Source organism: Melozone crissalis, unplaced genomic scaffold (genome assembly GCF_028551555.1).
Source record: "Melozone crissalis strain CALT ecotype California unplaced genomic scaffold, PUWL_Pcris_2 ptg000063l_1, whole genome shotgun sequence".
NCBI lineage: Eukaryota > Metazoa > Chordata > Aves > Passeriformes > Passerellidae > Melozone > Melozone crissalis.
In genome coordinates, this window is record NW_026535841.1 from 5,462,844 (window position 1) to 6,015,388 (window position 552,545).

Sequence of the window (552,545 nt, forward strand, 5' to 3'; positions counted from 1 at the left end):
CAGCTGGGCTGGCACGGAGACAAAACCCCAGGGCCCAGGGCAGCCTGTGGCTCCCTGGCAAAACAGGCAACCAGTGGGCGCCCCTCCCGTCCCCCTGCACTGCTCCAGCCTCCCAGTAACAAACTGGGGCACCAGTGCATCCCGCTGCAGCCTGGCACTGGCCCTGCAGCTGCGCTGCTGATGCTGCCCCGGGGCAGCCAGAGGGGCTCAAGGAGGAATTCCAGGATTGCCTGGAATCCTGCTGTGTGTTTTAAGGAAGGGGAATTGGGGTCCCCTGGCTCTTGAAATGCCCTTTTAACCCTGTGTGTTCTGACTGTACCCCACAGCTGCAATCTCTGCACCTCCCTCCGGTCCCACCAGCAATGCATCCAAGGGCAATGCTCCCTGAAGAAGAGCCTAAACCCAACCTGTCTGAGGCTCCCTCCAAGAGGGAAACCCCACAGCTCCTGTCTCCCCTGCGTGGCCCAGCCCTCGGAGCACAGCACGGCACCACCTCCCCTCTGTCTTGTACCCCACCAGCCCCAGGCCTGCTTCAGACCTCAGCAGGTGGTTTGCAAGCAATTCAGTGCTGGGGGGATAAAACAATCCTGCAAAAGGTGCTGCTGCCTGGTAGGAAAGGGCAGAAGAAAGAGCAAACAGGCTTTTTTTTCCCCCCAGGAAGTACATTGGGAGGGATTTCTAGTCTTCTATTTATAGCAGGGACTGGCTGACTGGCAAAAAATAAATATTTTCTCTGCAGAGCGGGCAGCAGCTCTGGAGGAGAGACCCAAAGGACCTGGTATTTGCCTTGGTGGGGAGAACCATCCCCCCAGCCGTCACCGAAGTTTTCCAGCAGACTCCTCCCCAACTGGGTCTGTCTCTCCAGCAGAAGTGAATTTTTGTTGGTTCCTGGTATGTGAGAAGAGCAAGGAGCAGAGTTCTTTCCTTCGGACCGCTGGTAGTGCTTTGGAGAGCAGTAGCAATGGGGAGATGGGAGCATCGGGGAGGATGGAGCAGGTCTGAGCTGACAGACCGTCTCTAAAGCACCGACCCTTCTTCCAGCCTGGCCTGGGGAGCTGGGACGGAGCCACCCGCTCCGCGCTGGGGAGGAGGGGCTGCACCAGGCGCTCCAGGGCTCTTACTCCCGACCGGGGAAGGGGGACCCGGCAGTGCCACCGCGTCAGTATCGGGGATGATTGCTATCGATGGCCAGGTAGGTGGGAAGGAAGCGGAGAATGCCAGGAATGTGGCGGTGACGCCGGCACCCGGTGTCAGCCAGCAGTGGCACTCCCTAACGACGCAGGCTGTCGGAGCTGGCTCCTGAGTCATAGCTCCTGCTCCTGCTGCGGCTGCTCCTGGGGCCCGAGCTCCGGCTGCTGCTCCAGCTTCGGCTCCGGCTCGTCCGGTAGCTGGAGTAGCTGCGGCTGCGGCTCGGGGAGCGGCTGAAGCTGCTGTACCAGGAGGAATAGCTGCCGGCGCTGCTGGACGAGGAGGGGCTGGGACGGTAGTAGGGGATGGGGCGTTTGCGGGCACTGTGGGGACACAGAGATGCGGGTTACCAGCAGCACAAGGACACACTTACTGCCACAATCTCCAAAAAGCACTGTTCACTCTGGGCAATAATCCCAAAAATGTGATTGTGTTTGATTAAAAGGAAAAAGAGATCAGCTAGCTGACGGGCCTTGGGATTCAAACCACCCACCCCCACAGCCCTGGGGAAATCCCAGCCACTCAGTCTACTTGATGTTGTCCCAAAGAGCCCTCTGCATGAAGGGTAGAGTCAATAGTTGACTCTTTCCATTGTGGGACACCTACCACAGGGCAGGGTGAAATAAAAACCTGTGAGGGAATGCTCTTGGCACCTGAGTCCCTGCTCTTAATCTTACTTAATCTTCTTTTTTTCCCTTCAGCTATTGTAAATTGAGACCCTCTCCATCCTCCCTCTGCCTCCAGCTGGAAATGCCCAAGCTCTAGAGGAGGGGTGGAAGGGCCTGCTGATCAGGCTCAGGGAACCCGGTCTCCTGGAGAAACCTCCTCTGGCGAGGGCTGGGACCCAGGGACAGCCCTCATCCCCCCGGGGAGTGCCAGCTGAGCCCTGTCTCCGCGGGACGGGACAGCATCCCCTTGCCTTGTGATGCGCCGGGCTTCCAGGTGGCTGGGAGAGTCTCTCCGGCGTTTCCTCAGGGGGGAGTAGGAGCGGCGCCGCCGCTGCCGCTCCCGGTGCGACTCCTTCTCGCTGGAGCTGTACTTGTGCTCCCGCTCGCGGTCCCTGCGGAGGCACAGCAGGGGATTGTCACTGCAGGGGTTTCGGGGGGGTCAGGGATGGACAGACAATGACAATGGAGGCACAGAAGGGCAGAGGACGCTCAGCTCCAAAAGGGACAACTCTAAGTGCTGTGGTGGTGTCACCTCTGAGCGCTCACACAGCTGGACAAACAGACTGGTACCACTAATTGCATCCAGCAGTGTCTTCCAGTGGCTTTGCACTGCCACCCTAAGATGGCTTCCAGGGCCCTGTGTCAGTGGGTGCAGTGTGTATTTAGCTCCTGCTGGAGCTGGCAGGAGCAGCCCTGCCAGCAGGCCCCACGTGAGCTGAGGGCCTGGTAGCCCTGCAGGGCTCCGCAAGCCTCGCCAGAAGGAGTGCCGGTGTTGCTATGGTTTTCTCTTTTGTTAAATTCCCATACACGTCAGCGCAGGCCCTTCTGTGCAGTGTGGCTGGTTTCATACACCCTGCTCAGTGCCATCTGCAAAGCAACACGCTACAGGTCAAGGGCCTGCCTGATCCCTGCAAGCTGCAAGTGTTCTCCTCACCAGCATGGGGATTGTCAAAGCCTGCAAGAATCGACCCTGGCAATGTACGATCTTGAGGCTGCAAAATGTTCACAGCAGCACAGGTGCTACCGGGAAAACCTGCCAAAGGCATCACTAGGGTTGAACTGGGAGGCTGTTCCCTATGGTGTGTGGAGGGAGTAGAGGTGCTTGGACTGTGGCACCTCAGGGTATCTGGCATCTGCCCTCACAGCAGGGGCCCTTCCATGAGCCTGACAACTCTTTGTCAGAGCTGTGACTCTCAAAAGCAGAGTGTCTTTCCCTGCTGCAATCAGATCCATGTCTGACAGGGCTGCTGGCTGTGTGGGCAGACCCAGCTGGAGCCTCGGGCTCTGCCCACCACCCACAGCAGCACGACAGTGATGGAGGCAGGGAAAGTGTGAGGCAGCAGGTAGCACATGGGTGGACAGCAGATGCCACAGGCAGACAGCTGTACCTGCTACGGCTGTAGCGGGAGTAACTGGGGCTCCGGCGAGGCCTCGAACTTCTACTCCCAGGACTTTTTTTGCAGGATTTGGAGGAATAGCTGGGGGAACGTGAGGAAGACCTGGAGACAGGAAGGAAACATGAAAGAGTTAAAGATGCTGGAGGGTGAGGCTGTACCACACTACTCCAAATGATGAGCGGGTAAAGATGTCCCATTCCCCAGGGTCTCAGCCCAGCTCTGCATGGCCAGTTGTGGATCCCAAACTCTTACACCTCCCCCTGCCAGGAGCCTGCTAGCTGCCAAGAGCTAGCCACTGCCCCGGGTCACAGAGACACCGTTCCAGCTGGCCCTACCTCCTTGCCGAGGAGCAGGACCTGCTTCGGGAGGAGCTGGGCGAGGCCCGGCGGTGCGAGGAGCGGCTGGAGGCGGGGGAGGAGCGGCCCGTGCTGCTGCAGGAGGCGCTGCGGGAGCCGGGCCTGCGCGGAGAGCTGCGCGCCGCTGAGGGCAGCGGGATTCGCTTCTTGTCCTCTGAGGAGCCCAGACATGACGGTAGGCACGCTCTGTGAACAGACATTTGGGCACTTCTTGAAGCTGTGGCTGAACCCCCTGGCTGAGGGGAGCAGCATGCTCCAGCAAATAACATTCCCATCCTTCCATTCCCTAGCTGGTGGTGAAAGGGATCTCTCAGCTCCCCAGGCTGCTGTTGCAGAAGACCCCATGTGTGTGTGTTGGAATCCAAGAGCTCACCCTCCAGGCTCTGCCAGGGAGAAGAGATCTGGAAGAGCACTGTGGCAGCAGCTCATGTGCCCCATGCCCAGCACAGCAGAGGTGTCAGGCTGGCAGAGCCTGGTGGGGCCAGCGAGCAGTGCTGGTGCTGGGCAGGGAGTGAAGTCAAAAGTGCTGGAGCAGGGGAAAGGCAGAGCATGGCAGGGCAAGGGCTGTGCTCCAGCCTGGCTGGGGAGCAGCGTCAGTGGGCACTGAGCAGACCTGTCCTGTTGCCTTTGGACAGCTGCGTGAATTCCTCCTCTTCCTTCTGGAATGAACTGGGGTCAGAGCCCAGCAGCCAGGGCCAGCTGCAATCCCAGCTCCACCCATGTGAAGGCAGAGTTACCCCACTGGAGTCACCGTGTAAAAAGTACAGACAGACCTAAAATTTTACCCTCTGACTGAAAAATGAGGCTTATTCTTACTAAAACCCATTATCCTGGCTCCCACCTGTCACATTCAGTGCTCCAAACCATGTCCTGGCTCTAACTTTCAGCCTTTAGGACCCAAGGGCCTGAGCTGGAAGAACTCCCTACAACCACAGCCTGAGCACAGCCCTGGGTACCAGCTACCACGCTGCAGTGCCCTCATTCCCAACATGCCCTGGCAAAAACCCAGGAATGGGAGCCGGTCATGGAGGCTGGCAGCTACTCCCCTCTCCTGAAGATGACCTGTGGCACTGGGTGGTGGTTGGATGCCCTGTGGCCCCAGTGCAGAGCTGCTGCTGTGTTATCCTGCAGCCAGCCAAGTCCTTGCCCCTCCCTGTGCTCCCCACTGGCAGGAGATGCTATCTTGTCACCCTGGAGCTGTGCTGGATGAGCTGGGAAGAGGAAGGGGCACGCTGGGTTTGGCTCACTGGACAGGAGAAAGAACAGCCCATAATGACGTTAGTGGAAACAAGTCCCTCTTCCCTTCCCCACAGTAGGCAGAGAGGGAGAATTAGCATGGCAACCCCCAGATGCTCCTTTCACATTGTGCCCAGAAGGGCCAGAGACTTTTTTGACATGGCCGTGCCCAGGTGAGCAGGGACGTGCTGTGACCACAGCCTGACCCAGGCCCAAACTCTGCATGAGCCACAGCAATGCCAAAACACTGCCACAAGCAATGTCCAGGGATGTGATGGCTGGGTTTTATCTTCCTCCTCAGGCTACAGAACTGGTCCTTGCTGAGTTCTGGACTCCAGACTGGCAAGACCGTGGGTCTGGTTGGTACCTGCCTGCCTCCAGAGCACACAAAGCTCCCTGCCAGCTCACCACGGCAGCTGGAGCAGGCAGGAGACACAGAGCAACAACGTACCAGCAGCTACTGGTAATCACTGACCTTCGGTCTTGTCCCTGGGCATCTGGAGACAGATTTTCCAAAGCTGTTCCCTTGGTGTGGGAAAAGCAACTGGTGAAGGAATTTCCTGAATCAGAGCTGTTATCGCTGTTGGCCAGTTTGGGCTTCCCGGACGAGAAGGCATGGCCAAAGCCATCATGGACTAGACTTCTTTTCTCCTGGCTGTCCTTTGACCTGGATGAGCTCGTTTGAGTGGAGGGAGGGGAGGAAGTATCGTTTCCTGAGTCATATTCATGATACTCTCCATTCTGGCTGGCTAGGTTGCCAGGCGGGCTGTCTGTTTTGGTAAAGAGGTCAGCAGAAGACCCTGACTGAGAGATCTGAAAGCAAAAAAGCCATTTGGCATTGTTTGAATGGTTTTTGGGGGGGTTGTTTTTGGTTTTACTTTGCTTTTTTTTTTTTTTTTTTTCAAATAAACCCAGAAATTTTACCATCATGATGCACTGAAACAAAAGGAAAGGAAAGAAAAGAAACAAAGTAAGAAAGAAAGAAAAAAAGAAGAAAGGAGAAGAAAACAAAAGCACATATCCCTAAAAGAAATCCACAGTAAGAAGAAACTTATTTTCCCCCTGCTATAATAACGGGAAGATTTAGAGATCATGCAAAGAGTATCAGCATGCGGTTCATGTTAAACAAAAGAGTTCAACAAAGTAAGTGGGCAACCAAAGAATTAAAATAACTAACTAAATAAAAAATGTAACAGAGGACAAAGCCCTTATTTAACCTTAAAAAGGGGAGGAAAATAAAGGGGGTATATACATATAAAAACCCTACATAATCCTTGCAAAGAAAACAAAAATGAAACAAAAACTTAGATGAGTGAATTTTTTCCTTAATAAAGTGGCTGAACCAATGTCACTAAAATAAGCAACAAAAAACCAAATCAAATCAAATTAAGGGCTTCTGTAGAAAGCAAAAACTGGCAAATAAGCTTATCACTTTGAAATTAAAAAAAAAGAAAAAAAATAAAAAGAAAAAAGAGGGTGAGGGGAAAAAAGAAAAATCCCTTTGGAAATAAAAGGTATACAGATATTTCTTTGTGTGCTTTTTACCCCCTGAAGAAGATATAGCTAATGCGCTCAAGTGACCTCTAATAAATTCCCTGGTGTCTTGCGGATAGCATCCACTTACCCATCAAGAACTCCTCCTTTAGTAGGTAAGGTGTAAGAAAAAAGGAAGAGCGGGCAACATAAGTCCATCATTAGAGTCTCAAATTACATGAAAAAAACATAAACCCTCTCTTCAATCCACACTGCCAACTGTTTGCTGCCTCCTCTATGCAAATGTCATGACTGCTTTTTGTCTGCTCGACTGTCTCCCTTATTATTCATTTTTGTTTCCTTCTGCTTTAAATTAGCCTGTCCAGCCCGTTCCTGGAGGCTGATGGCTTGTGCTGAAAGCTGCAGCTTGCACTGAATCCCCCTGAGCTGTATAGAAATGACAAAGGGAACTCAGTGAGGGAAGAAGCAAAAGAATGGAGGAGGAAAAGTGTCCTCACTGTGGGGAAGGGGACAGCAGCCCTGCTCCTGCCAGCCTCTGCAAGGGGGTCCAGCCACACCCTGGCTGGGCTGCTGAGCACAACAAGGCAAGCAAGGACCCCAAACTCACACAGACTGACCTGGGCAGGGCTATTCTCTGGGACCCTGAGCACCACCAAGGGGATTTACATCACTCCAGTATTTTATAGTTCAGTTTTAACTGCACTGGCATTTACCTGAGCCAGCTCAGGCATGTGGCAGCACTGGGAGTGAGGCTGTGCTAGTGCTAACATCTACCCTTGCAATGGGGTGAGAATTAGGGCCCAATGCACACATCTGGACTCTCATGTGGCCTCCTCCTCTTTCACTCAGAGCCTCCACTCTCCTCAAACCCACTCGTGAGGTTTGGTGCAGGGTTCTTAGAGTGGGGACACACAGGTTTGGCTCCCCCCACTCAGGACAGTCCTCCAAACATGTTCCCAGCAAGCCGTGCTCCCTCAAACTCGTGCACATGCCCTCATGCCACACTCTGGGGCACACAATGCCCCGTCTATGCCATGCTCTCCACACCAGGGACCTGGGCCATGCCCTTACCAGTCTGGGACCTTCTGAGCCAAAAAACCACATTGCAATGTTGGTGCTATCTCAGGCAGCAGAGGAGACCTGGATCAGCTGTCACACAGCAGGCACAGGGCCAGTACTTTGGAAAGTTTAGCTCTGGATTGAATGACTTTTTCATCCTCAGAGGGGCTGCAGACTCAGCCTGTGTCATGTTTCACATGGATCTCCTTCATCCTATCAGATGGTGCCTTCATATCCACACTGCTGCCTGTGGCATTCAGTCTGTGTCCCCAGGGAGGGCTGCTCCCGACCCAGTTCAAGGTGCTAGCTGGGACAGGGACAGCTGACTGGGACACAGGTGCTGAACCAGCAGGGACTGAAACCAGAGCAGAGCTACCAACACCCACAGCAGCTCTCAGCACAGTCTGCACAAGGATGGCTGCCCACAACACTCTGCTGCTCTGAAAACACCTGGAGCTGGAGGATCTCCAAGTACTTTCTGTGTTGCCAGGGAGAGAAGCTTTACTGCTTCTGGGAAAAGGGATTGCTTCATCCCAGCATATCCATAATGGAGTTCCCCATCTCCACCCCACACTAGCTTCTAACTGATGCTCAGTCCCAGCTCAGAGGAATCAGAAGCCCCAGTAGCAAACATGGGAAATTAAGTGATCCTTCTTCATTAGCCAACTTGCACCTTCAATGCAGAAGCCCTGGACAGAGCAGAAACGTCTCCCAAACGCTCCCAGCTAGGAATGAGTGGAGACACACATTGCAAGTCCTCATTTCAGCATCTGGAACTGCTCCTTGCTTCTTCTCAGCTCTAGCAATACTCTACAGGTCCTTGCTTACTCCAGCAGAAACTGGAATGTCACAGGAGCCCAAGGGAGCCAAATAGCCAGCTCTGCTTTTCACCAGCTCTGGCTGAAACCCTGATGCCACATCCAGAGCCCCAAGAGATCTGACCTCTGTGCTATGGACCGCTGCCACTCTCCCCAGCCACATTTCAGAATATACAGGATTGCACTTTCAAATACATTACCAGGTATTTTTTCCTTAAAAGAAGGGTTTTGGTTTGCATTTAAGCTGAATCCTAACCCAGAGACAACCAGCTTTACATCACCTTTCACTTACAGGCATAAACAGCCTGTGAGGTACTCCCTGGCTGCAAGGGTAGGATGAGCATGGAGTGGGCACAGGGTTGTTCCAAGGGACACTGACCCCAGCATCACACACAGAAATACCTTCCTTCTGTTCCTTCCCAGTTTAAACTGAAAAGCTATTACTGCTGCCAAGAAATACAGCAGTTTCTTGGCATTTCTAAACCAGCTTTTCAGACTGACTGCAGGACCTGGCATCCTTGCTTCTGCTCCGCCTTGGCTGACATCTACCTTCAAAGCAGCAACTGTTGTCAGCATATCGTCAAATGAATGGGAGGATCAACAAGCTCCTCTGTAGTTCAACATCTGTGGCAGGAACACTCTGGGAAGAGGCAGTGTGGGTATCAGTGAAATATGGAGCTGACAGTCTGGGTGAGGGCTGGAGGGTCTGCGTGGGGCCAGGGAGGTGCCAGGGGGACACAGAGGGGACACAGCAGCTTCTCAGCCCCACCACCCTGGGGCACCAGGCTGTAACCAGTGGCTTCCTGCAGGCTCTGGGGGAGGTTCTGCCCTGCAGCAGGAGCCAGGACAAGTCTCAGGGTGCTCAGCTTGCCTGCCTGCTCAGACCAATTCCCCGTATTCCCCACTGGGTGATCTTGGCTTTGCTTGTGGTCCCATTTTACTGAACGTCTTGCCAGTCACCCAGGATGGAAACAGAGTGCCACATCTAAAAACACTTCACGGAGCTCAATTGAATCACACCATTCTGTGTGATTCTGAATTCTAATGGCTTTTTACTTTTCTAGGGTGGCTTAAAAGAGCCCGCTCTTTCACAAATCTAATTCTCTCTATGTGAACATTTGGATTTCCCCCCACACACAACACCTAATAGAGTAATCAAATAATCTCAGTGAACTTTGTTTCATCCAGCTTTCAGCAGGGAACATACTGCTGCCCTCAAGGGAACCCAGGATATGTATTTATTGGATTTTTTTTTGTTTCAAATCATTATTTAATCAAGATGAGGGGGGAGCAGAAATGAAGCACTCACTCATATTCCAGACTGTAATTCCAAGTGCAATCCCAGACCAAGAGGCAGCGCAGTCTAATAGGTTACAAAAATACAATCACTGCTCTTCTTCCAATTAAACTGCACAGCTCCATTTACTGTGCCACAAACAGCCCCGGGGCGAGAGATGACAATGTTCAAAGTTGTCTCAGCCATGCGGGGACAGCAGAGTGGCACAGCCTCACTCAGAGCTGCAGGATTTCATCCGTGGGCCTTTTTTCTCTTGTTTTGCAACTCACTTCAAAGCAGAGTTAATTTCTCTTTCAGAGGGGCATAACGCCTGCTTTTCTCTCTTTTTCCAGGCACTGTGCTAATGAAAGGAGTGAAACACTTGTGTCGGTGACCCCGGCCGGCATCTGCCAGCGCCGCCGGCGCGGGGCCAGCACCTGCTGGGGCTGCTGGGGCTCTGTGCCTGCCCTGGGGCTCCTCCACCTGCCAGGGCTGGGGGACACGGCCTCACCTCTGCTGAGAGCCTACCCCAGCTGGAAAGCCAACTTTGACTGAGTACAAAACCACAAGTTCTGTAGGAATTCAGTATTTTGGCACACTTACGAGTCCCTGACTCAAGGAGCACTGAGTGGGAAGATCCCCCTTTTTTTGGCTGGATGGAGAGTTCAGGGTGAGGCTTTCTGTACCACAGAGCGGGGAGGCAATGACACAGCTGTCCCTGCAAGCCCTGAGCGTTTGGGTTATTTGGGGCTGGATGGTGACACTGCTGAGCAGCCTGGCTCACCAATACACTGCTGGGGTAAACTCCAGAGAATGCCAAGCAAAAGGTTTGTTTCTTTTCAAGGATCTTTTAAGCCTGCTAGGGTGCTGGCATTGTATCCCCACCTCAGCTTGAGCCAGGCTGGCACTGCTTTGGAGCAAGGGTTTGTCTTCCACCACCTCTTTTTGGTACCTGGTGCACAGCCCAGCCCTTCAATGGATACAGGCAATGATCCTTTCCCTCCAGCTGCTGCTCCCAGCACTGAGCTGTGGATTTGTCACACAATAACCAGGGGTAACCTCAGTCCCCCAGCTGGGAGAGGAAAACAGGAAAAGGAAAAAAAGAGTACAACTTCTATATTTATGGAAGGTTTTGCCTTTCAGCTCTTGAAGGGCCCTGTCTGCTGTCAAAAATGTACTGCCTAGCACTCAAAATAATAGCTTTTCCTATATAAGCCAAAGCCCAGCCTAGAAAACAGCAGCAGCAAGCTGCCATAAGGTTTCCTCAGCCTTCCAGCACACTCTGTCCCAGTCCCTGCACAGCATTTCCCCAATCTACCTTCCTGCAGACACGAGCACAAAGACAAACAGCATCATTTGGGGCCAGCTGTACCCCACTGAGCTTCACTGGAAATCTGGCTCAAGCTTGTGATAATTTGTGGCATCACAAATGAGTTACAGTGAAAGCAAAGGAGCTGGCAAGGAAAGTGTATGCACGGTGCAGTTATCTTCATCAGCAACAACAAAGGCAATTAGATCTGTGCCCTGCAGGTATTTATATTGCACTGCTAAAGGAAAGCAGGGTGGCACAGTCATCCATCTGTGTCGGTATGGAATAAAGTGCCTGCAGCTGGGCAGGGGTATTCTGCACAGAAATAAATGCTGCACATTACCCACAGCCTCTCTGTGCCTGCTGAGGCACAGGCCCACAATCCTGCTCTCCACAGGTGCCTCTTGCTGCACGGGATTAAAGGAGGAGGAGAGGGAGAAGCTTGGAAATTCACTGCCATAAAGAAAAGTAGCAGGGAACTTCGAGGTGTTTCTGCATGTGTACATGCATGTGTGGGTGCATCAGCTTTTGCATAAAGAGGGAAGGAAGCAGCAAGGTAGATGCACAGGCAGGACATTGTTTTGTGTGCTTTATCCCCCAGCAGTTCCAGGCAGACCTAGTTAGAAATTGTGGCTGTTTCATTACAAAGGAATGAAGACAAATAGGGTGGGGAGGATAGCAGAATTTACCACAAAGCACTTCAAATTTTCAGAAGCAAAATAATGTAGAATGAAAAACATCTTGAAAAGCAAAACCTTTGTTTTGGAAGTGCTACAGCATTATCTCATATTTCCCTGTATCTCTGTGTATTTTCCCTGATCCTCCTTGGACAGCCCCTTTTCTATGGAGATATGACAGTGCATCTCCCTAGGTAAGGATGGTTTGGTTTGGAAGCCCATGCCAGATGGAAGGATAGGGAGTGTAACATACCAACTCTCACAGAGGACTGAAACATGGCATTTTTGAATCCTAATTCTGATTTTTTTCACAAAATCTTTTATTCTACAGCTTTTTCTTTTTTTTTTTTTTTTTTTTTTTTTAATGTATGATCAACATATTCTGCAAGAGCACATTTTCATTTCAGGCTGCTCTCAAAGTCTGACAGAACGAAGCTTATTCATAGAACAACCATTTAACTCATGAAAAGGAAAGGCTTCAAAGGGTTGTGTATAGTCATTAATAAATGAGACTAAAGGTTCCCATTCCATTTTTCTCTTGCCAGTTTTGAGTACATGATATTTAATGACCTTATTCAGCAAAATTTCAGGGGCAGCTCTTAACCAGGGGCTTCAATTTGAGCAAGTGCTTAAATGTGCTCTTGAATGGTGTCCCAAGAGAATGTACTTCTTCTGGGGACAGGAGGACAGTAGTGGCTTTCATAAGTCATTATGCCTTTTAGTCATTAAAATATTTGCCTAAGTTATTAACCCTTACTAGAAAGAATACAGGAGTATCCTGATGACTTTTACTTTGCATCCACCCCCTGCATCTGGAACTATCAAGCTCTTGCCTTTCCTTCCCTGCAGCTTTTCCATTTGCTTCACTCATTTACCTCGAGTGAAGCAAAATGGAAAAACAAGTGCAGGATGCTTGAGTTTAGCTCATTTTAAAGCTTTTAAAATTTTAAATGAGAGTTTACTCTTTCTCAGGAAACAGAACAGCTGGCAGTTGGCCTCACAGGACTTAGAAAGCCTGGCTTCCGAGAGAGGAAACCTAGCACTAATTAAAAACTAGGCTTAGGCTCAAAAGCATTTATGAAAAATACGCTGCTTGAACTCAACAACACCCTGGTGACATGATGCAGTCTTTGGCTCACTGTTTTTTTTGGGGAGGGGAGGAGCTCTGAGCTCAGCAACACCCCCAGTTCATGACAATGAGCTTCAATACCTTGTTTTTCTTCCTGTGCGTGTGCGTGCCCACACCAGCGTGTGGTGTGAGGTTCTGCTCTCCAGGCTGCCTTATAAGGCTTTACAAGCAGTGACTCACATGGCCCCACACGCTCTATAACGAGAGCAAATATGCATATCTATAATGTTGAGAGACAGCTTGTGCCTGTCTGTACCCACGTACAATCCCTGGGTATTTTGATCGGCACGCTGTCTGTGTGGGTGAGTGGGTAGAGTCTCTCCTCTTGCTGGCACCATCTCTCTCCTATCTGATGTAGCTCCTGCGTGTGGCTGAGCTATTTCCAACTGATGACTGGGCCTAAAGGAGAAAACAACTTTGGGGCTTGGAGGACTCTAGTCAAAACACCTCTAGCATTACACATCCACACGGTGTGACTATCAGATCCTGCACTACCTCCAGTCCTATGCAGCAATTTCTCTCTCCAGAGTGCCTATCTGATACCAACACCACAGTCAGGCATCACACCTCTGCTTTACTGCTGCCAGGAACAAAGGGGAAGCATGCCGCAGAAAAGGAAGACTGATATCAATCTCTATCTAATATTTCTCTCCATCTCTTGCTCCCTCAATTCATGTATTATATCATCTCTTTCTGTGTATATGGAAAAACATCCCAAGGCACTGAGCCTGATTTTACCCTCAGATGCACATGCAGTTCCCATTAGCATCAATGAGGGCTGCTCATAACTTCCAAATTTGGCCCCTGGGCTTGTCAGTCCAGAGAAACAGTGATCTTAGAAGGATCCTGATAGTCAGAAAACATCCCATGCCAATAATCACCAGCTCATTAAATGTAAATGTTCCTTCTGTATATGTTTGATACCCTTTTTCAGCCTGAAGGACTAAACTTTTGACTTTTGGACGTTAAGACCAGTGAAATAAGTTCACATCCAGCTGAGCAAAGACTGCATAACAAACTCTTCCCTTTAAAATATCGTTTCTGGAGGCCACTTTTTTTTTTTTTTTTTTTTTTTTTTTGTTAAATGTCCTCAATTCATTATTCATAGGCTAAAGACTTTTCAAGTTTTCCCCCTCTCCAGCCCCACCCTTGGTGTGAAAGTGCTGAAGGAAGGAATGACTTTACATACATTGGAAAACAGCACCATGAATTAATAATACAGTTTAACCAAGTTCGTCTAACATCACTATAATTGAGTTATAAAAATTTCATATCAGAGTTCTTGCCCAGATTCCTCTGGCTAGTTCAAGCAAAGAAGGACAGTGTGTAATACTTACTACTTCCTTAGAAGACAGGAAGCTGTAGAGTGGGAGGGTTTGGCTGGCTTTTTGACTGGCCTGAACCTCTGCAGAGGAGCTTCTCTTTGCTGTGATCTTTGAATGGTGCCAGGAGCGCCTTCGCCGTGTTTTACGCCCTTCCTCCCGAGACCTGGCTCTGTGCCTCCAGGAGACAGGGACACCAAAATGTTATTCCTTAGGATTGCACTAGTGCCCTTTCCCAGCTCCACACCAACCCTTTGCAGGTCTGTGCTAGGACTCTGTGTATGGGAGACTGTCCTTCCACATGACTGCTCTGTGGAGTCATGAGGGAGAGAAAAGGGATGTTTTGCTTTACTACTTTAAAAGAAAAATAATAATTTTGCATCCAGGCTTTGGACCTTAACCTCAAATTTCAGCTCCAATGCATGATTTTATGGTGGCTCGAGGCAAGCCATGACCTTCCTGCACCATAGAATGTTCCTATGGTGACACACCTCCAAGAGAAAACACACTCTGCTCTTGTATGAGCACCCCTCCAATTACTGATCGCATTCCTCCCCCCACTGATCTTCAGCTTTTCATAAGAAAATTCCCAGTACTTAGGAGGAGCGAAGTAGGAGAGTGGGGGTGGGCTGTTCAAGTGCTTTCAGAGAACATGAAAAATGAAATTATTATGTGTATAAATGACTTGCTATTGCAGCAATCCTGGGTCTAGCACCAGCATCCACTTAGCCGGCCCCAGGACGCATCTGTCATCCAGAGGAGAGATTTTAATCAGGTCAAAGACAATGACTACAGATTGCCATGGGCAAATATATTTCCATTGCTAAGACCATGTTTAAGGGTTTCCTGGGACATCAGCAGTACAAAACCCTTGGGCTGGGGAAGGGACACTAGACTGGAATCAGCTGTCATGGGCTGAGCATCAGCCGTGGGGATTAGAAGTGACTTTCAGATCAAAAAGCTGCAGCCACTGCTTCCTGAGGCAAAACCCTTCCATGGCCGAGACCACAAACAGCTCAGCCCCCAGCGTGGCACTGCTGCTGCCAGAATGGGAAGTGGCTGTGCACAGAGAGCCTGGGGGTCACACAGGCTGTGGCAGCCACATCCTTGAGCCCAGCAGGCAGTGCTGAGGACCCTGAGCTCGGGAGCAGTGCTGTTACCTGCTCCGGCAGCTGGGGGAGTGGGAGTCGGAGCTCTCTGAGCGAGAGTGGCAGCGCCGATGCCGATGGGATTTCCGGGTGCGCCCACGAGAGCTTTAAGAAGCAGAGAAAGAAAACCAGCATTAGGTTAGCAAGTGGCGGATGCAAGAGCCAGCAGCTGAAGGCTGAGGTCGATAATGTTCAAATCAGAAGGGAGGTATGCCTTTTAAACCGAAGAGATTGGTGTGTGAAACGCGGCACAGAACATCAAGGCACGAGAAATTCTCCATACCTTCATCGCTACAGTGACATCTTCCTGAGATCTCTGCTAGCATTTTACACACAAGCTATTAGAGGTTGGCTCTGTAGCATGCTGGGGGAAGATTTGTGGACAAGCATGTGGGAGTGCAGCAGCCAGCACCAAGACTTTAAAGAGCCATGTGCTTGTCTTTCATCCTGCAGTCTACCCTGTAACAGCCAGGCAGCTGCCCAAGCCCTTCCTGTTGCTGAGCCTTGGGGGAAGCACCATCTCTGTGTGCAGCCCATCACAAAGCTCCAGCCCTCTTCCTAGTCCTTGTTAAAATGCAGGTGCAGAAGGACAAGCTCCAAGTGATAGAGTTCACCCAGCAGCAGCCAGCCTTCCCCGCCCTCTCCAGGTGGGAGCATTTCACCAGTCCTGTGGGCAGTTCTTGTGGATGCTGCACAAAGTACAGCTCTCCTAAGTACAGCCTGCCTCGTGCACAGTTCCTGCTTGAGAGACAGGACCATTCTGACAGGTGCCCAGTCACTGCTGCTGCCTTTTCTGGCAGGGCCTGAGGACAGTCCTCAGCAAACTGTGTGCAGGGGACAGAGGGCTTGCTGCAGTTCCTTTGCACCACCAGGCTGTTCCTCATGGATTACCTGGCCCTGTTACCTAAGGGCTGTAGTTGTCCATGCCAACAGCTGAAGTCCTGGGTGCAGAGAGCAGGGTGACAGGCTAGCTGCCACCTTCTGTGCCCCATCCCTCACATCTTGGTTCACCACAGCAGTTAATTTAGGTCTGGAAGCGTTTCCATCTGCTCAGGCTGGCATGGCTGTGCCAGCAGGCAAAGCTAACTGTGGGTGAGCTGGTGGGAACAGACTGACTTCATGGCCACACTACACAGGCTCTGACAGCACAAATACAACCTGCTTGGACAGCATTTAGCAACTTGCTGGTAGAAAAACTCAGCAAATAATTGCTTGAGAACAGCATCTCCCTTAAGACAAAAGGGCAACCTCCAGGGCAATTCCTTCAACTCTGCTTGGCTGTTTTCTTTGATGCCTTTCACACCCAATGATTCTGTTTTTCTTAAACTTGGCATTTTGGGATCCTCCTTTCTTATCTCCATACAGCTAAAATCAGCAACACCGAACATCTTTCACTCATATGGTGGATTTGTGTGAAAATCCCTGTGTTTGCCCTTCACCCCCAGCACCAGTCCCTCCAATTTGTCTTCCCTTCCTGCAGAAAGGAAGGCTGGTCCTGTGTGTTTTAGATAACCAGTTGCTTGATGCAAAGATAAGTCAAAGCAGTGTGATTATAAAAAATCCTCATGGGATCCATCTGATCCACGCCTGGGAGCAAAAGATTTGCAGAAACTGGGAGTGGCTGAGCTCTGATTTGCCAGCAGAAAAATGAGGCTAAAATGCCTTGGGGCTGGTTTATCCCCCAAGAGCAATTCCAGCAGCTCTGGTTCCCTGAGGTCAGGACACACCAGCAGGACATGGATCTTAGCTTTAACTGCATGGTTAGGCTGGGGAGATGCCTCCTTTTACAGATAACCTAGGAAGCCTCTCTTTTACCTCTGAGGTTTCTAGGTGCAGGGCAGCCCAGCTTGAGGGGAAACTGAGCTGAAACTGTGCCGTTTAATGTGCAGAAGTCTTAGTGAAAAGGAGACTGGCTTTCTGCATGCAATGGAGATGGCCTGTGAGGCAGTATCCCGAGGCCCAGCAAAGCTAATCAGGGGGTCAGTGACCAAGGTTCAGCCCCAGGACTGTTACCTTGCTCTGAAAGCAGGTCAGAAGCCACAAATTGCAGTTCCCAGAAGACAGAGAATGAAGGGGAAAACAGAGGCAGCTTACAGTCCCGAGGAACGGTTCTTCCTTCCAGTCCTGAGGAACCCCATTTCGTACCGTGCCCCTCAATCATGTGCCCGACAGGATTGTGCTCTGCTAACACTCCAGGGCTGAACCTCAGCTCCAGATTTTTGCAACTCCATCCCTTCCAAGCAATCCCTTCTCCTCCCCTTGACCCCATTCAGATCCTTGGCTGTGTTGTACCTCATAGGTAGGTCCTAATGCAACCTCCTAGAGCAGCAAACCAGGAGTTGCTGAGGCCCTTCCCACAAGGGTGTGCCAGCCTGCCCTTTTGGCAGGTCAGTGTTCAGCCTCTCATGCTGCCCCCACCAGAAAAGCTGGAGCCTTTTCTCTGGACTGGGTGGACAAGACTCTGCACATCCGTGCAAGATACACAAAGTTCAGAAAGAAGTGTCACAAAAGAAAGGCAGAGGAAAGCTCTCCAGCCTCTACAAGCCCTTTTCCATTCCAGCAAAACCAGAATTGCTGGTTTTAGCTTCAAAATAATCGTGAGAAATCATTAGAGTTGTGCCACAGGTGTTAGCTCCAGGGGCCCCACCACATCAAGCACTTCCTAGCCCCACACTGTGCAGGCAGGGCAGAGAACTCCATGAACCACTACTTACTGTTTTTTGTGTTTTCTTTCTTCCTTTCTCTTACTTTTGGGGCTTGAAGAACTAAATAAGAAATGGCTAATTAATTCGGAGATTTCTGTTCCGATAAAAAGCTGCACAATCACACAATCAATGTTACAGCTCAGTTGCCCAAGAGCATGCAGTAAAAATGAAAGGGACTCATGGTTGTCACGGCACAGGGGGTCTGAGTGCCTGCTGACAAATCTGCTTCATGGGCTTGGCCAAAACCCTCAAAGGGATCAGCCAACTTGGTGACTTTGCCTTTTTCCATAGAGAAAATGAGTATTTCTTGATAATCCATACACAGATACTGGAATCAGAAGAACTCTTCCAGTCCACACCATGGGAGTCACCAGACCCACATGGAATGGGGGGACCCAAGGGGATTCCACAAAGAAACACAGAAGAAATGTCTTCTGCCTCCAATCAGTGAACATCAGCCTTGAGGAGACCATTAAACTCTTATTTCTAAGGGACCACCCACACTTGCTCAACTCTTACCTGTGCCTTCTCTTCTTTGATGATAACCTGCAAGACACAAATATGTACACTGAATACAGGGTCTCACAAAATTGGAAATTTGAGTCCAAGTCAATGTGTTTAGGCTCAGACTGTGCACTGAGAGAAGACCTCAGGCAGCACCTGGGCAGAATGGTCCTGCCTCTCCTTTAGGCAGCTGGTGAGGGAGCAGCTAAAAAATACTGGTTTGCAATATTTCCCTACAAGTAACTGAGAACATGGTCCTCAGGATAACAAGTCTTTAGAGAGATCAGATACATCCCCTGTCTCTGGTGGGTCTTTTTTCTCTGCTACTGCCTCCAGTTATGCACTGCATGTAGAGGTGGGTCCATTCCCTGGTTTTCTGTATGAAAGACCAAATAGCAGTCAAGGGAAAAATCCTCTCTGTGTAACTCCAGAGCAGCCTCACAGCCAAACCAGCATCATGGCTCTGTCTTGCCTCCTGGAGCACCATTGGGATGACATAGGACACACCTAAATGGCTACCAAGGGTTCAAAGCCAGAGTCTCTGACCCAGGACTTCTATCAGAAGATGGCATCCACAAAAGAGCATAAGAATTCCTCTTTGGGAAGAAAGTCTTTTAGAGAAGTTCCTATATCTTTGTCTCTCCTTCTCCCTTGCTCTTTGGAGATTCAAGCTCAACTTTTCACCCTGATATTCACTTTTGGTAGCTTCTCTCTTTCGTTCAATATATTATAAATACATGAACCTTCTTAGGGAGATGGAATCCACTGTTCTCGTCAAATATTGGTTTAACAGCTGAGAGAAAACAGTGAAATATTTGCAATTTTAAAATTTAATCATGCTCTTTGAATTAAAAATGGACTTCAGAGGGGAAGGTGGAAACAGTCACTGGGGCTGGGAGAGGAAATTGGGATGTGGGTGTGGGGAGTTGGTCTGTGCCGTTTTCTGGTCCTGACACTCTCTGCAGGCTGGGGAGGGCTGGGGACCAGCACAAGCCCTGAGCACTGATCTCACTGGCATTCCAGAGCATGGACACATGTGAATAGGACAGCAAGGACAGCAGGCTGAGGCTCCACAGACCTCTCAGTGATTTGGCTTGTCCACCTCTGTGTCCCCACACCCCAACAGTTGACATTTCTCTGTTTGCACTGGGTGGACACCCCATTCCATGCCCTCCTAGCCCAGAGGGACTCGGACTACGCCTCCTCTTGGCAGTGTTCAGAGACTCGTACCTCTCTGCCCACTGGGACCAACAGCTGCCCAGGCAGCAATGCCTTCCACCCCTTCTCCAAACCCCTAAAAGCCATTGCATCTTCAAAGAAAAAAATACCTGGTTTTTTTTCGCTTCTTGGAGCTTTTCTTCTTCTTCTTCTTCACAGGTGAAGGGCTGTAGGAGGGAGACCTGAGGGGGGACAGAGAGGCATTAGGGACCACAGGGCTACTCACAGCCATGCTGGCCACCCCAACACTCACCCCACCACCACTGGCATCTCCAGGGCAGAGAGTGGCTGGGGGTCCTGGTAGGAGCAGGATGGGCCGAGGGATGAGCCTCAACCCAGCTCTGCTGCCCTGAGGGGAGGGCAAGAAGATGGTGGCTCCTCCCTGGGCTGTGGAATCCCCAGGCCTCACTCCTCCATCTTACACTGACCCTTTTCCCTCATACCCAGCCAAGGGCTGCCCTTCCTGTCCCTCACACTGCCATGGCTCCCTCATACCCAGCCAAGAGCTGCCTTGCTTGGCCCCTCACACCACCATGGCTCCCTCATGATTCTCTTCCCTCACACCCAGCCAAGGGCTGCCCTGCCTGCCTCTCATGCCGCCATGGCTCCCTTGTGACCCTCCTCCTTCACACCCAGCCAAGGGCTGCCCTTCCTGTCCCCTACCACCACCATGGCTCCCTCATGACCCTCTCCCCTCACATCCAGCTAAGGGCTGCCCTGCCTGTCCCCTCACGCTGCCATGGCTCTCTCATGACCCTCTTCCCTCACATCCAGCCAATAGCTGGCCTGTGTGTCCCTCACGCCGCCATGGCTCCCTCATGCCACCATGGCTCCCTCACAGCCAGCCAAGGGCTGCCCTGTCTGTCCCCTCATACCATCATGGCTCCCTCATGATCCCCCTCTCTCACACCCAGCCAAGATCTGCCCTGTCTGTCCCCTCACATCGCCATGGCTCCCTCACACCCAGCCAAGGGCTGCCCTGTCTGTCCCCTCACACCGCCATGGCTCCCTCACCTCCTTCTCTTCTTGCGGCCAGATTTCTTTTTCTTCTTCTTCCCCCGAGCCGGCAGCGGCCGTTCCCCATCGCACGAAGGGCTGAGGATGGAGGACAAGACCCAATAAATATTAAAAATAATAAAAATAAACCCTGAATGGGCTCACACGGGACTCTCTGGCATCGCCACCTCAGGGACATGGGGCAGCAAGGTCAGTGTTCATGGTGGGTGTGGGTGTTGCCTCATTACCCTCTAACGAATTATTTAGTCACAGTTTAAACGAACTGTCTAATAGAGATATAACAAGACAGCTCCACCACAGCAATGCTGATTATCTAAAACATGTTTGCTGAGGTTAACGACTCTAAAACAGATTTATAGGTTTTGTTGCTCTTTGTAAATATGCTTTAAATAATTAATTGGCATTTAATTTGCATACAGTAATTATTGCAACCAGATGTATCTAACTATAATAAAGACTTGACATGTGTTAAGTAGCAATTGATTAGAAATATATATATATTTATTGAGACACTATGGTAATTGAAGGAGATACGCATCTCTTATACAGTTGTTAAACCTTGAAAATAAACCCTCCTGCAAATTAATTTCTTCTTTAAACATATGATGCTGAATCGTGTTATGTTTCAATGAAAAGCAAATACTGTGGTTAATTAATTCAGAGCATTGGGCTGAAAAAAATGACAGATACTCTGTGGCTACTCATTAACTAAAGCAAATGCTTGTAAAGACAGAGGCAGCTGGTGGCATCCCTAAATCAGCCCAAATCAGCCACGTGCATCTCCAAACAGATCCGCAGGTCCCTCTGAATCCCCAAAAGGATCCAGGACCAAGGTTTGTGGGGGCACAGTGAGATCCCCAGGGCCTCTGAAAAATCACTGAGGGTGCTGGGTTTGTGCCTCAGTTTCCCCACTTCTCATCCTGCCCCTGGGAATAGCCAGGAGCAAGGGATGGGTGGAAGCAGCCCCACAGCTGGAGAATGCTGTGAGATCTTCACTACAAAACAGGCTAGAAATTGAGCAGTTTTCTGCAGCAAGAACAAACATTATTGCTAATGAAAGTACTAATGCAGAGCAAACGACACTTTGGGGGGGGACAGTCAGACTCCACCACCCCCCAACACTTGATCATCCAGGGCTTGAATTACCACTGAAATTACATATCATAAAAACTCAATTGCTTAGTGCTTTTAATACACTTTGGGAAAAAAAAATAAAAGCTCTGCAAAATGAAACTGCAGGCTAATGCTTCAGTTGTGAGCTGTGAATAACGAGTGCTTCTGGTGCAGTAAATTCAGTGTGCAAGCATGGCATGGCCCCATGGAGCACCCACATCCTCCTCCTCACTGCTCCTCCCAAGGATTTCACGGATCAGCAGCAGGATGTGGCACACCTTGGTGGCCCTTCCACCTCAATGCAGACAGAAATCTGCATTTTCCAGGATGTCTCATTGTCACTGAGCTCAGACACCTGGCCAAAGACACCCAGGGACACGGCTGGGCACTGCCACAGCCACAGGAGAGCAACATCTGGCCATGCAGCCCCAGGCGCCTTCTGCAGAGCCCTTCTCCCTCTCCCCAGATAACGTCTTTTGTCTTTGATGTGGCAGCTTTCTCCCGTGCACTGATGTGACTTCAATTGTTCCTCCGTGATAATAATCAAAGTCTAATTAAAAGTGTGCTTTAGATTATTGTTCTGGTTGGCCTGAAATCTGAAGATATGAAATGTGCTTTCTTGCTCTTTCTTTCCAGCATCTTTAACTGAGCAGAGAGCCTTTAATCCCAGAGACGGTTGAGCAGGCAGGGCTCTGAGACCCCAGCTGCTTCATTTACAGCGTTTCATTCATTTTTCTCCTCTCAAGTGGTCAGGGACTAACGACAAGCTGATAACGAGGCTGTGTCCTAATGAAGGCAGTGCTGCTGAGCTGATCTAGCATGGGGAGAGGGGAATTGCTCAGGGTGATTCCCAGCAGACCTGGCAGGCAGAGGAGTGCTGGCAGGCCTTGAAAGACTCTGGAGGAGGCTGCAGGAGCAAGCCCTGGAGTGGAAACAAACTGCAGGTTTGTCCCTGCAAACTCACACAGGGATTTCATGCGATTGCACACATTTTCTGTGCACACACACTGAGCCATTGAAGCCACTCCCAGCTCTCACAGACCCCAGAGGGGCTGAGAAAACACCCAGAGACACCTCCCCTGCCACCCCCGCGTGTCCCAGGGTGGCCCTGCTGAAGGCCCTGGCTCCTACATGTGGTGGCCATGGTCCCGTCTGTCCCTCCCCTGCCACCCACCACGTCCCAGGGTGACCCTGCTGATGGCCCTGGCTTGTACCTGTCGTGGCTATGATCCCCTCTGTCCCTCCCCTGCCACCCCCCGTGTCCCAGGGTGGCCTTGCTGATGGCCCTGGCTCGTACCTGCGTGACCTGCGGTGGCCATGGTCCCGTCTGTCCCTCGCCTTGGCACAGCCATTGGTGCTGGCAGGCTCCCTGACCACGCAGCTGCTCAGCTTCTCGGGCCGTCTGTCCTCCGCAGGGTACGGCAGGCAGCTGAGCGTCCCACTGCCGGGGCAAGAGGTGACAAAGAGCCATCAGGAGCTGTGCCCTCAGCTGGGGTCACTCCCCACGTCCTGGGAATCTCCTTTTGCAGGCAGGAGTTGTGCAGCTGGGAAGGAGAGCTGCGGCTTGCTCTCAGCGCTCCCACAGGGCTCTGGAATGCCCCGTTCCCAAGCCAAGCTGCACCCCAGCCCAGGCACGCTGTGCTCATTCTCCAGGCAGAGATGCCATGAGCATCGTGCAGCTGGACAGCACAGGGCCAGATCCAATCCAATGGGAACAAAAACCAGGAGCCAGTCAGGACAGATTTGTCTTCACTGTGGAGTTTAGACCACCAGCTCTGCAGAGACAGCACAGAGTTTGCACTCCGATAGGAAAAAATCCAAAATCCTTTCCCATTTCAAATGTAGTTTTCTCAACCTGCTAATGCCTCAAAAACATCTTGCCACACATCCTCATCCTTGACTGGCAGCAAACTTCCTACAAATAAGGTGCTGGGCTTATGAACACACCTGGTCCTGCTGACAGCTCAACCTTGAGAACCTGGGACAGCCCAGCAGAGTTAAGGGGAACCACCTGGGCCAGGTCAGTGCCTTAAAGAGCCCTGGGAGCTGGCAAGGAGCAGAGCAAAGGCAGGGAAAGCTTGGAGGGAGTGGTTTCTAAGAAACATTGGGGTTTGTGCAAGCTGAAATGGAGAAAAGAAGCTGCTGAATGGAGAAAACAAACCCAAACAAGTCTGCGTGCAGACACTCAGGAGGAAAGTAAATAGGTTTCTAGGCCCCGCAGATATTTATTTCAAAGAATGAAAAGATTAATGAAAAGACATAAACCATCCCCAGCAGGGGTGCTGAAGACGCTGGGGTTTAGTGTCATCCAGAGCATTGTGGAATAGATAGAGCAAATGTGGGCATGTCCAGGCCCAGCCAGGCTGTGGGGTGATACCCAGGGGAGGCTGGGCTCAGCTGGCACTAAAAGTGTCCCCATTTCTTCCCTTTCCCATTTTAAAGCCAATCCCAGGACTGGGTGTGGGTGCCACTTTAGGGTCAGCTCTGAAAGTCCTGTGGCTGTGTCTGTCACCAGGCCTGCCTCCTCTCCTTGGAAAGCAGCACTCTGGAGCCCTCAGGCCATGTGGATCCCAGCAGAGCAGGGGGAGGCTGCTGGGATGTCCCCCTGCCACCCCTGAAGCCACAGTGAAAGATGCTTTGGCTGCAGAGACCACCACAGCCATCACACATGGGCTGTGGAGACAGCAACAAGGGCCAGGGCCAGGTGTGTGCTGCACATCTGGGTGTTAAGTGGGGACAAGAGAGTGGTTAAAGAGCAACGGCACATTAAAAAAGCCCCAGTTAGGCATGGCCAGAGCTTTGCATGCCCCAGGGAACATCCTGCTGCCTGCCTCAGCCATGGATAACGCTCCTTGGAGTTGAGTTGGCACCTGCAGAAGGGTCACCCCTCTCTTCCCACCTGTTTTTTGTCTCTCTACAAGCATCCACTTTCTCTAACAGCCAGCTCCTCCTTGAAGCTCATTTTGTAATGCCTTAACATTTAAGGATATGCACAGCCAAATAAAAGGGACAGGGATCAGTGGGGGAAAGCAGGGTGAAATGTTTCTGGCCCAGAACATGCAGGAGGTCAATAATCCCTCTTGCTTTAAAAAGTCTGTAATAAATCGCCCAGTTGCTTCCCAACATCTCCATTATTTTTAACCATCCATGAAGCTACATGGTTAATCATTTTCTGTGTGCCAGCTAATTGGCTTGTGGCCTTTCCCAAACCCCTTTTAAGAACAGCCTTCCGAGGCTCAATCATTAGGATCCATTAAAAACGTCCCCAAATTAATGACCTGTGCAAAGCCTGAGCTGGATGCACTCCAGCAGCAGAGGCAGGGGGAACCTCCCCAGGCTGGCAGCAGGCTGGAACACCAGTGCCAGGACCCGGGCACAGCAGGTGACATCCTTGTCACCCAGCCTCTAATGGGATTTCCAGGTCCTGGGGTCAAAACTTATTGGCCTCGAGGCAATCAAGGACTCCTGTCCTGCAACGTGCCAGGAGCCATTTCTTCTGGGCTTGGAAGTAATTATTGATGGAAATAATTATTCTCCAATTCCATCAAAGGCTGGCTTCCATTCAACCAAATGTTCTCCTCTGATGGATGCTGAGAGTCACTAATGCTTTAAACTGGCTGGTAATCCCCTGGCGTGGAGCTCCATAGACATTGATTGAAAAAATATATATATATATATAAAAAAAAAATTCTTTTCTTATTGTCTTTTGTGTCTTTCATGACTGATATAAAAGTCATGCAGTTTGGTGTGAATGATCTCTGTGGCCTCAAAGGAGGGATTATCACACCCTCCCTGCTGTTTGTGCCTGCAGCAGAAAAGAAGAAGCCTCTGTGGGTGTTTTTGCTGGAGCTGGCCCAGGGAGAGCAGCGGGGATGCTCGGCAGGATGCTGCTGGGAGCACAGGACTCACTCAGCCCAGGGGCTGTGCCAGGGGAGGCAGGAGGGTGCCCTGCTGGGGGGCAGCATGCTCCAGCACTCCTGGTGAGGCACACAGCCTCTCTCCCCGCTGTTTGGCTGCATGTTTGTCCCTAAGGATGCACTCACTCCTTACTCAGTCAGACCACGACAAGGCAGCTGTCCACCCATCCCACCTGCCCTCCAAGCTTCTCCATTTCCATTTGGCAATTTGATCACTTGGACTTGTTTTTCTCTTCCCTTTCTTTCTCCTGCGCAGAAACCCAGCGTGTCCATCAGACCTGTGCAGAAGCAGCACAGCTGCTCCTGATGGCAGACCCTCCCACAGCAGGGCACCTGTGTGCTGCCTGCCCCCCACTCAGTGCTGAACATGCCCTGTGCAGCCACCCACCACAGCTGGCTCATCCTGTCCCTTCCATCGCAGCAGTCTCTGGTCCAGGAGGGGTTTTTGGGCTCATGGCAAATTTTGCCAATGCTGCAGTGGCTGGAAGAGAAGCAGCAGGCACACGGTGCCCTCAGCACAAGCCTCTCCCAGCCTAGCTTGCCCGCCTCCACACTGTGGTGTCTGTCAGATTTGGGCTCTCACATGTATTCCCTCTCTGTGTTGGCAGCAGAGGGCCATGATCTACTGCCTACCCCAATACAAGTGATGCAGGAAAGGTCACTGCTGGGAAGGAACCCAACATCCCTTATTTGGAGGTGGATGAAACCACCATAAACCACTGTGGTCACATGGAGGAGAAGGGATGGATGGCTCTTTGCTGCTGGCAGTGCCCTGAGGCCAAGCCCACTCTGCCTCCCTTGCCTGGGGAAGGGATGACACCCCCAGTGTGTGGGGATGCCATGGAGAGCAGCTAATGCCTGCCCTTGCCCACGGACAGCTCCTGGCACTGCCCACAGAGGACGGGACAAAGGTACAAAGCATTTGCTGCCTCAGGGAGCAAACTCCCAAACCATGCCCATCCCTCCATCCTGGGCTGCCATGCTGCCTGCCACAGCCAAATGCCATCTCATCAGGCCATGGCATGTGGCACTTGGTGACGCAGGCTGCTCAGGGAGCTGAGCCCAGTGACACCCCCAGCCCGCAGTGACAGCACTCAGGGGGCTTTGCTGTGCACTTGACATTCCCTGGGTGCTGCCATCCGCTGCCCACAGGCTCCCGTGTCCCAGCCCAGCTCCCCAGGCCCTGCAGCTGCCTCCTGCCACAAGCCTTCCATCAATCAGCCTTTCCCCGCAGTAACTCATCTCAAGAGGAGACAAAAGCAGGAAAATTGTCTCCCTGTGACCTTTCAGCTGCCAAACTGTGGCACCAGACCATCTCCCCACTCATTGTGTTGTCCCTCACCTCCACAGGATGGACCCCAGCAGTTCCAGCTGTCAGTGGCCTTGTGCAGCCCCTGTGTCCTTCCCAGCTGCCCTGCAAGCAGGAGTGTAAGCAAACTGGGGCTGGACCATGCTAACCAAGCAGTTTTTGGGGATTTTTTTATCCTTTATTTTCCTTTGCACATGCAGCTGGGTTGGGTGCTGGATGCAGAAGCACTTCAGAGGCCCTGGGCACTGAGTGCACTTGGCAGACCTGCACTGGCAGCACTTCCAAGGTCACAGGATTTGGGATAGCCAATACAGAAACTTTACTACATTCCCTGCTTCAGCCCTGGATGGCTTCATGTTCCCATCATCTCTACACCCCTCAGTGAAAAGGCAGGAGCAGCTTCAGCCAACCAAACCCCCCAAACAAAAAAGGTTAAAACATCTCTGATGAGCCTAAAAGCTGTGAATGTTTCACTGGCATTAAATGATGAAGGATGGACACCTTGCCTGGAACTGGGAACATCAGGATATGGCATCCTGAGGGGAGGCTGGAGAAACTCCTGTGCCTGCAGCTACTTGCACCAGGTCCTGAGTAACATACAAAAAGTGCATGGACAGGTGACAGAATATCCCATCCTTCCTCTCCTTTCCTCACCTGGAGGTTTTGGCTGTGCAAGAGTGGGCAGTGGTGGGTCAGGATCCCTGCTCTCCCACATCCCTGCACTCTCTGCCACAGCCACATCACGTGCGCTCCTGCCCTGGGCTCTAGTGAGGGTGATCTGAGCTGCTCAAAGTGCTTCTAAAATCCACCCTTTGGGCTGAGAAGCTTTTTGGCACCGGCAAAATGAGCCTGTGATTTTCTCTCTCGCTCTCTGGCTTTGCTCATCTGATTGAAAAAGAAAATGCTCAGACCATTCCCTTGTCCCCCGAGAGGGAGGGGACAGAAAAGACTGTCATAAAGACATTTCCCAGCAAAAACTCCAGCAGATGTGTTTATGTAAAGCCCTTTGAAATAAGCACTAAAAATACCTCTTCAAAATTAGGAGATGGGGAATATTGTGAGTGCTTCCCACAAGCACACACACACACACACAAACACCCAAGGCAGGTTCTTTGCCCACCTCATTCAACCCGTTATTATTAGTGCAGCAGGAGCCCTGCAGTTTGTTATTGAAAATTATAATAGCAAATCACCGAGATATTTTCCTTGATTACACAGACTCCAAGCCAGTTCAATTTTAATCTTCTCCCTGCTATTTTTTTCCTGTGTGTCAGCAGAGGCACCAGCTGCAGAAAGACACGTGGGTTTCTTGAGGCAGTTCAAACGCACAAGAGAAACACAATTCTGTACTATACATTTTTCATAAGATTTTTGCCAGTTGTGACTCTCCTCCCCCTCCTGCTCCTGGGAGCCCTGTGTCCTGGTACAAGCCTGGATGCTGCTCCTTTTCCTTCTCGCACTCCAGAAAGGTTTAACGACGGCTCTCGGCGCATCCCGGGCCAAAAAAGCAGCTTGGCTCTTTCTTTTCCAGCAGCTGATTTACTATGCATGGCTGGATCGGAACAGAGGAGCTTCCCCGCTGGAGGAGGCCCCGCTGGCGGCGCAGGATCAGTGCCAGATGCTGCGGGGGATGCTGAGGGGTGGCAGCCCGCGGGGAGGGCTCTGTGCCGGGCACCAGCTGCCAGCGGCTCCTGGATGGACAATCCCTGCACAGGGAAAGCTCCACGGGGAAAGCCGTGTCTCTGTGAATCGCCTTCTTAGGCAGGCTCGGTGTGCACAGCCTCTCCCTGCTCCCCACGGCTCGGTCTCCTCCTCCCCAAGGAGCCCCATCCCTGTCCCCCTTCCTTGCAGGGCTCCGTGTCCCTTTCCCTCGCTGCCAGCGACCCGGGATGGCTCTGCTGACTGCCTGCCAGCGATAACAGCGAGGAACCTGAGGAATATGGCACATGGTCGCATTGTTTCTAAAGAAAACCTGGCCTGCTGCCCCATCTCGAAGGGTTTCTGCGGCATCCTGCGCCTCCCACGCTGCCGGCTCGGCTCGGGGTCCCTGCGGAGCTTCCTGCCCGTCTGCACCTGCACACTGCCCGGCTCTCGGGGGACAATCCTGTGCCTTTCCTGTCCTCAGAGCCTCCTCCTTACACAAACACCCTGCGGGCTCCCATGCCTGTACAGCAGCCAGTTTTCTCCTCCATCAGGAAGCACGACAAGAGCTTTGGTTGTTTCAGGTACCCACAAATGCAGATGGAAGTGTTTACGTGCTGCCCCATGGCACAGCGATCTGGCACATCACTGATCCGTGGCATAACCCAAATCCATGTTTTGGGGGACATTAGACTCCTAGGTGACCCAGAGGCCTGGGGCTGAGAGATTATGCTAAACCACATCATAACCCCACAGCCATTCTCCTCCCAGCTGGCCCCACACAGCACTCCCGGCTCCTTTCCTTGCCATCACCCCCAGGCAGCCTGCAGCAGAGGTGAGCTGACAGCCAGGCATGGGAGCAACCTGGAACAGCCCTTGCAAATCTTGGGATAAGGAAAAGTCTGGATCTGAGCTCGTTTCCCTTGAAACATTTGCCCACAAGCAGCACAAGGCAAAACCAAGCTGGGCAAAGGTCAGGACCAAGGGGCTGGGAGGGAGCCCAGAGGCTGTGGTTGGGCATTTCTCAACACAGCACAGGGAGCCAGAAGCTGAGGATGATGCTTAATGCTTTAGGAAGGGTTTAACAAAAAAAAAAAATGAACACATGGATGTCCTAGAAAATAAGGGCTTTGGCACTCCCTGCAATATGGTCAGGCTGGAGAGCATCTTCACACCCAAGGGGCTGCACAGTGCCAGCCTCTGCTCCTGGGACCATCAGATATGCCTGCATTGTCCAGACCCTGTGCTATTTGGCATGGCAAACAGCACTGAAATAGTGAATTTGCCAATAACAACTCGTTAAATTTTAATCAAATAGGGAATGGTAAGCACACAGTTACACACAACTCCTGGGAGCACTGAGATCACTTTAAAAATAAATTAGTAATTAGGCACTTAGAAAGCAGCAAGGAGATGGCTGGAGAAGATCCACTTGGAGCAGCAATGCTTTCTTTGCCACTCACATAAAGTTTTTCCTCCTCTCCCTTAATTTTCTTGCTTTGAGTTGTCACTGGAAAAGGGGAGAAGACACTGGAGGTCCCAACACTCAGGTAACTCCAAGAACACAACCTGTTCATGCAGCTGCATGAACATATTAAATCATGCTTTTTTATTAAACCTGCCTGTAGAGCTGCCCTGGAAATGCCTGGCTGAGTCTCTCTGCTGCCCCATCCATCCACCCAGGCTGGGGACAGGGACACCCAGGTCACCTCATGCTGTTCATAAACCCTGAGCCCCCCCATGTGCCACAACGCAGGCATGGTGCTCACTAGGGAACAGAGATTCCCAAGGGCTCAGCTTGAAATGACTCCAACGTTAAAAATTGCTCAAATCCCCCAGGACAGACTCAGGAGTGCAGCCAAATGGGTGTCCCCAATGTGGGTGCTAAAAGGGTGTCCCCAGCTTGGGTGCCACATGGGTGTCCCCAGCCAGGGCATCACCTGGGCAGGGTCTGGTGAGGACGGGTTCCTTGGCCACCCTTCTCTTTGGGACTTGTCTCTTGAACATGCAGCCCCCTGTGACGTACAGGGCTGCACTGCCAGGGCCACCCTGGGGCCAGCAGGGCTCCGTGACACCGTGAGGAGCAGATGTCCCCACACAGAGAGGCGTGGGCAGAAATTAGCTCCCGTGGAAAGGAATTAACCAACAGATTTCTGCTGCTGAGCAAGGAGCCTGCAACGATGCCAGCCCAGCAGGGGATGTGGAAAGTGGACTCTAAACTCCCACCCTCACTTACTCAAAGGGGTTTTTAATGGCCAAAAAGGGCCTTTTCCTCCCTGTGTGTGCAGGGACAGCTGAGCTGGGAAGCTCCTGAACTGCAGCTTCATGGGTGGGAGTGTTTGGTTTGACTCCAATCCTCTTTCCCTGTAACACCCCTTGGTCCTGTGGGAAACACCTCAGTGGTCAGGAAGGACTGGTGAGGAGGTTTTGAGTAAAGGAGAGTTGCTGGAAGGGAAGACAGGGCCTTTTCTCCTCTCACTGTGCTCCAGGATGGAAAAGGGTGGTATAGCTGTGCCATCCCTGCCACACACAGGGCTGTGGGGTGCTCAGTGCTGTGTGGGAATCAGAGCCAGAAAGAAACATCCTGTCTGCTCTCAGGTCCCCAACCATCCACACCACCCTGCAACTCTGGCCACTGTTTTAAATCATCCCAAAAAAGAAAAAAAGGGATATTTGTCCACTTGCTGCTTCCTAGGGGGATGATTTGGAAGAGGCAGGTGAGTCCCTGTGGCAGACCCTGCCAGGACAGGCTTCAGACAATCATTTCAGTTTCCATCCCATCCATCTTTAATTGGGTATAATAATAATTTTATTGCTCGCTGGGATTTGTGAGGCTGAACTAATATTTGTAAAATGCTTTGCTATCCTCAGCTGAAAGGCAATCTAGAGTGGCAAAGCCCTGGTGTTATTCACATTTGGATAATCCAGAATTATTCATAAACAAAATCAAGATTATGCAAATATATTCATTAGTTCTCAGAATACCTCCAGGAAAATAGGGGAATTAGTTTTGTTAACAATTATGTATTATGTAAGTGTGTGTCTAAGCACGCACAGCCCCGGTGCTGGGGCACGTTCACCTGGGACTCATCCTGGGATCCCAGAGGGCTGGAGAACAAAGGTTTGGCCTGTACAAAGCCACCACCTCAATTTTGGGATATCCTGGTGCAAATCACAGCACACAGCACAGAGCCCTGTGCCCTGCCAGGGTCCCCCACTGACACCCCAGTGTCCCCTCTGTGCCCTCACGTGTGAGCACCATCACCTTACCCCCAAACCAGCCTTCCCTACCAAATGAGGCCTTCCACAGTACATGCAGGGCCAAGGGGCTGTGGATTTGGGATCTGGGGCATCCCCCTCACCCAGGGCCTGCCCTTTGTGCCCTGACACAATGCCAGCTTGTGCCCAGCCTGGCTTTCCGCAGCGTGTCACCGTCTGTTTGGGATGTGCTGGGAAATGGGAGATAAAGGTGCAGTGAAAATACTGCATGGTTTAATTAATGCCACATGCCTTTCACTCTATAGGTTGTGTGCATGGTTAATTATTTTTATAAAGAAAATAATTAGTCCCAATCAAGGCAGAAGCTCTCCAGAATTACAGCTCATTAACCGCTCTCACATTTTTCTGTTCTATAAAAAGTCATGTGGTGCTGATGAAGATTATAGACCCTTGGAATCAGCATTAAATACAAATTCAGACAGTGTTACCATCCTATTACCATCAACTGCATCGACTGGGCTTCGGTAATTGCAGCTGGAAATGAAGGGCAGGGATTTCTGCTCCACACAATCTCTGCAAACAAGCACCCTGCCCATCAGTGTGCTGCAAACAATGTGACCCAAGCCCTGCCTTGGCTGAGTGCAGCCCTGAGGAGATGACAGACAGAGGGAAAAGCTTTGCTGGGCAGGTAAAGAGGAGGAGTGCTCAGGGTGGGTTCAGCTCCTGTTTGGGCACACAGCAGGAATCACCCTGAAGCTGCCCTTTGGCAAAGCCACCAGCCCAGTGGGTGCAAAGGCCAGGAGATGCAGAGGGGACAAGGAGCAACCTTGAGGCAGTGGGATTATCCTCATGGGACATGGGGAAAATAGGGCATGGGGGATGCTCCTGCCAGGGATGGGGGAGCATCTGCAAACAGCTCCCTCTGGGCTGTGCTAGTCCAGGCACGGGTCCAGTTCTATTGAACGTGGCACAGACCTCGCTCAAAGCCTAATTGAAAGAAATCACAGCACATTAAAGGGAGTTCAGGTCAAATCAATACCAAAGTGCTGGGGAGGGTGAGCAGGGGGAGCAGGGCAGTGCCAGCTCTGCAGGCAGGGCACAGGCTGTGTCCAGGGGCTCCATTGCCTGCTTTTCCACCATGGGCAGGCAAGGTGAGACCCCTGTTCCCTGCTCTGTGCAGGACAAACCTGGCAGCAACACAGGCTGAGGGCTGGCTGTGGCAGCCAGCAGTGGGGAGGGAGCCACAGGTCCCTAGGATCCTGCTTTTTAGTTTCCATTAATCAGGGATGGATGTGCCCTGGGTGGCATTCACAGCCCAGAGAGCAGGCAGCCAGCACTTTGGGCCGCTGCAAAATTAACCCACCCATCCCCATGGCACAGCTCCCGTGCCCAGAGCCCTTGGGGGGACGGGGAAATTGGGGCTCTGGGTGGAAAAAAGCACTTGTGGTGAACTCCTGAGGCAATGGGGGAGTAACTACTGCCACAAGGCAGCACAGGGCGGGAGCTAAACCTTCCACTGGCATGTGCTGCCAGCATTGTGCCTCTGGCTCTGGCCCTGCAGGTGCAGAGATGCTCCACACTCACAGGGAGGGCAGGGATAGAGACAGGGACCCTGGAATCACCGAAACATTCAAAACCCCTCCAAAAGGTAAAGGTGAGGGATAACCATGGAGGCTGTCCCACACACAGGGAAGGGCAGGTGACATGTGACAAGTTTTGTTGCTTTGGGGTTTTATTTTCTCTAAGTTGCCAGTCTTGGAATTCTCTGGAGAATAAAAACCCCATCCCTTCCAAGAAGTGCTGAAGGCAGTTGTCTTGCTTGTCCCCATCATAACAATCCTGACCAGGCTCTGATCGGAGCAGGGGGGTTTGAAGAGGGCAAATGCTTTATGGGAAATAAGTTCTCTAAGCATCAGCCTCAGGAGTAGATCTGCCCAAATCCCAGACTGCCTCCTGCACCCTCAGGGCCACAGCCACATCCATGCCCTGGCAGAGCAGGGTTCCTTGCTGGCTGCAGCTGATGGAGCAGTGGAGAATGACTTCTGTTATATTTACATGCTCTTACAGATGGGTGTTACACTTGCACAGCTTTGGTGGGCAGGGGATTGTAGGGCAGCTCCAGCTGACCCACAGATTAATGCAGCAGGAGCTCTTTAACTGTGAAATCTCTCTTAATGCAAAAATATTTCTCTTGCTGGGCAGTAGCTAATTCTTCATCCTGATGGCAATGTAGCTCAAATCCCAGCCTCCTGCCCCACTCTGCTCCAGTCACCCTCCAACACACGTGGGCACAGAGGTAAATCCAATACAACCAGCCCACTGCCAAAGTGCCACCAAGTTCCTGCTGGAATTTGATGTTAGTGGCAGTGCAAAGGCACAGAGTTGTGATGCCTGAAATGTGCTGGTGTTTGACGCAGGCTGATGGGTTTCATTTTGTCATTGTTGCCTGTGGGTCTCAGAGCATTTCAGCCACCCTGTGGGCTGTGAGATGGGCACCTGGAACCCAGGAGCAGAAAGCCCCCACAGCCCATTCCAGCAAGTGACAGGGAGAAGAGCAGCCCCACAGGCAGCAGGACCTTGCCCACACTGTCCCCTCTGCCCAGCCAGGGGTGAACAAGGAGATGCCTCAGCTGGGGCTGGGCAGCAGCTGGTTCTTCTCCCATTAATGACAATTCATAAATTAAACACGCAGAGCTTAACGGGTCATCAGTGGAGCGCCAGCCTCGCTGCCTCCAGACCAGAGACTCATTTCAGCCCGCCTCAAACACCAGCACAGTTTTTAACAGAGTTTATTTTGCCACTTGCATTATTTTTTGTCAGCCCTTCCTGCAGTCCCTGCTGCGTTGGCAGGGAGCGCGTTCCCGCCGCGTGCGAAAGAAACGGCTATTTTTAAACTGCCCGTGTTTGTCAGCGCTTCCAGCTCGAGTGCCTGCTGGAGAAGCCAGTTCTGCAGCACCCGGTGTCCCACTGAGGGCCGAGTGCCCTTTGCCAGGAGATGGTGGCACAGACGTGGGCACTGTGCCCAGCCACGCTGCCGGGGGTGATGGCCCAGCCTGCGCATCCCTGGCGCACACCAAAGCCCTGTTGGGGATGCTGTGCTGCTGGGACCCACCAGTGCCACCAGATTTCAGGCATCACAACCTCTGTGCCTTTGCAGACACCTCTGAAATCATCAAGCAAGGCTGCAAACACAAGCTGGCTCCCTTTCTCCCTGCCCTTTGCTGGGAACGCCAATCCAGGCATCAAACCCTGGCCTGTTTTCCAGCTGGTGGCACCACCAGGGATTTGGGCCCAAGGGAGTGGGAGCTGTGTGTGGGTCACAGGGAAGAGCTGTGGGTCACAGCAGACCCAGTCTCAGAGAGCCTCTGAGGGCTCATGCCAGAGCAGGGGCTGTGGCAAAAGCCCTGGCACCCTCTGCACTGAAACACTGGTGGGATTTTCTGGCCCGGGCCAGGCTTTGCAGTGATGAAGAAGTTTAGTGCCCACAGGTAGAAAATGAAAAAATAAATGAAAAAAAAAGGGAGAGAAAAGGAGAGGGTGGTCATGCATGAAATTATTTCATTTCAGTGACACAGGGGGTCCATTTGATAAGTCCAGCTTATAGAGAAATGGAGGTATGGAAAGGTACAGCCACCAGCCATGGAGATGCGGGAAGGGGTAGGAATGCCAGGGAAATCTCCCAAGCCCAGGGAGCCTGGTGAGAGAAGGGATCCCTGATCACACAGAAGCTCTTTCGGGGGTCAAGCTGCAGCAGCACAGGCTGTCCCAGATGATGGGGACAGGATGGTGACAGCAAGGAGACACGAGCAGCCACAGGACCTGGCTCTGGGCAGAAGCTCCTTAGCAATCCCTGTCATCAAGGTCATCACTGCTATTTATTATTTAGGGCCTCACAGCCCTAAATATTCATTAGCAGGACTTGGTGGGAGGGGTGTGAACACGTGCATGGGGTTCAAGTATCCTGCTCTCCTGCCTCTCCAGGGATGGGATAAAAGCAGGGATGGGGACTGGCTGGAGCTGGTGCTGCTACCTGAGCTAGGCAAGGATGAAATCCAGCCCTGCAAGACCCTAAACTGTCATACTTCACCCTGGTCTGGTTCTCCACACTCCATGAAACAGCCTCACATGAGTGCTGGGATGTTGCTGAGGCAGGGAGGGACCCCACGGTCAGCACAGACCCCACCAGTGCTCCCCTCACAGCATCTGCAGACAGGGAGCTGCCTGGCAGCCAGGCCAGTGTCTCCAGTGGGTTTGATCAAGGGTGAAATCAAATATTTCTACAAAACCATCCTCCAGCCAGCCAGTGGAATTGTCCTCCCTTTTGCTGCCTTCCACCTGATTTCATCCCACATCTAAAGAGATTGGATACGGTGCTTCCCTGGCACAGCGGGGACACCGCAGGGTCGCTTTTGGCCAGAGGTGGGGCAGCAGCAAATCCTGGATTTAGGGAGACCCTCATCCCGTGTTTCCTCAGCAGCTGCTGTGGCCCCTCACTCAGCAGCAGGGCCAGGTTGTGCCGGTGAGGTGGGAGCAGGACCCATGGTTTGGGCCCCAAGCAAAGCTCAGCAAAGCTCTCAAGTGGACTTTTACAGGTGAGAAATTACCTGTCCCCAAAATCTCAGCATTCCCCAGCAGGGTCACGGTGCCCAGCACCAGCGCAGAGCAGAGGCAGATGGAAAGGAGGAGGATGAGGATGAGGAAGGCTCTGCGAGCAGCAGGGAGTGGGTCCTGCGGGCATTCCCAGCTCTTCCCCTCGCTGAGCCGCCCGCAGCCCCCCGGCAGTTCCGAGCTGCCTAATTAGCTCTGCCTGCTCCCAGCGCCGTCCAGCTGGAGCCGGAGGGCAGGGGCACACAAAAGCCTCGCTATTGACAGCCCCTCCGAGGAAGGGGCTTTTCTTCTCCCCCTCGCTTTTCTTTTCAAGCCCCTCTCCCCCCTCCTTGGGCCGGGGCCACGGGCTCATTAGCACCGGGGCTCGCAGGATGGAGCAGCAGATGGCAGCCAGGCGGCCCCGCGGAACAGATGCCCGGCCAGCCAGGGGAGATTAGCGGGGCTGGGGGGCAGCGGCACGGCAGGGCTGCCAGCGGGGCTCCCTCCCCGCCAGCACACCCCGCATCCCTGCCGAGGATGGGGGGGCACGCTGGGGAATCGTGGCAGCCAAAGGCAGCCAGAGACTGGCATGGCCAAAAGTCGCGGCAGAGGCCACAGGAGATGCGCAGCTGCTTCGTGCAGCCTCGGAGGATACCGAGACCTCCGGCACTGCCGCGCCCTGGCTGCTCCTGCCGTGTCCCAATGCAGCGGGGAGGACACGGCACCCAGGACACGGCACCCCTGTCCCCGGCACCCTTGTCCCAGACTCCTCTCCAAGATCACCCGCGATGGCAAACTACGGCTTAATCGCACCTCAGCAGCACATCCCTCCCCCTCCGCGCACGGCGCATCCCGGGGGATTAAGGGTTAAAGCACAAATCTGCCCTGATGTGACCCACTTAGACCATCTGGCAGGGAGGGATGCAGGAGCCTCCTCTGTCTCAGCGGCTGCCCCGGGAGCTGACACCAGCACCCGCAGGCCCAAAAGTGGATTTTGGCTGAGTTTCTGGAGACAGGGCAGCTCATGCCAACAGTACGGTGGCTGGCAGTGAGGCAGCAGGGAACTAAACCACCCCCAGAATTATCCCACAAGCCCCCACACTCCCACCAGCTCCAGTTCCTGGGGTACCCTGGAGCATCTCCTGCCTGGATGTCCCCAGGTCCCGGCACTGGTGCTGATGGAATTCTCAGCAGTGCTGGAGAAGTCACTGTCCCACTTCCAGGTGGGACAGGGCTCCCAGCCCCGTGCTGTGCCCGAGGTCACGGCCAGGGAGGAGATGCAGACAAAAGCCCAGCCCAGAGGGAGGGAAGCTGATCCTGCTCTGGGGCTGGGGCCACAGCATGGTGTTCATACCCATCCCCAGAGGCCAGTGGCACCTTAACACAGAAGATTTTGAAAGCATTTTCAGTTCACCAGAGCCAAAGCCCCATCCTCATGGCCCAGTGAGAGAGACTGAGGGCACCCCGGTTTGGCAGAGGGGCTCAGGGCAGGGTAGGTGGTCCCTGTCCCAGACCCCATCCCTCCCCAGCACACTGGGCACAAAGCCCTCTCAAATCTCACTGGGATTTTGCACATGCTGGAGCAATTCCCCTGCTAAGGCAAGCTCTGGGTCAGCCCCAGCCTCCCCTCACCATGCAGCCCCTCACCCTCAGCTGCACAGCAAAGCCCCACCAGGCCCTGTGTGGGCAAAGGTTAATTGGAAAAGCCCCTTTCCCCATCACCTCGGTTTTCCCTTTCACTCTGCAAACTGGTCAATAATCCATTTACTTTGGCAGAGCTCTGCTCTGGGCACAAAGCTGTCTGGGGGGCTGGATTCCATGCCCCCCCAGCCCCAGCAGGAGGGAAGGTATTAATGCACTCTTTTGTTCCAGGATGAACCGTGGGTTTAGCAAAGCTTTAACCCTCCCAACCTCCAAGACAGCTAGATGGGAATTTAGATGGAAGATGCTTTACCTGCAGAAGCAGCAGGAAGGGAGTGGTGAGGGATGGAGTAGGGGGAAAAAGCATCACTTTCTGTCCAGGTAACCCCATTGTTGCCCCACAAGGATGCAGGATTGGGCCCTTAGCCATTCTCAGGGCACCCTGCAGGATGCTTTGTGCTATGGACACTGTGGAGGGAATCCCTGGCAGGACCCCCATGGAGCAGCTGAGCCCCTTGACACTCCACAAGGGCACAGGAAAACTGATGGGAGGTGGGCAGTGCTGGCCTAGAAACCATGGCAGCGTCTCCACTGCTGTGGGAAGCACGGGGCCGGATCCAGGGCAGGGTGTTTGCAGGGGACCAGCTGTCAAGTGTGGGAGAAAACAGCAATCCAGATGGTCATCTTAATATTTCATTTGGCTAACTGGTTTCCCCATCTCCTCTCTGGCACCACAGTCATTTGCTCTTAAATTAGTCGGGAGTATCGTCAGGGAAGGGAGGCTGGTCCAAGCAGTGGCGCAGCGAAACCTTCCGGAAAAACAAACCCAGAGTGGAGCCAGGCACAGAGACCACTACAAGAGGAGCTGCTGTGAGCCCTGGGTCTGTTCTCTCCATGGATGGGGAGCAGGAGCCTGGCTCTGGGTACTGCTGGACCAGGGGCCTAGGGCCGGCTTGGGGACATCACCGTGCAGCCAAAGGAGCCCCTGGGGGTGTGAGATGTGGCACTCAGAGGTGTGATCCTGCCCAGACGGCAGCTCCAGCTCCTGGCAGAGCCCCGTGAGATGCGAGCCGAGCCGGCAGCACCGATGAGAAGAGCTGGGAACTGCAGCATCTCTGTCCCCGCAGCTTTGGTGGCAGCCCCTGGAGCAGCACAGCCCCTCCGTGCCCGGGCAGGGCGAGCCCAGCGAGTGCCCCGCAGGGCTGGCCCGGCTCTGTGCGGCCGCCACACGGCAGGGAACAGCCCCGGGCCGGCAGGACACACGCCAGGGGACAAAAGGAGCCGGGCTGCACTGACCCGGCAGCGGAGCACAGCCCAGAGTGGGCACCTGGGTCTGCTGGTGCCCACCACAAACCACAGCAAAGCAGGGCTGGCTCTGCTCTGTGCCCAGAGCTCCTGCACTGTTTCACTGCCACCGGAGCTGTCACTACCAACAGCACGGAGCGGTGCTCACATTTGGGAACTTTTTAATGGATCTGCAAACACCCCGAGCCGCGGTGTTCAGCCCCACCACGATGTCTGTGCCATCCAAACTGCTGGCTAGATAGAGCCAGGCAACATTCCTGGCACCCAGGCTGGGTGTATTTCCACAAAATCTGAATTTGTTCCCTTATTACACCTCCAACTGCAAGATATTTAAGCTCACTCAGGTACCTCCAGGCAGGAGTGTGAGTGTGAGACAGCCCTCAGCCCTTCAGGTGCCGACCCTACCCGATTCATGGATGGAGAAAAACACAGAGGTTCCCCTCTGCCACAAAGGCTGAAGCCCTGCAAACACTGCCTGTGGAAACAAGAGTTGTTCTTCTCAACTAGAGGCTGAACCCATGCCTTTCCCATTTTCCTACCTAGATTAATGGAAATCAGAGAGGTTGGAAACATTCACGCTCAGCAGCTGAGCTGCAGGGGCAGAAGGGACCCCATCCCCACTGTGCTGTGGCTCACAGCCTCCACTGGCACGGGAAGCATCTGAAAAGGCTCATTTCAAAGGATCTCCCTCCTCCCTAGGACAGGCTGAGCCCCCAGCACCCAGTCTCCTGCAGACTGAGCCCCTCTCCCCTACAGACACAGCACCTCCACGAACTTTGGCTGGTTCCTCACAGCAGCTGGGCAGGACCCAGCAGAGGAAAAACAGAGCAAAGAGAGAGGAGAGCCAGCAAGAGAGTCCTTTGTTTATAAAAGCAGCACAAATAGGATATTATTAACAAATACTGAGACAATCAGCAAAATAAAGGTGGTCTAAATTAGAGTGTGCATGGCTGTGAGGAAGCCACACAGACCTTTGCCTGTGTGACAGCCTGACAGAGAGGTTCAAGGGGTACCTGCAGCCCCCTTGCCTCTTTTCACAGGTTTCCCTCTTGCTCAGCCTCTGTCAAACATGGGGGCATTGACTTTGCTGGAGCAGGAGGGCAGAACAGGTGCTGTGTGAGCAAAGTCAAGGCTGCTTGGCTGTGGGACGTGGGGGACACCATCCCCAGAGCTGTCCCTGTCTGTGGCAGTGACCAGGCTGCTTGCAGTGTGTGTCCCTGGGGGTCACCAGCCTCCCCTCGGTGACAAGGCAGGGTCAGCCCCAAGGGCTGTTTCCCTCCCCAGGCTTCACCTTCCCAAGGGTCCGAGGTGAAGGGCTGACACAGAGACAAGGCCACCAGCAGGACACACAGCCCAGGGCTCTGCACAGCGGGGATGGAGCTGGTCACACTTTCCAGCTAATGCCCCCCACCACTCTGTAGCCCAGCTAGAGCTTTGCAGACCCTCATCCTGCTCCCAGGCTCCAAAGTTTCCCAAGCCTGCTCAGCTCTGGAGCACAGCACCTGCCCAGGGAGGGGGCTCACCCAGCCAGCACCCCAGCCTCAGGCAAGGGGAGGTGCCCCGGCTCCTTCAGCCACGAACAGCTGCTGGTGGCGGGGAGACACGCTCAGGACTCTCCTTATGGTGGGAAGAGGACTAGAGATGGAGAAGGACGCAGGATCTCCCAGACCCCCTCCCCTGCCCCGGTAGCCCTTACCTGGGCAGCGGCTTGCGGGCGGTGATACTGGCCACGATGATGCTCTCGGGTCGCGGCGTGGCCACGGCTTTGAAGGTGCCTCTCCAGAACTTCTCGAAGAGCTGCTTCTCTCCTTGCTGCACGCCGGCCATGGCCCCGGACCCACGGGCAGCCCCGCCGCTGTCCGCGGTGCTGAGCGCTACATGGCCCGCAGCCCGGCCCGCTGCGGGGAGTGCGGCCCCGGCCGCCCCCGCCTCCCGTTTTGTGCCGGCGGGGCGGGCACAGGGGCCGGGCCCGCCGCCGTCCCCTCCCCGGCACCGCCCCCGCCGCGGCTGCGCCCGGAGCGGCGGAGCCCAGCGCGGGGAGGGAGGGGGCGGCTCCGGGGCACCCGCGACCCCCTCCGGCCGTGTCCGCTCCCCCGCCTGGGTGAATCCTGGGGGGGTTCCACCCCCTCGGGCCGTGTCCGCTCCCCGCGCACCGCTCACCTCGCCTGGGTGAATCCTGGGGGGTTTCCCACCCCCTCGCAGCCCCCAGGACCGTCCGTGCGCATCCCCCATCATTTCCTTCCCCAGCCGAGAGGCCGCTGCCAGCCCGCTGCGGGATCGCCGCTGCGCTTTGCCCTTTGCGGGGCACGGAGCCTCCCGGGCACAGCGAGTCCCCGGGCCCCGCACAGGCTCCCAGGAGCCTCCGTGTTTGCCCAGTCCCGACCAGACACAAGGAAAGAAGGGAAAGCCTGGAGCCACAGCTAAGGGAGAAAGCGGCAGGAGGCCGTAGAGACCGCTCTGTAACTCGTCCACACCGAGACCCATATGGGACAGAGAATTCGAAATACAACCGCTTTTCCACCCCTCTCCACCTCCCTTCCCATTTAACTGGGCAGGGGCTGGGATGGAGCATGCAGTTCCTCGGCTCCAGCCCAGTGCCAGGCTGGAAATCCCATAGTGGGGTCCCAACCAGCGCAGAAAACAATTCCTCAGCTTCCAGGAAGGATTTGACCCGCCAGGACCGGACGCGTGGGGAGGGAAGAAGAGCTGGGGCGGTGCAAGTGCAGCGCTGCGATTTCCCCCAGCCTCTGCGCGGAGTACAATAAAAACGTCTTTAGGAGAAAACGCTTCTTCTACCACATGCTTTGAAGCGCAAGTAAGAGCTGGTGACCTTGGATGAATGAGACTGTCTCTATTGTGCCTCAGAAACCCGCACGATGCGCTTATGTAAGCGGCGGGGGGATAATGGAGGCGGGAACAATAGGCGGTGGGAGCCGGAGAAGAAGGAAAATCATGGGGAAACTTAATCGCTTCTTACAACACCAGCAGAAGGCTCGTGGTTTGCCAGCTCCTGGTTGCCTGCCCCGTCCGTGCCGGGGTCAGCAGCGCTGTCCCCGCAGCATCACCGGCACACGCGGGCCGCGCTCTGTGCCGCGGCTGGACGGGGATGCTGGGGAAGGGCAGCAGCGAGAGCGGGCACGCATCCAGCAGGGCTTGGAGAAACACTGTCAGCGCTGCCAAACAATGCCTGAAAACCCCACGGGGAAGGACAGCGCTCAGGCACGGCGCAGAGATGCTCGCTGGGAGAGTGTTATCCCCCGGGAAGCCGCCCAAGGGAAAGGCCGGCTCGGAGCTGTGCTCCAGCACAGGGCACGCTGCGCAGGCCGGGGCAGGTGTCAGAGCGGGGATCCTCCAGGGACAGTCACAGCAAAGGGCAGAAGGAGCAGGGGAAAGGGTTTGGGAGGGCTAGAGGTGCCAGGCTGTGAAAGCACGGCTGGGGAGGGCACACACAGCAGCCCCAGCACAGCCACCAGGGGCCCAGCGCTCCTCTCCTGCAGCTGGGCACGGACAGGGACTCCCCACCCCAGCGAATCCAACCTCGGCTTTCCTCTGGCCCTGCCAGTCATTCCCACAGAACACAGGCTGCTCATTAGGGACCTGTTTCCCCTTCAGAGCACATTAAACTCCATAAATAGAGATCAGGTGTTAAGTACACACACTCCCCAGTCTTGCTCTGATTTGCTGGTGAGTGACACAAACGTGGGGTGAGGGTCAGGCAGGAGCCCCAGCGGCACTGCCAGCCCCAAGCCTCCTCTGGTGCCTCATTAACCACACACCCTGCCAGGCATCACCATCCCCTGGGCTTTGCAGGATGAGCCCAACCACCTCCAGCTGCACTCCGGGGCATTTCACCCCTTCCACCAGCGCTCTCTCCAATCACCCTGACATTGAATCCCAAATAAAAAGAATAATAAATGTTTGCACTATTAAATTAGCAGCACGGGTGGTGTGTGGGCAGGAGGAAGGCTGCCATCACTACAAGAGCCTCTCTCCTGGCGCACCTTGTGGAGACATCAGTGAGCCAATTAAGCAATTGGCTCGGTTAACGGAGGCTCCCAGGAACAGACTCCCCTGCTATAGAATAACTGCACAGTAATAAATTGTCTCATAAATAAACAGCCCGAGAAAGCATTACAAGATAGCCAGGAAAAGCACTATATCACAAGCAGAAGGGATGCTGTGTGCATCTGGTGTGTCTGTTAACCCATGGGACTGGGGCTGGTGTCCCTCTGGGGGCTGTGGGACTGCTCCCATGGGGTGGGCATGGCCACAGCGTCCCTGGAGCCCCTGCAGGTGCTGCCTGCCCTGTGGGAGCACCGTGTGCCAGCAGCACAGAGCCCTCAGTTAGTCACCCCTGGCAGTGCCATAAATGCCAGCCTGGGTTATTTACAGCTGCAGCAGTAGCGTGGGGCTCTGCCAGGTTCAAATGCTTGCTATAAACTGTAGCAGAGCGAGTGAGTCCTGGGATGGGAACAGGGAAACTGGGGCTTAAAGGATAATTTCACTTTTTCCTCTTAATCAGGACCTATTAATAAAATATAATATAAAAACTGTCTTCTTTAAAGAGCTCTTCTCTCATTATTTGGGTTTTTTTGAGTGACACAAAGGGCTTCCCTCATGTGCACGGGGTGCTGCAGACCCGGCTCTCCCCAAGGCTGCTGGCCCTCAGCCCTGCTTGCCACACCTGGCTCTGCAGCCCTACAACCCCCTGTACCCCACAATTAAACACCCAGAACCCTCCTGACCTCCCAAACCTCCCCTCAGCATCCAAACCCCCCTGGGAAATGTGAGAGGGACCCACCTGGCTCAGGGACAGAGGAACTCCAGCCATGCCTTTGCCTGTATTTCCCTCTTCCACATTTAAAAGGCCCTGGGTCCTCTTGTCCTCCCACACAGAAGCTTTGATTTTGAGGGTGTGGAGAGAAGAGGGGGGTCCCTGCTCTGGTGAACACCCACCGGGCTGCTGCTGAGGAGGACAAGCCCAAGGGAAGCAGTTTTCAGCAGGAAGAAGCTGTGTGTGTGCAGGAGGCACCCCAAGGGAGGGAAAGGAGAAAATGTGTTTAGCAAGGATTAAGTTTTAATCTGTTCCCCCTAGTAGGGAGAAGAAAGCTGGGCTTGTCCTGGAGCTACATAAATATTTTTCTATAAACGTTGAGTGTTGTTTTGGTTTGGTTTTTTTTCTTATTTGGCTTGTACCCAGTGGGAAGAGCCAGAACCTGGTTTTGCTCAATCCACCCCATTCCCACCTCCCCGTGCCATTGGCATGGCACCGCTCCAGCCATTCCCCAGACGGATTTACTGGGAGGGCAGAAAGTCAGTAATTATCTCTGGAAGTATTCATTACATCAAGAGTCAGTAAACAAAGGCTGTGAGTGCCCTCTGCCCATGGCACTCCAGAAGCACCTACCAATTATTCCCTTGGCTCTGCCCTGCTGCCAGGAGCGGGGTCCTGCAAGACACTGCCTGCTTTGGCCAGGGAGGGGGAGGAGGAGGGATCCAAGGTGGTTTTCCCAAGAAAAGAGTGAGTGAGGAGTGGCCTGCAGGGTGAAGAAGCAGCAACAGCCCCAGGACAATGTGCCCTGTGTGCCAAGCTGGGAACAACCCTCAGATGGTGGCAGGACGCTGCTGCTGGAGCACCTTTAGCCTGGTAAATGCATTTCACAGAATGAGACTGTTGCAAGAGGGAATTCACCACCTTTCAAGGGGTAAATACCTGGTTTATGGCCTTTTTCCCTGCAAAGCTGACCCCTCAGGGCAGAGCCCAGCACCCAGCTGTCCCACTCCCCCCATCCCTATATCCAGGTGCATCCAAGGTCAAGGTTCTCTCTCTCTCTTTTTTTTTTTAAAGCCATTTCCACCCACAGGAAACCCAGGAGAGCCCATGGCCCTGGGGCAGCTGCAAGCTGTGCTGGCCCCTTGGGCACAGGATGGTGGCAGTGACCACCCTGTCCCCTCCCTCCATCACCCTGCCCAAGTTTCTCCAGCTGCAGCTTTCCCTGCAGAGTGCCAAGGCTGTGGGTGCATCCACTGCTCACAAGGACCATCAGTGAGCAGCTCAGGAGCTTCAGGATGCTGGGCCTGGTGTGAGGGGGCTGCTGGGGCTGACGTTGGGGTGAAGACCCTTGTTTGGGTTGATAAAGGATGGGGATGCCCATGTGCCCTCCATCAGCACTGGCTCCACTGTGCCTGGCAGGGAAGAGGGAAACCTGTGGGGTCTGAATGTGAAAAACCACGATGGGAGCGGGACCAGCACAGGGTGGGATACCCCCAGCCAGCCCTGGATGTCAGGATACCTCTCCATCAGCTCCAGGTGGGCACTGGATGCCTCTCCATCATCTCCAGATGGACACTGGATGCCTCTCCATCATCTCCAGGGGGACATCAGGGACCTGCCAAGCCTGTGTCCCTGTCCCCAGGACCAGGTGTGTCCCCGTCTCCAGGACCAGTGTGTCCCACCCCTGCTTTCTGTGCTGGCCTCTGTGGAAGCACCTGGCTTCTCTGCGGGCAGGAGGGGGCTCTGCAGCTCACCTGCCCTCACATCTGCTCCAACAAAAGCCTTTTTCCCTCGCTGCTTACCCAGTGAAGCCGCCCAGCCCGGATGTTTAGGCAGAAGGAGAAAAAAGGGCGCAGGGACAGGAGCTGTGAGCAAAGCTGCCGGGAAGAGAGGAATGAAAGAGCAGGAGCAGAGGGAGGCAGGGAAGCCAAGCAGCCAGGCCATGTCCTTTTCTTCCCTGTGGCTCTAAAAAAGCTCCAGACTGGAAAAGGGGATGGAGGCTTGGAGCTGAAAATATGATTTTTCCCCTGTGAGCAGCAGTGGCCGCGGAGGCGAGCCGGCCCCAGGGACCCTGCGGCAAAGCTGCACAGCCGCTGCTCCCCGAGAGCCGCTGTGAGAGGTCAGACAGGGCTGGCACAGGGGGACAGAGGGGACAGAGCCCGCAGCCACGTGTGTCCGAGCAGAAGAGACAGGGCCTGGCTTGCCAAGTTCCTCGCTGGGCTGTGGGGGGCACAGAGAGCCCCCGAGTGCGGGCAGAGGGGGTCTGGGGCCCTGAGGATTCTCCCTGGAGCTGACGGGGCTACTCGGGCCTCTCTGCCCTCCCTGCTGGCAATTAGCAGCCTCCAATCACACGGACAGCACTGATGGATGTTGCAGGAATCACTGGCAGCTCGGCCGGGTCCAGCCTCAGCTCGGCTCTGGCTGCAGGGGGCAGGTTGGGGATGCTCGGCTCAAGTTGGGGATGCAGAGCGGGAAGGCAGCGGGCTTTGGCCTCCGGACTGGGAATGCTGGAAGGGGTCAGACAGAGGATGTGCATCCTCCTCCAAGCCAGCACTGAGATGTTTCCATTCCTGGCTCAGCCCAGCTCTTGCTTCCCTTCCTCCAGCACCTCCCTGCACTCAACAAAGTCAGGGGCAGGAGAAGGTCTGAATTCCCCACACTGCTCGAGCTCACTCTTCACCCTTCCTTGGCCACCCCTTGCACAAAAGTCCATCTCCCTGGGGAAAATGAGATCTGGGTAAGGTGGGAGAGAGACAAGGGGCAAAATCCCCACCCTGTCACTTGGGATTCAGATCTTAAAACTCATTTCATGAGCCCCCAGGAAGATGCTGCCCAAGACCAAAGGTATTTTAACCAAATCTGCCTGGGGAACACTGATGGGACAACCGGTTTGACCCCATGCAATCACCTCTCACTGAGCTTTTTCCCTGGATTTTTTCCCCCTCTGGATTATTGTGCTGGGGCAGGGGGAGCAATGGACAGAGGAGCCTCCTCAGCCCCTGCCACGCAGGGCTGCCCACACCACAGGGGGATGGAGCAGGAGGGAGCAAAGTGCTGCCTTTTGGCTTTTATAGACTATTACTGATAATGGAGAAGAACAAAAAGGCTTTAAAATAAAGCACTCGAGGGCGTCAGCCTAAGCGTTAAATAGGCTTCTGCTAAAATGCTGCTTCCACTGAAAAAGCTCCCTGATTTGGATTGCAGGCATTTCCCTGCTTGGGAGAAAGCTCTGATAAAACCAAGGGGACAGGCAGCCCCATCCTGGGAAAGGGGCTCTGGTGCTTCCCCTGAGGGTGGCATTGTTCCCAGCTGCCATTCAGGCTGCTCCTTGCTCAGATCACTGCCACCCATGCAGAGGTGCCTCAGGAGAACCCCAAATTTCAGGCTTCCCACCCGTGTGGGGAGCAGCACTGCCCCTGTAAAACACACAGAGCATTTTGCAGTGTTAATGGGCAGCACAACTGCTAATGTGTAAACTTTTACTGCTCTGGAGGGTAAACAGAGAGTTTGGGGAGCAGACACTTCCCATTAAGATGCACTAATGAAACGTGAAAATGTTTTAGCGTGCTGTAATTTTATATATTTTTTGAGAGCAGCTGCAGTGCTGTTCCATTTGTGGCTAATTTAAGCACAATTAAACCAGGCTAAATTACAGCCAAGTAACTGCAGGAACTGATGTGACAAGGGATGTGTCCAGGGGCCCCAAATCTTGCTGACCTTGCTGTCACCGTTCAGGCTGCTCTGCAGGCTGGTTCAAGAGCTGACAGCTCCTGGAGCTCGCCCAAAGGTCACAGCAGATCCCTGAGGACAGTGGGATCTTCAGCCAGGGTGGGAAGTCCTCCAGAGCTGTTGTGGGGCTATCTGGGTGTGCTTGGATCTTGGAAAGGTCCTCTTCCCTCTTGTTGGGAGCTTGGATGAGCCCAGGGCTGTAGCAAACCCTTCCTGCTTGGCCAGAGAGCCCCACTCCCCCTTGCAGCAGCCCTGATGTCCTTCCTGGGACATCTCCTCAGCCCCCAATTACCTGGGGGATGCTGAGGCTGCATCCCACACCTCACCCCAGCTGCCTCCTGGGGAGGCTGATTCACCTCAGAAAAAAAAAACCAAAAAAACCAAAAATCTGATTTTTCTGGAGAATGAAAAGAGCATTTCCTTTTGGGTAAAGAGAGGAATAGAATACCTAGAGGCTGTGTTGTGCCTGCTGGTGTCATCCTGAGGTGCTGGCTGCACTGCTGGCTGCACAGGCTCCCCTCAGCAGGGATGGAGTCCCACAGCCTCGGGTCCTGCATGCTTTAGGGTGCAGAGCCTGTTCCCAGCAGTCTGGGGGTGCTTTTTACTGCTCTGGGTAGCTGAGGGTGGCCCTGCCCAGTGAGGATCACTCCGAGGGTTTCAAAAGCACCAGGAGCCAGCTCAGGGCTCCTGCAGCCCCCGGCACAGGAACTGCTGCTCTCCCAAGGGCGTTTCCAGTTGATTTGGGCAATTGCTGTAAATCCCCTGTGGCCACTGCTTTCCAGCTGAGCCAGGTTAGACCCAATTCAGCTCAGGGAGAGCAGGGCTGACGTCCTCCCCCAGCCTTTAGGGATGCTCCTGGTGCCTAGGGGCAACATGTCCCTGCAGATCTGTCCCCCACCTCCTGTCCCCATGGCACATGGGCAGGCTTGGCACAGCAGCAGCACAGCAGGGCCCAGCACGGCCAGGATTGTCCTACCCAGCCTTGCTGCAGGACTCACACTCCCCTTTCATCTCCTCGGTGCCTCTCCCCAGCCCCTGGGTCAGAGGGAACACCACCCACTGCCCCTCACACAGCCGGGGCTGCTGGGGAAGGTGACTCTGTGCCCCCATGCCATAACACCCAGCCGGGGTGGTGACAGCAGAGCCACCCACAGCCCCCTCTGCTCTGCTGCTCTAACAAGCCCCGTTAAGCAGGCCACGCCTCATCAGCTCCAATTAGCGGGCAGGTCGTTCCTGGGCCTCAGGCAGCTCCATCACCCGCGGCCGGTGAGCCTGAGCATCCCCCGGTGCTGCTGGTCCAGCGCCCGGCAGGAACGGACCCCATAGATCCCATGGATCCCATGGATGGATCCCAAGATCCCATGGATGGATCCCATGGATGGATCCCAGAGATCCCATGGATGGATCCCAGAGATCTCATGGATGGATCCCATGGATCGATCCCACAGACCCCATGGATGGATCCCATGAATGGATCCCACAGATCCCATGGATGGATCCCAAGATCCCATGGATGGATCCCACAGATCTCATGGGTGGATCCCATGGGTGGATCCCACGGATCCCATGGAGAGATCCAATGGATGGATCCCAAGATCCCATGGATGGATCCCAAGATCCCAGCTCTGGAAGCTGCAGCCAGGCCAAACCTCCCCAGCACGGCCGCCAGCTCCGCTCTAATTAATCCAATTACAACACTGCATTGGCGGCGCAACCGGTGGATTAATTGCGGTTCGTTCCAGGTAGATGGAGGCGGAAACGCTCAAAGTGGCTTCTTGTTTGCTGTTAACTGTGCCAAGCCCGGCCTCCAAGAGCTGGGGAGGAAGGAGTCCTGGCACCAGCATCATCCTCGGTGGGACAGCGAGGAGCTGGGTGCCTGCAGAGCCCCTGCACTGATCCCACAAACAAATCCTTGCCTAAAAAAACAAAGATTAGGGGGTTGAAGGTGGGAGCAGGAGTGTGAAGTAAAAGGCTGCTTGCTCTCAGACCTGTGTGTATATATATATATATATATATATATATATATATATATATATGTATGTATGTATATTTAATGGAGTAAAAAGGAGATTATTGGAAACAACTGATTGTTCAGACTGTCAAAGAGATGAAAGTGTCAGGAGTAAACAGATGCCGGTCACGATTCAGCGCTCATTAAGGCAGGAGAAGGATTCATTTCATATGCATGATTAACTCCTGGCCACTGATGATTTACACAGCAGATGATCAAAGGAGAATTAATTATTGCACAAATCGGGCTGCTGCCAGCCCGGCCCCTGTCCCTGTCGGCGCTGCCGGTGGCACAGCCGTGGTCCCCAAACCCAGGACAGCCCTGGCCAGCGCTGCCCCAGGCCATGCCTGGCCCGGCCGGGAGCTGTTTGTCCCCACAGTTCTCAGCTCTCCCCCCCATTTCAGCACCCCGAGGATCCTGGGCTGCACCCCCAGGCACCGTGAGCATCACTGGGGATGTCCAGCTCACCAGCACGCAGCCCAACCATCCCCTCCCCGCTATCAGTAATTAACCCAGGGAAGGTGCCTCTCCACTTGACGCCTTTTCTTCCCTTTGTGACTGAGTCTCTCTCCGTTACAAACCCACTCTGTAATTAAAGGAAGGAACTCCACTCCGGTCACCTGATTTATTTTTTAACACCGTCCCCTTTGATCTCGTTCCTCCCTTAATTAAATTTCGAGCCGTGAATCAACACCACTACCAAAGCTGCTCTGCCTCACTCGCTTCCCTGCTCCGAGAAGAATCGCCAGGAGTGACAGGCGAACAGCAGCTCTGCTCATGCTGGGATTCCATGAGAGCGCAGCTGGGCTCACGGAGAGGAAACATGAACCGCGGGCCCAGGTGTGGAGCAGGAGCGATGCTGTGGGATGATTTCACTGCCAGTTTGGGCCCTGGCAGGTGATGGAGGACATGGGGCAGCTGGAGAGGCACCACCCTTCTGCCTGTGCCCGCTCTCAGGGATGGGAAACCTGCTGGAAGCAGCACCTGGGCCCTGCTGGGATGGTCCATCTTTGGGAACGGCGGGCTGTGAGCCCACAGAGGCCCTGCAGCCCCCACTGGCTCCGGGATCTCAGCATCCCTGGCAGGTGTGGTGCTAAGGATCCCTCGATCCCGCATCCTCCCGCACCACGGCATCCCCTGCCCTCCAGGCCTGCTCCCCGCATCTCCCCTCCCAGCTCTGCGGCCAGCACCAAGGGACACTCGGATGTCACCGCCTGACCCGGAGAGCCCCCCAGCACCCATCCCTGCGGCGCGGGAGGGCCGGCAATGCCGCGTGTCCCCGCACCGGGGTGGCACCGTGACCCCCTCCGTGCAGGCTGGGGGGTGACAGAGCTTTTAATGAGGGATAATGGTGGTCTGCACCTAAATGCACCGTGACTCATGACTGCAGCAGCACCGGGACAGCAGGGATAAATCAGAGAGGGCTCCCAGGGGCCTTAGCCCTGCGGACAGCCCAGAGGGAGGGCAGGGGAGGCGGCAGAGCCACCTCTGCCTCATCCCCTCATTGAGTGCAAATGAGCCTGATGCCAATTTAATGAACTGCTGATGACTATCGCCTTTATTTTTAAATCTGAATTCCCGCAGGAGTCACCTTCAGCAGGGAAGCAGCTCCTCCCCAGCGGCGGCAGCGGGGATTGATTGCCTGTAGCTGATTAGCAATTACACTGCAGGGTAAATAGCATCACCCTGGGCTGGGCATGGGGTGATGATGGCACATTCTGGGGTTCCTGCAGGGATGGGACCTTCGGGGGCCACAGGCAGCTCCCGGCTGGAGGGGACAGTCCCTCACATCATTTTCTTCCCAAAGATTGTGGAGGCTCTGTGTGATGGGCTGAGCTCGCCACCTTTCCCTCCCCCAGGATAAGTCTCTCCTGCTGCCGCCGAGCTGGTACTTAGAGGCATTTATGAATTGTGTCTTTAATACGGCGCTGGAATATTTGCCCCATAAATTCTTAAGATCAGATTTATGGATGAGCTATTGCTGACATCACAGACTATTAATAAATCGGTTAAACCTACAGAGAAGATTGTCTTCCCCCCCCTGGCACAATAAGCACTTAAAAAGGGCCGTGAGGCAGCACAGCAGCTGCGGGCGGTGCTGCCTGGCCAGGGGCACAGGGGCCATGTGCTGTGTCCCCAGGGCCACCTGCCCTGCCCGGGAGGCCACCAGCCATCGCTTCCCGTGGGCTGTGGGATGCCCGGGGCTGATCCCGCTCCTCAAAGGCAGGGATCCGGCACATCCCCGTTTCCCCAGGCAGAGGGGCCGCAGGGAATTGCAGTCAGAGCCGGGCACTCCGGAGGGTGGCAGGGACACAGAGGACGCCGCTCCGAGCGCGCTGCCTCCCTGCTCAGGAGAGGAGCTATTTGCAGAGCGAGCGCGCAGCTATTTCGGGGAGAGGCTTCATTGAGAAAAGCCATCTGGAGAGAGGCGGCAGCGGAGCCGCGGCGCGGGGAGCAGCTGGCCCCGCAGCTCCGGGATCCGCTGCGTTCCCAGGGCTCTGATGCACAGGGAAAATGCGGAGTCTTTCCTCATTCCCAGCCGCGTCAACTGGCTGGATATTGGGATGTTTTGTACCCAATTCAGAGCCAGAGAAACCTGGTGGTTTTATCCTCACTCCCACCCTTGGCAGGGCTGTTCCCACCCTGGGGAGATGCTCAACCTTCCCATGCGATCCCCAAGATTTAGGCAGACAAGCCCGGGAGACACGCTAAGATTGAATCCTGGAGCCATCACGGGTGATAGGAAATGTGGGATGGAGCCCCACACCAGCTCCTGGAATGGGGGTACCCTTCTCCTGAAGAGAAAGGGGCTGTGGAGGGCAGTGGCAGGAGGCAATCCCACTGCTGGGAGCAGGTGGCTGGCATTGACCCCACTGCAGTGGCCCCACATCCAGCCTGTGCCCCCGGTGCCACCAAGCACGACGAGCTCTCCACCAGAGCCAGGACATGGCCCCAGGAGCACAGGGGGAGATAAACAAACACAAATGCAATATTTTCTTCCGCCACCAAGTTTCCATCAGTGCTGGCTGGCTGGGTTTGATTAAACCTCTCATTTATTACATTTTTGCAATATAGTTTCACTACCAGATTAAACGCACATCAAACCCACGGGAAGGGTCCCAGCACACCCAGTCCCCAGAGCAGCGCAAGCCATGCCAGGCTGGGCTGACAGGGGGGACAGAGGGACACAGGCTGGTCCTCCAGCAGCTTTTGTGCAGCTGGGAGTGCAGCTCTGTGTGGGTGGATTCCCTGGGGATGGCAGGCAGGGGGATCTATGCGGCTGGGAAGGGGCCAGAGCAGCACTGCAGACCCTCCTACAGCAGTGGGCTCACCGAGACATGTCACCTGCTGAAGGGACACCCACGGGCCACTGAGCTGGACTGTCCCTGTGCAGCAGCTCTCCATGGGTGCCAGGGTGATGCAGTCCCATCCTGATCCAGCTCTGAGGAAGAGCTGCTGCAGTCCAGGGCCATCTCCACGGGGCAGTTTCACCATTCGGGCTCTCAGCTCTCTGCCTGCTGCCCTTGGAGGGGCTGGCTGCTCAAATCCCCTCCAGCACTGCAGCTGCCGGGCTGTGCAGCCTCTCCTGACACCAGCCCCGCTGCCGGGCACTTGAAAAGCCTCTGTGTAAAAGAAATTAATAGCAAAGTGAATTGCACTCGAATGCAGCTTCTGCAGAGATAAAGCAGTGGCAGGGGAGCGGTGGAGTGTGAGGGAGGAGTTTAACCTCCCCTCCCCACAAGCCCAGGCAGTGATGGATGATGACATTATCACAAAACCAGGTCAGATTAAGACCAAAACAAGCTGAGATCCACCAGGCTTCCTGCTGGGGTCCTCACCGGCGGGGCTGGGTGTCAGAAGGCTGACAGCAGATGTCAAATGATTGATTCCTGAGCAGGCTGGCTTTCCTTCCCAGCCCTGTGACTGGGAGCTGGGAGGGCTGGGGCTGCCTCCTGACACCGGTGGGGTTCTGGTGGGTCTCACCCAGCAGCCAGCGATCGATGCTCACCCCCGAGCCAGCTGCCTCCTGGCTGGGGGTGTTTGTTTGCTGTGTGATGGACAGATTCGGGAAAACTGCATCCTGAAAGCTCTATGGCCTCGTCTGGAGGCTGTGGGGTTTTCACCCCCAGCCTTTGCCAGATCAATGCAGCAGCAGATCAGCCCACCACGGAGCTGCCCTCGATCCTGACAAGCACGAAGAAGGGAAAAATGTATCGTAAAAAGATGCAGGTTTGCAAGGGCACAACTCACTGTGTGCCCCATGGGCAGGAATGAGAGGCTGGAACAGAGTAGGAACATCTTCCACAAGCTACAGCTCCAAGGGGGACACAGTTTTCCCCCAGTTTTCAGATTAAGTTTTCAGGGAGCAGCATTGGCAAAGCATCCCTGGCTCGGGAAGCAGCAGCAAACAGGACCTGAGTGCCACAGCTCCGTCAAACCATGCATCAGCGGTGATGAACGAGGCGTCTGAGCTGTCCTTCAGCACCAAGAGACAGCAGGGAAATGCCTGTGGGACAAGAAATGGGCTGGTAACCGAGAGGCTCCTGTTGGTGACTGACTCTTCGGATAGGGAGTGTCCCATCCCCAGGCAGTGTCACCCTGGCTGCCATCCCTCCCCAGGCACCTTTGTGCTCCCGATTCCCAAGGGGATTTGTCTTGCGGGGCCCCTGCAGGTGCTGGCAGGAGGGAGTCAGGAGCTGTTCCCACCTGTCAGGGCAGAGCAACTTAAATGTCATTCAGAGCTGGGATCTCACCTCCAAATCCCTCCTTCCTTGACAAGAGCAAAAACCATCCACTCAAATCTTCAAACAGCAGTTCAAAGCCTTTACATCGCTCTCGAGATTAATTAGCAGCTGAATAATAATCCAGGATAAGTCTTACCAAGGCGTAAGAACCACAAAATGGTCAGCAGTGATGTGCAGGATCCAAGGCAGGAGAAAGTTTCATGTTCCTGGTTAAATCCAACATCTCCCAGGAAAATGCAGCCTCTTCCCATAACAAACAGCTGTGCCAAGAGTCAATCCTCACCCAAGAAGCATTTCAAAGCAAACTCACCTGGGCCAGAGGGGCTGTTTGCCTCACCTGTGTTAACCCTGGGCAGGGCAGCAGCAGCGCTCTGGTCACTGAGGGCCACCCCAAATTCCCGCCAGTGGTTGAAGAACAGCTCCTGGTGGGTCAGAGCTGCTGCAGGGGCAGGAGGCTCAGCAGAGGCATGGCCATGGCCTGAGGATGGACATTAAATACAGGGACACTGCGTCAGCCCTGGGACATGCTCACATGCAAGCAGTGCCGAGAGGAGAAAGGACTGCCATTGCCTCATCCTGATGTGGGCACTGTGCCCAGCCCCTCTGCCACAGCTCAGAACGATGCTTTTCCTGCTCTGGACTCCCACCTGAGGCTCACATCCCACTCCAGAGGCCACCCCTGCAGGCTCCAGCCCAAACCACAACTGGAAACCCAATCCCCACCAGCCTGGGAGTGCCATTCCTTTCCTACCAAACCCCCTTTTTCCCAGGCACCTCTGAACTCTAGGAAGAATAACCAACTAACTGACTAACTAACTGACTAACTAACTAACTGACTAACTAACTAACTAACTAACTAAATAAATAAATAAATAAACAAATTCATACCCCTCTGCAGCGAGCTGGCTGCACCAGGACATTTCTTTCATAGAATGCATCATTTATTTTCAATTATCGCGGCGCTCTCCCCCCCTCCCTGCGCCTCTCGCTGGTGGAAAGTTTGCAGAGTTACAGAAGAGCCGTGGCAGGAGCGGCGGCTCTAGGGAAGGGACAGACGGGGACAGCAGTGGCACCTGTCCCGCGGGAGGAGGCTGGCAGCCCGGCCGGGGCAGGGAGGAGGGAGGGACACCCCGGCATGGGGTCAGGCGAGGAGAGGTGTCCCGGCTGTCAGCTCACCTCGGGATTAACGGGGAGGAGGTGACAGCAGCGAGCGGGGCAGAGGCGGTGACAGGGACACAAAGAGCGGCGAGAGCAGTGCTAGGGGCGTCTCCTCCCTCCAGTGCCACCCTCCCAGCCCCTTCTCTCCTTTCCCCGCTGCTCTCAGTGCCTGGGTGAGCCAGAGCTTGGGGTTGCAGCCAAGTCAAGCTTTGGGTGACAGGTGACCTCTGGGACACAGCTGGACACGGGCTGGAAACCCCCAGAACTCCAGGGGCTGCCCCTGAGGTGTTTGTGTGACACCCTGTGCCACGTCCCCTGCCCACAGGAGATGCTGAGCTGCCACCCAAGCACAGGATCCAGTGTTTTCACCCCACACTTGCACACCAAGCGGCTTTTTTATCCCCAGGTGTGCCTCAGCCAAAGCCATTTGAAGATCTCCCACACGTCATGAAGGATTTTCTAATGGGGCACAGCAGACTCTAAGATTTATATCAAAAAAGGCCCAATTTATTGAATTAATGCTGCAGAGCAAAGCCATGGCTGCTTAACAACTGGAGTATCAGTATTTTACAGCAACATAACTAATAAGGCCATTAATACAAAGTGGGCTCACTCCTGACATTTATATCACTGTAAATCTCGCTCTCAGCACCAGAATTATTTATGCCATCCCAGGCACTCGAGAAGCGCTGTCATCCTTTATCAGGCTGAAAGATTTGAGCCAAGAAACAACGAATATAAACACAAAAATATAAAAAAAAAGGAGCTGGAGCAGAGCTGGGATGGTCCCTGATGCAGAGGTGGGGCTGTCCCTTGCTTCCCTGCAGGGATGGGACCCAGGGGCAGCTGTGACCCAGCCGGGTCTCTGGGGACTGAGCCCTTCCAGAATATCTGGCTGCAGCTCCCCACATGCGCCAGGTGTGCCCTGAGCAAGGAAAACTCAGATGGTTTCCACAGAGTCGTAGGATGGGCTGGAAAGGACCTTAAGGATCAACCCAGCACGGGACTGCTTTTGCTTCAGGGTGCACTGGGTGGAGAGCACAGACACCAGTCCCACTGTCACAGATTTTAAATGGGGACTGTGGATGCAGCCAGCAAGACTGAAAACTGCACAGGGTGAGGAAGATCTAAACCCCTTCTGCCCCCCGAAAAAAGAACCCCAAACCAAAAGATCCCCAGCACTAACCAAGCACCAAACCCCAAACCAAAACATCCCCATCACTAACCCAGCACCTGGGAATCTGCAAATAGGAAGGAAGGTGAGGGCAGGGGGTGGCAGAGCTGAGGAGCCCGACAGAGCTCACTGAGTACTAATTATTCCCGGTATTATCTGCGCAGACAGATAAGGTTTTCATTAATAAACTTGAGGGAGGAGGGGGAGGCAGAGAGAGCAGCAGGCGCCGCTGAGAGCCAGGCAAGAGCCGTGCATGAGGCAGCAGCGGAACGCAGCCAGGACAGGCAGCAGTCAGGGCAGCAGCGGTGGCACTGCGGGGACACGGGGACAGTAATTAGCTGACGAGCCTGTTCCTGCTCGGCATTGCTGTGCAGGCTGTCTCCTAATTCACAGCTCGCTGGAAATGAAATCGTTAGAGGTCTTGCCTAGGCAGGGCCCTGTTAAACCCGCGGTCTGCAGAGGTAAACCCGGGCCGGTGTGGGAGAAGCATCCCCACCTCACAGCGTGCTGCACCAGCACCTCTCTGCCCTTCCCACACCCAGCCCTCTCCCTGTGGCTCACTGCCAGGGAAATGCCTGGAAATAGATCACTCTGAGCCTGGAAAGGTGAGATAAATCTCCCAGGGACTGGGTGTCCCAGAGGATCAGAGCTGTGACAGCGAGAGGCCAGCAGGGGTGGTCAGCACAGCCCCAGCCCAGCAATTCGTGTTTTAAATTCAGGTTACATCATGCAACCCTGAAAAAGAGAAGAAAAATATCCCATCCCTAACTTTCTAGCATCTACTTTCTCATACCTTATGTCCCAGCTTTTCTGTAAGCCAAATCCAACTTTTCCCCAGCTCTTCAAGGCAGCAGCAGCAATTTGCTCTGCTTGGCTGTAATTAGCCGCAAAACCACCTCAAAAATTGCCTGGTTGAAGAACATTTAAGGACTAAAAAAAAAAAAAAAAACCAAAAAAGAATGGAGCTGCAAGAAAGCAACAAAATCCATCATAGGTAATTATTTACTCTTGATTGTCAAAAAAAAAAAGAGATGGATTGATGAAAGGAGTTGGAAAGCAGGACGATTGTGGGAGTGTTGTTGAAGGCAAGCAATGCAGTGGGACCCAAAAGCAGGAATTTTCATAATCTATGGGCTCTTAATTATCTAAACTGAGGTCTCTTGGAGCTGCCTGAGTGAAAATTAATTAGTTTTCGAAATAATAGCTAAATTGATACTGGGAAGAAGTTTGGGTTCCAAAATAATGGCTGAAAATTAGCCAGCCTGTTTCTCCATTTCTCTCTGCCATGTTCAGGAGGACATTTGTCTCTGTTGCTTTTTCAGAAGAGGGCCATTAATCAAATCAGCAGATGGTTCTTCCCAAGCCTGGGGTGTTGCAGAAACACAAAAGGGAGGAGGAGGAAGCAATCACCAACAAGTGTTAGAGGAAAAAATCCTCCAGCCCAGTGATTAGTAACTCCAGAGTCCATTGCCCTTGAAAGAGCAGGAGCTGTTCAGCTGGAGTAACTCCTCTGGAGACAAGGAACGTCTCCCGTGACAGGCAGGCACCTCCAGGAAAGGGATTTGTCTGTCTTTAAAACAAATTACCTGCACTAATCCCAAATACAGGATTTATGTCTCCTGGCTGACCCAGGTTTGATGTCCAGCTTGTCAGTCTGCTCAGCCTCTCACCCACGAGTGGGCCACACACATCAGACTCATCCCCGCACGTCCTGGAGGTTTGTGTGCTGGCCTGTCCCCCTGCAGAGGTGTCACCCCAGCACGTCCCACAGGAACAGCTCCGTGCAGGAACATCTCCTGTCAGCACCAGTGACAGCTCTGCTGTCACACACGGCTGGGACCATCCGAGGGGCTCAGGGGCTATCAGATGAGCACACACGCTAAATCAACAGCAGCTCCTCAAAGAAAACCCCTCAGTGGTCCCTGCCTCCCTGGGATGGCGTCAGCCGCAAAGCACCCTCACAGAAGGTGCCCCCACAGGTGGCACACTGCTCCTGGAGGGTCTCTGCTGTCCCAGCTCACAGGGAAGCAGGTCCATGTTGCTGTACAGGAAGCTGAAGGCTGCCCCATCCATCAGCAGCCCTGCTGACAGAGCCCCTGGGCTCGGAGGAACATCTGCTCCATCACACACACACTAGTGACACGTGTGAAACCCTTCAGAGCGCTCACTGCTGCTCCTTGCCTCGGATTTATGGCACAATAAATAACAGGGCAGAGGCAGGCTCCCATCCCCTCTGCACTGTTCGTGCTGCTCCAACCCAGCCCTGCAGATCTCCTGGCAGGATGGCAGCACCCCACACGTGGCTGAGGGACAGGAGGTCCTGCTCACAAGGCTCCTTCCCTTTCCTGTTCAGCAGCACCAACAAACCCCATCCTTTGGAGCAGCTCATTATCTTCTCACAGCCAAAGGAGGGGTATGTACCTCCCTTAGGAGTGGTGCTGCTCCTGCAGCATCTCCCAGAGCCCAAGCTCAAAGCTCAGACCCTCTCTGTGAAGCTGGCAGCCACACCAGTGTCACTGTTTAGTAAGAAATGACAGAAAGACAATCAGAAGGCTGAGTGGCACAAGCACAAGTCTTTACTTTGAACCATTTCTTTTATTACACTGTTCCAATACATGTGGACTTGATTGGTCATTTAATCAATGCATTTCACCTGATGGGCTAATTAACAAGATGCCCATTTAGAAACAATGAGAATAACAAGAAAACAGACATTAGGAAAACAACACCTGCAGGTTGTTTTTAATAATCGGACATCATTGTTTATCTCCAACTCCCTAAATTCTCCCAGGCCAATTCTGGAAAAACTTACCTCATTTTCTCACTCTCTGACCAGGCTGTCATGTCTACAGCACAGGGGTGGCCTGAAGGCTCCTGGAGCCCATGGCCCTGCTTGGGACTACCCACACTCTGTCATCCCCACCTTACACTGCTGGGCAGCAGGACTGGCCCTCAGCAGGCCCAGCCCTCAGCCTCCTGCAATTAAGACTGGGAGGGCATAGGAGAGGGCTATGATGAGGTTGATTAAGGTTGATTAAGAGAGGTTAGTTAGTCATGGGAGATGATTTGAGTTAAGCTAGGGAGAGGATCTGAACCTCTGAGTTAAAGGACTTAAGCCTTTTGCATTTTCTGAGCTCTGCCATGCTAGCTGGTTCTTTTCTTGGACGTGGTGTGGTGTGGTAGCTTTTTGTAATTTAGTTGTTTTCATTACTAAAGGTGAAGGCTTGCTTGTGGTATTGGCCAGCAGGGCTGGCCCTCAGCAGGATAAGGGCCCTCAGCCCTCAGCTGGGCTGGCCCTCAGCAGGAGCAGGGCCCTCAGCCCTCAGCTGGACTGGCCCTCAGCAGGAGCAGGGCCCTCAGCCCTCGGCCCTCAGCAGGAGCAGGGCCCTCAGCCCTCAGCTGGGCTGGCCCTCAGCAGGAGCAGGGCCCTCAGCCCTCGGCCCTCAGCAGGAGCAGGGCCCTCAGCCCTCAGCTGGGCTGGCCCTCAGCAGGCTGTTTTGCCATGGAAGAGGAGGAGCAGCACTCACAGCAGAGCTCCTTTGGACAGGGTGGCACGGGGGCCATGCCTGCAGCAGGAGCAGCACTCGGTTTATCAGCGCGGCTCTCAGAGCCCCACCAGCCTGGGCAGCAGCACAAACAGCTCATTAGTCACGGGCAGGCTCCTGCTGCTCTGCCAGCCCGGCTGAGGGATCGCCACCGGCAGCGCATCAAAGGCAGGCAGGGACAGAGGAGAGCACACCTTGAGGCTGCTGGGCAGCATCAGCCTCAGCTCCGGGCTGGGTAACCTTGTGCTCACCCGCTGCAATGCCTTAACTGGATTTATTGCTCTGCCATGGGCAAGAGAAGGCAAGTGGATGCTGGATTCTTGGCCATTATTTTGATTTTTCATCCTTCACCTGCTGTGAATAAAAAAAAATGACAGTGAGAGCAGCAGCCCCCAGGCCAACACCCACTGGCATCCCCAGAGCAGGGCAGGAGCACCCATTGCTCACTGTGCCCTACACGGTCCAGCAAGCCACTGATTTATCCTGATTTATCCCCAGGGCCAGAAAGAAGGAAGATGGCCAGCAATCCTTAATCAAAATAGAGGTACAACTGCCTTGAGGAAGGGTCAGGTTCTGTGCAGGAACCAGAAGTAGTTTCCTGGCTTAGGTGTTGTTAGCCTTGCTTGGATTGCCCTTGTTGTCAGAAATGCACAAATTCAGCTGGGAAGATAATTGACTTGCCAAGTTTTGGGGTGTCTTTACCCAGAACAGAAGTGGAGCAGTGCCAGGCCCCAGGGAAGAGCTGTGTGTCAGGAGCTGTAATGGGGCTGGCTTGCAGAGGCTTGGGGGGCACAGCACCCACATCTCCTCCTCCAGCCAGGGCAGGCACGGCAGGCTGGGGAGCAGATCCAGCTGCTGGGCAGGTTGCTGGGGCTTGGCTCCTTGCAGGTATCTCCACATCTGGTGTTTCCAGCTCTCCTGTCCAGCCCCAGGCTCCCTGCTAGCCCACACCCGCTCCTCTGGGCTCTGCAGCCCTGCTCACAGGCTGGGGTGAGCTCACGGTCCCTCCTCCAGATTCCTCTCCAGCCACTTCCCAGCCCCAGGCACCGGGATGGTTTTTCATCTCCTTTTTTGCAAGGTTATTAAATGCTGCGCTTGTAAAACACTTCATTCTGGGAAACAAATTATGCAAAACACACTCAGTGGGATCTCACACAAATGGATACAGCCGGCAGTGGGGACTCTGCTCCCAGGATTTACTACTGGGGACTGTGAGAAGCTGCTGGCCAGGCTGCTCCAGCCTGGGAAAGGGTGTTCATCACAGAGCTGTGATCCATCTCAGCCCCCAGGGAGCTCCACACATGGCACAGGGACAGACTTGTTGGGAAGGATTGAAGTTTGACAGGAAAGTCTCACGGATATGTATGCTTGGCAGAAAGATCTCTGAATGTAGAACCTGAGAACAAAACAGAGATGGGAGCAAGTTTTTATATAGTTTTGATATATATTTGATATGTGTTAAATTGAGGACTACTCAGCCAGCCTTACTGGACAGCTAAGAAAGCCAAGGTTATGTCAAGTTGGAAAGAGATTTTGTGATTCAGAGCAAAGGATAAGCTGGCCACAAACAAAAAGATGTTTTTACCAAGCAGAAAGATACCACAGGCAAACAAGATGCATCGATGTGGCAAGTAGAAAAAAGGTCTAAGAATTTTCCACTGCAAGAAAACTGAAAAACAACTTAAAGTTTAAACTATACCATACTAACTCATGTGATTAGTAATGACCATAATATGGTAATGATAGTAGTTATGATAGGCTGTAGGTAATAGTAAAGGTATTGATTGGTTGTTATGCATTAAGATGCACAGCAAAGAAAATAATGCATTGTAACCAAAATTAAAGTGTCTTCAGGCTTGCCTGTAGCTGTAGCTCTGTCACACATAACCCTGGACTGCTGTAACATTTGGATACAATAAACTGCATTTGTAGAGCCCCCTGAAGTCCTGCATCTCTCATCTCAGGCTCTGACTCAGACAGGTCTGGAGGAGCTTGAGCATGGCCCAGAGCAGCTCTGGAGGCCCAGCACATCTGCATCTCCTGGTGTTCCTTGTTTTAACCCTCACATGGGTTTCTCAGAGCATTCAGCTGCTGCTGGCAGTGCTGCAGCACTGGTGCACCTGCTGGGATAAGAGCATCTGGGTGGATCTTCCCTCACTGTGTTTCCAAGCAGCTCCAGGGATGCTCTGCTTGCCCACAGCCTGGGCCAGAGCTTTGCCAGCACAAAAACTCACTGGCCAGGCAGAGCTTTCCACACCTTGGGCCACTGATGATGGGCAGGGAGGCTGCTGAGCTGCAGACAGGCCCTGGCCATGGCAGGGATCACAGGATGGAGCTCACTCTTCTGGGTGGCTCAGGGATGCTCCAGGGGAGAGCACTGCAGGCAGGCAGCGCGCTGGGTTAGGAACAAAACCCATCCAGTCTGGAGCCTACCTTGGGTAGGCATCATTGTTAAAAAGGCAAAAAGGAAGAAAAGAGAAATTAAGATTCCCTGCCCCCAAATTGCTGACTCACGGGTGACTCAGGGCTGAGTTTAGCTGTGCTCTCACAGTGGGGTGAGCCCTGCTGGCCTCTCCTGAACCTTCTGATCAGACCTTCTTAGTAAACCCTTCCCCAGCTCACGAGAGATCCCAGTCACGCTGCAAGGGGATTATGGAGCAGCTCTGCAGGCTGGGACGAGCACATGGACACCCTGAGGTGCCCACACAGCTCTGCTGGGCATGGGGGAGACAGCACCCAGAGCATCACACCTGGGGAGCCACCATGGCAACAGGGAATTCCACAGCAGGGAGGGGTAGGTCTGTCCCCCGAGGGGCCTGGGACAAGGGGCTGCTCTGGTGGCACTGCCTGACCCCAGTGGACAGACCCCAATGGTCCTGCAAGCCCTGCAGTGCTGTTCCAACAGCTCAGCCTGGCCTGGGGAGTGGGGACGGCCCCTGGGGAAGCACAGAGCTTCTCCCAGACCAATTTCCACAGCAGGGTGCCACGTTCAGGACTTTCTGATCAAAGAAAACTCCATTTCTAAGCCCTGATGGTATCAGCACCACAGCCTGACCCGGCTGGGAGCTGAGCTGGCTCCATCACACCCACTCCTGTCAGGTCAATCATTGCATAACCTCACATAAACCTCCATCGAGCTCTTCCCAGGAGCCCAGCCCCCAGAGCAGGGCTCAGGGCTCATCCAGAGAGCTGCTCCTCACTCCTTGCTCCTTTCCAGCCCCGGGCAGGAGCTGGGGGCCCTGCCTGCCCTGAGCCCCCACAATCCCAAACACTGCTGCCCTGGGCTGTGGCAGGAATGGGGACAGATTCCCACAGGTCACTGTCAAATGAGCTGAAGGCATCATCCCTTCTCCACAGAGAACAGCACACACTCAGTTTTTCCAAGTCCAACAGCAATGCTGAGAGCTTTTTTCTCTCCCCCTTTCATTTTTCATATGCTAAAAATCAATTCCTCCTCCTCACTGCTAGTAATTCCACTGAACTTTCCCATCCCATTGTTCCCTTCCCAATTGCTGCATTTTCCAGGCTCTGTAATAGATGAAGTGGTGCCCATTCCCTTTTTCTATCTATTTTTCCACATTTTTGGCTCATGGTGGCCACTCTGGCCAGGAGACATGCTCTGGCTCTCACTTCTCTGGTTTGGACATTCCCTTTTCTGCAGAGAGCTTCCAGGAAGCCCTGGGAGCCACAGAAACTGGGGCAGTGCTGTGTTCATGCCTTCCTTTGCCATCCATCCAATCTCCCCTTTTATTTAAGGGTAGAGAAGGGGCTGTGGGAGTGATTCAGCTGCTTCCTCCCAGTCTGGAGGGAGAGGAGGGCCCTGTACATCTGCAGAGGGCAGATAAGGGAATGGGGCACTTCCAGTGCCTGGGATCTTATTAAAGGAGAGCTGGCTGGAGATCCTGTCTCTGCCCTGAAATATCTGTGACTTCACCCTCCACCAAGTGAGCAGGGTGAGCAGGCTGGGCACTGTGTGGGGCAGGGAGCAAGGACAGGCTGCCCCTTCTCCAAGGGACCACGAGTCACCCTGTCCCCAGGGCTGGCCACAGTCACTGGTGGCAGATCAGACCCTGGCAGCTGCTCAAGCACTCAGCAGTGCCAGAGCTGGGGTTTGAACCTGCCAGCCCCTCACTCATCCAAGGACATGGGGGACAGGGACAGCTCCAGGACAGCCATGGCACCACATCCCAGCCCTGCAGCCCGGCTCAGTCAGCCCCAGCTCCCACTGCCAGCCCCGTGGGTGCAGCTGATGAGCCATTCCCAGCGTTTTCCCAGCCCAGAAGCGTTTTTCTTCCCCAGAAGAGCAGAGCTGATTTGCCAAGGTTTGTTCCCAGCTCTCTGCTCCATGGCAGAGGGAATTGGGCACCACAGCAGCTGATCAGCAGCTGTTAAGCAGCTCACTCCAGCAAAGCCCAGAATGAGTTCTGAGCTTCACCCGGGCAGGTGAAGCTCAGATTTCCAGATCCTTCACCTCTGCCCTGACTCCTGGGAGCCAGATTTGTCTCTGAACCATCATGTGCTGCTGTTCCTCTCAGGAACAAGCACGAGGCAGGCAGCAGTGCAGGGAGGGAGCCCTGCCAACAAACACCACCCGTGCTGGGCATGGCCAAGAGGAGCTGTGGGAAAGGACCCAGTGCCAGGGGCTCCTTTCTGCCAGGGCAAAGCTCACTTTGTCCCTGCAGCAGTTTGGCAAACGGCTTGTGGAAGGCAGCAAGAGCCTCGGTGATGCTTGTGGAGCACAGACAGGAGCAAACAGCAGCCAAACAACAGCAGTCTTCTTGTCAGACTAAACACCACAAAAGCCACATGAATAACCTCAATAAATTCTCCCCACCCTTCAGAAGGGAGGGCAGGAGCCTGCTCTGAGCCCTCCTGGGAAGGCAGAGGGGATGCAGCTCCTCCCCAGGACCACTGGAAAAGCCTCTGTGCACAGCTCATGGCAATCCCTGAGTCACAGGGACCCCGGTGCCACCTCCCAGCTCCTCCTCCCCTGCACAGCATGTGCCCTTCCCACTGCTCTGGGGAAGGGGGACAAGCACAGAGCCCCCACAGGCACAGGGCACGTGGGCAGAGTGTGACAGGGGGGCTCTGCTCCAGGGGAAGCTTCCCAGCCTGGGAACAAGCTGTGCTGGCCAGCAGAGCTAAGGGAGAGGATGGCTGAGCTGGGGACACCTGAGGGAGCAGAACAGGCCAAGCACAGCAGCAGGGAAGGCACATAAGCATCAGTGGAAGGAGTTCAGAGGAAGGAGCACTTCAGGGAGACAGAAACAGCTGCCAGGAGCTCACAGAAACACAGGATGGATTGGCTGGGAAGGGACTTTAGGGATCATCTGCTTCCAACCCCCCTGTCACAAGCAGGGACACCGCAAGGTAACCAAGAGCAGAAAGATTTGGGAAAGTGAGCAGGCCCAGGTGTGCCAAAGCAAAGGATGGGGAAAAGCTTCTGTCAGCTCCTCTCACCCTCTGTAAACACCACCCTGGGAGCTCCTTGTCTGGGATCACAGCCTGCCCAGCCACATGGAGGATAACACATTTCTGGAAAAGCACAACACATCCAGCCAGCCAGCAAAGTGTGTCAGCAGCTCGTGGCTCTGTGGGTGACAGCCCAAACACCACCAGGACATCCCCCAGACAAGGAGGCCAACCTACCCTGAGGAAGAGCCCTACAGCTGGAGAGAATTCCTTCTGCTTCTCTGTGGCATTCACATTCTCTGAAAAAAATCCCTTTGCCCAGGATTTTCTCCTGGGAAGCTGAGAAGCCTCAGAGAAAAGGAAAACAATTCTTATCTCATTAGCTTCTCCTGTGTTGTGCTCATGTGGAATGTGCTTGGAGATTGCTTACCCACAGGTGATTGTTTGATTAGATTCTGGTGTGAGTTGTTTTCATTCATTGGCCAATCATTGCCAAGCTGTGTTGGGACTCTGGAAATAGTAATGAGTTTTCATTACTATCTTTTTAGCATTCAGTGAGTATCCCTTCTGTATTTTTTAGTATAGTATAATATTCTTTAATATAATATAGTATAATAAAGTACTAAATTAGCCTTCTGAGAAGATGGAGTCAGATGATCACTCCTGCCTTCGTTGGGGCTTCCCTGCAAGTACAATATCTCTCAGCATTACAGAGCAATGTTATCTCTCCTGCTCCTTCTACACTCCCCAGTTCCTCACTCAGACACCTCTGCATGCCAAAGGAAGCCCCTTTGGGTGAAACAGAGACCTGGCCTGTTGCCATGGGCTCCCCTCTGCAGGCCCACAGCTGCTGCTGTCACATCCATGTTTTCTGAAAAAATCCCTTTGCCCAGGATTTTTATAGTGGGAAGCTGAGAAGCCTCAGAGAAAAAGGAAAACAATAATTATCTCATTTGCTTCTCCTGTGATTTGCTCCTTTGGAATGTGTTTGGAGATTGTTTACCCACAGGTGATTGTTTCGTTGGTTTCTGCTGTGAATTATTTTGACTAATTGGCCAAGCTGTGTTGAGACTCTGGAAAGAGTCAGGAGTTTTCATTGTTATCTTTTTAGCATTCAGTAATTATCCTTTATGTATTCTTTAGTATAGTATAGTTTAGTATTCTTTAATATAGTATAGTGTCATAAAATAATAAATTTGCCTTCTGAGAACATGGAGTGAGATCCATTATTCCTCCCTGCCAAGAGGGCACCCCACAAATACAATATGCCCCCACAGGCCAGCACATGCCACCAGAGGGGACCAGGGATGGTGGCAGGAGAGCACAGTCCTGGCTTGGTGCTGAGTTTTGCGCTGTGCTGCTCTCAGCCAGACTGAACGATCATTTCCACTGCTCTTTCCCAGCTAACAGAACAAATGGCACAGCTGGTGAGCAGCAGCAGAGAACCTCCTGGTGTGACAGCTCCAAGGGAAGGCAGACCCCTTTCCTCCAGCCCTGTGCTGTGACCCAGGGCAGTTCCCAGCCAGCCCAGCTGGGTGTTTGTCACCAGCAGCGGGATGAAGGGAACAGCCAGTGCCCTGACACAGCTCCGAGCTGCTTGTGGAAGGAACGTTCTATTTCAAGGAGTCAGAGCCTTTCTAACCTACCTTCCTTTGAAAGGAAAAAAGCCCACCTAAATATATCCTCCCAGAATTAGAGCTTTTAGCCTGCCTGCCTCCTGCAGCCCTTTGTCCGGAGCACCAAGAGCTGTTTCCCTGGAAATGGCAGTGCATGCTAATTGCTGTTTGAAGCCTTTCCTCCCACAGAGCAGAGCTCAGCCTGGAATGCCTTTCCCTTCCCTGACAGCTCTCTGGCAGAACAGGCTTCCCATCCTATTTCTCCCTGGACAAGGAAGATTTCATCAGAAGTGTTTCCCTGCAGAAGCCACCCAAGGGTGTGTGAGCAAAGAGGGAGCTGCTGGGGACACACCTGGGACTGACAGCTCCAGGAGACCCTCAGCAGTGGGATGGACCTGGAGCCTTCCCTACAGGGGAGTCAAGGCAAAGAAGAAATGTGAACAGGAGGAAAAGCACATCTGATGTATGTGTTTTTTTCACCTAAGCTCCTGAGAAGGGCAGGCTCAGAAGGCAGGACAGGCATTGCAGGGACAGCTTCTTATTTAATTGCTGCACCTCGGAAGAAAAAGAAAAACAAACTAAAAAAAAGCCTTCTCATGAGCTAAGATGATTTTCCCTCAAGAAATCCTCGAGGTGGGGTGTTTGCATTGAGCTCTGCAGAGGAGAGCGCAGTGAGCCCCTGGGGCTGGGAAGGCACTCGGTGGGGAGGGAGGATGCTGGGGAGGAATGTGGCCCAGCAGTGCCCTCTTTGGGCACAGCACCTGCAGGGTGTGCAGCCACAACTCTCCTTGATCGCCTGGGACACAGCAGGGCTGTGTTCCTTGTGCAGCAGAGCCGGGCTGGAGATGCTCACACACAGCAGGAGTTTGCTCTGGCAGCCTCAGCCAGGTGAGGAGCCAGACAGAGCCCCCCACCCACCTCCTGTGCCTGGAGCTCCTCTCACAAACCCTCACAGGGCAGAGATCAGGGTTTGGAGAAGATGAGGTGCTTGGATCCGTTGAGGAAGCACCTTGAGGGAGCTTTCAGGAGGCTTTGCCAGCTCAGGAAAGGGACCTGGAGCTGTGCAACATCCCTGCAAATTGTGTCAAACATCTGGATGGGCAGTGCCCCCACAGCCTTGCTTTGCACATCTGGCCAGGATTTCCAAGGGGAGACACCTGATGGAGGCAGTTCCTGGGCTCTTTGGTGGCACACAACAGCACTGTGAGCAATCAACTCTGAGGTTAATTAGATAAAGTTCTCCAAAAAGGTCTCTGGCAGAGCAGGAGTTCCTTTCCTCTGAGTTAAGCCCTTTTTTAACCCTCTGACAGCTCTCAACATCCATCACACTGCTGACCATAGCAGGATCTGCTGCAGGACATCAGGCTGAGCTGCAGAGAACCACGAGCAGCAGAAGGAGAAATAAAAGCTGAACAAGTTCAGAAACAGAGTCCCAGAGTGCCCAGAGTGCATGAACAGTACAGGGTATTGGAGCCACAGTAGCACCTCTGGCTGCAAGCCTGACACATTCCACAGGGTCTGGAGATGCCTCAGAGCTCTAAGAGGCACCACACAAGAGAAACAAAGGACAGTGTTCTCTGTGTAGCACAGCAGGACTATTTGCTTGCAAAAATCCCATGGTTTCTCCATTCCTGGTCTTGGAAACACCCAACCTGAAGGATTTCTTGAGGGAAAACCATCTTGGCTTATGATAAGGCATTTTAAAATTTTTTTCTTCTGAGGTATAGCAAATACATTAAATAAGAAGCTGTCACTGCAATGCCTGTCCTGCCTTTTGACAACCTGCTCTTCTTCAGGTGCTTGGTTACCAGCCTGAATGGGCTGAGGGCAATCCCAGCCCTGCAGGAAAACTGGGAGGACACAGCCTCCTTTATCTCCAGAGCAACCTGAGCTCCTGAGGGCCAGGGCTAATCTAGGCAGCCCCAAATGAAGCAGTCACTCTCTGCCAGCTGCAGCCTTGCCAGGGAGAAGTGCAGGACAAGGTCTGAATGGGATGATGCAGAGGAAAAAGAAATATCCAGGGTCATTTGTGCCTTGGATGCTCCATCTCATGGGTTTCTCCTGTGTGTGGCTTGAGCTGCTGAAGAGCACAATGGTCAGAGGCTGTAAAAGGCACCCCAACAGCACAGGCATGTTCCTGTAAAGTGCAGGTGAGCTGCAGAAGAGCTTTTTCATTAGTGACCCACATTTAAGGCTGAGCTCCAAACCACCAGAGCACAGAGCAGCAAAGCCATGCTCCATATTCAGCCCTTTGCCAGGAAACATCCCCTCACTGGAACAGGCAGCACAGCCCTCAGCCCCAGCCAGCAGCCAGCTCCTGGCTGAAGTTCCTCCTGCACAATTCCAGAGGATTCAGAGCCCAAAAGCAGCTCAGGGCTGGGAGATGCAGCAGGGACTGAGGTCAGGACAAAGCTGGGCTGAAGGCTGTGGGATCAGGAGAGGCTGGGACAGTGCAGCCCTGCAGGGCAGGGGTGATGGGCAGGGGGTGCTGGTACATCCCTGCCCAAGGGACAGTACAGACCTTACCCAGACACCTCCAAGGCTCTCTGAAAAAATCCCTGGAGCATGGGAACACGGGCATTTTCCCCTGTAACCCCCTGGGAGCATCCCCCTTCATCAGCCCCCACTGCCACCCTTCTCAGAGACCGTGCCCTGCACTGGTCAGGCACACAGAAAACAACTCAAACCAGGCAGGAGAGGGAGGAGGAGGAGGAGAACACTCTGCTCTCCAGCCCTGTGCAGACCCTGTCCATCCTGATCTCCTCACCAACCCATCTGCATGCACAGCCTCTGCTCCTCAGCTCCCTGCACACTCCAGGAGCCAGCAGAGAGCCAAGATCCCAGCTCCAGAACATCAACCTGGCTCCAGGACATTAACCTGATTCCTTGTGAGTGGGTAACCCCTCCTCAGCCCACTCCAGCCTCCCCCAGGGCTGCAGGGCTGTGCTGCTGCACAACTCCACAGTGCCACAGCTCCAGGAAGCTCGGGGTGCTCCCTCGTCTTCTCTGAAAAATGCATAATAGGATCTGAGCAGGAGCTGAGGAAATTGCCTTCCTTTATCCTGCCAGGACCTTGCCCAGGCTAGCTGGGGAAGGGGAACAGAGCCCAGCAGTGAAGGAGTCAGCAGCCCCTTTGCCCCTCAGATTTCCATTTCATTTGCATTTTAAGTTTGGGGACTGCTGAACTCGAGCCCTACAAAGGGCAGGGGATGCTCCAGGGCCAGATTCCTGCTCTGCAGGTCAGCCATGGAGAGAGAGGAGAGGCTCCCTGCTACACATCATGGGGCATCACCAAGTGCTAGAGGAAAAGGATCAAGAAACAAACCCAGGAACCCTCTGGCAGCATCCTGGCATGCTCAGCCTAGGAAGAAGCAGGTCACATTTCTCCATGGATACTTGGACAGGGATATTAAAGAGGATCATCCCAGCAGCAGGCAGTGGTCCAATCTCACTGGTTTCAGGCATTTCGGAAGCCAGGACTTGCCTGCACGAGCTCCCAGAAATTATCCCAACAGCACAGAGCTCGCTGCTGCACCAGAGGCTCTTCCTGCAAGATCCTCCGTACCAAATGGCCCAGCAGCATTCCAGATGGCCAATCCATCCAGGCTCCCATCCCTACCCCCTCCTGGGAGCCTGAACACTTCCTGTGCCCACAAACAGGAACTGTGGATCGACTGGAGATGGTGGCTTGGTACAACTGCTTCCTTGGCAGGCTCAGCAGGGCTGAGGAGGAGCCTCCTGAGAGGCCACAAGATAAAACCAGAATATTTTGCAGTCATTTGTCAAAGTCTGCAGGAAACACTGGAGTTTTGGCAGTGCCTCTGGAGCCTGACCAAAACTAGGACCCCTCACAGTCCTACACAATCACACCCACCCCCAGCAGATCCCATCCCATGGGAGGGAAAGGGGAGCAGCTCTATTCCCCTATTTTCCAGGGGTCCTTGGGAAGCACAAGAGGGTGAAGGCAGTGGTTTGGCACTTTGATGAACCTCCAGTAATTTCCTTAAAGAGCCATCAGGGAGACTCCTGAAGGGGTTGCTGGTGTAGATGGCAAGACAACCCAGTGGCTGGAGCAGGGAGAGCTTCTCCACCCCCAAACCAAAGGGGGCTGCTCCCTTCTCTCAGCCCAACCCCAGCTGGAGATTAAATGGAGACAAAATTGGATGAAAAGTCCTCCAGCTCATCCTGGAGGAGCCAGTGTCCCAGGAAAACAGCTCAGCCAGCCCTAGAGGAATTGGTCACACATAGCAGAGCTTGGGTTCAGCACCTCTGCAGCTCTGAGCAGCAGGCTGTGCCAGGGAGAGAAGGGGAAGGCACAGCCTGGAGCCATCACACTGCACAGATCCATCCCTGCTTCTGGCAGCCCAAAGGATGAGTGTATGGGGCCTCATCTGCTTTGGCCTCACTGATTTCCCTCAGCTCTGCCCTCACACCCACAGTCAGGTGCCTTGTCCAGCCTTGCAGGAGCTCTGGAGCAGGATGAGGACACCCATATCCTTCCAGGACAAATGAAAAGGAACTAAGACAGCAAAGGCACTGCCATGAGGAGAGGATGGCACTGCTGCCCCTGGCCTGTCCCCGTGCCCCAGGACAGGGCTGCCTTCAGCAAAAGCTGCACTGTGTTGGTGAGAATCAGCCCCTTGTATCCCATCAAAAAAGTTTTTTCCATTCAAGAGAGAGGAAGAAATGTGGGAAATGAATTTATAGAGAATTCTCAAAGCCTGACAGAAACCTCACATACTGTGCATCTGTATGCAAACTTTGAGATAAGAAATGCTGACTTAGAAATGCCATGGAATAGGACAGACATTGTTGAGAGAAAAATGGAGCTAGAAACAAGTTTCAAAGGATGGCAAATGAGACTAGCTACTTTAGAGAACTAGAACTGTGAAAATTGCATTGTAGTAGGACCCACGAGGGGTAATTTTAGATGATTAGCTTTAAGGCATTTACAGCATGGTGTGGCTAAAGCTGATAGGCCAAGAAACACTTATAGTGTATTGTAATTAGGAAATAGTTGGATCTGATTGTGATGGTGTGGATTCTAACATCTGTATTGTCCCACCCTTCTCATGAGACTGAAAATGGAATAAAAATTTTTAAAACACCTCTCAGCTGCCCCATCTCTGGGTCAGAAAAGGCCAAAATCCAACATCCCTGGGAGGCAGGGTGCACCCAGAGCCAGCCCTGGCTGTCACACTCAGGCTTCCCAAGGCTCTCAGCTCCCAGCCTGGAAAGCAAACTGCAGCAATTACCTGCTCTCACTGCTGCAAACGGCAGCACTCTGTAAATAAATTACAGCTCGGAAATTAATAAGTGCTGCCTAATTGGGGTTTAGCATCTTAAATTCCTGAAAATCCTTGTAAGATGACAGAAAAGGAAGAAGGGAAGATATTTACTTGGCTGGAGAGCCCTAATCCAGCCCCAGCAGTAGGCAGGACACCCAAGGAGCCTCAGCCCTGCCTGTCAGGGGTTGCTGCGCCCCAGCACCAGGATGTGTCTGTACATCCCAGGTCACACCAGTTTTACTCCTGGCAGCAGAGCAGCAGTGCTGCAAATGGCTCTAAAACACCAAGCTAGAGCTTCCAAAGCAGAGCATAGGGATGAAGAGAGACCAAACCAGAGAGCAGCTGCCAGGCTGGGCCTGGGTACATGAGGCAGAGAACCCTCTGGCACTCAGCACTGGAGGAAGCTCAGTGCTCCTCTCCTCCTCCTGCCAGCTCTTTGGTGCATCCCACCATCACCATGGTGAGAGCTGGATGAGCTTGGGTTACCTGGGAGCACTCAGAGCCTCTGGTGCTGCGTGGGGAAATCGTTCTGCAGCCAAAATCCTGCACAGATTCCCACCAGACGATTCCCCTGGCGCCAGGCTGGCAGCTTCCTTCAGGCTGCCACCTGTGCCATGCCCAGTCTGCTCCACCAGCCTCTGAGCAGTCTGTCCCTGTGCAGGGAGCAATGTGCTGTCCAGATCTGTCCCTTGCTGCAGCACGTGTGCACTTGTGCCTGATGAGAGCAAGTCAGAGCCACAATTCTGTGTGGTGCTGATGGTTTTGCTTTCCTTTGAATTTCTCCCAGCTGCCTCCCAGACACCCCAGGGTTCCCAAGGGGCTCCATGTCCCAGCCTATTGCTGGGAGATCAGGAGAGAACAGAGACAAGAGTGTTTTCCAGAGCTCCAGCTCTCTGGGGCTGAGCCCTGAGGATCCCCCAGTGCCTGCTGATGGGCACACAGAACAGGCACTGCTGGGCAGCCACTGCCCCCCTCCCCACACACACACAGAGCTGTCCTGAACGCTAAAGCCCTGATCCCCTTCCTGCTGCCCCCATCATTGACACATGCAGGTGAGCAGCAAACACAGCCCCTGCACTCAGCACTGGTTTTCCTCTCCACCAGCCTCTGGGGCCCTGGCACAGGAAAACCTTAATGGATCCGACACAACTCCCAGCACAGAGCAGCTCCTCTGTTTGATGCAAAGTTTAATTTGATTTCTCACTTGAATAGCTGAGACATCATTGATGCACATCCTTCAGCTCCTTCCAGATAAATCTGCTGCATACAATTAGCACCAGGAGTCACCTGCATTTCACCAGCCCCCAGCAGCACCTCCCAGGCTGCAGAGCAACCCCACTCCCACATTTGGAAGAGATTTTCCATGGGATTTGCCCTCCTCTGGCAAGGGGGAAGATGGGGTTAAACACCTTTACTACATCTCTGTAATCCAGGAGAGCTGCTGGAGGAGCAGAGGCCAAGGCAGGAGCTGCTGCAGCTGTCCCAGCTCAGTCTCCAGCTGCAATTCCTGCAGCACTCCCTGCTGCCCCAAGCCACTCTGCTCCTCCCCAGAAGCAGCTGCATTTCAGCAGGGCTTGGGGCAGCTGTGCAGCCCTGGAGAGCTCTGGGAACAGCTCTGGGAACAGTGAGCAAACGCTGTGACTGCCAAGAAAATGTGGGAAGCACAGGTGGGAACATGGTGTTCCTTTTTAATATCTTATAAAAGTCTGGAGGTTTTTCTGGCATCTGTTTTCAGGACACCCTGAAACTTCAGCCTACAATCCCCAAAGCCTGGGGAGCACAGAGCTGCTGAGCCAGGGTCACTGTTGGGGCAGGAGGGAGACCCAGAGCTTTCCAAAGAGAGAAAAGCTGAACAAGGAGAGCAATGTTGGCCTGTACCAACCACAGTGATGCACAGGCAAAGGTCTCACCTGAGACTGGAGAGCCCCCACAGCCTCTGGCTGTTTTCTGTCTGGTTCAGAGCTCACTGGTGAGCCAACTCGACTGAATCCATTCTCTTCCCAGAGCTCTGAAGCACAACAGTTGATTTAAAAACCTTACAGCAAACTGTTGGGGAGTGAAAAATGGATTTTCAGGCATTAAAGCACAGACCGAGGAGCAAACAGACACCTTTGATTGAGAAATCAATGCTGGGGTTTTACAGCACTTCACACTAAGCAGCAGCAGAGCCCAGCGTGTGCCTCATCCCTGCAGGGCAGGGGGGGACAAACCAGCAGAAAGCAGAGAAATTAAACACTCTGAGGCTTCCCATGGCCTTCCCAAAGCCAAATATGCCATGTTTCCAAAAGAGACCCTTCAGATCATGAACTGACAGGGAAAGGGTCCATGCCAGACCTTTCAGGGGGCTTCACCTGGCTGCTCCCAAGGCTGAGGGCTGCTCTCTCCTCACCCCTGCTAACCAAGACCCTGATCCAGTGGCTGACATTGCTGCCCATGCCAGGGGCTTGGAGCTAAATGGCCTTTAAGGATCCTTCCAACCCCAACCATTCTGTGATTCTCTGATCTATTCCAGCCCAGGGATCACCCAGGAGCTCCTGCTGCTCTGTCAACCAGCCTTGGATGCAAAATAGGAAAGAAAAAAAAAACCTGAAAAATATTAAAACAGAGCCTGGGATTGATGAAGGTGCCAGAGGGAAGGAGCAAGTCACAAAGGGAAGAGGAGGAACAATCCCTGCCCCCAACAGGGATGTTACAAGTGAGAGAGACAAGCTGACAAATTAAAACAGACCACGAGAACCCCTGATATGTTTTAAAGTCTTCTCTTAGCTTTCTTCTTCTCTTTTGCATGTTGAAAATTCATCTTCAATTGCAATCTCAATGCCCCCAGAGGGAAAAGCAGCCTGGCATAAGGCAGACTTCCCTCTAGGCAATGTGAGTCTGTATTACCAAAGCAAAAAGCCTTTCATCTCAAAATCGTTCCCTTCCAGAGCACTTGACCCAAAAGGAAGTCTCCTTTATTTCTCTAAAAGTCACTTTCTCTCCCACATCCCGTGGCCTCAGAAGGGAGCAGGGAGGAGCTCTCTGCCTTCCCCAGAGCCTGGCAGTGCCTGCCCTGTGTCCCTCCAGCACCCATTCATGCCAGGGCCCTGCTGGGCAGGGACAGCCCCTCCCTGCAGCACCCAGCGCCAGGAGGCTGGGGACACCCCTGCTCCCCAGAGAGCCCTGCCAGGCTCCACAAGCCCCTTCTGCCCACAGAGAGGGACAAAGGGGGACCTTCTCCAAGTGTTTCCACCCCTCAGCCAGCGCCAGCACAGCAGGTGAAGCCATGACTGACTTGTGAACACCTGAACTGTTTCTCCTCAGATGCTCCGAGCCAGGAGTGCTCCCTTTGCCAGCCAAGGCTGCATCCACAGCACCTGGGTGGTTCTGGACAGCTCAGGGGAGCCACCAGGCACAGCAGATAGAAACCTGGGAGCTGCTGGTACCCTGGGAGCTGTCGGGACTCCACGAGGAGCCAGCTGTGATCCCACCTCCAGCAGCTCCCAGTCCCTGAGAAAGCTGAAATGGAGGGGACAAGGGGCACCAGCAGCTCAGCAGGAGGGAGGGGAACGGTTGTTTGCCCCTGCCAGCAGGCAGCCAGAAGCTGGCATGGGTGAGACAAGGGCTCCTGGCTCCCACAGCCATCTGAGATGCAGGGACATTGCCACCATGGACAAGGATCTGTGTGCCAAGGCTGCCAGCCCAGCCTCACCCTGTGCCAGGAGCCCTGTGCAGCTCTGCCCTGCAGGACACCAAACCCCAGACACCTCCCACGTGGGGCACAGCTCAGAAAGCAACCCCGGGTCAGAAAGCCCAAGCCCAGCCCAACTCCATGCTGAGTTTTGCCACGAATTTGCAGTGTGATGTCAGGAAGGACCGCAGGACCCACAGAATTACAGCACATTTCTGCCCCTCCAAGCGGAGAACCACCTGAATCCCAATGTGCTGGAAAAACCCAGGGACTGCTTGTGCAGAGCTCTGCAAATTCCGTGTTTTTAAAGCAGCCCTTGGGGTTGTTTGAAGCTCCTGCTGTTGGGATCCCAGCAAGCAGCTCCTGAGCACGAGCTTTGCTTTCTCCTGAACGCACACACACAGGTCTGGGCTACTCACTGGGCTCAGCCATCCTGGAGGGAGCAGGCTTATCAGGCAGGACTGGCAATAAAGATAACAGTGGTGGTGATGGTTCCTGGAGCTGAATTGCTCTCAGTGCACCGAGGGAGTGACATGCAGTGCAAGATACCCACAGAGTTCTATAGAATAAACACAGCCTGCTTCAGTTCACACAAACCAGCCCCACAGAAACATTAAAATTCAACAGCAGGGCCATCAGCTGGTTCAGCTTGGGCTGATTTCTGCATGCCTTTGGTAGCATTTTTAGGGAGGCTTTTTCTGAGGCTCTTTTCTCCAGGTGACAACTCCCTCAGCCCCTCTTTTTCTGAGCACTCCAAGGAAAGTGAAATCCTTGAAGGAAAAAAATTTCCAAACCTCTTAGAGATAAAAAAGTCCTATTAGACTAATTTTTAGGATGCAGAGAGGAGAAAGCTTAAGCTAAACAAACTCGTAGAAAAAAATGATTTATTAAAGTAGTTGGATGCTATCAGGGAAGCAAGCAATTTCCTGCAAGCACCATTCCACTGGAACAGATCTGTCTCACCTTCCTGGCAGTGTTCCCTCTGCCTGCCCTGCTCCCAGAGCAGCTCCAATGCTCTCATCCCCTTCAGTGACCCATTAGCAGCCACGGCACATTTGCCATTGTGTAAGTGGCAGCAGCAGCAAACACAACACTCTAAATAAATTTTTGGCAGCTACAGAGTGGTGTAATTAATCACAGGGTGTTTTACAGGCAGCAGGAGGCAGGGGAATGCTCAGGGCTGTGGGAAAAGGGACATCAGGGCTCCCTTCTGCTGCCTGTCCCCACCCTGCCCTGCCAGAGGCACACAGGAGCTGATGGCTGAGGCCGGGCAGCAGCTGGAGCTGGGGTGGAGGTCAAGCTGTGTTTCACAGCTCCTCCCAGCTTGTGGGCTCCAGCAAGTGACTGTGTCCCCTGCCAGCTTCCTTTGGGCTCATCCTTGATCAGCAGTTAAACAGCCCTGGCTGTCAGTGCCTGCAGAGGTGGAGAGTTAACTCTGCTCCATGCCCACTCCCTGCATCTTCCCCTTCCCACATCCCTGAGCATCAAGACCTGCTGACACAGAGAAACGAGGATGCAACAGCTTTAAACACCCTGAGCTGGATCCCTCCAGCTCCTCCCTCAGCACAAAACAGCCCTCAGCCCTCACAGAATTCACAGAACCACCAGGCTGGAAGAGACCTTCAAGATCCAACTGAGCCCCAATACCTCAGCTGAACCATGGCACATCCAGGCTTTGTTAAACACACCCAGGGATGGTGCCTCCACCACCTCCCTGGGCAGAACATTCCGGAACTTTATCACCCTTTCTGTAAAAAACTATTTCCTGATATCCAACCTGTATTTCCCTTAGTGCAGCTTGAGACTCTGTCCTCTGGTTCTGTCAGTGCTGCCTGGAGAGAGAACCCAGCCCCACCTGGACAGAATTCACAGAATTCTGGGTTGGAAGAGCATCGAGTTCAACCCAACCCTCTCCCTCCCTGCAGCCTCCACCTGCAGTCCTGTGAAGGCTCCTGTGGGATGCTGCTGGCTCCTGCTGCCCACCCAGCAGCTGGGATTGCTGGAGAGCCTCCCAATCTCCTGAGAGCAGGACACAGCATGAGCTGCCAGCGTGCCTTGCCCAGATCCCAAGGGCATCAGCAGAAGCAAATGGAATAGTTCGGCCCTGGAGAAACCTCACATAAACCTCACAACACCACCGCCACTTCAGACACCTGTCAGGGACCCTTGAACTCACCAGTCTGCTACAAATGGCAAGCTGGGAGCCTGCAGGATGTTCTCCAGGGATGCCTGGGCCCTCTTCTCCTCCCATCCTCCCTCATCCAAGGACAGTGGCACACGTGGAGGTGTCCTCCTGCTTCAGAGGGCACTGCCCTCGCCTGTAGAGACAAAGACAAAAAAACAGGTTTTGTTTCCTGATACTGAGCAGGAAACTGAAGTCCTGAAGGCTGTGGTGGAATTGAAGTGTCAGCATTCACCCTGAGCTCTGAAATCAACCCACCTGAGACAATCCTCCTCTTTCTCCCTTGCTTCAGCCCCACTCCCTGCTCTCTTCTGAAGTCTGGCATCCCTCCTGCTCTGACTGGCTGCTGTCTCTGAGCAACACCAAAGCAGTGCTGAGCAGAAGGGAAAAAAAGATTATATATATATATATATACAGCAGCCTTTAAGCCATGCTTTTAATATTTCATCTTTCTTTTTCTGCCAGAAGAAAGGAAATTCCTTCTGCTGGCTGGGCTGCAACCTCACCACCACAGCCCCGAGCCTCAGACAGCCCTGGCTGCCAACCCCTCCAGGCAGACAGGGAGTGCCAGGCTCATCTCCCACCCACCCAGACCTTTCTGCTCCAACATTCCCTGGTGCCACTCAGGAGGTGGCACTGAGGGGGCAGGGAGGGCTGGGAGCTGCCTCAGAGCTACAGAATTTAAGATAGGGCAGAGAATCCCTGCACTGAGCTCCACAGGCCCCTCAGAGGCCTCCATGGACCAATTCTGGTGGAAATTATCCAGAAAAGGTGACAGGTCTGGGTCACCCTGAGGGACACCTGCCAATCCCTGCCACCACGCTCCGTGTCACAGCCAACTGCCATCCCACCCTCACACCAGCTATCCATCAAGCATCCTGTGTGTCAAGCCAGCTTTTATTTTTAAATTTAATGTCTGTAAAGTATTTTGGCTTTAAATTATTCCGCAGCCTCCCTCGGTTTGGCGGCGCTTCCCCGTCTAGACAGAACAATCTTGTTGTCAGTGAAACAGATTCGCCCTGACATCCCTGCCGAGATGTTGCTGCTGTTTTGTGGAAAGGAAAAAGGCTAAAAAGCTCATTCTTTACAGTTTGGAGATGTGATTCCTGTCCATTCAACTTCAAACAAACACCTCAATAAATAATCCCGCTGTCTCGGGTTTGATCTCTCTGTGTTAGGCAGCGCAGGATGGCTCAGCAGCAGTGGGGTCCCCCCTCTCCCACTGCAGCCAGGGATTTCCACCTCTGCTGTCCTTCCAAACCCGCCTGTTTGGCTGCAGTGTGGAGATCCCTGTGGCAGCACAGTCCTGCTCCCCAGCACTCACCTGGATCCTCTTGGCTGCAGGACAAGTCGTGGATGGCTGCATGGGAGATGCAGGAGAGACATTAAACCAAGTCAAAATACACCTTGCACACCAGATTTATTGCCAAGGCTCTGCCAGCATGAAAGGCTACAAATACTTTCTTTAAAATTAAATAATGCTTTTCCCCCTTGCTCACCAAGGCAAAGATAAACCAGATTGAGCGTTCAGCAGCACCTCGTGTCAGCCTGTGGAACTTGGAGAGAGAAAACAGCCTGATCCAGCCAAAAATAACCTTGTTCCCCTTTTGCTGTGCCGGTGACACATCCGTGCTGCCTGCAGTCAGGAGTGACAAGTACCAGCTGGGCACCTTTCCATGCCCTCTCCTGGTGAGACAGCCACCCACGTGGCACCAGGGAGGTGATCTCCACCTTGTGTGGGACATTCCCTGCCCAGGCATCACCAGGGGAAAGGCTCAGCCCCAGAACTCAGCCCCTGAGCAGCTGCACACACACAGAGTCACACAGGAACTGAGGGGCAAGATCTCAGCCCCAGGGATGCTTCTCAAGGGTGCCTGTGGCCAGGGGGGCTGGAGAAGAGCTGAACTCTGATAGTTTCTGAGACTATCATCATTGGAAGGAAGGAATGATGAATTTGACTCCATGTTTTTAGAAGGCTAATTTATTATTTCATTATATTATATTAAAGAATGCTATACTAAAACTATAATAAAGAATAGAGAGAGGATCCTTACAGAAGGCTAAAAGATGCTAAAGGAAAACTCATGACTCCTTCCAGAGTCCCAACACAGCCTGACTGTGATTGGTCATTAAGTCAAAACAATTCACATGTTGGATAAACAATCTCCAACCACATTCCAAAGCAGCAAAACACAGGAGAAGCAAATGAGATAATACTGTTTTGCTTTTTCTCTGAGGTTTCTCAGCTTCCTAGGAGAAAATCCTGGGCAAAAAGAAAATGTGACCATGACACTGAACATAACACCACACACACCTATAGGGTGGCAGAGAGTTCCATTAGCTGATTTAATTCCTGAAATGCCTCTGGAGCTCCAGGAGGTGCCCAGCTCAGAGCAGACTGGATCAGCCTCCTGCTTAACATTTAATTCCACACAGTAAATCAGGTGCAAAAGCACCGTGCACAGGAGGAGACACTTGCCTCTAAATAGCCAAGCAGAAAAAATGTCTCTGAATATTCAAATGGGAGAAATGCAGTCATGAAGCAAGAAGGGCTCTCCGTGCTTTTTGCCCAGGCACCCACATCCAGCAATGCAGTGCGAAGAGCTACAGCAGGAAAAGCTCCACACCTGCTTCCCACCCTTTGTGTGATGTACAACCTCGTGAATTCATCCCTGTCCTGGCCTCCATGGAGACACAGAAGTTTCCTTCCCCCAGCTCTGCCTCTGTCCCACAGGGAGCAGCAATCCTGGCAGCCCCCAGCACACCCACCCCAGGCAGAGCAGATGGCCCCAGGATGCAGAGAGGCAAAGCAGAGCGGGGGAAGATCCCAAACATCCCAGAGACGCCGTGCAGAGCCACCCCAAGGACTGACTGTACCAGGGAAACAGTGCCAGGAAGGAATGGGAACAGCAGATGGATGTGGCCTTTCCTGGGAGCATGGAGACCATTCCACACAGCACAGGGCCCAGGCAGGGCTGAGAGCAGCCTGCTGCACACAGCCCAGGTGTCACTGTCACATTTTCTGAAAAATCCTCTATGCCCAGGATTCTTCTCCTGGGAAGCTGAGAAGCCTCAGAGAGAAATGAAAACAACAATTATCTGATTGCTTCTCCTGTGTTTGCTGCTTTGGAATGTGGTCTGGAGGTTGTTTATCAACTGGTCATTGTTTGATTGGTTTCATGTGAATTGTTTTAACTTAATGACCAATCACATCCAGCTGTGTCACTCTGGAAGAGGGAATCACGAGTTTGCATCATTATTCTTGTTAAGCCTTCTGTCTGTATCCTTTCTCTATTCTTGAGGAATGGAATGGAATGGAATGGAATATGCCTTCTGAGAACATGGAGTAAGATTAATCTCTTCCCTCGTCCTGGGGACCCCAACAAAGACCACACCCAGGCATGGCTGAGAGCACTTGTGGTGTTTGTGAGGTCCCCAGGGCGAGGTGAGAGATGAGAATCTGACTCCATGTTCTCAGAAGGCTGATTTATTATCATATCAAATCAAATCATATCATGGTCTACTAAACTATACTAAAGAAAGAGGATACAGACAGAAGGCTTAACAGGAATGACAATGAAAAACTCATGACTGACTCCTCAGAGTCCAACACAGCTGATGGTGATTGGTCTTTAATTAAAAACAATTCACATGTTTGGATAAACAATCTCCAGACCACATTCCAGAGCAGCAAAACATGGAGAAGCTGAGGCCTCTCATTTTCTCAGGAGAAGAAATCCTGATGAAGGGATTTTTCAGAAAATATGGCAGTGACAGGCACCCTGCAGCCCAGAGCCCAGGCATGGCTGAGAGCACCCTGCGGCAGCCCTTTCTGTCTGTCCCTTCACCCACAGCAGCATTGCACCAGCTCATTCATTCTGTGAGGTTTTGCCCCAGATCCGAGGCACCAGCAATTGCTCCTCTGAGGTGCCTTGAGTGCCGGCTCTCTGTGTTGATGGAGGGCTGAGAGAAGTCCTCTCCTCAGCCCCTGCAGCAGCCCTGCTGATGCCCAGATCCGTGATAAATGGAGTTACAGCTCCAGCGGAGTGTTTGCTGTCCTCCGGGATGGAGGTGTTAATGCACGGGCAGAGCTGGCGGAGTGCAGTGCTGGAAACGATGGAGGAAGCTGATTAGCACATCCTTAATAGCCCTGAAATTGCTGCGAGGGCCTCTGGCAGCTCTCCTCCCCTGGGTCGGGGTGAGCCAGTGTCGGGGCACCTCCACCCCGGGCATTCCCAAGGGGAACAGGTTGGCTCGGCTCAGCACATCTGATCCAAATCCAATGGCTCTGGCATCAGGCAACCGGATTTCACTGCTGCTACTGCCCTCGTGAGGAGAGGCACACTGTGCCTCAGTTTCCCTGCCTGTGTGGAAGAGCTGAGACACCTTTACCCACTCTAGTGAGTATCTCCTGCTCTTAATTCTTGTTCTGCCCTCACGGAGCTTCTGTGATACACTTGAGGGGATTTTCAGGCAGTTCAGAGGTGCTGCCTGAATTCCCAAGGTCATCCAAGCACATCAACACAGAATCCCAGAACTGTTTGGGTAGGGAGGGGCCTTAAAGCTCCTGTCCTTGCAGAGACACCTTCCACCACAGCAGAATGCTCCAAGCCCACCCAGCCTGGTGGATGGGTGACACCCCCTGGGTGTCCTGGTGCTCCTTCCAGGGGGAGATGGATGCGGACACTGCTCCAGGCAGGTCTGGTCCAGCACACCCTGAACCAGCTTAAGTGCTCAAGGCTGGCTCAAAGGAACAATTCTGGTTTCCAGAGCTGGGCAAAGCCTTCTCTCTGAATTAACAAGCTCGTCTAACACCACTCCTAGCCAAGAAGGGGGCATGGAGCAGCTCCCCTGTCCCACCTTTAGGTGCTGCAGCACAGTTCCACTTTTCATGGCACCTGCACTGAAGGGATTCGATGACTCCTGGGAAATGCCAAGCCAAGAAGCTTTTAACAACTCCTAAACTGCCTTTTTAAGAGGCAGGGCACATGTGCAACTAATCCAGTCTTAAAACTAATGATTTAATTTACCTTTGGAGAAGCAAACCAGCATAAATTAATATCTCCCAGTAGTATAACATAAGCATGTTTTATCTAGAGATTATGTTGATTAAATCATCAAGTGCCATAATCTTCCCTTCGTACCTCAATAAGTTGGAGGGGGAAAAAATCCCTAAAAATGTAGATACAGCTTTCTAAGCCTCAGGAGGGAAGTGCATGCTCAACTCCAAGCAGTTTCTGGCTCAGCAGAGCGTGCACAGGAGACTCCCCACCCTGGAAGGAGCTGCTCCAGCTGATGTGGTACCAAGAGGTAAAATTAAAAAATAAAAATGATAATAAGAAGAATAAAAAAATAAAAGCTCTGTGTTCCTCGTGGAAGAGGTGCCAGGAGATGGAGGAGCTCTGAGGCAGCACAGGAGCTGCACTTCTGGGGTTTCACTCAGCAAATGGACCCGAGCAGGTCAGGTCTGGCTCCTCCAGGCCATGTATCTGCTTTCAGGATAGAAGACACCAGGGCCACTAAGTCATGCAAGCTGGAAATTGCAGTGCCTCGGCAGAGGGGGAAAGCACAGAATCCTCTTTAAACCACCTCCGTGATCTCATTTGTGCTTGTTCCCACTCACCTTGGCTGAAGGACTAAACCACCCACCCTGATGAATCAACAAGACCTACCTGGACTTTCCCCACCTGCCGCGGGTGGTTTTTCAGACAAAGCCGGTTCCTGCAGGACTCAGCTGCAAGCTGTCTCCAGGTAATCATGGCCAGGCACTCGAGCTTTAATGGCTTTGTGTGCTGGCTGTTTGGATTGCTGGAGAGCCCTTGGGCCGGGCACTTCAGACGCACAACACCTTTCATTCAGAGCCAATGCAGAACCTCAGGCGGGTTTCAAGGCTTCCCTGGAGAAGGAGCTTGTTAAGAGGAGGTGTCCAAGCCCAAAACAACATCTCCCACAACAGAAAGTCCCTCCTGTGAAACAGCAAACTCTAAACACTGCTTGTACCCCTGACAGCAGCAGCAGGTCTCCAGCAAACCTGGATTTACAAGGTCAAACCTCAATGTGAGCAATGCAGACTCACCCTCCCAGTTCTCCCCCCAGAGCTTATGAAATTAGTGGGTTTTGCAAAGAAAGGGCAAGTAACAGGTGTTGTTTTATTTTTTTATTATTTGCAAGTTGGGGCAAACAGCAAAAAGCTGCCAGCAGTGCAGGCACCACAGCTCTGTGCCTGTTCCTCACAAACAGGGTAATTTCTCCACTTTTGTAAGAGCTCGAGAGCCTTCAGAAGAGAAAGGGCGTTATTTCAAAAAGCATTTTAAAGCCAACATGAAGTTGTCAAGAGGAACACTCTGCTCAGTGTATGAGAAAACACAGCTCCATCCAAACACTCTGTCCCTGGTAGGAAAAATACACATTGTAAAGGATCCATTTTCAGGCTCTGAAAGGAGGCACTTTCTGAACACAGGTTTCTCCTCAGAGAGGAGACACTGTGAGCTGACTTTGAGCATTACAGATGTGGAAGCTGCAAGAAGTTTCCTGACTTTTTTTTTTGTCTCTTTTTTTTTTTTTTTGTAATAATTACTCATTCCTTCGGTCCTGCAAACCTGCCTGATGATTCAGAGAGCAGAAGGGGGTTGTGTTTCTTTCCATGAGCACCATTAAACTAAAATTCAGCCCCAAGCCCTTTTTTGCCCTAGAAGCAAACTTCCAAGTCTTACTGACTTCCCTAAAATGATCCAGGCCAAGGAGTGTAATTTAGGAACAATTCTTCACCTCCTTCTGATGCTGTTTTACAGTAGAAATAACCTGACCCTCTCCCTCTGAGAGTGTCTCTGCCTGTCCAGCATTTCCCTTCTAGGCTTTATAACCTCTTCAGTTCAATTATAGGGGCCCCCAAAAGCCTGGGGACTCCATTACTCCTAAATGAAACATCTTCAAAGACATTAATGCCACTTGTCTTCTGCAGGACCCTCATTCCAGGCAAGCCTGACATTTTGACAGATCCTCACACTCTTTTTCACCGAGGATATGCACCGTTACACAAGGTTAATTTTTTCAGGATTGATAGAAAATCTCTTCCTCTAGGTAAACATAAGACAAACATCTACACAGTGTGTGGAATTACATGTCAAGCCACTCGGTAGAACCAGCTTATCTGCCAGGAACAAGCCTGACAAATCCTTGGTACAGATGTCTTTCTTTCCCCACTTTAAATTGCACACAGAGGCCTCAGAGTTCAGAGGGAGGGAGGGGGTTCCCCTCATTGATCATCCCCATCCTGCCTGTGCTGTGCTCCCACCTCCCTGCTGAGCCAGCTGCCTTTGGCCGGGAGGATTTGGAGAAGAGGTCCAGAGGAAAGCCTGACACAAAACAAAACAAAGCAAAACAAACACGACAGGGAGGTTGCCTGCCCTCTCCCCTCCTTCCTGCCTGCTGGGAGAGCGATGCTGTCTGCAAATGGCACCTGTGCCCTGTGTCCCCCTGGCAGAGCCCATGGCAGAGCGTGCTCAGCTGCCCCGTGACAGTGGCCAGCAGAGCTGTGTCACTCTGCTGCTGCTCATTCCCCAGGAGGAAATTCAATTGAGGGTGTTGCTCCTTACAGACCCGACCTGCAAGCTTTTGCTTTTTGGTTTTGAATATATTCCCCTCTCCCCCCCAGCTGAGGGGAGAAATCTTCCACAGTAGATCAAAGCCCACAGATGTCAGGCAGTTTCTCTTCCTCTCCTTTTGCAATCCTTTAGCTGCCTGATGCCCTGGGGGAGCCAAAGGTGGCAGGGAGAAAGCCCAGGATCCCTTCAGGGTGGATTTTATTGTCTTTACCTAATGAGTTGCACCTTGGAGAGGGGGATCCTCCTTTCCAAGGGCCACAGGTCCTCTCCGAGCTTCCCCTAGAATCTGTATGGACATTGCCATTCCACACTCAACATCCTGGACAAACAAATGATTAATTATCCCCAGGGAGCTGCCATCTGCCAGCCGCTCACTCTCGGGTGGATGTGATTAACAGAACATCCCCTGATCTCCACCAACTGCCAAGGAAAACGTGCTCTCTTCCAATGCTTTGTACAACCAGCTTCTCACACTCAAGTACCAAATGTAGCTGGTGATCCAGAAATCAGGCAGTGACCTGCTCCAGAGGGAGCCATGGCCTGGCCAGCTGCATGGAGAAGGGCCAAGAGTGTGACACCCAAGAGATGATGCACTCAGAGGTGTGGGTGAAGCTCTGACATAGCCAAAACCCTACTCAAAGCCTTAAGGAAGGTTAAGTTGCCCTCAAGCCCAGAGTAAAAGCTAAATTGAGGAAGGAGAATGTAATTTCCAGCTGAGATCCAGAGCCAGCTCTCAGCCCTTGGCTGATAACTGCTCTCCTGTGCCTCAGCCTCGCCGAATGAGTCATTGTGTTTGTTCTCATTTACTTCTCTCTGTAGAAACCTTTGAGATTCGTATTTCAAAACCACTATGGGGGTAAAATCAGCGGCGAGACAGGCAGCAGAGCCCCAGCAGGAAAGGAGGATGGATGCTCGGCTGGCTCCTCCCGCCCGCCCTGCTCGGCAGCGCCGATTGCCACAGCAACAGAAAGAGGAGAAAAGTGTTCCTATAGAAGGGATTCGGTTGCTTTTAAGTGGATGAACAGGGGAGAGTTTGTTTATAAACGTCAAGAGCAGGTCGGTATGAAACTGGAAACATGGGAGGAGTTTGGCTTGGAGATGGAGGATGGAACACCTGAGGGGATGGAACATCTGAGGGGATGGAACATCTGAGGGGATGGGACACCCGAGGGGATGAGGGGATGGGACATCTGAGGGGATGGAACACCTGAAGGGATGAGGGGATAGGACACCCGAGTGGATGAGGGGATGGGAACACTTGAGGGGATGGGAACACCTGAGGGGATGGAGCACCCGAGGGGATGAGGGGATGGAACACCTGAGCCAGGTGTGGATCCGGAGCCCTGCAGGGTCTCAGCACTCAGGGAACCTTCTCACTAATGCACACAGAGCTGTGCCTGCTCACCCCCTCTGTCCCCAAAGGCCACCTCAGGGCTGAGCTATGGTAATCTGCTGTCCCAAAATGAGACCCCAGTGCTGGAGTCCCACCCCACCATCAGCTGAGCCGTGTGAGCAGAGGGGAACAGGGGCAGAAGGTCAAGCAGGAGCCTGTGCTCCTCTCCAAAGCCATTTGAGAGGCTCATCAAGCCAGTTAATGGCTGCCAAATTTAGCTTTGGCTGGGGCACTGAGGGACACCTCAGCCAGGTCGTGCCAGGGGTGAGATTCCAAAAACACAGACGGTAAAAATCCCAATATTCAATGGACAGTGAGGCTCTCCATGTGCTCTGATGGTGGTGATGATGGCTGGGTTAAACCCCCAGACAGCAAAGCTCACCCTCTCGGCCTTGCCTTCCAGCAGGCCCTCATGACATGTCTGCTCCCAAAGGAGACAAGGGGGGAAGCAGGGTGAGAGCCAAAGCAGCCTCTTGAACAGTCCCATTTTTGAGATTGTCCCTGCAGCACAGCTCGCTGAGCGAACAAGTGACGAGCAGGGAGGGCTGGGACACCTCTGAGTCAGTGACAGGCCACGTACCCAGAGCCTGCCTGGCCCTGCAGCACATTCCCCTTCATCTGAGGTACCACTTCCACCCAGCCAGGTACTTGGCAATAAAAGGCTGCAGAAGCAGCAAAAAGGTTCACCATGAGACATTAATTAAACATAGCAATACCTCAGAATTTATGTAAAACTGCAGCACCACCATGGAGCAGGGTGTGTAACACGGCACGGTTGGGTGGCTGAAGGAGAGGCCTGGTGCCTCTGCTCGGCTGGCTGGCTGGCTGCAGCCATTAATTACAGCCCCATTAGGCAGGCAGGAAACGCTCCCACCAGCAGCACCTTCCTGCTCTGTCATCCAGGCCAGGAACATGACAGATGGAGCAGAGCTGAGGCGTAATCGAGATGGAGCACCTGCCAGGCAGGATGGATGGGGAGGAACCCCTCTGCTCAGAGGCTGCGTGGGTTATTGATACCTTTGCTTGGATGACAAGATAAAGAGGCACTGCAGGCCTCAGGAAGGCCGCAGCCAGTGTTTGAGGCTGTTCACATCCATTTCAAGGCACACGGATGAGATTTCCCCCCAGGGAATCAGCACTGGGGGAGCCAGCACATCCTACTGCATCCCTCATGGGATTTCAGAGCACACAAAACCTTCAAACTTCTCTGAGAAAGCCAGATTAGCACTGAGAGGTGCCCAGCCCTGCTCACTGCTCCAGACACTCCTCACTGCACTGCTGAGGCCCTGGCACAGATTCCCATGGAAGCCCTGGCAGTGTCCAAGGCCAGGTGGGACATTGGGGCTTACTGGAAAGTATCCTTGCCCATGGCAGGGGTTGGAAGATGATTTTTAAGGTCCCTTCCAATCCAAACCATTCTGCAATTCCATGATTCCCTCCAAGGGCAGTCCAGGATCTGCCTCCCACACTCCACTTCCCTTGCCCAGACCACACAAGCAGCCCAGGTATGAGAGCACAAAAACCGCAGCTTTGCAGCCCAAAATATCTGTAAATACTCCCCTTCATGGTACGCAAGAACCTGTGTCTCCTCAGATGGATGAAATCCTCCAGGAGCAAAGCTCTGTTGTGGCAGAGCCACTCACTGGATTGCCACCAATTGTCCCTTCCTTGGAACAGAGAAGGGTTTATCATCTTCAGGGGACAGAAACTGCATTTCTGTATTTCATCCAGACTTTCAAAGCTCTTCCCAGAACTGTTATTTCAATGGAAGAGGAAACAAACCTATGGTTTGGAATTCTCTCAGGGGAGGACAAGACCAAGAGGCTGAGGCAGGGCTGGTAACAACCCTGCCATGTTTTATTTCCCTTTCCTGGACTGCAAAACTCCAGGCTTGGTCCAAAATGAGACCTAATCAATATTCTAATGCTGAGATCCCATTACAGACTGAGCATCCCATGTTCCAGGTCAAACTCTCCTTTATTTCTCAGTTTTCCACACAGCCTTGAACCAATTGTTTTAACAATTCCCAGTCTCAATGGATGAGACTTTTTTACCACCCCAGAAATCCTTCCCAGCAGAATCTTTGCCTCCTGCTTTTCCACTCATTTTGTGCAACTGCTTTACATGATTTAGCATCATCAGTATTCAGAGCCTTCCCCATTCCGTGATGCCTCATGATGTGTGAGGTTTGGAATGTTTCTTCTCTAATCACATCAGAAAAAAGATATTCCTGTGGCCATTAGGCAGTGTTGCTAAATTTTAGATCAGGGCAAAAGGCTGTTTCTTCTCCAGAATGAGTAATTTTTCAGTGTTAACAGGAACTTGACATGATCAGCAGCTGCCTTCAACTGTGTGACAGAAATCAATCATTTATCAAACAACCTGGAAAAAAAAAAGGTAAAAGCCCAAAACAAACAAAAAACTTGACTTACCTCCTCATTTAATGATGGCAGCAGACATCCATGTGTCCTGAGCCTGTCCTCCAAACCTGTGTGAGCCAGTGGCACCAGACTGTTCACTTAAAAACCCTTCAGTCACCAATTCCAAACAGGATTGAAACCACCAAGCAGAAACCTTGACTGAAGATACCAATTTCCCCCCTGGATTTGCATTTGTAGTTATTTTTTGTTAAAGCTTGTTAGCTCTCATGACCTGGGCTGGCCATTAAACCTGCAGAGATCTGCAGGCAGTGACCACCCTCCAAAGAATCCTGAATTCAATAAAAATGAGGAACCTTAATAAAGTGAAATGAAAAATGTACATTTTATCATTACTCTGCCTTTTCTCCCCCCCCCCCCTCTCAGGATTCAGGGCAGAACATGGGGATGCAAATTAGAACTAAATGAAAAATGACAAAGCTACCTGAGGCATCCAGAGAACTGATAGCTTTCAAATGTGAGATTGATGGAATAAATCAGCAGCTGCTTCCCGTGGGTTACAGCTCTCGGTTCCAAAGCCCTACAAATGCCTGGCTTTGCTCAGAGCATTGCTATTTTAGAACCAAAGGCTTAAGTAACTCTTCCTGTGCTGCTGTTCAGCATTTTAATTATGTGAGGGGAGGTGAGACACCCATCCTGTTTAGATATACACCATGGAGAATATTTAGCACTTCTGTTGTCACCTAAATGTTATTTTAATGTTGGTCCCAAGGCTTCTTTGAGCCACTCTCCCCCTTCTGCTTATTTATTAACATCACATTGGAGGGAAAAAAATCCCCAAATATTTTGGGGAGGTTTTGGTTTTCATAAACCCAAGCTGTTTTTCATGCCTATTTAAAAATTGAAATCAATATTTTACAGAAAGGCAGTCTTGCTTAAAAAGGAGGAATCTAAATAAACAGAATTACTCCACTGTAAAGTGATAGGCACTTAAGTATTACAAGATGTTTTGGCATCCCCAAAGTTTCAGCTGATGTTAAATATTAAAGGAGTTTACCACATTCAGCAAAACATTACAATAGTGGAATTCTTTAACTGTATGAAATTTGAGGTTTCAGTGATGACAGGTTTTCAATAAATCATAGACAAATAGAAATATGCATTCTTGTGTTTTCTAAATACCTCACTGTGTATTAAATTCTTACCTTTAGAATTGGACAAACTAAAAATAGTAACAGCACACCTTAGACACCCATTGAGAATTTCTGAATATTTCAGTGTTTGCTTCTGTGGAACAAGAACACAAATGCTGCTTTTCCTTTTTTCTGACGGAGGAAGAATCTCAGTTATCCACAAAGCTATTCTTTGCTCTTTTAGCCTTTATTTTCTTTAAGTTCCCCAGAAATTTACAAAAAACAAGGCAAACAATTAAAGTTTCTGTCATTAAATCCCTTTGTCTCTTTACAAAATTCCAGGCAGAGCACATAAACTAAAAAAGCCAATTTTGTATATTACCATTTGTCCTTGGAAAAAGCCTTTTTGAAAACTTTTCTGTTGAGAATGATGTCACAAAACCCCTGGAAGTTGGCTCCCTGATCTGGCCTCCTTCCATTGGAACATCTAATGGCTGGGGGGGAATGTCTTTTTTATTTTGCACATATCAACATCACAGTCCATTTCTCAAGGCAATAAAAAACAGAAAAGCTTAATATGACTCAGCCAACTGCAATTTAACCCTCAATAAAAGTCTATTTTTGGCAGAAGGTTCACCTTTCTTTAAAATTACTGTAATGACGAGTTAAAGCCATTTCCTGAATTTGCTTTGAATGCTGTTCATAATGAGGATTAAATTGTTTCATACCTGCAGCAAAGCTGTTTCTGTTCAGAGGGTTGGGATCCTTCAAGACTGATGATAAGCAGGCAAAGAGCAGACAGAAAAGCCAATTTTCTCCTAGAATTCAAGCAAGACCTTGTCCATCTCCTTGAGTAACTTGTCTCTCTTTTTCCAACCCGTGGCAGGAAATCTTCAGTTCTACAGCTGATGCCTCCACTCTGATCTCCACATGCCTCATCCTCACCACAGAACTACTTGTGCATCCTTTAAGGATTAAAAAAAAGAAAAAAAAAATGCACTTGCTTCCCTGAGTGCACAGCAAGGCACTGCACTTTATCACTTCAGCCTCACAAATGGCTCAGGCCATTACAGAACAGCCTGCCAGGATAAAAAATCCAGGATACAATATTCACGTACTCTGTGAGACACATCCACTCTTTATGGTGATCAACAGAGGCAAGGCAGACTTTCATTTCATTAAGAAACTGAGGATGAAGCAGCCTATAAACAAAATTCCTTCAGTGTAGCAGTTAAGTTTGAGCCATTTGCAGCAGCACAACCCCTGAGGGCTGCCAGAAGCAGAAATTACCAGTTCAAAGGCTGACCCATGGGCACTGGGAAAACTGGCAAGGAATTCTGATAGGAGGAAGTTGTACAAACCTCTCACATCCCTCCTGGAGGCATAAGATTGGTGTGGAAGAGTTTGAGATTGGGGTTTGCCCTGATTGACCACAGGTTCATGGAGCCCCTCTCCTGTCCCACACACACTGACATCCCACACTTCTGTTAACTCCCAAAATTCCCCCAGAACAGGGAACACCACAGCAGCAGATGGCTGCTGCTGGCAAAGCACCTCCCCAACACTGAGCACAAGTCACCAGCAATTCCCACAAATATATGTATTGATAAAGTGATAGAGAGAGGAAATAAACCCTGCTACTTCCTCAGCACTTTTTATTATTAGAACGATGTTCATTTAAAGACTCAGTGACAAATCCTGCCTGGTACATCATCACCTTATCAAAAACCTGTGACATGTGCAGAGAATGTTAAGTTATATTAAGTAAGCTGTTAACTTGACAAAATCCAGCCTGCTGCATTTGGCTGCCTAAGCTGCAGCAGGGATGGCACATTGTCAAGGGTGGGAAACACCCTCTCCTGCCTTGCCAGAGCTCCAGATCCTCAAAACTCAGCAAAAATCAAGTCAGGTGTCTCAGTCACATCAGGAGCTCAGCCATCACACTCCACTCCAGACCCACGTAGAGGCAGCAGTTTTTGGGATGTGACTGCCACCCAACTGCAGGAAAGGATGGGCACAGCCCTTGCAACTCCTTTCCCTGGACTGCACTGATCCACACACCAAAGAAAGGCAGGGCTGGATGGGTGTTAACAGGAAGGCAGCTCAAAAGCAAAACCTCAAAAGATGCTTCAAAGTAAGAGAGATTGAGAAAGGCAGGAATTACAACTTTTTGACTAGTAATCAAAAGGAGCACTGAGTTGTTCTGCACAGAAGGTGGAGATGTGACAGCACTGCCAGGGCACCATGTGGCTCCTGCCAAGGCAGTCACACATGGCATTGGTGCTTCCAGCCATCAGCAAAGGACTGGGAATAATAAAGGAATGCCAGAGGCAGATCTTTAATCACCTAGGGAGCACCTTAATGTCATTATTTGGGCATTTTCACTTGTGCTGCAGGAGGGCAAGTGTAGAAACCCAGTGTTACCTCCAGCAATTAAAACAGCCCTCAAGAGAAGCTCTTTGAAGAACATCTCAGGAAATGAAGGCTCCAGCTAACAGCATGACAAGGCCGCTTCCTACTCTGTGCCAGGATCCTTGGGAGGATATTACAGATCTCCTGTCAGCAGGATCCCACCATAACCTGTGATTCTGAGCATCAGTGGAAAAAGTGAAATTGATCGTTTGCCTCTTTACATCTCTGAGTGGTTACAGACACACACAGAGTTCATACAGCCTTGCTATCTGCAAAATCCAGGTAATTAGTCCTTTAATTTAGTCATCCACCTATCCCAGCTAATTAGATCAGCAAACAGACATACTCTGCTTGTTCATTGAAGGAGTTTTTAATGTGAAGAGAAACGGAAGCTTCTGACTAACCACGCGTGACTCTGAGCTACATTAAAATCATTGTATTTCAGCAGCTTCTGAGCTGTTCCCACCATCCTAAAAAAGTCTCCAGTCTTTCAACAGTCCATCCAATAAAGCTGATGTTGTACACCAGATATTCTGGAGGCATCTCTCAGCTGCAGCTGAAACCTGGCAGGATTCATCTTTTGCCCAAAATCCTGAGCCTTGCAGGAAAACAAGGCCAAAAAAGCACAAATAACCTCAGGCCTCGACAAGCAAAGCTTCTTCCACTGGTCTGACTCCCAACAGAAACATGATGATGATGTTTTTGACACAAGAGTCCCATCTGTGCACCACAAAACAACAACAAAAAGGAGGATGATGCCAAGTCTTCTCAAACAGTCACCCAAAATACAAAGAGAGAGCGTACAGAAGCTTGATGCAAAATCCAGAAATAGTCCAGGGCAGTGCTTGGGCATCACTAAAGGTTTAAGGACTACTGGGGATCATGTGGCCAGCCACAAAGTGTCTTGTCAGAGGTCAGGACTGTTCCCTGCTGCAGGGAGGAGTGAGCAGCCTGTGAGCCCCTGGCAGAGGTTTGGTGATGTGACAGAAACCAGGACAGGGCAGAGCAGGGTCAGGTGGCCGAGCGCCGGCGGATCACGAACACGCCCCGCTGCAGCTGCCCCAGGTAGATCCTCATCTTGGTGCTGTCGCTGGTTTTCCTCACCCAGATCTGCAGGAGAGCAAGGGCAGAAACAAAGGGGCAGGGAGATGAATCAGGGGAGAAAAAGGGAAAACTCACAGCAAGCAGCACACAGACAAATTAACTCGGTGTCTTAGTGTCGGAGTTGAGCCCCTCAGGGGGCACAGATCAATGAGGTTAATCCCCTCTCCCTCCCCAGGTGAGGCATTTGCAACCTGAGTAGAAAATGAAACAAGGTGTCTAAATTCACCTCCTTAACTTCCTGCTCAAAACAGTCCTCGAGAAAAATGACTCTTTCAAGCACCATCAGGAAAGCAGGTTCCTCCTGCCACAGCTCACAACAGAGCCGTGGCACTGAGCTTTGCCTAATCAAGACTAAGTCTCTCTAGATCCACAGATGATAAAATTATCTATCCTGGGATTTACCCAGACAAGTAACTATTAGTCAAATGAAAAGCTTATTCTGATTCTGTTCCACGAAGCATTTCCCACCATGTAGCACAGAAATTGTGTCTGGAGATAAAAGGGCCTCTCCTTTAAGCACCTGCATGGAAGGATTCACACCACGTGCCACGAGACAAATTGCTGCCACCAAGGCAGCCACTCCAGAGAGTTTTTGAAATCACCTTCAAGGTGTTTAGATCTAAAAACCTGTACTTTAAAAATCAAGTCTGAGCAATTTCCTCTGCATTATATCCTCCTAATGCATTTCAACATATTTAAATAAATACACTGAGTAAGAATTATCCACTCCTTAGTACTGCAGTATTTTAGGAGGGAAGTCCAATATTACCAAATGCAATGGATTATAAAGTTATGCTGGCCTGTGATTTACCCTGAACTTTTTTTTCTTCATATATTAGTTACAGGCCTAGCAGGTAAATTGATTTAACTCTATTATTTTAGTTATAAATTGACTTTATAAACAGGACCCCTTAGCATAAAATGAATTTAGTATTTGCCTGGATTTCTACTTCAATTATTTCTCCAGAGAAATTAAAATCAACATTCATTGATAATCATCTCCCAACTGCAACATTTCCAAGGATTTGGCATGTTTTGCTTGCCAAAATAATTCAAAAATCCATAAAGTTTGAGCAACTGTAGCAAACAAACATGTACAATTTTATATTCTACCACAGTAGGATGGAAGGATACATTAGTTTTGCTAAATTACAATAATAACTTTTAACAAATTTTAGTGCACCCATAAGCACACTACCACTGCTTTTATCTGAACAACAGAGTGCCACAACTGCCACTGCAAGGGAACAGCTGTGACACAAACAGGTCTCACATGCAACTCATTCTGGGGAAAATAAAGTGTTTTCCCTTAGCTGCCACAACAAATTAAAGTTCCTTTATTGGCTGATTAAGGAGAAGTGCACTCAAATCTATTATTTCTTTCCCTGAAGTGTCTGGAATCTGCAAGCAAAAACCAAAGTGCTCCCTTTGCCCAACTGCTGCAGGAGCTTGCAAAACACTGAATTATCCTTCAGAAACAAACCCAGTCTCTTCCCAGCTCAAAAAGAGATTTCTCAAGTCAGTTTTATCTTAGCTTCAGCTTTCTTTACAGCCCAGACAGGTATCTATCTTCAGCCCTTACTAAACCCCTGTCTCTCCCCCCTCTGCTGACAAATAAAAGCAGCCACAACCTCGTTGGCTCCCACAGAACTGATCACACAGCTGATCTTTGTGTTCTCTTTCGACTCCAGGTAAATAGCTTGGCTCTTGTGATACCTGCAAAAGGGAAAACAAAAAAAGGAAATGCATGAATCCACTATTGATAAAGCTGGACAGAGTAAATTTGAAGTCTGCCTTTTTTTCCCACACCACCTTCTCTATTTTTGCAAGATAGTGGTGATCTGATCACACACACACATCCTACATTAAGGATATTTGAAATGCAGGAGTTAAGGATATTTGAAATGCAGGAGAGTCTTAACTCACATTCAACTCTGCACTGAAGGGTACTAAAAACAGATTTCACAACTGCAAGGGGAGAGGCAGAGCCACAGGCCAGGGGAACAGTGACTGACAACACACCCAGCCTTCAAGGGTTAATCCAAGCACCTTTCCCATTCCAGACTCAGGATGGATTTCAGAAGGCAACTCCTTATTTTGCCTGACAAAATATAACAGAGCAAATCACAGATACTCAAGCTGTTCCCCAATACAGAATTACCAGAGCACCACCACCACCAAAAGTGAATTACCCTCAATCAGTGCAGTCTGTGCATTGTTTAATGAGACCTCAATTTTCTAATGCTGTCCTATTGTGTGAAAATACCCAAAATGGTAACTAATGGGTAACTGACTCTGTAATGAGCTGTAAATATCTGCCATAAGGAGTCCATGACTAAACATATCCATTTCAGATCATATTTTAAGCTCTATATTGTTCTTAATGCGTTGTGTATAAAACAAAGACTTTGAAATTCCTAACTCTGAATTTGATTCTGTGGACTCCCCTATTTACAGCTCACATTTCTCCAAGTGCTGCAGTGTGCCAGCCCCAAACCTCCACTTTCTGTTCATTCTGCCTCATTCTCTTCCATAGGCAGAACTAATTACATTGGAACAGGTGATTTGTAAGTAAATCATCTTAATCAAGCAAGCACCAAAATACTTTACAGCTATAAAAGCATGACTGTATTTCCACCTTTCTCCTAATCATGATTTTATCTGGGCAATCCAAGCTGCAGATTCCCTGCACAGATATTCCCTCAGTGGCCACCCAGTGGAACCTCCTGCAGCCTGACTGCCATTTGCAAAATGCATGGATTTATTGAAACTTTACAGTTATTTCTACAATAACCACATTGTACATGTGGAAGTCTTCCAATGGTTTATTCCACAATCTCTTCCTACTGGAAAATTCTGCACTCAGAATTTTCACAGTGCTTGCCAGCAGCTGGAATGAGTGTCAGCTTTGAGCCTTCCAAACACACTCATTACCCATGGAGGGGTGAGGGAAGGAAAAATCCCCAAATCCTGCAACCTTTAAAACAATGGCTGGACACAGGTGTCCTTCTCCCTCATTTTGACAGAAACAATGTCAGTGGGTTCCAGGGCAATGGAAAGCAACAATGATCTGAGCCAAAAAAAAAAAAAATCTCAGTTTAGCAAGTGCAGATGTCATTAAATGATACAGAGGAACTCAATAAGCTGCTGCAAACCCAGGCCTCACTAAGATGAGACAAGAATCTCAGTCCAGCAGTGCCCTACCATGCCATGCTGGGAGTAGTTAAGCAAGAGTTTTGATCTTGATACAATCAGCAGAAGTGCAGGAGAAGCCAGGGCAAACAACAGCTCTCAAGTGTTGGCTGTGCCCACACAGACAAGGAAATATTTCCCCCACTTGCAATTTCTGATTAGCAGTGAATTCCAAAGCTGATAACACACATGTCAGAGGCTTCATTCAGCCCTTGGATTTCACACCATGAAAGACTCTGCATCAATAAATTAATGCTAATTGTGCCCAGAAAAGGCAGAGAGCCAAGTCAGCAGTGTTTCACTGAAGAGCTGTCTCACCTGTCTCACACTCACAGAGACAGGGCAGCTGGAGGCACACTCTGGTGCATCAGTTCCCTGGTCATGTCCTGTCACAGACATCTTTTATGAAAAATCCTTTCCTTAGGATTTTTCCTCCTGAGAAGCTGAGAGGCCTCAGGAACAAAATGTAAACAATGATTATCTGCTGCTGTGGAATGCAACAGGTGCATCTGTGATTGGTCTGATGTGGTTGTTTCTAATTAATGGCCAATCACAGTCAGCTGGCTTGGACTCTGTCCAAGACACAAACTTTTGTTATCATTCTTTTTTTTTTTCTATTCTTAGCCAGCTTTCTGATGAAGCCTTTTCTTCTATTCTTTTAGTATAGTTTTAATATAATATATACCAAAAAATAATAAATCAAGCCTTCTGAAACATGGAGTCAGATCCTCATCCTAAGACCCCTGTGAACACGGTCACAATGTCCCACCCTTTTGCCAAATTTATATATCCACAGAGGGACAGGACTGAGGAAATTACCTCAGATGAAAAATGCAATAGGGTTTTAAGTTGGCTTTCAAGAAAGCAGAGCCAAACAACTCTCACTGTTGCAGTAGGTAAAACACCAAGTGAGGCAAGCAGAAAGAATTCCATTTCCTGCTATAAAGTATTTTACTGAAGGCCAAGATTTCCAACTGCAACTTCATCAGAAGATTGAAGGAAATCCCTCAGCATTATTGTATGCAGCAAATATGGCTGCTTTACAGTGAACTGTGGTTTAGGATTTGATGGGGGAGCACAGAGCTCTGAGCATTAAAAAACTGAGCCTAATTCCACATTCACCTGAAACACTCCACTCTGGAGATGTCTGAAATGTCTCTGCAAGACTTCAGGGGGTTCATTACTGGCATTAAACATTCCCTGTTTTCAGGTAATTGTCATGCAGGGCTGCATCAAGAAACAGAGAAAGTCATTCCTGGGCTGTCAGGTTTAGGATTTCTGTGCATGCCAGCATCCTTTATGCACCTTAAGAAGAATTACCCTCCCACTACCAACTCAGTTACTTCATTATTTTAAAACAGCAGCTACTTTGCACAAGTACTATTACTTGTTATCAATCAAAAATATCTAAGCAGGATTATTTCAACCAAAAAATCTAAGATACTGATCTAAAAACAGCATAAGAACAAGGCAGCCAGAAAAAACAACAGCTGGAATTCCTGACAGCAAGACCCCTATGACAGGTGAATTCAGCAAGGTGAAAATATCTGTTTAGTGCTTCATGCCACAGCCAGATACCCTTCAGAGAGAGCTGGTGCTTTGCTGAGGCTCTGGGCTCACTGAAGCTCTTCCAGGTTTAAATTTAATGAGAAGTTTTGAGCTTTACTGACAGATAACTTCAGATGTCTTTTTTTTCCCCTTTCTTTTTTTACTCATGAACACTTTTCAAGTACTCCATATGCTTCAAAATTCTAAGAAGAGTATCTTCATCCAAATATATCCTGGGGACAGTCACTTTACACACACAAAAAATTATAAAACCAAAAAAAAACCTCTAAAAACCTTGATGAATCTGTGGAATAAGTAGCCTGTTCAATTCCTATCTGCTTTACTCTTCATGAATGTTTAAACTGAGGGAGCAGCTTTTATGAGAGCTGTGTACACTGAACTCTCAATTAAACTTCAGGCAGAAAGAAAAACTGACCAGCTGGCCAAGGGGATTGCTGTATAAAAAAACCAGCTTCACACCTACTTCTGTGATAAAATTACAGCCTCATCACTTGTTTTGAGCCACCAGAACACTGAAGTAGGCTACAAATAAGCAGATGACTTTTTGAGAGTAAATTGTTTTCTGCTCAAGTTCAAGATTGCCCTCTTGATTATCCAGGTTTGCAAGTCTCATGGATTAAGTGTAAGATCTAAGTTTCCTCTGCAGAAATTTAATATTTTCCTTGTGTTTTGTGAGGCTTGTACAGCTGTATGGCCATAAAACTCAACAGAGATAAATCCAATCAGCAATTCTGAAGTTGCCTCTCCCAGGTGGGTTTGATCTTTAAAGGTTATTTGGATTTATTAGAAGCATCTTTCATCCTGAGCAGCTGCTGGATGACATTTCTTCTGCCACCTTGTGGAGTGCTGGGCACAAATCTGAAGCTCAGAAATGGGAGTGTTGCTGACAGCAAATCATGGAGTGTCTGTGTCCAAACTGGGCAGCTTCAGTCACATCCCACTGTGGCTGCTGCTGCCTCTCCTACTCTTATTAGGTTTGACTTCCTAAGTGCCACAGTGGGCCATGGACAAGATTCCAGTCCCCTTTTATTGGAGACAGCAGTTATCTCTGAAAGCCTGCAGGGTGTGAACATTCCATCATCCCCTCTGCTTTGCTGGGCCCATGATGAGATTGTGGAGGGAACAGCAAACCTCTGCCCTAAAGCACTTTGTCCACCTATTCTTTGCTCAAAGCCATTTCTCCCTGCAGCCTCTGCCTCCTCACAACACAACACAAACTGATGGAAACAAAACCTCCCCAGGCCTCACCATCTCTTGTCATAGTAGAGCTTGCCGTCTTCTATCCGAGCTTCAAACCTCTGTGCTGGAGACTCTGCTGGTGTTGCTGGGAGGTGCTCAGGAGAGGAGGGGGAGGCTGGGGACAGCACAGACACTCTGGTTAAAGATCAGCACATGCCCATCTCACAGGAGCACATCTGACTGCAAAACTGCAGTTAATAAGGTTGTGTGTGCAGAAATAGCAAGCAGAGAAAGCTGCAAATTCAAATATCCATCAGGAAAATATTATATATTGTGATGAGTAACTTGACCTCTGCCTTGAATTATAATATTCACTGAAATACAGCATTTATGTGAAAAAACATTCATGGGTAAGTGATGGACAGTATGCCCTTGATTTTGTTTTAGTTATAATCCACATTGAATTAGTTAAATATGGTTAAAGTTACTGAGGCAAGTTAGTCCCACTCTGTCTTGAAATAAAGTGTATAGGCACATCTAGAGAGCTGAAGGCAAAACATTGACCTTATGTTAAGGCACCTTAACATAAGGTCAATCCCTCAATGGAGCTGACAAACAGACAAGGTGCCCAGATGCACCTGAATATAATGGAAAATTTCTTTTTTCCAGCTGTTCCAGCCACCAAAGATGCTCATACCCCCCTCCCATCCCTGACAAACACCAGCACCACACAAAGAGCAGCAATTATTGCACAGCCAAACATCTGCAGTGCCATTCTCTGCTCAGAGCAGCCCCCCATGAACCAGTTCCACTGCATCTGTAACTCACCTGGTCTCTTGGGTGATTTAAGCTACATGGGAAGAGAAGAAAGCAGTGTTAGAGATCTGACAGGAGCCACAGAAGCTGCACTGATAACTTCAGATATCTTACTTTCCACACTCTGTGTATTTCTATTTTAAATGCTTTGTTAAGTGGCATAACACAGAACCAGTGTGCTCTAAACAGCCAAAGGTGCAGATAATCAGAATAATGATCCAAAAGGCCAAAAAAACAACTTGAGAGCATTCAGCCAACCCAGTCCAATGAGTCAAACCCATCTATTTTTGAATGTGATACAACATTTCTCAGGGTACACAAAATACAGGAGCTAAATCATTAGAGAAACCTCAACAGCTGGCACAAAACCAATGTTCCACTACCATCCTCAAAATGCCTTAATGAGCAGCTTATATTCTAAGAAATTAGATAAGTCTTCAAGTGTTCAGCAAGAAAACAATATGTTAATCAAACCCAGAAAAAATTATAAGCATGCACACTGCCCCCTATCCAGCTTGCTGAAATCTTTTTTGACAGCAGGGAGAAAAAAATTAATGAAAAAAAATCCTACCCCACACTAAGGCTTAAACCAAAGGCAGCCTGTGATCTCCCAAAAAACACACTGACATCTGCTCAGCCATGAGGAAGAAACTCCTTAACACAGCTCATCCCTTGGTTCCCACAAAAGGTAACATTTTTAGGTGACAGTCATTTAAATTAGGTTAATTAAACCTCAGTAATAAAGAGGAGATACCATCTTGCTCAATCTTTTCTTGTGCTACTTCAGAAAGCCTACAGGGATGAAATAGTGCCATATCTCAAAAATGAACATTAAAGAGAGCTCTGTTCCCTTCAGGAGAAAGCATTTACCTTCTCTTGAAAATGAAGAAATACAGTCAAGCAACAATCCCTACCTTATTCAGCGTTCTTAGGTCCTCCATTATTTGCTCATCAGTCAACAAATAATTTAGCTGAGGTATCCAGAATTAAGGTTTCCATCACTCTTGACAAGCAAGGCTAAAAATTAAAGGTCAGTGACATTTCACTTGAGTAAATGTAAGCCAAAAGGTTTCCAGGATTTTAATAAATGTCTTACTTGAGCTGGTTTTTTTGTCAGAGGAATTAATACAAGTCCATCCCCACCATCTTAGCAGCAGAGTGCAAAATCATTTTAACTTATTCAGACACAACCACCAATGAAAAACCTTTAGTGCACTGACATTTACTTCATGGAAGCATCAAGCACCAGCATTTTCAGTGGTTTTCATCTTTTATTTCTATGGAGAAGAATCTGTGAGCTGAAACAAGACTCACTCCAGGTTTCCTATAATGAAGCTAAATCCCACCTAAACCTAGTTAAATAAAACTTTGTGTGATTGGAGATCAATAAGAGCCTACAATGCACCTGAAAACAAACCCAAAACCTCTGAAAATAGAAATTAGTGTATTACAGTCTTATTAGAGCTTTGCTGTACTTTTGTTTCTTCATAAAAAGTATTTAGCCAAAAGTATTACACTAAAGTTAACAATTGCTGGGCTGCATTTCAAGGATTTTGGTTTTGATGGACTTTAATCCTCTCCCAGTGAGCAAAGGCAGAGATTTTCACTGTGTGGTTGCTGTATCATGCTCAATTAGCAGGTCATGTTCACTATGAAACTCATTTATTTTGGATGAGATAGGGGCACTAATAAATGACTTTTTTTTTTCCTGAAAGAGTGAACAGAATCTCCAACCAGGAGGAGGTTAATTGAAACTGGAGATGCTCATGACCATCCTGCATGAACTCCAAAAGTTCAAGGTTTGATATTCCCTTCAGAAAATGAGAGTCACTCAGATAAGTTTTTTTTAATCTAAGAAATACAGGTTTAGAATCTAATAAGAAACCCCTGCAAAGCAAATATCCTTGCCTTCCTCTCCAGGTGAATTTAATACACAAATAGAAAAAGTGCCTATCATCACAGAGGAGCTAAAAACATATTTCCAGAAGCCAAGGAACATTTTAATTTTGAGACATGCAGCAAGGCAGATCCTAAGGATTACACAGACATGTTTTTCTGTCTCTTGTGATCATGAAAACAAGATCAATCTTCATCTTTTCTTATTCAAAGAACAAATCTAGCATCTTTGCTTTTGCTATGCATCTCTGGATTAGAGATCTGAAGCTTTTATCAGAAATGGAAAAACTATTTGGATATGACAAATATGATCTTTCTGGTAAATGCCTTGTCACGTCTTGAAATGAGAAAAGCTCTGGCTCATGTAAAAAGCCATTTACTATCTATGGAATCAATTATCTCAGCATATATATATATATATATATATATATATATATATAATGTTCTTTTAAAGTTTTTCTTTTGTGAAATAAATTGCCTGTAGAATTCAACTTTTTTTTGTCAGTGAGAACAGTTTATCTCATGATACTGTAAGGATTAAATTAGGATACCAAAGGATCTCTAACATATATATATATATATTGAATTGTATAACTGCTGGTATTGCTTTAGCACACATTACACATGACAATTGTATTTATTTCCCAGGTTAAAATCTGATCCTGGCATTTCATTTCCCTTTCCTTGCTGTACAAAACAACCAAGGTGTGGGTAGCACAGGGGCTGCAAAGCCAGCAGTGACTCCACGAAAGGATATCAGGGGCAGGTTTCCTCCTCTTGTCTGGGATGGGAACTGGATCATTTGGTCTCCGTCTCAGTTTCCTCGTCATGATGGGCTTCACTTCCATTGAATCTGCAGAGAAATGAAGTTGGAGAGCTGATAAGACCAGAGAGAAAGGAGTAAGAAGCAGCAGCTTTCCATACAAAGCACAGGGAAAATAATCTTCCCTCTTTCATTCAGCAAATTGGAATTTTTTTTTTTTTTTTTTGGTGTGTGTGTGTGCATGGAAGTGCTGACAGTGAATCCAAGTTCTCTCCCATCAGGTCACTGCACTGCCATGGTTACAGTTGCTCCAGGTACTGATAAGCAGCACAATGATGCTACAAGGATTCAAGGCAAGTCCCTTTCATGCTCACCATATCTGCTTGGGAACAGATTTAAAAGGCCAAGCTCATGGAGTTCTTTCCCAGCCCAACTCAGATCATTAATAGCATGTAAAACATCAGCTACAAATCAATTGCTCTCTCATCTTCAAGGCAGAAAAACAGCTTTGTCAAAAGATTAGAGGAAATTTCTGCATTGAAGACTGATACAAGTCTGCTGGAGTGATTTCAAACAAACAGTATTTAAATTCAGATTACCTAAGAATGATTAATGAAATGAGCCTCATTAATAACACACAGAGCAGCAGTTGACAGGAAGTAAACTGCAGCATATGCACTGGGGAAAAAGAAAGTCTGTTAAAAACCTAAACACCAGTCTCATCACCAAGTAATTATCTGAACTTATTTTGTCCAAATGCCTACAGATAACCTTTACTGAACAACTGCACTAAACTCTCACAACTCATTCCTTAATTCATCAAGATATGTTGAACTGGCAGCCAAGAGATCACACCATAAATGCCAAATTATCATCCCACCTCCCTTTCTCTGTGCTGAGATTTACTGGCTCATCTCTAAGCACCCCTGGATCACCCCCTGGGAAGCACTTCCATCTGGGGAGCTCCTTTGGATCCCACTAGACACAAAAACCTTGAGCAGCTCTGCCTGTGCCAAATACACCAAATTCCTTCTCTCCTTATCTCAAGGGTGAACAAGGATGTCCATGAGACCAGATTTCATAAATAAATAAAAGTTACCAGGGAAACAGCATAACTCAAGATGCTTTCCAGTCCACATCAGCCCTAAGAGTTTATATTAAGCCAAGAACACCATTTAATACACCAAAGCAGGGTTTAATTCTCATTTCTGAGTATTAACTACATTATTAGTTAATATAAAGCCTGTAAATACTATGCAAGGAATATATGAAGGGTGTAACTCATGGACAGGCCTCAGCAACAAAATCACACTACCAGTCCATAAAGTGAGGGAGCTGCTCCCAAAGAACATCAAATCAGACTTTTGGTTCAGCACCACAGGAACAGAATTTTGCAGGAATAATTAACCCCTGACTTAGCTCCACCACCACAGAGCAGTGCAAGGCAACAGGGCTGTAGGGGGATAAAAGATGACAAAGGATAGTGTAGAAAGTAATCTTAGCCCTAAGGAGCTGCAGCTGTGGCAATTATCAAAGATTAGGAACAGGCCAGACTTTACCAGGCCACAGCTGTAAGCAATGAGAAGAAGAGTGCTATAAAAGAGAGGGGTGGCTGGTTAAGAAGGGAACTGGAGTCAGGTGGCTGCTTTGTGAAGAAGAGTCAGTGTTCTGAGGAGCTGCCCACAATAAACACCAAGGAGGTTTGGAACTTTCGTGATAAGGAGACAACAGTATGGAACCCCTGCAACAAGATGACAACACAGGGATACCAACTGTCTCAAAAAAATATGTCCATTTAATATAAATTTTCTAGAGCCTGGACACAAATGTAACCCATAAATCTTTGTTTTCTGGCTTTAAGCAGCAGATTTATACCTTTATTTTTTTGCTTTCTTCAACTGCTTGACCGCCCACTCCTGCAGCAGGGAAAGGACACAGCTTTACAAGCTGCCATCACTGGTTCAGTCAGTATTATGAGATATCTCAACAGTTTTATTGCTGCATCAGGGAACCAAAGCAGCCTCTCTCCCTGCATGTAAGCAAGGCCATCATCCCCTCTGCTGCTCCACTGGCACTGCTTGATTCCCCTGTTAACAATTCGCTGAATTTGGAGCTGCTGTCTCCATTCAAAGGCCATCAATTCGTGCTCTGCCCCCCTTGGCATTTCCCACCAGCTGTGCAAACCAGCACTGACATCTTCACAGCTCTTTTCCTAAGCAGGAGCAGAGTGGATAACACAAATGACAGGTGCTTATCTTCTTTACCTCCTGTTAATTCCATGGTTAGCTTTTCATTCTCAATCATCTTCTTCTTCTCTTCCAACTCTGCTATCAGATTTTCCTTAAGCTCAATTTTCTTATCTTCAAACTCCTTTGCTGCTGCTTTCTTTTCCTTCACATAATTTTTCTCCACCTGGTCTGTCTAATGCAAAACCCAAGGAGCAAGAGGGTTAATTAAGGACTCAAGTTAATGATATCACAACAGCTTTTGAAATGCTTTATTGATCAGCTTTTCAGTTCACAACTGGCCCAAGTTCTAAAGATTATCAATATTCACAATCTACAGAAAAACATCCAAATACCATTTAGTGCTATTATATTGGCAAAAAAATGAGTTGTAAAAAGACATTTTAATGTTGCACAACAAATCCAGTCCCTAGCAGAGAGCTCTGCTGATTTATAAACAGCACTCATCAATTTAAACACCCCTTTTTGACCAGCCCAATGCACAGCCAGGTACAAGAGCCCAACAGCAAATATTGAATTCTATTTTAAAAACAAAGTGCAGAAGTTACTTGAGGTAATACCAGCAGTAAGCTCTACTGCATCTCAAGTGCAACAAGGCAGCCAGAGGAAGAAAATTTCTTTAAACTTTCTGGGAAAACAAGCCCAAATACTGGCTGGTGAAACAAGGTTTACGCCTCTTCCATCTAATTAATGCATATTTTTGATAAATTAAGAGTACTTACTTCCAGCTGCAGGAACAGTTCTGAAACACAAGAAAGACTCTATTACCTTCAAAGATACACAAAATTACTTCCCTAACATTTTAAGCCATTGAATATTGCAGCCAAGACAGGCAGTGAAGCAAATAATTCATGTACCTATCCAATCTCTACTCTGACTTCACAGCTTTATGCTGAAAATAAAGTGACTATGAAAAAGTTCCACAAAAATACACTGTTACTAGAGGTTTTTTACAGATTGTCACCCCAAAAAGCTTCCACTATTCCACACTATTCAGTTCAGGCTGTAGTAGCAACACTCTACTACTCCATTATTTAAAAAAAAAATTAAGAACAGTAATAGATATACACCAAATATAAGAATGCTGTAATAAAAATCAAGTTTTCTGTAATAAAAAACAAACTTTCTACTTGCAAAGCATGAAAGCAGCATTATGTAGATAATCAAATGCAGGTAAATGGAAACTGCTGGTTTAACAAACCTCAGCTTGGCAAGAACAAACATAAAAGAGCTTTATTCCTGTAGTACAAGGCAGCTGGATTTTTTACTTATAAAATTCCAAGTGATCATCACCTGCCCTCCTGTGGAAGAACTCTGCTGCTGCAGCACTGCTCGTGGCCAGCCAGAAATACCAGTTTGCACTGGGGCTTAATTGTATCAGAACAGCCCAGGCTTGTCAGGATGCAGCCCTAGTGCATATGAAAGGTCTTTCTGGAGGTGTTTTCCACCCTAAATCATTAGTGAAATTCATCTCAGCAGACAGGTTCCTGTCAACAAGAAGTTGTTCAAATCACTTCAGCTCCTCAAGTAAATCCTTTCCCTTTCCCAGGCACTTTCAGAAATACAGAACTGTTTGTTTTTGCTAAAGGAGGAGCAGCTGTATTTCCTATATCCACACAATGCCTTCTGTAAAAGGCCCTGATTCAATATTCAAGGTGAGCACTACTGGAAAAGGAAGAAAAAAGAGGGCAAGCAGCTGGATCTGATTCCCAAGCCATTCCTCTGCAGCAACATAACAAAACCACCCAGAAGGACAAGCACTGGGCACTTGAAAAATTAACTTTGCTCCTTGAAACAGAGCGGTGCCCAAAGCCCAAGAAGCCCATTCCATGCAAAAGAACAGTTCCAGCAGCAAATGCTCTGTGCTCATTGTTCACAGACAGATCCTGGGGAAAGCCTGTGCTCCTAATTCCCACTCCTGCAAACTGAAGGAGACTGGGAAGCCAAAGGCTTCAGCTGGGGCCACCAAACAACAAAGCAAAGTGGGACACTGTGGGTTAGATAAAAATGGAATCATCTTTCTACTTGTGCTGCTTCACACAAATGAAGGCTAAAACTGCTTATCAGTCAGCAGACAATGCTGATCAAGGGAAGAAAATCATCAAGGCAGAGCCTGTCATGCTTCATGGACTCTGAGAGCTCCAGCAAGTTCCTTTTCTTTAAAGGACAGAATTACCTCTTTTTTACTTCAGTGTTATACAAAACACACATTTAAGTTATTTGCAGTGTCTTAGAGAGAAATTCCACTCACCTGCATTTCTTATCCTTTCTTTGTACTGCTGGTCCAACTTCTTCATCCTTTTCTGATATTCCTGAAGAGTACCTAGTGGAAATAAATTGTAGATTCCCATTGTATTTTTTTTCCCAAGTATTAAATATCCTCAAGGAGTTAGGCACCACATTCTCTGCTTTTGCAAAAAGTGGATTACTCTTTTTAAGGAGTGTTTTAGCAGAGAGGCTTAACTAAAAGTGGAGTTAAGATGCAGAAAAGATGGGAAGCAGGTGACATTTTTAACTCTGCACCACAGCTGAAAACCAACATGCAGTGAAAGATGCTGCTCCCATCTTCCAGAACCCCCATCCTTCTATGACATTTGAAAAGTGCTGAAAATAAAAACCAAAGCCACTTTTCGAAGCTTACCTTCCTGCAGCTGCTGTAACTGCCTCTTCAGAGATGCCAGTTTGTCCTGATACATCCTGCAAGCACAGCAGGAAACTTTAAACACCAAGCACTCATTGTTTACTGCACCATCTCTTGAGGTTACATGTTTACACAGAATCAAAAACTTCTCAGAACTTCAGGAAACAAGTGAGCCGCAAACTTAAAGAATTTTATTCCAATGAAAGGTTTTCATTCTGTCTTAAAAATGGGTTTAAAATTTGGGATAAAATAGGATTTTTTTGTTGCTGTTGTAAACTAAAATGATATTTAGATCTACAAACATCAGAAACTTTACAGCAGAATCATTCTTGCACTATGACAAGTTTTATTAGTTGTGTACCAGCTCCCCACATTATTTTAGAAAACCATCAAAGTCTATTCCTGCACTTCTTCTACCACACATCTGTGGTTTAACACTGGCCAAGTTGTCCTGACCTGTATAAAAACAGGTCTCTGCCAGTAACCAAGAACTCAAAATACTGCAAATGCTCCTACACACCAAGGGCAGACTGTTTCAAGTCTCCCAAAAGTCCATTTCTGGTTCAGGACTAGAATTCAATTGTTTAAGGCATTTGGAAAGGCATTTTACTTTTCTTTAGCTTATCTAAAGCAGAACCTTTATTTTATTTGAAGGATTTATCTGCAGCAGGATCCATTTGCAGCAGATCCCAGAACTCATAATTATTTCTTTGCCTAAAACAGCAGCAGCCCTTAATTTCTTGAATTTATATAGAACAGAGAAAGTAACTGGGGAGAACAGAAATAAAAGTGTATGGACTCATGAGCTGTTCCACTGGGGTAAGGACTTAAAACTCCCAATCTTGGCACAAAACTTTGCCAAATTTTAGGCAATAAACATCCCTAAACCCACAAATAGATAGAACATCACCTTATTTGTATTTGGAATGGGTTACTTACTGCTCTTTCATTTCTACAAAGTCCTCCTCCTCGTGCTTTGCCAGGTCTGTTTCACTGGCGTCCTCAGTGTCTAAAGAAGGCAAAAAACAACTTGCTTAAATTGAAAAAGTATTTAGAAAAGAAAAACCAAACTCAGTAGTAAATTATTTAAAAACAAGGAAACAGGCACACAAAAAAGAAATCCCCAAACCTCAGGCAATTTAGCATCAAAGACAACCTGAGAGATGAATTCAGGAGGGAAATGAAACATCTCATGTTCCTACAACTGTGAGTTTTGCATGAACAGCTTCAACCTCAGCCTGGGAATTTCTTCTCATTTAAGATGAGGGGCTCTACATTAATTCTCACACACAGGTGAGACACAAACAGCCTGAAGACTCTGAAAGACATTTCACAAACCTGTTACTGGAGTTCCACCCACTCAGGGCTGCTCAGGCTGACCACAAAGCTCTCACCAAAGGGAGCAGTTACTGCCTGGGACCTGAACTTCTCACCTGTACTTCACTTGGTACTGCAGCATTCAGATACCAGCACTGCCATAAAGATAGCTGCACTTTATAAACAATATAAACTGTAAATAAAGTAAATCACTGTGGGATTGCCAGTTTGCTGCTAAGACTTTTCAGGCTTTTATTTGTAACACCTGGGGAGCCAAGAATCCATTGTCTTGCCAACAAGGGGCAAGTGCTTCCAGACTTTACAAGGTACAGCTGAGAAACCTAAACCACAGCTAATTCCCTACACATGGCAGGGGAGCCCAGCCCTTTAAATCCAACCTTTCTCTGCTTTTTCTTAAACTACAAATAGTTTAAACTTAAAATAAAATTTAAAGCGCCAAAGATAAACCAAGAAGTTTTTTAACTGCAAGAAATGTACTTCAATGTCTGGGCCAGCACAAAGGATTTCCACACTCTGCTGGGAGAGCCCTCACTGACCCTGTCTTCCTCTGCATGTTTAATATTATCCCATCTATAACCAGAGGGGATGGAGGGCTCGGCTGCCAGTAACAGGCACCGTCCAAGAGTCCTCCCACATTCCCCTTATCTGTCTTTTTATGTCCTCTGCACTCTTGGCTACTTAATTTTTACTTAATTTCCTCTTCTCCGTCGCTCCCTGGTTCTTGCGCTGTCACATCCTCCTGCCCTGCTACACTTCTGTCCTTCCCCGTTCACACCACGGAGTCAGAACCCATACCCCGCATGTCTCCGCTGTTTTCCCTCTGCTGTCGCACCCAGTCCCTGCCCAGCCCTCCCCCGTGTCCCACTGTCCCCTGCTCACCCGTGAAGCCACAGCTCCGCCTGTCCAGCGGCTTCTCTGCTTCACTGTTCCGCGGGGATCCGCTGCCCCCTGACAGCTCCGTGTTTCCCTCGGCTGCTCTCGCCGCCCGAACCCCTGAAGCCTCCAGCCCTTCCCCAAACACCGTGCGGAACGGAGCGCTCCCCTCACACCCCCCGGGAGAGCCCCCGCTCCATCTCCCCGTCCCCGAGCACCGGCCCGCCCCCTCCCCACACACCCTCGTCGGAGTCGCGGGCCCGGGCGCTCCGCTCGCCGTCCTCCTCCTCGGCGCTCTCCAGCTCCTCCTCCTCGTAGTAGTCGGGCGCGGGGGCCATGGCGGGGGCGGGCGGCCCCGGCGGGGCTGCGGGCGGCGCGGACACGAGCCCGGCCGCGCTCATGGCCGCGGGCGGGACGGGACGGAGCGGCCGCCGCTCGGCAACCGCGGCGGGAACCGCGGCCGCGCTTCCGCTTCCGGGCAGCGCCGGGGCCGCCGCGCCCCCGCCCGGCCAGCGCGGGCCCTGCGGCTCCGAGGGTTCAGGGTTCGAGTCCCGGTCCCGCCCGGTGCGTGGCACGGGGCTGGGCTGTGCTGGCGGTGGCGTTTAACTCCTCAGCGGCTTGCAGCCACCTGGGCTCCGCTCAGAGGTGCCAAGAGATAGGACAAGAGCAACGGGCAGAAACGTGCACAAGAAGTTCCACCTAGAGATGAGGAAGAGCTTCTTCACTGTGCAGTGACCGAGCAGCAGAACACAGACCAAAGAGAGTGTGGAGTGTCCCTCTCTGGGGATATTCCAATCCTGTGCCTCGTGCTCTGGGATGACCCTGCTAGAGCAATGATCCCACTGTGATCCCTTCCAACCTGGCCCGTTCTGTGATACAGACACACAGCAGGACTTGCCTCAGTGGCAATGGACTCATTAGGACACTCGTACTCTTTTGAATTTATTTATTATATTTTAATAGAGAAATTACTTCCGTGTTCCTCCCGGCAGAGCCGCGCCACAGAGAGCCCTGTGATCTCACCCAGGTGATTCAGGTGCCTCGTACCGGTGAACAGCACCTTTGGTAGGACACGTGCCTCACATCTGCCAGGTACTGCTTATTCTCCTTACTGGGCACGGCCACAAAATTAAAGGTCAAGACACATGTCCTGTGGTGAGAGTCCTATGCAGGATCCCACTCCCATCTGAAAATGCCTCACAGTGGTATTTCAGAGTAAATATCTCATGTATCTTATTTCTGCAGCTCTAATTCGCCTGGGAACGACTAATTAATCTCATCACCTGCAGCACAGCCACACTAATCGCTCACCTTCAGCTGCGAGGTGCATTCCTCACATGCACAGCTTATTGACTCACTGAGGCACTACAAACACCTCAGCGAGGGGAAGGAAATGGGTTTGATCTGAAGCTCCGAGCTCCAGAACCTGCAGCGCCTCTCCCAACCCGCCGAGCCCGTGCTCGGCGCCCAGAGCAGCAGCAGCTCGGTCACAGCGTGTTCTCAAAGGGGCAGCGATAACGCAGCGCAGCCACTCGGCTTTCTTGCCGAACACCCCAAAGGTCTGTTTGCCCAGACTGACAATTTTTAACTCGGAACACCCATGCCAAGCATGCTCCGTGCCTTTCCTTAAGTCAATATTGCCTCTAACAGGGGACGAGGCACGGCCAAAAGTCGGCACCACCCCCGAGCAGCTCCCAGAACTTCTGGGAGCGTTTTTGTCCCGGGAGAGAGACCCCACCAGAGCTGCCCACCACCGCTCCTTTCCCAAGGCATGCTGTGGGTTATCAGCATGTTGGAAACCCCTCCTTTTCCCTTCTCCCCACTCAGGCAGGGCGGCTGGCACGGCTGCCCGCGGCCCCGGGGTGAACAGGAAAGGGCGTGGTGGCGGTGCCACATCGCATGAGCTCCTGGTGCCCAGGGGTTTGTGCTCTCCCCACGCTCACACCTGCCTGGAGCTCCTAAAGCACTCCCTCCCAAAGCCATCCAGACACTCTGCTAAAAATAGAAACGGGACTGCAGGACTCAAGAACTAACCAGAGCCCCCTCGGAGCTTTACAAACACCAGCGTTTCCCCTTTCTCCCCCATTTCCTGCCTGTATCTGTTCCATCTGTCCGCGCACTCGGCTCACAGGCTCCCCTGCCAGCCGGGTTTGTGCTGCTGGGGACACCAAACCAGTTCTGAGTGTGCCTGAGCCTCAGCAGCCCTCCCCAGGATGGTCAGTGCTGCCTCAGCACGCCCTGCTCGGAGCTGAGTGCCCTCCCAGCACAGCCCTTCCACATCGGGCAGGTGCCGGCACCAGCACAGGGCACAGGAACCCCCTGAGCAGGAGCCAGTGGGTAAAAAAACCTGCAAAACTTTAGCTCGTTCTGTGGTCAAAACCGGGATATCAAAGCTGCGGCTCCCTGCGTGCTAATGCCTCCTGTTTAATAGGAGCCTGCTGGAGACACCCTCTGCTGTCATCTCTCAGGCATTCAGTGGGAACCCGAGGGAGGAGGCTCAGCTTTAAGGAATGCCATGTTTCCCTTACAAACGCAGAAACTTAACTGTCTCCGCCCCAAGGAGCTGTCAGGGAAAGTGTAAAGTTCCCTGTCGAGCTGTTGTTGTTGGCTCCTGCTTCTATCGGAGCTGTTGTTCTCCTCACAACTCGCTCAGTGCTTTGTTCTCGCTCAGTTTGGGGAGAGATCGCTGCCTCCTGCTTGCTCAGCACCAGCTTTTCACAGGGCTGCTGACAGATGAGCCGTGCTCACTCTGCTCTTCTTTCCACTCGTAAGAAAGAGGGGGGAGAAAAGGGTTCTGGAGCTCAGCTTATAAACAGGAAACTCATTGTGTGAAATTACTCAACTACATTGAGAAGAGCTGTATTGTACCTTGGCCTCTGAGCACAGGACACACCAACACCCCTCATCGGGGACTCCGGGTTCTCAGGTTTCTGTACCTGTGGTTTCACACAGCTGAGGATGATTCTAGAAGCCCAAGAAGGGGAACAGCTGTCAGGAGCGAGTTGGCAGAATGAGGCTGCATGAAGTATTGGCAGATAAAGCTCTGCTCCTTCAGTTTTATTTAGAAAAATGAAGTAATTAACCCTGCCTGTCAAATAAGTCTCTACAACCAAGAAGTGTTAAGGTTCAGAGGCCACCAAGTGTGGCAGAAACAGCATGAACTCACCTTACCCTGCCTCTGCTCTGAGCAATTCCTAACACAGCTCTCAACCCCTGCTACAGCTCCTTTTCCTTTGGGGCTTTGCTGCCAAATCCCAGCTGCTCCTTTTGGGTAGAGGGTCCTCTTCCACCCACAGGACACACAGTCCTGTCAGGGCTCCCCCAACACTTCCAGCACGGACTGAAGACCCAGAGCTGCCTTTTTACTGGGCTGCTGTTCCAGGAGGTGGTTGTGAGCCCCAACACCGCCCACACCTGAGAGCACTACAGACCCTTACATTGCAGACAAACACTTTTGAACTAATTATGGGCCCTGACACCCCTCCACATGCACACCTGACATCCGTTCACCATACTGAGACCACTGCAGACCGCAGCATGCCGGCACACACCTGAGGTTTCCATAGCCCCTGAAACCACTATGGGTCCATAAGCCCTCACACACACACCTGCTATGGGCCAACCAGCCCCGCACACACCTGAGACCACTATAGGTCCTAAGACCCCTCACACACAGCTGAGCCCCGGCACGAACAGCCACAGCCCCAGCTCCCTCCGTGCCCCTCACGGCGCTCGCGCCATTGCCCTCCCTCGGAGCCCGCTCCCTCCGCGGCACCGCGCAGGCGCTTCAATCGAGCGCCGATGGCTCGGTGAGGCGGCGCCGCTCAGCGGCCCGGCCCGAGCTGCCAGGCGGCGCAGCCGAGCGCCGAGCGGGGCCAGGCAGGAAGCGGCGGTGACGGGCACGGCCCGGCGGACACGCTCCGTCCCCTTCTCCTCCTTCTCCTCCTCCTCCTCCTCGTTGCTCCCCGCCCGGGCCCCGCGGACGTGGCCCGCTGCCGCCGGCCGGCACCAGGTGAGGCACCGGCAGAGGGAGCGGCGCCGCTGACAGGCGGGTCGCGGCGGGGCGCGGAGGGCAGCGGGCAGCGCTGGGGCTGGCAGCGCGGTCGGGGCTGATACCGGCGCTTCTCGGCGTTCGGGGCTGGTTAAGGCACTTTGCGGGGCTCGGTGTCCCGGGTGTCTCTCGGCAGGGGCTGCTCGGGGCCGGGGCAGCTCCCGTGGGGCTCTGAGTGCGGGCTGTGGGGTCTGAGAGAGCCAGGACGGGGCAACAGCCCCGCACCCGTGCTGGGGCACCGCGAACAGCCGCTCCTCCCTTCCCTTCTCCCTTCGCTTCCCTTCTCCCTCCGTGCCTTCCCTCGCTGCCGTGTGCCGGGAGCTGTCCCCGGGCGCTCTCTGCAAGTGGGAGCTCCGGCAGAGCAGCCCCGAGCGGACGGGAACGCCCCGGTAGGAGCGTGGGGAGCGCAGGGAGAGCGGGCGCTGCCTCCACCTGGGGCCGGGCAGGGCTCGGAGAGCGGCGCTGCCCCGGGATCAGCCCGGGATCGCCCCGGGATCCGTGCGAGCCCGTGAATCCCGAGAAAGAAGAGGGAGCTGCGTTCCTGTCGGCTCTGAGCGGAGTTGGAAGCAATGACGTCGGTGCGGTGCGAGCAGATGTCTCTGTCCTTTTAATGACACCCAGAAATGGTTTGCTGTAGGTGCTGGATGCCATCGAGCAGCACTCGTACTTGCGTGGGAAGGAGAAGGAAGGAGGACACGAGGCAAGTACTCAGTCTTCAGAATTCTGTTGTATAAATACATCTCCTCGTGTCTCCTCACCCCCCTTCCCCAGTAACGTGAGTGGAATGAATTCCCTAATCGTACAACTATGGCAGTTCTAAACTTCGGTAGCCCTGGTCGATTCCTGGTTTTCCCTGCTCCCTTCCCGAGCCTGGCCAGAAGTGCCAGCTCGGTGCTGGGTTTGCTGTGCCCAGCTGGGGGAGAAGCCCGTGGGACACTGAAGCTCTGGGAGCTCTGTGCAAGGCTGGGCTCACACTCAGCCCAGCCCAGCAGCAGCTCCGTGTTTGTTTAGAAACAGCCGAGCAGGCGGTGCTGATTCCAGCCCTGCTTGTGCCGGGAGGATTTGGGATCTCCCTGCCCGTCTGTGTGGACAGTGATCCACGAAAGAAAGTGGAAGCAGTCGGGTTCTGCATCCACGTGGATGCAGTTCCACAGGGTGATTTCAGGTTGCTGGGTGCAGCAGTGCTGGCTGAGGTTTGTGGTGCTTATGTTGTTTGAGAATGAGTGGGCTCCACTCTGCTCCCCAAGGTCTGCTGACATATTTTAGCAAATGTTTAGAATGCTGCAGTGCTGGCAGTGATGCAGCTTGTTTTGCCAGTGGTCATTACTGTGATGTATCCCATACCAGATCTGTGAGAGGACACGTGTTGGTGTTTCTGTGTTGATGGACTGTTTGTGGAGAGAGATAATACACCATGCTTGTCCTCTCTAGGAGCTTAAAATGAGGCTATTTCTGGTAGGCAGCTATTTTTGTGTTCTCGGGGGCTAATATAACAATATAGGGCATTTTTAAAATATAAATACCTGTCTGTAATCTATCTTTTAGCACTGAGCTTCATACAGATATCTGACAATTCTTCTGTGCACCCACAGTGAGGCTGCAAGCTGTTCCTATCTGCATAAATGTCTCATTTATCAAATCCAGATTTCTTATTTGCTGTCCAACTCATCATATAACTTCCTCTGGCATCTGATTTGAGGAAACCTTGAGCTGGGTTGTTTCCATCCACCCTTCCGTGTACAAGAGCTTTCAGATTGCAAACTAATTCTTGTTTGTGTGCGTGTGTTACTTACAGTGATTCTCTCTAAGCACTTCCCTTTTACTTTGTTGCATCATTATCAGTTAAAAAGGATCTTAGCAAGTCAGAACTTTTAAAGATGAGGTATTTCTGCTTGTGTGCATTCATAACGTGGCTCTTGCATTAACAGTGTTTTACTGTTAGATTTGTTTTCCATTATGTGTTGCTGGATGGGGGAAACTTTCAGCAGGAGCGAGCTCTGTTCCTTCTGAGTGACCTGCTGTGTTCTTTTAAAGGAAAAGCCCTCTTAGGATGGAGCAGGGCTGGAGTTTGCTGGGCTGCTGGGGAGCAGAGGAGGAGCAGGGCAGTGGTCAGAGAGTTTGGAGCAGGAACACAGACTCGTTGTGTTCTCCTCTTACAGGTTTTTGTTCCAGGTTGTTCTGCAGCCTCGTGGGATGCTGCAACATCTAGGTTATGAGGAATGCCAGGGAGGGAGGTGTTTGTGGAACACTTTACATTTCATTTATTTGTTGCTTTTGCACAAAAAAAGGTGTCTAAGGTTAATTATTTTAAATAGGAAATACATATTTTGTTTTAAGACAGAGCTCAGAGTCTTTTAACAGGACCCCTCTACAGTTAAGTCACAGCATTTACACCAAACTGAGTTTGAATAAAAGTGCAGTTTTGGCATCCAAGGTGTTCAAAAAGTAGATTTTTATAAAGTTCTCTTTCAGCACGTGCTCAGCTTTATTAATGGACATGCTTTCACACATCAGGGAAAAATACAAAAAGTGAACCCAAAAGAGTATTTTGTTTTATGCTTACTGTTTTCAAACTACTTCCTCATTTGGAGGCCATTGATTAAACCAGAAGGATCTACTTGCCCTTGGCTGTGTAATAAACATGATGCAACTGCCTGGTGCCTGCTTGGTCATCAGTTCTTCAGGGGCAGCTCAGTGAGTTTCCCTGACAGTCTTTTTATCACTCCCTGAAATCACTCTGGCAGCTTTGCTCTCATTTTCTGAGTGAAGTGTGTTTTAGAAAGTATTGATCTGGTAAATTTAGGGTTCCCTCTGGGTAAAAAAGAAGAAAATCTGATTTTTACATGGGCAGCACAGGTTGTGACTTTTTATTGTGATTGTGTAGTGGCACTGTGTGCCAGGAACTCTCATCTGTGATTGTCTCAGCTCCTCATTAACGAGGGGAAAAGCTGAAATAGAAATTAAAGTAAATTAATTTGGCGTGGTCATCCATCTCTTAAGGTACCTAAGGATGTTGGAAATCCAAATTATTAATGGTGCTGTGGCAGCTTCTCAATTGTTATAAAGCTCCACTTCCAGCATTAAAGAGCAATGTTCCTAAGATAACATGTTGCCCTTATTCTGTAGAACTAAACCGTGAAATATGAAAAAAATATATTTTTAAAGTTCAGTAGGTTTTGCTCTGAGATTCAAGAAATCTGGAGTATTGCTAGCGTTAATTTAAAAATTATTTTTAATTTATTTAAATGAATTAAATACTAAAATTAAGTTGGCTAATAAGTTGTTCTTATTCAGGATGGCAAAGTACACACTGGATTTGAGCAGGTTGGAAGATTTCTTGTCCATATACTCATGTTTGTGTCACAGATTGTTAGTTTAATTTGTAAGGGCAGGGAAATTTCAAATTTAATATAGGGAGCTTACAAAACAAGTTTGTCTGAGCTGCTAATGAACTAGGCACTTATGCCCTTGGACAGGTAATAGCTTGATGTTGATGTAATTACTTTTTTTCCCCACCCTGAATATTAGGTCAAACTGGACTCTGGTTGATTTAGAATTTAATGACACCAGTCATTCTGTGGGAGCCTGTGGTCACTCATGGTCCCTCCTTGGCTACTAACAGCTCTCAAATAGGGACATTCTCCCAGTCTGGTCTCCATTTGTGCCTCCTCCTGCTGGCACTGTTAATTGTGGTGCTGGCTTACCTGAGAGCCCAAGGAATTCCTCAAAAGAAAGGCAAATGGTGATATTGGTGTTGCATGAGTTTGATTTGGGATGAGCAGGTTTGGTGATGCTGTCTTTTGGAAGAGAGGGAAAAAGTTGTTTTTAGGAAGTTGTTACTCTGAGAGTGGAGATGTTAACCCAAAATCCTGGCTAAACTTCCAGCTGCATTCCCCTGGAGTCTAAAACACACACATGGATTTGGTTTGGGTTTGTTACTTTTCTACAGAAAGTTCTTCCTGTATTTTGTGCACCCAGGATCCCTGTGGTGCAGAACCTGGCACTGGTGCAATGGATCTTGTATGCAGTGTGTGTATTTCCACACATATCAAACAGTTCAGGATGAAATATGTTGGGACTACCAGATACCATCAACATTTTGTGAGCAGGATGTCATTATTAGATTGGAACTGATGAATGTCAAACATTGTGGTAAGTCTGTTTTTAGAGAGATGCAGACTGTGCTCACTTCCTACATTAAACCTCATTTTCCCCTAATTTTTATGTGTGAGCTGTGATTCTGTTGCACAGAATCTGGCATAGTATTGAGCAGATTTATTTAGTGTTGCCCTTGAACGTTGTGAGTGTTTAAGCCAGATTTACAGGAACACAGTCAGTGATGATTCATGTTGAGATGATGTTTTTCTCCCTTGTAATGGAACATATGGGACTGTGTAGCATATGGTACCACTGAAAATTGTTAAATGTGGAGCACTGATTTATTACACAGCAAAAAGGGTTGGGGTTTTCAGTCTAACACTAGGCAGAAAGCTTGTAAACATCTCTGGCTGTTGGTTTGTGTTGGGTGCACTACTGTGTTGTGTGGTAATTTCAAAGGATTCCTTTAAATGGCAACAGAATCCTTCAAAAAATTGTGTGTCTGCCCTTTGACTATGTTACAGCCTTGCTCTGTGGGATGACAGCTTAAAAAACCTGGAAAAAAAATAAAATATCCTTTCTCTCTCAGATGGGAAGCAGAGGTATTAAATTGTGTAAATATTTTTGTTCCAGTCGTACTATCCAAAACACCTTCCTTCTGTGTTTTGTTTGTGTTATTTTGTCTTTATGTGACTTCTGGAGTGTTGGTTTATGTTTTTATACTGAGGCAGGGAGAGGAAACAAACACACACCTTGGTCCTTGCAGTGCACAGGGGAAAGTGGACTGAAGTGCAGCTGCAGACAACATAAATTCCAGTCACTTATTTCCTTGTGCTCTCCTGTTTTTCTTAACTCTTCATCTTTGGATGATTGTAATCTCTCCAGAGCAGGCATTGCTTCTGCTCTGGCTCAGTGGGGTCTTGCTGCAGGGTAACTGAAGCTCCCAGGTGCTCTGGTCATACATTGGTAATTAATGGCTGCTCACAAATCTTCATTGATTAATCTTTTTCAGAAATGATTTAAGCAAGAAACTTCATTTAAACCTTAGAATGGTGCTTGTGTTTGTCTTTCTTTTTTCCTAACAACTCGATTTATTTGTGCATCTTAAAGTACTGATTAAAACTGACTTTATGCTAAATTTAGTTTTGTTAGGCCAAAAATACATAATTAAGAAAGAATATTTATTGTAAATTTTTGGGATAAAAGTCAGGTGAGCCTTTTTTCCTCCTTAGTGACAATCTGCCTCTCAGTTCAGGGTTTCTTGTGTGCCTCTGCTTATTCCCCTGGTTCAGGTAAAGTTTGAGCATGCTGTGTCCTTTAGAATGCCAACAGATATTTGACATCATTAAAAACTGCTGTTATTTAATAAAAGGAAGTTGTATCTACCCTGGAGGGAATTAACTAATGACCTCTTGTTAACCATCGCCTTCAGGATCTTAGATCCTCCCTTTGCTTGCCTCATCCTTAGTCATACATTGGAAGAGGAAAACAGGCTTTTTTTCCCTCCCTCCTTCCCTCCCAACTCTTGAGCAGTTTCTCAACTGGAGGTGAACTGCTGGTTGACCTAAACCCTGTGAGGAAACTGAGATGGGGGCCACACTCCCATTCCCCCTGTTAAAACTCCCAGCATCTCAATTAACTCCAATTCCCAGCCTTAGCCTGCACATTAAATATTTTTTAAAAAAGCATTAGCCCAAATGAATTTTAATTTCTGGCATTTCTAATCTCAACCCTGGCAGCGGTGTCAGTTTTAGCTCTTGAAAAGAGGGGAAAAACATTTCTTATCTGGGAAGTATGCGAGTGGCAGAGCAGATAAGATAATTGAGCCCTAAATGTGAGCTGGGATGGAAACAGGCTCTGTTGAGAGTCAGGTCTCATCTGCTGTGCCACAGTCCAGTGGTGCTTTAATGCATAATAAAAATCCAGGGAGTTTGTTCTTCCTGGGCAGGACACAGGGAATTTTCTCTCTGCTGCTTTTTCATTAAGAGACACGAGCCTTTAGCTGCAGTGTGAGACATTCATGTTCTCAGAGTCAGGAGTTTTCTGTCATTTGGGAGGCAGACAGCCAAAAATAGGATTTTATGGCTCTCCTGCCTGTAACAACAGTTAGCTGCTAAAGTGAGGAATAAAAATTAAAAACCTTCCAACTTGTTGTTCCACTCAGGCAGCCTTTTCTCAATATTCCTTGTGTGTTTTTTATATGTGTGGGGATCCCCACAGAGGATAACAAGTTTTCCATTTCCAGCTCTTCCTTGGACTTGGCTCCTGCTGTGGTTTTGAGGTTGTGTGGCATGGCTCACATGGGTGGGAGGGAGCAGCACAGGTACCTAAAACCAGAATAAATGAGTAACTACAGGAATTACTGTTTTGCTACACAAAGACTTATTTTTCTTCTGTTTGCTTTTGTAGTTTTCCACTTGGTATCACAGGGTTGCCTTACTAGAAGGTACATTACTCCAAATGAAGTTAGGCTCTTAAAGAATGAGACAAAAGAGGGTTTTTGTTGCAAATATCAGTATTTTGCTGCAGGAATTGTAGCCCAGGAGTTAGACCTGCTGCAGGTATTGAAGCTATAGTGCAGAAAAAGATCTGCTTCTTTGTAGGGCCATATGGAAATGCCATAAATCAAAATATATCTCACTTAGGCATTTGAGACCTGCAGAAATGACACATAAATGTGTGATAATACAGTCTGAGCAGTTTCAATGATTAACTTGTACAAGTGCTCCAGATTTTAGGTGTGTTGGGCTCCTTTTCTACATTGCAGGTTTTTTACATTTCCAGTTCTTGTATTACAGGGAGATTTCTGCCAGTTTGATGTGGTGCCTTAAAGAAGGAGAAAGCTGCTGACTCAGGCTTGTTGTAAATTTGCTTTTTCCTGCTACCTGAGTATTTTAGAGCAACGCTGCTTATATTTTTAGAGCAGTTTTACATTTTTTTGATATGCTGACCCCAAACCAGAGGTGGTCAAAAGAGATTGTGGTCTGATCTGTTGGACAGTCTGTGCTGGATCCAGGCTCTGGAGATATCCAGGGAGGCAGAGGGATGGGATCCCAGACCCTGGAGATACCCAGGGAGGCAGAGGGATGGGATCCCAGACCCTGGAGATATCCAGGGAGGCAGAGGGATGGGATCCCAGACCCTGGAGATATCCAGGGAGGCAGAGGGATGGGATCCCAGTCCCTGGAGATACCCAGGGAGGCAGAGGGATGGGATCCCAGTCCCTGGAGATACCCAGGGAGGCAGAGGGATGGGCTCTCAGTCCCTGGAGTTATCCAGGGAGGCAGAGGGATGGGATCCCAGACCCTGGAGTTATCCAGGGAGGCAGAGGGATGGGATCCCAGACCCTGGAGTTATCCAGGGAGGCAGAGGGATGGGATCCCAGTCCCTGGAGATACCCAGGGAGGCAGAGGGATGGGATCCCAGTCCCTGGAGATACCCAAGGAGGCAGAGGGATGGGATCCCAGTCCCTGGAGATATCCAGGGAGGCAGAGGGATGGGATCCCAGTCCCTGGAGTTATCCAGGGAGGCAGAGGGATGGGATCCCAGTCCCAGTGCTGTGCAAGCTGCTGCTTGGAGCCCCAGGCTACCAGTGCAGCCCTGCTGGTGTTTAAGGTCAACTCCTTGCAAATATTTTAGCAAGGCTTATATTCAAATGCTATTTATAAGACCAGACTAATTTCTTTCCTCCTAATGATGGCCTTTTGGCTGATGACAGGGCTGGAATCCTGAAGATCTGGATTCTGTATGCCACTAGTCAGCTGTGTATCCACAGGGAAGTTGTTTGCCAGCTTTCTGCCTCGCTTTTTTATCTGTACTTAAATAAAAAAAAATAAAAAAAGGCTGACTAATACCTGCCTCCCAGGCTGTGAGAGCACAGTTAGTAGGCTCATGCTGTAGGATCTTTGGGAAATGCTGCAGGAATGTTCTAGGGGTTTATTATGGTTAAGGTCCTGCAGTGAGAGAACTGGTTAAGCCTGGCTTATTGTTAGGCCATTCATTAAGGAGCTTTAATAGCTGAAGCTCTGATAGAGGCTGTTCCTGCCTTCACCTGCAGTTACCCTGGGCAGATCCAGAGGGTTGGAGTAAAGCTGGAGCAGAGCAGGAGCAGAGCTGGAGCATCTGCAGGGTGTTGGAGCCTGCCCGGAGCGCCTCGCTGCCATTTCACGGCTGGCTTTGCATGCAGGTCATGCCGTAGCCTCAGTGGGTTTGGGCACTTCAGCGTGCTGATGATGACTTATTGTGCCACTAGTGAGCCCTTAGCACCTTTTCATGCCGAAAGAGATGCTGTGAAATCAGCTGAGTTTTTCCTGTGCGTCTGCCTAACTCGGAATTTGCCCTGCTTTCGCTCTGTAAATAGAGCAAAATTTAAAAAACACCTTTAAAAATGTATTAGCAACAGAAATTTTAGTATTAAAAGGTGTAAACCAACTATTAAAAACCTCTTAGATCTGGTGATCTTCAACCTTTTGTGTGAGTGCTGACACTGTGGCTTTTAAAATTAATTTGCTAGTATATTTAGAAAGTATCTCTCAGAATTCCTTCCCTTCTGGCCACCATTATAATAACATAACTATGCAAGGAAAGGCAAAATCCCCATTTCTGGGAATATACCAGTGTTTATTTCCCAAACCAACTAGCCATTAGCAATAGAACCTTATTAAACTTTAATGACTTTTTTAAAATTCACACTCACTTGAAAGTCAAGATGCAGCCTTGACAGCTGGAGGTCCTAATCCAGACAGTTTTATTTATCTTTGCAGTTTCATCTTTTCATTATTATATACAAAAGTTGTTTTCTGTGTCATGGCAGATTGGAAATGTATTGACTGAAAGAAAAATAGAAACTTGGATTGCTATTGAAACACAGGGCTGGAGGGAGTTGGGAGCAGGAAATGGATTGGTGGTGAATTTAAATTTTGAATTTAAAATCATGAGTCTGCAAATTAATATTAATTTTGAGCTGATTTTAGTGCTAAATCAAAACCAGCTGTTATTCCACCTCTCCTTTCTCCCACTGAGCTGGGTTGGCACAAATCTTTGTGCTGCCAGGGGTGGTTCAGAGCAGCAAACTGGTCCAGCTGTGAAATAACCAGGGCTAGCAAAGCCAGAGATCTGGAGATAGCAGCAGACAGAGGATGAGGATGGATGGTACAACTTCTACTGAATTACACTGGGAGTATTTTTCTAAAGAAAAAAAAAATAAACCAAACAAAACCCTGTCACTATTGGATTTCAGTTAATGAGTAAATTAACGAGTTTCACTTTCTGTTTCTTGGGCGTGGGTTGGCTCCAGCAGCTTTTGGGTTGTCCTGGGGAAGACTCAAATCATTGTTATCCCTCCTTTCACTGGGTTTTATTTATTTGAAGTGCTTTTTTTAGGAATCCAAATTTTGATGCTTTGTATTACTTGCACCTGCTTTATTTTTTTTAAGGTTTTGTATTCAGCTTTAACTGAGGAAAGGCTTTTCTGAAAGGTTGACACAATATGTTCATTGCTCATTGTTTTTATCATTTATATGGACAAGTATCCCTGCCTTAAAAAGTGGGGAAAATCCCAAGCAGAATGTCTGTATCAAGGCACTGATAATATTAACTAGATGATGATACAGGTATTCCCAAATATGAAGTTATATTTCAGGTATACAGTGGCTTTTTAAAATGTTAGGCCATGGCCTCATATCACAGGAAAGTGAAAAGTGAAGGTGAAAAGTTATTTCATAATATTCAATCAAATTTATTGTTTAAGTGTGAGAATTACTTGTAGTACTTAACCAAGATCCTAAAGGTACAAAAGGAAGCACCAATTTATATTAATTATTTACAAATAGACTGTTTCATTATTACAAATGAGGAGAGTTTGTTTGTTTTTTCTTCAGGAAAATCATTATTTTGGGTAAACAGTGCAGCACAAGAGAAGCCTCTCTGAGCACTGCTAAGCCCACCTGGCTTCCAGAGCCATGCAGGGAGTTTGTGGTGGGTGTTTGAAGAATAAAACCTCTCAGTTTAAAGAGCATTTGGCTGCTGGTGTCAGGGCCTCCCCATGCAGAGAGCGTTTGCAGCTGCTGTCAGTGGGGCTGTGGGTGAGAGCCGCGAGGGTGTGGAGAGAGGAAGTCAGAAAACTTTCATATTTCTGATCTCTGAGCAAAGAGGATGTTTCATTGGTGTCATCATTCATAAATTAGGAACTCCTGCCCAGCAGAGCTGTGAGGGGCAGGATGAAACCCCCTCTGTGCCTCTGCGTTCCAGCAGCTTGGAAATTGTGTCAGGGATGGGATTGTGGAGCTGAGGAGCTCCCGCTCACCCTGGCAGGAGGAACTGCTGTACGGAGCCACGAGGGTTTGCTCTGCTGTGTGGGGCACAATCTGGGCAGGGAGTGAGAAAACCTGGCAAAGCTCATTGTCCTCATGAGTGGAGGGATGGCTGTGCTGGCTCTGTGCTGCTGGGGCAGGCTGGTTTGTAAAAAGGAGGGGATTTAACAGCGAAGAGCACAAGCTGTGGTAGGAGGTGGCCAGGGAGCTGTGTGTGTGTGCAAGGGGAAGGTTTTGGTTCCTGTTTGGGGATGTCCCCACCCTGCCCAGGCTGCTGTGCCCGGCAGGTATCGTTCCCTCTGGAGCAGCATCAGGTCAGCTCCAGCACCTGGAGCCTTCTCCTGGCTCTGCTGGGCTTTTGGTGTCAGGGCACGCCAGGAGAACAGAAATTATTATTGTTAAAATTTAGATTCCATAAACTGTCACGTGCTGTATTCTGTCTTCTCAGGGGAAAATCTGCATGCAGTATACAGGGGTTTTCTTGTGCAGGAATTTGTGTGCTGCCTTTTTTTTAGGTCAGGTCAGGGGAGAACACTTTGCCTTTTTATTGGGAGCGTGCAAAGATTTTGGAGGATCTTTGCTGCTTTTGGAGGTTGCTCTGATATCTTGGACCACCTTTGAGTGGGACATCTGCACAACTGAGTTTTAGTTTTACATTATCCTCCATTTCCTTTTTTTTTTTCCTCTCTTCCCCCCACTATTGCTATCATCCTTTGTGTTCTATGTACAAAAAGAAGGATCAAACACTCCTTAAAATGTCCTCCTTCAGAGGGTTTGATCCATGTATTGGCATAGCATTGAGATAAATGAATGTGCTGATGTTCCACAGTGAGATTGGGGAAAAAAAAAAACAGTTAATAAAACATCTGGGTGGAGGGAGCAAGCCTCAAATGAAAGTTGCATTTCTGTTTTACAACAAGCCAAAATATTTTGGAATTAAAAGCAAAACTGAAGCTGAGTAAATTGATTTTTTTTTTTTAACCACTTGTACTTAGAGCTTATTTTATGTAATTACTGGGGCGTGACTTGAAGTTCTGGGCAGGACTTTGTGGCTTGTTAACATCGGGTTGAGCCTCTGATGTTGCAATGAAGAAGGAAGTGAGCGTGTGTCTGCTTGGGAAGGGGGACTGCAAAGCACTTCTGCCTGCATTAGGTGGGAATTGCAGCTGCCTGGGTATTTTTAGCTTCAGAATACCTCATTTTGAATGTGAATTTTGATTTTTTTTTCTTGTTAATCTGTGTTTGGTAAATTAAGCTCTTGGTTACTGTTTTAAAGGGTTTTTTTCATACCAAAATGCACTAAACCCAATTTTATTTATGAAAGATTTTAAGTTCTTTTTTTAAACCTCCAGAGCTGCAGGACTGGGTGTGATGCATTTCCCAAATGTCTCTTGTCCTCTGTTGGTTTTTACAGTTTTACATCCATGGGTAAAGATAGAGACATAGCAGGGATTGCAGGGAGAGGTGAGGCTTCATAGATCAACCTCTGTTTCTTCAGTTTAATTAAAGGAAAAAGAAAGCAAAAATAGTGGATCTGATTTTGTTCTCTCCTTGCAAAACCATGCAGCAATAAGGATTTTTTCCTGGGTTGGAGGGAGAGGCAAAATAGCCTCAGTTTCCATCAGTGTTTTCTAGTCATTTGCTGTAACAGAAGTGATTCACTTCTGTTCAGTTGTTCATCCTGGCCTGAGGTGAGACATATAGAATGTTTCTATTTTAAGCTCTTCAGCATAATGGATGGATAAACTCACCCTTCTCGTGGTTTTTGCCACAGTGGGTGAGCTTTCCTTCCTGGCATCTCTGTTTTGCTGCACTGGCCTCAAATGCTCACCCTCTGAGAGCTCTTGGTGTGCTGTCAGCACCGGTGGAAGAAAATGTTCTGACCATTTTGCTTCAGGGTTGCTGATCTTAAACTGCACTGTTAAAAATAACAAGTTTTCTGAAGGCACACAGTGATGTTTCCCTGGCTCCCTGCCCCTTCCCCCCCATGTTGATGTGATTAAATGCCACCAAAACTCAGCAATCCTTGGGTCAAGTGCATAGCCATGTGCATTTGCTGCAGCATTAACAGTGGTTATTCCAGCTTTCTCAAAGAAAATTAAAAGTGTTTTCATAGATGGAAGTCTTCTGCTTGCCACAGTGAGTACCACACAAGCAGTTCATGTACCAGGGTATAGAGTTTGGAGATTATTTTCATGCTGCTTTAAGCTGTCTCATGCTGACTCAGTTTGGCTGTAAAAGGCTGAAGTCTTGTGATCTAGAGCAAGGTTTTTTTGTGATGGGAGAACAGGTGTATGCTGGAGTTCAGCTTTTCTCTATGACCAAAGCATTTTTATGTTGATCTTGAAGGAGCTGCTTTCCCTAAATACCATTTCACTCCCTGAGCTTTGGGATCAGGCTCTCTTTGCCAGTGTTAGGGTGGCCCTTTCACATTTTCTGTGTGAGAAGCTGCAATGAAGTCTGAGTGTGTTACCTGAAATCAGACAGAGCTGATGGTGAATAATGCTTTCAATTATGGGTTCAATAAATCCACGCTGGAAGGAAGGACAGGGCAAAAAGGCATTTCCAGGCTGATCATGGCAGGAGTGTCTTTAACCATCTGAATTCCTTGTGGCTTTTCCAGGATCTTTCTACAGTGATCTGGGCATGTTCTACTGTTCTCATAAGCAGCTTTAAAATGTTATCCTCCCTCCTAAATTAGATGCCAAATGATGCATTTACTGAATTGAATCAAGAAACCTCTGGTGGTTCCAATGGCAATCTTGAGCCAATGTGTAAGGCTGCCAAATTTATCTGCTGAGGAGCTGAGAGAATTTATCTCTGTGGAACTGAGAGCAGGTAGTTAAAGAGCTCTGCTGCCTGTGTTGGGACTGACTTAAACCCAGATCCCAAACCATAAACATAAATCAGATTTTGCTGTGGAATTTGTTTGAAAAGCTTTTGCTGGCTTGTATTTAATTTTAATGATGATATATTTTAATTGGCTGTCAAAAAAGGCTTCAAATGAATACAATGCACTTCTTTTTATGTGCTGGTCATCTTGTTCCTTGTCCTTAAAGTGCTTGGGCTCTGTGTGTCCCTGTTTGGGAAGATAGTGCAGCCTTTTGAAGGACACATTTTCTGTGCAGCCTTTAAAATCTCTCTGGTTTGTGGAGTGTTTGCCTTGGGTTACCCTTTGAGATTTACAGGGTGGTTTGTGTTTGTTTTGACTGTTACTTTATCTCACTTTCTCAGAAAGTCCAGTCTCTTCTGGCCATGAGTGATAGGAGGGGAGGATGAGGAAGTTCTGGGAGCCTGTTTGGAATGCTGCACTTCAGGTGCACACTTGGATTATTTTCCTTAGCTTTGTGTTGGTTCTGTGATTGAAAGAGCTGTAAAGCTCCTGTGATGATGGAAATGAATTAAATGGTTAAATGTCTTATTCAGATGTGAAATGTCCTTTCTGCTTGTACTTCCCTTGGTGTTCCTGTGTATTGGCTAATCTTTGGTGACAAAACACTCCTTGTCCTGCCCTTGCACAGCAAAGGGGCTTCCTCAGCTCATTTATTAATCTTTAAGCTCAATATTGACATTTCACTTCCAGGTTTGGAAGCTGTTTCACACTGCAGACACAGAAGTCAGTGTCATATTTACAGTGTAGTGGTTGGTTCATGTCCCCACATTTGCCTGTGTGTTACTGTTCTGCACACACTGTGGGAATTGTTGTGTCTTCCTGAGTAACACTCACACAGCAGGTATGGACATGAAATGGGTTTTAAAACACAATGTAAAAATGGCAGTGCTCTCATTCAGCTCCTCACCAGAGCTATGAATGATGCAGTGCTGAAAGCTGGTGGTCTGTACACTGAAGGATTTGTGCAGATGGATTTCTGGGTGGGTTGATATTTTTATAAAAAGCATTTTGAAGCTATACATGTTCTGTGTGTGTGTGTGTAGTGGGGGTAGCTGAATCATCCTCTGTGGAAAAGAGCATTTTAAATCTACTTCCTCATCCAGTGAAATCTTTGGGTCCTCCTTTTATCCGGGTGAGGTGGGTGCTGAGGTGCAGTGTAGGATTGCTGTGAGTTAATTCAGGCTGTGCTGAGAACTGAGCTCCTTCTGCATCCCTCAGGGATGCTGTGATCCGTGGGCACTGGCAGCTGGAACTCAAACTGGGGCAGCCAGGTCACTGCATGGATGCTGCAGATGTTCTGAGGAGCAGCTTCTGGCCAGGCTGACCTCGTGTGCCAGCAGCCCTTATTGCTGGGAAACACTGCTGGATCTTAAACCTTGGCTTGCAGAATCAGTTCTTGGGAGCAGCAGTGCTGTGCTTGTCTCCATCAAACAGTTAAGCTGCTTAGAAGCCACAGTTTTAATCTTTATGGAGAAGGAAATGGGAGTGTTGCAAGCACACCTTATATAATGCACATAATTACTGACATTACCCACACTTCTCCTACTGATACCAACTCCTGGGCAGGCAGCTGGCACTTCCCCAGAGAGGTGACACATGACAAATGTGTTCTGGCCACTTTGCTGAGCAGGTTTCCTGTAACAGCTGCCCATGAGCTGCTCTTCAGAGTCCCAGAGACCTCTGACAAATCTGGTTTGGTTTGTGTTTCAGTGCTGCTTCCTGTAGCATAACTTAAAATGCATAAGGGCAAACGGAGGCCATTGTATGCACAGGCCTGTCTGTGCTCTTTCCTGATGCTTCAGGGAATTTGGATTTGTGGTTTTGGGAAAGCAGCAGGGACCTGGGAATTGGATAGGCTTGTGAACATAGAAGTTTTGGTTATAATATTCAGATTTTGTGTCTTCATCTCCCCGTTGTAGCACTGATTGCAGCTATAAACAAGACACTATATTAATATTATTGGGTTGACATCTGTGGATTCTGCTTTGGTACTGAATGAGTGCTGCTGTGCAACTGAAGGCCATATGATGTCTGAAAAGGAAGAAATTCTGATAAAATTGATACTCTTCTTCAGAACTAAAACCAACTATGGATTCCTGCAGCCTTCTCTGTGCCTTTGCTTCATTGCTGCCAACTGTAGTGATCTGATACTTTGGAACAAACTCTTAATTTAGTGTAAATATTTGCAAAGTATTCCAGCTTTGCTTTACATCAGGTGTTTTCTGAAAAGCCCCTGACCAGGAGTCTTCTAAAGAAAATTCAATATCTTGGGGGGAAAAAATAATTTTAGTTGACATCTGATGCTGGCAAGGGGTTCTGTGAGTGCTGGGGAAAACTCTGTGTATTTGTTCTTTGTCCTTGTTGACATACTGCTGCTAATTTATTATAGTAATGTGGCAGACCATTCAAATGGGGTACCACATTTAGCTAAACTTGGTAGAAATATATGTATTTAAGTTCATGCTTGGAGAACTTCACTGTCAGTCTAAATATTGCAGATAAGTGGGTGGTACAATTCACCAGAAGTTTTGCCTTAAGAAAGCTGAAGACTGGTCTGGGGTTGCAGAGGGAACCTGCATGAGTTTGGGGACTCAAGTTCAGTAAAACCAAACTCTCACTTCTGGATTTATCTCTTTATTGGGATGGCAAATAGTTTTTTGTCCTCAAACCAAGGACTTGTGCCCCTCTTTGCAGTCCCTTGGTGAAAATGAGTGAATCTTGTTCTGTGTCCATGGTCTTGTGGGAGCAGAAATCCTTCCAGTAGCTGCTTTGTGGTGGGTTTGTTTTAGGCTCTCTCCATTGATGAATGAGCTTGTGACTTTCAGGTATTCAAAAGTGAGGTGGAATTTCTCTTTTGTCCTACTGGATTTTTATCAAGAGTCCTGGTAATTCAAGAAGGCCATGGTGTACTCTGAAGGTGAGCCTGCTGCTGTTTGGTAATTCTAGGAGCCCCAGGCCTTATCTGGAAGGGTTATTAGTTGCCTGCTTGCACACAAATGGCTGAGCCCTTGATTAGAAGGCAAACCCAAAAATGTGTCTATAACTTGAAATGCACAACCAGTGCTCCAAAACTGTGAATCTTCATTGCATCTCTTCATCCATGTGCTTTCTTTGCAGCTGTTTTGATCATGGACTAAAAATATTAAAATTGATCAACACAGTATAAAGTAACTTCCCAAGTTTGGTTTGCACCTTGAATTTTTTTTTGCCTAGCAAAAGACTCGATATTTGCTAAGCAAGAACTAGTTCTGTGCTGTCAGTGAGGCTGTGTTCCTTCCTCAGAGGCCATCTGACTCTTCAAATCCCAGTTATTCTGGCTTACCTCAACCCTCAGGTAAATTTAAATTTTGCACATCTCAGTGCCTGTGTTAACTTGTTTGGAAGTGAGAGGTGGACATGACCAGGATGCTTTTGAGTTCAGGGTTTACTCCTGAGACCAGTCTGGAGGCAGCAGCTGCTGTGGATGTGTCCTCAGAGAGGCTTTTGTGGGGCTGTCACAGGTGTGAGTGAGGGGACAGTGACAGATCCAGCTGTTGGCAGAGTGAGCACAAAGTATCTCCATGATTTGGAACATCTGGGCATGCAGGAGGCAGCGTGGCTGTGGAAAATGAAGCATTTCCAGTCTGGTGTCTTGGAGTGAAGTCAGAAGGTGAGAAAGAATTTGCTCCTCTGTAGTTTTGTCTAAAACAAGGTACAGGGGAAGAGTTGGAAAAAAAAAACCACTAGTATTTTTATGCTAATGATTAAACTATACTTTTATATTAGTATAGAAAAAAAACCCTAAAAACAAATGATTTGAAGTTTAGGGAGGGACAGATGTGGTAAGAGATTATAGAGTTAGTGATGCAGCACTTGAAAATGGAGGCAAGTGCTGTGGGGTGTTGCATATTTACTTCCCTTCTTCAAAATGTCCTCAAATTCCTGCAATTTATTTAAATTAGTTTCTCTTCTTCCAGTCTCTTTTGACCTTTAACGTTTCTTGGCAAAATTTACATTGCATTCAAATGAAACTGGGGAATGTTTTCCCAAAACAGTCTTTCTAATTGTAATCTCTTACTTGAAATCTGCAGTGAGTACATTAAATATAATGTACATTTATTGATAGAAGTTATTTCTTCTCATTTGTGTGGGTGTTATATACAGTCACAGCACTGTTTCAATCACTGGCTGCCTGACTGGTTCCTAGAAAATACAGGGGAATTTCCTACCATGACTCATCTTGGAAGTAGCAGATGCTACACGCTCTCAAGCTGTGTATGGTAGCTCTGGAGTCTCAATAAAATTAATTGAGTGTTGGGGACACAAAAATATATTGGATTACTGTAATGATTACACACTGCTACTGTTTATTCCTTTTTAATGAGGATGCTTAAGCAGAATCTTTATAAAGGTGATGGTGCTTTCTTTTCTTTCTGTCCTGTGGCACTTCTGTGAAAATGTGTTTCTGCTTTGAAATTTCAGTTTTACCTTGCTGTCACTGGGGGGGTGACTCTATTTTTAGTTCTTTATAATTCTGAGAAACCTTCCCCATGTTTTTTCTTTTCCTTTTTTTTTTTTTTTTTTGGTTTTTATGCTCTTGAAAGTGACCCTGAGCCACATGTCACTGAGCAGCAGCTCCAGTCCCTTAGCAGCAGCAGATTGTGTCCCTGGCAGTGGGTCTGTGCTCCTGGGGAGTTCCTGGGTTCCTGCTGATCCCAGATACACAAATGGGCTTGGGAGTGTGTCCTGGCTTGGAAAGCCAGGTGTCTGCTTAGGGAAGGCAGGAGCCTCCCCTGAAATGGAAAATGTAAACCCCCTCCCTCTGAATTATTATAATTTTGAAATTAAAAGGCTCTCAGGCAAAGACATGGGAATAGGAATAACAGTTCTTTATTAGGAAAACTAAAAATACAAATGCAATAGTATAATAAAAAAAAAACCTGCCAGAGTGAGAGCAGTCCCTGTCCCCTGTGTGCCAGGGTGGTGTCCCAGCCCCATCCCATGGGGCTCAGCCCTCCTGCAGTGCCAGCTGTGGCTCTGCTGCAGCAGGGATCCTGCACAAGGGGGGAGGTTTCCTCTGCAGCTCCAGGGCTGCTGCAGATGGGCCTGGGCTCCCTCTGGCAGTGCAGGGCAGCAGAAAGCTGCTCCTCTGGCAATGCAGGGGGCAAAGGCTGCTGTGCTGTGCCAGGCCCAGATTGGATCCAGGTAGGAATGCTTGGCTCCTCCCCTGGGCGGGGCATCTCCCCATGGGATGCTGGGATTGGATCAGCCCTGCACGGACACTCAGTGGCCATGGACAGCAGATAATTAATAATTAATGACCCCTGAACAGCAGAGATCTCCTGGAGGGAGGATTGGCTGTGGGAGAGAAAAAGAAAGCTGCCCAATGAACAGAGATAACTGCCCCAGCTCTGACAGATGACAAATAGAATCCACACCCCCATTTCCAGCCTGAGACAGAGTGTGGCATTCACGTTCTCTGAAAAAATCCCTTCACCCAGGATTTTCTCCTGGGAAGCTGAGAAGCCTCAGAGAAAAGGAAAACAATTCTTATCTCGTTTGCTTCTCCTGTGTTGTGCTCATGTGGAATGTGCTTGGAGATTGCTTACCCACAGGTGATTGTTTCGTTGGATTCTGGTGTGAGTTGTTTTCACTCTTTGGCCAGGCTGTGTCAGGACTCTGGAGAGAGTCACGAGTTTTCATTATTAGCTTTTTGGCCTTCTGTAAGTATCATTTCTGTGTTCTGTAGTATAGTATAGTAATCTTTAATATAATATAGTATCATAAAGTACTAAATTAGCCTTCTGAGAACATGAAGTCAGATGCATCATTCCTGCCTTCATATATTCCCAGCAAATCCAATAACAGAGTGCTGTGCCAGAGCCAGCAGGCTCACAGGGCCTCTGCAGGGTGTCACAGTGCAGGTTTGGGCTCAGTGGGATTCCCTGGATGGGATCAACCTCCTCCTGAAGCTGTGCCCTGCTGCCATGTCCAGTGAGCTGGGATTGAAGAGACAAAGAGCTGGATGGAGGTACTGGGTGCCTGACATGGAGCACAGCTCCCTCCTGCCATGGTGGAGGAGAGGGCAGAGGTGGTTTGAAGGAAATGGAAGGGAGTGGCTCTCCTGCAAGCTGAGTGTGCCAGATGAGATCCCCAGCTCTGCCCTGTGCAGCCTCAGGATCAGTTCTCATTGCAGCATTATCCAAATAAACTCAACCTGCTGCCTCAGCAGCTGATGTTCCTCTTTCTTCCCATGTGGAACTCTGGATTCCCACACAGGGATGGATCTTGCCTGAGGCACATGGTGCTCCAGAGGAGCCCCAGAGTGCTAGCAGAGTGCTGTCATGTCCAGACCCACTTCAAATCCAAGAGATCCTTGTGGCCTGCCCTTTTCCATAGCTAAGTTAGGGTTGAGAGTAAAATGTAAAGGTTTGGGTGCCAGGCTGTTGGTGTACAGGGCTCTGTAGGATGCCCTGATCCACCTCCTTTGTGTAGAAGCTATTAGATCTGGAGACACAGGACCATCTCATGCTTGGGGGGAGTATTCCCTGAATTTACTCCTTTGGCAGCCCAGGATGTGTGGTATTTATCTCCCTGATGTGTTTTATGGTTGTATTTTAACATGGGGTTTGCCAGGTTGGGAAAATTGCCCATCCTGATGTTTAAGGCTAATCTGAAGTGAACAGGAAAACACTGGGTTTCCCAGCCCTGGATTTTAGGTGGCAGTTCCTTTGTTCAGAAACACAAAATGAGCAGTGTGTGCCTTATCTTGTGGGGCGCACAGTGAAATATCTGAGCAAAGCTGGAATTACATTGTTACTGGAGGTTTTCCTGGGAGAAGGGCGAGTCCTTAAGTGATTTTCTGCCTCTTGCAGAAATGGCTTTTGCTGAGTGGCGCTGGAGGGAGCAGCAGCTCTCAGTGGGAACCTGCAGCCTTGCATTAGGCCAAGGAGCCAGCTCTGCAAAGCTAGGCCTAGCTGGTGGTGCCCAGCCCAGCCTGGGGTAGGTGGGACAGGGAGGAAAAGAGGAAGCCTGGAGCTGAGCCTCAGCACTTCCCTAGAGAGCAGCAGCAGCAGAGGCAGTTCCTCTGCTGGCCTTCATCTATCATTCATGCACAGTTTAAGCACAGTATAGGCTTGCTCTGGAACCTTGCTGTGGGAAAGTTCCCTTCTCACCAAAGAAATGTGGAGCTGAGTTTTTCCAACAGCATCATCTCAAATGGTTGGAAGCGTCTGTGTTTGAGTTTGCAAGATAAATTCTGTGGTTATGGCTGATATTTATTTTTTCCAAAGTCACATAATAGTTAAATTTGGCTGGGTTAGAAGTATGCAGTTCTGGTGTGTGCTGTTTATATACAAATATTCAGTGTTTTTCCTCTGTAGTTACACTTTGCAAAGTGTTGATTCTTCTCAGCATTATAAGGGAAAATCACCAAAATGTATAGTTATTTAAGACAAAAAGCTTTAGCAGAAGAGTTCAGTGCAGCTTCCCCTGAAGGCTTTAAAATTACATGTGTAAAATTCAGGGTAGCTCTTCTAAGACCATTCTTGTTGTCAGATTTAGTTATACATTTGTACTAGGTATTGATTAGTTAGGAAGACCCGTAAAGGAGTTTTTTCTTCATTATTCCTGTCTAGAATATCCTTTTTTAGGAGCCTGTAAGCTCCTGTACAGTAATGACCCTGATCCAGGTGACTTTCTAAAGTCCCCTGCCCTCCTTCAGCATTTTGGGTTGACATGACCATAAAGTAGAAGACTGAACTATCACAAATGTAATAGTTAATACCAGAATTTTTCATTCTTTTGATTAGTGGCAAAATGCCTCAGTCTGCAGAAAAACATATTTCATTCATAGAGTGTCTCAGCTGTGCTTAAAATTAACCAGAACAAAATAATGAGCCCTGCAATTGAGAAACTGTCCCCAACTAAAAATATTCCTCACTTAGATGATGGGATTGGATCCTTTCATAGTTTTACTACAAATATCCCCTCAGGTTCATTCTGCCTTGGATGCTGAATCCATAAAACAGGGCTGTTAATATGTACACCAGGCACCAAGCAGTGCTGGAGACTTTCAAAAAGTGGGAATTCCTTGATTTATTCATAAAGCAGGGAGAATAACTCTTAAAAATTTGATCAGATGCCAGTTCCTTCAGTAGCCACTTGATCCAGAAACCTTTTTATAGCTGTGCTCACATCTCTGAGGACTGTTAGGCTTAATTAGTGTTTGAGACTCTTGTACAGAGCATGTCATGAAAAGGGAAGCTCTGCTCAGGGAATTTGGCTTCAAGGAATGGGAAGGCAAAGGATGTAACAGCATTTGAGTTAAGTTTGTGTCTATTCTCTCACTTAAAAATACCCTTTCTGTGTTTTTTAGAGGATTACTGTTATTTGTGTTGAATTGACAGGTGTGGATGCAGAATCCTTCACGTGGACTTTCTTTTAGATATTTAAAAGCAATTCTAGGTTATAAAAAACACAGAATGACATTGTTTAAAGTTATATATCTGTCACAAAAAAGAAGGCTCCTCTCTCTGGTGTGAGGATGGCTAAGCCTGATAAAATGGTTCTGAAAATGTTCGCTGTCAGGCAGAACACTCTAATTTCTCCCATCTGCAAAACAGAATAATATTTATATTCTCTGAAGGGTCAAGTGAGGGGACCATCTCTCTGGGAAACTGAACATCTTTTTCTTGTACATAAACTTGTTATGGATCCAAAAATGAGTATTTTCTCACGAGCACTGACATCTCCCTGCACAAATACCTTCAGGGCTATGCAGAATATCATCAAACAGCACAGAAAACCTTTATCCTATGGGCATTTCTGGGGCTTCAGTGGGGTTGGGTGATATTCTTTATCAGGAGAAAATTGGCTTCATCTGTTGATGTCTTGCTTAACAAAGGTCTCAAACCCCTCAAACCTCATTTCCCTGCTCTTTTCCCTCAATACACACTTCCCCAAAATCTAAATTATGAAAGGTAAATGGAAAATAAACTGTAATCACAAAGTAGGAGTGATTGAATAGATATTTGTGTATTTTTAACTGGGAAAAAAAAAGTTGGATTGTTTCAGAAGAACTTGTCCTTAAATGCTGTGTGTATTTTTGTGGTTTAGAACCCTGTATCTCACAGAAATACATTTTTTAGAGGAATTTAAGCTGAGTATCTGCCCCCTAAGCAGGTGAGGTTCACACCATGAAATGTGGGAAAGCAGGAGTTTTATCCAGCCCTGCTGCTGGGGAAGGACTCCAGTCTGTCTTAATAGAAAGCAGAACTGGAATAGACTGACGTAAATGACTGATTTTTTTCTGATTTAAGTCCAACAACGTTGCCTGCAGGGGAAAACACAGTTGGCAGAGACGTTCCTGGTGATGAAAGCTTTACTGTAGCAGTTAAGATTAGTTGTCTTTAGACAAAAACCTCATGTTTTGTTTAATCCCCATTCAGGCTTTTTTTTCCTCCCTGGTTAAAAAGGTAACAAGTAGGGCATCGAGATCATATCAGTGAATGAACTATATAGATGTTTTATTCAGCAAAAAGACCATTTTGGTTTCTCTTAGAAAAGTTTATAATTGCTTAATTGCATGAGATTTTAAGATTACAATGCTGAAATTCTACTACAGCCTTCAAAGCCTGCTTTGTTTAGCATTGCTTTCAAGGCAAGGCTTGAAGGAAAAAATGTAGTGGAGCATTTTTTTTTTTTAATAGAAAATGGGGAGATTTTCTGTCAAAATTCAAGACTGAAAATCAAGGATACCCAGCCTTATCTGGTGGTCTTGAGCTCAGGGTTTTTTCCCCCTGCAAAGCAGCCTTGCCACAGCAGAGGATGTAAATCAGCATTTGTGTAACTTGGGCCTTGCTCACACCGTCCTGGTGGCTTGGAGCTATTTTATCTCAATATTTGTCCAAATAAACAAAGCTTTCAGTGGTCAAGTGATGCCTGAACATCTCTCTCTGGAAAGCACTGGCCTTTAGCTGCTCAAGTGGCTCTGAGAAAGTTGTTTAGATCAAATTAGGAAATTGTGGAACACTGGGATGCTTCACGGCAATATTTGTAATGCTTTAGCTCTGGCCATGGTCAGATATAGTTGTTTGTCAGTGGGGACCAGTCCTGAGCCAGCCTTGGTGGTGACAGGATCCACAGAAAGCTGCTTGAGGGTTTGATCAGTGTTTTATCTACAACAACCATACTTCACATGGCTCTGATTCCCAGAACATCCTTGGAACAAGTTTGACAGTTCCAAAGAGCCCTAGAAAGTATAACTGGAATTTGTCTGTTAGATGAAAACAAATCAAGAGTTTTTATTCATTTTCTTCAGCTGTCACCCTAGATGCTGGAATACACTGAACTGCCATATCAAATGGAATTATAATATTTGGCAAGGATAATTTCTTACCACTAAATGTGGCTTAAAGCAGGTTTTGTGTTCCTTGTCAGGGTAAGAGCAGGTTTGGAGTCAGGTGGTTTGGGCAGGTGTGTGAAGGAAAGGGAAGAGTGAGGAGGGAACGTGCAGGATTGCTGTGGGAGCCTGCCAGGGATTCACTGTGAAATTCTGGATGGAGAGAGAGCTCCTGAGGTAAATCCACAGGGAAATGTGTGGTGCACTTGTGTGTGACTGAGGGGGGTCCTGGACTGCATCTCCTGAGGGATGGGGACAAACCCAGGAGGTGCTGCTGGGCTCTGCCTTGGTCTGGGGCTCCTCACTGAGGGAAACCTCTCTGTTTCCTATCTGAGCCTTGCTCTCAGAGCTGCAAATGGGTGAATTCATCAACTGAGAAGGTTTTGTTGCTGCAATCAGAATAGAAACATGTAATGTTTTTATGTCCATCCTTACTTTTGCCATTGCATTTCTCCCAACACTCCATTTGCCTATTTCTGACTGCCTCTGCCTGCTGAGCAGATGTTTTCAGAGAGCTTGTCTGCAGCAACCCCCAGGTCTTTTTCCTGTGTGGTTACAATTAATTTAAAATTCAGCAATGTGTAGAGTAGCTGGAAATATTACTACTTGCTGTCTGTTACCCTATTTTTGTACCAAATGCATTTCAGCAGCCCCTGTTGTGCTGCTGAGATCTCTCAGGTCTGAGTCACTCAAGGTGGACCTGGCTGTGTGTGTTTTTATCACAAAGTTATCTATGAGATAAGTGACCAAAACCCTTTTGGTGCTGCTAATTCAGAACACACAAATCTGTGCCATTACTCCATCTCAAAAATAGAAAACTGCTCAATGGCTTTTTTTTTTGGTGGCGATTCAAAATAGTAAATTATCATTAGAGCAAAAATAAAGCTCAGTCGTATCTTAGAGCTGTGTTTGCCAATAAACCTGAATTTTTGTTAGACCTTGAGCACACATTCCAGCATCAGCTGCCAGTTCCTTGGCTTCTGATGCAGAAATAGAGATATTTCTAAATTATAGTGAGATCTCTCAGGTCTGAGTCACTCAAGGTGGACCTGGCTGTGTGTGTTTTTATCAACTCTGCTATGAATTAAAGTTATCTCTGAGATAAGTGACCAAAACCCTTTTGGTGCTGCTAATTCAGTACACACAAATCTGTGCCATTACTCCATCTCAAAAATAGAAAACTGCTCAATGGCTTTTTTTTGGTGGTGATTCAAAATAGTAAATTATTATTAGAGCAAAAATAAAGCTCAGTCACATCTTAGAGCAATCTCCACATGGTTCTTCCTGTGCAGTGTTTGCCAATAAACCTGAATTTTTGTTAGCCATGGAGCACACATTCCAGCATCAGCTGCCAGTCCCTTGGCTTCTCATGCAGAAACAGAGATATTTCTAAATTATTGTGACCTTTCATTTTGCTTTGCTGTCCGTTTTGTGATATTTTCTTGTTTTAATGATGTCCCTGACCTGAATTTCCCTGTCCCCCTGCCCTCAAATGCCATGGGTGTCCATCAGTGCCACCCCCAGAAGCTGCCCTTGTCCCCCAGTCCCCTCCCAGTGCTGTCACTTGGGATTTTTGTGCGGTGACCTGATGTGATCTGGGGACTCCAGCAGGAGTTTGTCCCTCCCCTCCTGCTGGCTTCCCTTCCCAGGGCTCTGGGAGCCTTCAGAAGGCTCCATCAGACACCAGAAAATGGAACTGGAGCTTGGGTGATGTTTTTTTCTCCAGCTGATATCCGTGGTGCCTTTTGCTGCATCCGTTTTTCATTTTTTGGGAACTCCAGCAGACAGAAATGCACTTGGTGTTTGTGCTAAAAGCTTTTCTAGTTGGTTGGAAGGGAATTCTGCTCTCCTGATTATGTTCCTATCATAGCAAATTGCACTGCTGAAGTACCTCATAAAATACTCTGTTTCCATGGTGATCTACCTTCCACTTTTCCTAAAAGGACCCACCAGGTCCTGGGAGACTGAGACTCTACTTTCTTTGCCTCTGAGAAGATTAGTCACATCCCATATTTTCCCCTTAGTTCTGCCTTGTTTTCTTTACACCAAGTAGTTGGAGTTTACTGATTTTTTTTCTCTCTCTCTGCCTTTAAAACTCTGAAATATTAAATCTCAGCACATTAAAGCTGCTCTGAGGATGTCCCTGTGCACAAGGATGCAGCACTGAAACTTGCATGTGGAATTTCGAGTGGAAAAAATGAAATTTAAGCATAGATTATTTAAAATGAGAATTAAAACTCTGTAAAACTCTTCAATGCTGCAATGCTAATTTAAAAAATAGAGACTAGAGAATGCTGAGAGGACAGGTACCAGCTGTGCATCCTAATCCAGGTGACTTTCTTGTCCCTGTCCCTGCCAACCTCCCTTTGGTGGAACCAAAACTGTTTCTGCCTGAAGAAGGCTCTGACTTGAGCTGCAATGTTAAATTCATTTTACACATCTGATTCCAGTGCTCAGTGAAGCAAATTTTTGTTTGCCTTCCAGTTCTAATTTAAAATTGAAGTTTTTTCTGCATTAAAGCAACATTAAGGGCCTTTTCTGACCTGGTAAAACCCAAGATGACAAAACTTAGGGCTGAAATCACAGACCTGGACCTCTCAGTTATCCAAGAGTTATCTCAGTTATTTAAAGAGTCTCTGAGTGTTGTATATTCTCATATAATGGCATAATGTCATGGTGTGGTAGCTGTAATTTCAGTCTTAACTCAGATTTATTTTTAATCTGTTAAAGCAAATGAGTTGTTTCAGTTTAGAATTCTGTAGGATTTTGGTTTGGGGTTGGTTTTGGTTTGTTTGGGTTTTTTTTGTATTTTTTCATAGCTTTACTCTGGAACTTATAATGGATCTATTTGACAATATATTAAAGTTTTTCTTCCTTATTGTTTCCTAATTTTCTTTTTAAATTTTTTTTTCCTCCCTGTCATGCGTGATCTCCATTTTAGCCTCCTACCTGGAAGGAGCCATTCATTATTCCCAGTTATAACCCTGCATGAAAACTGGCATCATTCACTGTGGGTTTTATTCCCATCTCAGCAGTGTCTTTTGTGCTGTTTGGGGGTGGTTTGCTGTATTGTGGGAGGAAAAAATCTGTTTATTACTTTCTTACCCACGATTCTTTGGTATTTTCGTGATAACTGGGATAACTTGTGCATGCAGTTAAGGGCTGTGATTGTCACAAGGGTGTTCAAATGATCCCGAGGAAGGGGGATCCATGAGGGGGCTGTTGTATAAATACATGTGATGACTGATACAGCAAACTTGGAGTTCTCTGTGAGTAAAATCAGCACATGATCCTTCTTCTTTCCAGACTTTCAGCCATCCAGTGCTCTTTTCATAGAGGATAAACACTCTCTCCTTGAACACAGATGTTAGATGATAATAAGGAGATATTTGGATGTTAGCCACTCATATTTCACTTCTGTGTCTTTTATTAATGGCCATAAAAATTGCAGGTTATAAAAGAATAAACTTAGCCAGTGGGTAACTCATGTAATATCAATGACTGATATTTCCTTGGCTGGTACCTGCTAGACTAAGTCTATCATCCCTTAATAATAGTATTCCCATGTGAAATGGAGTTTGTTGGGTTTTCCCAAATAAGCTTTTTCCAGTTTAATTAGAAAAAGTTAAACTAGAAGCAGACTTTGGCACCTGAATGGAACAGGTGTAGCCATTTCTGCAGGTACCAGCATGGAACAAATTCCTGTTGTTTATGTTAATGGCTGTGCCTGTAAATGGGTCAGAGCTGGGTGTGCGGGAGTCACAGAGGGCAGGAGGAGCAGAAATGATAAAGTGAAGCAGTCCCAAGGCAGTTTCCTGAAGTGTTATCTCTGCCTGGCACAGAGCAGGCAGGAAGGAAGGAGGGCTCAGAAAGGAGAAGCTGTAGCAGGGACAGATTCAGGGGGGAAAAGAAAGGGGGAATTATAACACAGTGAAAAGGAGGTGTCTTGGGGGATTTATATCATGGAATTGTGGAAAGCCAGCTTGGGAATGTTGTGGAAATGTGTTGGAATGCTGTGGCTTTCTCTGCTTAATAAACCAGCTGCAGTGGGGCAGGATGAGAAACCTTTCCCTTTTATCCATGGAGAGGAGGAGGAGCAGCATCCACAGCATTGTGCAACTCACCTTCTGTAAAATTGATGTTTGGGGCTGTTTTATGAGGGTTTTATTAATACTTGTTGTTTATTAATAGTTGTTTTATTAGTAGTCAGCCATGGTGAAGATCCCTGGATTTTCTTGAAGAACATGCTTCACAAATACTTTCCCCTGTCCCTTGAAAGAGAAGAAAAAAGGGAAACCCTACAATTTTGTTTGTTGTGAGATGTTTTCACCCTGCATGACCAGGGAATGCCTTTTCTTTTCCTCCTTCATGCGCACAGCCTGTGTCTGTTTCCTCATTTTGTGTAAGGACCTCCTGCATGATTCCTTCTGGCCACTTTTACTGTGAGGCAGCTGCCAGAAAACCAGAACCTGAGTTTATGTTTTCTTGCACAAAGAGAATAAACAGGATTTTAAAATAGAAAACTCCTTTTTCAAAGTCAGCTAATGTTATGACAAAATCCATGTAGCTACACCAGGACTCACTCACTGCCCTGCACTTACATAATGAAATCACATTTTGCCCCAAATGGCATCACAGGATTTTTTTACATAAGTATGTTCCTGTGCCTGTCCTAAAGCACAGCTTTTCCTTGCCTAGCACACAGTGACTGTCCAGTAACATAATTATATGTTCACCTCAGGTCATTAAATCTAACAGTCCCTGCAGTTTCTGCCTTTAAGGGGCAAATCAGAAATCAGGCCATCTAAGTCATGATAAGGAAACTACTTTTAAAATACAAAGAATTCTGTTGTGTTCAGAGTTACTGTGGCAGCCACTTCTTAGACTTCAGGAAAACCTGAACTGGAGGTGGGGATGAGGTTTCAGCCTTGTTTGCTATTTAAATGACCTGGTGGCCACTGTGGTGGCTTCAGTGTCCCTGGGGATGCTGCAGCTCTGGGTTGTGATGCAGGTGAGAGGAGCAGCTCAGATCTCACTGCACCATCACCCTGGACACTCTGGACACCTCTGGGAATAGATTTGTCACCTGCTGGATGGGTTTTTTGTTTTATTTTTCTTGATTATGTGCTGGTCAAAATATAAACGCTTTTTTAAAAGTACCTAAAAATAGCTTTAAACCACAAAATGGATGCAGCTCTTTGGAAGCCATTACATTAATAGGTAGGAAAATCTGAGTGTGCTGGTGTCTCTTGAGGCTTCCACAAACAAATCCAATGACTTATTTGTGCCTCTGAGTAGCACACACACTCATCAATTTATAATGGTCTGGAGTTTTAAGCAACATGATGAAGAGCCTGATAAAAACACTAAAGAGATGATGAAAATAGGGAGGCAATTTTCTCATTTTTCTCAAAATTTCATGACCCATCAGTGATGCTTTTTAGAGATGTTTTGGTGAGAGGATCTGATGAAATTTGTATTTCTGTGTATGATGCTACTTGGGCTTATGTATGTTAGGGTTTAAAATGAGTCCCAGATCTTTCCTCCCTTCCAGATGTACTGCTGAATTATTTCAAGTGTGCCATGACGAAATATTATGAAATGTTGTTGCTGGGAGCAGGAGGCCTTTTTTCTTCCCTTTATTTTTAATTAGGCAAGGTTTATTTCATGACTGAAAGTGTTTAATCTTGTTAAATAAACCTGAGAAACTCTAACAATGCTCTCTAGATTTTATGGTAAAATACAGGTTCTAATCCAGGACATGTTAATTACCCTTAAACGTAACAAGGGCATACATATTTCATTAAATTGTTTTAAATTAAGCTATTGGGAAGCTACACCCAGTGCCTGTTGCTTTTTCATTACATGTCTATTGTGAGAATGATGCTGTTTGACTTTTAAACTGAAGCCCAGGCTGTACCCCATGGTTTGGGGTAGCTGTGATTATACATATTGAGCAAACAGTGGAATTTCAGAGCACAACTGGGACTAGTCCTTTGGGGAGGGCTGGCCTGTGGCTTGATTTCATACTTGTTGAAACATTCCTGATGACTAAAACTGATTGTTTCTTGAATTTAAGCCCACTGATTTTATTATTTTAATTTTTTTTAATAAGGTTGTCTTATTTTAATTTTTAATGAGTTTATTGTCTTTTGCTGTATAAATGGTGGTCGTAGGGGAAGTATAAATTGAATGTTTCCTTTAAAACTACTGCTCCTCATCAGGAAGTAAAGCTGTTTTTGTGAAGGCATTTATCTCCAACAAGCCCTGCAAGTTATTAGCTGGATTTCATCCCCCAGGGGCAGCGTGCAGCAGTGGCCTGGGTCAGAACAGTTGTGATTCAGGGTTTTATTAGCATGAGTAATGTGTGAACTCCTCATGACCTGATGCACACACGAGCTCTGCCCTGACCCCCAAGCACAGCCCTGGGATGGAATTCCAGGTGCACTGCAGAGCCAGCGCTCCAAAGGGGAATTGCTGCACTTCTGGAGGTGCTCAACCCAGATGTTTGCAGGAATGGGGCTGCCATTGACCTGGGTGTTCTGGGGAGTTATTCCTTGGAAAACCATCACTAGAGGTGGTGTTTGAGGAGTGCTGCTGTGGTTGTGGTCAGTCTGTCCAGCCTTCCTGGCTGTGTCCCCATGTCCTGAGCCTGCTCCTCCTGCTCTGTGCCCTCAGGGCCCTGCCCTGGTGCCTGCAGAGCCCCAAATGCTCAGCAATATTTGTCCTTGCTGCTGAAGGTCACTGGGTGCCTTCTGTTCCACTTCCATCCCAGGTGAATCATTTTGCTTCACAGAAATCTGAGGGGAGGACGTGAGAGGACTTGCTGCTTCTGGGCCAGGGTGAAATCTTTCCTGAGTGTCTTGGATTGGTGATTAATTAAGCAAACAAAGGCTGTAGTAGAGATGCTTTTTGTATGCCCTGTTCATAATTTGAGTTTCTGTGCCAGGTATGTGAATCTGCCTGGTTTAAGCATTAAAATGGGCGAAATGCCTGGAAAAAACCACAAATGTTGCGTTCACTTGCATCAGGTTAGCTGGGCAAGATAATCTTAACAATCAAAGAAATGACACTGAACAGCTTAAAACGTGGAGGTTCCATATGTTCTCCAAAAAGCTTCTTCATCCAAGGTTGTGGTCTTCATGTGAGGGAATCAGGCCAGGATGAAGGGTTTGTGTTTGGCCTGGCGTTGCAGCCATATGTACCAATTAAAGGGAAGGGGAAGAGCTCCAGCTTCTCAAAAACAACACAAAACCTGCCCAAATCAAACCAACAAAACCATGTCAGTTTGTGGGTGGGGACTGCAGGGGAACTTGAGCACCTTCCTGACTTCAAGCTCAAAAGGTTTCTTACTCAGTTATCAGCTGAATTTATCTCAGAATTCCCTTCTTTACGTTGTGTTCCGGGTTTTGGAGAGACTGAAGTGGTGAAATGGGGCTCTGTGCTTGCCATTCTTGGGAAAATAATTCTGGTGTGAATTTATTCCCCTCAAAATAGGCATCTAAAAATGGGTGCATGAGCCATGTCATGTTGCTCCTCCTCTGAGTGGAATCTGCTGCTGGTCCACCCTGTTTCCTGTAGTTTGTTTTTCTGCATGGAGTGGAAAACTTTGTCCTTGTTTTGCGAAGTACCCTGGTGTAGTTAGGAACTAAAATTAATTTTGTGAGTTTCTGGGCACATTTGAAACAGCCCTATGGTGCTGTGAGATGCAATTCAAACTGGGTTTTCACAAGCCACACACTCTTGAGTTCTCAAGTTTATCTCATTGACTGACATAATTTTAGATCCATGGATTATTTGGAAATGTCAGTTTAGCTCTTAAAGATGCTTCCAGTTGTGTTTCGTTCTTTATATTTAGGTCAAGGTGTTTTTTGTTGGTATTAATACAGCGCCTGGAAGTTTTAAGTGGTAGAAGAGAACCTTTGTGTAGCAAAAGTAGTTAATGAATGGTTTTTAAATGGGAGGATTGCTTAGCATTGAGGGAACTCTGCTGTTTGAAGAGAGTCCTGATCTCCCAAACCCCCAAAATCTTGAGTCACTTGTCACTCCCCTGAGTCACTGCCAGTGTGATTAATGATCTTTCCTTCTGGGGTCTTCAGGACATGCAGAGTCTCAAATGCTGCTTTACAAGGATGAAAAGCAGAAATCAGGCTTCTAATAGAAATTGTTTCTCAGTGTATTAATTCAGCACTTTGGTAATGAAAAAGACCTGCTCAAATTTGCCATATCTTGAACTTAAGTTTTTTCTACTAATGGCACTCAGCTCTTACAATGCTCTGCCTTGATTTAAACAATTTTTATTTCAGTCTCCATATCCAGAGGAGAGTTGGGTTGTTAAGATTTGTGACCTTGCCAGCCTAATGAAGAGCTGTGATGTGTATCTGTGGTGTTTTACACTGTCCAGGACCCAAACTGTGCCTCTGGTGCTGTGCTGGTGTCTGCAGAGGGCTCTCAGGGTTTGTGGGGTCCTGTGGATCACACTGTGTTCAATCAGCACAACTCAGGTTGCTCTTGATTCACTTTCCACCCTAAGTTTTTAGGTTTTCATTACTGGGAAATAATAGCCCTGCTGAGCAGATTTACCAGGAAGATTTACTTGCCTCACTACTCGTGTCTGCCCTAATTGGAAAATGACATTATTACTTAGGGCTTAACTCTTAAGTATTGACATTTAGGCCTCCCATTTTAAATACCTTGAATAGTGGAGCTGCACAGCCTTTCTTAATGGCAGAGAGGTTCATTTGACTGGAGATGGATAAACTGTTTTCTCCATCAGTTTGTTTTTATTTTTTTAAAAGCCAAATGGATTTTTTTGTTGGCTGAAGAATGCCAGACCTGAAATACTGCATTCTTTGCCCTGTCTGCAGGGCTGTAGTAAATATAGCACCTTTGGGTGAGGCCAATCAGCTGAAAATGAATAAGCATTTCATTCATCTGGCTTTGTTTATACTTGAGATATTTTTTTTTGAAGCAAAACAGTGCAGAACCTTTTTTTGGTGCTCTTCAAATAGCCTTTAAACAGCTTGATGCTATTGGCCTGTGGTGAGATAAAGTAACAAAAATAACGTTTTTGGTAATGTTAGCTATTAACAGAAAGATTCCTGCTCATTTATTTTTTTCCCTAATAAAGCAGAGCATGAGTTAGTGTGTCATTAAATCAGGTGCCTATTAATTCAGATTTTGGCAATGTAACTATTGCACTGTGCTTAACTTGGAAGCATTTCTGCTGTGCATGTAGCTGCAGGATAACATTTTCCATGAGTTCAGGCTATTCCCAGCTCTCCCTGTGTGGGGACAGCAGTGGCTCTTTGGGGGTGTCCCTACACCCATGGCAGTGGGGACATCCCTCACTGTGACCTGATTGCTGCTGGTGTGGCTCACTGGCTGGTGCTCCTTTTCCATCTTTTCATTGCTCATCCTCTCCCTGCTGGAATTCAGCAGTGTTTGTCTTCCTGATGCCCAGGGCTTTCCCTGGAACCTTCTGTGTCATCAGGCAGAACTCAGAGACTCAAGTAATGGACACAGCCTTGTCAGCTTCTGACAGAATCATGGCGTGGTTTGGCTTGGAAGGACGTCAAAGCCCATCCAGTGCCACCCCTGCCATGGCCAGGGACACCTCCCACTGTCCCAGGGTGCTCCAGTCCCTGTCCAGCCTGGCCTTGGGCACTGCCAGGGATGGGGATTCTTTCTGAGCTTTCTCCCTTTTATAAATTATCTAAAAAGCAGTGTCTGAGAGGGAGCTTCCTGTGCCTAGCAAGCTTAAGAGTCTTTATAAAAGCCATTTAACCTCTTTTCCTGGTTTTCTGTCTTCCAATGGTGTGTAGTCCAAGGGCTTTGGAGCACAGAAATGGTTATCCTCACCTAAACACACCCCATCAGCATTCTCAGCCAGTTCTCCTTGTGCTTCCCCTGTGGTCACTGGCCTTTACTGGATGTGGTGGTTTTGTGTGTTAGAATAAGGTGTAAAACTTCAAAGTCATGCCTCTAAATCCAGTTCCTTGTTTTTCTTTGCAGAGTAGGAGATTCTGGAGGGCTGGGAGCACAGGACAATGCTGCTGGAAGGAATGTGAGCCACGGAGCATGGTTGGTGCCACAGCTATCCAGGTGAGCTCCTCTCACTGCCCCTCTCCTCTCTGCTCCATCACTGACCCTCAGCCAGGCCAAAATTCTGCCTTTATCCAGGTGGCATTTGAAGTCCAAAATCTTCTAAAGCCTTTTCTGTCTGTGTTTTAATTTAAAATTTATCTGATTGTTACATTTCAGCTGGTATCCCATTAAATGCTGGCCTGGTTTAGGTATAGCTGAAGGTCCTGGTGTGTGTTTGCAGGAGTTTGTTGTGCACAGACAAAAAGTGGCCTCAGTAAAGGAGGTGCTGACCACAGGTGTGAAAGTACCTCCAGACTGATGGAAACTGCTCCAAGTGACTCAGTGCAGCTCTTCTGCTGCATTTTCTGCCAAAAGCAGATGAGTAAAGGCCCCCATCAGTGCTTTTCATATGAGTATTTAATGAGTCAATGCAGATTTTTAAAGATGTTTTGTTAAGAAATAGAAAACCTCCTGATATTAGGATGTTTCTTCCTTTTTTTTTTTTTTTTTTCCTTTCCTCACAAATAAAATTTTGGGGTTGAATACTGGAAGTCTTCATTCAGATTCAGCACAGTTCTGTGCTAAGGAAGGATTTAGGGAGGCAAAGATGTGCCCTATAGATGGAGTTTAGGATTCTTCAAAAGCAATTCCATGTGCTGGGAGCAATCACAATCCAACAGCGCTGGCTGTCATGCAGCTCTGAGTAAATAAATGAGAAATAACAAGTACAGGGCTGCAAAGTGTTGCTGTGGAACAGCAGCTGACTTTTCCACCAGCACCAGCTGGCAACTGGGAGTAGAGAAACAAAGCAAACAGCCCAGGAAAGTAGGAGGAACAACAGAGAGAGTCTAAAAACTGCCACACTGGGAGCCTGGCGTGAAGAATAGCAAACTCCTGTCACAGGATGTTTTGCATAGCAACAGGACTCTTGAATTCAAGTGGACTTCAGTGTCACTGCAGCACTTGCTTCCTGTGTGAGATAAAGAGCTGTTGTGTCCTGAATGCATTTTAATCTCTCTATCTAAATAGGAGTAATAATTAAAAACAATTAGCTGGGGGGAGGAAGCAATGGTGAAGGCTATTGCTGCTGGAAGCGTTTCCTCTGGTGCTGCTGTCACAGAAGTGTGAACAGAACCACGTGCAGGGGAAGCAGATTAAAGATGGACTTTGCCAGCAGGTGCTGAGAGCTGTCTGCAAAGGGCTTTGTGGATGAGGGGAGGAATTGGCTGGGACTGGAGAGCACGGAGCAGTTCCTGACACGCCTCACCATGCGCAAAGGGGTGCCAAAGGACCCGGAGATTGCTGACCTCTTCTACAAGGATGATCCTGAGGAAATCTTCGTGGGGTTGCATGAAATTGGACATGGAAGCTTTGGAGCAGTTTACTTTGTGAGTAGAGTTGGTTCTTTTTTTGGAGAACAGAATAATTTCAAGTGATGTTTTGGAGGCTTTTTGAGCATTTGTAGAAGGAGGTGTTCCTTGAGTTTTTAGTGCTTTGTGTGCTTTAGTTTTGTGATAACACATCTCAAAAAGAAGTGTTTCCAAACCACTCCTGATGTCTTCAATGTTCCACCTGTATTGATATACATATGTATACATATATATATATATATATGAGGCATCTGACTCCATGTTCTCAGAAGGCTAATTTATTACTTTTGATACTATATTATATTAAAGAATACTATACTATACTAAAGAGTACAGAAAAGATACTTACAGAAGGCTAAAAAGATAATAATGAAAACTCGTGACTCTTTCCAGAGTCCTGACACAGCTTGGCCCTGATTGGCCAATGAGTCAAACAATTCACACCAGAATCCAATCAAACAATCTCCAAACACATTCCACATGAGCACAACACAGGAGAAGCAAATGAGATAAGAATTGTTTTCCTTTTCTCTGAGGCTTCTCAGCTTCCCAGGTGAAAAATCCTGTGAGAAGATGTTTTTTCACAGAATGTGAATGCCACATATTTATAGTAGCAGTTTACTATAGTCTTAATAGTGCATCAAACTATCCAGGTCAAGGATATGGTGTTTTTATGCTAAAAGTTGACTTTAAACAGCTGAAAATTAATTTGCCAAACTGGAATTTCAAGCTACTTGGAGCTCTTATGTTTGGAAATCTCTACAAGCTCCTTTATGGCAAAAGCAAAGAGAGTTCCTCAGAGGAATGGGAATTCACACAGGATGGATGTATGGCATTCATTGATACACATCTCATTTAATCTGGAAATGAGAAAAATGGTGCTTTTACTGTTGGTATCAAACAAAGCCAAAACCAAAACACAGGAATTAGAAATAATTATAATCCAGTTGGCATTAGTGAGACTGAAGTAGAATCAATATTGAAAAAATCAGTTAAAGCCAAATCAAAGCTGCTTGGAACCATGGTCAGCCACACAGGAGGATCAGGTTCACTGGAGCTGGATTTCTGAATATCAGACAGCAAAGTATTAAGATAAGATCCCTGACACATCTAGATATTATTATAAGCTAATATAAGTTATTTTAAGCATTCCAGTTCACTGTTTGGAGTTGTGTGAAGTGATGGAGGTGTTGGTGGAACTGTTGTAAGGAGAGGAACCTTAAATTTTATGTCATATAAGCATTTCATGTATATTTAGAGAGATAACAATATAATTTCTCGAGGTATCATCTGAAACAGGCCTGAGCACATGGCTGTTCCCCAGGTGTGCTCACACAGCCCTGGAATTGTCTCAGCCAGGAGCATCCCAAGCTCCAGAAGGGAAAGTGGCAATGTGTCCTTCAGTGACAAATCCCAGCTGGAGGGACAGACACCATGGCCAGGTGGAGCTGCTTGGAATTGATGTGACAGGCAGAAAAAAGCATAAATACATCTGAGTAAAACTCTCTTGATCTCCTCTGTGCTGAACCAGGGTGGCGGGTGCTGGGGAAGGGCTTTGCCTTATCCCAGAGTTTCTCATTTTCAGCTTTCTCTGCCTCATTTGAGCTGTGAGGGGCCTGTGCCACCTCCCTTCAGTAATTCCTGTGCCCCACTGGTTCACTCAACACAGATTTTCTTTGAAGTCCCCACATGCCTCAAAAAAATGTCATTAGTTAATACATTCCTTGAAAGGAGGATTTACCACATTTAGCTTCTATTATAGTTTAAGCTTTAAACTGTCACTAATTGGTTTTTTTTGTCCCAAAAAATGGTTGGAGGTACAGAGATTTCAGCAACTGTTTTAAGACCAAAAGCTTGATGTTTTTTACCCTTAACAAGCAGAAATGAGGGCAGTGCCAGTCCAGGCAAGGAGAGATCTTTCCAAACCTGAGTTTTTAGCCTCTAATTACCATCCCTGCATCATCCAAGCAGAAAAGTAAAATTTTGATGGCTGCATAATCTTCATCACACAACTAAGGTCTAGTGCAATGAAAGGAAAGCTTTTAAATTTAGATAAATTCCAGGTTGAATCATCTTCTTGAAGCTGGAAATTGAAACAACTATTTAAGAATGTCAGTGTTGTATGGAGTTTTTGGATGAAATCATGGAGATTTTGATACACCTCTTTATTTGTTTCTTTGGCAGACATTTTGCCAAATGTTCATCTAAAACTGTTTCTGCTGTAATTCCAGTAAAACTGTGTTTTGAGGGTTCTCAGCTGATGCAATTTTGGGCATTTTACATATCAATAGCACAAAGTCTGAGGAAGGAACAGTAGATATGGCCAAATAAAAACAGGGGAAAGTGTCCTAACAGTTGTGAGGTAAATCATATCCTGAGGAAGATGTCTCTGAGATGCAGCAGCTTGCAAGGATGTAGGAGAAAAAAAATCCTGCAGTTGCCACAGGCACAGCTCACTCCATGGGGAGGGGAAGAAAAAATGAAGCTTTTTTCAGTCTATTTCTTGCTTTTTTTCAATGTTTCTCTTTCCCTACTCCAGGCTACAAATTCCCACACTAATGAGGTGGTGGCAGTCAAGAAGATGTCCTACAGTGGAAAGCAAACAAATGAGGTGAGGGGAATAAAGGCAGCTGTGCATTCAGGAGCTGTGGAAATGTGAAATGTGGAAATGGGAGCAGTGGAATGAGCTGCAGCTCTGGTTTGACCCCTGCAGAACAGCTTTTAATGCTCCCTTCCATGGGAATCGTGGAGGTTTGCAGAGAGAAAATGAGTTTATGCAAATTTTGATAAATTGTTCGGTTGAAGGAAGTGAGTGGGGATTCAGAATGCCTGGATGGGGCTTGTTATTCAGAAATATTTCGGAAATCTTTTAGAAATCTTATTTCAGAAATAATTTTATTAAGAAGCGTGTTAAGAGCACACTGGCCACTGGAGCACATCTCTGAAATTCTTGAGGATCTATCAAATTGCAAAGAGCTGCTAATCTCAGTCTCATTTCAGTTTTTGTGTTAATGGTTCCTCTGATTTTTGTGTGGAACTTGGACCCGCTGATCCTTTGGATGGTGCATGGATGTGCAGGGTGTGTTTGTTTGTTAAGAGCAAACAGGGCTGGTTTAAACTCATTTTTCCTTGCTTTTTCTCCCAAATGTCAGTGGTTCTGTGCTGTGTTACAGAAGGTGAGCAGCTCACTGCTACTCTCTGTAGTTTCTCACTAACTTTGAGGCCACTGAACACTTCAATTTGCAAAGCAGCATTTAAGTGAAATGTATTGCAGTTAAAATGAGGAAGAAAATTATTTTGGCAATCCTCAAGCTGTTAAATATATCTTGGGGGGATCCCAGTGCAGGAGGGACTCAGACAACTGATTTACAGCTGTGCTTTTGCAACACTGACTTTCCATCTTCATATTGTAAAATCATTTTATGGTCACTTTTCAGACTGACCTACAGTGTGTGGTGAATGAAAGGATGAAGAGGATTGAAAAGAGAAATGTATTTATACTTTTTGCTTTGTTTTTTCATTAGAAATGGCAGGATATCATCAAAGAAGTCAAGTTTCTGCAGCAGCTGAAGCACCCCAACACCATAGAGTACAAGGGCTGTTACCTGAAGGAGCACACAGCATGGGTGAGTGAGGGCTTGTGGAGCAAATGGACATTGCAGCACTCAAACCCTCAGCACAGGCTCTGAAATAGCTTTGAACAACACTAAAATAAAGTCAAATTTTGCATCTTCTGATGGAAAGCTAACAAAACCTACTACTTTTTTTTCCCCCCTTAATCAGGGCGTTAAAGCCACCATGCTATTTAAATTTGGAATGTAAAGATGTTTCCTAATTTCAAAATGCTTCCAGAGATACCTGAAGGCATGATGTTCTCTTTTTTTGCAGTTGGTTATGGAGTACTGTTTAGGATCAGCTTCTGATTTATTAGAAGGTAAGTTTGATATATCTTGGATTTTCTTTTTGCCAGTGCCCCCCACCTGAGTTTGATGGGAGGGGAGTTTTGCAGATGCTCTGTCTGTCCTGCTCCATTCTCTAGGAACAATTTCAGGCTTTCCCAGTGCTACAGATAGTTGGCATGCACATTTTAATTTTATCAAATGAAGGTGTAAAAGTATACAGGTATATTCCAGTAATCTGTGCCTTTTTAGGGTGTCTGTTTTTGGAATATCCATAATAAAATCCTGCAGAGATCACCAGTGTGCAGGAAAAATTATACATGGGTTTTAGAACATGAGGTTGATATCACCTCAACAATGGAACAGCACCTGCAAAGAAAGAGGGGAATCTAAGTCAAAATAGGAAATCAGAACCAAAGTTTACAAAAATTAATGTTCCTTGGGGGCCAAGATCACAGTCTGCGTTCTTTCCTAATTTCTCTTTGTAGCAGATTGGTGATATTCCTTTCTTTAAAAAACACTTTCCCAGGAAAATATCCCAATTATTTCCTTCTGTTTTGTTTATTTTCTTGCTTTTTTTTCCCCCTGTAGTTCACAAGAAGCCACTCCAGGAAGTGGAGATTGCTGCCATCACCCACGGTGCCTTGCAGGGGCTGGCCTACCTGCACTCCCACTGTAGGATCCACAGGTGAGGCTGCAGCTGCTGCTGCCCTTCCCTCTGCTGCTCCCTGGAGTCTCAAAGCTGCTGAGAAACTTGTTCTAACAACTTTGGAAAAAGTTATTCTACCAACATTTTCTCTGCCTTTCTGGCAGTTGTTCTGTGCGGACCCTGGTATCAAAGGCTGCCCAGGAATGTTGTACTGAACACTGATAGGAGAATATCACCCTAAATGTGCCAAATAAATTGGAGTTCACTGAGCCAGACTATTTCTAAGACTAGATAATTTGTCATATTTACATGTGAATAAGTAAAACTGTATTGGTTTTGCACAGCCTGGTTTTTGGTAGCAGGGAGGTCACAGAGGTGTGATGGAATCACAATTAGGTGATGGGAGTGTAAGTCAAGGATAAAACTACCTGAGGAGAAATCCAAGCACTTTTCCATGGAAGGTGGCAGAGCCCTGGAGCAGCTGCTCATGGAGGATGTGGATTTTCCCTCTCTGGGGACATTCCAACCCCACCTGGCCACGTTCCTGTATCATTGATCCAGGGGGGTTGCACTGGGTGATCTCCAGAGGTCCCTTCCAGCCCCAGCTATGCTGTGCTTCTGTGACCTGGATTTCCTACAAAGGGTACAAAGGGAATTCCAGCTTTTCCCTGCTGAGCTGGGGAGCTCAATCTGCTCAGCCAGAAATGAGCAGCAGTGACACATCCCTGCTCTGTGGCTGCTGCGACAGAAGGGGACAGGCGGGAGGGCGAGCCCTGCCTGGGCGGGGAGCAGCGCCGTGCTGCTGCCACAGCCCCAGCGACAGCTGCCTCTGCCAGGGGGAACGGCGAGGACAGGGCAGAAGAGGCAGAATTTAGGCTTTGGGGACCGGATTTTGGTGTTGGGGACCCAATTTTGGGGTTGAGGACACGATTTTGGGGTTGGGGACCCAATTTTGGGGTTGGGTCCCGCGGGTCCGGCCCCACACGGGGTCCTGGCGCGGGGGCGCCACCTGGTGGCGAGGGGACGGCACTGCAGCCCCGCGCGGCTGATGGCGCGTGGAAAAGGAGGGAATTCTTGCGTTTTTATTATTTAATTTCAGGCATTTTTATTATTTAATTGCAATTAAAATTATTATTAAATTATGGTTAATTATTATTGAAGTAGTATAAAATTGTTATAACATTATTATTAAATTATTTAATATAAATAATAATTAAATTATTATTTAATTCAAGGCTGGCAGATATGTTGCTGATACCTGATGTGGCTGTTGAGCCATGGTATAGAATCGCAGCATGGTTTGGTTTGGAAGGGATTTTAAAGTTCATCTAGTGCCACCCATCCATGGCAGGGACACCTTCCATTGTCCCTGGTGGCTCCATGCCCTGTCCAGCCTGGCCTTGGGCACTTCCAGGGATCCAGGGGCAGCCACAGCTGCTCTGGGCACCCTGTGCCAGGGCCTCATCACCCTTATAGGAAAGGGTTCCTTCCTAATTTCCCATCTAACCTGCTCTCTGTCAGTAGGAAGCCATTCCTTGTGTCCTGTCCCTCCATCCCTTGTAATATGGAATAAATCCTTCCCCATCTTTCTTATAGGCTCCCTTCGGGTGCTGGAAGGCCACAATTAGGTCACCCTGAAGCCTTCTGTTTTCCAGGCTGAACAATTCCAGTTCTCTCAGCCTTTCCTTGTGGCAGAGGTGCTCCATCCTTTTGGCTGTTGTACAGGGAGGGTGACAGGGGAGGTGACAGCAAAGGGGACAGCCTGTGCTGTTTCTTTTGTACTTTTGAGGTGCTTGTTCTTGCACACACAAGACTTCAGCACTTGTCCTGCAGCAGAAGTGTTGGGATGTACCACTTGTGGGTGAAATATTCAATAATACTACTTTTGAAGCAGTATATATTATTTTTGAAGCTGCCCAGGGAATGGGGGAACAGAGGTTACACTCTCAGTGAATTCTTCTCTGTGTCTCTGTCCCAGCATTACAAATTGCAGACAAAGGCATCTCACCAGAGTTTGCATCATGCTGAATGACTTCTTTTTCCTCTTTTTTTTCTCTCTTAAAGGGATATTAAAGCTGGAAATATTCTTCTAACAGAACCAGGTCAAGTGAAACTGGCTGATTTTGGGTCTGCATCTATCGTGTCCCCTGCCAACTCTTTTGTGGGAACGCCTTACTGGTGAGTGAAGCCTGCAGTGCTTCAGTCCTTTATAGAACTGCTCTCTTCCCTTTCCAGTGCTTCACAATTCAATAACAATACCTGAATAAAATGGCCAAGCAGTTTTCCTGAATTCCCTGTGTCCAGATCTTCAGGAAGTCTGTCCTTGCTGAGGGTCCACAAGGAGAGGTTTGGGCCGTGCAGTGCTTGGAAATGGCTCCACTCTTGCAGTGCCATTGGCTTAGAAATACCTCACACTTGCCCCAGGTGATGGGGCTGGGGCATTCATGGAGAAAGGGGACTAAAAATGCCTCACACTTGCCCCAGGTGATGGGACTGGGGCATTCATGGAGAAAGGGGATCCCGTTATTCTGACTGGAAGTCACACAGCTACTTCAGTCCTGTTCAGAAGGAATTGCTGAGGGGTCACCCGAGTTCCTTGGCATTCCCAGCACTGAGGACCAGCACAGCTCCATGCTCCACTGGTTTTGTGGCAGAGGCCCCAGGCAGTGCTGGGAGGTCACCATGGCCCAGCCTTGGAATGAGGCCGTTTGGCAGGAAGCCTTTTTTTTTAGAAGAACACAATTTAAGAGGCTGAATTTTTGCAGGCTGTGCCTGCTGCTTCTCTGTCCCCACTTCATCCCTTTATCCTGGACCACCACTGTTCCCAGTTTCCCTGTTCCAGCTCCCACAGGCTGCATTTTCCTGCTGGAAATGCTCCTGGTGTGCCAAGGGGCAGCCTGGGGGAGGGTGCAGGGGGTGCCTGTAGGGCTCTCCCAGCCCTGGCTGTCAGCCTGCAGCTACAATGCCTTTGGAACTACCCCCCTTTTCCCCTTTTTTCCACCTCCCTTTTCCCCTTTTTTCCTCCCCCCATTTCCCCTTTCTTTTCTCCCCCTTTTCCCCTTTCTTTTCTCCTCCCTTTTCCCTTCTTTTCTCCCTCTTTCCCCCTTATTTCCTCTCCCCCTTCCTCTTTTGCCTTCTTCCCCTCTTCCTCTTTTTTTCTCCTCTTTTCCCCTTTTTTCTCCCCCGTTTCCTGTTCTTTTCTCCCCTCTTTCCTCTTTCACTTTCCTTTCTGCCATTTTTTTCTTTCCCCTTTTCCCCCTTCTTTCCTCTCCCCCTTCCCCCTTCTTTTCTCCCCCCTTTCCTCTTTTGCTTTTTCCCCCTTCCTCTTTTTTCTCCTCTTCCCCCTTTTTTTCTCCTCCCTTTCCTGTTCTTTTCTCTCCTCTTTCCTCTTTCACGTTCCCCTCCTTCCTGTTTTTTCTTCCCCTTTCCCCTTCTTTCCTCTCCCCCTTTCCTCTTTTGCTTTCCCCCTGCTTCCTCTTTTTTTTTCCCCTTTCCCCTTTTTTTTTCTCCCCTCTTTCCTCTTTCACTTTTCTCCCTTCCTTTTTTTTCTTCCCCCTTTTCCCCCTTCTTTCCTCTTCCTCTTCCTCTTTTCCCCCTTCTTTTCTCTCCCCCTTTTCCCTTTCCTTTCTCTCCCCCTTTCCTCTTTTGCTTTATCCCCCTTTCCTATTTTTTTCTCTCCTTCTCCCTTTTTTTTCTCCCTCCCTTTCCTGGTTTTTTCTCCCCTCTTTCCTCTTTCACTTTTCCCCCCATTCCTCTTTTTTCTCCCTGCTTTCCTCTTTTGCTTCTCCCCCCTCTTCTAACAAGTTGCTGCTGTGCTCAGTGCCTGTTCCATTCCAGCACACTCCTCCTCATCTCCCTGCTGTCTCTGCTGGCCTGTGCCTCTGCTCAGGGGGCTGGAGCCACCTCAGGTGGTGTCCCTGTGTGTCCCTGACTCAGCCTTTGCTCTGTGCTTGCAGGATGGCACCAGAGGTGATCCTGGCAATGGACGAGGGGCAGTACGATGGCAAGGTGGATGTTTGGTCTCTGGGGATCACATGCATCGAGTTAGGTGAGTCAACACACACCTGAGGTGGGTGATTCACTCTGCAGTGTGTTAGGAAGTCCTGCAAAATGAGAAGATCCTTATTCCTCATCAATTTTCCCCTTTAAAATGACTTGGAGCACCCTGATAGTTGAGTTCAATCTTTTTCTGCTGGCAAATCACTGATGCTCTGTGCTTTCATGTCAGTCTGGTGTGCTCAGTTATTCCCTGGAGAGCCAGAGCACTTTGCTCTAGAGTGAGAGGAAGCCATGGTTTGTCACCTGTGTTTTCCAAGCTGCACTCTGAGAAAGCTGTCCCAGCTGTTGTGCCAAGGGACCTGGTGTCCTAAGGATTGTGTGTCAGAGGGGACCTACATGTAATTTGCAATTCTTCTTACTTCCTGCTCTCTGAAACAAAAGTCTTCACCCTCAGCTGAAAAGTTTGTGCCATGAATCATCGTGGACAGGTTCTTTATGGGAAGAGAAGAAAAGGGTTTGCACTTCAGAGGGCAAAAGATGCACATCCACAGAGGCTGGAGCAGAGGTGGATGTGGTGGCAGGTACACAGAGCAGACTCTAAGTGTGTGTTTCAAGTTTGAGTATTGACACTGCATGTGCTGAGTAGATTATTTTCAAAAATCAGTCTTGATACGGATTCTATTTAACAGCAGTACGCCAATAACTCATTGTGTGGGTGAGTTCACTGACAATGTCATTGGTGAATGTTTAATCAGCAGAAATGTGCTGATAACAAAGAGGGGGATGTGCAGAAGTGCTGTCTCCAGAACTGAGATGATGTAGATAACCAGAACTAACATGGCTGTATTTCATGTGCCAGCATGCTGACAGTCTGTGTTTTGACATAAAGAATGCCAGAATTGGAAGTTTTAGGCTTCTGTTGTTGTGCATGGCCAATGATTTTTGTTTGTGTGGAGCTCAGGTGTGTCACAGCCTCCCAAGGAGCAAATCACAGCAGCAGGAGAGGCTCTGCACCCTCTGTAGTCTTGATACCAGCGTTTCTGTGGAACTTTTTACTCAGGAACGCCAAAGATGATAGATTTGTTTTCTTTAAAAAAACCCTTTTGAGAAGCATTACACTTTTTTAAACTTCAAACTTTGCATGGTTCCCTGTGTGAGCACGAGCTCAGGCAGCAGTGGGAGGAGATCTCTTGTTGAGCAGCCCTTGGCTTTCTTTGAATGCTGATGCCTTAATTCCTGGTGTAGCTGAAGTGAGTAGTGATTAAGGAAAAGCAGATGTGCTTTGCCTGCATGGCAAAGGCTCTGGCCTGAAAGAACTGAGAAATCTGGCACCACTGACCCTGGGGAGAGCCAGCCTCCCCCAGAACTGAGAGTTCTGCCCTCCTGAGAGGCCAGGGGCCCTCTGGGTGCAAGGATGGGAAGGATTTCAGTGAGGGGGAGTTCATGGCACACCTGGCCAGTGAATGGGGTAACCTGTCCCCCTTGCAGTGACAAATGAGGCAGGCAGCCACTTTTTCCTGTGATCCACGTGTTCCAGCAGTGCATCCAACATCTGTGGGGACTGACACAGCGTGTCCTGGCCCTGAACTGTGCCTGATACTAGTTTTACTCAGTTTCAGCTGATTTTACCTCAGCAGATCAGGTGTGGGATGTTGCAGTTAAAGTAAAATTTACTGCATACTCTTCCTTTTAATTTGTGTCCTACTCTCTTTGGATTTTGTCATCTCCAAGTGAACAGCAGCTTTCCTTGAGTGGGTGTCCTGGTCTAACTTGGAAGATTAAAATAATTGGCCTAAGTGTGATGACAACAGCACTGGGTATTGATTTAGCAGTGATACCCTGCTCATACTTCCATACATTTCTCCTTTCTTTCCAGACAGTTTTATCACACCTTTCTGTTCTTTTCTCTTTCCAGCTGAAAGGAAGCCTCCACTTTTCAACATGAATGCAATGAGTGCCTTATATCACATAGCCCAGAACGATTCCCCTAGGTTACAATCAAATGAATGGTAAGAGAACCATTAACAGCTGATTTTTTTTGGTTATTTCCCTGACAATGCCCTGTGACACTGCACAGTTCAGGCCTGACAGTGAACATGTTGGCTGCAGTGCAGTGATTTGTGTGTGTTCTCAAATCTTGTGTATGCTAGCTCAGTTCTGACCTTCTGTCACTATGGCTGTTCAACAATCTAAAAGTGTGGAGGTGTTAATTCTGGGGCGTAGCTGCTGTAGGAATTAAAATACTCTCAGATGTGTTAAACCAGCCATGGCTGAGCATCAGCAAATTTTCCAGCTCCCAAAGATCTCTTGGCAGAAGGGTTGTTAGCATTGCTGTGCAGCTGAAATGTGGAGAAAGGGAGGAGAATGTGGAGATAATTGGATATTTTTGTCAGTGGAGGACTCCAAAAGCCCTCAGAGCTCTGTGGCCAGTGAATGCTCCCTGTGCTCCAGGCTTGGATACAAGAACACTTGGTTATTCTGTGGGTTCCCAGTTCCCAGGATTGGAGTGTTGATATTGCTGTTGGGTGATGCTTGGCAGAGGCTGCAGAAGGATTGAAACAAAAGCTCCTGCTGAGGTGTGGAGTTCCCCCATTCCTCTGCTGGCCATTTGAGCAGCACAACTATTTAATTGCTGATCATTTTGTATCAAGAACACTCCAGTTCCCTTATTTTCATCCTCTCTGTCTTGCCCATTTTTCAGGGTTCCAGGGGCTTGCTCTGCTGCCTGCATGTGATCCCCATGTTCTGTGCAGGATTTGCAGGGCACAGCAGAGACAGCCCCACATCAATGTTCTGGATTACAAGCCCTTGTTTACAGTGCCCTGTTTGCTCTCTAGGAGTCACCAAGGTGCCTTTTCTGCTCCTTTTGAGTCCACAAAAAGCAGTTACCTTCTTTCCAGCTGGGATAAAAGCTCAAATAAAGCCCCAAGTGCTGAACTGAGCATTGAGGCAGGGTTCCCTCTGTAACTCCCAGAGATCAGTGAGTGCATTTCTGGAGTTCCCAATAATTCCACTGTCCTCTGTTTGTAAGCAGTTGAAGTAAAATCAGAAATGGTGACTGGTACATGTAGTTCTCACTTGGTTTTCAGTTTGTGCTTGGGGATAGTTGTGTGTCCATGTTGTTTCAACAGCCTTTAATGGGGAAAGAATTTATGAGATCAACTTGGAATTTGGAAAAACCCAATTACTTTCTCTGCCTTAGAACTTAAGAACAAATCAGTCAATGTTTTTCTTTTGCTTTGCACTGATAAGTTTGAATATATCCCAAACCCTGAGCTTCTTTTTTTTATTTAGATTTTTAAAATTTTATTTTATTTTATTTTATTTTTTGATTTTGCAGGTCAGACTCCTTTAGGGGATTTGTTGATTACTGCTTACAGAAAATACCTCAGGAAAGGCCATCATCAACAGATTTGTTACGGGTAATTTATCAAATCTTTTCCAGGAATCTGGGGGGAAATCTCTTTGTCTACCAAAATAATTATAAAGATGGTGAACAAATATTTGCCCTTAAAAAAATCCACTCTTTGGTTGGTTTTGTTTTGGTTTTCTTTTTCCTTCCATTCATGCATCACCCTTAGCAGTTAAAAATAGCATTGAGGGGATAGGCCAAGGCTGACTTCCTCCCCTAATCAAGCCACCAGACCCAAAAGTTGTTTAAATCCTTTTAATGGTTTCTGTACTGAACCCAATTAATTAAACTCATTTTGGAAATAACTGGATCACTTTGGAAGGAGTTTTTACAGGTCCCTAATTGCCAAGAGCCTGTAGGAGGGGGACCTGGAGTGATGTGTGCAGAGTTTGCCAAGGCTTTGTCAGGGAATCATGAATCAGTTCCAGTTTAAGTCATTTGGGTTCAGTTTACCTGGGAAATAGAGGAATTGTTTACAGCTCCAAGAGCTTTGCTTTTGGGAAATTCAGGAGCAGCTTTCCATTAGAAGGTAGGGGGATGTGAAATCCTGTCCAGCCCCTTTGCCATCAGGCTTTTCTTTTAAGTATTGCCTTTCTTAAAGTTGATTATTAGCCCTGCTCTCCCTCTGGCTGCCAATGACCTCTCCAGGTAAATGATGAAGGAGCTGTTTGTGCTCCCTTTGGCACCTGGTGTATTTTTTTATTTCCTGTGGTACATTTGTGCTGTGGTAAATAATCAGTGTTTTGTTCCCTGGTTCTGCTTGTGGCACCCTGACCAGCTAATAGGTTTATGTTGTGAGTTTTGGAATGATTCATTCCTGGGGATTGGCAGCCTTGCTGCTCTCTAGGAACAGGCTGAGTTCATTGAAGGATGTCATTTCAGGAGTTCCTTAGGTTGGAGTCTCTACAAACAATTAGAGCTGAGATCTGAGTGTAAAATCCTGTCTATTCCATATTTTATATTTATATTTTATTTATATTTATGTCTGCCCTACGCTTTTCACATGGTCACATTTTAATATTTGAGTGCACACATAGAATGGATTCAGGTTCAAGATCATGGTTCCAAATGCTTTGCTGCTTTCTAAAAATGATCTACAATGAGACAAAAATGGGTTCCTTTTTTTCCCTCATCATAAATAAGCTGCAGATTGTTACTGTTCACAGAGAAATAAATGGTGGTTATCTGCATTGAGGAGCAGAAATGATTCATTTTGTTTCTGTGTGAAATGATGTTAAGAACTTTTAGCTCTGATTCAAAAATAAACACCATCACTACAAGCAGAATTGGGTACTGAAATGACTGGCTGTCCCCAGTAGCAAAACTCAAATGCACAGCAGTTGGAATTCAATTAAAAACGAGAAATCATCTTGTGGCATGATGCTTTCCTTGTTTATTTACAAATCATTAAAAGATGATTAGCTCATCCTCTCAGCCCTCTTGTTGAAGGCTCCTGTTTTAGGGTGGCTGGGGCTGCAGGGGATGAGCTCACTGCTGAGTGAGCCCACAGGGGAGCCGGGAGGCTGAGCAGGCAGAGCTGCCCCTCCTGAGGATTTCCTTGCAGGTGGGTCCAGCTGTTGAGGCTCTAACAAAACCCCCTTGTGGATTTGCAATGTGCAGCAGAGAACAACTCTTTTTCACCCTTTTTTTTTTTTTTTCCCATTGCCATTTTTTCTTTTTTCACAGTTTTTCTGTTTTTCTCCAAGCATGCAGAGGTTGGTTGTGCCCTAAAGCCATCCCCCTTGGGAAGCAGCACACCCAGCTCTAGGGATCCCATAAAAGCATTGGCAAGTGTTCACTCAGGTTGTCTGCTTTAGCCAAGGTTAAATGGAAAAGCTGGAGACTTTTATATCCACTGCCAGCTCTACAGTTCAGGAGAATGTGTCTGACAAATCAGAGAAGAGGCTTTAACCATGTTCCTAAATACCATTAAGGAATTTATTAATTCTGCACTTAAAACCTGTGCAGGAGTTGGCAAGAGCCTGATTTGATTCCAACTCTGGCTACAAAAGTTTTAGGTATAAATAAACTTTGTGTGTGAATTGGAATGTTTGGAAGTTTTATGTGTGAATTGGAACAGATGGATGCAGGATAAATCTTTGCAGGTTGATTCTTGTTTCTTCTGGATGCATTTTGTTCATTTCTGTGCCTCTGAGGTTTGAAGTGTCACCTTGGGTGTTTTGAGTGAACTTGTTCAGGAAGGGACAAATCATCTGTGCAGCCTGGGGAGCTCAGAAAACCTGACCCCAGCAGGAGCTCAGTGTGTGTGGAGCCTTTCAGAAAGGCTACTACCAGTTCTTGAATATGAACAGATAAATTGCAAGAATGGGAGGTGTCACTTCAGGGATCTGACAAGTCCTCCATGGTCCCAGTTGAACCCCAGAATCTGCAGTGAGGGGTTCTGCAGTCCCCCTCTGTCCCAGTTGAATCCCAGGGGTGACCCCAGTGAGATTTCTGTCTCCTTTAACAAATCCTCCCCTGGTCCCAGTTGAACCCCAGAGTCTGCAGTGAGGTGTTCTAGCTCCTTTAATAAATCCCCCATGGTCCAGTTGAACCCCAATGAGATGTTCTGTCTCCTTTAACAAGTCCCCACTGTTCCAGTTGAACCCCAGAGTCTGCAGTGGGGTGTTCTGTCTCCTTTGATAAGTCCCCTCTGATCCCATTTGAACTCCAGAGCTCACCCCAGTGAGATTTCTGTCTCCTTTAACAAGCCCCCCACTCTCCCTGGTTTAACCCCAGAGTTCACCCCAGTTCTGTCTCCTATAACAAGTCCCCCATGGTCCCTGGTTTAACCCCAGAGTCTGCACTGAGGGGCTCTCTCTCCTTTAACAAGTCCCCCCTGGTCCCACTTGAGCCCCAGAGTCTGCACTGAGATGTTCTGCAGTCCCCCACTGTCCCAGCTGAACCCCAGAGCTCACCCCAATGAGATTTCTGTCCCCTTTAACAAATCCTCCCCTGGTCCCAGTTGAACCCAGAGTTCACCCCAATGAGATTTTTGTCTCCCTTAACAAATCCTCCCCTGTCCCAGTTGAACCCAGAGGTGACCCCAGTTGTGTCTCCTTTTCCCCAGCACGATTTTGTCCGCCGGGAGCGGCCGCCCAGGGTGCTCCTCGACCTGATCCAGAGGACCAAGGATGCGGTGAGGGAGCTGGACAACCTGCAGTACCGGAAAATGAAGAAAATCCTCTTCCAGGAGACCCGGAATGGCCCCCTGAACGAGTCCCAGGAGGAGGAGGAGGTACTGGGAAGGGTTTGGCTCCCCATTCACACTGTTACCAGTCATTGCAGGGCCAGGGAGCTGTTCCTGTCCTTAGAACAAGCACAGCCTAGGTGAGGAATGTTGCTGGAATCTCATCTGGATCAGCAGAGAGGCAGGAGAGGATAATGAGTGAAAGTCCTTGCTCGGTGTTAAAGCTGCCAATTACTGTACATGTGGAACTTTGGATTTTTTCCAGTGCTGCCCATTCTTCTGGAGGCTTTAGGGAAGAAACTCATTCTGAGGGAGGTTCTCTGTGAGAAGTGGCTCCCAGCCTGTGTGGAGGAGCGTCTTTGACAGCCCAAGCTTTTCTTTCTCATCTGCACAGTCAAAACAATTCCATTAATGTTAATATTTTTTCAATTACCATAACTTTACTGTAAAGTAATTGGCCTCTCATGAGCTGAAAAGCAAATCACTGAATTAATAGGACTTTTTTTTTTTAAATTCTTTCATGTTAAGGAAGAAAAAGGTTAAAGACCTAAAATGCAGCTTCAGTTTAAATCTTGGAATAAACAAGCCACTTAATCAGTGTATGATAATTGACCCTAACTGTGGCTGAGAGAAGGAAACCAGTCATTTTTCAATTGATGAGCTTAGATGGAAGTTAATCTCACTTGGTGCAGGCACAATGCATAAATAAATCCATGACTCCTCAATGAAAAACACTGACAGACAGATGGATGTCTGTGTTGCTTTGCCCCAGTGGAGTGAGGCAATAACACACAGCAAGGTGCCCAAGCTCAGAGTATCTTCAGAAGCTTGGGTTTGAGGTTTGGGGGTGTCAAATGCTCCTTGAAAGCTAAACTGGTTGAAGAAATGGGCATGTGAGAGCTGCAGGAGGAGGAGACTGGCACTTTGTGAGGATGCCCCAAAGGAGCAAGAGCAGCAGCTGCTGTGATTGAAGGTCCCCTCCAGCTTCCAGACCTGGAGCTTAGCTGGGGACTGGGGGATTGTCAGACCTGTGCACTGAAACCTCCCAGTTTCTCTCCCCACAAGTGCCAGGCTGTCAGCAGAGTGCCAGGGAATGGTTTCCCACTTGGCTCTTGAGCACTTGCAGCTCACAGGAAACACTGGTGGTGTTTGGCTCCAAGGTGTGTCTCTGTTCCTCCTGTCCCTAAAGAGAGCAGGGAGAAGAGCTGCAGGGAGGGCAGGGATGCAGCTGACACTCTGCATGTGCACAGCATGCTCTGCACTGACCCCTGAGCCCTGTCCCAGCACAGGAGGTGTCACTGCTCATGTGTGTGTGTGTGTGTGTGTCACTAACTGGGCAGGGAGGGCAGACCCAGCACGTGCTGCTGAGCTGGGGACACAACCTGCCCCGCTGGAAATGCCACCAGGCACTTCCTTCTTCTACCTTGGGCTTTCTAAGGTGGAAGATGAGCCTTAAAAATATTTAACATGCAAAATATTACTAATACTTTCCTCAGAACCCTCCCAAGAAAGTGAAAGTTGAAGTCAGGAAGCCAGGTTGCACATGCAATCTCATCTCTGTCCTTCCTGCAGAAACATTCATTAATGACACAGCCTCAGATCCTTCACTATGTGATTTCTTCTGCAACTCTACATAAGCATCCTGAAAATATTTTCATTCCCCCATGTTCTCTGTAAAATAGTATTATTCTGGATTTTAAGTGCTCTCACACAGGCTCTGAATGATCTGCTGATTGCTTAAAAAATAATCACACAATCAAAGGCAAATCTGTCAAGTCTCAATTTTATCTTTCTGTCGGTCTCCAACAAAATGAGTTCCCTGTTAATTGATTTGTAATGGAATTCTCCCCAAGCTCCCTTCAGAGGCCAGGGCAAACTGGATGCAGCAGCAGGCTGCTCATTTTAGTGAGTCAAGGCTGCTTCACCCCAGGAGCTGAAGGATGTTCAGGGTTCTGTCCTCACTGTGAGCTCCTTACGAGCCTCTTTGGTGCCACTAGTTAATTACAAAGGACTCCATCAATTCTCTCAATCAGTCCACACTAAGTGCATACTCTGGCATTACTGTATTCCTATGGGTATGGAAGAAGAAAAAAGGCTGCTAACTCCTGATATTTGGCTGTAGAATCAAAAATACCTCTTACATGAGGAATCTTTGTTTATGTATATCCAAGTTTTAACCCCTGTAATAATGCAGGCTCATCTGAGTCAGCTGCTAAGATTCTTCACTCACCTTTATCTTGGCTGAAAACACAAGGTTCAAGGGGTTTTTAGCTTGATAAAATGGAATTGCTGACTGCTTGGGACATGGAGGTTAAAACCTCTACACCATGTAAAATATATAAAATAATAAATAGGTTCATTGTCTTATATATTTCCTGATTCAGGAAATGTGTTACAGCAGATCCTGACTTGAAGCATTGTTTTAATTCAAACTTGGATAATTTCTCTTAATTATGAGGCTCCTTGAGTATTCCTGGATGTCTCCTATCAAGCCAAGAGCCATGCCCAGACTTAAGGATACATGGAAAAAAAATGGCTTGAAACCTGCTATGATCAGATTGCAGGGGAAAAGGCAGGAGCTGCCTGCCTGATATGGAGCATTCCAGAGCCCAAACAGCCCTTTGAGATGTGCAGTTGGCAAAATAATGCCCAAAGACCCTTGAAGCCTGCAGAGTCACCTTTAAAACAAGCTCTGGGCGTTGCAGGCACGTGCTGGGCAGGTGATGTCCTGCAGGATCTGTAACTGATGCCCCTTGTTTTATAGGACAGTGAGCATGGATCAAACCTGAGTAGGAAGATGGACAGTCTGGGCAGCAACCATTCCATCCCCAGCATGTCTGTGAGCACAGGCAGCCAGAGCAGCAGTGTGAGCAGCATGCAGGAGGTCCTGGATGAGAGCAGCCCTGAGCTGGTCATGATGCATAGTGACGAGAGCACCATTAATTCCACCTCCTCCGTTGTTCACAAGAAGGTACGTGTGCCCTGCTGCCCTGTGCTGAGAGCAGGAGCTGCTGCTGGCCTTGCCAGAGTCATCTTCTGTGGGTTTTTTGTCTTTAAATCATCTAAAGAACCTCTGCCCATGAAAAGAGGTTGCTACTCAAGGAGCTGTCAGTGCCTAGGCAGGGTCACCCAGGCTCCCCGCATGCCCAGCCCTGCATGTGCACCTCTTCCTCTGCTTGGGACATCCTTGGGAATGCCTGTGCTGTGCTCTGTGTTGGCCCTGGCAGCCAAGCTAACCCTCTGCCAGGCACAGTGTGTGATTCCAACCTGCCTGCACTTGGATTTCCCTGGTGAGGAGTGGAAGTGTGCAGAGCTTTGGACCCTTCCCACCAGGTACGTTTGGAGTCGAGTCCCGCTCGATGCTCTCCTGCTGCTTTGCTGCATGCTGTGATCTGATGCCTTTCCTTTTCCTAGGGCTGGATCTCGAGCTGAGGTTGTCTAGCTGTAAGCCAGCATCTCATCTCCACTGTTTGTCTGACTAAAATAGTTTTGGCTTGGCCTTGGCAGTGTCACTTGCTAGTGGGCAGCAAAACGTAGGTTGGTTGTGTTGGTTTCGTTTGCAAGGAACTTCAAAGTGTACATGTGCTTTTTGCCAGAGGAGCTAAAACATTGCAGCAGCATGAAAAGTATGAGTTTCTTGTTTGTAAGGTTACAGTAAGGCTTGGTTGTAACTAACTAAATATTCGTAAGCAGTTTTTCCTCCTGAAGTGCAGGGTTTGTGATGTTGAGTATTAAGAACTATTGAAACATTTTGTCTTCAACACAACATGGTCTTACATATTTAAAGATACTGGCAGAGAAGTTGCAAAGGTTTTAGGGGTTTGCATCTTTCCTAAAGACACTTGACAGCATCTTTAGAGAAGATTGTTTATTCAGAAAGGTGAAATTAAGGTGTTATGTACCAAATGCCAGCCCGTGGAACTGTCCTGAATGAAGAACAGCACCACTGATGGATGGGTGGTTATGATTGGAGCTCTTTCTTATTTTGTGTAGGCTTTCAAAATGTGTGTTAACTTTAATTTCACATTGTTAAGTAGCCATATTTACTTGTGCATTAAAATGGAAGTCTGAGGGACTGATTTACAGAGAATTCATAGGTTATAATCACTGCTCAGAGTTGTTATATTTGATAAAAACAAAACATGAGCTGCTCCCACCAGACACAAATGGCATTTGTGAAAGGAGTGGAGTTCCTGCTTGTTTTAAAACTAATATTATATTTTTTAATGGTTGTATGACACTTGTAAAGTATAAATACAGCATTTCTGATGCTATAAATTCAGTCCTCCTAGACTTTTGTGTAGGATGCACAAAGAGGACACCACATGCAAGTTTTAATCTGGTTTGAAAAAACTCAGTGTCTTGCACACTTGTAACTCAAGTATTATAAAAGAAATCCCCTCTAGATCACTGAGCACAGGTGTTTTGGGGTAATTTTGGGAGCAGAAGACCGAGGTCTGCACTGATGGTCTTCACAAAACAGTTAATGATTGGCTGGGACTGCTGATCCTTGGAGAAGATTCCTTCTTCATTGGAAAATGTTCCCTTCTGCTGTATGTAATTCATAAAGCAGATTTGGACTCTGCATAGCAGGACATAATCCAGTCTGCAAATGTATTGTTTTAATTTAGTACACTATTTTTTATTCTTTGTTACTTTGGGGACTGCAATTGTAAATGGAAAACTGCTTCACGTGTGTATTAATACATGTGAAGAGACTAAAATTGGAGCTGGACATGTCAGGGGGATTTATATCCACGTACATCCCACTTTATTTTCTAGGTAAAGTTCCTTGTTCTGCCAAGATTTCAGTTTGTCTTTGTGCTTTAATTGCATTTCTGGAAACTGGGATGAAGCGGAGTTTTGGGTACCACTCTGGAGCCCCTCACAAACACAATGGAAAGAGCCTGGAGCTGAAGTTGAATTTAAGCTCTAATCATTTAATTAGCCTTTAAAGGCTGAAAACACTGATGAACATAAGAAGCATTTTGTGGGTACAGGGTCACATATGAGGTGGTTTTGACATGGGTGAAGTCAAAAGTGTAGTATAAAATTGTGTTATTCCACAACTGTGCTAATGAACAACCTCCACATTGTGGAAAGGGTCCAAGAAGGCAAAATGGCTTGGAGTGTTGATATTTTCTATGGCTCAGAGCTCTAAAATGTCAGAGCCCTTCTGGTGTTTTGGGCCACAGCCCCAGAATGTCACGTGCAGGTAAAATGCAGGCAGGAGGAGTGTGTGGTGTGTGAGATTCTCAGCCCTCAGTGCTCTCCTGGTGTGGAGAGCCAGGCTGGGCTGGCCTGCAGGAAACCAGGAGCTCCTGTCAGATAATTCTGCTTAATATTTGAGAATGATTTTGTCCTGGCAATGTCCCAGCCAGATGCCCCCCTTTGTTTGGATCATCCCTTGGTGCTGCTTGGCTGAGAGCAGCCTCAGGCACCTGAGGAGCACCCCTGGCATCTGTCCTGTGACCCACCCTGAGGCAGAGGCTATGGGGAGAGGCTGATGGGGTGAAAGCGCTTGTAAACAACTCATTCTCTTTCTTTTTTTTAACAGCTGCTAGTTGGCTGTAACTTCCAAAAATGTTTTGTGGTCACAGGGTAAGTGGAATGACCTGTTCTGATCTGGTTAATTGTCACTGGCTATGCTAGTTGATGGCAGCCAAGGTGCTTTGGGGTTTGCTGCACTTGGGATGAATCCTCTGTGGGAAACAACCACAGCACAGCAGAGCTCCATGGTTTTTAAACTTGTACTTAAAACAAAAGTGACTCACACCTGTTAGGCTGGAAGAAAAATAACCAAAATATTGAAAATTATAACAAGCCATAATTGAATGTGGAGCTTTTTGTGTTACTTAGTTTATAGCTGTGTCCTGAAGTCCTGGGAGGAAAAAAATGGCAATCAGTGAGTAACTCATACAGGGAGCCCATCCTTGGGATCAAACCCTGCTCCCTCAGGAGGGGACACCTGAATCACCAGCATATTCTTTTCAGGAAATTCAGATGTCTGGCTTGGATGAGGAAGTTTTCCTTGCCCTTCTGCAGGTTGGTGAGCTCCTCCATGTACGTCTCAGTGTGTCCAGTGTTAGAACTCTCTTCTGAATACATTAAATAACTCTTCTACTCCATGCAAGGGGCATATTGCCTGTGGATACATATTGTCACATCCATCTCCCTACAGGACTTTTCAGCTGCACAGGTTGAGAGCTGAAGAGTAAGTGACAGCTCTGATACAAACCAAATTGTACCTGAGAGCCCCAAAAAATGGCAAAATGGGGCAGGGAGTAAAACTCCAAATACACTGTGCTTCAAAGACACATAACCCAGATTTTTATAATCAGATAAATATCAGTTAATTCATCTTAAAAATGAGGATAAAGATTTTTGGCTCCCAGAGTAAGAGAATAAAGTGAGTATAGGCATCAGCTGGTGCATCAGAGATGTTTTGTCACCTGTTTTGTTCAGCAGTGTGGGCACAGGTGGCTTCTCAGAAATATTATTTCATTGTCCCCAATGAATTTATTGTTATTTTATTTCTGCCAAACTATAATAATAAGGTGTTGTAATCTTTTAATCTAAACAAAAAGCCAGTACAATATTGTTTTTTTTCCAATTGCAGTGCTCAGCTGTTGCTGTTTCTTGATTCAATTTTAAAATCATCAGGACTTTCTGAAACTTGGCCAGTAAAATGTCAGGGAAAACTTGTGATTAAGATCTGGTTTATAGCAGAAAGATGGAAAAAGGATCTTTGTAGTTGATCATCACAAATTCTCACCCAATGTCTGCAATAATAAAGTACATTTACAATAACTGCTGCAACTTGAGTGACTTCCCAGATCCTGTAAATTAACCTGTGCACATCTCCTGTTGCTTCTGCAATTAATTTCAGCATTTGTGGGGAATTTTGTGCATGGAGAGAGCTTAAACCTCCCTGTTGATTATCAAGGCACTTAAAGCAGTGTATTAAGACAAATGGTGCCACATTGTTGTTTTCCTTGCTCTTTAAATTCCTAGAAAGCACAAAGGGGTTTACTGCAATTCCATGGAAGTCTTTAGTGTGGCTTGGAAATTGCCTTTCCTGTTTCTCTTGGAGACTGGCAGCAGTTAATGACTCCTCCTGTGTTTCTGGAGATTTTATTTGGTGTGCATAGCAAAAAACCCCAGTGGGAAAGGGGATGTTGCTCCTGAGGAGAAAATGGAGGTGTCCCATCTTTGGTTTGGGCAGAATTTGGATGGGAAAGGCCTTTTTTCAGTGAGGAGAAGGATGAAAAGCCAGTGTGTGGTAGAACTGGGATGGGACTGGGAGCAAAATCCACTCTGTGTTGGATTTGAGCTTGTGGTTTGACACAAACTCATTGTGAGGGCTCAGAAAGTTCACCAGGAGCAGCCATTCAGATCCAGCTGGGAGCACCACTGGAAGCTCCACCAGCTCCTCTCACATAATTCTATTTAATATCTGAGAATGGTTTTGTCCTAGCAACGTCCCAGCCAAATCCCCCCTTTGTTTGGATCAACCTAAAGACTGTTCATGTGGATGATACAGTCAGAAGAACAAATTATTCCTTGAGTAGGAAGTTGAAGATTCTGGATTGTTGGCCCTGAAAAAAAGGATTTTAATGAGTTGTGAGCTGAGCATCCTAAAGTTGCATCCTTAAGGTAAATATTAAACCGCAAAAAACACCACAATGCAAAAAGTGCAAAAAATGCATTTAAAATAAAAAGCAAAAAACCCCACAGAAAACAGGTGGGAAATGAAATGAAGGAAAAGGAATATGAAATTACTTTAGGAAACAGGAAATGAAATTACTTTAAACAAACCAGGGTTTGAAATGCAGATTTGGGGTGAGAGGTGCCCTGACCCAAACTTGGTGAGTTTCTGGGATGCCTTCAGTCAGATTTTATTTATTGGGTGCCATGAGCTGAGGTACCAATTTTGTGTCTTTGTTTCCCACACATCTGAAGCTAAAAGTTGGAAACAAAATTTCTTTATCTGTGCCAACAGTTACAACTGCAGTGTCTCTTATCAAGTTTTTGGGAGAAGAAGAATTTAGTTTTAAAATAAAAGTATCAAAATTCCATTTTTCTAATTTTGTAGGGAGATATTTGTCTTTGCCATCAGTCACCTCCTCTGAGGAAGGCTGATGGAGATGTGGCTACTCATAGATTTATTTCTTTTACCAGCTGAGTTTTTTGTCCCCTTGAAATTGGTCCTTTGGCTTGCTCAGTTGCAAAGGAATTTTCCCATTCCTTGCCCAGCTGAGTTTGAAGTGCAGAATGTGGATAATTCACATTCCTGAAGGGCAATTTAATTCTGCTCTGAGCTTCTCATGTGCACTGAGGTAACCAGAGATCCCATAAAACAAGGCCAGGGTGACACTCTGCCCTCTAAAAATCCACCTCTTGGATAACAAAAAGTAAATCACAGATTCATTTTCCAGTAGAAAAAGCAATTACAACTTAAACTTGTTGTTTTAGGTGGTGTTTTGGAGCATTCTGGAAAGTCTGAATGCCCATTTAAAATGTTGGAGTGTTTTTTTCAGTGATTTGCAGTTTCTCTGGATGTTTGCCATGCCAACATAACGGAGAGGAGGAGGATGGTGCAGGGATTGGGGTATTGCTTAGCAGGCTCTGTGCACTCCCAGGTGCTGCTGCAGGCTCTGTGTGTCACCAGGGGTGACATTTGTCCTGTCCCAGCTTCATGTCATGGCTGGAGCACAGCACTGGTGGCTCCTGTTGCTCCCTCAGTGGTTCAGGTGGGTGAGTTTGGGGCAGATCTTCACTGCAGGGTTTGGGATCCCTCTGGTGAGGCTGAGTCAGAGTAAACTGAGAGATGCTGTTGGACTGTAAATGTTTAATCAGGATCTTCTGGGGATGGCTGTTCCAGAGTCTCACATGTGCCTTTCTCAGGAATGTGGGCAAGTCCAAGAGCTCTGCCCATCACACCAGCATGCATAGGTTGGAAATCTGAGATCAGCCCAATTTTCAGTGATTTCTCTTGTGATCTCACTGCCTTTCCTGTCAGTGCCACAAATGCCCAGTATAAGGATGTCCAATATAAAATAAAACTGCAACTTTTGTGACTTTCCATATATCTGTGGAGGACTGTCCTTTTTAGCTGTTTTGGCTCATTCTGTGTCCTTGTGTGGGTGTGGAGGAGCTGGTGCAGGCTTGGCTCTGTGCTGGCCTTGGGCACTGAGCAAAGGGAAAGGTGAGCATGGACTGGGAGTGCTCAAAAGGAAGGATAAGGAAAGGTTTTGGGGTAAAAACACTTCTAATCAATGTGGTGTTGAGCTCTTAATATCGGCATTTCTGCACCCAATTGGCTTTTGCTTGAACCCATTTCCAGAATCCTATTGAAAAGGGCTGAGTGTGTGTGGGTGAGAAGCAGCTGGAAATGGAGGCCAGCAGAGGGGAAAACCAGGTGTATGTGGGGTGGGGAAGGAGCATGGGGATGACAGCAGTGTCCTGATGGAGACACCATTCCATGGATTCTCCCAGTGGGACTCTCTGACCTTCCTGGTGTCTGCTGGGCCATGGCAGGGTGGCCAAGCTGCTCCTGCTCATGGAGGCAGCTCTTCCCTGCAAGGGCTTTCTAGGCACTGGCAGCTTTTATTTTGCACCCCAAAGAACTGGAAACTCGATTTAATTCAGGAAGAATCTCAGTCTTCCTGAGAGGATTTAGGAGCTGGAGGTTGAGGGTGGGGGTCATGACCCTGGTGGGTGCCAGTGTGGCCGGGCAGGAGCGGGTGTGCCGGGTGTCCAGAGGCTGCTCCATGCCCAGGGTGCAGCCTGCAGGTGTGCTGACTGTTGGCACTCACCATTCCCATTGGGAAAATCGTGGTGGTGTGGGTTTTTTGCTGGCATTTCTGAGGAGGGTTTCTCCTGGAGCTTTGTTCCACTCCCAAATTTGCCTGTGCCGTTTGGGAAGGGCACAGCCTCTCCTGGCAGAGCCCTGCCAGGGAGCAGAGGGGAAGCTGCACCGGGAACCATTCCTGCTAAAACCTGGGAGCTGTTGCTTTAAAAAGAAAAAAAAAAAAAAAAATCCTTTGTGGGCTGTGGAGAGAAAGTGCTAGAACTGTGCAGGATCATGACTGGAAAGCAGGATCCCTGAGTGGTCACGGAGGCTTTCCTGGTGCTCTCCAGCCTGCCGTGGATTTAGCCAGGATGCTCGTCCCCCACAGCAGATAGCAAACGAGGGACAAAGAAACCCTATCGAGGGCACGGCGCTGGGCAAAGGGAATGAGGCAGGATGTTGCTGTGGTGTTAAAAGGGAACAGGATCTCCGTGCCTAGACATGGGAATCACGTTTTCACCGGGATCGCTGGCTCGCAGTGCTTGAACCCGACCTTCCCGAGGACTCGGATCGCCCTGCTCCGCTTCCTGCTCCCGCCTCGCTTCTTTCTGGCACATATGTAATACTGGAGTTTTAAAAAAAAAAAAAAAAAAAAAAAAAGAACGAGATTAAAAAAAAAAAAAAAAAAAAAAGGCAGCCCGATCCAGGGATTCAGAGGCATCCTGATCAGCTGACGCGCCGAGCCGAGCTGCAATGTGTTGCTTATTCATTTTGTACGGTGGGAGCTGCCGGGGCTAAGCAGAGAGCTGAACTATGCCTCTCCTACAGCCGCGCTTGTGCAGACAGAGGGGTGAGAGAGAGGCAGCCGCCGCGGGAAGAGCACAGCCGGACTTTCTCCTTGTTTTTATCCATTTCTGCAGGATCATGTATTTATAAGGGATGAGGTGGGCCACAGGGATCGCAGGCCTGAGGTGCGGCCTACCCAGTCAGTGCAGAATCAGGCCCTCCACTACCGGAACCGAGAGCGCTTTGCCACAATCAAATCAGCATCTTTGGTAAGAGCCCCCATCCCACCCCACCCCATCCCACCCCACCCCGCTCCCCAGCCCCTCGCTGCCATCCCTCCGTGCTGTTGGTGCTGTTGGCATAGCAACTGGATATTGCACTGAAAGAGATTTTACCTCTATATGTGTGTGTGTGTGTGTGAGAGATGTAAATGTGAAATATGTTTAATTTCTCGGTGCATTTCCAGGGTGAGATAGCCCACCTTCCTGGGTGAAGTTAATATCATCTTCATTTCCCACCCCACCCCTCCATTTCCCACCTGTCCCTTTTGTTAATATATTTATCTGCATGTGCATAAAGAGTGTGTGAGGGGTGTGAGAGCTGCTGGAACGCCGTGGAGATGCAGATGCAGATGGGTTTGGGAACAATAAGATCGCTGCTGCCCGCCCTGAGCTGCTGCCTGGTGGTTTTTTTTTTTTATTTTTTTTCTTTCATTCATTCATTTATTTCAAGCAATGTACCGTGTCTGCATTTTCCAGCCTGATCCTTTGGAAGGATTGCTGGGCTGAGATAAGGGAGAGAGAGAGAGAGAGGGTTTTCAGCGGGCTGTGGGCTTACAAAGGGGAGGGGGATGGGATGAATCCATCAAGATTTGTACTATTGCAAATGTGATTGCTGTGGATGCCTTTGTAGTAGGGAAAGGGGTGTGTGCCGGAAGAGTTAGTTGTGTGCCGCCTCCCCCACCCCGCATCTACCGGGCTGGGAGCAGCATTTCCAGGGACAGCAGTGAAAAATGGCCCTTCAGAGGGAAAACCAATGTGCTGTTGGATATTTCAGCCCGCTGGTATTAGAGGTCAGATGGACGGGGAGCGTTGGAGAGTCCCCACGGTTTGGCCATGGCACTCGCTCAGTGCTATGACATCATCCTGGACCAACCCCGAAATGACACCAGCGAGCCCTCCCCTTCCCGCTCCTCCTGCCTCCACCATGGGGGTTCTCCTTCCAGACCACCATTTCTGCATCCCCAGAACCGCTTCCCACTCCTTCCTGCATGCTCAGGGCACGGGCTGTGCCTCTGTGTGTGTGTGTGTGTGAGACCACAGCTGAAGGTGCTGACTGGAGGCAAGCAGCAGTGCCAGCAGCACAAATTTTTTTCTGTGTGATTGTGGCTGCTGCTGTTAAAATCTAAAACGATGCTGTGGCATTCAGGCTTCTGCCCAGATGCTTCCTGGGAGCATCTGAATCCCATCTTTTGCAGGTGTATATCTGGGTGCCCACACCCTGAGTGCCCCCCAGGCTGGTGTCCCCTGCTCCCCCCAGTTTAAAGTGACCTAGAAATGTGTGTGTTAGAGGACTCCATGCAGCACACCTGACAGGGGCAGGATCCCTGCTCTCCTGGAGACCCTCTGCCCTGGGAATTTTTCCTTTCTGTGTGTGTGTGTTTTCACCTAGTGTAGTGCCAGCTCTTCTACTGCCTGCACTGAGCAGATAAAAGTGGGACCCAGTTAGGTTGGCTGGAGGGCAGAAATAATGAATGACTCATGTATCATACTCGAGACATACAATTTCATTGATAAATTGATATGTGTGATGAATATATTCATGTTCTTTTACTCCCTGTGCAAAGCTGCTGCACCTTGTGGCCTGCCTTGAGCAGCAGAGCCCAGAGCTCCTGTCCTCCCTGGAAATGTCACCCCTGGGCTGCTGGGGTGGCTTGAAGGGATTGCATGGCCAGGTCCCTTTGGGAGCCAATGGAAATATGGGCTGTGAGGGATTCCCTGAGCTCTGGGGAACACAGCTGATATCCCAAGGTCACTCCTCAATCCCATGGCAGCCTCCTGTGGGGCTGGGATTGTGTCTGCCTTCATTCCTTACTCACTTGGGTTTGCTGAATCTCTCTGCTTCAATGACCAAGGGATGATCAAGATAAAATTCATTTTGGGTGGGGAAGATGGAAAGGTTTTTGGAGAGCTTCTCTTTTTTGGGTTTTCTGTGGAACATGCTCTGTTATCCCCATCATTCACACACATCTCCCTTTCCCAGTGGAGAGGGAAGATCCCAACACACCAACCTGGGCACTCCAGGAGGCGTTGGTGTGTCCTTGCTTCTGAGGCTGTGTGGTGGGGCAGAACTGACCCTGAGTTTGCCACAGAAATATTTCATGGTGATGAGCTTTCCCTTTAATAATCTTCCATTCCCACCTCTTCATGTTCTGAAATGGAAATCTAGGGGGAAAAAATAAAAAGTTTAAACCCATTACACAGAACCAGGGTGCCAGTGCTTGTGTTGGAGCACTTTTTATCAACAGTGCCTAGATGATGTCTGTAGGGAGAGGTGCTGGATGCTCCTCTGGCCAAGGCAGAACTTCTTCCTGCTTCCCTGCCCAATATTTGTGGCAAGGGCAAGGTCAGCCATGGAGCTGACACGGAGAGAAAGACCTGAACATGCCTGGAATTTGTAGTGCAAACCCAGAAATTCAGGCTTTATTCATCTCTCTGTGTTAATTTACTCTTTCAATGGCAGCTGGAACAGATTTTTCTGTGTGATTGGGTGCCCAGGGTCCCACAGGGGTTGAAAACAAGCAAACCAGCAGGCTCTGATGGTTCCCTACGTGCTGGCTGCTTCCCATTGCTCAGCAGCTGGGAACATCTTCCTGCACAGAAAGGAGTGTGCAGTTGGGAGCATCAGGTGGCCTGTATTGCAGAGAATCAAAAATGGGAGTTCTGGCCCCAAATTCAATAATATGGGGTGATATTTGGGTGTTAAAACTTCCTTTCATGGGGTTTGCTGACATCCACCCCAACACTGAGACCAGGGCAGTGTTTTTAGAAGAAAAGCACCAAGTCTGGGGCTGTTCACTCCACAGCTGTTCCTCCTGGTGCCGTCCAGGTTCTAGGGCACTCAAGTCCTTGCTCTTCTCCCCATAGATCAGGATATTGTAGATGAAGGTAAGACTGGCATTCCTAAAGGTAATCCCAAATTCAGGTTGGATCTCCTTCCAAAAACAAGCTGAAGCAGTTCAGGGAGTGCACAGGTCACAGAGGAACCTGTGTTAGACAGCTGAGCACTCCAGTGACCCAGTGGTTTGGAGAGTGATTCCCTTGCCCTGGCACTCTGCAAAGGCATCATGTGAATATGAGGGAAACTGGACACATCTCCAGAGAAAATAACCAAATGAACTCTCCACAAAGAAACAGGCTGTGGATATCCCCTTCTGAGTCTTGCATTAGTGCTTTAAAATTGCTCAGATTAAATAAAATCATGAAAATCAGCAAATGTGAGTAAGAAAGATGAAGGAGCTTAACTTGGGTCATAATTCAATCAGCAATTTTAGTAGTCATTTTTTCCTGGACCACTTTTCTCTTTAATCAGTTTTGTGTGGTAGCAGTAACCATCACTCACCTGGAGCAGTGGTGGAAAATACCCTGCATATTTCTGCTGTTGGAGTAAAAGTTGCCATCTGAGATGGAAACCAGGCACTTACATCTCCATATTATTGCTCAGATTATCAGTGATCCATAAATTAAAAGTTACAACCAGGAATCTCTTGAAGCTCAGCAAGCTGTTGTTTGAAAAGGAGGGCAGAGGTTCTGCATGTTGATGAGGCTACACCTCTCAATGTTTTCAAGGAAAGCTTTTTTTGAATGTCTTCAGAGATGCATTGATCTGCACTTGTGGGTGTCTTTCAAGCCTGACCCCTTAGCTCCCCCCTTCCTCGTGCATCTCCTCAGCAGCTGCTTTTGCAGTTTTCAAAGGCAATGATCAAGTAGGTAAAACTTCATAGAATCCCAGAGTGAGGTGGGTTGGAAAGGATCTTAAAGCTCATCTCATTCCACCCCTGCCATGGCAGGGACACCTTCCACCATCCCAGGCTGCTCCCAGCCCTGTCCAGCCTGGCCTTGGACATTTCCAGGAATCCAGGGGCAGCCACAGCTGCTCTGGGCACCCTGTACCACCCTCACGGGGAAGGATTCCTCCCTCACATCTGTGACATCTCCTTCCACAGAAGGATCAGGCAGCGAGGACTCTATCAAAGGCCTTGGCGTTCTCTTTGAAATCCAAATGCCAGCAGAAGAATGATGTGATCTCTTGTGGGCCTGCAGAGCCAAGTGTCTGTGTCCATGGGAGCAGCATTCCCTGGATGTGGCCAGGAAAATGGCACCTTCACATGGAGCTGTTCCCTCTTCTGCTGGAGCACTGATGTTCTATTCCAGAGGGTTGAGTTTCTCCCAATGGACTCATTGGCTGCTGCCTTTGTAGACCTTTCCTCTAAAATTTTGGACTTGTTCTTTCTCATCTCCTCTGCTGTGAGAAGCAGCTGGCAGTGTTGTGCTCAGAGCTCTGCTTCCTCCAGCACAGAGGAGCTTGGAATTTCAGTGAAAACTCCTGTGTTTTAGGAGAGGTTCAGTATCTTGGATAAACAGTGTAGAAAAGGGAGCTCTAAACAGCTGCTGGTTTGGAGGAGAAGTTGTGAGCTCAACTTCCTTATGTAAAGCTAAAATCTTGGAGGGGTGAAAGAAAGTTTGGATTTTATGGCAAATGAACTGCCTGTGGGAGTAGGTTGGAAAAGACATCTCTGTTCTCAGTTCTGTGTATGCCAAAGATGCAGAGAGATAAAAAACTGAGAAAATGTCATACCTTAATGAAAGCTGTTCTGGTTAATTCAGGGTTTTGGTTCTCCTGATTGATTGTTGTGTGCTGCAGGGTGGGCTCCAGGAAACTGCAGCTCTCTGGTGTGAAGGATCCTGACATTTCCTGGTTATGTGGAGAACAAATTCTGTAGTTACCACCTTTTGCCTCATGATAATCTGAGGGGTTGTTTGTGGGCTTCTTCTTGAGGGGCAGCTCTGATCTCTGCTCCCTGTGACCAGGGACAGGGCCCAGGGAGTGCAGCTGGAGCTGTGTCAGAGGGGTTTGGGTTGGATATCAGGAAAGGTTCTTCCCCCAGAGGGTGCTGGCACTGCCCAGGCTCCCCAGGAATGGGCACAGCCCCGAGGCTGCCAGAGCTCCAGGAGCACTTGGACAATGCTCCCAGGGATGCACAGGGTGGGATTGTTGGGGTGTCTGTGCAGGGCTAGGGATTGGACTCCATGATCCTTCCCACTGAGGATATTCCAAATAATTCAGAGAGTTCCAAGAGTCTTTGTCTAAGAGCACCAGAAAGGTGATTAATGGAACATCCCCAAATTTTCTTGTTAAAATGGTTGCCGGAGCTGTTCATTCATTAGGAGTTTAATCTTTAAAACCATAATCCTGGATTCATTCATAGTCTGAAGGGCTTCTCTGGCGCTGGCCTGGGCATGTTCAGTCACTAATGTTCATTTCCTCCACATTCTGCCACCCCTGAGATCACCACGTGCAGACTTTGTCTTTGAACACTGTCCTGAGGAGTGTTGGGCTTGACTGGAGATTGTGGTGATAAATGAAGTCTTTATCATGAGTTTGCTGAACAGAGACACTAAATCCATGAGATGTCCACCAAGTCTGCTGCTCTCCTCTCCCATCTTTAGGATGAGACGCTGCTTTTGTTTTCTTCTGACTTTTTAATGTCTCATCTTCTGTTGTGACTGGAAGGCTTTATCAGCTAGGCTTGTAATTACCAATTGCATCCTATTGTTAGGGATAAATATCCTAGATTTCATGGGAAATCTTTCCAAGATGGAATTCTTGTCACGATAAAGCTGAGCAAAATTGGAAATGGGGTGCAGAGGAGCAGGGAAAAAAACAAGGACAAAAGTTAATGAGTTTTGCTGTAAATAAAACAAGTGCACATTCTACATCTCATTAGAGATCAGACCAAAGGAGACTGGCAGAGTTGCTGGAGGATCCTTAGATCCATTTTTTCTTAGGCTCTTGCTGTTTGCTTTGTTCTGCCAAGGTCTGGGAACGGAGTGTGCCGTGCAGAACATCCCATTGCTCACAAAAGGGCTGGGCCCCAAAAATAGCACATCCAGGAAGATCTGGTACAGCTGGTGGCTCCCAGATCTCCATTTCTCTTCAAGTGCCTGACCAAGGCTGTTCTCTCAGCTGGATGTCACTGAACATGGCAATGGCACATGTGAGGTGTTGGTGGGCTGCCTGTCTCACCTGGCACCTGTCCTTATCATTAACTTGGATTCTCAGAGACATTTTCCTTACCTGGAAGCTTCTGGCAGAGATCTTATTCTTGCTGAACTTGACTGAAATGAGCAAGTTCCTGTGAGTTCTTCCCAACTTCTTCCAAGTGTAGCTGTCCTTGGTACTCTTGGAAAAACCAAGAGCTTTTTGAGCTGTAGCAGAACACAGGGCTGGCTCACAGAGTGTTTGTGTTTCTGTGGTCATTCCTGCCTTCCCACATGCTCCTGGTGGCTGCCTTGGATCTGGTTGTGTCTTAAGCATTTACAGGTTGCTCTGTTGCACCAGGGGCTGAGGTGTGTTTAATCCAGCCTGCTCCAGAATGACACTGAAATTTCTTGCAGGAAGGAATTGGTTTGTCCCTCACCACTGGTGGGTGCTCGGCCTCCCTGGTCACCCTGAGTGTGACAGGGCTGTGCTCAGGCTGGTTCTTTGGTTCCTCTGCAGTCCTTGGGAGGCTCTTCTGAGTTCCTCTTCACCCTCCTCCCAAGTCTTGGGCGTCATTTGAACTGAGACAGGTGGCACTTGCTGCCTGCCTTGGGTGACCACATTCAGGGTGTTCATCTCTTGATTTTGGAGCTCTGACTTGGCTTCTGTCACCTCCCAGCCCTGGAGCCAGCAAGTGCACTGGGATGGCAGCTCCCTAAAGCAGCTGCTCTTCTGTTGAACCTGAGCTTTCCCAGCTCTGTAGGCGTGTCCCATCCTGCATCTAAACTCCAGAAATCTTCACAGAACTGCCTTCAAATGACAGCAGCACCATGCAGGGGCCAGTTTTTGGGCTGCTGTAGAGGAATCCCATCAGGAAGGCTGCAGGAGGGACTCCTGGTTCACAAAGCTTCACCGATCACCTTCAAAGGCCTGAGCTCTTCACACTTAAGTGGCAAAGCAAAGGCCCCCTTGCACAGAATCAGGGGCTGCAGTTCCACACATGTACCAAGTTTTTGATTCTCAGATTGTATAAATGATCAGATCTTCATAAGTTCCTGAGAGTGTCTTTAAAAAAAATAAAAACCAGTCTTGGACACTTTTCTTCTTTTCAAATGGAAGCGTCACCATTTGCATTTTCTTCTCAACATTTTTGGCACAGCCTGTTGGTGTTTTTTTTTCCTTCCTTTCACATGGATACACTTGGGCATGGAAATGAATGTGGAACTTGTGAGTTTGTTTCAGCTGAGCAGGGTTTAAAATCTGCTTAGACCATCTGATCAATCTTGTTAAGAGCACACAGTTCCAGAACAGCGTTCCCTTGTTAGAAAACTTTCAATTCTGGGAAGGAATGAGCTCAGTCTGCCATCATCTTGAATTTTAAGGGGAAGTTTTGAAGGAGGCTCCTCGTAGCAGAAAATAGATGTTGAGGGGTTGAATTGGCATGGGGGTGACTTGAGGAGGAAGGAAAGAATGGGGGTTTGAGGGGGTTCTGGCTGCTTCTTGGGAATCCATGGATCTGAACAAGGTGAATAAGTTGAATCTGAATAAGGATCTTAGTCATGCATCTGTATAAAGTATCTGAGGAATGTTGTCCATCAGCCACATTTGTTTCCAGATCTCCTCCAGTGTGTCCTGGAGTGATAATGATGCCTCAGGTTTTAGTTTTTATATTTTTCAGATTCTGTTCTGCTTTAGTGTCTAAGTCTAGGTTTCCTATTAGGGTATGGTGAGTTCTCTTCATAGAGCAGGGAGACAAAACAATTCCTTCTCTAGCTGGGGACCAAGGGCAGCAGATCCAGATCTCAGGCCCAAGAGCATAAACAGTGGGGACTGAAGAGAGAAAACAATAAGGATGGGACTGCATGGGCTAAAGCTGTAATTGGACAATTAACTCAAACATGCAAATGGACAGAATATGTAAAAGTGAGGGATCTCCTGAGCAATCATCCATTATGTGGCCATTTTGGGTTGTGCTGCCCAAGGTGGATCTGTTGAGGCCTCTTAATAAATCCCTACTTTATTCTTTAGCTCCATCTAGTCTCTATTCTTTAGCTCCATCTAGTCTCTATTCTTTAGCTCCATCTAGTCTCTAGCTCCATCTAGTCTCTATTCTCTAGCTCCATCTAGTCTCTATTCTTTAGCTCCATCTAGTCTCTATTCTTTAGCTCCATCTAGTCTCTATTCTTTAGCTCCATCTAGTCTCTATTCTCTAGCTCCATCTAGTCTCTCTTCTTTAGCTCCATCTAGTCTCCATTCTTTAGCTCCATCTAGTCTCTGCTCGGAAGGCAACCTTCAGAAGGCATCAATGAGTTACCAGTCCCTTCCTTCATGTGTAATATGGCATTTCCAGCTTAATTTTCCTGAGACTAAAAGTCTCAGGAAAAGACGGGGGCTAAAAGTTAGGACAGAGAAACCTCGTGGCTTTGTGAAACCGAACAGCAGCACCTCCAAAACCCACGGATTGCTGAGAGCAGAGCAGGGCCTGGCTCCAGTGAGCTCGTGTGGGAAGCAAGGCCACGGAGCAGTGGGTGCCCTGTTCCCCCCCAGGTTACAAGACAGATCCATGAGCATGAGCAGGAGAACGAGCTGCGGGAACAGATGTCAGGATATAAGCGGATGCGGCGCCAGCACCAGAAGCAGCTGATCGCCCTGGAGAACAAGTTGAAGGCCGAGATGGACGAGCACCGCCTCAAGCTGCAGAAGGAGGTGGAGACACACGCCAACAACTCGTCCATTGAGCTGGAGAAGCTGGCCAAGAAGCAAGTGGCTGTGATGGAGAAGGAGGTGAGTGCTGGGAGGATGTGAGGGACAGGAGAGCCCAGGTTTGCTGCTCAAACCCATGGTCTGAGGTGGAGAAGGAGAGGACAAAGTGTTAAACTGCCCCAAGGGAAATTTAAGTTGGATGTTAGGAAAAAGTTTTTTGCACAAAGTACTGTAATGGTCTGCCTGGGGAGGTGGTGGAGTCACCATCCCTGGGTGTGCTTAGAAGAAGATTGGATGTGGCACTCAGTGCCATGGTTTAGTTGTGGTGTTAGGGCTGGTTGGAACTCAGTCATCTCAAAGGTCTCTTCCAACCTGGTGATTCTGTGACCTTGTGCTCTCTCAAGCAGCCTCACGTCACCTTCCTGGCTGATGGGCACTCTGTTGGCATCCACCAGTGCCACAGCTGCATAAAAGGGGCTGTGGGGACCTTGGTGGGAGCTTTGCCTCAGCTGAGGGGGTGACAAAGCTGTCACTCAGTCTAAAAACTAGCATGTTCATCCACATAACAAACTGGTGTCGTTGTGCCTTCTGGGGTGGCGTTGGTGGAGAGGTGAGAAGCACAAGGAAGCCCTCAGACTTATTGTGAGCATTCTCTGTGTGAGCTGAGTGCTCATGGCTCTGTCTAGCACAGCCACCAAAATGACTGACCAAAAATCAAAAACCACAACAATAATTGGTGCTGGATTCTGCACCTGCTCACTCACCTTTTTTTCTTTTTTTATTGTTTTTTTTTCCTCTCTCTGTACATTGCAGGCAAAGGCAGCTGCAGCAGATGAAAAGAGATTCCAGCAACAGATTTTGGCTCAGCAAAAGAAAGACCTGGCGACCTTTTTAGAAAGTCAGAAGAAACAATACAAGCTTTGCAAGGAAAAGATTAAAGAGGCAAGAAACGCTCATTTTCAGGGCTGAAGGGGTGTGGGATGAACACGAACCACTCTTTTGTTTTGATAAACCTGGGCCAGCCCAGGGGTTTAAGGGATACTGTCAGGCTTGGAAGCAAATTTTGGATTCTCAGCAAGTAAATCTTTAGGAGCTGGGAGCATCTGGCAGCATTTCCAGAACAATTTGTGAGGGTGGCTACAGGTGTTTCACAATTTGCTGTAGAGCAGAATCTTTGAAACCAAGGGTGATGAGGGAAAATGGGACTTTACAGAGAGTTCTTCTTCCCCTTTCTTTCTCCTCATCTGTTTTTTTCTTTCAAGTAATCAGAGCAGCCATTCAATGTCCCTTGACTAAAAGCCCTGTGATCAGTTACATAAATTAGGAGGAGAAGTAACTTCATATGTACCAAAATGCATTCTTTAAGTTGTATTGCAAAAATAATTGTCTGTTTAAGGTAAAGGTGAGAAAATTATAATCAAGGAGCTCAGTGGCCATTTTTCCTCCTACTCTTGGTGTGGGTCCTGGTACAGCTGTAGGGGCACAGGGCTGAGCATGGCCAGGTGACAGGTCTGGTCCTGTTGGTTTGTGGTGGGATTTTGGTGTCCTTTCATGGCCTGAGTGGCAGAGGAGGAGCCAGCAAGGTCCCCCATGTCCTGTGTCACTGTGGTGCTGAGACAAGCCGTGCTTTGACCCTGCAGGAAATGAATGAGGACCACAGCACACCCAAGAAAGAGAAGCAGGAAAGGATATCCAAACACAAAGAGAACCTGCAGCACACACAGGCTGAAGAGGAGGCCCAGCTTCTCAGCCAGCAGAGACTCTACTACGACAAAAACTGCCGATCCTTCAAGAGGAAAACGATGATCAAGAGGCACGAGATGGAGCAGCAGAACATTCGGGAAGTATGGCACTCCTCACTTCTCTCACAGCCTGCTTTAACTGCTTTAACTTTGGGTCTTGGCTGGTTAGGTCTTCATGCTTCTAGTTGCTAGATAGAATTGAGAAAAATGTAAGGAAATATGTTTTGGGAAGTGGTTTTCTCTGCAGCTGTGGCTGTTTTGATCAGTTGAGGGGTGGCAACGTTGACTGCAGCCAGAAACACCCTGTGGCCTCCTCCTCTGATGCCTCATCCCAGCTCCTGAGTGTTGGGTTTGGGGGTCCTGCCCCAGTTTGGGGTGTAGGGAGAGCTGTGGGATGGGGATATGGGCTCTCAAGGAGCAGCTTTTCACACCCTGCTTCCCCTCGTTGGTTCTTGCCCCTTGCCTCAAGGCTGCCTGTGGTGAAACACCACTTTGGAGAAAGAGCTTCCACATGGAGATGTTCCTGTGGCCATCACTGTAGTATCTGAGTTCTTCATGGATGTTATTTTTGGATAGAGACTGTCAGATGAGAGGGCGTTTTAGTGAAAACTGAGTGAGGAGTGGTCAGTAGTTTCCAATTGTGTTTGCCCTGCTATCCTCAGGCTTTCCAGTACCATTTGTACTTGTTCAGAGCTTTGCTGCCCTTGGGTCCAGATGTGCCTGGGGCTGCTCAGCTGCTTTGCTGGGATCCAGATACCTCAACCCAGGCACCTCAAAACTATTGATTCCAGAAATTCAGATTTGAGCACCCTTGTCCCAGCATGTCTGCTCTGTGGCAGGGATGAGAACAGAGTTCAGTGACCTGGCATGGCATTTAACAGGAACACACCTCTGACCTCCTGCATTTAAGCTCTTATGAGAGACCTAATTTTCAGAATGATCTGAGTTTTTATTCCCTGAAAATTGCATCCCTACTAGTTCAAATGTGCCAGTACTAACTACTTGGATCACCTGAAGTAAATAACACTTTCAAGATGTGTTTTCCATATTTTAAGTAACCACAGATGATGTTTTCGTGCAAATGGGAAAGTGTTTGAGGGAAGTGGAATGACTGTGTGTGTTTATGCTGTGTGAACTGAAATCAGGTTGGAACTGGCTTGGCAGAGGCTGGCTGAGCTATCCTGGGATGAAGGCACATGTGCCACAGCTCCCTGCCTGGTCAGTGCCCCACCTGCCTTTGGGAAGTCATTTTGGCACGCCACTACCTGTAAATTTTAATTTTGCCTATCAGGGGTTGAGTTTTGCTTAAATGTGAACACATGCTACACCCTTAGAGGGCAGAAGGAAAGAAACCCTGGCCCTGTTTCCTTGCCCACCCTCTCAGCTCAAACCTGTCCCAGGTGTAGCAGCCACAGGGGCTGAAGTTTGCAGGTGCTGCTGTTGAGAGTTACAGCAGGATTACCAAACGTGCAACAGAATAATTGCATTTTTTTGCTTCTCCTGCAGAAACCCATTAGGCTGAGGCAGCCCTGGGCTGGGCACGGGTGGGGTGGGGCAGCCCTGGTGTGCCTGGCTCAGGCTGTAACCTGAGCCGGGATCAGGGGAGCACAGCCGCATCTGTGAGGGTGCAGCTGGAGCCAGCTCCGTGCTGCTCAGGGTGGGGCTGGCACCTTGAGACACAAATGTGTGCAGTGACCAGGGAGGGAACTGGTGCCTTCCCCTTCTGGGCTTGTGGCTTGGGAAAGTTATCCCAGACTGTGCAGGAGCTCTTGGTGAGCTCCGGTCTTGTTTTAAAAGTGAGCTGCACCTTGGGCCAAATCCCACCTGGGCAATTCACCTTCTCACCTGAGGTGGTGTCAGAGCCACTGACCTCTGCCTTGGGCACTCCAGTGCAGGGGATGGACGGGGGAGCTCGTTCCCAGTACCCACCGGGGGCATGAGGGAATTTAAACCAGACACCCTGAGCAGCCTGGGATGAGTTCAGTGAAAGCTGCTGCGAGTTCCTGCGGGCACCCAGGGCTTGTGTGGGGTCCTGGTGCCACCTGCTGGGGACTCCCGGGGCCATCCCAGAGCTGGGGAGGGAGGGAGGGAGGGAGGGATGGATGGATGGATGGTCACTCAGTGGTCACTCCTAGCATGGATGGGTGGATGGATGGGCGGATGGATGGATGGATGGATGGTCAGTCACTCAGTGGTCACTCCTAGCATGGATGGACAGATGGATGGATGGTCACTCAGTGGTCACTCCTAGGATGGGTGGATGGTCGGTCACTCAGTGGTCACTCCTAGCATGGATGGACAGATGGATGGATGGTCACTCAGTGGTCACTCCTAGCATCCCCATGGCACCGCTGGGTTTGTGTTTCCCTGTGACACACCAGTCCCTGCAGGTGGCAGGAGCTGCAGCAGGGCTGCCCGCTCAGCTCTGTGTGTGTGTGTGTGCAGGAGCTGAACAAGAAGCGGACGCAGAAGGAGATGGAGCACGCCATGCTGATCCGGCACGACGAGTCCACGCGGGAGCTGGAGTACCGGCAGCTGCACACGCTGCAGAAGCTGCGCATGGACCTGATCCGCCTGCAGCACCAGACTGAGCTCGAGAACCAGCTGGAGTACAACAAGCGGCGCGAGCGGGAGCTGCACAGGAAGCACTTCATGGAGCTCCGGCAGCAACCAAAGAACCTGAAGGTGCTGCCGGCTTCCCTTGCTCCTCCTCCAGCTTTCCTTGCTCCTCCTCCAGCCTCTGTCCTCTGCTGTGGGACCACTGCTCTCCACTCCCTGTGCTCTCCCTTGCATCCCCTCCCTTTGCACAGAGCGGCTCTGGATAAGGGATTTTATGGGCTGGGATAGGCCAGAACTCACAGAGGGTTTTTATAGTGCTGTGCTAACTGAGGCTGTTGTAAAATAGTCCAGTCCTAAGCAAAGTGTTAGAGAATTTGTTTCTGACAAGCTGTGTGTTGTTCAGGCCCTCGCTGGTGTCAGCTTAGAGTGATGAAGAGAGGGGGTTTGTGGTTATTTCAGAGTCCAGAGAGAACACAGAGCACTTTGGTGTGGGCTGAGCTCTGTGCACACCCCAGTGTGCTTACAGACCTGTGAGCTGCTCTCTGTGCTAGAGACATGTTCCTCCTCCCAGTGTCACAGAGTATCCTGAGTGGGAAGCGCCCCACAGGGATCAAGGAGTCCAAATTCCAATCCTGGACAGACACCCCAGCAATCCCACCCTGTGCATCCCTGAGAGCATTGTCCAAATGCCCCTGGAGCTCTGGCAGCCTCAGGGCTGTGCCCATTCCCTGGGGAGCCTGGGCACTGCCCAGCACCCTCTGGGGGAAGAACCTTGCTCTGATACCCAGCCTCAAGCTCCCTTACACAGCTCCAGCTGTTCCTGGGGTCACTGGTCACCAGAGAGAAGCACATTGCTGTCACTGTCACACCCTTACTGATTCCTAGGTCTGCAGCCTCCACATAGTGCAAGGTTGAGGTGGGAAGGACATGGAAGGGAAATGATGCTGTGAAAAAGCAGATATGTTTTGGGAGGCAGGTGATCTGCAGGAAGTGGGAAGTGCCCTGGGCTGAGGGAGTGCTGTTTCTGGCCAGGGTGCAGCAGGGCCTGAGCTGCCACTGGTTAATCCCTGTGGGAAGCATGCACAGGGGAGCTGTGGTTCCCACCACCCCACCCATGTGGACATACCACAGCCTCTCCATTCCCAAAGCCCTTCGTGCTCTTCACGTCGTTCCTTCCTTGGCAGGCTATGGAAATGCAGATCAAAAAGCAGTTCCAGGACACATGCAAAGTGCAAACTAAGCAGTACAAAGCACTGAAGAATCACCAGCTGGAAGTAACTCCAAAGAGTGAGCACAAGACAATTCTGAAGAGCCTGAAGGACGAGCAGACACGGAAGCTCGCCATCCTGGCCGAGCAGTACGAGCAGAGCATCAATGAGATGATGGCCTCGCAGGCGGTACGTGCAGGGGGCTCTGGGGCCTGGCAGCACCCTGGGGGGACTGCTCCAGCCACTGAATTGGCAAAACTCTTTAAACAACACATCAGCTGGCACTTTCCCTCTTGGAATGAGTGTCCTGTGGAACTCATGTCCATCCCCTGCTCCCCTGGCATGCTGGGGTTTAGGATTGGATCTTCAGAGGCTCTGCCTCAGTGTGAGCAGAGCAGCTGCTGCTCATGAAGCCTTTTCTGCTTCCTCCCTCTGCCACCAACACCAGTGGCTTTGGGAAGAAAGAGTTGTGTGTGACTTGTGTGGGAGCAGAGGAATTCCCAGCAGGGTTTGTTTGAGCCTTGTTTTGCCCATGCTCTCACAGCTCCGGCTGGACGAGGCCCAGGAAGCAGAATGCCAAGCCCTGAGACTGCAACTCCAGCAGGAGATGGAGCTGCTCAACGCCTACCAGAGCAAAATAAAGATGCAGACAGAAGCACAGCATGAAAGGGAACTCCAGAAGCTGGAGCAACGGGTGTCGCTGCGCAGGGCACACCTGGAACAGAAGGTACCTCCAGAGGGGGTTCTGGGACAAGGGAAGGGTGGAGCTGTGCTGGGGGCTCTGTTCATGTCAGGGGGATTTTGGGGGACACAGGCAGGGTGGATCTGTGCTGGGGGCTGCTGACTGTGCCCCTTGCAGAGGGGATTTTGGGGATACAGGGCAGTGTGAAGCTGTGCTGGGGGCTGCTGTGCTCGTGTCAGAGGGGGTTTTGGGGGGACACGGGGAGGATGGATCTGTGCTGGGGGCTGCTGGCTGTGCTCGTTGATTCTGGGGATACAGGGAGGGTGGAGCTGTGCTGGGGGCTGGCTGTGCTCCTTGAGAGGGGATTTTGGGGACACGGATCTGTGCTGGGGGCTGCTGACTGTGCCTGTTGATTTTGGGGACACAGGGGACATGGATCTGTGCGGGGGGCTGCTGACTGTGCTCCTTGCAGAGGGGATTTTGGGGACATGGATCTGTGCTGGGGGCTGCTGACTGTGTTCATTGATTTTGGGGGACAAGGGCAGTGTGGAGCTGTGCTGGGGGCTGCTGGCTGTGCTCCTTGCAGAGGGGATTTTGGGGGACCTGGGGTAGGGTAGATCTGTGCTGGGGGCAGCTGAATGTGCTCCTTGCAGAGGGGATTCTGGGACACAGGGGACATGGATCTGTGCTGGGGGTGGCTGTACTCCTTGCAGAGGGGATTCTGGGGACACAGGGGACATGGATCCGTGCTGGGGCTGCTGACTGTGCCCCTTGCAGATCGAGGAGGAGCTCGCCGCCCTGCAGAAGGAACGCAGCGAGAGGATCAAGTTCCTGTTGGAAAGGCAGGAGCGAGAGATTGAGACGTTTGACATGGAGAGCCTGCGGATGGGCTTTGGGAATTTGGTCACATTAGAGTATCCCAAGGAGGACTATAGATGAGGTTAAATTTCTTTGCCATTTAAAAACAAAACAAAACAACAAAAAAAAAAAAAAACAAAACAAAAACCACAGAAAGCAAACCAAGTAAGGATAAAACTTGCAAACCCAACATTCCCCATGTTGACGGGCGTGCTCTCTCTCTTTCTGTCTCTCTTACTGACATCGTGTCGGACCAGTGCCTGTATATTCTTATCCATCAGGGGCCCCTTTCCCCCGTCACGTCCCGGTGCAGGACAGCTCCTGGCAGTCTTTTCCATAGTATGTCACAGTATTGATGTCTCTGTGCAATGATTAAAAATGTTTCAGTGAAAACTTTGGAGACAATTTTAATGGAGAAAAAATATATATATATAAAAAAAAAAAAGCCACCAAGTGGATGTATGTTGCTTCTGAGCAATCACTCATTTTACCACCAATCAATGAAAGTACAAGCAAAAAATATTAATAATTAAAAGATATCTACGATCCCAGGGGGAGAGAGACTGAATCCGCAGCCTTACCTTAACTAGCTGCTGCATAATTTTATTTTATTTTTATTTTTTTGGTATTTATTCATCAGGAATAATTAAATAATAAAAAAAAAAGTTTTATTAAAGATTGAAAAAAAAAATTTGATACATTTTACAGAAAAAAAAAACTTAATCGTGCTGTACATATCAGTGGTGACATATTATTACTTTTTTGGGGGTGGGGAGGGGAGGGTGACGACGTGGTGATTTTTAGGAGAACCATGCCAGGGGCAGCAGGGACAAGCCCTGGCCCCTGGGCATATTCTTGATTGTATCATAAATCATTTTCTGCTGTCGCAGAGAATGTGAATACACTTAAATGAGCCCACAGGATCCCAGTAGCACAAATTGGGCTTTGTCAAATCGTGTATTTTGTGTATAGAAGGAATTTAAGGAGAGCTTTTACTTATTTTCATATTGTATTTTAACTGTTTCTCTGATCAAAAATTTTTTTACTTCTTTCCCCCCCTCCCTTCCTGCTCCAGCCACCCCCCACTCTCCAGTTCTGTTCTGGAGCTCAACACTGTCTGTTAGATCATCCCAGCCCTTTTCAGTTTTTCTTTTATTTGGTTTTTTTTGGGGGGTTTTTTTTTGTTCCTCCCCCAAGTCCACCCCCAACCCCATGATCTTGGTCATAAATATTGCATTATTCACACTTTCAAACTGTGTATTTTCTTACAATAAAAAGAGAAAAAAAAAAGGCTTTACTTCTTTTGCATGCACTTTAAAAAAAAAACCAACAAAAAAAAAAGGACAAAAAAACCAACAAAACAACAAAAACATTTTTCAGGTTCCAGGGAAGAGCATGAATAACTGTCAGAGCTTTTAATTATATTTGTAAATAAAAGTGTTCATCACAATGCCTGGCTGTGTCATTGTGGGAGGGGTGGCTCGTGGCCCAGCACAGGTGCAAGGTGGGGATGGGGAGGGGACACATTCCACAGGTGTCCCTCAGCCTGGGCAGGGCTGGGTCCTGGCACTGGAGGCTTTTAGGGTAATGGATTTTTTATTTTTTCATGTCCTCTGAGCAGTCCAAGGATGGATGAGCCTTGTGAGCCCTGCTCCAACAGAACTCTGGTGGGCCTTGGGCTGGAGGAGCTGGGGCTGTTTTCCTGGAAAAGCACTGATCCTCTTTAAATGTTTTCATTGCTGAGCTGATAAAACTGCCCTGGGGTTTTATCTTCACCGGGGTGCTGCTGCTTCCTGTTTGTCAGACCATGTCACTGCAGAGCTTTGATACAGCAGCTTGGAAAAAAGGGGGAAGGCTCCTGATTCTGTGAAGCTGAATTGCACTGGCTTCACCTTTTTTACCTTTTTACACCCACCAGGCTCTACCAAAGGCTCATTGCTGCTCTGGGCACTCGGGAGACACCCCCAGGCCTCACTGGAGCAGCAGGAAAAGCACCTGGGACCTGCAGCTGGGCTGGGAAGTGGCTTCAGGTCAGGGAAGCTGGTGGTGCCCAGACTGATTGTTGGGGTGTCAGATGTGCTGTGGTGATGTGGGGGCTCCTGTGGAGGGAAGAACCCCCATAGGTCTGGGAGTGAGGGGAGATCCCTTGGGGAGAAACTGAAGGCTGGAAATATTTTTGAGATAGAAAGACACGATGGCTTTGAGCTGTGTCCCTCCAGGAATGGGAGCCCTGGCACAGGAACACAACAGCACCCACTGCTCCCTGAGCACTGCCCTCATCCCCCCCAAGAAGACAACCAAGCACACCAAGTACCTTGGGAAGTTTTTAATTGCACTGTGAGCACAGGGCAGGGCACCACAGGACTGAACAGAACAAAGTGGTCTCAGCTTTGGGTGGCAGCAGAGAACAGAGGGAAGTGCTCTAGGCCAGCTCCTGCCTCCCCTCGAGCTGCACCTTCACTACTGTAGTGGTGATGTGGAGGCACTGGCCAAATGTAGGAGGGGGGAAAGAAAGAAAAAAAAAAAGGGGGAGAAGTTTCCCTTGGACTGCCCTCTCCTCTCCTGGGAAAGGGAGTCTCCACAGCCAACACCTGCCCCAAAGTGGTTGTGCACCCACACCCCTGCCACCTCAAGCCATGCCAAGACAGCAGAGACCCCCTGAATTGACACTAATTCACAAAGGCTACTGTTTCCCTTAAGCAGGTCAGTTTGGAGCCAGGGGCAGCTCTAGCTAGGATACCACGAGCATCAGCACAGGGACAGAGCAGGGACAGTGACAGTGACATTGTCAGAGCAGGACACTCGGCTCAAACTCATTAACAGAACACAACCGGAGCGCCGTGCCCAGCCCCACCGCGGGCCCTGGCCCTACTTCCCCGAGAGCTGCTCGTAGAGCTTGGGCACGTAATCGTCCCACTCGGCCTGGTAGCAGGTGCCCGCCACGGGCGCGCCCAGCCCGTACTTGCTGCGGAACGCGGCCACCTTGAACTTGCCGCGCTTGTCCCCGGAGCGGTTGGAGAGCACGGGCTCGCTGCAGGCCAGCGGCTGCGGCTGCTCGTACACCAGCCACACGTAGCGGTGCAGCCCTGCGGAGGGACGGACGGGCTCCGTCAGAACCCTGCAGCACAGCAGGCTCGCTGGTCAGTCACAAGGTTTTATTATCGTTCCTTTCTTTCCTTGCCAGCTTTCTGATTAAATCCTTTCTTCTGTTCTTCTAGTACAGTTTAAATATATCATTTTCTTTTAATATAATATATATTAATAATAATATCTTTTCTCCTGAGAGGCCTCAGAAATCAGTTGTAAACATCAATTATATGCTGCTGTGGAATGCAACAAGTGCATCTTTGATTGGTCTCGTGTGGTTGTTTTTAATTAATGGCCAATCACAGTCCAGCTGTCTCAGATTCTCTGGTCAGTCACAAGATTTTTATTATTGTTCTTTTCTTTCCTTGCCAGCTTTGTGAGGAAATCCTTGCTTCTGTTCTTTTAGTATAGCTTTAATATATCATTTTCTTTTAATATAATATATATCATAATATCTTTTCTCCTGAGAAGCTCAGAGGCCTCAGAAACCAGTTGTAAACAATAATTACCTGCTGCTGTGGAATGCAACAGGTGCATCTGTGATTGGTCTCATGCAGTTGTTTTTAATTAATGGCCAATCACAGTCCAGCTGTCTTAGACTCTGTGGTCAGTCAAAAGATTTTATTATCATTCCTTTCTATTCCTTGCTAGCTTTCTGATGAAATCCTTGCTTCTGTTCTTTTAGTATAGTTTTAATATATAATTTTCTTTTCATAGAATACATATTATAAAATAACAACTCAGCCTTCTGAAACATGGAGTCAGATCCTCATCTCTTCCCTCATCCTGGGACCCCCGTGAACATCACCACCCCCCAGGTGAGCCCACAGCTGCCCAGGGAAGGTGCACTAAGGCTGGATCCCTGCTGTGTGCAGCCCCCAGCAATCCTGCATGGATTGTTCCTGCAGGGCTCTCCCCACCCTGCTGCACTGGGTGTGATCCACAGCAGCACCTGGGAGCTGCTGCAGGTACCGACCTGTTCCCTTGGGAGGCCCGGAGCCAACGTAATCCGACATGACGGTCCCGCTGCCCACGTTGTTGCCCTTCATGTTGGTCACCAGGAAGTGATGCCACTCCCTGAAAGCACAAGGCACAGAACAATCTGGCAGAGCCACAGATAAGAACAATCTTTGTCACTCCAGCTGCTGCTTTTCCATGAGGCTGTCAGCATGGAGTAAACAAAGAGCTGCCATTCCTTGTTTGCCAAACCCAAAGAGCACCAGTCCCAGAGAAGGCACTGCTTTGTTGGGATGCACAGCCTGCCAAAACCAGCTCCATGTGGCCGCAGGAAACCCACAGCCTGACCTCTGAGAGTGGGGATTCCAAACACTGCTGAGGCTGACTTGAAGAAGGTGAGCTGGTCCCAGATTTAATATTCTGCTGCCAGCAAAGACCTAATTCCAACTCACATACGTGCTAAATTAGAGCAAGCAGTAAATGCTGTGCTGCTCCAGCTACAACAGACTTTGAGCATCCTTGATAAGAGCAGCTGCTCCTCCCCATGCTGTCCCTGGCTCAAGGAGAGATGCAAGGACGCGATTTCTATGACAAGCCACAGCCGCACAGCTGCACCTTAGGCAGAGCACAGCCCCACCTCCTCCTTAAGCCTCTGCTCAGCCCAAGAGAAATGATCCTTTCTCCCCACGCAGAACACGGAGCTGTCCATCCTCACTACCTGAACTTCGGGTCCTTCCGACTGGGCGCATCAGGGTCCGTGAGAACCAGGGTGTAAAGCTTCTGGGGATCGCAGCCGTCCCACTCGATGCTGGTGGGGCGATGCTGGACCTGCAGGGGTGACCGCGTTAGCACCGGCCGCGCTGCCAGCGCCAGCCACCTGCCCTGCACACGGGGCCAGCACGGCCTGCGCTGGCAGCGCCACCCGAGGGCTCAAAGGCCATTCGTGCCAGCTCGCCCTGGCTGTGAGAGCCACGGGTTTTCTCTCCTGCGACAAGGCCGCCCCCACAGCAAGGCCGCCTCCACAGCTCAGCCCCTCTCTGTGCCCCGCACCCGGGGAAGCTCCGGCGGCAGCTGCCGGAGGGACAGCGCAGGAGGCCCGGCCGCATCCCGCCATTTTGCCGCGCCAACCCCCGCGCGTAGGGCCGGGGCTGCTCACCTGAGTGGGCGTGAGCACCTTGCCCAGCTCGTCGATCTCCACGGAGCCATACTTGACCCTCAGCGGGTGCGCTGGCTTCTGCTCCACCTCGGAGAGGCTCAGCGGCCCGTCCCACTTGGCCAAGTCCACCGGCATGGCGACGTTTGTGGCTGTGGCTGTGGCTGCGACGGCGGCGGCTCCGAGCGGCCCGAGCCCCTTGGCGGAGGCACCGCCCCGCTCAGCTCCCATTGGTGGAGACGCCGCTATGCTCCCTTCCCATTGGTGGAGACGCACCACCGGCCTCCCCCGCCCCAGCTCTATGGCGCCCCCAGGCGGAGCCGAGGGGGACCGGCCGATCTCCCGTTACCTGGGCCAGCACTGTCGTCCCTACCGCTAATTAGGTTAATTAATAATTAATGTACCAGGGCCCAGTGGAGCAACCCTGTGGGTCTCAGCGCTCTGTTTCACGCACGCCTTGGTGCTTCCAAGCTGCCATGTGTAAGGTGTCCTGGAGAAACCCGGGCATAGTTGCGTGGTTACGGTCCTCGCTGCGGGGTTACACAGAGAAACAACCATTTATCTCTGCTCTTCCCGCTCCGCGGTTTGTGCGGTGTCTCTGAGTGGGGGGATTAGAGCAGCTCTCTGGACGTGCGGGTCGCTTACCGCTCAGAGAACACTGCTTAGGGAACCCCACTCAGCACACACCGCGCTCTCCGGTTCAAACACTCCCGGTCCGTGGGCGGCACCGGGGGCAGCGCCAGCCCCGCTCTGCTGGGGCCGCCCCACATGGCCGAGGGGGGGGTGAGGTGACCCCAACATGGCGGGCGGCCCCGCGTTGGGGGGGGGGTCTCAAGATGGCGGCCGCCCGAAGCGGCGGCTGTGAGGCGGCGGGACCCGCTGCATGGACGAACCCCATCACAGGCCCCTCACGGGCCTGGCGGGCGGGTCCCCCCGACCGGGCACGCCCGCCCGCCCTTCCCAGGCCTGTCCCCGGGGCGGTGGCCGGGCAGCACCGCCTCCGCGGGGCTCCGGCAGCGGCGCACAGCCATGCAGCGCCTCGGCGGGATGCCGCCGGCGCGGCTCGTCCTCGCCCTTTGCTTCTGGAGGCTGGTGCCGCGCCGGGAGGCCGCAGGTAGCGCGGGCTGAGGGGAGGGGAGCAGGGAGCTGTGCCCCTTTTCCTGATCCTGCTGTGTGCTGGGTGCTTTTAGTCACCTCAGAGGTCCCTCAGCAGTCCCATAACAAGCACCCCAGAGGGCTGACCCTGATCAGATATCCAGGTCTTTGCTGCAGAAGGCGGCTTTGCCCATTCCTTCCATCCCTGACGCCGTCCCTTCTCTCTTGCAGGAACAGATGAAGTGGTTTTTGGGCAGGTGGGAGGAAACATCCTCCTCTTGTGCCGCAACGTGTCCAAGGAAGCCACTGAGGTGGTCTGGTTCCAAGGCGATCCGCAGTCCTTCCCGCCTCTCTTCTCCTCGAGGGTCTCCTTCCCCCCCGATGTCCGCTTCTCCCTGGTGGACAACAGCTCCCTGAGCATCTCCGAGCTGCGTGTGCAGGACGAGGGCAACTACACCTGCAGGGAAGTGCTGAACAAGACGGACCACGAGCACAGGGTGCAGCTCCTGGTGGCCAGTAAGTTATCCCCGAGCTGGGCTTCCTCCCCTCGGCCTTCCACGTCCCCAAATTCATCTGGCACTGGCGGAAAACTAATATTTAGAAAGTGCAGACGGCTTTACGGTGCAGAATCTTTCTCATATCTGCTCACAAGCACCAAAATGTGTGTCCAAATGTTCTGTCACAGATCTAGCATGTGGAGGGGAAATGGCAGCTCTGAAGTCCTCGCTGTGTTTCTTCTTCATTGCTGGTGATAAATGAGTTTTTGGGCACATCTTCCATTCTCTGTAGCTATTCCATGGGGACCTTTTGCCTCTGAGTCTGGCTGACTTGAGTCTCCATAAACCTTGGGGTAGGAGCTGCTGCTTGCTGTCTGCTTTCCCTTGTTGGGATAGATGTGCTGTGCCATTTGTCAGTGCCATCCTTTTAGTGGCAGAACTCTTCCCAGCTGAGAAGTTGATGTAAGCATGAAATTCCTCAGGTTTATGTGGGAGCAGTGTCCTGGGAGCGTACCTGTTATCAGCACAGGCCAGTTCTATCAGCCCCTCTGTGCCTTCTGGTGCTCTGTCCCTTTTCCATGTCTATTTCATCCATTCATTCCCTTAGAAACGTTCAGAGCACAGGTGGAAGTCAGACTGGAAAGCACTCCAATTAATCCTTCCTGCTTCTGCCAGGGAACCATTTTTTGCCCTGATGCCTCATGTATTCCATGGGAACAATCCCCTCCAGATCTGGTGCTGCTCTTAGTGCCCTCAGGACTGAGAAGAGGGAAAACGTGCTGCTTTTTGGTGCTCTGTACTCCCTTGGCCCTTTCCTTTCTTGCTGCTCTTTCCATGTGTGAGACCTGTTTGCCTTCAGGGTGTTCCTTCCTTCTGCCTGTGTGTAAACACTGCACCTGTTCTGTACAGATTAACCTCTTGAAAGTTTACAGGAATAAAGATTCTCTTCCTGCAGCAAGGAATGTGCAGATGGGGGTGTGGAAAGGTTGAACCCCAGGCTGCTTCAGGGAATAGATATGTAGGCACTGGGATGAGAAGCCCCAAATCTGGAGCACTGGGGCAGAACAATTGGGAGCAAAACATATTCATGGGGTGCTAAGTGTTGGTGATTCACTCTGAAGTTCATTAATTAGTCTGAAATTAATTGTATCACTAATGTCTGAGTACAACAAAGATGATGTGGGCATAGCCTTTGATAGGTGAGGAGAAGATTTCTGGAGATGCTTTAGCTCAGCAGGAGAATCAGTAAAAGTTAGAAGTTTAACCTCTGACCTGTAGCAGGGCCCCGTTTTTTTACAACCCCTGTTGGTGGAACATCTTATCCTGGCCTGGAGCAAATTTTGGACTTGGCACTGCTGTGGAAGAGCCTCCCAGGACATGTAGAGGTTTTGTGTGGGAATAACCAGCTGACAGCCCATCCCATGGGTGGTACCAAAATGTTCTCTTTTTGTTGGAAAGTGCACTTTGACAACCCCACAAGCAGTAAACATTCTAGTGACAGGACAAAGGTGCAGCCCTGCCTTGGGCTGTGGTTCTGTGTTTGTTTTGGATGGGAAGCACCTGTGAAGGAGACGTGCAGTTCCACACCTCCAGGGATTCCTTGGCGCATCTGTGTGTGTGGGTTTTTGCCAGAACTGTTGGCTCTCCTGGGGGTCAAACCACAACAGCTCCTTTTTGCTGCTGTTGTATGAGGTTGGGAGGGTGGAGATTTTTATTTGGTTTGTTAATGTTGTGGGAGCAGATTTCTTTAGACAGAGTTGTGCTGGGAGAGCCTGGGAGTTCAGGATGTAAAGCTGATGGCTTCAGGTGATTGTTCCTGAGCTCAGCACAGAAAGTGCAGCTCTGGCTGGACATCCTGGAGGGGCTGTGTCCACCTGGACACCCTGGAGGGGCTGTGCCCCATTGATGTGGGGCAGTTCCTGCAGGTTCAGGCTGACAGGGTGCCCTGCTAACCACAGCCAGGGTTTGGGGTCAGTTTGATCCTCCCCAGAGGTGGGACACAGGGAGTGTTGCAGAGAACTTTCTTGCCAGAGCTGGGTGGTTTCAAAGATCACCTGAGGTGTGTGTACAGCTCCTGCAGAGACCAGCCCCAGGAAGGTGTGTTCTTGCAGCTCACATGAGGGTTTGCCATGATCTTTTTTTAATTAATTCAAGTAGTTTCAAAGTCCTCTGAATAAATGTTCCCCAGAATAAGCCTCAGACATCCATCTGACACCTCTGGTGTGTGGGGCTTGTTTTGCTTGGATCTCTTGGTGGGGTCTTGTTCAGCTCTGCATTGGGCACAGTGTGTTAATCCTGCCTGGATCAGAGTCCAGAATCCCTGTGGCTGTTAAATCAGCACGTGTGTGTGTGGATCTGTGTGTGCAAGGAGCAGCTGGGAGAGAGCCAGAAGTGTGCCTTGCTCTCAAGTGATGACTCAGTGGTAGCTGTGCCATGAGCACCAGGGCAGTGGGATTCCATTCTCCTGCTGTGTTTATCTCATTTCCATTGGATCAAGCTGTGGCAATAATTTTTTCCCTCCCTCAAGGCTTGGCTGTGGGGACTGTCACAGCCCCTCTTGGTCCCTGCTGGCTGTCACTTACAGCTGTGCACACCTGGGGCTGTGGGATGCAGGTCAGGGAGCAAGTCTGGCAGGGAAACAGGAAGGATTTTTCAATAAGGATGATGACAAATGAATTCCAGCCCTGCAAGTGTTTCTGACCACGTGCTGTCCTTGCTGATAGATCCACCACAGGCATCCCCAAAGTGCTGGGCTGAGAGCTCCTCGTCAGGGCAGATGCTGCAGCTGTTCTGCAGCTGGCCTGGAGGGTACCCCCACCCCACCCTGCACTGGAGAGAAGAGGGGCAGGACTTGGAGAACTCCAGCTGGGTCATCAGCTCCACCAGCTCCTCAGACACCCACGTGGAGACCCTCAACAGCTCCCACCTCGCCCACAGGAAAGTCTTCACGTGTGTGGGCAGCCACGTGGTGAAGCAGGAGCAGCCTGCCTGCACTGTGGAGATAAGTGAGTGCTTTTGCTGCCTCATTAACTGTAATGAAGCTGGTGAACAGGGGCAGGTGGGTACCCTGGGCATTCCCTGCTCTCCAGAGGACTGAGGAAATGAAGGCAGGAGGTGGCATGGCAGGGCACAAGTGCAGCAGGAGGCACAGGTGTCCATCATGGCAGAGCTGTAGCTGAGCTGTGTTTTGTGCCCATCTTCAGGGGCCAACAAATTTCACCCCAGCAGTGTTTTCACCTGTGGAAAGCTCCCACACACTTGTGTGACAGTGAGAGGTGGTTTGGGGGCTGTGGGCAGGGATGAGCCATCAGGAGACCTTAAGATGAGGTTTGGCAAGGGTGGGTTTAAGGGTTGTATGTGCCCTTCATGCATCTGAGTGGCTGATGAAAATCTGGGCTGTATTTATCCTCCAAGGGTCGTCAAGGCTTCTCAAGAGCTCTGCTGCTCCCAAGGGAAATAATCCCTGGGCTGCTCTTCTCCTCTCTGCCACCTACCTGCTGGCTACCCCCTCAGACCATTTTTCCCTGGGGATGTGCAGACAGGTGTCAGAAGGGACTGAGCACATGAAAGCTGCTCAGGTCACCCCTTGGGAGGCTCCTGAGTGAGCCAAATGCCAAACCCATAGTGCTCAACTCCCAGACTCCTGCCTGCCTCCCTTCTGTTAATGATTATTAATCAGCCAGAGGCTTGATTGCTCGTTATGTTAATTGCCTCCATCCCCTCCTTGACTCCTGTTTTTGTTTCCTTTTGCCCCGGGGCTGTTCAGAACTCCCTTCCCTGGAGTCTGAGCCCCCTCAGACCTGCTTTGTGGGTGACAACGTGACCCTGACGTGCCGGGTGACCGAGAGCACGCCGGCAGCTCGGCTCAGCTGGCTCAGGGACATCTCCCAGCCCCAGCAGGAGATCCAGCCTGGGGGGAGGTTCCGCATTGCCCAGGAGGGCAACGTGTCCAGGCTCACCATCCAGAACTGCTCCCAGGCCACCGATGGGGGCTGCTACGTCTGCAAGGCCCAGAACCCCGTGGGGCTCAGGGAGCTCTTTGTGTGCCTCACGGTGAAACGTGAGTGGGGCTGTGCCAGGAGGGCCTGGGGGTGCTGCACGCCTGGGAATTCCTCATCCACCTGTGTCCCCTCTCTGCAGAGCCGGTGAACATCGTTGGGGTCGTGGGTGCTGTGGTGGTGCTGTCCCTCCTGACTGTTCTCACCGTCACTGGGGTTGTGTTGTACTACAATCCCCTCCTGTGCCTCAGAGGTAGGGGTTGGTTCCTCCTTCCTGGGGCTCTGTCCCTGACCCGCTTGTCCCTCCCTGCGTGCTGGAGTCAGTCAGGGTTGCCTGTGCCACGTCTGTGCCTCTGCACGGGGATTGCCAGTGACCATCTGGGGAAAGCACAGGGTTGGCAGGGGTTGTCCAGTCAATAAAACCAGTGGCACTCCTAGTGCTGTGGTAATCATGTATCTTCTGAACAGAGAGAGATATAATTCTCTCCCAGGATTTTCCTGGGAAGCTGTGAGAAAGCTCAGAGAAAACAATTCTTATCTTAATCTCTGCAGTGGTTGTGCACGTGTGGAATGTGTTATGGGGATTGTTTGCCAAAGAGTGATTCCTTAATTGGACTTTGGTGATAGTGTTTTAATTCATTGATCAATTCATTGATCCACGTGTGTATATCAGACTGTTTGGCAAGGGTGATGGGTTTATATATAATATACTATAATATAGTATATTATAGCATAGTGTGATAACAATAAAGCATTGATCAGCCTTCTGCAATCACAGAGTCAATGCTCATGATTCCCCATTCAGGAGCACACTGCTACCATACAGAGGGACAGTTTCTAATGTTGTCTCTCTTTTCTCTCCCGTTCAGGTGCTGCATTCAGGTGAGTTGACATTCCTCAGCCCAGCCCCTCATGGCATCACTGCTCAGCCTTCCTGTAGGGTTGGGAACAGGCTCTCCTCAGCTTTTCATCCAGCTTGCTCTGCTCTTCCCAGGAATGCAGACTCAGGGGATGTCCTAGTGCTGGTGGACTCTGAAGATGATGAGGAGGGGAACAGGTCTGAGGAGGCCCTGAGCAGCTGCACCGAGCACGAGGCCATGGCACTGGTGGGAGGGAGCAGGGCCCAGGCTGCTCACCTGAGCCACCTCACAGAAGGTGAGGAGCCCCTGCTCCCTGCTGAGCAGCTGCCAGGGAGGCAGGAATTCTTGCTGGCTGTTGTAGCTGAGATGCTGCTGCTCTGTGCCCTGTGTAGGTGATGATGATGAGCTCCACAGTGGGGTCTCTGCACAGGAAGGGAGAGAAGAGACACGAGGCTCATAGCTCCTATCCCTCCTTGAGGAAGCACACGGAGCTCCAGCTGGAATCCAGCATCAAGCAGGCCCTCACTGTGTGTGGCTGAGCACAGGCTGTCAGTGTCCTGTCCCAGGACACTTCAGGCACCTCTCTCTCCACCTGCCACTTCCACAGTTTCACTCCATCCTTCTCCAGCCTTGTTTCTCCATTTCTTCTGTCTTCCATTTCCCTCTTTGTCTTGGGTGTTCCTAAAACAAGGTGGCACCCAGCACAGGTAGAGCATGGGAACACTCCCTCACTTCAGTGCCTGTGACAGACTCGAATTCCCATATGGGATTCTGGCTCAGTCCCCATGAGCAGCTCTGGGATGGACAAAGGCACCACGGGGCCACAGCGGTCCTGGGGCAAGGGAAGAAACGAGGGCTGTGTGGGCAGGACATGGCTGACACTGACTCTGGGGAGGCTGAATTGTTTGTATTATAAATATTTTTTCCCTCTTCCTTCTGCAGTGTTGCTCTGTGTCCAAGTCAGGAGTTAATCTCTTCCTTGTGTGGGTGCAGGGTAATGGGGACATGAGCACACATATGGGGGGACAAAGGGGACCTGATGGCCTGTGCAGAAGGGGCACTCCTGGAACATGCATAGAGAGGCAGGGGCTGTGCTGGGGTGAAGTCAGAGGGTCTGAGCCATCCCTAGGGTGTCAGAACAGTGGGAGCTGGAGCTGGCCGAGGGGGACAGGGAGGACTGGGGACTGTGCTTGGGATCTGGCTGTGCACAGTGGTCTCTGGAGGGCCATGGAGCCTGAACAGAGGGTTCTGAGGGGCTGGAGTGGGGTCTGAGGGCTGGAGGGAACAGAGTGTGGGTGGAAGGATGGGATGGTTTGAGAGTGGGAGCCCCCCTGCAAGCAGCCCTGGTGCATTCCCTGTGCCCCGCACCGCGCCCTCGCAGCCGCGCTCGGAGCCGAGCCAGGAAAATCCCCGGGAGCTGCGGGAGCCTCTGGCTGCCCCTGGCAACTCTGTTGTGCTGCCAGCACCTCCTCGGCTGTCCCGGTCCCAGCTCCTCCGCAGGCCCCGGGCGAGGAGGAGGCACCGCCGAGATGGAGCCGGAGCTGGAGGAGCGGCTGCGAGAGGCGTTGCGGGACAGGCTGCGGCTGCTGTGAGTGACACCCCTGTGCCCTCCCGTGGCAGGTGACCCAAGGGCTGGCGCCAGGCCAGCGTGTCCTGTGTGCCCCGTGATCTCGGTTTGTGTTCCCATCTCCGGGTGGCACTGCCAGGATGGCTGGCAGGGAGGAGAGGGCGCTGCAGCCATGGGCTGGGGGCAGGCAGGGGGATTCACGGGTTCTCACAAGAAAGCTGAGGTTGTGGTGTGACCTATCCTTCCCTGGGGAACAAATTGAGCAAAGATGGAACCAGCTCCATCTCGCTGGTGCTGGGGGGCTCCAAGCAGGGGAGGCTGAAGTGGGGGGTGGGCAAGAGCATGAATGCAGGCAGGGCTCAGCCTGTGTGGCTCCTGACCCCCGGGTGAGCGGGCCAGGCACAGCGGCGGCCCCGGCAGCCCTGCCCGAGGCACGGTGGCAGATTCCCTGGCCAGGCTCTCCCTCCGCAGCCCGGCCGAGCTGCAGGCAGCCCGTGGCAGGACGGGGACAGCGCGGGGCCCCGCCACGCTCCCTCCGTCCACCCGTGTGCTGCTGAAGAGGCGGGAGGTGGCGGAGGCGGAGCGGGAGCTGCAGAACCAGCGGCAGGTGAGGGCGGCCCCAGTCCCCGGGCGCTGCAGGTGTGCCTGGGGACAAGGGGCTGGCAGGGGTGTCCCCAGCTCCCCTCGGGTGCCCACAAGCCTGGGCGATGCTCCAGGCCCCCTGCCATCCCGCAGGAGTTCCAGCAGCGAATGCAGCGCCTGGCGCAGCGCCGGCAGCAGCTGGCCCGGAGGCGAGAGCAGCACCGCGACGCCGTGCTCAGATTCGAGTCCTTCCTCAAGGTGCCGGGCCGGGGCCGGGGCAGGGCCGGCCGGAGGGTCCCCGCTGACCCCGTGTCCCCGTGCAGGCGGTGGCGGCCCGGCGGGAGCGGGAGCTGCGGCGGGCAGACGAGGAGCGGGCGCGGGCGGCGGCGGAGCGAGCGGAGAGCGCCCGGCTGCGGCGGGAGCTGGAGCGGCTGCGGCGGCACCGGGAGCGCCTGGCCCGGCGCCTGCGGAGCCTCCGGCCCTTCGGGGACTACCTGCGGGACGTGCTGGCCGCGATGGGACAGGTGAGCGCCTGCCGTGCCACCCTGCATGTCCCCAACGCCTCGGAGGGGTCATCCCTGCGGCCTCAGCCCTCTCCCACTGCCCAGTTCCAGGACGTGCCGGCCATGCTGGTGCATTTGGGGGTGCTGGCGGAGGTGCGGGCAGCCCTGGCACGGGAGGCAGAAGCCGGGCAGGAGCAGCTGGCCCAGGGCAGGGCACAGCTCCAGCGGTACCGTCAGGAGAGCAGCACCCAGCTCCTGGGCACCAGGAACGAGCTGGCACGGCTCCACACGCGCCTGGAGGCTGCCCGGCGGGATGTGCTCCAGTGGGTAAGGGGGATGTGGGGTGCCCAGGGACCCCCAGGGAGAGGGTCAGCACTACAGACCCCAGGTGTACTGCACAAGGAGATGCCCAGTGTGGTGGAGGTGCCAAGGTGTGTGGGCTGCACCCTTTTGGGCTGAGCTGAGGATCCCCACTTGCCCAAAAAGCAGCAGAGATACACAGCCAGGACTCCTGGGTCACTCAGGCCTGGCCTGGGGGGCACAGGACACAGGGCAGTGACCAGGGGCTCACTCTGTCCCCCAGGAGTCCTGCTGGACCCACATCCAGAGCACAGCCACCCAGAAGACCCTGCTGCTGGGGCAGATCAAGCTGGCTGTGCTGAACCTCTTCCAGCAAACCACGGCACAGCTCAGGATCCCCACGGACAGAGCCCAGGAGGACACGAAGGCCCAGTTAGACATGGTCAGCACAACCCCCTCCGTGGGGCAGTGGGGCTGGGGACACACAGGGGCACTTACATCCCTGGATGGCTGTGGCATCAGGCTCTCATCTCCACAGGTGCTGCACTGCATGAAGGCTCTGTCTGACATCTGTGCCACTGGCACACACCCACAGCACCACAGGAGTGTCAGGCTGCTTCAGGGCCACAAATAGCCCCTGGGGACTATCTGCCTGCTCCTGGGGCCAGGGAGAGGCTGCCAGGGCCAGCACGGAGCCACAGGACCCCTGTGCACGGAGGCAATTCCTGCAAGTCTGGAAACTCCATGTGAAGAGGCAACATGGACAGTAGTGGCACAGTCACACTGGGGTGGCACCACACCCAGGCAGGGCCAGGGCACTCCTGAGGTTCCCTCCTGCACAGAGCACCCCAGGCAGGACAACGAGGAGGAGGGAGCTGCTGAAGGTGCTTCACATCAAAATACATCTGGCTGTGCAGCCACAGCACCTGCTTCTTCTTGTGTCTCTAGGGAAAGAATCACCCCAAGCGGGCACAATGCCTGGAGCAAGGACGGACAGAAGCTGGGATGCAAAACCAACCAATATTTACTGTCCCCTGCCCAGCTCCCAGTCCAGGTGCAGAGGACGTGTGTCCTACATCCTCTTCCTGAGCTTGCCCTTTTTGGCAGGGCCGGCGCGGCGGCCGAAGGCCATGAGCCGCAGCTCCTGCACGCGCTGCCGCCCGCGCGCCCGCAGCCGCTTCAGGCCCCCGCTCTGCAGGAAGCGCTGCTTGGCCGCCTTCTTGCGCTGCTTCAGGATCTGCTGCTTGTTCCTCAGCTCCGAGCGCACCCTGCCCTGCGCCGGGCACTGCGTGGGGCCTGCAGAGGGACAGGGCTGTGCTCAGAGCCAGGCTGAGGGGAACAGGGCAGGGCTCTGCTGCTTGCTTCGGGTACTCACCCTGCCCACGCCTGTGCTTCCCTCTGAACTGCTCCCTGCTGCGTGGCCCTTCCTCATCCTCATCCCGCTCGTCAACCTTGTACTTCTGCTTCCACTTCTCATAGCTGGGACGGGCGCGTTAAGGGAACATGTGGGGACTCCTCGCTTGACCCCACTGTGCTCCCTCCCCTGGCTGCTGCCCTGGCAGGGGATGGAGCCCTGACACACAGGTCCAGCCCTGCTCCCGCAGTGCCCAGCCCAGGCAGGCAGCAGTGCCCATGGCAGGATACAGGTTGTTCTTGTAGGAGCTGCTGATGTAGCGCCCGCTCTCCGTCCGCACCTTCTTCTTGTCCTCCTGGCCCGTCTGCCCCACAAACCGCTTCTTCTTGCGGTCCCTGCGAGAGACAGAGGGGTGGTGGGACCGAGCAGTGCCACCCCCAGCCCTGATTCCCCCTCCAGCCCATGGGCAAAGCCCACTCACCACTTGAGCAGCTGCTTGTTCTTGTTGAGGTTGTGGTTCTCGTCGCCCATGAGATCCAGCACGGCTCCGGCCGCCTGCTGCTCGAAGGCGCTGCCCTCGCCGCCCACGCTCAGCCTGCCAAGGGGGGTGATGAGAGCAGCCCCACACAGGCTGGGGGGGACAGCAGCAGGAGCCCCCCAGACTTACCCCCGCTCACTCTCGAAGTCCTTGGGCCGGTATGGGATGTAGAAGTCCTCAGCCTGCTGTGCCGGCTGCTGCGGCTTTTTCCTGGGACCATCTTCTCCTCCTCGGCCCCGTTTTCGCTTCTGGCCCCCCACATTGGAGAACACGTCCTGGATGGGGACAGTGGAGGGTTAAGGAGCCATGTCCCCCCAACATGCCCACAAGTCTCTGCACCAGCCTCCAAACCCCAGCACAATCTGGGCCCTGGTGCTGCTAGCACCAGGCCAAGGCAGCTCTGCAGCAGTTCCTGCATCCATGACCCAATTACCTGGAGGTCTTCCTGCTCTCCTTCCCCATCCTGGGGCTCGGGAGGGGCCGGGCACATCCCCTGCCCTTTAAGTGCTGCTGCCCGCTTCTCCTGCTGCCCACGCTGGAACTTCTCAATCAGGGCATGGTCGTGGCGCCGCTTCGATCGCATCACGGTGCTGGCCGGTGTCCGGGACGTGGCATTGATCTCAAAGATGGTCTGTGCCCAGGGCAGGAGCATGATTCCCAGTGAGCCACATGGGCATCCCATCCCATCCCATCCCATCCCATCCCATCCCAACTCACCGCCTTGGACTTGTAGCTCTTAATGCTATCCACCAACTTCAGCCTCTGCAGCTCGGTGTCCTCGAAGCGAGCTCCTGGGGCAGTCAGGCAGGGACAGAGGCACAGATCAGTTTCAGGGGGAGAGCAATGGGGTCCCCTCCCTCAGCGTCCCCCCAGCACTCACTGAAGAGGGGGTGCATGCCCAGCTGGGACACATCCAGGTCCTTGGCCCTCTTGATGGACTCGGGCGAGGGGCCGGGCCGGGAGCGCAGGTACTGCTTGTGGGCGTTGTCAGCGACGCGGCGGAGGCTGCGCAGCTCCAGAGAGCTCTCGTGGTCCGTCAGCAGCAGGCATTCCTCATCATCCACCAGGCTCTGGGGCACACGGCCCAGGACATCGCCAGCATCTGCAGCCCAGGGCACAGCGTGTCACCTCCCCAGCACCCAGCCTGCATTTCTCAGAGCAGAGCTGACAGCTCCAGGGAGCTCGGCACTGTTCAATCAGCATCCCCCACACTCATGGTGTATTCACAGCCCCCAATACCCCATTTTCACCACCACAAGACCACAAACTCCAGCACTGGCCAAGGAGAACACCCCAGTGGCCACACAGCCACCCCTCACCTGCAGGCATCTCCTGGGCTCCGGCGAGGACGAGCGGGCGCCCCAGGAAGAGGTGGAGGTCGAACACGTAGGGCATCTCATCAGGAGCCACCAGCGAGTAGGCAGTGCCACTGCGGCCAGCTCGGGCCACGCGACCTGGCACGGGCAAGACGAGAATGGGAAACCATGCCCAGCCTGGCCCCACCCAGGCAAGGGATCCCTGGTGTCCCTGGCAATCTACACATGTGACATTTACCATGGGGGCATGGCTGGGAAGGGGCAACTCTACAGGGAAGGTACCAGTCCTGCTCCCAAGAACCCTCACAGTCCAGCTGGGACATCACTGCTTTGTCCCCAGTCTGTCCCTCAATGCCACAACACAGTGAGGGCACTGGCACCCACCGACACGATGCAGGAACAGCTTGCCCTTGGCAGGGAAGCTGAAGTTGATGACATTGTCCAGCATGGGGATGTCCAGCCCCCGGGCAGCCACGTCGGTGACCAGCAGCACTGGGCACTTGCCCTGGGAGAACTTGGCAATGTTGATCTTGCGGGCAGTCTGGTCCAGAGAGCTGTAGATGTGGGTGCAGCGGATGCCCTGTGCTGTCAGCAGCTGGAAAAGGGGAAATAAATTGGATGGATGTGCCCTCAGCAGAGAGACAGGCCCAGAGACTCCAGAGTGGCCACTTGGACCTCCAAATCCTGATGTGCTCCCTCCTCTCTCTGAGGGGTGAACGGATGCAGCACCTCCATGATCACATATTCTGGGATTTTTCCTTTAACCCAATGAAAGTTCACTGCAGACCCCACACGGGCACCCCCAAATGTCACTCACCTCCCTCAGATACTCTGTGTGGTGCTTGGTGGCCACAAAGACGACCGTCTGGTCCTGGGGTTTCACCACGCTGCGGAGCAGGTGGAGCAGCACGGCCGGTTTGTCGTCCCCGCGCACGTGGAAGAACACCAGCTGCAGCACGAGGGCAGCGCTCAGCCCCGTGCCACCACTGCCACCCTCGTCCCCTCCTCAGGAACAGGGGGATTGCAGGGGGTAGGGGGCACAAAGCCTCTCTTGAACTCCCCCATCTCACCTTGAGCTGCTCACTCAGCTTGGACTCCACGTCCAGGCGGATCAGCATGGGCTCAGTGAGGCCTGTGGTGACACACAGGACATGGGTCACTCAGGGGTGTCCTGCTAGGGACACCCGCTTGGCCAGCATTAATCCAGCCTGGTTCTCCCAGTGCTGGGCTCAGTCTGGCTGTGCCATGTCCCTGTCCCCAGTGCCACCTGCCCCAGGTCCTCACCAGCCCGGGCAAACTCGACGAGCAGCTTGGGCAGCGTGGCGGAGAACAGCACGGTCTGGTGGCAGTCGGGGAGCCGGGCAATGATCTCCTGCAGCTGCTCAGCAAAGCCCATCTCAAAGAGCCTGCAGGGAGGGGATATGGGACATGGCAGGTCCCTTCCTGCGCCTCTCACCTGTGTGGGGACACTGCCAGCCCTGGGGACAGCCCTGCTGACCTGTCGGCCTCGTCGAACACCACGTACTCCACGGTGTGCAGCTTCAGCTTCATCTCCACTGCCACGTGCACCAGGCGCCCAGGGGTGGCTATGATTCTGTGGGGACAGAGAGGGTGACAGGACCAGGCCTGGAGAGGCAGTGTCCCCACACTATCCTGGGAGCAGGTCCCAAATCCAACCCAAAGATGACACAACAGAGAACTAGTTGTCCCACAGGAAGTTGCTCCAAGGGAACAGCAGGAATGCCCATCAGGCACACCAGTGATGTCTCCAGATGGCTGGTGGCCATTTCCCCACTGGGTCCCCTCCCTGTGCCCCAATCACTCACATGTCAGGGTTCTCATGCAGGGCAGCAAACTGGTCCTCCATCCTGTGAGAGAGGGGAGAGGCTGGGGTGGCACTGGGCAGCTCAGCCCCTCACCAGGTTTTGGGGAGGCTCGGGGAAGCAGGGATTGGAGGGGACATGGGGACAGCTTACTTGTCTCCTCCCAGGATCAGAGCTGTCTTCAAGCCAGTGAACTTGCCCAGCTGCAGGGTGAGCAATAAACATATTGGTGGGATGCAGAACCAAACCCATTGTCCCCATTGTTCCCAATCACCCCGTGTCCCCTGTACCTCCTTGGTGAACTTGAGGGTCTGCAGGGCCAGCTCCCGGGTGGGTGAGAGGATGAGGGCGCGTGGCCCGGCCTGGCTGGGCGCCTTCAGCCGCTCGAACATGGGGATGAGGAAACAGGCTGTCTTCCCACTGCCCGTGCGGGCCATGGCCACCACATCCCGGCCACGCAGGATGGCAGGGATGGTCTGTGGGACACCACCGTCACCGTCACTGTCACTGCCCCACTGCCACCCCCTGGGGCAGGGACCCACCGCTCCCCAGGCTCACCTTCCTCTGGATGGGTGTGGGCACCTTGTAGCCCTTCTTCATGATGCCCTTGAAGACAGGGTAGCTGAGGCCTGGGGGAACAGGGACAAGTGAGGGGGCATGGGCAGGAGGGGACAGTCCCTGTCCCAGTGACAGCTGTCCCCTGCCTCACACTCACCCATGGACTGGAAGCCCCCGGATTTCTTCTTCTTCTGGTTCTGGGCCCGCACCATGGCCTGAGTGTCCAGCTCAGCGTCAGCGTCGGCGCCATCGTCCTCCTCGGCAGCCGTAGGGAAGGCGGGCAGTGGGGTCGCAGGGGCCTGGGGAGAGTGGGGGACATGGCTGTGGTCAAGGGTCAGGTCACTGCAGCTCTGCACTGCTGGTGTGGCAGGGAGGGCCACCAGTGCTGGTGACTGGGGGTACTGGGGACAGTGGCACTGGGGACTCGGGTACTGGGGACTCGGGTACTGGGGACACTGGCACTGGGACACGGGTATTGGGACGCTGGCACTGGGACACGGGTACTGGGGACACTGGCTCTGGGACAGTGGTACTGGAACACGGGCACTGGCGACTCAGATACTGGGACACGGCTACTCAGGACACCGGCATTGGGACACTGGTCGTGGGGACATTGGTCGTGGGGACACGCATACCAGGAATACGGGCACAGGAGACATTGGCACTAAGGACACCGGTACTGTGGACACCGGCACATGGACACCGGGGCCGCAGTACCGGGCGCAGGGACACGCCTCGCTCGGGCCGGGCCCGCCCCGTTCCCACCCCGCTCCCGTTCCGTTCCCGTCCCCGTCCCGTCCATTCCCGCCTGTTCCCGCCCGGTACCGGCGCCTGGCGGGGCTGGCGGCGGGCTCTCGGCGCCATGTCGGTCCCGGCGGCGGATCCACGTGTCGGGGCGGGGGCGGAAGGGGCCGGGCCCGGTCGGAGCCCGCCCCGGGGCTGCGGCCATGCGGGCGGCGGGTCCGGCCCCGGCCCCGGTCCCGGCCGGTGGTGGCTCGGCTGCCGCCGCCGCCCGCCCTCCGCGGGGTCCCCGGGGCCGCCGCCGGGTGCGGCCGTCCTTCGTGGACGAGTCGCTGTTCGGCCGGCCCGCGGGGGCCCGCCCGCCGCCGCCCGCCTTCCCGCCGCCCTGGGCGGCTCCGGCGGCTCCCTCAGCGCGCGGCTCCCGGCCCGGCAGCCAGTGCAGGTGAGCCGCGCCGCGGGGCGCTCCCTGCGCTGCCCCGTGTCGGTGCCCTGCGGAGCCCCTCGAGTCCCCCTCTGCCTTCCCCGCTGTAACCAGCCCGTGTTTCTCCGTTTGTCGCCCTGCAAGGTCCCGAAGCCACGCTCCGTCCTTCTGTGACGAGTCTCTGTTCGGTGCCAAGCCGCCGGGCGCTGCCTGGGCAGCTCCGCGGATGAGGAAGGAGGATGTAGCCAAGCTCCACTCGCTGCTCTGGAGCCCCCCGCCCGCCCCGCAGAGCCAGCCCGGCCTGTCCCCACACAGCCGGGGCGCTCCCCTGCGGGCCGTCCATCCCCCGGCCTCAGCGCCCCCGGCCACGTCCGAGCCCGGCCCCCGGGAGAAGCTGTGCGCCTGCAGACATCCCGGGAGCGAGGCTTGCCCCAAGGGCTGGGCTGCTCCTGGCAGAGCACGCTCTCAGTCTGTCAGCCGGCTGAGCACCCCCCCGAACAGGATTCGCCTTTCTTCCAGCCTCGGCACAGAAAGGTGGAGGAACCAGAGCGCTCCAACAACCCCTGCAGCCCCCCAGGGCCCGCTGGTGAGGGCTCGGTCCAACAGCGTGTCCGGATCTCCGGTGCCCAGGAATGCCAAGGCAGCAGGTGGCTGCACAGCCAGACCCCCCTGGAAGTGATGCCAAGTGTCCCTCTGGATGTACACACAGCCTTAATCCACCTGAGGCCTCCCTAAGGCCAAGCCCTTGAGGACCCTGGGCTTTTCCATGTCTGGAAACGAAGGATGGGGCTGCTCCGTGCTGGAAGCCAAGCCAGGAGCCAGAGGTGACCACAGTGCTGGGAGCAGTGACCTCCTGGGTCAAGGCACAGCCCATGGCACCAGAGCAGGAGAGCCTTGGTGGGAGCAGCACCCCGTGATGTGCAGGGGTGTCAGAGGAGGTTCCTGCTGTCTGGGAAATCCAGGTGGGAGGTTGGAGCAGCAGGGGACAGGAATGTTCCCAGTGCAATGCAGGGCCTGTCCAGGCACAGGCACAGGGACATTGTGGGGACAGGCAGGGGCTGTGCAGCTCCCAGGACAGGGGGTGCTGCTGGGGTGGGGTCCCAGGTGAGTCTGGCTGGGGCAGTTGGGGTCTGAGGGCCCTGACAGGGACCTTTGCTGAGAGGAGTCCTGCTCCATCCCACCTGTGCTCGTGCCTGCAGGAATGCAGGGCGTCCCTAGTCTGGCCTGCTTAAGGCAGGTCCAGGCAGGTGGTGGAAACCCCTAGGAATAGAGGCTGCACAGCCTCTCTGGCCTCCTTGCCCCTGCTCCACTGTCCTCAGGGTGGAAATTCTCCCTTTATCCAGTCACAGCATTTCTAGTTTGATTTTTTGTCTGTTCCTGAGCACAAACCTTGGCCCAGCCCTCACGGCCACCTCCTCTTTGCAGGTGTTGAGAGGCTGTTGAGGCCCTCCCAAAAGTTCCCTTCTCCCGGAAATGAGCTCCATTCCCTCTGCCTCCATGCACAGGACGTGCCTTGGTGTCTCCCTGCTGTCCTTGCTTTGTGCCACCAACACCTTATGGACTCCTCTGACGAAGCAGGATGAGCACAGAGGTGAGGAAAGCATGGCCCTGGTCCCAGGCTGGATGGGATTTGTGACACACAAGGACCTGCCCAGGGATTTTGGCAGCTCATGGTGATGAGGAGGTGCTGAGTAGATCCATAACTGTGTGCCTGAGGGTTGTGAGGTGCTCACAGCAGTGCCATGGTGTCACCAAGTGCTCTGAGACAAATCTGGGATCTGTGGGATGCTGCTGAGGGACCTGGGCACTTCCAAAGCTCCTCCACATCTTTGCTGAGGTGGGAAAAGCAGCTCTGTGTGGATGGAGGTGGATAAAGGACCTGGGGTGGGTGAGTGGGGTTTGCAGTCACTGCTCCCTGGGCAGGGAGGCTGCACTGAGGAGCTGCTGGGGTTAATGGGAGTTTGGTAGCTCCCATGCCGAGGGAAACACTCACATTCACCCAAGCACACACCAAACCAGGTTAAGAGCATCATTCTGTCCCAGAAATGATTTTATTGCACCTTGAGTAGCAGCAGGATTGGGCCTTGACCCACTCCAGCAGGTGGAGCTGGAGCCAGGCAGGAGCCTGCACTGCGGGGAATTCCTGCTCATTTCTGGGCCTGATAGGAAGCAAGAATAACCTGATATTATTAAAACCTGAGAAGGTGAGTGAGGATCCTTGTGATTCTCTCCAAGCTCTCAGATCTCTCTCTATGCTTCCCACTGAGGCAATCCAGCAGCTCTTCTCCACCTGGGGTAAAATTGGAGGGACAGGAAACAACTGTGGCCTTCTCAGAGGAGGGGCTGGCAGTACCGGTGTCCATCCCAGCCTGGTCAGCTGTGTTTGGGATGTGGGCACAGTGAGAAGTGTGCAGGCTATGAAGGCTGCAGGACTCACTGGGCTGGGAGAGAGCCCAGATGTGGTTTGGACACTAGATGGAGACAAGAGGGTTGAGGATTGACACAGGAGCAGGAATGCTGTTCAGCAGCAGGTGGGAGATGCAGCAATGCGAGTCCTCAGCAAACTGGGGGAACTGCCCTGGAGTCCAAGCAGCAGAGAACTGAACCAGTGTGATCTGGTTCCTTCCTTGAAAGAGAAAGCCTCTTAAAATAGAGAGATTTAGTCTGAAAATCAAGTAAGCAGTGGCCACTTTACCCCCACTGCTGTGCTCAGGATCCAAGGAATCAGTGGGGGAAACTAGAGCCCATCTCATCAGCCGCGCTTTTCTGTCCCACGCTGGCCCAGGTTGTCACCAAGGCCTTCCAGGAGGTCAGAACTGGCATTTCCTTGCTATTTATACATGAGAACAATATTGTTTAAGTATAAATGTGTTGTTTGCATTTTGTTCCATGATTTTTACTCACATTGGTGCTTTTCTGTTGCCTTGTCCTCTCGTTCTGTCAGAGCTGTGCAGCCCAGCAGGAGACCAAAAGCTGCTCTGTTACTGCTGGAGCTGGTGCACATGTGGAATAAAAACCACATTAAATCTGCATGAAATGAGGTGGGGGAAGTGTTCATTTGTTTCTTCCATGCAGATCTAGCCTGTCACTGGTGCTCAGCTCAGGCCAGAGTTGTTGATACAGGGGCCAAACCCAGCTGGGGATCCTCCCTGCTGCTGCTCTCGTTTTTCTGCCTGCTCAGCACTGACACAAATCTCACTCTCTATCTCTGACCCCACCCTGCCTTGTTGCTTATTGGGATTTGAAGCTGTATTGCTGCAGGGCTGTGTTCCACTGACACCAGCAGAGCACTGGGCTGGAGCGGGACCCTCCAAAAGCAGCAGAGCTGACCCTGGCAGGGTTCGTGTCCTGCAGGACACCTGTGGAGAGCCAGCGCTGCTGGATGCCCCTCACGGCACCCACTGTGCCAGGGCCCGGCTGGGCTGCACTCGGGCCCGATCCATTCCTACCGCCCGCGGGGCCTGAGCACAGCGAGGGCCCGGCTCCGTTCTTCCCGTCTCCGTGCGGCCCAGGGAGAAGGGGCTGTCCCGGCCTGGGAGCACCGCGGGGAGAAGCGGCTGTCCCAGGCCCGCTGCCCTCGGTCCCCGAGCCGCTCCCGCCCGCGTTCCGCTGTTGCCCGGTGACCGCTCCTCTCCTCCCTGACCTTGGGGCGGGGCCTCAGCGCAGCCAATGGCAGTCCCCGCTTCACTCCCCCAGAGCCCACCCCCGCCACCTCAGATCAATCAGCACCCGCGTCTGTCTTGAAGGACAGCGCTTCTATCCAATAGCGAGGCGAATTGTGTGAGGCGGGGAGTGGAGGCGGGGTTAGCGCGGATCCTCCGGCAGGGGGTGGGGGCAGGCTCGGTGTGCGGATTGGCGGGAGCCATGAGGTCCTGCCTCTTTGGGCGGGGCCCGCGCTGTAGCAGCCAATGGGAGGCGAGGGGCGGGGCGCGGAAGAGTCGCGTCGCTGCGGGCGCCGGTTCGGAGGGGCCGGGCCGGACCGGGCCGGGGGGTGCGGGGGTCCCGGGCCGGGCGGTCCCGGGGGGTTTGGAGGGTCCGGAGAGTCCCGAGGCCGCGGGCACGGGGATAGGTGAGGAGCGGGTTCACCCAGGGCTGGGAGGAGGGCGCGGGGAGGGCGCCGGGCCGGGCCTCCCCATCGCGGTGACAGCGGCGTGCCGGTGTCCCTCTGGCCGGACAGGGACAGCGGCTGTGAGCTGTCCCCGTGGCGCCGTCCTGGGCCTGCCTCATCTTCCTTTTCCATCACCTTTTAGAGCGATCCGTGACCTTGTGGCATCGCGCAGTTCGCAAAAGCGCTCCGGGAACTTGATGTGCGCGGACTGCGGGCGGCCCGGGGCGCTGCGGGGCACGGACGGAGCCATGTGTGCCCGGGACTCCTAGCGCCATGCCGGCCCTGCTCCCGGAGCCGCGGCACCTGCAGCTCGCCCAGGAGCGCTTCGTGCTGCGTGCCCCGGCCGGGAGGGAAAGCCCCGCCGTGTGAGCTGAGCCCGCACGGACCCACTGAGCCCGCACTGCCCCGCCGAGCCCTCACGGCCCCACCGATCCCGCTGTCCGGAGATGGGTGCGCACAGCGCGGTGTCCCGGTGCCCCGCAGGCCGCCCCCGGCTCGGGCCGGCCCGGCAGAGCTGCTGACAGCCGCGCCGCCCCAGAGAGCTGCGGAGAGCCCCGGGCCGCCGGCGGAGCGACGGCATGGCGGTGAGCATGGACGATGATGTGCCGCTCATCCTCACGCTGGACGACAGCGGGAGCAGCGCCTCAGCCCCTCTGGATGAGCCGGACCGCGAGGAGCTGCCCAACGAAAGTAAGAGCGCTTTGGCGCTGCCCGCACGGGGTTCGTCGCGGTGGGGTGGCCGCTGCTCCCGTGGGACCGGCAGAGCTGGGCTCGGTGTCGGGGCTGCCCGGTATCAGCGGGTCCGGCTCGGTTTGTTGCTCACCCTGTGACACCACGGGAGCCGCTCGGGTCCTACCAGTGCTTTTTCTATCACACAGTTTTGTGGTTTCCCCCGTGACCTTAAGCCCTTTCCTGCGTGCTGTCCTTCCCTTGGCACCGTCCCACTGCACTTATCTCATGTCTTTTCCTAGCACCACAAACATCTGCGCCTTGTGAGGCTTGTTTTGTCTGTTTCTAGTTTACGTCCTGATTTTTACGAGAAGGGAAGTGTTGATAAATCCCTTCCACGTCTTTGTTGTGTTCTTACCAAAGAGCCTGGAGTACTTTTAGACAATATGTGCTGTTCAGTGGGGCACAGCCAGCCTGTGAGCACTGGCAGGGGGAAACAGCAGCCACCATCCCTCAGAAGCTTTGCTTTTCTCCTTTGTGTCTTCATTAAAACCCTCACCCTGCAGCAGATGTGTCTGAGTGTGTTCACACAGTTTCTGGTTGGTGTTACCCCTCGTGGATGGATCTGTGCAGTTTTGTCCAGCACATCCCCGTGACTTCCCATTGCAGGTGCACACACACAGGTCTTGTGATCCAGCCCTTGCTGCCACAGGCTGAACTTTTGGAACAAATGCTTTATTTCCTGGCCAGGCATCCCTTTTTTTCACATTATACCTCTGTGGCATACTGCCTCTGAGATTTAATACCTCAAGCATTCCTTATGGCTTCTCAACCCAGGAATTAATTTTGGATAATCAAGATTCTTCCTCCTCCCTCCTCCTCCTCTGCCACCCCACAATAGAGATCCCTGAATAAATTGCCCAGTTGACTTTCTTTGAGCTCTGTTTTATCCTTGCTTCATCCCATCTGTTTGTCTTTTAAAGTTTAGCCCTCTATTTTAAGTTAAATGGAAGAGAGATTTCTTCCTCCATCCACGGGTGTATTTATAGGATTCCTTGTGACTAATTTTAATCACTCTTCCCTCTTTTCTTTCCCTCGCCTCCCATCCCTTCAAAGAAGAAGTTGTGTGAGGCTTAACAATTGCTTGAAGCCAGCATGACTGTGTTAAAGCAGAGGCATGAGAATGAATGTATTAATAAATAAAGTTCTCCACATTGAAATACATGGAAGTTCTTTAGGGACCAATTTTGTGCTTCTTACAGGATCGCTGTGTGGTTTTTGAGAACTCATTTCCTGGCATCCTTCAAATGAAATGTCTCTTATTTGTATGTTTTAATCACTGTTAAAGTTGGATTTGCTGCAGAAATATAAAGCTTATGCTCTGGAAGCAATGGGGGATGATACAGAGCCTTCTGAAGTCAGGGTGGGATGAGGGATTAGGAGGGGAAAGTTGGCATCAACAACTTGAAAGGCACCTTTATCTCTGGGAAGCGGGAAGCTTAAATCAGGGAGGGAGCCCACTGACAGCAGCACTGGCAAAAGGAAGCTTGTTTAAAAACCAGCAGTGCAGCCCAGCTTTTGCTCTTTGCCTGCACAGAAAATCTGCTGTGAAATGCAGCAAAGTTGTGTCTCGTGGAGGCTGTGAGGAGTCAAATGTGTCCCCTCTGCTCTGCCTCCCCTTGGCTGCTGAGGGCTGAAATGGCATTAGCAGAACTGTGGGATGTCACCTCTTCAGCCAGAAGCTTTTATTTTCCAGGGAAAAAGTGTGAGAAGTGCTTCAAAGGGGAGAGAGAGCCTGCCAGGGTGAAGGTGAGGAGAGGATGGGGACAGGGAACATCAGGATCCTCTTTCCCTCTGGCTTTGCTTAAACTCTCATAATTGAATATTCAGCCAGAATTTGGAGGAGCAGCTCCCTCATTACTGTGCCTGGCCATCATCAACTCCAAGGGCTTCAATGGCAGGTTAAACAGAAAACTGTCACTGAGCTGTGTCCCCACAACAGGCAGTGAAGGACCCCCCATCCTCTTCCAGGTGACACCTGGGGAAAGACAGAGTGGCTGTAGCTGCCCCTTGTTCAATCACATGTTTGAGGCTGCTGATAATTAAATCTCACCCTTGCTTTGTGTTCCTGTGTGCACAAACCCCTCTGAATTGCAGTCCATTCTCCAGCCTGTCACAGCCATGTCACTGAGTGCTGTGTGCCTCTGGGCTTCAGTGGATCAGCTCTTGTGGTTTTTGAGGAACTTCTTGTGCTTTTAAATTAAAAAAACCCAAACCTATCCATGGTCTTGTTTTGTTCCAGTCAGGTCTTTGGATAATGAATTTGTAGTTGTGGATTCTTGGTGTTGATTGCCTGGAACTGGAGACAAGTTTCTGGGTTGAAATAAGTAAAACAGGGTTTTCTGAAAGCAAGCCTGTAGCAGATGTGAAAAGAAAGGACTGAAGTGAATTCCTTTCCAGACTTTACAGGAGAGTCCTCTCCTGGGTAAGTGGGTGTCTTGGGGTTAGAATAAAAGAGAGCTAAAGGAGGAAAATTGTGTGGAAAATTGCATTCTTAAAGAAAATGTCCAGCTGCAAAAATTAATCTCCCAAATCCTCCAGCTCTTAAGCATTTAATGAGAGAAAATACTTGCATGGGGAGGAATATTAAACTCTGCCTTGCTTGGCTTGTGCTGGGATACAGGGCTTCCAGGGAGCTCCCATCTGCAGCCACCACAAAGGGTCAGAATCCTGCAAAGTCGACAGGAATTCAGGCCACATCCAGAAAAATGTGCTCCCCGTGGTGCTGATGGTCTTCTGCCTGGGCTGGGTAATTTTTCTTTGCAGCTCCAGCAGCTGATGGAGACAGGGAGAAGCTCTTGCATCACCTGGATGCACAGTAATGAATGTGAGCTGCCCTTCCCCAGCTCATCTTATCTGAGCATCTCACACAAACTCCAGTTAAGCTCCCCAGCCCCTGCCTGAGGGCAGTGACTAATGGGAGTCTGAATTTCTATAGAAGGCAAGGAGGGAGATGTGAACCTGCCTTGGCCTTTCCCAAAATCCTGTCCTGAGAGTGATGAGAAGCTGCCAGGGTTTAGTGATTCCCCATCCCTCCTGAACTCCTGGGAAATGTTTGAACAGAGCTCTCAAAACACCTCCTAAGTGCAGTGTCTGTTTCCATCCACAAAGGCAGCCTGGATAGCCTTGAAACTCCAGGACAGTGTCTCTCCTTGAGCTGATGGGAGCTATAAACAATAAATGAGTGCACATTGATTTATCCTGTATTAGATCAGCTACGAGATTCTCCTTTGCCTCCTGCATGGAAATTGCTGGAGCCTCAAGTAGAGTTGCAGTGTGTTCAGAGCAGAAAGTACAGCTCAGAGTGTTGTACATGGAACAATGGGATATTGTCTGTTTTCTCACACAATGGGTGATGGCAGGGGGAAAGAAGTCATCTTTCAACTCTGGGTTTTTTACAAGAAAGCAACTGCATCTGCTCTTGAGGTAAAAATCTAATTATTAGGGAGGTGGGGGAGCAACTGCAACAGCCAAGAGTGATGTTTTCTAGAGGGATTGTTGGAAAATGGGAACTTGTAACGACTTTGAGTGAGGTGCAATCTCACTTTCTGCTGCCTGAAAAGTGAATTGTCAGGAAAGCCAGAGCCAGCCTGGCCTTTTGGGCAGGTGGATTATTTGGGGGGAAGGTGAATACATGCCTGGCACTGCCGGGGACGAGCAGGTGGCCCAGGGTGTGTGAAGAAAATGAGATTTCTCAGTTGGTGAGGGTGGAGGGGCTGCCCTGGAGTGCTGGGTGAGGAAAGCCCAGGGTGTTGGCAGAACAGTGTGTGCTGGAAGGGGCCCTCTGCCCTTGCCTTGGGACAGTTCCCTGGTGGGATGTGGGAAGGGGCTCTCAGCAAAGCTGTTCCTTTTGTAACTGGCTGCTGGACACTCAGGGGTGGTTCTGAACACAGAGTCTAATTACAGCATTAAAGGATGTTGTAGACACCAAACCTGTCTTTAAAAAAAATCCTTTACTAAGTCCCAGCTAGGCACCTAGGATTTGCAGCAGTTAATTTTTTATTTTTTTTTTGAGGCATGTGAATTACCTGGATTTGATGTGTTTGGTAGCCAATGCAACCTGAAGTGACAGAAATTTTTTGTGTGTTGGATCTGGTTCCAGAACACGTTTGTGTTGGCAGTGAGAGGGTTAAACCTGTCCATGTAGTCCACAGCTTCATCCCATCTGGTCATGGCATCATCTCAGAGAATCCTGGAATGGTTTGGGTTGGAGTGGCTTCAAAATTCATCCTGTTCCACCATCATGCCATGGGTGAGGTTTCCAGGTGTAACACAATTCCTGAAGGGCTGAGGAAGCAGAGAACAAACTCCTGAAACACGTTTCCCACCTTTGGGAAATGCTGCAACCACACAAACCTTAGGGACCTGTGCTGCTTGTGGAGGCGTTGTGGCTTTGCTGCCTTTGGAGGAAAAGAGGCATTTCAGGTAGATTTAATAAATCCTGCAGGATCTGTAGGTTTTGATCCTTGCGTGGAAGCAAGGGTTGTTCCAGAGGGGCTGAGGCACTGGGTCAGAAATGCTGCGGCTAATTAAGGTGAAGGAATGAAGGGGATGAGGGGACAAGCTTGCTTTGGACCTGGCAGATCCCAAGATTTCTTAAACAGCCTTTTGGATCATCTGGTGCCTTTCTTGGATGCTGTGCAGGATATTTCCTCACGTCATGGCCCCTGGTTCTACCAATTTGCCTTTAATTAGTTCCAGCAGCAGCAGCAGTGCTTGTGCTGCTGCCTTTAGAGGTGAAACATGGCCAGAGCACAGGACTGGGGGCTCCTTTTGGGGAGCAGCTCCTCCTTGCACCTAGGGTGAGTCAGGTAATGCCCCTGTGGGTCACAGTCTCACCTGGGAAGTGCTGATTGCACCTGGTGCAGGAGTGGACAGGCAGGCTTCATCCCTTTGTTAGGAGGAGGTGCTGTTTTGCATTGCTGTGCATGATTCATTTTTCTTAATATGCACCTGCTTAAAATTTATAGAGAGAGGAATTTTTTCCAAAGCACGAGTGGTGGTTTTGTGGTGGATTGTTGGTTCTGCCTCTGAAAGTCTCATTTCTCTGACCTAACAGCCTTGCATTCTGCAACTTCTGCCAGGGCTCCTCTAATCCTTTCCTGGCCTAGATGACTTAAAATGAATGTTTTAAGCAAGCAAAGCGAAGCAAAAACTGCCTCTGAGATGAGTGAGGGGTGAAAATCTTGGAAAGGGAAACGAACACCCAAAACATAAGGAGATTATTGTTTTCTCCTTCAGTACAATTCGTTTCCCTGGGTGATGAGCTCTGTAAGCTCAGAGGAAGGAGGGAAATGCTGCTTTTTGAGAAGATATTGGGGATCTTTTGCTATGGTGCTAGAAATAATGAAAAATATTTCTGCTCTGAACCTTCCTCTGGGATCTCACTTGTGCTGAGAATTCAGGTTTTAAGGCAGGGTTGTGCTTAAGCACTTGTGTAGAGCTGGTGCCTTTCTTTGATGAGAAAGAGCCCCGTGTTGCCCAAAGCTCAGCAGCATTTGTGTGGAGACATTCTCACCGTGGCTCTGTGGTGCCTGCAGGGGAAGAACCCCAAGCACAGTAAAGCACCAGGAGGTATCGAGGGCTGCAGTCATTGTGGGTATTTTTTCCAAGCCTTCCTTGTTTTCTGAGCTCTGCAGGAGAGTGGTTTGCACAATGCACACGTTGTGTGTCTCACAGTGGGATGCTCTGTCAAACAGAATCTCTGCACTGTTGACTCTTTCACGCAGAGAGAGAAAAAAAAAGAGAAAAAAAACCCAGTGATTTTTGTCTTGAATGCCCCATGCTGTTCAAATCTGAGCTGGTAACTGCATCTACAAGGTAGAGAAGACTTGGGGTAGTGTTCCATTATCCTGGAGTCAAATGGTTCTTTCTCCTTTGTCATCTCCTGCAGCACTGGGGATGGAGATCCCCTCACACTGTAAATCCAGGGGGGATCCTGCAGAATGGGGCAAGTACTCTGGAAGCTCCACACTCCCTGAAGATGGGAGTGATGACCTTGATGCTTTGAGGGAGGGAGCCCCTGCCCTTTGTGTGTCTCCTCTCCAGCACAACTCCCATCTTTTTTGGGCTTAGAGCAGAAAAGCAGGGTGTTTCCTCCCTGAGCTGACTGCTTTCATTGGAAAATGTGGGATAAAGCCATGTGTCGTGTCATCAGGGGGCTCTGCTTTTTTTTGAACAGGTGGTCCTGGAATTATAAAAGATGTTAAGGAGTTTGAAAGTGTTGGAGCTGCAATTTTCAACTGACAGCTTTCCAGCTCGAACCGGTCACTCCTCAGCCACCACAGCTGACTTGGAAACATTTGGCTCAGGAAGCGGAACAACAGTTGGAAACAAACAGTGATTAGTTTTTTCATGGCTTCCCAGGGAACGCAGCACTTTGTTCGTTTTCCCCCCTCATTTTGTGGTTCCTGTGGATTTTTAAGGCACTGTAGATGCAGGATGTTCACTTCAGCCAAGCCTGCGTACTGGCAGATTAAAATGAGCAAAGGCTGAGCACGCTGAGTTCACTCATCATAACCAATATGATGCTTCTCAGAACTTCCTTTGCCCTTGGTATCTTCACTGAGGAATCCTGCCTGCTGCCGTCAGCCCCCCTGCGTTGAAATCCCATTTTACCCATTTCAATGCTGTAAGAAGTGCTGTATAAACTAAACAGGAGCATCTGGGAAGTGGTTAGAGTTGTTGTTGATTGCCTTTTCCTCATTGCCTTCAGGGGATTTAGGCTTGAATTTGCTGGAAGTAGAATTTATGAGGCAGAACGCTCCATTTCTGATCCTTAAGCTGGGGAGAGTGTGGTGAATTTGATCGGGCTCTTCTGCTGCCTCCCGTGTCTCTGGCTTTTGATCTGCACCTCGCAGGGCTCTCCCTGTGTCTTTACCATAATTGCTTTTTGCATGTGGAGAAGAAGGCTGCTTTTCACATGGCTGCTTGCTTTCCGGGAGCTGCAGGAGCAGGGTTGGGGTTTGGGCCATCTGTGAGTGGTTCTGCAGGATGCTCGGGCACCTGTGCCTCACCTGGGGACACCAGAGGCGACCTGGTGTTGGTCACAGCAGCACCTTGGCCTTGGGGACAGATCCTGGGCATGGCAAGGGGACACTGCTGTGGTTTGAATCACACTGAGGGGGTTTGGAGCATCCAGTGCTGCTTTTTCTGGTGATGTCTGTTTGGAAGAAAAGGCTTTTCTTCTCCTGCTTGTGTGTGAGGGAAGAAAATTTAGGATGTTTGTGTCTGCACAGCTGTGTTAAACCCCCTGGTTCTGTGGGGCTGGACAGCTCAGCTGCACTTGTATTTCCCACCTAATGTGTGTGTGTTTCTGTATTGCCACTTGGGAATGCCTGTGGTTTGTTCCAGCTATCACTGTTTTTGCAGAGAGAGAGTGTTTTCATTATCCCCCACAGATCTGGGGAAGTTTATGGCACAAAAGCAAAGTGGATTTCACTAGAATGCACCAATATGCTCCTGGTCTTCATTAACCAAATGAAGAAATGCTTGTAGAATTAAGACATAAGGAATCAATCCTGGAAGTGGGAGCACTGAGGAAAATTTTGACATTTGGGTCAGGGGGGTGAAGTGACCAAGTCAAAGCCCTTTCTTTTCAAATACAAGGCTGGTGGCAGGACCTTGTCTCTAGTGGTTGTGAAGGAGAAGACTTAAACATTCAAATTTTTTTATACTTTGAGGCAACACAAATGCCTAGAAAACAAAAATGTTGGTGGAAGATTCAAAGCTGTTGGAGAGGCAGCACAAAGTCACAGTACCAACGTGCCTGGGCTGGCTAAAACAAAAGATAAACAGATATTTAGATAAATATATATCAAATGAAGGAATAGCACCTGGAGTGGAGGAAAGTCCTGAAGAGAATTGTGGCCAGCAGAGTTAAAGGTGCTCTAAAGGACTTGAGAAATAAAAAATCATATTAAATGATTCCAGCCTGTCAGGAGTTCAGGGTTTAACACTCCAACAGTGTTACAGGGAAGCTCAAAAAATACTGAATATATTCTATATTTGCTGAAAAGCCAGATGACACAGTCATTGTATGACCTATTCTTCCATCCCCACAGTAAATAGAGATTAAACAGCTGATTCTAAAGGCTGGCATTTAAAAATCAGCAGATGACTTTTGATTTCTGCAGCTGAGGCAGTCTGTACATTGCCACGAGAGTGACTTTCTTCCAGAAGGTGTTTTGCACCAGGCAGGAGATTTCAGGCCAGCCAAGATTTCCAGGCAAACAATGGGAAATCAGCAGCAGCTCTTCTAAAATCTGGATTCAAAGGACATTTTTTTGTGTGTGTGTAAGACTTTTAAGTCAAAGTTGTCCATTTTCTGAAGCTGTGGTTCTACGTGAGGGCTGTAGGACTTGAAGCAAGGACCAGTTGAGGGAAAATCAGCTGTTCAGCAGATGCCACATCAATGGTTTAACTCCTTCCTTCCTCTCCAGCCATTAAATGCAACCTCCAGTTGCTGCCAGCAGTGGTTTCCATAAATGTGCAGAAGCCTTTTTTCCTAATGGAGAACAGCTCCCCAGCTCTGGGGGCTGGGGTTTTCCCTGCTTTTCCCTGCTCCTTTACACGTGTCTTCCTCTGAGGTTGGCAGCTTCTCTTCCCTGTGTGAGGGACAAGGCAGAGGAGATGTGGCAGTGTTGTATTTCAAAGGAGTCAGTGTGGTGGAGTCGTGTTCTAACACTACAAAACACAATTACCTCCTCAGCATTGCTGCACCACAGCAAATAACTCTAATTGGTCTCAGCCCGTCATGGGAAGATGTTGAGAGTTTGTTATTTAACTTTTAAATTTATGTCATTTTCCTGCTATCCCTCTTTCTTCAGGGAAAAAAGGTCAGTAAGGCACATACCTTATTACTGCTTTCTTCATTCTAGTGCTGCTTTGGTGATGCTGGAGGTTTGTTACCCAAATTAATCCTGGTTTCTCCCAAAGCTTCCCCTCTGCTTCCCAGTGCAGAATTTGTGACTTCCCTGGGGAGCTGCTGGTGGCTGGAGCTGGCAGTCAGTCCTGGCAGCACACTGCTCTCCTTTAAAAGGCCAGATTGCAGCTTAATCAAACATCTTTCCAAGCTGCATCAGGGAAATCCAGAGGCTCTGCTTTGGAGAATTGAAATGAGGAACATGCTCTTAAACTGCTGACATTGTGTTGTTACTGGAGCCAAAGCAGATCTTTAATGTGTTAAAAGCAGGAGACTGGTTTCCCTTTTTGGAACAAAAAGAGGAAATTCCTTCATGTAACAGGATATGTTAAAGAAATGCTAGAGCTGAAGGGCTCTGATATTGTCTCTTTCCATTGCTTCCTCCAGAATTATGAATTAGAAATGTGTGTGTGTGTATTTCATGTCTGGCCTCTCTCTCTTTGCCTTAGGCAGAGCTGTCTCTCCTGTTTTTCCTTTTTGGTTCGGTTCAGCAAAACCTTAACTGCTTCCAATTGTTTTTTCCATTCATTAGTTGTTCCACAGAGCCCCTCAATGACTCAGATATTTAATTCCAGTTATGGTATGATTTTATCTCAGCGTGTGTGAAGCCTTTGTTGCCGTGATACGATCGGAGTGATGAGATTATGGAGCAGATTGGCTGCTGAAAGGATGGATAATGGGAGTTGTAGGTGATCCTTCTGTTGTGGCTTTGGCTTCTCCTTTCTGGTGCTGTTGAGGTTCATTTGTTGAGATAAGAAATAAAGGATATGAAACCAGCAGCAATTTGGCTTGACACAAGTGAGGTTCTTAATTATAGCTTCCTAATGCAAGCTTTCATTTTGTGGGACTTTTACTGAGTAAAAATGCTTTGGATTGGACTTGGCAGCTCTGTTAAGGCAGGAACTCCTGTGCTCCAGTTTTATTTTGAAGGAGTGCCTGCTTCCGGCTCTCCCTGTGATATTTCATGGACTCTCAGATGCAGGAGGATTTAATCCCACATCTGTCAGGAGGCAGCTTTGTGGAGCAGGGCTTAGACAGGGGGTGGTCTGCATCTGTCAGTTCATCTTCAGCTGCTGAAGTCTTGCTAACCTAATTATGGATTCCAGACATCCCAAAAAGGAGGGATCTGCCCCTCTGCCTCTTGCTGCTATGTATTCAGGAGTGAAAGTTGTCCCAGGATCAAACAGTTCCTGGCCAAAACTTCCCACATCATATTTCAAGGGGAAAAAAAAGCTGGAGTGACTCAGGGATGAGATCAGAGGAGAGCAGGTGTCCTGGGGAGATGAGGCAGTGAACTGCACAGATGAGCATCTCCAACCAACACAGCTTGGCTGCTGTACATGGGGAAAATTATCCTCATCCTCATTTTCCTGGAAGTTTTTAATTTTTTTTATCTTCCTTACAAATGTCTCTGTCCCCAGGAGGGTGGTGCAGGAAGTGGTGAATCACCACGACCCTTCTCCTGAGCCTCAGAGCAAAGGGTTAACTGGCTGTGCCTCACTCAGTGTCCCTGGATGGAGCCAGGCTTTCTGCTGGGGCTAAACCATTTCCTACCATGCTTTAGCTCTTCTGGCATGGTGCTCCTTTGTGCCCAGGGGGTTTTCCATGTGTGCAGTGCAGATGTGAGCAAGGATGCAGCGCTCCCCTAATTAAACAGCGCTGCCCATCAGCTGTCTGCCGTGCGAGGAGCACGACTGAGAAGAGGCAATGATATAGAAAATGTGGCTTACCATGCTGAGGGACATCTGCTCCTCCTTCTCGAGGATTCAGCTCCCTGCGGTGATGGAGGCAGGATGTGAGCTCGTGTTGCTGCATCCTCAAGTGGAGGACGGAGTCGCCTTTCACCGCTCACAGGAAGTGGCAACGTCCGTGTTTTTTAAAAAAACTTTCCTGTGTTAGATAGGAAGCTGAAGTGACTTTATTTGTTGAGCTTCACAGCAAGGGAGTGCTGTGAGAATACAGTAAGACAAAGAGCCCTGAGGCCTTTGCATGTGTTTCTGCTGTGCTGTTGTCTCCAAGGAAGAGCATGACTCAGTTATGCTGGCTCGGAATATTCTGAAGTAGATTATTTCTCCTGTAGCAGAAGGGCTTGGCACTGCTCTCTGTTGGAGATGCCCTTTTTTCCTAGGCAACAAACTGACGGCAAATTGTTTAGACTTCCCCATGGCTGTTCTCTTCCTTCCCACAATGAACCAGGACAGGCACTGAGATGTTTTGGGCAGCGGGGACCAGCCCTGCGATGCTCCCGTTGGCACGGCGCTGAGCTGGCAATCAGGCAGAGATTTCCCTGTCTGTCTGTCTGTCTGTCTGTCTCACCTCTGAGATGTGTGGCCAAGTGCCAGACCAGCTGTGCTTTCCAGGCAGTTTTTTTTCCTCCGGGGTAGGTGAGCCTGGCCTTGAAGAGACAAGCCCATGTGTGTTCGTGCCTCAGTGCTTGCAAGGAGCAGTTTCTTATCAGCCTCCTTGGAGGAGAGAGGGAAGATAAATCCTCTGGAGGTGAAGCTGCATGGCCTGTGAGCCATTGGGAGGGAAAATGCCATCATTGGTGCTGGGACAACTCCAATACTTGACTAAAATCTTGGCTTTGGGACTGAAGATACCTGCACAGATTGTGTGGGGAAGGGTAGGCATCTACCTTGCTTCCATGATTTTTAATGGATTTGCACCTTCTGTAGTGAGTGTTCAGCTGATGAGAGCTTTCCAGGAGAGAGGAATGCTTGTGGAATGCTGTCCTTCTCCTTGTCCATCCTCACCACAGCCTCAGGGAGCAGTGGGGCTGAGAGAGCCAGAAACCTCAGCCAGCACAGGGCTCCTGGGTGTGAGCTCAGGAGATCCAGGAGCACCAAGAGAACCTTTGATCCTGCTGGGATCTGCCTTCTTCCTTGGGCTCATGTTCAGTGCTGTGGGATTCCTGGTTATGTTTGTTCTAAACCAAAAGCTTGGGCTCTGTGACTGAGTTTGGGAATTACAGATCCAGTGAAGATGGAGAAATAGAGAAGGTTATGGCAGTGAGGAATGCAAAGCCTGAAAAAAATTACTCCAACTGAATGGTAGAATGGTAAAATCATGGAATGTTTTGGATTGGAAGGAAAAGACACATTTTTGGAGAACAGGTTGCTCCCAGCTCCATCCAGCCCTGAGCACACCGGTGACTGGAGGTGCCCAGCCCACGTGCCTGGACAGTTTGACCTTTCCCCCATGCAGGAAGTGATGCTTTCCTTCCTCTTCCCTCTTTTGATGGATCAGGGACCTTGCAAGGCCACGTGGATGAAGATGTGTCTGTCTCCAAAGCTGTGTGTCCTTGGCATTTCTGGTTTTGCCTGTCAAGAGAAACATTACTCACACATGGAACTCACTGGAGCAACTTGCATATTGCATCTTACACTGAGTCCACACGTGATGCATGAACAGTGTGAATGACAGAATAAGGATATTTTTTGCTGATTTAAGTCACTTCTGCCTTCATATGTTTGCAGTGTTCTGTCATCACAGATGTACTTGCTAAAATAGCAATATCTGGGCAAGATGGAGACTTATCATCCAAACCATCCTCAAGCATTTAGGAGAGAGCCCTGGGAAGTCCAGTGAAGGCTTTGGAGGCAGGCAGTGAGCCAGTAAGGGAATTTCAGTCTGTTTCAGTGCAAGGCCATAGAAAGTGTGTGCTGGCTGGCAGGCAGAACATCTGGCGAGCTGGCTAATGAGAGCCAGGCTGGGGGAGCTCCAAGGCAAATGGAAGAGCTGCCCTGCAGGGCTGGTTTATAACTCTCTGAATTTGTAAGAGGTTACCAGTTTGTTGGAATTTTGAAAAAATTACTATTTATTTGAAGAAGTGCAGGCATCAAAAACCAGGAATTCCAGAGTGACTTGAGTTTGATGTATAATAGCTGCCTGGGAAGGGTGATTTATCCCAGCCTCCTGTGGATGTTTTCTGTCCCTTATTCTCCTCTCAGCTCTGCCCTGGAGATCCCCCATGGCTGCATGAGCTCCTCCGAATGAGAGGAGTTTGTTTGCTCTCGGCCCAAGGAGAGTTTTTCCTTCCCCTAAGCAGGGAATTTGTTTTGCAGAGGGAGAGGTTTGGGCTCTGGAAAGTTTATGCTCCTTGTCTTTCTTCCTTGTTTTTTTGTTTTTTATTGTAATGATGACATATGGAAACTATTTACACAGGAGCATGCTCGGCTGCACTGAATGGAAATGCTGGAGTCCCGGCAGTCTCGTTCTGGATGCCTTGTGTAAGCAGCCAGCTGGTTTTGCTTTTCCTTTTTTCTTTTTTTTTTTTCTCTTCCCCCCCCCCCCTCTTTTCATTTTTCCCCTCCCTCCCTGCCTCTCTCTGTTTTCAGGGAACGCCTGGGATAAGTTACACAAGTGTAAGGAAGGAAGCTTTGCCATCTGTGACCGGCTCACTTCTCCTCCTTTGGCGTGCCCCTCACGCCGCAAACTTCACCAAATATCTTGTTTTCTTTTTCGTGCTGGAGATCCCTCGCTGTGCCTGCTCAGCACTTCCACTCCTCTCCCCGTTAGCTCATCGTGAGCAACTTGTGCTAAATGCCAAAACACGAGAGCGCAGCACATTCGCCAGCACCACGCTTGTGCCTGGCAGCTCCTCGTCCTGCAGCTCAACCTTCCCAAACCTCACCCCGGGAAACACCCAGGCAAAGGATCTCACTCCTCATCCTGCAGCTCGACCTTCCCAAAATCTCACCCAGGGAAAGGATCTCTCACGGAGCTCTTCCTCAGAGGGGAGGAGGGGAGAAGGCGCTCGCTTCTGCAGGCAGCAGAGCAGGATCTCTTGTGCGGAGCTTTGCCCCGAGGAGCAGCTGTGGGAAGGAAGGGGAGGCAGGAGCGGCGGGCTGCGAGCACCAGGGGCTGCCATGCAGTGGAGGGAGCTGCCTGCCATCTACCTCGAGGATCCCGGGAGCCCCGTGCAGAGATCCTCCTATCTCATTGAGCTCCATACTGATGGTAAACGCCGTCGGGGATGTGGTGCAGCACGAGCGGAGCCGAGCTTGCATTAGTCTGTGTCATTGTTATCATGGGAGCAGCTGAGGAAATTAGCTCGCTGGAGGGCTGCCAAGCACACAGTCAGAGGGCTGCTCTTGGAATTTATTATTATTTTTATTATTATTTATCACCCAGATGATGCCGTTGCCTCAGGGATGCTACATCAACCTTCTGGTACCTGATGGGGATGGAGCTGATCCACAAAATGCAGCTCCCCACCAGAACACTCGAGTGCCTGTGCTGTTGTCTGTGCCTGCTTTAGACAGCAGGAAAGCATCTTGATTTCTAGAGCTGTTTTTTGGTTCTGATTTGCATCTCTTGAGTGCTGTTTTGTATTTGCAACCTTGGTCTCAGAGCTGGGACAGCTCTCCTGTGGGAAGCACAGAGCAGGGTCCTGTCCTGGGTTTTGCTGGAGTGTGTCTTTTCCTTGTGTCATTCCTTTCCAGAGAGGTTAATTTTTGCAAAAGAGCTGCTTCAGGGTTAAAGGCGATTTTGGCATCTTTGTCAGGGTTAAAGGTGATTTTGGTATCTTTGTCAGGGTTAAAGGTGATTTTGGCATCTTTGGGCAGGGTCCAGTGTGTTGGTGTTCAGGTTACTGCTACAAACCTTTGCTGTTTTGGTCACAGTGTGTTTTGATCCTCGTAAATTTTGTATATTCTGCAATGTAAAGTCCAGGTTCTGATGAAGATATGCTCCTCCTGTAACTATTAAGCATCAAATGCAAAAAGGTTTTGCTTTCAGGCTGCAGTTTGAGGGAGTCTGTCTTTTTGAGACACATCCCCAGCAAAAGCTTTATAAATAATAACATTTAAGAACTTTTTAGAGCTTGCAATATAACGCTTCTGATTTTTGCATATGGCTGTCATCTCTTAGTTAAAAAGCAGACAAACCAGAAGGCTGCCATTCCAGCTCCGTGGATAAATAAAAACTCCATCATTCAGGTTTTTTTTTTTTTCCAAGAGCTGTGCTAAATCAAGGGCTGTGGGGGAGGAACCGGCCTCATTCAAACATTTGTCCAGATTTTGAGTGGTATTTTAAGGGTGTGGGGGAAGCAGGGAAGAGAAACAGGCTTCGTGCTGCAGAATGCTCAGCAACCTGAGTGTGCAATCTGGAAGGTCTTCACAAACCCCAGAGAAATGTTATCTTAATTTGATTTGGGGGTGGAAGAGGCAGCTGTGGCTGTGCACTGGTGAAGGGGCTCTGATTTCTTCCCACTCCCTGCCTCTGCCAGCAGCACATGGTGCCATTTCTCTTGGCGGGTGCAGAGTTTTTGGCATGGGCTCCCTCTCCACTCCAGAGGGTGTTCTGGAGAGACTGAATCAGTAATTCATGCAGGATTATTTTGTCACAGCAAATCTTCAGCAGGCTGTCATGAGAGGGGAAGAGAACCTCGTGGTGCTTTTTGCCCACTCTCAGATAACAACTTTGAACACAGAGGGAACGAGCTGCCACACCACAGCTCCTGTGCTCATAAAAAAAAAGGGGGAAATCAGCACTGCTGTGCTGGCAAGCTCAATTTTACATGTACCCACTTTGGGAACATGAGGCACTGGAGGAGGGAAGTCTCTTCTGAGAGCAGGAACAACCATGTGATGTGGGAAATGTCTGAAACTCTGAAGAACTGAGAGTATGGCTGGCTCCACCACAGGCCCTAAGCAAGTATCACTGCTGGGGGTTCTCTGCTCAGTATTCTTTGTCAAAGGCAAAATAAAACCCCCAGTCCCAGAAGAAGAAACCAAGTGACATTCCCTTTTTGTAGAGTAATTGTCTTCTTGCTTAGTTTTCATCTGTCTTAATAGCACTGAGGCTGCAGAATGCAAAAATGGCAATTATTTTGGAGTTTACATACATGCCCTGTATAACTCTCCTGTGGGAAGGGCACTGTGTATGTGCAGCTCTTCTTGAGAGTTGCTGTTTTGCAATTTAATTGTTTTGGGGTATTTTTAAACAAAATCTTTATTTACAAAATCTGGTTCACATGTTCAATGTGGTATTGTTCTGTAGTTCTTTGCTGGTGAGAAGGACAGGCGCTCAGAAATGTCAGAATTAATGTGTGCAGTGTGAACAGAAAATTCATCTTGTGGTTTGTTTGCATCAGAGGGGTGTCAGTACTCATCAGCACCTCAGAGTGTTGATGTGTTATTTAGTGAAGTGCTGGGAGAAACGGGGCTTTCTGCTCAAAATACTGACAGCTTCTTCCTCACTTTGGTGCCCCATGGCAGGGGCAGTGCTGTGTCCATCCTTCCATGGCCTCTGCTCCAGGGACATTGCAAAAGCTTCCTGCTCCTTCAGCAAACGCTCTTCTCCATCCTGGGAGGCTGGTGGCTGTTACCTGCCTGCTTGTAGATTGTGCTGCTGATAGCAAGCTTCAGGCATGACAGCACACCCCTCTGAGCCAGGAGAGCTGCTTGCTGCACTGAGTAGGAAGCTGTCTCTTCCGACGATCTTCCGGGAGCATCCCCGTGTGCAAGTGCTGCCTTTGAGCGTCTCTTGAAAGCTCCTACCTGCCAAGAGTCGATTTGTCAGCGTGCAGCTGCCACTTCCCAGCTGCTGTGGCTGCCTGTGATCCCAGAGCCTGCTGCTGATGGCTGATCTCTGTTTCTCTGCTGCAGATGGAGGCAGCTACGACGTGGTCAGCGATGCCTCCAGCCCCGCGGCCAGGGAGTGCTGCGCCCAGCAGGGCTCTGCCCGCCACAACTGGGAGATGAACTACCAAGAGGCAGCCATCTACCTCCAGGTGAGCCCTGCTGCGTGGGGGGACAGTGCTCTGCAGGAGATACGCTGGTTCTTGGCCATGGGAAACAAACAGCTTCTGTGCTGGGGCTGAAAATTCAGTGCCTTGCCAAGGATTCTGCTTCGGGAGTGGGGCGGTGCTGGGGGCACCTCCAGGTAAGCTTTGGAAGTCATTTGGGGCAGCCAACAACAAAATACCCAATCCTATCCCAAGGGCTGTGCTGGCTGGGGGTTCAGCACGTGCACGGTTCTGCCACCTTGGCATGGAGGTTTCTGCAGCTGGTCACAGATTGTCATTTCAGTTGGTCACAGATTGTCATTTCTGCAGTCACTCCAGGGGGAATGGTCAGTGCTCTCCTGTTCTGGAAGTGCAGGTCCCAACCTGCCTAGGCCATGGGGTGGCCCAGTTAGTGTCAGTCAAGTCCTGCAGGTCGTGTGAGGCACAAGAGAAAGCAGAGGTCTTGATTTCTACAGGATTAAAGGATGCTGGGGTTAGGATCAGCCCAGAAGTGAAATTTATAATATTTAAAACAATGAAGAATCAAACCCCACCCATGCTTCAGTTAGCAGAAACACCATCCTTACTGCAACAAAGGGTTTGCTTTTTTAAGGTTGCTGTGCATCTGGTGTGAGGAATTAGCCCCCAAAATTGAGCTTCTCCCTGAGCTGTCCAGTCTGAAGTGATTGCTGGTTCCATTACTGTCCATCCTTCCTTCTCTTCCTTCCCTTTCAAAGCTCTGGGGTGCTTTGGACCCAGCAGGTTGTTTTTTTTTGTTTAACCCACTTCAAGGTGATAAAAACCATTTGTTCCTCTGTGCTCTGACCCCGCTGGACTGAGAAATCTCACTTCTCAGATATTTTAAACCAGTGTAGGCTGGACCTTGACAACACTTGAGCTCCGTGGTATGCTGGAGCAGCCCTGACAATGGCAAGGTGGCTTCAGCCTCCATCCCAGGCTTTTGTTTAAACTCCTGATTATTGGAGCAGCTCTGCAAAGGGTCATTGAGCTGTGCAGCTCTGACGGTAATGGGCACAGCAGGCCTGGCCCTTCAGATGGGGATGATTGCTGCTGCTGCCTTCACCAATGGCCACGGTGACGCTGTCCTTGAAATGAGGTAGAATCAGTTAAAGAGAGTTCTGTGAGCAGTGGCTGCAGGCAAGTGTTGGGTCTGGATAGGAGGGCTTTGCTGTCCAGGCACGTTTGGAATTGCTTGGCTCCCAGGAGGCAGGATTTAGGCTGTTTGTCATTCCACAAGTGTGTCCTGCCACGGTGGATGGAAAGGACCCTGCTGATCTCAGCCTGGGCTCTGTGCAGGGCTGGCTCTGTCCTGCTCCAGCCCAGCTCTCTGACCCAGCAGTGTTTGTTCTGAACCCCAGTGTGAGCTGGATCCAGTGAGACACAGTGGGAACCCTCTCATGAGTGAGTCTGTAGAATGCTTCCCTTCCTAAAGGAGAGTTCCCTGACCTCGTTATCCTTTTGCAATCACAGCTATTCTGCTTTGATAGTAATAGCTTGGCTGTCCTTGCAGTAATTGCCTGCCTGGGAAGATGTTAATTTAAACAAAACCTCACCACTTCTTGTGCATCTGTGTGGCCCTGCTGGGGAAAAGTGATCTCTTATGACAGTTCCCAAGAGGCAGCAAGTTTCCTGTTAGTGACAAAAACTCCTTTGCCAGAGCTGTTGACTAGAGAAAAAGAAGCTGTTGGGTGGTTCTGATGAAAACCCTCTAAAATCTCCCCAAACTAAGTTTCATTCTAGGGGTAAAAATAGTCACGATGTAGCTGTTTGAAAATCAGTTGTAGGCAAAGTGTTAAGATGGAGTATCTGACCTTTTAATGTTAATTAAGCTTTCTAGTTAAGAGGGAGTGACAAATCAGCATAGAGACTTGTTAATTTTGCATAGAGCCTGTCTTACATTCCTGAAGCAGAAAACACTGTGTGTGCTCCAATGTTTTCTCCCAGACATTTTGCAAGGCCAAGATAAGGAAGAACAACTGTCAGCCAGGTGCCCTGGAGCTTATCTGGGTGTTTTCGTGTTCTGTCCTGGAGAAGTTTAATCAAATAAGTCTGTAAACATGGGGAAGTAGTTGCAAGTAAATGAAGTGCTGTGTTTGTGTTGGGATGTTGGCTGAAGTTTCTTTGCCTGCCTTTACAAACTCTCCCAGCTCTCTGCCTCATTGTGAAAAGCCTCAGGGGTTTCTGAAGCAGGAGTTTGTGGGTATTAAAGAGTTTCATTACTGAAATGTGGTTATGAGCAGAAGGGGATGTCCCGTGTGTGTAGAGTCCATTCCTCAATAAACACATCAACAACAGGCGGTAAATGGGAGTAGTCTGTTGGGAATTGTATCTAATCCCTATAAAAATCTGCATTCTTCACTCTTTTATAGCACCAAGAGTCACTAATGCCGTTCCCTCCTTTATTCCTGCTGCCCTAGGAAGGAGAAAATAACGACAAGTTCTTCACCCACCCCAAAAATGCCAAAGCACTCGCTGCCTACCTCTTTGCACACAACCACCTTTTCTACCTGATGGAGCTGAGCACGGCCCTGCTGCTGCTGCTGCTGTCCCTGTGCGAGGCCCCAGCGGTCCCCATGCTCCGCCTGGGCATCTTTGTGAGTACCTGGCCCTCTGCAGCCTGGGGAAGAGGAAAATGGTGGCCAAACAGAGAGGAAGGAGGAGGCAGTAACAGGAAAAAATCCACCTGGTTTGTTCTGTAAATGGTTGACAGCAGATAGGCCAGACAGCAAAAGTTCCTTTTTCCGTCTGATCTAGGCAGACCACAATGAAAGTGATGCTCATTTCGTGTTATCAATTTGTGCAGTTCTTCATTTGGTAACAGAAATTGGTGGGTTTTTCCTTTTTCATGAGATAACTCAGCAGTCTGTGGGCTTTGATGGGGTGGTTTCAAAGCTGTTGTCAGGGCTGGTGTCATTACCCCAGCACCACCACTGGTTCCTAGAACACAGATCAGGACCTTCCTTGTGATTGTCCAGAATTCTAATTCAAAGAAAAACCCTTCTCTGTATAAACTCTCCCTGCCCAGAAGCTCTCCTTCTGTGTTCCACTAAAAAAAATTACAGTCTCCATCTTTTTTCAAAGTGTTTCTGCTCAAGTTATTGATACATTTGAAACAAAAGGCTAAGATATCAATAAGTTTTTTCCTGTGTTGCTCAAGCCCAGAAGGGACATAGAATTCAGGAATTTCTGACCTGGTACTGCTTAGAGAAAAACTGCCTGGGCTTTAATAAAAGCACAAAGCAGTAGATATAGAAATTTTGAAATAGATATAGAATAGATATAGAAATTTTGAAAAACACTGCTATGTTAGCTGTAAAAAAGTGGCTAGGGGTTTCCCTGCATGCCACAAAGCAATGCTCAGACTGCTGTCAAAGCAGCTGACTTGGAAAAGGAGGGGCAGGAGTGTGGCCTGTGCTGTGCTGCTGTGCTCACCAAACCTGTGCTGCGGCAGGTCCACGCTACCCTGGAGCTGTTCGCGTTAATCGTGGTCGTCTTTGAGCTCTCCATGAAGATGAGGTGGCTGGGCTTCCAAACCTTTATCAGGCACAAAAGGACTATGGTCAAGGTGAGTTTTCTGCTTGATTGTCAAGGTTTCTCCTTTAGAACCTCCAAGAACCAAAGAGCCAGATGCAATCTTGGCCTGCACTGCAGCAGGGTGATGTAGCTGCTGTGTCCCAGCTGCCGGATGATTCATGTGAGATCCCTCAGGTCTCAGAATCTCTGCTGCTCACAGTGACCCCAAAATACATTAGAAAGTCTAAAAAGGAGTCAGAACTCTTCTGTTCTCATTCTCAAAGTTGTTTATTGTGTCTTACCTATAAAATTCTTTCTCTGGTCTGCCGAGGTCCATTCAGCAGGTCAGACAGAGGCACTCTGCCTGCCCCTGGGGTGGTGCTATCTTTTTATACTAAAAACTACATGTACATTATTTACCATAACTTCCCACTACCTATCACATATGTTTGACAGTGAGCTTCTACTCTAAACCAATCCAAAAGTGCCAGCATCACCCAGAAGATGGAGGCTCGGAAGAAGGAAAAAGGACAAAGCACGCCCAAATTCCTCTAGGAAGAAAAAGGAGAAAGGACAAGGCACACCCAAATCTTGGGACCCCAAGGCCCCATTCTAAAAACCTCAAAAATCTATTTTTTCACCCTGTGACAGACTATTATTCTACTTAAACTCTCTTGACTTGTAATTCTTCATATAAAAGTGGTAATTTTGCTCCATGGGTTAAGATCAAAGGCACAGGGGTCTGGGGCTCTGTGCCAAGGTCTCTGAGCCCCCCGGGCAGGGGCTCGAGTCCTCCAAGGGCAGCCAGAGGAATTTCCTGGGTTCCAACACTCAGGGACACCTCCCATCCTTCAGATGTGCAGATGAACAGGTGTTGAGGCCGAGCTTTGCCTGTGATCCCCCCTTTCTTGCAGACGTGTGTGCTGTTGGTGCAGTTCATCGAGGCCATCGTGGTGCTGGTGCGCCAGACGTCGCACGTGCGCATCACCCGCGCCCTGCGCTGCATCTTCCTCGTGGACTGCCGCTACTGTGGGGCTGTCAGAAGGTGATGCTGGGCTCTGCCCTCGCTCCTGGGGCTGGGCTGGAGGGAAAGCACTCAGATCTTGGAGTTGGGCATGGGTTTTGGGTCTTCAAAGAGATGAGAGATGTTGTTGGTTGTTGTAAAGTTGTTTATTGCGTGAATACGTCAGTCTCGAAGAGTTCAGAGTATTGAGGTCTGTGCTAAAGCTTCCTGGCATGGAGTCCTGATGTTCTGAGCAGCAGCTAGCAGCTACTATCCCTCTTTTCCTTCTCCTTTGCACCCCAATACAGATGGTTTTTATTCATAAATCATCCAATGAGCTAAAAACATGATTTTAAAGCATTCTTCCTATCTGAGCTTGATTCTAACGTGTGAAAGTAGTGTCAGTTCTTACCCAAAATCTACACATGTAGTTTTGTCTGTTCATGCAAATAGTTCTGTCTGTTCTATCCAGAAATGCAAGCAATGTTCTGTTTTCATTATGCCTAGCACTAAGTTAATTTTGTGAAAGGTAACACTACTGAACTTTAAACTAGACTTTAGGGCTTTTACTAGTTAACACAGTTTCTTAAGACACTTAAAATATATTTCTACTTACTTAAAACTAAAGCTTACACTTTTACTTCATGTCAGTGTGGCTTAATATATTTCATTTTCTCTAAAGGTTCCAATTTAATCCCTGCATTCCTTTCTCTCTCTGAGGGACTCAGAGAGGCTTCTGTTTCATGCATTCCAACAAAATCCTGCAAACATCCCAGGAAAGTCAGTGTCTTTCACTGGCATTTGTGTTGGAGATGGTTCCACTGTGAGCTAAGTGTGGATGTGCTGGTGGTGCACAGGGCTTGGGTGTATAAACCAGCTCAGAGAGACCAGCACAGGGTGTGGCTGCCCTGCCCTGCTCCTGGGCTTGCCTGGAAACTGCACAGTGAATCAGGGCTGGTCCTCAGTCTGCAGAAGGAGAGCTGACAACATGACATTAGTGTTGTTTGCAGTACCTGAGAGCTGACTGCAAAGGACAGATGGGTAGCTTGGAAATTATCCTAATTTAGCAAGCTTTCTACTTTTAATCTTTGGAGGGAGTGGGAAGGGAGCCCTCAAGTGTGGGGGGGTGGTGTGGTGGGTTATTTTCTTTCCCCTGACAATCTGGAGGAGTAAATGTGCAAATTTTAATTTATTAATGTTTTCTCTTATTTTTCAGAAATCTGCGACAGATCTTCCAGTCCCTCCCACCATTTATTGACATCCTTCTCCTCCTGCTTTTCTTCATGGTGATTTTTGCTATTCTGGGTGAGTTGTATTATGGGTGGAGAAGTGATGCTCTTAACCAGTGATTGTCCAAAAGCAACATGAACAGCCTGGATGAATAGAAATCTGATCAGATCCAAAATGTTGCCAGGATTATCCATTTATCCCATTTCATCTCTAGTTGTCCGGAAGGCAGAGTTAAAACATCCTAAAAATCTGAAAGCTGGGTATTTAATTTTGAGACAAAAGCCCTTTTGACCTCTTCCAGAGCACAGTTTTCAAGCTCTGCTTCCACCAGCTCTTCCTCAGTGATAACACTTTATTCTGCATCCCCACAAATGCATGTGTCTGGAGTGTGACTGCTACAGCCCAAACCATCCCCAGAAAGTTTATTTTCCAAAAGGAGCAGGGAAATGCCAATGACATCTATTGGCAAATCTCTGTGGAGAAAGTCTTCCAGATACTCCCATCCTCAGGGTGTCAGAGAGGATTTGCTGTTAATGGGACCGTCCCTTTGGGAGCTGCTTCACTGCTCAACATTGAACTGACTTTATTTTTGTTTGTTCTTTCTCCTTTCTCTCTTCCTCTGTTTTCTCTGCTGCCTCTTTAGGTTTTTACTTGTTTTCTCCTAACCACTCAGATCCAGTGAGTATCTTGATTTTTTTCATTAAGAATTCAGCATTACAGTGCAGTCATGGTTTATTCCATGTGAGATCAAGCACTGGCTGCTCCTGGCAGTGCCACCCTGCTTTACCCTCTGTAGGGAGGAAGACTGTGGAAGGAACTTCCTCCAAGAGAGGATGTCCCAAAGGGAGCATTCTCAGAGTTGTTCCTTGTTCTTGGTGCCTTCATTCAGCCAGAAGAGCCACCTGCCACTGTCCCCAGGGGAGGAGGTGTCTGGGGCAAAGCTCAGCCACTTCCACTGCTGTGGTCAGAGTCCAGCAGCCACTGGTTCCTGCTGCTGCCTGGGAAAAAATACTTATAAAAATGTGCTTTTGGTTTAATCCTTCACACACCATTTCTCAGGGAAATTTAAAAGTGCTGAAGCACTTTTCCCTATGGAAGGCATCAGGGAATTGTGGGTGTGCCTGAATCCAAAGGGGTGGGGGGACTGGTTGTTTCTTTGAACAAAATGTCCCTGTGAGTTCCTGCTTGCATTTTGTCATGGGATTTTTTTCTTTCAGTACTTCAATACCTTAGAGAACAGCCTGGTGAATCTCTTTGTGCTTTTGACCACTTCAAAGTAAGTTCATGCTCTTCTATCTCAGCCTTTCTCTTTGTCCCAAAGGAGTCTGGCAGAGCCAAGAGTTTATCTGCAGAAATGCTCTGTCTCCAAATATGTGACCCCTTTCCTCTGCTTGAGAGATGTGCAGGGTCAGCCTGCATGGGAAGAGCTGCTATTTCATTTTGCTTTAGGACACTGTGACCTCAGCTGCAGAGTTATCTCTAAGGACTCAGATGTCTTCATCACTGTGAGGGCACTAAGGGGGAAACAGCTTTGTTAGGCCTTGGTTCAGGAAGGGAAAATGTGTTTGTGCTCCTTTGTCAGCCAGCAGCTCACTGTTGAGACCTAGCTTCCCATTCCTGTGCTGCACTTCACCTGTCTGCAGGGAAATTGGGATAACAGCAGTGAGTAAATATTGATCTGCTGTCAGGGAGAGCCCTGGGGATTAGGAAATTAGCAAAGGATGGAAGAAATCTGAGGTGGTAACACCTGCACTGAGGCTGTACTGCTGTTGTTGAGTACCAAAGCATAGCCCTTAATCACGCCACAAATCCCATTTGGTGTTTGGGGTGTGTGAGGAACGTGCTTGCCACGTTTATTTTTATTCTGAATTTTGTACAAATGTGCAGATCTTTAGATGTGAGTTCATACACACACACCCCTCCCCTCCCTGTGCCTGTTGCTGTGCAGTGGGCTGTGTGCCATGAGGGTTTTGGGGTTCACCCTTGTGTCCTTTTGGGTGCAGTTTCCCTGATGTGATGATGCCGTCCTACGCCCGCAACCCCTGGTCCTGTGTGTTCTTCATCGTGTACCTCTCCATCGAGCTCTACTTCATCATGAACTTGGTGAGTGCCCAGGGGAGCACTTCCCTTCCCTCTGCCTGCTTTTGGAGCTCATTGCTCAGCAGAGTCTTCCCCATTCCCAGAACTGCTCTGCAATCATCTCAGACCCTCTGGCAGAACGCTTCTAGAGGTGGCAGCTTGGCTACAGATAGAACTCTTTTAATGTCTAACCATGAGGAATTGAACTAAATCACAGAAAACCAAATTATATGAGCATCTTTCAACTACTCTCCCATTAATATCGTGCTTGGAGTGACATACTCAGTTACATGAAATTTATTATCCTTCTCTATCTTAATTATTTATCATAAAATGGCATTTTATTATCTGGACTTGCCCGAAATACTTTGTAAATCAGTTTGAAGGGGATGGAATTACTCAGGATGGCAGGACTGCAGTGCTGATCACTGCAGAGTGAGAGCATGGCTGCCCAGGGGAGGATGTGAGTGCTGGAAAAGGCCTTGCCAAAGGAGCTGAGGAATTCTGCAGCCCAAGGTGAGGGATTTGATGCTTGTGCTTGCATTTCACTGCCTCCCCAGATGGAGGGTTGGCTTTGCTGTGTGTCAACCAAAGCTCTCAGGAAGGGGGAATCCAGAGAGCAGCCCTCAAACCCTGCTTTCCAGGGACAGATCAGGGCATTTTAATCTTTTGATACGGTTTTCTCCTGGCATTTTTGTAGCTCTTAAAACTCACTAGGAGGTGTTGAGAGGCCAGAAACATCTGGACCTACAGTAAAAAGTGGATCAGAGCTTGGGGATCCCTTTGTGGGATCCCTCCTGCCAGCAGGACCTCACCAACCCCATCAGCATCTGCTGTGCCTCCCTGAAACCCTGCAGAGTATAAAGGTCAAAACAGCACTTATTTCTTATTTTTTCCTGTCTTCTCAGCTTCTGGCTGTTGTGTTTGACACCTTCAATGACATTGAGAAGAGGAAGTTCAAGTCCCTGCTGCTGCACAAGCGCACGGCCATCCAGCACGCGTACCGGCTGCTGGTCACCAAACAGGTACAGCTGGGCCAGCAGCACCCTGGCCTGGCTGCTGACCTCCAAAAAATGTCTTTTATCTCTCTTCATTGTGATCAGGCTCACCATGGGCTGGTGGTTTTTTCATTCATGTTCACTTCTGTTAGTGGAGAAAAAGCAGAGTGCTCTGAATTTCAGCCCTGCGTGAGGTTATGCCTTGGTGAAATGAGGGAGGTTTGTTCTGGAGTGCATGTGATCATTGATTTCTCTCTGAATCAGTCTGGGTCGCTTGAGGACTTGTTTGGCTTACCAGGCATCACTACTGAGAGGAGGGATGGGTCATACAATTGAAAATACAATCCATTTTCCAGATCCTGCACAAGTGAGCAGTGCAGAAACAGAAGGAATTCACCTAAAAACAGCTTTTAACAGGGACAAGCACTGTGGGGAGAAAGTTGAGTTCTTGCTTAACTTGTTGGAGCAGCAAGAGAAATAAGACCCAAAAATAACTAACCCACTTCTAGTAGATTAGTTCATGTTTAGTGTACAAAGCTGATGGTCTTTAAAAAAGTGCCATGATGGGATCTGTTAGGCTGCCTGCTAATTTCCCAAGAAGAGGGGTTGAACTCTGCTTGGGGTGTCTGGTTGGGACAATTTTCAGGTGATGGGGCAGCAGGGAACAGTTCTGCATTTGCTGAAGGGACCCATTGCCAGAAAAACTTTCTGATCTCTGTGCCCTGGGACGAGCTTGGTGTGTTAAAGTAATAGCTCAGGGTGCTTTGGGGGCTCAGTTATAACGGATGAAATCCTGCTTAAAACAAATCCAGAGTGAGAATTAAGAGCTCTGTTCATTCCTGCCTGCTGCTGCTGCTTCTGACAGCGTTCCTTTGTTGCCAGAGGCCATCTGGAATTTCCTTCAAGCACTTTGAAGGGCTGCTGCGGTTCTACAAGCCTCGGATGTGTGCCAGGGAGAGATATCTCACCTTCAAAGCACTGAACCAGAGCAATACCCCTTTAGTCAGGTAGGATGGTCCTGCTGCTGTGTCACTCACATATTTCATGAGAATCCTTTCACTAGGATTTTTCTCCTGAGAAGCCTCAGAAAAGAAATGTAAATAATAATTAATCTGATGGCTGTGGAGTGTGGTCTGGAGGTGGTTTACCAACAGGTGCATCTTTGATTGGCGTCATGTGGGTTGTTTTTACTTGATGAACAATCATGGTCCAGCTGTGTTGAGGCTCTGGTCAGTCACAAGATTTTATCATTCTTTGCCAGCCTTTTGATGTCTCCTTTCTCTTTCTTTAGTATAGTTTTACTACAGCATTTTTAATATAATATATATAATAAAATAATAAATCAGCCTTCTGCGAGATGAAGTCAAGATTCTCATCTCTTCCCTCATCCTGGGGACCCTCCAACATCACCAGCACACTGCTGCAGCCAGAGCAGGGAGCTTGCTGCCCTCCCTGCAGCTGGGCTGTGCTTTGGAGAGGATGCCTGGGTTTATGGAATGAGTGTTGGGATTTTCTAGGGAGCTGGGAGGGGTGGGTACCCTCAGAGCTGAGGTGCTGGAGTTCCTGCGTGCCCTCTTGTGGATACAGCACTGCTGGCACTCCCAGGCAGGAGCTGCTTCCCTTTTCCCTGCAGAGCAGAGGGAGCAGGAGCTGGGGAGCAGCCCTGGAGCCTGCCTGGAGCAGTTCCTCACTCAGTGCAGCCTCGCAGCTTTTAACAAGTTTTTGCCTTTTTCCAGCAGCTGGCTGTCCCCCCCAGGGTTTTGTTAATTAAAATTTGGTTCTGCTAGTGCTTTCAGGGCTGCCATCCTCTGTGTTATGAGGCAGAGAATTGCCATTCTGGTGGGGGTGGGTGCTGCTAACTCCAGCCAGCAAAGGAGTAGAGGGAATTAGAGCAGGAGACCTTCTCTTCCTTTTCCTTTGTTCTGGCCACAGACAGGTTCCAAGTGACTCTCCTATGAAACGTGCTGATGCTTCTCCTTGAAGTCAAGTGCCACAGAGAAGTATTGAAAATGGCACAGGGAGAAAGACTGAGTTGTGGAATTTAGGCACCAATGTCACCAGTAAGAGTCAGAGAAGTTCAGCATCCTCACTTCCAGACACAGAAAAGCTGTTACAGGCCTGACCCTGGGCACCTAGACAGGCACTCATGTTCTATGAGTTTCTTTGCTTTCATATCCTTTTTCAAACTTCATTTTTACCTTGAAAAGAAAATGTGCAAGGATGTTAGAAAAGGACTGTACGAGTAATTAAGCCAGTCCAAGACTACTCCATGAAGAGCAGTGCAATCTCCATCCCTTGGAGCTGGCATCTAAGCCTCAGGTCTTTCCTCTCACTGGGGTTCAGCAGAGTCAGAGTTTCCCTTGAGGCTGAAGCATTACAGAAAGGAGATTCTGGCTATTGTCAATCAGGAACCTTTGGCCAGGCTGGGAGGAGGTCACTGCTGAGTCCTGTCCGCTGTGGCTGCAGTTCTGATAAGGAGTTAATGACTTCCAGGACTCTCCACTGGTGATGTCTGACAGGGACAATTAAGGATCGGCTCACCCTCAAGGCTCTGATCAGATGTTTCTTTCTGTTTTGCAGTCTAAAGGATTTTTACAATTTCTATGAAGTTGTTGGCTTAAAATGGAAGGTAAGAGTTTGTTGGGTGGAGAGGAGGGAACCCGTGTGTGGGAGGGAGAGAAAAGGAGTGGTTAGCGAGGAGCTGGGTGAGAAACAAAGGCAATCTGAGAGAAGTGCTGGGGGTAGGGTGGGTCTCCATCCCTGGCCTGATTTTGTGCCTGGGTGTGGCTCTGGCTGCTGCTGACCGAGGCTGTTGTGCTTCCAGGCCAAGCGGAACCGCGAGCACTGGTTCGATGACCTGCCACGGACTGCCTTCCTCATCTTCAAAGGTAACTCACTCTGTCCATGGCAGCACGGGCTCAGCTGGCAGGAACAGCATTCTTTACAAAGACAGGACACTCTGAAGGGCCTTGCTCTTGTGTCCCTGGCAAACACCTGAGGGAAGGCCTTCTAACCAACTCCATGTGCATCCAGAGCCTCCGAGGCCAGAGATTTGGATTCAGAGTCTCCAGGGAGGATTTCTGTCCTGGAAATATTCCTGCAGTGACTGTGGCGTGGGATTTGGGTTGTCACAAAAACTCTTAGGCTGCCTGGTCCCATTCAGGTCAAGGACAGCAGTTTGGGAAGGGAAGAGATGCCTGAAACCCCCATCAGAGTCATGTCTTGCCAATTTACCCCCTGTGTCCCAAGTTCCCTGGCTGGATGTCACCATTCAGAATTAAGAACCTGCAGCTCTTCTGAGGTGGTGTGTGTTCCTGATCCAAATACAGCTGCCACAGGCGCCCTCCGAGCTCTGATGATGCTCCCAACCCTCCTTGTTGTTCCAAACACAGAGCATTTACCTCTGTCCACGCCAGAATTAGCACTTAGAGACCAAACAGGGCATCTTGAGGGCTAAGAATAAGGACTTCATTGCTGCTAAAATTCTAAAGGATATTTAAACTTGTTCCCAAAAAGTGGAAGTTAATCATCTGCTGATCTGTTTCGCTTCTATGGAAAATGTCTCTAGGGAGAAGAGGGAGGGATCTGTGGTGTGGAGGATGGTGTAAACATTTGTTTTGTCATCCTTTCCTTCACACAGGCATCAACATCCTGGTGAAGTCCCGTGTGTTCCAGTACACCATGTGTGAGTAGGAATGATCTGCTTGGCTCCCTTGCTCGTGTGGCTCTGGTGTGCTGGCTCTGCCAGCCCTCCAAGGCATTTGGAGGAACTGTCACAGAATTCACAGGATGATTGAGTTGGAAGGGACCTCCAAGATCATCGAGTCCAGCCCAGCCCCAACAGCTCAACTGAACCCTGGCACCCAGTGCCACATCCAGGCTTTGTTAAACACACCCAGGGATGGGGACTCCACCACCTCCCTGGGCAGCCATTCCAAAACTTTATCACCTTTCTGGAAAAAAAGTTTTCCTGATATCCAGCCTGTATTTCCCTTGGTGCAGCTCGAGGCTGTGTGCTCTGGCTGTGTCAGTGCTGCTGCAGACAGAGCCCAGCCCCAGCTGAGCACAGGCACCTTTCAGGAGCTGTGCAGAGTGATGAGGGCACCCCTGAGTCTCCTTTTCTCCAGGCTGAGCACCCCCAGCTCCCTCAGGGGTTCCTCACAGGGTTTGTGTTCCCAGCCCCTCACCAGCCTTGCTGCCTCCTCTGCATGCACTCAAGCATCTCAACATCCTTCCCAACCTTGGTGTGGTCTGAGCTGTGGTTCATGGGCAAGTTTTGGTGGGGAGGGAGGGAGCTGCTGCGTTGTCCCAGCAGCCTGGGCTCTCAGCTCTCATTCTGGAGAGCCTCCCTGGCTCACTGCACACCACCGCTGTGGGGCTGGTTGTGTTTAGGTGGGTGGGTGGTCAGCTTTCCCAGAATTTGGGGGGTTTATTTTACAGCTGAAATATTCTGGATAAGGAAGTGCCTCCCCAGTGAGGCACATTCTGTTTGCTCTCAAGGAGCTGTGAGCATCCTCACTGCTGGAGGGATTGCTTGGCAGCTGAGCTGCCTGAGGCAGGGAATCTGTGCTTCTCTCCTCTAGAGGAGGAAGAGTGCTTCCTCCTGCTGCTACCTGCTGGCTTCTAAGTGATTGTTCCTGCTCAGTAATTTGGGGGTTTTTTTACATTTTAGTTTTGCTTCTTTTTGAACATAAAGGCACTGCATCTCTTAAAGGCCTGGAGAAAGACATGGAGGAAGACTCACAGTTTATGAGTTCCCTTTGTTCACTGACTTGGAACCAATGCCACTTGTCCTATATTGCATTCTTTTTGTTGGCCTAAGAAATGGATACCCAAGAGTGGTTTTGCTATGGGGTTTTTCCTTTATTTTCCAGACACTGTGGTGGCTGTGAATGGAATTTGGATTCTTGTTGAAACCTTCATGCTGCAAGGTAGGAAACATCACAGCTTCATGCTCCACTGTGGTGCTGGGGGATTGGAAAAAAGGGAGGATTTGAGAAAGCTGTTCTTGTGTCTTGCAGGAGGGAATTTCTTCTCCAGGAATGTCCCTTGGAGCTACATAGTCTTCCTCACAAGTAAGCTGATGCTTCCCAGCAGAGCTGTGTCATTTCCTGAGGAGCTGGGGAGGGAATTGAAGTTATGGGTGTAGAGCCTCCATCCAGAACAATGGTGTGCCTGGCAGGGATTGTTTTGTGGACTCTTCCAGAGAGAAATCTCCATGAACACAGGGAAATGTGCTGATTTAGAGGGGAAAAGTCTCTTTGGCACCTCACTGAGAATGAGGAGCTTGGGTGGGGTCTGTTAAAACCCTGTTTAACAGAAATCCTTTAAAATCCCCACACATCCATGAGGGCAAGGCTTCCCATGGGCCTTTCCTGTGAGGCTGCTCATTGCTGATGCTCTTGTGTTGCAGTCTATGGTGTGGAGCTGCTCCTGAAGACCACTGGGCTGGGGCCTGTGGAGTACCTGTCCTCAGGCTGGAATCTGTAAGTGCACATCCACCTTTTTGGGTTGGAAACACCAACTCCTGAGCCAAGCCTGGAGACAGGAGGCCATCAGCCAGCTGTTAGAATCCTTCTGCCCCTGGCCTTGTGCATCTTGTTAGGCTGGAGCAGCACCATCCCCTCTTGTCTGCTGATAAATCATTGCTCTTTCATTAATTTGATTTCATTTTTCTTGCCAGCTTTGACTTCTCAGTCACCCTGTTTGCATTTTTGGGGCTCATGGCACTGGCATTCGACATGGAGCCCTTTTACTTCATCGTGGTCCTGAGACCCCTCCAGCTGCTGAGGTGAGCTGGGAAAGGCTGGGAAGGAAGGGAGGGATTCCAGAGAGCAGGTGGGAGAAAACAGGGCTTGTTTTGCATCAGTCCCACTGGGGACTGAGCTCCTTAGCAGGAGAGGGCAAGGATTGCTCTGTGGGAGTGTGACCGTGGCCAACAGGAATTGCGTGGGGTAATGGGATTAGCCCGAGTTATCAAAATGAGAGATAACAAAAACTTGGGATGGGATATGAAAACCCCGTGCTTTGGAGCTTAAGCCGATCCCTAATAGAGATCAAGGGATTTACTGGGGGCAGATTATCCTGTGTCTGCCTTCGTGGGGTTCTTACACCTCCTCTAAATTGTCTGATGCTGTTCAGAGAAAAGCTTTTCTGTCAGGGTGAGATGGTCTGAGCCAGTTTAATAATTTCCATTGAATTGCCAGAAATTACAGTTTTCAAAGGATGCTGCTTTCTAGGGTGAAGCACTGCCCTGCTCCAACTGCATCTCACACTTGGAGCAAGACCATGGCCTGTCACCTCTCTGCAGTTCAGGGCTGATTAACCCTCTCATGTCGAGGTACCCTTACCCTCACAAACACCTCCAGAGCCACAGGGAGAAGGGATTTGAGGTGAAATGTTTCATTAAAAACAAGCTGATGTAATTTAGCTCTTCAGTGAGGATTTTAAGAACACTTCATGACACTCAAGAGGGGAAAAAAAAATAATGTTTTCGCTGTTCCTCCCCTGCCAAAGCCTGTTTGGCAGCTGTGTTTGTAAAGGCTGATGGGGTTGCCAAATCCTAAATTAGCAGGCACAGTGTAGTTTTCTTTCATCAATTTTTATTGGGTCATGGGGGAAATACAGAAAAGCTTGTGTCTGGGGGAAGCAGGAATGCATCCTGACCCTGTACATGAGTCTAGTGTAAGTTCTTACAATTTTTTGGAGTTTTAAATAGTTGTTTATGTATCATGCCATGTAAAAAGCGAGACTTTTTTTCCCTGAGAATCTCAGTCCTATTGAATGTGTCATAAACATTTAGATGGGACAGCAGGGAGGTGAGCAGAGACCACTTGAACAAGTTAGGAAAGTCAGGAAACTTCACTGTCATTGCCCTGTGAGGTAGAGAGGGCTGGGATTCTCCTTTTTGCTCTTTCCCCCCACACCAGGAGAGCTGTGGGTGTGGGTAACTCCTGGCCTCTCCTTTCAGGCTGTTCAAGCTGAAGAAACGCTACAGGAACGTGCTGGACACCATGTTTGAGCTGTTCCCTCGCATGGCCAGGTACCACCTCTGCTCTGGGGTGAGGGCAGGGACAGGGCAGGGAAGGTTTGGGGTCACTCTAGGGACCTGGCAACCTGCTGGAGGGATTTGGGGGTGAGGGCAGGGACAGGGCAGGGAAGGTTTGGGGTCAGGGCAGGGACCTGTGCAACCTGCTGGAGGGATTTAGGGGTGATGGCAGAGAGGGAAATGAAGGTTTGGGGTTAGGGCAGGGAACTGTCCAGCCTGCTGAAGGGATTTGGGGGTGATGGCGAGAGGGGATTGAAGGTTTGGGGTCAGGCTAGGGACCTGTGCAACCTACCCTGATCTGTCAGTGGGTAGTTACTGATTCTTCTGAACCAGTGGAGTGTTCCAATCTTCCAATTCCTTGGAGCAGCAACACTCCAGCACCCTGGGCTCCCCCTGCTTTGGTGGTAGGAGGATAACTAAGAGTTATTTTTAGTTTTTCTCCCCCATCCCAGCTCTTGCTGGAAGACAAAGCCCCTGTGGGAAGAGCATTGGCACAAATCCCCCTTGGCCCCTGCTGTTCCCTGTCCTCAGCAGAGCCCCTGAGAGCATTTTTGTGGAATGGTGGGGCAGAGGGAGCTTGAGAGCTGCTCCTCAGCCCTGCCTCCCTGCCAGGAGTCCTGAGCTGGCTGCAGAGCCCTGCTCTTGGCACAGTCCCTGCTGCAAGGATGTGGAGAGGGCACACACAGTGTGTGGTGTTCTTTAGTGAAGGAGCTGTGGAGAGATGTTTATTGAACAGAAAAGGACAGGCTGGCAGGGAATCCAGGCTGCTCTTTGGTTTCTCTCCTCAGTGAGAGAGTGGCAAACTCCTTGTCCAAGGGCTCCCTGAATGAGAGCAGCCAAGAGCTGCAGAGCCCCAGCAGCAGGGAGGGTGGGCTGGGCTTTCCAGTGCTGCTTCCCATCCCTTGGAAATCCCTCTCAGAGCAACCAGCCTAGCATTTTGTGTTTCCCTGCCTTAGCAACTCTCCAGCAGCACAGTGCTCTTTCTGTTTGTGCCTCCAGCCTGGGGTTAACCCTGCTGATCTTCTACTATTGCTTTGCCATCGTTGGCATGGAGTTCTTTGCTGGCGTGGTCTACCCGAACTGCTGCAAGTGAGTACCTCAATCCAGCCCCCTCAAGAGTGCTTCTGGTGCTCAGCCAGCAGCAGGGAGCTCTGGCAGCTCCATTTCCCTGTGGAGAAGTTGCCTGGGGCTGAATGGGGTTTTGTAGCTAAGGCATCACATGGCAAAAATCCAGGAGATAATTCATTTCTCTTGCCCCATGCATGAAAGTATCCAAGGCCAGGTTGGACAGGGCTTGGAGCAACCTGGGATGGTGGAAGCTGTCCCTGCCCATGGCAGGGGTGGAACTGGAGGAGCTTTAAGGTCCTTTCCTACCTGAACCATTCTGTTTCTATGATGTCAGAGTTGCTTGTCCAGCAGCAAATTCACCCAACATAAATTCACCTGGTCCTGAGTTATGCTGTGCCCTTTTCATCTTTAATGATGGCAAACCACTTGGAAATGCCAAGTTTGAAGGGTGTGAGCCAAGGAACTCAAACTCTCAGTTTCTCTGGTATAATATTTGCTGAATGATCAGAAAGACTCCATGTGCTCATGTGCTGTGAAGGGGAGAGGATTCCTTCCAGAGGAAAAGACAAATACAAATATTGCCCAAGAGGTAGAAATTACCACTCTTCTTACCACCTTCTAGAGGGGCTGGTGTTTATAATTTTTTAGATTTTTCTTGATTTTCCAGTCTCTGCTGATTCTTTGTCCTGTTTTCTCCACCCAGCACGAGCACGGTCGCAGATTCCTACCGCTGGGTGAACCACACAGTTGGCAACAAAACAGTTGTGGAGGAAGGTTATTACTATCTCAACAACTTTGACAACATTCTGAACAGCTTTGGTAAGGGCACTTTTGTCCCTAGAAAAGATTATCCTGTGTTCCTGCAGAGCTGGATGGTTCTGTAATGCTCATGTGAGCCTGGGACTCTCCCAGGCAGTCCTGCTAATGCGCCTCACTCACATCCTGCCCTTTCTGTCTGGAGCTCCAGCTGACTGACTGTGCCAGGATGCTCTGCAGGGTAAGCAGAGGTCTCTCAGAGCCAGCTGGAAGGCAGCAGATCTGTTCTGGCTGGTGATCAGACCAGAGGGGTTCAAGGAGGGCATTAAGTCACTGCCCTTCTAAAGAACCAGCAGTGTTGCCTCTCTTTAAACCCTCTGATGAAGAATAATTTGAATGTGTTGATTGCTCTCCATTTTTCATAATGTGTGAGCAGAATGCTTATCTCCTTGAGATTTCAGAGCTCTCCATGCTCTCTGGTGAGGAGTCAGGTCTGGTTTCTTTAGGAAACAGAGATGAAGCCATGCTGCAGGTTCTGTGTGTCTGAGGGAATTGCAGTGAGGAGGGTCTGCATTCTCTCTGGATTTGCTGTCTTAATTCAAACTTGGCTTGTGTCAGTCTTGCCTGTCAAACACTTTATCTAAAAATCTCTGTAAAGCAGGTCAGGATGGATAAAACAATTCCCTGTGTGTGTTTTCTACTTTTTGTGTGCAGTGACACTGTTTGAGCTGACGGTGGTCAACGACTGGTACATCATCATGGTGAGTGATGCAGGCAGCACAGGCTGCCACCTTCCACAGCACCACTGCTTTCCTCCCATGGTGCCTTTCTTGCCTGGTGTCTTTTGGCTCTGACTGTTGGGAGGCATTTGGCCCCTGCCATGCTGCTGGGCACGTTTCAGGCTTCACAGGCTGGACAAACGAAGTCACCCTGTGCTCCAGTTTGTCACCTTGCTGTCCAAAGCCACCAGCTGTAGATGTTCTGTGTGTTTGCCTGTAGGTACATCTCTTTTTAGCTGCAAGGATCTCTTGGGGCGCCGAGCATATCACAAGCAGTCCCTGGGGGCAGAGTGTTTATGCTGCTTTGTGCCTTTGATAAGCAGTTAACGCTGCCTCTCCCTCCTTTTGTGCCCTGCTCACTTCTTCCCTGTCCTCTTTAGGAAGGGGTGACATCCCAAACCACTCACTGGAGCCGTCTGTACTTCATGATCTTCTACATAGTGACCATGGTGGTGATGACCATCATCGTGGCTTTCATCCTGGACGCCTTTGTGTTCCGCATGAACTACACTCGCAAGAACCAGGATTCAGAAGGTCAGAGCTGAGGCCTGGCTCACCTGCAGCCTTGTGTCTTCTCTCCCTGGTACTTCATGTCTCTAGGAGTAAATGGAATTGGCCAGGAAAAACCAGATCTTTTATTATTTTTTTTTAACCTGACATCCTGAGCTAATTCTGTTGCTCGTTGTTCTTTTGCTCGAGCTTGTTCTTTGTGTGATATTTCTGTCTGGTCTTTCTGCTCTGCCCCTCATCTCTCCCCCCAGAATTCCCCAAAAAGCATGGGTGGGTGTATTTATGTGGGTTTTATATATATCTGTGCACACACACGTACAAACTTCAACCACTTGAGCCATTTCAGCCAAATTCTTTGAAATAGGAAGTCCGTGTGCATTTCATGCAAGGTTTCTAGGAAACATTGCAGCAGTGATGTAGCGAAGCTCAATGAGGGATCTTGCAGGAAGGGAAGATTGATAATTTTTTTAAACCAATTTCCCTTCCTCACTAATGCCCTCACTGGTGGCAGGATGTATCTCCAAGGTGATTTGCAGCACTTTTTGCCATGACCTGGAGGGCAACAAACACTGCCTGTCCAGTTCTTCCCACATTTTCTGGTTGTGCTCAGGCTGCTGACTCTGTGCTGGTTTTGGACATGCCTTTCCCTGTAGGAACTGGCAGAGACTGGGCTCTGCATCCCCCTCATCACTCACTGTCCTTTTCCTCCTGAGTGGGGGGTCTGGAACTGCAGGCCCCTTCCTGACCTGCTAATTCAGGTGCCAAAGCCACACTCATGGCTCACAGCCCTTTTCCTGCTGTTCCTTCAGGTGAAAGCTCCACCCCTCTGGGTTTTTAGGTGCCAGAAGATCAAATTTGTGTGGCCCAGGAGCTGCTAATTAGGGAAACACTTGTGATCCTTCCTGCACCCAGTTTGAAGGGAGCAGTGAAGGACATTGGTTAGCCCTGGGCTCCCAAGCTCTCTTAGGCAGGTGAAGGTCAAAAGGCAGAAATTCTTGTGTGATTATTTGATTTCTTAACTTACAGACCAGCAAAAAAGCTACAAGATTTATTTTCTTTTAAGATACCAAGGAGCCTGATGAGAATAGTTTGAGTCAGAAGGTTTGCTGGCCCTTCTCACTAGTTAACTTTCTCCCTGCCTTGTTGGGGTTGAACATATCCATGTTCCAGTCACAGAAGCAGGTACAGACTGTACCTGAGCTCTGGCTTGGCCCTGTGTGCTTTAGCTTTGCCTTCCAGGTTATCATAGCAGCTGCTGAAGCAATGCTCATCTTGGTGACTTTTTTGCCCCCCTCTTTCTGTTTCTTGCCTCTCCAGAAGATAATGGCATTGTTCTGGAAAAGGAGATCTCCAAGGAGGAGGTGATTGGCATAATTGAGCTGTACAAGAGGACTTCAGCTGCCACTGAAACAGCTCAGCTGCAGAAGATTGTGTTGCAGATGGACAAATATGGGGTAAGAGGAAACACTGAGAGTTCTCACCTTCAGGGAGGGAGGTGTGCCAGGGCCACTGTGTCTGTGTGGAGAGAGAAGATCCACCTGCTTGTGTAGTGTTGAGGGCTGAGCTGCTGGAGGAACTGCAGCATCACAGAATTTTGCTGCTCTGGAAAAGCAGCAGCTGCTCCTTGAATAGCCTTGACAAAGTTGCCTGACAAAGTTGCCTGAAAACTTCCCTAAGAGCTGTCCTGGCCTCTGCTGACTGGAAAGAAAGCATATTTATATTTTCTCTAAGGAAGCCACTCTCTCATAGTTCTCCTGCTTGTCTCTCTGTGCCATCAGAGAGCACTGGGGCTGGGACAGTCCTGGAGCATTATGCAGCAGCATGATGGCATTAATTCCTGATCCTTCCATTCTCCATGGCACTGCTTCTGCTTCCATTCTAAAACATTCTACACTGGGAAGATGAGCTCTTGTCTCAGAGCTGTTGTGTCATGCAGCTGGGAGGAGCTGAGTGGTTGTTTTAGCAATGGCCATGGTACCCCTGTGTCACCATGGCACAGGGGCTGCAGCCTCTCAGGTGGCAGCAGAAGGAGCCTGGGGTGGCCTGAGCTCACCGGTGGGTGGTGGGTGTCCACAGGAAGGAAGTTCCAGGCCAGATCCAGCTGCTCAGTGACTGATGAATGTCTGTTTTGGTGTTTCCTCCTCCTTCCCCAACTCTCCAGCAAATGTCCACAGTGTTCCTGGGACGCAGGTCCAGGACCAAGAGTGACCTGAGTATGAAGATGTATGAGGAGGAGATCCAGGTATGTGGGGCTGAGCTGGAGCTGCCAGCAGGTCTGTGGTGAGAGCATTCCCTGGGATAACAACCCATCCTGTCCTTTCAAGCACTGGGCACTGCTTTCTCTGAGCCCAGGGTTTGTTACCCCACAGGGCACATCAGAGCTCCTCAGTGGGTGCAGGTGTGACAGTGACCACCCTGGGGGTGTGCACAGGCACTCCTGCTGTGCTGAGCTGCCCTGGGCTCCCCAGGTCTCTGCTGGGGCTGTGAGCACAGTTTGGTGCTGCCCAGGGCTTGGCTGCTGAGCACAGAGCACTTAAACCTCTGGAATGTGGTTGTGTGTGAGCTTAGGTGTGTGTCTGCCTGACACAGAAAGCAAGGCTGGCTTGTGCCAGGCTGGCCTGCCTGGTTTGCAGGCTGAGCAGGATGGGAGACAGGTAAATCGGCAGATTCCCTGGAGTTTTAGCAGCACCTTCCTGCCAGTGCCACCCTTGGTCAGGAGCTTTCTGCCATGGTCACTGCCAAAGGCAATTGAAGGTCATAGGCTAATGATTAGTGCTGAAAAAATTAATCTTATAACCATTTGAATCTGTCCTTTGTCCCCAGAGCAGACAGATTGGGGATGAGTCTTGAGTCCCCCTAAGGAAAATGCACATTATTTACCATGGGGCTGGGTCACCTGCAGAGAAGCTCCCTGTGTGTTCTGCTTGGTCTGTGCCTGAGGGATGTGACATCCTGGCACAGCCTGGGTGCTGCTCTGCTGGTCCCAGACATCATGGGGACAGCCATCCTCAAGGCCTGGGTGTTCACGAGGGACATCCTGAGGGTGGGAAGTTCCCTTGGTCTCGGTGCATGCACCACAGGCATGCTGCAGTTAGCTGGGCTGTTCCAGAGGGTTAGGCTGCACCCAGGGCTTTGGGAAGAGCCCTCTGTGCCTGGAAAAACTGCAGTGACAGCAGGCTCTGCCCTTTTGGGGTGATCCTAATCCCTGCCTGTTTCCTCCCCTGCTGCAGGAATGGTATGAGGAGCACTCCAGGAAGGAGGAATGCCAGCCCCCAGTGCAAGAGGCTGCACCTGCTGCCAGCAGCTCCCTGAAGCCCCTGAGCCTCCGGCAGCGCTCCCAGACTGTCATTTAGGCCCAGCTAACACAGCCACCTTCTATGCAATAACCTAGAGTGTTCCTGCCCAGCCTGCCTGGACTTTGGGAGGGTGTATATAGATCTGTCAGTGTACCAGTGTAGGGATCAAACCTTGCCCCCAGCAGTGGTTGCTGAGAAGCCAGAGGCCCAGGGGGCTCGCGGGAAGGCTGCTGCATACAGATGTGATGCACATCTGGGCAGAGCAGAGCCCTTGTCCCTCTGAGCCCCTTCCCAGGCTCCAGCTGCTGCCCCTGCTTGTCTTAGCACTAACAGACCTTGGGGAAAGGGATGTGTAATCCATTAACAGCAGGGAATTCGCTGAAGTCACCTGCTTAACAGCAAAACTTGGGCCCTTTCGGAAGATCCCTGTTGCTCAAAGGGTACCATTAACCTAGGGACAAAAGATCAGGGAGTGAGTTTTTGTTTCTGCTCCACCTTCCTTATGCAAAGAAAGGGGAGGTGGTGTGAAATCTCAGCCCTTTTGGAAGGGCAGCCTGCCCTCCCCCTCCCTTTTGGCACTCCTAGATGCACTCCAGCAGTAGCTCCAGCTCTGTAGTAGCTCCAGCTCTGATTACTGAATTTTGCTGTCCCCAAGTAGTTCTGAGGCAGGACTGAGGGCCAGCACCTCATCATGCTCTGGCCATAGGTAGGGCAGAGCTTTGGGAACTCTGTCTCTGCATCACTGCTGGTCAGCCCTGCCCGTGGCACTGCCTGGGCTTGGGGTCACCTCTGCAAAGGCCAGAGCTCCTGTCCCTGCTCAGGGAGGGGGTTCTGAGGGTGACATGGCTGTGGGGCTCTGCCACTTGGCCACCTGCCCTGTGAAACCTCTCTGTCAGGTCCTTAGCTGGGATAAATAACTGGGAAGAAGAGTGGAGGGGTTTGTGGCTCCAAGTCTGGCTTTTTTCTGCCTGGCTCTGGGTTAAGCAGAGCTCCTGGGGAATCACACACTCCTGCTGGTCAGTCCTCATTCCAGCTGAGCAACTCCCAGCCCAGAGTGGGGCTCCTCCCTTGCAGGAATGTTTCTCAGGCTGGAAAAGTTCAACTCAGTCAGGTGTTGGGAGGATCTACTGAAGAGCTCAACTGTTCCCCTGTGTTGTGGATGCAGGAGGAACATGGAAGTCAAGGATTCTTCTCACCTCTCTGCTTTTCTGCACCTGAGAGCTGAGGGATGAGGAGGAAGGGGGAGAAGGGATCCCTTCCCAGCTCTGCCACGTTTGTGGAATGGTGGCAGTTGTGTCACCTTTGAACCTGTCTCTCCAAGTCCCTCTTTTCCCCGTCAGCACTGGAAGTTCTGAGTGCTGACACTCCCTGGCAGCTGGGAGGTTTCCTCACCTCTTGCTGTTTGATCTTTCCTCAGGTTCAGATTAAGAGTGGAGCTTCCTGAGGAGGCTTCCCCCTTCTCCCAGCGCCCCAGGCCGTGGGAGATGCGTGTCCCCATCCCCTTGTCCCACATGCCTGTCCTTGGTGGCCTCACCTCGTGGCACGAGGACAGCAGGAGAGGGCTGATCCCACCTGGGCAGCTCAGGAGCATTTCTGGGTGGGTGAGACTTTCAGGGGGAGGCAAGACAGAGCTGCTTCTGGAAATCTCTCCCTCCATGGCACAGTGGGAGCACTTGGAAGGAGTGGGAGAGCAGCACACACGCACCAGTGGCTGCTCCCAACCCTTGCCAAACTCCCCGGGTGCCTCACGGCAACTCTTTGTTTTCTTTCTGGATACTTGCAGGTATGAAACTGCTTCTGAGCTGACCCATGAAGGACCTTAAAGGGCTGTTTTCCAAACCATAAATTAAACCACAATTGAAGGAGCAGAGCAGTTGTTGCTCTTGCAGTTGCTCTGCGTGGAGTGGCAGCCCGGGAGGTTTATCCAGATTAGTCCTGGGGCTGCAGGGGATGGTGTTTATTGTGCTTTAACTTGTGGCCAGGGTGAATGAGCATTATGAAGGTTAGTGGGGAAAAAAATGTGGCTGTGGTTAATCTCCACATTCCCCTACAGCTGATTTCTCCTGGCAGGGCTATCAGTGACTATTTTTTTAGTTTGGGTGTTGTTTTCTGGGTGTGAAAGGAGATGTGGCTTTAAGCTGTGCTGAGGAAGGCACTGAGGGCTGATCATGCAATAAAGGGCTCCCTGGAGGGCTGGGGTCAGGGTGCTGCCTCCAAGGTGTTGATCCTCCCCCACACACCCCCTGTGTTCATTATTTTTGTATAACCAAGGAGGGCAGCAGCAGTTTGCTTCTTCCATATGACTTTGGAAGGAAACAAAGTTCGAGTACGGGGCATCCCCTTCTATTTATCCTCCTCTCCCTCCCCCCACACACAGACTGACAATGGAGACAATCATTTTGTAGGGAGCACGGGAGGAAGCACTGCAGGATTTTGTATGCTGGCGTTTTGTTTATAAAAAAACTGATTTTATGGACGTGTCTGTCAGATGTTCTCTAGATTTTTTTCAGGCGCACTAATAAAGAGCATCCTCGGCTTCGTAAAGGCTTCCTTTCCTCCTTGCCCTGTTATTCCAGAGATGGGGTTGGCCAAGCTGGAGCATTTCCAGTGTTTGAAGAGGAGCCTGCCTGCCCTCTCTGGTGGCAAGTGCTTGTGTTGGGAATATTTTGCGTGCATGCCTCACCGAGCTGCTCCACATTCCTGTTCCAGGATATTACAGAGCCTGCCTTCCCTTCTGCCTTCCCCCTGCCAGCTTTTCCCCTAAACATCAAGATAACTCTTTCAAAGCTGGGTTTTTGAAGGTGCAGTGCTGAGGCCAGCAGGGGTGTTTGACCCTGCACCTCTGTCTGGGACGTGTGCCAGGCTTTGGGTTGCTTTTGTGGCAGGAAGTGGGTGTTGTGTCCCGGATCATTCCAGCAGCTGCCAGAGCACGGTCAGGGCAGAGCCAAGGGCTGTGGGCACAGGGAAGGTTATTTTTTGTGAAAGCTGCTGGTGTCTGTTAGAAAAAGGAGAAATGCTCCTCAGGCCCAGAAGGAAAGGAGGAGGAAGCAGGTCTGACAGTTGTGGTGTTTGCTCAACACCCCCTCTCTGTGGGGCAGGAATGTGGAGTGATAATTTACTTTCCAGCCTGTGTCCTGTGTCCTCTCCAGCTGGGAGCAGCACCCCCAGCCCACCCCCCATTCTCCGGGCACTGTGGGCCCTGCAGGAGTGCCTATCCCCAGGGCTGAGCCGTGCTGACCCCGTTCCCAGTGTGACAGCACGTGACTGCTCTTGGGACATCGGCTACTGGAAACCACTTCCCCAGTCCCTTGGGAAAAACCTCTCTGGGTGTCCCAGGCTCCTCATCCCAAAGGCTCTGTGCTGACTAAGGGCTGAGTCAGACCAGCGCAGAGCAGGAGCAAAGGCCCTTGCAGCAGGCAAAAGTCAAGGTTGGGTTTGTGTTGGTGTTTGTTTTTTTTATTGCAGTTTTTTACAGTGCCTAAATCTAGTCCTGCCAGAGGTCAACACTGTGTGTGGAAACCTCCAAGTCCTTTCCTACAGCTCTGCCCACCCCAGGAGGAGGAGAAAAGTAGGATCTGAAACTCAGGTTGAAAAACATTACTAAAAAAAGCAGGGGAAAAACCAACCTCCCTTGGTTTGGTGTTTGTTTTTCCCTCAGGCTTTGCTTGCACTAAACCCAGTGCGTCCCTGGAGCACTGTGTCCCCTTAACCCTGTCTGGCTGTGCCCTGTCTGCTGCTCCAGCCCACAGTGCCAACAGGGACAGTCCTTCCTGAGGACAGATGTGTGCCTGGGCTGTGGCAGTGCCACCCTGTGCTGCCCCAGCTCTGTCCCAGAGTGTGGCAAGGAGCTGAGGAGGGGAAGGTGAAGCTGAGGAGGCAAAACCCACTTTCAACTGCCCCAGCTCTGTCCCAGAGCATGGCAGGGAGCTGAGGAGGGGAAGGTGAGCTCAGGAGCAGAACCTCCCCTGCTGTGCCCCCCAGCTGGAGCTTCCCCATGCCCTTGCTCCTGCTCTGCCCCCTGACAGCGCTGAGGTTTTGATGCTGCTCCTGCCCAGAGTTCCCTAAATTACAGATGAGAGGATGTGGGCACTGAGAGCTCCTTCCCCAGAGCACAGCAGGGCCCCAGGGCTGGCTGGCAGCTCCAGCAGCACGGTGAGGTGGAGGTGCCCTTGTCCCCTGGCAGGGACAGGGAGGGCACGGCCAGGCCCCGCTGCAGTGGGAGGCAGAGCGAGCTCCGGGGCTGGAGCCGCTCAGGGGGTGGAGAAATGGATGACCCTGAACTCGGTGAGCAGGGCCACGCACAGGAAGAGCAGGTAGGAGGCGATGAGGCAGACGCCGTAGGGCTGTCCCAGCTGGAAGCACTGCGCCGGCACCGTCACCAAGGAGAACACCAGGCTCAGCCCCAGCGCCCCGGCCAGCACCCACACCAGGGGGCTGTCGGGCTCCAGCTGTGGGGACAGCAGCGTGATTGCGGTGACAACGGCTCCTGCTGCCAGCCTGGCCCGTGTCACCGTGTCACCGCGGCCTTACCTTCACCAGCGGCAGGCTGCTGGTCATCTGCAGCAGGCAGCCCAGCCCCACGCCGACCAGGATGTCTGCAGCACGTTCAGGATGGACACACAGCACTGAGCCCGTGCCTCTGCCCCCCATCCTCCTCCTTCCTGCATGGCTGAGGCATTCTGTCTCTGTGCTGAATGCCACCCTGAGCACTCGAGGAGAGGCTTCACCCAAAACCCACCTGAGCGAGGCACAGCCCTCTTCCCTCTTTCCCTTTGTAAAATCCCAAATCTGCCATGCTCCAGCCCAAACTCCCGCCGGGCTGGGGCAGCTGTGGGTCCTGTACCCACAGGGGGTTGCTGCTGGCTGTGTCCCTGCCCCTCCCAAACCCCTCACTGTCCCCTTGCACTGTGGGAACACCGCGGGCTTTGCCAGCGTTGGAGGGACTCCGGGATGGATCCCAGCTCCTCTGCAGGGACCCCACAGCACAAGGGGCTCTCCTGGGCTGTAGGCAGGGAAACTTGGGCAGCTCCTGCCCCACGTGGCAGCACCCTGGCCCTGGCACACACAGGATACTGAAGATGATGCCCCCGAAGCAGGCGGAGAAGGCCATGCGTGGATAGCCCTGCCGGGCCATGGTGAGGTCGGAGAAGGTGTCTGTGGAGGGACAAAGGGAGACCTTGGGCATGGCAGGGGCACCCCAGCGTGTGCCAGGGGGGCACTGGCAGCAGCAGAGCCCTCACCCCCGATGCTGTTGCCCCAGGCCAGCAGTGTGAGGCCCAGCACGGTGTTGCTGAGCTGGAAGATGATGCCCAGGGTGCGCAGGATGTTCACCAGCTCCGTGGCCGCGGCGTTGATCCACATGGCACTGGCCAAAAACCCAAGGAAGGCAAACACCTGACGAGAAAAGGAGCAAGCTGGTGCCTGTGTGCATCCCACAGGACCCTGCACACCTCCTGGGGCACTGGGAACTGGGAGAGAGCTCCAGCTTCCTGCTCTGCCCCATTCTGGAGCAGGCTGTGCTGGTCCCTGGTGGGTGCCCAGGGCTGGGGAACACCTTACACAGTGGTACTTGGGTGGCTCCTCGTTGCTCGTGGTGATGAAGATGATGAGGGCCAGGGCAGAGGCAACCAGTGTGACCAGTGCCCAGACTGGGAAGATGCCCTGGATCTGGTAGAGCCCATCTGCACATGGTGGGGACAGGAGGGACAGAGAGGCTTGAGGTGGAGGTAAAGCTTTGTCAGCTACAGCCACCTCTGCCCTATGCCCCCACAGAGCTGCTCCCCTCCGTGCCTCAGTTTCCCCAGGCCAGGCCAGACCTGCTCCATTTCCCCCCCAGGCCCTCAAGCCCCCCAGCTTGTGGGTGTATCCAGCTGCAAACACAGCCTGGCTCTCCCCTGTCCATCCCTCCTCCCCACAATGGGAAGCCAGCTCTGATGGGCTCCTGCAGTCCCCAGGGCTTTGGTGGCCTCTCAGTCCTGTCCCTTTTGCAAGCTGGGACCGCCCCAGGCTCTTACAGGCGCCTGACTTCAGGGTGAGGACGCAGAGCAGGGGGCTGGTGAGGATGTGCAGGCAGTTGAGGGGTCTCTTCCAGTTCAGGTCATCCTTGTCGGGGTCCACAACAGGAACGGTGAGCAGCAGCACCAGCTCCACGGGCACCTGGCACAAGGGACACCCACCTGGCACACCCTGCGAGGTGCTCCCAACCCCACTGCCCCTGTCCCAAAGCCCCGGGGGGACAGAGCCCCAGGGGCCAGCAGGGATGGGGATGCCCCTTGGGGGGCTCCTCCTGCTCCCCACTCACCCTGAAGGCCTTGAAGAGCCGCCAGTACCAGGGCTTCCTCCTCCACTTGCGGTAGTCCAGGGGGCTGAGGGCCGAGGCCAGGATGCGCAGGGAGCTCTCCCGGGAGGGCAGCAGGGGCCGGTACTCCTCCCCTATGAGATGCCACGGGGCTGAGCGGGCTGGGGGCTCCCTGCGTGTCCCCAGAGAGCTCCCCCTGCCCCACGGGCTCAGTCACTGGGGCGCTCTGGGACCCCCGAGGATGGAGCAGAGCCAGCCCTGAGCCCATAGAGAACAACATACCATAGTCCCCGCTGTTTGTGCTCGAGGGCTCCGGCTCTTCCACATCTGTCGGCATCTCTGTGAGGAAGAGGAGAGAGCAGGGGCACTGGAAGGGCACCCCAGCACCCCGGGGGTCCCATCCCAGCTGGGCAGCCCTTACCTGGCTCCCAGGCTCCGGGAGGGGCCAGCCCGTCCCCGCGCTGCCGCCGGTGGATCCAGGTGCAGAGCACCACGGTGAGCACGTAGAACACGTAGAGCCCCAGGTAACCTGAGATGGGGGAGTCATGGGGGGCTCACGGCACCCCCAGGCTGCTCCCACAGTGCCCAGCTCCCCCAGCGCTCACCCAGAGCCTCTCCCAGCCTGATCCTGCCCAGGTAGAGCACCACGAAGGTGAGGAAGACGGCCACCATGTAGAAGATGATGTCCCTGAGGAAGGGCCTGGAGGCGGCCGTGAAGGGCTTGACCAGGGCGATGCCCCCGGCCACCACCGTGGTCACAAACACACCGGCACCTGCCAACACAGGGGGGCTCTCCTGGGACAGGGGAACATCCCACAAACCCAAAATATCCCCTGTGAGGACATGGCACTGGGGCTCCCTTACCAAAGATGGCCCCGATGGCCAACCCTGCTGTCCGGGGGTCAGAGAAAGCCACCACAGCACTGAAGACATCAGGGGCCCCGTTCCCAAAGGCCAGGAAGGTGACACCATGGAGAGGGGACGTCAAGGAAAAGACCTGGTGCCCTCCTCCCCGTGGGGACATGGGTCTGTGCACCTCTGTCCAGTGCCAGCACATGACCACTCGTCCCACTGTAACCTCCCAATGGGCTTCCCCTGGCACGGCACCAAGGGGACACAAAGTGACCCTGTCACGGCCACCTCCCCTGCCCTGTCCCCATGTCCCTCCTGCCTGAGGGCCCTGTGATTTGCCAAGGATACTGCCACATTGTGGGACAGCTTCAGGTTGGTGGAGATGGCTGACAAATTGGGGCAGAAGCTGGAAGGGCAGAAAAGGAGACAGAGAGGTGATGGGGTTACTTGGGGCTCCTGCTCACTCTGGGGACAGTCCCCTCCTCTGCAGGGCCACTCACAACTTCTCAGCTGTCACACCGAGGATGATGAACAGGTACAGGAGCCAGAGAGCCTGTGGGGTCAGGAGTGGCACAGAGAGGGGTCAGTGCAGTCCCCACCACACACCCCCCTAGCACAGCATCCCCACCACCGTCCTTTCCCGTCCTTACATAGAGGGTGACAGCCAGGGGCAGCAGCCGGGGCGGGAAGACACAAAAAACCCCATCGAGGTAGTCGAGGAAGCCCCCGTCGAGCCGGCAGTCGGGGTTGCTCCGGATGAAGTGGCACCACTCGGAGCTGTTGTGCTCCCGAACCTCCCAGCACTGCGGAGCACAGCGGAGGGTGCTCGGCCGGACCCCCCCGAGGGGACACTGCCCTCCCCGAGGGGACACTGCCCACCCCGAGAGGACACTGCCCCCCAAGCACTGCCATGGGGCCGCTTTGCCAGGTCACTGTCAGCCCTGCCTCAGTTTCCCCACCTGTGCTACACGTGCGTGGGTGCAGGGCTGTGCTAGGGCCAGCAGAGGTGCAAACCCTTGTCCCCACCCCATCCATGTCCCCACACAGCCCACACCCACCCCGGGCCATGGGAAGGCGCCGGCCTGGCAGCAGAGAGGTTTTCGGAGGAGAAAACCAGCAGCGGAGGAAATCCGGGTGAGATCCCTGCTGCGATAGTGAGGACATGGCAGCAGGGACGGGACGGGACCCCACCACCCCGGCAGCACCCAAATCCCTCCCGGTGCACCCCCCAAATCCCCAGACTTACATCCAGGCTCCGTGCGTGGCTCAGAGCATCCCCGGCGGGAGGGACCGTGCGCCCCGCGTCCAGCAGCAGCGGAGGCCGGGCTGGCAGCGCCCCGGGCAGGCTGAGCGCCGCGGGCAGCCCCGCGGGTCCCTGCCCCATGGTGCCCTGTCCCTGGCGGGGACAGCCCCGGGGACACCTACCACGGGCAGCGCTCCCCGGGGACACCGAGCGGGGGCTGCCCCCCGAGCCCCATCCCGCGCTCCCCGGGCGGGGCCAGGAGGGGGTAAAAATGAATAGTAAAACTGGAAATTATAATTAAAGCTAAAAATAATAAAAAGGATAAAAAACAGAGCTTCCCGCGGGCAGGTTGCGCTGGGGAGGCTCAGCCCGGGGGAATGGCACCAACAACCCGCGGAGAGGGACCGGGGGCACCCCCGAGGGCAGGGAGGGGACAGAGAGGCAGTGGGGCGGGTGGGGACGGTGACCCCGGGGGTGTGGGGGATCCCGGGCGGGGATGCGGGGATGGATGGATGGGGGTACCGGGGAACCCCACCCGCGGCGCGGCCCCACCGTGTCGGCTCGGCCCCGCTCCGAGCGCGGGCAGCTGATCCCCGCCGGCCCCCCCGCCTTAAACGGGCCGCCACCCTCCGCTCTTAAAGCGACAGCGACACTCTGCCACACGGCCGGCTCCCACAGGGGACACACGCGGCGCTGTGCTCCGGGCCGGCCCTCCGAGGCCGGGCAGCCATCCATCCACACACAGCCCCACACGGTGAGCCCTGAGAACGGGCGGGCCCAGCGCGGCATGTGTCCCGTGTGGGACAGCTCGGCACCGGGCTGCACAGACACAGGGCTGGCGGTCCCACACCCCACACAGGGCACCGGCCCTCTCCGCACCGGTGTCCCAGCTCCAGGACACCCCAGCCTCAGCTGTCCCCCGTGTGCTGCGTTTGTGGGGTGCCGGTTGGCCGTCACGGCCGGAGCCACAAGACCCTCATGGGATTCAAAGAATCCATGGGATTCAAAGAACCCGTGGAATTTAAAGAACCCATGGGATTCAAAGAACCCACGGGACTCAAAGAACCCATGGGACTCAAGGTCCATTTCCCACCCTGGCCCGTTGCCCCCAAGCAGCGTTCTGCCCTTCCCCCGGAGAGAGGTGGAGGGAATTGCGCAAGGCCGGGGCTGCCGCGGCCCTGGGGCCCGAGGGAAGCAGCAGCGCCCCGTGTGTTCCCCCTGCCCCGAGCATGGGGACACGCCGGGCTGGGACAGCTCACACGAGGGGTCCACGCGTGTCCCCCGAAGGCGGGGAGAGGAACCTGCGCGCATCTCCTGAGAGTGTGGGGCTGGGACAGGCGGGATGGGAGCGGGGGTGTGAGTGTGGGGCTGGGACCGTCGGTATGAGTGTGGGGCCGTGGGCGGCATGGGGGGACAGGGGCGTTGTGGGACAGTCACAGGGGTCCCCACGCCTCGGAGTGGCTGGGGGCGCGGCCACGCCAGAAGCTCCGCCCCAGGCCCGGCCCTGTGAGATGTTTATACAGAGCTGAGCTGTGGGGCGTGGCCAATGCAACGCCCCGCCCCCAAATCGGGCCATCCAGTTGATACTCCTATGAGGGCGTGGCCACACTGAAGCTCCGCCCCAATCCAGCCCCGCCCCGCTAATACAACAGAGCGTAGCGGGGCGTGGTCACAACGAAGCCCCGCCCATCCCCGCCCATTCACACGCCCCGGTGTTGATGGGGCGTGGTCCCCCCTAGCCCCGCCCCTCGGTGTCCCCGCCATGGCGGCCCCGCGGGCGCTGCTTTTGGCTTCGCTGCTGTCCCCGCTGCTGTCCCCGCTGCTTTCCCCGCTGCTTTCCCCGCTGCTGTCCCCGCTCCTCTCCCCGCTGCTCTCCGCCGTCCCGGCCGGCGCAGCCCCGTCCCCGGTGCCCCGCAATGTCTCCGTGCTGCTGGAGCCCGGCTCCGAGCGGCTGCGCGTCCTCCCCGGCCGCCACCCCGCCGCTGTCGCCTGGGCCAGCCTCGATGACCGCATCCCGCACGTCGGGTATGACCCGAGCCGGACCGGACGGGACAGGGTTGAGCGGGGATGGGGTGGCCGCGGGGGAGCCGTGGTGGGTGGGGTGCCCCGTCCCAGCCATGCCCGTAACCCCCGCGGCCGTGTCCCCACAGCTGGGCCTTCCTGGAGGTGGCCACCAACGCCTCGTACAATGACAGCCTGCAGGCCTACGCCGCCGGGCTCGCCGAGGCTGCCGTCACCGAGCAGGTAAGGGGGACCCGTCCAGGAACGCGTGTCCTGGTGCCTCCCGGGGTGTCCTCGGCGGTGACAGCCTGCCCTGTCCCCAGCTGATGTACATGCACTGGATGAACACCATGGTGGGCTACTGCGGCCCCTTCAAGTACGAGAGCGAGTACTGCCAGAAGCTGCGCAGCTACCTGGAGGCCAACCTGGCCTGGATGGAGGAGCAGATGGAGAAAGGGCAGGACACCGAGTACTGGCACCAGGTGAGGATGGGGAGCCCCCACCAGGGAAGCCCCCCTGGGTCCTCCTGGGCCTTTAGCCCAGGGCACAGCTCAGGACAGCGAGCTGTCCTGGCCCAGCTCCAGGTGGGATGACAGGGATGTGTTCATGCTCCTTCCTGGGGTGAGTAGAGGTGACTCGTGACTTTCTCCTCGCCAGAGCCTCGCATGCTGCAGTTGGGGTGCACAGGAGGTGGCTTTGTCACCCTTGGCTGTGGGTGCTGAGTCATGACCTTGCTGAGAGTGACACTTCCCCCATGTGCCTCTGCAGCAGCACTGAGACCCACCTGATCTGCTCTGTCCCCTGGGGCAATGAGGGAGCCTGAACCCCAAACCCTGTCAGCCTCCCTCCTCGCAGGAGCCAGTGCCAGCTCTGTCCCCTGTCCCCAGGTGCGCCTGGCCCTGCTGCAGCTGAAGGGGCTGGAGGACAGCTACAACGGGCGCCTGGACTTCCCCAGGGGCAGGATCACCCTGGCACCCTTTGGCTTCCTGTAAGCTCCTTCTCAGAGCTGGGGGAGAGTGGGGAAGGGTTGTCCCGGGGTTTGGAGTGCTGTGGGGACAGTTCCTGCATGTCCAGGAGCAGCCAGTTCTACTCCCAGTCCACCTTTTCTGGGCATTTGTCTTCTGCTGAGGCAGGTTGGAGCCAAGGCAGGTTGTCCTCTTCCCCACCCCATGGTCTGGGTGGAGGGTTCCCCCCACAGCCCCTGCCTCAGTGCTCCCCCTTTCCTCCCTGCTCATGCTACCAGGGTGCTGCCAGCACAAGCGCCTGCCCTGGGTGTGGTGGAGATGGACAGACAGACAGAGAGCTCTGAGCCAGCTCAGCTCCAGGCCTGGGGCACCCCTCACCTGACATCTTACACCTTGCTTCCCCCCAGGCTGCTGCAGCTGGGGGGTGACCTGGAGGACCTGGAGTCTGCCCTGAACCGCTCTTCCCCTCAGCGTGTGCTGGGCTCGGGCTCCTGCTCGGCCCTGGTGAAGCTGCTGCCGGGCCAGCGGGACCTGCTGGTGGCCCACGACACCTGGAGCTCCTACCAGGCCATGCTGCGCGTCATCAAGAAGTACACGCTGCCCTTCCGCGCCTCGGCCGGCGGTGCGTGGGCTGGGCTGGGCTGGGGGGGCTGCGCCTCACAGCCCCCCTCTGACACTCTGCATCCCCCCTGCAGGCAAATCCCAGATCCCTGGGAGCGTCCAGGTGTTCTCCTCCTACCCCGGCACCATCTTCTCCATGGATGACTTCTACATCCTCAGCAGCGGATTGGTGAGTGGGGCTGCTCCTCCTGCGCCTCTCCCCGGCCCTGCTGCCCTCCCCATCGCTCCCTGCCCTGCAGGTCACGCTGGAAACCACCATTGGCAACAACAACCCGGCCCTGTGGAAGTACCTGGAGCCCCGGGGCAGCGTGCTGGAGTGGCTGAGGAACATCGTGGCCAACAGGCTGGCCCGCAGCGGGCCCGAGTGGGCCGCGCTGTTCCGGCGCTTCAACAGCGGCACGTGAGTGGGCTGGGAGTGGGGATGGTGGGGCCTTGGGAAGGCTGATCTACAACAGGGGTAAAGAATAAAGCAGGGATTTATTAAAAGCCTCAATGGATGCATGTTGGGCAGCACAAGAGCCCAAGCAGGGCTGCACCCAGGATGAACCAAAATGGTCACAAAATGCACGACCGGGCACGAGGTCTCTTACTTTGATCAGTTCTGCTCCATTTGCACATTGGAATTAATTATCCACTTACAGCTTTAGGTTATGAAGTCCAATCCTCCTTGTTTTTCCCTCTTCAGTCCACCATTGTTTATGTTCTTGGGCCTGAGATTTGGATCATTTGTCCTTGGTCCCTAGATAGAGAAGGAATTGCTTTGTCTCCCTGCTCTATGAAGAGAGCTCACCATCCCCTGATATGAAGGTCAGAACTACACACTAAAGCAGCACAGAATCTGAAACATAGAAAAGCTAAAACTGAAGGCATCAGTGGGATGGGATGGAGGGTGCCCAGGCTGCCAGAGGGATGCATTCCTTGCTCTCCATGCCAGGTACAACAACCAGTGGATGGTGGTGGACTACAATACCTTCACACCGGGCAGTGCAAGCCCGCCGCCAGGCGTGCTGACCGTGCTGGAGCAGATCCCGTGAGTGGCTCCATTCCTCCCTGAGCCCTGCTGTCTCCTCTCTCATCCCTGTGGGTTTGGGAAAGCCCTGAGGGTGGTGCCTGCCCAGCCCAGTGGGTGGTCACAGGGCAATAGGGCTGTCTGTGGCTAAAGGCTCTGGGGTGCTGGTACTGAGGTGATGGGTGCCCAGCACCTCTGGCTGGGGTGGGGACCCCCAGCGTGTGTTCCCCCCACCCCAGCATGCCCCCCCCATCCCCAGTGACTTTTCCCCCTCTGCTCTGACCAATGCTCTTTCTCCCAGCACAGGGGCCTGGTGGTGGTGGCTGACCAGACAAAGCTGCTGTACCAGCAGGGCTACTGGGCCAGCTACAACGTGCCGTGAGTGCCATCCCTCCCTGTGGCTTGCCCTGGAAAGAAGGGCAGCCATGCCCACCTTACCCCCCCTTGGTGCCAGCTTGCTGGGTTCCCCCTCCCCAGGTACTTTGAGCAGATCTTCAACACCAGTGGGAACCTTGAGCTGGTGAGGAAATACGGTGACTGGTTCACCTATGACAAGAACCCTCGTGCCCAGATCTTCCGCCGGAACCAGACACAGGTCCACGACCTGGACTCCATGATCCGCCTGATGCGGTGTGTGCCGGGAGACCTGGAATTCCCTGAGGAACTTCCACCAAGGGATTTTCTGTGCTCTGTGGGCTTTTTCTCTGTCTTCACTGGGCTCTGTCCCCTCCCTCTGCAGGTCCAACAACTACCTGCAGGACCCCCTGTCGCGGTGCAGGGGCTGTGACCCGCCCCAGAACGCCGAGAACGCCATCTCTGCCCGCTCCGACCTCAACCCTGCCAACGGCACCTACCCCTTCCCCGCCCTGCGCCAGCGCTGCCACGGCGGCATCGACATGAAGGTGTGCCAGCCAGGCAGCCCTGCCCGCCCCACAGGGGCTCCTCTGGGGCTGTGCAGCCTGTGCCCAGTGCTGACTCGCTGCCCTGCTCCGTGTCCCCTCTGCAGGTCACCTCCTCGGGCATGGTGCCCTCCTTCGGGCTGGTGGCAGTCAGCGGCCCCGCGTGGGATGACGTGCCACCCTTCCGCTGGAGCGCGTCCCCGTGCAGCTCCCTGCTGCACATGGGCCACCCCGACCTCTGGACCTTCCCCCCAGTCAAGGTCCACTGGGACTGAGCAGGCGCTGGTCCCGTCCATCTGTCTGTCCTGTGGGGGATCCCTCTGTGGGTCTGGGGGCTCTCACCTCTGTGTAACAGGGTCCCCCCCTGTTCTTTCTGCCTCTGGGGGTCCTGGCTGTGCTGCACAAGCCCAGCGTGTCCCCTCCCTGCTGTGGGGCTCTCCAGGCTCTTCCCTGGGTGCTGATGCCTGGTTTGGGGGGCTCTCCCTGGAAAAGGGGCATCCTCTGGGAGGCTGGGGCTCGCCCCTAGCGTGGACAGGAGGGCAGTGAGCTGGTTTGGCTGTGGTAAATAATAAAGTGCTCTGTGCTGGTGGCTGTGCTTTGCCCTCTGCTGAGGCTCTCTGGTGGCTTTGTTAGGGCTGGGCTCACTCAGGGGTCTTGCCCTCTCCCCATTAACAGGGTGATCTCCTCTGCTGGTGGGAGGGCCTGTGCCCAGTGAGACTTTTGGGGTGCAGAGTTCTCTGCTGTGGGATGGGGGAGCCCCACTCTCACCCCCAGGAGTGGCAGACCATCCTCATCCTGCCTTTTGTGTTCCTCTCCTCTGGCACCTGTGTGCCCCGTCCCCAAAAGCTGCAAAATCCTCTTAGGCAGCTCCCTTGATCCGCTCTGGCTCGTTAGGAATAACGAGGTCATTACTGGGGGATTAATGAGCTGTGCCTCGGCAGAGCTTTGAAGGCACCGGGTTCCCACCGGGGCTGGGGGCCCTGGAGGCTGCAGGGGGGTGGGAGGGAGCAGCTCTGGGCTGTTGGGGTGCTGGCAACCCAAAAACTGGCATGGGTGCCCTGGGGAAGGTGGGTGTCTGTACCCTGCTGTGCTGGGACAGATTGCAGGTAAGCCTGTGTCCCCTCGTGTCCCCATGGTGGGGGGGGCTGCTTTTGGGCTCCCCGTGCCTCAGTTTCCCCAGACAGATCACCACCTGGGAGGTGAGCAGCAAGGAGGAACAGGGCGTGTTGGAAATGCGACAGTGTTGCTGATTCCCTTTCTTTGTTTCCTTAAACATGGAAAAACAAACAAAAAGTTGTTACAAACTATCCCAGCTGCTGCCAGAGTGTCAGCCGGGACGCTGGCCAAGGGAAATGAGCAGGTGACAGCCTGGCATGCCCTCCTCATGGCAGGGATGGAGCCAAGGGGAGCAGGACAGGCACGGGGAGGTGGCTGTGGGGTGCAAAGGGACCCTGGAGCACCCGGGGCTGAGCTGGGGTGTGGGGTGTCCTCCCAAGGGGGTCTCCAGCCTCACCCCTGTGAGCTGGGACAGGCTCCTGCTGCTGTCCCACCCTCATGGGAGTGCCTGCATGAGGTGAGGGGGTCACTCCAAGGGCTCCAGAGGAGCTGGAGCTGTGTCCCCCCCATGCCCTCATTCAGGAAATCGCCCTCATTGCTCCCCTTTCCAGGCCCCTGTGTCCCAAAAGCAGTGCGGCCCTGCAGAGGGGCAGTGCTGTGCTCTGTGCTGCTCTCAGGAGCCCAGGGATGTTCTGTTGGCCCCAAAGCTCAGCCCCATGAGGAGCAGGGCAGCCCCAGAGCTCTGTCCCTGCTCTCTGCCTGCCAGCGCTGCTGCTCTGGGGAGGTTTGCAGCCCAGTTTGGGTCAGGGCACTGAAATCCCATATTGTGTTTTCACTGCTGTGTGCAGACCTGGGCACGCTGTGGGGCTCCCAGTGCTCCCAGTTTGGCCTGTGTTTGTCCCAGTGCAGTGTCCCTGGCACTGGGGCAAAGCTGGCACAGTGTGGGGTTCCCAGCGCTCCCAGTTTGGCCTGTGTTGGTGCCAGTTCAGTGTCCCTCCCTCAGGACTCCTTGTGCCCTCTGCTTCCAGGCCACTCCAGCTTGCCAAGAACAGCAGAGGAGCCTCCTGCGGCTGCGGGGCTGCGGGCCAGGCCTGGCGCTTCCTCCAGATCCCACCCTCCTCCTCCTCCCTGCCTGCTGTGCACAGAACCAGCCCCTCCGAGCAGAGGTAGGACTTTTACCGGGGCTGGGTGACAAGGAGGGGTCCCAGAGGGAGGGAGGGGGCTCTGCATGCTCTGCCTGGGGGCTGCTGGGCCTTGGGTCTGGGCCAGCCCTGCCTGGGTCACTCGGGACAGCCCCTCCCCAAGGGATCTTTGCCCCTGGGGTGCCCACATGGCCAGCTGGGGCAGGGGGCTCATCCCGGGGGTCTCACCCAGCTGGAGATGGGAACCTGGGAGAGGATTGAAGGGCTGCCATGGGGTGGGGCTTGGCAGGGTGAGCAGAGGGGTGTGATGGCTGTTTGGAGGCAATCAGAGCTGTTTTGGCTGGAGTTTGGGGTGTGCAGGCTGCCCTGGCTACACCAGGGCAAAAATCCTAAAGTCTGCTGGTACGTGTTTTAGTCCAGATCAGATAATACCCAGTGCAAACCCTTGAGGGCCCCCAAACTCATTTGTGAGCTGCCTCTCCTCTTCCCCCATCTCCTGGGAGCCCACATCCCGTCCCGGGGCATGTGAGAGCTGGCAGGGCCACACGTGTTTGTCCCCGCGGGTCACCGGCTGTAAAACCCGCCCAGGGCTGAGCAAACAGCGAACACCAGGGCAATGTCCGGGCTCTGCCCCCTGCCTGACTGAGCACGGCGACCCGGGGACACCGGCACGGCCCCTCAGACGTCACCTGTCCCTCTGTGTGTGGGTGAGGACAAGCAGGGACATCTCCCGGGACAGCAGGTAACCCCAGCCTGGGGACATCCCCTGGGACAGCAGGTAACCCCAGCCTGGGGACAGCCCATGGGACAGCAGGTAACCCCAGCCTGGGGACAGGCCAAGCTGTGCACCTGGGGACACCGGGGCTGGGGACACCGCCAGGGTGCAGGAGGGGGTGGCACAGCCTGTGCTGGGATCCTTCAGGGAGAGCTGTTGCATCCTAGAGACGGGAGGGGACACTGGGGACAGCCCTGTCCTTATCGGAGCAGCTGGTGACTCCACCGCCTGTCCCTGGCAGGACATCCCCCGCCAGGCCATGGCAGCCCAGCCGGCCGGGGGCCAGAAGCCCCAGAAGCCCTTCCACATCGTCACACCCGTCCTGGAGAGCCTGTCCCTCTCCAAGGCCGCGGGCACCAAGGTCTTCATGAAGATGGAGAACGTCCAGCCCTCGGGATCCTTCAAGATCCGGGGCATCGGGCACCTGTGCCAGGCTGTGAGTGTGGGCACGGGGTGTGCGGGGGGTGCTGCTGCCCTCGCGGGGGGCACAGTGCGGGCACACAGCCGCCCCCTCCCCTGTTTGTCTGCTCCTTTCAGGCTGCCAGGAAGGGCTGCCGCCACTTCGTCTGCTCCTCAGGTAACGCCGCCCCGAGCTGGGGACGCTCCTGGGGGATGTGGGGATGTCCGGGGGGGCCGAGCCGCGGCTGAGTCCCCTCCCTTTGGGCAGGAGGGAACGCGGGGCTGGCGGCGGCGTTGGCGGCGCGGGAGCTGGCCATGCCCATCACCGTGGTGGTGCCCAGCAGCAGTGGCCCCACCGCCGTGCGCAAGCTGCAGGAACTGGGCGCCACCGTCGAGGTCTACGGCAAGGTACCCCCAAAAACGGGGTCTGGGGGGGTCCAGAGAGGGCTGAGCCTGAGCTCAGCTGCTCATTGGTGCGAACCCCATCCCGAAATGCCCCCCCCCTGCATCCCCAGCATCGCAGCAGGGTCACCCTGGGAGCCCTCACCCGTTCTGGTGTCCCCCAGCCCCGCAGGGACAAGGGGCCCATCCCGGGGTTGTGAGGGCTCTGTGGAGCCCAGCTGAGCCCCCCTTGCCCTCACCAGGTGTGGGATGATGCCAACAGCAGAGCCCAGGAGCTGGCTAAGACAGAGGGCTGGGTCATCATCCCCCCCTTCGACCACCCCTTGGTGTGGTGAGTGCTGCCAGGGCTCAGCTCCTGTCCCTGTCCCCATTCCCAGGACCCAGGGGAGCCCCTGGGCTGCATCCTCAGCTCCTGTCCCCATCCCCGGGGAGCCCCCGGGCTGCATCCTCAGCTCCTGTCCCCATCCCCGGGACCCAGGGGAACCCCCGGGCTGCATCTTCAGCTCCTGTCCCTGTCCCCATCCCCGGGGAGTCCCCAGGCTGCATCCCCAGCTCCTGTCCCCATCCCCGGGGAGTCCCTGGGATGCATCCTCAGCTCCTGTCCCCATCCCGGGACCCAGGGGAGCCCCCGGGCTGCATCCCCAGCTCCTGTCCCCATCCCGGGACCCAGGGGAGCCCCCGGGCTGCATCCTCCCGTCCCTGCCCCTGCAGGGAGGGTCACGCCAGCCTGGTCCGGGAGCTGAAGGACTCTCTGGAGGACAAGCCAGGCGCCATCGTGGTGGCGGTGGGTGGCGGGGGGCTGCTGGCCGGGGTGGTGGCCGGCCTGCAGCAGGTGGGCTGGCAGGATGTCCCCGTCATCGCCGCCGAGACGCTGGGCGCTCACAGCTTCCACGAGGCGCTCAAGGCCGGCCGGCTCGTCACCCTGCCCGACATCACCAGGTGAGCAGCCGGGCGCGCAGGGAGCTGGCAGGGCTCGGCGGTGTCCTCGCCCTGACCGCATTGTCCCTGTGTCCCAGCGTGGCCACCTGCCTGGGAGCCAAGACGGTGGCGGCGCGAGCGCTGGAATGTGCCCGGGAGTGCCAGGTGATCTCGCAGGTGGTGCAGGACGAGGAGGCCGTGAGGGCTGTGCAGCAGTTCCTGGGTGAGCCGGGTGACAGGGACAGCACCGGGGCCAGGGTGACAGGGACACTGCCGGAGCCTGGGGGTGCTGGATTCGGGGTGACAGGGATACAGCCGGGGTCAGGGTGACAAGGACACCTCTGGGCACTGGGGTGAGGGTGACAGGGACACCACCGGGGTCGGGAGTGACAGGGACAGCGCCGGAGTTGGGGTCAGGGTGACAGGGACACTGCCGGGCACTGGGGACACTGGGGTCAGGGTGACGGGGACATCACCGGGCGCTGGGGTGAGGGTGACAGGGACACTGCTGGGGGTTGGGGTTGGGGTGACAGGGACACCGCCGGACACTGGATCAGGGTGACAGGGACACAACTGGGGTTGGGGTGACAGGGTCACTGCCAGGGTCCGGGTGACAGGGACACTGCCGGGGTCAGGGTGACAGGGACACCGCCGGGCGCTGGGGCCGCCGTGTGCCGGGCGAGCTGTCCCTCGCTGTGTGCCCCATGTCCCGCTGTGTCCCCGCAGACGAGGAGCGGGCGCTGGTGGAGCCGGCGTGCGGAGCCCCCCTGGCCGTGCTGTACTCGGGGCGGCTGCAGCGGCTGCAGAGCGAGGGGCGGCTGCCGAGCCCGCTGCGCCCCGTGCTGCTCGTGGTGTGCGGCGGCAGCAACATCCACACGGGCCGGCTGCGGGCCCTGCAGAGCCAGCTGGGGCTGCACTGACACCGGGCAGAGCCCGCCTGGAGCGCCCGGCTCGCTTTCCTTCCCAAAGAACAGAAATAAAGCCTGGGGACGCGGGGCTCCTCATGCAGCTTTTTGCAGCAAGCGGCGCTCATGCAGGAAGGGGGAAACTGAGGCACGGGGGTGGTGCCTGTGCTGAGGGGGGACTGGAGCACCCCACACGTCCCATTTTTCCCCTGGGACGTGCCAGGTATTCCCCTGTGTCCCTTTCTCCTCCCTCCCCAGGCTGCAGCTCCCCTCCTCAATTAGCAAACGCTCCCTCTCTGACTAATTACTGTGCTACTGTCTTTATGCATTATTATTGTAATGATTATTAATTATTACAATCCTCTCCCGTTCCTGCCACGTTGGCTGTGGCCAGGCGAGAACAGCGCTCTTGTTAGGGTGATTTATCCACGGGAATCCCCGGCCGGGTTTAACACCCGCGGGCTCCCAGGCGCTCTGACATGCGGAAGGGATATACCCCATCCTAGACCCCCTAAGATCCCCCTTTTTTCCCCCATCTCACTCTTTTATCCGTTCTCCCTTTCCCCCGGGAAAGAGAGAAGGGGATTCTCTCTGTAGCGCTGTGTTTGCATTTGCGCCTTTGCTGTGGCGCCTCCTGGGGTTCTTTTTGTGTCCTCTCAACACATCTCCCCTTTCCTTCCTCCCATTCTGAGTGATTTTGCTCCTGCTGGTGCTCCCCTGCTCTCCGGTTCCCCTGTGCCCTGTGCTTTGGGCAGAGAGAAAAGCATTTTGCTGCCCCCAACCCCTCTCATCCTCCTCCCTTTGCAGCAGGAGGGTGCCAGCCCCAGGAGCAGCTCGCCCACATCCCCCACAAATCCTGACCTGAAGCCCCTCCCTGCCTCAGCCCCTTGCCCTGCACCTTCCCAGGTGCTGGGTGGAGGCCAAACCCCCATAAATCACAGCTCTGCCACTCCATCCTGAGCAATACCTTATGTAAAAAGGTGTTTCCAGGGAGCACCGAAGGCTGGAGAATCCTATTACGAGGCACACTATTAATTATAGGGAGTCAGCCCAACCTACTCGGGCTATTTTTTATCCCGGGTCCAAAACCTGATTACTTTCCACCTTCTGCAGACCTTCCCCCTTCCCCCCCCCAAAAAAAAAAAAAAAAAAAAAGGCAAGAAGGTCAGGAAAAGAGAAAGAAAACAAAATGGAATAGCTTTTAGAAGGAATTTATTCTCATTATTTTGCTTGGTGAGGGGGGTCAGGGGAGTCAGGAGCTCCCCATGGTGATTCCTCAGCACAGAGGGGTCATTGCTGGGGTAGGTACAGGCAGAATGGGGGGTTTGGGGTGACCCAGCAAGGAGATTTCCCTCTCCTTGCCTTCATCTGGGAGCCAGCTGAGGGGTTTGGATGTGCCTGGGACACCCCTAAGGGTGAGCTCTGTCACTCTGCAGCTGGGCACAGGCAGGAATCCTGGGTGCTGCCGCCTTCCTGGCACCTCTGGGGTGATGGGACCCCGGGCTGGGCTCCTGCACCCAGCTCGGAGCTGCAGAGCTGCTCTGTGCCGGGGATTGTTCCTTGGGATCTTCCCTGCTTGGATGGCTGCTCCTGCCGAGTCCCATCCTCTGGGAGCTCGGAGCATCACCCCCATCCCTCCTGCAGCCTCTTCTGTCCAGGTCTCACAGATGGGGTGTCCCAGCAGCCTAAAAACAGCCCTCAGCCCTATGCCTTGAATTCTGAATTCATAATAAAATAATAATAATAATAGTAATAATATCCAGTGTTCACCCAGTGATTGATCATTTTATACTCCTCAAAATGATGCTGTGAGTGGGTTATTTACCAACACATCACCCTGCCCTTATGAAAATTCCCCATTGCCTGCCAGCACTGACAGCCTGGGAGTGCTGGAGCAGCCAGCTGTGCTCCTGCCTCAGTTTCCCCGTTTGGGAAAAGGAAGGAGGTGTTTTTCCTGGGGATGGGGGTGAGGGAACCCCAATGTCTGTGCTGGCCCCAGCTCCTGGCTGAGGGGGCTCGGTGTGGCTCTTTGGCCACCCCGTTATTAATGCCAGTAATGGCACAGGAAGGATAAATTCCAGCACTTGGCTGAACAGAGAAAATATGCAGAGCTGTGGCTGGCTTTCCATAAATCATCGCTGCTCCCTGCTACAACCGAGCCAGGACTTAAAATTCAGGTCAGGAGAGAGGGACTCTGGTAAGCCAGCAAGGGAAGGTAATTTATTCTGTTTATATCGTTTTACTGCAAGACAAGGAGCAGGGGGGGCTGATGGGGGGGGGTGAAAAACTCTGCCATGATTTTGCATTTTAAATATTAGTTCAGAGCTGCAGCCTGCCTGGGACTTTTTATTTTTATATCTTGAGGGATTGAAAGCAGGAGAGAAGGGGAGCGAACCGGGGTGCTGGAGAGGAGATCCCACAGGGAAAATGGGGCAAAAGCTGCTGCTGGCACTGCTGAACCCACACTTGGGGTGTTCCCCCTTGGGGCTGCTCTGGGAGGGTTTTGGGTGCCCCTCGGGAGAAGGAAATTGTGCATTGGGCTGTCTGCTGTGGGAAAGGTGTAATGTGCCCCTTCCCAGTGCCGGGGAGCTGTGGGACTGGGGGGAACTGGGGAGGGATGGGGATGCAGCAGCATCACCTTGTGCAGGTGCACATCCCTCACCCAGGGCAGCGCTGGGGGAGCCCGGCCAGCGTTCCGCGCGGGCTTGCGTTAAAACAAATCCAAATAAAGTAAAATGAAAGGGACCAGGTGACCGAACAGTAGGTAACTAAAAGGTTTTTTATTCACATCGAACAACAAGAGCCATTCACACTAACAGCCTCCGCAAGAGGCAGCGGGGACAGGAAACCCACGACGCTTTCAGAAAACAACTTTTTTTTTTTTCTTTCCCTTTCCATTCTCCTTCCTTTTATTCCCCCCCTCTCTCTATGCTCTCACCCCCCTCCCCGGCGCCATCCCCTCCCTGCCTTCAAAATAGAAAAAATTCGGAGCCTCCGATGACTAAAGTACAATAAATAATCAGTAAACACAAAAACATACTTTATTTGTTTCTCCTTTATACAAAATAAAGAAACTAGAAGCAAAAACTATAATACATCCTTAAATTGGCGGAGCCTCTGGGAATCGTTGGGGCGGGACTCGGCGTCGAGGCTCGGGTGAAATTTCTGCTGCTGTGCTTGGCTTGGTTTAGTTCGGGGGTTTATTGTTTTGTTTGGGGTTTTATTTTGTTGTTGTTGTGTTTTTTCCTGTTTCTGGTGTCTGTTCCACCACGTGGGAGCCCAATCTCAGCCAGTCACTGGGGCCTGGCCCCGCTCAGCCCCATCGTCCCCACCGCTCCAAAATCCGGCTCCAAACCCACCTTCCCCTCGGGGGTGAAACGGGAACAATAAAAACGAGGCCAGGGAGGGGCCACGGGGGGGTTATTCCTGCTATTCCCCATTCCCCCCCTTTCCTGTGGTAGGGGATAATTAAAAAGGACGCTAATGAGCAGGGGCAGCCCTGCCGCAGCCCCTCCCCCGGTGCGGGACCCGTGTCCAGGCGAGTTCAGCTTTGGTCCGAGAGGCGCTGGGCCGGCTCCGGCGGGCTCTGCAGGGCTGGGCACCCCTCACCGCCCCCCGAAAAGCCTCGGGGGGCAGCTGCCGGGAGGGGGGAGGTAGCGGGGTGGCCCCAAGCTCCCGGGGTGCGGGATGGGGAGGGCGGGCGGAGATGCCGCGATGCGCTCGGGCATCGGCGGGGGAGCCGCTGCTGCGGGCGAGGAGGGGACACGCGTGGGCCGGGGGGACCAGGGGGGCTTTTCCCCCTGCACACACGCACACGCGTGCCCGGGCCGGGCCTACCACACCGCCGCCTCGCTGAGCTCCGGGTTGGGGTGCGACAGAGCCCCGCTGTAGCCGCTATTGCTGGACATGGAGAAGGGCGGGCTGGGCCCCCCGCTGAAGACCTCGCCAGGAATGGGGTGCAGCGAGCCCGTCATGCCCGGCTCGGGGCTGGGGGTGTCGGGGTGCGAGATCATATCCGTGTACCTTTGGTTTTCTGAGGAGTGGTGTCCGCTTAGGGGGGGCTCCAAGGGTCCCAGGGGTGTGGAGCCGGGTCCTGAGTTCTGAAGGTAGCTGGAGTCGGCCGGGGACTGGGCTTGGGAGGGCGGCCCGTGGGGGAAAAAGTCATAGTTGCCTCCCGGCCCGTAGTAGTCACCTTGGTAATCTGTGGGGAGGGGGGAAAAGGGATGAATTTGATCTCCTGTGGCTAAAAACCTCCCAAAATCCCGCTGCGCCCCAAACCAGCCCCGTGCTGTCCCCTCCGAAACGCTCTGCTGGCTCCCAAACGGAGACCCCAAGGGCGGGTGGGATTTAAATCCAACCTGAGAGGAATGAGCCCATGCTAAGAGCTGCTGTGCCCATCATCCTGTCTTTGCCCATCCTCTCCTTTACCCTCTCTTTGGAGTGAGGGAGAGCAGCGAATTCGGGCTGGGAGAGGTGAAAGGGGCCGAGAAAATGGGCTCAGTTTAGTGCTTAATTAATGGGGAAAAAATAACGTGCATATATTTATATATATGTATATAAAAAGGGGGATGTGGAAAATATAGATATAAACAGAATGAGCAAAAATAAATATAAAACGGGGAAAATGTATATAATGGGAATATATATATGTATCTTGGGGAAATTATATATAATAGGAAAAAATACATTAATATATATATAATAGGAAAAAATACATTAATATATATATATTAGGAAAAATACATTAAAAAATATATAAAATGTGGAATTAATATATGTGTTTAAGCAGCTTGGAAGGGATCTGGACACTAACTGCAGGGCAACAAGGGGTGCCTGGAAAGCCGCGGGTCAGATCGGAGGCTTTGAAAGCGCAGATTTTAGGGGGGCTCTGCGGGGCCGCCGGGGCAGCGGGGGCGGCCGGCCCGCACTGACCCTCCATATGCTGCGGGCCCGCGAGGTAATTGCAGCAAATGCGGCCTGAAAGGGGGACAAAAGCCCCGCAGCTGGGGCTTTGTTCGCGGGAGAGGGGCCCCGCAATGCCGGGGGGGCGTGGGGGTGCGTGGGGCCGGGCACGCGTGTGAGAGGGGGGAACGGGATGGGAGGAACAAAGGACAGGAGGGGACAGGGCAGGGACGGTCCCTCACCTCCGTAGTAGGTGTAGGGCGTGGAGCCGAGCATCTCGGACTCGTCGAGGCGGCCGCCGAGGGGCCGCATCCTGCGGGGGCTGCGGAAGAACGCGTGCCGGCGGGCGCCCAGCGCGCTCAGCTGCTTCATCCGCCGCTCCTTGGACCGACGGTTCTGGAACCACACCTGAGGCCCGGCTGCGGTCAGTGCCCAGCGCGGGTGGGCGAGCAGGGACCCCTCTGGGTCACCATCTTGCACCCACACGGCTTTTCCAATATCTATTTGTTTGTTTTTTTTTTTTTTTTTTTTAATCAGCACCGACCCCCTTTCCTGCTGCTGCTCAAAAAGTACATGGGGACACTCCTAACAACCAGGTTATTTAAAATCCGGCTCTTCCTTCCCGCAGCTGCACACCCTCAGCCTCCCTGTCCCTGCAGCTGGAAAATGCAGGAGGGGGAAATTTCCCCCATGTGTAAGGGAAAGAAGGGAGGAATCGTGGGAAGGAAAAAAGGGGATCTGGATCGTGGCAGGAGCAGGCGGAAAGCGGGAGCAGGGAGATGAGCACCTGCGGCAGCAGGCAGGGATTCAGAACAGCCCGCGGTGAGGATGGGAATAAAAGGGAAGGCGAGATGTGGCCGCCTCTCCACGGGCATTGCTGCTCCGGAACCGCTCGCCTCAGCAGCCTGGTGGGGCGCCTGGATTATTGTCGGACTCCCCCGGGGACGGGGCAGCGCGGGGGGACGGGCACAGCGCGCTCCCGCGGGACTCGTGCTCCGCTCTGCCGGGAGCCGGGAATCGCAGCTCCGCTGCCGGCAAAGCCGGAGAGTCCTCCCCTATTAATGCCTCTATTAAAGCCCATTAATCCCTACATTTCCGCAGGGATTTTCTTCACGGGGGCAGCGCGGTGAGGAAGTGCGGGCTGCCTGCAGAGCGCGGTGGATGCAAAGCTGGAGCATCCATCTCCCGGCGCGCCGGGGATCCTGCTCGGCCCCGCTTTTCGGGAATGAAACACCTCGTGTTTCATCCCTTCCCACGGCTGGGGGATCCCCGCTCACCCACGAGAGAGTGGGGGGGCTGCAGGGTGGGTTTGAGGTGGCGCTGGAAGGGACAAATGGGGTTGGCCCGTTCCCACTGTCACAAATGGGGTTGGCCCGTTCTCACTCTGGAACCGTCCGGGCTCCCCCCGGGACCCCCTGTGCCCCCCCCCGGGACCCCCCCCGTCGGTCTGTCTGTCCCACCTGGATCACTCTCATGTTGAGGCCGGTCTCCTGGGCCAGCTGCTCCCGGATGTGGCGGGTGGGTTTGGGGGTGGCGGCGAAGGCGGCTTTGAGGGTCTCCAGCTGCTTGGCTTTAATGGTGGTGCGGGGCCCCCTCCGCTTGGTGCCCGAGTTCTGCTCCTCATTCTCGTTGTTGGTGGTCTCCTTGTCCGACGAGGTCGAGTTGTCCGTTTCCTTGGTGTCGTCCTGCATGGGGTCCTGGAGATCCGGGGACAAACTCCTGTCTGTACATGAGGACACTGTAAAGGAGACCCAGAGAGGAAAGGGGGGGTGGATGACTTCGGGGAGACATTGACCCCCCTCTCCTGTCCCCCTCTGCTTGCCCGGAGAGGGGTTGGGGGGTGCTGGAGGGCACAAGGGGTGCAGACAGCCTCTGCCCCCCTAAAGCATCGCCCCCCAACACCACCGGGCACCGCTGCAGCTCTGCGGGGGGAGCTGGGCAGGGGGTGCCCCCCATGCCCGCGCTGCCCCTCTATCCCCGTGCCGGGAAAAACGCAGCCGGGCCCTGTGGGGGTTCGGGGCGCCCCCCGGGTCTCTGTGTCCAGCCTGGCTCACCCCCCCGCCCCCAGGCCCCGTGTTCCCCCCGGGGACCCTCAGCCAGCACCCCCCAAGGCCAAGCTCTACTCGCCTCGCTCACAGCAGCGGCCCCACTGACTGGCGTGGCAGGATCCGGCCCCGGGTGCTGGACGGAGAGAGAGCCCACGGAAGGGGGTGAGCAGGGGCGCCCGGCATGGCTGGGACAGCAGGAGGGGGCCTGGCCCTGCTCTCCTGACGCAGAGACAGCTTCCAAGGAAGTCAAATGGGAGCTTTGCCTCTGGGTGAAAGGAGGCGAAGCATCAGGCCCGCGGCGCGGGGGGAGCGGGCACATTCTCAGGGGGGCTCTGGGGAGGGAGGGAGTGAGTGGGGGGCTCCCGAGGCAGCCCTCGGGGGGGGGGGATCGCGGCTCCCCCCGCCCCGCAGCCCCGCTGGATCGGCAGAGCCGCGGCTGGGGCGGGGAGCGCGCCCCACGCGTGTCCGCGTCCCACGGGGGCGTCACCGAGGGTTCCACCCGCTCCGAGCCTTTCACCCGCATCGCTCCCTCCCCGATGGGCTGCGGGGTGCAGCCCCTCGCCCCACAAATGTAGAGAGCCCAATCCGAACGTCCTGCCCGGCCTGGGGGCGCCTCCACCGGGAGGAACGGGCACTCGGGGCTTGTGCCCGGCGCTCTCGGCGCTGCCCCTGCTGCCGGTACCGGGATTACCGGGGGTCGTGCCGACCCCTCACCCCACACATCCAAACCTCCTGCCCGGCGGCGAGAACGGAGCGCTGGGCGGGCTGAGCCGCTCGTACCTGAGTTGAGGCTGCCTTCCTTCAAACTGGGAGAGTTCAAATAATCCTCTTTGCAAACAAATTTGTTCTCGTCGATGATATAGAGTTCCTCGCCCGTGGAGAGCTGCTTGTTGCACACCATGCAGGTGAAACAGTTCAGGTGGAACACTTTATTCCGGGCTTTCCGGACGAGGTCGCTGGGAGAGATCCCTTGGGAGCAGCCGGCGCATTTGGTACCAAACCTCCTGGGAAGGGGAGAGAAGCGAGAGGAGCTGGAGCCGCGGGCAGGACGGGCTGCGGCGGGGGCTGCGTGTGTGCTCTGCACCGAGCCCCCCTCCCCAAACCCCCGCGGGAGCCCCGCTCCTCCAGCACCGGGGGAATCTCCTCCATTGTCCCCATGGAAGATTTGGGGGAACGGGCGAACCGCACCTGCGGGGCGAGGATGAGGAGAGCCTTCATCCCCGCCAGCCCTGGGGCCGGGCTGCGGGCACAGCGCGGGTTTGGGGTGTCCCCACGCTCGGGGGACACGCACGAACATCCTCGCACGGGTTTGGCCCCAGAAGGGACGGGCGGGAGGGGAGAAGGGCCGGGGGTCCCCCCGCACTCTGCGGGGCAGGATTTCGTTTCAGCCGGTGCCTACCGGGGATCCGGCCTGAAAATCCCCGAAAATGGGGCTGATCACGGCCGGAGAGACGGGAAAAGGAGCGGCGGGTGCGGGGATCAGAACAACGGGCAGCGGAGGAGGGAGCTGCGCTCCCCAAAGCGTCCCATGGCCCCAAATCCCCATCCGCTCCCCAACCCGAGAGGGAGTTTTTTCAGGTCGGGAAGAATGCTTTGTAAATCTCCGGTTTTCCTTTCCTTCCCAGAGCGAGCCTGGGTTTAGGTGTGATTTTGTTGGTTTTTTTTTTTTTTTTTTTCCCTAGGAGATTTTTTTAAAATTAAAAGAAAAATCCAGGAAATCCGAATCCCAAGGGAAAGAAAAAAAGATAAAAAAAGAAGAAAAGAAAAGAAAAAAAAGAGACAAAACCAAACAACCAAAACCTGCCACAAACCCCACAAAACAAAACCCAAATCCCCACCAAAAAATAATAATAATAAAAAGCAACAAGAACAAAACATAAAACCCACAACAAAATAAAACAACTAAATAATTCCAACAAAGCCCCCCAAACCAACCGAACAAACAAAAAGGATAATGATACAAGGAAAATGAAAAAAAACAAACAAACAAAAATTAAAATCAAACACGAAAACAAAAAAACCTCACAGAAACAAAAATTCTGCCGGCAGAAAGGGGAGCAGGGGCTGTCCCCGGGGGCTGCCAGGCCCGGGGTGCCCACGCAGGGCCCCCTGTTCCCCTCGGGCCGCGGCCCCAGCGGTGCCCGTGTCGCTGCCGGCCGTGACGTTGATGTAGTGCCAGCATTAGGAGCCATAAGTCACGGCCCCCCCTTTGCCTCGCCGGCCCCGAATTCCCTCCCGGCCTTATCGCGCTCATTAGGGGCGTTTAAGGTGCGGGATCCCCGGGGAGGGGGATTTGGGCACCGCTTCCAGCGGGGCCTGCGGTGCGGGGGGAGCTGGGGGTGCCAGGCCGGTGCCCGGTGTCACCCCAGTGCCAGACCGGTGCCCGGTGTCACCCCACGCCACGGGACGGGCGGGGGCAGCGGCGGAGATGCGGGGAAAGGTGTGGGGAGATGGGGAGGGGGCGCAGCCTCGCCGCCCCCTCCTCGGGCTGCAGCAGCGGCCGCCGGGTCCCCCCGGGGCTCCCCGGACACAGAGATCCGGGAGGGACCGGAGGGGACCCCCTGAGCTCCCCAAAACTCCCTGAGCTCCTCTCCCTCCGCTGGGGTGGGGGTGAGGACTCACCTGAAAAAGTCATTTTTGCAGTAGAGTTTCCCTTCCCTGGAGAAGCATTTCTCGGTGAGGTTGCACTTGCACTCGCAGCACTGGACGCATTTGATGTGCCATGCCCTGTCCAAGACGTTCAGCAGGAAGCGGTCCAAAATGGGCCTCTCGCAGCCCGCACAATGCACCATCATAACCTCCGCCGGGGGATGGAGACGCTCAAAAGGAGAAGCCAGCCCCGCGCCGGCACACGGCGGCGGCAAAAAAAAAAGGAATAAAAACCAAAAAAACCAAACAACAAAAAAAAATTCCCCCCCCAAAAACCAACCAACCAAACAAAAAAAAAAAAAAAAAAAAAAAAGCGGGGGGAAAGAATGGAAAAATAAAATAAAATAGAAAGAAAAAGGCAGGAAAAAAATTAAAATTAAATGAAATTAAATGAAAAGAAATCAAATAAATTAAAATAAAGGATAATAAAAATAAAATACAAAATAAAAATAAAAAAAAAAACCCCAAAAGAAAATAAAACCCGAACGAAAGAAAACAAAAACTAACAAAATACAGAAGAAGGAACAACAAAAAACTCAGGGGAGGGCAGCGGGGCGGCTGTCAAGTTCTTCCCCCTCTTCTCTCCGGAGCCTCGACGACGGCAGGGAAAAAACGATGCCCCCCCCAAGAATAATCCACACCACCCCCGAGAAATAACAACAACAACAACAACCACAGCACCGAGCAGCCCCCGAAATCGGGCTCGGTGGGTGCGTGCGGAGCGGCCCGGGAGGCGGCGGAGCGGCGGCCGCGCTGCTGCTGGGCTCTGCGGCAGCGGGAGGGGTCCTGCATGAACCCCCCCGAGCAGCCGGCAGCCCCGGTGCCTCGCTGTGCTCCGCCGCCGCCGCGCCGCCACTCTCATGCTGTCCCCATCGCCAGCTTTGTCCCCCGCCTTAGTAATTCGCGCATCCTTATTCAGATTTGGTGACGCCGAGGGCAGCGTCACCCGGGATGCGGCCAATGGTGGGGCGGTAACCATGGTAACCTCTTAATTTATAGCATATCTAAATTGGCTCCAGCCTTGTGCTTGGCACAGAGGGAAAAAAACAACGCGCCTCTATTGTTGAGGGTGGCTTGTACCTGGGCCGCGAAGTGAGTACGCACCTGGCTGGGGGGCCGGGGGGGCAAGGCCGAAAATCCGCTGGCCCGCCGTTTTTTCCTTTAATTTTTATTTTCATTTGCGTTCGTTTCTGTTCAAGGGGTGCTCGGGGAGGAGTTGCGGGGTCCCGAGTTGCTCAGGGCCAGAGCATCACCTGGTTTTGGGGGGTTTATTTCGTTTCGCGCAAGGGGAAGGGAAGCTTTTGTCTGCAAGAGCAACAAGTGGGAGAAAGAAGAGGGGGGGATCGATTTGGGCGGGGGAGGGGATGGGGAGGGGGCCGGGGGCTCCTTCCCGCAGCGGAGCACATGAAAAGTTCCCCCGGAGGTATGCGGCCCCCCCGAGCTCCCCGGCTTTGTCCCCGGGCCCGGCGGGGGAAGCGGGGCCGGGCAGTCCCGGGGGGCGGCGGCCGCGCCCCCTCCCACACTGAGATTTCTCTTTAATTCCAGGTGCGGCGGAGCCGAGACCCCGCGGCAGGGACGGGGCAGCGCCGGGCCCGGCCGGGGCTCGGGGGTTCGGGGGGAAGATCCAGCCTGGGGCCGGGGCAGCGCTGCCTCCCTTCCCCCAGGGTTTGGGGAGGAAAATCCATCCTGGGGCCGGGGCAGCAATGCTCCGTTCCCCGAGGGTTTGGGGAGGAAAATCCATCCTGGGGCAGCTCTGCCTCCGCTCCCTGCCGGTTTGGGGAGGAAAATCCATCCCGGGGCCGGGGCAGCGCTGCTCCGTTCCCCGAAGGTTTCGGGGGAAGATCCAGTCTGGGGCCGGGGCAGCTCTGCCTCCGTTCCCCGCCGGTTTGGGGAGGAAAATCCATCCTGGGGCAGCTCTGCCTCCGCTCCCCGGGGGTTTCGGGTTGGGAAGGAGGAAGAGGAGGAGGAAAGCGGAGGGGCAGGTGAAGGCCGAACATTCCTTCCCATTCCCCTTCATTTTCTATAATCACAATCCTTGTATTTTTATATTAAAAATATATACTTAAAAAAAATATTTTCCCTGCTCCGGCCCGAAATAACCCGTGGCTGTGGAGCCTGCTGGTGCTGGGAAATTCTGCAGGTAATGGCAAAAAAACCCCAAAAATCCCCAAACAACAAAAAGAAAACCCAGAAAAGCCCCATGTCAAAATCTCAACAAATCCTTCATCAGCGGGAAGCGGAGCAGGTTTTGTGTGTAGGGATGTTTGTGGAAAGAGGGAGAATCGAAATGAGAAAATACACACAGAGAGAAGAGATTCGGGGAGGAAAAATAAGAGAGAAGGAAAAGGGAAATAAAAGGAGAAAAAGCGCAGGAGGAAAAGGAGAAAATGTATGCAGGAAAAAAGAGATAGAGAAAGGGAAAGGAAAAGAGAGAGAGAGAATGAGGAAAGATAAATTAACGGAAACGAAAAAGGAAGGAACTAAGAAGAGGCAGAGGAAAACCACAGAAAAAAAGGAAGAAAAAAAAAAAAGAAAGGCAAAGAAGTAAAGAAAGAAGAAATAAATGAACGAAAACAAAATACACAGAAATAAAGAAGGCAAGGAAGAGATGGGGGGAAAATGCAGGAAAAAGAAGGGAAAAGGAAAAATAAACTGAGGAAAGATATAAAAATACAGAAAGAACGGCTAGAATAGAAAAGAATGGAAACCAAAAGGGAAGGGCGAAGGAAAAGCACCAGAGAGAGGGAGCAAGGAAGAAGAAGAGGAAGAAAAGAAAACAAAGAAAGAAGGAAAAAAGCCACGGAAGAGAGAAGAAAGGAAATGAAAACTGCAGCGAGTTTAAAAGAGGAGAAACGAGCAAAAAATCGAAGGCACGGGAAGGAGGAGGAGGAGGAGGGACCGGACTCGGGGCCGATCGCGGCCGCGCTCCCGCGGGCTCTGCCCAAGTTTGCGGCATTCCCTGGGCGCTCCGGGGGAATTTGGGGTGTGCGGGATGTGCGGGTATGTGCGGGGATGAGCAGGATTTGTGGGATGTGCGGGATGCGCGGGATGTGCAGGATGTATAGGATGTACAGGGATGTTCGGGATGTGCGGGGATGTTCGGGATGATCTGGACGTGCAGGGCCCGCTCCCAGCGCATCCTCCAGGATTTCGGGGCAGGATCCCGCACGGCAGCGGGGTCAGGGCATCGGGAGCACCGGGCAGGCCCCGCTCGGGCACGGCGGGGATGTCGAGGGGCTGGAGAGCCGCGGGCACACGCGTGTCCCGGGCAGGGCTGCCAGGGCCGACACCGAGAGCGGAGTGCGGCTGTACCCCATGGATAACCCATGGATAATCTGGGTTTTATGGATTGCCCTGCTGGCTGCGGGAGCGGCACCCGCGCTCTGTTTGTGCCCACGCACCCCCGTGGGTCCCCTCCCCGCCACCCTCTGTCCCCTCCACCCCCACCCGGGGACCCCCACCCCGTCCCCAGCTCCCCGCCGCCTTCTCCGGCTCCTTTTTCGTTTGAAAGCCGAGGAATAGATAAATCCAAGGGGAAAAGCCATCCCGAGCCCCAAGAATCTCCCCCCAGCCACATTCCCCCACGGTAACAGATGGTAATTCAGGGCCCACAAGACCGCCTATATGTAACTAATAAACCTTTTGTGTCTTAACAGGGTAATGCGTGGAGAAGCAGCGTCGCTTATACAAGATGTTGATGGAATTTACTATATTATTAAAGGAAAAAAAAAATCCCCTTTCAAGAATAAAGTGTATCAACTTACAACACAACAGACGGCAGAGGGATAAGTGAAACAGACAAAAGACAAACAAGATAATAATCTGTTTCCAATCAGTTAAGCCCTGTAGAATTTGTAATACGCGGTTTGCATATTCCCCCTGTGTTTTGTAATTAATTATCTATCTGTTCGGATGCTCCGCCGCCGACTCCGTAGATTTTCCCAACTATTTTTGGGGTTGTAGGCGGTGATCACGGAGGGGTCGAGGATGCCGAGGATGCCGAGCCCGGGCGCGCTGAGGGAGGCGGCGGCTCCGCTTCTCTCCGCGCTGCTCCGCGGGGCCGCTCCCCCGCGCTCCCCTCCTTTCCCCTGCTAAGAGCGGGGACGGGGCAGGTTTTAACATTAAACAAACCCAGCAAGCATCTCCTCGCCGGGCCATAGGCGTTTCTGAGTGACTGCGTTACAAATTGTAAATTTAAATAGCTCACAGGATTCATTACCTCCCGCGTCTGATTTCACCCAGCCGTGAAAAATTGTCCTGGTGTACCACTGAGAAAGGGTTTGCTGCAAAGAGCCACAGTCTAATCACCAGCTTTCTCTCGCCAACAAAAGTGTAATTATTTTGTTTTGGGTGTAAATATAACCCACGGTACAAAAAAAAAAAAAAAAAAAAAGAAAAAAAGAAAAAAAAAGAAAAAAAAAGAAAAAAAAAGAAAAAAAAAAAAGATAAACCTCCAGCAGCGTCTGAATGCATTACAGGGCTGTTTAAAAAGATCCGTCCTAAATTAATACCAAGGTTAAAAGGGGAAGGCAGCTGGGACATGGAAATTTCCGTGTTGTTGGGGCGGGGGGGGACACGAGGTGAGTGTGAGTGTGTGAGTGTGAGTGTGAGTGTGAGTGTGAGCGCGGGCGTGCACAGCGAGTGAACAATGCGGCCCCCCCGGCCCGCACAAAGCCCCCGCAGCCCCCAAGCCCCCCACCCGCAGCTCCTTCTCCTCCTCCTCCTCCCCAGCCCGAAAAGGGGCCCGGGAAGGTGCCCGGGGATGCCCCAGCTCCTGGGTGCCCTCTGTGCTGCTGGAACCGCCGGGGGCTGTGAAAAAGAAAACAAACAAACCAAGCCCTACAGCCGCACCGCGGATAAATACAAACCAACAACCGGGGGATTTTTAATTCGGGTTTTTACCCGTTTTACTTCGTTTTAACGAATTTTTGTTTCCTTCCCTCCGAGCTCCGGCGCGGGGTTTCGGTGGGAGAAAAGGCACAAAACGAGCGGCGGGGAGAAGCGCCGGGAGAGGCGGAGCGGGACCGGGATCTGTTGAGGCCGTTTAACGGGAAAAAAGCAAAACAAAACCACACCATCTGTAAAAATAATAATAAAAAAAGGAAAATAAATAAATTCCAAACCAAAGTGAAGACACAGAAATCTCGAGGAGGGGCAGAGAGGTGGCTGGCGGAGCCCGGAGAGCCGTCGGTGCGGGCTCGGTGCGCAGCGCGGTCCCGGAGCGCCGGGGCTGCCGCTCCTGGGTCTGGGGGCAGCCAGCGCCGATCCAGGTGCTGCTTTCCCTGCTCCCCTCGACCTTTCCACATCCCCCATCCTTCTCCACAGCCATTTTAACCAGACTCTTTTTTATTTCCTCCTCGGGTCGTGGTAATTGGCGAAGCTTTAATCGCACCCCCAGCCCTCCCTGGCTGCAGCTCGATGCCGGGACCCCCATTCCCAGCGCCCCGACGCTTCCCCGGGGCTGATCCGGCCCTGCTGGGGTCCCGCGGGTGGGCACAGCCCGGCCGGGAGCATCCTGCGCTGCCAGAAACGAGCCGGGCCAACCCACACCTTCGGAAACTTAGTGACTCGCGGGGGATGCGGCAAAGAACTCGCTCCAAATTTCCCCGGGTGATCCCCGGCCCGCTCCAACCTGCCGTCGATGCGACCGCCCCCCCGGAGGGGCTGCTCGAGCCGTTCCCAGCCGCTCCCCCCGCCGCCTCCCCGCTAATGAGCGTGTGTGTTGACACGGCGAGGCGATGCCCCCGTTTGCTTTTGTTTGGGAGGTGTGAAAGAGGGAATCTGCATGAGAAAAGCCGGCGGCAACCGCGGAGCTCCGAGCGGCAGCGGCGGGACGGAGCGAGCCCGGTGCGTGGGGAGCCCGCCCTGGCAGCGGGGGGGGTCGGGGGGCACAGGGGGCACGGAGGGGAAGGGAGCTCGCCCCGGGGCTGAGCAGGGCACTGGGGGGGTCTCAGCCCGCACATGGGACCCCCAAAGCTGTCGGGGAGTGCGGTGACCCCCTGAGGATGCGCCCCTCGGGGTTCTCCTCCCTCCCCTGGGGTTGTTTGGGCAAGGGGAGGGGGAGAGAGGGCGGGATGGGGGGAGCGACACGGGGGACAAGGGGGGACAGACGGGGGACACATCAGGGGACACACTGGGGACACAGAGGGACACACGGGGGGACACACGGGTCCTCCCTTGCTGGCACCCTTCGCTCTGCAGCCGCACGGAGGGGGAGCAGCTCCCCGGGAGGGGCTCGAGGCGGTTTGCAGGGGGAAAGCGGAGCAGGGACGCCGCTGCCAGCCCTGCCCGTCCCGAGCGGCAGAGGAGCCCCCGGCAGGACGGAGGTGCCAGCGGTGCCAGCGGCAGGGCTGAGCCCCGGCATGGAGAGCCCTGCTGGGATCGCGGAGCCGCCGAGCCCTCCCCGGGCCTGGCCCCGGCCCCGCCGTGTCCCCCTCGGTGTCCCCGGTGTCCCTCCGGCCCCGCTGGAGCCGCGGAGCTCTCCAGGGTGCTGAACCTCGGCCCCGGCCCCCGCCTCGTCCCTGCCCCATTCTCCATCGCCTTCGTGCTCTCCACCTCGATATTCCCCTCTTTTATTTTCTTCCCCCTCCCTCGATTGGTTTCCCTTTTTTCCTTTTTGTTTTCTCCCCTTTTTCTTTATTTTTTCCTTGTTTTCTGTGTTTCTGTATTTTTCTGTGTTTCCTCCCGTTTTTCTCATTTATTTCTTTTTGTTGTTGTTGTTATTTTTCTTTTCCCACCTATTCCTCTCACATTTTTTCCCGTGTTTTTCTCATTTTATTTTTTTTCTGTTTCCTTTTGTTTCCTCCCCCTTTTCCCTCATTTAGTTTTTTTAAATTTCTCTCATTTTAATTTTCCTCCCTCAATTCTTTCTCTTCTCCCCTCTCGATTCTTCCTCCCTTTCTCTCTCCTCCTTTCTCTCTCCTCCTTTCTCTCTCCCCACACCCTCTGCTGCTCTATTTTTCGTTTCCCCCTCTCGTTTCACAAACATTCCCTTCCGATCTCTCTGTTCCTCTCTGTTTTTCTCTCAATTCTCGTTTCCCTTCTCCCACAGAAAGACTGGAAATTTGGGGAACACCTCCATAGAATTATCAGACACCCCCGCAATGCCCCCCAGTCCTTCATCCCGAGGGCTCCAAGATCCGTTGGGACGGGCGGGATCTCAGCGTGGTTGTTTTTTATTTTTCACTTTAAAAACGATTAAAAACGACCCCAAAAAGCCGGGGGGGAGCTCACGGCGATAACGCAGCCCCGAGTGTCACTGAGAGGCGACGCTCGGGTATTTGTGCGAACGCTCCTGTGCTCACACGCTTGCACACTCAAAGCACAGCGAGCAGGAGCCGTCTGCGGGGTGTCCCCCTCAAGGATGGGGCTGGGGGTGTCCCCCTGTCCGCCCGCAGAGCTCTTTGTCCTCCTCATCCCCTCCCGCATCTCCCTTTCCCCCTGCCCAGCACATCCCCGCATTCCTCCACGCGTGTGCACGGCCCCTGCTCACACCCACGCCCCAAATTCTCGCTCCCCACACCTCTGTTACACACCCAACCGAGCCTTGCACACGCACGTTCTCCCCATCACCCACGGCCCTGGCCCTGCCTTCTGTGACGTCCCCAGCTCCGGGGAGCCGAACCATCCCTGCGCCCCATGGTTTACACCGGGGATGAGGTTTGTGTCTCCCCGAGCAGGTCAGGGGACAAAACCCTTTCCGGGGGTGTCCTGGCCCCGGGATGGGGCTCAGAGCTCGGCCTGGATCGCTCCAGCAGCGGTTTCACAGCGCGGGTGGTGCCTGAGCTGGGCAGGGACGGGATAATTCCTCCATGGCCTCAGGGAACGGGAAAGCTGCCCCGGCCCTCTCTAACCTCATCAGCTGCCTCATGTGCGGCTGTGCTGGGGCGCTCGGGCTGTCACTGTCACCTGGGCACAGGCCACGGGCTGTCACTGTCACCTGGGCACAGGGCCGCGCTGCTTTCCCCTCCTGCGTTCCCCTCTCCTCCAGCCCTGCTCCCTTCTCCTCGCTGGAAATGCACCCCTGCCCCCTTAATCGCAATCAGGACCAAAAACCGGCTCCACCCGCTCTCATTGAGGGGTATCCCGATGCTATCTGGGTACCCCAATGATATCTGGGTATCCTGGGCTTCCAGAGTATCTGGGAGACAGAAAATCCAGAAGCAGAAATCTGTGAGGCTGTGCAGGGTTTAAAGGGGATCAGACACTCTGGGGGACATGGGAAGCTGTTGGTTTCTTCAATTTTCTTTTTTCTTTTATTATTTCTGATAGGTTTTATTTTTTTAAATAATTTTTTTTTAAATAGCAAGAGAAAAAAAAAACATCAGGAGAAGAACACGGGTTTAGCCTTTCCATTGGAAGTAACTCCTCACAAAGGGAGTCAGGGATGGCCAAGGATCAGCCCAAGGCACAGCCTTAACCCTTGCAGTGCCTGGGTGATGACAAAATCCCCTTGTCCCAGGCACTGGGAAGGGCTGGGCAATTGGAATAATGAGCATTAAACAGTTGAGGACTTGCTGGGTGCAGTGTTGCTCTCCTGAATTCCCATAAAGACACGGGCAGCTTCCCATGAGGGCTCATATCAGCACAACAGGGGAGTTTGGCAGGGATTTTAGGCCAGGCTGATGCTAATTATGAGCAGATGAGGTGTCTGTGTGTATATATGTGAATGTGCAGGTGTTCCTCACAGGCTCTAAACCCCCTCAAAGCACCCAAAACTTCCCCTGACACTCCAGAGTGCTCCTCTCCCCTCATGGTTTGTGGGTGTGGGGCTGGGGGAGCCTGCTCCTCCTGTGCCCCCAGGACCCCAAAACACAACCAAAGAGGCAATTTCCCTTTGCCTTGAAAGCTGAGGGGGGTCAAACCTGGCAGAGGCAGGCTCAGGTCTCTGGCTCACAAATTCTTTGTCCAACTGGTCCAGACCTCAGCAGGACCGAGCTGGGGCAGCCCCAGCCCTGGCTCTGGGTTTCTCTGTGTTGGTGCGTGAGAGGAGATCCCCTGGGAGGGGCTGCACCTCTGAGCTCCTGGGGCACAGCTCCTCTCTTTGTTCCCCCTCACATCCCCATCCCAACCCTCTGCAAACCTCAGGCACCAATCCTGCTACAATCCCTTTATAATTCTCTTTTTTTTTTTTTTTTTCCCTATAGAAACACAAGGGACAACCACAATAATTTCCAAGAAGCAAAAAGCTTCCCTCTGGAGAAGCCAAGAGGGACCTGCAGCAGAGTCCTGGTACGGTGTGGCAGTGACACTGATTCCATCTGACACCTGGGTGTCTCCAAAGCCATCACACTGTGTGCTGCAAATGTATATTATTAACATTAGTATGCATTGGCACAATATGGATCCATTATTCCAAATGCTTATGAGAACTAGGTGCTGCCTAGGAGCAGCTGCTGCTTTTTAAGCCTCAGAGCATCAATAGATTCATAGATTTTAGGGCCAGAAGGGACCCCAGCGAGCCTGGAGCCTGACCTCACACAGAGTGGGAGCTGGGGGTGATTTTTGCATCCTGCCCCACAACTTGTGGGCTGCCAGCTGAGGGCTGGTGTCTCCCTCTGTAAATTTGTTCCCTTGTTTTATCAGCACTCTCCTCGTTAATCCTAAAAGGGCAGATTTTCATTTCAAAGCTCAGCTTGTGTAGGTCCAGCTTTCCAACTCCTTGGATTGCCTCCTCTGTGTAAGAAAACCCATTTTCCCTCTTTTGTTGGAGTAGCAGCGATGTTGGAGAAAAGAAAAACAAAATCAATGTCCTGGAATGTCATCTGGAAAAAGGATTGGTGCTTCTTAAGGGTGGAAATGGTACCTGGCAAGTGTTCAAATCTTGGGTGATTCCCTGACTGTAAGCACTTCAGCTTTAGTCTTTGTTTAAAAAAAAATAAATCTGCATTTTGTAGAGAGGGGTGATGCTGGAGGACTTTGGGTTTATAGTGCTTCCAGAAAATGAGAGAAAAGAGAGAATGAAAATCCACTAAATCAACGAAATAAAAGGAGCTGAAAGTCCTATATTATGGTCACAACAATTCTTCACACAAACACCTCCTGGGTGACAGCTGAAGATTGGTAATTATCATTCAAACCACCTCTGATCCCCAAATCCCTGGCCAAACCTCGCTGGAGAGCGAGCCAGGATCAGATGCTGAGTTTGCCTTCCTGCAGGGGTTTGTCCCTTTTGTTTTTCCCCCATGCCCCTCATTTTGGGGACAGCTCTGCCCCCATTGTCTCCCATCAGGTTGGTGGCTTCCAGTGGGGTGCCAGCCCCAAAACTCAGCAGCTCCCCTGCTTTTCTGGAAACCACCACATGTGAGCCTCCATCCAAGCTCACACCCAAATTTTAAAGCAGAAACCAGCTGAAAGCAGGTTTATTATATTTATATTTTCCAGGAACGTCACCCTGAGCCTACTGCTGAACACGTGGGAAAGGAATGATGGGTTGGGTTGGGAGGCATTATCCAAGGGAAAAACAGGAATAATTTGGTGATCTTCAGTTTGTGCCTCATGAGAAGGGAGTCACTGAGAGCCATGGGAGAGGAGACAGCCCCAGCACTGAGGTACCAGAAATCCAGAGAGAGGAGGGATACAGGGATGGGACAGGACTGGGGGAGGCCTCAGGGGCTGGGATGGGCTGAGCAGGGCCTGGTGGCCACAAGGGATCTGTCCTGGAGTAATTCCCAGCTCCCTCCCCATGCAGGGCTGCTGCAGGATGGAAAGCTGCGCTTTCCTGACTTGTCCTGGCTGACCTCAGGAGCTTTTGCCTCATTTCTGAGATTATGTGATGTTCTGGCAGAATTCCCACACAGACACTGGGGAACCAAATGGAACCAAACCCCATTTCATACCCTCAGGTGCAGGTGGCAGAAGCGAGATCTAAAACAAGCTGTGTCTCTTGCAAGCAGCTATCTCTAGAACTCCTGCTGCAGGATTGAGAGGAAACTGGGCAGGCTCTCAGGAGAGGAATTCCTGCAGGATGTTAAGGATGCTGAGCCCCAGGAGCACCCTGAGGAGCTGTGATTTGGTCTCCTGGGAGCAGCAGGCTGAGGGATGTCCTCTCCTCGCTTGGGATGGGCCATTCCTCCGTCCTGGGGAGTGGCTGCTGCTCCCCAACTCGGTGTTTTCTCTGATCTGACAAAGGGAGGATCAGCTGTGGTCCTGGGAATGAAGGAAGGATGTCCCATCATCACTCCTCCTACCCCACCTGGCATGAGCAGCTTCCTCCTCTGCTGCTCAGCTGAGTCCTGGTTTGCCTTTTCTCTTCCACTGCTGGGTTCATGTGGGAGCACACACATCCCTCGCCTCTCCCAGGCTCTGACAATGAGCAGAGGAAATGGAAAAAGATTATTTGGTATATATTTTTTTCCTCTGACGAGACGATTCGTGTAGGAAACACTTTCAAAGAAGGATGAATCACACAACCACAGAAATTAGAGATGGAAAAGACCTTTTGGGTCAGCCAGTCCATTTTCCTGTGAATGCAGAGAAGCTTCTGAGTACAGTTAGATTTTTTCCAAGGACTTTGTCCAGTCTAAACCAAATTTAGCAAGAAAGCTTCGACTTAAATCCATTTTAAAGCAGCTGTAGCTGGAAGAGGGATGGGCTTCAGCTGAGTGTCATTGAATGCTCTGAAACTTCCAGGGGAGGTGTGAGGCTCTTTCCTGAGGAGGAGATGCAGAGCTGGGTGCCAGAAGATCTCTGCAGCTCAGCTGGCTGGAAACCAGCCCCTTGCCACCCCTCAGAGATCTGGGGATTGCATGGGTGTCCTTTATTGCAAAACACAAGCACTTATATACTAATTTAAGGAGACTAGTAATGTGTACTACAATAATTAGGTTAAAATCACATGCACAAACTTATACATGTAACAACATCTCTTACTTACAAAGTTCAATGATATTTTCTTTTTCCAATAAACCCATTTGATTGGATCTTCTTACATTTTCAATGATATCTAAATTATATAAATATAACTATATTTTTTATATTATATTACATAAATATTATATAATACATAGTACATAATATATAATATATATAATATATATGATAATATATAATATATAATATATATTATATATTATATAATATATAATATATATTATATGGTTTTATATATCTATATTTATATTTTTACATATTAAATAACTATAAAATAATTATATCTTCTTACAAGTTTAACGATATTTTCTTTTTCCAATAAACCCATTTGATTGACTCTTCTCACAATCTAAGTCTACTTCTCAAAATTCCATTTTCAAAGCTCCATCCTGTTATCAAACCTCATACGTTAACTGAGTCCAAAATCCATCATCCGTCTTGTGTCCCCCAACATTCCAACACATGGGGAGATCCCGGCGGCCTGAGAGTGAGGGAGGGGCTGTGAGAGTGTGGCTGCAGGGTGATGGGGATGGGCACAGACGGGTGGGAAGCCCAGGGCCCGAGCTGGGTGGCCACAGGGTCACCACAGAGCCACGGCATGGGTCAGGCTGGAAGGGACCACAGCCAGGATCATCTGTGCTCCAGCAGGGTCACCCCAGGGCACAGGGCACAGGATTGTGCCCAAGTGGTTCTGGAATATCTCCAGTGAGGGAGACTCCACAGCCTCCCTGGGCAGCCTGTTCCAGTGCTTGGTTACAAGAAAGAAGCTCTTCCATGTTCAGGTGGAATTTCCTGGGCATCACTCCCTGCCTGTTCCTCTCGTCCTCTTGCTTGGCACTCCCAAGAGGAGCCTGGTCCCTCCCTGCCAATATTGATTTACCTGCTCCTCCCTTTCCCGGGATCGGGGCTCCGTGCATCTCCTCGGCCTGCCACAGTCCATGCTATGAATGGCAAAGCAGCCATTCCCACCCCGGGCTCTGCATTCGGTCTCCCAGGCCACCTTCTGAGCCGCGGAAAACCTCCCTGGAGGTCAAACTACAATTAACTAACAATGCAGCCCGAATTAAAAGGGAGCAGATCCGCTCAGACATTTCATCTCCACCGGAGCCGCTCCACACACAGCCCCAGGCTGGGCACTCCCAGCCTCGGTGGGAGCCGTGTGGGGACATCTGAGCCCATCCCGGGGACACAGGAGGCTCCCAGGGCAGGAGGAGGGTGCCAGGGAGGTGGGCAAGGGTAGGTGAAGTCATGGTGATGATGATGATGATGATGCTCAAAGGGAGCTCCCCAGCCCGGGGGTTTGCTGTTGAATACTTTTGGCCGTGTGAACTCTCCCTCGGTGGCTCTGCAAATCCTTATATTTACCTTTTTTTGGGGGTGGTTTCCAAAAGTCGCCTTGCCTCTGAGCGTGGCATGAAGGCAGGGAGGGCCTCGCTGATTAACCCAGGAGGGAGAGCGTCCCTCTCGCCTGCTCTGACCCTGCTCGGCGAGGGAAGGGGCAGCAGTGCCAGAGCTCCCCTTGAAATGCTCCCTTAATCCGCCTCCCCAAAATCCCCGACCCCTGATCCGCGCACAGACAGCCATTTTAAAGAGACAGTGTCACCCTGTGCCACCTCCTTCCCATAAGTGGTCACCTGCCAGCTCCGACTGAAGGCGTAATTACCATCCTCGAGGCCTGATCCATCTTATTCCCCTTGAAGTCGATGAGGAAAACCTCCCCGACTCTGCTGGAAGCGGTGTTAAGATTCCTTTCCCCCCTCCCCATCTCTTTTCCCAGGATTTATCTCCTCGTGGGGCTGGAGGATCTCCCCAGCACCGAGGCTGGAGCGGCCGGGGATGGATGGATGGATGGATGGATGGATGGATGGATGGATGGATGGATGGATGGATGGATGGAGCTGCAGGGAGGCAGAGCCGCCGGGAGGGAGCGGCTGAGAGGGGGAGAGAAAGAAGAGCAAACACAGGTCCATTAATCCGCAGTTAGTCTGCCTTTTTTGTTAGGAAGATGAACTTGATGAGTTAATTAAGCCACAGCCTGTAAAACCAGTTTATTTGCATAGCAAACTCCTGGGCCAGTGTGCTGTGAGCGGGCATAGACGTGCAGACAATTCCGGGGAAATTACAGCCTCATTAATATGCTAATCTGGTTGCAGGCCTGGAACGAGTTTTGGGTTTGCGGTGCTTTGGGGGGGGTCGGGGGGAGGGGTTGCTTAGCAACCCTTTCCTCCAGGTAACCCTTCTCTTCCTTGCCCTTGATATCCCCCAAGGACCGCCGGGGAGGGGGCTCGGGCCGCGCTGCAGCGAGCGCAGCGACGGGGGAGCGGGGGGCTGGGGGATGGCTGCCCTGGCACAGCATCCGCGCCCCGAAAACGGGGGCAGCTCCCCCTCCATCCTTCCATCCTTCCCTCCTTCCCTCCCTCCCTCCATCCTTCCCTCCCTCCCTCCCGGCCGGGATGCGCGGTGCTGGGCGAGGATGCGCGGCAAATGGGAGCGGGCACGGCCGGGGGTGGGCAGCGCCTCTCCGCCTCCCCAGGGGCTGCCCAGGGGCTGCTCCCCACCCAGGGAAGCGGAGATGGGCAGCGGTCACCCCAATACCCACCCGGCTCCGCTCGCTGTCCAGCAGCGCCGTCCCGGCCGTGTCCCCGGCCAGCCCCGCTGCCCTGGCTGTCCCCCCTGAGCAGCACCGACACAGAGCTCTCTGCCTGTCCCAGCTCCCCGCGGCCCTGCTGGGGATGGGAGGATCAGGGATCTCAGGGGGGATGGAGCATCTCCGACCCCGGCAGCCCCCGCACCGCCAGCCAGGGCAGGACAGGGATCCCTTCCCTTCCCTTCCCTTCCCTTCCCTTCCCTTCCCTTCCCTTCCCTTCCCTTCCCTTCCCTTCCCTTCCCTTCCCTTCCCTTCCCTTCCCTTCCCTTCCCTTCCCTTCCCTTCCCTTCCCTTCTGCAGGAGTATTAGGGATTCCCCAGCCCCATGGCCCCTCAGGCAGTGTCTGTACCGTGATGCTCAGGAGGACAAAGCTGCAAGAGCAGATGGAGTCTGGGAAAGCCCCACATCCTCCATCCCAAGGGATCACATTGGGTTCATCCTCAGCCCTTTTTCCCCAGCAAGTGCTCCTACCTGCCAGGTCTCTGCTGACAGATAAGCAATGGGGATTCCCATATCCCAGAGTTTGCTCTCCAAGCACAGGTTTCCAACCCTTCCCTGGGTCACCAGACCTATCCTTCCTCTCCTGACGTTGTTTGGGGTTAGATTTTCCTCCTCCATTCTGGGCTGCTTTCCTGGGAGCTCCGGGCTCTGGGATGAGCTGGGGCACTCCTGTGGCACCTGACTGGGTGACTTTCTCCCACAGCCCTGTTCCCCACGTTTTTGTCGTCCAGAGGTGCTGTGCAGCTCCAGCAGAGCTTCTCACCCTGCTGCTCTCCTCAGGGTGTTTGGTGTCACCTCACAGACACCAAAACCTTGTGATTTGAACACAGTACATGCAAAACAAGGCCAGGCCAGGTCCCTGGGGCTGGTGGTGACATCTGGGGCAGGTCCATGCAGTGCTCTGCCCTCAGGACATTCCCTCAGCTGGAGTTCAGAGCTCTGGAGGTGCAGCTCAGCTCTTGCTCTGCCACCAAGCCTCAGGCCAGGTGAATCCACACCTGGCTGCAGGAGGAATTAAACCTAATTAAAGCCTGAAAAGCTTTTCTGACCAATCTGACTTATGGTCAATGGGAACAGAGTGCTGGGATGGAGGAGGTTTCCCTCTCTGCACAGCTTTGCCCTGTGATGCTTGGAAATATTCACCTCTACTCATTGCCCAGCCCAAACATTTGAAGTGTGAACAAATGTGCTGGGCAGCGAGTTTTAATGTCAAACACTTCCCTGCCAAGAAGCAACTCTGACTTCTCAGGAGGAGGCAAATTCCCTGGCTCTCTGCTGGAGACACTGCCATGTGGAAAGGAACTGCTGCCTTCCTACCTGGGGAGTCCCAGTCTCCAGGGTTATCCATCCGTTAACCTTCATGAGCTCAAATATTTATTATTCATATTACCCTGAAATGTGCTAAAAAGATGAAAAAAGGAATTAATGTGCCAGATCTTGCATCCACCTTTTAGCTTATTACAGTGCTAAAGCAGTATTAACATTTACAGTGTGTGAGCTCTGCTTTGCTTGTGCCTGAGGCCAAGAGGTTTAAGCCAGGGCTGGAGTTAATAGCAAGCTCTGCTTAGAAAAAGCCCATTATGTCATAAAGTTGGAATTTGACTTGGGCAGTGGCCACTGGCTCTGTCCATTTGGGATGCAGTGCCACCCCTCCATCCCTTTCTGCTTCGCTCTCCCTCTCACAAACAAACCCAGAATGGGGAAATGGTGGGAAAGTGGTGTTTTCTTTTCAGTGCTGCTGAGAATTGGTTCAAACCCTGGCCAAGGAGATTCTTGGATTGGTGCAGAGGTGTTCTTGGGCCTCATTGCCCCTGCTGGGTTCCTTGACACCTCCTCTTTTACACCCTGAACATATTCATACATCCAACATCCCTGTGTTCTGCTGGAGGGTGCCAAGTGAGCATCTCCTGCCTCCCCTTAGGAAGATCTCTATAATTTTGTGAGGAGGAGCTCTGCTCTTTTTGGGCTCCTCCTCAAACCTGACAGCCCCACCACGAGGCAGGGTCTGCCCAGGTGCCTGCTCCAGGTGACTAGAGCTGTCCCTAAACCTGCTCTCCCCTGTTCCTAAACCTGCTCTCCCCTGTCCCCACAGCCCTGGTGCCCTGCAGAGCCCTTGTGGCTCTTGTGGCAGTTCCCTGGCCAGCCTTGTGGCTGCCAGCACTCTCTGAGGACAAGGCTTTAACCCAGCCAAAAGCACTCACATTTCATGGAGAGGTTGGAATGGGGCTTGCTGTGCCCTGCTGGGCACAGGGAGAGTGCTCCATGGAGCCAGGGAACCTGAGTTTGGGTGTGAGTTTAGTACAATTCAGTTTGCTTTTGCTGCCCTTGAGGCTCAGCTGATTTTCCTCCGAGCATGGGGTGTGTTAAGGTTTTTGCTGTTTTTATAACTCAGTTCTCCTCCTGGGCTCCTGCTCACAGGGTAGGTCTTCCAGTGATCCCATCAGGGAAGAGTTTATTTGGAGGAATAACCCTTCAGGAAATCAATATTCCTTCCAGCTCTCCTTGTCCTTGGTGTGTGGGACCAGCAGTCCAATCTGGGGGTGTTCAGCAGGACGAGTGACAAACCCCCAGCCCTGTGTGCTGGAGAGCTGCTTTTCTGGAGGCTTTGCCACCAGGATTTTAGCAGGTGGCTGTTTTGGATGCAGCAGAGGTGTGGGAAGGCTCAGAGAGCTTGGTGGCACTGGGACAGTGACTCCTGTCAGCACACCAGAGCTCACACTCACACCTGAGCACCCCTCACCTCCACTCAACTGGGAGCTGTGTTCTGCAGTTCCCTCTCTGTCACAGACATCTTTTATGGAAAATCCTTTCCTTAGGATTTTTCCTCCTGAGAAGCTGAGAGGCCTCAGGAACAAAATGTAAACAATGATTATCTGCTGCTGTGAGATGCAACAGGTGCATCTGGGATTGGCCCATGTTGGATGCTTGTAATTAATGGCCAATCACAGCCCAGCTGGCTCGGACTCTCTGTCCGAGCCACAAACCTTTGTTATCGTTCCTTCCTATTGTATTCTTAGCCAGCCTTCTGATGAAATCCTTTCTTCTATTCTTTTAGTATAGTTTTAATGTAATATATATAATAAAATAATAAATTAGCCCTCTGAAACATGGAGTCAGATCCTCATATCATCCCTCATCCTCAGACCCCTGTGAACACCGTCACACCCCTCTGGTGATGGACTGTGGAGCACTTGCTCCATCAGGAGACCTCTGTGACCATGGGACAGCAGAGTTCCATGCCTCAAACCCCCGTGCAGGGCCAGCACTACCCCGAGCATCCAGGGATTGCACAGAGGCTCTGGGCAGGGATGTTCCCCCTGCAAATGGAGCTCCTGGGCTCCCTCCCCTGCCTGCTCTCCAGCAGAGCCACCCAGACCAGGAACACAGAGCTGAGACCTGCTTGGAATTCAGAGGGCACCACCAGCCCATGTCATTGGCAGGGAATAAATAAATAAACAGCTCTTGGAGCATGTCAGGAGTGATGTGCTGCTGGGCTCAGCCAAGGTCACACCCATAAACATGGGCTGGGGAGGCACGGAGCAGATCCAGGCTGGATCCAACCCTGGCTTTCCTGAAGGAAAATGTCCCCCCTGGGGGCAGGAGCACCCACTGGGGGAGAGGGTATTGGAACAAGGCACTCCCAATGAAGGGGAGGAAGGAGGCATCAGACTCCATCTTATCAGAAGGCTAATTAATTATTACATTGCATCACATCATGAATAGAATAGAATAGAATAGAATAGAATAGAATAATTATTATATTATATTATAATCGAATTTGTTAAGTACCTAATTGTTTTTTCGTATAGTATTTTGTGATTATTAGCTGACAGTTTTGATACACACACACACACACATGGATTTAATTGGTTAATGAATTAAAACACTTACACTAGAATTTAATGATTGATTTTTTTAGGTAAACAAATTTTTATAATGTACTTTAATTGAGAGCAGCACAGGCGCAGTAAATGAGATAAGAACTGTTTTGATCATTCTCTGAGGTTCAGGGAATGTGAATCTCAGAAATATTTTTGGGGAGTTGTGTTTTGCTTTTCCCTGTGAAGAGAAATGTGGTGACAGAAGGGCAGGGCTGGGGTGTGCTCTGTGCTTGGAGGGTGCTGGGACAGGACTGGGAGTGACTGGGAAGGGTCACTGTGACACTGGGCGGGCAGGGTGAGTTTCTGAGGGTATGCCCTGTGTGTGACATCCAGCAAGGGAGGTTTTCCATGAGAGTGCCTGATCCTGGTCCAGAGGCTGCCTCAGCACTCCTGGTACCTGGTGGATCCCATGGGACTCTGTGTCTGGAACAAAACCTCCCTGGGAGAGCTCTGTTCCTGAGGTGCAGCCGAGTATCACCAGCTGGGGTCTGTGTACAAATCACAAACGGGACGGGACTGCCTGGAACTGCCTTGAGCTGTTTGATTTTCCAGCATCAGTCTCATTCCATGGCTATGACAATGGGAAGATGCCAGCAGCTCACATCTCAGCCAGCAGACCAAGAACTCAATGTTACAACTCACTTTATAAGTTTTTTGCCCAATCACACAAAGCAAAAGCACATTGACAGTAGCTCTATCCAACCACCATAAGCACAGGTACCTTTGGTTAAACAATGCTTGCTTATTTTGGAATACTATATCTGCTTGCAAGCCTTAAAACACAATGCACAGAGCTCCATTATTAAGCTTAGAACTTCCTAACATCTTGCTAGATAAACTTTTCTGTAGCTTAGGGACTTATTCTGGACAAGTGTTAATACACAGACCATTGTTCTATTTGCTTTTCTACATTTTACATAATTTTTCTGCTGACCAATCTCATGGCTACTACTTAGCTCCAATCACAGTTCTGCTGTCTCTGGGGCCTGCCTTTTGCAGCTTTCCCAAAATCTCCTGAATTTATGGATTCCCACAACCCAGCAGCTCTGTGGTTGATCCAACCTCCTGTCCGCAGCCCTTTCCCATCTCCAGGCACTGCAGAGCCCCTTACTTCAGGCATTGCCTTTCCCTTTTTGGTTGTAAAGGTGCTCTAGGGCCCTGCTCATCCCCTTCCACCATTGATTAACCTATAGAAGAAGCAACCAAAGAGGAAGAACCCAACAAAACCCCACCCTTGTGTCACTATTAGGACATGAAATTACACAACGTGGACATGCTGCTTTTTCAAGGTAAAAAGAGACTTTTTAATTTCTGACTCCAACATTTATAGATTTCCAAGAGTGACAGTGGATTGGAGGGTGACAGTGCCACCTCTCCAGTGACACTGGACAAACCAACAGTCCATCAAGTTTCTCTTCTTCCATAAAAGAATGTAAAACAATAAGTTATTTACAGAAAGTGCGTGAAAAAGTTTGTTATAAGAATATAAACATCAGAAGGCTTAGAAAAAACGTCAAAAATCAGGGTGACACCCTTGCTGTGCCAAGAGCCCCTTCCTCCCTGGCAGGGCTGGCACCCCAGGGCCGAGGCTGCTCAGCTCTGTCTCGGTGCTGCTCCCTCACCCTTTGACAAATCCTGGCATTTGCAAAGTTATTATACCTCATTATGAATTGGATTTTAATCTAGTGTAAATAGTCCTACCATTATAGTGTCATAAGAAGCAATTAGCCCCCCTGCCTGCTTCTATGCATGAGGGGAAAGCTTTAATATCACAGAGCTGTGAGGGCTTGATGGGGCTTCAGCCTCCACGCGCAGGCAGAAGCTGTGCTCTCCTGGCACTCCCTGCCCAGGCTGTGCTGGGCTGTGTCACCTCTGTGTCACCTCTGTGTCACCTGCCCTGTGTGTGCTGAGCTGTCCCTTCTGTGTCACCTGTGCAGGGTGTGCTGTGTGTCACCTGCCCAGGCTATGTTGAGCTGTCTCCTCTGTGTCCCCTGCCCTGTGTGTGCTGATCTGTCCCCTCTGTGTCACCTGTCCAGTGTGTGCTGAGCTGTCCCTCTGTGTCCCCTGCCCAGAGTGTGCTGATCTGTCACCTGTGTGTCCCCAATCCAGTCCATGCTGAGCTGTCCCCTCTGTGTCCCTGTCCAGTGTGTGCTGAGCTGTGTCACCTGTGTGTCATCTGTGCAGGGTGTGCTGAGCTGTGTCACTTGTGTGTCACCTGTGTCCCCTGCCCAGTGTGTGCTGAGCTGTGTCACCTGTGTGTCACCTGTGCAGGGTGTGCTATCTGTCCCCTCTGTGTCACCCGTGCAGTGTGTGCCAATCTGTCCCTTGTGTGTCCCCTCTGTGTCCCCTGCCCAGTGTGAGCTGATCTGTCCCCTCTGTGTCACCTGCAGGCTGTGCTGATCTGTGTCACCTGTGTGTTCCCTGCCCCGTGTGAGCCGATCTGTCCCTGTGTGTCCCATTTGCTCTCCATCTCCCTATCCCGGGCTGATTTTGGATCTCTCCCGCTGCTCCCTGTTCCCAGCAGCACGGCTGGAACTCCTCCTCCTCCCGAGGCTGGCCGTGCTCCCAGCAATGATAAATCGCGATTCCCTCGCCTTGCCCCAGCCCGGCCACACAGGGCATTATCCCGGCAGGGTGACAGGCTCTGCGGGCGCTCCCTGCCTCCCCTCGGGGTGATTATTTCCAATCTCCTGCGCAGGGAATCCATTCAGGGCAGCTCCCGCACGGTTCCGGGGCGATCCCAGCCTGTCCTGTGTCACCCGGAGCCCGGGCACCTCGTCAGAGCTGTCCCCACCGGGGGATGCTGTGATTAACAACAGCCAGGTTAATGGCTTTGAGTGTTCCCGGCTCCTCAGCTCCGAGCAGGGCTCTGATCTTTGTCTGAGGGAGGCGTTTTTGTGCTCCTGCTGCTCGTGTGGCTCTGGGCACCCAGGGCTGAACGGCACAGGCAGGGCCAGGTGTGCCCCAGGGCTGGGAACTGGGAATTGGGAATTTGGAATTGGGAATTGGGATATGGGAACTGGGAATTGGGAATTTGGAATTGGGAATTGGGATATGGGAATTTGGAATCTGGAAGTTGGAATTGGGAACTGGGAATTGGGAATTTGGAATTTGGAATTGAGAATTTGGAATTTGGAATCTGGACTTTGGGTGTTTGTGGTGATGGGTGTGAGTTCAGTGCTGGCCTCATGGATCTCGGGGGGATTCCAGTACAGGGTGAGGGATTGCTCAGGGGGATTGCTGTCCATCGGTGCATCTGAATCTTTTAATCCTTGGCACAGCAGAAAGATCCATCCTTGTGCCATTTTATCCAACATTTTATCAAAATTATCCATTTTTTTTTCTCCCTGCGCTGTGGCTGTAGCAGAGGAAAGGCTTTAACACCCCCAAGGATGGGAAAGGACCCAGTTTGTGCATGGAGGGAAATCAGGGCTGGGCCAAGGGGGCTGTTGTGCATCTCTCCCTGCCCCCAGGGTCCTGCTCACAGCCTGGCTGTGCTCCCTGCTCCTGTGAACAGTCCTGCTGGAACTTGCTCTCAGGGGATGGGCACAGAAAAACACCCCCCAGCCCTCCCCATCCTTCCTTTGTCACATGGAAGAAAAGCTGGCTGCCTGTTAATTACATGAACCTTCTCATGGGCAATTGAGCTGGCCCTGTGTGTGTGTATTCATGCTGCCTGCGAGTTCCTGCCTGATTCGTGTCACAGGTGACTGAAAGGAAGCCAAATTCTACAACAAAGCAGGGCCCTGCTGGCTGTGTCAGCTGCAGCAAGGGCCTGGGCACACAGCAAGGCATGGCTCTGTCTCCCAGGGCAGGGACAGGGACAGGGACAGGGACAGGGACAGGGCCACCTCCACCCCAAACTCACTTTTGGAGTGCTGTGATGTCTCACCAAGAGGTTACAGAGCCCCAGAGGTGTGGACATCCCTCTGTCCCTTCCTCTCCCTGAGCTTTGCCAGGGAAGCCCTTCAGCCTGAATTTAGGTCCTTCCCTGGGGGGGATGTGGCCCCTTCCCCTTTCCCCTTTCCCCTTTCCCCTTTCCCCTTTCCCCTTTCCCCTTTCCCCCTTTCCCCCTTTCCCCTTCCCCATTCTGGAGCCTGGAGTTTGAACAGGGTCTGGGGTTTGATGCCAAGGGGGGCTGGGGGAGAGGGAACAGGTGACACACAGGGGACACAGAGGTGGCACAGCCCAGCACACCCTGGGCAGGTGACACAGAGGTGGCACAGCCCAGCACACCCTGGGCAGGGAATGCCAGGAGAGCAAAGCCTCTGTCTGCATGTGGAGGCTGAAGCCCCATTGAGGTTGGGGGGATCATCCTTGTGGGGACCCTGCTGCTGCTCCGTGTGTCCCAGCGGGGCCCAGTGACCCTGCTGGCTGGGGACAGCCCTCTGGTGGCCCTGCCAGCCCCGGGGCTCCAGTCCCCATGGCTGACTGTCCTGTGTGCACACAGGAGCTGCTGGGAGGTGCTGGTTCCTGGCTCTGCATCCGAGATGCTCCTCAAGGACCATTCCATTCCTGCTGGAATGTTGTCCAGCAGGGCCCCCAAAGCCTCTCTGCTCACATCCACGGGGCACAGATGAGGGCTCTGCACATCTCTGTGTCTCTCCTGGCACAGTTCTGGCCCATCCCAAGCAGTCCCTTCCCAGCCAGTCCCAAGGGTCGGCCCAGGACACAGGAGGGGATGTGCCCCATCCTCCCGTGACCCTGCAGCTCATTTCCTCCCTGCCAGCTTGCTTCCAACCTCTCTAAGCTGAGTCTCCAGGCCTTCATTTCCAGCTCTCATTGCTATTCATCGGTGCATCTGAATATTTTAATCCTTGGGGAGGGGGGCCTGCAGAGCAGCATCCTCCCCCTGCTTTCCCAGGCACCTTCCCTGCCTTATCTGCTGCAGCCAGGGCCAGGCTGCCCCGGCCTCTGTGGCTGAGACAAATCGTGCAAGGAGCTTAAAGCCAGAGCAGCATCTCCCACCTTGTGCTGGGAGGGGGCTGGGGAAGGAGAGGAGGGAGGGGGCGAGGGAAGCAGCTTGTAATTACAGAGTAAGAGGCAGCGATAAAATGATAATGGAAGAGTTCTGACCCGCCTGAGCCAGTCCTGCAAAGCTGTGAAATAAATTTAGCAAAAGAGCGAGGGCACGGGGGGCTCCCGGGCTGGGTTACAGCTGAAATGCTGGTTTCACAAACAAGACGTAAATTGGATTGCAAACATCTAATTAACCTCCTTCCTTTTTTTTTTTTTTTTTTTCCTTTTGGTGGGAGAGGCGACAGATTCCAGCTAAAGCCGATAGCGTGGCTTGGTTTCCCTTCACAGGAGAGAATCTGGAGGAGAGGAGAGGAGAGGCAAATGATGAAATGATGTGCTGCTTTCACCTGCTGGCTCCCTCCTTGCTGTCCAGGCACCGGGGAGAGGAGGATTCCCAGCTCCTCTGACCCTTGTGCCTTGCTGTGGAAGCTGTGTGTGCTGTTTGTGACAAGCTCATAAAGCTCATCCTGGAAGGAGAAGGTGCTGCTGGAGCTTCTCCCCGTGTCTCTTTGTTCTTTGATCCCCCTTGGCTGCTGCTCTGCGCTGGGCCACAGCCACCACAGACTCACTTTGGGGTTGGAGAGAGCGGAGTAAGAGCTGGAACCCCCCTCTCCTCCCTTCCCTGGCCTCCAAGGGCTGCTGTTTATTTTCCTGGAGAGCCACCATTCCATGTGGATTTGGGGAACCACAGATCTCTGTGTGCTCCCCCTCACCGCCTCCTGCCTCCCCCTCGCCCCAACCCCTTCCCTTCTCCACCCCACCTTCCCCCAGGGGCATCCAGCCAGTGCAAGCGGTCCCTTGGCAGCAATGATGAAGATGGATGTCTGATTGATTCTCTCTCCTCTGTGCAGCCCCCTCTCCGGCCCCCCCTTTTCCCTCTGCCCCCCTCTCCGTGCCCTTCTGGCAGAAAATTAAAAGGCTATTTGTTAAAGGGCGAAAGCCCTCAGGTGCAGCCCCCGGCTGGACAATTTGTCTCCATGAAAAGGATGCTATTATGAGAGCGGCTGGATCCAGGAGGAGGGGGAGAGTTTGCCAGCGAGAGCAGGGAGAGGTGGGGAGGGGGAAGGAGGCATCTCCCGGGGACAATGAGCCCGGCCCGGGGGGGACACGGGACATTGTCGGGGCTCGCCGGCTGCGCCGAGGGGCGGGAGAGCCGTGTGCCGCAGGGAGGGAAGCCAATCCTCTTGTTCTGAGCCCGACCTGCCAAATCCTCTCCCACTTCAAAGGGAACAGACGCTCGGGCACCCCACGGAGGGCTGGGACCCCGCCTGGCTCTGGATGCTGCTGCCGCACGGCTCTGGATGCTGCCGGGCCCCCCCCGCACGGCCCCGGGGCTGGCGGGCTCTGCTGTGCTCCAGAAGGGAGGGAAAGCAGGGAATAATGCACTGCTGCGCCCCTTGGCCACTGAGCCCTGCAGGCAAGTGTGTGCTGCACCTCGTGTCCTCCCCTCCCTCCATCCCTGTCCCTGTCCTGCCGTCCCACCCTTCCCTCCATCCTCCCTGCCACCCAGCAGCCCAATTCCCCCCCACACACTTGTTTGTCTCTGATTCCAGGTTTGATGTGACAAAATCAAACCCTGGCTGTGAGCTCCATGAGGATCTGCACAGATACTGAGCCGGGAGCTCAGAGCCTGCAAGTCCATCCCTCTGAAACTACAAAAACCCTTTGACAGAAGTCACTGCTGTGAGGAAATGACTGTAGGAGTGGGATTCCCTCATCCAGACTGGAATTGAGCCCTGGACTAAAGAGTCAGAGCATCACTGAGTCCATTTCCCCCACACTCACCTGTTTGTCTCTGATTTTAGGATTTGATGTGACACCTGGCTTTTTGCTCCCTGAGGATCTGCCTGGAGGAAAGTCCCCATGGGATCTCAGAGCCTGCAGCTCTGTCCCTCTGAAACACTGCAAAAACTCTTTGACAACATCACTGCTGTGACTGCAGGAGTGAGATCCCCTCATCCAGGTTGGTATTTAGCCCTGAACTGGAAGAGTCTGAGCATCCCTGAGCCCATTTCCCTCATACTCACCTGTTTGTCTCTGATTTTAGGGTTTGATGTGACACCTGGCTGTGGATCTGCCTGGAGGAAGGTCCCCATGGGAGCCTGCAGCTCTGTTCCTCTGAAACACTGCAAAAACTCTTTGACAACATCACTGCTGTGACTGCAGGAATGGGATCCCCTGATCCAGGCTGGTATTGAACCCTGAACTAAAGAGTCTGAGCATCTCTGAGCCCATTTCCCTTCACACTCACCTGTTTGTCTCTGATTTTAGGGTTTGATGTGACACCTGGCCTTTTGCCCCCTGAGGATCTGCCTGGAGGAAGGTCCCCATGGGAGCCTGCAGCTCCGTCCCTCTGAAACACTGCAAAAACTCTTTGACAAAAGTCACTGATGTGACTGCAGGAGTGGGATCCTTCTCATCCGGGCTGGAATTGAGTCCTGGACTGGAAGAGTCTGAGCATCACTGTGGGACAGGAGTCAGCTCTCCCTGTGTGTGTGAAGCAGGGTTACACCGAGTGCTGGCTCACTCTCACACCTGCCTGAGCCAGAGGTGCAGCCAGGGCTCAGAACCCAGCTCTGAATTTGCATGATTCCCTTCTGGCCCTGACTTAAATTCCCCACTAAAAAAAAATTGTTTTATTTCTAAATTTTTACTCAGGACCAATTCAAAATCCACAGTTTTTCACAGGGGAAAGGATTTTTACCTTCAGACAGGGACTGGAGCTGCCTTGGCCTTAACCATGAAAACCAGGGATTGCTCTGCTTTCCCTGGAGTGTTTTATTTTCGTTTTGCCTTTAAAGCCTGTTGCCTCCATGCACAGCCCTGGAGATGTGTTCTAAAGCCAGCTAGAATAGGTTCCAGTGTAAGATTTAACGATTCAGCATTTCTCTTGCCACTGATTTACTGACTGATGCTCAACTTTTTCTCTTTTTTTTTTTTATCAGTAAAAGAACTGCTTGGCCATCGAGAGCTGCAGGCAGCTGCAAAGGGAATGAAATAATAATATCTTTGGGAGGTAAAAATGCCTGGATGGAATGCAAAAGTAAAAGTTGGGATAGGAGCTCAAGCAGGGAGGAGATCCCTTCATGAACTTACCAAGTTACCTAACACAGACTTAACCTACAGACATGCCAAGGAGGTTTTAAAATTTATTTTATATGAACAAAACAATCTCTAATGATTTGATTTATTCATTTTATATGAACCAAACTATCTCAAATGATTTGATCTGGGGAGACAAAGTGATGCTTTGACTCTGTATGAGGTTTGTGGGAGGGGTAACCAAACCCCTCCATGGCCCCCAAGCCCCCTGGCAGCAGTGACCCAAGCAGGGCAAAGCCCCCAGACCATTTTCCTGCTCCCCACCATCTTTTCCAGCTGGGACTGAGTGGGACACCCCCATTTGTCCCCAAGCCCACCCAGGAGCAGTTCCCAGCACAGAGCTGGGTCCTTGGCACCCCATTCCCTTGGGTGGGATGGGGGCGCAGCCAGGCACCCCAAGTCCTCCCAACACCAATATATGGGTTTTTCCCATCTAATTCCATTTTTTCCCCCTAAACTCTGGCAGATTTCCCCAGGACATGAAAGCTGGACTTGCAATCCAGTCCCAAACCCACAGCTTGTCATTCAGTTAGGCCAAAATTCAAACCCAGCCACCTCCCTGAGTCCACATGCAAATGTTTTTCCCCTCAAGGTCATGATGCTGATGCAGCCTCAGAAACAGTTGATCTCCATCCCTTCTTCTCACCACAGACCCTCTACCCTCGCTGGGCTCTGGGTTCCCTGTCCTGTGCCATTCCCAGCAGGTTTGTCCCCTCTGCCCTGCTGCCCTGGACTTGAACAGAGATGTTTGCATCCAATTCCTGCTGGAGAAAAGAGCAGAGGATTTGGGCACTCTGGAATTGAGGGGGACCTGGGGGGATCTCAGGGGCAGCCCAGCCACCCTGAAGGTCCACGTGGCTCCCTGAGCATGGGCAAGGAGCTGCTCCACGTGTGCAGGGAATATCCCTGATGGAATTGCTGGAGACCAGGAGGGAGGAATGGTTTGGATCAGGAGCAAATGGCAGAGAACTGTGGCTTTGCCAGCCTGGAGACATGGATGTGGGGCAGCAGCAATGCTCTGGGGGTAGAGGAGGCTCTGCAGAGAGGTGTGGAGCTGTCTGACAGCACACAGGGGGTGAAATGAGGGGTGTGTGAGCACTGCTGGGGCATCTGGAGCACCTGACACGCTTGGTCAGGGCCTCCTCTTCGAGCTGTGCTGTCTGAGTGAACCTGGGGGGCAAAAACAGTTAGATGGAAGAAAAGGTGGGGGAAAAAAAGGATGGGCAGAATGCAAAGGCAAACCCCTCTGGAGACAGCCAGAGCTGCTGTGTGCTGGTGCCTGCAAAGCATGCGGAACGTGAAGCTGAAAGCAATGAAGCACAGTGAGCACGGGGAAATGAGCCCTAATTGAGGGACAAAAACAGGAGCAGATGGGCAACCCTGCCCACCACCCCTTTCCAGGGGTCTAATTTGCCGTGGAGGCCGGGGAATGGCTGTCCCTGACAAGGGAGGGCTGCTGCTGGGGCTGGGGGTGCCCTGTTCTGGTATGTTCCTGGAGGGGCTCCAGGCGGCCCATGAGGGGGCTGGCAGCATCCCACAGCCACCACCCCCCACACAAAACCCTGCTGGGGCTGGGGGCTCAAGGCCTTCATCCTCAGGGCCAAATCCAGGCACTGCAAGGGCTCAGAATGTTCCAGGTGAGATTGGTTCTTTCCTGGCACAAAACAAATGGGTATTTCCTGATATTTTCATTTTTGCCACAAACACAAGAGTTGGGGGGGTTGTTTAACCAACTCTGTCCTGCTCTGCAGTCAGAGACTCTCAGTGTTATATTCTGAGACCCTCTGTGTTGTTTTAGGGCAAGTTCCATCAGGCAAACCCCAATTCCATCTCAAGGAGCACTCCTAGCATCTCCTTGGTGGTGCTGAAAATCTCTGTGTTGTGGTTTCCCTTTTTTCCCCTGAAAGCTGCCCACCAAAGAGCCCTTGTGTGTGCCCACCTCAGCCTCCATCCGTGGGGGAAAGCAGGGAATTCCCTCTGGAGTGCCTGTGGAGGTGGGGATGCTCACTGGAAGCCAGCACCAAGCCCTTCCTCCCTCCCACCACGGCCTGGGGAAGCTTAATGAGTTAATGCTGATTAAGTGCTTTCAGATAATCAGATAAAGGTGTCATAAAAGTGCTTTACAGTGATGATGATGTGTTTTATGGTGAGGAGAAACTGATGATCCTAAATAAAAATCCAAATTAAATCGGGGGGGAAGTACAAAGGTGTCTTCAGATCTGGGGTGAACTTCACATTAAGGGCAAAAAAAGCATTCAAGCGTTCACCAGGTTCCCATCTCTCCTCAAACCGTGCCTCATTTTGACCTCCCCCCTCCTTTCCTGGGGCCTTTCTGCTCGAGACCAAGATTAATTACCTCCCTCACAGCCCTTTGGGCTTCCCCCATCTGATAAGGTGTGAATAAGGCTGACAGCACCTGCTAAGGGTCTCACAGCTTTCTCAGCTCCGTGTCCTGCCTCGAGCACATCCCGGCCTCGCTGCAGCCCTGCTGACCCCCAGCCTGGCTTAACTCCTCAACTTTTGCTATCCATGGAGTTGGAAACACTGGGGTAAGAGAAAAATCAGCCCCAAACCCAAAATCTGCCCACCCCAAGTGCGCCAGGTGTGGAGCAAAACCCTAAATAAAGCAGGTGAGAGCATTTTCCCAGCTCTGAGAGCTGCCTTTGTCCTGGCTGCCAGGGACCCCAGAGTTGAGGGACACATGTTAAGATCTGCAGCAATTAAAAGGGGCTCCAGCCTTAATGTGCTCAGCTGAAAGCCCAGGTCCCCAGGTTGTGCACGGGAAATTGGCTGCTAATTTAGCGGCTGCTGCCAACTGGCCGCATCTGTCCGGCCTTGCATCGCTGTTCCTTCCTTGCTCTTTTCCAAGCACTCCTCCTGGCAGGATTACAGCCTGGGGAGGAGGCAGAGCCAGCTCAGGCAGCCTGCTGGCTGCACACACTGCTCTGGGTTCATGGCCATGGCTGGGCAGTGCCCCCACCCAGGGCTGTCACCTCTGTCACCTCTCCCTGATCTTCTTTAGAAGCAACAGGACCTGGCACAACAAATTCCCAGATCCCGACTCATTTTGGTTTATTGGGGAAAAAATTTCATCACCCTCACCCACCAAAATAATTGATTTCTTCTTTTATTCGAGTCGACTGAAATGATGGGTTAAAAATAAAGCAGCTCAAACTATTTCTAACCTGTGTCTTACTCTTCTATCAAAGGGAAATGAAAGGTCTGAATTTGTTTCACTTCAGTTGAAAACATCAAGTTGAAATGATCCAACTTCTCCAGTGTGGTATCTCTGTTAAAAACACATTTATTTAGGCAAGCTGCTTTGCCAAATGTGACAGGAATCTGTGGCTTTGAGCTGAATTTCCCAGCCATCCTGAGGCAGCAGTTTGAAGAACAGTGGATTTGCCTGACAATATTTCCCAGGCTGGAGCCCACTGCATCTTCAACCCAAAGGATGTGACAAAACACCAGAGGAATTCACTTTCACCCTGGAAACGCAGTGCTGCAGACTTGAGCTGAGGGAGAAGCTGAAGGTTTTGGCCAGGTTTGCCTTGGGGAAGTTGAAGGGAGGTGACCCCAGAGATCCATCCCAAGGATGAAATAATTTCTCCATCAGGTGACACCACAAGCCCAGAGTTGTCCTCTGTGCCTGTCCAGCAGCTCCAGGATCCAGGAGGGAGCTTGGCAGCTCTGGCAGGGCTGGCTGTGCTGGGACCCCTCAGCTGGGTGGGGGTGACAGGGAGGGACCTCTGCAGGGATGCAGAGGATGGCAGAGCTCCAACACCATCAGCTCAGGGTTCTGAATTTGGGATCCCAGTGCTGATAGACCTGGTTGGAGCTCCAGTGCTCCCTTGGGGCTGTCAGGGCAGGAGGAGGAGGAGATGGGGGATGGCTCTTTGCTCCTCGGATGGCAGGAATCTAGGCAATGCTCTCAACCACTACGGAGGTGCTCCAGGTGCCGGATAAAACACAGGGCACTGCTTTCCTCCCCGAGGGAAGCCCTGCTGCCCTACAAACCTCCTTGACCCCTTGGCAGAGGGGTCAGTTTGCCATCCGTGGCCCTGGGGACGGGCACCCAGCGAGGGCTGCCCGTGCATCAGCGCCGGCGGTCACGCTGGAGCTCCCGTGTCACCGCCATCCGTCTTTGTCCCCTGCTCCCTGTCACCGCCAGCGCCGTGGGAGAGGCGGGGGAGAAGGGGAGGCAGAGCAAGACGGAGCCAGGGAGAAGCAGGAGGAGAAAGGGAGGCACAGAGGGTGAGGGAGGTGGCACAGCCATCCGTGCTCTGTTCATCAAGGGTGGCTTCTGCCTCTCCTGGAGATTCCCAGCTGAGGGCGGCTGCTGGCTGGGCAGAGATGGAGGTATCCATCCTTCATCCCAAGCAGGCAGAGAACCTCAGGAATGCCTTTTGGGATCCCTCCAAACACCCCAAAGCTCAGGCTGCCTTTGATTTGAAGGCAGGGGAGGCCATGGCCTCCCAGGAGTCTCCTGGCTGTGCTTTGTCAGGACCTGTGGCACACAGCAGGAGCCCAACCTGGCACCTCCTTGTGCTGATTTGTGACCTCTGGAGGTGCCCGAGGCCAGGCTGGGCTGGTCCCTGATGCCGTGAGTGCCATCCCTGCCCACATCGGGCGCTTGGAATGTGCTGACCTTCGGGCACAGGCGGGACAGGAGGATGCGGGGCTCAGCCAGCAGTTCTGTATCCCTCACACAGAGACGGTTTGCGCACAAATCCCCTCTCTCCGTGCCAGTCCCGCAGCTCCGCAGGGGAATCGGCCGCGCTGCTGCTGCCGCCGGGCGCTGCCTTTGTGCCGAGCCCAGCCCCGCGCCGCTCCTCGGGGTCATGTTTGTTATGTTTCCAGGAAGCCCCTCCAGAAAAACATCCTCGAAACACAGAGGTTTCCCTTCTGCCGGCATACAAATGAACCCCAAACAGAGCCCACTTCAAAGCGCCCGGCTAATGAGCCGCTCTCTCCCCCGGCCCGCCCCGGTTCCAGGAGGGCCCTAACGATGCTGCGGTGCTACAAAGGCCTTTGGAGGCTGTTCAGGGGGAAAAAATAGCAGGAGAGGGGGCAGGGAGCAGCGGGAAGCAGCGGGGACATGCCAGCACAGCGGCTGGGGATGGTCCCCACACTCCCTGTCCTGTCCCCGCAGTGGGCACAGGGCACGGCCAGGGCTGGTGGTGCCATCGGTGCCACCCCAGGGCAGGGCAGATCCCAGCTCTGGGCACAGGGGAACTCCAGAGGCTGCCGGAGTGGGTTTGGTTTTCCCCCAAGGATAAGGGTGGGGTGAAGGGGATGAGGTGGAATGTCGGGATCTCTGGCTGCTCAGAGTGACCCCGAGAAAAGTTCCAAAGTCTCTTTTCCCAGCCCGGCGCTTGAAGAATGAGTCAGGGCTCTTCATTTCTTGGTCTCAAGGTTGTTTCTTGTATCTTATCTATAAAAAAATTTCTCCTGCCCTGCCGAGGTCTATCCAGCAAGACAGTCCAGGCACTCTGCCTGCCCCCGGGGCGGTGTTATGTCTTTACACTAAAAACTACATATACAATGTTTAGAATTACTTTCCAGTACCTATCACCTATGTTAGACAGTGAGCTTCTACTCTAAACCAATCCAAATGTGCCAACACCACAGCAGAAGATGGAGGCCAAGAAAAAGAAGAAGGAGAAAGGCTGGACACATCCAGTTCCCTCCATCTTGCCTCCTGAACTCCCATTCTAAAAACACCTAAAATCTATTTTTCCACCCTGTGATAACTTCACTAATATTCTACTTAAACTGTTGTGGCTTGCTGATCTCATACAAGGTTGGTAATAATCAAACCCACAGGTGTTTTGGGCTCTGTGCCAGGGTCTCTGAGAAGAGCCCTGGCAGGGGTCTGGGCTGCTCAGGACAGCCAGAGGGATGTCCTGGGTCCTGACAGTGGAAGCACCGCTTGGAGCATCCCCTTGCATTGCAGTGGGGTTTTATTCTGCTGAGCTGCTTTTTTCAGCTTCCCTGGGAGCTGCTGCTGGCTGTGGTGGCCCCCCAGCCCTCCCAGCTCAACCCCAAACTCCATCAAGCCCCTGGGATTTGGTTATGCTGGGAGCTGGGGCTGCAAACGTTGCCCTGAGCTCCCAACACGGTGCCTCCATTGGTACCAGGGTGGGATCAGCCAAGGAAAACCAGAAACAATCACTGCAAAGTCCAAATGATTTTTATCTCACTAAGCGTTCTGAGGTGGAAATAAACCCAGACATTTTCTTTTGCTTTGTTCAGAAGTTTTCGTTCTGTTTGTAGCTAGTGAAAAGTAGTATTTTTCTGATTATTGCTTACCAAAAAAAAAAAGATGTTTTCACACTTTTATTTCACCCACAATTGTATTTTCCTCTGGCTGAGGAAGCATTTTCTGCCAAGGAAATGTAAAACAAAACTAAAAATAAAGCCTTCCTGCTCATGAGCTGTAAATATTCACTGTGCTCTGCAGTTCCCTGTATCAGGAGGAAATTTTCCCCATCTAGCAGCAGCAAGGACATTTTAGCCAGGATCATTTTCCTGTGTACACCCAGGATTGCTGCCACCATTGGACAAAGGTTTTTGGTTCAATTTCTTCATCTCTTCATTCCTCCACCCAAATCAGGTCATTTTTCAGGGGAACATCAGGTCCCTGGTGCAAGGCTGAGCCATCAGTTTAGGGTTGTGTTACTCTTATAAACACCTCATATTCAGAGCCAAAAATAATATTTATGAGAACCTTAAAGGTCTCACACCCTCCAGACTGGACCTGCTTAGATGCTTCCATCAGAGAGAATTTATTAAATAATTTTACATCAAGAGGAGCAGAGGATTCTCTGGACCTGCTTTCCAAGAGTCTCACATCCCACGGAACTTCCTGATGGTGCTGGGAGCTTCACCTGCAAATTTCCACTAGATCTCGACATTCCCTTCCCCTCTTCACCTGGAGGATGTTCCCAGTCCCCGGACCTCCCTCTGCCCTCAGTCAGAACCTTTGGGTGGAGCCCAGAGGAGCAAACTCCTTCCCCTGTGCCCCAGCATCCCCCATCTCCCAGTATAAATAAATAATCTGCAATCTCAACACATTCCCAGCCCCAGGGCCGGAGTGCTGATGGATACACCCAGCCAGGCCATTGTTCCCCTGCTGGATAATAACCAATCTTCGATTTCTGGCTGCTGTTAATGCCTCTGAGCCGGGCTGGGCTGTCCCTGCACGGCCCCAGGGATGGGGACAGCCCCTGTGGGCACGGGGATGGGGAACGGAGCCACCAGCACTGATCAATAGCGCTGATCAGCTCGGGCATTGATCCCCAGCCCCTCCCAGCCTGCTCCCCTCGGTGTTTTCTCTCTGATCAGGAGCAAACACACACCAGCAGTGGGTGCCAGGGCTGCTCTGGCTCTGGGTCTGGGATTGCTGCGGCTCTGGGAGCTCCAGCACCAGCCAGAACCTGGCCAAAACCTCCAGACCTGGCTCAGAGCTGAGCACAGCCCAGCCCACAGCCCACATCTGCCCTGGGCAGCGTGTGAGGAGGGGTCCTGGGACAGGGGGAGAAAGAATTCCCTCTTCCCTCAGCTTGTACCTTACACTGCTGGCTGTACCCTACACTCTCTATTGTACCCTACACTCCCTATTTGTACCCCACTCTTCCTAGTATGGAGCTTCAGTGGGAGCCCAGTCCTGCAGCCACCTGTGTGCCCTGGTGTCACTGTCACATTTTCTTAAAAAATCCCTTCACCAGCATTTCTTCTCCTGGGAAAATGAGAAGCCTCAGCTTCTCTTGTGTTTGCTGCTCTGGAATGTGGTCTGGAGATTGTTTATCCAAACATGTGAGTTGTTTTTAATGAATGACCAATCACCATCAGCTGTGTCAGACTCTGAGGGGTCAGTCATGAGTTTTTCATTGTCATTCTTGTTAAGCCTTCTGATGTATCCTTCTCTTTCTTTAGTATACTTTTAGTATAGCATAATATGATATAATATAATATGATATAGTATGGTATGATATGATATAATAGAATAATATTATAATAATATATAATATAATATATATAATATAATATAATATACAACATATAATACGCTATATATAATATGCTATATATAATATACAATATATTATATATTATATATTTTATATTATATATTATATATTATATATTATATATTATATATTATATATTATCAGCCTTCTGAGAACACGGAGTCAGATTCTCATCTCTCACCTCGCCCTGGTGACCCTCACAAACATCACAGCCTGGTGGCTGCTGTTTGCAGCAGTTTCACATAACGAGGAGCCAGGACTGGGGACAATCCCGTGTCTCCTGCCACCCCCCATCCAGAAGGGAAAATCAGCAGGAATTGGGGAGCCACCCCTCCATCCTCCCAGCTCCATCCCCCTGGGGCACACCGGATCCAGGATGGGGATTCGGGAGCGGCAAAGAGGAACAAATAACCAACCAGGCAGAGCCCGGTGCCGGTCCCCGGTGGCTCGGGAGGAGCAGAGCCCTGCAGGAAGGGCTCTCCGGTGAGTAATCTCTCCTTCAGATGTGTCCCGGCATCCCTCGCCATGCGCAGCCACCACTTGAATTAGCACCAAAGGCTTATGGGAGCCAGAGTCATTAATCTAGGTGACAAACAGGACTCTGAAGGAATATTTGCACCCCGAAATTGAAAAGATTAGGCCATATTTGTCAAGGATTGGTAGGCTTTATCGCCTCCAGAGCAGATGCTGTTAAATATTCATGAGCTGCATAAGTGGGAGAAGACCTCGCTAGGCCTGATGACTTTCAGAGAGAGAGAGAGAGAGAGAGGAGGGAAGGGGGGACGAGGGCGGGGGGACACGGTGGCACTGCCACTCGGGTGGGGACCGGACACGGGGCTGCTCTGCAGGGCAGGGACACAGGGGCTGGAGGGGATGAGGGGCTGTGGGATGGTCCCTCTGGACATGAGGCAGCACATCCAGCTCTGCATTCCTGGCACCTGCACGGGCGGGTTCTGCCCCTCCTGCTCTGCACCAAAGGCAGCTGGGAACTGGGAAGGGGCCACTGTGGTCACCCCAGTCCTGGAGGTGGCCCACAAAGTGTCCCCCAAAGGACTGAGATGCGGAGTGAGCTGGGCTTGAGGCTCCAGGACTCGTGGGCCACCAGGCTGGGTGTCCCCACACACTTTCCATCTTGGGGCACGTGTGTGGGGACACATTGGGTGTCGTCTAAGATGGAAAGAGGCTGTGAGATAGAGATGGAGAGATGGGCCAAGAGGAAGGATTCTACATCAGGGAGAAGGTGAAGAGATGGGGAGAGGAGCTGGATGGAGAAAGGGGTGGAAAATGGGGAGGAAGTAAAGGAAAGTGTGCTGGGGAAGGGAAATGTGGGGAAAAAATATGATGATGGTGATGAAGAGAGGATGGAGGGATGGTCAGAACAAGAGAAAAAAATAAAGAGGAGCAACAAGAGTAGTACACAAAAAAGAAGCAGAAAAATGGTGCACAGACCTGTCCTCTCCTTCACCTCCTAATCCCTATTTCCCCCCAAGTTTAAAAATGACCGGTCTGAGAGCTGGTGATGCCCATAGCAGGTCCCAGCTCAGCTGGGGACAGAGGGCTGCAGTCAGCAGGTATCCCCAGGCCAGCCAGGGCTGCAGAGCAGCTCAAAGCCTCCCTCAGCACATCCCTGAGCTCATCTTGAGCTGGGATCAAACCCTCCCACGCCAGCTGGAGCTCCCCAAACTGCACCAGAGCCTCCTGGGAGCAACGTGGAGTCTCAGCTCTCCTGGGGAGGCTGCAGCCCCAGGAGCTGCTGCCCTGCTGGTGCTTGGCAAGGAGGCACCAGCAACACCCAAACCAGGCAGGAGGATCTGAAATCTCCCCGCTCTCCCCAAGTTTCCCCCTGTATCTTTCCCATACATATGGTTGGGTGGGATCCAATTTAAACCAAAACCTCCAAATCTCCCCAAACCAGGGAGAATTTCAGCAAACCAGAGAGCTTGGTTTGCAGCCAGCTGTTTCTCCTCGTGTCACTCAACTGATAAAGCGAAAAGCTGGGGCTGGCATTAGGAGAAGCAGTGAGTAAGCTGCAAAACCAGCAGAAAAAGGCTCCATTGCCAGGCTGGCGGGGGGAGACAGACACTTCATTTAGTGCAGTCCAGGGAGGTTTTTTATAATGTTAGTGGAAAATCCTGATTCATCAAAAGCCTGGGTCTCGGAGAGAGCAGGTCGGGCCCACCAGCGCCTTTGCTCAATTTAGAGAAAACCCAAACCAATAATGGTGATTCAAAAATTTTGTGCCTGACCTCTCCCAAAAGGGAAAATTGTTTGCTGGTGGGTGACCATGGGTTGAAATTGTTTGCTGCTGCAGAGGTGATGGGTGAGCACGGAGAGGGTGCACCTGAACCCCCTGCACACAGTGCTGGGCACTGCATCCTTCCCCAGGGTGAGGGAAAAGCAAATGAGAGTGCTTGAAGCTGCTGGATAATCCACTTGCCCAAATCCTCGTTTCCATCTCAACCTTCAAGAGGTCTTGGTGCAGTTCCTGGCTTCAATCTGTGCACAGGATCTCCTCCTCCTCCCGCTCTTCCTGCGCTCCCCAGGCCCCTGGCAGCCCTCACACAATTTAATGTCTTACAGCTCTGTCCCTATTTGACAAACAGGTGATTTTGCTAATGAGGAATAAATGAGATTCACAGGATGAGAGAAAGGGAAGAGCAGCTGTCGTGAGCGCAGGATGTGCTGGCTTTATTAAAATAATATATGGCCACATGCTTGGTATTAGGGCTCTCAGTTTGAGAACTCCCATCTCATCCCTCCTGGCTCCCCCTCCCCTTGGCTCCCTGCTCCTGCCTCTCCTTCCTCAGCCCCTGGAACATTTTCCAATCAGTGAATTACTGGCTGGAGAGGCCAGGCTGGCCCAGCCCGTGCTGGGGAAATACAGAGGGAAATAGAAAGTGCACAGAGCCTGGTGTGCTGGGAATTGGTGGGTGTGGGGAGGGAAAGGGAAAATGGGAAAATGGGAAAGAGAAAATGGGGAAGGGAAAATGGGAAAATGGGAAAGGGAAGAGGGGAACAGGAGAAAAGGAAAAATTGACAGTTAGGGGAAGGGAATGGAATGGGAAAATGGGAAAGGGAAAATGGGAAAATGGGAAAGGGAAAATGGGAAAATGGGAAAGTGGGAAAGGGAAAATGGGAAAATGGGAAGGGGAAGAGAGGAACAGAAGAAAAGAGGAAATTGGCAGTTAGGGAAGGGAAGGGAATGGAATGGGAAAATGGGAAAATGGGAAAATGGGAAAATGGGAAAATGGGAAAATGGGAAAGGGAAGGGGAGGAGGGGAACAGGAGAAAAGAGAAAATTGACAGTGAGGAGAATGGAAAGGAATGGGAAGGGAATGGAATGGGAAAATGGGAAAGTAGGAAAGGAAAATGGGAAAGGGAAAATGGGAAGGGGAAGGGGAAGAGGGGAACAGGAGAAAAGGGGAACAGGAGAAAAGGGAAAATTGACAGTCAGGGGAAAGGAAGGGAAGGAGGGGAAATGGGGGAAAAATAAAGGGAAAAAGAAGGGGAAAAGTTGGGGAGAAAGGGGGAAAAAAGTGAGATGGAATGGAAGGGCCATTGAAGGCATTGTCCAGTTCCAGACGTGCTTCCCAAAAGCTTTTCCCCAACCCATCCCTAAGGAAGCACAGACACCAGCCATGTTTCAGGGGTGCAGGCAGATGTGCCCCCCTTTGCCTGTTTGCCCAGGTGCCCTCCTGCTCCAGGACAGGCTGGGCACAGGCTGGGCACCAAGCAGGGCACCAGGCTGGGCACAGGCAGGCAGGGAGCCCCGGGCCCAGGTAAACAAGTGCTCAGTGAATAATTCACTCGCTGAGTGACAGAGGAATTGCCGTTTAACAATTTGCTGGGCAAATATTATTTGACCATTTCTAGAGCTGCCTGAAGAGTACAAATATAACCTCCCTCTGCTCGGGGAATAATTCATTGGGCACAAGCAGGCTGCAACTCATCAGATAAATTATTGAGAGGGGATAATGCAGCCCCGTTCAGGGGTGGCACAGAGGCACGGGTCCCTCGCTCTGTGCCATCCTGCTGTGCCAAGCACAGGGGCTCCAGGAGGGTCTGCCTGGCACCGTGGGGGATTGCTGGCAGGGAGCTGGGCCCCCTCTCTCCAGGAGCACCGCTAATCCCGTGTCCCACATCCCTGGAGGATTAAGCTCCCATATGAATGCTCTGGGACCCCGGGGAATGGGAGGAAGCGGCTCAGCTGCTGCTGAGGGGCACAGGGGGTGGAGGAGGGGGTGGGAAGGACCCCCCTGCCCAGCTCAGGTTTGGGAACAAAAAGCCGGAGCCGCATGAGGAGCATCCCCTGCTGAGGCCCCGCGGCTCTGAGCTGCTGCTGCCGCTATTGAGGCGGCTCTGGCATGCATGGCTCCAGGTGCTCCGGCCCAAATCCTCTCCCTGCATCCCTGCATCCTCCCCGCGGCACTGCCGGCCGCGGGATGCAGGGGCCAGCGAGGGGAAGCGCCGGCTCTGAGCAGCGCTGGGGGCTGGAGCCGCTCGGAAAATGCCTTTGGTCGCTCCGTGCCTCAGTTTCCCCAGTGCAAAGCTGCTCCTTGGTACACCTCAGCTGCTGGGAATGGAAAAAGATTCACTGATCCAGGAAAAAAAAAAATTACTCTAAATTACTCTTCTGTGGAGATCTTGAAGTCAAAAATTGTCAGGTGCTGTAGAAACAATTAATTATGGGAAATAGAACAAAATTTTGAAGAGGAAATGTAAAGCTCACTTGTAAAAAAAATTAGTTTTAGAAATCAGAAAACTTGGGTGGCTCAAAGTTCAAACTCTGGGAAGCAAAATTAAAAGCAAGCCTGCCTTTCAATCAGCAGCACTGGCAGGGTCACCTCACCTCTCCCTGTGGCTCCACACAGACACCTCTGGACTCCTCCATTCCATTCCAAACCCACTATTATCTTATTTATTTTGGCTTCCCTCCTTACCAGTCCCCCTGCTGTAAATTAAATGATTGCCGAGTTAGATTAGCAGAAAGCATATGTGGAAATTACCTTTTAATTTCTTAATTACATTGCACTCACCTGCAGCTCAACCTGCCAGGCTAAGGAAAGTGTGAAGTTAATTTCCATTGATATATTATCTGCGTTTTTATAAATGAGGATGCTATTAAAGAGGAAGCATATCAAGAATTCATTGTTCCTAATCACTCCCTGGGACATGGTTGGGATCTTCTTTCAGCCTCCAGGGATGTCTCACAAAAACAGGGCTGGCTAAAGGGCTCTGGGGATTGAGCCTGGGCTGCTCCAAGAGGATCTGAAGGGATGTGAGGAAATAAAATTCACCATGAGAATAAATGAGCACTGCAATAGGGGGCAAAGGGAATGGAGGGATCCTTGGATGTTCGAGATAAATGCTTGAAAAACCTGCTCTGAATCCAGTGTTGGGCTTGCTTTGGACACAGGGGTGGATTAGAGACTTCCTGAAGCCCCATCCCACCTGGAGAAACCTACATCCATTGTGGGCTCTGTGCTGTAAGGGGCTGGAGTTGTGCTCTGCCCATCATTTCAAACATGGTCCTGAATTTCTGCTTTAAATCCCTGCCTGCCACACCCATAAATCATCAGGAGGGGACACAGTTCAGTTGCAAACCCTATGAATTCACTTCAAGTCGAAAATATCCAGTGAAATTCCAAGCTGAGACAGAAGATTCCCGATTTTTCCTCCCTGCTCAGCGCCTTCCCTCACTTGACCACGCTGCATTCATTTAAAACTCCTCATTCCCCACCCAGAGGTCACATCCCCTATTAATCACTCTGAAGAGCCCCTCAATTATCTGCAACCACGATTACCCCAACCCATTCCACGTCCCCCATGACATTTGGATAACTGAGGTTGTTCTGTATTATTATTATTTTTCAATTGTGGTAATTATTGTACATTAAACCATTAGCATTCATTACTCCTACAGTGTGTAATTAGAACAATGGTGGATGGATTGCTACCGACTCTAATGAAGTTTTTATAATTGTAATTTATGGTCGTCAAATTACCTTTCTTAAAAATGAAGGCTAATATTAGCCTCTTAAGTTATGGGGAGGGGGTGGTAATTACTGCTAATTGATGCTGCTTGTTTGCTCTCCACACAGAGCAATGCTGATCCCATCCTGGAGCAGGGGGCTGGGAGGGGATCCTGGGGGTGCCTGTGACAGGAGGATGGGCCAGGCTCTGCTCGGTGGTGCAGAAATTGAGATTGGAGTTCCACCTGAATGCTGGGGAGAATTCCCTCAGAATTCCCTCAGTTTTCTGATTTGTCCAGGGGGATTGGTGGAGTTTCGTTCTCTGGAGACACCCAGGGCTGTGTGGGATGCTCTGCTTGGCCAGGGAGTGGGTGGGTGACCTGAATGGTCCCTCCCTGCCCCAGACACTGATTTGGGGATCCATCCAGTCTCCTCCTAGCCCGGGATGGAGGAGTGTCCTCAGAAATCAGCATTCACCAGGCCTGCCCAGGTCTGGGAGGGGATCCTGGGGGTGTCTGTGACAAGAGGGTGGACCAGGCTCTGCTCAGTGCTGCAGAAATTGAGGCTGAAGTTCCACCTGAATGCTGGGCAGAATTCCCTCAATTTTCTGATTTGTCCAGAGGGATTGGTGGAGTTTCCTTCCCTGGAGACACCCAGGGCTAAGTGGACACAGGGGTGGATTAGAGACCTCCTGGAGCCTCATCCCACCTGGAGAAACCTACATCCAGTGTGGGCTCTGTGCTGCAAGGGGCAGGAATTGCGCTCTGCCCATCACTTCAAACATGGTTACATGATTTGGGACACAGCTTTGAGTGAGGTGCTCTGGGGGCTCTGCTTGTCCAGGGGAAGGTAGGTGACCTGAATGGATTCTCCCTGCCCCAGCCACTGATCTGGGGATCTGGGGATCCATCCAGTCTCCTCCTAGCCCAGGATGGAGGAACATCCTCAGAAATCAGCATTCACCAAGGTCTGGCCATGGCCCTGTGATGGGATGGAGGGATCACAGAGCCATGGAATGTCCTGTGGGAAGGGCCCCACAGGGATCATGGAGTCCAACCCGTGTTCCTGCACACACACCCAGCAATCCCACCCTGGACAGCCCTCGGGGTGTTTTCCAAATGCTCCCAGAGCTCTGGCAGCCTTGTGGCTGTGCCCTGGGAGCCTGGGCAGTGCCCAGCACCCTCTGGGGGAAGAACCTTTCCCAAAAATCCGACCCAAACCTGCTCTGGCCCAGCTCCAGCCCTTCCCTGGCTCACAGGGAGCAGAGATCAGAGCTGCCCCTCCCCTGCCTCCCCCTGAGGAGCTGCAGCCCCCCATGAGTCTCTCCTCGGTCTCCTCCAGGCAGAAGAACCCAAATGAGCTCAGCTTTGTACGGAGGGAACTCCACGGGAGCTGAGATGGGAATGCTGGTCCTGGTGGGCAGGGAGAGGGTGGGGAGAGGGCAAAGAAGGGGCAGGGAGAGGACAGGGAGAGGGCAGGGGAAGGGCAGGGAGAGGGAAGGAACGGGCAAAGAAAGGGTGCAGAAAGGGCAGGGATAGGTCAGGGAGGGTGCAGAGAGAGGGCAGGGAACGGACAGGGAAAGAGAGAGGGCAGGGAATGGGCAGGGAACGGACAGGAAAGGAAGAGGGCAGGGAGCAGGCAGAGAGAGGGCAAAGAAGGGACAGGGAGAGGGCAGGGAAAGGGAGAGGGCAGAGAGAAGACAGAGACGGCAGAGAGAGGCCAGGGAACGGGCAGGGAGAGTGCAGGGAGAGGGCAGGGAATGGACAGGGAAAGGGAGAGGGTGGGAAAAGGTAGAGGGCAGGGAGGGAGCAAAGAAGGGGCAGAGAGAGGGCAGGGAGAGGGAAGGGAAAGGGCAGGGGAAAGGACAGGTCAGAGAGAGGGCAGGGAGAGGGCAAAGAAGGGGCAGAGAGAGGGCAGGGAACGGGCAGGGAGAGGGCAAAGAAGGGGCAGGGAATGGGCAGGGAGAGGGAGAAGGTGGGGAAAGGAAGAGGGCAGGGGACGGGAAGAGAGAGGGCAAGAAACGGGCAACGAGAGGGCAGAGAGAGGGCAAGGAAGGGGCAGGGAACGGGCAGGGAATGGCCAGGGAGAGTGCAGGGAGGGGGAAGGGAAGGAAAAGGAAGAGCCCTGGCGCTGGCCATGGTGCTGAAGGGCCCCTCGGCGCCCCGAGAGCAGCGGGGCAGGCTCGGGCATCCCCCGAGAGCCGAGCCCGGCTGGAGGGCCCGGTGCCACCCTGCCCTGCCTGGGCTATTTCTGCTGTGGTTGTGAGCTCCAAATAAGCCGCGCCTCGGCGCCCCAGCGGGAGGGCGAGTTTTGCTTTAATTGCCTCTGTTTGAATCAATTTAAGCTCAATTATGCTCCTCCTTAGGTGTAATTGAGATGTTGGTGCCTATCTCCCGGAGGTGGGTGCAATCACCCCCCGAAGCACAGGGCAGGGCAGAGGCTCCATCCCCTCCCGAATGGCTGATCCTGGTGAGCTCAGGGGGAGGATTCCCTCAATCCCCTCCCAGCGAGCAGGGACGCCTCTAAACCACTTAGGAAACTGCAGCTGTTGGCACCTTTTGGGTTGCAGGTGTCACTGAGGGGTGCCAAGCAGTGGAGGCTACAATCAGAAGAGCCCTGGCCACCAGAAGGCTCCAAACTTTAACCTCAACACGACAAAGATGATCAGGAATTGGTTTTTATGGACAAGGTTTCCTGCAATGATGCCAAATCTCCAAGCTGGAATATCCATCAGGTTGTCCTCAAGGGGCAGGTGCAGATCTTCTGCTTGGCCACAGAATGAAAATTTAATTCTAATACGTGAGGAAGAGGTGAATTGTCACTGGTTTAGCAACACTTTCAAGATTTTTTTTCCTTAGAACAAGAGAAAAAAAAAAAGTGAACGGAGGTTTTTTTGGTTTTTTTTTTTTGTTTGTTTGTTTTTTTTTTTTGAGGTGGCAGTGGTGGCGTTTATTAGGTTGATGGTTTTTTTTCTTGTCTGCAAGAGGACAATTCGCTGTCATTTTCCTGCTTTGCTGGGATCTAAGGTAAGGCTAATCAGAAAGCAAAAGGCTGATCCAGAGACCTCTGCCTCATTCATTGTCACAATTAGAGAGCTGGTCACTAGAGGGATTTTTCAGAGGTTTAAAAAAAAAAAAAAAAGAAAAGAAAACATTTCTGTGGTTTTGACCTTCGGGAGGTTCATGTTTTCTGCCTCAAATGCAGCACAAACCCAGCAGTTACATCTTGGTGGTGCAGTAATGCTGTTCCTCATCCCCAATCCTCACAAAAATGGAAAAAAATCTAAAAATGGAGTGGAGGAGCATTGCTGAAAAGTGTCACTGCTCAATAGTGGCTCTTTTGTAAGGATGGCTGTGGGTTTCAAACAACCCTGAGTTCCACTTAAAAAACAGAAATAAACAGGGAAGGGAAGGGAAGGGAAGGGAAGGGAAGGGAAGGGAAGGGAAGGGAAGGGAAGGGAAGGGAAGGGAAGGGAAGGGAAGGGAAGGGAAGACACCTCCTGCAGTGCCCTTGGAGCCTCCTGCTGCTGCCTCTGCCTCCAGTGGGCCACCAGCAACTGGGGCAACCTGGGCCAGAAACCAAACCTGGGCTTCTGCACAGAATTCCATGGAATCAAGAAGTGGTTTGGGTTGGAAGTGTCCTCTGAGGGCCACCTAGACCAACCACAAGGCTGCTGAGAGCCCCATCATGAGTGACCTTGAGTGTTTCCAGGGATGGAGCATCTCCACCACTCCAGCACCTCATCACCCTCAGGACACAAAACTCTTCCTTCCTGTTATAGGACATGAAACAACACCAGCTCACATCGCTGTTCTTAAGGTGAAAAAAGGGAAGTTTATTTCCTGACTCCAACATTTATTTGGAGTACATTTCCAAAAGTAACAGTGGATTGGAGGGGGACAGTGCCACCTCTCCAGTGACACTGGACAAACCAACAGCCCATCAAATTTCTCCTCCTCCATAAAAGAATGCAAAGCAATCAGTTATTTACAGAAACTGTGTGAGAAAGTTTGTTACAAGAATGTAAACATCAGAAGGCTTAGAAAAACTTAAAAAATCAAGGCAACACCTTCCGTTTCTCCTGAATCTCCCTTCTTTATTTTAAACCTACAACCCCTCGTCCTGCTGCTGAAGTTTGTCCCCAGCTCTCTTGGAGCCCCTTCAGGCACTGCGATCTCCTTTTCCTCTCCAGGCTGAGCCCCATTTCTGTTGGATTTTTTCCTGGGAGAGTTCTCCAGCCTCTGGAGCACATCTGTGCCCTGCTCCAGAGCTCAGAGAGAAGATTTCTGATCCTTGGGGAGCATGCTGATCCCATTCCCACCCACAGCAGCCTCCAAGTGCAGGATCCCTCTGTCCTGAGCCATAACCCAGCCTGGCAGTGCCCACAACCCTTTCCTGAGCCAAGCCTGGGCTGATCCAGCTTGGCAGTGCCCAGAGCCCAGCCCTGAGCCAGGCCTGCCCTGACCCAGCTTGGTAGTGCCCAGCCCATGCCCGGAGCCCCTCCCTGAGCCAAGCCTGCCCCGATCCATCCTGGCAGTGCCCAACGCAGGCTGGCAGTGCCCAGACCGTGCCCAGAGCTCCTCTCTCAGCCAGGCCTGCCCTGATCCATCCTGGCACTGCCCAGCCCATGTCCGGAGCCCCTCCTTGAGCCAAGCCTGTCCTAACCCAGCCTGGCCATGCCCGGAGCCCCTCTCTGAGCCAATCCTGCCCCGATCCATCCTGGCAGTGCCCAGAACCCCCTCTCTGAGCCATAACCCAGCCTGGCAGTGCCCAGCCCATGCCCAGAACCCCCTCTCTGAGCCATAACCCAGCCTGGCAGTGCCCAGCCCATGCCCAGAACCCCCTCTCTGAGCCATAACCCAGCCTGGCAGTGCACAGAGCCCCCTCTCTGATCCAGGCCTGCCTCGATCCAGGCTGGCAGTGCCCAGCCCATGCCCAGAGCCTCTCCCTGAGCCAAGCCTGTCCTAACCCAGCCTGGCAGTGCCCAGAGCCCCTCCCTGAGCCATAACCTAGCCTGGCAGTGCCCAGCCCGTGCCCGGAACCCCTCCCTGATCCAATCCTGCCCCGCTCCATCCTGGCAGTGCCCAGCCCGTACCCAGAGCCCCTCCCTGATCCAATCCTGCCCCGCTCCATCCTGGCAGTGCCCAGGCCGTGCCCGGAGCCCCCTCCCCGCTCCGTGCCCCGCACAAAGGCGCTGCCTGGGGCCGCTGGCAGTGCCTGGGCGCACAGCCCTGATTAGATCGCTGTCACCAGGGAACAGGAAGGTTAATTGCCATTCTCTTTGTGTGCCGCGCGGAGAGGAGACCAATTTCAGCTCAGTAGCAACAAAGTGTTGCCTGCTTGCTTTGGAGGGGGGTCGGGGGAGAGCAAAGCGAGGGGAGGGCAGCGAGGGGGTGTCGGACAAGCGGGCAGGATTGTGCACGGACTTTGAGCAGAGCTGTGTCTTGTCTGGTCCAGCAAAAGAGAAGTGCTTAACAAGTATTAAGAGACACAAATAATTCTCCTTTTCTCCTCTGGCCCATTCTTTTCTCTCTTTCTCTTTGCTTGTAAATCCTGCTTATCGCATCTGAATAGCAGAATGGTTTCACACCGGACCTTTAATCTGGCCCAGAGCAGCCCCCAGAGGGGCAAAGTGGCTGAGGATTACCTTTTATTTTATTTGATTTTTTTTAGCTTTCTTCCATTCCTCCCCTCCCTTATGGTGGTGTAGGTTTTTTTTTTTTTTTCCCCTTTTTCTTTCCCCTTGCTCTGCATTTGTTCTTGGAAGGAGTGAGGAGCAGAGGCTTAAAGGGGGGGAAGGGGGAAAAAAGAAGTGTGTAGGGGGTGTTACAAACTTAAGGGGATCTGGATCTATTCAGAGAGACTTGTCCATAGCCTTGCTGCTTTTGTTCGCCTGCCATTCTTTAGCTGATTTCTTCACTCTGGTAAAAGCCCCTTAATTCCCTTGTAGATACCGAGAATCCCTCCTTCTCCTGCTCTGCCCTCCTTCTCCTCCTGCAGCCCTGTGCACCCTCCTTCACTTTCTCAGACTCTTTATCCAGTGTCCTCCCAGCCACCAACAAAGCCCAGAAACCACCAGGTTTCCTTTCAGAAGGATGAAAGAGGGAGAAGGGGCAGGAGGAGGGAGAGGAGATGGGGAGCAGTGTGTGTGTGTGTGCATCTGGGCACACCTGAGCCACCCTGCAGGGCTTTGGGGGCTCTCCCTGCCCCTTTGTGATGTGGGGTTTGATCTTTATGCACACTCTGTTCAGCTCCAGGTGCAGGGCACATGGCCAGGCCCTGCAGGAGGAGCCAGGCAGCCTTGGGGGAGGCAGCCAGGGCTCACACCAAGGGCTCCAGGGGCTGCTGGAGTTGGGAAGTGTCCCCAGGACACAGGGATGGGCTGGAGATCCAGCACAGGCCTGGGGAGGGTGAACCTGCCCAGGTGCACCGCAGAGCAGAGGCCCCTCCAGCCTGGTCTTCTCTCAGGTTCCTGTGGCTGAGATGACCCCCAAGATGCTAGAAAATCTCTTTTTCCCAGCCCCACGACTGAGGAAGTTGAGATTCCTCAGTTCTGCTTTTCAAGGTTGTTGATTTTCTCTTTTCTATTCCATTCTCCCTCTGACCTGCTGAGATCTGTCCAGCAGGTCGGGTTGTGGCACACTGACCACCCTCAGGATGGTTTTACATTTTTATACTAAGAACCACGTGTACTTTATTTACAATAATTTTCCAATACCTATCACCTATGTTAGACACTCTGTCTCTACTCTAAACCAGTCCAGAAGTACCACCATCACAGCAGAAGATGGAGGACAAGAAGAGGGAGAAGAAGAAGAAGAAGAAGAAGAAGAAGAAGAAGAAGAAGAAGAAGAAGAAGAAGAAGAAGAAGAAGAGGACACGCCCAGATTCCTCCATCTTGCCTCTTGAGCCCCTGTTCTAAAACTCCAAAATTCTACTTTTTCACCCTGTGATAAATTCACTATCATTCTACTCAAACTCTTGTGGCTTGCAAATCTTCACACAAAGTTGGTAATTGTTTCCATGGGCTAAAGTGGAAGGCACAGGTGTCTTTGACTCTGTGCCAAGGTCTCTGAGCACCCTGCCAGGGTCTGGAATCACCCAGGGCAGCCAGAGGAATCTCCTGGGTCCCAACAGTGTTCTGCCATACTGATCCAGGAGAGACATTGCAGGGGAGCATCTCTGGGCAGAGCTGGGAACAAAGATCAGGGAAGGTGCTGCCAGCCCAGGGGTGCCTGCCCAGGCTGTCAGTCTCAGCTCCCTGGGCTCAGGAGGGCTCAGGAGGGCTCATTTCCCTGGGATTCTCTCCCAGAAACTCAGGCAGCTGCTCAGCTTCAGAACAGTAATCAGACTGAATCTGCTGCATTCCCCCGTTCAGCCCATGGGGGTTTATCCATGGGGGTTTATCCAAGGGTTTATCCTCAGGTGTGGTCCCCAAGGTCTCACAGCTGGCTGGGGTCACTGCTTATCAGCCTGCAGTAGCTGATAAGAGCAGTGACCATGCTGGGCTCCCTGCAGAAGGAGCAGATCCCTATCCTGGCCCGTGGCTCTGCTCAGGGATTGGGGATGCTCCAGCTGCCAGCCCCAGCTGCTCTCCTGGAGCAGGGAGGGGATTGACATATTCCCCAGTGGGGCTGAGCTCCTTCCCAGGACACTGGAATGTGCAAACCACTCCCAGCTGGTTTCTCTCTGAGTTGGGCTTGAGTCTGGTGAAATCCAATGCTCTGAACCGGCACTACCAGCCAGCAAAAACATTTGGACCAAACCTTGTGTTTGTGGAGCAATTCTCTGAGCTGCAATGTCCCTGCTCTCCTTCCAGACACTGCTCCCTTCTTCCAGCCCTGCCTGGGAAGCTGGGAAAGCTCCAGGAGAGGCTGGAGAGGGCACAGGGAGAGGAAGAAGAGCAGACTGACGAGGCCAGGCTGGGTGGGGCTCTGAGCAGCCTGACCTGGCGGGAGGTTTCCCTGTCCATGGCAGGAGTTTGGAGCTGGAGGAGCTTTGGGATCTGTTCCACCCCAAGCCATTCCATGATTCAGGGGCTGTAAAGGTGTTGGGCAGGCCACCAAACACAGCTCTGCCCTGCCCTGGCCCTGCAGGTCCCTGCTGCAGCACAGCAAGGGAGATGTGCCTTTGTGGTGGAGCACAGGGGACATTTCCCAGTGCTGGCTCTGCAGCAGGAGGTGATAAATTCCTCCCTCTTCTCCTGTCCCACCTTTTGACCCCAGAGTAAATCAGAGCCTTGGGCTTGCCTGTGGTGCTGAATGCACTGAATCAAAGCCATCCTCACAGGGAGGGGCTCCTGGGGCTGCCTGAGCACAGGGAGAGGCTCCTGGGGCTGCCTGAGCACTGACCACCACCCCAGAGGGTGTCTGGAGCCAAACTGGCTGTGCTCAGCAGCTGGGTGAGGTAAAGCCCCCAGTGCCTGTGGTCAGAGCCCAGCTGAGCAGACCAGCCCGGAGACATGGCCTAGCACTGAATGGAGCCAGGGATTTTAGCTAATTAGTCCCAGCCAATTAATAAACCCAGCGAGAGACGCAGACCTGGGCAGAGAGACCTGGGGTGAGGAGGGATCCTGCACACACGGAGCTCACCCACAGAGGAACCAGAGATTCCAGCTGCACCATCTCACCCTGGCAGGGCTCAGCTCCCTCTGCCCTGAAGGACCAGACCCCTTCAATGTCCTGCCCTGCAAGGAAAGGAAAGGGCACAACCCAAGTACCTGAATTACAAATCTCACAGTGGGGAGATTCATGTCTTCATGGAGCTGATACTTGATGGGGAGGGAGGGGGGATGCAGAATGAGCCTTGCCAGGGCCCTGAGAGCACTGCCTGCCCTTCCTTGCCCTAACCAGGACAGGGCCATGAGACTCTGCCCCTCCCCAACAATTTCTCCCACTAATCCCACACAAAGCTCCCAGTGCTGGGCTGAGCTGCCGGGTAATACAAACCAGCAGTGAGGATTGCTCACCACCACCAACCTGCACCTTGAGAAAGCTCATTTGGTGTATTTTCATCTCTGATGCCCCTCAAAGGCCACAGCTTTCCCTTGGGGGCACAGAAAGCTGCCACCAACACCAGCACCACGAATGCTGTGACAGTGCTGTGACACAGGCAGGTGTCACAGACAACTTTTATGAAAAATCTTTTCTTTAGGATTTTTCCTCCTGAGAAGCTGAGAGGCCTCAGGAACAAAATGTAAACAATGATTATCTGCTGCTGTGGGATGCAACAGGTGCATCTGTGATTGGTCCCATGTGGTTGTTTCTAATTAATGGCCAATCACAGTCAGCTGGCTTGGACTCTCTGTCCGAGACAGAAGCTTTTATCATTCTTTCCTATTCTATTCTTAGCTAGCCTTCTGATGAAACCTTTTCTTCTATTCTTTTAGCATAGTTTTAATATAATATATATCATAAAATAATAAATCAAGCCTTCTGAAACATGGAGTCAGATCCCCATCTCTTCCCCAACCCAAGAACCCCTGTGAACACGGTCACAGGGAGGCACAAAGGGTGCTCCTGCCTTTCCAGGTGGCTGCACTGCTCCTGTCCCCACGCTGGTGGCACTGGATGGAGCCCCAGGCCGAGCACAGGAGCAGTCTGATAATGAGTGATTCACACAGTGCCAGCCAGGAGTAATTCAGGCAGCAGCCTGTGGAGCACAGCTGCTGTCCAAGCACCTGGCCTTCAAAGGGTGAATGAGCATTAAGATTGTTCCATAAAAGCTGGTCCAGCAGTTGCTGGTGGCAGGGGGATGCTTTATGAACGGAGGTGGCAACTGGCCCCGGTTTTTGCAGGGCTGGAGGATGATTTGTGCCATGTGTTTGTTGGCCAAAGGCTGGAGCAGGCTGGGGAGGCCTGGAGAATGTGGGAGGAGGTTTGGGAACACCCAGGAGTGGAGGGATGTGGGAGGAATTTCAGGGTGGACGGGCAGCCAGAATTCCCAGGGATGTGTCTGGGGTTGTTTCGGAGCCAGAGAGGGATGGACAGCACAGATTCCATCTTTTCTCCTCTTCCTTGAGGAAAACCCACCAGAAGCCCCAGGCAGCAGGACAAGTGCCTGGCTGAGGTCCCTGTGGAGCCCACCAGGGCAGCCTCAGCTCTGTGCACAGCAGTGAGGGCTGGTGCTGCCCAGCCAGGGCAGGGTGCAGGGCACACTCAGCGATCACTGCAGGCGCTCCAGAGCAGGTGGAATGAGGAACATCTCAAGGGAAAGCACTTTCGGCACTCCCTCTGAGCTGAATGCTGATCCACCCCTGGCCCTGAGGTGGAATTCACCTCCCTGGTGCCTTCACCTCTTCCTCCAGGTTCTCCTTGTGCAGTCCCACCCTCACCTGCAGTGCCAGAGGTGACATTTCTCATTTTGGACCTGCACATCGGAGGACCTTGGCACAGCTGCTTCCAGCCAAGGGACAAGGGAATATTCCCTCAGCAGCTCCAGAAGAGCTCAGTTACCTCTTCTGTTGGAACTGCAGCTGGGAGAGGGATTTGAGATCAGCATCAGCACCCAAAGAGGGATTAAAGGCTGAAAAACCCCATCCAATCCTGCCTGTCAAGGGGCAATTCTGCTCTGCAGCTGAGCCCCAAGCCTTCAGCAGTGCCAGCTTCACCCAATCCCTGCAGCACCCTCAGTGTCTCCATCCCGAGCTCAAACCTTGTTTGAGGTGGGAAGCACAGCCCCAGGAAGTCATGCTGAGCATGAATGTATTTAATAATTTATTTTGGACAAAATGTTCCAACCACAAGCTACCACTGTCCCCGTGGCTGCTCTGGTGCAGGTGCTTGGTGAAGAAAAATCTCCATCCAGGAGGATCTCCCCCTCCTCCTGTTGGAACCATCCTCAGCCTCTCTGGAGCCCGGGCTGTGCAGAGGAGCAGGGGAGGGAGAGGAGGAGCTGGAGATGTTTGCTAGCAAATAAAGGACTGTGTGCTCAAACACTCCTGCTCTGCCTGTCCCTCCCTGGCAGCGTTTGCTCAGCAAACACAGCTAATTCACCAGCTTCCCAACGTTTGATTCAGTCTGCGAGAGCAAACCTTGCATCCCACGTCCCCAGGGGCCTCCTCTCCCCGCTGCTTCACCCCCAGCCCTGCAGCTCAGCACCAGCCCTCTGCTCTTCCCACATGCTTTCTGCTCTTCCTTCCTTCCCCCAAAGTCTGGGAGCTGAGGGGCTCAGGGTGGGCAGGTGGTGGAGCAGCTCCTCTCCTGTGCTGCCAGCCCTCAGAAATGTGGGAAAACACACCCCTGGGCAGTTTTCCTGGGATGTCACTGTGCCCAGGCAGCTGGGCAGGGTGAGCACAGCCCTGACTCCCTGTGGGTTTGGCCATGAGAGGGATCATGAGCCAGGTTATGAGCCCATCTCTGGATGGGACAGGCACAGATGGATCCTTTTCCCCTTTGGAGCAAGGCAAGAGGTTTTGCACAGGAATGGGAGGGACTTCAGCGGTGACTGGCCTCAGAAGCCTTTTGTAAATGTGGATGGTTCCTTGTAAGCAATGGCCCTGGTAAGGACACAACCTGAATCACCAAGTTCATCCAGACATTGCTTTAGACAGAGGAGTCACCAGTACCTGTGTGGAAGCACTACAGACTGTAATATGGTAATGAAGAGGCAATGGCAATGAAATCCAATATATTTAACAGGGACACATGCCAAAATGCTTCAGCAACTCCAAAATGCTCGATTTTTGGAGAATTTCAGAATTTCAGCAGAAATTCTGAGAGAATTTCAGCAGAAATGCCATTCTGCTGAAATCTGAGAACCTTCAAGGTTGGAAAATCCCTCTAAGATCACCAAATCCAAAAATTAACTGGTCACTAATTGCAGTTTGTGGTTTGGAAATGTGTTTTCCCAGTGCCATGGTGAGGTGTGAGGGCTCCAGCTGTGCTTGGGCAAGGGATGAGAAGGACCATGATGGTCTCAGGGCTGTGTTTTCACTGTGCTTCTCCTGACCACAGGGCTGTAAACTTGCACAGACCCTTCTCCTGCTCAGTATTCAGTCTAAATTAGAGTATAAAGACCCCAGCCAGAGCCAAACCTGGCTTTTGGCCTTGGTTTCCCATCAGGAATCAGCAGTGCCCCTCATGCTGTCTCATCCATGCTGCTGCCCAGGACAGCATCCCTTGAGCAGTGTTAAGCCCTTGCTTTGTTTTAGTTTTTGATTTTACAGCCCAAATCTCAGCCACCACCCCACTGTGTCCTGCTCAGCCTCTCAGATGTCCTGGCCTGAAAACACTCTGAAAACACCCAAATTTTCCACAATAACTTATAGAAGATCTCCCATGGTCTCAGCAGAGCCTGCTGATCCCCTCCCCAGCATCTCTGGTGTTCTCAGCACTTCTGGACCAGAACACTCAGAGCAGGTCCTGTGCCCAGGCTGCCTCCAGCATTTCTCCAGGCTGTCCTGGGATGTTATTTTTAATTTCATTTTTGGTTTCTTGAGTGAAATGCTGAGGTTTAATCTGAACCTTGGGAAGAGAAACAACCAAGAGCTGCCCCTGCCAGACTTTGCAGGCAGCTGGAAGAGAAGAAACCATATGAAAGGATGAGAAGTCCTGCACCACCAGCAGAACTAAGGCATCACAAACTGCAGAGCTGCTTCCCTGTTCCCCCCAGCTGTATTTGGGGAGAAATTTAGGAAAACAGGGTATTAAAACACTTTTAGCTGTAGCACCCCCAAAGTCAGAAAGAGGAGTCCTGCCTTCACCACCCATGCTTCTCCCAGGTAATTTTGGTAGAATAAAGTGAGCTTTTAAAAGGAGATGTGGCTGCTCTGTGTCCCAGAGGAAAGGGGTATGCGGGGAAGGATGGAAATTGTGCCTCTCTTTGCCAGGTGCAGGCTGGCTGCTCAGGGAACCTCCTGAGGGGATGGGAATGTTTGTCCTACAGACAGGCTGCAGGCACCTGTTAAACTGGAACCACCTCCCTTCAGTGAACAGATTTTCCTCCAGTGAGGAGCAAACTCTCCTTGGAAGCTCTTGGAAGGGGCTCTCACCCTTTCCATCGGCTCAGCACACGGAAATACTCCATGGAGACTTTTAGGATGAGGGAGAAATCCCCAAATCTCCCATTTCTGCCACCCATCAGACCTTCCCCGGTGCCTGGAGGTCGGGAATGGTCTGGGGTAGGGTGGATATGAAATTTTGGGGATTTATCAGCACCCAGAGCTTTCTCTGCCTGCAGATGAGAGGCGAGCTGTGATTCTGCAGCAGCATCCTTTGATTTGGAGCAGAGCCTGGCAGTTCAAAGGCAGCAGGGCTGCAGCAGGCAGCTGGCACCACTCCTGCCCTATCTGTGCTGGACACAGCTCAGCTCGGGCACACGGAGCTGAGGATCTGAAACCCGGCCTGCCTTTGAAAAATCTTCACTCAGAAACTCTGCCTGACACAGCGAGGCACAAAAAAGGCCTTGGAGCTGTGCAGGGGCACGGAGAGAGCAAGATGTGAAGGAGAAGTGCTGCTCCTGATGTGCCAGGGTTATTTTGGTGCCTTGACTCTGAAATAAATGCCCCAACAGGTGCTGGGCTGAGGAAACCCCAGAGATTGCTCTGCTGGGTCATGGAAACCTCATTCCCATTTGCTTGGGAAAGAACCCCCCTTGGGGTCTTTGGGGTTTTTTAATTTTCTTCCTGGCTGATTTCTCTGCTTGGCCATGGAAACCCCATCCCCATTTGCTTGGAAAGAAACCCCTTTGGAGGTTTTGGGGTTTTTCATTGCTCCTCCTGGCTGATTCCTCTGCTTGGCTATGGAAACCCCATCCCCATTTGCTTGGAAAGAACCCCCTTTTGAGGCTTTGGGGTTTTTTCTTTGTTCCTCCTGGCTGATTGCTCTGCTGGACCATGGAAACCACATCTCCATTTGCTTGCAAAGAAACCCCCTTGGAGGCTTTGGGGTTTTTTCTTCATTCCTACTGCCCAGGTTCTTGTGGGGAGCTCTTCAGAGGGTGTAGCTGGGGGGTGCTGGGTGAGGGGGACAGGCAGGTGTGACAGATGTGACACATGTGGGAAACCTGCAGGGACATTGCCACCGTCATTGCAGGGATCAGGAAGCCGTGGAAGGGTTTGGGGTGGAAGGGACCATGAAGATCACCGTGTTTCAGCCCTCCTGCCATGGGCAGGGATGTCTCCCACCAGACCAGCTCGTTCAGAGTCCCATTCAGTGCCTTGGATGGGGCACTGTGGTGCTGTCCAGAGCCTGGCCATGCCCTGGGGGAGGCAGGGAGGAGATGGAGCCCCTGTGTGAGCAAGGAGAAGCTGGGCTGGTGCTGTGGCACCACTGCAGGAGCAGCTTGGGATGACGTTCTCCCATGTGTCCCACACGTGGGTGCTGGCCATGTCCTGTGCTGATCACTCCTCGGCCAGAGAGGCCAGGACAGAGCTGTGCTGTCCCTGCTGTGTCCCCAAAGCGTTGCTCCCCTCCTTCATCCCCTATTCCTGCATTATTATTTCCCCCCCTCTCTAAATTCATCTCCCTCCGCCAGCCGGGGCTGTCCCTGCTGGAAAATTACTCTGACAAAAGCTCCCTCAGCAGTAATTACCTAAATGGGGGGAAGGGAGGGGACAGCCATTTACAATCCACTTCATTGCGGGATTAGCTAATTAATTAACGGTTTCACTGACAACTCGAAGGGGAAGAGTGTGTTAAATGGGGAGCCTCTGGAGCTTGATTTATGCGATCTGACACCCACGCTCTCCATCCCGCCTTCCCCCGGCCGGGCCGCGATCCGAGGGGATGGAGAGGGGATGGAGAAGGGATGGATGTGCTGCCAGAAGGCTGCGACACGTGTGGGGACAATGGCGAGGAGCAGGGAGCAGCACGGGGTTATGGGCTGGCAGATGAGGCAGGGCTGGCAGGGACACCCATCTGCCCGGCTCTGGCACACAGAGCCAGCCCGGAGCAGAGGAGGAGGAGGAGGAGGAGGATGGTCCTGACCTGCGCTCCCTCCTCGCTCCCACCTGCTGTCGCTGCCTCTGAGGCCTCTTGTCACCAAACTGTGCCCATGTGGCTGCAGGGTGTCCTGGGTGCTCGGGGTGGGATGAGGAGCAGGATTGGTGTCCCCTCACTAGGAATGGAGCTGCTGAGAGGCCCCAGCAGCAATAAATCCTGTCCTGTGTCGCTACAGGTCACAAAATAAAACGATGCAGACACTGGACTCTCCAAGGTAAAAAAGAGGCAAAGTTTAATTCTGACTCCAACATTTATAGATTTCCGAAAGTGGCAGTGGGTTGGAGGGTGGCAGTGCCACCTCTCCAATGACACTGGACAAACCAACAGCCCATCAAGTTTCTTCTCCTCCATAAAGGAATGCAAAACAATCAGTTATTTACAGAAAGTGTGTGAGAAAGTTCTTTATAAGAATGTAAGCATCAGAAGGCTTAGAAAAACTTCAAAAATCAAGGCAACACCTTCCATCTGTCCTGAATCTCCCTTCTTTTAGTTTAAACCCACAACCCCTCGTCCTGCTGCTGAAGTTTGTCCCCAGCTCTCTTGCCCTTCAGGCACTGAGATCTCCTTTTCCTCTCCAGGCTGAGCCCCATTTCTGTTGGAATTTTTCCTGGGAGAGTTCTCCAGCCTCTGGAGCACATCTGTGCCCTGCTCCACAGCTCGGAGAGGAGATTTCTGATCCTGTTCTCTGCCCACCTTCCCTTCTGTTTTTTGGTTTCTTTGTTTTCTTTTATTTTTGGTTTGTTTTTTCTTTATTTTTTTGGAGTTTTTTTGGGTTTTTTTTGGGGGGGGGGCGGGTTCAGGGCTTTTTTTTGGGGGTGGTTCTTGGAGCAGACTGGGGTTCAGGAATTCCTCTGCCCACCACCCAAATCCCCCCCTGCTTGCTGCCAGTTGACTGTCACCCACACTGGCATCTCAAGGGACAACCAGCTGTGGATTCGGATGGGAAAAAAAAAAATACAACTTGAGAGTTTCCAGCTGGATTTGTTAATTTGAGGCAAATGTTAAAGCGTGTGTTGAAAAAAAAAAACCCCAACCCTCGGTGCTTTTCCTGGTTAATTTGCATTTGTTTGTTTGTTTGCATTCTGCCAGGGCTGTAATTCCCTTTGGAGGGAACAAAACTGCCAAGTTTCACACCTTCTCTGGAGGTGAAAATTTCTCACGTTGGTGGCAAACCCAGGGATTGGTTTGGGCAGAGGCAGGAGGGGGGAGAGAGCGGTGGGACTGGGTTTCCTTCCACTTTCATCTGCTGCTGCAAGCATGAAGGGGAATATTTGATTATCGGCTGCTCCGGAGCTGCAGAAATAGAGGGGGACCGAGTGTGGGGACAAGGTGGGACACGCAGAGTGATGTCCACGGGGTGGGCATGGAGAGCCGGGCTCATCCCAACCTCTCTGCCCTGCTCCTGACGCCCGGAATTGTTTCAGCCACTTGAGAGCTGGAGGCAGGGAGCGGGTTAAATCCAAATAAATAAATAAAAAATAATAAATAAATAAATAAATAAATAAATAAAGGCAGTTGTGGGGTGGGGCACACCCGTGTCTGGCAGGCCTGGATCTCCCCCCACCCAGCCCCGGGGAGCACTTGGATTGCTTTTTTAGTTTTTTTTTCTTTTTCTTTCTTTTTTTTTTTTTTTTTTTGATGGCTTCTAAATAGAGGCGCCCGATCGCATCTGGGAGGAAAATGAAACAGATTTCATTTTTCACACGCGGCACAATGGCCGCGCTGACAAAAGAGGAAGGCGGCCCATTGTCCCGCTCTGCATCTTCACATCCTACCTCTGTCCCCCGAATTAACCCCTTTCACCTCGGCCTTTGTGCCCGCGCCGCTCCGGAGCTGCCGAACAAAGGCGGCAGAACGGCCCCGCCGTGTCCGGGCTGCGCGCGGGGATGTGCCCGTGTCCCCCGTGCGGCTGGCCCTGTCCCCGTGCTTGTCCCCTGGGCCTGTCCCTGCCCCTGTCCCTGGCCCTGGCCCTGTCCCTGTCCCTGTCCCCGTCCCTGTCCCTGTCCCTGGCCGTGTCCCTGCCCCTGTCCCTGTCCCTGTGCCTGTGCCTGTCCCTGTCCCTGTCCCTGTGCTTGTCCCCTGTGCCTGTCATTGCCCCTGTCCCTGTCCCTGTGCCTGTCATTGCCCCTGTCCCTGTCCCTGAGCCTGCCATTGCCCCTGTCCCTGTCCCTGTCCCTGAGCCTGCCATTGCCCCTGTCCCTGGCTGTCCCTGGCCGTGTCCCTGTGCCTGTCCCTGCCCCTGTGCTTGTCCCCTGGGCCTGTCCCTGTCCCTGTCCCTGTCCCTGTCCCTGCTCCTGCCCCTGTCCCTGTCCCTGCCCCTGTCCCTGCCCCTGTCCCTGTCCCCGTCCCTGTCTCTGTCTCTGTCCCTTTCCCTTTCCCTGCCCTGTTCCTGTCCCTGTGTCTGTCCCTGTGTCTGTGTCTGTCCCTGTCCCTGTCCCTGTCCCCTGTCCCTATCCCTTGCCCTGGCCCTGTCCCTGTCTCTTTTCCTGTTCTTGTTCCTGTCCCTGTCCCTCTCCCTGCCCCTATCCCATTCCCCGTGTCTGTCCCTTTCCCTTTCCCTTTCCCTTTTCCCTGCCCCTGTCCCTGTCCCTGCCCCTGTCCCTGCCCCTGTCCCTGCCCCTGCCCCTGTCTCTGTCCCTGTCCCATCAGGTCCTACCTGCTGCTCTCTTTGTGTCCCCCACCTCCTCTTCCTCAGGAATTGGGGTTTGCAGCAGCTCAGACCGGGGAGAAGCTTCACCCAGGGAGTGTCAGCACCCCAGGAGCTCTGGATGATTCAGCATCATAGCCTGAGCCATAAAGCACCTACAAGCATCCCTCTGCTCCTGCTAGACCAAGACCCAGAGCTATGGTGGCCCCATTAACCACAATTTTTATTTGTACATTGAGGAGTTTGGGTTTTTTTGTTTCTTCCTTCCAAAGCTTTTCATTCCCAGCTCTGGGATGGTTTGGCTTGTCACGCTCAGATCCCAGCAGTGCAAAGCCACAAAGCTCAGGGGGGAAACCCCAAAGTTTTGGGCAAAGCTCTGAGGGGTTTGGGGTTGCTTGGGTTGGTTTTGATGTGAGCCTCGAGGGCAGGGCAGGGTGGGCACAGCCAGGCCCAGCACGGACAGCACAGCTTTAATTCCGTGGGAAGCGATTTCAGAGATCACAGCATTCCTTGGAGCTGGGGAGAGCTCAGGATTGCTCTCCCCATCCTGCTGCTTTATCTCCTGGGGGTCTCGTTGCTGCATTTTGTTCTCCAGGATCATCTTGGCTCCTGTCTATCTGACAAACCCTTCTGCTCCGAGATGACACCGCCGCGATGACGCCCGCGATAATTCCCTCCGTCCCTGCAATCAATGCCCTCTCCCGCCTCCAGCTGCAGCGGGGTTTCTACATGAAAAATCCCATAAAAATCACACCCAGAGATGGGTTTTTCCAAGCTCTGTCTTTGCAGCAGCTGCTCGTGCTGGGGTCCTCATGTATGTGCTTCCCTGCTGGGGTGTCCCCTTGGATTTGGGGAGGGGGAAGCACCAGCCAGGCTGGTATTCCTGGGGGGGGTTTTGCTGCCAGCAGGATTTCCCCTCCCCATCCCGAGGGACACCATGAGCTCTGCAGAGAGCACCAGGAGCTGCCCAGCCCTGTCCCTGGTGCCAGCCCTGGCTGTGCCATCCCTGTCCCTGTGAGCAGCTGTGTCGTGCAGTTCCCAAGTGCAGCATCCCTTTAAATAGCGAGGGACTGCACTCCCACCCGGGGCCTGCAGAAGGTTAGATAAGGGAATACAAACCACAATGCTTGCCCTTTTTCCTTTTTTTTTTTTTTTTCCTTTTTTCTTTTTTTTTTTATCTTTCCTTTTTTATTATCTTCTTATGGCTTTCGAATTATCTTCACAGACACTACATGAATTTAGTCAGGGCAGGTAAGGTCACTGGCAGACACAGTTGCTCATATTTATGTATATTCACCAGGCAAAGGAGATAAATGGGAAAACAGGCTCAGAGGGGGACAGGGAGGAGGGAAGGAGGTCTTGGGGGAAGGATGGGATGCAGCAGCCCCAGGGCAGGATGAGGATGAGGTGTGGGCACCCTGAGCTGGTGTCAGCAGTGGGACAGGGGCAGAGGAGCAGCACCTGGGCAGAGCCAGGGCCCAGGATTTCCTGCCAGGCTGGTGGGAAATCAGCCTGGAAAACAATGGGGTTTGGGGCAAGGTGGGGTTCTAAAGCAGGGCTCAGCTAGGTCGGGGTTTGGTGGCTCACTAAGGACACCAAAAAGTTGAGTGAGATGATTCTTACACCTGATTCTTGGCATAAAGGGTGGTGCCATGCTGGGTGATATGTTCAGGCTGTGTCCTGAGCATTTGAGGCCAAAGGAGGCCATGGAGAGATGGAGGTGACCACAGCATGGAGAACTGGGGGTCCACGGAGAAATGGGGGTCACCATGCCATGGAAAATGGAGGTGACCACATCATGAAAATGGAGGTGATCACACCATGGAGAACTGGGGGTCATCACACCATGGAGAGATGGAGGCGACCACACCATGGAGAATTGGGAGTCACCATGCCATGGAAAATGGAGGTGACCACACCATGGAGAGATGGAGCTGACCACACCATGGAAAATTGAGGTGATCACATTGTGGAGAGATGGAGCTGACCACACCATGGAGAGATGGAGGTCACCATGCCATGGAAAATGGAGGTGACCACACCATGGAGAGGTGGTGACCACACCATGGAGAGATGAAGGTGACCATGTCATGGAGATATGGAGGTGACCACAGCATGAAAATGGAGGTGATCACACCCTGGGGAATTGGAGGTCACCATGTCATGGAGAGATGGAGATGACCACACCATGGAAAAATGAGGGTCCTCACACCATGGAGAGATGGAGGTCACCATGTCATGGAGAGATGGACATGACAACATCCTGAGGAGCTGGAGATGCCCATGCCATGGAGAGATGAAGAGATGGCCTTTGTGGTGCTTCTGAGGTGGCCAAAACACCCCCCTGAGCTTGAGGTGGCCCAGTTCTCACTCAGCCTCTGCTCCCCAGCACCTTCTCAATGGGAGAAAAGCAGAGTGAGAGACCCAAAGAGCTGCTGAGGTCAGGCTCAGCCTGGCCCATGCCAGGTGGCACCTCCCCTTTGCATCACGAGCCCTGGGGTCCCCTGCCCTGGGGTCACCTGCCCTGGGGTCCATGAGCACCCCTGAGCATCCTCAGACTCCTGCAGGAAAACCTTTCCAAGCTGTGAGCCCACAAACCGGGCAGCTGCCAATGAAATGGAGCAATAAAGAGGATTTTACAAAGGTCTCTTTGCATGGGATGGACCTGGACAGGAGTACAGGGACAGGGAACAGGGCTGGACATCAAACTGTTAAAGGCAGGAGCATTCCTGGGAAGCTGGGGACCCATACGAGTGGTGTGTAATGCTATTTCAAAGAAAAGATATAATGCACCTAAAGAAATAGTACAGAAATTGCAAACAAAGCAGGAGGATATAAAATACCCAGCACAAGGGCACCCACCGATTATAACTTGATTTAAAACCACTTAATTCACTAAATAATAAATGCAGATTTACCAGAGGTGTCAGGACTAAAAGCATGCCTAACAATGCTTTTATTTAATAACTGTTTGCTCTCAATGTCAGGGCACTGTGTCTAGAAAATACAGGCAGCAACCAAAGGCTGCATTTTTTATTCTTTTTCCCAAGGCCTAATATATCTAGGAGGAAAAAAAACTCAAAAAAAAAAAAAGAGAAGTCAGAAATTGTAATGATCCAGCTGAGATGAAACCCAGCTTCCCTTTTCCCAGGGATGGAGGAAACCCCCATGGGAAGAACAAACCCACCAGGGGTGTGGGTTCTCTGCTGGTGCAAAGGGTTTAAATGGAGCCTTCTCTAGGGAACACCACCCTGGGGAAGCAGTCACAGAAATGGCTCCTAATTCCCCAGATGGAAGGTGATCTGTGGCACAGGACCAGGGTGGGTATTCCCAGGATAAATGAAAGAGCAGGATGCTGTGCTGGTGAGGTGAGCTGCTGTTGGGGTGGTGGGGAGTTAAATGAGGGCTGGACTGGGCTGGTTCATCCCATGGTGGTTTAGGGAGTCATTTTTAGTGGTTTGGTATTGTAAATGCAGGGCCACCAACAAAGGGAGGGATGATGAAGAGGACTCCATCTTATCAGAAGGCTAATTTAGTACTTTATATTAAATATACTTTAGTAAGTATCTTTTCTGTATTCTTTAGTATAGTATTCTTTAATAAAAGATATTATATTATATATAATATATTATATTAAAGAATACTATACTATACTAAAGAATACAGAAAGGATACTTACAGAATGTTAAAATAATAATAATAATAATGAAAACTCGTGAATCTTTCCAGAGTCCCAACACAGCTTGGCAATGTTTGGCCAATGAATGAAAACAACTCACACCAGAATCTAATCAGACAATCACCTGTGGGTAAACAATCTCCAAACACATTCCACATGAGCACAACACAGGAGAAGCAAATGAGATAAGAATTGTTTTCCTTTTCTCTGAGGCTTCTCAGCTTCCCAGGAGATAACCCAGGGTGAAGGAATCGTGTTCAAGGAATGTGAATGCCACAGTTTGGGACACCATAGATTTTATTGGCTCTGCCCTGGCAAAGATCTGAGCTGCCTCCAGCAGGATTTGGGGGACCAGGAGAGCTGGGGGTGGTGTTGAGCCAGCAGAAGGAAGGTCTCAGGGTCTTTGGGGGGTTCAGCTCCTCCTGGGGAATCCCCAGGCCACCCGTGACATCTTGGATTTTCAGCCATTAAACCCGGATTTTTCAGCTCAGTGTGAGGAGACGCTGAACCCAGGTCCTTGAAAATGTCTGGAAAATATCCCAGCACCTGTGGTTTAGCCTGTAGAAAGGAATTAAAGGTCAAGGGGACCTTGTGCAGGAACAAGCTGTCCTCTGCAAAGCTGCTGAGGGAGGGGGGTTTGCTGGAGCTTCACTCCACCACCTCTCAGTAAATTCAAGTGTAGAACCTGCCACCATCACCCAGAGAAGCTCATTGGGACCACACTTTCACCTCTAAACTGAGCCAAAGTGTTCAGCTCTACCCATGGCTCCACATGGGGATGGATGTGCTCAGGGAAGGGGTGAACCCCCCCAAAATCCATCAATCCATCTCCTGCCCTCTCCCCCCTTGCCTTCTGCTCCATGCCCAGCTCTGCTCAGCACGAGGCGGGAAATTCAGGATAATCCCTGTTTCAGCCTTTCTGTGTGAAACATCCACAAATGAGCTATAAAATCACCACTGTCCCCTCAGGGAGCAGGAGCTGCTCCTTGCCCAGGCTCTCCTTGCCCACATCCATCCTGGTGGCTCTCTGAGCCTCACACAGGGAGATTTTGGACATTCCCTGAGCAGTGCCTGAGTGAGTTTGTGGTGCCAGGAGTGCCAGGCTGTGCAGAGCAGCCCTGTGGTGCCACTGGCAGTGGTGTCCCCAGGAGCTGAGCCAGGTGACCCTGGATGCCTCCTCCAGGGGGCTCAGCACCGAGGGGATGGATGGATGGATGGATGGATGGATGGATGGATGGATGGATGATGGATGGATGGATGGATGGATGGATGGATGGACGGATGAATGAATTTCCCTGAAGCCTTTGAAAAAATCAAAGGCTGGTTTGTTGTTCACCCTGTGGGATAGCCCACCTGCTTCTCCAAGGCCACCTTTGCTCCTTTCTTTGGGACAACCAAGCTCTGTTCCTGCAGCCCCATTCCGCAGAGCCTCAGGGCTGGATGTGGCTCTGCTGTGCCAGGGCTGGAGCAAGGACAGGTCCATGAGGGAGCAGAGGGACTTTCTGGGGTGGTTTTTTTGGGTGACCCTGACTCTGCCTCCCGTGTGGCCAGAGGGAAGCACAGGGTGGGATCGAGCAGAGCTGCTTTGCTTTTCAGTGGCTCCAAACCCCAATCTCCTCCTGGCAGCACTCCCTGCCCACTGGAGATGTTCCCACCATTCCCAAGCACTGCAGACCCAGCCCTGGGGGCACAGCGGGACTGTCCCATCCCTGTCCCGTGTCCCTCAGGGTGTCCATCCCCGCAGGAGCTGCTCCTCCTCCCGCAGAGCCCCGCTGCCCCCCGAGGGCAGACACAGCCCCACGTTTGTCTCTGCTCTTCCCCGGTGCCTCCCATCGCTGAAAATCCCGATTATCTCCCCCAATCCCGCTCCAGCCCCGCACAAAGAGCCCCCAGCCCCTTCCAGCCCACGGCGGAGGTCTCTGCTGGGCTCCTCTCCCTCATCCCCCCTCACCTCCCTCCCCACCGTCTCCCTGCCTTATCTGCTGTTGTCTTCTCGTGGAGGAAGAGATAAAAGTAATTCTTATGGATGCTTCTCCAGCGGAGGCTCGCCTCCTTCCCCCCTGCCTCCCCCAGCATCTCCCTGCTCCGTCCAGATAAAGGGTGAGGACCAAGCACATGTCATTTTCTTTGTGCAAAATCAATATTCAGCAAAGTTTATCTGTCCGACATAGCAGGAAGCGCTAATTTCATCCACGTCAATTACTTTGATGAACGCTTCTACTGTTCAGGGTGCGAGAACAAGATAAAAGAATTACTGAAATAAAAAGCATACATGGCAAGCCCACCCCCCCCCCCCCCCCGCCCTACCCTGCTCGGCTCTCCCCCTCCCCAAATCAGCCCCTCCCGTCAAGTGGTGCCGAGCGGGGCTGGGGGCGGCTCTGGAGCCGAGAAATGGGGATGGGAGAGGCACAGGGAGCTGCTTCTGCAGGAAACAGCCAGATCGGGGTGCAAAACCCCTGGTTTGGGGTGGATGTGCTTCCACTGTCACTAGGTCGTGGGCACATCCCATGGGGGGCTTTGTATATGGATTTTTGTATATGCACTTGTGTTTGTATGTGGATTTTTTTTGATTTTTTAAATTGATTGTTTGAGCCAGATTTGGGTGCAAACCCCCTGCTTTGGGGTGGATGAGCTGTGGGTGTCACTCTGCGGTGGGCACATCCCACAGGGGGTTGTGTTTGTTCATGGATTTTTTTTGATTTATTTTGTGAGCCAGATTTAGGTGCAAACCCCCTGGTTTGGGGTGGGTGAGGAAGGAGCCAGAGCTCCCCAGCTCTGGTGTCACCCTGTGGTGGGTACATCCCACGGGAGTTGTGTTTGTACATTGATTTTTTTTGATTGTTTGATTGATTATTTGAGCCAGATTTGGGTGCAAACCCCCTGGTTTGGGGTGGATGAGGAAGGAGCCAGAGCTCCCCAGCTCTGGGTGTCACACAACAGTGGGTACATCCCTTGGGGGGCTTTGTATATGGATTTTTGTATATGGATTTGTGTTTGTACATGGATTTTTAATAGTTTTTTTTATTTTCTGAGCCAGGTTTGGGTGCAAATCCCCTGCTTTGGGGTGGATGAGGAGCCAGAGCTCCCCAGCTCTGGGTGTCACCCTGTGGTGGGCACATCCCACGGGGGGCTGTGTTTGTACATTGATTTTTTGGATGCGCTGGCAGGAGATCGTGAGCAGCTCCAAGGTTTTCTGGCTGCTTTCCCTTCACTAACGGATGGAGGGAAGGAGAGAAGGATGGATGCCCAAACTCAGGCTCTGAGGTGTGCCCAGACTGGGTAAAAGCTGTTGCTGAGCTGGCCAGGACAGAACCTGCCCGTGGTGCTGCAGCTCATGAGCAATGACCCCGGGGAAGGCAGCGGCTCCTGCAGGAGCTGCCTCGGTCCCTGCCGGGAAATGGGGCGTGACAATTTTATGGCGCTGCTACCACAGACCTGAATAAGCAGATCTCGGCGCCCAGGTCTTTAATTAACCAGCCAGCCTCGATTTTTGCAGCAGGGCTGAGTGCACACCCACGCTGTCACAGCCCGGACCTCGGGGACATCGGCTCTCCCCTCCTCTGCAAAACCAGCCTGGCCCTGCCACTCGTGTCCCCAACATCAGGGTGACAGGAGGGGGTGAGCACTGTGCCCCCAGAGCTCAGCCCTTGGGGGAGGAGCTGATCCATTTTCCTTAATTTCTAGAAGTTCATCCCGTTAATTCTGGGTTTTTTGGACACAAATCCCCTTCTCCCCACCCCACACTCAGGCTGGGCAGAGAGAGATCCTGCCGTGCCCATGGGCTCAGGAACGGGGACAAATGGCTTTTATCAATATCTGTGACACTGCTGTCCCAGGTCATTTGTCAGCCCCCTCCCGGCCCTGGGTGTGTGGGGACACAGAGTGACACGAGATCCCTGCTGAGGGACGGGGATTTTCCATGGGGATCGCTCAGGTCCTTGTCTAAGGGCAGAAAAGCTGCCACAGCCCCGGGTAAAGTCTCATGGTCAGCTCGATTTTGTCCCATTTTCTTCTGGGGAAAGAAAGAGAGAAAGAGAAGAAGAGAAAAAAGAAAGAGAGAGAAAGAGAGAAAAGAGAGAAAGAAAGGGAAAGAGAGAAGGAAGGAAGGAAGGAAGGAAGGAAGGAAGGAAGGAAGGAAGGAAGGAAGGAAGGAAGGAAGGAAGGAAGGAAGGAAGGAAGGAAGGAAGGAAGGATGGATCCCATCCCATGTGGGCAGGTCTCACCCCACTGAACAATCCTACAGGAAATAAAATTCAGGATAGGGGGGAATTCTTCTCCAAAACCCCCCTGATCTACTACAAACCTTTGCTATCTTATCACATGAGGCACAAAGTGATCCTGGAAAATCCCAAATGCCTGGGGAGGATGTGGGGCTTGCCAGGCTGGACAGAGCTCCCTGGGGATGGGATGGAAATGGGGATGGGGACGGGATGGGATGGGATGGAAATGGGGATGGAAATGGGATGGGGATGGGGTTCAGCCGAGGCTGGGGCATTCCCAGGGGGGCAGGACCATGCCTGGCTGCCAGATCCAGCTCCCGGAGGAGGTGGCAGTGCCTGGGGAGCCGCTGAGCTCCATCCCCGCAGCCAGGTGACCCCTCAGGCGCCTTGCGAGCAGCACGGGGAAATGTGGCTTAAGCAGCCGGCGCTGCCTGCCGTGTGCAGGGGGCTGGGAACGTGCACTGGAGCGATTTCCACAGCTCAGCTCGGCAGCGGCGATTTGTGAAGCCACGGCGATTTGCCAGCGCGGGGTGCTGTGATGGAGAGGCTGTCCCCATTTCCAGCCGGCCCCGCGTCCCTGCCGTCCTGCCAGGGCTCCCCGAGCGTGGCACCGGCAGGGCTGCCCCTCACCGTGCCCTGGGGGATTCTGGCACAGCGCTGTCCCTGTCCCTGTCCTTGTCCTTGTCCCTGTTTGGGGAGCACAGGTACCCACCATGGCCGTGTCACTGGCAGTGTCCCTGTGCTGGGACAGGTACAGGAGCCCCCAGAGGAGGGTTTGGGGCTCAGCCCGAGCTGGGGGCACCCGATGGGCTGGCAGCGGGAACAGGCCACCCCTGCCTGGGGGGCTGGGGGTGCCTCTCTCCCCACCGGCTACAGGGGGAGCCAAGACATCGAGCTGAGCCGGGATGTGCCTTTTATCCACGCAGGAAGGTGGGAAAAGCTCACGCTGAGGACGTGCTGGCACCGGGACCTGCTGGGGGAGAGCCACCAAATGCACAGGAATTTTTGGGTGCAGTACCCCAATGGGGAATGTCTCCTGCGGGGCACCCAGCCTGGTGCTCACCTGCCGTGCCCCCCTTTCACTGCACACCGCAGTGGGGACACTCCCAGCAGGGCACGATGTGCCCAGCCCTGAGCCCTGCACTCAGCATTGCTGGGGTGGCCAAGGGAACAAAGATGTGACACAGAGCATAAACACTCAGAGGCAGGGCAGGATCCTGACCTCCCATGCCCTGGATTCCCTCCTACCCCTCAAGGCTGGTCCAGCAGCTCTTGCTGGTGTCAGTGGTGTGTTCCTGCAGGTTTGTGCTGCAAAAAGGGACCCAAAAGAGAGGAACTGAACTGGAACCCAGCCACACAAACGGCAAAGTGCATAAACCAACACAGCACTGCAGGATACCGTCCCTTCCAACCAACATCCAGAGGAAAACACACAAACCACAGCCTCAAAAACTGCCCAGTGAAGGATGATTTCATTTCGGATATCACCCCAAATAATTTATTTATTTGCTCATTGGGGTTTTTTCTCTGTCTTTGTTAAACGAGTTGTTAACAGCACTTCAAGGGTTTTACAAGTGCCAAATAAAAAAAGTCTCTCTAATTAGCAAGACTTTGTTTAGGGAGAATAATCCTTCTTTGTTATTATTTGGAACAAACAGGCGTGGGTGGGTGGGATGTGTGTGTGTGAGAGGGAGAGACCGGCTGAATTATGCAACGAGATATTCCAGAGGGGATGTCAGGACAGCAGGCTCGAATTTAACTGTGACCACCATCCAGCTCAGCTTCCAGCGGGGCTGGGACCGGGGCTGCTGTGTCCCCAAAAAGCCTCTGGAGCCCGGGGTGGCAGCGCTGGCTCGGGATGAAGGCTGGGGCCGGATCCATCCCCCAGCACGGAGCCTGCCCCATCCCCCCGGCCCCCGCTCCCTCCCGGAGAACACAAAGCTCAGACTTGGATTATCTTCATTTCCATATGGAGAGCGATGTAAGCCCGTTCAATGCATGGCCGGTCATTTTGTTCACAACTTTGCAGCGAGCGGGAGCAGAACCCGCTGGGGAAATCAGCGATTCAGCTCCTCTCACCTTGTGCGCACAGCTCGGAGCGGCGATGCTCTGCCCCCCGCAGCCCTGCTGCTTTTTGGGGTCCGGCTCCCCATGGAGCCCCCCTTTGGGGACAGATGGCAGCGAGGGGTGGCAGCGCTGTCGCTGCAGCCCGGGGTTCTGGTACCCTCGGTGCCACCCGGGTACATCCAGCCCCATCCTCCAGGGCCTGGCAGCCCTGAGCTGCTCCGTGCCCGTCCCCAGCGCTGTCCCCGCCGCGTCCCCGCTCCTCCTGACCTGCAGCCCCCTCTGCCGTTCGCCGCTCCCGCCTGGCCCCGGCGCATCCCGCAGGGAGCGCCGCAGTGCCGTGTCCCCTGTGTCCCCAGAGTGTCCCCTGTGCCCCCAGAGTGTCCCTCTGCCCCCAGAGTGTCCCCTCTGTCCCCAGAGTGTCCCTGCAGCCCTGCCGTGTCCCCTCTGTCCCCACTGTGCCCTTCCAACCCCGCCGTGTCCCTCTGTCCCCAGAGTGTCCCTGCAGCCATGGCCGTGTCCCTCTGTCCCCAGAGTGTCCCCTCTGTCCCCACTGTGTCCTCGCAGCCCTTCTGTGTCCCCTCTGTCCCCACCGTGTCCCCTCTGTCTCCACTGTGCCCTTCCAACCCCGCCGTGTCCCCTGTCCCCGCCGTGTCCCTGCAGCCCTGTCATGTCCCCTCTGTCCCCAGAGTGTCCTCTCAGCCCTGCCGTGTCCCCTCTGTCCCTGCCGTGTCCCCTCTGTCTCCACCGTGCTCTTCCAGCCCTTGGTGTCCCCTCTGTCCCCAGAGTGTCCTCTCAGCCCTGCCATGTCCCCTCTGTCCCCAGCGTGTCCCCGCAGCCCTGCCCTGTCCCTCTCACAGGGCTGCTGTCACTCCTTTCACAGGCCCTTGGGGTGATGGAGGGAATTAAACCCCAAACTTCACAGAATTCAGCCCAAAGCGTTGCCTCCTCCTTGCCCTGCTCGGGATCCCTGGCACGGGGAGCAGCTGGGGCGATCCTGGGGGCACCAATGGGTTCCTGGGCCACATTGCCATGGCAGAGCCTGCCCGGCTGGGGACACCCCCCATGGAGCCCTCCAGGGTGGGGCTCAGCCCCGAGCACCCCCGGGTGCTGCTGGGGGAGGATCCTGGGTGCTTCTGTGCCCCAACACCGGGCACTGGGTTCACCCTGTGTCCCCCAGGGCAGGGCAGAGCCCCCACAGCCCCAGGAGCACTGGAATTGCCCTTTGCTGGCCCTGGCACCCTCCCTGGATGGGCAGCTGTTGTCACACCCCACTCCCAAAGTGTCACCCGGGAATTGTTGAGCCTCAGCACCACCCCTGTCCCCTCCATTGCCCGGGGAGCTGATGGGCTCAAAGGCTGAGGGGAGCTGGGAGCCAGGGGGGACACTGAGAAATTGTGGGGTGACACCACTCCGGCCACCTCAGCAGCCTGGGCCCCCCAAAAGCTGAGCTCGGGCTGGCTCCCACCCACGGCAGCTGCCTCGGAGGGGAGAGAAGAGCCCCTGGCATGGAGAGACCCCCGGGGCAGCCCTTGGCATCCATGGGGACAGGGATGTCCCAGTGCCATCCCCCCATAGCACCCATCGGGACAGGGATGTCCCAGTGCCATCCCCCCACAGCACCCATCGGGACAGGGATGTCCCAGTGCCATCCCCCCATAGCACCCGTTGGGACAGGGATGTCCCAGGGCTATCCTCCCACAGCACCCATGGGGACAGGGGTGTCCCAGTGCCACCACTCCAGTCTGGGACAGGGAGCGGCCCGAGCTGTCCCCGCCTGTCCCGGAGTGTCCAAAGCCCACCCGGGCTCTGCCCCTTTGCCCCTTTTACTCTGCTTTCTTCTGTCTTTATTTTCCTTCCATTTTCCCCCTTCTCTCCCCCTGCCCTTTTAAAATTGTCTTCCCCCTTTTTTTCTTCTTTCCCACCTTAATTTCTTTCTTTTTCCTTCCTTTCCCCCTCTTGTTTCATTCTTTTTTTCCTTCTATTTTCCTTTCTAATTTTTTTCTTTTTACTTTCCTCTTTCCTTCTTTGCCCCACTCCTTCTCTTCCCTTCACTTTCCACTATCTTCTCTCCTCAGAGAAGATTTTCCTCCCTTCTTTTTTCCTCCTTTTGTTTTCTTCTTTCTTCCCTTTACTTGGACCTTCTTCTTTTCCTTCTTTTTTTTCTCCTTCTTGCCCCACTCCCTTTTATTTTGGTCTTGTTGCTCTTCTTTTTTTTCTTCCCTTTTCCTTCCTTCCTTCCTTCCTTCCTTCCTTCCTTCCTTCCTTCCTTCCTTCCTTCCTTCCTTCCTTCCTTCCTTCCTTCCTTCCTTCCTTCCTTCCTTCCTTCCTTCCTTCCTTCCTTCCTTCCTTCCTTCCTTCCTTCCTTCCTTCCTTCCTTCCTTTTTCCTTTTTCCCCCTTTTTTCCCCTTCTTCTTACACTCTCTTTTCTTGTGATCTTGTTCTCTCTTCTCCTTCTCCTTCTCCTTCTCCTTCTCCTTCTCCTTCTCCTTCTCCTTCTCCTTCTCCTTCTCCTTCTCCTTCTCCTCCATCTCTCCATCCTCTCCTCCTCCCCCTTCTCTCCATCCCTCCTCCCTCTCCCATTTCCCCCCTCATTCCCAGCCCTCTGGCGGTCCCTCGGCGCTGTCGCCGGGTGTCGGGGCGGCGCGGGTGACAGGACACGGTGACAGAGCCACCCTCACAAAGGCTCCCAGACAGTCTATTAGTCAGCAATTGTCTGCCCGGCCGTGCGCCGCCGCTGATAATGGCCAAGAACAAAGATGGCAGCTGCTCTGGAGAGGGACAGATTTGTGGCAAATCGAGATAAAATAAAGAGGAAGGAGAAAGGAGTGTAAAGAGAGAGAAAAAAAAAATCGGTGTAAAAAAGGGGAAGGAGGGAAGAGGAGCGAGCGGCGGGGGAGGAGGAGGAGGAGGAGGAGGAGGATGCTGCGTGCGGAGCTGTCGGGCAGCGCTGCGCTCCCGGCCGCGGGAGGAGGGAAGGGAAAACACCGTGGGAGGAATGGCAAGGCCTGGTGGGCACGGAAAAACACAAAAACATCCGCACCAAGCTGCTGGAGCCAGAAGGGCAGATCAGCACGGGCAGGGCGGGCAGGATGCCCTGCCGGTGATGCCCGCGGTGCCAGGGGATGCTGGGGCACAGCTCCGCTCCCTGCGCCCTGTGCCAGCTCCAGAGATCCTGGGGGCGAGCTGGGGTGGTCACCCATCATCCCATCCATCCCTTCTGTATCCCATCCCTCCCTGTATCCCCTCCATCCCTCCCTGTACCCCATCCATCCCTCCCTCCCTTCATCCCATCCATCCCACACATCCCTCCCTCCCTCCCTTCATCCCACCCATCCTTCCCTCCATCCCATCCACATCCTTCCATCCCAGCCCTCCCTCCCTGTGCTGGGCTGAGCCCACAGCAGGGAAGGGAATTCTGCCTTGCCCAGGTGAGACCTCAGGAGGGACCTGGAGCTGCTGGAGAGAGCCCAGAGGAATCCACGGAGCTGCTGCAGGGCTGGAGCCCCTCTGGAGCCAGGCTGGGACACCTGGGGGTGCTCACCTGGGGAGGAGAAGCTCCAGGGAGAGCTCAGAGCCCCTTGCAGGGCCTGAAGGGGCTCCAGGAGAGCTGGAGAGGGACTGGGGACAAGGGATGGAGGGACAGGACACAGGGAATGGCTCCCAGTGCCAGAGGGCAGGGCTGGATGGATGGATGGATGGATGGATGATGGATGGATGGATGGATGGATGGATGGATGGATGGATGGGATATTGGGAATTGGGGTGGGCGGGCCCTGGCAAAAGTGCCCAGAGCAGCTGAGGTGCCCCTGCACCCCTGGCACTGCCCAATTCCAGGCTGGATCATCCAATCCCTGCTCCTCCTCCCACATTTGGATGTGGAACTGAAGGAGATGCAGTGGAGGGGGCGGAAATCTCTCGAGGCTGGCCTGGCTCAGCCACAGCCACCCCCACGATGCTCGAGGACAGTTGCTCATAATTCTGAGCAAAGGGGGGGATCAAAATCAATTAAAAAAAAAAGAAATGAAAAGGTGGGTGTTATAATTAAAAGCTGATTTTTCATTGAAGCTGGGTTTTTAATTTCAATGAATTACATTTGCCTTAAAAACTTAATTGAATTAAAATTAAAGTTAACATTATGGTAAACCTATGTTAAAGCCTGAAGTTAGTATAATCTATTCACATTGAAATTAAATATATATGTACAATTTGAAATACATATGTAAAAAGATAACTGCACATATTTGCTGCTGAAATTTTAAAGGAAGTTAAATTACTGAACCATCCAAAAGTTGCCTGCTAAGTACCTCAACCCCAAATTACCAGAGTGGCCTTTGCTGATAACATCCAGTGTGTAAAATACTTCTTATTTTATTTCAGTTTTCTCCATGGGTGCTGGTTTGTCCAGGCTGGGAGGGGAATTGGAAGGCTGAAGGCTGGAAAATGTGGTTTTGTCTTTCCACTTAAGCTGAGTGAGGAGTGGTTTGCTGAGAGCTTTGGGTCCCTTGCTGCAGACAGCATCCCCAGCCTTCCATGAATTTAAACTGTGTAGGAAATGCAAGACCTTTTATTCTTATCTATCCGGCTTATACAAGATTTGCTTGATGTTCATAAAAAATGTGAATTCCTATTTTTGTCCATTGAACTGCAATTCCCATCTGGCTGGTGCTCAGGAGAATTAACAATGACCCGCAGGGGCAGGTTTGGGGGCAGAACTGCTGGGCACTGTGGCCATGGGGTGGGGTGGCAGTGCCAGGGCAAGGCCATTAGTGCCAGGTGGGCACATTAACTCCTGCCAGTGCCCGTGGGTGTGAATTCCTGTTCTCCTGCCTCTCCCACCATTCCTGGAGCATCCCAGAGGAGGGAGGGCTGTGCCAGCAGCACGGAATGGCCCTGTGCACACCCCAGGCCATGCCAGCATCCCCTGCCCGCCCTGCCCACGGCCCTGGCACTGCTCTGGCCCTGTCCCTTGGCCCTGCTTTGTCCCAGGAGCTCCCCCAGGGCCCAGCTCGGGGTTAGTTCAAGTCTAGCCCGTTTAGATAACCTTCTGGTGGGTCTATAGAGAGCCCAATATCCCTGCTGGAGGATCTCACTACAAATGAGCCAATCCCTCTAATCTCCTTATCGTTGTAGGCCTCAGCCTCCGGGGCTGGTTATCTGCGTGGATAAAAGCGAAGGGACACTGCACAGCACCTATCCCGGCAGAGACCCCTCCCCTTTAATCCCGCCAGCCTTGTTTCTGCCTTTATCCCCCTCTCGCAAATCCCCGGCGAGCATCCCGCGCCCGCGGGGATGCTGGGGATGCTGGGGATGCTCTTATCGCCCGCACCTGCAGCGGGGAGCGGGGCTGGGGGCGCAAATCCCCCCGGCCCCGGCCGGCAGGGGGGCTGCGAGGGCCGGGGGGCCGCTCCGTGCCTGATAAGGGCCTTAATCATGCAGGGCCAGAGTCCCCCGGGGCGCGGGATAAGCCCCGCGCATTCCTGCCGCACACAATCGGGGCTGTTCCCCCTCCCTGTGCGCATTCTGCCCTCGCTTTCATCCCTGCCCTCCACCCCTTCACCTCTGCAGCAGCCCCCTCTTCCCTGCCTCGTCCCCATTTCTTCCCAAGTCTTCTTTCTGCCTCTCAATTTTCCCTTTTTAATCCATTTTTGGGAGCCTTTTCCATCTCCCATTCTCAAATTTCCCTCTTTATCCATCTTTTGGAGTGTTTTCCACCTCCTTCCCTCATCCCATCCTCTTTCCCCCTCCCAATTTTCCCTCTTTATCCATATTTAGGAGCCTTTTCCACCTCCCCCTCTCATCCCATCCTCTTTCCCTCTCTCAATTTTCCCTCTTTATCCATTTTTGGGAGCCTTTTCCACCTCCTTCTCTCATCCCGTCCTCTTTCCCCCTCTCAATTTTCCCTCTTTATCCATTCTTGGAGCATTTTCCACCTCTTTCTCCCATCCCATCCCATCCCATCCCATCCCATCCCATCCCATCCCATCCCATCCCATCCCATCCCATCCTCTTTGTCCCTCTCAAATTTCCCTCTTCATCCATTTTTTTTGAGTGTTTTCCACCTCCTTCTCTCATCTCATCCTCTTTCCCCCTCTCAATTTTCCCTTTTTGTCCATTTCTGGGATGTTTTCCACCTCATTCTCCCATCCTTTCCTCTTTCCCCCCTTTCAATTTTCCCTCTTTATCCATTTTTGGGAGCCTTTCCACCTCCTTGTCTCACCCTGTCCTCTTTCCCCCTCTCAAATTTTCCCTTTTATTAATTTTTGGGAGCCTTTTCCTCCTCCTTCTTCCCATGTCCTCTTTCCTCCTCTCAAATTCCCCTCTTTATCCACTTTTTGGGAACCTTTTCCACTTCCTTCTCTCATCCTGTCTTCATTCCCCCTCTCAAATTTCCCTCTTTACCCATTTTGGGAGCCTTTTCCACCTCCTTCTCTCCACCTGTTCTTTCCCCCTCTCAAATTTCCCTATTTATCCATTTTTTTTTGGAGTGTTTTCCACCACCTTCTCCCATCCCATTCTCTTTCCCCCTCTCAAATTTCCCTTTTTATTCATTTTTGGGAGCCTTTTTCATCTCCCCCTCTCAAATTTCCCTCTTTATCCATTTTTTTGGAGCCTTTTCCACCTCCTTCTCTCATCCCATCCTCTTTCCCCCTCTCAAATTTTTCCCTCTTTATCCATTTTTGGGAGCCTTTTCCACCTCCTCCTCTCAAATTTCCCCCTTCATCCATTTTTTTGAGTGTTTTCCTCCTCCTCCTCTCATCCCATTCTCTTTTCCCCTCTCAATTTCCCCCCTTTATCCATTTTTGCACTGTTCCACTTCCTTCTCTCTTCCCATCCTCTTTCCCCCTCTCAAATTTCCCTTTTTATCAATTTTTTGGGGGAGCCTTTTCCACCTCCTTCTTCCCATGTCCTCTTTCCCCCTCTCAAATTTCCCTTTTTATCAATTTTTTGGGGGAGCCTTTTCCACCTCCTTCTTCCCATGTCCTCTTTCCCCCTCTCAAATTTCCCTTTTATCCATTTTTGGGAGCCTTTTTGGCCTCCTTCTCTCATCCCATCCTCTTTCCCCCTCTCAATTTTCCCTCTTTATCCATCTTTGAGTCTTTTTTGCCTCCTTCTCTCATCCCATCCTCTTTCCCTCTCTCAAATTTCCCTCTTTATCAATTTTTTTAGGAGCCTTTTCCACCTCCTTCTCTCATCCTGTCTTCTTTTCCCATCTCAAATTTCCCTTTTTATCCATTTTTGGGAGCCTTTTCCTCCTCCTTCTCTCATCCCATCCTCTTTCCCCCTCTCAAATTTCCCTCTTCATCCATTTTTGGGAGCCTTTTCCATCTCCCATTCTCAAATTTCCCTCTTTATCCATTTTTGGGAGCCTCTTCCACCTCCTTCTCTCATCCTGTCTTCTTTTCCCATCTCAAATTTCCCTTTTTATCCATTTTTTGGGAGCCTTTTTTGCCTCCTTCTTCCCATGTCCTCTTTCCCCCTCTCAAATTTCCCTCTTTATCCATTTTTGGGAGCCTTTTCCATCTCCCATTCTCAAATTTCCCTTTTTATCCATTTTTTTTGGGAGCCTTTTCCACCTCCTTCTTCCCATGTCCTCTTTCCGCCTCTCAAATTTCCCTCTTTATCCATTTTTGGGAGCCTTTTCCATCTCCCATTCTCAAATTTGCCTCTTTATCCATTTTTTGGGAGCCTTTTTTGCCTCCCTTCCTTCACCCCTACCTTCCTCACACCCTTCCTTCCCTCACCCCTTGCTCCTTTTTCCCCCTTTTCCCTGTTTGCTCTTTGTCAGCCTCTTCTCCATCCCTCAGCCTGCCTCTAATTTCTGATTAATATGTTCTTAGCCAAGGAAAGGGGAGAGAGAGAAAGGGAGCAGCAGAGAAAAGAAGGAATCTTCTAAATAAATCATTTAGTCATGTGAGGAGCTAATCTCCAAGTGACGGCCTGTGTTTATCTAGTTTTTAGCAGTGCATGTTAAATAGTGATATGGGACTAATTTTTTTTCCGCTGGAGCTGCTGTGAAGGGATTTTTAACTTCATTTCCCAGAAAGAAAAATGGTGAAAGCAGAGATAAGGCCCCCGAGCAGCTCTTCCCTGAACTGGCAGCCAGTGCAATTAAACACGGTGCCACCGAAAGGGCAGCAGAGCCCACAATGCCAATTACTGATGCCAGGCTGGGAGCACCATCCCTGGGACCCCCTGCCCACCCCTGGCATCCCCCTTGTGCCCTCTGCCACCTGCCAGGCCCTGGGCTGGGTGCAGGACACACAAAAATCACTGCTGTGCCCTTGGTGAGGGGTTTGGGATGGGTCAGTTTGGGAAAGGAAACCTCTGGTTGTGCAGCAAGGTGGGCAAATATTTCCAAACCCCCCAAAAAATTGCCTTTTTCTGGGGTTTCATAGTTTTTTTTCCACTCTGCACTGGATCCCTTGGCCAAACTGGGCTGAATTTTGAGCTTTTTTGGGATCCTTTTTCCACTCTGCACTGGACCCCTTTTGGCCAAACTGGGCTGAATTTTGAGCTCTTTGGGATCCTTCCCCTCAAGAGATGAACACACAGAGTATTTTTTAGTATGTGTATTATTCTCTAACTATTTTTTTTACCTTTTTTTTGATCACTTTCCCTCCTGGCTTGCTGAACAATCTCACCTTGCCAGGGTCACAAAGTCATGCTGTGATCCCTCCTCCTCTGGCTCATTTTCCAGAGAGGCAAATCTGTTCCCTTGTGGTGCCATCTCCCTCCTTCCAGCAGGAGCTCCCTGCTCCCAGCCTGGCGCTGCACAGCCCCTTCCCCTTCCCCTTCCCCTTCCCCTGTTTCATTTTGAGGGGAAAAAGTCCCAGAATCACAGAACCATGGAAGGGGTTGTGTTGGAAGGGACCTCCAAGCCCATCTTGTCCCACCCTCCTTTCCCTCTCCCAGGTTGCTCCAAGCCCTTGAACACTTCCAGGGATGGGACAATTCCAGCTCTTGGGTGACAATATCTGTCTCTGCTGGGTAAGGAAGGGTTATGGCAGTGAATCACCCAGGAGAGGAGGATAAATAGTGAGAAGAGGAAGGTGGAACCGTCCCCACAGCTCAGCTTCTTTTAGAAGCCATCTCCTGCTTCCAACAGCTCCTGCAGGCATTCCCAGCTGCTCCCTGGAGCAATTGGAGGAAAACATTCAATTATACAGAATTATTCTGAGCTCTCCAGGCATCTCCCTTGCTAAGGAGCTCTTCCCTGGAGCCCAGAGAGCCCCTTGGGAGGCACCCAGCCCTTCTCCCTGGCTGCCTTTGGGTGGATAATGAGTGGGCAGGAGAAGCAGCTAATTCCTGATGAGAGCTTGGAGGGGGAGCTCGCCAGCCATTGCAATTAAGCCCTGAGCATTAAACCCCTGGTAATAAGGGGCTGGGCTGAGGGGAGGCAGAGCAGTAATTTAAATGATGGCCAGCTCAAATCTGGAACGTCTGAGTGCTCTCTCAGAGAGATTTATACGAGCACGGGCCCACCTCGCTCATTTATTTCCTTAACGAGCTCCTCGTTGGTGTCTCTGCTTGTGGAAGAGGGGTGGAAAGAGGGATATGGGATCTGTGGTGGGATCATCCCTGGGTGTGCATCCTGATGAGCTCTGGGAGCTCCATGTGCCCCCCAAAGCTTGGGCAATGCCATCCCATCCCATCCCATCCCATCCCATCCCATCCCATCCCATCCTATCCCATCCCATCCCATCCCACCCCATCCCATCCCATCCCATCCCCTCCCATGCCATCCCACCTCATCCCATCCTATCCCATCCCATCCCATCCCACCCCATCCCATCCCATCCCATCCCATCCCACCCCATCCCACCCCATCCCACCCCATCCCATCCCATCCCATCCCACCCCATCCCACCCCATCCCATCCCACCCCATCCCACCCCACCCCATCCCACCCCATCCCATCCCATCCCATCCCATCCCATCCCATCCCATCCCATCCCACCCCATCCCACCCCACCCCATCCCATCCCATCCCACCCCATCCCATCCCACCCCATCCCATCCCATCCCATCCCATCCCAATGAGGATGTTGAGGAATTTCCCCCCTCCTTTGCAGCTCCTTGGTGCAAATCTGTGAGGTGAGGGAGGGTTTGGGGCTGGGGGCCTGTGGGCAGCCCCCCTTTGATGTGGCCTCACCCTGAGTGTGGCCAACAGCTGATCCTAGAGGGATAAGTGGGAAAAAAAGGTGGATTTGCCCAAAGAGTAGGAAAATGGAAGAGGTTTGTGATGCATCAGGGTGAGGGTGGGAGTGGGAGCATGTGCTGGAAGGAGGGACTGACCAAAAAACATCCGGGAAATGAGCCAGAGGATGGGTAGGTCTCAAGTGATCACAGTGAGATCTCGTGGCCCTGTTCAGTGAGATAAAACAAGGAGGAAAGGGGAAATTCCTTGAGGCAGCAAATCCTCCTCATCCTCCCTGGGCAGGGCTGGAAGCTGATGGGAAGAACAAACCCTCAAAATGCTGGAATGGGAACATTTCCCACAGAAAGAGAAGTGCCAGCGCCCAAATCCTGGCTGCCCTCAGCGGCCCAGGCAGCCTTGGGGACACAGCAGCAACGTGGGGACCCCTCCCATGGCAGCGTGGGGACCCCTCCCTGCTGCTCCCCCTCTGGAGCATCCCTCGGGCTGGGAACAGCTGTCTGAGAGCTGAGATCTAATGGCTGCCTGGAGAGCAGTTAGTGGATAATTAATATTTGCAGCACAGAGCTGTGATTGCTCTACATCTTCCTGCTGACAGAGGCCTGGGGAGGGAGCCTGCTCTGGCCAGGCAGGGAGAGAGCCCAAATCCAGGCTTGGAGCCCTGGGAGCAAGCAGGGAGCTCGGCCAGTCCCTTCACACAAAATGCTTGGAGATCGTTATCCAAGGATAAAAATCCCTGGATGCAGCAAAAGGGGATCCCAAGGTGGGTGTGGAGCCTGCGGGGCTCCATCCCTGCATCCCATGGCAGAGCCAAGGAAAACTGTCCTGGAAAATGCCCTCAGTGAGATTTGTGGGTGTGGAAATGCTCCCATCCTTTACTCACAATTTCATTTTTGTCTTTGGAGAGAAAACCTAAGCAGAAAGGTGCCTCTGAACTCCCTGAGAAAAACCAGTTTGTTCCCTGTGCTGGAACAGGCAGGATGGGGATGCTCTGTGTGCCCAAACCCTTGGGATGGGCAGCAGCAGCACCCAGCCCTGCCTGGCACAGGGCAGGGCAATGGGAGATGCAGGACAGAAAATCAGGAGTGAGGAGAGAGCGGGGCCAAGTGCTGGGACAGGGGCATGAGCAGCCAGGGCATGAATCCCCCCAGGGGATGCTCAAACACCATCTGGGAGGGCAAAACCAAAATGCAGGGCCTGGCTGGGCTGAGCTCTGCCTGCCTTGGGACAGACCCAGCCGGGCTCTGACCTTGGGCTGAGCTCCCAGCCGAGCCCGCAGCAAATCCCCAGCCCTGGCAAATCCCTCCTGGGCTCTGAGGAACGAGAGGCTCCAGCCAAGCCCCAGCTCTGGGCATCCCCATCCCGCTGATCCCCTGAGGGAGCAGCATCCCGAGCACAGAGCCCTCCCAGCTGGGCAAAGACGGGAAACGAGGCACAGGAAGAAAGAAAAGGCTCTGTGCAGCAGGCAGGGACTCACTTATCCTCTTTATTAGCGTTGTTTTCCCAGGTTTTTTTGGCGAGGAGCAAATCCAGGCGTCCCTGCTTTGCTGCAGCTCGTGGCACGCAGTTAATTCCCTGAACTGTTTAATTGAACGGGCTCTGAGCATGCAGACTGAGCTCTGGCACCTGGCTCTTCCCAGAGCAGCCTCGGGACACAGCCAAAAATGGGAAAATGCGAAGGCTGTGCTTGGGAAAGGCTCAAATCCTGCTCGGCTCCTGCTCCCTCTGCCGGCAGCAGCTCCGGGGGCTGTGGAACACATGGAGAGGGGCATGGAGCCCACAGGGAGGGATCCCAATGGCCTTGGAGGTGCTTGGTGAGGAGCCTCCCCCTAGGCTGCTCTGAGAGGCTGCGAGGGTAAACACAGCTGGTGCCCCTTCCCCATGCCATCCCATGCCATCCCATGCCATCCCATGCCATCCCATGCCATGCCATGCCATCCCATCCCATCCCATCCATGGGGATTTCAGGGCTGTGTCTCCTCTTGGGCAGAGCACAGGCAGCTCCATCAGGCTCCACACCTGGGAAGGTGCAGGAGGATGTGGGAAGCCTTTCCAAACTCAATTCCAGCCCTGAGAAGGGGGAAAGGGAGGGAAGCCCCTCACCCTGGGGCACTGTGTGACCCCACAGAGGTGTTGGCCATGAGGACAACGGGATGCTCCAGGAGAAGAAGATCCTTGTGATGCTTCAGGACAACCCCCAGCCCAGCCTTGATTCCAAACCCATCCTAAGCCTTTCTTTTGGAGGCAGGATGGGAGCAGGGTGTGCCCCCACATCCCTGTGCCCAACAAGAAGGAAAGGAGGCTGTTTGTCCCTGGATTAGACAATCCTATAAATAGCGGAGTGTGCCCCAATGTCCATGCCCCCAACAAGAGGGAAAGCAGGCTGTTTGTGCCCGGATTAAACAATCCCATAAATAGCGGGGTGTGCCCCCACATCCATGCCCCAAACAAGAGGGAAAGGAGGCTGTTTGTGCCCGGATTGAACAATCCCATAAACCACAGAGTGTGCCCTCAAACCCATGCCCCCAACAAGAAGGAAAGCAGGCTGTTTGTGCCCGGATTAAGCAATCCCATAAATAGTGGGATGTGCCCCCACATCCATGCCCCCAACGAGAAGAAAAGGAGGCTGTTTGTGCCTGGATTAAACAATCCCATAAACAGCAGGGTGTGCCCCCACATCCGTGGCCCCAGTGAGAGGCAAAGGAGGCTACTGTGTCCCGATTAAGCAATACCATAAATAGCAGAGCCTGCCCCAATATCCATGCCCCCAACAAGAGGAAAAGGAGGATGTTGTGTCCAGATTAAACAATCCCATAAATAGTGGGCTGTGCCCCTACATCCCTGTGCCCAACAAGAGCAAAAGGAGGCTGTTTGTCCCTGGATTAAACAATCCCATAAATAGCGAGGTATGCCCCCACACCCATGCCTCCAACAAGAGCAAAAGGAGGCTGTTTGTGCCCGGATTGAACAATCCCATAAATAACAGAGTGTGCCCTCACACCCATGCCCCCAACAAGAGCAAAAGGAGGCTGTTTGTGCCCGGATCAAACAATCCCATAAATAGCAGAGTGTGCCCCAATATCCATGCCCCCAACAAGAGCAAAAGGAGGCTGTTTGTGCCCGCCTTAAGCAATCCCATAAATAGCGGGACGGCGGCACCGCCCCAGCCCCGCTCCCGCCTGATCCCCGCGCCTCCGGAATTATCCCTCCAATTTCTGCCGCAAAGCCCGGAGTGCCTGCGCTTGCACACGCGGGAATTCACACCTAGAGAACAGAGCCTTATCTCGGCGCTGTGTGCAGGACAAGGCTGGTTTACTCCTCCCTCCATAACCCTCTTAGACTTAATCCCGTCTTTAATGCCGCTTGCAAGGGGGCTTTGAACGGCTGTGCAGCCTAACTGGCTCTGACCTCTCCGGCTGCTCTCTCATGGCCATTTGGAGAACTCCGACTTTCAAAGAGATAACAGAAGCCCGGTAAATCCTCGCTGGGCAGCTAAAGCGATTGTCACACTTAGGGGAAGTTTACTGGCCAAGCAAACTTGGAGCAGCTTCCTGGCCCTGGCACAGGGGGGCTGAGCTGGAGGCACCCAGAGGGTTTTGGTGATGCTGGTGATGTGGATTTGGGATGCAGCACTTGAGGGAGGATTTCTGGCGGTTTTCATCCACCTGGGAAGCAGGACGGATGCTCCCAGCTCTCCTGTGATGCTCTTCCCTGATGGATTCCCTCCGAAATAAAGCAGCTGTGGGATTATCAACACCTTGCTGTTGTTCACACCCTGGTTTGGACTCTCCCCAGCCACCCCACAGCGCCATCCCAGCGCTGATCCCACATAAAGAGGATAAAGGGAATAGGGCCCTCCCCGTGCAGCCCCGCGAGGTCGCCGGCAGCGCTGGGAACCGACACCTTTCTGTTCCACTTTAAATTAATCAAACCCACAGCCCCTATATTAATACTGTGGTGGGAATTAAAATCATGCAACGCATTAAAGATGTAATTTAAAATTAATAACTCATAATTATTTATCATGGCGTATCAGCTGGGCTATGAATTTTCCCTTCTCACCCGGCGTTCATTTCCTTCCCTTCCCTCCTTCCCACGCCTCTAATAGCTGCCGGACCATTAAGGATATCTGAGAGGGATTTTTGGGGAGATGCTGAGTTTAGGATGTAACAATGGCAATTTTTTATTTATTTTTTTTCTTCCCCCCTCTCCCTGGTATTCCTTGGGGTTGGTGGGAGAAGCTTTGCTGTGGTGAAGAGGAGGAGGATGCTGCCTCCTAAATGAGAGTCCAGGTTTTGCCACGTGCTGATGACTTTGGAGGAGCCAGCTGTGCTTGGCATCCATGAAAAGCCCAGGAATGGTGAGCAGCTTCCATCTCCACCCTGCTTTGGGCCACCAGGAGCTTCCTGGGGCCCTTCCCCATCGCTTCTCCATGGCCATGAAGAGCAAGATGGATCCATCCCTCTGGCCACCCTCCACCCTCGGTTGCCAAGAGGGACAGCTCAGCCATTTTCTAGGGAAAACGTGGAAAAAGCAGCGGTGAAATCAAGGTGGGAGGAGGAGGAGAGGCAAGCCCAGCATCCCTGCAGGTCCTGCACTCCCCTGCCTCCCTCAGCGAGCTGAACCAAATCCCAAAGAGCAGCTGGAGAAAACTCACAGGAGGAAATAAAAAAAAAAAAAAGAAAAAAAAAAGAGGCAGGAGCTGCTCTGTCTCTTTAAAAATAAATAAATAGATAAAGACTAAAAAAAATGCAATAAGTATATGCAAATGTGTTGAGCCGAACATCACTGTCTGTGAAACAGATGAGGGAGAAAGTGCTTGAAGCTAGAGAGGAATGAGGCAGCCAGCGCTGACCTCGGGGTTAATAATTTTTACTTCTCCATCTCATTCCGTCCATAAAAAAAATACGAGGGGGGGGGGGGGAAGGAGGGAGGGAGGAGGCGGCGCGGGAGGGAGGGAGGGAAGGGCTGCGATGCCGAGGGGAGCCAGCGGCACCCGGAGCTCGTCCCGCCCCGTGGGGGCTGCGGGAGAGGGGCTGGGGCTGAGCCCGGCGCTGTTTGCACTCCCCACGAGGCACAGGAATACCGGAGACGCAGGCTGCAGCTCTCTCGGGGTGAGGATGGTAATTGGGGACGAAACAGCGCCGTAAATACCCCAAATATTGTGACTTTCCAAAGCGCCGTGCCTCGCGTGGGGCGGCTCTGTGAGGATGCTGGCAGGGTGATGATGGAGGGGAAAAGCTGCTGCTGCTTCACCCAGCTCCCTGCATCTCTGTCTGCATCCCTGTCTGCATCCCTCTCTGCTTTCCCTCAGATCTTCGATGGAAAACCCATCCAGAGCCAAAATTCCAGCAGCAGCAGCATCCTGCGTCCCCCAGCCCTGCTGCACCAAGAGGTGCCTTCGAACTGGGCACTCCAAAGAGGATAAAACTTCACTGTATTTATGTATGTAAATAGTTCTCATCCCCTCTGGTATTCCATCAGGCACTTTGGCTGCTCTCTAAATGAAGCTCCGACATTTTTCAGGGATGTTGGGAAGATGCAGCCTGAGCTCAGTGCTGGTGCGCTGTTCCCACTTTGCTGACCTGCAGCTGACTCCCAGCATTAACCAGACCAACATTTCTGCTTCCTTTCCAACCCAGGCTGGGGTTTTTAGCTACAAAAATCCTGAAATCCCTCCCTGGGTGAGGGAGCTTCTCAGGTGTGCCCAATAATTCCCACATCCCCAGGTGTCTGGAAGCACACACTCATTTTTCCTGCTTTTCCGCTGTTATGTATGACCCCATTTCTCAAACACTGAATTAAAGGAAAAGCTGTACCATACCCCAAATAATCCCAAACCACCATATCATACCCACAACATCCTCTGCTAGAACAGGTAGGGCTGGGGGTCCCAGCACTGCTGTCCTGCACCCACAGCCCCTCAAACACAGGGCAGTCCCTGTGGGAAGGCTGAGCCCCACAGGGCTCTGGGGTGCCCCCCAGGGTCTCACTGGCTGTTGTGGGTGCTCCCAAAGCCCAGCCCTTCCCCTCTGCAGTGCTCCCCACACCCTGGGTCCCCACTATTCCTCCTGGGAGCACAGAAAGGGATCAAGGGGGTGTCCACATGGCCAGGGCAGCCATCACCCTCCTCCATCCCGGCTGGAGCTGCTGCTCCCCGGGAGGATTGCAGGGAAGACCCCCAGCTCTGCTCAGCCCTGGGCAAGCCAGGAGCTGCCTTTTCCCAGGGGAGGGTCTCAGGAGATGGAGCCCAGCCCCTCCTGAGCTGGGCAGGAGAGCTGCAGTTTGGCTGTCGCTTGGCTGTGCATCCTGCATCCCTTCCTGCATCCTTTCCTGCATCCCTCCCTGCATTTCTGCCTGCATCCTTCCCTGCATCCTTCCCCACATTCCTCCTTGTGCAAGCTGCTTCCCACTGTCATCCCTTCCTCATGCAAGCCTGCATCCACCCCTGCATCCCTCTTTGTGCAAGCTTGATTCCAACCCTGCATCCTTCCCTGCACCCCTCTCCTCGTGCAAGCATGAATCCCTACCTGCATCCTTGCCTGCATCCCTGCATCCCTCCCTATATCCCTCTCTGCATCTCTCCCTGCACCCGTCCTAGTGCAAGCCTGCATCCCTGCCTGCATCTCTCCTTGCATCCCTCCATCTCTGCCTGTATCCCTGCATCCTTCCCTGCATCCCTCCCTGCATTCCTGCCTGCATCCCTCCCTGCATCCTTCCCTGCATCCCTGCATCCCTCCCTCTATCCCTTCCTTCATCCCTTCCTGTATCCCTGCATCCTTCCTTGCATCCCTTTCTGCATCCTTCCCTGCATCCCTGCATCCTTCCCTCCCTCCCTGTATCCCTTCCTGATCCCTTCCTGTATCCCTGCATCCTTCCCTGCCTCCCTTCCTGCATCCTTGCCTGCATCCCTGCATCCCTGCCTGCATCCCTCCTTCCCTCCCTCTGCCCCCACAACTCTCCCCAAGAGCATCCCCTGAGCATCCCCTCCCCGGAACGCTTCTCTCCCCCCGTTTCGCACCCTCCGGTGCCTCTCCCTGATCCAGCCCCGCACCCCCGGAGCTCACCCCGTCCCCATCCCCATCCCCGTTCCCGTTTCCGTTCCCGTGCCCGTGACCCCGTGCCCGCCCCCGCGGCGCCGCTGCCGAGGCCACGCCGGGGAAGCGCCTCCTCCCCCCCGGGCTCGGGCGCTAAATGGAAGCGGCAGATCGATCCCGAGTGTGCCAAACTGACACCGAGCCTCATTAGGGGTTAGTTTTCATCCTCCTGCTCCCTGGCAGCCTTCACATTATCCCATAAAATTTATTTACTATTTCATGAATACATAAGCAGCAGGCAAACGCCGGCTTTTTATATATTTACACTGTATATATTTCACGGGAGAGTTATGTGTGTCTCTGAGGCAGAGTGGAGGGAGCGAGAGGGGAGCAGGAGCAGAAGGAGAAAGCAGCTGTGAGGGAAGGAGCGGGAAAGCAGAGCCGGGGGGAGGATGGCGATGGAGCACGCCCAGCCCGGGCGGGAGAGGCGCCCGAGGCACCGACAGCCCCGAGCAGCCCCGGCTCCAGCCCAGGCTCCAGCCCAGGCTCCAGCCCAGCCTGCCCCTGGGAACGGGGGGGGAGTCAGGGCTGGGGGTGGGTGAGGAGATGGGGATGGATGAGGGATGGGAATGGATGAAGGCTGGGGGTGGATCAGAGCTGGGGATGGATGAAGGCTGGGTGTAGATGAGGGTTGGGGGTGGACGAGGAGCTGGGACTGGGTGAGGGCTGGGGATGGATCAGAGCTGGGGATGGATCAGAGCTGGGGATGGATGAGGGCTAGGGATGGATGAGGGCTGGGGATGGATGAATATTGAGGGTGGATGAGGAGCTGGGGATGGGTGAGGAGCTGGGGATGGGTGAGGATGTGGGCGTGGATGAAGGCTGGGGGTGGATGAGGAGATGGGGTGGATGAGGACGTGGGGATGGATGAGGATGTGGGGATGGATGAGGAGCTGGGGTGCAGGGTCTGGACTGGGGGTGGATGAAGGTTGGGGGTGGATGAGGATCTGGCGGGTGGATGAGGAGCTGAGGGTGGATGAGGAGCTGGGGGTGAGTGAGAGCTGGGGATGGATGAGGGTTTGGGGTGGATGAAGAGCTGGGGAGGATGAAGGCTGGGAGTGGATGGGGAGCTGGAGGTGGATGAAGAGCTGGTGTGCAGGGTCTGGACTGGGTGTGGATTAGGGCTGGGGACCAATGAGGAGCTGGGGTGCACGGGAGACACAAGGACTGTGAGCTCAGGTGGTTGGGACCCCCCCAGCACCATCCAGATCCCCCAGTCCCATTACCCAGCAGCAGAGTGGGAGTTTCCCTGTCCCTGCTGTGCAGCACCAGCCCACAGTGATTCCCAGGGCAGCCCAAGGGCACAATGAGAGGCTCTGGGATCCATGGAGAGCCACCAGCTGCCACCCTGGGGATGGTCCCCAAGGCAGCCCAAGGATCCATGGAGAGGCACCAGCTGCCACCCTGGGAATGGTCCCCAAGCCCTGGCACCAGATTCTGCCCTGGCACCCCAAGCTGGGCAGGCAGCCCTGGCTGGAGGGGCTGGATCTCCCCCAGCAGCTCCCACCTGTCCCAAACACACTCTGCACCCAGGAATCATTAATTGTGAGTGTGTTAGGGTCCTGTAGCTGTGGGGTCACTCATGGTTGGTTTGGGGACAGTGGGGAGAAAGAAGGGACAGCAGAAAGGGGGCTCCATTCACAACAGGGCCTGGCAATGTTATCTGTTTCCTTCAAACCCAGCAGAGCTGTTTCTATTAACCCCAGAAATTACAAGAGGGTTGTTTGCAATCTTGTTTGGATTTTCCCTCATTCAGCCTGGCTTGAGGAGGAAGATCCCTCATCCTCCTCACAAGGTTTGGGATGTTGTATTTGCTGGTTGCCAGCACCAGAGAAAAAGAGTTCAGAGAGGGGAAACCAACATTTTTTGGGGTCTGGAGTTGCTCTGAACTTCTGAGCAATAAACTTGGAGGGGCCGAGCTGCATTAATCACTGAGACAGCTGGAATATGTGGATATGGATTTATGTAATGGTGCAGGGAAATCTTGGGGTCAGAGCAGTCTGTGCCTGCACCCATCACACACTAGGGCTGGTTCCAGCCTGAACCCCCCATGTTTTGTCCCCCAAAACACTCCAGAGCCCAGGCAGGAGCTGTTTCCATGGCACTCGTGCTCCCAGAACCCCAGTGGTCCTCATGGCTCACAGGGCACAGCACCTCCATTCCAGCAGGATTGGGGTCCCCATGGCTCACAGGGCACAGCACCTCCATCCCAGCAGGATTGGGGTCCCCATTTCTCACAGGAGCACAGCACCTCCATCCCAGCAGGATTGGGGTTCCCGTGGCTCACAGGAGCACAGCACCTCCATCCCAGCAGGATTGGGGTTCCCATGGCTCACAGGGCACAGCACCTCCATCCCAGCAGGATTGGGGTCCCCATTTCTCACAGGAGCACAGCACCTCCATCCCAGCAGGATTGGGGTCCCCATTTCTCACAGGAGCACCTCCATCCCAGCAGGACTGGGGACAGGGGATTTAGGGGAGAGCCAGGAAAACACTGGGAGCACCAAGCAGTGGGTGAGGTCCACACAACCCCTTCCCTTCCCTCAAAACCCCATTTGATTCCCCGTTCTGCTCCTCTCTCTGCAGGAGGGTGGGCACCCAGCCCCAGCACTGCTCCCCCAGCTCCATTTGGTGAAAACATCACAGGATCTGCTCCCTCCAAGCACCCCAAAGCACGGGAGCACCACATTTTAAGATCTCTGCATTTCCAGACCTCTCTGCATTCCTGGAGTTTGGTGACATTCCCTCAGAAGGGGACAGAGGGAAAGGGACAGGCCCAATCCCTTGGGAAGGCAGCTGGAGGAGAGCAAAAACCCCCATTGCCAGGGAAAGGGAAGCAGAGAAAGCCGTGGTGATGGTGCTCATTTTAACTGCTCAGCCACTTGTACCTGATGCCATCAGAGGGAATGAACAGGTGAGAGGCATTCGAGCAGGAGATGGGAACAGAGACAAAACCAGGGCTGGGAGACACAAGGAAGCACCGTGGCTTCCAGGAGAATCCAGCTGCACAAAAATCCCTGTAAAAATCCCTTTAAAAGGCAGCGTGGGCACAGCCCTGCCCCAGCCCGTGGGGACTGTGACACTTTGGTCCCCCAGGGGCTGCTGGCACCGGGAGGGATAGCTGTGGGATGGATCTGGATTGCTGTGGGATGGATCACTGTGGGATGGATCCTGCCGCTCCTCCTTGCTCCCACAGCATCCCTGAGCTGCCAGGGTGGAATCTGCCAATCCTCCCTGATCCCACAGCATCCCTGAGCTGTGGGATGGATCCTGCGGCTCCTCCCTGATCCCACAGCGTCCCCGGGGTGGCTGCCAGCCCCGGCCGGTGATGGACGAGGGGAGCCGGCACCGTCCCCGCTCGATCCTCCCGGAGCGCGGCCATTCACAGCCCGTGATGGATGCGCCCATCAAGGGGAGCGGCCGCGGCTCCTGCCTCCCGCTCCGAGCGCCGGCCAAAGGTGTAAATTCGGCAGAACAGCTTCACTAAGCGCTGGCTGTTTATTTTCCGGGCCGCTGCTGCATCCCGTGCACCGGGAAGAGCGGGTGGGGGATGCTGAGGGACATTGCTCACCTGGAGGAGGGCTGGGAGCACGGCCCGGCAGCAAAGCGTGGCTATCCGAGCACTGCCTGCATCCAGAGGGGATTTTGGGGTGTGTTCTGTCACCCTGAGCAGGCAGAACCCCCACGCCTGCCACCCTTCAGGTCTCCATCCCCCCAGCAGCAGGAGCAGGGAATCCCTAAAGACTCCAGATTTGGGCTTTGGTGCCACCTCCTCATGGCACTGCCAGCTGTGGGACCCCCAAACCACCCTGTGCCACCCCTTCCTGTCCCTATCCCCCTGTCAGCAGGAGCAGGGAATCTCTGCAGACCCCACAGAATGGATTTGGGCTTTGGTGCCACCTCCTCGTGGCACTGCCAGCTGTGGGACCTCCAAACCACCCCAAATCCTCCTCTTCTCCCCCACAGCTGGCTCAGCAGGACCCAACAAATCCATCCCCCGATTTCCCTGGGAGAAATGAAGGGATTTTTTTCTCTTGAGCTGGGGACAATTTCAGAAATGGGTTTGCTTTGCTCACTTCTCCCTTCCCACCCCAGCCCCTGCATCCCCAGGCCAAGCACCAGGACGGGCACCGGGATGGGCTCTGAGGCTCCTGTGGCTCCAACCAGCCCCAACCTGGGCAAACAAACAGAATATTCATCAGCCAAAGGGCTGCAGCGAAAGCTGGGCAGCAAATGGGGCTGGGAAAAGAGAAAAAAGGGGAAAAGAGGAGGAATTGCAGTGCTGAGGGGTCAGGGGTGGGGGAACCGAGGGGCATCAAGAGGCTGGAGCTGCTGGAGGTGAGGGGTGGCAAGAGAAGAAGGAGAAAAGGAGAAGGAGAAGGAGAAGGAGAAGGAGAAGGAGAAGGAGAAGGAGAAGGAGAAGGAGTGGCCCCATCTGCTCCTGGTGTCCCCTGTCCCCCCTCCCAGCCTGCAGAGCTCTCCGTGCCATTTCCCTCTGTCCCCGAGGCATTTGGTGATGGAAGATGCCTGCATTAGCACGAGGGGAAGCAGCAAATGTCTAGAGATAAAGAAAAACATATAAAAATACATAAATATATATATTTTTATATATATAGGGCAGGGGCACCTTCCACCATCCCAGGCTGCTCCAAGGCCTGTCCAGCCTGGCCTTGGGCACTGCCAGGGATCCAGGGGCAACCACAGCTGCTCTGGGCACCCCTTTGCCAGGGATTTACAACAATTCCTTCCCAATACCCAGCCTAACCCTGTCCTCTATCAATTTAACTCCATTCCCCATCACTCCAGGCCTTTTATATCAGTTCCTCTCCAGGTTTCTCCAGTGTAACAGCCCCAGAACCAGCCCCCAACCAACCCTGACCCTCCCCAAGGATCAGCTTTGCCCAGGCCACCATGCCCAGAAGCTCCCTGTCCATGGCCAGGGGATTTGTGAGAACAGCAAGGCACTGACCTTCCCAGTGGGAAAACCCTCTCCACACCCAGGCAGGTGCTGCATTCCTCAGCTGAGGGGCAAACACAGCTTTTCCCCACATTTCCAGGCAGGGAAAAGGGAGCAGGCAGTGCCAGGGAGGTGACAAGGGCCACCTCTTCTCTCCCTGTCCTTGTCCCCAGCCCCAGGTGCCTCTCCCACAGAAGGATGCTCCAGTCCTGGGTGGGTGTTTTGAACATCAAACTGAAAAGCTGAAGGGAAATAAAGAGATGTGCTGAAGTGGCTGCTGTGCCACTCCTGCTGGAACATTAATATTTGCCAAAAATAATTTGTCTTTAATCAGACACAGCCATATATTCAGTTTTATGTCCGTTCTGGATCAGACTTTATTACCTGGGGCCACTCCAGCTCCTTCCTGGCCTGCCAGGGATCAGCATCCATGAGGGCAGAGCTGGTGGCACCCAGGGAAGTGTCCCCAGCCCTGTGTGTGCAGGCTGAGCCCCAAAGGCAAAGCACTGCTGGAGAAGAACCACAACAAAAAGCAGTTTTGTGTTTCAGTGGGGTGGCACAGCTTGGAGGTGGATCAGGGGGTGTTTAATTAATTTCTGATCTGGAACAAACCCTGATATTTTCCCTCCTGGCAGTTCTGTGCATGCCCAGGGCAGCTCCCCAGGGACGACAAGCCCGTTCCTGCCTGGGTTTGCACCTCCAGCTCGTGCCAATTAATGAGGTGTCACCCCCAGGTGTCACCCTGAGGTGTCACCTGAGCCCTCCCTGCCCACCCTCACCTCCTGCAGAGCTCTCTGAGCCCCTCTCCCCAAACAGGGGGTGCCCCAATCCCAAAAGATGGGCTGGAGGAGGGAAATCCAGCCCCAAACAGGGGGTGCCCAAGTCCCAAAGGATGGGCTGGAGGAGGGAAATTCATCCCCCAAGCAGGGGGTGCCCCAATCCCAGAGGATGGGCTGGAGCAGGGAAATCCAGCCCCCAAACAGGGGGTGCCCAAATCCCAAAGGATGGGCTGGAGGAGGGAAATTCATCCCCAGAGCCCAGTGCCAACCCTCTGGCTCCAGTGCCAGGCTTTCCCGCAGAAGGAAGGCTCCAGGGCTGGGCAGAGCAGCCTTAACCCAAAATCCGCTCCAGAACAGCCCTGGGAGCAGGCAGGGACCTGCCAGGGGAGCCTCCTGCTCCAAACCTCATTTCCAGAGGCAGAGCTGTGAAAGGAGGGCTGAGCTGAGCAGGTTCCTGTGCTCCTGAGCTGGGCAGGCTCTGCAGCCCCACACAAACACCGGAGCAGGGATTTTGGGGGGCAGAGCTCGCTGGGGGGGTTGGGGAGCAGCCCCAACACTGCCCTGCCCTGATGAGAGCTGAGCTGCCCCCTGAAGGAAGAGCTCACCACCACTCCAACACAACATCTGTCAGTAAATGCCGGTGCAACACCCCAGAGCTGGCTGGAGGCACCACCAGTGATTTTACAGTCGTGGAGATCCCACCAAAACCACCCAGAGGTGTCCAGGAGCCTCCTCCAGCCCAGCCCTGTGCATCCCTCACCCCAAAACACATCCAGAACCTGCATCACCCAAGGCTTTTCCTCCCACCCAGTTCATCCCACAGACCCTCAGAGAGTCCATTTGAAGACCATCAGAAATGGAGAATTTTGCAGCAAAGCTCAGAGCTTGCAAGATGTTGAATGGGCTTGGAGCAACCTGCTCTGCTGGAAGATATCCCTGCCCACCACAGGGGTTGGGCTGGGATGAGCTTCAAGGACCTTCCCAACACAAACCATTTAATGATTTTAACATCCAGGTTCCCCTTGGTTGAACTCTTATCCCAAACCCACAGCTGAATGTACAGGGTGGGCCCAACCACAACCCAAAACTCAGAATATTCATGGCCAAGGCACTCAGGAAAGGTTTGTGGAATACATTCACATAATTAATACATATGAGAACATTGCAATTCCCCTCTTTGCTGGTCCACAAACAGAAAGGAGCTAAATTCATTAGATTAATATTTGTTGAGATTTATTAGTTTAGCTCTAATTTCATGATCAGATGGCATTTTTTGGGGAGCGGAAAAGCAAGCTCTAAAGATTCAATGGATCTAAATCATGGCATTAAAGAGCAAGGAATTTTAAAAATTTCTAGGAAAATAAATTTCCTGTTGCTGGTTTGCTTCTGACACCGTTGTATCACTAGCTGGGGAATCAGGCACTTGTGTTCCTCACTCAGCCCCAGCCCTGGTTGATATTAGAGCACATAAACAGCTTCTCAAGGCTCCCCAAAACGGGCTGGCCTCTGGCTCTGATGGTGCCACCACCCATGAGAGCTCAGCAGAAGGCCCAGATGCCTTTAGGCCACCTTCTCACTGGTCTGGGTGGTGACACCTGGGCTGACAGGGGTGGTGTCCCCATCCCAATCCCCAGGGTGATCCCAACCCTCTGTGCTGCAGCCCAGGTAGGGCAGGAACACAACCCAGGGCTGCTGACCCTGCTCCAGGTGTGAATTCCTGCAAGCCCCGGAGCCAGGGGAGTAAATTTCATCCCAAGGAAGGCTTTGTGCAGCAAAAAAGGGTTTCACTGTGTGCACCTGCTGCAGGACCCTGTGCCTGCCTGTGCCCCCAAACCTGCCCACAGCCTGGGGCACCCAGCTCTGGGAATGTGGGAGCACCTGATGGGCATCCAAGCACGGACAGCTCATCTGGCTTTTAGCTCTAAATGGGAGCAGGAGGTTTGCCCTGTGACCCCACCCCTCTGTGCTGCAGCCCAGCCCAGCCCTGGCCCCTGCAGATGTTCCCTGGAGCCCTCACCCCACAAAACCAGGGCAGGAACACAACCCAGGGCTGCTGACCCTGCTCCAGGCGGGAACTCCTGCAAGCCCCAGGGTATAAATTTCATCCCAAGGAAGGCTTTGTGCAGCAAAAGGGGCATCACTGTGTGCACCAAGAGCAAGGGATGCTCAGGCTGTCCAGCAAAATTCCTGCCTCCAAAACAGCTCTGGATGCTGGAGAATTTCCCAGTGCTCTGGAGGTGCTGGGGAAAGCTGGACATGTCCCAGTGCTGGGTAAAGCTGGACACGTCCCTGTGCTGGGTAAAGCTGGACACGTCCCAGTGTTGGGGAAAGCTGGACACGTCCCCCAGGAAGGGCACTCCCCTCGCAGGTGACACCATGCCGCATTCCTGCACCTGAAGGAACCTTCTAGGGAGGCAGGATTAATTGAGAAGCGTCATTATCTCAATTAAGAGCCCGGCAAAAGCCAAGGCTCTCATCTGGCAGAAACCACGGCAGAGTTGTGGCGGCTTTGAAGCAAAGCTCAGGTGCAGACTCCAGGGCTCGGAGGCACTCGGGGCTCAGTGCTCGTCCCTGCTGCGGCCGGGAGCTGCTCTGGTCCCGGCTGGAGGGGTCAGGGCAGGGCAGGGCAGGCCCAGCCCATCCCCGGGGGCGCCGGCAGCTGCGGGCGGCGGGGTGACCCCCGCGGGTCCCCGCGCTGACAAAAGGCCTATCTGCTCTCCGCCTAAATGATTTAAATTCTAATCAAACATCATTTATAGCACATCTCGGAGCCGTCTCCCGGGAGCCGGTCCCACGTGAGCCGTTGCCAGGGCAACCGGGGGGTCTCATTTCAGAAATGTCAGATTGCATTATTGTCTTCACACTTCTCTGATAACCCGGTGTCTCTCCCTCTCCTGCCAGCGCCAGCCAACCCCCACTCGCTCCCCGGAGGAAATCACCGGCTCCGTTTCACTCCCTGCCCTGCCGGCACCACCCTCCCCCGGCAGGGTCCCCGTGGGCTCTGCTGTTTAGGGTGGGAGGGACAAGGAGGGGCGGCTTTGTGGGGACCGTGCTGGGATGGAGGTGATGCTGCCATCACCCCCCTGCATTCCAGGGACGGGAGCTTTATGGGGATGCTTGCTGGGCTCCCAAAAAATTAAAGGGAGAAGGGTGGACAGAGCTCAGAGGGAGGTTTTGGTCTGCCTGCAGCTCTCACAGGGATGTCCCAGCACGTCCAGAGCAGGGTGTGCTGCAGGATCAGCCCTGAGGAGACCCTGCAGGGCGTCCCCTCTGCCCCATGGCAGTGAGGGACTGACCCCATGGCTGCTCCTCTTCTCCCTGGTTTTCCCTTCCTTCCTTCTAGGGAAAGGTGTCCCTGCCCATGGAACCGCTGAGTCTTGAAGGTCCCTTCAAACCAGACATAAACTTCAGCTTCTCCTCATTCCCACATCTTCTGCAGCCACCACCCACCCCCTGCAGCCAGCTGAGCTGCTCTGGCCCCCTCCATGACTCCAAGGACACCCCAGAGGTCCCAAAGGCCAGCCTGGAGCAGTGACACCACGGATGAGCCTTCAGTGAGGTTGTGCCCAGCCCTGAGATGCCCAAACCCAGCAGAGCCTGTCTGGCATAGCCATGGTTCTCACACACTGCTGGGAATAAAATCCTGGGGAAAACAGTCCTGGAAGGGTTTGGCCAGGAGCCAGTGACCCCAGGGAAAAACTGAGGTGTTTTTATGATTATTCTGGCACAGCTTAGGGAAGCTGGGTGCATAAACTGTGCCTGGTGGTGTGGTTCAGGTGGTTCCTGCAGGAGCTGTCCCTGCTCATCTCCCACCCCATCCCAACAGCCCCAATTCCCCTGTTTTTAACGCTGTGTCCTGCTGGAAGGTGACAGGGCAGTGGTGCTGTCATCCCCACAGTCCCCAGGCACCATCAGGAGCCCACATGTGCTGTCCCACATCCGTCCATCCATCCATCTGCCTGATAAACCCCTAATGAACCTCCCAACTCTGCCTCTTCCCAAAGAATAAACCAGCCCTGGCCCAGGCGGTTAATATTTAACTGAATAAGGGCCATAAATATGGAAAATGGGACTTTTAATTAAATAAGCAGCTTTTAAAAGGGCCCTTGGGCCGAAGAGGCTTTTGTTTAAATATGATTGATTTGACACGTCCTTCCCCTCCCGCTTCCCGCCGCTCTCTCCCTCTCCTGCCTGGTGCCGGGGTGGGAAGCAGGGATGGAAGCAGGGATGGGAAGGAGGGTGCAGGATGGTCCTGCTGCAGCACCCTGTGCCTGCCTGTGCCCCCAATCCTGCCCACAGTCTCGGGCACCCAGCCCTGGGAGCATGGGGGCACCTGGATGGGCACCAAGCACGGACAGATAACCTGGTTTTTACCTCTAAATGGGAGCAGGAGGTTTGCCCTGGCTGCTGAGCCACCCCAGGGGTACTGGGGTGCCCCTTGCACCCCCTAGGGCAGCGTTACATAATCACATAACCCTGTGATTGTCCCCATATGGAGGATGTGGTGGCTCCCTTACAGAGGTGACAGAAGGGAAACTGAGGCAGGCAGCAGCTGGGCAGCACAGCCAGGGGAAGGGAAGGGACTTTTCCTGGTGCTTTGAGGCTGGATTCACCCACCAAAATTTCCACACACACACAGACTCTGGGAGCCAACATGGAGTAAAACCAGTTCCTAATGACTCTGCTGTCCCTGACATTTGGGCACTGCCTGCTGGAGCAAGCGGCACTAATTACTTCTTCCTCAGCCAGGCACGAAGGGAGCAGGGGGTTCAGGGAGTGCCAGGATCTTCCCAGCCCTGGGGAGACCCTGAGGGGATGTGGGGGGCCCTGTCCAGGCCAGCAGTGTCACCCCTGAGCAGCTGATGGACCCAGCGTGCTCCCAGGAGCAGCACCAGGCCTGGCTCTGCAAGGAACACGAGTGGGGTGAGCTCAGGGACAGGAATCCTTGGGAATAATGGGAAAAGGACCAGAGCTGCTCCCACATGGGCAGGGGAGGATGCAGTGCCCATCCCTGGCTCCTGTGAGAGCTTAAGGGGCAGGAACCCTTGGGAAAAATGGGAAAAGGACCAGAGCTGCTCCCACATGGGCAGGGGAGGATGCAGTGCCCATCCCTGGCTCCTGTGGTGGCTGAGGGGGAGGAACCTTTAGGAAAAGATGGGAAAAGCACCAGAGCTGCACCGACATGGGCAGGAGAGGATGCAGTGCCCATCCCTGGCTCCTGTGGGGGCTGAGGGCAGGAATCCTGGAATCCTTTGGGAAAGATGGCAAAAGGACCAGAGCTGCTCCCACCTGGGCAGGGCGGGGTGCAGAGCCCATCTGTGGCTCCAGTGGGGGTTTGAGGGGCAGAAATCCTTGGGAAAAGATGAGAAAAGGACCAGAGCTGCTCCCACATGGGCAGGGGAAGATGCAGTGCCCATCCCTGGCTCCTGTGGGGCACAGAGAAGCTGGGAAACGATGTCCCCACATCTGAATGGCCCGGACTGAGGGACAGGGACAGAGCAAGAGAGGAGGCAGCCCAGGGAGGGTTGTTCTCAGCTGGTTCCTCCTGTGTTTTCCACCTGTGGTTGTCCCAGTCCATCCCCCATGGATGTCACAGCCCCAGGCTGCCATGGCAGGTTTCAGCTGAGAACACACAGTTAATTATCTCCACAAACAACTCGGGGCAAGCAAAGTGTTCCCTGGGCCCAGACCTGTTGCTTGCATGGGATTTCATGAGGGAGGATGTGAAAATGGGGGGAAAAAAAGAGAAAATGTGGAAAAGAGCAGGTAAGGATTCACAAAACTTCTGGGTATCCTTGGGTGTGGAAATGCCCAACACGAGGTGCCCAGAGCCAGATTGTGCTGCCAGGGGTGCTGTCCCACAGGAATGTCAGTGGGATCCCCTCAGGCTGGGTGATCCAGGGCTGGAGAATGTGCCCAAACTCTGCCCAGTGCTGGGTGCCCAGAGGTCTGGGAGCAGGCAGGTGTCCCTCAGTGCTGGCACTGCTGGATATTCCAGGCACCCTGGGGTGACTCCAGGTCTGAATCCCTCAAACCATCACTAAAGTTCTTGGCCCTTTAAAGCAGCCAAGGCACAGCCTGGATGAGCTGGTGATGAGCTGCCCCCTCTCAGGGCTCCTCTCCTCCAAAGCCCCCTGTGGCACCCCCAGGTTTGGGTGCCCATTCCAAGGCACTGCAGTGTCCTCATTTTTCTCCCTCTGCAATCTGAGCACGTCTCAGCCCTGGTGTGCAGCTTCTGAGCAGCCAAACATCCCTGAATCCTGGAGTTCCCTTCATCCCAGCCCTTCCCTCTGGTGCCAGTGCTGCTGGGAGGACAAGGGATGGTTTTTGGAAGGGGCAGCTCAGGAGGTGGAGCCAGGGGACAAACCTGGGCAGGGGTTTCTCAGCTCTGCTCATCTCCTGCCGGTGCCACCTGAGGGTTTAAAGGTTTTCAATGCCTGAACAGATGATTTAAAAAGCAAATTATAAACTTATCCCAGCTGGGGATGGGAGAAACCCTTGGTCCATGGGTTGGGGTGTCCTGGATGACCACCATGAGTGGATCAGATGTGGTCCCCAGTGTGACACTGCAGCCGGGCCCTGAGCACCACTCTGAGTCCCCCTGACCTCCAGGGATGCTGTGGCTGCAGCATTTTTGGATGCTGAGGGCTCCTAAAATCTCCCCCCTCCCAAACCCTGAGCCAGCCCATCTGATGTGCTCAGCCCTGATGGAATCAGTGACATTTTCATGGATTCAGGCTCAAATTAACCTCGGTGAGAAAACCAATCTGGCCAGAGGCACCACCCAGGGGGGGTCTGATGCCACCAGCAGATCCCAACTCCAGGCTGCTCCTGGGGGCTGGAGGCAAAAGGCAGAGCTCTCCTGGCACTGCAGAGATAGAGATTTATTTAAAAAAAAAAAGAAAAAGAAAGGGGGGGGGAAGGGGGTAAAAAAAGGCCCCATGTTTGCAGCCAACACGTGTAATCTGTTGCAGCCCTTGTCAGACAAAACAGTTTTGCCGTAAGACAGCGATTCCCAGAGGGGAAAGGGGCGAAGTGAAAATACTTTATCAGCTGCCTACATATGTAAAGCAGTACCCTGGTTGAAAAGCAAAGCCTCTTTCCCTTTGAAAGCTGGGAAGGGAGAGACGGGAGGCGACTGCCTGCGAGCGGGGACAGGAATGACACAGGCACAAAGCCCAGCACAGCAGAGCCCAGGCCTCCCTCCTCAACTGCTCTTATCTCCCCATTGGCCCCAAAAACTACCTGGCTGTGGAGAGGAAACAAAGGCAAACAAAACCCAGATGTGCCTCAGCCTGGGAAACGAAAATGTACAGGAATTATTGCTCTTATTTCCCTATCGGCCCCAAAATTGCTCTTATCTCTCTATCGGCCCCAAAAAACTACCTGGCTGTGAAGAAAAAACAAAGCCAACCAAAACGAGGACGTGGCTCAGTTTGGGAAATTAAAAATATGGTTTGTAATGCAGAGAACGTGGTTTTCAATGTACAGGAATTATTGCTCTTATCTCTCTATCGGCCCCAAAAAACTACCTGGCTGTGGAGAAGAAACAAAACCAACCCAAACCCACATGTGGTTCAGTTTGGGAAATTAAAAATATGGTTTTTAATGCAGAGAATGTGGTTTTTAATGTACAGGAATTATTGCTCTTATCTCCCTATGGCCCCAAAACTGCTCTTACCTCTCTATCAGCCCCAAAACCTACCTGGCTGTGAAGAAAAAACAAAGTCAATCAAAACCCAGACGTGGTTCAGTTTGGGAAATTAAAAATATGGTTTTTAATGCAGAGAATGTGGTTTTTAATGTACAGGAATTATTGCCCTTATCGCCCTATCAGCCCCAAAACCTACCTGGCTGTGGAGAAAAAATAAAGCCAAAAAACCCTCAGATGTGGCTCAGCTTGGGAAACTAAAAATATGGTTTTTAATGTACAGGAATTATTGCTCTTATAACCCTATCAGCCCCAAAAACCTACCTGGCTGTGGAGAAGAAACAAACCCAACCAAAACCGAGACATGGCTCAGTTTGGGAAATTAAAAATATGGTTTTTAATGTACAGGAATTATTGCTCTTATCTCTCTATTGGCCCCAAAAACTACCTTGCTGTGGAGAAGAAACAAAGCCAACCAAAACCCAGATGTCATTAGTTTGGGAAACTAATAATATGGTTTTTAATGTACAGAATGTGGTTTTTAATGTACAGGAATTATTTAATTCAGATATTAAGAGCAAGTTCTGTCAGAGTCCCCAGGTCAGCAGGGAAGTGTCCATTGCTCCAGGCTCCTCTTCCCTCAGGTTGGGCTGAGATGAAGGGAATCAATCCCTGCCTGGATTTAAGAAGTGACGCTCAGGAGCTGCCAGCAGACAAGGGTTTTCCTTCCTCTCTCAATTTCAAAGGCTGGGAATCCCAGGACCTGGACACAGGGCATAAATCAGTCCTTGGGTTCACAGGATGAGTGGACTCCACTGGCAACAAGTGGGCTGGCTCCTCATGGAGGCTTCTCCTGCTCCATCCATCAGCCACAAACCTGAGAAGGTGGGGAAAAAAAATGAATTCCATGTAGCAGCTCCCTCAGCAGGATAGAGAGGGGACAGGGGGGACACTGAGCTGGGCTGGAGAGCCCAGGAGGGGATGAGATCCCAGAGCACTTCCATGGATGGGGATGCACAGAGGCAGGAGGGAGATAAGGAATGGGACTGGGGGGGTGAGGGGGGCAAAGGAAGGAGGGAAGCAGGAGAAGGGCAGGCAGGGAGGCAGAGGGGGGAGAGGGAAGGAGCCTGCACTGCTCATCTGGGCCATGCATCACATTGAAATTGTCCCGCATTAAAAATTCACCAGCCAGTGAATTTTCAAGGGATTTGTAGTAATTAGATGACAAAATGCTGGCAAATCTCAGGCTTGCCAAAGATGTTACTCAGGGGTCAAAGACTCGACACTTTTGGCTGGGTAATTTGTAAGTGTCAATCACACTCAGGCATCAGAGGGAAAGGAGAGCTCCAAGGGCTGAATCCTAACGAAGCCCAAGGCTCCTGCCTGCTGAGCCCCCTCCTGCTGCCACCCAGGCCTCAGACCCCCAGCTGAAACCACACGGGGCTGCTTTGCCTTCTCATTTGTTAAATTAAAAGAAGAAACTTCCCAGTTTTTCTTTTCAGCAGGGAGAGCTGCTGCTCTGCTCTGCTGGGGTGATGTGCCTGTCCTGTTTATCTTGCTGGGGTGATGCAGCCCTGCACCAGCTCTTGTGCCACCTGGGTGGAATTGCTCCTGGACAGTCCACCCTGCTGCCTTCTGGGCTGAGCTGGGCTGGAAATGGAATTAAAGCATCTCCTGCCTTGTTTCTGCCTCCCCATTGGGTGTCACAAGAGACTTTGGGGCCACCAAAGCAGCCCCATGGGCTATGTGTGCCTGCCTCAGGCTGAGCCCACGGCAGCAGCTCATCCCACACACCCACCCAGAGCTTGGGGGAGCAATGTAAAAGTTTTCTACATCATCAGCTTAAAACCAAACCACAAAATGCAGAAATTAATGCTTTGCCCAAAACAGCAGGGGAGATCCCTGTCCCAGCCAGGTGTGGAGCTCCAGTGTGGGCTCAGCCTTGCTGGGGCTGAGGTTAAGCATGGGCTTTGCTGCTGGGTTTGGGGGCAGGGGATGGCTCAGAGGGGTGGCTGCCTGACCTCAGATCTCTCCTATTTTTGCCTTTTGTGGTCTGGTTTCTAGGCTGATGAAGTAAAAAGCCCTGGATTTCTCAGCCACCCCAGCACCAGGGGGAAGGCAGCACCAGGGGCTGCTTACATCCAAAAAGATTTGGGGTCAGCACTGTGGGAGAGGCAGGAGCCTGCTTTACTCTCCATCCCTCGTGGCTCATAAAGCTGTCCTTGTCACCCTTGCCAAACCCCACCTCCAGCTCTGGGTGTGAGGGATGATTGAGGCTCTAAGGGAGGGATGGGGAGGTCCTGGCCATCAGCTCTGAGGTGCTGAGGCATCACACAGCTCCCATCACACCCCAAGGAGAAACACTGCACACCCCAAAGCCCCTTGCAGAGGAAAGGAAGTCCCAGAGCAAAGGAAGCTGAAGGAGGTTTGCTGGCTCCATCCCTCCCAGTGTGCTGGATTTGGGGAGTACTCTTAATCCAGTGTGTGAGGAGGGGGTAGAAGGGAAAAGGAGGGAAAGGGCAGGAGGGAAGTCACTTCTGACAGAGCTGCTGTGGGTTAGGTGAAACCAGAGCCATTCTTGCTGCAGGCCAGCAGCACTGGGAGAGCTGCAAAAGGAGGCAAGCAGCAGTGTGATCTCTCCAATGTGGTGCTGCCTCAAACAGGGGAGGGGGCTGAGGGGACTGGGAATGTGGCTGCAGGCTCCTCCTCAATTTCCAAAGTCACTCAGCAGCTGCAAAACACCTTGCAAGGCAGCCTTCCTCCAGATCCTCATCAGCTGCACTTCCAGCTCCTACTCAAATAGCCCAAATCATGGGCTGAGGTCTGCAGGGGGCTGGGCTCAGGGGTTTTCCCATGGTTTTATCTTCACTTCATCTAACAGTGCCTTCAGATGCTGCTGGAAGGATTTTTTGGGAAGCAGCAGGGAAGGACTGTGCCTGTCCCTGCTCTGCCCAGTGCTGGGCACCTGGAGCCATTCCCTGCTCACAGGGGGTGTCCCTGGGATGTTTCCTGCCTGTCAGAGCCTGCTGCTGGCAGATGGAGACCCCCAGCCTCACCCCACTGCAGCTGAGCACAGCTCCTACCACTGCCCCACCTGCTTTTGCAGGAGAAAATGAACCACAAAACATCAAATTTTACTTGAGGGAGCACAAAGAAAACCTTTCCCCCCAGATCACCTCTCCTGACACACGACAGCCCTTACTGCCCTCCCACTCTGTCCCAGCTGCTTTGCTGTACCCTGAGCTGGGGATGATGTCTCCTGTGGGGACATGGTGATACTGGCTCTGTGCCCCCCTGGTTCCCAGCAGCCCACCATGGTCGTGGGGCTGGAACAGAGAGACAAACCTCATTACAAAGCACTAATTACAGCCTGTGGAATGCAGGAACTGTGCTCCTGCAGCTCCCAGGGAGGTGAGACCCTCCCTCCTCCAGGATCCTGCCTACCCCCCTGCCATCACTTCCTGCACACCCCCAGCTCTGCTCTGCTCTGCCTCCCCAGCTCCAGTTTGGGGTGAAAGCCTCCCTGATTAGCCAATTTGGATCCCTATTTGCTGTGAATTACTGAGCCTGATTATTATTCATGGCTGGCGAAGGCTGAGCTCCCAAGCCCGGCCATGCGGTTTCTCTTCCTCTCCAGTGCACACATTTAGGGAAAACAGGAGGCAGAGTGCCTCACTCAGGGAGGCTGCACCCTCCTCCTCCTCCTGCTGCATTTCCTGCTGAGGAAGGTGCTGCTGGAAGCTGGACTGTGGTGCCAAGCACTGGTGGTGCTGTGACCCAGGGTAAAGCCCAGATGTGTTGGAATATTGGCCCCTTCCAACTCAGCTTCTCCTGGGACTCTGGGATTAAGGAGAAGCTCCCCAAATCTCCCAGCCAGTATCCAAGTCAACTCTCTCAATCTGCATCTGCAAATTCTTCCTGAAGTCCAACCTGAACGTCCCTTTGGAGATTCCAGAGCTCTCCAGGAGGCAGCAGCTGGGCTGGAAGGCAGCAGGCAGGACACATCTTCCTGCAGAGGGTGAGGGAATGGCATTTACTGTGCCTGCTTGGCCTCGAAGTGCTTCCCAGACCTCATTCCATGGGAGGAAGACCAGGGAAGATGGGCCTGAAGGGATGAGACGAGCTGGAATTCCTGACTTACTGCAGGGGCAGTGCAGTGGTGATGATCAGAAACCACCAAGAGCTCACAGAGCTGCCTGCCTGTCCCTGCCAGCTCTCCTGTGGCACAGAGAGGAAAACACAGATGTGGTCAGGAGTTTTCCAAAGGGAATGGGTGACTTTGGGCACTCCCAGGGCACTGTGGCACAGCAGAGGGGCTCCCTGGGTCTCTCTGTGCCCTGCCTTGCTTTGCTGGCTGTCCCCATAAGGAGATAAAAGCCCACACAGGCCTCTGGCAACAGGCAGCAATGAGGGAGAGCTGCTTCTACATTAAAACCCCTTAACCCTCTCATTCAGTAAAAAAGCTGCATTTGAATAATATCCTAATCCAATTGCAGAGCTGGCCCTGGGGAGGGGGATCTGCAGCGTGCCTGGGAGCAGCTGCAGCCAGCACAGCTGCTGCTCCTGTCCAGCTCACCAGGGTCTCACCCTGGATGGAGCTGTCACAACCTGACAGACACCCACTGGCCAAGGCAGAGGGTTCAGCCCCCCAGGGACCCTGCAGTGCATCCCAGCAGCCAGAACTGAGTGTCAAGCACTCTTTTGGGCTCTCAGAGGGGAGAGCAGAGGCTGAGCACAGCCCAGAGAGCCCAGCTGGGGTGGCTGTACCCAGCTCTCATCTGCACAGCCAGGGCTGATGGATGAGCTGGAGCTTGGAGCTGCTCATCTCTACCACCAGCACAGCCTGGCTACAGCACTCACACCCCAAAAAAGCCACCCAGATGAGCCCAGCTGTGCCCAGGGAACCCAGGGCAGCTGAGGGGTGACAGGCACACACGGTGACACCACCCTGGGCTGTCAAGAGCCAGCAGAACAAGGGGGACAGGGCTACAGCTCATCCCAGCCCAGTCACAACCAGCAGTGTGCAATCATTTGGTACAGACAAAACCTTCCTGAATAATAGAACAGGAACTGTTCCCCCTCCCAAAGCTAACAAGACCATTGCAGCAGCACTGCTGAGGTTAAGGAGCAGGGGGAGGCTGTTCCCTGCTTCAGCTCCATGGACAGGTAACAGAGTTTGCATTATTTTATCATTAGGATTGCTTCAGATCAGGGGGAAAAAAGGAAAACAGTCAGTGGGGAGTGCTGAATTTCTGCAGGCCTACTTAGGTGATCATTTTAATTCAGGTGTAGGCTCGTTTTGAGAAAATTCCTGCTGTAATTTTAGGGGTGCAAGGTGTGGGATTCTCAGTACGTAACAAAGAAGCGGAGCAGGAATTAACTCCAACTGTTCTCCAGAGCTGTGATCAGCACTTCCATAATTAATGTCCAGGCACATATATATCTGTGTACACATACACAGCCCCCCCCTGCTCACATCAAACAGATTTCCTTGATACCAAATTGCCTGAAAAATTAACCAATGTCAAACTGCTCCACAAGATAAGTATCATTAAGGGAAAAAGAAAATCTTCATTATGTTTGAAGGTACAGGGGAAAAAAAAAACCCTCATGAATGTTTTCCAGCCTGTTCCCGGCCTGGGAAATAACATGTTTTAAAACATATCAAAGGGTTAAATTAATTTTCATTAAAATTTAAATTTGAGAAGGCTCCCTCTCTTCTTTCCTCCCTCCTCCCCCTTTGAACGTTTGACTGGCAACCATTTCATATTTCAATCTCGGCAGAACAAATTGAATTAGATGTTGAAACCAAACTCTGCTCTGTTCTCTAAAGCCTACATGCTCTGCTTGTGCTAATCCTTTTCGTCGCTGCTGCAGACCTCAGAGACACTCAGCAAGAAACCTGCCCTGCCACAAAAGACAATGAAGGGAAAGAGGGAAAAAAAAAAAAGAAAAAACAGGGAAAAAAAAAACCCACAGGAAAATCCAAGCCCAAGCTGCAGTGCTGCAGAGCTTTGCTGAAATCATGTGCTGGGTGATGCATGTGCCTGGAGGGGAGCCTGCCCAGCTCCTCTGTCCTCTGTGCTGGACTTGGGCTGGTCCTGCCCAGCCAGGATGGTCAGACATCCCTGCTGGGCTGAAATTTAACTGAGCTGAGGCTGAGATTTCACTGCAGTGACCCCCTGGTGCAGACCTGTGCCAGTGCTGGGGCAGGTGGTGAAGGGACAGGAATGCCACTCGTCAATGCCAAGCAAGAAGAAGGAGAATCAAGCTTGTCATCACTTCAGATCACACTGCCACCCCCTCTGACAGCACTGCTCCCACACCTGTGCCTCAGTTTCCCCACCTGTGCTTCACAGCACATCCCTGAGACATGCCAAGGGGCTATTCCTGGATTTTGGTTTGTCCCCTGAGCCAGGTCCTGGCAGGAGAGGCTGCTGTGGGGTTTAGGAAGCCTCTCAGTGGCAGCAGCAGGGCTCTGGAGCTGCAGCATAGTTTGGGGGACCAGCAAGGGCTGTCACAGCTCTGGAGCTCAGCCTGGGACTGTAGCTCAGTGCTGAGCTCTGTTCTGGGAATTCTGCAGAAAAGCTGGGACAGGACATGTCTGTAAGCACAGGGCTGGGCTCTGAGCAGCACAGCACACACACCTGAAGGCACCCCCAAATCAGAGTGGGACAGATGTCACCCCGAAGCCCTGGCAGATGTCACCCCAAAGCCTTGGCACTCCTGCAGTGGCCCTGCATGGAGCAGGCAGTGTGGTTTAACCCAGCTCAGCTGTTGTGAACAGGCTCCCATCACATACTCAGGGTTTGCACTGTGGCCACACTCACACAAAGGACACCACGAGCCCACCTCACCTCTCCTGAGCCCACACAGGTTGAGCTTGGGGGTCTGGAAAGGATCAGAGGGGCTGCCAGGACTGCAGGGTTTGACCTTGAGGGGCCATTTCATCCTGGCTCCCTCCTGCCATCCCATATTTTACAGCCTTGAGATGCTGCCCCGAGACACAAGCAGGAGTGATGGCAGCCAGGACTCACTCGGGGTGTGGACCTTTGGAGGGAGAGAAGTTGTGGAGATTTTGGTGCTGGCCTTTGCCAAACTATCTGTGACATGGTGGCAGCTGCAGGTTGGTGTCCAAACAGGCATTTTGATTTTTTGACAGCCCACAAGGAGGGACAATTCACATCCTGACAGAGATTCTGCTGCCTTCTCCTGGGGGATGCCAGCAGCCAGGGGAGCACACAGAACACACCCAGGGCATGCACCCACTTCAACACTGGGCTCAAACCCAGCCAAATCTGGGCTGTAACCCCTGGGACCAGAGCCAGGAGCCTCTGGGGTCATAGAGGGGAGAGGTAAAGGGTGGCATTCCTGCTTGGAGGCTGCTGAGGCTTTGGAATTCCATCTTCTCCTGCTCCTGGTGCTATCGACCCTACAGGAAGGACACTGTGACTTTTAGGTCCAGCTGTGCCCACCCTGCCCCAGCACCCACCTCAGCAGAGCTCAGGCAGCTGTTAGATGTCCTCATCCTTGTTATTGTCCTCCTCTTCCAGGTGCTCCATGATTTCATTCAAAAGCTCCGATCGTTTTTTCTTCTTCGGGGAGTCTGTCCAGGCCAGGGTGGGAACAAAGGGGGGGAGAGAAAAGCAAAAATTACAACCTGGACCCACCTTGGGAGGGACTGAGGGCGCTGGAGGGATCAGGATACCCTCCCAGGTGAGGGTTATCAATATAATCTACTTCTCCTCCCCAGGCAGGTCCTGGAAGGAGCTGGGATTCCAATACCTCCCACCCATACTTTAGTTCCCAAGCTGGGAGCAAACAGCACCCAGACAGGTGATGGTGATGCCAGCCCTTCCTGCAGACCCCAATTCACTGTGAAATTCACAATCTCCCTGTGGAAGAGTGGCTGCAAACCTCAGCAGGAGCTCATCAGAGCTACTGGCAGGACACCGCCCCACCAACACGCGGGCTGAGACCACCCCATCCCAGCAGCACATCCCTCACCTGGGTGGGACCATGTCCCTGCTTTAATTCACAGCCTGGGAACAAACAGCACCCAGAGAGGTGATGGTGATGCCAACCCTTCCTGCTGACCCCAATTCACTGTGGAATTCACAATCTCCCTGTGGAAGAGTGGCTGCAAGCCTCAGCAGGAGCTCATCAGGGCTCTTGGCAGCACAGCCTGGCTGAGACCACCCCATGCCAGCTGCCCATCCCTCACCTGGGTGGGACCATGTCTCTGCTCTGCCCCTCCTGCCCCACAGCACCCTGCACACATCCCTCCCAATGCCTGCAGCACAGGGGGGCTGCCAGCACCTGAGGGAACATCCCAGCCCTGGCTCTGAGGTGACAAAGCCATTTGGTCCCTGATGAGAGGCTGACACCCTCCTCTCTGCTGGGCAGGAGCCGTGGCACAGCCCCCTCTCCCCCCCTGGCTCCCCAGCTCGCTTGCAGCACATGGAGAACAGCTGTTTAAATCCTGCTTTCAGACATCAAAAGCCTCGCTGGGTTTCTCAAACAAACAAACATACCATAGGACTAAAGAAAAGGTGTAAAATAAATAAATGGAACAAGCTGTGCATTTTCTTTTAGTATTACAGCTGCTGCGAGAGATAAACAACAAGTAAATGTCACAAAACATCAATACAGAAGAAATTAACCTGACAAAAGCTCACATCCCCCCCCTCTCTGCCTCCCCCCAACTCCCAACAATTTTTGCATTTCTGGAGTTCCCATCTAATGATTTTATTTTTCAATTAATTCTTTGACAGAGAGCCAGAACCTGCCTGCCTTCTCCCTGGGGGCTGTGGGGACAGGAGGGGGATGAGGGTGCTGATGGACCCTGCTGCCCTCTCAGCATCCACCTCAGGGGAGCCATGGGGGCCACAAGGTGCCACCCCCAGACCCTCCAGCAGCTCCTCCCGATTCAATCACCCAAAGGCACCAGGGATAACCCACCCTGGAGGAAGGTGCCAGCTCAGCAGTTCTCCCTCTCCAGTCTGCTCCCAACTCTCCTGCTTTGGAATGGCATCAATGTGCTCTCATTTCCCAAATCCACTGTAGGAGCGTGTCCTGTGCCTGCCACCCCTTCCCAACCAGAGCCTCATGGGGATCCCACAATGCTGAGGCTGCACAGCAGAGGAAAAGCTGGATTTGGGACACTGGGTGCACAGGGGACATCCCTCAGCAGAGCAGCACCTGGCAGTGAAATCTCCCCACTGCATCCCCCACATTCACCAGCTCGGCCACGGGCAGCAGCAGCAGCATCCTCCTCTTGTCTAACAAGGGGAAAATAAAAACCCAGGAGGGTGGGGAGGCGAATTGGTTGGGCTTCCTTCCGTTCTGCTGCTCCAAGCTGGTTAAGGTTTGCCTGCTAACGATCCCATTTGCTTCCTTTAAACAATGGGCAAAGCCGGCAGGGGTGGGCCGGGAGGGGGATTACCACGGGATTAGAACGTGGCAGGGTTGTGGATGCCACGCTAATCCTGCAGGGTTTTACTCCCCGGCTCCGGCATGTGTTTGCATTAGTTACAGATGCTCTCGAGAAAAAAAAATTAAAAAGAAATAGGAAAGGACAAAGGAGAATAAAAAGGGAGCCCAGCGGTTGGGAGGTGAGGGAAAAGGAAACCTGGGGAATGGAGGCCAAAGGAAGAGCGATCTGGCAGAGGGGATGGAGGCAGGAAGGCTTTCCCAGCCCGGCAGGAGGATCAGGACCGTGCCTTCCCTGGCTACCCCCTGCTTCCAGCCACAGCTGCAAATAACCAGGGATGAGCCACAGCGGGGCTTGGCTGCTCTACAGCCCCCCACAGCCCTCCTTCACAGCTGAACCCCCTCCTCACACACCATCACAACCCCCCCCCAAGTCGTTGTTCCCCTCCCGGCGTGGTGAAATTCCCCATCTGTCAATTTAATGCTTTGATCGATGGCAAGGAGCAGGAAAGCGGCCCGGCACAGCTGGCTGCCCCCGTTAGGCCTGGCGGGAGAGCGGCGGGGCGGGCTCAGGAGCAGGGGGATCGGCCTTTAGTGGGATTGGGAGCCATGGCCTTCCCTGCATGGCCCTGGGCTGAGGGATTGGCGTTTAGTGGGATTGGGAACAGCCTTCCACACACGGCCCCAGGCTGAGGGATCGGCCTTTAGTGGGATTGGGAGCCATGGCCATCCCCGAATGGCCCGGGCTGAGGGGGAGCAGGAGGGATTGGCCTTTAGTGGGATTGGGAGCCATGGCCTTCCCTGCATGGCCCTGGGCTGAGGGATTGGTGTTTAGTGGGATTGGGAGCCAGAGCCTTCCCCACACGGCCCGGGCTGAGGGAGGGATTATAATGTAGTGAGATTGGGAACAGAGCCCTCCCTGCACGGCCTGGGTTGAGGGATTGGCCTTTAGTGGGATTGGGAGCCATGGCCTTCGCTGCATGGCCCTGGGCTGAGGGATTGGCCTTTAGTGGGACTGGGAGGCAGAGCCTTCCCTCCATAGCCCTGGGCTCCCGGGAGAGAGCAGAGCACCCCGAGGGGTGGGCAGTGCTTGCCAAGCTCCCCTCAGGATGGAGCTGGGGAGGAAAGGGGCTTGGAGCTGTTCCCAGTCCTTTGGAGTGGTGCCTCCATCATTCAGGGATGCAGGGGTGAGTGTGGAGTGTTCCCCCTGCACAGGGCACACAACCATGGCTGCCCCTTGCCCCAGTGGGATCCCTTGGTCCCAGAGGCAGGACAGCCACCCTGCTGGCTTCCAAAGCTTCAGTGATCCTTGTTTTCCAAAGGGAGGATTCCCCTGACTAAGTTAGGCCGAGCTGCTATTGCTGGTGGCGTTTGTCACCTGTCCCTGCCCTGCTGAGGCATTTGTCACAGCCCTGCTCCAGGTTATGGGCTGCACTAGAGGTTACAGGGACAACTGTTGGCCAACCTTTCCCTGGCTGCTCCTTCCCACATAGAGTCACTAATTTCATGCACACAGCCTGTCCCTGGCCAGGCCCTTGAGCCCTCCAGCCACCTTGCAACAATTAAAATTGCCTCCAAATTAAAAGTGGGGTGCAAACACAACTCAAAGTGTCTTTTTTTTTTTTTCTCTAATGTAAGAGCCTCCTGCCCCAGGATGAAGAGCTGATACTCTCAGAAATGAGCAAAAAGCTTTAAACCTCTCCCAGACTGTGCTGGGAGCCAGCAGGGCTGAGGTGCCAGGCCTCAGGGCTGAGCTGTGGCTTCACTCCTGACAGAACTACTGAAACCACCCACTGCAGTCAGTGACCACTTCTGGGCTCCTCACTTTCTCCTGGAACATTACAAAGCCTCAGAACAAGCCATAAAGAATGACCTGAAAACTACACAAAATGGGAAGGAAGCCTATTCCATTTTATTGCATCTATTAGACCTATTGAAAAGTCGGCTCAGAAGTGGTTTGATTGCCATGACAAATGCCTGCATGGAGAAAAGATCTGGGAGACCAGACCTCTCCTTCACAAATAACAGCAGAGACCTGGAACTGGAAGCCCAATCTCTCTAAATGGTCTCTAGAAATAAGGTGTGTAATTGTAGCAGAGAGCAGAGTGGTAGGACACCTCTGTCACAGCCCAGGTCAGGACCTTGAAATGCTAAGACAAAGATGATGAGGCTGACATTAGAGCTGGGGACACCGCAGACTTCGGTCCTGATTGTTTCCTGAGGCTTGAAGACCTGAAAGGATCTTTTCTTTCCCATTCCCAGCTTGGGATGGGGACCTGGCCACTGCAGCTGTGGGAAGACCCTCACAGTTCACCCACACTGTGCTGGCAGAGGATAACCCATGGGACCATGACAAACAGCACAGGGATGTCTGAGCTGCCCCTGTGCCCTGTGGGGAGAGGAGAAGGCTTGGGGAAATGGGGATCAGTAGGAAAAATCCTGGTTTCTGGGCTGTACTACCAGTGAAAGAAATGCACGGTGTCAGCCTGGCTGTTGGGTGCTGTGTGTGCTCTGCATCCTCTCCATCCCTGCTCCATGTGGGAAAAGCAGCCTCTAGCCACACCAGGGAGAAAAGCTGAAGGAGCATCCCCCTTCCAGAGGGCTGCAGGCAGAGTGGGGCCAGCCTTTTCTCACCTCTTTATCACTATCACCCCCAGAGGGACAGGGTGCAGCTCCCTCCTCACCTCACAGACACTGGGCACCCCACAGTGCCTTGAAACTAGGAGCAGGCACTTCCCAAGGGAATAAAATCCCACTCTGACCCTCCAGTGTGGCACAGAGAGGCTGAGACCTGGTCCCAGGCACCAACCAGACCCTGGTGCCCACAGGTGTGCCCCAGCCTGGCTCTCCTGGCACAGATCCCTCCTGGCACACCCTGCTCTGCCACATTAGCCACTGGCAGTTTGGCCAGGCCTGGAGTCCCTGGGTGTTCCTGAGACAGGCTGGGGCACAGCAGGGATTGTGCTGCCATCCTGTTTCTCATCCCTAAAGATGGAGAGGGGCAGCCTTGCTCCTGTTTCTCAGCTGAGACCCTGGAACCACTTCAGCTCCAAGGCTGCATTCCTGCTGGGATGTGAAAATGCCCTTCCTGCTGCCCTCCCCAGGGCCCCCGCTCGGTGAGGAGGAGCCCAGACAAGGAGGCTGGAGCAAAGGCAGGCAAAAATTGGGAATAAGATTTCCTAGTTTTTGGGAAATGTGCTGAGAGTCTGCAAGGATCCTAAAGCCAAGACTGCTTATTTCCCCCTACACTGAGCAGAGTGGAAAGTGGGGAAGGAGATCCTGAAGATAAAACTGGGAGCTTGAAACACCTCACCTGCTGTTTTCTCCACATGTACAACGTGTCCCCACTCCAGTGCTGGGTTCTGGGTGGGCACACCCACCCTCAGCCCTGCCACCACCCAACTGCAGCTTGCCCAGCCTGGAATGAGCAGCCCTGAACCGTTTCAACATGGGGATCACTGGATCAGTCAGGATCACTAAATAACTGAGATGTGCAGCCCCACAACTGCTGCCCCTGCACTGTTTCAGGGACATGGGGATCACTGGATTAGTCAGGATCACTGAATAATGAGATGTGCTGCTCTTCCTTCACCAGGGATGTGCAGCCCCACACTTGCTGCCAAACCCCCGGGCCATGGGCATGTGGTGATGGAGAAGGGAAGCTGGAAGGAGATGCAGGAGGAGGAGCATTGATCTCCAGCTTAGCCCTGCAGCCCAGGGGAGCCCTTCCAACATAAATATTTGCCAAGCAATGCATTTGTGCCTGTCGATGGCTGTCAATAGGAGCCTGCAGTGCTGTCATCTGCAGAGCTGTCACTCCCAGCAGCCTGAGCCAAGGAGCCCCTTCTGCATCCCATCACCACAGAGTTTTCCCTTTTCAATCCACGTGCTGCATGCCCAGAGCCTGTCCCCACCTCGGGAGCGGCCAGGGGAGGGAGCAAAGGCGCTGTGGCTGCCCGGGCACACGCAGAGTTAACAGCTCCCAGGCAGAGCTGCCAGACAAAGGCCTGGCCTGGCTGCCTCCTGCCTCCCCCAGCGTGCTGAGGGTGCACAGGGAGCTGGCAGCCCCCAGCAGTGTGGCAGTGTGAGCAGAGTTACCGTGGAAGTGCTGGGCGGTTTTGCGGCGCAGGGCCTCCAGCGTCTCCTCCGTGTCTGCCCACTCCAGCACCAGCCTGCGGCCGTACAGGTGGGTGCTGTGGCACAGGGCCTGGAAGGCTTTCTGCACAATTCAAAGAGAAAAAAAAAAAGAAATTAAAGGAGGAAATAAGAACAGGCTCACAGGAGGGAAAGGCAGAAATGTCACTCCCTCTGCCCCGGGGTGGAAAGGCCACCGGAGAACATCGTACTGGGAGTGCTTTGCTCTGATGGGGCAGGATCCATCTCCATCAGAGCCTCTGACTCGGTCATTTATCTTCCCTGCACTTGCAGCAGAGCACATTCCCATCACCACTGCTGCTGGCTCTGCTCCTGGGGGGCAGGCTGGAACCCAGCACACCCTGAGCTGGGAATGCTGCAGCCCCTGCAGCTCTGGGTGGGACCCTGTGACTGCCCAGCACCCTGTTCTCTGCTGGAACACAGCTCAGCTGTGACAGAGGAGTTCCTTCCTGCTCTGGAAGCAAGATGGAAAACTGCCTTTCTCCTGCCAGACATTTGGTGACTTGGCTGTGGTGGCAGCACATGTGGCACAGCAGAAGCCAGCACAGAAATCCTCTGCTCCTTCTGCCTGTGGTGGTTTGCTCTAATGCAGAAATGCAGAGGTTTGCTGGTGTTAGGTCCTGTTTGGTAACACCCATACAGCTGGAATCTCTTGCTGATGTTGAATACAAACATGCCAGCCAGCCCAGAGCTCAGATGGCTTTCTCTGCTCCTAGCCAACCAGCAGAGACACCCAGAAAACACTGACTCAGTCCAGGGAAGTTTGATTTTGTCTTTACTTCCCACAGAATTTCAAGGAAATTCAGGACTGAGCAGGATTGGGCACACAATGCAAATACACAAACACACCGGCCAAATATTTTTATCTCCAGGGCCCACAAAGTGCTCCACAGCAAAGGCTGGGCACAGGGGGAGAGAAATGCCCCAAATGCTTTGTCAAAAACCCCAGCTAAGGCTGAGATTAGCTCAGGTTTTGAGCTCTGCAAACTCCATCCCTGGAACAAAAATGGCAACTGTAGGATCAGACACACATCCTGCTGTCCAGCAGGGCCCTGTGCTCCCATCTGGAGGCCCAAACCAGTTCCCAAGCTGTCCTGTAAAGCCCACATCTCTCCTCTGAGCCACCTGCTAAAAGCAGCTCTGAACCACTGCAGCTGTCCCCAAATGCCACATCTCTGGGCAGAGGGGCTTGTCCTGCTTTGCTGCTCCTCAGGACCCTCCTTGAGCTGCTGGGTTATGAAACCCAATTAATAAATCCCATTTTCAGTAACCAGCACCCAGTAATCTGAGCTTTCCTCTCTTTCCACACTCCTTTCACTCATATAACCCTCCTGTGCTATAAAACAGTGACAAGGAGCACCAGCTCCACCATGGCATGGGTGAAATTCCCATTATCCCAGCACGCCCAGGGTGACCCTGGCAGGGCAGAGTGCCCCCTTTTCCAGGGGCACATTCCTCCTGGAAGAGCTGCAAGCTCCAGCTGTTTTTATTTGCTGCTGCTGTGTTTTCAAGGCCTATCTCCCAATTAGCAGAGCAATGTGTTGGCTTAAACAAACACTGGGGGGAGGTGGTGGGAGGGAGTTGTGAGGGCTGTTTGTGTTGGCACCAGGAGCCTTTTCCAAAGGCTGGCACACAACCCATGGCTCTAAACACTGCATTTCCTTTGTTAATTCCTATTTTTGGAATTCTCCTTCCCACTGCATGAGAGAGAAGAAAGTTGGGTGACAGCACACAGCCCATCTGTGCTCCACAGGTCATGGAGGAGGGCAGACCATGGTGCAAGTGGCACTTGGTGGGCTCTGCTCCTCTCAGTCACTTCTCTGCCCCTACCTCCTCCTCCTCCTCATGGGATTGCCATCCTCTGGTTTTGCTGGCAGCCCTGGGAAAGGTCATGGAGCAACAGAGAAGGCAGATGCTGCCATCACGTTGTGTTATGCGCAGGAAACCCGCTGGGTGAGACACACCAGCCTGGTGACATTGGCTCTTCCTGGCCAAACAAATCCCCAAAATGAGTTGGTTTGCACCCATGATGAAGGAAAGCTCCAGCCTGTACTGGGATCTCTGCTCCCAATCTTCCAGATGGGCTCCAGGAGCTGGGAATGCAGAAGGGAAGCTGCACATTTCAGGTGACAAACACACACGGATGTCACTTCTTTGGAAATGAGCTAAAAGACAAAACTAGCTGTTCATTGCTCTGAGAGGAATTAAGACTTTCAGGAAAAAAAAAAAAAGAGAAAGCACTGATGATTTAAAAGACAAAGGGATGAAGGGGAGAAATGCCATCCCCATACATCCACACTGCTGGAAATCTTCCAGGGAGAGGAGGAAATCTGCCACTGCTGCTATTCCAAATGAAGAGATAGGTAGGGGAAAAATATATTTTAATTAGGTGACAAGTATGAAATGAGGAGAAGCAGGCTGGCTTTCACAGAAAGCAGGAGCTATTTTTGGGGTGCAGCTCCTCTCTGTGAGCATCTGCCTCCCCAGGACAGCTCTCTGGAGAACAAAGAGGGACCAGAGGTTAGTGGAGTTGTATCCAAATGAGGGATAAAGGCAGGTGTGGTGTCTGCTCATCCAAGAGAGAGACTCACCACAAAAGCCCTCTAATTCCCATGCTCCATATCTTCCTACACCTTTAAGGAGAGCCTTTGCCACAAAAAGCTCCTTTGGAAATGCCCAGACCTGATTCTGCTGCATTTGGTGACACACCCTCTGCCAGGCCACCCAAAGCCTGCAGATCCCTGGCAAACCTTTTCCCAGGCGTCATTTGCTTTCCAGGTGCTTTAGGGGTTGCATGAAAACACTATGGGCTTCTCCTCCTTGAGAATAGGATGTGAGCATGATTTAAAATGCCATTTCTGAGCATTTTTTGCAAAGTTTGGTTCAAGCTTAACATTACGGCTCAGCATGGCGGGAAAAAGCAGGGAGAGGAAAGGGAGAGGCTGGAACAGCAGCTTAGAAACGTCTGTGGGATTCAGAAAGAGAATTTCCAAGTGAAGAGGAGGCTGATAACCCCCCAGGAAGGGCAGGCTGCTGGGAGGAGGCAGGCAGAGCTGTGGAGCAGAGCCTGCTGTGCTGGGAGGGCCGGGAGCAGGGACAGGAGCGCAGCGTCTGTCACCCGCGGGCGTGACAGCGCCAGCCCTGCCTGCTGCACTCATTTGGAGGACAGCGCTGCTCTGCCTCCAGATTCCCCCTTGCCCTATTAAATACTCAAGCCAAAGAGCCTCCAGGCTGGAATCATTAGAGGGACAAAGGGTCAACAACATTAGGAGATTGATAAATATCCCTCCCTTGCAAGAGCCGGTCCCAACTGAGGATGCTCTCCACGATGCCAGCTGCACACAAGGATTTTTCCTTCCATGTGTGTGCATTTTGAAAGCATTGGCTGTCTCTCCCAAATGGGCAATTTCTATTTGGAGACCAGATGTACTTTTATATCAACAGGGGAGAAAAGTGGGAACTCGGCTTCCCAGTTAATAGTTCAAAAATAAAAACAATTCCGCAACGATTCTGCACAGGGAACGTCAGGAAACGTTTAGTGCTTCCTTAACTGGAGTTAATTTGGTATTGCCAGTGCATCAGAGTTGCAGGGGAGGCTGAGGAGATCAAGCCAAGCCTGATGGGGCAGATCTGCAGGCACAGCATCGGGGAGCTGGGAGGAGGAGCCCCTGTGTCTGTGCTGGCTGTGGAAAATCTCCATGTGCGCTCCCACAGCAGCCGTGCTCGTTCAGAGAAAAAGACAAACACGGGAGGTCACAGGCTTTAAATGCCCAACAAAGGCAGCCTAACTATTCTATTACAAACCCATCATGTTTTATAAGATGCTTATAAGCAATTTCCAGATTACCACTCTGAGCAAAAGCGTCACTGACAGTCAGAGCTATTCAGCTCAGAGGTCTCCAGGCCCACTCCCCTCCTCTCTCATTTCACTCAGCAATAAACTCTAAGCCAATTATGAGCGTGTTTACAATATTCAGGATCCTATTCATCAATACACCGTGCATCCTCTTCCAGACGGCCAATGGAGTGTACTTGATGTGCCACTTGTGAGACAATTAAATCCCTCAAAGAGATGAGGGTGGAAAAAAAATATGAAGAAGGAAGAAGAGCTGCTTTGCTGGGAAAGAAGAAAACCCTGCTGAGAGCTGTTCCACAGGGCAGCTCTCTCCCTGCATGCTCCTCTCCATGAGCTTTGGGAGCTGTGCCCTGGGCTGGCTCTCTCCCCTCACCATAGATGGGCTGCCTATCACTGAGATTCCCATTTGTCCAGTGCAGCTGGAATCAGCCCCTGAGGGCATGAAAAGGGATGGGAAGCAAACACTGAGCTGTGCCAGTTTCCCCCAGAGAGCAGCAGTAAAGAACCAGTCAGGCCCCTCTATGTACCTTTCCATCCAAAGCCTAAAGTTTCCTTGGGAAAAAGATTAATTCAAACCCCAGGAACAAAGCCTGAGTGACTGTGCAGTGAAGCAGAGGTGAAGGCAAAGCTGCTTTGAGCAGAGCCACAGGCACAGCTCGATGTGCAGGGAGAGGAACCAGGCTCCTGGGGGGATCCCTGCACCCCCAGCTGACCCCCAAGGGGAGGAGGGAAGCTGAGCAGAGGGAAGTTTGAGTTAGGATCAATACAGGACTAACAAAGAAACTCCATGTACTGTGTTATACAGGAGGTCAGGCTGGAAGGGATGATCTAATAGTCCCTTGTGATCCTGGATCAATGAATGCTGTCTAAAAACATAAACACAGGCTCTGGCTGGCTCCCCCCTCCTCTCTCCTTCATCTGCACTCACAGTGTGGAAAATCTGGAGTTTTGGGGGCTCATGTGGTCCCTTCCCTCCAGCAATAACATCCCGTGGGTTGTGCTTACAGCCACTCCCTTCCAGACCCTGCCCAAACCACCAGGAATCAGCAGCAGGATGAAATCCACCCTGCCCCAGAACCTCTGGCAAAGGATGAGAGCAGGATACCATCATCAGACAGGCTGCAGTCCCTTGTTTCTGCTAAAAGCATGGAATTTAAAGATACAGGAAAGCTTTCAAAAAATAAATGAACGAGGACGATTCATAACTACTGATCCTCTGGCACAGGCACTGGGAAAGCAGCAGGGTAATGCTGCTCACAGGGGGCTCTCAAAACACACAGAAGAACTGGTGAACACAAGCCTTGCATGGGTTACAAATTAGGGAACAGCCACAATATCCAAAACTCCCCTAAAATCAAGGTGGTGCTGGAGGTGGGACATGTGCAGAGGTTTCCTGATGTGTTAACGTTGGGTTAAAACCATCCTGTCTCACCTTGGTGCTACCAAACCTAAAAAATAAGCTCCCGTCCTGCTGTATTACAAGGATTTTGAGTTATTTTATCAGTTGCACCAAAATTATCCCCTTTAAGGTTTGACTTTTGGGTTTTGCTGCTGCCCACATGGGGGTTTCAGCCTGAGTGCAGCTTTCCTGGGCAATGCTGCCAGCCCAAACCTGGGCAAAACCTCAGTGGGACAGAGCCTCCAGGCTGCCCTCCCCACCTGGGGCAGTGCCAGAAGGGCACAGCTCACCTTGGCATCCTGCTTGGTGACGAAATCCACAAAGCCAAAGCCCCGGTGGGATCCTGTTCCTGCCATTTTCTTGGGCAGCCGGACGGTCTTGAGCTCTCCAAAGGTGCTGGGAATGCAAGGAAAAGCAGGGACAGCATGAGATGAAGGCAGGAGCCACCCCTTCCCCACAAACCCTGGCAGTGCCAGCTGCACACCCACTGAGTGGTGTCCTGCAGCCCTGCAAGCCCCATTCCCAAAGCAAACACCACTTAAAAAACTCAGCTTGGATTTTAAGCATAATTCTGGATATAAAACTTAACAATACAAAAAACTTCTCTAATGCAACTGCTTTGCTTCTCCTTCCCTCAGGAGATCCAGCCAGAATGCCATGCCCTGCTCAGGGTGGGCAAAGCATCTCCAGGTTAGCAGGGCTGCTCCAGATCCCCCCAAAACAGATTTATTGGCACCTTTAAAGAGGGGCTGGAGTGCACAGGACACAGAGCATGGCCCCACAGGGAATTATTCTGTTTCCAGAACAGCTCCTCCATCCCCAGAGGTGTCATCCCTCCAACTCCAGGGATCCTGGGCATTTTTTATGATTGGATTTCCTCACTCTAACCCTTCAGCCTCTGCCATCCTGCAGCTTCTGTGCTGGAATAAACTGGTTTTATCTAAGCTTTCTGGATGTAGGAAGGGAAATAGGCGAATCCAGCAGACCACAACAACCTCTATATCCAACAGCATTTCAGACAAGTTTTGCAGTGTCAATGGAAAGCCAGGAATGGGGAGATAAGGGGGTTCCTGTCCCACAGAAGGAACTTGTGGCTTGAGCAGCAAAGCATGCAGCCATCCCACTTTCTCCAAAAACCCTACAAAGGTTTTTTAGCCCCAAAGGCAGCACGTGCTGGACACCCCTCTCCAGTGCCATCCCCTGGAGAAATTCCAGGACAAAGCCAACGCTTTCCCTGCTGCCAAGCTCCCTCTTCTCCTCCCCTCCCCTCACACCCATTTATCAAACACATATGCACAAACTGCAGGCAATAAATATTTAATGTGGCCCAGGTCTGAAGAGATGTGTTATTTTATTTGAAAATCTCCACACAGGCGTGCATACACAAAAGGAGCCTGGGATACAGCAGTGCCAAAGAGCACCTGGGAATAAACACAGTAAAGGCCATAAACGCTCTTGTGAAATGATATAAGCTAAATCCTGGGAGTTAACCTGCTGCACTGGCAGCATGACCAGGCATTCATCCACCCAATTTCCTTAGGCAACGTGGTGTGTAAATGCACCATTATGAAGCTTCAAAATGAATCCGCACGTCTCGCGCTCGGTGCTTTCCCTCCCTCTCCCTGCTGCCCCCTCCGAGCTGGAGCCACGCAAACAAACAAACAAACCCCAGCACGGCACAGGGAGCAGCCTCAGCTGCTGGAGAGCTCAGATCCTGGGGTTTTTCCCTGGGGTGGGGGTGACAGGGACTCCCAGGATCCCTGGAGCACCTTGAATGCTGCAGTTGGGTGAAGGGAGAGGCAAGGGGACAGCTCCTGAGCCATGGGGATGCCCATCTAGCTAGGAAAAATGGGAGGCAAGGGCCATGGGCATGCTCTAGTGTCTCTCTCTCCATGAAAAATATCAAGGACATTGCCTGGGGGCAGCAGAATATTTGCTGAAGGAACAGGAGCAGAGGATTTGCTCAAAGGGAGGTCTCAGACAACGCTCAGTCTGTGCACTGAAACACCAACATGTCCTTTTGCCACCAAAACCCAGCATTCAGGGTGGCCAGGGGGTACCCACAGGAGCAGCATGGCTCTGGATTCAGGGTGCCAGGGAAGCTGTGCTGGCACACATCAGCCTGGGCAGAGCTGGGAGAAACTGGCAATTCCTTCCTCATCAGCTCAGAGCAGTCCAAGCCACCCACACGTGGAGAGGAGAGGAGGGAAGGGAGGGGATACCTGCTCCAGATGCACAGCAGGGCTGGCCAGAAGCTTTCCCTGGGCTTCCAGAGGGATGGATGCAGGGAACAGGCGAGGTGGAGGGGTGAGGGAAGCCGAGGGGACAGGGCTGACCCCAGAGGGGCCGTGCAGGGGAGCAGCATCCCCCCCACTGCGGCGCTAATTAGAAAACACAACACAGCAATTACGGGAGGGAGCTGCGAATGAGGCACAGCTCCGGCCTTTAATGTTCTCCTCTCTGGTGCCAGGCACAGACTCACACCTCTCCTTTCCAATTATTGCTGCTGGATTTGGGGGGAGAGAGAGGCAGAGGCAGAAGGAAACGCAATTACCCCCTGCAGTGGCAGGCTCCCTGCCCAGGGAAGCCAGGTGCTGATGGCTTTGCTCCCACTCCAGCCCATCCAGGATGGCCAGGCAGGGATTGTGCCATGGCAAAGGCATGGGGATGGGAGGAGGAAAAGCATGGAGCACATCACCCAGGTGACACCAGAGCGTAATAGCAAGGGAGGGAAGAAAGCTTTTCCATTAGATGTCGTGGAGCTATTTGAAAATGTGCTCCCAGAGGCTGGGATGGCTGTGGAGTCACAGCAAGTCAGACGTGGTGGCACTGCCAGCTCCTTGCCCTTCCAGCACAGATGGAGTGAAAAAACCCACAGCAGCCCAGGCTGGGGTTCCTCTGGGTGCTGGTGCCTCTCTCCTCTCCAAGTGGGCAGGGATCAGCAATCCTGCTGCCAGCACGGAGCACAGCACCAGGCCAGGCTCCTTCCCTTGAGCAGCATGGTTTGCAGGGAGGATTCCAGCATCAGTGAGTGTGAAACCAGAGCAGTTTCTGGATTTATCCTCACCCACCCATCCATGCCTTCTCCAAGTGCTCCTGACCCCCTGCACCAGGGCTGGTGGTTGTGGGAGCAAAGCCCTTTCAGGCTTGAGACATTGACTTGTTTGCAGTCAGCCTGGCTTAACTCTGCACAGGACTTGATCCTCAGTCCTGAAGAGCCCAGCAGCCCCTTCTGCCTGGCCTGGAGCTGGATTTCTGGCAGGACACTGGGATGGGATTTCAGTGTTGCAAGGTGTGCAGCAACCCCAAATCTCTGGTGAAACCTCCATGGAGCTGCTCACAATTAAAATAGAGAGGTTTGAGGGCCAAAAGCAGAGTTTTGCTGCATGGCAGAGCCCCTGGTGAGCAGTCATGCACACAGCTGTTCCTGGCTTCCTTCCCACAGGTCCATGAAAAATGGTGTCCCACAGCTCCTCTCTGAAATCCCAGGTGGAACCAGGACCAGGAGGGGAGGGCAGAGGTGTGCAGGATGTGGCTGTGCCTGGGCTCCCCTGTCCCTGCAGGCCCTGCCAGCCAGGCTGGCAGATCCAGCCTCACACCTCGCTCTCCCAGGCTTGGCACGTTTTCCTGCTCTTGGCTGGGAGGGATGACAGCCTCCACAAACACTGCAACTCCTATTTCCTAAATGAGAACCTTTGTTTTGTGCCCATCCAGATTTGCTGGGGAACCAGAAAAAGCCTTGTGCTGGCCCTGGCTGAGCCACAATCCACAGGGCTGCAGAACAGACAGCCACGAGCTCTCCCTTGACCAGTCACCCCTTCCAAGCTCAGGGTGCATCCCAGAGATGCCAGCAGGGACATCCCCTCCCTCCCACCCACAAGAGGTGCAGCATTTCTCCATGGCACTGCTGGCTATCAGCTGCTCTCCTGCTGCTTTGGCAGCTCTTCCAGCTGCCATCCTGCTTCCCTGGCTGAACACAGGCAGGAAAAGGAGATTTCTCCTCCTCACTGCAAGCTGGCTGCAGGTCAGAGGAACATCACTCCTTGGGATTGTAATTATATCCTTCTGGCACAGGCCAGCTGGGAGGCAAGTCCTTTGCCTGCTAATTACAGGACATTACATTGCTATTAAGGAGCACATTCCAGCTCAGGACACAACCCACAGCGTACCTGGCTTTGCCTGGTCACCAGAAGGAGCCTGTACATCCTTCACCAACACAGCCCAGAGGTCCTGGGACACAGGAGAATGGGCAGGTGGGCTCCAGAAAACCTTTCCCCTCCCCTTCCTTCCTCCCTGCTCCCCAGAAAACCCCACAGCTCCAGGCAGCAGTGAAGGATGCTCGTTCATGGGACAGATCAGGGTGAACCTGGAATCAGAGTGGTTTGCTTGGAAGAAACCTTAAAGCTCATCTCATTCCACCTCCTGCCATGGCAGAGACACCTTCCACCATCCCAGGTTGCTCCAAGCCCTGTCCAGCCTGGCCTTGGGCACTGCCAAGGATCCAGGGGCAGCTCCAGCTTCTCTGGGCATCCTGTGCCAGGGCTTGTCCCCCCTCACAGGGAACAATTCCTTCCAAAGAAATTATAAACATCTCTCCAGCTGAGAAGTTTTCCCTCCATTTCAGCCCCTCCCCTGTCTCAAAGAGCAGCACTTAAACTGCAAAATCCTTGGGACAGGCCAGACTGTCCATCCCTGATGGGCATTTGCAAGTCCCAAACACAGAGATGTGTTTATCTGACTTGATCTTGGTGCACCCCAATCCACGAGCTGGTCAAGGACTCTTGGGTTACCATGTTCTGAGGGGGAAGGCACAACAGGAGGAAAGCACAACAGACACCATGAATCTGTCCACTGCCAAAACCACAAAAATCACCCTGAGTGTTCTGCAGCTGTGTACAGAGGTGCCACTGCACAGAGCAGTCCTAAATCCCCCTCCCTGGTTCATATCCCTTCAAGGAAAACAAAACAGCAAAACCACGCTGAAAAACTGATTATGAAAACCTTTCTGAAGGCTGCCAACCTTCTCCTGGGTTGCCACCATCTCCTCCTCCTGCTCTCCTCTTGCTGCCTTGCTTGCTCCAGCCCTGCCCAGCTCCCCCCTGGCAGCCCCAGGCCGGAGCTCAGGCGGATGAGGCAGCAGCGTGACCGCTCATCCCAAACGCCTCTGGGTGGGGATGAGGAGTCCAAAAGAGCCACAAATCCTTCCCTCCCCTCCCTGCACAGCCTCAGCCCCAGGAGCAGGCTGCAGCCACGTGGAATTCATTCAATCCCTTATTCTTTTTCCCCCAAACAGGACCTTCCCCCTCCAGAAGGCCCCGCCACACTCTGCCTCTGCATTTGCTGATGAAAAGGGGGAAGAAAAAAAAAATATAGTAATGGTCTTTTTTTTCTTTCTTCCTCCTGGAGGAAGGCAGGACCCTGGCAAATGGTTTTGCCCCTGGGCTGAGCCATGGCCAGTTGCACCCCCTGCATGAGGGAGTTAATGGAATCCGCAGCAGAAGGGCCCTCCCGCCTCCCGCTCCAGGACTTCAGCTGACTCCAGGATGGCTAATCCCATTACAAGAAAATAACGTGGATAATTCAAGCTAATGAAATCGTTACAAGAATGTGGACAGCCAGGGGTGGACATTCAGAGCCAATTTAACACTCCTTGGTGTTGTTATCCCCGGCACAGGAAATAGCTGAAAAGGAGGAAGGGAAAGGGAAGGAGGGAAGAAAAAAGCCTTCCTCTCTTGTTAGCTTAAATCCTGTTAGAGAGTTCAGGAATTATCTGGCACCCATCTCCCCTATTACCGTTATCAGCAGCAGCATCAATAATGTCTCCTTCACCTCTGGAAATCAGCAAATGAAAGCACAGGAAGACAAGGTGGGAGGGAACCTCTGGATCCTGGAGCTCAGACTGTGGCTCCCTCCAGCTCTGGTGGAGGGGTTTGGAGCAGAGCAGGGGAGCAGCGTCCCCCTGGCCCACACCAGGAAGCAAAGCTGATCCTTCATTCATGCCCTGCTGGATAATCAAAGCTCCTGCAAAATCTGTGTGAAAAGCCAGGGGGACAGGACAGCCACGTCTGCACCTTGCTCTTTACCATGGATCATCAGTTTTTCCAGCTTCCTCTCTGCCCAGGAGCATCATCTTTGTTTGGAGGCCCTTGATCTGCTGCTGCAGCACAACTGGGTTTTGCTTTGTGTGATTCCTCCTTTTCCTTGTGCTGCTGCCTATCCAGGTTCAGCTGCTCTGTGGATCCTTTCCTGAGCCTGGTTTTCTGTCCTTGAGGCTCCTGGGGCAGGGCCAAATCCAGGCTCCCATCACTGCAGCATCTCCCACACTCCCTGGAATAACACTGCTGCTGGTCCCAGCTCATCATGGAGGAAGTCCATGAGATCCACTAGAAAACAGCTCCAGCTTTTGGATTGCCATCACTCCCTTGGTGAAAAGCTCCAATTTTAATTCTTCCTTCCTGGATTTATCTAATTTTGGCACAGATCTTCAAGAATTATTTAGAAGCCCAACACCACAACTACTTCAAGTGCCAAGGACTATGTGGACATGGATGTGCTTCTTCCAAGGAGCTGGGAATTGACCCACAAATCCCATTTTTAGTGGAAAATGGCAGCAGCCTCCCTTGGAGCTCGTGGCAAAGCAGGATCAGGAACACAACAGCTTTGGCCCCAGAGCAGGAGGCAGCCAGAGGATGGATCTTGCCTCTCCTCAAGATGCTGGATCAAGAGGCAGTGGCTGCTTCCTGTGGCTTAACTGGCTTGTTTAAAAACACAGCAAAACATTTTATCCCTTCTCGATTTATTTTCCTTAACAGTTGCTTATGAGGGACCTTATCAAAAGCGTTCTGAAATTCCAAGCAAATTAGTCATTAGGCAGGTTTTCAGAACAGTAATTAGGCCACTCCATGCCCCTGATGTATTATTTACCTGAGAAGATCTACATAATTAGGGCTCTTCTTTATAACTGGTATTACACACACTAAATTCTACTCCAGTCTATCGTGTAATTATGCAATTAGGCCGCACGCTAAACAGAAACCAATCCTGAAAACCAAGCAGAAAGAAAAAAAAAAAAAACCACCACCCAACAGTAATTATTATTTTTTTAAATCCTCCATCAGCAGCACACCAGCAAGTCTTAAAATTTTAATATCCCTCCACTTAAGTAATTTCTAAGCAGGTGCTGCAACCAGGTTTGGTTTCTTAATTTTGCTGTGTTTAATCGGACTTTGGGAGGTTTTAACATGGGGAGAGATCAGCTTTAAAGGCTGGTGGGAAAAGGGGACTTTCCCTTGCTGGATTTGCTGTGCTGGTGGCAGAAGCATCATATCCCTGCACCTCCCTTTGCAGCTCCTCAGCCCCCTGCTCCTCCCAATCCAGGCTGATTTTCCAGCTCCAGCTGCTCTGTGTGACTGTCACAGTCGCTCTGCCCTCCAGAGCCAGCTCCCACGCTGGAATTGTAGTGTGGAAAAAAGGAATGAGAGCCCTGAAGCCCCTGCAGCAGGAGCTGGGATGTGCAGAGCCCCACCCAGCAGCCTCACACACCTTTAGGATGGAGAGATGGGCATCTCTTGATTTGTTCCCATCTTTTTTTCTGGTCTGACTGCAAAGCAAGATCCCAGGATGCGCCTCCCCATGGATACTGCACATGCCCTGCTTTGTTTCCTGCTCCTTGTTGACGGAAGAGCCTGCACCACTGGGGTGGGAAGTATTTTTTAAATCCACTTCTTGCCATAAATCTATTTCAGACTTGGTGACATCAAGGAGAAGCAGCCAGGACTCACTGACACCTCCAGGAGAAGACACCTGCCTATTCTCCACGTTTATTTCCGTGCTTTAAAGACAAGGATGATTCACTGGCTGATGAAAGCAGGAACAGATTTCCTCCTGAAATTTCACACCTCAGTGCCTACAATTCCAGTCTCTAAGGGCCAGGGGAAGGTGCAGAGCTGGCACAGGGAACACCACAAGCTTTAGGAAGCCCTGGGTTCTAGCAGCACTGCTGAACACTGACATGAGTTTGGGAGTTCAAAGCTACCCCAAAAGAGTTTGAGGATTTAAAGACAACTGGTGGGTGTATGATGGAAGAGGTCACCCCAAAGCAGGATGGAGGTGGAAAATCCCACTTTAATATTATTCAGGTTTTGTTGTTGCTTCTCTTCTCTTGGGCAATCTTAGAGCTCTGAGCTGGTTCTGGTCACAGCAGGGCTCTTGTCCCCTCTGCTGTCACTCTCAAATCCCCTCCTTTCACCTACCCAGCATCTTCCTTCTTAATCCTACTAGCAATACTAGTTACTCCTAATAGTAATTACTTTTTTTAAAAATTTTTTGCTCGGGGGAAACAAACGACATTCAAGCCTGGAGGAGAAAGGAGCAGCTCTATCAGGACATCTTCCCCCACATCACCTCCCTGGAGCACAGCAGGGCCAAACCCCGCTCCCCTGGCAGCTGAGGTGTACAAATGCAGCAGTCACCTACAGACCCCTCTATCCCAACCCTCAGGGAATCTCAATCCTTGCACAGCCTCCAACAAGAGCCCCCAATGCCTGCAAAGCCTTTCTCAGAGCTCACACTCCTAAGCCACAATTCTCCCAGCACGCAGCACCTTGCAGGACCAGGGCTTAGGAGCCACCAAGTCACTGCCCTAATCACCAGAGGGTCAGCATTTCAAAGGAACCTGCAGCTCCCACAGAGCTGAGATTTGGGGATTTATCTCTCCTGGGCTCTTTTGAAAATCCTGATCAGAGTGCAGCTCTGGTCAAAAAAAAAAATAAGTTATGCTAAAAATAGTGCTCACAGGAGGGTCTGGTGCAAATCTCTGCTCCTGGAGGATTCTTATGAGTCAGCTCCTTTCAAAGACAAGAGGAAATTTGTACAACTAGCAACTAGGAAACTCAGAAGAAACCCAAAGGTGTACCCAGGGCATCCTTTGGAGAAGGCAGCCTTGCTGTTAAGATACCAGCTGCATCAACAATCCAAAAAAATTAAGAAATATCTTATATTCAGCTGTAGAACCTCCTGCACTGAGCTGGGGAATAAATATAGAAGCAATGAGATATTTATAGGCACACAGCTATTTTAACACAGCTCTGCTTTAAAGAGAATCCTTATTTAAGTCTTGTCCCTGTAAAGCCGCAGGATGACTTAGAAAAATAACCTGATTAATTATTTTCATCAGGGGAACAGAGAAACACAGAGGGGAGATCAAATGCACGCAAGCGCAGCGGGAACACGGGAGCTGAGCTGGAGGCTCAAACACAGCCAGGCTGTGAGCTCTCCTGAGCTCAGGATTGTCCCCAGAGCCCAGGCTGGCCACATGGGACACCTGCCAGGGCTCAGAGCAAGGCCAAGCATTAAAAGCAGGCACAGAGCAGCTCCTTGGTGAAGCAGGGTGGGAGCCACCACGCTCCAGAGACAGAAAATCCCATTTTCTGCTTGTGCTGGAAAAGCCCTGGGAGCAGAGGTGGCTTTTCACTGCTAACAGCCCAATTTACCCATCCTGTGCCCAAACTGGAGGTGTGGCTGCTGCCCAAGCCACAGTGGTGGCTCTCCTCCTGCTCCAGGACTTTGGTCACCCCTTGCCAACCTGCCATGACCACAGCAACGCTCCGAGGCCACTCTGCACAGTGGGATTTGTCTTCACAGGTCACCTGGAGAAGTCCCAAAAGACAGGGAGTGACTGGTGCAAGCACTGCCTGAGCCACCATGGGCTTCAGTGACGCTGTTCCCACTCCACTTCATGGAAAGCTCATTGCTCTCCACCCATCTCAGAAAGTACAGGATGAGAGAACAGAGATTCCACAGGATCCCTGGATGGTTTGGGTTGGACATCATCTAAGTCCAACCCCCCTGCTAAGAGCTCCAAGAAGTGTGGCCACAATGAGAAAAAAGGGAAGGGATTATCCTTCCAGCCACAACCCACAAAAAATTGCAAGCACAAACCTGGAAAAAAGGTGAGATGAGTTCTAGGGGTGAGAACAATCCGAATGGCAGGGACGGAGCAGAATGCCTGCCATGGAGAGTGAGCCTCAGCCAGGATGGGCTCAGCAATGCTGAGCCTGTGTGGGAGCTGTCACAGGCCCAGCTGATGGCAGTAAGTCCCTGCAGAGGTGACAGCTCTGGCAGATGCACTGAGCAAACAGCAGAAAAGGGGGAGAAATCAGACAGGAGGCACAGGCAGCTCGATCTTTACAGGCAGAGCTGGCTGTGCTCGCTGGTGTTAAAAAAGGGAGGCAAGTGGTTAAAAAGCAACTTTTAAGCAGCATCCTTGCTGAGCACAGGTAGGGCAGGGCAGGCTGGCAGCTCCCCTCCCTCCCTCCTTCCCTCCTGCAGACCTCCCTGCTGCAGCAGACCCAATTTCATGGGGTTTTTGCACAAGCAGCGGGGTGGAAAATGATCATCGGGAGGCAGCACACGGCGCTCCCCACATCCCCCTGCAAGGTGAGCAGCCCCAGCCCCACCTGGGCGAGGAAAGAGGCACCAGAGAGCTCCCAAAAAGGCAGCCATGGGTGAGGATGAGGGGCAGCCACACTCCCCTCATCCCAGCCCTGTCACCCTCCTGGCTGCTGCCGGCACAGACAGCGCAGTCCTGCGTGACAGCGTGAAATTAATATGATTTTGGGGGAAGCTGGCAGTGAGTAATGAGCAGCTGAAACACCTCATCCCCACCCCCTCGCCGCCCCCCCCCTCACCCAGACTCTTTTAACCCCTCAGCTGCTGGCATGGCATCAAAGAGTGGGAAGAGCAAGAGCTGGGTTAAAGAGAAGTAGGGAAGGGCCATGGAGCACACCTGAAATGGGATCTGCAGGGTGGATTTTGGCACAAATCTTAGTGGTGCTGCCTGTGAGCAGTCCCAGCCTGTTGAGATGCTGAGATTGGCACTCCTGGGTTTGGAAAAGTCAATATTGCTGCTTTTTCAAGGGAGGTTTCACAAAGAGATGTTCAAAAACATGAGGGGCTGAAGGAGACCCAAGGCTGTCCTCCAAACACCCCAGAACCCACCCAGGAGGGGACAGCCTGATGTGCACAGAACACTGATGGGCAGCAGAACAAAATGTGGTTTTCCAGCTTCCCTGGTACCTAATAAATGGGAATATGGGCAGAAAAACCATCCCATCTTCACAGGCAGCTGATGTGAATCCCTGGATGCCTGGTAGGGGTCAGTCCCACAACAGCACCTTCCTCAGAGGATGAGGCTCAGCAGCTTCCCCCTGGACTTAATTGCAGCAAATTTAACATCTCCTGTCCTCTGCCAGATGCCTGGAAGTGCTCAGGATGCTGCTGGGGGAGGAGGAAAGAGAGGTGAGAAGACAGATGGTCATCCTGATCTGCCTTAACTTGATTTCTTCAGGAAAAACAAGGTGCAGACAGAAATGCTGCTGGTGCCAGCAGCTGCAGAAGCCAGCACAGTTCAAAGGCCTTGGGCACGGGCAGAGCCTCAGGGGAGGTGAGAGACTCTGGAATGGAAGGGCTTTAATTGCAATCACATCCCAAGGCTGAAAAATCTCCCAGATTGGGAGAGGGAGAAAGGCTGCAGCAGGCATGAGGTTAAAAAAATAATGATGCAAACAGAGATGCAAATAAAGGACACGATGTCATCGTGAGGAGAAAGCTGTGATTCATTAGAGGCTTGTTCAGGACCTTCTCGTGAAGTGAGACTGAAAAATACCCACACAAGTGAAAGGCAGGGGGGGCGGATGGATCAACATCACCAGCAAAGAGCTGCAGTTAACAAACCCAACAGACAGAGGAATTTTAAGAGCAAGGAGATAATCATCTTGGCTGTACCTTGATGAAAGGCTGAGACACAAGCTCAAAAGTTAGTCCAGTGAAATTTCAATGTTATAGATTGTGCAGTGCCCCAGCTGGCAGCCCCCAAAGGGCCAACTCTGAGAATGAACAAGAACTGGCCACAACATAAGGCAAAAAAAAGAGAAATCCCATGTTTTTCCTTTCTTAGACACACACACTCTCTTCTTAATTCGGACAAAAAGACACCTTGTAACACTAAGAACCCTGAGTGGGTTATTTCCAGGACACAGCACAAGCAGGCTTTGCTTTTCTCCCTATGGAGAACCACCTGCCCACATCTGAAATTTTTTTTGCACTGAAAAAATGGCAAAAAGCCCAAAGCAGAACCCCAGAGTGGCATTTAAACAAGACATTCCAAAATCAGCCCCTTCCCCAGCTCACTCCACCTCCCTGAGCCCCTCCACGCTGCTGAGCTGAGGAATTTGTGTGGAAAACTAATTAAAGTTCCCTTGGGAAGCTCGGCTGGATGCCCTGGAGAGAGGAGGCAGGAGTCAGGAGAGAGCAGCCCAGAAATTCCCTTCATTTGCACAGGACAAATCCAGGTGTTGGGTGGGCAGAAAAGGGACCTGGAGTACATGGAGAGCAGAAAAGGGGGCAAAAATAAATATAAAAATCAAATATGAAATGAATATTCAAACCCAGGAAAGGGATGTGCTGAAAAAAGAAAATCTTCCTTCTGCTCTTGGGAAGAGCCACCTTTTAAAGCAACTTTGCTAAGATAACACAGAGTTAAACATTTCCTTATCTATGTTAAACACCTTTATGATTCAGACTGAAAAACAGCACTGCAAACCCATTTCCCTCTCCCCCACCCCATGGCTCTCTTTGGAGAGTGGCCAAATTAAAGTGGCCACTTCCATTTCTGGCCTCTGAATATCAACCCAATTCTGCTGTGTTTGGGTTTCCAGCACACAAGGAGAAGATTTGAAGAAGAGGGAGGGGAAAAAATAAATAAAAAGAGTTTAATTTATGCTGTTTGAAATAGAGAAATAAAGCAGCCCAGCAGATCCCTGCATTCCTGGTGCACATTCCTGCAAGCTGCTTCCCAAAAATCTCCCGCACTCTGTATTTTCCTGTGCCACGCTGCAGTTTGGGCATGGAAACATCAGGATCCAGGGATGCCCCTGGCACCAGGTGTGCAGGACATGCAGGGCACACAGCCCAAAGGGGTGGGAGAGCAGAGGATGGCTCAGGGGCAGCTGTACCAGGGGTTGCCCACCCTCATGGGGGAATTCTTTCCCAAAATCCCATCCAGCCCTGCCCTCTGGCACTGGGAGCCATTCCCTGTGTCCTGTCCCTTGTCCCAAATCCCTGCCCAGCTCTCCTGGAGCCCCTTCAGGCATTGGAAAGGGCTCTGAGGTGTCACTGGATCCTTCTCTCCTGCATCTCCCAGCCCCTCCATCAGCTCTGGGGTCTCCTCTGGCCTCTCTCCAACAGCCCCACATGTGCTGTGTGCCCCTGGCACAGCAAAGACAGACTGACAGCCAACAGTGGGACAGAGGGAGCCATCAGCCAGGCAGCTTCCTTTCATCCAAAACCAGACACTTCCAAAGGCGCAATCCTTGTGAGAACCTCCAAACAGCAAGGGTGGGACCCCACAGCCCATGGGTGACAGGGACAGAGGAGGAAAAGCCTCAATCCAGAGGAGCATCCTGCACTCCCAGAGGCACCAGGCAGACACTGAGCAGCCCAGAGCTCTGAGGTATCACTGGATCCTTCTCTCCTGCATCTCCCAGTCTGGCTCCAGCCCCTCCATCAGCTCTGGAGCCTCCTCTGGCCTCTCTCCAACAGCCCCACATGTGCTGCGTTCCCCTGGCACAGCAAAGACAGACTGACAGCCAACAGTGGGGCTGAGCCCTTCAGCCAGGACAGAGGGAGCCATCAGCCAGGCAGCTTCCTTTCATCCAAAACCAGACACTTCCAAATGTGCAATCCTTGTGAGAACCTCCAAACAGCAAGGGTGGGACCGGGGCAGAGGAGGAAAAGCCTCAATCCAGAGGAACATCCTGCACCCCCCGAGGTACCAGACAGACCCTGAGCAGCCCTGAGCTCTGAGGTGTCACTGGATCCTTCTCTCCTGCATCTCCCAGCCCCTCCATCAGCTCTGGGGTCTCCTCTGGCCTCTAACAGTCCCACATGTGCTGTGTGCCCCTGGCACAGCAAAGACAGAACGGCAGCCAGCACTGGGGCTGAGCCCTTCAGCCAGGACAGAGGGAGCCATCAACCAGGCAGCTTCCTTTTATCCACAACTGAACTCAACAAACACATCCAGAGGTACAGTCCTTGTGAGAACCTCCAAACAGCAAGGGTGGGACAGGGACAGAGGAGGAAGAGCCTCAATCCAGAGGAGCATCCTGCACCCCCAGAGGCACCAGGCAGCCACTGAGCAGCCCAGCACAGCCTTGGCATTCCAAAGAGGAGCTGGATGTGAGCACAGACACCTCATCCCCTGTGCCAGCACCCTCAGCCCTGACCCAGCCCCCTGAAGCTCCTGGCCCAGAGCTCCCAGCATGGGCTGCTCTGAAATGTTATCCCAAAGGAGAGGCCAAAACAAGGCTTGGGAACCCAGCCCTAAGCTGGAAACCCCAGAGCACAGCCACACTGGGATGCCAAGCAGCACATGGAGACCCCTGGCATTGCAGCAGGGGCTGGGGAGGCTTTGCAGAGCTCATGGCCTCACCTATTTCCTGCAGAACATGGTGTGGTGACCCACTCAGCACCACATCAAACTCAGAGGCACCTCCCAGCTGCCACTACACCTCTGAAACACCTTCTGCTCCCAAAGTGCTGTTTGTGGCAGGTTTCCAGGCAAGGTGCAATTCCAGAGCCCTTCCAGTCCTCAGGGGAGGCCAGCAAGGTGGGATCCAGGCCCTGGTCTGCTTCTCCAGGGGTTTCTGCTTCTCCAAAATTCATTTCTGGGCACTCCCTTCTTGCAAGCAGAGGTGTCAGCACTGCAGGGGAGTTCAGGGAATCATTCTCCTGCTCCTTCTGCCCCATCAGCAGCTCTGTCCTGCCCCAGATGTGCCAGCACCAACCACCTGCAGCCCCTGTGCTACCCCAGCATCCCTCACAGCCCCCAGTAATTTCTGCAGCTGTCCCCGAGCCCTTGGGCCACTGCCTGGAGACAAAATTCAAGCAGCTAAGAAGCAGCAGCAATCAGTTTTGAGCCATTTCTAGCACAACATTTAAAAGTGAAGCCCAGCAATCCTGGCAGCACTGGGCATTCTGTTTGCATGGAATGCTCTAATTAACTCTGCCCAGCACTTGCTTAACAAACTCACATGTTTTTCCTCAATTTTTTTTTTTTCTCTTCTTGTGTCTTTCACCAGCACAGATTTTCCACATCTTCAACAGGGGAAGGAGAAATTGTCTCCAGTCATGTAGACTCCATTACTGGCAGAAAGGTGTGAACAGCAAGCATGTCTGGCAGAAGGATTCATTATCCCACCGTGTCCTTTATAATGGGAAATGAAAAGCCCATTCTGGTAACTACACTTTATTATAATAGGTCAGAAGAAGTGAAAGGCATCATCTTATAAAATTAACTTCATAAAGTCTGCCTTAAAAAAAAAAAAATAAAAAAAAATCTCTCTGCCAGTTTATCCACTGCATCTCCCTGACATTTTTTTCTCCCTGCAGAGATTTTTTTCTTCTCTCAGAAGGGGATGACTCCCAAGTCTTGTCCCACTTCACTTTTCCCCTCTTTTTCCTCCTCATCAGGCCCAGACATTTGCTTTGCCAAATGCAATAAATGCCATGTCTTTGTCAAAACCAAAAAAACAGTCAGCAAAGGAGTTAAAATTAAAAGAGACACCCACCCCAAAGGTCTCTGCAAGAAGCAGTGTTACTTTCTGTGCAGGAAAGTCAGGCTGTGCAGATAAGTGCTCCTGATAACCTGTTCTGTGCCCTGCAATACCTTTCAATTGCTTTGCTGCTCACTGCTTCTTTAGGCAAACTAAAGCTAATGATAATTTTGTGATTTAACAGCTTTGTGCAACGTGTTTGACTGCAGTTCCTGAGGGATGATAAACCACCTGAGTCCTGATCCCCTCAGCTAACTGGAACTAACAATTGCTGCAAATTCCAGAGAAATCAAAGATAAAACCAAAATTCTAAGTTCTCAGATATATCCTGCAAAGAAAAGAAACAACTTCATTCCCCAAACACATAACTCCAAGTACTCCATCCTTTGGTGGGATGAGCAGCAGCTCTACCAAATTCTAAGCACACCCTGGACTGACTCCATCCCCAGCTTGCCTTGGATTGGGCAGGAATCCTTTAAGATGTGTTTTTCTAAATTTTATCATTCCCTTTCTGAGGAAAATGAAACCCCCATCTCCTCAAAACATTATAAATCACTTGCAAACAGCCTGATTTTCCATCTTCATGGAGTTGGGAAAGGAGGGTGGAAGGGGATGCTCTGAAACAAAGAGTTAATTGGAACTCCCAATGAAGGCTGCATGGATCTCATGTGATAGATTCTTAAAGGAGCCCAATTTTCAGAAATTGCCAGGGCTCCAATCTGTGAAAATGTGGCCTTTCACAGATCTCCAATTCAGCTTGCCACGTCTAGAGTTCCTTCTGAGAAAAAAAAAAAAAACAAGTCTTGCCATAAAAGCCCCACAATTTGGTAGGAAAAATTAGAATTAGCAGCCTTCATGGGATAGCAATCCCTTTGTCTCTCCTCCCCTAACTGTGGCTCTTTGCAAAGAACTAAGCACCATTTACCTTTTGTTATTTTTCCAGGTAGTAAAGAGAAGAGTAGGATCTAATCAAGAACAAAAATGGGTGAAAAAAACACACCCAACAAAAGCTAAATCTTCACACCTCACCCAAAAGCAGCCCCTATAATTGAACAGCAGTTCTCCCTCTGAAGAAGAAAGGTGTTATCTTAAAATAAAAAGATAAATAAATCTCTTGAGGGTGCAAGAGAGGGCAGAACCTCCAGGAGAACGTGGCAGGACATGCTCTGAACCAGTGTCAGCCCCCAGCAAAGCCACAGGGGCTGGGCTGGGAGCAGGGAGCACCTGAGGCCTGTGGAACTGCTAAAATTGGATTATTTTGCAGGCAGAGGATCTGAGCTGCTGATCAGAGCATTCCTGACTCCCCTCAAACCCCTTAATTAAGCAGCACCTTTCTCCAGTCCAGGGAACAGAGCCTGCTGGCCCCACATTCCAGAGTGGAGAAGTTCCTCCAGGCTGCTGCAGGAACACAGGCAGTGCTGCAGGGCAAGGCTGAACATTTCAGTGATGGATCCATAAAAAAACAAGATCCAAAAGTGTAAAACCAGCCAGGGCAGGGACCCCTGAACTGCCAGAGCTGGGCAGGTACAGCAGCTTGAAGAATTCACTCTCCAGAGCATCCAGCTCCCTTGGTTTGCTGTTCCAGAGCCACTAAACCTCCTGTGGGGCCATTTGTGAAGGGGGGCTGAGCACCTTGACAAAGCTCAAAACATGGAAATATTTGTTTTGGGGTGAAAAATAAATATATCTACACACATATAATGTGTTATAGATATTTTTGAAACAATATTGGCATAACCTATGTATTTTTCTGGGGCAATACATACAGATACATAGATTCTGTGTGGATGTATATAATGTGTGTGTACATAAAATAAATACACACATAAATTGATAGTTATTCCTAATTTAATATTTATAAATTAATACTTATTTATTTTAAATTAATATTTCTTGATTTTTCTGCTGCTGCAGGGCTGGAAGGTGGCTCTGGAGCAGGGGAAACAATAGGGAAGATGCTCACCCTGTAAAACCCGGGGCTGTCCCCAGGCTGTGTGGTGATCAGCCTGGCTGAGTGGCCTGGTGGTCCCCAGGCTGGCTGTCCCTTGCTGTCCCCAGGCTGGCTTTCCTGGGCAGGCTAAGAGTGCCCCCTGCAGCCCTGCCAGCCCTTCCACTGCCAAAGGACTGCTTGCCATTGCCAATAAATGCCTAACAAAAGCCAAACTAAGGCAGGTTCCTAAATGCAGAGCAAGCCCAGAGCTCCAGAGCTGACTGAAGGGCACAAACAAAGCAATGCAGGAGGGTGAGGTGCTGGGCACTGCTCTGTTGTGCCTGGTTTGGGCTGCTCCAGAGGACAGGAGTGAAAAGAATGTCCCCCCAAGCTGCAGGTTTTTGTTTTGAGGATAAACCCAGCTCTGAACATCCCAGGTAAATGAAAGGGAAGCTCTGAGAGCGCTGTCACCAGCTGGAAGCTGCAAAATCAATCAGATGCTCCCCTGCCCCTCCTCTCCACAGCTCTGAGGTGCCAGACAAGACAGGAGGGAAAAATCCCACACCAAAAACCCCCCACAGGCTCTGTGCCTGTGATGTACAAACCCTCCCAGTGCCTTGAACTTCACCTCAGCCCCGGCTTTGCTGGCTCCAGCTTTACGAGGGTCGCGGCTCTGGCTGGGAGTGTTGGGATTTAAATTAGCAGAGCTCCACGTGCTGAGGAAACTCAGCATGGCACTGGCAGCCCAGGGGCTCTGCCTGGATCTCTCAGGGCAGAATTGAAGCAAAATGCTTCAAGAAAAAGCTTTTGCTCTTCTAGAGGCATCTCGTTGTTGTGACCGTCATCACACCCCTGTCCAAAAGCCAAGTCATGCTTTGCCTTTGGTGAAATCCCTGGAATTCATCCCAAATGAATCCCTGGAATTCATCCCTCACAGCCTGCAAGGGAGCAGCCTCCCAGCCACACAGGAGCCACATCTTCACATAAATAAAGGAGGTGCAATTCCATCAACACAGGGAAACACGAAAATCACTGCCAGGGGCTTTGCACTGTGTGGTCTGAGCAGGTTTTAAAGGGTTGAGGAAAGAAATGCCCCAAAATGTGACAAAAGCACCCAACTTCTGCTAAGACAAGCCCAGAGAGGCAGAAAAATCAACAATTCCTGCAAAACAAGAGCAGAGCAGGGACCACAGCTGGGGCAGTGAGCAAAACTTCCTGGGAGCAGCAAAAATGCTTTTCCTTTTACAAAGTTTTGTCTATTTTTCAGGATGAAACAAGGCTTAAATCACAGCACAAAAGGCTGAGGACACACAGAATACAGAGGTGATCCCAAAATCCCTGTTTTCTTCCACAAACACAAGAAAAAATTCACAATATTCACAAAGTGAGGAAGACCCTGAATGAAAATCACAGCAGCTCCGCCCCAGAGTGACCCACAGACCCCAGAAATCACTTTCCTACCTGAAGAGCTCCCTGATTTCCTTCACAGTGGCCTGGAAGGGGATGTTTCTGACCAGGATCTTGGAAGTTTTCTGCTTCTTGGCAGTCTGTTTCTTCCTGGCTGATTTCACAGCAGGCCTGGAAGGCAATGGGAAGGGCAGGTGAAGAGCAGGGAGCAGCAAAGCCCCTTTGAACTGTGGCTCCCTCGGGACTTGGAATGTGGAAAATTGAGAAACCAGCTCACACTGGCATCCTGGGTTGTGCCAGTGGCAATGCCACACAGGACATCAAGAAGGATCAAATTCCAAACACCTTAAAATCCTACATCTGGAAATTAAATAGCCCATCTTGCTCCAGTTGAGGTCCTCATCTCAAATTGCCACATTTGTCACCAAATCTTACCTTTTAATTGTCAGGAAAATGCATTAACAAATACATTTTAAAAAATTAGCTTAATGTAAGCTAGTTTTAATTATTTTTCTTCCTGCCTTATAAAACAGTACATGAAATTTTGTAACAGAGTGTTAATTTTTTTTTTTTTACCTCTGGAATTGTATTCCATTTGGACAAGGTCAGAATTTACCTAACACAAAAGACAGCAGCTTATTCCATAAAGCAAAGCACTTCCCATTGTGGCCTGGATACCTGCTGAAGGGATTTTCAAAATCAAACTGGATAAAAATGGTTTATGAAAGAATTGAAATACAAAGTGCAGACACAGAAGCTGTCAAGACTGCCTGTGGTCCCCAGGAACCAGATTTTCAAACAAATTTTGACATTTAACAGATATCACTTCCAGTAGGGTTTCCAGAGTGTCTGAAGCACAAGGTTTAGGTGCCAACATTCAAGTACCTGGATTAATTTGCAGCTTTACAGTTAGAATATTCTGTGCTGAGTAAGAACTAGGAAGGAATCCCTAAAAACTGAGCCTAATTTTAAGTAAATTCACCCACAAGTAACCTTCTCCTCTGTGCCTGATTGCCCAGAGCAAAGGAGCTAAATCCAAACTTTTATTTCAAGCAAGAAATTTGGTTTTGTCTTGATTTGATCAGAATATTATTCTTAAGCTCTTTTTTCCTCAGATGAGCAGATAGAATACTTCATTACCTAGAGAAGATTTCTTTCCAAGAACTTTTAAAACCCCTGGGAACTCACAGTGCTGCCACCAAAACAGGATTTTTCCTTAAGCAGGAAAGAAAACTGCCTGGTTCTCACTTTGGGCTCATTTTTGGGGCCCCACTTCAGCTCATTCCCCCTTTTTTTTTTCCTTTCAAGCTAAACTGAGTCAGTAGAGCAGAGCAAAGGCTGATGTGTTCAACAGCTGGAGCACTCCTGGATGCAGATGTTGAAGGGAGGGAAGAAGGGAAGAAGGGAAGAAGGGAAGAAGGGAAGAAGGGAAGAAGGGAAGAAGGGAAGAAGGGAAGAAGGGAAGAAGGGAAGAAGGGAAGAAGGGAAGAAGGGAAGAAGGGAAGAAGGGAAGAAGGGAAGAAGGGAAGAAGGGAAGAAGGGAAGAAGGGAAGAAGGGAAGAAGGGAAGAAGGGAAGAAGGGAAGAAGGGAAGAAGGGAAGAAGGGAAGAAGGGAAGAAGGGAAGAAGGGAAGAAGGGAAGAAGGGAAGAAGGAGGAGCTCCCAAGGATTACTGCAGCTGAAATGTCACTGAGGGGAGAGGTGAGCCTCACCTGACAGCTCTCTCTGACAGCTTCACTTCCAGCTTGTGGCCATCCACAGTGCAGCCCTGGGAGTGCAAACAAAGAAACAGCAGGAAAAAAATTTATCTATAATTAACAGAAATAAATATATAGAGGAATTAGAAGTCAAAGTAGCACTAAGTTAACATTAATCAGTATTTGTTCTGTGAGGGGATATCTGGGTCTGCACCTGACAGGAAAACTCATGAAAATTCAATCCTTGCACATTTTCTGAATTTCCACACCGGATCAGCACTATGAAACACACTTCTCTTTTTACAAACCTTCTTCCCTCCAAAGCCTGGCCCATTTTAGAAGCTTCTCCACCTGCCCAGTGCAACCCTCAGCCCTGACACCCTCAGTGCATTTGGCAGTGCCAGGCTGAAGCAAATCTCTGGAGAGAGCTGCAGGGGGCAGCTCAGGCTCACCTGGAGCTGGCGCAGGGCTCTCTGGGCACTCTCTGGCTTCTTGTACTCCACAAAGCCAAAGCCCATGGAAAGCAGAGTGCCTGTCAGGAGAGAAAGGGGCTTGGTAAGGAAGCAGTGATGATATAGGATATAAAAGAAACCAGGAGCAAGCACTGATAGCCAAAATTGGGGGGACAAAAAGCTTAACATCCCATGAAAAGGGCCAGCCTGTCCATGGCTGGCCTCATGAGCACCCCTGGCTGAGTTTTTGAGCAAGGCTCTGCTCTGGACCAGCTGGTTTTGGTGCTGATGTGATGAGGAGATGTTGCACACAAACCCAATGTTTTGCTTTGCATCATCTCAGTGCAACTTCCTTAAACAAAACACTGCAAAGCAACTGCTGGTCACAACCAGGGGAAGAGATCCTGTTGTGGGACAGACATCCCATAAACTGGAGTGGGTGAGCAGCTGCCACTTGCACAACAAAGGAGAGCCATCCTTCCCCATCCTGTCCAGCCAAGGTCTGCAGTCCCACCACACCCCTGAGCAACATGCTGGCTAACACAGCAGCCATAATTAAGGGACAATTAATAATGAGGGGAGAAAACAACACCCCATTTTCAGTTTCAGAGCCTCAGCAGTGGCAGAGTGTAGAGATGACCCCCAGTGCCTGAAGGGATCAGGTGCTACAAGATCAGGCCACACTTGGTGCTGCCAGCTCAGACCCATGAGCAGAACTGAAGAATTCACTTAATTTTTCACTTTATTTATCTCCCAGCAGATCTGAGTATTTAAATATCACATCACAAGGAAGCTCTGTCAAGGGGAAATGCCACAAAGCTGTGCAGCTCCCAGGGAGAAGCCCCAGCCCCTCCAGCCAGCATTTGCCTTAATCCAAGTCCTTGGGAAGGGAGAGCAGCCAACAGCAGGCACAGGCACTCATCCCTGCAGCCTGGGGGGCTCAGGGCTGGCAGGGAGAAGGCAAACCCAGCCCACTCAGCACAGCTCTCAGCCAGGCATCCTTGAGGATATTTGCAGGATAATGCAGGGTTTAATCATCACAGGGCACTGGCTCCTGTCAGCCTGCATCCCACTCTCCTCTGTGATCCTGAAGGAGTTTGGCTTCTCCCATCTCAAGATCTCAAGAGAAGGCCACATCTCCACAAATCCCACAATGGAGTTTTAACCTTCTAGACCCAACCCTGGGGGAAGCTTTGGCTGCTGCTTGCAGCCATTTCCACGGGAACACTTCTGGAAGCACTGAGGATTTTGCCAGCAGGAGCACAAATGCTCAGCCAGATGAGTGCTGAAGCAATGCCACACCTGAGCCCTCAGCTCAGCTGAGGGAAGGAATTGAACAGCAGCATCTAGAGTACCTGCTTTGTCTTTCTTCTTGGATATTGTGCAGCTCTTCAGGGCTCCCACTTTGGAGAATGTCTGCAAGGAATTTGGACACGTGATTCAGTTCCCTTTGTCACAGGCTTGTAACTCAACTGCCAGCAGGGCCCTGTGCCACACAGCCCCACCTCCCCCAGCACTGCAGCTGAGCCTTTCCCCAGCAAATTAAACCTGTACAAACACACACACACAGAGTTTGAAAGGTATCAAGGCAGGAGTTCACAGAAATCCTCCACACCCCTCAGAAAGTGCACGGATCTGAGGTGGCTCTGGAGGAACACTCTGGATTACAAGACGCCCCCAGCCAGGTAGAGGTGGGTGCTGCCTGTGATGTCCCTACAACACAGCTCTTCCCAAAAAATGGGAGGGCTAGCGAGTAACAAACTATTTATTTGACTCCCTTGTAAAGCCAGAAAAAGAAAAGAGGACAAATCCCAGCCCTCCAGGCTTGTAACTCAACTGCCAGCAGGGCCCTGTGCCACACAGCCCCACCTCCCCAGCACTGCTGCTGAGCCTCTCCCCAGCAAATTAAACCTGTACAAACACACACACACAGAGTTTGAAAGGTATCAAGGCAGGAGTTCACAGAAATCCTCCACACTCCTCAAAGTGCAGGGATCTGAGGTGGCTCTGGAGGAACACTCTGGATTACAAGACGCCCCCAGCCAGGTAGAGGTGGGTGCTGCCTGTGATGTCCCTACAACACAGCTCTTCCCAAAAAATGGGAGGGCTAGAGGGTAGCAAAGTATTTATTTGACTCCTTTGTAAAGCCAGAAAAAGAACAGGAGACAAGTCCCAGCCCTGCTCTGGGTATTTATTTGTCCACAGCTGGAGCAGAGTCTCTGCAAGACTCACAGGGTGCTTGAGCCATGGAATGTGGCATTTTACACAGCTACAAGAAGTGCCAGAGATGGGAAATTCCAGCTGCTTTTCCTTATTTTGCTATTACCACCCCACATAACTCCAGGAATGCCACTCTCTCTCCTAAGTGCTTATTGAGGTGAAGCAGCACAAGGCAGCACACTGTCAGCAGAAGCTGAGAGGAAAAGCACACTCAGAAATCATCATTTATTTATTCATTCACTGCCTCTCACACACCAAGCAGTGGCAGAGCTGCTGCAGTGCCTGTCCCAAGGAGCAGCATTACAGAAAACATGGCAAATCAGAAGATTTAGATTTCTGTTAGAAGATTTCCTACTGCCTCCACCTGTCTCTAGGTGGAATTAAACCCCACAAAACCAGCTCCAGATGCATTTGTCTTATCTGACACCTGGAGTGATGTTCCCAGCCCCAGCAGAACCCAGTGCTCTCTCATCTCCCACCAGATCACACTGGCTGCAGCTGAAATCCTTTAAACACTGTGTCCTTACTGCTCACCTCCTTCAGTGTGTCTTCTGTGGTGGCAAAGTTCAGGTTTTTGATGAACAAGGTACAACCAGGAATATTTTCTTCTTCTTCTTCTTCTTCCTCCTCCTCCTCTTCTGCTGCTTCCTCTGAGTCTTTTATAGCTTCACCTGAACCAAGAATAAACCCATCTTTATAAGATGTAACAAAGCCAAATTTTGGGGGAGTTGTCCACTCAAACTGTGGGGGAGCCCCTGGGATGGGGAGAAAGGTGGTGTGTTTAAGGAGGAAAGTCACCCAGACAAAACACATCCTGGGGCTTGACACAACCCCAGAGAAACACAGAGACCCCAGCAAGTGAGCCAGAGTTCTTACCTGGTACCAGCCCTGCTTCACCCTCCTTTCCTGGACCCTCAGCTTTTTTTTTCTGAGGGGTTGGGCTGAGGAAAACCCCCATTGGAGCCCACTCCAGATACAGGGGCACGGAATGAAACTGTGAAGAGAAGACAGGAGAGAAAGGAGTGAAGGAAAAACTCTGCTCTCAGCTTCATTTTCACCTCACTCTGTAATGAAAATCAGCAGTGGAAATGCTGGGTAACCTTTTTAAACTGCTAAACTCTGTCACAAAAGGGTCCAGCCTTACAGGACCAGAGCCTAAATCCTCTGTCACAAAAGGATCCAGCCTTACAGGACCAAAGCCTAAACTCTCTGTCATAAAAGGATCCTGCCTTACAAGACTGCAGTCTAAACTCTCTGTCAGGTAAGGGAGCCAGCTTTACAGGGCCAGAGCCTAAACCCTCTGTCACAAAAGGACCCAGCCTTACATGGGTCACTCTTTGATTGTATGAAGGGAAAGGAAACCCTCCAGCTGTGTCACAGCCCCTTCTCCAGCATCCTCTGCAGGCTGAGCCCTGCTCTGCTGTCCCAGGCACCTCCCTAAACCCAAAGGACACAGCTTGGAACACCAGTGCTTGTGGGATAACACCTTCCCACACTCCCTGTGCCCCCCACACTCAGAGTGCCCTCCTGCAGCTCCCCAACTCACCGAGACCCCCCTCCCCAGGCAATGCCCCCACCTTGGAGTAGGCCAGCCTGGTGAAGGCTTGCTTGGCCTCTGTGGGCTCCAGGAACTCCACGATGGCTGTGATGCCTCCCTCTGGCAGCAGCACCCGGCCCAGGTCCCCGTGCTGCCCAAAGAGCTCCTCCAGCTCCAGGGCACTCGTGCCAGCTGGCAGGTTCTTCACCAGGATCACTGTCCTGCTCCTCTCACCAGCAGCCTGGCACAGCCAGCAGGGAAACAAAGAAAGAATGTGGCATGGAAGAGAGCAAACCCAGCAGTTTTCTAACTGGAGATTTCAGATCTCCAAGGCTGTGCTCTCCCTCTCTCTGTCACTCCTCTCCCCGATCCAAAAGGACTGACAGGCACGTAGGAAACACTCCCTGGAAAATCCACATCTCATGGATGGAGGGGTCAGCTGCAGATCCACAGGGGCTCCTTCCCTGCCCACCATCCTCATGCCATCATATAATGGATTTCACCCATCCTGAGAGCCACTGCCTTTATCATATGGATACAATTCCTGTCACATTTATATTTTCTGAAAAATTCCTTCACCCAGGATTTTTCTCCTGGGAAGCTGAGAAGCCTCAGAGAAAAGGAAAACAATTCTTATCTCATTTGCTTCTGTGTTGTGCCCATGTGGAATGTGTTTGGAGATTGTTTCATTGGTTTCATGTGAATTGTTTTGACTTAATGACCACTCAGGGTCAAGCTGTTTTGAGAGTCTGGAAAGAGTCACAAGTTTTCAATATTATTTTTTTAGCATTCAGTAAGTATCCTTTGTGTATTCTTTAGTTAGTTACTTTAGTATTTTTAATATAATATAGTGTTATAAAATAATAAATTAGCCTTCTGAGAACATTGAGTCAGATGCATCATTCCTTCCTGCCACAAGGGCACCCCACAAATACAATAATTTCCAAACTCATCAGGGAGGGTTCAATCCTGCAAGATGCTGAGGATTTAATTACCAATTTCCAAGAGAGCTGAGAAGACCAGCACTAGAAGAGGTGGATCCCCACCGGTGCCTCTCACCTGGCTAAAGGAATCCAGGCTGACTCCGTTTTCCACAAGGAACCGGCGGATTTCCTGCACCAGCTCCGTTTCTCCCAGAGCCACTCTCACTGCCACGCTGTCTCTGCTCTCCTGCAGGCAAGAATTCAGTCACCTGCTGCTCTCAGAAGCACATGCAAAGGGAATGTGGCAGGCAGCTGGAGGGTAAAATGCTCCAGCTCCTCTGCAGCTGCTGGAAATAAATTGTGCTGTTGGAATTCAAACACGTCCCAGAGTAAAATGAAATTTCCAGGAAGGATCTGAGCTTTAGGGTGTAAATTTTCACCACTTCTAGTTATGTGGAAATGCAAAATTCAGCCACAGGAAAGCAGAGTGGGAAGGAAGGTTGGGGACCAAGGGATCAATAGGCTCAGACCCCACAGAGCTGCTACAGAACCACAGACCCCACAGCCTGTGCGGTGCCCATGGATGCACAGAGGCTTTTCCTGTGCAAGACAAGGCCCTGGCCACAAATAAACAGGCAGGAAAGTGATGTCCCAGCCCAGCTGATCCATCCCAGCCCAACTCACAGCATCCAGCACTTGGCTTTTGGCAGCATTGTACTTGTGGGCCATGGCATCGGCCACAGCGTTTGTCCCCACAAACAGAGCGTTCCAGTTGTGGGAGCTGCCAAGAGAAAAACACAACCAGGGTCAGTCATGGCACCTCCAGCCAAAAGTCCTGGGATAAAACAGCTCTGAGCACCAGCACGAGCAGGCAGGGTGAAGGGAGAGGGAAAGAAGGGTGGAAGGCCCCTAGGGAAGGGACAGGATGAGGGAGATGTGACTGGAGAGCAAACAGAAGCAGGGCAGGCAGTGAGCTCTGCTTCCCCACACCTCACTGGCCACAGCTCTGCAGCTGAAGCTCAGGTTCTGCCTCAGAGGAACACACCTTTCCAACTGGTTTCCTAAACCATGCAAACCCCTTGCTTGCAATTCCCTTTGCACCCTTCTCCCTTCAAGACAGAAAGTATCAGCCACTTCTTTCACACTGATTTGTCACACAGCAAGAAAAAGCCTCTACAATTACAATTACAGGTGGCCAAGCAGAGGAGAAAGGTCCAACTGATCTGAAACCACCCCCCTGAAGAATTACAGAAATTACAGAACCAGACTAACTCTTATTAGAGAAGGAACTCCTACCAAAGCCATTCAAACCTCTCAGTTTCTGCTGCTCACTGAGCTACTGCAGCTTCTTGGGCAGAGGAGTTGGGGAGGTGAGAGAGAAAGGAAACAGAGCTGTACAGCAAATGCTTTATCAGCCCTGGGAATCTCTACACCCCTGTGAAGATCCCACATGCATTCCTGGGAATCTGGCAGCTTGTGTTGTACCTGACACTGTTGGCTTTGTCCTTGGCCTCTTTGCTCTTTTTGTAGGAGGAAGATTCTTCTGCATCTCCATCCTCCACTTTTTCCTTTTTGATGGTGGAGGGTAGAAGATGCATCATTCTGCCCTGCAAGACAGGAAGGAGAGGTCCAGCAGCTCTGGAATAATCCACATGGAGGAAATTGCCTGGCACCTTTCCCAGCCAGTGGAAGGAGGGAATTTTCCTTCCCAAAGGAGCCACAACTGCAAGTCAAAGTGGCTCTGAGACAGACTCAGAGCTCCCTCCCCATCTCCACCAGGATTTTGGAGTCTGAAAGCTGCTCAAACCAAGCTACTCCACCAAAAGAACCTGCAGGAAAGCCTCAAACCCTTTTTAACAAAGCCCAGAAGCAAACTCAGCCACATCCCCACCAGCTGCATTCCAAAGAAAATGAAAAGCATCAGATCTGTACCTGGAACACCTGCCCATCCAGCTCTGCCAGGGCCTTCACAGCATGCTCAGGGATCATGTAGGTGATGAAGGCAAATCCTTTGGGTTTCTTGGTGAGTTTGTCAATGGGGAAGTGGATCTCTGAGAGGGGTCCTGCAGGAGGCAAGGCTCAGTGGTCACAGACATCCCTGAACTGGCACCTCCCAGACACAATCAAGGATGAGGGGAGCAGCTCTGGATGGGTGGGGAGACACCAGCCTGGGCCAGGAGCTGCAGAGGGACAAGGAGGGCCCAGGACAAGCAGCCCAAGTCCAGGTGTGGCAGTTCATGGGCTCTGACAGGTGACACAAACCAGGCAAGCTCTGAGCAGCTGCTTTCACCTTCAGTCAGGGATAAACACCTCCACAGACTCACCCTTCTCTGCCCCAGGATGCCAAGAGAACCCTGAATGTGTTTAATTTGGAAGTAGAAGAGAGAAACTTCAAATTTACACCCCAAGTTTGGGATGCCAAGTGAATCTGAAGGGTTCACCTCTAACCTGCAGGGAGCCTCCTGCCAAGAAGGCTCAAATTATCACAACAGAAAATAAAGATGTGGCAGCTGGGCCATGTCCAAAATATGCGGTACACAGAGCTTTGTCCATCCTGACCCAGCAGGAAAAGCTCTGGACAAAGGAAAGACATTGCCCTGCAAGTTCCAGTCCTGTGCCAAACACTCACCATACTTTGAAAAGATCTTCTCCAAGTCCTCCTCAGTGCTGGTGAAAGGCAGATTCCTGACAAAGAGCCTCCCTGATTCAGACAGGTCCTCTTCCTCCTCATCATCCCTCAGTGTCCTCTGCCAGGGCTGGTGCTCAGGTTTTGCTGGAGCAGTTTCTTTTGGGGTGTTCCTGCACCGGGACACCTCCACACAACGCCCACCTGACCCCAAAGAACACAGAAGGATGTTGGGTACCTCCCAAGGCCATGAGCAAACAGCACCCACTTGCAAATGATGCCTTGAGAGGCTGCCAGAACACAGGCTAGGCAGTGTTAAAGGAATAAAGCAGGTATTTATTTAAAAGGCCTCCAAAGGATACACCTTGGGGTGTGCAAGAGCCTGGCCAAGGCTCCAACCTCGGGTCATGGAGGTTTCACACTTTTATAGGTTTTGGTCCATTCACATATTGGGGTTAATTGTCCAATTACACCTTATATTATGAAGTCCTATCCTCCCAGATTGCTCTCCTCAACTTGCTGCTGTTTACACTTTTTGGGCCTGAACTGGAAAAGGATTGTTTTGTCAGACTCAGCTGTGAGGAGAACCTGCTAACACTTGATATGAAGTTCAGAGTTATAAACTAATGCAGTACATAATCTGGGTAATGTGAAAGCTAAAGCTTAAGGCATCACAAAGAACCCAGGGTTAGACACAATTACAGCCCCACAGGCTCTGAGCAGCACTCAAAAACAAGGAGGAGGTGGAAGCTGTAAGAGTCAGTCATCATAAAAATCAGGGTATCAACCCCAGCCCCCTTTCCTTTCAGAGCCCCAGCTGTCTATGCCAGCCCACACAATATCTGCAAACAGAATTTCAGGAGTTACTCCAAGGGTTAGGCCAAGCCCAGGGCTGCAGCCCAGTCCTGCAGCACTGCCTGTACAAAGCTGGACCCCAGCACTGTAAGTTTTTCCCCAACAAGAACCACCTCAAGCACAGGGCGAAACACAAGGGCCCTAAAACCCCACCTGGTTTATCCCAAGGAACAAACTCCCCCATGTGCCTGGGAAAAAGTCCAATCACAGCAGCCACTTGTGCAGGGAACACTCGAGCAGCTGAGCTCCCAGGCTGGAACAAGGAGGAGAACAAACAGCCCTTACCCAGGAATTCTTTTTTCCGCTTCAAGGCCCTTTGCATTTCTGCTTCACTCTTCAAGTCAACAAAGATGTAACCTTGGAGGAAGGGAAGGTTCAGCTGAGCATCATGTGGGGAACACACACAGCCACTAATTGGGTAATTAAGGGTGAATTGGGCTTGCTTTAATATAGATTCCTATAGACAGAGCATTCAGCTCCCATGGAAAGTTTCAATCCAGCCTGGAAATTATGTCAGACTGCCTTTTCAAAGCTTATTCTTTATATAAAAATCACAAAAACTTTACTTAGCAGCTGGAGGAGGCTTTCACAGGTGCCTCTGAGAGCAAATAAAAGGTGAATACTGAAGGCAGTATCTTTGCACATAGCAAAGCTCCAAGGACCTGCTCCCACAAATCAGCACAGTGCCCTGGGCTGCTGCAGCTCTCCCAGAGGAACAGGCTTTTCCTTGGCATGGGTTGGGGTGTTTAGAATAAAAGTTCTGGATGCAACTCAATAAAGAAAAGCTCCTGCTGCTACTCCAAAGGGAGCACAGCCAACATTCCCCTGCCCAGGGCATCCTGTGGCCAGCAAGTAGGGCAGGAGAGCTGCAAAGTCACAGAAAGGTCTCCAAGAACCAGGCCACGAGCCAGGGATGTGGAAATGCAGGCTAAAAGTGCAGAGGGGTGACCAAGGGGTCCCCTAACTCACAGATCCCACCCCCGCTCCACACACAGCTCTTACCTGAATTCTTCCCCTGGCCCTTTTTCCCCATCCTGATTGTCACTGGCTTCAGAGGGAAGAAAAATTCCCGAATTTTTTGCTGTGGGAAGAATCAGAATTGTTTGAATAATTCCCAGATACAGGAAGCAGCAAGTTGCAGGCTTAGGTTTTTACATATATAACACTCAGATCTCTGCACAAAGGCATTCCAGAAATTCCCCTGATCACCCACAAAGCCCTCAAAGGAGTGAGAAGTGAAAGATTTCTGCAAATATCTTGCAGAGGTACATTCTGAGACACCCCTGAGCCTCCCTCCCTCCCCAGCTGGGAAAGCAAACTTGCCTCAGTGATGTTGGAGGGAGCCCCACGAAGTTTCACTGTGAATGCAGTGCTGGCTTCCCCTGAGCTGGCCTGGCTCTGCACAGAGGAGGGGAAAAAAAGGGAGAAAAAGCTGAATGAAAGAGCAGAAATCACAGCACAACCAGCTGGGCTTGGCCAGCAAACAGGAGGCTGAAGAGTGGCAGGGAATACCAGGAGATTGCCACAGCTGCAGCAGCCTGGGGCAGGAGGTGCCAGCTGAAGGAGCACTGCCATGAAAAGCTGAGTTCTGCTTTTCCAGGACAGCATTTCCTGGAAAAAAGCCTCTGAGAAGGGCACCAGCAGCACTTAACTGGAAGCCCCATCTTTGGGAATTTAGTCAGCCCTGAGGGGATTCAGTGAAATTTGTAAATGGGTCACACCAAGGAGGCCAAGAGAGCTGGTACCCTGTGGGGCCTGCAGCTTCCCAGGCTGTCAGTTCATTCTGCAGGACTGACAGACACCTGCTATCCACAAAGCTGCTGCTGCAAAAAAGACAAATCTAATCCAGCTGTACCTCTGGTGTGGATCCTTTTTTCTTCTTCCCCACTGGTGTTTTTGGCTCTGTTTGTTTGGCTTTTGGCTTCCCCTTTTCCTCTGTGTGTGTTTCTGCAATGCCTGAATCCTCCTCAGTCTCACTTTCCTCCTCAGTCTCTGTTTCTTCCTCTGTGCTGGATGAGGAGGAAGAATCCTCCACCACTTTAGATTTCAGGTAATCCATATCTGACAGGTCTTTGCTGGTAGCTGCCTTCTTCCCTTCCTTCTTTCCTGGCAGAGAGGAGAGAGCAGAGAAGTTTTATTCACACAGATGCTGCTGCTCTCCCCCCAGGCCAGGAAAAAGCTGAGAATTGACACAATCATGGCCATCACCTCCTTATGCTCCACCTTCTCCATGGGAAAACAGCAGAGCAATTTGATCTTGGCACTCTCAGACTGACAGCCTGGATTTCAAAGCAACAGTTCATGTATAAACATGAAAGGTTTTAGGTAGAAAGGGGTTTGAGGTACTCCAGGACAAAGTATTTTGTCACAATTTTAACCAAATACCCCAATCAAGCTTCAGAGGAGGGTTTGAAGTGTTTGGTTTTACAGGGAAAATGACACAATCACACCTGGATTTGAGTTACCCAAGGAGAGATGAGGAGCAGCAGGGAAAACACCACTCACTCCACCAGAACAGATAAGGAAATCTCATGAAGGGAAGGAGGGAGATAAAAAAAAATCTTTATTTTCTGGTGTGATCATTTGAGCCTCCTTGGCAGGAGACTTCCTGCAGGTTAGAGGTGAACCCTTCAGATCCACTTGACATCCCAAAACTTGGGGTGTAAATTTGAAGTTTCCCTCTTCCACTTCCAAATTAAACACATTCAAGGTTCTCTCTCCCTCTGTGGGAGGGAGAAAAGCTCCAAACCCACACTCATCCCTGCTACAGGGACACTGCATCCTAAATTCCACACACCAGGCTGTGAGTCTTCACAATGAAGCCACTGCTCCAGATTTGCTCTCTGGAGCCAAGACACTGACCCCTGTCCCTTCACCTGTTCCTGGCAGGCCCAATTTCCAGAAACATCCATCAAAGGCACACCAGATGAGTTCCCAGCCACCCACAGGCTCCTAAAGCACCAAAACCACATCCAGCCCTGGAAATCCTGGAGATGAAAGGGGTGCAAGAGGGAAAGCACTCCAAGGAAAGCTGCAGCTGTTTGTGCTGTTACTGCTCCCTAATGACACAGGGAAAGCACAAATGGCACCCCCAAATATCTGTATTTGCCACAGCTCCCCAAATCTGGGGAGACAACCAGGCATTCCCAGCACAAAGAAAGGTGAGAGCCCACCCTCCTGGTGGCACTGAGTCCAATGCTGTCCCTCCCTGTGACAGGAGCCACTGTGACTGCCACAAGCAAAGGTTCCTAAAGCACAGAAACCACATCCAGCCCTGGAAATCCTACAGATGAAAGGGGTGCAAGAAGGAAAGCATTCCAAAGAAAGCTGCAGCTGTTTGTGCTGTTACCACTCCCTAATGACACAGGGAAAGCACAAATGGCACCCCAAGATATCAGACACTGCATTTCCCCAAATTTGGGGAGACACCCAGGCATTCCCAGCACAGAAAGATGAGAGCCCACCCTCCTGGTGGCACTGAGTCCAATGCTGTCCCTCCCTGTGACAGGACACAAGCAAAGGGTGACAGCTCCCTCAGGTACCTTTACCCTCCTCCTCATCTTCAGAGGGTTCATCCCCGCCCTCACTCAGCTCCTCAGACTCATCTGAATCAAAGTTCAGGTAATCAGATGCTGCTGCTGCCTTTCCCTTCTTGGGCTCCTCTGCCAAAGTGTCATTGGCCCAAGTGGCCACCTGGGACCTCTTCTGGTGAACCACCAAGAACTCCTGGAATGTTTTATCCTCCTTCAGCTGTGGAAAAGAAAAAAGACAAGCTGTGGAGGGAGAGTCAGTGTATCTGAAATCCAAATATCACCTTGTTTCCAGCAGAGTAAAACAAAAAATCCCTTAAGGGGAGCTCAGTTTACACTGACAAGGTGAGTAAAGGCTTCTCAAGGTATCTCATTCCTACTGTTTTCTATAATTGGTGTTTAGAAAGTACTTAAAAAAATACAACAAAACAGAAAAAAAGAGGAAAAAAAAGGAGAGATAAAAAAAGGGGGAAAAAAAGAGAGGAAAAAGAAAAAGAGAGGAAAAAGAAAAAGAGAGGAAAAAGAAAAAGAGAGGAAAAAGAAAAAGAGAGGAAAAAGAAAAAAAAAGGAGGAAAAAAGAGATAAGTTAAATGTGACACAACTTAGATATGTTTAAACCCCAGAACTGCTGAAACAGAGCAGACCTGGTTGCAGTGTGTGCTTACAGGAGTAGCTGACCATAAAACCCCATGGAGGAGTTGTTAAAATGATTTTTTACAATAGAACTGGGCTGTCCCAGCCTGAATGAACAGCATGGGAAGCAGGACAGAAAGGAACTAAAGGAACTATTCAACAGCAAGAATACAGGGACAGCAACCCAATATCAACTCACCTCCTTTAAGTTATCCACTGGATCTTTCTTCTTTTTATCCTTGGGGAAAAAACCCAGAAAGGTTCATTAGAAACACAGGCAATTCCAGGTAACCCTACAGCACAGGGAACAGAGACCCTGAGGCAGAAAATCAGCACCAGGACTCCAGAATGTGCTGTCCCAGCTGCTCTGTGCCCTTCCCCACAGCCCAGGCCCCCTTCTGTGGCACTGGCACACAGGAATCAGGCAGGACTCACCTTCTTTGTGCCTGAACTTGCCAAGGGCTCCTTGCTCTGCTTCTCTGGGGCAGGGGCCTTCTGAGAGTGCTTGCTCCAGGCTTTGGGTTTTGTAGGGTCACCAAAAGACTTGCACAGCTCCACCTGGAATGAGTCAGGTGTGTAATTACAGGGCTGTAATTGCTGGGTGATTTCACTCAGGAGTTATTGAAACCCTGGTGGGATGGAGGGAGGGTGCAGGAAGAGCTTTTAAAAGCACAGAGCTACAAATTCAATCACCATGGGAGAGGCAGGAGTGCACAGGCACACAGTCCCAGGATGGTAAGGGACCTTAAAGTGCCACCCCTGCCATGGCAGGGACACCTTCCACCATCCCAGGTGCCCCCACCCCCATCCAGCCTGGCCTTGGGCACTGCCAGGGATGCAGGGACAGCCCCAGCTGCTCTGGGCACCTGTGCCAGGGCCTGCCCACCCTCCCTGAGATCCCCTTTCTCAGGAATTTCAGGGATTTATTTCTGGAGATAGCTCACTGTGACTCTGGAAGTGTCAATGAAGCTTTTGTTGAAGTGGTTCAGGGCTGCCTGAGCCTCATCCTCAGACTTGTAGCCAATGAAGCCGAATTTCCGGAACCTTCCATCCTTGGTGTACTTGAGGCAGCAGTCAGTGAGCGTGCCAAAGGCAGCAAAGAGCTTCCTGAAACGCTCCTCCTTCATCTGGGAAAGGAGGGAGGGAAGCACAAAGGGAAATCAGCCCCAGGGAGCCTCTGAGGACAAGTCCAACCCAACACACTCTGTCTCAAAGGGCTCCTGGAAGGCTGCAGGAAGCTCATTGTGAGCTAAATCCCCACTTCAGCCATCAAACCCGTTCGTGTTCCCCCTGAATCCACGCGTGGGTACGGGGAACACGCGGGATCCTGCTGGGCACAGGAACAGGGCGGGATCGTGTCGGGCACAGCAGCACCGAGGGCACCGGCACCCAACCCCGGGCAGCGAGAGAGGCACAGCGATCCACTGCCCACCCTGAGGGGCTGCCACCTGCCAGCCCATGCCCCTCACGCTGCTTCCTGCCCCTTCCTGACCCCTCCAGCTCTCCCACCATCCTGCCCCCGGAGTGTCCCCATGTTCCGCATCCCTGCACTGACCACGACCCCTCATAGCCCCTCATAGTCCCTTCCCCCAGGACATCTCGCCGCTCCTCCTCCAAAACCTCACCCTCCCACCACTTCAGACCCTCTCTCCCGGCGGATCTCCCCGCTTTTCCCCATCCCCACCACACACTCCTCTCCCGGTGCCTCTCCCTGCCCTGCATCCCTCCGCAGCGCCCTCAGACCCATCCTAGGCCCAGCACCGCACAGAGCCTCACCCCATTGGGGAGATTCTTCACGATAAGTCGCGACATGGCAGCGACAGACGCCAAGGAGGAAACACTCAACACCGCGCACGCCGCCCCATGGGCGCCGCCATATTCTCCGCGTCACGTGGGCTGCGGGCGGTATCGCGCATGCGCAGGGCGGGACCCGGATGTTGGTCCTTAGCAACGGCCCCTTAGCAACGGGGCCTGTGGGGCTGGGGGCGACGGGAGCATCCATGGGGCACCGGGGACAGGGATGGGCGGGGAGGGGAGGGCGGCAGGGTGAGGAGGGGCTGAGCACCCTCGGGTGTCCCCGCAGTGCGGGCTGCAGTCTCCCGGCCCGTCCGCGCTGCTCCGCGGGGCCGCAGGAGGGAGCTCCGCGTCCGCCGCTCCCGGTCCAGAGATGCTGAGTTTGCGGGGGGATGGCGCAGAGAGAGAGCATCGATGTCACCCCTAAAAGTCATGCGGAAGGGGGGAAAGAGGGTCTAGTCCAGGGAAACTCTGGATCTCTGGATGTATTCAAGATGTCAGGTTGGACGGGACTTGGACCAACCTGGGATAGTGGAAGGTATCCCTGCCATGGCAGGGGATGGAGTGAGATGAGCTTTAAGGTCCCTTCAAATCCAAACCATTCTGATTCTGTGAATAAAAGTGGATTCCCCCAAAGGAATGGCTAAATAACCCCACAGCCACAGGATGCTGTGCTGTGAGAGCTCCAAAGGATCAAAGAGAGCCAAAGTCCTGGAATAAAACAATCCCTGGAGGGTTACTGAACACTGCAGGATGAACACCACCTGCAGCTTCCTCAGGAGGGACTGCTCCAATGTCTGCTGTGTTCCAAGGGAACAGCTGCAGTGTGCTAGTGGAAAATTAGGTTGGGTATCAGGAAAATGTTCTTCCCCCCAGAGGACCTCCATGATCCTTGTAGGTCCCTTCCAATTCAGTATTCTATGCTTCCATGATCCATTGCTGGAGGCTGAGCAGAATTGTTGTTCTTGGAGCATCTCCTCCTGCTCAGAGCCCTCAGCCCTGTCTGTCTTACACCAGCAGGAAATCCAAATTACACCAATCCAAATTACACCAATCCAAATTACACCGTTATTCCCAGAGGAAGATGCTGGGGACAGCTCCGAGCTCCAGCACCAGCCCTCAGCCTCTCTCCCCACGGTCTGGAGCTACCCCAGGGATCACTGGAGCAATTCCAACCCCTCACAGCCTCTCCTGGTGCCCTTGGAGGCTGCTCTGGCTGAGCCCGTCCCAAAGCCTGAAGGCAGCAGGGACACAGGGCAGGAACAGTGTCCTGGCAGGATGGGGGGCAGCCCCTGCTCTCCTGGGGGAACAGCAAGGGAAATGCATTTTCCAGGACTGGGGGAGCAGGAGGCAGTGTGTCACTGTGATATTTTATCAAAAATCCCTTCGCCGGGATTTCTTCTCCTGGGAAGCTGGGAAGCTTCAGCTTCTCCCTGTTTTCTTGCTTTGAAATGTGATTTGGAGAATTGTTTACCCAGCATGTGAATTGTTTTAACTTAGTGACCAATCCCAGTCCAGCTGTGTTGGGACTCTGGTCAGTCAGGGGTTTTTATTATTCATTCTTTGCCAGCCTTTTGATGTCTCCTTTCTCTTTGTTTAGTATAGTTGTAGTATATAATTTCATATAGTATAATATAATAAATATAGTATAGTAGAATATAGTATAAATATAATATGAGTACAATATAGTATAATATAAATATAGTAATAATATAATATAGCAATAATGTAATGTAATAGTATGAGTATAATATAATATAGTAATAATATTATATTATATTATACTATGTTATACTCATTACATTACATTATTACTATATTATATTTATATTATACTATATTGTAGTATATAATGTATGTAATAGTATATAATGTATGCAATGATATACTGTAATGTAATGTAATGTAATGTAATATAATATAATATTCAGCCTTCTGAGAACTTGGAGTCAAATTCTCATATCTCGCCTCGTCCTGGGGACCTCACAGCAGTGGAGAGGCCATCAGTGCCCTGCTCAGAGTTCACCCCACAGCCCTGATGGGGGTGGCAGGGGAGCTGCTCCTCTGTCCCCTCACAGGGCTGTCCCTGAGGTGTCACAGCACAGGGACACAGCTCCCTCCCCCCTCGCCCTCTGTTCCTGCCTCGTCCTTGGCCACCAGGGCTGTCAGGGCTGTCACTTGCCACGAAGGCTGGCACTGACAGGACCCTCACGCCATCACTAACGCATCCAGACCTTGCCCTTGTCACTGCTGTCCTCTCTGAGACATCCACACTGCCCAGACAGGGCTGCCCTTGCTTGTTCCTGCCTTGTGAGGGTCTGGGCAGGGATGGATCCTGCCTGTGTCTGACCCCTCTGCTCTGGGCAGGTCCCCACTCCCACCACAGCTGCACCTGCAGCCCCCTCATTGCCCTTTCTGCAGTAAGGGGTGATTTTGCCCACGTGGAATTTTGCCCACAGTTGATGCAGGTGTGACCCCTGAGGATGCCCAGGATCAGAGAGATCTCTCTCTTCTCTCAGGGAGTTTGGGGGAGCAGTGCTTACCTGAGACCAGGCCAGGTACCCACTGACTCTTGCAGTGAATGTGGCCAATCCTGGTCTCACTTAATTGCAAACAATGATTTTATCCCTCCCCTGTACATGCAAAGCTGCAGTACAGAAGCACAAGATTCACACACGCCAGATTCAGGTTTGATTTCCTTTGTGGGTTCAGCTCTCAGGGTGGGTCAAGATTTTAATTTTGCAAATGTAAGAGTGGGAACATCCTTTTTCTGGAGAGCTGGGGATTTTAAGGGGATCAGAGAGATAAGGGATCTGTCCCTTCAGCAGGTGGTTGTGCTGCACCATGGAAGGTCCTTCCCCAAGGCAGGCTCAGTTCCAGCCTGAGATCCCAGCCCTGGGAATGAGGGAAACTGAGGTCCTGTCCTGAGAAGGCTCAAAGGAGATTTTGGAAAGTTCCCATTGCTTGAATGGCTGCTCTGAAAATCATCCTTAACCCTTCTGCTGCTGGCACAGAGCACGGGCAGGGACAGACCAGGCACTGGAGAGCCAGTGTGGAGGTTCACTGGGGCAGGTCACCCACACATGCTCTAAAACACAGGGAGGGGAGGAGTCCAAATCAATAATTTGGGATGTTTTTCCCCATAGGAATGATTGTCTTTGATGGTGGCAGTGTGAGGCACTATGTCCCAGTGTCACTGTATGTCACCTGTCCTCACAGCAGTGCTGGGTGGCTGCAGGGGGCACCTGGGTGGGCAGGGAGGGAAAGGGCTGTGCCAGGCTTTGTTCCCTGAAGTGCCTGAGGGCAGCAAGAGGCAGAGGGTGACTGGGAGGTGACAGGCCCAGCAAAAGTGACACATCCTCCCCCAGAGAGAGCCCCATGTCTGTCTGCTGTCCCCACACTCCATGCTGGGGCGCCCACAGACTGGTGGCAGGGTCCAGGTGACAACTGTCCCCTCTCTCTCACTCTGCAGACACACGCTGGGCACAGAGGGGCACCAGAGCAGTGTCAGACAGTGCTAAAGAGCAGGGCTCAGCTGGCTGTGAGGGTTATTATGGGCTGCCTGCAGCCAAGGAACTGAACTTTGCAAAGCAGGGCACCATGGGGTCAGGGCCATCTCTCTGTGGGGAGAGGGACAAAGGGACCTTGTGCTCCGGGTTTGAGGGCACCAGGGGGAAAAGTGCTACTGAGGAGGAGAGGAAGAAGAGAAAGGAGCTGCTGCAGAGCCTGTCTGCCCCTGGGTAGGAGAAGGCAGAGGTCAGGTGCAAAGGCTGCTGTGGTGTTTGGAGAGGTGCCTCTCTCACTCTGTGGTGTTTGGAGAGCTTCTCTTGCTCTGTGCCCAAAGGGGCACTGGAGGTTCCCCAACTTCTCCAGGTGCCACACGTGCCATGCCAGCATGAGTGGCAGCAGCAGAGCTGTGACCCCGAGCCAGAGCAGCCCCTGTGCTGTGCTGTCCTGCCCTGGCCAGCCTGGCAGTGCCAGCCCTGTGAGAAGGACGAGCACAGCCCCGGGGTGCCCTTCATGCCTGTCGGATCGGGGCAGCCTCGGACACCACCGGACGCTTCTGGAGGTGGACAGGGAAGGTAAAAATCCCTCTGAGCCGGGGTCACCTTGGCTGTGACAGACTCCCCCACGCCAGGCAGCCTCTCTGGAGCTCACAGGATGCTGCTGAGCAGCTCTGGGGGCTGTGGGGGGTTCCCAGTGTACCCACACCCCTCCATGGCAGAAAGCACGGGAGGTACTCGGTTTCCTTGGCACACGGACCTTGAGTCCTTCTCTTTTCTTTGAGATGTGGGAAATGAGAATTCAGCCTCGGGGGTTACTGCAGAGGGCTGTCACCTGGCTGAGGACCTTTCACTGACTAAATTCACCCACAGACAGCAGCAAGGACAGGGATGAATGGGATCAGCAACACTCACAGCCTGCTTTTGGTCTGCTGGCCCTGCTTCAGTGGGTAGCATTATTTTAATAACAGCACCACAGGAAATGCTCCCTGAACCTCCTCAGTTTTGCGCTGGAGATGTTAAATTTGGAGAGAGGAGATGGCCAGAGACTCCTTGTATAAGCAGATTGTCCTCACAGTCCTGAATGAAATAAAAAGCTGCTTAAAAGAGAGCTGGTGCTTGGAAAGGCAGTGCATGGGACACTTGTCCCTGCTGTGTGCTGCTCAGTGGAGCCAAGGGAGGAGGAGGAGGAGGAGAAATTGCCCTTCTGAAGGGCATCATCCCTGGGACTCTGCCCACCTGGCCTGCCAGACCCTCTGCTAAGGGACAGGATGCTGCAAGGATGCTGTCCTTGCCTGGGGGTGTGACTGCTGCAGTGTCACCGTGGGCAGCACAATTTGGCTTCCAAGCACACCTGCCCTCACCTGACCCTGCAGCCAAGGGGACAGGCTGGGAGTGTGTCCATGCTCCTGCTCTCTGCCCTCTTTTTTGGTGGAGATTGCGCCAATCTTTCTTTTCAAAGCCTTCCAGCCAAACTGCAATGCTGAGATCAACAGATGGGGGAGAGGATGAGGAAGGGCAGGGGGGATTTTCCCCCTCACATCAGGCACAAACATGCTGCCGATGCCACCTCCATGGAGGAGGATTCACAAAGGACTTGGAAATCCAGCTAATCCAAGTGCTTTGCTTTACAGCAGCTGGGGACCAGAGGTTAAACCCTGTCCATGAGCAATAATAAATTCATCTGCCAGAACAGCTGGGGGACCACACCTGCCCAGGAGAGAAGCCACCAGAAGAGCAGGCTCAGACCTTCCTCCTCTCCCTCTGGAGCATGGATGGTGGTGGCTGACAGAGCTGAAGGAGGTGATCCACGAGGTCAAATCCCTCCTGGCATCACTCTCCCCATCACATCTCCCAGCAGAGCCTTCCATGGTTCTCCAGAGGGGATGGGCTGGATTTGGCACTGAGCACACACAAACTGCCAGGACTGGGCTGGGATTACAGCTCTCTCCTGGCCCCACCTAAAGCTGGGGAGATGTTGGCTGTGCTCTGCCACAGCTGCAGCTGGCCCAGGCTGCTGCTGTCACCCACCCAGCGCTGACAGATAAGGTCCAGCTCATTTTCCAAGCTGTCCCAAGCAGAAGTTCCCTTCAGGCCCTGACAGACTCCCCACCCCTTGCTGAGGGGTGTGGATGGGACCCTCCATGAGGAGCTCAGTGAGAGGGATCTTCCTGCTGCTGCCCTTGCCTGCTTTCTCCTTCATCCATCACCCCTTCCACCGCCCTGAGTTTCCTTTATTTCTGTATTTTCGGGTGTGTGTGTGTGCAAATGGGCTCAAGGGAGGGTCCAGGCAACAGCTGCCTTTGATCAGCACAACACGTGGGAGAGGGAGCACTCCAGGAATGCCGACTCCTGATCAAAGGTGGGAACGCAGTGACAGCCGGGACTTGGCAAAAACCCATCCCAGCTAATCCCTGCTGGGAGCTGGGGGTGGCCCAGGGAGCCACACAGGCACAGGCCCCAGCCCAGCAGAGGGATGGAGAGGGGAGCAGGGCTGCTCCCTCTGCCCAGGGCTCTGTCCTCAGCAGGGTGTTGTGCTCTCTGCAACAAGAAATGAGATTCCCATCCCTTCCTTGGTTCTCCATTGTGGAAGGGGTTTTACAGCAACTTCTGTGAGCCAGAGAGAAGTTTGAGAAGAGGATCCCTGTTTACCCCTGAAAGCATTTTCTACCAAGGTTGCTGACATAGAAAACAAGGGAAAAATAAGGCTAAATAAGAGAAACCTGCAACTGTCTATTCCAATCCATTTGTCTTTCCTGACCAATGAGTAAACTTAGGAGTTTTGTAAAAATGTATAAAAAGTTGCAGGTGTTTTTTTCCAAGGATACTCCACACAGGTGGAGCAGCCCATAGGGAGAAGTGGTCCCTGAGTTCCTGCCTAGAAAGGGTTTGGATGCATGCTATAATAAAAACAGGTTTGAAGTCTTCTGATAATGGAGAGTTGCTTTGTATTGTCACCATCTCAACTACAATACTTCATCATCCCTGCTCCCACAAACCCTGCAGCTCCTCCCTGGAGAGGCAGCTGAAGGAAAAGAGGGGCAGCTGAAGGAAAAGAGGGGCAGTCTCGGTGTCTGAGACTTTTATCACCTCCACAAAGATGGATGGACAGGTCATTTGTCTCTAAAAACAGCTGGGAGGAAAGGAGAAGACAAATCGGCTCCTCCTGCCAGACAGGCGGGCTGTGGGGACAGCGGGGACACAGCTGCCAGCCCTGCTCCGTGCCAGGTGGGTGGTGGCAGTGCAGGACACACACACAGGACAGGGGGACACAGGACCCCCCCACACACACACAGAGGACAGGGGGACACAGCTCCCAGCCCAGGTGGGTGGTGGCAGTGCAGGACACCCCGATGTGTGGGCTGTGCCCCGGTGCCAAGGATGTCCCGCGTCACCTTCCCTGCGGCCGCTCTTATCTCATCCCTCTGATAACGCGGGTGGGATCCCTGTCTGGAGGAGCAGGTGGACTCAGCAAGGCGTTTGTCAAACCCAGCCCCTCTCCCCTGCAGCACTCAGCTCTTCCCATCCCCAGGAACACCCTCCATCCCCAGCAGCAATAATCCCACCCCATGTGCCTGATGCTTCCCGCATCCCTCATCCTGCCTGGCCTCACCTTCCTCCTCCTCCCCGTGGCTGTTGGGGCTCGGCCGAGGCTCCTGTGCTATGGGAAGCTTTTAAAAAGGGAAGCTTTTCCCCAGGGCCGATAAGGGCGGCTCCCTCGGGCTCACCCCGTGTCCCCGGGCGGGGTCACAGGTCGCTTCCTCGCCGGGCGGTGCCTGATAACGAGTCCATCACGGCCGGGAACACGGAGACAGCATTTATCAGCAAAGCCTGGGAAAATAAAGACATGGAAATGGTCCTGCAGCAGGCTGGGAGTCTGGCAGGGATGAGGCTTTTTTGGGGTGGATGGAGAGTTTGGGGTTGGAGAGCGGATGGGGTTGGCACAGAGGAATTGGGGAGCAGTGGAGGGTTGGGATCCCCCATGACCTGAGAGGCTGCGAGGGGGTGCCTGAGCTCATGGGCTCATTCAGATTGGAAAAACTCTGCAAGATTATCAGGCCCAACCACATCCTTCAGTGCCACACTCACCCATCTTTTAAATTCCCCCAGCTTTGGGACTCCACCACTGCCCTGAGCCAGGGCTTGGCAACTCTTCCCTGGAAGAAATTTTCCTTAATATCCAAACTAAATCTCCTCCAGTGCAACTCGAGGCTGTTTCCTCTCTGTCAGTCATTACCTGGGAGAAAAGAACAACCTCCACCTGGCTCCAGGCTCTGCTCAGGGAGCTGTGGAGAGCAGGAAGCTCCTCCTGAGGCTGAGCCCTCCCAGCTGCAGGTGACCCATTCCAGAGCAGGAAAAGCAGCAGGCAGGGAATGAATGGGGTGCCCCTGTGCCAGACCCACAGAATATGGGGCTGAGGAGGTGCTGGGTCTTCTCAAGTGAACCTGAAGGCTCCTTGTAAAGATTTGCCAGAAAAATGAGGTTCAATAAGGCAGGAGGGATGGTGTGATCACTACCATGTCTTCACAGTCACATCAAGTCCCAGCTCAAAGGGTTCAGCTGCCAAAATATCCCCCACAAACCAAGACCGACAGCCCCCACTATGGCCACATCCTGCACCAAAGAGCAGGGAGGGAAACTGAGGCACAGAGAAAAGCCAGGTGACACAGCCAGGGTGCCACCACAGCCTCCCCTTGCCACACCTGCACTATTTGTGCTCCAGCACTAAGGACAACCCAAGGACCCTCCCTTTTGTGGGGGCTCTGGAAGTGGCCAGAGGCTTCCTAAGCTGTGAAATCAACCCTTAGCACAGGGATGCAGCTGCTCCATCCCATCCCAACCCAATCCCATCCCATCCCAATCCCATCCATGGAAGGGAGTTTTGGAGAGGCAGCAGGGAGGGACAGAGGGCTGTGGCAGGGGAGGAGACAGCACTGGGCACTGCTCTGAGGCAGCACAGGGTGACAGGCCACCACTGACACCTCGGGAGGGCCACACTCGGTGACAGCAGCACGGGGAGGGCCCGATGTGACAGGGACAGCTGTGACACAAGGCCACGGGCAGCCCCCTCCAAGGATTTGTCACCTGCCCCAGCTGAGCTCCCTCCTCCTGCAGATGAATGTCACAAATGCTTTTCCCTCTCAGAGAGGCTGAGCAGGGGAATATTGGCAGCACCTGCCCTGGCTGGGGATCAATGCCTGGCGCTGATCCCTGCACAGATCCTGGAAATGCCACGTGGGGGAATGCAGGGCACCCTCTCTCCTCAGTGACCCTCCAGGGAGCAGCACGCAGTTAAAACAAGCAAGGCCAGATGGTTTGTTGGCAATTCCAGAGCTGGAGCTGCCACTTTCTGGTTCCAGCCCCAAGGGATCAGGAATGGGCCCATCTCAGAGTGTTTCACACACAGTGCCTGGCAGTGGGGTGGGAGAGGATGGATTTATTTGGGAATGCAGCACTGTGATAGCACAGCAGTGAGTTTGGAGAGTGGAGAGATGGGACTGGAGCAGATTGTGGCATTCAGGAGGCAGATAAGGGAGAAATAGAAATTATCACCTGGTTTAACAGTCATTGGTTTGGAATTGGGGAATCATTAAGGTGGGAAAAGCCTCCAAATCATCAAATCCAGCATTCAACCAAGCCAATTCTGGAATTTTAGCAGTTTTGGGGGCTCTGTTCTCTTTGTCCAGACCAGCATGGTTGGGCACCACATTGCATCTCCCTTAGCATGGGTTTGGTGGGAGCAAACAGGATTTAGCAGCAGGTGCCCCAGGGGGGGAGAAAACTCCATTGGTGCCTCAAAACCTGCACACCTAGGACTGCTGTGTCCCCTGGAGGATGATGATGATGATGAAGTCCAGCTCTGCAGAGGGATTTGCCAGGCCCCCATGTCTGCAAACAGAGCTGAATTCTCTGCATTTTTGTTCCTGTTCCTCTCAGATCTCTGCACCAGCACTGGGAGGTGACCTTGGACTTGACCAGGACCCACACAGGGACACTCCCCAAGCTGGAGAACCCAGCAGGACCCACAGGGGACTGCCAGTCTCCAGCTCATCCCTGTCAGCACCCAGCTGAGCCCCCAGTCCCTCCTGGGCAGGGTCCAGGGGGAACAGCAGCCACCCAACACCTCCATCTGCACAGTCATCTCCTCAGCTGTGCCACACACACCTGCAGGGATATTTAGGTTGGAAGTGGAGCTGTTATCACCTCTGGGCACAGTGGAACATCACTGTTCTCCCTCTCTTTCCCTTTGTCTTCATGCCCCCACACCAGAGCGCCCGCCTGAGCTGGTGGGGCTGCCCCCACAGTGCTCCATCCTCCCCAGGAGCCTCTCCCTGCACACCTCTGGCACTTTATCTGCCATGCTGGGATTCCTCACCGCTGTCAGGGGGCATTTGAGTGTCCTTTTGTGCTGGGTGAAGCATTGCAGCAGCAGCACAAGCTGTTGCAGAGCTCCAGCCCTCCTCCTCCTCCTGGGCTTGGCAGGCTCCTACTGCTGTCACCATCCCCAGATGGTGACAAGTGGCACCAAGCCCCCTGCCAAGCCCAGCATCCACCTGGGGGCTGCAGAGGAGGCTCCCCACCCTGTCCTGGGCACAACAGAGGTGTTGACTTGGTGAGGTTGGCTCCAAGGATGCTCCACACAGGGAGAAGCTCCTGTGCTCCCTGAGCTCCTGCCTAGGAAGGGTTTGGAATTCCTGGAAGCAAATGCTGCCCGTGGGACAGCACAGCGTGTTCTGTGCCCTCAGGCTGTTTTCCCTAAACAAATCCCTCATTCCAGCTCAGGCACCACCTTGCTCCTCACTTCCACGTGTCTGGCAGGAGCAAAGATCCTTCCCCAAACCCAGATTCCCCTCTGCAGGAGGAACCTCTGAGCCTGCAGCAAAGCCTGGCCAGGAAACCAGCAGAGCCACCAAACCTCACTTTTAAAAGCTTTTTTTTTAAATGTTATTTTACTTAAGGGTGGTGCTGCAACTGCAGCTTTGCCTCCTGCAAAGTTTATTTTCCTGCTGGCAAGGCTGGGTGCTGGAAGCTGCCAGGCAAAGGGGGCTCTCCCAGCAAGGAACTACAAAGCAGGCTGACACCTCTAATGAATTACAGTAATACCAGCTCGGGGTGAACTCTGAAGTGCCTGTTTACACAAGCACTGACCTCTGCTCACCCCTCCCTGGGGCCAGGCCCCCCCTCCTTGATGGATCACAGCTGAATGGAGGCAGCCCCCGGTGTTTATCATCTCCCAGCTCTGGCAAGGGAAGGAATAGCAGCATTTCCTGGCCACCACTGACAGTTCAGTACCCAACCAACACTTGCCTTGCATCTTCCTTTGAAAATCCCAGTGTTGGTGGGAGGGCTGTGCCACAGGGATGAGGCTTTGGCAGCGTCAGGCACTGGGACACACACCAAGGGCACTCATGGAGCAGGGACAGCCCCTGTGTCCTGCAGGGATGCTGCTCTTGGCCAGGAGATCCTCTTTGGGGCATTATTCTGATTTTTTGCCATTTTGGCACAGGATTTTTTTCCATTTTCCCCGGTCTCCTGGTGCTCAAAAGCTGCCAGCTCCTGGTTCCCATGGGATTGCTCCCTCTGACAGGAGGGATCTGGCAGGATCAGAGAGAGAACAGGTTATTCAAGGGGCTCTGAGGTCCTGAGGGAAATGGGTGTTTAGATCAAGTGGGGTGAGACAAAAACCTAAAAAACCCAAAAACCCCAAAAAGCAGGTTCTTCCTGTCCCAACCTGCAACACTTCTAGCCAGAGCTCCCCACGGCCACCACAGGCATCTCCCTCTGTCCAAATCAAATCTGATCTATGAGGGGCTGGAGATCTGTCCCCATCCCTCAGGTGTCCCCAGAGGTCTCCAGCCCTCAGGTGTCCTCAGCTGTGCTCAGATATGAGCCTGGTGAACACCACAGCCCTTCCCAGCCTTGGAGAGTGCTATCCTTCATCTCCAGGACACACAGCCATGGGCATGGAGCAGCACATCCATGGAGAGTGACCACATCCATGGATAAGGGACCACATCTATGGGTAAGAGACCACAAGATGTGACCACATCCATGGATAAGGGACCACAAGAGCCCCTCAGTGCCCTCTCCTGCCCTGTGCCAGGGTCACAGCAGTGCTGGAGGTGGGAAGAAGCTGCAGCATCACCAGAAACAAGGCAAGGACAGGGGCCATGGCTGTCACAGACACTTTTTATGAAAAATCCTTTTGCTAGGATTTTTTCTCCTGAGAAACCTCAGAGGAAAAGAAAAACAATAATTATCTGCTGCTGTGGAATGCAACAGGTGGATCTTTGATTGGTCCATGTTGGTTGTTTCTAATTAATGGCCAATCACAGTCAGCTGGCTCAGACTCTCTGAAAGTCACAAGCTTTTATTATTCCATTCTTTCCTTTCCTTGCTTGCCTTCTGATGAATCCTTTCTCTATTCTTTTAGTATAGTTTAATATATCATTTACTTTTAATCAGCCTTGTGAAACATGGAGTCAGATCCTCATCTCTTCCCTGTGAACTCCACCACACCATGGCCACGTCCCAGCGTGTCCCAGCTAAAAAGAAGAGTTTGTTGGGAGGATGCTGAGCTTGGAGCATGCAGTGGAGGCAGGGCAGCGCTGTGCCCTGTGCCACCATCCCCTGCTGCTCTCACACGTGCCTGTTTTAGCTCTGCACCTGGGGACTGCCTTTAATACAGCCAAGCTTTCCTGCTCAGAGCATGAGAACTCCAGGGCTGCTCCCTGGAGAAGGCACTTCTCCCTTTCCCTGCTTGCCCCCTGCCCTCTTCGTTTTGTTCAGAGTTATTTTTGGCTGTAAAAGCTTTTTTCCCTGCCCTTCCTCTGGCCCCCATCTCTCTGCCAGCCAAAGTGGCATTTTAAGCCTCCTGCCCACCCAACCAGAAAAATGGTGGCTGAGGCAGGGTAGAGTTAAACCTTTCCATCCTTCTCGAATCATTAACTGCCCATCAACTCAGCTGCCCAGAGAGGAGCTCTCAAAAGCCTCTGTGGGGACAACCTGCCCCCCACCAGGGGTTCATGAGGCCAAGGAGAACCACAACCCCCAAAGTGGGGTCTCACTCCACATCTCCTTCCCTCCAGCACTACAAAATCCACTTGATTAATCCAGCACTGAAGTACCTGCAGCTGTAACCCCCCATCAAATATAAAATCCCAGCTGCACTCCCACCCAGGGCTGGGGGAACCAAGAAGATCTCACCCGAAAAAGTGACTCAAACCAGGGACTTTGTGCCACCAAACTCACACAGAGCAGGGGAGGGACCTGCTGGCAGCCAGGGAGCCAAAGAGCAGGAGCCCAGTGACCTCCAGGTACCAAACCCCCCAAGCCTCTTTATTCCTTGATTGCTGTTGGAGGGATGGACACAGCAGGAATTGCTGGCTGCTCCCTCAGCATCCCAGAGGAGGCAGATCCCTGTCACTCACAGGGACCAGGACAGTGGCAGGAGGGTGCTGGGAGCCAGCAGCCAAACCACACTCAGGGGGAATAAGAAAATCCCAGTCCCAAGCAGGGATGAGCCTTTTCCTGCCCAGGACAGGCCATAGACTTCCAAACCTCCCCATTTCCCAGGAAAGCAGGGTGCCTGTCTGTCACAGACATCTTTTATGAAAAATCCCTTCCTCAGAATTTTTTCTCCTGAGAAGCTGAAAGGCCTCAGGAACAAAATGCAAACATTGATTACCTGCTGCTGTGGAATGCAGCAGGTGCATCTGTGATTGGTCTCATGTGGTTGTTTCTAATTAATGGCCAATCACAGTCAGCTGGCTCGGACTCTCTGTCCGACACACAAGCCTTTGTTATCATTCCTTCTTTTTCTATTCTTAGCTAGCCTTCTGATGAAACCCTTTCCTCTATTCTTTTAGTATAGTTTTAATGTAATAAATATAATAAAATAATAAATCAAGCCTTCTGAAACATGGAGTCAGGTCCTTGTCTCTTCCCTCATCCTCAGACCCCTGTGAACACAGTCACACCTGTTCCTTCTCTCCATGATGGAGCACAGGGCAGGAACTGCCTGCAGTTTGAGGAATTCTCAGAGCTCTAATGTTTTATCTCAGCATCTGGGGGGTGAAACAGATTCCCAAAAGACACAAGGCCCATAAAAACCAGCAGGAAGAGGTGAACACCCAGAGGGCTCAGCATCCTCCTCACACCAGCCAGCATCAGAAGTCAACACATGCACAAAGTTGTTCCAGAGTTATTCCTGCTGCTGACCCAGGGACACCTCATCCCTATAACCTCCAAGCCGTGGTGTTTAACACCCCCTGGCAGAGCCCTCTGCCTCCTGAGGCTCCAGAGCCTGATAGTGCTGTGGGATGCCAGGGAAGGCAGCAATGAGTGCCCACTGGGTCCCAGAGCCTCCCCAGGTTTGAACCCAGTGTGTAGGAACAGGATGGGCCAAACTGAGCTCAGGCAGGCAGGACCCCAGGAAAACCCATCCACAGCCCTGCTGCCGAGGATGGCTGGAATTTCCACTCCCTGGCACACATCCTGGTTGGCACAAGGAGGGATAAAATGGCTTTACATCCTGCAGGACCCCGGGGCTCCCTGCCTTGGCTCCATCCCGGGCTGTGCGGGCGCTTGGGGCAGGGAAGCTCGCAGGGAATGTCTCCCCATGGATTTGAGTGTAGTGACCCAGCAGGCTCCGCTCTGGTGCCCAGCCCCGGCCAGGAGCTGCCACCACAAGGTGTCACCCGCCCCCTTCGCCCCGAGAGCCCCGGGGCCGTCGCTCCGGAGGGGCTGGGGCAGCTCCCCGAGGGTCCCCGGCCGCGTCCCCTCCTCCCCCGACATCGGTGGGGACCAAATCGCGTCCCAGGCTCGCTGTTGTGCCGTCTCCATGGCAACCCGCGGCTGCAGCATCCCTCAATGACCAGCGGGATGCTCAGCACAGCCCTGAATCCCGTAATGAACGGGAATTATTCCTCCTTCAACACAGACAACCGTGACCCAGACTTTTTACATAAAAAATAACTTGTTTTCAGAGCCATGATTTCAAACTTTCTGCTTCAGGTTTCAATAGAATCATGGAATGGTTTAGATTGGAAGAGCCCTTAAATATCTCATTCCACCCCCTGCCATGGACAGGGACCTTCCACTATCCCAGGGTGCTCCAAGCTGTGTCCAGTCTGGCTCTGGACACTGCCAGGGATGGGACAATAGCAGGTACCTGTACAGGAAAATGTGCAGCTGAATTATCACAGAGGGCTTGAGTGGAATTACCACAATTTACATCAGAACCAGAACAATTTACACCCTGGTTTTGCAAGTAAATAAATCAGAAATTAATTTAAAATACAGACTCAAGCTATTTTGCTCTGAGGTAATTCAATTGGTTTAAACAAAACCCCTCAAAATCAAAGATAAAAACTAATTCAATGACAAGATTCCTCCAAAGCAGACAAATGACAGGACAACTCTGCAAACACTAGAGGTGAACAGCTGGAATTCAAGCAGAAATTTACTTTTCTCCAGCAATATGCCACAGCCTGGAGCTCCCACAGCATACTCAGGTTGTCAGATCTCTGTTTTTTCCAGCTAAAAACACTGATGAAAACTGCAACCCAGCCTTGGTGTTAGCCCACAGTCCTTGGGCATTGTCTAACAGCTCCCTTCCCTCCCCCAGCCTTGGCAGGCAGAAAAGGAGCTGCCAACAGGTAAAAGCCTCCAAGTAAAACACTGAAAGCACTGGGGAAGGACAAGAAGACACAGGTCCTCTCAGATGACACCAAGATGTTCAGCTCAAGTGACAGCAGCTGAGAACCAAGGGCAGCCCCTGCAGAGGAAGGACAGCAGAGGGCTCAGCCAGGCCAAATTTAATAATTTAATGTGAAAAGTGGTGGTTTGTTTGTTTTTGCTGCCCCCCACTCAGCCCATGTCAGTTTTGTCCCAGGCAGGTGATCCCCAAGGGCAGCAGGATCAGCGCTGCAGGATTTCCACGCTGCTGCCTCCGAGGGGAAGGGCTGGAGATGAGGGGGAATTTCAGTGCTCTGGGGGGCTTTTCTTGGGAAAACACCAGCAATCCCAGCAAGTGAACAAGGCAGGAAGTGCCTGTGCCCTTGGCAGTCAGGGAGGGCAGCTGGGAGTTGTAAAAACCAAGTGCTTAAATCCTTTTCCCTGTACACCCCCCTCTCATGGCACCAACAGCACCACAGAGTGAGAGTTCCTCAGCTGATGTCAGGAGGCCACAGCCCTTCCTTCTCCTGCAGCCCAAAAGAGTAAGAATAGATCCCCAAAATTCAGGCTGGCTTTGTTTGAGGCACCTTCCAGAAGTGTTGGTGTTCTTGGGTGCCCAGAGCCAGCACAGCCACACCGTGCCCAGGGAAAGGTGGGAGCTGGGGTTGGGGACATTGCCCAGCACACAGAGAACAGCCTGAGTGCAAAGGGACTCAAAAGTCATCAAATCCAACGCCTGGCCCTGCACAGACACCCCAGCAATCCCACCCTGTCCCTGGGAGCATTGTCCAAACACTCCTGGAGCTGTGGCAGCCTTGGGGCTGTGCCCATTCCCTGGGCAGCCTGGGCAGTGCCAGCACCCTCTGGGGGAAGAACCTTCTCCTAAAATCCATCTTAACCCTCCCCTGACACAGCTCCAGCCTTTCCCCAGGTCCTGCCACATCTCCTGGACTGCACACCAAGACCTCAGGAGGAGAAGCCTCAACAAGGACTCCAAAGTCCCACACGTGTGACAGTGCTCACAGGGGTCTTAGGATGAGGGAAGAGACATAGATCTGACTCCATGTTACAGAAGGCTTGATTTGTTATTTTATGATATATATTACATTAAAACTACACTAAAAAGAATAGAAGGAAAGGTTTCATCTCAGAAGGCTAGCTAAGCTAAGAATAGAATAGAAAAGGATGATAACAAAGGCAGCTGCCTCAGACTCTTTGAGTCAGCTCTGTGGTGATTGGCCATTAATTAGAAACAAGCACATGAGACCAATCACAGATGCACCTGTTGCATTCCACAGCAGCAGATAACCATTGTTTACATTTTGTTCTTGAAGCCTCTCAGCTTCTCCAAAAGAAAAAATCTTAAGGAAAGGATTTTCACAAAAAGATATCACACACACACACCAGGCTTGGCTCATGACCAGAACCAGCAGCGTTTTGGCCAACTGCTCCTGCAGCAACAACCAAACCCTGAGGAAAACTCCCATCCCTGGCCCTTTCCACACTTGACCTTCCCTTCAGCAGCGCATTAGCCTCAGTGCCCAGGCTGTTTGCTGCTGGGATGCTGAGGGGGATGCAGCTGAGCTGGTTACAGAGCAGAGGGCTTGGCTCAGCAGGATCCCCGGGGCTCCATCCCCTGCTGCTCTTTAGCTCTGCCTGCTGTGTTTAATGGACTGGGCTACAAAAAGCTCAGCTGCTGGGAGCCCCCAGTGTGGCTTGTAAAAGGCAGCCCCAACAATGAGCTGCAAACTGGGCTCTGTGGCTTCCCTGCTCTGCTTCCCAAGCAGGTTATTGCTTGTAAAAGCTCTCCCTGGAAGCTGCAGTGCTCCGAAGGCCAGGCAATGAAGGCTTTGGAGATGTTCAATAAAAAGGCCCCCACACTTGATTCCTTTCCCAAGGAATATTTGATATTTGTTGCTCTGGGGTGCCTAGAAAGGAAGAAAATTACTGGCCCATTAACGACTGCCCCTTGGCCTGTTTTCCCAGGTTTAAAACAATGCACTCCAAATTGGCAGTTGAGGCAGCCTTAAACATTTGTTTTGCCTCAGATTATTTGCAACACCCTGTAAACTCAGGGGCTTTTCACTCCCTGGCTGAGGGGATTTCTCCTATGCATTTTTCCATGTGTCTCCAACATATGGAACAATAAAAAAAAAAAAAAAAAGAAAAAGAAAAAAGAAAAATCAAGCTCATAGCTGGTGTCACAAAATATTTTGGGGGTGGGGCGGCCTTGGGGAGGTGGTGTGGGACTTGGATCAGTGTGACCTGGCAGAGACCTGGGCCTGAAGGAAGCTCATGTTTTTATGAGCCAGGAAATTGCAGGCTCAGCTTGGGCTGTGCCAGTTGTCCAGAAGTGTTCGAGTTTCACATCATAACTCGGGTCTCAGTGGAGGTGAGGAGGGGTGGAGGGACATGTGGCAGCTGCAGGGGAAGGTGGGCACCAAGAGATGCAAGGATGGCTACAAGACATCGAGGTGGTGCTTGGGGAAAGCATCTAAGAGCCTCTGAATGGAGAAAAAATTCATCCAGTTCCCACTCCCACCCACAACTGCCCCAAAACTGATGAGTTGGGCAATTGAGAGTCCCCAGTAGCCAGGGGCACGGGGGGGGGGAGGGGGGGGGGGGATTGTGGGGGCTGTCCTGTGTAGGGCCAGGAGCTGGACTTAAAGATCCTTGTGGAGCCCCTTCAGCTTCTGATATTCTTTATGAGCATATTTTTAAGGAGAGAGAGAGCTGGCAGAGGAGAAAGGGTGTGGGGCCAAACTGTGGAGAGCCAGAGAACCAGGGAAGAGAGGAACATCAACCCACAGGAGATGCCTGAAGAGCACTGAAATCCTTTCCCTCTGCCCATCAGCAAGAGTTCAGCTATGCCTGAATTTCCCAAAAACCATTTTTTCTGCTTCTATCTGAAAAGGTTTCCATGCTCAGGGGTTTTTGGCTGCCCAATGCCCAGCTGGGTGCTGCCCCTGAGCTGCAGCATTGCTGGCATGAGGAGCGCCAGACACGCTGCACTTTGGGCAGAGCTGGTGCTCCCCAGGGCACAGCAGTCACACACTCAGCCACATCTTATTCTCTAGGAAACCCTGCTGGGAAAATGGGAATAATATGGGAAACTTTGGGGAGAGGCTCAGTGGCCACAGAAAAGAGTGAAGCACTGCTGACATCCAGGTGCTCCCTCTGCTTCCCTCTGAATTCCAGGGCTGAGAGTTCACTTCTCCAGCAGTGGGTGGGCATCCCACAGTGCAGGCAAGTGGCCAGAAAACCCCAGCTGCTCCCAGCACCCCTCAGCCAGGGGCTGTGAGCAGCCCTTTCACACCAAACACAACACAAACATCGCTGCAGCACCCCCAGGCATCTGCCAGAGAAACCCTCTGCAGGCCACCACCTTCCAAGGCAGTGGGTTATTTAAATAGGAGGTTAAATACAAAGGCAGAAAATTCATCAAGCAACCCAAATTGTGGTGTTTCCCAGCTTTCTTCATTTGTCACTTCAGCTGTGCTCTTTCAGTGCAGCTTTTAGTGGTGGCTTGGACAGGCCAGTAGCAGCACCAGGGCTCTGGGCAGGCCCAGCAGAGCAGAAGGGAATTCCCAGCCCTGTTCCTCTCACCCAGGCTGCCCCAGCTCCTCAGCACAGCGCCCACAGCAACCCCATAAAGCCAGGCAAACCCCCTTGGCCCCCCAGAGCCAGCTCTGTCCAGGGCAAATCACATCCAGGGGCAGCTTTGGAGATGGAGCCTCATCCTGGAGCTTCCAGCTAAAGCCTTCCTGTGTAAGGAGGAGATGAGCAGGTTTTCCAGAAACTTCCAGCTCAAACCTTCCTGTGTAAGGAGGACTGTGACCATGTTCACAGGGGTCCAAGGATGAGGGAAGAGATGAGGATCTGACTCCATGTTTCAGAAGGCTGATTTATTATTTTATGATATATATAATATTAAAACTAGACTAAAAGAAGAAATGGCTTCATCAGAAGGCTAGCAAGAATAGAAAAAGAAGGAATGATAACAAAGGTTTGTGTCGGACAGAGAGTCAGAGCCAGCTGACTGTGATTGGCCATTAATTAGCAACAACCAACATGGGCCAATCACAGATGCACCTGTTGCATTCCACAGCAGCAGATAACCATTGCTTACATTTTGTTCCTGAGGCCTCTCAGCTTCTCAGGAGGAAAAATCCTAAGGAAAGGATTTTTCATAAGAGATGTCTGTAACAGAGGAGACGAGTGGGTTTTCCAGAAACTTTCAGCTCAAACCTTCCTGTGTAAGGAGGAGATGAGTGGGTTTTCTGCTTGGCTTCACTCCTTGCTCTGGGCAGACAGAGGGTGGTAAAACCCCATTGTTCTTTTTGGAAAATCCTCATTTACCTTCTCTGCCTGCCTTCAGCTGCCCCATCTGTCCCCACTGTGCTGCTGGTGGGATCCAAGCACCCATCCCATGGGGACAGCCCCTATCCAAGGTCCAAAAGGGCCATGACTGTGGGCTCAGGGTGGGCACCACATGCAGATAACCCCACAGACCAAGGGGAGCACAGCTCTCCCCCTGAGCTCTGGGTGAGCTGGGCTGGAGTTTGTAACATCCAGCTGTCATCGCTGGCATTTGTCAAATGAAGTGACCACTCTTGGGACAGGTACTATTTCAAAAGTGGACATCACTTTAAAAAAGTGCTAATGTACAAGGCTGTCAGGTCCCGGCCTCAGGAGCAAGATCAGATGTTTGGGGGAGAGATAAGGCACCACTCCCCACCCAGGCCTGGGCTCTTTCTGAGAGTCACTCAGCAGAGTGCTCAGCGAGCTGCACCTTCCCCATGCAGGAAAGAATTCCACCTACCCCCGGGAATGCTCACCAGGCCAGCACCCACTGCAGCATCCCAGCAGCTCCTGCAGTCCCAGGGCTTTATAAAGGATTTACCACCCCAGGGAGGGACACTCCTGCCCTTTCTCGGATTACTGGCAGCTAATTAATCCTCTCTCCTTCCCTCCTGGGTGTTTTACCAGCTGGGCTCATCAGGACATCTCATTCTTTGTTAAAATCAGTGGAGATCAATTTCCTTGTGCCTCTCCAGTATGTGGAGTCCTACAGTTGGTCTGTGGTGCATGGCTGGAGATAAAATGACATTTTAAAAATATTTTCCCCAAATGATGTTGTATTTACCATGGAAACATGAAGAAGTAAAACCCAAAGAACCAAAATGATGCCACAGAAACACAGAGGGCACCTCCCTCATTTTGATTTTTGGGTGGTTTTTTGCAAATGATCATTTTAGGGAAATCCAGTGTCAGGAGAAATCTATTTAAATCAGAACTTTTTTTTTTTTTTAATGCCAAAATTCTTATTCATGGATAAGGAAATATATATATTTATTTAAATTAGAATGACAATTCTTTATTTCTTATTGATAAAAGGAGGAAAGAAATTGTCATTGATTAGAATGACAATTCTTTATTCCTTATAAAGAAATTAATATTATTAATTATCAATTATTATCAATATTATTTATAAATATTCTTTATAAATATATTAATATTACTACTAATTGACATTATTATTAGTATTAATATTAATACCATTATTAATATTATTGGTTAATATAAATATTAATATAGAAATTATTATTAAATGTTAGTTAAGTTATAATTGATAAATATTAATCATTATTATTAATATCTTAAATTATTGTTAATATGTTATTTAATGGTAATATTATTATATAATAATATAGTTATTAAGAGTATAATTATTAATAATAATTTGTATTATTATCCTAATAAAAGGATAACTCTGTACTCTCTGATTGGAGTACAGAGTTTTGCATTGAGCTGTAGAAATAAAGTGAATTAATCAAACATCCAAGATAAGCAGCCCAGAAAAGCTCTCCAAGCCCTTGGTCAGGGTGTCAGGCCAGGAAGGTTCTGTGATTCTGCAAAGGAAAAAAAGAAAAATTTTGAAAAATCCAAAGCTGAAGTCCTGCAAATTCCAAGCAAAGGCAAAGCACAGATGTTGGAGTGAGGGTGATTAACTCTGGCACAGCTCTCCACGGGAAGTGATGGATTTGCCATCTCTGGATGTCTTCAAAGCACATCTGGATGATTCCAGGGGCTGGGTGTGACCTTCCCTGGCACTGCAATTGCTACTGTTCACCTTGCAGCTCCACCAAAAAATGCTTGGAAAGGCCAAATTTCTCCTCCCAGCTCTGCTTCCAACCTGCTCTGGGCTCTTATTGGAGTTGTTTCTTCTCCTTGTGGGTTTTGCTATCAGTTCTTCTCCTTTGCAGGCAGGTGTGCCCTGCATGGTGCTCAGCAGCATCAGTCAGGCTGATTTTAGGGTTTTATGACATTGGTTTTGTAGGAATTTTCAAGGGTTAGGTAGTTTTTGGTGAGGATAAGAAGTCTGGGGGGGATTTCACTGCCAGCAGGTTCCATGAGCACACTGACTGTACAAAAATCCTTAAAATTCTTCATGCAAAAACTTCTTTTTATAGCTAGCAAAATAGGGAATTGCACAAATAAAATGATCAGAGGATTTTGCAAAAGGGAATAGATGAGTGAACTCTGTATCAATGTAAACACCTTAAAATACAAATCACCAAAAGTGGAGCATCAATTTTTAAGTTATCCTCTTCTGGAAAAATGATGAGTTCATTTAGGGCCAAAGAGCCCAAAGGGAGAGAGTGGCATTGCTGAGACCTCTCCAGGGGATGGAAAATCAGGAATGATTGATCAGAACAGCACCACAGGCAGGAAAAAATGAAAAGGGAGGGAACGTCTGACCAAGCTGGGCTTGAACTGGAAATGTCCTTTATTTCATAGGGATTTTAAGGAAAATTGTAAATATTAAATGTGATGTAGAAGCAGAAGTTGTAACCAGCTGGGCTGGGAGACAGGAGATGCCAAAGCAGAGTTTCAGAATTTTTTTCATGCACCTTTTGTCAACCCAGTGGTCAAGACACTGTGAATTTTGGCTGTGAGTTGTAGGAAACAGGGGATGCATCAACCCAGGAGTTTGTGGGGTGGGACAGAGGGTGGAGCAGGAGCAGCAGGAATGTGTGCAGGGGGTTGTTACATCTCCTGAGAGCTCCTTCCAGCCTGAGCCACACCATTTTGAAGGGTGGGAGTTTGCAGCAGGCCCATGGAGTGGCTTGGATGGATTATCAAGCACGCAGAGACAAAAATTCAGGTTTTTAAAGGACATCCTCACCTGGGCACTGAGAGCTCCCTGAGCCATTCCCTTTTGCTGCCTTTTCCTGCAATCTGGGCCTTCCTAGGCCTGAATTTCAGAGCTGAGCTGAGCCTAAGGTGCAGGCAGGAAATATTTTGGTGTCCTCTCCTTGCAAGGACCATCCCAGTGGCCCTGAGGAGGATGAACCCCACCACATCCCATCCCTGCTCCCCATCCATGCCCTCAGCAGGCTCTCCCACCATCCCAACCCCTCTCTGCTTCTTCCAAACCCCACCTTTATTCCTTTCCTGCTGCAGGGAAATATCAGAGGCACCCATGTGGTTCAGGAAGGAGGCACTGGCCCTGGCAGAAACACCCAATTATTTAGCAGCTGTCAAGGTTAAGCTGAATAACCCCGGCATGGGGCAGGCTGGGCTTTGGGAGAGGCACAAAAATCATCTTGCCCAAGGGGAAGAACATCCCAGGGAGGCAGAGCAGAGCCCAGGGGGCTCTCCAGGAATGAAAGGAGGCCGGGATGTCCTAGGGCAGGGCTGGGCAGAGAGCTCTGCCCATCCATCAGGGATAAATCAAACCCAGAGGGGAAGGGGGGAAAAAGCGTCCAAGGGGGAGCTGGGGGGAGAAGAGGGAACGAAAAGGCAGCACGAGGGAGAGGAAAAGCCAGATCAAAGGCAGAAATTCATCAGAGATAACGGAATTATTTATTTTTCCTGCTGCTAGTGGGGATTTTTTTCTTTTTTTTTTTCCCCTTTGAGGCCCCCCAGGCCTTCTGGGCTGCTCCGTCTCCAGCCAGTCTGTTATTCTCAGGCGTCCCATCACCCCAGCCCAGGCACAAAGCAACATGTTCACTTCATCACACGGCTCTGCTCGGCACTGAGAGACCTTTTGATCTCCATCTCTGCTGTGTTTATATGTGACAGTGCAAGAAATGTATTTACAGTACACGGGGCTCTGTTAGACACTGCCTGCCTTCATTTGAACATTAATATTGGCAGCAGGGGAGAGGGGAGGGGGGAGCAGCTCTCCTTTAATCCCCCCCTCATTTATTAAAATGTTTATTTGGAAATCCTCAGGCCCATTTATCTGGTTATTACTCAGAGCAGGATCAAATAATAACTCAGGTTCTCTGTGTCACACAAGACAAACCAAATATACGCTGGATGAGGGCTTTCAATGGCCCTTGGATCCATCCTCATCCTGGCACTGGGCCGGCTGCAGGGCCCTGGGTGGGCTCCTGGACCTGTAAGGCAGCTTTTCATCCCTGGTTCCACTCAGGACCCAGCCTGAGCCTGTTGCTACTGATGGAGGTGCCCCCAAAAGCAGGGGGAGCCTCACTGGTTAAGGGGGATTTCAGCAGAGCTTCTCCCCAGCTCTGCCTGACTCTGCTTTTCAAACCATCTCGTTCCAAGGCCATCACCTTTCCCAGGTGTGTCAGAACTCAGTGCATCCCTCTGGGTGTCCAGATTTGCTGAGGACCCTGCTGGGGGGCTTGGAGACCCTGGCACACAGCCCAGAACACCTGGGGATTTGATTTTGACCCTTGGAGCAAGTTACCAGCTTTGTATGAGGACATGAAAGTCATACAGGTTTGAATGGTGTAATAATAGAATTATCACAGGGTCAAAATGTAGATTTTGGGATTTTTGGTATGGGGATTATGGGGACAAGATGGGGGAATCTGGGCGTGTCCAGCCTTTCTTCTTCTTCTTCTTGTTCTCCATTTTCTGCAGTGACGTTGGCACTTTGGGATTGGTTTAGAGTAGAAGTGCACTGTCTAACATAGGTGATAGGTATTGGGAATTAAGTGTAAATATGATATATGTAGTTTATAGTATAAAAGGACAACACAAAGAGTGCCTGTGGCTGCTCTGCTGAGCTGATCTCAGCTGGGTAGAAAGAAAATTTTATAGATAAAAATTAATAAACAACCTCAAGACCGAAAAGTGAAGAGTCCAGACTCGTTCTTCAGATGCATGGGCCAAAGCAGAGACATCCTGCACATCTCAGGGCAGCAAATATCAACAGCAACCCAAGACTGGAGGAGATGGGTGTGTGCAGGACCACCTCAGCACCAACAGCTCACTGAAAAACAGTCAGAGAGCACAGAATGACCACAAGGATCCTGCCCTCAGACCCAAACTCTGCCCTGTTCTGGGCTCAGTCTGGTAGTTCTGCTCTCCTTCCTGTCTGTCTCCTTCCAACCTTCACTCCCCATCCCATCTCTACTTCACTTTGCCAGCCATATTTTGAAAAACACCAATTTCAAGCTCTCAGCAGGTCTAGGCCACATTCAGAGGGTATAAAAAAACCCTGGCACATTTCTGGTGAGCAGCTCTTGGTCTTCAGAAGCTCAGAAAACACTGGAGGCACTTCTAGCTGGAGCTTGGTGTGAATTTCTGAGCAAACAGCCTCTGGCATTGAAATGGGAAATGAAATGTGAGTGTGGCTCGTTTCAGGTGATCACAAAGAGCCAGCAGAGCTGGGCAGGAGCACTCCCAGGTTCAGAAGGAAGGTGTCAACCTACAAAACACTTGGAAAAACATCATCATGCTTGAGGAAAGGAGTAATTCCAGCCACTGCCTGGTGCAAGGAATGGTAAACTCAGTAAATTGGAGTGGACATGTGGGATCTTTGCATTTCACATCTCTCACTCTTGACTGCAGAGGTTGAGCAATCATCAAATCCCAGCTCTTCTGGGCATCATGAAGGGCTTCCCATCAGCAGCTGCTTGCAAATTTGGGGTTTAAAAAGTCCTGATTTGTGCTCTGAGAGCTTCTGCATCCCACCCAGCTCCTGACCCACAGCTCTGCTGCCCCACAGTCTCTCTGGGGTCTTTGGAGGTGTCACAGCTGGTTTGTCCCACCCTTGGAAGTGTCCCCCAGGTTGGATGGGGCTTGGAGCATCCTGGGATAGCAGAAGGTGTTCTTGCCATGGCAGGGGTGGAATGAGATGGGTTTTGAAGTCCCTTTAAATCCAAACAATTCTGTGGTTCTGGGGTTTAACCATGAGGTCACCCTGCCTTGGTGGGTCCTCACGTGGGAGCTCCCAAACACAAACACCCATGGCATTCACCCCAAAAACCTGCAGGGAGCTGGGCTCACCCATCCTGGAGTGGGATATTCTGGAATAAGGCACTGCCACCCACAGCATGGCAAGCCCTGAGCCCTTGGGAATCATCCTTGTGCTGGAATCCTCCTGCCCCAGAGCCACCCCTGGTGCTCCTCAGGCTTTACAAATTCTCATTTTTGTGCCCCCTTTCCCCACATGTGGATTTAAGGTGTGCAGGATGAGGTGTCACAAAAATCTCTGAGAAGCCAGGAAACCCCAAGCTGCTGCTCACCCTCTGTCCTGACACCACCTGGAGACTTGGCTTGGGGAAATCCTGGGACAGAATTCACTGGTGGCAGGAGCACAGAACCACTGTCACCTCCTGGGATCCTTCAGAGCCCTGGGCTGGGGTACCAGGCCCAGCAAACACAGGCTGGTTCCCAGTGGAGCTCTGATCACACTGATGAAAATGGCAATTTAGGTAAAATCATATAAATTTGCTTTAAAATTTGCTTTAAAAAAAAGCATATTCACATTTTCAGTGAATATGAAAATATTCACATTTTCACATACTTCAATATTCATTGAAATATCTGGGCTTCAGTTTTACATGTCCTTTGTGTCTAATAGTGGGTTTATTTTAGTTATTTAGATTTATAGCTATATATTTATCCATTAGATATGGATTTATTTAGTTATTTATACAGTTATTGCAGGGAGGGAAAAGGCAGTTTCAGTTCCAAGCATTTGCTACATGAGTTTATCTACATTATACTCAAATAAAATGCTTTGACTATATATTAAATTATTACCATGACTTCCCCTTTCCTGCCTTATCTTTTGTTAAAAACCTTTGAATTTTGGCCTTTCATTTACAATCATTTTCTTTCTTCCAACCTCCTCTTTCCAAGGCCAGCCATTCATTTTGTAGCCCTTGCTACTGAAATCTTTTAGTGCTTTTAATCCTTCCTGAGCTCACACACCCAAAACTCCTTGACACAGAGGCTCAAAAATAAAACTCAATAATTGACCACTTGGAAAAAGTTTATTTTTAATTTTTTTTCTTACTTTTTTTTTTTTTTTTATTCATTCCTAAATGTGCAAAGAAGGGGTGAGTCACAGCTTTGAAATCTGCACTGGATGCCAGCTGAAAACAGAGGCTTTACACGATCAAATTGACAGATGATTCCAAGGTAGCCCTGCTCCACACAGACCCATCCATATTCCCAGTTAAAAGAAATATTGCATTTTTAAGGGTAAAGAAACATATTTAAGAGATAAAGGAAAAGAAAAGTTTGCTGGTCATCAATTATCATAATAAAACAGAGCAGTGCTGGTGGAGGGGGGGGATGAAATTCACTTTAAAGACATGTTAAAGCCCCCTAATCTTCAAAGAGATAAAGGCTGCCCCTGAGAGAGCCACTTTGCCAGGAGGCAGCCACGGGCCTGGCCTCAGGGGAGGCTGATCCAGCTCCAAAATAAACTTGGGACCAACTTGAACCCAGCGTGGAGGGGTCCAGGGGTGATGGAGGAGGAGGAGAAGGGGCAGGGAAGGACATGGAGAGGCCAGGCCTGGTGCTGGTTTAGGGACAGGCTGTGCTTTGTGGTGGCAGCAGGGCACACACAGGGATCCCTGGTGGTGTTGTTGTCCCCCCAAGCCCTGCTGACCCTGCCGGAGCAACTGGAAATGTGACAGAAATGCCGAAAGATGTGACAGAAATGCCGAGTTGCAGGTCCAGGCATGGCTGGGCCCACAGGGCAGAGCTCTCCCCTGATCCAGCCCTCAGGGAATTCCCTGCTGGGGAGGGCACACCAGGCTGGGATGAGCCAGCTGAGCTCAGCTGGGATTTGTTTTGTGCTTCTGAGCTCCACATGGGTGTAAGCCCATGCTTGTGCCAGAGGTGTGTCACCACATTTGTTCTTCCCAAGAATATTTCTAGGCTTCACATTCTCTGAACCTCAGAGAAAGAAAAAACAATTCTTATCTCATTTACTCCTCCTGTGTTGTTCACAAATAGAATCCATCATAGAAGGTTGTTTACCGGAAAAGAATTGATAATTAGATTCTGGTTTTGATTCACTGACCAATTGAATCCAGGTCTGTGTGTGTGGGGACTGTTGGCAGTCACAAAATTCTGTGCAGTGAAGTGCAGCTGAGTGCTTAGCAAATTCAGTTTAGATGTAATGTAATACAGTGCAATATAATATAGAATAAAAGAGTATAATAAAGTATAATAAAGATACCTTCTGATATCAACAGAGTCCTCCTTGTCATTTCTCTCCCTCATCAGGGGTGAAAATAACCACTGCAGAGTGGGGACAGGGCTCTGCTGTCCTTGGGCCTTGCAATGGCTGCTGGCAAAGGCCAAGCCTGGGCCCTTCCCCTGGGGTCTCTCACAGGAGGTGCAGCAGGGCAGAAAATCCTGCCTGTCCCAGTTTGGAAAGCCAGGTGTCTGCTAAGGAAGGCAGGAGCCTCCCCTGAAATGGAAAATGTAAACGTCCTCCCTCTGAATTGTTATAGGTTTGAAATTAAGGGGCTCTCAGGCAAAAACATGGGAGCAGGAAGAACAGTTCCCCATCCATCCATCCATCCACCCATCCATCCATCCATCCATCCATCCACCCACCCATCCATCCATCCATCCATCCATCCATCCATCCATCCATCCATCCATCCATCCCAGCTGTGTCCCATTAACCAGCAGCTCCTCAGGTTTTTCCAGAGCATCTTCCCCCAGCCCTTGCCAGAAGAAAACTGGCCCAGCTCCACCCAGGAGCCATCCAGAGCCAGGTCAAAGCTTGGCAAGATCCCAGCCAGGTTCTCTCCAGCCCCTGCAGCTTTGGCAGAGCACAAAACTCATTCTGTACCCATGAGCTCAAGCAGGGATCTGAGAGCAAAGCTGGAAAGGAACCTGCCAAGGACACGTGAGGGGTGACCTGCCACCAGGGGTGGAGCAACCCCAAAGCATCCCAGAGAGTTTTGGTACTCAGAGCATGGAAATAGCTGGATTTTAACAGGTTTGGCCAACTCCCTTTGCTCCTCCAGCATGGGCCAGCTCCAAGGAGGAGAGTGTCCAAAGCTTTGGAGAGCTTGGATTCTCTAGCAATTAGGGCTGATCATGCCCCAAAACACACCCAGGTCTCTGATCCCAGCCCTAATGCTCACTCAGCCCATGCTGTGCCAACCTCTCACCCTCCTGGCTCTTGGAGGCTTTAAAAAGTTGTTTCCAACCTGAGATGGAGAGAGTTTATCACTAAGTTCAGCACCAGACTTTTTCTGAAGCTCACAAGCCAAAACTAACACAAACAGCAGGCTCCTCATTCATTATTCTAATTCCCCCATAAAACATTGCCAAGCCAGCTCTGACTGAGGGTTTTAGCTGATTTACTGCCTTTTCAACAGGCAGTGTCTATGCACTGGGAGAGCTCGTGCGTCAGATTTACACCGAGGAGCAGCTGAAGGGAGCTCATCCTCAGAGCAGCTCTCCATGCCCAGGGCAGCAGGAACACTGATGCTGAGAAATTCCCAAAATATTCCCATTTCCCACCACACAGAAGTGGCTACCTCCAAAATTTTTTTCAAAGGGAAAGGAGAACATGGGGGTTGGAATTATTGACTTGGGCTCAAGAGTTTGCTTTGAGTGGTGGTTGAGGAGAGTGGCTCATCCCATGCCTGGAAACATCCAGCAACATCCAAGCCAGGCTGGATGGGGCTCTGAGGCTGAAGATGGCGCTGCCCATGGCAGGGGATTGGATTTAGTGACTTTTAAAAGTCCCTTCCAACCTGAATTCTTTTATCCAAACCACCATGCACGGAACAAGAGGCTCTGGCATGTGGCACTCCCTGAGGACACCAACACCATGGTGGGTCCTGGCACCACATCAGGGGTCTTGGGTGGCCACGGAGGTGTCAGTGACAGCCATTCCTTGTGCCTCTGGGACTGCAGAGAGCTGGAGCCAACACAGCCTGGATGCACTTCCACAACTCCATTTCTATTCCTGGATCTCCTTTTTTCTCCTTTCTGATGTAGGGAAGCATTCCCAGCTTCAGCTTTGACACATGTCACACATTGCTCTGAGGAGTTTCATCTGACCAAGTGACTCCAACATGTGCTTTATCAAAAAGATTCCCAGCCAGCTCTGCTTCCAGGGGCTCCAAAATCCCCTTGTAAGCTCTGTTCCAATGACTGGGACAGCAGTGCCATGTGTGTCCCACAGCACAGCCTGGTTTCCCTCCAGCTGTCCCCACCAGAGCCCCTTGAGGAATGGTGCTGCCTCTGGATGCTTCTTAATCCAAATAAAATATAATTCCTTTGCCATTTTCCCATTTTTCGTATCAGATTAAAAACCAGATTCCCAGGGAAGCTGGTGCATGGAGCTCAGTTAAGCATTAACCCTTTGGTTATTGTATTTGGGTTAAAATACACACAGCAGGTATTTTGGGGTTCTTTCAGGAACCCTTTTTACCTTTGAGATGTTGCAATTTTAATCATGGCCAAGCTCCCAGGTAAAGACTCCTGAGCAGCATTTCCCCAGCAACACCAGCAATGAATCCAAGGGTGCATTCCAGATTTTCCCAGAAACATCAGCAATGAACCCAGCATCATTCCAAGGGTGTGGAGATCTCTTGGGAGCAAACAGGAGGTCCCAGATCCAGCAGATCCCAGTTCCAGGCACAGTGCAGTGATGCCTCATTGCTCCCTCAGCCACAGCCAGCTCTGACACCAGCCAGATGCTTTTCCTTCCTCCAGCTGAGCCAGCTGAGTGAGCCACATCCCTGGGGACTTGAGGAATTGAATAAAGCCTTGCTCAAGCTGCTGGGGATGAAGCCACTCGAGCCATGCTGCTAGCAGGGCAATGATGCAGTGTTGCAGACATGTTTTCTGAAAAATCCTTTCCTTACGATTTTTTCTCCTGAGAAGCTGAGAGGCCTCAGGAACAAAATGTAAACATTGATTATCTGCTGCTGTGGAATGCAACAGGTGGATCTTTGATTAGTCCATGTTCATTGTTTCTAATTAATGGCTAATCACAGCCCAGCTGGCTTGGACAGAGAGCCTCAGCCACAAACCTTTGTTATCATTCTTTCCTATTCTATTCTTAGCTTAGCCAGCCTTGTGATGAGATCCTTTCTTCTATTCTTTTAGTATAGTTTTAATGTAATATATATCATAAAATAATAAATCAAGCCCTCTCAAACATGGAGTCAGATCCTCATCTATTCCCTCATCCAAGACCCCCTGTGAACACGGTCACAAGGCAGCTCCCACCCCGAGCATCCCCCAAAGCTCCCCAGCTATTCTGTGCACCCCAGCCTGGCTCCCTGCAGCCCCACAGGCCCTGGCTGTGCTGGACACACCGGGCAGGGCTTGTGCCTTCCTGGTTTTTCCCTGGAGGCAGCAGGAGCTGCAGATGTGGGGAGGGGAGGCAGCCTGGCTTTCACATCAGGGCTGTGTGATGAGGGAATTTTGGTGTTTCAGCTCATTTTGGCACAGGGGAAAATGCATTTCCCCTCCTTCTGTGGGCTGGGCTCTCTAACAGCACCGCCACCTTCATGTTTCAGACAGGATTTTTCTTATGCCTGCTGCATGGAACAAAACCACTAAGAGCAGGAATTTGGGTCCTTCTTGACTCTCTGGAGCGCTGGAAGGTGCAGCTTTCTCCAGTCATCTCCAGGCTGCTTGGGAGGAGATGCAAAGAAGACAAGGAAAAGAAAGCTTTATCTCAGTTCCAATGTTGTTCAGGCTTGGCTAAAATCAGAGATAAACCCAGCTCAAGGCTTGGAGTGAGGAGATCCAGTGGGTTTAGCTGTTAAAGTCAGGGGCCGCCACACTGTCAGCCTTATTGCTGGGACCATGCATCTGCATGGTGACTCTTCAGCTGACCAAGCCATTTTTACATCAGCCAAGAGCAGGAAAAATGCTTGGGAATCCCTTTCTCCCATCCTACAGCCAGCCAGAAAACCACCATTCACCTGGATATCAACACTCCCAAATCTTCCTCTGGCATCAAGCAGCTTTAGGGTACCTTGCCTTGCTTATTTGCCCAGGTAGCCACACTTCTCACTAAATAAAATATTTGGGGATGATTCCTTGCCTGTCTGTGGCAACAACGGGGTGTGTTAGAGCAGGATTTGCATTTTTCTGTAGGTTAAGGGCAAGGACACACCTCTCTGCCAGGAAGGGACCATTCTGCATTGCTTGTACGCAAAATTCCAGCTCCTCCAGCATGAGACAAGCCCTGGCTTTTCTCTGCCTTCTCCCTTATCAGAAGGGAGAGTTTCCAGCAGCTCAGCACGGTGCTCCCCCAGGAGCCTGGGGAGGGCTGCAAGCCCTGATCCCAGCAATGCCCCAGCCCCACCAGCTCTGTCACACCAGCCACAGCAGAGGAATCAGAGCGATCAGAGCAATCAGCTCCTCCAGCAGCAGAGCTGGAGGGTTTTAGCTGGAGGGTTTTAGCTCCATCCCTGCCTGCTGCTGTCCCTGCAGGGGAAGGGACCCGGTGAGCTCGTTAACCAGGTGACACTCGAGTCCTCCCCCCAGGCACAGCCCCTGCAATTCAAATCACATCCAGGGGCAGGATTTAGAGGGCTGCTGGGAGCAGACTCGGGGATTGCCAGATCTGGAAGAGCTGTGTCCTTTGTGAGTTGTGTTATGAGACAAAGGTGGAAGAAAACACCTGGAGCACTGAGGCCGGGCTGGGGGCAGGAGATGTGGCTGCTTGCAGGATTTGGGCCAGATTTGTAGAGGTCTGTCACCTTGATTTTTTGAGATTTTCTAAGCCTTCTGATGTTTACATTCTTGTAGCAAACTTTCTCACACACTTTCTGTAAATACTTATTGTTTTGTATTCTTTTATGGAGGAGGAGAAAGTTGATGGACTGTTGGTTTGTCCAGTGTCATTGGAGAGGTGGCACTGTCACCCTCCAATCCACTGTCACTTTTGGAAGTCTATAAATGTTGGAATCAGAAAACAAATGTTGGAGTCAGAAAATAAACTTTCCCTTTTTCTTCACCTTGAGAGGATTGGTGTGTGCACTTGTGTTGTTTCATATCCTACAGTGACAGAGGTCCTTGGAGATCAGCAAGCTCTGCCAGAGGGACCTGTGCAGCAGCTCAGAGAGGTACCTTGCTGCCCAGAGATGTGGCTCAGGGCCTGCTCTGGATGCCCAGAAATCCTGGCCCGTCCTCCCTGAACGTTCCCAGAGCAGCTCTGCTGCATCCTGGAGGCACAAACCTGCTCCAGAGGTCAGGCAGAGCCAATCTCTGCCTGGGATGTGCTGGATTTGCTGCACACACTCAGGCAGGACCACCTCCTTTCCCATGTGTTGACAGGGCTGTACTCAAGCACCTAAAGATATAAAAATGGGCCTGGTGGGATGGAGCACGAGGCCGAGCTGACTCCTCATGAACTCGCAGCTTCCACCTTCCAGAGCTGCTCCCTGCTCCTCTCAGCCTCTCCTCATCCTCCCAAAGACGTGGCACCCTTTTTTGGAACTCTAGCAACGAGCTCTAACAAACTTCAGCTCTTCTCTACATGCAGGACACTGTGGAAGAGGTTTTACAGCAGCTCCTGTGAGCAAAGAGAAGTTTGAGAAGAGGATGCATGTTTGCCCCTGAAAGAATTTTCTACCAAGTTTGTTGACATAGAAACCAAGAAATAAAGGATAATTATAATTAGTTATATAATGAAATATATTAATTATAATTAAGAGAAACCTGCAACTGCCTATTCCAATCGGCACTTTGTTTGTCTTTCCTGACCAATGAGTAAAACGTAAACTTAGGAGTTTTTTAAGAATATATAAAAAGCATGCATGCTGTAATAAAATAGGGTTTGAAACCTTCTGAAAATGGAGAGTTGCTTTGTATTGTGACCATCTCAACTACGACAGGACACTGCACAAACCCTTCTGCAGCCAAGAGAGGGATGTGACAGCCCAGGGCAGGGAGGAAGGGCAGATAAAGCCTCTCCCTCAGCTTTTCACGGGAAATCCTCCTCGCAGGTGTGAGAGCTTGGTAGGACACTGATAACGATCTCCACACCCTCCCTTCAGAGTCTGCAGCATCGCAGATGGTGAAGGAGAAAAATGGAGATGCACAGGGCCACCGCAGTGTCCCCACGGTGCCCCTGCATCCCTGACAGCATCACTGCCCCACACCCTGCTTTGGCAGCTCCAGAGAACGAGCTGCAGAGCTCAGGCTCCCTCCCTTGCTAGCGGGAGGAAGGGAAAGCCCCATAAATAAAGGGCAATGGGAAAGAGATTGCAGACCCTGCAGCAGCCTGGAAGCCGCCCCGGAGGCGAGGCGGGGGGGGGGGGAAGGGAGCCTGACTGACAGCCTGATTTAGGACCTGCCTGAAAAGCAAACAAAAGCGATTGAAAACTGCATCATCTAGGAAAACTTAGTAGGTTGTATTTTCACAAGTGAGGACTGATGGTAAGACCAGCTTAATCCCCCGGTGGACTTTCCACACCTCGGCAGGGGCCAGCTGGTTTGTCTTGCAGCTGATTGCTGAAATGAGAGCGGTGGGCTGGGGGCTGGAACAGGACACAGCAGAGGCCTCGGCAGAAATGTGTGTGTTTTCCAAAGCCTCCTTCTCCCTGTCAGAGCCAGTGGCACCTCCTGGGCTTTGCAGCAGGCAGCGAGGATGCTCCAGCCTGGCAGGGTCTCTGCTCGCAGGCAACTGGGCAAAAATCCCTGGAGAATTTTCCCCCTCCCTGTTTCCAGCTCGTTTGTGGGGAGCAGGAAACACAGCCAAGAGGTAAAGACATAACTTAGGGCCTTATCTTTGCTTCCCAGGGACTGAGCAGGGACACAACGAGCTGAACATGAGCTACAGAACAGCGCTGGGGCCACGCTGGGCTCACCAAGGGCTGACACAGACAAGTGTTAAAAGATGACATCATGTACAGGCAGACAAAAACCCCCAATCCACAGCATTCTGAAGCCTTCTATAGATAATATTTCCATTTAGGTTTGGCTTGAACAAAACTGCAGTTTCCTTCTGCAGAACCTAAATGAAGTCAGAAAAAGAGAGAGAAAAATGCCCCTTTGCCCAAGCCAGGTAATGTTCTGTGTATTGATCCCCTTCTATCCCCTCCCTGACATGATGAACCAGGATGACATTTCCTTTCCCAACATCAGCCTTGTTAACAGGGCAGAAAACCACAGGTTTAAGTGGCCCAACACAGCCCTGAGCAGATCAGACACGCAGGCAGCAGATGTACAAGCCCCTGTACTGAGCCTTTTTGTCAGCTTGTGGTTTCCAGTCCAGACCTGATGGCTGGAGAACAAAAGGCAAAGCAAACTCTCCTCAATCCTTTCCTTTCCAAGCCATCTATTTTCCCCTACAAGCTGGGAGACTGGAAATATCTGCAGGAGTGGAGATAGATAATTAAATGAAGATGGGAGGTGCCTCACCTGGGATATTGGAACATTTAGGGCTGACAGCCTAACAAGTTCCTGCAGGGGAACAAACCCAACCTGGCATCTGGGAGCTCAGGGCATGTCCAGATGATTAAAAGCGGCTGAGGGAGATTTGGTAGCTGGGTCTTAATGACCGTGGTGTGAAGTTCTCTCCTTCAGCTTTTGGCCAAAGAAAGAATTTAAATAACATTTCATGTTTGCAATGGGTTACATCCATCAGTGGTGGGTGGTAGCTCCAGCAGGATGCTCCAGAGGCTGGAGCAGCTCTGGTGTCCCCAGGGATGTGCTGCTGCTATCAGGAGCACTTGGTGCTCTCCAGATCCAGGGGCTCTGCTGAGACTCAGCAGCCCAGGTACTGCCACACATCTGGAATCCAGACCAGGCAGGGAATTTGCTCCTCTCCTTGCCTGAAGGAGAAGATGAATGAAGCTGCCTGGCTGACCTGGGGCTGTTCAAAGGCACAGATGATATATCAGGGTCTCTGCCAGCCCCTATGCAGGGATATGGGCCTGGTCTCAAGGCCATCAGCCCCCTGCTCTGTCCCCTTTCCTGCCCTCACTGTGGCATTTCCCCTCCTCATTATTTGGGCTGAATGACTGTGCTTGCTGACCCAAGCAGCCAGTTAAGACCTGATATTTCGGCTCAGGGAGTTTTTGCTTCATGAAAACATGATATAACAGGCCAGACCACCAGATACTCTGATATTTTCAAAGCAGAAAGCTTTTTAAAATCCAATTTCTTGGTGGTGTTTGATCTCTTAAACTCATCTCCACCTTTGCAAAGATGTAGTTTGGCCCTTCCTGATTAAGCCAGTGCCATCTCTTCCTCCCATGCTCAGACCTCTGTGCAGCCAGCAGTGGAAAGGGATGGGCAGTTTTGATTTTTGGGGGATTAAGGGAGAAGCAAGGCAAGCAAGATCCCAAACCACCAAGGACAAGTGACAAAGAGGATCTAAAGATCAGAGATTTGTCTCAAAGCTGGGTCACTCTCAAATCCCAGACCCCTGGCTAGGTCTGCTCCCAAATACAGCCAGCCCTGCTGAATCCATCAAACCTGACCCATCAATTTTCTGCTCTCCTGGTACCAAACCCCTTGTGCTGCCCCTTCACTTCAGTGATTTTCCCTGACCAGAGCTGGATTTAACCCCCTGCTCAGCCTTTCCTCTTCTCTGATCAAGCTCAGAAGTCAAACCCTGTGGTGGTGTTCACAGGGGTCCCAGGACAAGAGAAGAGATGAGAATCTTGACTCCATGTTTCAGAAGGCTGATTTATTATTTTATGATATATATTATATTAAAAGAAAATGATATATTAAAACTATGCTAAAAGAATAGAAGAAAGGATCTTAGCTAGAAGAAAGCTAGCAAGGAATAGAAAGGAATGATGATGGAATCTTGTGACTGACCAGAGAGTCTGAGACAGCTGGACTGTGATTGGCCATTAATAAGAAACAATCCCATGAGACCAATCAAAGATGCACCTTAAACCTTCATGCAAATGAAGGATCCAAACAGAAACCAATCCAAAGGGACAAAAACAGGATAAAAAGGGGCTTCTGACCCACTGAATGTGTGCTGCTCCTGCTGGAACATCACTACATCTCTGCTGCTCCATCCTCAATGGGAGTGCTCCTGCTCAGCCCAGGCCCCCTTCCTTTAGGCCTTTATAATAATAAATGCTGAAATCACTTTAGTACCCAGAGCCTGCTCTCGTTTTTATCACAGACAGCTCAAATGTGTGACTCTGGAAACCTCCCCAGCTCCATCCCCTTCCCTGAGGATGGGGGGACAGGGAGCAGCACAAACCCTGGGGCCATGGGGGCTGTGCTGCACCTCAGCTGTGAGCACAGGGACCAGCAAAGCAGCAATTCCTCCCACACCCTCACCTCAGACACCTGCCTGGAGATGGAAAAGAGGAGGGGAAACAGGGAAAAAGCCAACCTAAAGCCCCCACACATCGAATTGATTTCCTGCCAGAGAGGGCTGCGTTCTCACTGGCTGTTTCCTGAGCTCCTGCCTGGTGCCCTCCCAGCCTGCAGGGAGGGGATGGATGGCTCCAGCACTTCCATCTGCACCCCCAGCCCTGCTGGGCATGCATGAGTGGGTTCAGCTCCTTAATGCTGCCTTTCCCTGCAGCCCTGCCCTGCACCAAACCAGGCAGGTTTCCCCCTAAGAGTGTTGGTTTTCCAAGCTCTGTCATCCAGCCATTGGAAAGTGAAAGCTCTCATCCAGAAGCCTAAAAGTGCCTTCCTTTTCAAATTAATTATTAATTTTCAGCTTTCCAATTAAAGAAAAAAAGCAGGATTTTTTTTTTCTCTGTGATGGACATCAGGGAAAGGGATTTTTTTCTCCTATCACAGCTGTAACTGCAACACATTTATTCGAGGTTTTCCCAGTATTGTGAGTGCCTCAAAGCTGTCATTTCATCCAGGTTTTCCTGGTGGTGTGAGTGCCCCAAAGCTGTTATTTTGTCCAGGTTTTCCTCGTGTCGTGAGTACCCCAGAACTGTTATTTTGTCCAGGTTTTCCCAGTGTTGTTAGTGCCTCAAAGCTGTCATTTCATCCAGGTTTTCCTGGTGTTGTGAGTGCCCCAAAACTTTATTTTGTCCAGGTTTTGCTGGTGGTGTGAGTGCCCCATAACTGTTATTTTATCCAGGTTTCCCTTGTCCCCAGTGCTACCAAGGGGGCAGCAAGAGCCACCAGGTCCCCAGCAGCAGCACCTCTAACCTGGCCTTTTGAGCAAGGAAATATCCACAGAGCCATTAACTCTTCTATTTTCTTCCAGCAAGAATCCTGCTTCTCCAGATCCCCGCTAGTAATTCCTAGACAAAGATTTATGCTAGAGCATGACTTTTAAGCTGGGATGTTCCTGAGGACACCATTCCATGAAATTTATCCTGTATCAGCTCCTGAAATCATCCAGCTACACCTGAAGCTCCATGGCAGAGCAGTGCAATGTGCATCCTCTCTGTGATCCATGAAGGAGGGATTGGTTTTCCTCCCAATCCCTTTCACAGGGCAGCTATAAACTATTCCAGCACACAAAAAAACTCCAAGAAAATTCCCTGCAACCATTGCAATCAGCCTGTTCAGTTCATTCTCACACCCTGGGGGCTGTTTTGTGTGGTTCAGTGTTTCCTCCCTACCTCCAGAGCACCAGCAATTCCCCTGGCATCCCAGGAAATGGAGTTCCTGGTCATGTCCCAGCGCTGGAATCTGGAATCCTGCCACAAGTAACCATCCCTGCAAATGGTTCCCTTTGTTTGGGCACCTCTCCCTCGGAGCAGACTGGGCAAGAGCCACTGCAGCACTTCAAAAGGAGAGTTCACGCATGGGTAAAGGTCATTTAAAATGGGATTAAAAATTCACATTTTTGTCCCGCATTTTTTTGATGTTTCTAATCAAACCTATCCTGAGACAGAGAGGAGGACAGGCTGAACTTGCTGTTTTTCAGTGATAAGATGCAGGGAGGTTTTGGTGGGTTTTCCTAATCAGCTTTTTTTTTTTTTTTTTTTTTTTTCCCTCATTTCTAAAAATAAAACCCCTTCTCTGAAGCACTTATCTGAACTTCAAAAGGTGCCATTGAAAACTTAGAGTTTTCAATTTAAAAAAAATTAAAAATAGATGTATATGCAGCATTTTCTCCTCAATGTTACTGATGCTATATTTTCACCAGGCTGGCTACACCAACAGTTTTCTGTTCACACCAAATCCTAACCAAAACCAGGTTTAACACTCCAAAATCCTATTTTAGATCTGGCCATGATGCCCAAAACCTCAAGGGGCTCCTGTGTGCCCTGTTGAAGCAGATCCTTGGCTTGCTCTGCCTGCTGGAAAGGTTATTTCCAGAGGGGTAAAGCCTTATTCCAGCGTGCCAGCCCAAGGGATTTGTGCTCAGCAGCAGGTAAATGGCCTTTGATCCCTCGGGGCAGCAGGGCTGGTGGATAAGAGCCCAGGGAGACAGACTCCCCAGTCATCCCTGCTTCCCTAATTCCCTTCTGAAGTGCTGGAGCCACTGTCAGCTCTCATTAAAAGAAGGGAATGCCCCTGGTTTAATTCCCAACCAGAGCCAAGTGGATAATGATATTAACCCCAGCAGGGGGTGGCAGGAGAAGGCACCTCCTCGCTTCAAATGTTTGGACAAAAAATTTGCTCTCATTAGGGCACAAGCCCGGGAGATGTCGCCTTTGTAGGGCGGGGGACGGGGCTTTGTTGGGTCTGAATGTCCCCTCTGGGAGAGCCCCAGGCTGTAATTGGGGCTGGGCCGTGCTGGGGCAAGAGAGGGAGAGACAAAAAAGGGCAAGGAACGCGTTAGATCTCCTCTAACAATTCCATATTCTGCTGCAAAATCCTGGAACAGGGTCGCTGAAATGAGGAGCAAGGTGGTGACCATGGATGGCCTTGGGACAGGTCAGATCCTGCCCCATGCAGGATGGTCCCACTGCTCTGGGAGACGGGCTGAGGAGAGACCAGTCCTGAGGGTAAAGAGATTAATTCAGCTTAAAATATCAGAGCTGGAAGGGGAAATCCATGGCAGGGACCCAGAGGAGTCATTTCTACCAAGAAATTGGGAGGGAAAATCAGCCCCTAACTGAGCACAGTGTTCCTGCTTCTCCTCAGGCACAGAAACATTATTCCCATCATTTTCAGGAGGTTTCCCATATTTGCAGGTGACAGAGATGCTGCAAACCAGGGAGGAACAGGATTGGGGACACCTAAAGGTGAGGGAAAAGCTCATTTTCCCACAGCAGCAGATATTTTTCTGTAGCTGGACACATCCCCTAGGAAAAGGAGTTTCACTCACAATTTACCTGCTCTCAGGGATCCCAGCAGCTGTCTGAAGTCATTCCAGACCTGGAGTATCCAAAGGTGCAAGCAGAGATGGGAAACTCTCCTCAATCCATGATCCAGGTGCTGCACAGGATGTGACACCAAGGAACTGAGAGAAGCTGCGGCTGCCCCATCCCCGGAAGTGGCCAAGGCCAGCTTGGATGAGGTTTGGAGCAACCTGGGATAGTGAAAACCAGCAGGGGTTGAACAAAACAAATTCTGAGATCACTTTCACTGTCACTTTCACATTTTCCGAAAAATTCCCTCACCCAGGGGTTTTCTCCTGGGAAGCTGAGAAGTGTCAGAGAAAAGGAAAACAATTCTTATCTCATTTGCTTCTCCTGTGTTGTGCTCATGTGGAATGTGTTTGGAGATTGTTTACCCACAGGTGATTTTTTCAGTGGATTCTGCTGTGAGTTGTTTTCAGTCTTTGGCCAATTGGGGCCAGGCTGTGTAGGGACTCTGGAAAGAGTCAGGAGTTTTCATTATTATCCTTTTAGCATTCTGTAAGTATCCTTTCTGTATTCTTTAGTGTAGGATAGTATTCTTTAATATAATATAGTATCATAAAATAATAAATTAGCCTTCTGAGAACGTGGAGTCACATTCATCATTCCTTCCTACCATGGAGGTCCCAGCAAATTCAAAACCCTCCCACCCAAATTCCATCCTGGAATTCTGGGATTGACTAAATATTGCCACTCCCTGCTACCACTGACATCTTTTCCACAGACAGTGTCCCAAATCTTTCTCCCAGCTCACCGTGCTTGGAAAAAGAGAAGATCTGGTGGGAAAAGAAGAAAACGAACTGGTAAAAAACCACCCAAATCAAGCATAAAATTATGGAAACCCCAACCAAGAGGGGAAAATTGCCATCATGGCCTTTTCCTGCAGCGGCAAGCACGTTATCAAAGGGATCTGAGTTTGGCTCAGTCCTGGGCAAGGAGGGGGGAAATGAAAAGCAAGTGTTCAATTAATTCCTCATTTGTGGCCGAGGAGCCCGTTTATTGCTTCCCTGATTGCAGCTCAGCCACTGTCAGAGCCTTTGGAAACAGGCTGGAAATGAGGGCTGTCCCTGTCACAGGACATCAGGGATCCCTTTGGAGGGTTCCTTTTGCAGGATTTGCTGTAATTCCAGCTGGATGAAGCCTCAGAGCTGCCCTGGCTGCTGCCATTTCTGGGAGCTGTGGATCAGATCCTCCTCAGGACAGCGGGGATGGTGAAGGTTTGGGAAGGGACAGATTCCCACCCATCAGAGGAATGGGAACACGACTCCAGCTGCACATCCAGCAGCAGGAATGGGGCTTGGAAAAGGACAAAAAATTGCAGAAATATTTGAATTCACCTGACCTTGTGGAGACTTCTTCCTGTTGGCTTGTCCAAGGAGAGGAACAGACCCCAAAATCCAGAAGGTGGGACCTTATCCTGCTCCAGGACCCTAATTCCAGCTCATCTCAATCCTCCACCACAGTTTTGGGTCAAAGGGCCTCATGCAGCTAGGGCAAAGTTCCTGTGATTAAGTGTAATTTGGAAATTATATTTATTATCCATTTCAAGCACTGCAACTGTGTGCAAAACTGTGTTATTGCCATTTCCCGATTGGATTTTTCAATTTCACAGTTTAATTTTGTCATTTCCCACTTGGATTTTGCCATTTTCCAGTTTGATTTTGTCATTTCCCAGCCGAATTTTTGCCATTTCCCCATTGAATTTTTGCCATTTCCTGATCTAATTTTGCCATTTATCTTGGCTAAAAAAACTTGTTACCATGAAAAAAGCCTTGATAGATGCCAATCCATAAAGTTATTTATTTGTTTTCAATAGGAATTTGGGGGAAAAAATAAATAATCATGTTCCTAATGTTCCCTTTCAGCCTGAACCAGTTTTTAACACTTTAATATTAAAAAACCCAGTTTTTTCAATCACTCTTGAGTCTTCCCAAGGACTCCAGAGGTTCCTCCAGGGGAAACCAGGCACTTTAAAAATAAAAAAGAAACAGGTTTTACCTCTCAAATCTGGTTGCAGATCTGTTGAGGGTGACTTGATGGGACACAGGCTGACTGTGACGGGACAAACGACACTTGTCATGTTGTTTTCAGGAAGCTTCTCCTAAAATCAGGATCAAGGAGAGCCTGAGGAAACGGGACACAACCTTCATTCAACCCTGAGCAGCTCGGCCACACTTCCAGTTTTCAACAAATAAACAGAAAATTGGGGAATATTCAGGGAATTCATGGTGGGGGCAGCTCGTTGCCGAGGAGGTTAGGCTGGGAAATAGCAAAAATTCGATGGGGAAATGGCAAATTTCAAGCGGCAAGTGGCAAAATCCAACTGGGCAATGGCAGTAATTCAAACTGGAAATGGTAAATTCAATTGGGAAATGGCAAAATCAAACTGGGAGATGGCAAAATCAAACTGGGAAATGGCAACAAATTCAATGGGGAAATGGCAAAATCAAACTGGGAAATGGCAAAATTCCAATGGGGAAATGGCAAAAATCAAACTGAGTAATGGCAAAATTTAAATCAGGAAATTACAAAATTCAGCTGGGAAATGGCAAAAATTCAATCTGAAAATGGCAAAATTCAATCTGAAAATGGCAAAAATTCAAGCTGGGAAATGGCAAAAATCCAACTGGGAAATGACAAAATTCAATTGGGAAATGACAAAAATCCAACTGGGAATGGCAAAAACCCAACTGGGAATGGCAAAAATCCAACTGGGAAATGACAAAATTCAAATCAGGAACTGGCAAAAATTCAGTCTGGAAATGGCAAAATCAAACTGGGAAATGACAAAATTAAATTGTGAAATTGAAAAATCCAGCTGGGAAATGGCAATAACACAGTTTTACACACAGTGGCAGTGCATAAAAATCCCAGTTTATTTGGGATACAGCACAGCAAAACCCCCAAAAGTGGATTTAGCAGGGAGGTTGATTCCCACAGTCCTTCCCACAATCCCTAATCCAGAATGTTCCTCCTTTGGGCCTGTAGGAACATCCACATTGTGGGAGGCACCGAGCTGGCCACTAAACCTTGGCTTTCCCTCCAGCTCTCCCTAAACTTGGCTTCCTGGGCAGTAAAATGAGGATAATGACCAATTTTGCCTTTCCTTCTAGAGGGATGAGATAATTTGATTGAAGGAAATGACAAAAAAAGCACATTTCGGAGTTCCAAGTGCAGCTAGAGAGCCATGGATCCAAAGGAGTTGATCAAAGAGTTCCTGGAAGTGAAGTTCTTGCTCCTTCCAAACCCACACTTGGATCAAAATCAGAATATTTTGCAAGAACTTCTCAATTTCTCTGAAATTTTTGAAGAGGGACAAAGCTTTTCCTCAGTTTTCCAGAGGCACTGCTGGAATATTTCATTTCACTTTGGCCATTATTTCACTGGGCCATTTTGTTTAAAGAATATTAAAATATATAATGACATATTATTATATATTAAATGTCATAATGCATTCTGATGCTGGTAAATGTCAACTATGTATACAAAAATCCAAATAAAACATTTTCTCCTAGGAAAATGGCAGATTTTTATTAAAATAAATTATTAAAAAAATAAATCCCAGAGTCAGGAAGCATTATAGACTTCCTCCACACTTAACTGCTTTTCTCCCATTTTTCTTCATGAAAAATGCTGGTTTCTAATTGCTTTGCAGAAGGGGAAAATTTCATTTTGTGTTCTCAAATGAAAAGACTGCAGTTTTCAATCAGCTCTCAAGGCACTGGCATTCCTCAGCTTGTATTTTTCCCACAGAGGGAAAAGAGGAGGAAAAGATTTTTCCACCAAGATTTTTGAGTTCTTTCTTAAACAAAAACTTGATAGAAAAGACTCTGCTCCTGTTAATTGAAATGATGACAAAGATTTTGTCCTGCAAAGCCCCAAATTTGCAAACAAACCTGGATCCTGTGGAATATCAAAGCCATTTTACCTTTCTGGGATGGCATTTGACACATCTTGGTCCTTTCTCATTACTTGGCAAATCCTGTTGATGTGAGAAGGGAAAAAAAGAAGTTTTCTTTGTTGAGTGTTTCTGTTAAGCTGGGGAAAAGAAAAAGAGGAAAAAGAGGAAAGAAAAGGAGGAGAAGGAGGAGAAGGAGGAGAAGGAGGAGAAGGAAGAGAAGAAAGAGAAGGAAGAGAAGAAAGAGAAGAAAGACTTGTGCTGTAATTTCCCAGCATCTTCTTCTGTTTCTGCTGGGAGAAGAACAGGAGCAGTTCTTCTGCTCTTCTTCCAATTTTGAGTTGGAATTCTCTGCACAGCCACAGAAATTATTGTTGATATCACTCACGTGGTGGTGGTGAAAGTCGTCCCACAAACCTCTGTCTGCAGGATGGTGGTGCTGGATCAATCCCTTATTTAGTGCTGAAAAAAGAGAGAAAAACCCATGGAACAACCAGTGCCTGGTACTGGTGGGCAGTGGTTTCCTCATGGATGAGATTTCATGGAAAAGAGAGGCAACTTGGTGTCCAAAAGGCACCAAATTTCTGTGGAGTCACAGAAATACCAGTCCAGGAGGATCCTTGGGAGGTTTCAAGCCCAACCTGGTGCCCGAGGTCCCCACTGGGCTCAAACTGGGTCCCTCCTGGCTGTGTCCAAAGGCAGGACAGTCACATCCCTGTGCCGCAGGCAGCTCCCTGAGTTGATACTCCCATGTTTCTCTGGGAATAAAAGCTCCTTGCTGCCTGGAAAGGGAGTGGATGGAGGTGTGGAGGCCAGGAGAAGGAGAAGCGAGGAAAAGCCAAGTGCTCTCAGCCTCTCCATTCTAAAATTCCACCTCTCTCAGGCTCCAGTTCCTGCAGCCCTGTTAGTGAAGGGGAGATTATCATCCCAAACTTTTCACAGATGCTTCACCTTAATGCAGGGAATAAAAGAGGAGTCAGAGAATATCCTGAGCTGGAAGGGACCACCAAAACACCCAGCTCATTGATTAGGAAGCTTTTACTGAATGGGTTTGGAATGCAGACCTCTCCAGGCCCTGAAAATCCCCCAGGTGAGCTGGGGGTGAGCAGAGTGCAGGGAACCCCTCACCCCAAGGAAAAGCTGCTTTTCCCAGGATCCTGGAGCCAGAAACAGCAGCATCCAGGGCCTGGAGATGGGCTGGGAGTGTGGTACTGACACTGGATCTAAATGATCCCCACAGTCTGGGGCTGGAGGATTGATTCCCTGACAGTCCTGCCCTACCTATGGCTGGACTTCTTGAGTGTTTTCATTATTTTTTCATTTGTAATTTTATTTCAGAATGGTAACAAGACACCCCTGGGCAATGTGTTTCCAGGGGATTATTGCCTCCAGCTCTTTGCTTTATGACACATGCCATAATCACCAAGAAATGTACAGCCTGCCACAGCTCATTACTTAAGCTTGGCTTACACAGACTCATATTAGGCGTGATGGATAGACCAGAGCCATAAAATTATATGGACATTTGGTGGCAAAAGTGACTTTGTCCTGAGAATGGCTTGCAGCTGGGCCAGCTGCGCTTGGAGCCATCCTCAGCTTCAGAGCTCTCACCAGTTGGTTTTGCCCTCACTCTGCCCACAGAAAGTGCCTGAATTAATTCCATGGCTTCTCACTGCTCTGCTGCCCCTCTCAGCCTGGCAAGGCTCACCCACCTGCAGCCACCAGCAAGAAACACCTTCCAGGCAAGCTGGGCCCCACAGAACTCCCCTGAGGCCTTGCAAAGCCAGCCCCAGGTCAGGCTCCTTCTCCCTTTCAGTGCCCATAAATCCCAGCACGAGATTTCCTGGGGAGCAGTGAGGCAGAGGAGGGAAAAGGGAGAGCAGGGAACGTGCGGCATGAGCGGCTTTCCTCCAGGGAACGGTGTCAGCCTGGCTTTGTTGTACAGTTTCAGGCAGTCTGGGCAGCTGGCACAGAAAGCCAAATGTCTGAAAGCAAGGGGCAAAGGGACACCCTGGGTTTGGGGGGCAAAGGGAGTTTGGGCAGCAGCCAAGGGCCAGGAGAGCATCAGGGAGCTGGTGACCCCCAGGGAATGTTCTTGGCCAGCAAGGCTGGGGAGATGGGCAGGACCCACGGGCAGAGCTGTAGCTGTGATATTTTCTGAAAAATCCTTTCCTTAGGGTTTTTCCTCCTGAGAAGCTGAGAGGCCTCAGGAACAAAATGTAAACAATGGTTATCTGCTGCTGTGGAATGCAACATGGATCTGTGATTGGTCTCATGCAGTTGTTTCTAATTAATGGCCAATCACAGTCACCTGGCTTGGACTCTCTGTCCAACACACAAGCCTTTGTTATTCATTCCATTCCTTTTCTATTCTTAGCCAGCCTTCTGATGAAATCCTTTCTTCTGTTCTTTTAGTATAGTTTTAATATAATATATATAATAAAATAATAAATCAAGCCTTCTGAAACACGGAGCCAGATCCTCATCCTTGGATCTCTGTGAACACCATCACACAGAGCAGCCCCACAGAGTCCCCCCAGCACTCCAGGGTGTTTAACCAGAGCTGTTCCACCACTGCCAGGACAGTTGGTGCTTCCAAGGCTTTCCCTGGAGCCCCCAGGGATTCAGACAGGAGGCCTTTCATGGGATGCCATCACTCCCAGCTGCTGGGCTGGCTCTGGCTCCCAGAGCTGTGTCACTCACAGGGCTGAGCATGGGCAGGCTGGGATTCCTTCCCCCCACAGAGCCCAGGGCTGAGGTTACAGCTGGAGAACGTCAGCACTGGGCCAGGCGGGCAGTGAGGCAGAAGAAGAGCACTTTTGTACAGCTCCAACACACAAACACTCTTCAGAGCAGAGGGTCCTGAGCCACCACCTTGAGGAACCAGCTGGATGAAGCTGAAGACAATGGAGAACCAGCAGGATGAAGCTGAAGACAATAAAGAACTACCAGGATGAAGGTGAAGACAATGAAGAACCAGCAGGATGGAGCTGAAGACAATGAAGAACCAGCAGGATGGAGCTGAGGACAATGGAGATCCCCCAGGACAGAGGGGATCTGCACTGTGAGAGGCTCTCTTGGTGTGACACTGGCCAAAGGCACCCACAGGGGTCCTTCATTCACCCTTTCCTGCTGTAGTTGAGCAGAGGAGAGGGAGCAAATTAATGAAGGGCTCATGAGTGGAGATCAGGACTGGGAGAAAAACACTCTAAGGGCACACCAGGTTCACATGTAAAGGAATAAAGCCTAAGCAAGCAGGAGAATCCCCTCACACAGATGCTGTAGGAAAGCCTCCTGAGCCTTCCTCGGCCTGGGAACGCTCACAATGGGGCTCTGAGAGCTGGACCACCAGGACAGGCATTCCCAGAGGGAGCTGAGATCCAGGCTTGCCTGGCAGGCTCCTGGCTCTCAAAGCCAGGTCTGTGCTAGCCTGGCCAGCACACACCACCACCCTCCTGGCCATGTCCCAGCCCCACAGCAGGCTCAGGCCCTGCTCAGTCAGGCCAGGGTGGAGATTGATTTTGTTCTTTGGCTGGGGACAGCCTGCCCTTAACCACACGGCCTGAAAGAAGCCAGGGCCCAGCCCTCTGCAGGGAATAAATTCACAGCAGGGCTTTTCATCCCCAGGGAAGCTCATCTTCCCTGAGTCCTGGGACAATGCCACAGGGATACAGCCTTCCTTTCTCCAGGGAGAGGCTTTTCCATGTTCTGTGCCTTTAAGCTCACTCTACTTCTGCCCCTCTTTCCAAACAGCCACCTTTTTGTTCTCCAGATCAGATGTATGCACCATGCCTCCTTTCCCTGAGATTTTTGGGGTTTTTCATCCTTCTTGCTGTTCTCCATGATCTAACATTAAAGACATTCATGTTCAAAATTTGTGGCTGAGGTGTTTTTTTCCAGACCCCCTCATGAACCAAAGGTTGAGCAGGATCAGCCTCCCACAGGTGACAAAGGTGATTTAGGAGGACAAAAACGGAGTTTAGCACAGTGAACTGCTCCTCTTGGCTGTATGGAGACAAATCCCCTTTGCCCACATCCCTTCTGCCATACCTGCTCCCACTCAAGATTCCCTTTATTCCTGAGAGCAGCTTAACCTAAATCCCGGCCATCCCAGGAGCTTCTGAAGGCTTTTTTCTCCCTGCCAAGTTTCCTGCAGCAAACAGCAGCCACACAGCCCCCTTTGTGCTCCAGGGCTTGGCTCCTGGTCCCCCCTGGGCTGGTGGGCAGGAGAGGTGCCCTGAGCCACGCTCAGAGGGCTGGCACAGCATCACAGCAGGCTTTGAGCAGCCATGGGAAGGGCACCTCAGCAGCCCAGGAGGGCACAGGAGGGGGGATCTGCAGGGCAGAGCCTTGGGCAGCATGGGGGAACTGGGTTTGGGGGCTGCAAGGCTGCAGGGAGGATGGTGATGGTCAGGGAATGAGAGATCAGCCTTGGAGGGGGAGCTGGGTTATCCAGATTGCAGTTTGGAAGGCACAAAATACAGCACTGTGTCACTGAGGGGCAAAAATCAGAGCCTGCTGCCTCAGAAATGAGACCTCCTCACCCCTTGTGTCTCCCTGGGAGAGAAAAATCCCAATCCAGGCACAGGATTCAGCTCATCAGTACCTCCTCATTGCCTCCCCTCTGCCTGTGGGAAGGGACACAAGAGATTCCTGCATGGCAAAATCAGCTTCAGGGGGTGTTCCTGTGCTCTTGTCCTGCTCTGAAGGGGCAGCAGCTTCCAGGGGAGGATGGAAACACCACCAGGACCCTGCAACAACACCTGAGCACCCCCAGCTCTGGCCCTGCAGCCTGGAGAGCCACGAGGGGCCCCTGTGCTGGTGTGGCTTGGGGACAGCTGTGGCTGCTGGAGCTCTGAGTGGTGATCTCCTCTGGGGCCTGTCCCGAGCCATAAAACCCCTGAGGGCTCACACAGTGAGTTAATGAAACCCTACAGTCACCCAGGGACACATTCAGGTAATGGAGGACATAAAATCGTCCAGGTGAGAACAATAAACCCTCTGCAAGAGCTTCACTTCCTTTTGCTTGCTCCCAACTATTTCCTCTCCCCCATTATTGCTCTGGGGTTGGGTTTTTTCCCCCACATGGTTTTCTGACTTTCTACATCACTTTCTCACTCTCTCCTTTTGTTTTTTTTCCCCCGTCCTTGTGTTTTTCTGTGCAATCCACAGCTCACATTTGATTTATCCCTCAGCTGGCACTTGTGGTGCAGTTTGTGCACAGTGTCACAGTGTGGGCTGTGGTTTGCACGCATTGGTGATGTGCTCCCAGACCTTCTCTACCCCTGAAAAAAAAAAATCTTTGATTTCTTTAGTGGGGGCTTTATATAAAAACTTCCACACATTTTAAAGTCTCCCATAATGCCCTCTCTCCCTTTTCCATGTCAGGCACTGGGACACACCAGGATCAGGATCCCAGTGCTGCCCATCCCTGTCCTCCATAAACCAGGTCTGGAGGAAGAGCCCAAAATCTCCAACCTCTCCAGAAACACCGGCAGAGGATGGGCTGACACCACATTTCACCCTCTCCTGCAGCCCCTTCTCCCCTTGCCCACCTTTGGGACCACCCCAGGGAGGAAATGTTCTTTTAGGCTTCCCCCATGTCTCCAGCCCTGCCAGGACCACATTTATTTATTTATAAATGAGAACTGAGGCTGTGATCTCATGTCTGGGGTGAAGCAGGTCCTGACAAGTCACACAAAGGGTTCCTGTTACTGCAGGGACCAGAATAGCAACATCCAGCTCCACCAGAGGAGGGATTTGTTCAGAACAACACTTTGGGAACACAACTCTGGCAAGAGCAGGATATTTTTGCTCTCCAGAAGGTCCTTATGTATTGAGATAAAGGGGGAGGGTGAATATGGGCAAAATGTGCCATGCATGGCTCTTCCAGCTCTCTTGAAAATCCACAGTGATTCTCCAGCCTCTCCCTCCCTGCATTCACATCTTTCATCAATCTTTCCATCAGTCCCAGGATTCACATAAAGTCCATTCCCTCTGCAAACTTCCCTCCTTCCCTGAGTTTACCTCTCCATTTCCTCTGTTTCTGGTGTTGGGATCTCTGTTGGATCTCACGTGGGATCTGGGGATCCCTCTTGGCCATGCTGTCAGGAGCAGCCACCGTCTCATCTCAAATTAATTAAAATATCATTCCCTTCTCCCAGCTAACACCATCAGGAGGAGAGGAACAGCCCCAGGTTGTGCCAGGGGAGGTTCAGGTTGGATATTAAGGAACATTTCTTCACCAGAAAGATTATCAAGTACTGGAAGCTGCGGGGTCACCATTCCTGGAGGGTTGTGGTGACCTGGGCAGTGCTGGGGGAAGGGTTGGGCTCAATGATCCTAAAGGGTTTTTCCAACCCTAATAATTCTGTGATTCTACAAAAACACACTTCAAATAAAGCTGGGGAGGATTCCAAACTGAATTCCCTGTTCCACCACCCTCCAAAACCTCAACTCTGAGATTCCCTGTGTGGGTGAACCTCCTCAAAGGGTGGGGCAGGGGCACAGCAGCCGTGCTGGGGCTGCAGCCAGGTGTGGGACACCAAACCTGGGACATGGCCAGAGCCTGGCACAGCCCGGGGACAGCGACAGGGAGCAGGTGTGTGCTCCTGGCACAGCCCAGGGGACAGGGACCGGGTGTGAGCTGCTGGCACAGCCCAGGGGAGACACGGGGGACAGAGACTGGGTGCTGTGTTACTGGCACAGCTCAGGGGACAGGGAGTGGGTGCTCTGCTCCTGTCACAGCACAGGGGACACATAGGGGACGGAGACCAGGTGTGTACTGCTGGCACAGCCTGGGGGACACAAGGAGACAGGGACCGGCTGTGTGCTCCTGTAACAGCCTAGGGGACATTCAGGGGACAGGGAGCGGGTGTGTGTCACCGGCACAGCCCAGGGGACACTCAGGGGACAGGGAGCGGGTGTGTGTCACCGGCACAGCCCAGGGGACACTCAGGGGACAAGGAGCGGGTGTGTGTCACCGGCACAGCCCAGGGGACACTCAGGGGACAAGGAGCGGGTGTGTGTCACCGGCACAGTCCAGGGGACAAGGAGCGGGTGCTGGCGCGCCGGGCGAGCTGCGCCGAGCCAGCCGAGGTCCGGGCTGGGGGCACAGGGGGGACTGGCAGGGGCACAGGGGGGGTTGGCAGCGGGACCCCCGGGCCAGGAGCGCCCCTTTCCCGGGCCGGGGGCCGCTAGAGGGCAATCGTGGAGTGTCCCACGCCCGGAGCGGCACCCGGGCTGCTCGGGGACCGCAGGGACACGGCACAGGGCACCTGTCCAGCCTAAAGGTAAAAATACCTGAGTATTGTCTAACTCTGCACGGGGATAAGGCGGATGGATGTACCTGTAGGATTCCTGCAGACACTCACAAGTTGCTGCCGACACAAAGCAGAGGGTGGAGCCCAGCTGAGCTGAGTTTATCCCCAGCTCGTTAAACTAATTTAGGGAAAACCTGTTCCTAAGGCAGGCAGGTGCCAGCAGTTGGTTTCCTTGATAGAAATATTGGAGCTGCCCACTATGGTGAGGTCAGACCCCTCCCCCAAGTAACGGGACAAGAGGAAACATCCTCAGGTCGCACCAGAGGAGGTTTAGATTGGATAAAAGGGAAATTTTCTTCACCGAGGGTTGTCAAGCCCAGGCAGTGGTGGCGGAGTCCCCATCCCCGGAGGGATTTAAAAGCCCTGTGGATGTGACACTTGGGGACATGGCTTCGTGGTGGCCTTGGCAGCGCTGGGATAACTCGATGATCCCACATAAATTATCTGTGATTTCATGGCATGCCTCTAATTCTCCCAGAGATGCATTTCCTTGCCCCTTCACCTTTCCATGAGATGTTCCCTCTGCTCGGAGGGATCCTTTGGGAAAGGCTCTGCTCTGCTCCATCTCTCCACCGCATCCTCGGTGACACACAGGGGCTCCCTGGACATGTCCCCAGCCCTGCTGGCTCTGCTTGGCCGGTCCCCAGCTCCATGCCCTGCTCCGGGTGCCAGCAGCCCCTCCCTTTATCAGCCTGGCCCGCTGGGAGATAGGCAGCGAGGCTGATAAGCCCTCAAGTGGCAGCGTGCTGTAAACATTCCCACTGGTGCTGTTAGATTAGAGCGCTGGGAAAATGCCTGCAGCCCCCGGGCCACCAGCGCAGCCGGCCGGGGCTGGGGATGCTCAGAACGCCGAGGGAGGAGCTGCGCAGGAGCTGCAGGGCTGCAGGGCCGGCTGGATGCTGCTGCCAGGGGCTCCCCAGGATTCCTAGGAGGGCTCAATGGGCATCCGAGCTGCAGTCAGTTCCATCTGCATCCATGGGCGTCGCTGCCTTTTTTGTCCAGATGGAGGAAAACTCACTGATGGAGGGAAACTCACTGCTCCCTCCATCCATCCCTCCATCTCCCAGGCTTCTGGCATCCAGAGGGCTCAGCTGGAAGTTCCCATTGGGGGTTCTCACATCTACCTGGAGGATGGCACAGAGTTAAAGGCTGTGCTCCTCCTTCCAGAGTAACCTAAACCCATTTTCCACAGTAAAACCAGCCCATCCTAAAGAAGATCCAGAAGATTACCTCTAATTTGGAGTGGGCTGAGGAGGGCAAACCCTTCAAGCCACTTGTCCTCGAGGCCCGGGGCCTCTGTCCTTGCAGGGGCTCCTGAGCACAGGCTCTGTGGGATTCCACAAAATCAGAGGGTTTTGGGAAAGCTGCAGAAGGCAGGCCTCAGAGGCAGCAGAACTGTGATTAGAGCTAAGCAGCAGCCATGAGGTTGGTCAGCAGAAAAATTATTCAAAAAGTAGAAAAGCAAGGACAAATAGAACAATGGTCTGTGTATTAACACTTGTATAGAAAAACTCCCTAAGCTACAGAAAAGTTTATCTAGCAAGATATTAGGAAGTTTGAAGCTTAATAATGGAGCTCTGTGCATTGTGTTTTAAGGCTCACAAGCAGGTATTGTATTTGAAATAAGCAAGCATTGTTTAACCAAAGGTACCTGTGCTTATGGTGGTTGGATAGAGCTACTGTCAATGTGCTTTTGCTTTGTGTGATTGGGCAAAAAACTTATAAAGTGAGTTGTAACATTGAGTTCTTGGTCTGCTGGCTGAGATGTGAGCTGCTGGCATCTTCCCATTGTCATAGCCATGGAATGAGATTGATGCTGGAAAATCAAACAGCTCAAGGCAGTTCCAGGCAGTCCCGTCCTGTTTGTGATTTGTACACAGACCCTGGCTGGTGATAAGGCTCACCTGGAGCTGGGACCCTGCCACCCCCTGAAACGTGTCAGGATTCAGGTGTGGAGATGCTGGTGGCTGTCAGGGCTCCTTGGATCGGCTCTGATGCCAGTGCCACCATCAGCAGTGACAGCATGGCCCGTGGTCAGTGTGGGGTGCAGCAGCAGCCCCTCGGGAGGAGGGGACGTGGTTCCAGCGTCCCCACAAGAGCTGGGCACGGCGGGAAGCAGCAATCCCTCTCTCAATCCCCATTCCTGCCCAGCATCAGCACCACCCTGCCCCTCCAGCCCCACCCAGGCTGATGAAAGCTCCCCATCCTCCTTTTCCCGTGACCCCGGGAAAGAAATTCTCCGTTTCTCGGCAATTTCCAGGGCTCCGGAGCTCGGTGCTCGGCAGAGCAGTCGCAGCTGCCTTGCAGAGCCACTCGGAGGCAACCTTCCCTCCTCTCGCACCGCCAGCAGCTTCCAGAGCCCTGGGAACCTCCCACTCCCACTTTCTCCCTAATATTTCCACAGTGAGTAAATCTCCATCCTTTTAGGGCTCTCAAATCTATTATTTTTACATTTGCAGTGGATTCCCTGGCCCTGTTATTAATGAAAACCTCCAGGAAAGCTCCTCAAATACAGCTTTGACTTTCTGCCCAGGACCTGTGGACAAGGAGAAAAAAAATTTAAAAAAAAATCAGGCAACATTAATAAAGCAGGAGGTTTCTATTAAGTCTGAGGGACTGGACTCTCTGGCTTTCTTGGATGCTGAAATCCTCTAGTGCAGGATAAATCTTCTACACTTCATTTTCCCAATCTCTCCTTCAATATATTTTAGGAGAGCGCTGCAATATCGGGGTAAATAATGTCCCAACTGCAGCGTGGGGTCTGCAGAGCGGCCGGGGTCAGCCTGTGGGCTGGGGCATCCTCCACTCTGGCTGCTCCTGGGCTCAGCTCCCCTCCCTAATCAGGGGGCTGAGCTCGGGGAGGCTTTAATTAGCTGTGAAAACAAATAACGAGCAATCCCTGCGAGGCTGGGGAAGGAAGTGGGTGAGTGGATGAGCATGAAGTCACTCAATATGCAAATCTCTACAGCCAGCACCTCCTCGGCGGGAGCAAACCTCCCCCAGGTCTCTTCCCTGGGAGCAGGACTGGTTTCCCATCTGCCTGTGAGGGAGTTTTCCATTTGCGGGCTCTGCTGCTGCCTTTGCACAGCACCTGCTCCTCCTAAAGCTGCTGCATTTCCATGGAAAACGCTGTTACCTGGAAGTGTGTGCTGCAGCAGAAAAAGGAGCAATTCCACAGGGTGCTGCAAGCCCCAGGTCAGGCTGGGAGATGATTTCCCTCTGCTTTTATCCCTCCCTGAACGGGAGGTAATGCAGCATCTCCATCAGGGGCAGGGCAGGGGCTGCTCTGGGGCTGCCTTTGGCACCCAGCGCTCACACGCAGCCCCTGGGCACGGATGGAGCTGGAGCAGGGTTTGGATTTGGATCCTGGCACCTCTTTCCCCTTGGATTGCTGGGCATGGAGCTGCTGTGCTGGCAGAATGCACAGGGAGCAGGCTGGTGCTGCAGGGGATAAATACAAAGGAAAACTCTCTCCTTCCTTAGAGCAGGAGCTTGAGCCTTCAGAGTCGCTCGTGACTCTTGGGGGTTGTTACAATGATGGTGCCAGAGCAGCAGAACAATCTTTTTCCTGCCTGGGAAAAAAAAAAAAATCCAGGCCAATCCTAATATGCAGAGGCAGCAGAGTTCAGGCAGACCAAGGCAGGAGCCTGGAGCTCTCAGCACCCTGGTGCTGACACACCCACAGCAATCCCTCAGCCAGGGGTAATTGAGAGCAGGGGGTGGCGCAGGTTCAAATTAATAAGGTCCAGCACAGCTCACAAGGCAGTTCTGGGGCTTGGGAAGCCAACAGTGAAGGCTGTGGCCCAGAGCTGGGAATGTAGGGCTGGAAAGCTCCATTTGGGTTATAGAATATCCTGAGTTAGATCATTGATCCTGAGCCTGTCTCCTGCACAGACACCCCAGCAACCCCGCCCTGTTCCTGGGAGTGGTGTCCAAATGCCCTTGGAGCTCTGGCAGCCTCAGGGCAGTGCCCAGCACCCTCTGGGGGAGGAACCTTTCCCTGATAGCCACCCCAAACTGCCCTGGCACAGCTGCAACCATGCTTTGTGTGCTGTCCCTGGTCCCCAGAGAGCAGACATCAGTGCTTGAGTTACAGGCTCCAATCCACTGGCTCTGTTTTCATCCAGCCTGGAAATCCAACCTGGAAATCTGAATTTGTCCTCTCATCAATGAAGTGCATCTTCACAATGCTGGTCCTCTTTGTCCTGCACCTTTCTGGGTCATCACAGGGGAAATCATCATCAGCCCAGCCTGGGGAAATCCATGTCCTGCTCCTGTTGGAGATGCAGCTCTGAGGGTGATGAAAGGCTGACAGCTGGGGCTGGAGAGGAGCACCTTGAGTGGAGACCTCAGAACAGCCTTCCAGCTTCTGAAGGGGCTGCAAGGAAACCAGAGAGGGGCTGTTCACCAGGAACTGGAGTGACAGGACGAGGGGGAATGGCTTCAAATTGACAGAGAATAGATTTAGATGGGATATTGGGAAGGAATTGTTCCCTGGCAGGATGGGCAGGTCCTGGCACAGGGTGCCCACAGAAGCTGTGGCTGCCCCTGGATCCCTGGCAGTGCCCAAGGCCAGGCTGGACAAGGCTTGGAGCACCCTGGGCCAGTGGGAGATGTCCCTGCCATGGCAGGGGTGGCACTGGATGGGCTTTAAGGTCCCTCCCAACCCATTCTGGGATGCTGGGAACAGCTCCCATCCATGGCAGATGAGGCATGGAATGAGCCCCTGAGCAGAGAGAGGACCTGAGGTGTTTCCCCTCTGCAGGCTGTGCTCTGGAAGCTCTGCAGGGAGCTGGGGACCAGCAGATCCCTCTGGCTCCAGCCCCTCTCTGTGCTTTTACAGGTCCTGGCAGCCCTCAGGGCAAATTCACTCCAGTGAATTTAGGAGAGGGGGCAGAGAGAGAACTCTGAGTGGCCAAGTGTAATAAACACAGTCACCAGGCACTGGTCAGGATACACACAGGATAATGTGTGGGAGTTATAATTTTACCAGCCCGGTGGGACGTTGGCAAATAAATCTAATTTCCCTACCCTGACCCAAATAAATGTCCTGGAGTGGAAATAACAGATTTCCTTTGCCTGAAATCACCATGTGCTCATGCCAAGGGGATATCAGTGAGCAATCCTCACTTCTCTGAACCACTTACAGCTTCCCCCTTCTCCCTGAGCTCTGTGGGGACCCACTCCCATTGGGCCTAATCCAAATGCCACCAAAGCTGGGGGTAAATCTCCATCTGGTTCACGTGTTTTCAACAATTCCTCAGCCATTAAAATGCTGAAAAGGATGGGGTGGGCAGAGACCAAACGTTTCTGATCCTCCTCAGAAAGATCCTTGCCCACATGCCATCCCCAGTTCCTGAAATTCCTCTCCATTAGGGAGACACAGAGGAGCAATCCCCAGGAAAGGAATCCTCACCCCGCACACCAACCCCCAACCTCTTCCTTCCATGGCAGGATACCTTTGAGGCCACGTTCTTATTAGGATTTTCCCTCTTGCTTCCTTCCATGGTGTCTGGAGCCACCAAACCACAAAGCTGCAGCAGAATCATTTCTCATCCTGTCCCACTTGTCCAACCAAGCTCCTCCCTGCTGCTTCTGGAGGGGACATCTCATTTCTGTCCAGGATATGGGTTTAATAGGATGACCAATGTCAATTTAAAGACTAAAGTTGAGCTCCCAGGGATAAAAGTTGCCTCCTGTTGATACCTCAGGCATCCTTTGAGCTTTGCAGGTTTCAGGGCCCTCAGTGTGGTCAGAGCTCAAGGATTATAGAACTGAAGTGGTTTCCTCTGTGCAGAGCTCAGATGGTTCACGTGGGGCTGGTGTCCCCTGGCACTGCTGAGGGTTCATTGTCTCAGTTCAGGCTCCGTGGCTCTGACACCAGGAACAGCTGTCAGCCCCTCTCGTGCCCGTGATCAATAACGCCCCAATCTCACCGTTCGATGCCATCAATTATTTATCTCTAATTGGATTGGATTCTTCCTCGCTCCTGGTGAATCAATTAATGAGGATTTGCCACCAGAGCTCCTGGTGTCCTCCAGAGAGGCTTGTCACAGCAGCACCAGTGGAAACTGGGGTGGGGGAGGTTGGGAGGAGCAGAAGGGGAATCTCCTGGGGCTCCTTTCTCTGCAGGACAGGCTGAGCAGCCGTGGCAGCTGAGCTGGGAGAGGGGCTGCACAAAACCTTTGTTCTCATTGCAAGACTTTCCTTGGAAACTAAAGCTCCTTGAGGTCCATGTGGAATGGGGAGAAGTGCTAAGCCACACAATCCCAGAGTGGTTTGGGATGGGAGGGATCTTAAAGCCCATCTCAAATCATCTCATCCCACCCTTGCTGTGGCAGGGACACCTTCCACTATCCCAGGTGGCTCCAAGCTCTGTCCAGCCTGGCCTTGGACACTGCCAGGGATGGAGGGACAGCCACAGCCTCTGTGCCAGGGCCTGCCCACCCTGCCAGGGAACAATTCCTTCCCAATCTCCCATCTAACCCTGCCCTTGGCGGTGGGAAGCTATTCCCTGTGTCCTGTCCCTCCAGGCTCTTGTAAAAATTCCCTCCCCATCTTTTCTTTGTAGACTCCCTTCACGTCCTGGAAGTCAGCATTGTCCACTCTGCATTTCCACCCCTTTCCTCTTCTGCCTGTGGACAGTTCCCCACCCCTGCTGTTGTAACCTCCAGCCCCTTTTCCAGGACAGCAGCCTTCGTTCCTATAACTGTAGGATCCCTGCCAGGACACTCTCCCATGGATGCACAGTTGGGCAGCAGGGATCCCCTGCACGCCAGCAGCTGCCTTTGATAATGAAGGAACTTTGGGAACTTAAAACGTTCTCCTTCTGAGCTCTGACAATATTTAAGCATGTGTTAACAGTTTAAAGAAGCAACCCACTAGAGGAAGTCTCATTTGTCAGGAGCAGTTGCTCGAAATTTCATCATAACTGAATTAAGGCAGCCCAGAATGGAGCGGGTTAGAGCGAAGACAGGAGCACTGATGGATGGTTCACACCAGCTGCTGAAACGGTCCTTTGAAAGCTCCTCGAGCTGAGGTTCTGCAGATCAGCGGCCCTGGCTCCTGAGGGAAGGCTGGATGGGATTTCTGAGCCCTCGTGCAGAGCCACACATCAGCACAGTGCCTGCCAGCAGTGCTCCTCATCCTCCGCATCATCCCTGGAAATCAAAGCGTGGCTGCCATGGGTTGCGGTGCCTGGGGAGGCTCAGAAATCACCTTCAGACTCTGGAGAGAAGAAAATCCACCATGGCAGCTCCAGGAGATCCTCACAGTTCACAGCCTGTTCTGCATTTTTAGCCACAAGGCCATGAAATACCTTTGGAGCCCTAATGTTCCTGATACCTTGTTCTCTGGGTGGCTGAAATTGCTTGGAAAAGCCAAGGAGTAGTCCTAAAGAATGGTTTAAATCTTGCTGCAACTGCTGAACCTCAGAATCAGCAAATTCTGCTGCAAGGGGTTTTCCTGCAGCCTATAAACCAGGAGAGCCATGGAGTTTGGCTGCTCAGCAGGCCAGGCAGGAAACAAAATCAGGAAGTCCTTTCTGAAGTTATCAATGAGTTTAGTTCACCTGCCAGAGGAATATGAGAAAGCTGAAGGCTTTTTGGGGCAGCACTCAGGGCAGGTCTCTGTGCAAGGCAGAACAAATGGCAGAAAGTTCCTTTATCACTCTGGATTTGTCATGAACCAAAGTTTTCTTGTATGACTGGATTGAGACAGAATCTTTGAGAGCCTCAAAACGCAGGACAGGGGATCTTCATCCCATGGTGTGACAGTGAAGGGTGATGTGGGTTAAACCTGATGTGCCATGCAAAGAGCTGTGCCAGGAGAGAAGAGAGCACTTGGAGCAGGCAGGGGGAAAGGAAGAGGGTGGGCAGGCTGGGACCTGCTGCTCTCAGTGTCCCCTGTCCCCAGCAGCTCAGTCCAAGGCTGCCCCACGTGTTTATGGCTCATCAGCACTGAGCCACTCCAGCAGGGGAGGGCCATAATTCTCCCTTTTTGGGGGAGTATTCTCTCTGTGCCATCCTGAAGCTTTTTAGCACCCTCAGCAGCCTTCCCCACGCTGATTTCCAGCAGATGTGGTGCTAATGAATAACACTGTAATCTCAGTGCCTTAATATAGTGCTGGGGGGTGATAAGTCAGAAATTGCTGTCATCGTCGGGGCGAGGACGATCTGGTCATTGTTCAGAACTGTCCTCCTCTGGTGATTACATCAAGGGCAATGCATTTTCTCCCATCTACTCCCACTCTGCTTCCAAATTTAAAGCTATTCAGGCATCAGACACTTCTATTTTTCTAAGGGCTTAATAAGAGGCTGGGATGCAGATGTTCAGATAAAGTCCTGACAAATTGCAAGTGGAGGAGCCATGTTAAACTTGACCAATTACGGGATGCAGGGCAGGGAAGGGCCCCAGCAGCTCTGCTAAACCAGCTGCCACCTCCATGCTGGAGAGGGCAGAGATGGCTCAGAGCCCAAGCAAATATTGCCACTCAAAGCTGAGAGCTGGCGATTAAATACAGGACTTGGAGGGGAGCAGATGGGTGAGGGGATGTCCTGGTTCCTACATCTGGGATCACAGGATTTCATCAGCAGAGTCCAGCCAGAGTAAGCAAGGCCCAGAAGAAGCTCCCTGGTTGGGCAGGGTGGGCATCACAACAGGGATGTGGAGCTCCCAGCTTTGGGAAGGTTGGGAAGGGATGCTCCAGGCAGTTCTCACTGGGGACACCACAAAGCCTAGCTGAGGGTAAACTCCATCCTGCTTTTAAAGGGTCTCAGGAACATTCCACATGCCCACAGAATCACAGGCATGAGCAAAGATGCTAACCTTTGGGATCCTAAAGCCCTCAGGGATCATCACATCCAACCATCCCCCAGCACCAAGGCCACCACTAATCCTTGTCCCCAAGTGCCACATCCACACAGCTTTTAAGTCCCTGGTGACCCTACCACTGCCCTGGGCAGCCTGGCCAGTGCCTGACCACCCTTTCAGGGAAGAAATGCTTCCTGATGTCCAACCTGGGTGTGCTCAGGAAGGGAATAATGGAACTGAAATAGGACAAGGAATGACAGCTCAAGCATGGAGGGGGGAGAAGGGGTGAGACGCAAGAGGAAGCTTTTCCTAAGAGAGAGAATAAGAGGTGGAAATGCAGTCTGGAAACAACAAAACTGCACAGAGTTCTGCAGAGTGGACAAGTTAGGGGCAGAGCAGGAGAGAGGGCAGGGGTGAAGTGCCAGGTGTGAAACCATTCAAGCAAAAGGAAACATCCAACACGAATCTCGGTGACTTCAGGCTGCTGCATCTCTCAGGACATTTAATTCCAGCATTTGGAGAGGCACATAGGCTGGTATAGACCTCTGGAGATCTCCAGCCCAACACCTGGCAGCTTGTCCTGCTTCCAACATCCCCATTTCATCCTCCTAGAGAGCCTCAGGAGGAGAAATCTGAGGTTGTGTTCACAGGAGTCCCAGGAAGAGGGAAGAGAGGAGGATCTGACTCCATGTTTCGGAAGGCTGATTTATTATTTTATGATATATATTACATTAAAACTATACTAAAAGAATAGAAGAAATGGCTTCATCAGAAGGCTAGCAAGAATAGAAAAAAAAAAGATAACAAAGGTTTGTGTGTCAGAGTCCAAGCCAGCTGACTGTGATTGGCCATTAATTAGAAACAAGCACATGAGACCAATCCCAGATGCACCTGTTGCATTCCACAGCAGCAGATAACCATTGTTTACATTTTGTTCCTGAGGCCTTTCAGCTTCTCAGGAGAAAAAAATCCTAAGGAAAGGATTTTTCAGAAAACATGTCTGTGACAGAAATCCACCTGCAGGGAGCTTGAAGGGAGATCTCCTCTCTTCTGCATCTTTGTTTCTACATCACCACAGCAAGTCCTGAGCCCAGATTGATCCTCTTGCCATTTGTACATCACCACAGCCCAGACTGATGCTCTTGCCAACTCCAGAGTGATTCTGGGACCCAGCTATTGAAGTCTCTGTGCAGCTGCCCAGGGAGTGGCCCCAGCCCCATGTCTGGAATTGTTGGGACAACATTCTCAGGACATGGTAGGATTGTTGGGTTGTCCTGTGCAGAGCAAGGAGCTGGATTTCAGAGATCCTCAAGGGTCCCTCCCCATTTAGGACATTCCATGATTCCATGCTGGCAAAGCTGGTAAAAGCAGGATGATGGAGGAGCCAGCAAACACAGCTTAAAAATTACCTGGGGACAAGAGGAGAGTGGAGATGCAGCTAACTCCCCCAGTCCTGGGGAAATGCTGGCTGTGCTCCTTTCCTTGGGCTCTTCAGGACAGCTAAATCCCACCCTAAGCTGATGAAATATCGCCTGCCCTGTCTGCCTGGATCTGCTGGATTTGCTGACGGCCAGAGCCGGCATCTCCGTGGCTCCTCTTCCAGCCCTGTGCTCTTTGGAGCTGAGAGAGCACTGCTGGAGCAGCTGCAAATGCAGGCCTAAATCAATCTCGTTTGCCTGGTGTCAAATGTAATAAAAAGGGGGCCCAGAGCCCGAGCCTGAGGCTGTAAATTTTCCAGCAGCACCGAGCCTGCTGTCCTGCTCAGGCATTTCTCCTGCTCTGCCTGCTCCCAGCGCTGGGGCTGTGCTGTCACTGTGCCCTGCTGAGCCAGGCCTTTCAGAGGAGCTGATTTAAGGAGCCTCAGCTGCACTGATAGCCTGGCAAGGGCGAGATGGCTGAAGGGAAAGGCAGGGAAAATAGGAAAATAGTCTTTGCTTTTGCCTGAGAAAAAGGGAGGGAGGGATGTTTGACACGGAGACAGGAGGCAGAGCCTGGCAGCTCCCAGCCCTGCCTGGGAACAACATGGAAAACACCATCAGAATCAGCTAATTATTATATTTTAATGAATGGCTTCATTACATACCAGGGAATAAAGAGGCAGGCATGTCACAAGCTGTCCCAGCTTCTCTGTCCCTCCCAGGGCTGCTTTTCCATCAGGTTGTGAACTCAGGGATGTGAGCCCCAAGCTCTTCCCTTGCTGTCCATTTTCACCTCCCTTGTGCAGAGCAAATGCATCCCAGCTCAGGGCACACCTTGTGCTCAGAAGTGAGCAGGGAGGGGAGGGAGCTCTGGGGTGCTCAGCCAGGGTTTGGGATATCCCAGCTCAGCTCCCTGGGCTCTGCTGCAGCCTGGGAGGGCCACCAGGCCTGCTCCAGCTGCTCCAGGATGGGGATGGCACCCATGGGGTGACACCCCAGCCCCATGGCTGGAGGCTCAGAGCCATCTCAGCATGCAGGATGGACAAAAAGGCTCCTCCCTTGGGAACAGAGGATGCAGATCCTGGTGGGATGCAGGGTTTGCAGCAAACTCTCCCAAAATTGGTTGTTGCAGCAAAGATTTTCATCTCCAAGAAAAGAAAAAAAAAATCTTGTGGGAAACCTGACTATTTTTACCTAGAACAGATTTTTTTTTGGTTGTTTGAAGTTTTCCTGGTGGGCCCAGCCAGGGAAGGGGGATGAGGATGACTCTGCCCAGTTCAGTCACCCCAGTTACACAGCAGAGGAGTTCAGGGCTGGAGGAGCCTGGATGGATAAACGGGGCAGAGACAGAGGCTCCAGAGCTCCAGAAATCCCACAGGCAGAGCTTCCCAGGCAGCCCCCTCTCCCAGGGACCCCATCCTGCACCCCTGGGAGCCAGAGGGGCCTTCCAGAGGAGGGGGACACCTCTCCCTCCCTCCCCTCCCTCCTCACCACCCCGTGCTGCCTCCAGAGCTCAGACTCCTGCCTTGGCTTACCCAAACCCTGCACATCCCTGGCTGCAAATGGTGCTCAGAGCTAGGAGCTGCCCCATCTCCAGCCCAGGAAGGGGAGGAAACACAGCCCTCCTCCTCCTCCTCCTGAGCTCCCTCTCCCCCTCTCCTGCAGCCGTGGCAGAGCTCCAGGGCTGGGATGCTCCACACGTGCCTCTGGCATCCTCCCATCATTATCCTCCCTGTAATTAGGGAGGGAGCAGGGAGATTGGATGTCCCAAATCACATCATCTCTATTGCTTTGTGTTCAAACATCCCCTGACACGCTGCAATAAACAGGCAGACAAATAGCTGGGTTAAAATGTGATCCCCACGAGCTGCTTTGGGCAGGAATTATCTCAGCAGAGTTCTCCTTGATACTCACCCCTCCCTCTGCTTGCCTGGAAAAAAAGGAAAAGCCCTGAGCCAGCAGCTCCTGATTCATGGTGCTCAGTGACAGAGTTATTGGGGGAGCTGTTTGAAACCCTTCCTTAATAGAGACACGCATGGCAACATGGGCTGAGCCCCAGATTTGACCTCCAGCTCCAGGAAAATGATATTCCAGGGTCCAACATCTTCCTTCAGAGCCTAAATACCTGTCAGCACCTGGAGATGCACGGGTTGCTCAAGGAGTGGGATAAAGAGGCACATTCCAGCACCAGCATCTGCTGCTGCTGCAGGAAAACCTGCAATCCCAGAAATTAACACCTGTGCTGCCTCCACGAGGTTTCCCTGGTCCCAGATACTGGCACAGCTTTGAATTCCTAAAAGCAACGCTGCTTTGTCAGCCAAAGGGCTGGAAAGCAGGAGTTTGGCTTCCAAAGGGCTGCTGAAACTGGAGTTTGGCATCCAAGGGACTAGTAAAACAGGAGTTTGGCTTCCAAGAGATTGGTAAAACAGGAGTTGGACTTCAAGGGAGTGACATTTGGGCCGTCCCTAGAGCCACCTCCAGCTCCCACAGGGCCAGCAATGGGTGCCGAGCAGTTTGTGTCCAGCCTCTGGAAGCCCATTACAGTTTTATGGAGGTCACCCTTGCCTAATTATGCCACTGTTCCTGCCAGCCCTGCCTGACCCCACAAAGGATTAACGTGTCCTGGGCACCGAGTGCGGCCTGGGGCTGTGGGCCAACAGGCCCTGGGCCACTGCAGCCCTGGGGAATTTTGACCTTGGTTGTTTCCTTTTTCTTTTAATGGAAATTAAGTCATTCCCCTCACTCCTTTCTTTCAAAATGCCTCCCACTAAAATTGCCCTGAGTGCTGACACCCTGTGCTTCGATACCCACAGCAAAACTAACATTTGGGCCTCTCTCCATCCTTATGGCCAGTCCCAGCTCCCCCAGAGCCAGCCATGGGTGCAGAGCACCACGAGCTGCTCGTGGCCAGCCTCTGGAAGCCCATTACAGTTTTATGGAGGTCACCCTCACCTAATTATGCCACTGTTCCTGCCAGCCCTGCCTGACCCCCATGATCCCTGGAGGATTAACATGTCCTGGGCACCGGGGCCATGGGGCAGCAGGCTCTGGGCTGCTGCAGCCCTGGGGAATTCTGACCTCGGTTGTTTTTTTCCTTGGCCAGCCCTTGGAGGAGCTGTTGAATGGGGCTTTCATTTGGCTGACCCCCGGGGTCAGCTGTTTTCAGAGCATGAAATATGGCAGTGGCTGGACAGGAGGGAAGAGATAAACTCGGCTGAGGAGCCTTAACAGGCCAATGAGCCGTGACTAATGATGATTGGGGTTTGTCTTTCCAGGCCCTAATTTATTGGGCTGCTGACCACTTAGTGCACTCCTTGGGGAATTAACTCCTTCAGGGGCAGCAGCTCAGCCCCTCTGGGGTTTGTCTGCTCCTGGTTTGATGCCTTGTTGTTCTGGATGTTCCTCTGCTCTGCTCCAGGGCATTTCCAGATGCCTTCTGTCCCAGCAGAGTCACCAGAAACTGATGCCTTGGGAAGGCTGACCTAGAGCAGGTGCAAGGCAGGGTTAAAGAATAAAGCAGGGATTTATTTAAAGCCTCAATGGATCCACCTTGGGCAGCACAAGAGCCCAGCCAGGGCTGCACCCAACGTGAAACAAAATGGCCACAAATTGCACAGCTGGTGATGGGGTCTCTCACTTTTATAAGTTCTGCTCCATTTGCATATTGGAGTTAATTGTCCACCTACAGCTTTAGGTTATGAAGTCCAATCTTTCTTGTTTTTCTCCATTCTGCCATTGTTTATGCTCTTGGGCCTGACATTTGGATAATTTGTCCCTGGTCCCCAGCTGGAGAAGGAATTGTTTTGTCTCCCTGCTCTGTGCAGAGAGCTCACCATCTCCTCATATGAAGCTCAGAACTACACACTAAAGCAGCACAGAATATGAAAAATATAAAACAACCTGAGGCATCATGCTCATCCTTCCCCACTTTGGCAGGGTGACCAAACATTTCTCCCTGCACATTTCCCTGATGTTACACACCCTGGTTATTTTCTGATCTTTTTACCCCATGTCCCCCCAAAAAATGCTCCTTGAAGCTTTTCTCTGGGCAGATTTCCTATTGGCCCAGCTTTTTGTGTAGGCAGAGAAAGGGCCACAACTCCCTGCGACCCTTTTGGGCAGGAGCGTGGTGGCTCCTGTGTGGCAGGCGGGTGGCACGAGCCACCAGTGCCCCAACAAAAGAGCTGGCATGTTAAACAGGCTCTTACATCTTCATCAGGGGCTCCTAAAGCCTCCAGCTTTGTCCTGGGAGGACAGCCCCAGCCTGAGAGCACGTTCCCAGCAGCACCATCATCCATCTCTGTCACTGCTGGGCAGATGGAGATGGACAGGGATTCTCTGGGATGGCTGCTGTGGCTGCAGCCCCTGCTCAGCAAAATGAGGGCTCAGCACTCTGAGATCCAAGCCCCAGTTTGGCCTTTTTGTCTCCTTAACTTTCAATTTTTGAAGGGTTTAATTGCCAGAATTTGGATTTCTTGCTGTTTAGCTGGTGGAAGTGTTGACAGCACAAGAAACTCCTTGGCAATGTTATTTCATTTTGTGGAGGGACCTCTGTCTTCTCCAACACCCTAAAAACTGGATGAGAGAAATCAGAATTATTTTAAAGGCTAAATTCCGCTTTTAATGTCCTGTGTGTGTTTAAGGAGGCTCATTTTGTTTACAAGTGCCTCAGTTTCCGCACCTGAAAATAAGATTTGAGGTGCTGCCACTGACATTCCATGGGGTGTGTTTGGGGGATCAGCAGGGGGAAAAAGTCCAGCAGGGGCTGGGGGAGGGATTTGGAGCAGGGAATGCTGCTCACCTTTCCTTGTCACCCCACACATGTCTGGATCCTGTGTTATGGGGTGCTCAGAGCCATCAGTGCTGAGGAGAAATCACACCTTTGGGGAGAGCCCTGAAAAAGCCATTTTCAAAACAGCCACAAACTGAATCAATTAATTGAATTATCAGTCAAGCCCTATTTAAACACTGATCCCATAAATTGAAAGGAGGGTGGCCTCCTTTGGATAATTCCCTTAAAAGCACAGAAAAAAAAAGATACCAGAGTTCCTAGGGGGAGATTGGGAGAACTCCCCAGGGGTTTGCATGGGTCCAAATCTATTTCTGCCTTTAAAAAGCTGTAATTATTCCCACATTAAGAGCCATTCTGGCTGAGCAATTCCACAGGAGCTATTCCTGAAGGAGAAATTCCCATCAGTGGATTCCTACACAACAGAGGGGCTCCAGCAGGGCTACCAGATGTCCCCAAGAGCTCCCTGGCAGGTGCAGCTGGGATGAGAACACAGCCACAGGTGCCTGTCCATGCCTCAGCCTGGCCTGGCCTGGCCTGCCCCTCAGGGATGTTTTGGGACTGATTTACAAGGACAAGCCCTAAACCCAAGCTCCGGAATGGCAGAGGGAGCAGTGGCAGTGCCCCACAGTGAGCTGGCACTGCAGCCTCAATCACCTGTAACTCATTAATGCAAATTAACCCAGATCCCCTGATCCCTACAGGGCTGCCTGAGCATTCCTGGGCAGGCTCCAGAGTTCTGCTGCCCCTCCAGCCACCACCTGGGACAGGATTCACTGCAAATCCAGGGGTGCTTTACCAAACCTGCTCAGGTGAGGGGTTTGTGCTTTGCAGCAGCTGAAGCCAATTCTGTAAATAAATGGGTTTGGCAGAAGGATTCTGAGGAAGATGAGGGTTTTACATTATTATTTCTGGGAGAAACAAATAATTAAAAGAAATTGCAGGCAGAGCTTGGGAGCTTCTGTGTGTTCATGCCTCCACATTTCCAGATTTGTTTCCAACTACTTTTCAGCAACTTAAAAAATAGCAGGGTTATTTATAACTCTGCTTTTTTGGGGGGGCAGAATGAATAGATTTTTGGAAAGAAAGGAAGCAATTAAAAAATAGAAAAAAATTAAAAATATTGCTTAAATATATTGCTTTAAAATAGCAGGGTTATTTTGTTACTCTGTTGTTTGAGGGGCAGAATGAATAGATTTTTGGAAAGAAAGGAAGCAATTAATAAAAAAAATAATGCTTAAAAAACATTGCTTAAAAAATAGCAGGGTTTATTATTCTGGGGGTTTTTGGTGGTTTTTTTGGTTTGTTTGGTTTTTTTTTTTTTGAGGGCAGAATGAATAGATATTTGGAAAGAAAGGAAGAAATTAAAAAAATTAAAATATGCTTTAAAATATTGCTTTAAAATAGCAGGGAGAGAGAGAGAGAGAGAGAAAGAGAGAGAGAGAAAGAGAGAGAGAAAGAGAAATTGTCTCTTTCCCTGCCCAGGTGACACACTGGCACCTCCTGGGCATCATCCAAGCCACCATTGCATGTCCCGTTTGACGTCCCGGGCCACTGTCACTGTTATCAGTGCCTGGTGCCCGGGCAGGAGGGGTCCCCAGGTGAGACCACACACGAGCAGAGCTGTCCTGCCCAGGGGATGGACAGATGGACAGGGAGCATGCACGGGATGGGTGAGGGATGGCAGCCGGTAACGATGTGAGAAACGTGAGGCTGAGTCAGCACAGAGGAGGGAAAATGCAGAAAGAAGAAGAAGAAGGGGGGAAAAAAAAGGAAAAAAAACAAAAAAGGGAAGGCAGGCTGAGAAAGTGAGGCTGGGTGCAGCCCTCAGGGCTCTGGTGATTAGCCAAGACATGATCCAGCCTTGGCTGGCCCTGTGCAGGGTAAGAGGTCAGCAGCGTTTGATAAAACAGAGCATCCCCAGCTCCTCCTCAGGGGCTGAGCCTGCCCTGCACAGGGCTCTGGGCAAGCAGCCCCTCAAAAACAGCAGTGCCCACTGGGGCAGCTCTGCTGGGACCCCAAAATGGGTCTGTTTGGGGCAGATGAGTCTTGTAAAGACACGGGCCAGCTGTCAGAGCTGGGGAGGGAGGGGAGGGGAGGGGAGGTGGGGACGGGTCCTTTTGAAGTGCCCCCGGTCGGTACCTGCTGTCACAGAGCCCTAATGGATGGGAGATGGCTCCTGGCTGCCTGAAACCCAGCCCAGCCTTGTAAAAGAGGAGCTGAACCTAAAAGAGAGGGGGAGATGTTTAACAGAGACAAGAGCTGGAGATCAAGAGGAGAGAGGAACATCCCAGCGCATCAGCTTAACCCTTCTAGTACCAATTTCTGTGCCTCTGCAAAGAAATCCCAGCGTGGAGTAGAACAGGAAGAAAATACTTTTCACAAACATCCCAGCTTGGGGTTTGGGAGGGGAAATGCAGTTTCTCCTGCTCTGAAGCCTCTGCTTTCCTCTCCCATGCTCTGGGCAGCAGCTCCCAGCCCAGAGCCGGGGTGTGAGTGGCTGGGAAATCATTAACTCAGCTACAGATGCTTTGGTGAGTTCGGATAAACAGCCTGCTGTTGTTCTGCACATGGGAGTTACTGTAGGAGCTGCTGAAAGGCCCGGGATTTATAGCCTTGGAAAATGATTTATTTTATTAAGCCCACAGCTGATACAGCTGGGGAAATACCGGTGTGGGATCTCCCTGCTCTGCTTCTCCCTCGAGTGCTGCATCAGAGCCACCAGAATCCTGTGAGGAAGGGGGAAAATGCTGGGACAAAAAGAAAAAGCTACAAAACCTGCTGCTCACCATGGTGGTAAACACTGTGTGTGCAGATCTGTGCCCACACTCACACCTGGCAGTGTCCAAGGGCAGCTTGGACAGGGCTTGGAGCCACCTGGGATGGTGGAAGGTGTCCCTGCCCATGGCAGGGGTGAGGCTGGGTGAGCTCTGAGGTCCCTTCCCACCCAAAGCATTCCAGAACTCTGGGATTTATTTGGGAATAGACCCAGGAAACCCCTCCTGTTCCCAGGATGAACAGGATCAGGCTGGCCATCAACAAGCTCCTATCCCAAAAGCACATCCTCAGCACAGCACCAGCAGCCACTGCTGCCTCTCAAAGCTGCCCCAGGTCTTTGGGGATCACGCCTTTGATCCTTTTTCCTGGGCAAAGTGCAGGTTTGGGGTGGATCTGCCTCTCCCCCCTCACAACCTTGCACCACTCACTGCACCTTGGGGTTTTCCAGTGCCTTCACACCCTCCCTATCCCGCCAGGAAATCCTTCTCCAGGTCTGCCAAGGAGGAGTTTTGTGGTGCCACCCTCCCACCTGACAGCAGCACCTCTCAGGGCTGTGATTTCTTCACCCACAGCATCATTTTGGGGTCTGGAACCATTGGAACTAAGGCTCAGCCTCCCCTAAAATCCAGCCCTGCCCAGAGATGCTTTTACCACAGGATTTCCCCAGATTTACCTCACTGGCGGTCACAGCCATGCAAACTCTCAACACCAAATTGTCCCACCTGCAGCATTTCTCCTGTGCCCCGGAGAGCTCAGGGAGGTGTCAGCAATTAGTGCCCATCATTTTACACCCCCAGGGATCAGCACTCCTGTTCAGGTGGGGAGGTGCTGCTGTTGCTGCCTCTGGAATTATCTCTGGCTCTGTCACTGGTGGGATGGGCTGCAGTAAATCAGCTCTGACAGAGAGAAACTCTTCCTAGGGGATGCATCCACTCCCTCCACCTTCTTCTATTAATTCAGGGTCCTGCAGAGTTAAAAAGTGAAGAATTTTTGTCTGGAAAGTCCTGCAAGGAGGAATTTACACTGAGTGATGCTCTGGGGTGCTCAGTCCAACCCCAGTGTGTCCCCCCCAGGACAGGCACCCTGGGATGGGCTGGGAGGTGCAAAATCCTCCCTGCCTGCCTCAGTCCAGGCATGGGGACAGCTGGTGTCCTCTGACACTGCTGTGGCTGAGTCTGACCCTGCTTCCAGCACTTTAAACCAGGATATTCCCATTTTAACACTGAGAGGAGCTCAGGTCTGAGAACCAATGTGGGATTCTGAGGTGGAGCAGGACATTTGGGCCAGGGACTGCAGAAAGGGAGCAGGACATGGACCTGTGCACTCAGCCTGGTGTCCCAGCCAGCCTTGATGGGAAATAATTGCAAATTTCTTCATTGAGCACCCATCCATCACCCCCCAGTCCCACACACCCACCAGAGGCACCTCCTCAAGAGCAGATTCACGTCTTTGGGCGCAGCTGAGGTGAAAAGGGGCAGAGCAGCTGTGGGACTCACACATGAATAATCAGAGGTTACCAAAGCCCTCATTAAGCAAAGCAGGCTTGGCTTTCCAAGGGATGGGATGAAAGGCAAATGTCTCCTGTTACAAGTGCAGTGTCCAGCAAAAGAAAAATCCCTGCCTGGCCTAGATAAGGGCAAGGGTAGGTATGTCTGAAATATTTCTATTACTTCAAAGTTCATAAATCTATTGGTTTAAAACTGTCAACAAGAAAGAGGAAATACGAGCTACAGACATGGTTATCACCAGGAAAGGAATTTCCTCCAAAGGGAGAGCAAGACAGTAAGGCCAGGAAAGAGGGGCAGATAGGGAAATAGCTCTATGAGATGTCAGGAATCTGGATGAGCCTGGCCTAGGATATCTTTTCATTGACTCTGTCTGTGCCCAGCCCAAAAGGATGTTCTGGGGAGACTTGTTTGACATTCACCAGCTGAAAAAAAACAGGTAGTAGAAAGTGTGTGGGTTTATTGGTATGATTTTTTGTTTATTGGTATGATTTTGTTGGGTTGTTTAGATTTATTTTTTTTTAAGCTTTTGAAATATTTCAGGATTTTGTAAAAAAATCCCTGATCCTTCTTTTTGGTGCACTGAACTGGTGTTCCCAGGGAGAAAAGTCATGTGGCAAAGAGGTTCAGTGGTCTGGGAAGGAGGTTCCAAAGACTTTGTGGCCTCAGACAGAGAGAGCTGCAGTGCAAAAGGGAGAGGAAGGAGAGGAAGCAAGGACTGAAGAAATGGGCCCTGGGGTCTGCACTGGACACTGTTTGCACATGGGGAAATTGATATTAAGCCTCAGCAGCAGCTTTTCCACCCAGAAACATCCAAACCATGAGGGATGCTCAGTTCTCCTGCCCTTCACACCAGGATTTCTGCAAACACAGCCCCTGCCCTGTTCATCCCCTGGCAGTCACTGCACACCCCTGGGGCATTGCTGAGGGGTCTGAGGGGCTGAGAGCTCCCCAAAAAGGGATGGAAAAGGGCAGAGCTGATAGCAGCAGGTGCCAGTGGGAGCTGCACATGGAGCCAGCACTGTCCCTGCTCCTCTGGAAGAGTCATGGACCAAAAATAGGAAAATAGGTGTTTCCCTACAGGTGCACCAACTAATCCTCCAGAGAATTAATCACATTAATCATCCCTTAATCATCAGAGCTGTGCTCCCTCCCAGTGCTGGAGAGTGGGCATTTGGGGTGGTGTCACCTTTACTGTCCCCACCAGGGCTGGATGGTCACGGCCTGGAGCTGGGAATCCTCCAAGGATTCCTGTTCCCAGAGCTGTCAGGGCAGCCCTAACCCCAAAGCCCAGCAGGACCAGACAAACACAGCAGAAAAAGCTCAGAGAGTTCACTCTCATCCCCTCCTACCTGAGAGCAGCCCCATGGCTCCCCACCTGAATTTCATTTAAAATAAAATTTCAAATTAAAACAAAACTTCAGACATTTAAAAAGTGAACGTGAATCTTTAATAAAGGTCCTTCTGCTTTTTCCCTCCTCTTTTATCTAACTCCGCCTGAAGTCACCGTGGTGTCTCAGGGCCGAGTTCCCAGTGCTCCCCTCTCCCTCGATAACCCAGCCCTGCTCTGCTCCATGCCTAAGCAGTAACTTGCTCCTAGAAGAGTGTTTACATTTGAAAATAAGTCCAATTACACCAGCCCATCTAATAGTCCTCTCTGTATATGTTACTGAGTACTTAGGGCCATTTTTCTCAAAGCCATTATGCTCATGTGATTTTCCTCAAAGCCTTTCGAGGGGATTTTGTTTTGACAGCAGGGCATTAAGGGGGTGAAACTGATAGCATAAGTACCACTTACAGACTTTGATCAGCTTGCCTCATAATTCTCTTGGAGAAAGTCTTGTATATATTAGAGAAGGAAATTAATTTTATTGCCGCTGTGGCTTTTTATTTTTTTTTCCCTGCCAGTAACATCCAAGCACTTGTGCTCAGATTTTTTTGGATTTTTTTTTTTCTTCTTGGTAAGCCACTCTTATTCAGAGCTGGAGTACAAATTGGGTTGTCCTACTCCCAGGAGAGAGCCTGGGCCCTCATCCTCACCAGGATGTTCCTTCTGATATGATCCCAACAAGGTAATGAGAGACTTTCAAACGTCTTCCATCCCATGCTCTGCATTTCAATGTTGTACAGATAAATTGCAGGGGAAAAAAATAGATATTTTTGTCTGTAAATACCAAAAAAATAAGCAGATAACTGGAATCTTGCCTTCATCACATATCATAAAATCATAGAATGGGTTGGGTTGGAAGGCACCTTAAAGATGGTGAGGCATTCCAACCCTGCCTGGCCTTGGACACTTCCAGGGATCCAGGGGCAGCCACAGCTTCTCTGTTGCAGGATCTCCTCACCCTCCCAGGGAACAACTCCATCCCAAGATCCCATTTCAATGTTGTACAGATAAATTGCAGGGAAAGCACAGAAATTCTGGTCTGTTAATACCAAAAAATAAGCAGATAACTGGAGTCCTGCCTTCATTCCATATCATAAAATCATAGAATGATTTGGAAGGCACCTTAAAGATGATTAGGCATTCCAACCCTTCCACTATCCCAGGTTGTTCCAAGCCCCATCCATCCTGGCCTTGGACATTTCCAGGGATTCAGGGGCAGCCACAGCTTCTCTGTTCCAGGATCTCCTCACCCTCCCAGGGAACAATTCCATCCCAAGATCCCATCCAAGCCAGCTCTGGCAGTCTGAAGCCATTCCCCATGTCCTGTCCCTCCAGGCCTTTGTAAACAGCTCTCTGTCCAAACAGCAATCCAGCAACTGCTTCATAAATAAGAAAAAAACCCCAAAAATCTGTAAGGAAGATCTGTTTCTCAGCAGAACAGCCCATGTGAGGCCTAACCAGGCCCTGAGTCAGGATCAGCAGCCCCCAGCCCAAATTCAGCTCCCAGGTGAGCATTTCACAGCAAGGGAATGTTCAATCCCTGCCCAGGTCAGCCAGGCAGGCAAAGAGAGGACCCTGGGGCTGAGATCTCCCTGGAATCAGGATGTTTCAGGGATATTGAGGCTTTGACAGGGTGAGACATCACTGACAGGGCAAGAGCCCCTCTCCATCCTTACCCTGCTCCCTGCCAAATCCCGATTGGAATTGAGAGCGGAAATGTTTGTGTGGAGCAAGTAAAGCTGGTTGGAAAATTTTTTGTCAAAACAGATTTCCATCACAAAGTGACACCCTGTTGGCTTTGGCAAATTTTTGTTCAGGAACAAAGTGGAGAGAGAAAAAAATGTAAATGTCAGCGTGCCCTTTTGACATTTTCCCCAACGCAAAGGATGGGCTTTCTTGCTTGGAAATGACTTTTCCTTGACATTCATTTTCTACATTCAGCTCAAAACAAATCAGCCTTGCAACCAAAATGGAATTTGTTGACTACTCCAAGAGGATTTTTCCTTTTTGGAATTGAATCTGCAGAATTTCATGGAATGGTTTTGGTTGGAAGGGACCTTACAGATCATCTTGTGGGACACCTTCCACTGGAGCAGGCTGCTCCAATCCCCATCCAGCCTGGGATTTTGGCTTTTCCCAATTCAGGAAATGAATAAAACAACATTTTTTTTTTCTCTTGAGTCAAATATTCATTCTTCCTCTCAGCTAGGCCCCTGCCATCCTCACACCCAAATTTCCCTTCTTGCTCATCCTGGAGTGCCTGGAGTGCATTTTCAGCTCCAGCACTATCTTTATTCCAGGTTTTCTTCTCCTAGTCTGAATTAACATCCGACCCCTCAGAAAAACACCCCAAAACAAACCAAAAGTGACCTGGGTACCACATGTGCAGATGGGAAGTGCTTACCTTGGAGATCACTGCTCACCTCTGTATTCCCAGGATTTCTCCAGGGTCCAGCCAGTGGCACTCAGCAGCAGGAATTCTGAGTGCCAGTCATAAGTGACAATCTTCTGCCACCCTGCCTCCACCCACACTCCCTCTCTGCAGCAAGGATTCATCCACCAGGATTTCTCTCTCCCTCTCCTGCCAGGAAAAAATAAATATATATTGGGAGAAAAATCAACTGTGCCTTCTATAAAACCAGTCCCAGTTTTTCAACTCAGGCATTGTCTGGTGAAACATGATCTGCTTTTTCCTCCCTGAAATAGGTTCCCAAAGCAATTGGGAATTGAATTCAGGAGACTGTAATATAACTGCATTTTGCTTAAGCTTAACCAGCTGCAGGGAAGTGTCTCCTCCACTCCGACTGTGTGGCCGTGTCCTGCTGCCAACAGGAGGCGGATCTGTGGGGATTGATCCCCACCACATCACTTCAGGGACTGGAAAGGGCACTGGGATATCTGTCTTGGGGAGCAGCAGCTTGCTGAGACACATGGCACATAATTTCTTTCCTTGGAGTGCAGTTTTGGACTCACACCAACTCTGGAAAACAGGGAGCAGGCTCAGCTCCGTCACTGCAATATTTCCCAGCCTCTTTGCTGTAATGAAAAGGTCTCAAATCCACTCCTGTGTGACCTCAGCAAATATAACTCCCAGTTACTGAGTGTTGGTGTTGCAAATAAATTCTGGAATGAGCCTGGAAAAGCAGCAATTCTCAACAAAACCTCCCCAGTCTCAGCTGTTTTAGACCCCAAGTGCCTATCGGCAGTCACAGAGCATCATGGCATAGGCAGAGCTGTGGCCCTTCCTGTGCCACCCTGCATAGCCAAATTCTCAGTCCACCATGACCAAACACTCCCAGAACTGTGGAGGATCCATGAGAGATAACCAGGGAAAGCAATCTGTAATCAGAAGCTTCAAAATCTCTGAGCGAGTCTCCCGAGGAATTCCAGGGGAAATCAGCAACTCAGACAAAGACTGCGAGCAGCCAGGCCAAACCTTGATTTTTTTACCCTGATGAAACATCTGCCTCCTCATCCCCAGATCTGTCCCATGTGCACTAATTTATCTTGCTAGAAACTACCTAAATATTCCCACAGGGGCCTGCCAGGGCAGGTCTGCTCTCCAGCACACAGAGCCAAGCCATGCTCAGGTCCTGCCTGGCCCTAAAACACTGCAGGTTTTGCAGCTGCTGCCAAGGATTCCCCTTGGTTTTGCAGCTGATTCCAGGCTAGGGCCAAACTCCAACAGACAAGAGCCAGCATCATTCCCTCCCATCTTGGCAGCCCAGGGGGCAATTACACCACAAAATAACATCTCAACACCAAGGTCTGGGGGAGAGAATTCAGAGCTTCGAGCCAAAAAGTGACATTTTGTGGCCACCTGGATGTATCCTGTGAGCAGTGGGATTTACCAATGGGTTACAGGCTGCTGGACCTCCCTGGTGTGATGAAACTCAGCTGCTGAGGGCAGGAGAAAGCACTTTAGATAAGAGGTCAGCAGAGGGGAAAGAAGGAGCAAGGCTGGGGGGATATTTGATGCTGTCAATCTCAGATCTCAGCAGCCCCTGTGGGGAAGGCTGGAATTCAGAGAGCAGGAGCTTCACACACTGTCCCTGCAGGCAGGACAGCCTTGCTCTCAGCTCAGGTGGCCCTGCTGCACATCAGAGCCCTCCCAGGGGAAGGTGCTACAGCCCCACAGCCAGTGACCCTCACAGAGAGAAATCCAGGCTGACAATCTATTGATAACATCCACCAAGGTGCCCCCAGCCCCACAGCCAGTGACCCTCACAGAGGGAAATCCAGGCTGACAATTTATTGATAACATCCACCAAGGTGCCCCCAGCCCCACAGCCAGTGACCCTCACAGAGGGAAATCCAGGCTGACAATTTATTGATAACATCCACCAAGGTGCCCCCAGCCCCACAGCCAGTGACCCTCACAGAGGGAAATCCAGGCTGACAATCTATTGATAACATCCACCAAGGTGCCCCCAGCCCCACAGCCAGTGACCCTCACAGAGGGAAATCCAGGCTGACAATTTATTGATAACATCAACCAACACCTGAGCACTGCAGGACACGGGTGGGGAGTGAGGGATGCTTCCCAAAGTCCCACCTGGCCTCACACTTCCCTTCCTGCCACTTCCAGGTGCTTTCAGCAAGGACAATCGATGGGTCCCAACTCTCCCTTGCTTTGCTGACAAATGAGAACTTCAGAGCTGTGCTCAGGGTCAAGAGCAGGGGCTGTGCTGACAGGGCAGAGAGGGGGAGGAAGCCCAGGCTTCTTGCTCAAAGGAACCTTTCAGGATTGACTTTCTTGAATAAAAAAGCAAAAAGAAGGTAGATGGAGTTGAATAGGTAATTAAACAAACAAACACACTCAAGTTAGATCAAATTATTGCTCTAGCTCCCCCTAAACTGTAGCCCAGCAGTGTTGGAGCTAACAGAGAAACAGCACCAGTCAGAATATTTATCTGTATCATTTGTTCCCCAAAAACCATTACTGCTGGGATGTTAAACTGCACAATCCAGTCCTTGTGAAGGCACAGCTGGTGGCAGGACACTGCTGTCCATACTGAGCATCCCCAGGGAAAGGCTCCTGCCTGTGTTGCAGGGAACCTCTGCACAGGTCTGGGGACAGGGCAAGGAGAGAAAGCAGCAATTCTGTCCCTCCAGGACATGGGGGAAGTGAATCACAGGGTGAAATTCATGCAAGAGGGAGGCTGGAGACAAACTGCCCATGGCAGACACCCTAGGGGACTCTAAGTGACAAATTACCTGCAGCACACCCAGGAGAGCAGGGACATCCCAAAGCACAGCTAAACCTCAGAGCTGCCCTTAAATATAGCTCCAGGATGTGGGTGGAGGCCCAGATGAGGCTCATCAGGTTAATTAACACCAATTAATGCCTTGTACCTGTGTCTGCTGTGATAGGGGAGACTCTGGGGGAAAAGCCATGTGGGGAAATGTCCTCCAAGGGCTGCTCAGGCTGGGGCAGGCAACAGAGGGACCTGCTCTGATGGCTCTGCTGGGCAGTGACACATGGACAGGTGTGACACCACGGTGAGAAGTCATTTCTCACTGTCCCCCATGGACCTGGGAATTGTGCAGGATGCTCCAGCTGAGCTTTTCCCAGGTGAAAGGCTTCCCTTGGAGCTCTCCTTCCATCCCACACTCTCCCAGAGCTGGGTAACTCTCCTGGTCACCAAACCACCTCTGTTCCCAAGCTCTCAGCTCTACACAACAGAAAGGAGAAAAATGTAGGATTTTAAGGCTAAAGTTTAAGGGAACACTCAAACACAACTTTTGGAGCACAACCAGACTTTGAAGGGGCACAGATTTGTAAAGCCTCAAATTTACCCAATCCTCTGGGAATTGCAAATCAGAGAATGGTTTAAGAGCTTACAGATCATTTCATATCCAGCAGGAGAGCAGAGGGAAGCAGGCAGGGGAGGAGGGAGCTCCAATCTCTGCTGATTGCTGGAGTTTCCAAGAGCACATCAATGCATTGCACAGCAGAGGGAGGCCTTTGGAGCAGGCTTTGACTTGATGCCAGGCCCAGGCCGTGTGCTGCTTTGTATTAATTTGTGTAACTTCAGGAATAAACTGTGCTTGGCTTGTCTATGAATTTTAAAGGAATTGTTAACACGTTTTTATGAATGGAGGAGGAGGTGCTGGCTGAGGAGAGTTGCCTGCTTGTTGTTTCAAGCAGAGGAAATCAATCATGGTTTTTCGCAAAATAAAACTTTATTGAGCTGTAATAAACAGATACTTCTAAAAAACACTTAAAACCACAGAAGCAAGGGGAAGGTGCTTGAGTGCTTCAGCAGGAATTGCAGGTTAGTGAAGGATTCAAGCTCTTTTTTCCTTCCTACCATCGGGAAGAAGATGGATCCATGTGCTGCAGGCCTGGCTGGATGGTGGCTGGAAGATGTGCCCACAGATGATGGCTGGGCTTAGCAGGAGACACCAGATGCCAGTCTGGAGATGCTTTGATGCAAAAAGGACTTGATGATCTTTGTAGGCTTTTTGTAATGATTCTGAGATGCTCTGCAGGGCCAAAGACTGCCCGGGGTTGTGACACAGGAATGTCCCACTCCCTGTGCTCCCTGCTCCCACCCACCCTCTCCCATCCTTTCCAGAGTTTTGACTCATGAGGTGGTTGGGAAACACAGCCTCCCACATCTATTTCTTCATCCCCTTTTAGCAAGGGGATTCTGCTTAGGGTTGTTGCTGGGGAATTGGGAAAACTGGAGGGTTTTCCTGTGAAAATCGGAATTAAGTCAGCTTTAATTAAGAACAGAGGAGCAGCTCCCACTGTAGCGAGTCCCTCTCCCTTCTGCTACCCAGTGCCAGCTGCTTTTGGGAGTGTGAGGTCATAGAGCTACAGAAAGGACCCCTGTGCTAAGGGGAGGTCATTTGGTGTCAGTAATTTCAGATTACTCCTATCCCTGTGTCCCACAGCCTCAAGAATGAAAAGCTTCAGGTATCTGTGATGAGACAGAGGAAAAAAGGTGAGAGACAGAGACCTGCAGGTCTCCAGGATCTCCAGGGCTCTGGCTTCTCCACAGCACTCAGTGGAGGGAGCCGAGCATGTCCTGGTGTGAAATGGAGGCAACTTCCTGAGCGTGTAACAGAAGTGGAAATAATAGGGAATAAAAAGGTGATCCAGGGCAAGAGAAACCCCAAGGTGAGGAAGTTCACAGAGCTGCCTGTTCCTGCAAGCTGAGCTCTCCAAAGCCAAACTCTCCCCAGCCAGGAGACAAAGCACTCCTGCTCCTTTCCTTCCCAAAAATCCAGCCCATTCATCTTGGAATGGGAAACTGGGACTGGAAATCCAATGGGCTGGCTCTTGGTGCTTCCCTTAGGTTTGCGTTACAGAGTTATTCATAAAAGGTCCTGCAGACTCAATGACCAGTCCCTGGATTGCTTCCAAGGATTATTTCAACTTTTCCATATTTTCTAGGCCTCGATTTGGACGTGTAACTTGGGCCAGTGTGCTGATTGATGTTGCTAAAAATGCACGCTGCCCCCTCCTACTCCTCTGGAAAAAATGTGTTTTGGAATGTCTCTGGATCACTTTTCATGGGGAGCTTCTGGAGATCACCGGGGTTTGTTGTTCAAATCAACCTCCAAGGCAATTCCCTGGCCCCCTGTCTGTGCACAGAGGTTGGCTGAATTTTTGTGCTGCTTGAGGACAGGACACAAATTTTCAGAGCTCATAAGCAGAACAAGGAAAACAGAACTCATTCCTTTGCCTGGTTTTCTGTGCTCTGATGTCCCACTGGAGAGTGGCCTGGGATGGGATCATTTTGTGGCATCTCCATCCTGCTCACTCCCCTGATGCTGCTGGGTGAGATCTCCATCCCCAGGTAACACCATTTCTCCAGAGAGAAAATGAGCTTTTCCTTCTCATCTGGTGCTGAACATCAAAGCTGAAGGATACACACCAAACCTGTCCAAACATTCTCCAAATAAAGAGGGAAAAGGGCAGCTCTTGTCCCATGTTGTTCACCCATCCCACCTGAGGCAGGGATGGACTGAATCCCCCAAGGAAAGCATTTCTCTAAGCTTGAAACAGCAATTTAAGCACACCACCCTCTGGGATCACAAAATCCAGAGCCAAATTTGCGTTGTCCAGAGCTGCACAGAGCCCAGGATGTGTTGAAGAGAATTATTCATGACTTTTACACTCAAAACCAAATGCTTGAAGCCAACGGACCTGAGATGTCAACACCACCAAGGCACAAACTCCAGATCATTTGCAACATTGCAAGATTCAAGGCAGACAAATGCAACTTTCAATAACCCCAATCTGCAAAAAAAATTCTGTAAAATGTGACAGGAAAGAAAAAAAAATTAAAAAAGAAGGACTCAAGGTGGGGTTTTCACTCTGTGGCTCCTGAGCTTGTAGGAGGTCACATTTTCCGGCGATTCTCTGCGAGTGACAGAAATTGGCTTTATTTAAAGAAAATGAAAGTTCAAGTAATTACAGGGCTTCAGGAGCCAAGACTCTAAGAAAAACACGGAGTATTTCGAGAGCTGGCAGTGCTGCCTGTGGAAAAGGAGTGAGTCAGGGTGTCCTTTTGGACTCGTGTGTGGAGGAAGGAGAGCAGCACGGCTCGCGTGGCTGGGGGCCCACTGGCCACCTCCCCTGACAGAATCCATGGATGCTGGAGGGGCTGGGAGCAGGGATGGGGAGCCCAGTGTGCCCTCAGCCACCTGCCTGGGGTGCTGGAGGGACAGGAATGTGGCAATCTGGAGGAGGAGGGATGAGCAGGAGGAGTCCCTGGACTTGGAGGCACAATGGAGGAATTCGTGAACCAGCAGAGAGGTAAAATCCATTGAAGCATTGTGAACCATTGTGAGCCCTGCAGAGAGGTAAAATCTCTCATTTCCTGGGCAAAGATTGGAAATAACTGGTCCTTCTTGTTGCTTTTCCTGCCTGGTGCCAGCAGAAAAAGGTAAAGGGAGGCTCAAGCCCTCAAAGCCAGCTGGCCCAGTGGGACCAGGGACATGTTCAGCCTTGCTGCAAGAATCCAATCAATATTTCAGCTGGCTTGTTGTTTTTCTTGTACCTGATGTCCTTCCAGGCTGCCACCTCCCTGGAAGCTTTGTCCTGCCTGTGTCCCTGGGCTCAGAGCATTTCAGTTCAATTAATTTTCAGAGTGAGTCCCTGAGAGTCAGAGAAACACCTCTGTCCTTCCTGTGCTGTAGGAATCACCCAGAGGAAAGTCAGTTCTGTGTCTGGAGGAAGAGCCAGCCCCTGTCTCATTGCAACATCTGCCCAGGGGATGCACAGCTGGCAGCAGGAAAGTTCTGGATCTCTGGTTTGGGTGGCAGCACTGGGAGAGGAGCAAGGAAGAGCCCCTGGCTGGAGATGTGGTGTGTGGGAAGAGCTGAACAGAGCCAGGCAGGGAGCCAGGGGTGGGATTGGGCTGGGAGAGCAGCAGAGCACTCCCTGAGCACCCAGCTCCCCAAAGCCATGCTGCAGTCCACCTCAGGGAAATGGGGACAGGGATTATTCCAGCTGCACAGAAATCAGCTCCCCACTGATTTCCCTCTGCGCCCCTTCCCAGGAGAGGGAGTTTGGGATGGATCCTGCATTGATCCTGTTGTGGCCAGAATGGGGTTGCTGCCAGGTGAAATTCACATTTAATATATATTTAAAAACCCCAAAATGTTGCTTCCAGATTATTACAGCGACCTGATGAGGTCTCCATGGCGAGAGAAGGATGAGAATCTTGTTTGATGATCAGAAGGCTGGATTTATTGATATATGATATATAATACATTATTACCATACTAATAAGAATAAAGAGAGAAGTTGCGGAGCTGCTAAGCTAAGAATAGAATAGAAAAGAATGAATAACAAAGTTCTGTGTCCAGGGAATCTGTCCCCGAGCTTGGTCCTGTGATTGGCCCTTAATTGTACACATGGAACATGAATCAATCACAGGTGCATCCTATTGCATTTCACAGCAGCTGATAATCATTGTTTACATTCTCTTTCTGGGGCCTCGGCTTCCCAGAAGATGGACAAATCCCAAAGAAAGGATTTCTGTGAAAAAATGTCTGTGACATCAGATGTGCTGCGGCTCCTGAGGAGCAGTCCCTGGCACCTTGGCAAAGGAAGGATTCCCTTTCCCTGGCCAGCCCAGGGAGCAGGGACACAGCTCTGCTTCTCCTCTGCCATTCCTGGTGCCATTGCTGGTGCTGCTCAGAGCTGCCTTGAGTGCACAGGAATTAATTGGAGATAATGATAATGGTGCCATGGTCCCATGGCTACACCTTGTTGTAGTTCAGATGGTCACAACACAGAGCAACTCTCCATTTTCAGAAAGCTTCAAACCTTGTTTTATTACAGCATGCATGCTTTTTATACATTCTTACCAAACTCCTAAGTGTACACTTATTGGTCAGGACAGACAAAGTGCTCACTGGAATAGACAGTTGCAGGTTTCTCTTATGTATCCTTCTTTCTTTCTTGGTTTCTATGTCAATAGCCTTGGCAGAGAATTCTTTCAGGAGCAAACATGGATCCTCTCGTCAAACTTTCTCTCTGCTCACAGAAGTTGCTGTAAAACCTCTTCCACAGCACCAAGCAGGATGAGCCTGGAGGGTCCCAGCCCTCTCTTGGTGCTGTTTTGGTGCTCAGCCTGGCTGTGGAGGAGGGTCCTGGGCTCAGGATGGGCTGAGAGCAGCAGTGATGGGGCTCTCACTCCCTTGGGACCCCAGGGAGGAGATTCCAGCATCTCCCTGTGCCTGGGGAAGGCCTGAGGCACAAAGTGTCCAGGCAGAGCTTGGGTGATTTCCCTGGAATCCTCTGCAGGCCACCCTCAAAGCCACACAGCTCAGCCCCTTTTTTACCCAGACTGAACTCATTTTCTCCCTCACTGCTAATTGGCTCCACAGATTGAAGAGCTCCTTTCTCACAGCACTGAGGACACCAAGAATTCCATCTAATTACAGTCATCCCAGCAATGGGAATGGCAGATCCTCTGGCATTATTTATGTCACCTGCTTTGCTCCACACGGGGCTCCAGCCAGCTCCACTTGCTTTTTTTAGCAAAGCACATTTCATTTTTCACTCCCCACTGTCATCCCCTTCCCTCTCTCATTCAGAAACTTCACCCACTTATTCTAGCACAGCCTGTCTCTCTCTGCTCCCCTGCACCATAAATCAGCATTAATTATGCTGGGAAAATCCTCTCAATCACTCATTGTCCTCATTATTATTATTTATCCCAGCCTGGAGGTGACACATGCAAACTCAAGCTCCTCCTCAATCCTAGAAAGGATTTTATTTGGTTTATGGGCTTGGCAACCCAAGTGCAACACCTGGAGCAGAGTTTCCTAAAGGGGCTGTGACTGCATGGTCACAGAATCATGGAAGGGTTTGGGTTGGAAGGGACCTTAAATCTCACCTTGTTCCACTCCCTGCCATGGGCAGGGACACCTTTCACTACACCAGGTTGCTCCAAGTCCTGTCCAGCCTGGCCTTGGACACTCCCAGGGATGGGACACCCCTCAGGGTGGGTTTGTTGGTCCCCTCAGGGTCATTCCCAGCCTGCTCCCACTCATGGATGGGGTCAGGATGAAGCACTCAGACTCACATTTCCCTTGCTTTGGGATTACTCTTCCCAAGGCTGTCAGCTGGAATCACCTAATTAAAACCTGCATCCTCACCTATGTCTGCAAAAAAAAACCTCGCAGACAAATTTGGTCTGGGATTTTCAGACTGGTTAAGCTGCCAAGTATTAATAATTTTTCACCTCTTAGTTATCCCATAAACTGAAGGGGTTAAAACTGAGTAATTCTGGACTGTGCAGCAAAACCAGTGCCTGTAAATACGGAAACAATCCAGCCTTTCCCCTCCTCTGCCTCCCTGAGTAGGACAAACAAATGTAAGAACTGAATTGAAGCTAAAAGTGTTGGAAGCCCACTCTTCTTCCTGGAACAAACCCAGCTCGAGCAATATGGAATCTTTTGCTTTGGAGAGGGTGCCCAAACTGCCACAGTGCTGAGATGCCAGCTCAGGCATCTGAGGAAACTCCAGTGCTTTGTTTCATTATTTTAAAGCAGTGTTTAATTACAGACCACTTCAAGCTAAAAATATCTGTTTACTTCAAAATTAATCCTCAAGTTTTCTTGAATACAAATGATGTTCTTTTCAAATTAACTAGAAGTGGGGTTTTTGGCACAAGAATATTGCTCTTTGTTATCTAATTCATCAAAATATGTTGTAGCCATGCTGCTGTTCATTCTCCTACAAACTGAACTGACACCATCTCTTTCTGAGCTTTAACAAACACAAAGCCACAGGCTAAAAAAGTATTTTTGTGTCTGGGGATGGGGGGGGAAGGAGGGGTTGAATTCAGCCTTAAATGCTGGTTTTCCTCTAGATTTCAGGCACGTGTGTGAATATTTTTAAATAAGGCTTGTGGAATCCAGCCCAGCATTTCCACTGAACACATCACTAAATTGAGGAGGCTCAGAATCCTGAGCTGCCCCTCCTCTTTCAGTGCAAATCCCAGCCTTCACCAGCCTGGCAACCCCAGCCAGGAATTCCCTCTGATTTCCTCCTCAAACCACTTGATTCCTCCCGCTTCCTTTATTATTCCCGGTAATGATCCCTGACATGCTTTTGGCAGCCTCCTTGCAGATAATCAGGTTGTAGCGCTTGAGAGCAGCCCCACTGCGATAAAGCAAAAAATGAGTGATAAAAACCAGTGATGTATTTGCAGATCAGAGGCAGAGCAGCCTGGCCTTGGGACTTTTGATCAGCACAGAACACACGTTCCTCCTTGGTGCTGTAATCCAGCAGCCACTGGATTTGTCTGTCTCAATTGTCAGGCTGGGGTTGGGGCTGGAGCCTGGAGTTCTGTCTGCAAAGCTCAGCTCCTTCCCCAGGGGATTGGACACGGCTCCTATTTTCTACTCTCCCAGATATTTCTCAGCACAAATCCTGCCAAGGGCTCTGTGTGTCCTAATAGAGCTCAATTCTCTGGCAGCCACCCTTCAAATCTTGGTCTGGCTGAGGGTTAAACCTGAAAAACTCACAAGGGAACTGAAAACTTTGATGGAAGTGAGGGGGGAAAAAAACCCAGCAGCACCAATGACCCACAAAAAATGAACCCAAAACAAAGCTGAACCACGCAGCTGTTGGACCTGCAAAGATCTCCACTCCAACATTATTGATTTGGTGACACCTCTGCTGCCTGACCCATTCAACACGGCTCACTGGCAAGGTGTCAGATATTCCAGTGGCACTTTGTTACATCCTGGGCCATCTCCAGTGCCTGGAGGTGTTGGGCACCTCCTCAGCTTTTCAATTTCCTTGGTTTAGCAGCAAATTCCCATCAACTTCCGTGTGAGAGGAATTTGTTCATAACCCATTTTGCAGGAACTCCTCCCAGTCTGAGGTGCGACTCCCCTGGGGTGATACTGGTTTGGACTCTTGGAATTTACCCAAATTAACCCCCAAAAGGTCACTCCTGGAATAGAGGAAGGGGCTGACACCTCAAAGCTCTTTCCTTCCAGCTAAAACTAGCAGCTGGTTTGAAAAATGCTCTCTTGGAGTGCTCATTACCTTCCATGGGCTGTGGATGGAGTCTGGACAGCTGGAAATGTGGTTTGGAGGTGTGGAGAGCTCCTTGAGGAGAATCCCTCTCCTCCACCTCATGTCCTTCAGTGGTAGGCTCCAGACACGCTCCCAAAATTTATTGGGACCCACAACAGGCTCACGGCACAGCCTTTGCTCACAAGAAGGTCCTGTCCAGAAAAAACAGGGACTGATTTGCCCAGACACTTCTTCAGAGCTGTTTTCTCTTGTCTTACCCAGGTGCTCTGGGTTCCAGGGTACTGGGCAGGAAGGTTGTTGACAAAACATGGGAGAAACAAAATAAGAATGTAGGGAAAAGCCCAGTGGAAGCTGAACCCACTGTGCCCAACTTCCTACACTCCCTGGAGCAGGAGTGGCAAGGAATGGTCCTGGATTGGGGCAAAAATGTAAAAAATTCTGCAGATCAGCAGGGAGAGACTGAGGCAGCAGAAAGGCCTGACTGGCACAGGTCTGGCCTAAGTGAAGGCCTGGGTTTATATCCAGGGTTGACACAAAACCAACCACAATTCTGGTGTCCTGGATGCTCTGAGGGCACAAATCAGGGCACACTCGGTGCTGTGGGGAAAATTTCACTGGGGAAAACTCCTCCACACATGGGAGAACTTTGGAAAGGACCCACCCCTTGCAGTGGCAGAAATGCTCTGAATTTCCCTGTTCTCTTCCCAAACCTCTGTGTATTTCCAGTGTGCTGTGCCTTTTCCTGGAGGGGCACCCGGACAGTGGTTTTCCATAGAGGGGATAATTCAGCCTCATGGGTCAATGCACAGATTTTTGACTGTCTGTAATGGGTGTGCCTGTGCTGGGGTTTCAGCTTGATCCCATGTTTTACCCAGAGTGAATTGTACCCACAAGTGGAAGAACAAAATGGATTTATCCTGTGCGAATGCCTCTGTCCTCTCTGGTGCTGGAAAACTGCAGGATTTGGCCGATTGCTTTTGGTTGAAAAAATAAACACGGATAAAACTTAAATTTTTATTTATTTCAAAGAAAAATTTCACTTGAGGACACTTTGAGAGTCGAAATACCCCAGTAATCCATGGGCATCTCCCAGGCATTCCCTGCAGAGGAGCATCAAGGGTGTTTGATTGGATTCCTCAAGCAGCAGAGGACAAAAACCAAATTATGGAAACTGCTTATCAGACCCTTGGCAGGAGCAGTTTTTTCCAGGCAGATCTTGGATATTTCCTTGTTGTCCCCTCTCCTTGGAAAGTCTTTTCAGAGCTTCCATGGCAAGTCTGCCCCAAACCCAAGGAACAGCAGAACTTTTGGCTGCAAAGCTGTGCTGAGATTTTGGGTGCTCATCACTTAACCCACTTGGAGTGGGAGATTCCATGACACCTGCTGGAATCCACCCTGGAACGCTCCCGAGGAGACACAGGAGGAATTCTTAGGATGCATTTCCCTCAGACCACAATATATTCCATATGCTCCCACTGTGGAGGAGAAGGGAGCTGGGTACGTGGAGTTACCTCTGGAAAATCCATCATTCCCAGCTGGGGGGACAGCCAGGCTTATCAGGGTTTTCCCTGACTTTCCAGCTGGAAGAAATTTGCAGCCCAAGGCACAGGGGTGGTGCAAAGGAGGGATAAGCCCTCCCCAGCCGTGCTTACAAGCCCCAGTTGTTATCAGAGGATCAGGGGGGCTTTGGAGCCCCTTTATTGCTGCCCACCAAGGGCTCCTCGGGAGTCATTCCCTATGGGATCCATCCCAGGAGCTCTCCCAAAAGAGGCTGGGCTCTGCTTTTCCAGCAGCCATCCCTTGGAAAGCACCTGGACAAAATTGACACTAGCTGGGGGTCTGCATCTTCCTGAAGGTGCTGACAGAACAGGTTTTGTCCCCTCCCTTCAAACTCCACCCTGGGAAATCCCACACCCAAACCTCTCTTGCTGCACTCCAGACCCATTTTCTGCTGGACAATTTTTTGGAGTCTCCTCCTGTTGGAGCTTGGTGGGTTCTTCTTTGCACATCCTAAAAACTAAACATGGCTGGAACCCAAATATCTCCTTGATTTGGGATTTCTTTGGGATCTCACCTGAGCAAGGAATGTTTTATATCCCAAATCCACCTTCTGCTTTTGGTAAACTGGCAGCAACAGAATATCCAGCTGCAATTTTAGCATTTGAAATGTTGATTAGAATTTAAATTTTTTTACCATAAAACTTTATAGGTTTTTTAATTATTTACCTTTCAGCAGCCGTCCTTGATCTCCGGGTTTTAAAACCATTGCTGGGCTCTCCCAGTCCCACATCTCCCGTGGGAAGGGTGAACTTGAGAGAGCCCTGAATGGGAAATGGGGCCTTAGGGAGGGCAGCGAGATAATGATTGTTATCTAAACAATCGACTTGTTTACAAGCACCTTTTATAATTAACTTAATTGTTCTAATTAACATTGATTGTTGCTATTTAAGTGGTCATTATCTAAATTGTCATCTAAACTACAGGCAGGTTAGGCTGCACTTAAAATGTTCGTGTCTTTGCCATCAGTTTCTACTTTTAAATATGGTACTATTTATTCAAACTTTAATAAACTGGAGAAGTAGAAGTTCAATATTTCAGACATGCTGGTTTGCCTTCAGAATTAATTTTTGTGCTTTTGATTTTTTTTCCAGCTACATAAAAATACCTTGTTGCTGGTTGCATCCGAAATAACAAACCCTGTGTATACCTGTGCACAGTGGCCCACAATTCCCAAAAAATCCTGATTATCATTAACCCAGCATTTCCAAAGCAAAACCCAAACACAAAAACAAAGTGTGTTCATCACAGAAGGTGAGAAAATCCATGAGGAAGCAGATGGAAAAGCCAGGCTTTTCATACACTCCAGCAATTATTCAATGAAAGAATAATAACTTGAAGAACACCAGGGCCAAGCTCCACCCTGGCACAACTCCACCAAAATCCATGGGGATGGGCCAGCAGAGGATGCTCCCTGGATCTGCAGAGTTTCTTTTCCTGCTCTCACTCCAGTTCCCTGTCTCTGATGGATGGGTGTCCCAAGGATGCTGAGTGGAGGCAGCCAGTGCTTGCAGTGCTGGGGTTTCACTGGGTGAAAGCAGAAGGGCTGGAAATGGCTAAGGGATTTCTTTAAGAGGTGCCAAAAAATGGAGATAAAAGAAAATAAAAAAATAAGCTAGAGGTTGTGCTTTCTAAGGCCACTGCCAATTTTTTGAAAGGATAATCCCAGCAGATACAGCATTAGATGACAAAAGTCCCGTTGAGGAAACGCAGCCAAGTTTTTAAACATCAGCATTTAATCTCTTGGCAATAACACCAGTCCAGCTATGGTTTATCTTTATTTTTTTAATAGTCACCAACAAGATATTTGCATAAATTATAGCAGCAGCGTATAGCCTGAAGGTTTATTTGCTCTACAATTAATAGCAGCATGAAAACCTTCACACAGCAAACACAGGCTGAACCAACAGGCAGAATTCCATCCATGTTAGAGCTGGAATATAGAGAGGAAAGGGATATTTGCCAAGCACCTGCCTCTGTTTCAACCTGATTTTCTTCCTAGAGCAGCAGGTGAAGGCAGCAACAGGTTAAATCCAGCTCTGTTCAGGCAAAACTCCTCCTGGTTTTTACAGATAGAATTTTCTAGGATTCGCAAAGAGGTTTTAAGGAGCTGGGACCTAAAAGGACTTTGGACAGGGCTTTCTCAGGGAGCAGAGCACGAAGCCAAGATCTCCAGGTGTTATTGGTTTCTCTGGGTCCGGATTGAAGGCACTTGAGACTGTAGTTCATGTTGGGACTCAGGTGTTTATTATTTCTTATCAGTGAAACAGCCTCACAACCATGAGTTTGGCAGCTTTTCATTAGCAAGGCACAAAATGGCCAACAGTCTCTTGTTACAAGGTCTTTTGAGACTAAACTATCCAATTAAGAGCTGACACCTAGATTATTTTCCCTTTTAACCCAATAACTGATCCCTGGAAGCCCACAATGAGGACTTTTCTGTCCAATTACAGAACATCATCCAAACACATGAAGAAGAAGGAAGAAGAACAATCTGCCTCCATCCTAAAACTTCCACCTTGCTTCATATTTATTTATTTATATATTCTAAAATCTCAAACTCTTAAGTTTTCCACCCTGTGACATTGCACACTTCTAACCAACTACACACCCACAATCCCAGTGTTATCAATCAATTTTGGAAGCCTTCTTCACACCCTCAGGTCAAATGCAGTGTTCTCTTGTGGGTCTGTGCCTTTAAGCACACAAAGTTTAAAATTCTCAGCATCCAGAATTCCAACAGGTGCAAGCTCTCCCTTCCCTTACACTAAGGACTCAGGCAGGAATGAACTTCCCAGCAGGGCCAGCCTTTCCTGCATGGCCACGATTAATCAGCCCCAAGTTTTCCCAAGGAAACCCTTCAGGCTGAGCAGACCCTGGCAAGGCACAGGCCAGGAGGCAGCTGGGAGCTGAAGGCTCCTGAATTACCAGGATTTCCAAGATCTTGCCATAAACTCATGTGATGTATTCCCCCTGCTTTGGGATGAGGCTCCCATTGCTGTAGATAAAATCCGTGGATGTGACTAAGGAACTTTATCCATGCTGGCAATTTCATCCAAATTCAAGGCTTTTATTGTAATTGATTTATGGTGCTGTTTTTTAAGCATCACTTAATTCAGTGGTAGAACTCCTTGTCAGAGGAGGTTGTGTAAGCCAAGAGCATAAATGGGTTCAAATAACAATTAAAAACATTGAAAGATCCAGCCTGGGCAATTAATTCCACACAAGGATGTGGATATGACCCCTAGCTCAGGAAATCCTTCAGCTGCAAATTGCCAGGAGTTGGAATGACCACAGGAAAAATCATGAGGGACTTGCCATGGTTTTGTCCTGAGCATTTGCTGCTGGCACCATCAGAGACAGGATTTGGGGAGAGATGTGTCTTTGATCTGAGCCTTCCCAAAGTCTCCAAAACATGACCTTTAACAGATTGACTCTTTCCAAAAGTTTGTGGTTTAGAGCTGCAAGATACAGACCTGTCTCAAAAGCTTTATCTTCTCTTCAATCTGGAGATTGAGCCAGAACCTCAGGTCAGGAGTTCAGGATATCTTCCAAGCTTCAGCCTCAAGAAGTCCCTCAAAAGTGTGCTTTTATTAAAGGAATTTTCTATGGTAGGAAACCTTGATAAACAAATGGTGCAATGTTTGGTACGGATTTATGGTTGCCCAAGCTGGCAATGCTTTAAAAAAAAAAATCCAGGGAGAACATGGACATCATGGCCTGCAGATGAATTTTCTCGCTGGCTCCTTGGCATGGCACAAACCCAAAACATGGTGAATGTTCAACTGGAGAACACACCTGGAATTTCCCAGAACACACCTGGAATTTCCCAGAACACACTTGGAATTTCCCAGACCTCAACTCAGGGTCTTCTTCAGATGCTCCAGATCCTCTCTTATGTAATAAAAATGGACTGAAGGGAAGCAAACTGGGTTTATTATTTATGTTTATGAAATCTTTGACAGAATCTCTTCATCCACACAGAGGCTCCGTGGGAAAATAGGGTGTGAAGCTGAGCGTATTTACAGGAATTTTTCTGAGCTGTTAATGATGGCAAAAAATAAAACACAAAGGAAAATCTGGCCCTGTAATTCATGCACAGGCCTTTTAGTGGGAGGGTGTTTTGCAAGGACAGAGATGTCCTAATCAAAGCTCTCTCTTTAACTTGTTTTTAAGTATTTTAATGTTTTTGTTTTAATCAAAGAGCCCATCATTTAAGAAGTCTCAACATTTCATCTCTGAAGTTTTCCCACCCACTGAATTTTTGGCCAGCCCAGGTCTGGAGAGGACTTCCCTCCAATGTCTTGGGCTGGCTCAAGAAATAATAAATGGCAGCCTTGAGGGCACAGAGGGCTGGGATTGCACAGCACCTCCCTGTCACAAGGCTGGGACAGTGAGCAGCACATTGGGCAAAGCAGAGGGGAGGTGACAATCCTGGGAAAGCCACAGGAGTGTGACAGGAGAGACTGGGCTGGAGGGTGGGCAACAGCCAAAGTGAAGCATCTTGTGCTTGGTACCTGCTTCTATTTGTGCCTTCTCCAGCAAATAAATCCTCCTTATTTATAACTCCAGGTGGAACCTGGCTGTCCCCAGGCACCACCATAATAACCCAGCTGCCCTAGAACCACACACCAAATTCAGGAAATTTTAATTTCCCTTTTGCCAGGGAAATTCTGAGCTTTGTCCAGCTTTGTCAGCAGCTGCAAGGCAGAAGCACAGACCAGAGAACAAATATTTTGGCAAGTGACTAAGGTGGCACACAGCTGGAAAATAAGGTATTCTAGTAAAAGAAGTATTTTGGGCTCCCAAGAAGGCGGGATTCCTTTCAACTTTCCAGACAGATTATAGTGGCCATTTCACGTAGCATTTATCACCTTGCCCAGCAATTTACAACCTGCAGGGTTGGCTCTTTTTAGCCCAACAAAACACTCCTGGCTTGGGAGAAGTCAGCAAGCTGGCACAGGTGACACTGCTGAAGCCCTGATGCAACAGAAAAACCTCATTACAGCAAATTTGTTTAGGCAAATGAGCCAGCTAAGATTTCCTATGGCAGGGGACCTCAGAGCTTCTACAGACCCAGCTTCAAAGCAGCTCCTGGATTAAAAAAATCCCTATTTGGAGAAGAAACAGGAGGGGATTTTGTTTGTGCATTTGATTTCCTCCTCCATTTCTGATTTAACATGGGAGTGTGTTTGGCTGGAGGAGGCCAAAAGACTTTCCAAAGGCACAGCCTTCCCTCCAGGCAGCCAAGCTGTGGGTTTGCCCACTGCTCTCCAGAAATCCATGGCACAGGCAGAGCCCTTCAGGCAGGAATGCAGCCCTGTCAAATCTCAGGCCCTGAGCAGGACTGCCCTGACCCTCTGCTCCCTTCCAGCTCTGCTGGGCTCTCCCTGATCCTTGACCCCTGTGCCAGGAGGTGCCACTGCTGCTTGTCTGAGCATCCATTCCTGTGCTGGGGGTGCTCACCGGCCTGGGATCTGCATTTCTCTGCTGGGATCTTCATCCCTGTCCTGGCATCTGCATCCCTCTGCTGAGAATCTGCATCACTCTGCTGGGATCTGCCTCCCCATGCTGGGAATCTGCTTCCCACTGCTGGGATCTGCATCCCCATGCTGGGATCTGCCTCCCCATGCTGGGATCTGCTTCCCCATGCTGGGATCTGCATCCCCATGCTGGGAATCTGCATTTCCCTGCTGGGAATTTGCATCCCACTGCAAGGATGGGCATCCCATTTGCATCCCACTGGAGGATGCCCAGGTCCTTCTCTGGCCAGAGCTGTCCCTCCAGCTTTTCCCCCTTGCTGCATGACCAGGCTCAGCACTGTTTTCCATGTCAATGCTGCAGAAACCCGAGAACGCTCCGGCTTTGAGCGCTTCCCTCCTGGCCTGCACAGAGAATCCCAGAAGAATGCAGCTGTCTCAGGCCAGGATCATTTTTGTGAAGCAGGAGATAGACTCTTTTCCTGATTTATTTATTCATTGCCTATAACAGCTTGTCCACAAACATCCCAGCTTGGTTAAATCTTTGACATGTAAAACATTTCCAGAAATTCTTGCTGCCAGCCGACAAGACAAATGGGGAAGACTTGGCTTTATTAATTTATTTTTTTTAAAGACTCCTCACTTTTCTTCTGTTTTCTCCTTTCTAGTGTGACTTTGTCTCTGGCTTTCCCAAAGCAAGGCACTCATTTATCAGGCTTGCAAGTTCTTAGGGATTGGCAGACTCCGTGGCTTTTCCTCTTGGCTCGGGCCCTGCAGCCACCATATGGAACGAGTTGCACATTCTCACTCCTTATCGGGGTTTAGGATGGAAATATTTCCTTGGTTCTTCTTGGGGCATTTCTGCAATTGCACACATGCTGGGAGTGTTTAACCCTGACACTGCCGCTAAGGAGCTGCTCCTGTCCAGATGCCAGCCAGGATTGAAGTGGGAATCTTTCACAGGGAGCTCTGCCAGTGGTTTGATTCTGTTGCTGGTTACAAATAGCTCCTTCGATAGTTTTGGAGTTCCATGCACAGAGCAGGGGAGAAGCTGGCTTGCTGTCTGTCTGTCTCTAAAGAGACAACTTTGTCTCCCTCACCACACTGAGCCAGTTTTGCTGCTGTGCTGTTGCAGCAGCGATGTCTGTGAAGGTAAGGAAAGCTATTCCTCCATCCTGCCTTTATGAAGGTGGGTGACAGCTGAAGACAAACAGCTTTTCAGGCCCAGAACTTCCATCCATGAATCTCCCACTGCTCTGCATCTGCTGAGGGGTTTCTGTCTGCTCCCTGTGGAGCCACATCACACTCAGGGTTTGTTTCTCTCCAGCACAGGCCACCAGTCAGCCCAGCTGTGGTAACTGGGGCTGAGCCCATCCAGGGCAGGCTCTCTGCATCCCTGGGGTACAAGTGCAGTGCTCAGGCTCACAGGGTTGGATTGCAGCTCCAGCTCCCTCAATCCCGTCACATCCACAGACCATATCAGGAGACAACTTCTTCCACTGCCAGGACACTTCAGGAGATGCTGCAGCCAAGCCCAGCCCCAGGCAGAGACCAGGAATGGCTGCACCATTCCTGATTTACCAACCCACAGCTCTGCCCCAGTGAGCAGGAGCAAGATCTCTCCTGCTTTCCCCTGTGCCCTTTCTCATGGCAGCAGCTCCTTTTTCTGTTTAACAGAAAGGCACAGATCTTTCCTCATCAGGCATCCAAGCCTAGAAACCATTGGATAATATCAGTGGTGACAGATGCGTGCACTTCTTTTCACAGCTTCAGCTGTACACCAATTTAGATGTTTAAAGTGAGCTGAAAATGAAGGATAAACTCCCTAAATCTACAAAGAAGAATAACAGCAAAAATGAGAGACTAAATATGATGCAAGGTCTTAAACCTCAGTGTCTTCCTCAGGGTCTCCTTCATGGAAGTGAGAATCTTCCACAACAGAGGCCTGGGGCTGGATCAGTGCAGTCCTTGCTGCATTTGACATCTTGCTGCAGCTCAAATACATCACTGGCCTCTGTAAATCCAGATTTTTACACTTGTCAGTTCTGCTTTTCTCATCCTATGTGGTTCCTGGCCACGTCCAGCCCAGTTGCCTGCTATCCCAAACCAGCCCACAGTGGTGGAATACACAGGCCTTCAGTGGGAAGGGAATTGAACACCACTTTTAGGCTCAGGAATGCTGCCAGGAGCTTGTAAAACAATATTATAAACAGAAAGCAGGCTCTGGTGTCCATAGATCTGAGATTGGTTATTCTTGGTCAAATTTCTTCCATACTATTATCATTATTATTAAATTACCTGATTTGCTTGTCTGGCCTGTGAGGATTTCATGTGAGCCCCATGTTTTTCCATCAGGCTCAACATTAGTCCCACGTTGATTTCCATGTTCAATCCAGTGGTTTCAGCACCAGCTCCAGTGCCAGCACTTCACCTTTAGTGAGCATACATCACCCTCAGTCTCCAGAGTTGTTAAAAACCCCAGGTTTCCATGGAAATCATTGCTGATACTTGTCTGCATGTCTGGTTTTCCTTTCTCTGTGCCCACAGTTAATGGAGTAGAAAAAAACCCTACGTGAATCCCAGTTTTTTAAATTTCTCTCTTCACAGTGGAAAGACAATAATGTGTAAAAAATATAGAAGAGGGATGGAGTCTGATTTTCCCATCCAGAGCCCACAGCAGCTGCTTTTCAGGGGCTGGAGCCCCACTGATGCTGTGGCCAGAGAGGTGCTGCTTTCCTTGTCCTGTGTAAGAGGGATGGCAAGTGCCGTTTCCCTTTATATTTCATATAAATTTCCCTTCCCTTTGCCCCTCCAGGAGAGCAGTGCAATCTCAGATCTCCTCGGACATTTGGGCAAAGTCAGAGGAAATAAACCCACCAAACAATTTCCAACTTTAACCTCCATTAGAGGAAGGCCAAATATTTTAAGAGCCTCATTCAACTTCCCATGTGCTGTCTCCTCCCAGTCCAGCCCCTCACACAGAGGGAGGGTTTGGGTTAATTCCTTGCAGGCAAATGACATTTCCCCACCTTTGCAAGCCTGGAAGGGCCCTGATAGCACTGTCCAAGAAAATTTTTCCCTCGTGTTCAAAGGATTTGTTTTCTGAATCACTTTCCAGCCCTTTCAGTGAACAGGAGGCTCTGAAAACACTCTGAAAGCTTCTCTGAATCTTGGTGCATCTGTTCTGTTTCTCCTCCATCTGGCCAGAGCACAGGTACACAGCCCAGCCCTGGCCTTTGGCCCACATGCTCCTTCCAAGGAATTTTTGGACGCTCAGTGAAAAATCCATCCAAAGCTCACTCTGCAAAGGGCTTTTATTTCCATTTGAGTCCACTTCAAGGGGCTGCAGTGGGCTTAGTGATGTTATTTTTGTTCCTCCTTCCAAAAGGATAGCAGAGCCATCCAAAGTTTGGATTTAGGGAATTATTGGGCTGTTGCTGAAAAGGAGAATAGGAGGAGCTGCCTCTCTTCCCTTGTGTCTCAGGAGCTGAGTCTCGACCACTAATTGTGCACCAGATTAAGTCCTCACTGTCATTGCCTAATTCCAGCTCAGATTCCTGGCCTGACTTCACAGGGCTGGATGAGGCAGGAATGGGAGCTGGCAGAGCCAAGGGATGCTGCTCTTCATCCAGCAGGAGGAACAGAGCTCTGGGAGTGACACTGGCACCTCCTGCAAGCAAGATGGGAATGCTGGCTGGGAGATGGCACCTCTGGGGAGCCAGGACAGAGGGCACAAGCTGCCACATCCCAGATAATTCCTGAAGCAGGGTGATTCAGGAGAGACAGGAGGAATCCTATCTACCTGCAATTTAAAAACAAAATCATCATTCCAGTCCAGGAAGAACATCTCTGCCAAGTTTCCTCCTGGAGCTGAGTTCACAGAGCAGGTGTTTTGGCTTCCCACAAAGCACTTCAGGGAAGGAGTGGATGAGCTGAAGTGTGGGAAACTGGAGAAGCCAAGGTTTTCCAGCAGGAAAGCTCCACAGTGAGGTTGGGAAGAGGAAAACAGCCTTCAGCTTCACCCTCCTGTGCCAGGAGCTTTGCTGCCAGCAGGGACACAGTGACACTGTGCCCCAGGGTTGGGGACAGGGCCACCAGGAGGGCTGGGGGCACCCTGGCACCAAAGGCACAGAGGAGGAGGAGGAGGAGGAGGAGGAGGAGGAGGAGGTGAAGCATATCCATGTGCTGCAGATGAGAAACTTGAAGCTTGCTTTTCCAAAACAAACTCCTGGCCTTCCGAGGCTGACATCCTGCCTCCCAAAGAGCCAAGACAGGATTCCTCCCGTGGAACCAGCCACCCTTTCCATGCACAAAAACTCTCCTCCTTTTTCTCCCTCTCTGGGGCCAGAGGGGAGGAAGTCTTTAGTTCTAGATTCAAAACTGCCAATGGCTTTTCCAGGCCTGGGAGAGGAGAGATCTCCCCGCACAGAACACACAGCCTCTGCCACGACCTGGAATTAGACAAGAATTTCCTCTTTCAAGACCATTTCAACATCTTCCTTTGATTTTATTCTCCTGTCTTTGATCCTGGGTGGGGTGCAAGAGGAAGAACAAGGCTTGGATTGTAGCAGAGGTTTAGGAAGCTCAGCTCCAGACTGAAGCACTTCTGATCAAACAGCAGCTGCCTCTTTGCTGCCCCACCCAGCAGTGGATTTTACCTGCAGAACCCTTCCATGTCCCACAGTTTTGTGTTTTGCAGAGTAGCTGATTGTGCCTTGTGACCGTGTTCACAGGGGGTTTTGGATGAGGGAAGAGATGAGGATCTGACTCCATGTTTCAGAAGGCTGATTTATTATTTTATGATATATATTACATTAAAACTATACTAAAGGAATAGAAGAAAGGATTTCATCAGAAGGCTGGCTAAGAATAGAATAGGAAGGAATGATAACAAAGGTTTGTGGCTCCGGCTCTCTGTCCGAGCCAGCTGAGTTGTGATTAGCCATTAATTAGAAACAACTAACATAGGCTAATCAAAAATCTACTTGTTGCATTCCACAGCAGCAGATAATCAATGTTTACATTTTGTTCTTGAAGCCTCTCAGCTTCTCAAAAGGAAAAATCCTAAAGAAAGGATTTTTCATAAAAGATGTCTATGACAGTGCCTGGCTCTTGGTGACATCCAGGTTGTGAAGCAGCAGCTCATCCAGCACAGCAGGATTGCAGCCAGCTCCTCGAAAGCTTTTTTGTGGTTTTTACAGCAGCCATTCCTTTTTCCCTCATGAATTGCCTTTCCTGTTCATCTTTGAATGCAAGAAAAACCAAAACCATTTCAGTTTTGACTCTGCAGCAATGTTTTTCTTTCTCTTCACTCACTTGGGCCAGCAAGAAAGTTTCCACAGATTTTCCCAGGTCTCTTCTTCGAAAACAGAGCAGAACAATTCATGGAAAGCAGTGCTTGTGTTGCCTGCTGCTGTTTGCTTTGGAGGGCAGGAGCAGGGTGGAAAAAGGAATTAGATATCCTCATGTAGCTACTGAGCTGCTGGATTCACCTCTGGAAAACAGCTGAGCAGGTGCAGCACTCAGTTTGCTGCTGGAAAATGAAAAAGCCCAGGGGGAATGAGCTCCACCCAGCACAGGAGCAGTTCTGGGGAAGACATGTCTCAGAACATTGAGCTAAATTTGATGCTCAGCACATGCCCAGCAGCAGAGATGGTTTGAAATTTGTTGCCGACAGACACCATGATCTCATCCTATCTCATGGCCAAGGTCTGGATGTTCCCCTGAGGTCAGAACAAACGTTTGATGTTCAGTATTATGGGGTTTTGCTGGTCTGTGGACAAAGGTTTTGGCTTCACAGAGGCTCCTTCCCTCTCCTGAGTTCCTCACCAAGAGCAGAGAAAGCCAAGAGTCTGGAAATCTGCTGGAGAAGCTCCCTGCTCCATCCAGCTCACCAGTCTCTCCAGGTGCTGCTTTGGAAGGGTTTGTCATCTGAAATGAACCGTCAGAAAAAGCAACAGAGCCCGAGAGGGGCCACAAGTGATGACCCAGAAGCCACCCAAAACTCCTGCTCTCCCAACAGAAAGAGGAGTTTGTGTTTATCATTGCACCTGGATGATCATGGAACTTTCTGCTAAATAATCCACAGAATTATTTGGGTTGGTAAGGACTTTAAAACCCATCTCATCCCACCTCCTGCCATGGCAGGGACACCTTCCACCATCCCAGGGTGCTCCAAGCCCCAATGTCCATCCTGAACCTGGGCACTGCCAGGGATCCAGGGGCAACCACAGCTTCTGTGCCAGGGCCTGCAACCCTCCCAGGGAACAATTCCTCCTGTACACTCTGTATAATATCCACCATTTTTCTGACAATGGTGGCTCCAGAGCTTCCTTCCACCTCAAATGAAAGGGAAGTTTGGCCCAAATCACTCCAAAGCCTGGCTGTGCCAGGTCCCTGTGCTGTTCACCCCTGAGGGCTCAGCCCCAGCGAGTTTGGTGACAGCAGAGCTGCTCCAGCCTTGAGGAGCACATTGCCCCTGTGTCCATCACAAACCACAGAGAATTTGCTCTCCCTTTGCTCCAGGGGGCTGCTGGAGCCCCCAGCCAGGCCTGGGGAAGCCTGGGCTCCTCTTGCAGAGCTCTATCTCTCTTTCTATTTCGAGTGCACTTTCAAGTGCAGGGGTTGTGTGTCCTTATCACTTCCCAGCACCAGGGGCAGGCAGCCCTCAGCCCCTGCCAGAGCAGCATTTAGGAAACAGGCAGAGGGGACACGTCTTTTATTGCTGCTCTGATTATTATTGTCTTGTTGTTGACTTGTTCTCTGTTTTGAAGGAATGCAACAACCCCCAAGAGCAAATAGCAGAGGAGAAGCTGCATTTGTGTTGCTCCAGCCACTGTTTCCCATTGCTGTTTATCTTTCTGTCTCGGCCTACAAGAGGCTCTGAGCAGAAATCTGAGTCTGTGCCAGCTCCCTGTCCTCACCCAGAGCCAGAGCATTGTTTTGCACTGCTGGGGCATCCCTACAAGCACCACATGCTCCCTCTGTGTTTTTTTGCTGACCTGTGGAGCCTCCAGGAGCTGAAGGACACATGTTTATTTTTAAAAAAGCCTGGATGAGCAGCTTAAATTTGAGGCAGAAATTTTAAATTGCTTAAATTAGATGCCAAGGACTCCCAGAGCCCTGAGTGCAAAAACCCCAGATCTCTCTCAGGGGAGAGCTCTCTCCCTGAGCAGTTTTTGGGTTAAAGTTAATTCAGATAAAGTTAATTTCAGATAGAGTTAATTTTCAAGGAAAGCATTGGAGGGGATGGGTCACACTGCAGCCATCCCCTCCTGCCCTGGGAGAACACTGCAGATCCTGGGACACACAGGGTGAAGGCTCCCAGGTATATTCTGAGGGCTCAGAATCTTTTCCTGCAGGTTGATGGTTATGGTGCTTGTAAGAAAATGCAGGAGCTGGGTGCAATTACAGGATGCAGCTCCCAGGGACATTCCCCAGGAAAGCTTTATGGACTCTGCTTCATCTGGGCTGCTCTGCCCAGGAACTGAGGCAAGGCAGCTGTACAAGAACCAAGCCAGAGGGGCAATCTGCTGGAAAAGGCCATTTTATGTTGGAATGGAGAAGATCAGGACACAGATCACAGGTGACAGTTCTCAAACAGAGCTCTGAGTCCCAAAACACATCCCTGTTCCCTGTTCCCACTCCACTTGGGCCTGCTCTGCCCAGGAACTGAGGCAAGGCAGCTGCACAAGAGCCAAGCCAGCGGGAGAATTTGCTGGAAAAGGCCTTTTCAGGTTGGAATGAAGATCAGGACACAGATCACAGGTGACAGTTCTCAAACAGAGCTGTGAGCCCCAAAACACATCCCTGTTCCCTGTTCCTGAAAAGCTTTGCGGCCTCTGCTCCATCTGGGCCTGCTCTTCCCAGGACCTGAGGCAAGGTAACTTCACAAGAGTGAAGCCAGAGTGGGAATCTGCTGGAAAAGGCCATTTCAGATTGGAATAAAGAAGTTCAGGACACAGATGACAGGTGACAGTTCTCAAAAACACCTGTGAGCCTCAAAACACATCCCTGTTCCCACTGAGTGCATGGCATTCCCCTCCTTTCCCCGTGAGATCCCCACATGCAGTTCTTTTCCTATAAAAATGTCTAACTGCATCTTAAAAGCACAAGAGACCTTTGTGGCCTTCTTGGCAACTGCCTCCACCACCTGACTGTGCTGCCAGGAAGAAGTTTTGTCTGAAATTCCCTTTTTTTCTAATAACTTTGGACCTTCCCAACATGAGTATGGGCCATTGACCATGTGGTGTCTTTTCCTAAATGGCAAAACTTCAATTTAGGGGTTTAGGTACCCCCATCAAAGGGAGCACTTTGGGAGTGGACTTATTCCAGTTCACAGGGCAGTGGGATCCTCCCTCACCACCCCAAACCAAGCTCAGGCATTTTTTGGCATGCCAAGGTGATGCCATATCTGTATCTGGCCTGAGTTCCAGCTGATTCCTTGCTCCAGGGAAGCACTGTCCCACATTCTCCTCCTAGCTGTGGTTTTTACCTCATTGCAGCTTTACAACTGAAGGCATCAGAAGATTTCTGGGATTTATGAGGCAGCTTTAGGCATTCCTCCTTTCTCTTTTGTCCTACCAGCCTGGCTTTTCAATATGACCTAAAAACCATTCTGATGTCTCAGAAGTGCCCATTTTTGTGCCAAAAAGAGAGATTATTGATCAGGAATTAAAGAGCTGTTTAGGCTCTGGGGAGCAGAGTAGAAGGAAGCAGCAGGTACCTGGTGTGGAGTAAGAGCAGAGTCCCTAAAGCTGCTGGCCTCTGCCTCACTCCCTTCTGGACACATCTCTCAAACCTCCACCTCCAAAAGTGAAATTCCAAGAGACGCAACCTTATCAAAGGACAGGGAACACAGCCCAGCCCTTCTGATTGCCCAGAGAATTCCAAATGGCATGGAAACAAATAAAGGCAGAGATTACATTTCAGAAATCTCCACTGAGCCATTTGAAAGGCAGTGCATGTAGGCTGCACATTCCAGACTCTCAAACACTGCAAGCTCCAGGGATGCTCAAAATCCTTCATTTTGCCAACATTTATAAGGCATATCTTGAGGCCATTGATCACTCCCAAAAGCCAAAGTTATCAACCTCTCTTATCTGCTGCCTGTCTTTATCCAGCTGGAAAACACTGTGTGCTCATTTAAGCATCCTTCAGGCATGGTCTGGTTATTCATCACATCTTAAAAAGGGGAATTCAGTGCCTTGGCCACAGTGTAAGTACTTAAAAGAGCAGAGATGGATCTCTGCAGCTCCCAACAGCATCCCCTGATCCCAGCTCCACCATCCAACACACAGGGGAGCAAAAAAAAAATAACCCAAATCTCAAAGGGGCCTCCTGGGAGTGAATCCTTAAAATAATCTCTCAGGCAGGATTTGAGGACAGGGAATTGCTCCCTGCTGCCAGGAAGGAGGAGCAGGAGTGACTGGTTTAGGTAAATAATTAGATGGACAGACAGATGGAGACAGACAGATCTGTATTTATATTTTTGCACACATGTTTGTATTGAGTTGGATGCACGGGGAGAATTCTCCAAGCAGGTTTTTGCCCCACAGCTTCTTTGACCTCTCACTCTGTTTCCCCCTCTCTGAGTGAATAATCTCCCTCATGGAACCTTATCAAGTGATGTTTGACAGTCTGGGAACTCGATTGCATCCAGGAGCTTTCTGTCCTGCACCATAGCAGCAATATCTCCCAAAAACTCCTACTAAAGCCAGGCCCACTCCTCATAAATCACAGGCACACATTGGCTGTCTCTTAATCAATCTTCCCCAGGTGTTCCCTCACTCAACCTCACCACCAGCATCTTGAGGCTTTTACTGGAAATTCTATTTTTTTTTTCTCTAAAGCATGCTCAGGGCTTTTGGATTTTCTGTTTTCTCCCTGGTAATATCCTGCTATCAATTTACTTTTTGCAGAAGTCTCTGGGGGCCATAGATACCTTCTATAAATGTCTGATGAGTTAGAAACTCCCCTCAAAAAATTCATGTTGGCATCCCTACCTCTGTTTGGTTGCCCACCAATCAAGTAGATTAAAAAATATTTTATAGACACCTTAAAATACTTTATATAAATATAAAAAGTCAGCTCACTTCACTTTTTCCTGTCTCCACAACATCTCCAGGAGCACTTCCCTGGTACCCAGAGAAAGCTTTTCTTCTTTAAATAGTTTTTATTCTTCAGGAAGAAAAAGTGATTTTTCAACAGAATGATAATTTTTTACCTTAAATTACCTGGTCTATCTGAAGACAGTTGATAAATCATTAAAGAAGCAAAACACTTCTCTGCATTGAATCATCTTGTAATGAAAAAGATTAATTTTGTCATAGCTTCATTGCTGGACAATTTTTTTTTTATTTTGGCTTTTAAGTGTCTCATGAAAAACACACTGTTTGAAACAGGCCTGCTCCATTTCAGCTTGAAAAAAATCATAAAAAAAATCAATGAAAGCATTTTTAATTTCTATTTTAGGTCAGAGCTCAGGCTTAGCAGCAGCCTGACAAAGCCATGCAGGGCTGGCTGAGGTCCAGCCAGCAGAGGGGACGGGCACTGAAGGTCGTGGATGCTTGGAAAAGCTCCCAGAGACATCCCCCAAAATTCCCTGAGCTTCTCTGCCTAAACACACAAGGTGATACCAAAAACTCCCCATTCCTGAGAGAGCTTTGAGAGTCTTGTGTGACGGTGTTCACAGGGCTCTCAGGTTGAGGGAAGAGATGAGGATCTGACTCCATGTTTCAGAAGGCTGATTTATTATTTTATGATGCACATTACACTAAAACTATACTAAAAGGATAGAATAAAAGGTTTCATCAGAAGGCTAACTAAGAATAGAAAAAGAAGGAACGATAACAAAGGCTTGAGTGTCGGACAGACAGTCTGAGCCAGCTGACTGTGATTGGCCATTAATTAGAAATAACTGCATAAGACCACAGATCCACCTGTTGCTTCCACAGCAGCAGATAACCATTGTTCACATTTTGTTCCTGAGGCCTCCCAGCTTCTTAAGAGGAAAAAAAATGGATTTTTCATAAAAAGATGTCTGCGACAGTCTTCCACAAAAACAAGTCAAGATATGATCCAGGGATGCTCCTTGTCCATCCTCTCCAGCTTTTCTCTGTCTGCAGAGGCTCCTGGAGAGCCCTCAGAGCTCTGGGACATCTCTGTGCCAGCACCTGAGCTGTCCCAGCCAGGGTCACAGAGCCCCTGGGCACAGGGGCACTGCCCAGTGACATTTGAGGTGCTTGAGCACAGCCAGGAACCTTCTCCAGGGCTGCATGTGGTGCCCAGGCAGAGCCAGGAGCTTCCCAAATTCCTGTGCTGAGCTGGGACCAGCCAGGCCCTCCCCAGCGGTGTAAAACACAAAAAAGTGGCACAAATCAGGGGGGAAAAGCCCTTTTTGTATGTTGTATCTATTGAACACCAAATGTTTGGGTCAAAAGCTGGAAAATTGGCATTTCTCAGCTTGACTGTTTTGTTTTCTGTCTGACAAATGCTGCTGTGCACAAAGTCACATCCCACTCCCCTTCTCCCACATGAACTGCCTGAAACCCCAACAATCTGAGCCTGTTTAGGATGTTTGAACAAAGAGGATTTCCTAGAGGAAAAAAGACCCCTATAAATCCCATTTCTGAGCAGCTTTAATAGAGAGCCCAGCTCCTCTGCAGCTGAGCCTGTTGTGTCTGAAGTATCAGGCACTTGAGATAGCCCAGGGAAGTTGTGGTCCCTGCCCTTTTTATATCTATTGCCTAGTTCTGGAAAGCATCCTGTGAGGAGCCACTTGGACTTTAATAGGATGAATCATTGTTAAAACCAGCATGTGCTTGGAAATGTTTACTTGAGGGGGCCTGAAGTGGAGATACCACGAGGAGAAAAAAAAGAAATTCAGCTGAAAGCTGTGGGCAGAGCTGAGAGACACTCATGTGGAAGGGCTCAGATCTGCTGGTTCCTTGTTTGAAATCAAAGTGTCACCTCAAGTGGAGAATTGCTAAACCCAGTGTTTTGGGGATCTCCAGAAGTTCTTTCCCCTGCTGATAAATGACCCCAGGAGCAGCAGTACCTGATGCAGAGGGAGGGAATCCAAAGGAATCGACATCTCCTGGCAATGAGAGCCATGGGGTTATCCACCTGGTGGGAATGGCTCCTGGAAGGAGATAAACCTGCATTGTGAAGCCCCAGAAATCACTGAAAAGCAGCAAAGAGCAGCAAAAGAGCAGTCTGGCAGTGCCTCCCTCCTGAGGAGCATCCAAAGCACGGCTATAACACAAATCTCACTCTAACAAGTGATATTTTCCTCTGCCACCTGCCTTTAGGAGAAATTCCCATCATCCCTGCCATTAATCCACATTTTTCTTGCTTTATCTTCCACTCAAGGCATCACACTGGGTATCTGAGATCAGATGGAGCCTCGGGCCAAAGTTTAGGAAGCATTTTGAGGCTGTTTCTTGCAGCCACATGTTATTTTTAAACACCACGTGCACCCAGGGTACTGCCAGATAGCCTGGGTATACTTGAGGGCACGGTATAACAAAGCTCCTGAGGGCTGGGGGTGAGATTCCCACCAGCTCCAGCAGCTTTGAGATCAAACCCTGCAGGAGATAAACCTTAGGGCCCTCACAGATTGCTCTGGGATCTGGGAGCTTTGCCCTTGGCTTTGAGACTTTGAACCAGGGCCAAGCGATTGCAGCTCCTGGTTTAGGGGAAAAGGAAACAGAAAGGAACTACAGGCTTAAAGGATTAGAAGGAAGAGCTAAAAATAAAGTACCAGCAATGCCAGACCCCCAAATTTACTGCTTTCCTGCAAAGAGGATGGGCTTTCCTGTTGTTTTAGTGAGGGGAATCAGCTTTCTGCGTGACTTGGAAGAGCAGGACACCGAGGGAAAGCTGAGTTCTGTTACTCTCCAGGAGTTGTTCCTGTTGTTCTTCCTTCTTCCTGGAACTCATCCTCTGACTTAACATGAAGAGCAAATGGGTCTCGGAGAGCATTTCTCAGCTACTTCAGCTGATTTCAGTGAAGGGTTGTAGCCCATCAGTGCCAAAAGATGGCACAGTTAAAGATATTGTGTCACTGTCATATTTTCTGAAAAATCCCCTTGCCCAGGATTCTTCTCCTGGGAAGCTGAGAAAGCTCAGAGAAAAAGCAAAACAGTAATTATCTCATTTGCTTCTCCTGTGTTTTGCTGCTTTAGAATGTAATTAGAGATTGTTTATCCAACATGTGAATTACTTTAACTTAATGACCAATCACGGTCAGGCTGTGTTGGGACTCTGGAGAGAGTCACAGGTTTTTAATTAGTACTTTGTTAAGCCTTCTGTCAGTATCCTTTCTCTATTCTTTAATACAGTTTTAGTATAATATTCTTTAATATAATATAATAAAATATCATAAAATAATAAATTAGCCTTCTAAAAACATGGAGTCAGTTTCATTTCCTTCCTGCCACGGGGCACCCCAAAAACACCACAATATTGGGCATTTCTGTTGGGGGAATATCCCTGCCTTGACTTTTCCTGTCGTGCTGTCCATCTCTTCCTGCCTTTTCCTTCAGCCCTAAATGTCCTTCCAATCTGGTTGATCCTCTCTTGGGGCCTAGATGACCTTTTTGGGGTTTTCCAGATCCTGTCTCCCACCCAGTCCTTTTCCAGGGATCACAGCTCGAGGAGAACAGGAGCAGGTGCCACTGGCACAGGCAATTGAGGCTCAACTTGAGGGAATTTTCTGGGAATGAAAGGAAAAGTTGGAGTGTGGCTCTCTGCTGCTCTGAGCAGACACTTGGCTCTTGAGAGGAAGCCCAACACTCAGTCCTAAAAACTCTACACACACAGATATGTTACATATTTATCCGAGGCAGAAATTGGCCAGGAAATGGCTATAAAACACACATTTTGAATAAAAGGAGAGAGATTTATGGCTCTTTTGTGAATCTGAGTCATATCTTTCTGCATCCCCCAGGCAGGAATACTCTAATCACTAACATACCCCAAACATGGACGCACAGTGGGCCGGGAATTGCTTCCTTCTGGCCACAGCTCCAGCTAAAGACGTGATAGGGATTGAGCTACTTTATCTGACAGTTGGTAAATGAATTGCCAATTCATTCTGAGCTCAGAGGGGGAGTTTTTCCCCTTGAAAAAAAAGGGTCCTTTTATATATGTCTTTGATCAGGCAGGGCCTTGACAAATTATTTTCCAAGGAATTTCTTGAGCCCTAATGCCATGAGAAGGAGAAAGGGGGGGGTTGGGGCCAAAAAAAAAAAAATGTATTTGCTCTGAAAGAGAAGCTTTTATGTCTCCAAAAATCACAGCAATGTAAGCGATTTTCTGCCATTTCCCCCTCATCCCCTTGGCTTCAAGGGAGGCAGGCAGGTAGCTTGGGGATTTTTCCATGCCATGAGGAGGTGGATGGGGAGGGAGCAGTGCCAGCTCTCCCAGGCTGATCCCTCCCTGGTGAGGGGGAGCTCGGTGAGCTCCAGCACTGACTGAACATAAAGGTCAGGGCCATCAGTGACACTGAGAAAGAGCCCCTTCAGCACCAGCACGAGCCAGGGGAGCAGGGGACAGCTCAGGGTCGTGGCACCACAGAGCTGCTCCTTGCCACGAGTGCTTTGGAAAGGTTGGGAATCAAGGGAGCATCTCCTGCCAGGGTCACTCCAAAGTGTGAGGAGAGAGCAGCGTTTGCTTGTCTCTTGCTGGAGTCTGGGGGGGTTTTCCTGCCTTTGCCATTCTATTCCTTTTATCCTACCATTTAATCCCTCTCCTCCAGGCAAGGATCATGTCCTTGATGGAATCCCAAGTGAGTTGCACAAGCCAGGTCTGGACAATGGCTGTGCTTTCTGTTATCCCTAATGTACAAATCACTTATTCCCCTGTTATGGCACTCTTCTGTCCTGAAGGAGAACAGATCCCCACATTGAGCACAGCATTCAATTAATACATTTCTGCTACACTGAACAACATCAGGATGGATTAAGCAAAAAAATAGATTAAAAAAAAAACCCCACATGACTTTTTTCTCTGAGCTAACTCTGCATGGGCCCATCTGTCTAAAAGAATATTCCTAGTGGAATTCCCAGTAGCAGCCCTGCTATGGACAAGAGTGATGGATAAAACCTTCTGGTTAAGGAGTAGTTGGTGCAGGGAGTTAGGAGCAGCTAAATTCCCTAAAGAAATGGGCCACTGCAGCTGTGTTTTGGGACCTTCACAAGCTAAATTCAAGCACCTTCAACAAAAAACCCAGAAGAATTTCATGTTGAATGTTGAGGGTCCTCAGTGAAATGCCATTGAACTTGGAGAATTCATTCTTTAAATAGTGCCTGTCCAACTTTTCCTGGCTCCCAAACTCTCTAGGTGAAGCCCTAATTCAGGTTATATTTAGCTGCTGTCCCATCCCAGCCTGCTGCAGCTCAGGCAGGGTTGCCTGTCCTGAAATTCTGGAATTCTGTCCTCCTGGAAAGAGCAGGATTCAGCTAGTGATCCAAAGGGGTTCTGCTCCCATCCATCAATAACTGATCAAGCTGTTAAAAAACCCTAAAACCTGTTTAAAAAGCCACAACCAGGTAAGAAAGGACATCTCTTTCCTCTGCTTTATTAACAGTTGTGCCAATTGAACAAAGATCCAAACAAAACAACTTTAAAAATAATCCCATATCAGGTTCAGGAATGCCCTGGGATGGTGATAGTCCTGCTCAGACCCAGAGCTCCCTTCCTTATGGGTAAAAACCTTCAAGTAAAGGCACAGGCTGAACCCCGTGCCTGGAAGACAGAGGGGAAATACTTGAGATTGTTTCTTATTATTTATATTATATATTATATAAAATTATTATATTAAATATTATAAATATTAATAATTATTAAATTGTATATTATATTAAATATATTGACTATATTTGATTATTATTGAATAATAATAATGAATAAATAATAGTAACATATAATTAACATCATATAATAATTAAACGTATAAGAGCTGTATTATAACTATAAATAATTATAATATAATAAACTATATTATAATAAATAATATTTATTTATTATTATAATACACTATATTATAATATAATAAACTATATATGATACTAAGTATATTGACTATGTTTTATTTATTATTTAGATTTATATATATTATATAAATAATGAATAAATAATATTAATAGATAATTAATTATTAGATAATAATTAAATATATAAGAGCTGTATTATAACACAGCTAAGAATGAGCTGACCCTTTTTGGTTCCTGACTTCCCCATGTTTTATTCCTTCTTTGAATACTCTTTACAGCTGAGTACACATTGGGATGCTGGGGTGTCCAGCAGCAATATTTTATGCCAAAAACTAAGCAGCTCTGATATTCCCAGAGGCAAATAATAATAATAATAATAATAATAATAATAATAATAATAATAATAATAATAATAGTAATAACTTTAACAAAGAAAAATAATTTTAAAAACAAACAAATTTAAAAGGCCCCAAAATGAAATATTTTTTGGCCCATGATGAGTTCCAGCTTCACCTCCCAAGTCATGGTTTCTCTGCCTCACTTTTTCTCTTTACAGAATGTTCTAAAATCAAACAAAAAATCAAAAACAGGGCAGTGGGGGAAAGACTCAGAATCCTTTGAGAACCTCATATATTCACTGGTGTCCAGGAGCTGGAAATTTTAAGAGAAAAAATGAAACCACACTTTTGCAAATCACATGAGACCCATCATAAAATTGTCAGAGTTGGCAGCACTGTAAAATCTATGATATTGTGGGCTGGATTTATGGACAAGAATCCTGAGGCTTTGGGATATTTTTTTCCCTCAGCCCTCGAGGCACAACAGCAATTTTTGGGAGGTTGGCTCTGCTTTGGGAGCAGCCTGAGCAGCAGAGGGGTGACTTTGCCCCTTCCAAGCATCCCTGCCAGTAGGAAAAGCTTCACCAGCAAAGGTTTGGGGGGAAAAGTCATCTCAAAACCCACCCAGCACTGTGGCTGGGGAAACCTGAAAGGTGGAGTGATTGACAGGGGCGGACAAAGAGCTCTCTGTGCCTCTCAGGGCATCAAAATCCTCCCCAGGTACCGGGCAGGGAGTGTTTGAGCCCAGGGAGGCAGCTGGACAAACAGCATTGTGGCCACAGGCTGGAATTGCTGCTCAGCCTTCCAGAGGTGTTCTCAGCATGGGCTAGGTTCAATGCTCTGAGGAATTGCTCAGCCTGCCCTTGTTTATTCTGCTTCATCCCTAAAGGCCAGTTTCCCTTCAGCCTGGTGGTGTCCCATGGCTCCTTTCCTCACCAGGCTCCCTGCTCATGGGGAGGAGGGGTCTCCACTGCTTCTCCCCCCACCTCAGCAGCTCTGGAGCTCCCTTTGGAGCCCAGCTCCCTCTCACCCCGGGGTGAAGCTCTCCTGCTTCCATCATCCCTGTCCCCAGGCCTGGGGCAGGAGCAGCCCAGCCCCAGCCCATCCCAACACCCTCAGTGGGGTTTATGGAAAACACCAGAGGATTGTTTGGGGATGGTCCTCCTCAAGTTTCAAGGTACTTATTAAAGAATCATGGAATGGTTTGTGTGGGAAAGGACCTTAAAGCACATCCAGTGCCACCCCTGCCATGGCAGGGACACCTTCCACCATCCCAGGTTGCTCCAAGCTCTGTTCAACCTGGCCGTGGACACTGCCAGTGATCCAGGGGCTTCACTGGGCACCCTGTGCCAGGGCCTGCCCACCCTCACAGGGAAGAATCGTCAGTTTAGCTCTGAATAGAATGAATTTTGCAAGCTTTTTGGTCCAATTCCTCCACTGACAGATGTAATTTTCCCCCTAATTTTTCTGTTTATTGTTATCGTCAGCATTATTATTCTTGGCTAAGAAATAAATCCATAAGAAAAGAAATCACATCGGGCTCTTTGGAACATAACATCACAATCAGAGGGAGAGGACAACCTTCTTCTGGAGAGCAGGCACATCCACATCCAGGCTGGGATCACTTTTCCCTTCACATCCTGACTGCTCCCAGCCCTACCCATGGAAATGGAATTGCCACATGGAAATGCCACTCTGACAAACCTCTTCAAAAGAGGAGGAAAAGGCTGTATTGGATCCTCTCACTACCTTTTATTTGCCTTGATCCCAGATTTTACTGCTGTGACTGCCGCCCCGATTTTTTAAGTCTTTCTAAGCCTTCTGATGTTTACATTCTTGTAACAAACTTTCTCACACACTTTCTATAAATAACTTATTGTTTTGCATTATTTTATGGAGGAGGAGAAATTTGATGGACTGTTGGTTTGTCCAGTGTCATTGGAGAGGTGGCACTGTCACCCTCCAATCCACTGTTACTTTTGGAAATCTATAAATGTTGGAGTCAGAAATTAAAAATTCTTTTTTTACCTTGTGAGAACTGCGTGTCCACATCGTGTTATTTGGTGTCCTATAGTGACATGTGACAAGTGATGATTCTGTCACTGATGGCCTCCCTGCTCCTCATACCAATGAGGCTCCACAAGGCTGGATCCTCAGGGGTCTGCCTGGTTTTCCAACCCCAAAACCCATCACAGAACCTCAGCAAAACCCCAAAGAGCCAAACCCCAAACCTGAGGCACTCTGAGGAAATGCTTAAGAAGTAATTTTCCATGGGAGTTTAGTTTTCTTTAATCCTCTTTGAGATGCCTGGCAGGCATTTCTGGGGAGTCCTCTTTACTTTCAGGGTAACCACAGCCCCTGTAATGACATGGGAATCACTTGGTGGGGATTAGATGATTACATGGTCAGAAGTGGGACAGCCAAGCTGGGAAAGGACAACCTAGATGACAGCTAAATAGAGTGTAATTGTTGTGTTCCTTTACTCAAAATGCAATTTACTCATCAATCTTGGAGCACTGCATGTTCTGTGTGATTTAATGCAACGTTTGGGTGATTCCCTGGGGGTGGACCCATGCAGACAAAAAGCTTTGCAAGAATTGAGGTCCCAGCCCTGCCCCACATGTGGTGCCTGCATCTCCTTCTGCCCACAGCAGAAGCTTCACATTTTGGCTGTGTCTGACCCAACAATCACAAAATGTTTTGCTAGCATGAGGCAGTAAAAGCAGATATCCAAAAAATAAAAATTTTATTGGAGGCAGTGCTAGGAGAGGTGCAGAAGACCCCATGTCCCACATCCCTGGGACAGCAAGGTGGGAATATCTGTGGGGTGGCCCTACTGATCCTGGGTGGGAAATGCAAGCACAGAGAGCCCCCAAGGCCTTGAGCATGCAGGCTCATAAGTGAATAAATATACTAAGCAAGATAATAGAATACAATTGAAGTTTAGCAACAGGACTTGTTATAGAGTTGATAAAAAGTAGAAGATACAGCAATAAGTTTTTGTAGAGTTATATGATTGGACAGAAGAAGACACATTGTGGTAAATTGTGTAAAACGTAGCAATTAGGAATTGGTTATGAAGATGTTAGCAAGCCTTGTGGAAGTAGCTAATTGGATAAGAACTTTATAAAAGACTTTGTAATTAGAGTTATAATGGCTTCTGATACAAGGCCTCTAATGTATGGCTTCTAAAGTGATGGCTTTGGGTGTAACAACCTTACAGTCTCACCCTTCCAGGAGCCTGATTTTGCAATAAACCATCTGTTAAACACCTCTTCAGCCAACACCATCTTTCTGTGTCCTGAACAATCCTGCTGCCTTTCTGTGCCTTTGCAGGTGTCCCTCGGTGTCCCTGCCATGTGGGACAGGCTGGGGACACACCCTCAGCTCCTTCCCAGGACATGGCCATGCTCTTCCTGAGGTGACCCTGCCCCAGGATGGGGACACCTCAGCTCTTCCTGTGGTGATCCTGGCCCAAGCTGGGGGCACCTCCTCGGCTGCTTTCCTTCCATGCTCTTCCTGAGGTGATCCCACCACAGATTGGGGACACCTCCTCAGCTTTTTCCTAGCACCGGGCCATGCTCTTCCTGAGGTGATCCTGGCCAGGCTGGGAACACATCCTGGGCTCTCCTTCCCCTTATCCTGAGGGGATCCTGCCCCAGGAGGAGAACACCTCCTTGGCTCCTTCCATGCTCTTCCTGAGGTGATCCTGGCCAGCCTGGGGGCACCTCCTGGGCTGCTTTCCTTCCATGCTCTTCCTGAGGTGATCCCAGCCGAGGCTGGGAACACCTCCTCAGCTTCTTCCCAGGACACGGCCATGTTCTTCCTGAGGTGATCTTGCCCCAGGATGGGAACACCTCCACAGCCCCTTTCCTTCCATGCTCTTCCTGCAGTGATCCTGGCCCAGGATGGGAACACTTCCTTGGCTCCTCCGTGCTCTTCCTGAGGTGATCCTGGCAGGCTGGGGACACCTCCTGGGCTGCTTTCCTTCCATGCTCTTCCTGCAGTGAGCCTGGCTCAGCAGCAGCCACACAGAGCCAGCCTTTCTGTTGGGCTTCCCAGCTACAATCTCTTCATTGCTCTGGAGCTGATTTTCCCACCTGGTTTCCAGCTCCTAAAGCATCTCCCCTCCTTCACCAAGGCTGGGGCACAACTCCTCACCTCCCCTGGGCCAAACACCTTCCACCAGCCTCACTGCCCTGGGAACAGGGTGGAAGTTCCACTTCACTGGGGGCTCCCAATGCCACCTCAGCACCCACCAAGGTCACTTTGAAATCTGCCTTGGTGTGCAGGTGACCCAGGAGAGCCGGGCCCTGGGGGACCCAGGCAGCTGTGGAGCAGACAAGGCCACAGCTCAAACTCAACTCAAGCTCAGCCCATCCCTACCTTCCCCCCTTCACCTCCTCTACTACAGCAGAAATCAATAAAAATTCAATTATAGGCATCAACTTGAAGCAAAAAATATCAGGTAAAACCACCCCAAACCCAAAAATACATTTAAAATAGGTGGGCACTCCCTTGCCATTGAGAGTGTGTGGTATTTATTAGCCATAAATTGACACAGAAAAATGGGAAGGCACAGCTAGGTTGGGATTATTTTTTTCTCCTTAGCTCCATGGCTTTGGGTGCTTGTCGGTATTCCCTCCCAGATCAGAATTCCCAACATTCCCACCCACATTCCCAGAGGCTCACACGCAGGTATACCTCTTTAGTTAATTAGAATTACTTTTAATTAAAAATATATGTAAATTATATAGAGTGTGCACAGTTTGGAGAGGAAAAAAAAAAAAAAGAAGAAAAGAAAGCAAACTTCCATTTCAATAAAAATTTGAACCTCTTGGAATCAGCTGCTTTTGTGACATCCTTGGAGTTATTGGAACTCCCACGTATAAATAAATAGGACCAGGAAATTTTATACCTGAAATATTCTGCAGTAGACATTTTTCCTTGCACAATTTTGCTTTTCCTTCTCTTTTTGCCTCCACCACTCCCAGCCTCTCATGATCACTTTCTGCCCCTTTTAAACACATTTATTTAATATCTCACTTCACAC

At 51.2% G+C, this 552,545-nt stretch overlaps 14 protein-coding genes across 19 annotated transcripts; 7 read left to right on the forward strand and 7 right to left on the reverse strand.

The window, feature by feature from the left end:
- Nucleotides 1-451: 451 nt before the first annotated feature.
- Nucleotides 452-41,082, reverse strand: SRRM4 (serine/arginine repetitive matrix 4). Of its 3 annotated transcripts, none has more exons than XM_054288857.1 (13): nucleotides 40,950-41,082; nucleotides 22,932-23,075; nucleotides 20,519-20,599; nucleotides 19,615-19,686; nucleotides 18,302-18,328; nucleotides 17,792-17,842; nucleotides 15,090-15,182; nucleotides 13,945-14,101; nucleotides 5,321-5,658; nucleotides 3,589-3,795; nucleotides 3,245-3,355; nucleotides 2,108-2,248; nucleotides 452-1,511 (listed from the first exon to the last, which is right to left on the reverse strand). In XM_054288857.1, exons 1-13 carry the CDS (start codon nucleotides 41,078-41,080, stop codon nucleotides 1,271-1,273), a joined length of 1,794 nt encoding a protein of 597 aa, XP_054144832.1. In that variant the 5' UTR covers nucleotides 41,081-41,082; the 3' UTR covers nucleotides 452-1,270. The 3 variants fall into 3 exon arrangements, with proteins under 3 accessions (XP_054144832.1, XP_054144831.1, XP_054144833.1); XM_054288856.1 differs by having other exon boundaries at nucleotides 13,945-14,107; XM_054288858.1 differs by lacking the exon at nucleotides 17,792-17,842 and having other exon boundaries at nucleotides 13,945-14,107.
- A 51,621-nt stretch (nucleotides 41,083-92,703) lies between these two features.
- Nucleotides 92,704-111,495, reverse strand: SUDS3 (SDS3 homolog, SIN3A corepressor complex component). The gene is made up of 12 exons (XM_054288932.1): nucleotides 111,336-111,495; nucleotides 109,823-109,892; nucleotides 108,884-108,939; nucleotides 108,494-108,565; nucleotides 106,965-106,984; nucleotides 106,261-106,417; nucleotides 103,991-104,086; nucleotides 102,252-102,313; nucleotides 101,350-101,371; nucleotides 100,591-100,696; nucleotides 96,213-96,297; nucleotides 92,704-94,587 (listed from the first exon to the last, which is right to left on the reverse strand). The coding sequence occupies exons 1-12, from the start codon at nucleotides 111,493-111,495 to the stop codon at nucleotides 94,489-94,491; spliced, it is 1,005 nt and encodes a 334-aa protein (XP_054144907.1). The 3' UTR covers nucleotides 92,704-94,488.
- Nucleotides 111,496-148,846: 37,351 nt separating this feature from the next.
- Nucleotides 148,847-194,128, forward strand: TAOK3 (TAO kinase 3). Its single transcript, XM_054288552.1, has 20 exons — nucleotides 148,847-148,932; nucleotides 150,092-150,302; nucleotides 152,824-152,895; nucleotides 153,809-153,910; nucleotides 154,173-154,218; nucleotides 154,775-154,871; nucleotides 156,897-157,010; nucleotides 158,789-158,880; nucleotides 160,747-160,840; nucleotides 162,172-162,253; nucleotides 165,314-165,481; nucleotides 168,198-168,404; nucleotides 176,147-176,281; nucleotides 184,821-185,057; nucleotides 185,790-185,918; nucleotides 186,617-186,820; nucleotides 189,164-189,403; nucleotides 190,462-190,674; nucleotides 191,030-191,212; nucleotides 191,945-194,128. Exons 2-20 carry the CDS (start codon nucleotides 150,183-150,185, stop codon nucleotides 192,104-192,106), a joined length of 2,697 nt encoding a protein of 898 aa, XP_054144527.1. The 5' UTR covers nucleotides 148,847-148,932; nucleotides 150,092-150,182; the 3' UTR covers nucleotides 192,107-194,128.
- A 208-nt stretch (nucleotides 194,129-194,336) lies between these two features.
- Nucleotides 194,337-197,388, reverse strand: PEBP1 (phosphatidylethanolamine binding protein 1). The gene is made up of 4 exons (XM_054288553.1): nucleotides 197,226-197,388; nucleotides 196,788-196,897; nucleotides 196,089-196,189; nucleotides 194,337-195,111 (listed from the first exon to the last, which is right to left on the reverse strand). Exons 1-4 carry the CDS (start codon nucleotides 197,358-197,360, stop codon nucleotides 194,894-194,896), a joined length of 564 nt encoding a protein of 187 aa, XP_054144528.1. The 5' UTR covers nucleotides 197,361-197,388; the 3' UTR covers nucleotides 194,337-194,893.
- Nucleotides 197,389-198,239: 851 nt separating this feature from the next.
- VSIG10 (V-set and immunoglobulin domain containing 10) lies at nucleotides 198,240-204,595 on the forward strand. The gene is made up of 8 exons (XM_054288922.1): nucleotides 198,240-198,336; nucleotides 198,549-198,833; nucleotides 201,538-201,819; nucleotides 202,581-202,874; nucleotides 202,955-203,065; nucleotides 203,682-203,694; nucleotides 203,807-203,967; nucleotides 204,065-204,595. Exons 1-8 carry the CDS (start codon nucleotides 198,252-198,254, stop codon nucleotides 204,130-204,132), a joined length of 1,299 nt encoding a protein of 432 aa, XP_054144897.1. The 5' UTR covers nucleotides 198,240-198,251; the 3' UTR covers nucleotides 204,133-204,595.
- Nucleotides 204,596-205,201: 606 nt separating this feature from the next.
- On the forward strand, nucleotides 205,202-207,535 carry CFAP73 (cilia and flagella associated protein 73). Its single transcript, XM_054289049.1, has 7 exons — nucleotides 205,202-205,260; nucleotides 205,618-205,846; nucleotides 205,975-206,079; nucleotides 206,145-206,345; nucleotides 206,430-206,651; nucleotides 206,908-207,066; nucleotides 207,163-207,535. The coding sequence occupies exons 1-7, from the start codon at nucleotides 205,202-205,204 to the stop codon at nucleotides 207,256-207,258; spliced, it is 1,071 nt and encodes a 356-aa protein (XP_054145024.1). The 3' UTR covers nucleotides 207,259-207,535.
- Nucleotides 207,536-207,694: 159 nt separating this feature from the next.
- On the reverse strand, nucleotides 207,695-213,095 carry DDX54 (DEAD-box helicase 54). The gene is made up of 20 exons (XM_054288739.1): nucleotides 213,039-213,095; nucleotides 212,371-212,512; nucleotides 212,214-212,284; nucleotides 211,946-212,131; nucleotides 211,809-211,858; nucleotides 211,659-211,700; nucleotides 211,331-211,426; nucleotides 211,117-211,238; nucleotides 210,903-210,964; nucleotides 210,650-210,781; nucleotides 210,217-210,427; nucleotides 209,836-209,970; nucleotides 209,397-209,618; nucleotides 209,234-209,307; nucleotides 208,950-209,147; nucleotides 208,646-208,791; nucleotides 208,460-208,573; nucleotides 208,269-208,373; nucleotides 208,000-208,103; nucleotides 207,695-207,920 (listed from the first exon to the last, which is right to left on the reverse strand). The coding sequence occupies exons 1-20, from the start codon at nucleotides 213,075-213,077 to the stop codon at nucleotides 207,697-207,699; spliced, it is 2,475 nt and encodes an 824-aa protein (XP_054144714.1). The 5' UTR covers nucleotides 213,078-213,095; the 3' UTR covers nucleotides 207,695-207,696.
- Nucleotides 213,096-213,160: 65 nt separating this feature from the next.
- On the forward strand, nucleotides 213,161-213,739 carry RITA1 (RBPJ interacting and tubulin associated 1; the record flags this gene model as incomplete). The annotated part of the gene is made up of 2 exons (XM_054289050.1): nucleotides 213,161-213,396; nucleotides 213,520-213,739. Coding segments are annotated over exons 1-2 (456 nt in total), but the record flags the coding sequence as incomplete, so codon positions are not given.
- A 4,184-nt stretch (nucleotides 213,740-217,923) lies between these two features.
- On the forward strand, nucleotides 217,924-446,812 carry TPCN1 (two pore segment channel 1). Of its 3 annotated transcripts, XR_008483854.1 has the most exons (27): nucleotides 217,924-218,173; nucleotides 234,746-234,870; nucleotides 237,303-237,479; nucleotides 238,337-238,450; nucleotides 239,313-239,443; nucleotides 240,618-240,706; nucleotides 241,275-241,309; nucleotides 241,849-241,907; nucleotides 242,635-242,734; nucleotides 243,619-243,735; nucleotides 244,591-244,715; nucleotides 246,289-246,337; nucleotides 246,533-246,596; nucleotides 247,349-247,393; nucleotides 248,583-248,639; nucleotides 248,730-248,783; nucleotides 249,122-249,194; nucleotides 249,392-249,499; nucleotides 250,679-250,750; nucleotides 251,756-251,845; nucleotides 252,528-252,643; nucleotides 253,295-253,341; nucleotides 253,740-253,893; nucleotides 255,187-255,323; nucleotides 256,031-256,111; nucleotides 257,100-257,974; nucleotides 446,800-446,812. XR_008483854.1 is itself a non-coding variant. In XM_054289011.1 (26 exons), exons 1-26 carry the CDS (start codon nucleotides 218,062-218,064, stop codon nucleotides 257,220-257,222), a joined length of 2,454 nt encoding a protein of 817 aa, XP_054144986.1. In that variant the 5' UTR covers nucleotides 217,924-218,061; the 3' UTR covers nucleotides 257,223-259,705. The 3 variants fall into 3 exon arrangements, 2 of the variants coding, with proteins under 2 accessions (XP_054144986.1, XP_054144987.1); XM_054289011.1 differs by lacking the exon at nucleotides 446,800-446,812 and having other exon boundaries at nucleotides 257,100-259,705; XM_054289012.1 differs by lacking the exons at nucleotides 217,924-218,173; nucleotides 446,800-446,812 and adding an exon at nucleotides 231,524-232,094 and having other exon boundaries at nucleotides 257,100-259,705.
- SLC8B1 (solute carrier family 8 member B1) lies at nucleotides 260,494-266,067 on the reverse strand. The gene is made up of 15 exons (XM_054289017.1): nucleotides 265,562-266,067; nucleotides 264,966-265,118; nucleotides 264,816-264,868; nucleotides 264,664-264,721; nucleotides 264,328-264,460; nucleotides 264,069-264,236; nucleotides 263,885-263,992; nucleotides 263,746-263,802; nucleotides 263,467-263,597; nucleotides 263,180-263,321; nucleotides 262,725-262,846; nucleotides 262,406-262,559; nucleotides 262,239-262,319; nucleotides 261,696-261,760; nucleotides 260,494-261,613 (listed from the first exon to the last, which is right to left on the reverse strand). Exons 1-15 carry the CDS (start codon nucleotides 265,697-265,699, stop codon nucleotides 261,416-261,418), a joined length of 1,761 nt encoding a protein of 586 aa, XP_054144992.1. The 5' UTR covers nucleotides 265,700-266,067; the 3' UTR covers nucleotides 260,494-261,415.
- PLBD2 (phospholipase B domain containing 2) lies at nucleotides 267,312-271,361 on the forward strand. Its single transcript, XM_054289013.1, has 12 exons — nucleotides 267,312-267,583; nucleotides 267,709-267,802; nucleotides 267,883-268,041; nucleotides 268,447-268,547; nucleotides 268,932-269,146; nucleotides 269,220-269,314; nucleotides 269,385-269,545; nucleotides 270,080-270,175; nucleotides 270,461-270,532; nucleotides 270,632-270,784; nucleotides 270,894-271,056; nucleotides 271,161-271,361. Exons 1-12 carry the CDS (start codon nucleotides 267,321-267,323, stop codon nucleotides 271,326-271,328), a joined length of 1,740 nt encoding a protein of 579 aa, XP_054144988.1. The 5' UTR covers nucleotides 267,312-267,320; the 3' UTR covers nucleotides 271,329-271,361.
- Nucleotides 273,265-276,739, forward strand: SDSL (serine dehydratase like). The gene is made up of 9 exons (XM_054289015.1): nucleotides 273,265-273,275; nucleotides 273,840-273,993; nucleotides 274,268-274,462; nucleotides 274,564-274,603; nucleotides 274,694-274,833; nucleotides 275,070-275,158; nucleotides 275,539-275,766; nucleotides 275,844-275,968; nucleotides 276,472-276,739. The coding sequence occupies exons 3-9, from the start codon at nucleotides 274,286-274,288 to the stop codon at nucleotides 276,663-276,665; spliced, it is 993 nt and encodes a 330-aa protein (XP_054144990.1). The 5' UTR covers nucleotides 273,265-273,275; nucleotides 273,840-273,993; nucleotides 274,268-274,285; the 3' UTR covers nucleotides 276,666-276,739.
- LHX5 (LIM homeobox 5) lies at nucleotides 280,484-286,395 on the reverse strand. Its single transcript, XM_054289014.1, has 5 exons — nucleotides 286,223-286,395; nucleotides 284,381-284,604; nucleotides 283,013-283,290; nucleotides 281,795-281,960; nucleotides 280,484-280,851 (listed from the first exon to the last, which is right to left on the reverse strand). Exons 1-5 carry the CDS (start codon nucleotides 286,393-286,395, stop codon nucleotides 280,484-280,486), a joined length of 1,209 nt encoding a protein of 402 aa, XP_054144989.1.
- RBM19 (RNA binding motif protein 19) lies at nucleotides 385,475-439,108 on the reverse strand. 2 transcript variants are annotated; one of them, XM_054289010.1, is made up of 25 exons: nucleotides 439,008-439,108; nucleotides 438,176-438,358; nucleotides 437,667-437,789; nucleotides 437,431-437,469; nucleotides 436,611-436,818; nucleotides 434,924-435,162; nucleotides 434,392-434,466; nucleotides 434,071-434,149; nucleotides 433,354-433,425; nucleotides 432,217-432,417; nucleotides 431,520-431,650; nucleotides 431,073-431,194; nucleotides 430,272-430,368; nucleotides 429,724-429,834; nucleotides 428,705-428,905; nucleotides 428,004-428,121; nucleotides 427,662-427,798; nucleotides 426,263-426,323; nucleotides 424,908-424,987; nucleotides 424,471-424,526; nucleotides 422,814-422,930; nucleotides 404,102-404,207; nucleotides 398,500-398,620; nucleotides 392,462-392,575; nucleotides 385,475-385,846 (listed from the first exon to the last, which is right to left on the reverse strand). In XM_054289010.1, exons 1-24 carry the CDS (start codon nucleotides 439,041-439,043, stop codon nucleotides 392,484-392,486), a joined length of 2,805 nt encoding a protein of 934 aa, XP_054144985.1. In that variant the 5' UTR covers nucleotides 439,044-439,108; the 3' UTR covers nucleotides 385,475-385,846; nucleotides 392,462-392,483. The 2 variants fall into 2 exon arrangements, with proteins under 2 accessions (XP_054144985.1, XP_054144984.1); XM_054289009.1 differs by having other exon boundaries at nucleotides 434,924-435,174.
- Nucleotides 446,813-552,545: the final 105,733 nt, after the last annotated feature.

Excerpts from the sequence above, each read along its gene's own strand:
- PEBP1 (XM_054288553.1), bottom strand. The coding sequence starts at position 197,360 with ATGCCGGTGGACTTGGCCAAGTGGGACGGGCCGCTGAGCCTCTCCGAG. Across the intron at positions 196,190-196,787 it reads CGGAAGGACCCGAAGTTCAG|GGAGTGGCATCACTTCCTGG; the intron begins GTAGTGAGGATG and ends TTGTGCTTTCAG. Across the intron at positions 195,112-196,088 it reads CGGGCCTCCCAAGGGAACAG|GGCTGCACCGCTACGTGTGG; the intron begins GTCGGTACCTGC and ends GTCCCTCCGCAG.
- RBM19 (XM_054289009.1), bottom strand. The coding sequence starts at position 439,043 with ATGTCGCGACTTATCGTGAAGAATCTCCCCAATGGG. Across the intron at positions 436,819-437,430 it reads CAGTGGATAACTTAAAGGAG|CTGAAGGAGGATAAAACATT; the intron begins GTGAGTTGATAT and ends TCTTTTCCACAG. Across the intron at positions 430,369-431,072 it reads GACAAAGCCAACAGTGTCAG|CTCCCACAACTGGAACGCTC; the intron begins GTACAACACAAG and ends TTCTCTTGGCAG.
- TAOK3 (XM_054288552.1), top strand. The coding sequence starts at position 150,183 with ATGCGCAAAGGGGTGCCAAAGGACCCGGAGATTGCTGACCTCTTCTAC. Across the intron at positions 185,058-185,789 it reads TGGCTGTGATGGAGAAGGAG|GCAAAGGCAGCTGCAGCAGA; the intron begins GTGAGTGCTGGG and ends TGTACATTGCAG. Across the intron at positions 186,821-189,163 it reads AGCAGCAGAACATTCGGGAA|GAGCTGAACAAGAAGCGGAC; the intron begins GTATGGCACTCC and ends GTGTGTGTGCAG.
- SDSL (XM_054289015.1), top strand. The coding sequence starts at position 274,286 with ATGGCAGCCCAGCCGGCCGGGGGCCAGAAGCCCCAGAAGCCCTTCCAC. Across the intron at positions 274,604-274,693 it reads CCACTTCGTCTGCTCCTCAG|GAGGGAACGCGGGGCTGGCG; the intron begins GTAACGCCGCCC and ends CCCTTTGGGCAG. Across the intron at positions 275,767-275,843 it reads ACCCTGCCCGACATCACCAG|CGTGGCCACCTGCCTGGGAG; the intron begins GTGAGCAGCCGG and ends CCTGTGTCCCAG.
- LHX5 (XM_054289014.1), bottom strand. The coding sequence starts at position 286,395 with ATGATGGTGCATTGTGCGGGCTGCGAGAGGCCCATTTTGGACCGCTTC. Across the intron at positions 284,605-286,222 it reads TGCAAAAATGACTTTTTCAG|GAGGTTTGGTACCAAATGCG; the intron begins GTGAGTCCTCAC and ends TCCCCTTCCCAG. Across the intron at positions 283,291-284,380 it reads GGAAGGCAGCCTCAACTCAG|TGTCCTCATGTACAGACAGG; the intron begins GTACGAGCGGCT and ends TCTCCTTTACAG.
- PLBD2 (XM_054289013.1), top strand. The coding sequence starts at position 267,321 with ATGGCGGCCCCGCGGGCGCTGCTTTTGGCTTCGCTGCTGTCCCCGCTG. Across the intron at positions 268,548-268,931 it reads CTGGCACCCTTTGGCTTCCT|GCTGCTGCAGCTGGGGGGTG; the intron begins GTAAGCTCCTTC and ends GCTTCCCCCCAG. Across the intron at positions 270,785-270,893 it reads TCCATGATCCGCCTGATGCG|GTCCAACAACTACCTGCAGG; the intron begins GTGTGTGCCGGG and ends CTCCCTCTGCAG.
- DDX54 (XM_054288739.1), bottom strand. The coding sequence starts at position 213,077 with ATGGCGCCGAGAGCCCGCCGCCAGCCCCGCCAGGCGCCG. Across the intron at positions 211,239-211,330 it reads GTGTTCGACGAGGCCGACAG|GCTCTTTGAGATGGGCTTTG; the intron begins GTCAGCAGGGCT and ends CCCTCCCTGCAG. Across the intron at positions 209,148-209,233 it reads AGAGCTACAAGTCCAAGGCG|ACCATCTTTGAGATCAATGC; the intron begins GTGAGTTGGGAT and ends CCCTGGGCACAG.
- TPCN1 (XM_054289011.1), top strand. The coding sequence starts at position 218,062 with ATGGCGGTGAGCATGGACGATGATGTGCCGCTCATCCTCACGCTGGAC. Across the intron at positions 237,480-238,336 it reads TGCTCCGCCTGGGCATCTTT|GTCCACGCTACCCTGGAGCT; the intron begins GTGAGTACCTGG and ends GTGCTGCGGCAG. Across the intron at positions 255,324-256,030 it reads TGCAGATGGACAAATATGGG|CAAATGTCCACAGTGTTCCT; the intron begins GTAAGAGGAAAC and ends CCAACTCTCCAG.
- SLC8B1 (XM_054289017.1), bottom strand. The coding sequence starts at position 265,699 with ATGGGGCAGGGACCCGCGGGGCTGCCCGCGGCGCTCAGCCTGCCCGGG. Across the intron at positions 263,993-264,068 it reads CAGGCTGGGAGAGGCTCTGG|GTTACCTGGGGCTCTACGTG; the intron begins GTGAGCGCTGGG and ends CCCCCATCTCAG. Across the intron at positions 261,761-262,238 it reads CTTCGGGGGCATCATCTTCA|ACATCCTGGTCGGCGTGGGG; the intron begins GTATCCTGTGTG and ends AACGTGCTGCAG.
- SUDS3 (XM_054288932.1), bottom strand. The coding sequence starts at position 111,495 with ATGAGCGCGGCCGGGCTCGTGTCCGCGCCGCCCGCAGCCCCGCCGGGG. Across the intron at positions 106,418-106,964 it reads AACTGTTCCTGCAGCTGGAA|ACAGACCAGGTGGAGAAAAA; the intron begins GTAAGTACTCTT and ends GTTTTGCATTAG. Across the intron at positions 101,372-102,251 it reads ACCTAAGAACGCTGAATAAG|CTTAAATCACCCAAGAGACC; the intron begins GTAGGGATTGTT and ends CTTCCCATGTAG.
- CFAP73 (XM_054289049.1), top strand. The coding sequence starts at position 205,202 with ATGGAGCCGGAGCTGGAGGAGCGGCTGCGAGAGGCGTTGCGGGACAGG. Across the intron at positions 205,847-205,974 it reads AGCTGCAGAACCAGCGGCAG|GAGTTCCAGCAGCGAATGCA; the intron begins GTGAGGGCGGCC and ends GCCATCCCGCAG. Across the intron at positions 206,346-206,429 it reads TGCTGGCCGCGATGGGACAG|TTCCAGGACGTGCCGGCCAT; the intron begins GTGAGCGCCTGC and ends CCCACTGCCCAG.
- SRRM4 (XM_054288856.1), bottom strand. The coding sequence starts at position 41,080 with ATGGCCGGCGTGCAGCAAGGAGAGAAGCAGCTCTTCGAGAAGTTCTGG. Across the intron at positions 19,687-20,518 it reads GGCCGCAAGAAGAGAAGGAG|GTCTCCCTCCTACAGCCCTT; the intron begins GTGAGGGAGCCA and ends GTCCCCCCTCAG. Across the intron at positions 2,249-3,244 it reads TCCCGCTACAGCCGTAGCAG|GGACCGCGAGCGGGAGCACA; the intron begins GTACAGCTGTCT and ends GTGCCTCCGCAG.
- VSIG10 (XM_054288922.1), top strand. The coding sequence starts at position 198,252 with ATGCAGCGCCTCGGCGGGATGCCGCCGGCGCGGCTCGTCCTCGCCCTT. Across the intron at positions 198,834-201,537 it reads GGTGCAGCTCCTGGTGGCCA|ATCCACCACAGGCATCCCCA; the intron begins GTAAGTTATCCC and ends CCTTGCTGATAG. Across the intron at positions 202,875-202,954 it reads TGTGTGCCTCACGGTGAAAC|AGCCGGTGAACATCGTTGGG; the intron begins GTGAGTGGGGCT and ends CCCTCTCTGCAG.